Below are 576,716 nucleotides of genomic sequence, written 5' to 3' on the forward strand. Positions count from 1 at the left end.
CTGGAGTGTTTGTACCTTATGTTGGGTCAGCGGGACAGACTGGGGATTCTGTTGGTGTACCACCCACCCCACTGCCTAACAGACTACCTAGCTGAGCTGACGGAGGTGGTCTCAGGTGTACTGTTGAGATCCCCCAGACTGTTGCTTCTGAGGAATGTCAACATCCATGCCAAGGCCACCTTATCCAGGGCGGCTCAGGATTTCATGGTCTCCATGACAACCATGGGACTGTCCCAATATGCCATTGGCCCAACAGATGTAGCAGGGCATACTCTAGATTTGGTTTTTGCAACTGGACATGGAGTTGGTGATCTGAATGTGGGGGGCCTTGCATCAGTCCCTCTGTCATGGACAGATCACTGCTTGCTGAAGTTTAGACTTACAGCTGCTTTTCCCCTCTGCAAGGGTTGGGGACCTATTAAGTTGGTCCACCCCCAGAGGCTAATGGATCTGGATGGTTTCCAAAGGGCTCTGGGGAGTTTTCCGGCTGATAGGGCTGGTGCTCCCGTCGAAACCCTGGTTGAACTGTGGAATACAGAAATGACCCGGGCGGTCGACAAGATTGCTCCTGAGCTCTTGTGTAGAGCTTGTACGGCTCCATGGTATACCCCAGAGCTGAGAGCAATGAAACAATATAGGAGACGGCTTGAGTGCAGATGGAGACAAACTCCTAGTGGATGCAATTATACACTGGTAAGTGCCTATGGTAAGCTGTATTTGGGGGCACTGAGGGCAGCAAAAAAACAATATTTTGCTGCCACTATCAAATCATCAATCTGCCACTCAGCGGAGCTCTTCAGAATTGTCTGGGGGCTATTACACGCTGGCCCCAAGGACAAGGTAAAACCATCTGAGGCCCGCTGTAATGAATTTGCTAGACACTTCCAGGATAAAATCTTTCGCATCCGCCAGGACTTAGACTCCAGTGTTATAGCAGGTGAATCAAGCGAGGTATCCAGAGCACAGCCTTGTCCCGATTTCTTGGATGAGTTTCAGTTGGTACAGCTTGAAGACGTTGACAAGGTGCTTGGACAGGTTCGTGCAACCACTTCTGTGCTGGATCCTTGCCCTTCTTGGCTAATAAAAGCTAGCAGGGATGGAACAGCCGGCTGGGCCAGGGATGTGATTAATGCTTCTCTGCGAGAGGGGGTGATCCCTGGCTGCCTGAAAGAGGCAGTAGTGAGACCACTCCTGAACAGACCCTCCTTGGACCCAGAAAATCTTAATAACTATAGGCTGGTAGCAAATGTTCCATTCCTGGGCAAGGTCCTTGAACGAGTGGTTGCGGGCCAGCTTTGGACACTCTTGGATGAGACCGATTATCTGGATCCATTTCAGTCGGGTTTCAGGCCTGGTTTTAGCACAGAAACAGCCTTGGTCGCCCTGTATGATGACCTCTGTCGGGAGAGAGACAGGGTTAGTGTGACTCTGTTGATTCTTCTTGATATCTTAGCGGCTTTCTATACCATCGACCATGGTATCCTTCTGGGAAGACTGGCTGAGTTGGGAGTGGGAGGGACTGCATGGCAGTGGTTCCGCTCCTACTTGGCAGGTTGGCTCCAGAAGGTGGTGCTTGGGGAACATTGCTCGGCACCCTGGACTCTCCAGTATGGGGTTCCACAGGGGTCAGTTCTCTCCCCCATGCTGTTCAACATCTACATGAAACCATTGGGTTCGGTCACCCGGATCTTTGGAGTGTGTTGCCATCAATACACTGATGACACGCAGCTTTACTTCTCCTTTTAATCTTCTTCAGGTGAGGCTGTCAACGTGCTGAACCGGTGCCTGGCTGTGACAATGGATTGGATGAAGGCTAATAAACTGAGGCTCAATCCAGACAAGACTGAGATGCTGCTAGTGGGTGGTTCTTCTGACCAGATGGTGGATGTCCAACCTGTCCTGGATGGGGTTGCACTCCCCTTGAAGGAGGAGGTTTGTAGCTTGGGGGTTCTCCTAGAACCATCTCTGTCACTTGAGGCTCAGGTAGCCTCAGTGGCATGGAGTGCCTTCTACCAACTTCGGTTGGTGGCCCAGCTGCGCCCCTATCTGAACAGGGATAACCTGGCTTCAGTTGTCCATGCTCTGGTAACCTCCAAGTTAGATTACTGCAATGCATTCTATGTGGGGCTGCCTTTGAAGACGGTTCAGAAACTGCAGCTTGTGCAAAATGCAGCGGCCAGATTGGTAACAGGGACCAGACGTTCCGAACATATAAAACCAATTCTGGCCCACTTGCATTGGCTTCCTGTATGTTTCCGAGCTTGATTCAAGGTGCTGGTTTTAACCTATAAAGCCTTACACGGCTTGGGACCACAATACCTGATGGAACGCCTCTCCCGATACAAACCCACCCGTACACTACGCTCAACATCTAAGGCCCTCGTCCGGGTGCCTACTCCGAGGGAAGCTCGGAGGGTGGCAATAAGGGAGAGGGCCTTCTCAGTGGTGGCCCCCAAATTATAGAATGATCTCCCTGACGAGGTGCGCCTGGCACTGTTATCACTGTTATCTTTTTGGTGCCAGGTGAAGAGTTTCCTCTTCTCCCAGGCATATTAGCATGTGTTTTTAAATTGTTTTAAATTTTTAAATTGTGTTTTAAATTGTTTTTAAAAGATGTGTTTTAAATTTGTATATTTGTTTTTAATGTTTTTAGTTACTGTAAACCACCCAGAGAGCTTCGGCTATGGGGAGGTATATAAATACAATAAATAAATAAATAAAATCACGCACCTTTGCCATGGAAGCATTGAGATGAAAATTAAAACTATCACACTCCTCCATCAATTACTACAGGTGTTTATGGTCTGTTAAACGCCTTTCACTTTCTTCACAGCACGATTAAGTAATCAAGTCTGTTTGAAAAAGCACATTAGGTTAAAATGAGCTGCATTAATAACACATTAATGCCCTTGAATTATTTACTCCAGGATTTTAAGAGAAAAATGTAGAAGTTCTAAAATACCATGAAGGCAGCATATTAAAAATAAAATACTTCTTTTTATCCAGTTCTGTCATGAATGAACTTCGCTTCATGTATCTGACCTTGTCAAAACAGTTTATGCCATGATACTTCTGTTACCAGATAAATCTAAGATAAAATACCAGATTGTTAACACGGACCAGGCGGTCTGAACATATAACACCTGTTCTGGCCCGCTTGCATTGGTTGCCTATATGTTTCTGGGCTCGATTCAAGGTGCTGGTTTTAACCTATAAAGCCTTACACGGCCTGGGACCACGATACTTGATGGAACGCCTCTCCCGATATGAACCTACCCGTACACTGCGCTCAATATCGAAGGCCCTTCTCCGGGTGCCCACTCAGAGGGAAGCCCGGAGGATGGTAACAAGAAAAAGGGCCTTCTCAGTGGTGGCCCCCGAATTGTGGAATAATCTCCCTGTTGAGGTACGCCTGGCGCAAACATTGTTGTCTTTTCAGTGCCAGGTTAAGACCTACCTCTTCTCCCAGGCATTCTAGCATTTTAGCATTTTAGTATTGTAGTATTTAGCATTTTATATTTTTAGTATTTTAGTTTAGTATAGGTTTTTTGGAAATTTAATGAGTTATGTTTTAAATTGATTAATGTGTGGTTTTTAAATTGTATGTTGATATTTTGATGTTGCGAACCGCCCAGAGAGCTTCGGCTATGGGGCGGTATAAAAATTTAATAAATAAATAAATAAATAATACTGTACGTCTTTTTTTAGTGATCACAGCAGGAGTTAAGTATTACTATGTCTTACCTCACCTTCTCCAGCACCGCAGAGATCAACAGCCTACATACCAGGGGATGGGAAACCTGTAGCCATTCTGATGTTTCTGGACTCCAACTTCAGTCAGCCCCAGCTAAAAAAGCCAATGGTCAGGGATGATGGGATTTATAATCCAGAAACATCTGGAGAATTACAGGTTTCCCCACCTCTCCTCTATACAAACAGCGATCTTGGTATGTGAGCCCCATAGTCTGCAATTCCTTTCAATGGCAAATGTGCCATTAGGAAAGGGATTGAAATTAAAACTAACAATATCATAATGTTGTTATATGAAATCTATGATGTGATCACAATTGGATTACTGTGCAAAGTTCTGATTGCCTCATTCAAAAACTGCAGAGCTGGAAAAGGTTCAGAAAAATGTAACCAAAGTGATCAAGGGGTTGGAGCAATTCCCCTGTGAGAAAAGGTTGCAACACTTTTTAGCTTAGGAAACAATGGGGGGGGGTGATAGAGATATATAAGATTATGCATGATGTGGAGAAAGTGGGTGTAGGGCCAGATATCTCTGGAAGAATCTAGATGTAATCGAGGAGACTTAGAATGGCATGTGCATAGTCTCTATCCCATAATTTTGCCCCAAATTCCTAATTTATCGGAGTGCTTATTGCTGGCACGCTGTTCTTGCATAGTATTGGAATCTGGAGAGCTTAAAGCACAGGCTTTCTGACACTGTTTATAATAAACTAAGAAAGAAATGTTCATTCTGTATGTGATCAAACACAGGGCTTGGGAAGCTTTGTTCAAGCAACCAAAACAATCCAGCTTGTCTCACACTCCTGCTTGCCCAAGTGGGCTTGTTTGTGGCTTTCCCAAGCTCAAATGGGACAGTGATCATAATTGGTTTACGAATGTTCTCACCCTGCTTATGTAAACAAGCCTCTTGTTAGTCAAAACAAGCAGTTATGCCTAGGAAGGAAAAGCTGAGCACGAATGTCACAACTGTAGCACATGCAGGGTCAGCAGAGATAAACAAAAATCACCTGAGGGGGAAACCAGCAACCTGGATGCTGGGAAGATAATGATCTATGGTGCCCCCTCCCAAAGGGTCTTTTGGGTATATACAGAGGACCCCTAGATCAGGAAGAAAAAAGCCTCAGGTGTTCTCAAAGAGCCTCAAAGTAACATCCAGGTTGAGCCTCAAAGTGACATCAAAGAGAATCTCAATCCAGCCTCAAATTAAGCAGAGCTTCAAGCAAGAATCCTCGCTGTGCTGTTAGTGAGGCTTTCAGCCTGCGAAGAATGGGAGGGGGGGAAGGAACCCATTAGCCATCAATTTTGTTTTAGTGTTTTATTGCTTGCAAATGACAGCTCAGTGTAAATAGCTTGCTTTGATACACCATTTAACTTCTTCACCACCAGAGTGTTCATTGCCTTTTGAAATCTTGAATTAATCTGTCTCTTGCCAGTCAGGGCTAGGCATTTGGCAATACAGTGAGTAAGGAGAAGTATTTCTCCCTCTAATACTAGAACCTGGGACCATCCAATGATGTTGAATGTAGGAAGATTCAGAACAAAAATCTTCAAAGTTAAACTATGGATTTTGCTTCTGGAAAAGCTAGTGATGGCCGTGAACTTGGATAGTTTTTTTTTAAAAAAAGGATTAGACAAATTCATGGAGGATACGGCTATCAGTAATGATGGTTATGTACTACATCCACTGTCACAGGCAGTATGTCTCTGAATATCAGTTGCTGGAAAACACAAATGGGTAGAGCGCTGTTGCACTTAGGTCCTACTTGCTGGCTTCTCATATATATCTGGTTGGCCACTGTGAGAACAGGATGTTGGAATAGATGGGCCACTGGCCTGAACCACAGGGCTCTTCTTATGTTCTTATGTGTGCTAATTTTGGCCAAGTCATGGACCAATAGATGACTGAAATAATGAGTTAATAATATTGTACATATAACAATACAAACCTCAAACATAATGTTATACAGATGCATAGAGTAAACAGTAAGAGGCCCACATATCAAGACAAATGAATAAACACAAAGTAATCCAAAACTATGTCTTAGTAAAGTAGAACAACCAATATAAAACCTATATATAAACAGGACTAATACATAGTCCAATATCTGTATATCTGTTGAAAAGAACAACAGAATTAATAATGAAAACTCCAGAATGTGTTTTCATTTCCATACTTGTACAGATGTTACTGTAATGGACAGCAGCCCAGCTTGACTCTCCCAAAATATTGTTGGGTTCATGGCAATACTGTAGCCTTCCAAAAATCCAAAGCAGGGGAAAAAATTATCCAAGGGAATTATTATCCTGCCAATATGCCAAACATCTCTAAAAATGGGCAGTGAAATTCCAAAGGGAGGTGAGCAAAGGCTGCTTGGAGGATAAAGTACACTTAATCTGGAGAAATTAATTACTTTATTTATTTAAAAATATTTCTTAAATGCACTTCATCAAAAGATTCCAGGGCAGTGTACAAAAGTGTCAATAGAACTAATCATACAACATATAAATTCAATTTTAAAACCAATAAGAACACAACAAAATACAAGACGACTCGAAGCAAATAAAAACCTGAAAAACTAAAAAAAATAATAAGCCAAAATTCAAAAAATGCCTGGACAAATAGGATGAACTTCACCTGGCAGTCAGCTCCCCTGCATCTCTTTAAAAAAGTCCTCATACTCCCTTGAGGGATGATGATTAGCTGCACTCAGAGATAATCATCTAACCGACACTCAGCAAGCACTGCCCCTAGGCATTACTTGTAAAGAGCTGAAAATATTGTTACATGACTGAACAATCTTCCTCAGTTATCCAGATAGATCAGAATGACTGATAGGTGTTTCCTCAATGGGAGCTAATGGTTAGGAGAGAATTGAGAGATCTTTCTTGGGTGTTTTTAATGGAGGAGGCTTTGAAGAAGATACATTCCTTGATTTCCCCCCCCCCCGCTAAAGAGGTGGCTGATTTTAGAGGGTTTGCAGAAAGACAGCAAAGATTTAACTGAAGGTTAAAAGCATCTGTAGTTGAAGGGTGTCTTTCTCTTGAGATCTGAGATAACAGATCAGATGCCTGGCAAGAGTGCACAGGGTGGTTGCCTCCACCTATGCTCTACTTGTATATTTGTACATAAATTAAAATTTTTAAATGCCGTAACTCTCTTCCAATGCAGGCAAAATCTAGGAGAAGTCCCAGAACTTTTCACTGCTTAGAGAATTGGAAATCAGTTAACAATATCATAGGCTGGGAAGAGACAAGCAGCTGCTTATTTCTTAGACTATGATCGAGCAAGGCTGCCCTACTCCCCATGCTCGCTCACTCGCTCTTTGGGAAAGGAAGGCACAGAGAACAGCTTGTATTTATTTGTATTAGCGTTTATAATCAATTGTTTTCTTTAAGCAAGCAATTAAGATGACTTAGAACAAATTGAAACATTCAAAACTGCAATGTAACAGTAACAAAAACCACAACATTAAAAATAAAATTATATTTTGAAAATTACATTTTTCAGCTGCCGCCACTGCTGGTAACATGCCCAACCTAGAGAGTTCCCAAGGCAACCGAAATGGTGCAGCAGCAGCAGTTCCCAAAGATGAAAGATACAAAGCTAGTATCACACAACTGGAGATGTGGTGTTACCTGCTCGCCAGCTTTTCATCAGCACATAAGAAGAGCCCTGTTGGATCAGACCAGTGGCCCATCTTGTCCAGCATCACAGTGGCCAACCAGATGCCTACAGGAAGCCCACAAGGAGGACCTGAGTGCAAGAGCATTCTCCTCTCCTGCAGTTTCCAACACTTGGTATTCAGAGGTATACTGCATAGTGCATAGCCATCATGACTAGTCGTTATAGATTTGCTGATAGGTTTCCAATGAGATGACAGTATAATGTGATGCCCCTGTATTTATAATACTGTAAATATGGTAAGTGCGGGTTTATTAGAGTATATATGGTAAGTAGACTGAATGAGAGGGGGGAGTACAGGGCTGGAATGCTGGAGAATGTTGTATTATGATTGGCTGAGCGTTTGAGTGTCTGAAGGTATAAATGAGAGGATGACAGTTGAGAGGTAGTTCTGTTGGTTGAGTTCTGTTGGTTGAGTTCTGTCGGTTGATGAGAGAGGTTGGAGTTGGTTTTGTGGGTTGGATTGGATTTAGACGGGTAGAGAGGCAGGTTGTTGACGGCTAGAAACATAAAGAGTAACACATCTGATGAAACCATATGCTTGTTAAACTATACCTTTAAGTAATCTTGTTATTCCTGTGTATATAAATAAATATTTCTTGGTTTACCTAACGCCTGATCCTTGGCTGGGTTACACAGACCAGAAGGGTGGGCAGGGCATATACCAAGGTGGGGAAACAGTATCAATGGTGGCCGCGGTGAAGAGATAGAGTAACATCATCAAGTATCCAGAGCAACCCGGGGCTATATTCTTTATAGGCACAAAGATATAGGGGGGTTGTGGCCTGCAAGTGCACCCAGACACAAAGTAGCAATAAGCCAGGAGGAGACTAAGGCAAAGTCTCAAGGCAATATTGTTAAACAGGGAGTGGCTGGCGGTGCTGCCTAGCAGTGGGATCTTGAGAGATCTTTGCTAGAGCCGGTGAGAGAACCATTTTGATAGCAGGACCCTGAGGTGGGACCGTGACAAGGCGGTAGCCACAGACGGGATCCTAGCAGGTGGTGGCCTGAGGTGGGATCCTGACGGGAAGGGCCCTGACAAAGTGGTGAAAGCAGGGGTGAGCCTGACATATAACCTGAGCCCAATCAGCATGGAGTGCCCTGGATGATGACTGTCACCTTCACCTTCCTCACACAGTACTGCAACCCTGGCTTGATGTGGTTAATCACCTCCTCTGCATTGTCATATGTGGAAAACTTCTGTACAGTGTGTGTGGTACTGCTTTGTGCCCTTGATGGTGTTTTCCCTTCCACCACCCTTCTGGGGGTGGCTGCTTCTGCTTTGGCTTGGCATACTCGCTCAATATGCCCAACATTTTGACAATACAGACACTGTGCACCTCTGAAACGGCAGGCACACCATTCATGGGATCCACCACAGCTCTTACATTTTGCTGGAGAAACTTGTCTGGATCTCGGAGGTCCTGCAGCACCTACTCTGGTTGATGAGCATTTGCACTGCAGCCTGTGGATCTCTAGAAGTTGTTGATTTGAATCTTTAGCCAGCTGGGTTTCTGAACACGGTGAGTTTCTTGCCAAGTGCACTTCTTGGGTGCTTGCTGCTGCTGCTTCGGTAGCCAGAGCTTCCTCTAATGCAGTCTTGAATGAGAGCTGTCCTTTTGCAAACAGACGCTTTTACAGGCCCTCATCATGCAACCCACAGACCAGATGATCATGCAGCATCTCCTCAAGGTTTGGGAAATTGCAGTGTTTTGTCATGTGTCAGCAACATACAGTGACACACTCTCTTGGGCCCTGATTTCGTTTGTAGAAAGAATTATGTTCTGCTATTTCAGACAGTTTTGGAGAGAAATGTCCTTCTCAAGCATTCAGGATATTCTCATAAGATGTATTAGCAAGTTTTGCTGGTGCTAGGAGGGCCTGGGCTAAGTCAAAAGTGTCTGCCCACAGACACTGAGTAACACAGCACGCTTCTTCTCTGACTCTGTAATGCCATTTGCTGCCAAGTAAAACTCCAGCCTGGCTGCATAACTGTTGGCTATTAAACCAAGGAAGCAGAGGTTAAATTTCCACAAGTGAGCTACGTGGAGTAGAAGCGAAAGTTGGCAGAGCTCGAGCCATCTTCAAGTACACGTTGCTATGCAACCTAGGCTCGGGCAGCTGGCCTTATCTATATAGAGGGCCAGCAGACACTTGTGAGTGTGGGGGTCGAGGAGTTTGTACAGAGAGAGAGCTTGTGATATATTCTATACCTCTATTGTCAGTAAAGTGACTCTTAAAACTTATTACTTGTCTGGCTCATTGCTTCAACAGGAATCTAGCCTGTCACTATTCTGTTCTGCATCCTGGGCATCTGCTTGTGCCAGATACAACATCCAACAAGTGGTAGCAGAGGATGGTTACCTGGTGCTGATGGTTACCTGGTGCTGAGGATTACCTGGAGCGGAGGATTGCAGACAAGTGGCAGAGAAAAGCCAGAACTGGAGAACAGCGAGAAAAGAGTGAAGAGATGGCAAAACCGAAAGCTGAGCTGAAAGCTGTGAGAGCCGTGGGAAAAACTGACTGAAGGACAGAGGTGAGAAGCTCTAATTACAAAGGCGGTGAACTGTGTAAAGTGAAAGTATGTCTGTTACGTTATCAGCCGGGATTCCACTGGAAAGGCTGACAGGGAAAAATTATGGCACTTGGAAACAGAGAATGCAGGCTATGCTAGTGAAAGAAGACCTGTGGAAAGCTATCGCAGAAGACCCACCCGCCGGGGTGCCTATTCCAGCAGATTGGAGAAGGCTGGATGAGAGGGCAAAGGCGTTAATTGTTCTTGCTATTGATGATTCTCAATTACTGCACGTGCGTGATGCAACAACAGCAAAAGAAACCTGGGAAACTTTAAGAAATATTCATGTGAAAAAGACTGCTAGTTCTAAAATATATCTTGCCAGAAGATTGTATCAGATGTGCTTATCTGGAGATACAACCATGTCAGAGCATTTGTTGGAAATAAACAGACTGTTTACTGAGTTGTCAGAATGTGAAATTGAACATTCTCAAACGCAGAAAGTGTATATCACATTATCTTCACTAGATTCAAGTTATGATGCTCTGGTGAGCTCTATGGAAGCAATGGACGATGCAAATCTCAATATGGATTATATAGAGGGAAAACTTTTACAAGAATTTCAAAGAAGGCAAGAAATGGCAAAGCAAGAAAGGACTGAGTCTAAACACAACTTGGGAAAGCTGAACAACAAAGCAGCGCAAGAGAGACTGTATGGACAAAAGGCATGTTATTTTTGTGGTTCCAAGCAACATCTTCAAAGGAATTGTGAAGCAAGAAGAAGAGAAAGAGGAAGAAAACCATGTGTACAGGTGATCTATGCTAGTAAGAATAAGCAATGTATTGACAATGAGCAGAGAAATAACTGTAAAGATTTATGGGCAATTGACAGTGGGGCAACAAATAGTATAATCAAAGATAAATCCATGTTTCATACATTTTGTGACGTAGAGGATCATGTGATAATGGCTGATGGATCTAAGAAACTTATCAAAAGTAGAGGAACAGTGAAATTAGCAGGTTTTAATACAATAATGACAGATGTGCTGTTTATTCCTGACATTGAAAGCAACATTATGGCTGTGTCGAAACTCAGTGAAATGGGGTTCAATGTAATGTTCAAAAGGGGTTCAGTTCATATTATGAGAGGAGAAAAAATATTCATGAAAGGAATAGTAAGGAACTCATTGTTCTTCTTACACTTGAAACAAACAAATCATGTACTCATGTGTGCTAATGAGAAACCCCATAATGATTGTGTACATTTATGGCACAGAAAACTAGGCCATATAGGATATGAAAATGTGGTGAAAACAACTGAGAACAGTAATGATATTACATTGAGGAACTGTGGTAAATATGTAGACTGCCATGTGTGTAAACAAACTAAGGCAGTTGTGGCTGCAAAGAACAAAGAAGCCATGCCCAGTACAAATGCACCTTATCAATTAATACACGTGGACTTAGTGGGGCCATTTCAACCTACTCAGGGGGGTGCAAGGTATTTCCTGACAATAGTTGATGATTATTCAAAATTCTGCACTGTTTATTTACTAAAAGCTAAAAGTGAAGCTGCAGAGAAACTGAAAAGATTTGTTACAAAAATTGAAGTGCAGTTTGGTGTCAAAATACAGAGAATAAGATCAGATCAAGGAGGAGAGTTCTCAGGACACTCTTCTACTGAATACTTGGATAAAAGAGGGATAAAACAGGAGTTAACAGCCCCTTATAGTCCTCATCAGAACGGGTTAGCTGAACGCTGGAACAGGTTGCTTCAGGACTCAATAAGATCAATGCTATGTGACTCCTCTTTAACACAAGGTTTCTGGGGAGAGTGTGTTCTGTATTCAGCTTACATTCAAAATAGAATATTCCATAAGGCCACTGGAATGTCTCCTTATCAGAAATTGTATGACAGAAAACCCAGATTAAACCATTTGGTTAGGTTTGGAGCAGAATGCTGGGTACATGTTCCCAAAAATAAAAGGACAGGGAAGCTGCAAAGGAGAGCAGACAAAGGGTACATGCTGGGATTTGAAAACACGTATTACAGAATTTGGATGCCAAAACAAAGGTCTGTGGTGTTAAGCAGAAGCGTGCAAGCAATAGAGCAGGATTGGGAAGAGAAAACATATGTGGAGCTGGGAAACACTGAAGGTAGTAATGAACAAGAACAGGCAGACACAGTACCAATAAAACAAGAAGAAACAGGCAGCAGTAGTGAATCAAGTTCTAGCTTTGAGAGAGAAACAGAGGAATCGCCTGACACAGACACAGACACTAAGGCAGAAATACAACCACGCAGATCAGAGAGAACAACCAAAGGTATTCCACCTGTTAGATTTAAAATAAATTCCATTAAACATATAGACTTCAGTAAATGGAAAAAGTGGGATGATGGGAATCATGAAGAGTAATAAATAATTGCTGTAATAAATGTATGTAATAAAAGTGATGCTAAGATTCTAATGAAATGTAATGGCTGTAAAACCAAATGATGTAAATGTAATGACATGTAGAATGTAACACATGTAAATGGAAAAGAAATGTAACTGGCAGAATGTGGAAATTTAAGGTGGGGGATTGTTGGCTATTAAACCGAGGAAGCAGAGGTTAAATTTCCACAAGTGAGCTACGTGGAGTAGAAGCGAAAGTTGGCAGAGCTCGAGCCATCTTCAAAGACACGTTGCTATGCAACCTAGGCTCGGGCAGCTGGCCTTATCTATATAGAGGGCCAGCAGACACTTGTGAGTGTGGGGGTCGAGGAGTTTGTACAGAGAGAGAGCTTGTGATATATTCTATACCTCTATTGTTAGTAAAGTGACTCTTAAAACTTATTACTTGTCTGGCTCATTGCTTCAACAGGAATCTAGCCTGTCACTATTCTGTTCTGCATCCTGGGCATCTGCTTGCGCCAGATACAACATCCAACAATAACTTTCCCACTTGCTGGGACATGCAGTGTTAAAGTCTTCAAGATGCCCTTGGGTGGCTATATTCCACAAGATACACAGTGACCTGGAGTGCATTGCAGTGGTTTCCACAAGGCCCAGGCTCATGTCCTAATCCAGTCTAAAGAGAAATGTTCTCTCCCTTTCAGCCTCTAATGCATGAAGAAAACACTCAGTGTGCCTCAGTAGATCCCATCCTCATCACCAGTGAAAAGTATCATGAAGGAAGAGGCCACACAGATGGTCTAAACAACAAGAAGAACTTTACTATAACTAATCAGGGAACAAGGCCCACAGCACGGTGCTGCTTGTAAGGCAGGCCTGGAACTAAAACTACCACAGCGAGGGGCTGACTCAGCAGTTCCTGGTATGGCAAGCCTGGAGGGCCAATACACTACATAGATAGCCTTAATCTCCATGTAGTTGTCTAATCCTCTTTTCAAATGATCACAGTTGGTGGCTTTCGGCATATCTTGTGGTAGCGATGTACTGTGTGAACAAATATTGCCTTTTGTCTGTCCTGAATCTTCCAACATTCAGCTTCATTGGGCAACCCCAGTTTCTTGTATTATCAGGGACAAAACCTCCCTAGCCAGTTTCTCCACACCACGCATAATTTTATGCAACTCTATCATGTCCTCCATTATCCATCTTTTTTCTTAGCTAAAAAGCCTGACATGTTGTAACTAAGGTTGCCAGGTCGGAACCATCCAAAAACCTGAGAAAATGGGGGCGGGCCCTAGTGACATCACAGGGCGGGCCCTAGTGATGTCATGGGGTGGGCCCTAGTGATGTCACGGGGCGGGCCCCAGTGACATCATTAAACATGATACATTGTATCAACCACAGTTGTATCAACAGCAAGGCCCTTGTAGGAACTTCCATATTCTCCATCAGGGCTTGTAATGCACTGAGCTGGATGCTGGATGATTTTTAATTGTATTTTTATTGCTTCTTGTATTTCTTAAACATTGCATCTTATTGTATTATATTTGCATTCCACAGAAATCAAATTGTAATACAATAAAATGCAGTATAAGAAACGAAAGAAGCAATAAAAATACCATTAAAAATCAATATGAATATTTAATGTGGACATGCCACGGGCCACCTGAATGAATGAAGCTTGTGGACCACTGGTGATCCACAGACCACAATTTGGGAACACCTGATCTAGAGCCTATAATTACTGACTGCTCCATACCACTGTTGCTCACCTGCTTACTCACTATCGGGAGGGGGCATGGAGGAGGGAAGAAAGGAAGTTGAGGAGGAGGATTGGTCCCCCACCAAGAGTATGTTGCTGGTAGCTCCCCAACACCTGGAACCAACATGGATGAGTAATGGAAGAAATTCACCTTATCGTCATGCAAATGTCCAGATCTTGTGAGATTTGCTGAAGCCAATCAGAAACAGTGTTATAAAAGAACAAGCAACTTTCTGGAGAGTTCTCTGGCCCAGCGAAGAGTGTGCTTGAGCAGTTAAACTAGTACTTGTCATTTGAGAGGTAGAAAGGTGAGTGCTTCCCTACATGACATGGTCTGTCAAGAACCATCAGTCTCAGTTTCTTGTGCATAGGTAGACACAAGGGGCAAAACACCCCCAAATCAGCCAAAGCTTTAAAGTATAAAATTACAGCTGCATTCCACTAGAATAATGATAAGAATCAGCAACAAGACAATGTCTTTATTACAGGGTGGAGAATCTGTGGTCCTCCAGATGTTGGACTCCAGCTCTTATAAGCCGCAACTAACATGACCAATGGTCAGGAATAATAGGAGCTGTAGTCCACCAATCTCTAGAGAGCCAGAGGTTCCCCAGTCCTGCTTTAGTCCTAATAAAGTTACCAAATAGCCAGCAGGCTTTTGTAAGGCTGTTCTTCAGACTAGATATCATGTTAAATAAAAATAGAAAAAGGAGTTGGGGGCATAGCAGAAAAGTCCCAGTGTGGGGCATGGTGTAATATCAGAAATGAAGAAAATTTCAATAGAAACTTATTTCATGGCATGCGATTGTACATGTCTGGGATCGTGGGAGACGGCTTGTGTTACAGCTCTGTACTGGGCCACCAAGGAATAATGCTTGGACCCTGGTCACCAATGTGGGTGGAGCTCAGAGTTCACAAACAATATATGGGAAATTGTGAGATATATATTTCATCTGCCTTTTTGCATTATGCATGAACCTCAACTCTTCAACTTGGGCCTTGCAGATTCCTGTGGTTCTCATGGGCACAATCTGGTTAGCTGCACACATGAAACCACCACTACCCCTCATCTGTCAATGTGCAATGTTTACCATCCTCTTACATAAATTAATCTTATTTCTAGGCAGCTCCACTGGTTCCCTAATTGCCGTAATGCCCTGGCTGCAGATTGGTGTCTTCTCAACGAGCCTCACTTGTGTCTTGTCTCGGCATTTATGGCCAAGGGAGACTGAGCAAAACAGACAGCAACTGCCTCACACTCAAACACATGTCACAACATTTGGATTCTGACACCTCTGTTGACATAATCACCTGTACATATTCTCTCTCTCTCTCTCTCTCTCTCTCTCTCTCTGTGGAAACACAGGAGACGGGGCCTTCTCAGTGGCTGCCCCAAGGCTCTGGAACTCCCTCCCTAGGGAGGTTAGACAGGCTCCCTTTCTGCTATCCTTCCACCGGCAGGTCAAGACTTTTCTATTCCAACAGGCTTTTCAGAACTGACTGCAAGGGCCAGTTAATGGGGTGCTGTTTTACTGATTTTTTAAATTGCCATGTTTTAAATGGTTTTAGTTCTATAGATAGTTTAATTATACTTTAAGTATAACTGTATGTTTTACCTAGATGTTTCTAGCTGTTGTTTTTTTTAATTGTAAATCACCTTGAGTCCTAGTTCTGGGGAAAAGGTGGGTGCAAGGGTTCACCACAGAATGGGAAAGCAAAAGCTGATTGAGGGGCTGCAATCAGATGTACACTCACCTGGCAGTAAGTCCCACTGAACCCAGTGGAGCTTACTTCAGAGTAGATATGCACCCAGTTGCAGCCTTAGAGAAGATTCCTGGGTGCCCCCTTTGCTGCTGCTGCCGCTACGGGGCACCTTTTCTTTCTACCCACCCACCGACACTGCAGGCCGGCTTCCAGCGCAGGCAGATGCTACCAGGCTGGGCAGCGAAAGGCAAAGCAATCTTTTTCTTGAAGGCCCGGCCGGGAGGGAGGGAAAGAGACAGCCGGCGCCCCCCTTCCTCTCCAGGTGGGCGCGATCCATGTAGGAACCCCGCCGGGGAAATCTTGGGCCTTCAGAGACCGAGCTGGCCACAGGTGGGAGGGCGGATGGCAACAAGAGGGCAGCCCGGGGAGGCCCCTCACCTGCTGGCCTACTCAGAAGCAAGCCCCGCTGGCGCCCATTGGCGGAGCTGCTGCGGCTGCCCCGGGCAAGCAGGGCTCGCCCTGCAGCCACAGTCCCAGCAGGGGGCTCCTCCACCACTCCTGCAGCCCCATCAAGGCAGGCGTGGGCGGCCTCTCTGCCGGGGGGCGGGTCTCCCCTCCCGGGCCTTCATGTGGGGCCTGAGGGAGGGGCTCAGCGTCCCACCATCTCCTAGCAACGGCCGCTGAGGGGAGGGGGCAGAGACTCAGCTGGGGCGCCCTTCTTCACTTACGGTGGTGACAGAGGCGGGTGACACCCAGGCGGTGGCGGGCAAGGCCGGGGCTCCGGAGCATGGCCCGGCCCGCCGCCCGCAGCACCTCCATCAGGATGGGACGGGCAGGTAGGCAGGCGAGCATGGCTTTATTTTGTGGCCGCACACGCATGTGCTGCCGCCCATAGAGCTAGGAAAGGTAGCAGAGCTGAAGGGAAAGGGTCACACAGCCAGTAAGCATCGTGGCCAGTCCAGAAGTGCAGGGCCCCTTCCTAACACCCACAGCCTCGCCCCGCCCACCTTTTCTCTTTTTCTTTTGCAGCAGGGTTCAGAGTGAGATCCTTGTTAATTCCCTCCTCCCGCAGCAGCAGACGTCCCTATGAGCCAATTAGCACAAAAGGGGAGAGTGTTAGGTACTAAAAAGAGGCTTCTCAGTGGCTAACTCACTTTCTGTCTCTCCAGTGGTCCCCCTGCCTCAATGAGAAAGGCCGGGAAGGCGGCCAGCTACAGCCGTCATGCATGCGTGTGTCAATCACGCATGCGTGCCTGAGGGAGACACTCAAAAGCCGGAGATCAGCGTCTTGAAAGAAACTATGGCCGGAGGCCGGAGACAGACCCCTTTTGCCGGAGACTCCGGCAGAAAACCGGAGATCTGGCAACCCTAGTTGTAGCCTTCCCTTTTAAGGGATCTGCCCCAGACCCGTGATCATTTAGGTGGCGTTCTTTGCCATTATTTTCTTAGTGAGCAGAAAGGACTGCTATAGTTCCCACTGGGTTTTTCTTCTGACTTCCATAAGTGCACTGCTGAGCTGCTGAGCCTTGTCCATCTGGAGAGGAAAACTTTTCCTTGCTTCACATACTTGGGAGCAACCCTTCTACCTCCCTAGAGTGTTCCAACTACTTCTTGTCACAAGTAATGCATCTCTGGTTGTTTTTGTCGTATCTCACTATTCAGCAAAGGGATGTTAAAGATGGGGAATTCAATAGAAATCATCATTTTATTTGTATGCCACCTTTCCACAAAAATTGTGTTCATAGTAGCTTACAACAAAGTGAACAGCAATTACAAAAACAATTTCGTAATAACAAAAATAATAAAAGAGTAACATAACAGCAAATATCACAGCAAACACAAAACCCTTTTCAATACTGTAAGTATAACAACACTGCATCTGTTGGTAGGCAACATTACACTTCCTGGCAATACAGCAAAAATAAAAGGAAATTAGAAAGATTCAACTTTGCTCCTAGAAACACCCCACCCATTATGTTACTTGCAGCCCTGCTCCTGCAGCAGCTTCTTAGAAGGCTTTCAAAGGCAGGGGGTGCTGGGGTAGCTGGAAACACCGCACCCATGATGTTATTCACATACGTCCTGACCATACATACAAGGACCATGCATAAAGAACATAACCCAATAAAATAATCTGACAATCTTCTTGGATCAGTTAGGGTATGTAGAGAGGCATTTTCAGTAAGACACATACAACTGCATAACCCCTCCCCTGGGAGACTCAGGTTCAGAGCTTGGAAAAGTTACTTTTTTGAACTACAACTCCCATCAGCCCAATCCAGTGGCCATGCTGGCTGGGGCTGATGGGAGTTGTAGTTCTAAAAAGTAACTTTTCCAAGCTCTGCCAGGCTGCAATACTATGCACTTTATCTGGGAATAAGTCCCATTGAGCATAGTAGGACTTGTTCAACATGTGTACGACTGCATTCTCAAAGTGCAAAGTGAAAGTGTCAAAGTGATGTAGCATAGTGGGTGAGACAGTGACAGAACAATTCTATACACGTCTACTCAGAAGTCACTCCCATTGTTTTCACTGGAATTTAGTCCCAGGTAAATGTGTATAGAATTGCATCCTGCACTGCCTATCAGAATGTCTTTAGTTTAATTCTTACCTTTGCTAGGGGGAAGAGCCATAACTCAGTGGTAGAGCACATGCTTTGCATGCAGGAGGCTCCAGGTTTAGTCCATGGCATCTCCAGGTAGGACTGGGAAAGATTCCTGCCTGAAACTCCAGAAAACTGATACCCGTTTGTGTAAATAATATTGAGGTAAATGGATCACTTGTCTGTCTCGGTATACAGCAGCTCTTTAGGTTCCTAACTCATTATGTGGCCTTAGGCAAACTGTTTTCTTTTAGACTTAGGCCTTTGACACCCTCCTCCCCAATTTGCAATATGAGGGAGGGTCAGTATTTGTTTATTTATTTAAGTATTTTTATAACACCTTCATATGGTATCACTGTGTGGTGTATTAAAAATGCAAAAATAGTAAACAAGTTAAAATATCAGTAAAATCTATAACAATAAAAGTCATAATGCAACTATGATCTGGAAATGTACAACCGTAACACCAATGCCTGGAAATAAGTGCGAGAAAGTGCCTGGGTAAGTAAGTGTGTCTTCAATAACCCCAAAAATATGTATCAGCAATTGTCTGGACTCAAGTATGCCTATCTTACAGGGTTATTATGACAATATAAAGTGTGCAAAGTACTTTGAACATGCTCAAGCACTATACAAATGCTAAGTAATTAAACAGTACAAGCTAGAGCTGCTAGATCAGAAGCATCCCAAATCCTGAGCTTTCTGGGGCAGGCCCTAGTGATATCACAGGGGTGAGCCCTAGAGATGTCATTTCAGCATGATACATTAAGCATCAACCACAGTTGCTTGGGGCATACCATTCAAACAAACAATTTTCTCTGATTGGGAATTGAGATAGAAATCTTTGCTAATAGAGGGTGTTCCCAGGTCTATGATGGGATCATTCCTTTTCACCTGCTTAGAGAGCCTGGGTAGGGAACATTTAATCTACCCTACTTGCATCTGGCAATAAGGGTTTACATGCCCTCAGGCCAGGCAGGTCACCAGAAGGCCATTGTAGTGTTGAGAAATTTGAAGTGGCGAAGAATGCCCACTGCTCACCTCAAAGCACCCGGGCAGGAGTGCGAGCTGAGATAGAATCTTAATTATTCGTTGACTAAGAGCCACCCAGATATCAAGACACAGACAACTTCTTGATCAAAAAGGGCTTTCACGCTCACACGGGCACAACAGCCTGGCAAGGATGAGAGCAGTCCTTTATTGTTCAGCATGACAATATATAGTATTCTGAAACGTACTATCAATAAACAAAATGTAACTAAAACAAGAGAAAAGTAACAGGCCTAAGCTACATATCACTTGCTAGATATCAAAGTCAGGAAGTTTCTCTTTGAAAATCAGAACCCATGTCCATCTCATCCTGAGATAAGGAATGGTATGTTGGGGTGAAGTAACACTTTAGGGCACCATAAACGAAAGACACATATACAAAGAGATACATATGGCCCTGAGAACTATCTTCAAGGAATATTCTATTACACACTTCTAAGGGGATATTGACACATTGGGGGAGACTGTAGTCATTTATTACAAAGGAAAACAGCATGGTAGGAAAGGAGTTTGAGAATACACAGAGTACAGGAAAATAAAACAGTCAAGGACAGCTGAATGATTATCTCATCCGGAACATTGTTGCAGCCTGGCAGGCACCATCTCACATACGTTCCCACAGTGAAGAAACGAAACTTAAAGAGTGCTTTCCTGCCAGTTGGGCCCGTGATACTTTGCAACTTTGGTTCTATTGTATAATTGTGATATTAGATACAGGCTTAACTGAGGCCTTACCCTGATTTATCCCAACAGTAGGAAGAAGGGAGCTTAGTGTTGTGGAAATGTTAGATGGGAGCACTCAGGAGTAAATATGGATACCCCTAAAGGCTGCAGTTCTAAACACATTCACTAAGGGACTAAGTCCCATAGAACTCAATAAGACTTACTTCTGAGTAGATATGGTTAGGATTGTGCTGTTGGTAAGGCTTGACTAGGGATCATCTGCAAGTATATCCAGACCTTGGAAAAGTTACTTTTTTGAACTTCAACTCCCATCAGCCCCAGCCAGCATTGCCACTGGATTGGGCTGATGGGAGTTATAGTTCAAAAAAGCAACTTTTCCAAGCTCTGAGTATATCCATATCAAAGCAGGGTTACCAACTCCCTGCCTGGAATGCCCTGCCCCTGCCTTTTAACATGGCTGCTCCAAACTTCTTTACAGACTTGATCCCTCACTGCAGAGAGGTTTGAGAAATGAGTAAGAGTTAAGAATACTCTCTACCCTTTCCTACCTACCTGTAGGCTGCTATAAACTCGCTTTGAAAGCCAACCCAATTCCATGGAGTGATAACTGACAGAGAGAAACACACATGGTTAGGTCTACATTCACAGACAGCAGCTTGGGAACAAGAACAATTGCAGCCACACTTCCCAGTATGTGAATTCTCTTTTACCACTGTTGAGCAAGAAACAAACCATCATGAAGTGCATCATCAGTGGGTTTAAGGGGGTTGAGCAGAGCGCATGTAACCACTGTTGTTGCTTCTATGGATGGAAAGGAGTGAGATCAGAGGTAAAAAGACAGTGATGATTTCCTAAATGCAATACCACAGTAAGGCAGAAAACTCAGCATCTCACATCCAGTCAAGATTCCTAACTAAAAACCAAATTTAAACAATCCTGGCAGTGAGTCAGACCAGGTCACAGAAATCCCCATGCAGCACAACCTGACCCAGGGGCTATAGTTAGTGCAGAATGCTATGGCACAATTGCTGACGTGAGTGAGACCTTATCAGCACATAATACCTCTGCTCTGAAATCTGCACTGGCTGCTGATTTGCTACCAGGCCAAGTTCAAGGTGTGCTTTCCATGTTACAGGTGCCACATAGTACTTGTTCTGCTCTTGTAAGAAATCAGTCTTTTAGCGTGGCAGCACCTACGCTTTGGAACTCCCTGCCTATTGACATTAGGCAGATACCTTCATTGTACTATTTTCAGCACCTGCTAAAAACATTTTTGTTTAGGCAAGCTTACCCAGGCATGTAGGAGCTATTTTTTTATTGTTTTTAACTCATTGTTGGTTTTATTGTTTTGAATGTTTTTATATACCCATCTTTAATTCTTTTTGCCAATAATTTTATTGTCTTAATTCCTTCTGTAACCACTTTGAGGTTTTGTACAGTGAAGTGGGATATAAATGTAGCAAGTAAAATACATAAATAAATGTGGCCCTTGGGTCTCTTTCCTCTTTTAGGAACAATGGAATTTGCCTTATACTGACTCAGGCCATTTGGTACCATCTAGCTCAATACTGATGACATGGACTAGCATTGGTTCTCCAAGCAATAGTTTTTTCCAGAGATTGAATTTTGGACCTTTGCATGCAAAGCATGTACCCTACCACTGAGCTACAGCCCTTCCCCTCTTTAAAAAAGTATCTTTTAAAATTGTTCTTTTCAATTCACTAATGAATGCACAGCATACCTAGGGCAGATCCACACCATTCATTTAAAACATCATCATCCTTTTTATCTGTATGCTGCCTTTCCACAAAAAAATTGTGCTCAAATTGTGTGGCTTACAACAAAGTAAACAACAATTACAAAAACAATTTCATGATAACAAAAATAATAAAACAGCCGTTATAAAACAGTAACATAACATCAAATATCACAGCAAACACAAAACCGTTTTCAACACTATAAAGATAACAAGAGTACATCCGTTAGCAGGCAACATTACACTTCTTGGCAATATAGCAAAAATAAAAGAACATTAGACAGGTTTGACTTTGCTCCTAGAAACACCCTACCCATGATGTTACTCACAGTCCTGCTCTTGCAGCAGCTTCTTATAAGGCTTTCAAAGGCAGGGGGTGGTGGGGTAGCAAGAACCCCTCCCCACCCATGATGGTATTCAGAGTCCCACTCCTGCAGCCACTTCTTATAAGCCCCCCAAAGGCAGGGTGGCATTGGAGTAGCTGGAAACACCCCACCCATGATGGTATTCAGCACACATCTGAAGCACATGAATCCCACCACAGAATCATGGGAACTGTAGCTTGTTAAGGGTGGTGGGAACTATAACTGTGAAGGGGAAACTATACTTCCCAGGATTCTTTGAAGGAAGTCATGTGCTTTAAATTTGAGTTGGATGTGCTTTAAATGTATTGTGTGGATCTGCATTACTTCATAAGATTCGCCTTCATATAACCCGTTTTAATTAATATTTTTAAATGGAAATCAGCTACAAAATTTACTGGATCACCATGGGCTACTCACCATCTCTCAGCCAGGGGTGTAGTCATCCAGGGTTGTGGGGGGGTCATAGACCCATTATTTTTTTGGGAACAGGGTCCCAGCCAGGTCCCTATGTTTGAGCCAATCAGCATGAAAGGGGAGCATGTTAGCAACTGTTATTTGTCTTTTCATGCTGACTGGAGCAAATGAGAGTGAAAGGAGATGAGTGAGTCAGCCATTGAAAAGACTCTTTTCAGTAGCTAACACACAGCCTCCCCTTTCATGCTGATTGGCTCCTAGTGACGTCTGTTGTAATGGAGTGTGGACTCCAAGACCACATGGAGAGCAAGCAAGATGAGGGCAAGTGGGAAAGAGGCATGCTGTGAGTGGACATGCTGCGAATATCATGAAGGGACCCTGCACTTCTGAATTTGCCAGTACACTACCCCTGTCAGCCTAATCTTCCTCTAGGGTGAAAACAACACAGGAGGACCATGACCACCCCAAGGAAGAAGGGCACATTTAAAATGTTGAGGAAACAATAATGTACAACCATAGTGTGAAATAAGATACTTATTGAGACATAGTATGAAGAAATATTTATATAAGTATAACTGTCAAAGATGTTTATTATTTACACAACCTGTAAAGATATTTATAGTGCAATCCTATGCATGCTTATTCAGAAGCAAGTCCCAATGTATTCAATGGGGCTTACTCAAACAGAGAAGCGTGCACAGGACTTCAACCTCAAGTGATAAGGAACTTCATTCATCCAATCCAAAATTCAGAATCATGCTACTTTAAGCTGTTTTGGAAATATTTTATACTTGTTTTTATGGTTATTGGGTTTTAAATGGATTTATTTCTTTTGTGAGCTGCCTTGGTTTCAAATCGGCAACCCTACCTCACAGGATTGTTGGTAAGACTCCATATATACAAGCAGTGGAGATATAAAAATACATACACCCCATATAATAATTTATTGTCAAAACTAGTTGGTCATTACAGAACCATTTTTTTTTAAAAAAATCAGTATTATTTTCTTTCCAAATAAAAGCAGTAACACCTAAGTAAGCCCTGCCTAATTGCTTAAAAAATAGGATTGGAGAGGGAGAGAAATATTTACAACACAATCCTTTGCTATGCTCACTCAAAAGTCCCATTGATTTACAGCAAAATCCTAACTATGTCTACTCAAAAGTAAGTCCTACTGAATTCAATGGGGTTTACTTTCAGGTATGTGGGATTAGCATTGTAGCTTTACTCCCAGAAAAGTGAGTATAGGATTAAAGTTTCATATTGGGAAGGTTTTCAAAACAGGCTATGAATTAGACAAATAAACTGCCCTCTTCAACAGCCCAGGAAAATTTAAACTTGTTTGACTCCATATAATTAGAAAAGTATAACACATTGTAACACATTGTAATGGCATCATAAGATGTACACTTAAAAAAAATTCTGTTCAAAAATGATTTGAAAGATAAAATGTATAATATGCTACTTTTGCAAGTAATTACGTAATTTAAAAACCCTGAAGGTACACTTTTCTTATAATCATAACTGAAATTGTTTACTATGCATGCCTATCAAGATCCTGCTATGATCTTGTTCTAGATCTTCTTGATTATTGTGCAGTATATGCACACAGAGAAAAAGGTACTCTTGCAGCTGCTGCTGAAAGCTATAAACATATACAAGTCGTGTTGTGCGGATAAGCAGGAAAAGGAAGCTGTTTTCAAGACTTCCAATGGGTTCTAACTATTGCCCGGAGGTCAGCAAATCCCTCGTCAATCACAACCCTGACTTCACTTACAGGCTAAAAACCTGAAAGGGTAGGGATTCAAGCAGCTGGCTATTAACTCATTTAACAGAAGTTGGGGGGGGGCAGCTGATATTTTGGTGTATATTTCTTTAACCAGATCATCTAGGAACTTTTTTTTTTAATGAAAGCTAAGAGTCCAGAGATTGGGGTGACTCAGCTAGAGACTCGTTGATTACCCAAAAAACCTGGAATCTTCAGGGACTGAAAACCAGAGACCTGGCAACCCTAGTACAAGCCCAGGAATCCTTTGACAGCACATGTAAGGGCTTCTTAACACATGAATGTTCAAATCTCATTGCAGCATCCAGTGAGGTTGGCATGTGTGAATCACATCTCACATTAATTGCTATCACAAACAGAACTTATCCTATCCAAAGCCAATCCACTACTGAAGCCAGTTCACACATGTAGCAGAGTAAAACCATGTCAAATAATGAATATAAATCTGTGAAGTAAGCCTTCAGCCTTTACAAATTTTATCTTGCTTGGTAGGGGACTAATGTTAAAATGGAGCTTTTGAATGCTCAGTCTTTATTATTGGGTTACAGTTAGGTTAGGGTTATTATTTCAGAAATATACATTAAATAGATACGGGGATTGGGATGTTGACATACTTGTGGTTCAACTTGTGAAATATGAATAGTTTCTTCCCTCAAAATAAGGAATGCCATTAGAATTTTTCGTAGCCATGCTGAAGAATATTTCTTTATGGTAACCAAACCTTTGAAAAGATAGAAAAAATAATTTTGTGTATGCAAAGTACATGAAAGAAAGTCCCCAATTTTCAGAATCTGAAACTGCTGAAAACATTTGGGCTGATTTAAATGCAGCGGGGGGTGGGTGGGGGGAAGATATTTAATGTTTGCATAATAAAGGGGATCAATTGTCACTTAGTCAAAATGGATATTGTTTGGGCCCAGAAAATAAGATACTGTCTAGAGCAGCCTTTCCCAACCAGTGTGCCTCCAGATGTTGTTGGACCACAATTCCCATCTTTCCTGACCATTGGCAATGCTGGCTGAGGCTGATGGGAGTTGTGGTCCAACAACATCTGGAGGCACACTGGTTAGGAAAGGCTGGTCTAGAGAGAAAGGAGATTGAAAGGAGGTGGTCAAGTTGCCAATCCCTACTCTATAGCAGTGGTTCCCAACCTGGGAGCCATGAAGTGATCCAGAGGGGCCGTGAACAGCAAAGAAATGAATTGTTTATTTATTTATTTTTTTAAAGTCTTTATTCCCTGGACACTGTCTGATCCCCACTGCTGCTGCAGGTGACACCTCCCCCTTGCTCCAAATAATAGGGGAGGACTTTGGCTGAAGCACCAGAGCATCTTTCAGGCACGACGAAGGCAGGCATCTGCCTATAAAACACATGGCAGACGCTGAAGGAGGATGAGGGTGGATCTATCAGGAAAAAGAGGGGATTACTATGACCGTCTACCGTCTCCTTGTACTGCCGCTGCTGACAACACTCTTACCCAGAACAAGAGGAGAGGGTTTTTTATGAAGCAAAAAGAAGCAAGGCTGCAAGGAAAGGCTGCTTTCCTCCTTCCTTCCTGGCAGCCAGCCTACCTGCCTTTCTTGGCTTCTGATTCACTGCTGTTGGGTATGGAAATATTACTGACTTGATATAAAGTAGATATCGGTTTATTTCCTGATGACCTGACCTAAACTTTCCAGCGGCTAAGTGAATAAAAGCCTGATTGAACTGGAAATGTTCTCCCCTCCCATCTCCCTGTGCATATCTATACTCAATGTCTTGTATAATGTTACCAACTGTATCACAAAAGAACGCCTATGCTTCATTTATATGGTTGTAGACCTTGACATGCATACTCTTACAAATGTAGAAAATGTAACCTGAGTGTATTCTTAGTTTAATGATCCCACTTGTAACCGAACCTCTCCTGCTCCTATCTATCCTTTGTTCCTCTGAGTGCTTATCTCAAGGTTGTATAAACTATGCAAGCCCATGTCTGAAAGAAGGCAAGATGTTCCTGGCTTTGTTATCCTGAGAACCCCTTTTTCCATATCTAAGATGTTACTATGTCTAGCAATGTTTTTCTATTCTTTATGACGTCCGCTCCCCATTTTTGTAACCGTTGGGGAAACTATATAAATCTTGTCTGTATCAATAAACGGGGTTCCCACTTCTGAAAGGCAATTTGCTCGCAGGTCTTGGGACCCCTTTGCAAAGGTAAATCGTGTATTATTTCCTGGCCTCTGGCAATAGGTTTTTGCTCTCAACTCCTCACCTTCCCGGGTGTATGTGAGCTGAGTAGACAGTGACAGCTTGCGTGTTGGGTTTGGACCTAACACTGCCATCTCATTTTAAAAATTATTCTTATTAACGAGGCTGCCAAGATCTCACCTTCGGCCCAGACGGATCCAAGAAGCAGTGAGAAAGCTCAGGACTTGCTCGCCCCCCATCTCTGAGGCTGTGTGTGTGTGCCAGTGTCCCTCCTTTCTTCCACCTACAATCCACCTCCCCCCAATCTCTCTCTCCAAGATGCTGCGGCAGTTGAGGGCTTCCCCCCTCCCACATGCCCAAATGCATGCACGCCTGCAGATGCTTGCAGGAGGGGCAGGTGTGTTTGTGTGCGTGCGCGCTGATCTGTCTTCTGCTCCACTCTCATTCCCCAAGTGCACGCTAACCAAGTCCTGATGATCATCTCAAGCCCTGAAAGAACTAACCCCCCTCCTCAATCCGTCCATCCTTTTGTCTTCACAATCTAGCATCCCTACCACTGCCACATTGCTGCTTCTTTTTTATTTATGTATGTATTTATGTATTTATTATTGTTGTTGTTTTAAAAAGCTCAGCAGGTTGGCTGAGGCTGGGGTCCACATACTACAGCGGAAATGTATTTATTTATTTGTTTATTATTGCATTTATATCCCACCTTTCCTCCAAGTTGGTCAAGGTGGTGCACATGGTTCCCCCCTTCTTTCCATTTTATTCTTACACCAACTCTGTGAGAAGGGTCAGGCTGAGAAACTGTGTCTGGCCCAAGGTCACTCAGTGGGTTTCATGGCTGGGTGGGGATCTGAACCTGGATCTTAGTCCAACACTGTAACCCACTGGTGTTGGGAGACAGGACTGTACATCTTCAGATTATGTGTGGGGAGGAGGGGGATACCAATTTGATGAACCTTTGCATTAAGAAAAGAAGGCAACTCTTCCCTGTCTGCAGGGAGCTTTTTATGGAAAGGGATATTTGGAGATGTGATTTTGCCACACATCATTTTTTTAATTAACAGAGGCTAAAATTACAATTAGTGTGGGGGACATCATGAAGTTTTTTGAGCTTATAAAGGGGGTCCCGTACTCATAAAGGTTGGGAACCACTGCTCTATAGCACAGTTGAGAATTTGAAACCATCTAAAGCACAGGCTGGACACCAGCTAAAGTTACAGCAGATTTCAATTGATATTCACCACTGCTATAAAGGAACACCATTTTCGTTATGTGTGTACATTCCAAATATGTGCAGAATAAGGGCAAATTAAAAGTCAAGTCTTCAATCAGTATGCCATTTTCCTTCTTGGCCTCCGTATTTAATTTATATCATCCAGGAATGGCTTAAGCTAGTCAACTGAAATGTCATTTGTACTCTTTACAAACCTTTGAATTTGTTCAAGAAGGTGAAGAACAGATTAAATACCAAAGGTGAGTAGAAGGTTGAATGGTTTGAAAGGCTGAATGACAGTGTTCCCAAGGAGGCAGGGGGTGAAGGTAGAAGGACTCACAGAACTCTACTTGCCATGAAGCAAGATGAAGCAATTGCTTTAGGAAGCAGGTTCCAGAAGGGATGCCATTTTTCTGCCGCAGAGTTGTTTTGTTTTGCTTTAATTTTTCAATTCAAGCGCTTAGTCAGAAAATCCGCAAGACCAATATTGGCAAGAAGTGAAGGCAGTATTCTGCATAGGGTGCTCATATGCACTACTTTGCAGAGGACAGTCCTCTCTTTATTAGGAGGACTGTCAGAGGAGTTTTTTATTTGAAGGTGCCCCCTATTTGAAAGGCTGTCCAGTTAAAGTCCAGTTTAAAGATCAAATAGGAAGGTGGTGGGCTTTCCAACACTGGTGGCATTCAAGAGGCAGCTGACAGATTGGATTCCTGCACTGGGCAGGGGGTTGGACTTGATGGTCTTATAGGCCCCTTCCAACTCTACTATTCTATGATTCTATTCTATGATTCATGATAAGGCAGAGCGGGGACCTTGAGTTGCCTATCAATACCTGAGCAGCAGACTGACTGAGCCTACGGGTCATAGTCTTCTCCACAGTGGGTAATTGTTTTATATTTCTATTTAAATGATAGTAATTATTTCTCAATTTGCATTGATAGATATCAACTAGCACATGCGAATTGGTATCCTCTTTTGTCTTTTTGGGTGATGCACTTCCTCTTTTTTGGAGATGCCTAACAATCCTAATTCTTGAGAAGAACCTATAACTACCAAAGATCGGCTTCTTTCCAGCATCAGTAGGCAGAGGATGTGTCATATTGTTGTTGTTATATGCCTTCAAGTCGATTACGACTTATGGCAACCCTATGAATCTTTCTGGATATATTCATAGGGTTTTCATGGTAAGAGGTATTCAGAGGTGGTTTACCATTGCCTTCCTCTAAGCCTACAGCACCCAATATTCCCAAGCGGTCTCCCATACCAGTACTAACCAGGCCTGAACCTGCTTAGCTTCTGAGATCGGACAAGATCAGGCATGTTCAGGGTAGTATGGATATAGGCAGGATGTGTCATAGGAATGACTTAAACTTCCAGTTGCCCCCCTCCCAACCCTCTTGTGTATCCTCTGTTTGTTTATGCCAAGATGTGATGGTGTTAAGAACATAAGAACATAAGAAGAGCCTGCTGGATCAGGCCAGTGGCCCATCTAGTCCAGCATCCTGTTCTCACAGTGGCCAACCAGGTGCCTGGGGGATGCCCGCAAGCAGGACCCGAGTGCAAGAACACTCTCCCCTCCTGAGGCTTCCGGCAACTGGTTTTCAGAAGCATGCTGCCTCTGACTAGGGTGGCAGAGCACAGCCATCATGGCTAGTAGCCATTGATAGCCCTGTCCTCCATGAATTTGTCTAATCTTCTTTTAAAGCCGTCCAAGCTGGTGGCCATTACTGCATCTTGTGGGAGCAAATTCCATAGTTTAACTATGCGCTGAGTAAAGAAGTACTTCCTTTTGTCTGTCCTGAATCTTCCAACATTCAGCTTCTTTGAATGTCCACGAGTTCTAGTATTATGAGAGAGGGAGAAGAACTTTTCTCTATCCACTTTCTCAATGCCATGCATAATTTTATACACTTCTATCATGTCTCCTCTGACCCGCCTTTTCTCTAAACTAAAAAGCCCCAAATGCTGCAACCTTTCCTCGTAAGGGAGTCGCTCCATCCCCTTGATCATTCTGGTTGCCCTCTTCTGAACCTTTTCCAACTCTATAATATCCTTTTTGAGATGAGGCGACCAGAACTGTACACAGTATTCCAAATGCGGCCGCACCATAGATTTATACAACGGCATTATGATATCGGCTGTTTTATTTTCAATACCTTTCCTAATTATCGCTAGCATGGAATTTGCCTTTTTCACAGCTGCCGCACACTGGGTCAACATTTTCATCGTGCTGTCCACTACAACCCCGAGGTCTCTCTCCTGGTCGGTCACCGCCAGTTCAGACCCCATGAGCGTATATGTGAAATTAAGATTTTTTGCTCCAATATGCATAATTTTACACTTGTTTATATTGAATTGCATTTGCCATTTTCCTGCCCATTCACTCAGTTTGGAGAGGTCTTTTTGGAGCTCTTCGCAATCCCTTTTTGTTTTAACAACCCTGAACAATTTAGTGTCATCAGCAAACTTGGCCACTTCACTGCTCACTCCTAATTCTAGGTCATTAATGAACAAGTTGAAAAGTACAGGTCCCAATACCGATCCTTGAGGGACTCCACTTTCTACAGCCCTCCATTGGGAGAACTGTCCGTTTATTCCTACTCTCTGTTTTCTGCTTCTTAACCAATTCCTTCTCCACAAGAGGACCTCTCCTCTTATTCCATGACTGCTAAGCTTCCTCAGAAGTCTTTGGTGAGGTACCTTGTCAAACGCTTTTTGAAAGTCTAAGTACACTATGTCCACTGGATCACCTCTATCTATATGCTTGTTGACACTCTCAAAGAATTCTAATAGGTTACTGAGACAGGACTTTCCCTTGCAGAAGCCATGCTGGCTCTGCTTCAGCAAGGCTTGTTCTTCTATGTGCTTAGTTAATCTAGCTTTAATCATACTTTCTACCAGTTTTCCAGGGACAGAAGTTAAGCTAACTGGCCTGTAATTTCCGGGATCCCCTCTGGATCCCTTTTTGAAGATTGGTGTTACATTTGCCACTTTCCAGTCCTCAGGCACGGAGGAGGACCCAAGGGACAAGTTACATATTTTAGTTAGCAGATCAGCAATTTCACATTTGAGTTCTTTGAGAACTCTCGGGTGGATGCCATCCGGGCCCAGTGATTTGTCAGTTTTTATATTGTCCATTAAGCTTAGAACTTCCTCTCTCGTTACCACTATTTGTCTCAGTTCCTCAGAATCCCTTCCTGCAAATGTTAGTTCAGGTTCAGGGATCTGCCCTACATCTTCCACTGTGGAGACAGATGCAAAGAATTCATTTAGCTTCTCTGCAATCTCCTTATCGTTCTTTAGTACACCTTTGACTCCCTTATCATCCAAGGGTCCAATTGTCTCCCTAGATGGTCTCCTGCTTTGAATGTATTTATAGAATTTTTTGTTGTTGGTTTTTATGTTCTTAGCAATGTGCTCCTCAAATTCTTTTTTAGCATCCCTTATTGTCTTCTTGCATTTCTTTTGCCAGAGTTTGTGTTCTTTTTTATTTTCTTCATTTGGACAAGACTTCCATTTTTTGAAGGAAGACTTTTTGCCTCTAAGAGCTTCCTTGACTTTGCTCGTTAACCATGCTGGCATCTTCTTGGCCCTGGCAGTACCTTTTCTGATCTGCGGTATGCACTCCAGTTGAGCTTCTAATATAGTGTTTTTAAACAACTTCCAAGCATTTTCGAGTGATGTGACCCTCTGGACTTTGTTTTTCAGCTTTCTTTTTACCAATCCCCTCATTTTTGTGAAGTTTCCTCTTTTGAAGTCAAATGTGACCGTGTTGGATTTTCTTGGCAATTGGCCAGTTACATGTATGTTTAATTTAATAGCACTGTGGTCACTGCTCCCAATCGGTTCAACAACACTTACATCTCGCACCAGGTCCCGGTCCCCACTGAGGATTAAGTCCAGGGTTGCCGTCCCTCTGGTCGGTTCCATGACCAACTGGTCTAGGGAATAGTCATTTAGAATATCTAGAAACTTTGCTTCTTTGTCATGACTGGAACACATATGCAGCCAGTCTATGTCCGGGTAGTTGAAGTCACCCATTACTACCACATTTCCTAGTTTGGATGCTTCCTCAATTTTTTTTCTCTCCTTAACTCACAGAGTGTGTGGGACCACCCAGAGGACAAATCTGAAAAAGAGGCCTGGAAGGGAGAATGAACACATGAATACTGAGTCAGACCATTGATAGTCAAATCCAGTATGGTCTAAATCTGATTGGCAGCAACTCTCCAAAGGGCTGTTTCATAGTTCCACTTGCCAAAATGCCATTTAATTAAAACTAGGATGTGCTCAGAAGCATGAGCTTGACAAAAATCTTAGCCACCCCATGATATATCCAACAAACATACACAATGTATAGTCAGATCAGCAAAGGGTAAGGGAATATTATTCTGTTATTCTAAATTGCATCCTACATAAGGTTGACTGTGTTATTTACTAAAAATGTAATGCAACATTTCTAAAATAAAGAATAAAACGACAACTGCAGTCTCACAGACCTCAGGTGGTACTAGCACTGGGAATATCTATTTAGTGAGCAATTCTTTGTTTCCTCTTCTGCAATGTGTGAAGTCATAAACTAAAACTGCACTTCTAGAAGTAGTGTATCTTGTGTCCACAATATGTGAGCCTATGAGCACTTAAACAAGCCCTTCCCTTTGAGTCTTGCTGATTTGGGGCATATTAGTCTAACTGAGGCCTTTTTCCAAACACCATAATAATCAGTAGTCAATTTCATAGCTGTCATTCTGAGACAGATTTTAACTACTTCTGTTCCCAGGGCCGACACCAGGCATGACTGGGCCCTTGGGCACCAGCCTGCCCCAGGCCTGAAGTACTGTAGCCCAACAACCTGCCCCATACAGGTGACGTGGGGCTAATAAGCCTGCCCACACACCCCACCTACCTGTTGTACACAGCATGCATGGCATTCACACTGATGGAGAGGTATGTGAGGCATGCGTGTGGACTTATTGAAGCCCATGCTGTCTGTATGGTGGGGTGCTTGGGAGCTCCCTCTCCATGATCTGCAGCAGGGTTGGGTTGTAGGACCCGACGCTGCCGCAGATCATGGAGCAGGAGCACCACCCTCACACCATAAAGAGGGACCTTCCAGGGGCCCCTCTGGGCTGCAGGGGCCCTCAGCCAGGGCCCAACTTGGCAGCCGTCTGGCACCAGCCTTCTCTGTTCCCAGCAGCTTCTCCTTCTCACAATATTTACATTAGGAAATGTCAGCAACAAGTATTATTGCAACTTCATAAAAAATCCATCTTTCACTAGTGCTGTTAAGGTTTTTTTTGAAACACAGAACATTATTTGAGTTTTTTCTTTTTGTCTGTATGAACCAACATTTCATCTAACAAAATTTCCAAGTAATTAAAACAGCATCAAATATTTTCACAATAAACCCAGGCAATTCAGGAATTGAATAAATGCTCTTAACTACATGTGTGTTGGCAAAATATCCCAGCTTTTTCTAGCAATCAAGCAAAAGCCAGAGACTTGACTTGCAGGTTAATACCTAAGTGGTATATATGGATTGCCAGTATGCCTCTGATTGGCTTAGTTGACTAGAATTATCCAATAACATTGGGAGGGCTACAGGTTCACCATCTCTGGTGTAGACAGTACTAAGCTAGATTGACCAGTGGCCTCAGATTCCTATGCTCCTGGAAGATGAAATTTAATCTATTAGGCATTTACATGACCATCCAAAGATGGGGGGGGGAGATGAGGAAGCAAAGGCTGAAGGACTCATAAAAAGGGGGTGTTATAATGATTATTACATTTAATTACATTGGTCTTACACTGGGCTATGGGTACTTTTATTATAGCTGTATTTGCTGAAGGATCTGACTAACTTTATTTGCACATTAAAACACTGCTGCTCTTCTTGTTTTGCTTCCTATTTGTTCAATAAAGCTTTTGAAACTTAAAATAATCATCATATTTGTAACCTGTCCTTTTTTCCAAAGAGCTCAGGGTGAGTCTGGCATGCATAGAGATTTTAACTTTTTATCCCCATTTTTGAGGTATGTGATTCTAGATTAGGGATTGCCAACCAGGCGTGCACAAGTGCCATGACACCCTCCAAGGCCTTAATTGGTATCCCCAGGCAGGGCCCCCAGATTTTATTTTTTTAAAGTAAGTCTCTAGCCTAGTCCTAGAAACAAAGTTATGAAGCAAAATGTGCAGGTACCCTTTTAAATGATTTCTGTGAAATGAGCCAAACTGGCTGCTTCTGCCTGTCATGTTTTTTGCCAATGAGTGTCAGAACTGTGACTGATAAGTGAGTTGTTTGGACACCAGGCAATAGGAATTTGTGGGATCCTAAACAGCTCCTGTTTTTCCCTTCCCTTTAGTGTACTTTACCTGATTCTGTCTCATTTTCTAGTAGTCCTTGGAATCTCTGTAATTTGCCCTTCTTTTCCTCCTAGCAACCAGGATGCATCTTTGCTGTGGTGGGTTCGTTTGAGGTCAGGTAACTCCCTATAAGATTTTCTACAAATACGACTACACAGTAAGTGAGGTGGATGTTGAAGAATCCCTTCCTCATATGGGAAAACAAAATGTGACAAAGAAGCCAAGGCATGTCCCTGGCTTTGCAAGGGCTAAAGACGAGGCACTCATATGTTGAGCTAAGCCTATTAAAGCTGTGCGTGTACCAGTACACCCAGTAGTTCCAGTTCGAATAAATAGAGACGCACCTCCAGGAATCTTGTAAGATGAATCTTTTACTGATTCAATAGAAGCAGTAGTCACAAAACACTCTAACTCCAAACGCCTTCACTTTCGATATACATCCCCCACACCCAGAGAGGTTCTCTCAAGGACTTTATAGCCTTGGCAGCTCTTTGTCAGCTGCAGCCTTCGGCTCCTGCACGGCCTTGAGCTCCTCTCTGTGTTTTAACCCTATACATGTCTTTGGGGAAACTTCTGTTGCACATCATAACTACCAACAGTCCCCCACCTTTTCACAAAGACATACATTACAAGCATTTATACATGTGTTTCATGTGCTTATACAATGTTACATACTTTACATCGTTTGTTTCGTTTAATATTACACATACCCATTTTGTTAATCACATGTTTAGATACACTTGTGGTTTGTAAGTTCTTTACAGTTCTTTATTCTCAGCATATTCTCTATTTTGGTGCTATACATGTGAGGTATAATGTTTCATTGTCTATTGGCCCTTCGTTAAACTATTCTGTTGTGTTTTCAGCTTTCTCTTTACACCCTTGTGTGTCGTTATTCTTTAGAACACTGACATGAAACCTGTCCGGTGGTTTCCCTATATTTGATCTCTCAGACCTTCTTAATTTAATTTCAGTTTCCTGACTGTGTTGTGCTTCTGAGCTGGCAAGAGCCCGTTCCTCTTCCTCTTGCTTAACTGTTTGCTCTATGTGTTTCTTCGTGTCATCATTCCCCTGTGAACTTCCCAGTTCTACATACACGGATTCATCCCAGTCCTGTTCTTGTGTCTGTACACTTCTACTTAGTACCATTCTTCTCTCATTTGGTAGCCAGATTCGATGGTATGCATTCTGAAAGCTCATCACGAGTCCTCTCTGTGCCCTTGGAGCTAACTTCCCTCTACGTTTCCCCTTTGGAACATGAACCCAGCACTTTGCTCTGAATCTGAGAATGTGCTGCAGTCTGGGTTTCTTGCCATACAGTTTCTCATACGGTGTCATGTTAATAGCACTGTGTATCAGCCTGTTCTGAATATAGGTGGCATAAAGCATGCTTTCACCCCAGAAAGCATTTGTTAGATTGGCATCTCTTATCATGGCTCGTGTCGCATCCTGCAAGACCCTGTTCTTTCTCTCAGCTAACCCATTTTGAAATGGGGAAAATGGAGCTGTTAACGCATGTTCAATTCCATTTTTCTCTAGTTATTGCTCCAGAGAATTACTAGTAAACTCCCCTCCTTGATCTGATCTGATCTGCTTAATATGTGTGCCATGTTGCACCTCTATCTTGTGCAGAAACCGCTTTAATTTCTCTTCTGCTTCATGTTTTGCTGTCAACAAATAAACGGTACAATATCTAGTAAAATCATCCACTATAACAAGGCAATATTTAGCACAACCTTGTGACCTTTGGAACGGTCCTGCTATGCCTATGTGTATGGTTTGATAAGGTTTACTTGTGTGGCTTTTAGCTTCTTTCTGTTTTGGAGCCACTGTTGCTTTTGTTTGTTTGCATATTTCACAGTCTACATATGTTTCACATTTCTGCAACGTCACATCCTCACAAAAGCTAGGCATTTTCCTTATGGTCTCAAAGTTAGCATGTCCTAATCTCCTATGCCATAAATGTATACATTTGTCATGCGTTTTCTTGTTAGCGATCATGGACACTTGTTCTTTGGTGCTTAGTGTTACGTAAAACAGAGAATCCCTAAGAAACCCTCTCACACATACTTTGCCTTCTTTCATTAGCTCACACATTCCTTGTTTAAAGAGTACAGAGTATCCCATAGCATTAAGTTTAGATACTGACATAATATTACTTTCTATGTCTGGCGCATATAACACATCTGTCATTACAGTGTTCAAAATACATAATTTTGCTGTGCCTCTGCCCAATATCTTTCTGCGTGTTCCATCCGCCAACACCACGTCCCCTGTTGTTGGAACCAAAGTATTAAATAATGTTCTGTCCTTTAATAAACTATGTGTTGATCCCGAATCAATCACCCATTCACTAGAGTCAAAACTTACACAGTGTCTGTCTTTTCTTTCTTTTGTGTCGGCACTCACCAACTGTATCTGCGATTGCCTTCTCCTTTGCCTTGTTCGTCGTAAATCACAGTCTCTTTGAAGATGTGTAAAAGACCCACAGCTATAGCACGCTTTCATTCCATAAGACTTAGCGCTCCACTCAGTCCTTTCGATTTTCCTCTCTGGCTTATTTCTTTTCTCCTGTTCGATCGATTCCTGACGTCTTTCCCATTCCTGTATCAATTTTCCTGATACATATCGTTTTGTCAATCCTACATCAGGCATCGCCTCCAAGGAGCTTATTACATTGTCCCATGATGCATTCAAAGTTGATAGGATAATATATACTTTCTGTAACGGAGTGTGTACAACGTCTCTTTACTGCAACTCAGCAAAAATCTTGGAAATAGTCATCAAATGTTCAGACATGGTCACATTGTCCATTAGCCTCAGTTGATATAGTTTTCTACCCAGATTTATTTTGCTACTTGCCATTTTCCAAATGTGTGTTTCATGCAAAGCAGTCCAAGCCAGTTTCGCTGTTTGTTTATCTTGAATTAGCAATAGTTGTGAATCACTGACAGCCAGAATGATGTACGACCGAGCTCTTTCATCCAGTCTCAGCCACTGTGCAGGAGGCGGATCGGATGGGGGATCCTGCGTTACAACCTGCCATAAATCCTCTTTAGTGAGAAAAGCCTGTATCCTTAACTGCCAACTTAAGTAATTAGTCTTATTAAGTCATTCCAGCGGCATTCCTGTCAAAAGTGATACTGCCATGCTGACCGACACTCTTTCACTGTGTCTTACTGGAAACGTTATCTGTCTGCTTCCTTTTACGACTCCACACACCAGCCACGAAGTCCGGCTTGCTTCTGCTGGTACCCGATGCTCTCCTTACTGGTTTCAACTGGGATTATACTGGGTAGCCTGGGCCCATAACCCTTGTTGAGCTAAGCCTGTTAAAGCTGTGCATGTACCAGTACACCCAGTAGTTCCAGTTCGAATAAATAGAGACGCACCTCCAGGAATCTTGTAAGATGAATCTTTTACTGATTCAATAGAAGCAGTAGTCACAAAACACTCTAACTCCAAACGCCTTCACTTTCGATATACATCCCCCACACCCAGAGAGGTTCTCTCAAGGACTTTATAGCCTTGGCAGCTCTTTGTCAGCTGCAGCCTTCGGCTCCTGCACGGCCTTGAGCTCCTCTCTGTGTTTTAACCCTATACATGTCTTTGGGGAAACTTCTGTTGCACATCATAACTACCAACATCATTAAGAATGCATCATATAGTTAACTTACAATGATATACATGTCTACTCAGAAGTAAGTCTCTTTGTGTTTAATGGGGCTTACTCCCAGGTAAGTGGGTATAGGATGGCAGCCTAGGATTTTGTTTAGTGTTGGCATTGGGGAAAGCAGGGTTCCTGTGCCTTTAACAGCTGTATCTCCACAATCAAGACAAGCAGGACACAGCTGACTTCCCATGGTAAACATGAGGTTTTCTGGGGTGAGGTGAGGCAGCAATGACTGTACTCTTTCTAAATTTGTGCAGAGCTTGGAAGAGTTACTTTTTTTGAACTACAACTCCTATCAGCCCCTGCCAGCATGGCCACTGGATTGGGCTGATGGGAGTTGTAGTTCAAAAAAGTAACTTTTCCAAGCTCTGAATTTGTGTTATGCTATGCCTGCCATACCAGCCATTTTGTGTTATGCTGTGTCCCCATGTTTTGTGACTGGTGCCCACAGTACTCCATCAAAATTCAAAATGTGCTCATTGTTCCAAAAAGTTTGGTGGAGCCTGTGCTAGAGATAGGTGTCCACTAACAATACTGCCTCAGTTCTCACCATCAGTCCCAACACTTTCCTCTCCTCTTTGCCCTTTTGTCTCCTCTGCTAAATTTCCCCTTCTTAGATTGGAGAGAGACAGCACAATACTAGTTAGGTTACATGGAGAAAACTGTCTTATATGCAGGGGAAAACAAATAAGATCTTTAAATATTACACTTTTCCTGATGTAAATTGCATAGCACACAAGGCGTTGTTTTAAAAATAATACCTAGCTGAAGATGTGTTGAATTCTGGGTGTGAAGCTGTTAATTAGTGAAAACTGGAATGCACATGCAGAAGTTAAATTTTGGGGGGAGATTCAAAAGCAGATTGTAGACAGTGGGTGGCATATTACATGGGGTGTGTGTGAAAAAGCCCTGCTGTACACATGCATGCCTTCTATTTGCCTAAGGAATTGTATAGAATAAATGACTGGCATTGAGTTGTATGCAATATAAATATAACATGTTACAATTTCTCCTTTTGCATTTTCTTAATGCTCTCTCTCTCTCTCACACACACACACACATACACAAATTGATCAGGTGATTCGCCCCCCCATCATTTTATTTCCAAACCTGAGAAAGTGTCATCTTCTTAATATCAGAGTATCAGGCTGCTGTTAAAGGCACAGAAGCAGGACATATAATAAATAAATTGCAATTTGATTTGCCCTGTGAATAGGTTTTCACATGCATTAAAGCAGAAATTTATTTAGTGTTTTATTTTATAGATTTATAGCCTTTTGGAGGTGGGCACTTGCTTACCAGGTGTTAGAAACAGAACACAAAATTTGAACATAAAGCAAGTTTTAAAAAATATTCTTGTATGCTACCCATTTACATTGGTTTTACGTCAGCTTCTCTGTCATGGCTTTCTTCAAAGAATACAGAAATCTGGAATCTGAGGGTTGCATCCAGCTATCCTATTCAGAGTACTGGAACAAAATTACCTAAGTTAGTCATGTCCATGTAATTGCAATGGGTCTTCTCCAAATATGACTCATATTGGATACAAGCCTGAGAATTCTCCCCCACTCACAGAAGAATAGTTTCTAGAATCCCTGCAGAGAAGGAATGATTGTTAAACGTGCTTATACTGTAGAATAGACAAATGTATAAAAACTCCTTTTCTCTCAGATCAACACATGTCAGTTGGAAGTGGATAATAATCAAGGAGTAGCCATATTAACAATTAACGAGAAAGGAATTTTCATACAAAAAATACATTTTGGAACTGGAGCTGCCTGTTTGACATTAAAGTGGTTGGTTGGTTTGAAAAATTAATCCAACCTGATATTAAATGTTGAAATGCTCACTGCATGTCCCAGTTTCTTCCAACATATTATTATATTTGCCACTAAAAGACTGTTGTACTGAAAGCAACAAAATAGGTCTCACGTTTGATATATCTGGAAAATGCAGTATCATAACTCAGGATGAAACTCTTGGCCAGCCAATAAACATTTAATGTTGGGCAAATTAGCTCCATTTAATGAAATCAATTATGTTTACTTATTGGAGATTATGAAGCATCTTGATTTGGGGAATTTTAGTCTGTCATGAAGTAATGCGCTGTACAGTTGGAAAGAAACTCATGGCACACACTCTCACAATATGGAGTCCTGACTCATAGCCATAGGGTCCTTCCTTATGAAAGAACACAAGCAGACAGATCAGATATTTATTTATTTATTTATTACTCATATAGCCTATCATTCCTCCAAGGAGCTCAAGGTGCCATACATGCTTCTCTCCTTCCCATTTTATCCTCATATACAGCTGCCACACCGCCACTCCAAACAAGCTAGTGTTGCGGCAGAAATTTAAAAGCTCATGTGCTCTCTCTTCCCCTCATATTCTGGTTTGGGAGGTAACGTCTTGCATTGTTAAATCACAGTTTCCCATCACATCCAAACCAGTGCTACCTTAATCCTCATTTGCTTTTTCTTCTGGTGAGTGGCAAATCATAGTTTGTCATTTTGTCTGAGTATGACAAACTATGGTTTGCTCAATCATAGTTTGCTCACAAACTAGTGTCCCAAACTAGAGTTTGATCCTAATTTGGGATCTTGATTTTCAGTCAAACTGTGGTTTGAAGAGATTCCAACTGGAGGCTCAAAGGCAACATTCTTCAGGCAGACTGTGGCTGACAAGTACTGTTGCATTTACTTTGAACAAGGTCCAACTATATTTAACAAGTAATGCTTGTAGCTTCAAGTCAGATTCGTATCAGACTTTTAATATAAGTGATATTAATATATGGAAAATGTCATGATCCAAATCTACATTCCAAATGAAAAGGTGATCAAAGTAGAACATACATAACCTCCCTTCTTAATTATAAAACCCTTCTTGATGAAATTGAGAAAATGTATAACTTATTTATTACCTGGGCTCCAGCTGGGAAGAAGGGCAGGATATAAATCAAATAATAAATAAATAAATAAAAATATGGATAAACGTGAAAGAACTAAAACAACAAAACTTTTCAGCCCAACTTTTAGATGTATTATTAATATTTACAAAGTATAAACAAAAGAAATTGGTTCTCCTGAATTTATAGGTAGAATTAATAAGTAGTCTAATTTCTCTGAACCCATGATAGCCATTTAGACAGGGTTTCCATGTCTCCAGTTTTCACCTGGAGACTCCAGATTTTTGGGGTCCAAGTCTTTAGGTGAGTCACTCTAATCTTCAGTCTCTGAGCTTTCATTTAAAAATCTTAAGTTTCTAGGTGGTCTGGTTCAAGAGATATATACCAAAATGTCATCTCCCCCCACCCCATGACTTCTGTTAAATGAGCTCCTAGCTGGCTGCTCTAACCATGCCCTTTCAGGTTTGTAGCCAATGTGAAGTTAGGGGTGTGATTGACAGGATTTGTTGACCTCCAGGAAATAGCTAGAACCCAAAGCAACTTCAGAAACCAGATGTCTTTTCCTGCTTGTCTGAAAATCATAAATTGAGTAAGTATATAGCTTTCAGCAGTAGCAAAAATACCCTTCTCTCTGTGTGTGCACAAGATGTAGAACAAAACGTCACAGCAGGATCTTGGTAGGCAATTGTTTACTGTAAACAATTTCAGTTCTGATTATATTAAATGTACATGCAGGGTTTTTTAAATTACTTGCAAAAATAGCATATTAGACATTTAATCTTTCAAATAATTTTTGAACAGAAATTTAAAAGTATACATACAGCTTATGATTACGTGTTATACTTTTCTAATTATGAGGAGTCAAACAAGTTTAAATTTTCTTGGGATGTTTAAGAGGGCTAATTCATAGCCTGTTTTGAAAACCTTCCCAATATGAAGTTTTAATCTGATACTCGCTTTTCTGGGAGTAAAGATGTGATGCTAATCCCACATACTGGCAGTAAACCCTATTGAATCCAATAGGACTTACTTTTGAGTAGACATGGTTAGGATTGTGCTGTAAAGCAATGGGACTTTTGAGTGAACATAGCAAAGGATTGTGTTTGTGTTGTAAATCTTTCTTTCCCACTCCAATCATATTTTTAAAGCAATTAGGTAGGGCTTACCTAGATGTCACTGCTTTTATGTTGCAGGAAGCTAATACTGATTTTATTTTATTTTTTAAATGTTCTGCAATGACCAACTGGTTTTGACAATAGATTATTATATGGGGTGTATGTATTTTTACATCTCCAGTGTGTGTGTGTGTGCATATCAAGTCTTTCCAACAGCCTTGTGAGGTAGGGTTGTTGATTGAAACTTTCCATAATTGTAAGGAGGTGTGTCCACATGCATGCATCCCAGGCACCTAAATGAGGGGAGACAGCAGCATAGGGACATAAGCAGGTGTCTTATTCCAGGGGTTCCCAAACCTTTCTTCTACATAGACCACTTGAAAATTGCTGAGTATCTGAAAATTTACTATGGGCATATGCAAGATAATTAACTCCCATTAGTAATAACAGCAAGAATTTGAGCTGTGTGTATGATATTGTAATTTAAAGGTGTAATTTTAATTTTGCTAGTTGTTTATGTCACTACTATTGCCATTACATTCAGTGATATATGGGAATCAGAGCTTGGAAAAGTTACTTTTTTGAACTACAGCTCCCATCAGACCAATCCAGTGGCCATGCTGGCTGGGGCTGATGGGAGTTGTAGTTCAAAAAAGTAACTTTTCCAAGCTCTGATGGGAATTACGATTTACGAGTAACATTAGTACAAAAAACATTACTAAGGATTCTGTATTGTCTGATACGGGAGGAGGTCCATGGGGGTGACACCATGAGTTACCGCACCAGGTGACACCAACCCTAGTGACGCCACTGAGCATGATTGCACAGGAGTAAATCCCACAGAACTCAAAAAGCATGCAAATGATCAAACCTGTCCTCCTTTCCTCCTCCCTCATATCCCCTCCCTCCTCCCTTCCTTCTCCTCCCTCCTCTCCCCTCCTACCAGCCCCAATGGGCACCAGCTATTGCTGCTAATAAATCATATGACACTATCCATACACCCACCATAAGTCTTTAATAATGTTGGGGTATAATGTCTAATATTCCAGGCACCTCTGAAAATTAAATGTCTAGCTATCGATTGTGAAAAGAGTTTTCCTGAGGACATTTACATGCATGCATTCCAAATATGTTTGAATTTGGCCACACACTATGTTAGAAAGATAAAATAAATTAAGCTGAAAAAATACAGTGTGATAAGAAAGGGAACAATATTTCAGAATTTATAACTATTTCATATTGTTCCAGTTCAGTTATGCTGAATAAATAAAACATTATTATAAAAAGCAGAAGTGTCCAACCTTCTTTCAGTGAAACTGGATTACATTCTTGGCATAAACGACCAAGTAAGTAGCGGCCCTGTACCCTGTGAGGAAAAGAATTTTGCTTTTTAGGTGCTGACTTAAATAATGTGAAAATTTTAGTCACATAGACTGCCACAGGTTTTAACCAAATATTTGACAGTCTGACAGAAAAGTTCTGAAGAAATTTCCAAACTAGAGAACCGCAAATAAAAGGATGGAATTAATGTCAAATAAATAAGGGTGATATCAGTTGTCATACTACTCAGAATAGACCCATCAATTTTGATGGTTCTTCTTTGAGTATGACTAACTTTGGATGTTACCCCGTATAAATAAAAAAGAAAGAACTCCCTACTACAAAAGTAGAAAAATGGTAGATGAGCTGTGTTGTCTTTTCTTTATATCTGAGCTTAGAGAAATGCAGAAGTGATTTATTACCTCACAAGCAGAACTCCGTAGAAGTGCATGTTATGAGAAGAAAAAGGAGTTCATAGGTCTTCCCTCACCCTTCATTTTCCCCCAGCATACCCTCCTGCTTTTTTTTTTAAAAAAAAATCATGTTCCCCCCCAAATGGTCTCTGAAACAAGGTCTCCAGTATCCTGTAAGTTTCTGGTTCGAAAACTCTAGCTGGTGCAAAATGCGGTGGCCAGAATGGTGATGGGGGCACAGGGCTGACAACACATGTCACCACTTTTAAAACATCTGCACTGGCTGCCCTTCTGCTACTGAGCCAGGTTCAAGGTCCTCGTATTAATTTATAAAGCCCTGAACAACTTAGGTCCAGGGTGTCTTAGGGACCATCTGGACCCTGGATCACTGAGATCATCTGCAGGAGTGGCTTTGGTCATCCCCTAAGTTGGCGAGGCTCATTTAACATCGACACAAAATCAAGCCTTCAGTGTCATCAGTCCAGTTGTCTGGAATGCTCTGCCAACAGAATTTCAGCAGGCACCTTTTGTTTTAACTTTTAAATGCCTGCTGAAAACCTTTCTGTTCTGCCAGGCTTATTTATGCAGGCAATTAAGAACATGTTTTTCCCCCTACAACAACTGACCTTTGTTTTTATTGCATTTTAAATGTTTTTATTCTATGGTTGTGGTTGTTGTTTTAAACATGTTGTAAACCACTTTGATGTTTTTAACGAAATAGCGGTATACAAATATTTTTATAAATAAATAAGAAAATAATAAGCCAATCAGCATGAAAGGGAGTGTCTTAGCTACTGAGAACAGTCTTCTGACATGTTTTCTTGTCCTGGAGCCAGTCAGAGTGAAAGGAGGTGAAACAGCCACTGAGAACTCTTTTCAGTAGCTGCCACTCACGTTTCATGCTGATTAGCTCCTAGGGACTTCTGTTGTTGAGGGAGAAGGCATTAATAAGGATCTCATTCTGAACCCAGCAGCAAAAACGGGGGGAGGGGGCATGGCTGTAATTGTGGTGAAGGGAGCCTGCACTTAGGAATTTGTCACTACACTACTGGGTCCTGACTCACCAGCTGAAGACCAGTGGGTTAGATAATCCATAGTTGGGAGTGAAATTTGCATGGGGAAATCTGTGGGTGTAGGTCAGGATTGGGGAACCTGTGACCCTCCTGATGTTATTGAACAACAACTCTGATCATCCACAACTATTGGCTATGCTGGCTGGGGCTGGTGGAAGTGGGAGCTCTAACAACATCTTCCACAGCTTCACTGTCCCTGGTGTAAGTTAAGAACCCTTCCCTTTTGCCTACCAATTTTTTTCATGCAAGTGGTCTCCTTGTCCTTGCATATCCATTATCTTGGCAAACAAGGGTTTGGAAGCATGCATTAAATTAGAATATTATTGCTGAAAGATTCTGTTGCATTTTGGTTAAGCTTTTGTAATATATTCCAGTAATTAATTACTGAAATGGAAGTGAACGTCAAAACTGTGTCTTAATTTTTTTGAGGTTGTGTGTCTGTTCCAGGGGGTGGGATGGGGAGGCTTTGATCAATAACATTGCTACAATTACATTTGTCATCCAGGCTGCTCTAGTCTGGACACTTTCTAAAGCCAGTTTAGGTGTTCTGGCTTATAGGACACTTTGTGTTGCTTGGGTAATGTGAATTAAGGCATGCAATGCTGTCCTGTGCATCTTTATTTGGAAGTAATTCCCACTGTGGTTTTACCATACTTACTCCCTAGTAAGTGCACTTAGGACTGCAGCCCTACAGCACCATTCTGTGCTTGCCTACTCAGAAACTGGGAGATATTCCCGGGCAAGCTTGTTTGAGATTGCAGCCATGAAAATGGAAATGGACTGCCTTCAAGTCAATCCCGACTTATGGCTACCCTATGAATAGAGTTTTTATGGTAAGTGGTATTCAGAGGGGGTTCACCATTGCCTCCCTCTGAGGCTAGTCCTCTCCAGCTGGCTAGGGCCTGCTCAGCTTGCCACAACTGCACAAGCCAGCCCCTTCCTTATCCGTAGCTGCCAGCTGGGGGGCAAGTAGGCTCCTTGGAACTATGCAGCTTGCCCACAGCTGCACAGGTGGCAGGGCACATAACCCCTGAGCCACTCACTGTGGGGGTGATCTTTAGCTGGCCCTTTACACCCAGGAGACACGAGCGGGGATTTGAACTCACAAACTCTGGACTCCCAGCCAGGCTGTCCTCCCCACTGTGCTATACCTTTTTTGTCTTCCCTCCCAGCCCCTTTCCCCTTGTGTGCTGTGTTTTTTAGATTGTAAGCCTGTAGGCAGGGACTGTCTTGTATTAACTGATTATATGTAAGCCACTCTGGGAGCCGTTTTCTCTGAAGAGTGGGGTACAAATACAACAAATAAATAAATAACAACATTCCATCCTATTCCAGTGTGTGGACTAGGTCCAAGACATTTTGCTTCTAGTAGGGTACTCCAAGTGGTGTCCATCCCCTCCCCTCATTTCCTTGTTCTCTACCATTGCATCACACCCATTACACCTTTAGGTTTGGGATAGATCATGTGCAAACATTGTTAATGAAGTACAAAGAGTGGAGAAGATCAGTTTATTTATTTATTGAATATATAGCCCACCATTCCTCCCAAAGGAGCTCAAGTCGGCCAACACAAAATAGTTAAAACAATACAATTAAAAACATCTAAAATCCTTTAAAAACATTAAGAACATCTAAAAACAATCACCCCCCTCTAGGATGCATACCTTAACATGGTGAGGGGGTTTGAGAGTGTTGAAGAAGCTGAGAGCAATGCCATCAGGAGTCTAGACCAAGAGGCTAGACTCCTAGCAGGGGCACCCACGGGAGAATGGCCAAAGCTGAGACATCAGACTAAGATGCATCCAAACTCAGAGGAAGGCAATGGTAAACCACTTCTGAATTTCTCTTACCATGAAAACCCTATGAACAGAATACCCAAAATGCAACATGAGATAGTGCTGGAAGATGAGACCCCCAGGTCAGAAGGCATTCACCGAGCTACTGGGGAAGAACAAAGGACAAGTGCTGTGACTAATGATGCAGCTGGGTCAAAGCCGAAAGGAAGCCCAGAGGCTGATGCACACAGATGCAAAAGGAGAGTCCGGAGTTGTATGATGGATACAATAGGAACGTGGAATGTGAGAAGCATGAACCAGGGAAAGTTAAAAATTGTCAAGAAAGAAATGGAACGTATCAACATTACAATACTTGGCGTGAGTGAATTAAAATGGACAGGAATGGGACATTTTCAATCAGGCAACTACAAAATATTTTATGCAGGAAATGAGAAATCAAGAAGAAATGGGGTTGCATTTATAGTGAGAAGTGATGTAGCAAAAGCAATTAGGAGCTACAACACCAGGTCTGAGCGAGTGATATATTAAACGGGAAACCTATTAACATAACCATCATCCAAGTCTATGCTCCAACGGCAAATACAGAAGAAGAGGAACTGGAGAGATTTTATGCAGAAGTACAGGAAGAAATTGATCACACACCAAAACATGATGTGCTGATAATCATGGGGGACTGGAATGCAAATGAAGGGAACAGAGAAGAACTAGGAATTGTGGGGAAATGGGGTTTAGGAGAAAGAAATGAAGCAGGAGAAAGACTTATTGAATTCTGTTTCTTGCAAACACATTTTTTGAGCAACCAAAAAGATGACTGTACACATGGACATCGCCAAATGGTCAATATAGGAATCAAATTGATTATATAATTGGAAACAGAAGATGGAGAAGTTCCATACGTTCTGCGAAAACAAGACCAGGAGCAGACTGCGGTACAGATCATGAACTGGTCGTATCGAAAATCAGAGTAAAGCTAAAGAAGAAGAACAAAGCAATCATAATGCCAAAATACAATTTAAGTAACATCCCAGAAGAATATAAAGATCAAATAAAGAACATATTTGAGGCTTTAAACTTAGTTGACAGAGAACCAGAAGAACTATGGAGTGAAGTCAGAGACATTATCAGGGATGAATACAAAAAGACAATGCCTCTAGTTAAAAAGAGAGAAAGACCTGAATGGATAACTGAAGAAACTCTTCAAATGGTCAAAGAGAGAAGGAAAGCAAAAGCAAGAGGAGATAGAAACACAGTCACAACCCTAAATGCAACAATACAGCAACTAGAACGCTGGGACAAAGAGAACTATTACAATAGTTATTGTATAGAAATAGAAGAGGACAACAAAAAGGGAAGAACAAGAGCCCTATTCCAAAAGATTAGAGAAATGAAAGGCAAATTTAAACCACGAGTAGGGATGCTGAATAATTAACAGGGGAACACACTGACTGACCGAGATGAAATAAAAGGAAGATGGAAGCAATACACTGAAGAACTCTATAAAAGAGATGCCAGGATGACAGATCCATTCATGGAGGAACCGTATGATGAAGAACCAGAAATTTTAGAATGTGAGGTGAAAGCTGTTCTTAAAATACTTGGAAGAAACAAATCACCAGGAACAGATGGCATACCAATAAAGCTGCTACAAGCTACGGAATCTGTCCAAATTTTGACAAATACATCCCAATTCCAAAGAAAGGGGATCCCAGGGAATGCAGTAATTATCGAACTATTGCCTTAATATCCCATGCAAGTAAAGTCATGCTCAAGATTCTACAAGAAAGGCTCTTACCATATATGGAGCGAGAAATGCCAGACGTCCAAGCTGGATTTAGAAAGGGAAGAGGCACCAGAGATCATATTGCAAACATACGTTGGATAATGGAACAGACCAAGGAATTTCAGAAGAAAATCACCCCGTGCTTTATAGATTACAACAAAGCCTTTGACTTTGTAGATCATGAAAAACTATGAAATGTTTTAAAAGAAATGGGGGTGCCACAGCATCTGATTATCCTCATGTGCAACCTATACTCCGGACAAGTGGCTACTGTAAGGACAGAATATGGAGAAACTGACTGGTTCCCAATAGGAAAGGGTGTGAGACAGGGGTGTATTTTATCACCCTGTTTGTTTATTTATATGCAGAACATATCATACAGAAAGCAGGATTGGACCAAGATGAAGGTGTGAAAATTGGAGGGAGAAATATCAATAATTTAAGCTATGCAGACGATACCATACTACTAGCAGAAACCAGTAATGATTTGAAACGAATGCTGATGAAAGTTAAAGAGGAAAGCACAAAAGCAGGACTACAGCTGAATGTCAAGAAGACTAAAGTAATGACAACAGAAGATTTATGTAACTTTAAAGTTGACAATGAGGACATTGAACTTGTCAAGGATTATCAATACCTCGGCACAGTCATTAAACAAAATGGAGACAATAGTCAAGAAATCAGAAGAAGGCTAGGACTGGGGAGGGCAGCTATGAGAGAACTAGAAAAGGTCCTCAAATGCAAAGATGTATCACTGAACACTAAAGTCAGGATCATTCAAACCATGGTATTCCCGATCTCTGTGTATGGATGTGAAAGTTGGACAGTGAAAAAAGCGGATAAGAGAAAAATCAACTCATTTGAAATGTGGTGTTGGAGGAGAGCTTTGTGCATACCATGGACTGTGAAAAAGACAAATAATTTGATGTTAGAACAAATTAAACCAGAACTATCAACAGCAGCCAAAATGATGAAACAGGTGAAACAAGTTATCCTACTTTGGACACATAATGAGAAGACATGATTCAGTAGAAAAGACAATAATGCTGGGAAAAACAGAAGGGCCAAACAAGAGATGGATTGATTCCATAAAGGAAGCCACATACCTGAACTTACAAGATCTGAACAGGGTGGTTCATGACAGATGCTTTTGGAGGTCACTGATTCATCCATCCTTCCAGTACTTAGAAGAGGAGTAGAAAGGGAAAGAAAAATACTCTATGTGAATGAATCGCTACGAAGGTGGTGCCGATGTGAGAGATTTGGATTCTGGGACCACGGGCTATGCTTCCTGGAAGATGGATTGCTGGCAAGTGATGGGTTGCATCTCACAAAGACTGGGAAGAATTTGTTTGGCCACAGCATGGAGAAGTTCATCAGGAGGGCTTTAAACTGAATCCTAAGGGAGAGGGAGACGTAAACTTGGTGGTAACGACTGATGAAGGCTTGTGCACAATAACAGGAGCAGAGAGATCAGCTATAATAGGGACCAGTGACAGTCCGCAGAAAAATGTAGTAAGGAAGCCAAGCCATAAATCACATGGTCTTCGATGCCTGTATACTAATGTGCAGAGCATGGGAAACAAGCAGGATGAACATGAACTCTTAATACAGGAGGACAATTACAACTTGATAGGTATAACTGAAACTTGGTGGGATGACTCCCATAACTGGAATACAGCAACTGAAGGATATAACTTGTTCAAAAAGAACAGAAGGAAGAAAAAGGGAGGTGGAGTCACGCTATATGTTAAAAATATATATCCCTGCACAGAAATACAGGAAAATGAGCTTGGTAGTTCTACCAAGAGTATCTGGATTAAAATTAATGGGGCAAGTAATAAAAGGAATGTGTGCTTAGAGTCTATTGCCGACCACCCTTCAAGAAGAAGATGAGAATGTAACTTTTGAAAAGCAAATTGCCAATGTTTCAAGGAGGCATGATGTAGGAGTAATGGGGGATTTCAATTGTCCCGATATCTGTTGGGAGACAAATTCTGCCAAACACAGCCCCTCCAAGAAATTTCTGACTTGTGTTGGAGATAACTTTCTCCTACAGAAAGTGGAGGAAGCATCCAGATGATCAGCTATCCTGGACTTGATTCTAACCAATAGAAATGATTTGGTGGATGACGTGGCAGTTACGGGAACTCTTGGGGAAAGTGACTACACCATACTTGAATTCTTGATTTTAACAGAAGCAAAAGCTGAGAGTAGCCATACGCACGCCCTGGACTTCAGGAAAGCTGATTTTAATAGACTCAGAATAATTCTAAGTACAGTTCCATGGTAAGCCACCCTAATGAGAAAAGGAGTCCTAGATGGGTGGGAGTTTCTAAAAAAGGAAATTCTAAAAGTGCAATGGCAAGCAATTCCAACAAGGAAAAAAGGGGGGAAACAGCAGAAGAAGCCAATGTGGCTTCACAAAAAGCTTAGAGATGACCTGAAAACAAAAAAGGACACATACAGGAAGTAGAAAGAAGGCCAGGCCACAAAGGAAGTGTACAGGCAGGTCTCATGGAATTGCAGGGATGGTGTCAGGAAGGCTAAAGCTGAGAATGAGCTGAGGTTAGTGAGGGATGCTAAAAGCAACAAAAAAAACTTTCTTAAGGTACGTCCATAGTAAAAGACAGAGAAAAGAAACGGTGGCACAGCTACTCAATGAGGATGGCAAAATGATAACAGATGACAAAGAAAAGGCAGAAGTGCTCAATTCCTACTTTGGCTCAGTCTTCTCCCAAAAAAGGATCTGTGACCCTCCTGGGAAACATGAAGTAGAAGGGGCAGGATTGGAGCTTGAGGAATACCTAATCACTTTGAATGAGTTCAAATCGGCAGGGCCCTATAAACTGCATCCTAGAGTATTGAAGGAACTGGCTGAAGAACTCTCAGAACCACTGTCTATTATCTTTACAAAATCATGGAGGACTGGTGAAGTGCTGGATGACTGGAGGAGAGCTAATGTTGTCCCTATCTTCAAAAAAGGCAAAAAGGAGGAACTGGGGAACTACAGACCCATCAGCCTAACATCAATCCCTGGAAAAACTCTGGAGCAGATTATAAAGCAGTCAATCTGTAAGCACCTTGAAAACAATGCAGTGATTACTAGCAGCCAACATGGTTTTACGAAGAACAAATCCTGCCAAGCCAATCTTATCTCATTTTTTGATCGGGTAACCTCCCTTGTAGACTATGGGAATGCTATGGACATAATATACCTTGACTTCAGCAAAGCTTTTGACAAACTGACCCATGATATTCTGATTAGCAAGCTAGCTAAATGTGGGCTGGATGGAACAACTATCAGGTGGATCCACAGTTGGCTCCAGAATCATACTCAAAGAGTACTTATCAATGGTTCCTTCTCAAACTGGGTGGAAGTAACGAGTGGGGTACCACAGGGCTCGGTCCTGGGCCCCGTGCTCTTCAACATTTTTATTAACGACTTGGATGAGGAGGTACAGAGCATGCTTATCAAATTTGCAGATGATACAAAATTGGGGGGCATAGCTAATACCGTGGAAGACAGAAACTATCGGGAGGCAGAGCTGGGGTCCCGGGGAGTTGGGAGAAGAGGATTCATATGGATGGCAGAGGGGAGGGGGAGGAACTTCCCCCCTTTGGAGTGAAGACGAAACAGAGGAAATGCCAGTGATAGGGTCGCCTAGCAACAGGGAGCCTGAGAGCTTTGAAGTTTCAGAATCCTCCCTGGATATTCTCACACCTCCCCTTCTTCGAAGCTCAGAGCAAGAGGGGGAAGAGGGAGGGCTGCCCACAGCAGAAAAGCGGCGAGGCAGTTTACCATCAGCTCCTCCCCTATCCCCCATACTGGAATCGGAAACTTCAGACGAGGAGGGGCCGATGCTTCCCCCCTCACCGCACACACGCAGACAGCTGAAAAGACAGGAGAGAAGGGGGGGAAGGCGGGCAGTACCTGAGGGGCAGTTAAGGAGGAGCGAAAGGTTGCGCGCCCGTTTGGCCCCTTCTTAAAGAACAGGCGGGAAGCAGCCCCTTGCTCTGTCAACTTTCTCCCAATGCCGCAGGACCTGTATCCCTGTATTGCTTCATGAGAAGACGCAGTCTTTGCTTGGACATTACCCTAATAAAACACGAATTACTTACAACCTCTGGTCTGGTTCCTGAGTCTCATCCTGGGCCTGACAGAAACAAAATTCAAAGGGACCTTGATAGGCTGGAGCATTGGGCTGAAAACAACAGAATGAAATTCAACAGGGATAAATGTAAAGTTCTACACTTAGGAAAAAGTAACCAAATGCACAGTTATAAAATGGGGGATACTTGGCTCAGCAATACTTGGCATGTGAGAAGGATCTTGGAATTGTCATTCTACAGCAATACCTTGAAAATGTGAGCAGTACCAGGTTAAAAAAACTATCCAACCCCGAAGGGGCTAATGCAGAAGTATCTAACCTTTATAGCTAAAAGGTAAAGGTGTCCCCACACTTATAGTGCGAGTCGTTTCCGACTCTTAGGGTGACGTCTTGCGACATTTACAAGGCAGACCGTATATATGGGGTGGGATTGCCAGTTCCTTCCCAGGCCTTTCTTTACCCCCCAGCATATGCCTTTATAGCTAGCTGAAACAAAATAAATATCTAAGTGTGTTTAGATTGTATACTGTCCTCTGAGAACACAATTTGGGACCAACTTTGGAGCAGGGGCTCTGCAGCTTTTATAGGTGAAACTCAGGAATCAATTAAAACTATCAGTTTAAATTAGTCCTTGGAAGTGTATCACTTCCAACTAGTTAAAAACTCAGTTTATTTGAAATTGGATCCCCACCCCCCCACCTTGCAGCTACAGGGAACTTTTTTTCCTTGAGGAGGTGTTTTCCTGATTCTGCTTTGCCCTCTAGTGGTTTTTACTGTTACTGTTCTCCTCCCAGGAGGGAATTGCCTGTTTACTGTGGAAGCAGATACAAGGACCTATATATATATATATATATATATATGAAGATTTACAGTAACAACGGATCATCGAGCATTGCTATGGTTAGAGACTATAAGAAATAATAACACCATGTTGCAGAGGTGGTCCTGGGCTTTACAAGAATACCAGGTGGACTTTAAGTTCATAAAAGGCAAGGACAATGTATTGGCCGATGGACTTTCAAGGCAGGTGGCCAGGACTGCAGTGACGTGACCCAGATGTGGGTGTGAAAAGACATTTTCCCCTAAGAGACTTGTTTTTTATTATTAACACGTCGTATGAATCCTAGAGCAGGAATAATACTTTGCTGTTATTTTAAGGGGGGGAATGTGATGTTCCTGCTTATATTGTAAATATGGTAAGTGCTGGTTATATAGAAGACATATGGTAAGTGGAGTGAAAGAGGAGGGGGAGTATATGAGCAGTAGAATGCTGGATGATTGGCTGAGTGAATGGCTGGGAGTATAAATGGAAGAATGACAGTTGAATCAGGGTGGTGGATGTTGGAGGTTTAAAGGGGTGAAAGAGAGGTTTTGGTGGTGTTTGGAGGCTGGTATTGTGGTTGAGAGTGAGTCGGAGTTCTGAGGCAATTAGTAAGAAGTCAAGTACATAACAGAATATAGATGAAACCATACGCTTGTGAAACATTCCTTACGTAATGTTATTTCTAATTCTTAATAAATATTTCTTGGTTAAATAAAAGCCTGATTCCTTCAGCTGGGATACACATACCAGGGGGAATAGCAAAGTAACCAAGGCTGAACAGTTTGTATCAAATGGTGGCAGCGGCGGATCGGAGGAAAGTGTATCGAGTCCCAGAGAGAAACCCAGGGCTGTATGCTTCAGAGTCAAGGGGCTGCAGGGGGGTTTACAAATTACCTATACCCATTGACACAAGGTATCGGAATAGCCAGGCAGAGACTAGGCACAGTCTATTGGCTAAAAGGGTTATAGAGTGTCGGGTGGTGCTGCCTAGCAGTGGGATCTTTTGAGATTGGTGCTAGTGCTGTAAAGGGTAAGAATAAACCTGATGTTCCTGTCTGCTGGTAGCCACAAAGTGAGAGCTTCACAGGTGGTGCCAGGGAAGGACGTCACATGTATGTTGGCAGCTGATGAAGGTGGAAGCTGAAACGTTTTGTTAATATAATAAAAACCTCTGTTTGGTTAATCACAATTACATTCATATATATATATATATCTGTCTACCAGTTAATCAAAGAGAGATAGGTACATAGCCATCATGGCTAGGAGTAATTAACAGCCTTATCCTCCATAAATTCATCTAACCCCCTTTTAAAGCCATCCAAGTTGGTGGCCATCACTGCATCTTGTGGAAGTGAACTCCATAGTATAATTATATGCTGTGTGAAGAACTACCTCCTTTTGTCTGTCCTGAATCTTCTATCATTAAGCTAAATTGGATGGCCACAGGCTCTAGTATTATGAGAGGGAGAAAAATGATCTGCTTTTTCCACACCATGCATAGTTTTATAAACTTGTCATGTTTTCCCTCACTCACCTTTTTTCTAAAGTCTCAAATGTTGTAACCTTTCCCCATAGGGGAGTTGTTCCAGCCCCTTTATGATATTGGCTGCCCTTTTCTGAACCTTTTTTCAGCTCTACAATATCCTTTTTGAGGTAAGGCAACCAGAACATTATATAGCATTTCAAGTGTGATTATGCTATTTGTATAATGGTTTGTAGATTTGTATAATGACATTATGATATTGGCAGTTTTATTTTCAGTCCCTTTCCTAATGAATCCCTAACATGAAATTTGTCATTTTCACACTTGTTGCACCCTGAGTACACCACAAGATCTCATTCCTGGCCAGCCACTGCCAGTTCAGAACCCATTATTATATAAATGTGAAGTTAGGATTTTTTGCCTCAATGTGCATTGTTGTATACTTGCTTAAAGTGAATTGCATTAGCTATTTTAGTGCCCATTCAACCAGTTTGGTGAGATCATTTTGGACCTCTTCGCAATACCTTTTGGACAATTTGGTGTCATCAGCAAACTTTCCTGCTCACTGCTCACCACTAATTCCAAATCATCTATGAACAAGTTAAAATGCACAGGTCCCAAATCCGATCCTTGGGGGGCTCAACTTCCTACAACCCTCCACTGTGAGAACAGTTCATTTATTCCTGCTCTCTGCTTCATCCAGCCTAAAAAATTCTGCTTTAGGGTTGACTGCAGTGCACACACTGTTAGGGTATTTTCTCACCCGCAGTCTCCTAGTTTTGCTTCTCTTTTCAGCTCATTATTATTATTATTTATTAAATTTATTAGTCGCCCATCTGGCTGGTTGTCCAGCCACTCTGGGCGACGTACAAGATAAAAAACAATACATTAAAACGTTAAAATTTAAAACCATAACAATAAAAACCTAACCCACCCCAAAAGCCTGCCTGAAGAGCCAGGTCTTCAAGGCCCGGCAGCTTATCATAGAAGGGGCATGGCGGAGATCATTTGGGAGAGAGTTCCACAGGGTGGGGGCCACTATTGAAAAAGCCCTCTCTCTAGTCCTCAGCAGTCTAGCTGTTTTAACCGGTGGGATCGAGAGAAGGTCTTCTGAGGCTGATCTTGTTGAGCGGCATCCCTGACGATGCTGGAGGCGCTCCTTCAGATAGACTAGGCTAAAACCGTGTAGGGTTTTAAAGGTCAAAACCAACACCTTGAATTGGGCCCGGTAAACAACCGGTAGCCAGTGCAACTCCTTCAGCACTGGAGTGATGTGATCTTGCCGGCGGCTGCCTTTAATCAGACGAGCCGCCCCATTTTGTACCAGTTGCAGCTTCCGGACCGTTTTCAAGGGTAACCCCACGTAGAGCGCTTTACAGTAGTCTAGGCGAGAGGTGACCAGGGCATGTACCACTTTCTTTCTCTCACTTTGTCCTGAAACAAGGCTCAGTGTTTCTGCTTATTCCCCTCCTAAAACTGCATGATTTAAACTAAAATTCAAATATATTGATTTTTCACAATCAGTGCAAATTTGAGATAAAAAAAAGAAATGGGTTATGTTACATCCAGGAAGAGCCAAAATGCTAACAATGCTTTTACTTCTTTAGAGATGTATTTCAGCCTTTGCCAATTTTATTGCCCTTCAGATGTTTTGGACTACAACTCCCATTGCAGCCTTAATCTTGACAGCTAAATGGTGCTTCTAAATGGTTGGGTCATTTACAGGTTCTGGGAGCTACTGATTTCTCAACGGATTAAAAATCTATCATTTGTGTGATATAAACTTAAAGCTTATAAATTTGCTGGAACCTCATGATGCCTTACCAACAGCACTTAAGAGTTTTCTAGTCTGTAGTTTTACACTAGCTGATCTACTATTCCATTCTATCACAAAAAAATTCATTTCCTTAATAAAGAACTAGGAAATGCCATCATAATTATCACACTTACTCCAAGGCCAATCAGGATCTTTAAAACTAGTTCCTAAGATCAGAGTTTAAACCATTCAGAGGAATAGATTGCTGTTCCATCTTTGTGGAGGAAGGATACACTCTTTGTGCTATATAAAATGCTTAGTGAAAGTAATATTGTTCAGTTGAAGTTCATTACTAATGGAGATAATGTAGCGGCTAAGAGTCAGAAGATTCCCAGTTCCTTCAGCAGCCCTGTTGTTATGTGCCTTCAAGTCGATTATGACTTAAGGCGACCCTATGAATCAGTAACCTCCAACAGCATGTTATAAACCTCCCAGTTCAGAGTTTGTAAGTTCAGGCCTGTGGCTTCCTTTATGGAATCAATCCATCTCTTTTTGACCTTCCTCTTTTTCTACTCCCTTTTGTTTTTCCCAGCATTATTGTCTTTTCTAGTGAATCGTGTCTTCTCATTATGTGTCCAAAGTATGAGAACCTCAGTTTCATCATTTTAGCTGCTAGTGATAGTTCTGGTTTAATTTGTTCAAAAACCCAATTATTTGTCTTTTTCACAGTCCATGGTATCCGCAAAGTTCTCCTCCAACACCACATTTCAAATGAATTGATTTTTCTCATATCCACTTTTGTCACTGTCCAACTTTTACATCCATACATAGAGACTAGGAATACCATGGTCTGAATAATCCTGATTTTAGTGTTCAGTGATACATCTTTGCATTTGAGGACCTTTTCTAGTTGTTTCATAGCTGCCCTCCCCAGTCCTAGCCTTCTTCTGATTTCTTGACTATTGTCTCCATTTTGGTTAATGACTGTGCCAAGGTATTGATAATCCGTGACAAATTCAATGTCCTCATTGTCAACTTTAAAGTTACATAAATCTTCTGTTGTCATTAGTTTAGTCTTCAACATTCAGCTGTAGTCCTGCTTTTGTGCTTTCCTCTTTAACTTTCATCAGCATTCATTTCAAATCATTACTAATTTCTGCTAGTAGTATGGTATCATCTACATCTCTTAGATTATTGATATTTCTCCCTCCAATTTTCACACTTCCTTCATCTTGGTCCAATCCTGCTTTCCGTATAATATGTTCTGCATATAAATAATCAAATAGGGTGATAAAATACACCCCTTCCGATAGGGATGTTGGAATAGGCAAATGTTGCATGTTCCCTTTAAGGGATATTTGGGGAATATCCCATGTACCTGTTTTACCATGATGTAACTTCTTAATGGGTGGGGGTTACTTACCTGACTTCCTCCTCCTTTGTCCTGGGGGATTTTTGAATATTCTCCATTGCTGATCTAACCACCATTGAGAGAGGCTGCATGGCACAGATGCTCTCTCTGAGAGCATTAATACTAAACCACTAAAATGAACTGAGACTCCTATTTTCTTTCTTCTAAGCTAGAGCCTATGTTCCTAACATATGGGTCATAAGTAAACATTCTTTTCTTTTACCTAAAAGATTGTGTCTGTTGTTGTTTATATAGAGAAAGGTGGGGCTGGTTAATTCTCATTCTGCTGCTTATATTTTTATATCTCTGCTAAGAAATAGGACCAACCAAATTAGTTCCTATTTCTGTGTGAATTTTTATAATACCGAACAGGGGAATCAATCAGTCTCTCCATATTCTGTCCTTACAGTAGCCACTTGTCCAGAGCATAGGTTGCACATGAGGACAATCAGATGCTGTGGCACCCCATTTCTTTTAAAGTATTTCATAGATTTTTAGGATCTCTACACAATCAAAGGCTTTGCTGTAATCTATAAAGCACAGGGTGATTTTCTTCTGAAATTCCTTGGTCCGTTCCATTATCCAATGTGTTTGCGATATGATCTCTGGTACCTCTTCCCTTTCTAAATCCAGCTTGGACATCTGGCATTTATGGTAAGAGCCTTTGTTGTAGAATCTTGAGCATGATTTTACTTGCATGGGATATTAAGGCAATAGTTTGATAATTACTGCATTCCCTGGGATCCCCTTTCTTTGGAATGGAGATATTTATCAAATGCTTCCACTCTGTGAACCATTGTTTTCTTTTCCATATTTGTTGACAAAATTTTGTCAAAATTTGGACAGATTCAGTCTCAGTAACTTGTAACAACTGTATTGGTATGCCATCTGTTCCTGGTGATTTGTTTCTTCCAAGTATTTTAAGAGCAGCTTTCACCTCACATTCTAAATTTCTGGTTCATCATACAGTTCTTCCATGAATGAATCTGTCATCCTGGCATCTCTTTTATAGAGTTCTTTAGGGTATTGCTTCCACCTTCCTTTTACCTGGTCTCTCAGGTTATAGTCCGACACTTTAACCACTATGCCATGCTGGCTCTCATTGAGATAAAGTATGTGAAATAAATAAACAACACTTTGAACAATTGAAGATGGTATTTGAAAGCAGTATTATATTATTTGTATGCTTGCACAGACAAATATATTCTATTTGTTTTTCCCCCCAGCAGGGAAATGTTGCTTAAGGGCAGGCTCTATAAAACAGTTTGATGTAGTGGTTAAGGTGTTGGACTACGACCTGGGAGACCAGGGTTCAAACCCATACACAGCCATGAAGCTCCCTGGGTGACCTTGGGCCAGTCACTGCCTCTCAGCCTCAGCAGAAGGCAATGGTAAACCCCCTCTGAATACCACTTACCATGAAAACCCTATTCAGAGAGGGTCGCCTTAAGTCGGAATCAACTTGAAGGCAGTCCATTTCCATTTTAAGTGCAGGATTGGGAGACTCCTGCGGTGTGCCTGAAACTCTGGAGAGCCACTGCCAATGTCAGTGTCGATAATACTGAGCTAGATGGACCAATGGTCAAAGTTAGTAGGAGACAGCTTTTTTATGCTCCTCTATTTCCACAGAGTAGATTGGTTTTCAGGTAATTGTCAAACATCTGCAACAAGATGAGCACAATGACAGAATTGACTATTAGGCTAGCCTTTGTTTAAAGTAACAGTATGATTTCATACAAGGATTAATTACTTACAAGACCCCCCCACCGCCACGGCTACCGCCACCCGCTCCCTTGATAGCATTTGCCAGCCACCCTTTGCATCCTTTAACTAATTACTCTAGCATTGGCCCTACGATGTTGCTTTCCCCCGGCTGTAACAGTTACACGCAGTATGTATAGGATTTAAACGACACGGTTTATACACGCTTATTTAATGATGAAAAATGCTGAGAAGCGCCGGGTTATACTAAGAGCGAGCCTCGTGTTGACGTCATCGCGCACGTGACAAGCGAGAAAGCTATCTACCTACACTACCCACGGACATATAAAAAGTATAAAATGACACGTAGCCCTTACTTCTGGATTCTATATAGCAGAGCAGAAAATTATGTTGGAACTGCAAAAATAAATATATCAGATTTTCCACACAAATAAGACCCGAGTTAAAAACAGCAGAACTCCTATCTGTGATTGTAAGCTTTTTTTTGTAGGGGAGGGACGCTGGTACTCAGTGAAAGCTGATGAAATCCTAAATGATGATGAACTGCCTTCAAGTCGATTCCAACTTATGGCTACCCTACAAATAGGATTTTCATGGTAAGCGCTATTCAGAGGGGGTTTACCATTGCCTTCCTCTGAGGCTGAGAGACAGTGACTGGCCCAAGGTCACCCAGTGAGCTTCGTGGCTGTGTGGGAATTCGAATCTTGGTCTCCCAGGTCGTAGTCCATCACTCTAACCACCATGCCGCACTGGCTCCCAAAATCCTAAATATATCCATAGATTTGGAGACAGTTCTCACATCTGTCCCCGGGGGAACTGACTGAAGCCATGGAAACCCGGAAATTCCCTATCCAGACCATGCGGTGCTTCACTCTCTATTTTATATCTCTGTGACCCAGGTGGCCTTCGCTTCCTCTCCGGCAAGAGGTTGGCTTGGGTGGCTCGGATGGGCGGAGCTTCTCTTGACAGGCGTAGCGCGAGAAGGAATTGTCGACGGTTAGGCTGAGCTGCTGTTGGGCCCTTCGCTAGAAGCTCCGCCCCTCCACTGTGTCCCGTGCTTCCCAGGAAGTACTGCAGTGAACTTGAGTCTTCTTCCAGCTTGTTGTTGCGCGCGTGCCACGGGGAGAAGATGTTTGAGAGCCTGCGCGAGCGGCTTCTGAGCGTCCAGCAGGATTTGACCTCGGGGTGAGTAACGGCTGCCGTTGTCGCCGCCGTAAGAAAGCTGCTGAGAGAATTGGGGAGGCAGGCGGGCGCGCGGGGCTAGCAGATAGAGACGAAGCAGCAGAGAGATCGAGTATCTCCTCTCGGGGGTCTAGCTCCCCGACCAATATAGTCGCCGTATAGTTGTGTAGGTAGGGGACACATTCCAGAAGAAGCAACAGCCGCGTCTCTCTGCTTTATAGAAAACAAAGCAGCCAGCAGGCTCCTTAGCTACCTAAGATTGTAACCTTAGGCGCGCTTACTTGGGAGGAAGCCTCACTGAACACAGTTCGGGGGTAAGTAGGTATCTTGGAAGCAAGCCCCATTGAATTCATGAAAACATGCATCGGATCGTGGTGTAAGAAATGTATGGTAGCTTTTGTGGGCAAATGCCTGTAGTGAGATGCGGGCGGAAGGGGGAGGCTAATGGCTATGATGCAGGAGTATCCTTTTAATAGGTTACCACAAATAACACTGGCGGGGGGGGGTCACAAAAATCCACAGCCTGTAATTCTTCGTTAATTTCATCCTGAACAATAGACACTTTCAGGCACTGTTATGCCAGATTTCTAATCCTCAATTAGATTTGCTAATTGAGAGTAGAAAAACTACCCACCTTGTTTACCATCTGATTGTGCATCCAAAAAAAGAAGTTGAACCTTTTGCTAAAGGGCAGCTAATGTGAGAACAGTATATACTACCTGTAATGTAAGCTCATCTCAGAATAAGAGTCACAACCAATAGGTTCACTTTTCCTTTCTATCTTTCATCTTTTAAAATTGCTTTTTAAAATTAGAGTTACTGGTGTGGCTCCGGGGCCCATAATTTTGTGGAAAATTCTTTATCCTCTTCCTTCTTCCAGTACACAGTTCAAGTGATTTTTAAAAAAAAACTGTTTAAAAACTGAATTTAAAAAACTGGCAGAAGAGATTAGTTCTTGAAGATGTACTTCCCAATTATGCTACTTATGAGGGCTGTTTTCTGTTACTCGTGGAGGCTGATCCATTTGGGCGAATGGGACTCTGCTCCACCAATCTCAGTCTGCCCTCACCCAGCCTACCAGCCTTCTTACTTGCAAGCAGTCCAAGGGATAACACTGTCTTTCAGCTTCCTCCTTAGTTTCAGTGTTGCTTTTGTTGAACTCGGGAGGAGGGAGGATGGGAACAAAACTAGAATTGACAATTTGTTGCCCTGCCTTCTGCCCTACCAGTTCCACTGGGCACCAGCCACCATTGTATGTTACTGTTGTTACTCACAGGGCCTCTTCAAATCACACTTGTGATTAGAAACTGAATGTGAAATCTGGTTATTTATTTATTTATTAAATTTATTAGTCGCCCATCTGGCTGGTTGTCCAGCCACTCTGGGCAACGTACAAGATAAAAAACAATACATTAAAATGTTAAAATTTAAAACCATAACAGTAAAAACCTAACCCACCCCAAAAGCCTGCCTGAAGAGCCAGGTCTTCAAGGCCCGGCGGAAGCTCATCATAGGAGGGGCATGGCGGAGATCATTTGGGAGAGAGTTCCACAGGGTGGGGGCCACTATTGAAAAAGCCCTCTCTCTAGTCCTCAGCAGTCTAGCTGTTTTAACCGGTGGGATCGAGAGAAGGTCTTCTGAGGCTGATCTTGTTGAGCGGCATCCCTGACAATGCTGGAGGCGCTCCTTCAGATAGACTGGGCTAAAACCATGTAGGGTTTTAAAGGTCAAAACCAACACCTTGAATTGGGCCCGGTAAACAACCGGTAGCCAGTGCAACTCCTTCAGCACTGGAGTGATGTGATCTTGCCGGCAGCTGCCTTTAATCAGATGAGCCGCCGCATTCTGTACCAGTTGCAGCTTCCGGACCGTTTTCAAGGGTAACCCCACGTAGAGCGCATTACAGTAGTCTAGGCGAGAGGTGACCAGGGCATGTACCACCGGTGGGAGCAGATGGTTGGGAAGGTAGGGGCACAGCCTCTGTATCAGATGGAGTTGATACAGCGCTGCCCGGCTCACAGCCGAGACTTGAGCCTCCATGGACAGCTGGGAGTCAAGAATGACCCCCAGGCTGTGGACCTGGTCTTTCAGGGGCAATCGTACCCCATTGAGCACCAGGTCCACATCCCCCAGCCTTCCCTTGTCTCCCACAAACAGTACCTTGGTTTTGTCAGGGTTCAGCTTCAGCTATTCCTTCCCATCCAGCCACTCACCGACTCCAGGCACTTGGACAGGGTTTCTACAGCCAACCTCGGTGCAGATTTAAATGAGAGATAGAGCTGCGTGTCATCCGCATACTGATGACATTGCAGCCCAAATCTCCTGATGATTGCCTCCAGCAGCTTTATATAGATGTTGAACAGCATCGGGGAGAGGATGGAACCCTGTGGCACCCCACAAGTGAGAGGCCAAGGATCCGAGACCTCATCCTCCAATGCCACTCTTTGGTACCTACCAGAGAGGAAGGAATGGAACCACTGCAATACAGCGCCCCCCCATGCCTAACCTCTTCAGGCGGTCCAGGAGGATAACGTGGTCAACGGTATCGAAAGCCGCTGAGAGATCAAGAAGGACAAGGAAGGTGCATTCGCCCCTGTCCCATGCCCTCCTCATATCATCTACCAAGGCAACCAAGGCTGTTTCAGTCCCATGTCCAGGCCTGAAGCCCAATTGAAATGGATCCAGATAATCCGCTTCCTCCAAGTGCGTTTGCAACTGCTTTGCCACCACCCGCTCAACCGCCTGGCCTAAGAATGGCAAATTTGAGACTGGGCGAAAGTTGTTCAGATCTTGTCTTGGGTATAATGAGAAAAGTGGAGCCTGTTGGCATGTCCAGGCCTCTGAGTCATGAGTGGACCTGGATATGCTCCTTTAATGTCTTACCATTTTTGTCTCGCTAATGACTAGCAGGAGTACTCCCACAAAGGTTATGACATGACAGACACTCTTTGTTTTGTTGCACAATGATCCTTATCTTACAGAATCTTCTAATCTTCTAGAATGCCACAGATCAAGAGTTCTCCTTATCTTTGACATAGAATTGGATCATCCCGTCCTTCATCTGCACACTGTCATGGAGTTGCTATGCTAAATTATAAAACAGACATGTAAATTTCCGATACAGTATTTTAAACAGAATTTATGTATTTCCATGTCAATATTTGCAGTGGGATAGGCATCTTTCAAAGAGTTATATATGCTTTTATCAGTGTCTGCACTTGCACAGACTATTGAGTTCAGATGCTATTTCAAGCCAAAGAAGATGAAATAAAAGCCACACCTGAGGCTGTGTGTGCCTTCCAAGGGAGGTGGAAATTTAACTGTTCTATAAAATCCCTTTGAATTTAGGAGATGATTTACTACAAGGCTAAATCAAAATCATGGACCTTTTTGCTTGAAGTATTTAACAAGAATTATGCAAAATTAGGAAGATATGCTGCCTATGTTGATAAGTAACATCCTGTTAAATAGAAAAAGGTGAATGTCAGCTGTAAAAAGGCAAAATGAAATAAACATGTTGATACCAACCTCTGCTGTACCTAGAACAATGGTATGATAGCAGCAATGAAGTGGATGTAGTTGCTGTAATTGCTATCTAATATCTACAAAATAGCATACATGGGTAACTGTTTTGTGAGAGAAAGGGAAAGTGTGACTTCTACCCTTAATTTATGAACGTGAAAGGATACTAGAAAATTCAATCCTCCCTTATTCTTCTTTATAGAGTGAGGTGGGGAGTTCTAGGGTTTTCCCCCCGATATGATTTATCATTGCTTTATTGATCTTGTGTCTTGGTAGAAGCTACAGCTTTGAATGATCTAAATATGTGTGTTTTTTTACTACAGGACCCTCAATAATTGCCAGTTGTTCATGGACTGCTAGAGAGACCAATTGTGTAGTTTCAGGTTATTTGTCTGTAACTTGTGTTTTCCAGGAATAGTCTCTGTTAATCATTACTACAGATACTGGCTCAATTCACATATTGCATTTGAATGCCAAAGTCTGGTGGCATAATTAAACTTTTATCTTGGTATCTTAAATTTGGACATTGCATTCTCAGAACTCCAAGCTGTGGTTTCAAGATTAGGCTATTTTAAGTCTGAATTGAGCAACTGAGGTTATGGGTTTTATTATATTTTTAAGGCATTAATATACCATCTGTAATAAAATATTATTCCAGAGTGGTTTACAAAGCATTTTAAAACCCAAACTACTGTGAAATATATACAAAAATAGATAACATAGATAAAACACTAAGAATGGACAAGATAAAATAGCATAGTGGAAACAGTGCTGAAATATACACATTAAATCACATGGGAGTATAAAATGTCTAAAAAAAAAAAAAGGTACCAGGTGGGCTTCGTTGGGGAAGTTGCTCCACAGCTCTTTGTTGTTGCCCTCCTTTCTCTCTTGTGGAAGTGATACTCTGAGAAGGGCCTTAATGGAAGATCTTAAGTGTTTGGGCAAGTTGATATGGTATGAGGTGGTCATTCAAGTAGTTTTTTTGATGGTGATGGGTGATAAAGCAACAGCAATGCAATTTTTAGTTTAGCAACCCTGAGAGGTAATGCATTTTAAATTAATAACCAAGATCCCAATAGGGTTATTGGATTTGTGGTTTGTGGTAAGTCTGAATCTACTTGAATTTATATATTCATAATGCAATATACACAACCTACTGAGGAAGACTTGAAGATGAATTGAGAAATAGCATATACTTTCAGAATAGTTGATATTTGGGAGGATGGCTTTATGTGGGTCTAGCTACCTCATGGTGGAGAGTAGTTGGCCTTGTTCATGCAGTGGAATGAGGTATTTGAGTCCTGACATAGTAAAATGAATTTCACCACTTCAGGATGTATCAAATGCTCCCTTACATGATTGCTGTTTAATTTCTGTCCGCCCTTCCTCTCAAAGGAGCTTGGGGTGGCAAACAGCAAAATTCTACAACCTAAAAACATTTTAAAACAGTCACATATCCTCATAGCTAATGTATTCAAGGTTGTCAGGGACAATATAGTTCAGCCATCAAATGCTCAGGTGAACATGAATATTGTAAAATTCCTCCTGAATGTTAATAATGAAAGAGGCAGGTGCACCTCACCAGGGAGGGCATTCCATGGAGATCTGCAACTGAGAAGGTCCTGTTATGGGTCAGCACCAAAGGGGTAGCAGCACTATTTGCCAGTAGATTAAAAAGGAGTTGTTGTTTTTAAATGACGGAACATTCACAAATAGTGTCTTTCACCTGAAGCACCACAGTCCACTCTTCCAGTTCAGATTTCTATCACCTTTTTCCTGCTCCATGTGTAGACCTGGCTAAGTGGCATGGGAAGAGAGTTATGTGGTGCCAGAGGAATTAAGTGGAGCAGGTTTGGAGATGTTTCAAGAAGAGTGGAGGAGCTGGGATGATATATCTGGTAAGGTTTATAGGTGGCAGGAGAAATGCAGAAGACTTAGTAAGTTTAGAGGAGGGCAGTTCATAAACCTCTCTTATTTTGAGTCTTACTGCTTTTCTTTTGTATGTATGTGTTATAGGCTGAAGACTTTGGGTGACAAATCAAGAGAAGCCAAAATAAGCAAGCAGAGGTGCTGTTGGGTATTTTTAAATTATACTTTATATAAAAAGTTTCATCAGCAAAATCTAATTTATTACATGATGTTTGTATAGCAGAATAGTCTGTTCTGCGGAATAACATTAAAAAACTAATATTAGCAGGATTCCTGTTTTCAATAGAGCTGGATCTTAATTAAATTGTTGGGCAATCGTAGCAAAATATGAGATAGGAGCTGTGCTCCAGTCAGTAAATAAGGGGCATCACATTTCTTTGCACCGCCTCTGGGATCTGCTTACATCATGAGCTGAGGTGGCGGTAGCAACTATTTGTGTTGATAGATCAGCACTCTGAAGGAGCTCTCATGGATCTGTGTGGGGAGATTTTGGGGGGTGTAATGACATTTGAAGGCCATTAGATAATGCTCCTTTGGAGCCAAACAAACAAAGCAGGGCATAGTAGCTATAAAAGCATCAGTCTGACTGTGAAAAAGTCATTTCTCATGATTGCCTTTGACACTATTGATTCTTACAACATGAATATAAAAAAGGAAGTTTGGTTATCTAAATATTAATTTGAAAAATGCTATAGGACTGTTACCCTTAACTAATACATTATGTGATTTTTATTACAGAACTGTACAGTGTTCACCAGAGTTCTCTGCTGGATTAGTTCTACTGAGCAGGTAAATTTCCTCTTGTAAACCTCTACTCTTGAGTTTCAGACAGTGTTATAATTCTTATTTATTTTTCTGGAGGCATGTGTTTAACCAGTAGGGAGAGATACTGTAGTAAATTTCCTTGCTCCAATTTTTACATTGCATTCAGTATCCAATAGGAAAGTGTCAGGCCCAGGATGTGACTCAGGAACCAGACCAACGGCTGTAGTTAATTCGTGTTTTATTAGGGTAATGTCCAAACAAAGATTGCGTTTTCTCATGAAGCAATACAGGGATACAGGTCCTGCGGCATTGGGAGAAAGTTGACAGAGCAAGGGACTTCTTCCCGCCTGTTCTTTAAGAAGGGGCCAAACGGGCGCTCAATCTTTCGCTCCTCCTTAACTGCCCCTCAGGTACTGCCCGCCTTCCCCCCCTTCTCTCCTGTCTTTTCAGCTGTCTGCGTGTGCGCGGTGAGGGGGGAAGCATCACCCCCTCCTCTTCTGAAGTTTCCGATTCCAGGATGGGGGATAGGGGAGGAGCTGATGGTAAACTGCCTCCCTGCTTTTCGGCTGTGAGCAGCCCTCCCTCTTTCCCCTCTTGCTCTGAGCCTGAAAGAGGGGGAGGCGTGAGAATGTCCAGGGAGGGCTCAGGCTCCCCGTTGCTAAGCGACCTTATCACTGGCAGTTCCTTTGTTTCGTCTTCGCTCCAAAGGGGGGAAGTTCCTCCCCCTTCCCTCTGCCATCCATCCGAATACTCTTCTCCCAACTCTCCGGGATCCAGCTCCCCAGGATTGGGACCCCAGCTCTGCCTTCCGACAGAAAGTGATTAATAATTTTTAAAAAATGAATATTTTCATTGATGCTACTGATACCTTTGATACCTTGCTACGGTTAGCATTTATTCACTTATGTGGAGCAGAAGTAAAACAAAAACTTAGTGTTTGTTTCTAAAGATGTAAATATTTAGCTTTTAATGTAGATCCTAACAGCTGTAAAATGTATTCTAATAAAAAAGGTACAGTACTTTAACACCCTAATCCTACGCTTACTTGTTTGGAATCAAGACCCATCGAATATATTGAGATTTACTCCCAAGTAAGTGTGTGCAGGTTTGCAGCCCTAACAGTGCAATTCTATATATTTCACCTTAGAAGTAAGTCCGATTGAGTTCATCGGGGCTTGAGCACAGAAATAATATTGGCAGTATAATTCACATTGTTTTAGTATGGGTAAGGTTCAACTAGGGGAATCTTATCCTTTCTTTTTAAGAAAAATGTATCTAGGCTTTTCTCTTTTATTTGTTTTGTTTGTGAAAATGTGGTTTGTTTCTTTCCTTTGTTCAGCATAATTATTAGTTTATGAGCTCCACAAAACTGTAGGTTGATTGTTTAACTGTATTGGGTAACTGATTACCTAACAGACTCAGCTTTCATTTAAAAGTTGTGCTATTAGCCCAGGCTTTTAGACCTTGTGGTTTCTGAGAAGAGCATGAAAGATGTGAATCCTGGTAAGACTCAGATGCTAGAGGAAGATTTCTAAAAAATTTTGTTCAGTCAGTCTGTCAAACTTTATTGCCTAGCCATAGGCCATTGCAACGAAGATTTCTAAATATAAACATTTATTCCCATTGTATTGAATTGCATATACATATCTTAAGCTACAGTCCTAGACACTCCTCTGTGCAACTTGCTAATGGGTAGACATGCATAGGATTCTGCCATTAGTCTCTGCCAAATTCTGAAAACATGCTTGTTTTTAAAAACTCAACTGGAATGTGTAATAGAGCAAAGATGCTATGAATGTGAGATTGTTTGACTTAATACATTATAAACAGTTTTTATTGGTAGCTATATATTTTTCCTTACAGTAAATAACCCCTTTGGCCCAGTACAGCTAGGTGTGCTTGTGGCCACAATCTTAAATAAAATCCAATGTTATGACTATTTTCTTTTGTGAAGGTATGAAGATACTTGGGCAACTCTTCACAGAGGAGCAAAAGAATGCGCAAAAGCTGGAGAGGTAAAACATTTGCAGAAACTAATATGCAAACTTTTTGTTTGAAAACTACATTAGTTTTTCAGTGTTTTGCATTCAGGAAGATGCACATTTCTCTCATCTGAATGAATATTTGCCATGAAACATGTGTTTGAAAGAATCCTGATTAGCATATTGATATTTCATGTGGAAAGCAACTCCACCCAGAACAGTTGAACATCATCTTCCATTTCAGATGAACCAAGCACTCGCAACACCTCTGTCTTATCTAGATTTGCTTTAGTTTATTGCCCCCCATCCAGTTACATAATTAATCTCAGGCAATTATTCAGCAGTACTTCCACACTTTTATTTGAGTTAAATGTTCTAACTTCATTTGAATTGGATGATGTTAAACTGAAGTGGTTGGCTGTGATCACACCAATGTACACGGCAGGGAAATGGAAGTGGCATGTTTGTCACAGAATAATGGGGTTGTGGTTCATGCAGTACAATATGTCCAGGAGGAGCACATACATTTATAATAGTTTATTATAAATTTTCATCATGCTTCTAAATTCATAGAATTAATACTGATCGGGGCGGGGAGCTTGGAGGAAGAGTAGGATTGAAATGTAATAATAAAAAAGCCTTGCAAAACTGAAGATATCCACCATCAGAATTAAAATTGTGCATAAGCAATTGTTTCTTGAACTGGTTTAAGAGCAATAGAAACATATCACATGTTACTGCATGCCTTCAAATTGTATAGTAAATCAAATAAGTTGTATTACTTGCAACTGAAAACTAGATGCACTTCATTAGATGCTGTTTCTGTAAATAAAATACATACAATTTATATAAACTTACTTTGATTTCTAGTAAACATTCCCGTTAAATATATTATGGTACTGAGAAGGATGTCAAGAAGTTCCATGTTCATAATTTGATGGTTTCCTAAGCTATTGTATGTCTTATATACTTACAGAATGCCAAGTATTTAACTGAATTTCTGGCAGAACTTTTTGTGAATTTCAAAGCATATAGCAGAAATAATTGCTTTATTCACATAAACTCTGGTTTGATACCTGAGTTTAAAATTGTATTCTGAATTAAAATATATTGCCTCAATACTGTTAAAAAAGAATTGCATTGCTGAACAGGAAAGATTTGACTATATTAATGCAGAGATGGGGAAATGCAGGCCTGGGGACCAAATGTGGCCCTTGAGGCCCCTCCTCTCTCTCTGGCCTTTGGATACTCACAAAATCACACCCCCTTTCCCTAGGCCACACACCTCACCATTCCTGCTCTGCCGCCTCCTTGAGTGCTTTTGTCTAGCTGGAATATATCTTGTACTGTGATAATGCTTCTTACTTGCCTGAACGGAGGGTTTTGAGAGAGGGGCATACAGTATATAAACCTCTGACTCTTGCATGGGTGGAATAATAGTCTTTTGTAGAACAGTTAAGAGTCGCATCTATTGCTCTTTCCACTTTTCCCCTTTGCCCCACCCACCATTGGCATGTGGCCCTGGAAGGTTGCCGATGAGGAAATGCAGCCTCAGGCTGAAAAAGGTTTCCCATCCCTGCAGTAATAATCGGTAAGAGTTGGCTGAATAGACTTCGGAACAGAGGAATAATGAAAACTGTTGCAGTTGGTGTTATATTGAGAGTTGATCATAATCAGATGGTTATATTTAAAAGTAAATAGTATTCATTTGTTCATTTTTGGAGAGACTTTGGCAAGGTATATGACTGAAGTAATATGGCTGGAAACATGGAAAAATATTTTGGTGTGATGTAATGGCATAATTTTGATGAATAGTATTTTTTATTTTGAAATGCCTCTGTTTTCTCTGTATTTCTCATTGAAAACATTCTTTTTTAAAAACAACAATTATTTTAAGCCCAATGACTGTTAATGAGTCAGAAATATAACATTTCTGTCATAATTTACTGACGTTGGCTATTGTGAATATAAATGTGGAGCTAAATTCTATTTAAGCTTTGGAACCTGACTTGTGAGCCTGATCAGAGGCTTATAAAGCAAGTTATAATAAATTTCATAATTTTGGTTTTATCCTGACCTCAAACATTGCAGCTGGTGGATAGTGAAGTTGTGATGCTTTCTGCCCACTGGGAGAAGAAGAGAAGTGGTCTGTTAGACCTTCAGGAACAGCTCCAGCAAATTCCAGTTTTTTTAGCGGATTTGGAATCCACAACAGCTAGCCTAAGTAAGTGTGCGTGCACCGCTTTGTTTGCTTTATAGATTTATTTCACCTTTTAGAAAACATTCCCCAAGGCATCTTAAAAATAATAAAAACAAAATACCAGTGTTAAAATAGCACAGTTAAAAGTTCATAGTAATAATGATGTGGGGTTTTTTGGTTAAAAAATGAGGCTCTGGTACTCATGCCTTGATAAATGCTCTGAGTGCCTACACAAAATGGTTTACCATGGCAGTCAAAAAAGAGGTGCCGATGCTCTGTACCAGTGAGTTCTATCACAAAAAAACCCCTGGTCATTATATTTAACATACAGAAATAAAAACAAATCATACAAAGTGTTTCTGAGTAAGAATGTTTTTAGGGCTGTTCTCAAGGCTCAGAGGGAGGAGGATTGGCAGATTTCTCCAGGGAGAGAGTTTAGTTATTGAGGTGCTGCTGGAGAAAGCCCCTGTCTCTGATACTCTGGGAGATAGAGAGTAGGGCTCAGAGCATGGTCTTGAGTGCCATGTATCCTCATATGGGCAAAGGTATTTATGGGGGGGCAAGAGGGCAGCTCCCCCCCAAAACCTTTGCATGATCAGTGGGTACAGTGTGCAACAGGTCCATTGGGAGGTGAGAATGGAAAACTTGGGGAAATGGTATTCAGTATCCTAGAAGAGGGCAAGGTTGACTGGCAGAAAGTTTTGGCAGGAGCACTTTACACTGCAGTATTTTCTTGTGGTTCCTACTTGTTTTAATAATTTCTATTTTGAGATAAGATAATGGATTATGGATTAGTTGAGAGGGTTTTTAAAATGATATTTTATTTCTTGCTATAACAAAGTTTAGTTTTAATAACTGATAACATCTTAGCTTCCACAAGAATTCTAAGGTGACTTGACTTTTTCTGGGTGTTAATATTTTGGCTAGAAACCTTCTAATTAGCTACCTGTCTGTATGCATTTGAATCTAGATCCAATTCAATCTGGTTTCAGGCCTGGTTTCGGCACTGAGACAGCCTTGGTCGCCCTGTTTGATGACCTATGTCGGGAGAGAGACAGAGGGAGTGTAACTCTGTTGATGCTCCTTGATCTCTCAGCGGCTTTTGATACCATCGACCATGGTATCCTTCTGGAGAGGCTCGCAGAGTTGGGAGTTGGGGGCATTGCTTGGCAGTGGTTCCGCTCTTACTTAGCGGGCCGTCTCCAGAAGGTAGTGCTTGGGGAACATTGCTCGACGCCGTGAGTTCTCCAATGTGGGGTTCCGCAGGGGTCGGTTTTGTCTCCCATGCTGTTTAACATCTACATGAAGCCGTTGGGTGCGGTCATCAGGAGTTTTGGAGTGCGTTGACACGCAGCTCTACTTCTCCTTTTCATCATCTACAGGTGAGGCTGTCGATGTGCTGAACTGTTGCCTGGCCGCGACAATGGACTGGATGAGAACTAACAAACAGGCTCAATCCTGACAAGACTGAGATGCTGCTGGTGGAGGGTTTGTCTGATCGGATGGTGGATACATATCCTGTCCTGGATGGGGTTACACTCCCCCTAAAGGAGCAGGTCCGTAGTTTGGGAGTCCTCTTAGACTCTTCCCTCTCACTCGAGGCTTATGTAGCCTCCGTGGCACGGAATGCGTTCTACCAACTTCGGTTGGTAGCCCAGCTACGTCCCTATTTGAGTAAGGAGGACCTCACATCAGTTGTACATGCTCTGGTAACCTCGCGTTTGGACTACTGCAACGCGCTCTACGTAGGGCTACCTTTGAAGACAGTTCGGAAGCTACAGCTAGTGCAAAATGCGGCGGCCAGATTGCTAACTAGGACCAAGTGGTTCGAGCATATAACACCTGTTCTGGCTCGCCTGCACTGGCTCCCAATATGCTTCCGGGCCAGATTCAAAGTGTTGGTATTGACCTATAAAGCCCTATATGGCGCGGGACCACGATACCTGTCGGAATGCCTCTTCCGGTACGAACCGGCCCGTACACTACGGTCTTCTACGAAGGCCCTCCTCCAGGTCCCGACTCATAAGGAGGCCCGGAGGGTGGTGACAAGATCTAGGGCCTTCTCAGTGGTGGCCCCCAAACTGTGGAATAGTCTCCCCGAGGTGGTGCGCTTGGCGCCGACACTATTATCCTTTCGGCGCCAAGTTAAAACCTTCCTCTTCTCCGAGGCATTTTAATCTCAATTTAAGTTAATTTCAATTTAAGTTAATTCAATTTTAAATATGTTGTAATTGATTTTAGTTTGTGTTGTTTTTATATGCTCTGTTGTATTGTACTTGTGATTTTATTGTACTTGTGTTCACCGCCCAGAGAGCTATTGCTAGTCGGGCGGTATAAAAGTTGAATGAATGAATGAATGAATGAATGAATGAATAAATAAATAAATAAATAAATAAAACCACCCTTCCTCCAAAGAGATTAGGGTAGTTACAATAATCATGTGCGATAACTGGCCCAGACTCAGTTAGTGATCTCTGTGACCGAAGGGTTTCTCTCCATATTCTTCATCTATGTTCACACTGTATCACACTGGCTCACAACCAATGAATAGACAATTTTATATCTGTTTGTAAATCAAATTGCTGTGAAGCAGTACTCTAGGCACACATATTGGAAGGAAGGCTGATTGAATCAAAAAGGACTTCTTAGTAAATGTACATAGGATCCAGCTACATATTTTATTACTTCATCTGTCCCTGGTGTTGTCCTGTCATTATACATGTGTAGAGTGCAATCTTTTACTTTAATACACTAAATAAATATTGTTCCTTATTGGCCTCTTAGTGCTAAACTTCATGTTGTGCCTGGAGACCCATGATTGATATCGCATCCCACTTTTTTTTAACTAAATGCAAATGAGGGGAAGGGGTACAGTTATTTAACCCTTGCCCCATGCTGTTTCCCTAATCTAAATAGCTCCCCCTCCTATCCAGGCCCAACCCCCTTAAGCAGTGTTCTTATACTGTTTAGGGAGGGAAATACAGGCATGATATAGATGCTGATCAAATAGTGGCTTCAGGAAATTAATGCAGATAATTGTGCTTCTTGCCCACTCAAATTAGTACTACTGCTAACAATGCTTTTTAAAAAATGTTTGGGAGATCACTCATGACTCTCCTGGCATAAGTACCCTGTTGTTAATAAGCAAAAATGGAAGTAAACACTTCCAAACTCTTGCTAGCTGAGTGGGAGGAGGAGGAGAGAAATGCACAAGCCTGATGCTTGCTGCAGTTTATTCCTGATTGGTAGCATGATGTGTATATGTGGTCAATGTGTAATTTGGCCTAGAAGCAGAAATTACACTCCTTTATGGAATGGACCAAGCAATTTCAGAAGAAAATCACCCTGTTCTTTATAGATTACAGCAAAGCCTTTGATTGTGTAGATCATGAAAAACTACAGAATTCTTAAAAAAAAAAATTGGGGTGCCACAGCATCTGATTGTCCTGATATGCAAACTATACTGTGGACAAGAGGCTACTGTAAGGACAGAATATGGAGAAACCGACTGGTTCCCAGTCGGAAAGGGTGTGAGACGGGTGTATTTTATCACTCTATTTGTTTAATCTATATGCAGAACATATCATACGGAAAACAGGATTAGACCAAGATGAAGGTGTGAAAATTGGAGGGAGAAATATCAATAATTTAAGATACGCAGACAATACCATACTCTTAGCAGAAACCAGTAATGACTTGAAATGAATGCTGATGAAAGTTAAAGAGGAAAGCACAAAAGCAGGACTACAGCTGAACATCAAGAGGACTAAACTAATGACAACAGAAGATTTATGTAACTTTAAAGTTGACAATGAGGACAGTGAACTTGTCAAGGATTATCAGTACCTTGGCACAGTCATTAAACAAAATGGAGACAATAGTCAAGAAATCAGAAGGCTAGGACTGGGGAGGGCAGCTATGAGAGAACTAGAAAAGGTCCTCAGATGCAAAGATGTATCGCTGAACACGAAAGTCGGGATCATTCAGACCATGGTATTCTCAGTCTCTGTGTATGGATGTGAAAGTTGGACAGTGAAAAAAGTGGATAAGAGAAAAATCAACTCATTTGAAATGCAGTGTTGGAGGGGAGCTTTACGCGTACCATGAATTGTGAAAAAGACAAGTAATTGGGTGTTAGAACAAATTAAACCAGAACTATCACTAGAAGCTAAAATGATGAAACTGAGGTTATCATACATTGGACACATAACGAGAAGACATGATTCACTAGAAAAGACAGTAATGCTGGAAAAAACCAGAAGGGAGTAGAAAAAGAAGGCCAAACGAGATTTTTATTTTTTTATTTATTAAATTTATTAGTCGCCCATCTGGTTGGCTGTCCAGCCACTCTGGGCGACGTACAAAATAAAAACATACAAATACATTAAAACATTAAAAATCTCAATAATAATAATAAGATGGATTGATTCCATAAAGGAAGCCACAGGCCTGAACTTAGAAGTTCTGAACAGGGTGGTTCACAACAGATGCTATTGGAGGTCACTGATTCATAGGGTCGCCATAAGTCGTAATTGACTTGAAGGTGCATAACAACAACAACAACAACAATCTGTCTGAGAGAACGCTGGTCTTTGTTAGGGAGGATAAACACAAATTGCATAATTGCTGACTGGAAATTCAGACTAGATCATATAGTGGTGCCAGATTAGTAGTGTATTTTATTCTGTGTGAAAATATACAAACTGTATTCTAGTAACATCATTTCACCTTTAGTACAAATATGCTGATAGTTTCACCTAGTAAATTTACTAATTTTTATCATAAAATCTCTACTTTGTTGCTATTATAGCATTTGGGAAGTGATTGTTCTACTATTTGGGAAGTTCCTTAAAAGCTTTCAAAAACAAGTGCTATGATTTGCAAATGAAGCTTGCAGTTCATACAGCTCTTGCAAGTTCGTAAAGTTCATTTTCTGGGTATTAAGAAAATAGGAAACCCTGGTCATGTAAACTGTCTGTTTCCCCCCAGAGTTTCCACTAGGGGGTGATCAATGATTATTTTTTCAAAAATAACTGTCTAGATAAACTAAGTGGGGAACATTTTTCAGCCAGAGGGCCACATTTGCTCTCTGCCAGTCCTCCGGGACTGCATGCCAGTCATGGTTGGGGACAAAACAAGAATAGGCCTGGCCAAAGTGCATACACGACACACACACAACATGCATTCACTGTACACATAAAATGCAATTCATGCAGCGCACAACACCATACAGGCACTCTTTCACTTTCCCCTAACAATTAGACTTGAAAAATCATTTTAGCTTTCAGTAAGCCTACTTGCGTAAGGGTAATATTCACAAGGATTCCAGCTGGGGTGTGGAGAGTTAACTCTTCCCTCCCAGCTGCACTCTCTATGAAGATTGCCCTCCACACAGCAATTAAGCTTTAAAACAGCCTAACCATTTGGTATTATCGGAACCAACAAAAGTATATTTTCAGGCCTAACTGGTATGTGTGTCTGTGTCACAGTGCACATGCAGCATGACGCTATTTGCAAGTTTTAAAAAAGTGCCTTTATTGGGATGTCCTTTCCTTTTCCATTAAACAGTATACTTGCATGTAAATAATCAGGGCCAACAATGCCCTACAACGTAAGTATAAAAACCTACCCAAATGCTGTGTGGGGTTTAACTGACTCTACAGTTTCTTAAATATACAAAAACATTGTACCACTAACATGCATATAATTGCAACAGTTGTACATGTAAAACACTGCAATAATCATGAGTTGTGAATTACTGGTAAGAACAACAGATCTCATAGACCATGCAACTACAGTACACTATACCTGTGGAGCCTCCGCACACTCACCGCTTTTCACAACTGTATGTGTAAGACAGGCAGTTATGAAGCACATAACTAAAGCAAATTTCTGTCATTGCATTGACTACAGAGGTGATACCTTCCCCTTTTCTCAATGTCAGCAGTGGCAGGCTCTTGACATCTTAGGGAAGCTAGCTATGTATCTAGATCCAACCCAGGGTTTGAGTAACACGAGACTTGAGTGTAGGACAAAGAAATGTAGTTTGGGATATTCACATCATCATGAAGTGTTCAGCGTCCAACAGTGTTCATCATGATTAAAAAAATTACCATTGGCCACACTTTGATCATGTGTGTGGAGACCACCTGGTCACCAATGCCACCTTTAGTTTTATTATAATAAATAGTGATGTCAGGCTTAGAACTGTAGTATAAAGTGGTAATATTATGCACTAAAGAAAGGAGAAACACTGACTTTTCTTTGGCATATGTTACAAATGTCAAATATTATTGAAAACCAAAAATGCTGCTGTTGACACTTTTGGATTTGTGATGGTGAAAGAAGATGTGTGATGTAACATACCTCAATAAAATACAGCATCACACTTGCAAGTCTGTGTCTTGGTGGTTTGTGAGCTTACCGAAGCTTAGATCCCCATGGAACTAATGGACTATCCTGCATGTAATGTGCCCCTCCCCCAGGATTTCCCCACAGACCCAAAAACCATAAGGGTGAAACTCATTAAACTGGGGGGTGGGGGGGCTGAAGCACTACATGGCAATTTACTCCTCTTGGTTGATGGCTTCCTGCTATAATCAGCTTCTGGAAGGTGTAAATTTTGTTCAGTGCTGTTGGTGAGTGAGTGAGTGTGTCCGACCACCACCTGTCGACAGAGGGTTAAAAAGACTCTAGCTAGCTTTAATGAGAAGGGAGCCAGATATATTAGGTTGGTGGAGAAACAGACTTTTCTCCCTCCCTCCAGCATACCTCTTCTTGAGTGCTATGCTGTGGAGTGAAAAAAGAGATGCTGTCTGTGATGGGGTGGCCACTGGGTACTTCTGTGTGTTTTCTCAATGGAACTTTTAAGCAGAAGAAATGGTCAGTGAAATGAGGCTGTTGTGCCTTAGGATGTTTGTTGTTTTGTGCAGTGATTGCAGAAGGCACTGGATTTTTCTACATGGATCTTCTTGTATCACTGGGGATTACAGATAGTTCAGTGAAGGCAGTTAGCAAATAGATGAATGTAGAGGAGGAGGGGAGTTTATGGGAAGTCAAAAGAGGGAAGGAGATCCTCTTTTCCTCATTGGCCATGCCACACATCTGTGTGATTTGTTGAGACACCACTTGTTTACTGGGATAAGCAAACGATAATTCTTAAAAACATGTTCCTAATATTTGACCTATTGTGATATTTAAATATTTTGTTACACAGTCCAGCTGGAAGCAAATTTTAAGGAAATGGAGAATCGTTTACTTTATCTTGAGGACCTCTGTGGACAGTGTGAATTTGAAAGATATAAGCATATGCAAATGCTACAGCTTGAAAATTACAAAAAGACTAAACGGTAAGTGTGAGTTTATTACCATTTTAAGGATTTATTTGATTGACTGAAAAGGAAATATTCCGCCTGCAGTTGACAAGGAGATTCAGGCTGTGGTCTTAGGCACATTAAGCCCCACTGAACAAGGTACTTTCTTCTGAGTAAACATGCTTAAGAGAGTGCTGGATATATACTAGAAAAGGTGTCACTTTGGTGTCTTTGGCCTTCAGTCTTCTACTGATTACAGTGACTTGATCTGTTGCGTTAGTCATCTTCTGTCAGCATTGCTCTGATTCATAGTAAAGGGCATTGCATAATTATTGTGGGCTTCATTTCTTTGGCACAAATTAGAAAATAAATACTGCAAACAATGGCAGGGCCCAACTTTTTCTGGGTGAGCTAAATGATAAATTTGTTCATCAAGTTGTCACTTAGCTCTCAACAGAAATTGTAGTGTCTGCTTTACTGCTATCTAGTGAGGATAAGTTAAATGGCTATTGGGAATAAAATTGGATTAGGCGATCATGACTTAGTCCAGTTTGATTTAATTAGCAGGCCAATTGGAATTAGAATCGTAGCCAAATTATTTGATTTTTAAAAGATGTCTTTTGAGAAACTCTAAAGACAAATTAGAAAGGTGAGATACATCATAGGGCTTATGCCCTTGAAGAAGAGAGCTGAAATTATGCATCACATTTGCACCATGCAAGATGGTATACTTTTTGCAGGAAAAGGAATCAAGGTTCAGCTAGTTAAATAAAAGTTTACAGTAACAGGGTAAAAATGACAGATAAAGAATGAGGAAGACTTTTACTGTCAAATACTTTCAGCTCACCCAACAAATTTCTGTTCTAACAATTTGAGAGATAAATCTCTAATATGTGTACAAAAAAGCCTATTATTAATGAACAACTGCCAGTCAAGAGAGAAAAGAGTATACACAATTCTTTTTCTTTAGAATGTTTCCTGAGATGCTTGTAGTATAGAAGGGGAAACTAGTTGGATTCCATCTCATGATAGAACAACTATTCACATACCAGACAAATGAGGCTTTTTTCTCAGGTGACTCAAATGCCCAGTTCAGATGTAACACTTTTAGTCCAGCAAACTCCAGTTTGTTGAAGCAAGGATGAGTTCAAGGGCTTACCACCTCCTCGTGGACCCATCTGTAGAGCAACATCATGGTTTATAAAACCTGCAATGCCTGCACTAAGAAGCTGTTGTGATTTAAGCACTTCCTACAGACCGGATTCTATCAAGTACTCCATATGAACTAGGATCAAGCCTGGTTTGTAGGGCATGCTTAAATTATGGTTTCCAAGCTTGGGTGTTGCAGGGAAACTTTCACAGTTTCTATAGGGGTATCGATGTTAGTCTGTTGCTGCAAAAACAGTCTTGTGGTACTCCATTTATCTGATGAAGTGGTGTACAAATGGCTATCTCACAACACATTTAAGGTAGCTTCACTGATTAAAATTTGTCCTTATTAATCAGCAGGCTGTGGGGTTGAGGAGAGCCCATCCATCTCCTCAGGGGAATGTATCTGGTGTTGGAAGAAATGGGAAGATAATGGAGCCAGTTTAGGGTGACTGTTCAGGAGCATCTATTCTTGCCTGGGTGCTCAGTATCCATGTGGGCTGTCCTAAGGTGAGAAACTATCCTTCCCTGAGGTACTCACAAGGCGAGGAGAAAGTAAATGTTCTCAAAGCCACTTGAGTTCAGGGGGGCTCATTCCCAATCCTACCTTCACAACAATCCTGTGATGTACATTAGGTAGAGAGATAGTGATTCACCCAAGGTTTACTGTATGACCTCTGTGCATGATCAGGGTTTTAAACCTGAGTCTTCTAAATCCAAACTATCATTTTTCCTCTTCCTTTATATATTAATTGTGCATGTGAAATGAAAGAAGTTAAATATATGCACACAGCCAATTCATTTCTGACTTGAGCCTTTTTCCTCCATGCCTAGCAAAAGTACCCTTCCACTGAAGATGACATTCTGTAATGCTTGTTGTGCCTATTGGCAACATTCATGATTTGACATAGCTGTATATCAGTTTTCAGTGTTACATTAGATATAGGAAATTGAGCTTGTTGAATGACCCAGCATTGTTTTTTAATAATCCAATTGCCAGGAGCTCCTTTGAGATTTCACTTAAAAGAACAGGAGCTCCTGAGATTCTCTCTGACAGAAGTAATGTAGTATGTTAAGCATTGCGTTGAAGCAGGCTGGAGTTATTTGCAGTTAATAAGTCAGGGTGCATTGACAAAGTTTTAGCTTACTGTGTAGAAATGAACGCTGTGCCACTGTATCCTTGCTTAAGCATTGCTAATACAGATTTTGGCTTCACAAAAATAATTTCCTTGGTGGATATTTGTAGAAATAAGCACTCATGTAGACTTTTGCATCTCTGTCTGAATGTAGCTGCTCAGGTATTATAGATCTTTCTCTCCATCTGTCCCCTGAGGCTTTTCTGTTAGTTTTATCATGCATACAATTTTCTACAGGTAATAAATATTAAAATAAGTTGTGGAATTACAGTAAATCCTTCATCTATGAAGTTCATCTACTGTAGTTTTTTATTGATTTTATTAATATGATTGGATATATGACTTCCAACGTCTTAGAATAAATTCACTAATAGGCAAAAAACTTGCGGTTTAAGAACGTACCTATAGCCAACAGATATTTCTATCAAACTTTAAAAAGCAGGAAAATTGGGCAGCTATAGTGAATACACCAGGGGAGCAGGAGACCTGACCTCCTCTCTGAGATATTGTACTGCCCTACAAATTTGTAAATATGCAAACACAATTTGCTCTTTCACAGGAGGGGATTGGAAGGGTATAGGGGAAGGAAGGGGCAAGAGGGAAGGGATAGGAGGGAGGAGGAGAGGAGGGCAGGTTTGATCATTTGCATGCTTTTTGAGTTCAGTAGGATTTACTCCTGTGCAATCATGCTTAGGATAAGTGAAACTGACCTTGGGGAGGGGCAGGGAGGGGAGGAGGAGGGGCAAAGGAAGGGGAAGGGGAGGAGATTGGATGGGTGGGCACTGGGCAGAGGGGAACCCCTTTCCTTTCCAAAAGGAAAACATTATGAACATTATCATTGTTTTTCAGGGTTTCTCCCACCTTTTTATTCTACAGCAGGCACATGTAGCCACCCACCCAAATTTAAACCAAAGCTGTCACTGGCCACATCCACACCAGACCTTTATTTCACTTTAGACAGTCATGGCTTCTCCCAAAGAATCCTGGGAAGTGTAGTTAGTGAAGGGTGCTGAGAGTTGCTAGGAGATGCCCCCCTCACAGAGCTTCAAACAAAGTGGCTGACTGTTACCTGTCCACTGGAGCTCTGACAAGGGAATAGGAGTCTCCTCTCAGTTCCCTTCACAAAGTACACTTTGGGGGAAGCCATGACTGTCTAAAGTGAAATAAAGGCATGGCCTGGGTGTGGCCCCCTGATTAGCCAAGCCAAGCAGCTGTGAGTCTGACATTTAGAGCATTGACAGTTGGTTCTTACTGAGCATGCCCGGCCTTATCATTGAGTCCAATGCTAAATTTCTTAAATTAATTAAAAATGAGCCAGGCAATTTTTTAACTTTTCAACTGCAGAAGATGAAGGTCAGAGTATGGGACTCTGTGAACATGGCTGATTTTTAATGAATTTCAACAGATTATGAGAACTCTGTTTGAAAAAAGTCCAGAAGGGGTCTGGTTTTTTCTCTCTTTTTACAATTTGAACTGTCAGTTCTCTCTGACTGTTTTGTATATTGCCATGAAAATTTAGAGGGTTGTAAAGTGAGGGTTTCTGAGTTCAGGACTATAAGTTTTGTAAGTTTTGTTTTGAAATGAGTTTACGGGAGGCATCGGAATGGCATGGGGGTATTTTCAGTTTATCATTGTGGAATGTGAAAAATCCATGCTGACTATAGTATACAGCTACTCTCGTGGCTGTATAATAATAAGAATTGAAAGCAGTTTTTGGCAGGGTTGTTTTGATTTAAATCGCTTTTCTGAAGGACTCAATTTTAATGATTTAAATCACTAGTGAGGAAGCCTATTTAATCATTTTTAGTAGAAATATATTATTGTTTAATATAACTTTGATACATATTAAGAGACATAGGTTTCGTTAGAAGATAGGTACCAACATTCTGAATTGTTTTCACGTTAATTTTCATCAAGAAATGGGATGATAATTTGGTCATTTTAGTACTAAAGCAGAGTGAACTTGTGGAGTCATTCAGGAGATGAAGCAGCTCCAACTGTTCAATTAATCATGACATTTTTGTCATGATGTGCCAGAATCACCACCACCAAATAGGTTTTTAAATTATACTAATAAGATTGTTTATTCTTCTGGTTAGTTTTCTTCTTCAACAAACAACAATATTAACAAAACATGCACATGGATTTTTGAATGGTTAACTATTTCAGTTTTTAGATGAATGTAAAATTTAGGCAGTTTCAGCTAAGAAATATACAGTATAACTCAGTCTTCCCCTTCTTCATCTTTGCCTTCCTTGTTCATTGCCCGGAAAAAAATGCAAGCTTTCGTGCTTTTTGAGTTCCCAATTTATTTCTCTGTTTAGAATGATTTAGTCCAAAAGAAGAAGAAAAAATCTCTACACCTGCAAAAGAGGCTACTGTCTTAAGAACTGGATTACCGCTTCAGTAGTCTCTTCCTTGTTCTGATCTACTCCATCTCCCCAAATTCCCTTTTCATTGACCTTCTCTATCTTTGCACTTAGAGAGGCAAGGCCTTGAAAGAGTGAGAGCGTGCACTTCCATGTACATCACCTGCAGAATAGGACTGACCCCATTTCCATAAACTGCTGTTAACATATTCAAAGAATATAATTAGAAGTTGTAAAATTAGTATTCATGATTATATCTTTGACCTACGCTTTTTTTACTAATTCTTTTAAGAAAATTTTGAAATCTGATTTAAATTTTAAAAAATCAGATTTAAATTTAAAAATAATACTGTTTTAATTATTTTAAAAAAATCATTGATTTTTATCAACACTCGTTTGAGCTTGACAAACATGATTAAACTATGTCAGTTGACTTAATTTTAAATTCCTGAACAGATTAATAGGTTATTTTGTTCATTCATATTTTTGCTATCAATGAGAATAAAATCTATCAGTTATGGATTGGCTGGAGATGAATAAAGCTATTTTACAAACACTAATTACATATAGACATTTTCTTTAACCTATTTATAAAAAATTGCAGTACCTTGCTTTCTTTTCCTGCTGTTGATAAAATGTTGTATGCAGCTGTGACCATGCATTTTATTTTGTTTTTCCCCCTTTACAGGAAAGAACTTGAGGTCTTCAAAGGTAATCTAAATATGTTTTTCAGACAACTTTAAAAAATCAAACACAATAAATGACTTATTTATAAATGTTATAATAAATAACACTTCACTTTTGGTTTGGTTTGGTTTCAGTATTGCACTGCGTACTTCTGGGCAGACCAACTCAGCAGATCAGCTTTAACTACCGTAATGCAAACAAGTGCCTCACTTGGTCTTATTTTGTTTTCCTTGTTATATATTCCTCTTGCTGAAGTATAAGCAAGTGTACTGTTGTGTTAATGATCCTGGTAGTAAAGTCACTAAGTGATGAGCTTACAGCTTGTGTTCCTTGACTGAGTGAATGGGGTAGACTAGCCTGAGGTGCTGAATGCTTTTGTGTGTATGCTGTACCTGAGTGTTGCACTCATGGTGGATTAGCCCATAGGCAGTGTTTTTGCTGCTATTATGCGTGCCTATAATGCACAAATTGTTGAAACAAAATGTATGATGCACAAAATATTAACCTGCCATTTTAAAAATGGGTAGGCACTGCTAAAAGTGTAATTTGTTTAGTTGAGTGAGTGATCTTATTCTTGCATAACACAATTTAACTTCAACAGATAACAAGTGGCACACTATATAAAGTGCCACTTTGTTTTGGCTTGGTATTGAAAATGTCTTATTTGCCATGATAGTTTTAAACACGCGATATTGGTAGATGGTCAGAGAGAAAGTAAATCTGCTTCAGTCCCATTAATACTTGCATTTATATAATGAATAATACAAACTATGTTTTTGAAACAAACCTACAATACAGAGTTTTGACAGCATATATCATAGCTGTCATCTTTTGCTGTGTAGAGTTTAGAGTGCTTATATATTCAATGTACCCTCTGATCTGGTGCTGATGGTGCTGCTAATTGCCAGGTCAGTTCATTGGGAGGGATTGATCTGACTCAGATATGTCCACCTGGGTACTCAATGTAGCACCAACAAAGCTTGGAGAGTCAGAGGGGTGGGGGGAGTCAGTCATCCATAGTGATTCTATCACACTTGCGTTGAGGCATACATTCATTCTGGTAAGGGATTTAAGGGTGTGTCCCTGGTGTTGGTCTGTAGAGACAGAACAGGGATGCTGTTGCTGTACTGTCCATCCCGCTGCCCAGCATCCTGTCTGACCAAGGTGGTCTTGAGAATCCCAGGACTAATTCTGGGGAAATTCCATGCTGGGGCTGCCTGGGGTGGGGGCTTTTCAGGATTTCATGGCCACCATGACAACTATGGGGCTGTCAGAATACATCACTATCCCAACACATATTGCAGATCATACCTTGGACTTGGTTTTTGCTATAGAGTAGATGGTCTGGGTTTTCCTCGTGAGGTTTGAATTGATGGTTGAGGACCCCCTGTGCACGGGTGGGGGGACAATTAAAATGGCATGCCTCCAAAGACTTGTGAAATCTGAGGGATTTCCGAGTGCACTGTGGGACTTAACAGTTGACAGGGCTGGTGGTTCTGTTGGACCCCTGGTCTCGCTAGGGAATTGTAAGATGGAGACGTCATGTTTATTATTATTATTATTATTATTATCATCATCATCATCATCATCAACAACAACAACAACAATAAATTTCTATCCCATGCTGCGGCAAACAAGGGACAAAACTCTAAGAACATCTTAAAAGCAAAACATCTCAGAAACATCTTAAAACATCTTAAAAACATCCTTTAAAAAATATTTTTAAAATGTTAAAAAGCAATAAGGTCTCTACTTAAAAGAGGAAATGACACAATAGCTTCTTGAGTATCCTCCCAGATGCTATGGAGCCCACAGTGGCCCCTGGATCTCAGAGGATCTACAGGCAGTGAAACAGGCCCGGCACAGGTGCCACAAGTCACATAACAAATATTTATTTATTTATTTTATTTTATTTTATTTCATTTATAAACCGCCCATAGCCAATGGCTCCCTGGGCGGTGTACAACATACAATAGTACAATAAATGAACAAAATCACAGATAAAAATACAAATTCATAATAACACTAAATGATATTAGCATAGCTAAAACATTAAAACAGTAAAATACATTAATAAATATGACTGAACACAAGTAAGAGCACATCATTGTGCCTACTATCTGGCAGTGAGGGGGCAAAAATCTTTTGCCTTCTTGAAGTGTTATCCAGCAGAGTTGGACCAAGTGAGCTTATTGAGATTGAGCTTGGAGAGAAGTGGAGGGGAACTGTCGGATCACCTGCTGCAATGCATATACTAAGTGCTTTGAGGAGACGTTTACCCACATCATCATCATCATCTGCCCTTCACCCTAAGGTCCCAGGACAGTTTACAACAATTTAAGATACAACCTTGAACAGTTTACAGTTGAAGCAGTATCAGGGAGGAATCCAGAGCTCCATTTGGACATCTTTTTTGGGGGTCAGTTATTGTGACTTGAGGAAATGAACAAGATATTTGAATAGGTCTGTCCTACCACGTGCCATCTCGATACTTGCACCTTGCGGATGATAAGAGCTAATACGCGGGGATTGACTGGGTGGATCCAGGGAGTGGTGAATGCCTTTTTATATTGGACTAGTGTCTGCTGCCCTCAGAGGGGTAGTAGTGTGATCTCTCCTAAGGGGACCTCCCTGGACCCAGAGGTTCATGAGAACTATGGCTCAGTTGCTAATAGTCCCCTTCTTGAACAAGGTGCTCAAAAGTGGTGGCTGGTCAGCTTCAGATGGTCTTGGAAGAAACAAATTTTTCTAGATCCATTTCAGGCTGGGATTTGCAACCCAAATGGCCTTGGTTGTGTTGATGGATGACCTGCTCCAGAGAGAGACCAGGGGGTGGGAAGCGTAACCATGTTAATCCTCGTGGTGATGGGGACATAATGCTGTGGTGTTCCTGCTCTTTAGGGTCAGTTCCAGAATGTGGGATTGGGGGGCTTCTGCTCTGTTCCGTGGCTATTAAGCTATGGGGTAGCTCTAGGTTCTATTTTGTCCCCAATGCTTTTTAAATATCTTTATGAAGCTTACGGGAGAGGTCATCAGGGAGCTTTAGTGCCTTCAGTATGCTGATGACACCTAGTGCAGTGACTAATGACACAGCTGAGTCAAAGTCAAAAGGAAGCCCAGAGGCTGCGAAAGGAGAGTCCGGAGTTGTATGCCACACACAGTAGGAACATGGAATGTGAGAAACATGTCACCCCGCTGCTGAAAGAATTGCCGTGGCTGCCCATTTGCTACTGGGCAAAGTTCAAGGTTCTAGTTCCGGTGTACAAAGCCCTATACAGCTTGGGACCAGGATACCTGAAAGACCGTCTTATCTTACATACCCAGTCTATCACTGCGCTGTGCAGGTGAGGGCCTCCTGCAGATACCATCTTATCAGGAGGTCCGTTCTGCACAACATATGAAACAGACATTTAAGTGTGGCGGCACCTATCCTGTGGAATTCCCTACTCTTAAATATTAGACAGGTGCCATCTCTGTTACCTTTTTGGTGCATATTGAAGACCTTCCTCTTTCAACAAGACTTTTATGTAGAGACCTTATCCCAGTCTGCTTCTGTGTTGGAATTGCTTTTTTAATATGTTTTTAAACCTTTTTTTAAAGATGTCTTCAAGGCTTTTTAAAAAAATGTTTTTGAAGTTGTTTTGTTTTAATGTATTTTAAAGTCTTTTTTTATGATGTTTTGAATTGTTTTTACTGCTTTTGTTTGCCGCCCTGGGCTCTTGCTGGGAGGAAGGGCGGGATATAAATAAAATAATAAAATAATAAATAAATAACAATATTGTCAATAATGATCAGAATAACTAGAAAAGAAATATGAAAGTTGTCGGCCCTCACAAGTTATATTTCTGGACCTCTAGGATAATAGTTTTTGTGAGATGGCATACAGTTGCGTTCAGCCTAACACTTGATAGATCCATCCCAATAATTGTCAAAATATGTATAAATTCATTCCTGGAGGTGTACAGTTAGGGTTGGCCCAAAGTTTATTGTTTGATGCAGACTCCTGTTTCTTCTTTTCTACATTTTCTATTCCTTATGTTCTACATATTTGTAATTCCCTCCCCTTAAATATTAGACAGGCAACTCTGTTATCTTTTTGGCACCTACTGAAGACCTTTCTCTTTCAAAAGCATTTTAAGTTGAGACCTTATCCCAGTCTGTGTCTGTGTTGGAATTGCTTTTTAATGTTTTTAAACCTTTTTTTAAAAAGTTTTTAAAACTTTTTGATGATTTTTAAAGCTTTTTAAAAATGTTTTTAAAGATGTTTTGTTTTAATATATTTTAAAGTCTGTTTTTATGATGTTTTAAAGTGCTTCTAGTTCTGGTTTTGTTTGCCACCCTGGGCTCCTATTGGGAGGAACGGTGGGATATCAATCAATCAATCAATCAATACAATGGGCAAATCAAGTTATATATAATGCATTTTATGTTCCTAAAATAACAAGGTGACTCAATATGTAAAGTTGAGGTTGCCAGCCCATCACCTGTGGGGGCCATGGCACCCATGAAAGACTTCTGTGGTGCCCCCAGCAGGTAGGCCAGAATCTGAGTTTTCTCTAGCCATCCTAGAAAGCAAGTTATGGAGCAAAATGTGCAGATATCCTTCTAAGAAATGTATGTGAAATGAGCCAACCTGGCTGCTCAGTGTTATTAGCCAATGAGTGAAGTCAGAGCTGTGATTCATAAGTGAGTTGTTTGGACACGGGGTAATAGGTATCCCTTTTAGTCCACTTTCCTTTCTTTTTCTAGTCCTTGGAATCTCCATAGTTTGCCCTTCCTTTCCCCCCTAGTAACCAGGCAACATCTTTCCTGTGCTGGGTTCGCCTGAGATCAGGTACTGACTAGAAATTATTTTCTGCAAATACAATAAGTGTAGGTGAAAGTTAAAGAATCCCCCTCCCCCAAAAGACAAATATGAACTTTGTAAAGAAGCTTAGGCACGTCTCCTGCTTTGCAAGAGCTACAGACCAGACATTCATTATGAATTCACTGTTGTTCATATATGATCAATTGTATATTTGTGGAAGATTTACTATTTACTGTCTACTTGCTTTGCTCTTATGTTTGCTGCAACCACACGTCTATGCATATATTCGCTCTTACTCATTTTGTCAGCTATTTTTGTTGATTTATTTATTTCTTTAAATTTTATTTTAATGTTTGTTATTTATATTTCATGACTTTTGTATTAGTACAGTGCAATTTTTTCTTTCATGCTTTATTGCAGTGTATGTTTTATTTGATTTGGAAATGAACCCTTCTTATAATTGTTTTAAAAAGGAGTAAACCAAAGCCTAAGAGAAAGTGGCTGTAGGGTGGCAGCCTAGGCTTTGGTTAGGGTTCTATGGGGGCAAGGGACATAGCTCAGTTGTAGGGCATCTGCTTTGCATGCGGAAGGTCCAAGGTTCAATCCCCATTATCTTCAGATAGGGCTGGGAATGTTCACAGCTAGAAACTCTGGAGAGTCACAGCCAATCAGTGTAGTTACTAGATGGACAAATGGACTTACTTGGTCTACGGCAGCTTTCTATGTTCAGATGTCCTATGTTCCTTTGTTGTGATCCTTCCTTACATTTTGGGGGAAGGGCCATAGCTCAGTGGTAGAGCATCTGCTTTGCATGCAGAATATCCAGGGTCAATTTCTGGTACTTCCAGGTAGGGCTGCAAGAGATTGCTACTTGAAATCCTGGAGAGCTGCTGCCAATCAGTGTAGACAGTAGTGGGGTAGATGGACCAATGGTCTGACTCTGTATGAGGCAGCTTCCTAAGTTGGCATTGGGAAGAAACAGGGTTCTTCTGCCTTCAATAGCTGTATGGCAGGCAGAAATTCAACAGGCCAAGCCTTTTCAAGTATGGAAATACAATTATGGGAAAAGCTTTACCATGACTACTCTCTAATTTTGTGGTATGGGTGCACCCCATGGCAGCCATTTTGTTACTGTTGCCTCAGCATTCTCTCAAAATTTGAAATGTGCCTTCTGATCCTAACCTGAAAAAAATCACCCCTGCGGTTTTTGCATGGCTTCAAAATTTCCAGAAATTTCACATCTCTAGGTACATCTAAGAATGGTAGATGAATGTGTGTCAGTGAATGTTGTGTTTTGTGCATTTGGAAGGACTCGGTCCATGAGGACAGAACTGAGGGGGGTGAAGCTTCTGTTGAACACATTTTGGAGACACCAAATAAAGTGTGTGTGTGTGTGTGTGTGTGTGTGTGTGTGTGTGTGTGTGTGTGTGTGTGTGTGTGTGTGTGTGTGTGTGTGTGTGTGTGTGTGTGTGTGTGTGTGTGTGTGTGTGTGTGTGTGTGTGTGTGTGTGTGTGTGTGTGTGTGTGTGTGTGAGAGAGAGAGAGAGAGAGAGAGAGAGAGAGAGAGAGAGAGATTTTAACATTGCTGCATTTTTACTCTGAAATCCAGTTGAAATCCCAGTGTCTTACTCTCAGTTGTACCATTCATGGATCCCAGTTGATATACTTTAGGACAGACAAAGAAATACTAGTTGGTATTATTACTATTAATTATTATTATTATTTAAAAATTACATCCCACCTTTCCTCCAAGGACCTCAGTGTAGCTTACAAGATTCTTCCCTTCTCCCATTTTATGTTAATAATAGCCCTAAAAGGTAGGTTAGGCTGAAAGAATAGTGAGCTTCAAGGCTGAGTAGGGATTTGAACCTTGGTCTCCCTAGTTATTGTCCCACAGTTGGGTGTTATCTCAGAATTTTTGAAACGGAAACATTCATAGCAAAATTTAGCCCTGCCTCTCAAAATCCTGCTCAGAATTTCTGAAAAAGCTTTTTTTGTGTATAAATTTGATATTTCTCATAACCTTAACTCTCCCCATCCATTCCACATGTACAATGGGCTTCCTAATTACCAGTGTTATTATCTACTACCATTAAGGTTGTTTTTTTTACAAATTATCTCCTATGAATTATAGTAGCTGAATTTAACTTAATGGATTACTGAGAGTTGAGAAAATAAAAGTTTTGAAACCTTTCTTGTTTGGTGATTGCTGTGTGCAAAAAAAAAAGTGTGGCATATACAACCCCTCTTAAGATATATTGGTCTGGTCTGCATGACAAGGTAAGCCAAACTACAGATTAGGCACTGTGCAGACGTAGGGGCTCACAGCCACTTTGCTCCTCCTTGGTCTTTATATTCCTGTGCCACGCTGAACTAAGCCAAGGTTTGGCTTAGTGTGTTATCCAAAGCCAATTTGGGGGTTAATCTAGGAACACAGGAAGCTGCCTTATACTGGCTCATACCATTGAGCCATCCAGCTCAGTATTTTCTACACTGACTGGCAGCAGCGCTCCAGAGTTTCAACAAGAATTTCTCCCAGGCCTACTTGGAGATGCCAGGGACCGAGCCTGGAAACTTCTGCATACAAAGCAAATGCGCTACCACTGCGTGATGGCCCTTTCCCTTGCTAACCAAGAATGGCTACAGCTTGTAGTTAGAGGAGAGAGAGTTTAGCCATGAGCTTAGTTTGGATGACACATTAAGCCAACATTGGCTTAGCTCAGTGTGGTGCGGGAGTAAAAATAACCAGCGAGGAGCAAAATGATTGCACGCAGCTTTGCAAGAGCCGGCAGGTTAGTGTTTCTTTTGGTGTTTGGCTTACTATGTTTTGTGAACCAAGCCCCTGAAGCTAAAGGCAAATATTTAACCTTAGCCCTTCAGTTCTTTGGATTTGGAAGACCCTTATCTTTGGTCCTACAGAGAAGAGGAGGCAGGCAAACATAGTGTAGATGATGTTTCCTCTACCTACTATTCTGTAGTAAAAATTCCTTTAAAGTCAACTCTGTGGATGTACAAGGATACTGTGCACCTTGTCGGGGTGGTGGTGGAGGAATTTGCTGCCCTGTGTTAGGCAGAGAAATGGGCTAGTCCTGAAATCAGATGCTCAAATTAAAAACAAAAACTTATCTCCCACACCTCTGCATGTAGAAATCTAGCATGTTGCAGAGAAAAGAGTTTATGCTAGTCTTCTCTCTGATGTGCTTTGCTTTTGGAGCTCTCTGCCTGCCCATGGAAACACTATCGAAACTTGGTGATTAGGCAAGACTAAACATAAGTGCAAAATAATGCAATCTGGGATGGACACCTAACTTCTCATATACTCTGGGATTTAAATCTGGTGTAGTTGAATTACTTGACTTTAAACTTAATCAATTGCATGGTTTAGATTCCACCACGGGTATTTTCTGAGATACTGAAGGAAGTGTGAGAATGTAGTTTAATAAAAAAAAACAGCTACCATAGTTTGAAGGATAGGCTATCTTTGGTTGTTTGTTTTTAATTATCTATTTTAGTAATGCATCAAAACCAAAATAGTCTCTAGAAGTAAGTGTGCCTCTTCCTGTTAGACCTGCTGATTAAAATTGCCCCCTGCTGATTAATCAGCCAAAACGTTGATTAAAACTCCTGATCAAAGTTTGTGGTGAGAGGAAACCTTTGATAGATTTGGTAAGATCTAATCTAACTTCCTTGAGTTATACATGAATTGATTAGTTTCTTTTATCCTCCATTTCTTTCTAAGTGGTATGAGGCTACATCTGTAGTTTTGGAGTTTTCTTAAAAAAAATAGAGGGGAGAGATCTTTCTGAACTATGCAGGTTATATATTGTATGTCTTTACTGAGGTATGCATTGTACTTCTTACTTCAATGCTGTTATATAATCTTATGGTGCTTCCACTTTTAGAATGTTGTATGTATAATACTGACTAGCTCATGATGCAGAACGGTATGGGAAAAGGTATGGAAAAAGTAGTTAAAATCTGGTAGGTAACATTTTGCACTCCCTTTTTCTAGCAGTGTGCATTGGCACTGTTCGTTGCCTTGTATAGGATGCTGTTTTAGCAGGGGCTTTAGATCTTATAGCTGAACTTGTGGGAAACACTACATTTCAGTTCATATGTTAAATATAGGAAAAACTCTTGAAAATAGGCATAATTGTATTCAAAATCAATCTGTTTTGCTTGAGAAGGCATTGCACACTGCTGAGATTATCAGGCTAAGAATGTTAATGAGTATTGGTCTTATCAAGTAGAACAAATGCTAATAAGCTGTCATTGAATAAGTGTAATGTATGAATCGTCCATTAGCACAGTGTTTGAAGTACAGGCTGTGTGCGTGTGTGTGTGTGCACACATACTCATACATGCAAAAGGGAAAAATGCATTTCTCGTAAGACTAGTGCATAATCTGTCTTGAAGGGTTATTAAGCAGAACCATAATCAGTAATTTTGAGAGGGGAGAGCCAAACAAACCGTTGTTAGCTGGGCTGAAATCCGTTCATCAGTAGCTTAACTTGAATAACGTATTACATTTTGTTAGCCTGTCAAGTATTAGCCATTATATTTCCTATGGCCATTTTTTCCACCCCTCTCTCAAACAGCATGTGGTATGCTCTCAGATACAGGCATGCATTCTGGTATACCACATCTCCTGTTAGCTTACATTCAGCTTATGGAGCAGCAATAGAAGGAATTGTCATTGTGTGTTTTAGTTTTATGTGAATGTCCAATTGAAAAGTGGTCTGTCTTGTGCAGTTCTCAAGAGGGAGGAATGGATGTGTAGCATTGCTCTTCTAAAGATGAACATCACTGGAGCTGCTTGCTAATTGGAGGTTTCACTTGACCAGCACAGTGCTTCTGTTTACTTATCTGCTTCTCACTGCAATGTCTTCTCCAGGAACTACCGAGAATAATCGGAAGAATTCTTGTAGGTGAAAGTTTATTAATGGTTTTCATCTGTGAAGCTCTTATTTAAAAGGCTAGTTAAAAGTAATTTTCAAGCTATTTTTTGTTGCTTAATTTGTGATGCGTATTCTGATAGTGTGTAATAGCAAGATAATCATGTTTATGTAGCTAAGCAGAATAAATGGAAAAATGCATATTTATAGCAGAACTTGTTATTCCTGTGCTTTAATAAAAGATGAAATTTTGCCCACATGAATCTAAGGTAAAGATGATCTGCATATGTGATTATGTAAGTGTTCACAGAAATGTGTATTGCCAGGCATAAAATTTGCCCAGTAAACACTTCTTTTTTTAAAAAAAAAATCATTAATATTAAAGACATATTAGAAGACAATAGTCAGGAATCCATTTCTGTTGAATCATTTTTGTAATGCTGGCTGCTGGCATCTTTTAGGACAAGCACGTTTTAACATGAAGCATGTAGTTTTGTGTGTAGTAGATCTGAAGGAAGCTTGGTGTCAGAGGAGTATACTAGTCTATAACCTTTTTTATGCTAGTAAGGTTTAAATGAGAGGTTTGTTTCTGATGTGTAGCTTTTTGTTTTTAAAGCAATCATTGCAAAGACTTTAATAAATGAGCATTTACCCACATATGCTCAGGACTGAAACACAATCAAAACTAAAAAACAAAAGAATCTGTTGAATAAAATGTCACTCTTAAAAAAATCAAATTTGCATCTTTTATGTATGATTAGGCTAAAAGATCTATGCTTGATATATAACCCTACTGTAGAAAATGTTTTCGTGCAATTGGGCAATATTTTCAGACTAGTGTTATTGAAAACAATTTATTGTTGCTTTTCTCTATTTTATAAAAATGATATGGCAATGTACTAATTCCAAAGTGGCAAAAATTACTACTCTAAACAAGATTTCATGAAGTGTTAAACTTCGTGAATCTTATAGTATAATAATGAATTTTACAGTTCTTGCCTTTTTAACAAATCATACATTTTAGTGAATTGCACTCTGCAAAAGGCGTGAAGACCGTCATGAATAATACAAAATTATCAATGTCATCTTAAAAATTGTGTTGTCCTGTGCTACATGAAGATATCTTATTTATATGTGTCAGTTAAGCTAATATAAAGCTTCTCTGAAATCTAAAACAGCCTTCTCCATGCTTGAGTCCCCAGATGTTGTTGGACTACAACCCCCATCATCCTCAGCCAGAATGGCCAATAGTCAGAGATGATGGGGGTTGTAGTAAACAATGTCTGGGGACTTCAGGTGTGGGGAAAGCTGATGTAAAATATGGAAATGAGGCATCATAGAAACTACTAGTATGATAGAAAATCAATTGGTTCCTATACTCTTTTCCACCTTGACCATAGAACTGGAATTCTCTAGGCATTGTTCCAGTACTACTCATGTGGAGAACTACATTTCAATGGAAGGGGCATTAAAGCTGTCTGAACAGGAAGGCATAAATGAAAAAAAAACTTTTTAATTTATAAATTTTCTAGTTAAAATTGTATTTCATGGAGCAGAGCAGTAATGCAGAAGACATGGGCATTTACTAACAAGAATATACCAATCTGAACTTAAAGTAATAAAATCTATACCATCTGCATGTGAAAATTCTAATTACATCCAATTTCTGTAGTTGGTGTTGCTAAATAATGGGCAGAGCAATCATAGATAGACGGCCAATGTACCAGCAGAACAGCTCCTTATTCAATCTGTGCTTAACTCAGAAGGGAAGGGGGAAAATGCACCACCAGGAAGTACAGAAGCAGTGGAAAAACTGCACCCTCCAGTGTCTCTGGAAACACTGCCACAGACTACTAAGTAGTGCTGTCCCAATACAGATGCTGCCACTGAACTCATAACAAAGACATAACCCCAGTTGCATCACCCCCTCAAAAAAATTCCATCAGCTCTTGGCATAGTTAGGAATGACCCTACTGTTAGTCTGTAGGTGTACTTATAGGCAGGAGTTCAAATGCTTTTATCCTCCTTACATCCTCTGTTTTATGAGCACAATGCACACAAGAAGAGGAGGAAGGAGAGCCCACTCAGTACATTACCATCGTAACTATCTGCGCAGAGAATACACACAACCCTTCTGGGACATGAGTTCAAGATCACCTAGGGACAAAAAGACTCTTGCTTTACAGCCAAGGGCAAGGGTCAAGACACAAAGCAAAGGCACTGATGGCAGCAACATCAATTGGTGCACTGTATATAACACAGGGTTGAGAAGCAGAACATGGAAGTTTGAGGTACACAGGGAAAGGGCTAATATGCCCTCCCACCTTTTCTATGGCACTTCTAAGTTATGGCACGCAAAAGAGAAGGTGATTTCAGGACTTGAACCCACACTGCAAACACCATGGAGCAATTGCTGAACCATTTAGTCACAGCAGCTGACATCAGTCAGGCACTCAACACCTGGTCACAGGTATCAGGAACACAGGGGCTGCAGGAGAAATCCTAGCTGTATGAAACAACTCACCTTTTACATGCTAAGAGAACCAGGTTTGAATCCTGGGTATTACCCCACACCTGGCACACTTCATCTAATCAGAAGAGTGCTACAAGGGCCAACCAGCCCTCTTGGCTCACTTCACCCCCTGGCAACCCATGTGATCAATCCATTTCCCACCCTGATAGGCTGGTCCTGCTCAGTGGCATCCTAGCAGGATTCCTTGTCCCTCCCTTTCCTCATTCCTTCCTATCATCTTCCCCCCAGCTACCTCATACCCTGGTAGCATCTTGTTTGTGCACCTGAGAGGCCTGTTCCCCTGATGATACAAGATGTTTCAGCAGAGCAGAGAGATGAGGGGCCACTTTCCCTGAATCCATCATACTCTCTCCACCCCTCCCTCTGAGAATCTCATCCTGAGGCCAGCTGAAGCCAGATCATCCTAAGGTGTGGGAAAGCGATCCCTAACTATCGATCCCTGGCAATAAAGAAACAACATGTCATAGTCATAGCAGTTATATTGATCAGCGTCTGAGATATGGAAGAACTGGAAGGGAAAAGAGGTCACTCCAACTGAGCTCCAGTCCTGTGCCTTAGGCAGTGGCTTGACAGGCAACAGGCGTACCAGCTCCATGTTAAGAATACCTTCACCTGTTGCAAAACTGCCTCCCATGGAGCTTACAATGGTGCCTTATGATACCCAGCCTGAGGAGACCAAGATCAGTGAGTAGTAGGCAGCAGTGGGTGCACAGCTGGTACCAGGATGAAGAATAGGTATTTGAGAGGAAGTGAGAGAGAAGAGAGAGTGGTGGCTCCAGAGTGCACTGTTGGTGCCCCTGCCTCAGCCTCCCCTCCCCCTCCCATTCATTGACCACGAGTACAGCGCCTTCTTTCCCGCTTGGGGTTTCTGGTGGAAGTCTGTGGGTGTGGTAACAGCTTGCTCTGCTCCATACATCCAGTCTGTGATCTTGCAGTACAAAAGTGCTAATGAGGCTTTTGCTAGTAGTGCCTGGCCTTTGCCAACAGAGGGTTTACTTGCATGTGGGGATGACTGCTTTCCCTTTAGTGGGGAAAACTTTACTTTCTGCTGCTGAGTGGGGGGGTGTTAATAACAATACAATTCAAGCAAGACACAGTGCTCATGTATAACTGGGGGTGTGTGGTGAAGAGACATGGGAGGCAGTTGAAGCACTTCTACATTGTGACATGATTGCCTCCTTCTTTTGCTGACCTGTGTGGGGTGCTCTGTCCTGGCACCTTCATTGATGGAATGAATTTCGGTGTTGGATATTTGTGTCTAGATTCCTAAGACAATGTGCATGTTAGGGTTCTAGGCAGAGAAGTGATGTACTTAGTTTTCTGTTGGTGATCTAGAGAGAATGACTTTTCTCTACAATCCCTCTTGCCAGAATTCCTCTTTGTGGGCTCTTCAGTGTGTATGACATGGGGCCAAAGAGATAGAGCCCCATGCTGAATGCCCTGTCATCTGTGTTGTGGTCCCCCGTGGATGATTAATATACTGGCAGTGATGTGCCTTGACGTGGTATTTAGTTAACACCATATCTTTGTGTCATGGCAACATAGGCAGAGTGGTTATTAATACGGGGCAGCTATTGTATCCCCCCTCCCTTTGAAATGAATGAGATGAATTCTTATACTGGGTCTGGGGCCATTGTGAATTTCTGCTGTTAATGAGGGTTAGCCATAAATTGAAGGGGTATAGGATGCAATATATGTTCTCTGTATTAGCCATTATGCCAGCAGAACACATACGATATACAGGTGAATCTGTCATGGCAGCATTATATCTGCTATTCTACTAACATAGCAGTTCTTCTGCTGAATCCTATAGTTTCTGAGCTGGCAAATCATTATAAGATTGTAGCCTATTTTGTTTTATTGTTCAGCCATGCATTATTGTTGCTGATAATTGCTCTATTGGGAGACACCCCCCCCCAAGTGGTGATAGTAGTGAATACAATGATAACCTGAAAAAGCAAAGACTATGGGTTGTATTCAACGTAGAGCTAAGTCAGGGTCCCATCAGTGTAAGGATTACTGCTAGTGCAGTGAGATTTCCCCCCCTTTCTCCCTCAAATTTATTCTTAGGGTTTTCCCAACACTCTGGAGCAGATAGAGGGAGATTGCAGGGCATGCTTGGGGGAAACATCCAGTTGCACTGGTGGCAATCCTTGCACTGACAGGATGACTTAGTAGAATACCATCCTATGGAACTACTACTATCATAGTGAAGATTCAATGCATATTGGTACTGAAGATCAGTCTCCATACACAATGAGGTCTATTAGCTCAAGTAGCCAGACAATATTCCATCACTTGGTTTGTTTGCGTAAATCTGCATAAGTCATCATCATCCAAGCTCTCATCAGTGCCCAGTCAAACTATATAAATGGTAGCACGTTTTAAAAATAAATTGAGCAGGCAATGCATGTGTTAATTGGTCTGGAAGAACTGCATAAATGAACTGAGAAGAATGCTTAAGATGCTTTTTATCTGCACTATGTAGATAAGATCTGATGACACACCATGGTGTGTGAATTGACTCAATGCCAAGCAGGAATGCCTAGTTTAAAGAATTCAGTTTTGTAGTAATTCCATAGAGACTGACACATTGTAAATAGTGACACAGCTATTAAAGCATGTTAATTTCTTAGTTTAATAGAACCTCTTACTGGACCTTTTTTTTTTGTTAGCAAGAAGAGTACCTAGCTCTCTTACTGGAAAAGCATCTAGGCATGGCAGTGGTTACCTTCTGCCACTTCCAGACCAAAGTAAACAACTGCTTTTCACACTACATTACATAGCTATAATCTGCAGATGACAGTAACCTGCTGCAGTAAAGGTTCCTATATATATAGTATACACGCACACATTGAAGACTATTTTTCATATTACTTCCCTGTATACAGTATGAGCTTTAAACTGGAATGTGGCTGAACTTTTTTTTACAAATAATCAGATGAAAGCCTAAGACTCTTGCATGACGAAATTCCTTGAAGCATTCTGCTTCGGATTAATGTCAGAACATTAATGTCAGAACAAATATTTAACTCTTTAAAGAGTTTCCAAATATTTTGCTACAATATAAATAGGGGAAAAACAAAATAGGATGTGGTCTTGAGTGTTCTGTTTTTGGAAATCTGCTTCATTTATTAATTTAATTTGATGTTAGCGTGCTTAGACTTTTAAAGGCATAACAAACACTCAACCTCATGACCTTGACTGCAATATTTTTGATATAGGACTTATATTACCATTAGAAAGATTACTAAAACACTGAAACTCAAGCAGGATGGTATTATAAGTGAATAAAAGATCTTAAATACATTTACAAATAACGTGGAATTCTTAATTTAGTTTTGAAGGGTTTCCTAGATAGCTGACTGAAGGCGGGAAGAAACTAAAATGGAAATACAGCCTATAGTAGTGTGAATAGGCTGAAATTCAAATTGGATTCTAGTCACATGGAAAGGCCATGTTGATATCAATAAGTAAGAAACAAAGTAAATTATTTTGAAATGAGAGTTGATACAGAGAGAGACCCTCTCTCAGACCTGTGCCCACAAATTGTTTATAACAGAGCTTGTCTCCATAGGCTTAGAGACTGCAGAGCTAGATGAATTGAGAATAAATGGTCATACATCGGACAGATTAATAAAACTGAGTGTATGTGTATATTAGAACTTTGATTTTAGTATATACTTAAAAATGCTTCTGTAGAATCCATTATAAGTGGCGGCTGAAAGCTCAATAAACTTGCTGGAAGATTTAGCATGAGGGATTGTTTCCCACAGTGTTCTGAAATAAGAGATAGATGCAAATAGCTTTGAAGCAGAGATGAATGATCTGTAACACGATGCTAGAAATTCTGCAAGGAAGTATTGCATGGAGCCTGGATAAAAGCAAAAAAATTAGTAAGACGAGAGTTGGCTCTAGATAATGAATGAAAAGATGTATTTAAATGTATTGTCACGAGCCCGTCTGACAAGACCCTGGGGTTATTTTGTCTGATGAAGTGGCTTGGGTCCCTACAGAATGCCCTGAAGAATCTGTTAAGCAGCCTGACTCACCTGGTCATGCAGGCACCTTTCATGGGATCTTGATAAGTCGTTACACCAGGGGTCAGTAACCTATTTGGACCAGGAGGCACACGGCAAATTTTGAGAGAGTGCTGAGGGTGTCAGTCACAAAACGGCTGCCATGGGGTATGGCACAACAAGAATGGCTTTTTGGGGGCATGGCGTAACACAAAATTGTACAGTTATTGCTGCTCCCTCCTCCTCCCTCCCTGATAACCTCATGTTTTACCATGGGAAGTCAGCTATGTCCTGATGGCAGCCTAGGCTGCTATCTTGTACTCAGTTACCTGGGAGTAAGCCCCATTAAGCACACAGAGATTTACTTCTGAAGTAGATATGTATACCATGGTACTGTCAGTTAACTATACAGTGAATTCTTAATAAGTGCCTGGATATCATCTCCTGCACACCAGGAGACATTCCGCTTATTTGCAAAGTTTTAACATTTTGCCTTTGGCATATGGGGAGGGAATTCTTTAACATCCACTCACGCTTATTGTGTAGTAGCTTTTGCAAAAAATAACTTCTAGGGAGTACCTAATCTCAGACAAACCCATCACAGGAAAGATACATCCTGGTTACTAGGGAAAAAGGAAAGGCAAACTATGGAGATTCCAATGGCTACTTGAAAATAAGACAGAAGCAAGAAAAATGCATGATATGAGAGGAGAAAGGGCAGCTGTTTGAGATCCCAGGGATTTGTATTGCTTGAATACAACTCAGTTGTCAGTCACAGCTCTGACTTCACTCATTGGCTAAAAACACTGAGAATCAGGAGAAGCCAGGCTGGCTCATTTCACAGAAATTGCTTAGAAGGGTACCTGCACATTTTGCTTCGTAATACTCTTTCCAGGAGGGCTGGAGATTTACTTAAAAAAAAAATTAAGCTCAGAGTCTGGGATCCCTTCCAGGGGGTGCCAGTGAAGACAACCACAGGTGCTATGGCTCCCTCAGGTGCTGAATAGGCAACTTCTGTCCTACATCACATCACAGATCAAGACTCTCTCTTGTCATGTCCTTGGCCCTCAGGAAATACGACTAAGGTAGACTGGTAGAAGGTAGAGAATCGAGAAATGTTTGCTTGGCTGCAAGGAAATCAGAGTTCTGTTGAGCACATGGGACCTACTGTAGAGGAAACTAAACCCGGTGTATCTTGTAAACCAACATAGATTAGGAAGGGGATGAATTTGGCTGTCTCTGTATCTGCTTGATCTTTGCTGGGGGAAGAAATTCCCAAAGAAGTCTCAAGGTAGCTGTCCTTCCAGCTCCTGTGAATTTTGGCTCCTGTTTACTTTGTCTTGACTCCTGTGAGCTGATCCTGACTGGGCCTACCTAGCTCTGGGATTGCCTTTCTACTAGTGTACTGTGCCACCGTTGCAGCTGCTACGACCTTCCTGCTGCTGCCGATGGCTCAGACCCTGGTATGAGGAACTGACCCTCAATATATAATGACTTGGCACAGGCCCTTATCAGATACTCATTTTTATGCCCACTATGGGAGGAGAATAAAACCTGTCTACATTAAACTTCCAAATCAATGGCAGAATAAAACAGTACTACTTTGGACTGTAGGTGAAAAAAAAGTAATCGGAATACTTTTAAGTGAGATTATGTACAGAATCGGATCATTACAATTCCTGTACACTGAGGACAAGCAAGTCCTCAGTTGTGTACTGAGAGTACAACTCTCACTCAAATGCAAGAGCAAGATGCATTTCTGCCTCTAGGAGGCACTGGCATTAACACAAGAGAAGGAAGGATTCGCTGCCTTTGCCTTGTGCTTCCTCTACTAGGCGTCCTTGGTCAATCTGTTTTTGTCCTCTTGACTTGGCCTCAAAGGACCGAGAGTGGGAGAAAGTACAGAGTAACACAAAGAACAGAAAGTGATAGAAAAAATGTGGCTGACTACAGTTCATGTAGTATTCATTTAGTCTTGTTCCCCCGCCCACTCTTTTTCTCAGCTCTTTCTATGGAAATTGGTGCTTTATGTCTGCTTGACACAGTGGAGGACTGGGGAGACATAATGATTTTCAGAATACATTATAATTTTCTTTGTTTTACTTATTAAAATATGTTTTTATATGTTATATTGCTTGTGTGTTTGCCACCTTGGGCTCCTTTGGGAGGAAGGGTGAGGGATAGAAATTTAATAAGTACATAGATTTATGGGTTTTTTTTACTGTTTTTGCCTGCTCCTCATAAACTGACAAAAGAGATGCTAGGTTCCTTACAGTTTAGCAGCTTGTAGCTATTCAATTTGTTATTATTGTCTGAATAAACTGCATTATAATATTCCAAACATGATATTTTTATGAGCAAACCAAGTTATACATAATACATTTATATTCCTAGAGGAACAAAGTGACTTTCAATCTATAAAGGGTGCTAAATATATATATATATATTGCATATTTTTCAGTTTTCTCAAAATTTCTGTGTTTTTTTTCCGGAAAAAAAAGAAACTGTTTGCTCCCCATGGCTTTAAAATTTCTGGAAATTTTATATCTCTAGGACCACTCCATCCAAATAATTTACACTCGTAAAAATCTCCAGAAGGTTGGTGAGATAGTATTTCGTCAGGTTCTTCTTCAACCAAACTTCTTCATCTATGTGCCTAATAATTGTCTTTAATAGTGCTTTCCAGCACCCAGAACATTCATTAAATTAAATGGCCTGTATTTTCCTGAGTTCCAAATCCCTGTTACATTGGCTACTTTCTAAACCTTTACTACGGAGGGTGATTTTAGGAAGAATTGGCATATTTTTCTTAAAAGATCAGCCATTTCACAGTTGAGTTCCTTGAGAACTCTCAGCTAGATGACTTTCCTGGAAATTTATATTCTCAGTAAACTCTAAATACGTTTCTCTTTTATGAGATTCAAGTTTTCAGATGACCTCCCTGAGAAAATCTGTTCAAAGGCAGGTATCTAATCCTACATCTTCCACAATGAGATAGTCCCTAAAAGCATTAAATGTTAGGAAGCGTTTTCTAACAGCCGTAATCACATGGAGAGACTCTATATCAGTGCCACTGGGGTTGAAATGGTTGAAGCGATTGGGATGACACAAATAGGTGTTCTTAAAAGGTATCTGCACTATAGCATAGTAGTTAAATTTATCTTTAAAATATGCATATATAGTTTGACTGGAGAAATTTTTGAAGGAACTGAAGGGATGTAACCCTTAAGTATACTTTTGATCACATAGAAAACTTCATTCGTAATAATGGAAGAATACTAAGTAGGGATGTGTTTGCTCTGCCTAGATATGGTAGGCATGGGCATTCTGGGAACCTAGTCTCTCTTGTCTACCCATCCCTGCCTCCTCCTAACAAGTCTCTAGGTTTAAAAGGGTACAAATCTCAGAAGTCAGAAGGTTGTAACTTCTCCGTTTGGCTTTTTATTGTAGACTGATGCCTAGACTGCAGAAAATTGATACATGTTCTATCATATTGTTGATTTAAAGTATTTTATTATTGTTTTATGGATCTGTTGCTGTAACCCATGCTGTGGTCTTCAGCTAAAGGTCAGGATTCAAGTTTTTAAAAAACAAGTGCAATATCTAGAGCTTTTAATGGCCTGCTTTTGTCCCACTCCATGATTAGCAGAATAAATTATGCAAAATAAGCAAGTATGTACGTTTGCAAATATGTATGTTTGCATAATTTATGCAAGTTAGAAAATTCCATAAGGGAAAATTTTACATTTTTAGCACAGAAGATACATTATCACAACAATGGATACATACAGTATTAAATTTATTAATGGAAATAGCTACCTACCTTATTATTTGTGTGTTCAAAAACACATCTACACACACAATTTTATGTGATCACCCTCTACTCGTATTCTGGCATGGGTCTTTACTGAGTTTAAAGGGGATATTTGTGACTGTTGATGGTTGCAGTCTTCCAGATCCAGAGGTTCCTTCAAGAGTGGCTTCACAACTGCTGCCTCAGAAGCAGTTTAGGACCACTTCCTCTTGAACTGAAGTATTAATCACCACCTGAACACTCCATCAGTCCCCTTTGGGGATATGTAATTACCCATGTGAGAGCCAGTGTGGTGTAGTGGTTAAGGTGTTGGACTACGACCTGGGAGACCAGGGTTCGAATCCCACACAGCTATGAAGCTCACTGGGTGACCTTGGGCCGGTCACTGCCTCTCAGCCTCAGAGGAAGGCAATGGTAAACCCCCTCTGAATACTACTTTCCATGAAAAACCCTATTCATAGGGTCGCCATAAGTCAGAATCAACTTGAAGGCAGTCCATTTCCATTTTTTCTATTACCTATGTACTTGAACCTTTCCCATCTCAGTCAGCTGACCCACCCACCTCCAAACACCTCATCTATCCTTCTTCATGCCACAACAAATAATGATTCTATGGAAGTGGACTAGATGGTGCTCTGAATGCCTTCATAGGAACTGATTTTGTCTTCGATGTGTCTTGTAAACATGTCACAGCAGGCATCTAAGGGTTCCAATATATCCCTTCTCAGGTCTAGTTACCCCTAGCCACTTGTAATAGCACTGCTTGATGACCTGACGATGCAAGGGTGGCAAAACAGCATCTTTTTTGCCACCATTATTGCCACAAATCAGACCTGATAACGAGCTATTACTTTGGTCATATTTACTGTGAGACTTGCACAACTTGCATTCTAGCTATCTCCCATTTTGTTTCTCCACCTCCACCTCCCCAGTAAATCAGGGAGCTAAAAGAGCCCTTAGGACAAAAGAACAATAAAATGATATGCTGAACTTGTCGCTGGTAAATCAACTTATTTTGAATTTTCCATACAGTACTGTCCTGACAAACTGCTGTTCAAAAGAAGCATGTAGTAATAATACAGTGTGATGCAGTATCATTCTTTGTTCATCCGTCAGCAGGGCTGCGCTAGGCATGACTGGGCCCTTGGGCACCAGCCTGTCCCAGGCCTGCGGCATCATAGCCCAGGGCCCCCTCCCGATACAGACAGCACGGGGCTAATGTCTGCATACCATCCACCTATCTCTTGTGTTGTGTACGCCTGCCATCAACCAAGATGATGGCGGGGGCATAAGCCCCTTAGGGAATCCCCACTGCCATCTTGGGTGATGGTAGGCATGCGTGCATGGCATTTACACTGATGAGAGAATCTTTGCCTTGCCTTGAAAGAGCCCAGCAGTCTTGGCTTGTTCCTTTCCCCTAATTCCCTTCCCCTTCCCCGCCACCATTGTATGCCTTTTGTGTATGTGACGTCCAGCTTCTCCTTCTGGTGACCGACAACAGTCCTGGTCCATGGCCATAACACTGAAATGTGGGCTGCTAGGTGGGATGCACGGGTGGGCTTATTGAAGCCCATGCTGCCTTGGGGTGTGTGTGCCAGTGAGCTCCCTCTCTGTGATCTGTGGCAGTATCAGGTTGTAGGACCCGACACTATCATAGAATGGAAGCACCACCCTCAAACCCTAAGGAGGGGCCCTTCAGGGCCCCCTTTAGGCTGCAGGGACCGACGGTCACTGCCCAACCTGGTTGCCCTTTGGCACCCGGCCTGTCTGTCAGACTGGTATTATCCTTTTTTATTGTACAGTGATACAACAAACCTTCATGATAATTGGGTTGTTAGTCCTACAGAGTAGATCCATTGAAAGTAATGAACACGACCAATTTAGGTTCATTAATTTCAGCAGGTCTACTCTAAGTAAAACTTAGTTGGATATATGAGTCACATCTTCTGAAGGTGCTAGTTCTTCAAGAAAAAGGTTATCAGTTATGCTATCTGTAAGGTTAACTGATGACTTAGAAGAAAGAGGACTTCAGGTCAAAATTTCAAAAAGAAGGAAGAGTGTGATGTTTGAAACGTGTGTCTTTTGAAAGGAAATTAATTGTTTAAGGGATATTTGTCTAGGAAATGTCTAGGACAGAATGAGATGTACTTCCTAGAATACATTATGGCTTTCTATTGATTTAAAACATGGCATGACAGTTGAAGCCTCAATCAATCAATTAATTTATTTCGGTCTGTGACCAGAAAAGAGATTACAACAATACAAATATAACAAGTGTAACAAGAGAAACATTAAAAAGGCCACAGTAAAATGTAAGTTAAAATTTAAGTCAAAATCATCCGGTTAAAATGGGTTGGCTGTAGTTAGTTATTCATTACAAGGGGCTCATAAATGCCTTCCTACGAGCCATGGCAGCTACACAAAAGGAGGCTACTTTCACGGTAATCCGGGGATCCAGGTCCATCAATAAGCACTGTAAAGAAACTGCCTCAGAGCCCCAGGAGGGATTGAGCAAGATTGGGAAGATAAATTTATGGCAGAGGTCCAAATATACAGGGCAATTTAGCAATACATGTTGAATGGATTCCACCTCCTTGGCTCCACAGGGGCAGGTCCGTTCACAACGGGGGACACCCTTATACCTGCCCTCCAAGAGTGCTGAGGGAAAGGTGTCAAATTTTGCTAAGGTAAATGCTCTCCTATATTTGGGATTCAGCAATCTTGAGATGTAGTCAGCGGGGACAAAAGGTTTAGTATTAATGTAGCATTGCAAAAATGCAGCTGCCAGGCTCAAGTTATTCTGGAATTCAATATCTTTGAGGCGTTGGGTAATAGCTGTTTTGGCCCTCGTGTAACCTAAGGCCCCAATTGCTGGGAGCAAGAAACCAAGAGTTTCCAATTTTTTTGACAGTGCCTGCTTCCATTGGGACTGGAAGACATCTGCCAAAGTTAATGGAGCCAGACCCGTAGGCATGAATATCAGCTTCAGCCAATAGCTGAATCTGTACATCCAGGCTTGGGTCTCAATTGAAAGAACTCCCAGTTCTAAGCGTAAGGCCACATTGGGAACACAGCTCGGAACTCCCATCATGGCCCTCAAAAATTTAGATTGGACAGCTTCCAGTTGCGTGTAATTGCCCCTGCTGCAAACCTGTGTCCCATAGAGTAATTGGGCTAGGGCCTTGGCATTGAATACCTATACAGCTGCAGGAACATATAAACCACCCTGTGTATAAAAAAAGGAGAGCAGAGCCTTGACCGTTTTCTGGGCAGTCTCGGCAGACCTGGTCAGATGTGCCTTCCAGGAGCCTGAAGAGTGGAATAATATTCCAAGATAGCTAAAAACGTTGACTTGCTCAATAGGATGTTTGTCAATTTGCCAGCAGTGTTTATGTCTTCTTTTAGAGAAGACTAAAACCTTGCATTTGGCGTAGTTAATTTTAAGAAGTTCTTCAGAACAAAATGAAGCAAGCTCTCTTAATAGTCGACGCAGTCCAACAGGCGTTTGCGATAGAAGAACGATATCGTCAGCATACAATAAGGAAGCCACATGTCTCCTCGCCAGATTAGGGGGGTGGGAATTTGTCGCCAACAGGCGTTTGACCAATGAATTGATAAAGAAGTTAAATAGGGAGGGCGCAAGGGTACACCCCTGTTTCACTCCATTAAAGGTTGGAACCGGTGCGGACAAATGTCCCGCCTGATTACATCTAACTCGTATATGGGTCTTCTCATGCAAGCAATGGATTAAACAAAGCAGGCGTCTATTGATATTTGTTTTCATTACTTTCTGCCAAAGTCTCTCACGGGGTATTAAATCAAAAGCCGATTTAAGATCTATAAAGGCTGTATAAAGTACTCCCCCTTTGCAGGCAGAATATTTTTCAGCCAAGTGCTGGACCACAAGGCCCTGGTCCACCGTGGAGCGACCCGCCCTAAAGCCTGCTTGTTCGTCGGCCAAAATGTTTTCATTTTCCATCCAGGAGCTTAGCCTCTCAAGTAGATGACTGGCATAAAGTTTGCTAATAATACTAAGGAGACTAATTGGTCTATAATTTGCTGGATCCACTCTTTTACCCTTCTTATAAATGGGGACAACAGTAGCCATCCGCCAGTCGTCGGGAATACAAATTGATTGGTCTATGGCTGTAAACAGGGCTGCCAGGATAGGTGCCCACCAGTCCAGATGTTCTTTAAGGAATTCCGGGGGGATGTTATCGATGCCTGGTGCTTTGCCTGTCTTAAGTTTGTTAATTAATGCAGTTATCTCGCAGATGGAAACTGGGGGCCAATGGGGTAAAGCATTAGAGTCATCCCATGGTAGACTATTAATATTGTGGGTCTTGGCAAAGATGCTTGCAAAATAAGATTCCCATTTACTGGCCGGTATATAATATTCAATACATAATGGCACGGACTGACACCCTCTAGAAACCAACCTCCAAAACTTTCCTGAATCTTTTAGTCTAGAGGCTTCTATTAGCCTTTGCCAGGCTTCGCGTTGGTGAGATTTCTTTTTCTCTTTGACTAAGATTTTATAACGTCTTTTAATATCTAAATATTCTGCCGGCAGTGCTGGTAGATCAGAAGCTCTATATCTCCTATAAATGTCCATAAGTCTGTTCTTCAACAGGACACAGTCCTGGTCAAACCAGGGCTTGGACACTCGCCCTATGACACCCGGTTTAAATTGATTTTTAAAGTATGAGGAATTGTTTATACATCTCAACAGTTCCTGATACTGTATACAGATAGACTCTGGGTCAGTTTCAAGTAAGAATCTGTCCCTGAGCCTAAGGCTATCAGCAGAGTATAGAAATTTGGAAATCCTATTGGCTGAGGTGGGGGTCCACCTAATGTAGGCAGCTCTTCTCTCCAGCGCTAAATTGTGTAAGGGTTCACAGGCCAGGAGTAGTTTCTCATATCCTAGAATGAGAATTAGTGGGAGGTGGTCACTCTCATCTCTTATATCTATGCTGCAACTGGAGATACACTTCAAAAGGTTAGGTGAAACCAGAAAATAATCAATAGTGGATGCCCCTTGGCATGTTACATAAGTATATTCACTGTGCAGATCTCCCACCACGCCACCGTTTAACATAACCAGGTTAAGGGCGTGGATCATCTTTAAAAGGCAGAGGCCTGCAAAATTGCAACCTTTGTCCTTGGATTGCCTACAGGGGAAACAAGGGGAAAATTCCACTATTGGAGGAGCTAGATGAAAATGTTCGTATAAGGCTTCGTCATTGGCACCAGTCCTTGCATTGAGGTTCCCGGCCAAAATAATTTGGGCCGAGGGGTATTTGGCCGTGAGTTTATTAACATACTCCTGAAACTTAACCCATAGCTCTCTAACAGATTGTTTTTTGGTTACTGGGGGAAGATAGGCATTAATCACCACAAAAAGATCATCTTGCAGATTGAATGATAGCGCCAGTGCTATATCCTCCAGCCCCTCTATTCTTGTCGCCGATATTCCTAGTTTAGGTGAAATCAGGGTTGCTAGGCCACCTTTTGGCCAGCCGCCTCTAGTGCTTGGAACAGCCTCAAGGGAATAAGTTACAAAACAGTTGAAGCCTTAAATATAGACTTGTCAAAGCATCTGTATCAAGATGATTCCCTATGAAGAGTTCCTATAGTCTTGAGGGTGGGCTATCCAAGACAGAATCAAAGAGCTTAACTAGTGCATGGAGAATAGTAACCTGTAAATATTTGACTAGGCTGCAAAAGTGAAACAAGGGTAGGTATTACTTACAAGTTCATTGTGCAGTAGTCTCAGGTTTCAGAATTTCCACACTCACTTATCTCCCATCTTGGGTTTTGAGAGTCTCATGGTTCTAAAGGGGAAACCGATAGCACCTCCATCATATTAATCAGCTGTCAGTTCATATCACAACAAAGTGCAGTCATTACAAGACACTTAATATGTCCTGTCCTCATTCTTCCCATCTCCTCCTCCCACAGCATGGCTTTATTGCAGTTACTGCAGTTCTTTGTGTGTTTTCCCTTCCACTCAGTAGTTTTTGTGACTACCGTGGTTTTCAAGCTTATCATTGTTAACAAAGATTCTCTCTTCATGGTAATTTCAGCAATTACTCTTAATGATCTATTACGAAATGTTGAAACCTGGTCTGTGCCTTCTAGACACACGTTTCTGTAGATCTGTGATCTATGTATAACTAATGTAAGATAATCAGACTACCTTGCTCAGAGCTTTAATAATAATAATAATAAAAAATTATTTGTTAGTCGCCTATCTGTCCGAATTAACGGACACTCTAGGCGACTTACAACAACATAATAAAATACAATACACAATTCAAACACATTCATCAATTAAACTAACATCAAAACATCAATTAACACATCAAAAAAACTAATCTACCCCAAAGTTCCTGTAGGCCTGCCTGAATAGTCAGGTCTTTAAAGCTCAGCGGAAACTCATCAGAGAGGAGGCATGTCGAAGATCGTAGGGGAGAGAATTCCAGAGGGTGGGGGCCACAACTGAGAACGCCCTCTCTCTGGTCCGCACCAGCCGAGCTGTTTTGACCAGTGGGACCGAGAGGAGGTCCTGCGAGGCTGATCTTGTAAGGCGGCTTAATTGGTGATACTGGAGGCGATCCTTCAGATAAACTGGGCCGAAACCGTATAGGGTTTTAAAGGTCAATACCAACACCTTGAATTGGGCCCGGCAAACCAGTGGTAGCCAGTGTAGTTCTATCAACACCGGGGTGATGTGTTCCCGGCGATGGCTACGCTTAATCAAGCGTGCCGCCGCATTCTGTACCAACTGCAGTTTCCGGACTGTTTTCAAGGGTAACCCACGTAGAGTGCATTACAATAGTCTAAGCGAGAGGAGACCAGGGCATGTATCACTCGTGGGAGCAGATGTACAGGAAGGTAGGGTTGCAGCCTCTGTATCAGATGTAATTGATACCAAGCTGCCCGGCTCACTGCCAAAACCTGAGCCTCCATGGACAGCTGGGAGTCAAGAATGACCCCTAGACTGCGGACCTGGTCCTTCAGGGGTAGTCTCACCCCGTTGAACACTAAGTCGATGTCTCCCAGCCTTCTCCTGTCACCCACGAGCAACACCTCGGTCTTGTCGGGATTTAGTTTCAGCCTGTTCTCGCCCATCCATCCACTGACAGACTCCAGGCACTTGGACATGGTCTTCACAGCCAACTCTGGTGAGGACTTAAATGAGAGATAGAGCTGAGTGTCATCCGCATATTGGTGACACTGCAGCCCAAAACTCCTGATGATAGCTCCCAGCGGCTTCACATAGATGTTAAATAGCATGGGGGAGAGGATAGAACCCTGTGGTACTCCGCAATTAAGAGGCCAAGGGTCTGAAACCTCATCCCCCAATGGTACCCGTTGGTACCTGCCTGAGAGATAAGAACGGAACCACCGTAAAACAGTGCCCCCTATTCCCAATCCCTCTAGGCGATTTAACAAGATACCGTGGTCAACGGTATTAAAAGCTGCTGAGAGATCCAGGAGGACAAGGAAGGTATATTCTCCCCTATCCAACGCCCTCGTCATATCATCCACCAGGGCGACCAAGGCTGTTTCAGTTCCATGTCCAGTCCTGAAGCCCGATTGGAATGGATCTAAATAATCTGCTTCATCCAAGTGTGTCTGTTTAATGTTTGACTAGTGAAATCCAGAATAATAAGGGCATAAGTATCTAAGTAATCAGTTCTGTTGCCTTCTCTTGATCGTGTGCAAGCCCATAGGATAAGGGATGAAGGAGGATTGGCCTATTATGCAGTTTTTAAAAAAGTTTTAACTATATTCAACACAGTTTGCCACCTGACCTGAAACTGTCAATGATAGGGTAACAAACTAACAAAAATGCAAGACTGAGTATTCCAGTCTGTTAATGTAAATAGTTATACTTGTTCTAAAGCTGTGAATACTTCTGCATGCTAATCAAGAGAATTCTGGAGAGTAGCCACTGTGTGTTTTGAAATCATTTGAGATACTGTCTGCCAAGGCTGGTCAGAATTGGTTTTGTGGAATGATTGCTGAAATTGAAGGTAGCATTAACTTCCATCCTGGCTGACATTGGGACATCCAATTTCATCCATTCACAAGTGGAAGAACTTTCACTTATGGAATGGGACTTGCCCTTCCTTCCCTCCCGAGTATCGCCCAAATCTGCTCTAGAGGGTTGGGGGACCTTGTTGTGTGAGTGGATGTCTGCTCATGTGTCTATTCTCATGTAACATTGGGAATTACCCATTACCTTAAACGTATATTAAAGAAGTTTTAGTTTATTACATTGAGCAATTTCATTTTGCATAGTCTTTGTTTTTATGTTTTTATAGTTGACCTTTGTTTTTATTGTATTTTTAATGTTTTTATTGGATGGTGGTGGTTGTTTTTTAACTTATAAACCGCTTTGATGTTTTTAACCAAATAGCGGTATACAAATATATTTATAAATAATTAATAAATAAATGTTAGGCATTTGTTTAGAATGTAATACATACTAACATGAAAATCTCAACACTTATTGTACTTTTAAAATGCTCTATAGGTCAATGACAATCGACAAATCTCTAGCAGAAATCCAAAACTACCCTGTTTTCATCTATCTATGGTGTCAAATTAGTTGTCTTGAGTCCTGACCCCCATGAAAAGCCTTGGGAAGCCAGATGTCGCTTGCACTGTGCTTTATAGGTCGCCTCCTTGGGCTGTGAAGGAACAAATAAGTTCTCTACTTGAGTACAATTGCCAGGATTGCTTTTCTGAGGAAGTTAAATAACAAATGAAGCTGTGCGCATGTTGTTATTCTAAAGAATAGAAGCGATAGTTTTACAATCAGTGAATTAGATGCAGATAACTAGGTGTATTTTAACTGAAATAAAGTGGGTATCACAAATAGGAGAATCTTTATTTATATTGACAAATAGTGACCTATACATCTCATTTGTGTCTTTAGCTCTCACTTCTCTGGATAGTTTTTTGTCAATTCAAATTATATTCCTGTCAATAATAGCTTTCTTTAATTCTTCTCTAGTATAATTAAAAAAAATGCATTCTGTCCAGTCTCTGCCGGTAAAGTCTGTTTGGGAAATTGATTCTTGTCTGATGGGGTGGCATTAAGAATGTATAAGTTATTATGCCCAGGAGGCTGCGTTGGAAATACACCTTAACCCAGAGGGCTATGGCTAACTTTAATTCTTTTATTGCATGGAATTTACATATCACTTGTGTTATATAAGAGTATTCTGTGATGTGTGAAGGAATTATTAGGCCTAAATGTCAAACTCTCAGAATTAGTGAAATGTTCTTCAAAAATATAGTGAACTTGTAAAAATGAGTAAATCTGATCTTCCAAATGATTACTTGAGGGTTGTGAACACATATTCAACATGACTAAAATTATTTTTATTGGAAGCAAAGAGTCTCAGAAATGAATTCTAATGTGTTGCAACTGACACAATGCAAGTGACTGTCATCCTTTCCTTACAGGATGATGTACAGAGCACTTGCAGGGGTGTGTCCATTGCCTTAAGTTAAACTACACCAAGTGCTTTCTAAAGGGTATTATTGTCTATGATGACTGTGACTGCAGGAGAATGTCAAAGGAATGATTCACAGCACACTCCTAAGCACGTTTATCCATTGAGCTTGTTCCCTAATAAATCTATTTGGGGTTTTGGCTAATTCACTAGATTTACCTGAGTACTGAAGGAATTCAGATTAAGTATTACAGTATGTTTAAAGACTGAAATGGGGATGCGAAGGGGAAGGAACTCAAACTCTTGTTTCCTAAGTGGTGTATGAGAGATGTTTCACAGTAATACAGCTTATCAGTGTGGACATGGAAAGTGTAGGTTGACATTTTGTGTTGACTTTAATAACTACTCGAGACAGATTTTACAGATTGATTGTTTTTTCAGATGGACTGTGGAGAAAACCTCATCTTAACAAGATTGCAAAGCTTGTTTGTATTGATTAGGAAAGAATTTACAGTTCATTGATAGAAATGACTGCAGAATAGTGGTTGGATGGATGTGTTTGAGGTGGTACATGGGAAGTATGAATACGCTGACTGTATAGAACTGGAGAGATGGACTGAGTGCTCTAGACATAGCTCAGTAAGAGATGCAGAAAGGGTTTACTACTGCTGAGAAGCAGCTCTGATTGTATCTTCCTCATGTGATGACATATGGTACACTGTATATCCTAAGGCAAAACAGTTGTACAGATGCAACTTGGAATTCATGTGTGTGTTCCTGTCTCAGCTAATGTTATCTAGTTCAAAAACACCATTCCAGAAAGCAATATATTGGCAAACAGATAAATTTGTATACTCTTTGTTGCTGAATTACTGGTTTAGTGTAAGGACAATGAAAAAGTATTCCAAACTTACATGGCTTTTATGACTCTGCCAAGATAGTGATGGTGGACGTGTACAAAATTATTTTGAAAACTCTTGGAAGGCTGTGATGAACATTTATGAATTTTGTTCCCCACAGTAGGAGTTGGGAGGGAAAACACGTTTGTTACAAACTCAAAATATTTTGGCAAAAGGTGGGAAGTAGAGAATAGTAGCATCCTGCTCCATTATTTTGTAGTTGACTGGGAGCAGAATAGCTGATGTCCTTTGATGAATGCTCCTGACAGTCAAATCCATTGTAATAATAGCATTAGACGCAGAAGATACTGTCTTCAGGGCTGCAAGTGTACTATCCCAGTTGTCCCATTTGTCAGAGTCTTTGCCTAATGTATAAACATATGAACCAGTATGATAAAGACATTGAACATTATACAGAATTCCTTCTGATCATCCATGAAGAAGGCTGAAATCCTTCTTCAAGGCCAGTTAGGGACCTCAGCAACAATCTGACCCCCGTCTTATTAAAAAGTGACCAATTCTAGTTCATAGCTATTCCTATTCAGAATCACAACCAACTGGAGTAAAGCAGGTGGGAGATAAACTCTTAGGCTTTGAATCCACTCCTTAACTGTCTGATTGCCCACTTACTCTAGCTGATGCCATGACATCTGTCAAGGTGGTCAGGGTGTTTCAGTGCAGGGGCCTAGATGACTGAGGCCTCTCTACATCTACCACAAAGCCTCTTCATGTATTCTCAATTTTTTTTAAAAAAAATCAGACTGAATTTCAGTTCAATAAAATAGAAGGATATAGTTTAATGTGGAGGAAGGAAGTCTCAAATTCTGGGGACTGCAGGTTTGCCTAGTGTTACAGAATATCTTTTGTCATTTATATCAACAATACAAAATATCCGTGAGGTCATAGGGAGCAGGGAGCAGCTGCTGAAACAAATTTGTAGACCAGCTGCATCCTTAATGCAGACTCTAAGGTTATGTGATATTTTTGTCCCCATCCTGCAAATACAAAGAGAGAATTCATGGAAATGTCTCTGATTTTAAATATAGCACTGGATTTATTAATCTACCAGTTTGTATAAAGTACCTAAGATCTTTGCTACTTTGAAGTTATGCATTGAATTTAATACCATGCAGTAGATACTTTTTTGGATCTTTGCACTTTCTACAAGCAGTTTTGAAGTGTCTTTTAGTTCTTGGCAGCCTCATGAAAAGTTAAATAAAATAGCTTCCTCTTGATTCTATAGCAATATTTCCGATAGTATATTTTGAATGTTGGGTTTCCCCCAGCTGTTTGTTCAAATGCAAGTCTTGGAATGTAAAGTCTCTAGATGTGCTCGTTGGTAGTATCAATTCTGGTGATCTGCAGCAACTTACAACTTTTAATGTTACTGATATAGGTAAGTAAATAGGTGTGCAGAGTGCTACTTAAAAAGTTCCCATGGAACCAGTGTGTTTACTGTAAGAATAATTTTTTGTGTGGTTGCGGTGTTTTTGTTGTTTCCTAATTGGACAGTAATGCTATAGGTGGTGAGTTTCACAGTAGTATTATGCGCTGCTTTCACTAAGAAATGGTGCTTGCTATTTTGTTACACCTAACTTCATGGGAAAGCTAGGTTGAAAAGCATTTTTGAATTTGAAATTTATATTTTGACTATGTTATTTTGTGTTCAAGAAATAGGACTGCTATAAATATTAGAGTATTTTTGTGTTGGACACTGTCTAGTGCTCTTGTGCTATAATTATTTTGGGTGATTCCCACTTTAGACTAGAATTCTGATCAAAGGAGTGTTTGAAGTTTGAGGCAGGTAAAGTTCATCTGCCTCCATATTCAAAGATATCAATATTGTGATTACTGTCTGTATGGGCAGATTGGTCAATGTGAGGAATCTTCCTATGTGTTCAGTTGGAGGACTTTCCAGAGTCCCCAAATCAGTCTAATAAAGGTTACTGTGACATGTTAAGAGAAGTCACACAGGATAATTGTGTGAACAGATGGAGTTGTTTGCTTAGAGAATTAGGAAAGGCAGCTATTTTCATACCAGAGAGTCGCAGAAACATAGAATATTAGAGTTGGAGGGGACCTATAAGGCCATTGAGTCCAACCCCCAGCTCAATGCATGGGATATACATGGAAGAGGAAATAAAGTGTGATTGCCAGACTGCAGCCTGGCAATACTGACCTTAGGGACATTAATAGGACTAGGTTGTTGGTTGACAGAAGACATTTTGATTCAATAGAAACAACTGCCTAAAATGATGACCCTTGACTAATAAATAAAGACTTTGGACTCTAGGCTGTGCTTTAACAGGGATGCCATGAGATCACTAGCTATTCTTCACCAGCAATGCATCAATTTGTTTTGTTCCTTATTATATTTCTAGTGAAGATGTAATTTATGACTTTCTATATAAAAAGGCAAGAAAATGAAACCGCCAAGAGAATCTTATTTTTAAGGGGAGGCATGTAAATGTCATAAATAAATAGAACATTGGCCCATTTGCCACATGATAATTTTTATTGAAGTTGCATGCACTTTCATAATGTATGAAGTTTTTGATATCATTTTTTATAGTTAGCATTGCTCTTCCAGATACCAGTGAGCCTTAGGGAATTGTTTGTTCATATTTGCAAAAATATTTTGAAAACATACTTGACCTTTTTTCTTGTTCAGTTCTAGCTATAAAATCCATAAAACCAATTAAAAAAACATATGGCATTGAATAACTGGTCTTCACATACTTTGCTTTGGACAAAAGGCCTTAATGACATTTCCTGGCTAGTTCTTACCCTTTCCCTATTACACAGCAAACTCTTCATGTGGATAACCATGCTCTGCAGTTTCATGTTGCTGTGGCACCATTAACTGTTCACTTAATTGAGATTTTTGCTTCACTGCAACTTGCCATACAACAGACTCTCTGAATCAGCAGGAGTCCAGCGCAACTGCTAATGTGCACTTTTAAAGCAGAACAAATAGCCCAGTCATGAAGCTTGATGTAAGGCGTATGATTCAAATATATATGTTGCTTAGATTATTTTCTGTGCTAAAACTGTTTGAGCAGTCATCTTTGCATGGGAAGTGCAGATCCTTATGCTTGAAAGGAAACTGCCAGGAGTTAAAACAATTTTCAAGGCTGTAGCGGTAGTTTTGAGATGGCAACTGTTTCGTATTGATGCCCAATATGGCCAAGTTACTCTTCTAAGTATATGACGGGTTGATATCAGTTTTTTAACACATAACTGCATCAGCCAACTCGCTATTGAGCTTGGAGTAGTATAAGCTGTTTTCTCTCCCACTCAGGCACACACCCTCTGAATGGAGAGAATTAAGCTACCACATGAGCGAGACCATTGAGTGGGGTTCTGTTTGCTAATTTATTTATTTAAAAGCATTTATAGCTTAATATTTTAAAATTTTCTTAAACGTTGTACAGTATAAACAATATCATTAAAACAAAAAAATACAACATAAAACAGTAGTATCAAAGCATATAAACACACTAAACAGGAATTCAAACGCACAAAATGGACCATTCTTAAGGGTCAGGGAAAGCCTAATCAATGAGCAGTCATGTTCCAAGCCGGTACTTAATGCACACTGTTGGATGGATCTTTCTGCCTGGTCAGTAACCTGTCTTTACAAACACATTTCCTTTTTTTATAGTATCAAACCATGGGACAGGGACAATCACACAGCTCTGTGGGTGAAGGAGATCCTGTAGAAGAGAGATCACGGTGCACTTAAAAAAAAAGCCTGTGTCAGCTCTGTTCAGGTGAAAACTGGGATTAACTCCTGAACAGCAAGAACATATCTGTTACAGTGTGTCCTATTTTATTTTAAATATTCAGGGATACAGGGAAAATTGTGTTTGGAGGAGGTTTTTGCTTGGCTGCCAGTTCTTGTATCATTCCTCCTAATATCATGCTTTCTTAGTCCTCCCTTATGCCAGGCAGCTAATGGCTGTAATTGTCCAGATTCTTAATTTTGTCTATCTAATGGAAACTATTGCACTCGTCTACCTTTTTTTGTTAATTTCTTCCCCGAAGTCAGTTACTATACTGCTAATGTTTGAGCCCAGTTTCTAAATGCTATCATTGGGAGGGGGGAATACAAAGAGATATAAATACTTAACATTATACAAGAGTGTGTGAAGTTGTAATGAAATTAAAATAGATAGGAGTGAGATGGGAAGCAGGGCACTTCCACCAGCTCTGCTCAGAGAGCAGATCCTTTTGGCTTGTTCTTCCTGAGCTGTTTCTATCCACGCAGGTCGTTATAAGAACTCTGTTACGAACTGATGCCCAAGTTTCCTGCTTTCTTCCTCCCTCTTCATCTGCTCCTCCTTTTTGTGTTCTGTCTTTTAGAGTACAGGGGCCTTTTTGATTTTTGTTGTCCCAAGTTGCTCTGGGAGCCTTTTTAGCTGAAGAGTAGGGTAAAAATAACTTGAATAAAATAAATTATTATAGAGTTTTAAGTGGATTCAATTTCCAGCTCTTATTTATATCTGATGCATTTCCAGCAAATCATTTGAGAAAATACATTGTGTTTGAAAAAAATGGTGATATCCAACGTATGAGCAAAAGCCTGCTCATGCAACAGGATTTCTCCTTCTCCACTGCCCTCCCCAAATTTACTCTGAAGGGTTCCCCAACTCTCTGGTGCTGATGTTGGTGTCAGGAGAGGGGGAGGAGAGGAAGTCCTTTTATGGCAATTGAAGTCCGTTCTGTTGGTGGGTTGCCACAGATGGATTTCATTCTGAGGCTGCAGTCCTGGGCACACTTACTTGGAAGCAAGCTCCATTGAACTGAATGGGACTTGCTTCTGCCTAGACACACATAGGATTGTAATGTTACTGTGTAAAATATACAAAATTCTATTCAAGTGTGAGTGTGAAATGGAGCAAGTGAAAGACTTAATGGTTAAATGGGCATAAGAGATAATATCAAAATGGAAACTTTTGGAATGTTTGTGAATAGAAAGATTAAATTGCTCTAAAATGATGACAAGATGGTATGTTACTCTAGTAACAATAAGTAAAATTGAACTACTTTTTTGTAGTAGAACATGTAGTAGTCCAGAACATTTACTGGAAATGTTTAAAAAATTGAAGGGACTTCTGTATGTGGTGGACATGTCCATGTATGGAAAGGTATTGGAAGGAAGTTACCATTAATAGAAAAAATGTTAGTTGCTACCATTCAACTTGAACCTTTTCTTTTAAGCTGTAGAAAAGCCTTAAGAACATAGAGAAATGACTAGTTTGACTAAATATTGCTAAATATCAGAATTTTCCTAAAACCCAACACATAAAGGAATGGGTAGTAGATTCTGTGGTATGGCCAAATTAACATTTTTATAAGAACAAATTGTCATAGCCTGTTGATATTTTGTGAATATATTGTATCGTGTACTTGTGTTTTAGTGGAAACTTCCTTAAAAGAGTTTAAAATATTTATACGCCATCTCTGAAAATAAATAAATGTTAGGGGGAAATGCACCTGCTTCTAGATGTTCTACATTTGCTTAATGTTTTCCTTTTTTGTGTGTTTGAAAATAAATTTAAGGGCAGTCATTTTTTGTTTAATCCGGGTACTTCCTGCGGCAAGGTCTTGATATTTTGTGCCAGTAAATTGGCGTAAGAGAACAGGCTGCACTACAGAGAATTGTATGATTAATATCTCTTTCTAAGTGAGGCCTTCAAATGCTTTTTTAAAAAGCAAACAATCCCCCCTCCCCCCGTTGCAAGCCACTTAGGAGGGCGACACTCAAATTGTTTCCACCTGCTTGCACAGTGCGAGTTCTGGGTTCCCTTCTCCCCAATCTAGCTCAATTCATGCCTTCTAAAACTGCTTCAGAGGGTCTTTCAGCACTCTGGAGATTTCAGAGGCGCACAGGCGGAAGGAGAGGAAGGAGACCCTGTTGAGCAAGTAGACAATTGCTTGCTCTATGTTGTGTCTCATTCCTGGAGAACTGCAGTGTTAATACTGGGTCACAATCCAGACAGCTACTTTAGCATGCTAACAGAATTTCTAATATAGTGTGTTTGAGCAGTAACCCATTCTCTGTGATAAGCTACATTTGAAATTTCTCACGTAAGGAGGAGATGGCTTCCTCTGGGCAGATGGCAAATGGAAGAAAATACCTAATTATTACATCCTAGTGCTGTCGAGGTCATTGAGGCACGTATCTGCTACAAATGTAAATTGTTAAAATGTCTGCAAAGAACATCAAGGATGGTAACTTCATGATGATGTAAGAATTCTGTTAGCTTACCTCGTCACAGAATTGCAATTTTCAGGGTTCCTTGGAAGGCAAGGCATGACAATTAATGCTCTGACAGGTGAGCCTGACAGCACTTAGAAAAATTCTTAAAACTTTTGGGACTGTCTTCCACAACTCCATGTTCTAGGTTGTCATGTTTTTACTCTTAATGGATTTTGAACTCTATTCTATCCCTGTTGGAATAATTAAGAAAAAACAACAACCATGCATATAAAGTGCTAGGAGTCATATATTTATATGTTTTATATTTTTATAGGTTCTTAATGATGTGTACTTGTTTCTATCTGGAAGCCGCCTTGAGTTCCAGTTTGGAAAAAGGGCGGGGTATAAATAAATATAATAAAAATAATTAGTGTGACCACAAAAAATGCTGTTTGAAATTACTCATGTCTACTGCTGCTTACCCCAGGCCCTGTTAAGTCCATTTCTCACATGAGAAAGGAGTGTAGGGGAAGATTTTTTTCCTTTGTCTGTTTTCATAATAGATAAATACTTCCCGTAACATCACTGCAAACTATATTGGGAGTAGGGACGGGGGAGAATATCTGACAAAGTCAAACTTGGTACGGGATCCTGACAGAATTCGCTAGTTCACTATCACTTTGGAGCGGCACCGATCTCTTGCGGCAGGCTGCGGCTGTAATTCGCACCGATTTTGCAGCTGTGATTGCAATCGGCACGATTTTATTTTTCAAAATCCTCCCCCTATTTTACGTAATTTTTTTTGTAATTAAGATGTTGTGTCAACCACAGGATTTCCATTTGTTCATTATATATTACAAAAAAATGTCATTATTATCACAGTATAATGCAAAAAAATTGGCTATATATGTTTTCAATGTTAATTGTCAAATCATCCTGCAGTGTCATGTTTTTCAAACAAGGTATCTCAGGGCATTCTGAATCTCTTGCATGGGAAACATTACAATGATGAGACTGACCCACACTACCTACCTCGCCCCATCCCCACCCCCTTTCATTGCTGCTGTCTGAGCTAACCAAGGGCTGTCTCTCTTGCGCTTTCTCGCTGTCTGTGCTAAATGTGTGTGTGTGACTGGAAAAAAAAAACCACGTTGGAACACTGTGATCATCTATTTCCTGTCAGCGACCTAAAAAACACCTGCGGATCAAATCACCCAAAAATGCACATAGCAGATTGAATCGGCAAGTGCCAGAGAAAGCAGAAACAAAAAAAAGACGGACCCTATTCTGGACAGAGATAGCAACATGGCACCATCAGCGTAGAGAAGCAATGGTATTTTAAGATTGGACAATTTAGGGGCATGGGAGTCAACAGTCTGAAGGAGGGGAGCCATATCGTTTAGAAATAAATTAAAAAGAAAAGGGGCCAGAATACATCCTTGTCTTACCCCCCTAGTGACCAGGATTGAATTGGTAATTTGACCCTGCACACCACATCTAACTTGGCTGAAAGTCCTATTATATAGAGATTGGATAAGGAATAATAGACGCTTATCCATACCGCTATTCTGTAGTTTAAGCCATAGCAGATCTCTTGGAACCAAGTCAAAAGCGGCTTTAAGGTCGATAAAAGCAGCAAAAAGTTGGCCACCAGGAGGAGCCATGAATTTCTAAGCAAAGTGTGCAAGGACACTTTACTGGACCGGTAAAGAAATGACGGTCTGTTGAAATGCATGTGGATCGGCACCATGCAGCCAACCCCATCCCTAATTGGGAGCCAGTATATTTACAAAATTCCTTTACAAACTTGATTTTTTTTCCTAGTGAAAACCTTCATTGTGACATGGCAACACTTTACCCCTGTCCCCATCACAGCTGTTATTTCGCATAAATCTTGCTTACAGCTTTTGGGATCACTGAGATCCCAGCTCCATCTGAAAAAGTTTGCAACCAACCTGTGCACAACTAGTAGGATATTGTTTACCAATACACACCCACAATGCTTTGTGCCGTTTGAGAATGTTACAACTGATATATAAATAGTGCCATTCAAAGGAGTGCCAATGAGGCAGTGTATGCTGTCCAAACCTACATAGATTTCTGGCTGTGCTGCAATTCCAAATCATCATACTTTATGATGCAGATATGTACGTGGGGATAGAAGGAGTTGCCTAAGCAGCTTGAAACCTAGCTGGATAGCGGCTGAGAAACTAACAACACATTTAAAGGGTTCTGGGCAGAATATAACAACTTATTGACAAGCATGTCAGAGAATTAGCTAAGAAAAACCTGACTTTGGTTGGCACATTGAAAAAACAAATCAGAAATTCCGTTCTAGTTCCTTGTCCACAAATCCAGAAGTGTCAACAACAGCATTTTTGACTTTGAACAAGATTTGACATTTGTAATTTATATGCCAAAGAAAGAAAGGATACTTATTCTCCTTTTTTAGTGTGTAAATGTAGCAGTCATAGACCAGAATTACAAACCTGAGATCATTCTTTATATTATAACTAAATGTGGACACTTGTGACTGAATGATCTCCACATACACTTCAAAATACATGATGAAACAGGCCAATGTTGGCTTGTTGTTTTTTTCAAATATGGTGGACATTGTCCTATATTGTTTGAAAGCTGAACACCCCACAGCTGTGTGAACATCCCAACAGAAGTCTTTTCTAGTAAACCTAGGTCTAAAGTTGATCAAACTCGAACCTGAGTCTAGACACATAGCCAGCTGGCCTAGGACATCAAGAGAGGCCTTCCATGGCTGACACTGGGAAAAGAGGAAGGTGTCTTTGAGGTCAGTGCAATGACAGAAAATTGCAACAGTGATGGCCTTCATATAATAACTGTTTTGTCTGTCCTACTCATGCAGTTGTTCAATATGGTCACTGTGCATAGGTTGTTCAGGTAGCGTGTGCTATGCTTGCAAGGTCTAGAGGTTTATTGATGTATTACTGATAATTCATAACTCATGGTTATTGCCCTGTTTTACTTGCACAACTGTTATGTTAATGGCACAGTAGTTTTTGAATGTTGGAAAAATTGTGAGGTCAAACTCCACATACTGCTTGTGCAGGTTTTGTACTTTAAATTGTAGGATACTGTTGACCCCCATATTTATGGGGAACTCTTGTTATACTGGAACAGGGAAGGTCTCAGTAAAGGCATGATTGTTTTGCTTGCAAATGGTGTCATGATTAATAACTGCTGCCAGCTGTTTTATTTATATGGCTTTCTTGGGGTACATTTAACTTGATACTGCAGCCTTTCCCAAACAGCGTGCCTCCAAATGTTGTTGGACCAGCATTGGCAATGGTCAGGAAAGATGGGAATTGTAGTCCAGCAACATCTGGAGTCACACTGGTTGGGAAAGGCTGCGGTACTGAATTGATAGTCAGCTTTCCTATTGATTCAGGATTAACACACTGTCTGTATCTGATGTTGATATGAACCAATGACACTATCCGTTTAAACATAAAAGGCTAACTGGAAGTGGGGAGAGGCTTGGTAAAAGATTACAGAAACATTTGTTGCTTAGCTGCGGTGTCTCTTTTGGGGATAAGGGAGAATGGAGGTTGCCATTAAAATTCAAAACTGTCAGGCAATATTAGGGGCGTATCATGGGATTTCTACACTTAGTAATAGCCCCTGGCCTTTTTTATTACAATAAAATTGCATTTCTGCATCATATAGAGCAGAACTAGCAGTTGCTCACTGCATGGAACTAGCTTTGGGGCTTCTAGGCGAAAGAATACAGAGGCTACTGCTTTATAGAGCACAATGGCAATGAAGAAGAGCCTATGTATACTTCTCAGTTTTACTCCTTCTACAAAATGGCTTCTCCCTCATTTCTGAAGCCCCTCATTCATTTGTACTTCTAGCCATTGACCGATAATATGCTAGGATGTATATTACTGTGCTCTTAAGAAGCTCTTCACCAAGCAACTGCTCTTTAATCTTTTTTCTTAATAGAATAAAAATTATTAGATGCCTAAGTAAATAGCTGTTTAAAAATGAGTTCTATCAGCTGATTCTTTGCTTTTTATGATACTCAGCTTGGTAGTGATTTTTTTTCATTAACTTCATCAGAATTTACTTCATTGGGAAAGGGGATGCATAAAATATAAATGCTTCTGAAAACACTGAGACAAGAATCTTTCAAGCTTCATGCATATTTCCCTACTGCAGCTGAGCTTGATGCAGAGCATGCACAGAAGGTGTTGCATATGGAGCATACCCAGCAATTGAAGCTAAAGGAGCAACAGAAGTTCTTTGAAGAAGCTTTTCAGCAAGACATGGAACAGTACCTCTCCACAGGCTATCTGCAAATAGCTGAAAGACGAGGCAAGTATTGAAGATTTTCTGTGTAATTCTTAAGCAAGATCACAAGAGGAAACTTGTACAACTGCCATAGCTCTTCTCTGCTGTTTCCTGAGGTAGATTTTGCAACATTTTAGTTACTATTTTTATAATTAAATTTGTTAGTCACTATTCTTCACAAAAGTGAATCCAAAATGACTTACAATCAATAAAAAGGTAAAACCAGTATAAAAATGTAAACAAAACAAAAAGTTAAAAACACATAAATATAACAGCTGTGGAACAACCTACCCCATAAAAGAGGCTACAGCATCAAGAGCCTCCAAAATTAGAAGCCAAATGCCTGGGAAAAAAGTTTTGCCTGGTGCCTAAAAACAGATGATGGTGCCAAGCGTGCCTCCCTGAGAGCATTCCATAAGCAGGGGGCCACTACTGAGAAGGCCCGCTGTTGTGTCACCTCTCTCCATACCTCACTTGGAGGGGGCACACGAAGAAGGACCTCAGATGCCAAACCTAGGGTCTGGGTTGTTTTGTATGGGGGAGGTGGTCCTTGAAGTATTGGGGTCCTGAGCTGCACAAGGCTTTATAGGTCAAAACCAGCACTTTGAATTGAGCCCGGAAACTAATTGGTACCAGTGTAGTTGTGCCAGGATTGGTGTTATATGCTCAGACCATCTGGCTGCTGAATTCTGCACCAGTTGCAGTTTCTGGAGTGTCTTCAAATACAGCCCCACATATAACTCATTGCTGTAATCTAGCTTAGAGGTTACTAGGGCATAGGCAACTGAAGTCAGACTCTCCTTGACCAAATAGGGTTGTGGCTGGGCTAAAGCTGATGGAAGGCACTCCTCACTACTCAGGCCACTTGAGCCTCAAGTGACAGTAATGGATCCAGGCGTACCCCAAAGCTACACACTTGCTGCATCAGAAGGAGTGTAACCCCATCAAGAGCAGGCCACATCCCCTCCATCTGGTCTAGGGAATCACCCACTAAGAGTACCTCAAACTTGTCTGGATTGAACTTCAGTTTATTGGCTCTGTTTGTTGTCAGCATATTGCTGACAACATACTCCAAATCTCCAGGTGACCCCACTCAGCGGTTTCATTTAGCTGCTAAATACAGGATAAAATCAAAACCTGTTGAATCAAGTTCCTTCATTGCATCTATATCCCGTTTCTTCCTTTGGGAAGCTTAGAGTGGCTCGCTTGTCCAAGCGTTCTCCTCTCCAAGCAATGAGCAGATAGAGACCACCTTAGCTTTTAAGAACATAAGAGCAAACACAGGACTAGCATGGCAATGATGAGGAACTGCAGCTGGAAATAGAATTACCGCAGTGGGTAGGATGAGGGCTGACACATTTTGCTGTTGTAACTGCTCACTCCACATGAACAAGTCAGTGGCAAATTGCACTTTTGTGTTAGTTACTCTCCTCCATGTTGGTGGGTAGGATGGAAGAAAACACAGCCAAATCCTGAGACTTGCTGTATAGGCAGTCACTTCTTGCTAGTACACCAGCAGCTGTATAGATGTATGAAGGCTGTAGATTGTGCTTTGAAATAAGTTTGATGATTTAGGGCTTTTCCACCTGGACTCCGTTGAACTTCCAGAGTTCAAGTGCCTTGGTTCCAGCAGCTTTAGTGTCACAGTAGAATTTCCTACACATGTACAGACGACTTCTGAAATCTCTGGGAATTCTGTCACAACATTACAGGATCTATTAATCCCTGGGTTCTCTCTAAAGAAGTTCAACCATCTCTTAATAGCAGTTTGGGGTCGGGATGATAGCCTCTTGTGATTAGAGTCATGATTACAGTTTTACTTACCTGTCTCATACTGACAAAAAGTTTTAAGAAAGTAAGTTGCATCATTATGGGTTTGGGTGTAAAGTCTGAAGCAGGTCTGTTATACGAATGTCAGAAAATGAAGTTGCATAAGAAGTCCTGATACAAGCTGTTGGGTACTGATACAGTGTAAAAGGTTACTAGTTTACCTTTCTTTGACTGCAGAGCCGATTGGAAGCATGTCTTCTATGGAAGTGAATGTGGACATATTGGAACAAATGGACCTTGTGGATATGTCTGACCAAGAAGCCTTAGACGTCTTCCTTAGTTCAGGAGGAGATGACGGTACTATGCCATCTCCTATGATAGGTAGAAAATGAACTCTTGCATTCTTCATCTAGTTGCACTGGCATAAAAATAAGAAACAATGGTGATTATTGATGTATTCTGGCAGGGTAGATTCATTTTAAATTAAGGTGATTTAAATAATCAAGAACATCTACCTTAAACCATTGATTTAAACTGCAGTTCCTATTTTGCAATTTTTTAATTTTCTGAACAAATGCACATACCACAGGCTAGCTTCACTGAGATTCAAGGTCCAAAGCCCATAGTAATAAATGTAAACAGTACTTCACTTATTTTAAAAAGTGAAGTATTTTTCATATTTATTACTGTGGGCTTCCTACTGAACCCTGCATCTTAGTGAAGCTAGCTGTAGTATACACTTTGCTTCAACAGTTTTCTCTCTCCCCCCACCCACATTTTTAATGTTACTTTAAAAAAACAAGACTCCATCTCTTTGGTGGAGGGTTATGGATTCAGTTTTCAAGAAATTCTTAGCTGAATCTAGTTGATGCCCTTGCCCTCATGGAAGAGCTTTTGAGCCAGCAGATGGATCTACTAATGGAAAAAGAGGGGAAGCAGTCTTAAAAAATCAGCTTGGGGGAGTGGGATGGGGGCTCTCCAGAACAGGGTGGCTGGTACAAAGACACTAATTTTAGTATAGGCTTTACAAAGTTTAATATAAGCAAACATGTTAAAGACTGACTAATGACTTTATTTATTTATTTATTTATTATTTGATTTATATCCCGCCCTTCCTCCCAGCAGGAGCCCAGGGTGGCAAACAGAAGTGCTAAAAACACATCAAAACATCATAAAAACAGACACTAAAATACACCCAAACAAAACAACTGTAAAAACATTAAAGAAAAGCTTTCAAAACATCTTTTTAAAAGGGTTAAAAAACAATTGTTTTTAAAAAAAACATTAAAAAGCAAGACTTGTTGAAAGAGGAGTCTTCAAACAGTGCAGAAAAGATAACACAGATGATGCCTGCCTAATATTTAAGGGGAGGGACTAAAGGTCTGTTTCCTATGTTGTGCGGAATGGATCTCCTGATAAGATGGTATCTGCAGAAGGCCCTCACCTGCAGAGCACAGTGATCGGCTGGGTAAGACGAATTTTCAGGTATCCTGGTCCCAAGCTGTATAGGGCTTTGTACACCAAAACTAGAACCTTGAACTTCGCCCGGTAGCAAATGGGCAGCCAGTGCAATTTTTTCAGTAGTGGGGTGACATGCTGGCGATACCCTGCCCCAGTGAGCAGTCTCGCCACTGCATTTTGCACCAGCTGCAGCTTCCGGACCAACCTCAAGAGTAGCCCCACATAGAGCGCATTACATTAATCTAGCCTGGAGGTTACCAGTGCATGGACAACAGTGGTCAGGCTGTCCCAGTCCAGAAATGGCCGCAGCTGTTTCACCTGCCAAAGCTGGTAAAAGGCACTCCTAACCACGGAGGTCACCTGGGCCTGTAGTGACAAAGACGAATCCAGGAGCACCCCCAGACTAAGAACCTGCTCTTTCAGAGAGAGTATGACCCCATCCAAAGTATGCAACTGACCAATTATCCGAACTCGGGAACCATCAACCCACAGTGCCTCCATCTTGCTAGGATTCAGGCTCAGTTTATTGTCCTTCATCCAGCCCTCCACCGAGTCCAGGCAGCGGTCAAGGGCTTGCACGGCCTCTCCTGACTTAGATGTTACGAAGAAATAGAGCTGGGTATCATCAGCATACTGCTGACACCTCACGCCAAAGCTCCTGATGACCACTCCCAAGGGCTTCATATAGATGTTAAACAACATGGGGGACAAGATGGTACCCTGCGGCACCCCACAGTACAACTGCCAGGGGGCTGAATGACAGTCACCCAATGCTATTCTCTGAGAGCGACCCTGGAGATAGGATCGGAACCACTGTAAAACAGTGCCTCCAATACCCATCTCACCAAGTCAGCCCAGAAGGATACCATAGTATCAAAATAGTATCAATAGTATCAATAGTATCAAAAGCTGCTGAGAGATCAAGTAAGAGTAACAGGGTTGCACTCCCCCTGTCCTTCTCCCGATAAAGATCATCCATCAGGGCAACCAAGGCTGATTCAGTCCCATAACCAGGCCTGAACCCAGACTGGGATGGGTGAAGATAATTGTTTCATCCAAGAATACCTGCAACTGCTGCGCCCCAACCCTCTCAATCACCTTCCCTAAAAAGAGGGTATTGCAAACGGTCAGTAGTTGTCATAAACCAATGGGTCCAGGGTGGGCTTTTTCAGGAGTGGTCAGAACACTGCCTCTTTCAAGGTGCCTGGAACCACTCCCTCCAGCAATGATGCGTTGACCACACCCTGGATCCACTTGGTTAGACCCCCTCAGCAAGCTTTAATAAGCCAAGAAGGGCAAAGGGTCAAGAGGACATGTTGCTGGCCACATCATTGCAAGCACCTTGTCTACGTCATCAGACTGCATCAACTAAGTCCATTCCCAAGAAATTGCAGCAGACGTTGCACTGGACACCTCATTGTGAACGGGGCATCAAGACTGCTACGGAGGCGAGCAACTTTGCCCTCAAAGTGCCTTGCTAACAATTCACAGTGGGCCTCCGAAGGGTCTAAAATTCCATTTCCCGGAGTTGTCAACAGACCCCTGACAATACTGAAAAGCTCCACTGGACAGCTACTTGAGGAGGCGATGGAGGCAGAGAAGTGGTCCTTCCTCGCCGCCCTCACCACCACACAGTAGGGCACAGTTATGATGTTTTACTCGTGCCCAATCAGCCTCACAAGCACGTCTTTCGCCACTTGCGCTCTAGCCGTCATCCAGCCTGTTTCATTGCCCTTAGCTCACTGGTGTACCAAGGTGCAAACTGGGCTCCACAATGCCAGAGAGGGTGCTCAGGGGCAACCGTGTCAAGAGCCCACCGCGCCTCACCATTCCACAGCACGACAAGGGCTTCAACAGGGTCACCTGCTGTATCTACTGGGAACTCCCCCAGGGCATTCAGGAATCCTGTGGATTCCATTAGTCTCCTGGGGTGGACCATCTTAATCTGTCCACCACCCCTGCAGGGAAGGATCAGAGCCATAAGTCTAAATTTCACCAAGTGATCTGACCATGACAATGGGGTGACATCCACCCCTCCCCCCAATCTCCAGACCACCCCTTCCTCCATCTGGAGCAAAAACCAAGTCAAAGGTGTGCCCTGCCCTATGTGTTGGGCCACTGACAACTTGAGACAGCCTCATGGTCGTCATGGAGGCCATGAAGTCCTGAGCGGGAACACTAGAGGCAGCCTCCGCATGGACATTGAAATCACCCAGCACTATCGTTCTGGGCTCCTATAACACCACAGCCGAGATGTCCTCCGCCAGCTCTGTCAGAGAAGCTGCTGGGCAGCAGGGGGGATGGTTCACCAGCAGCAACCCTAGTTTACTGTCTCTTTGGCCTGACACCAGGTGCAGGCCCTCACAGCCAGCTCCAAGACAGAGTGGTTTCCTGGTGACAGAGGTGGAAATTCTGTAGACCACAGCAACTCCTCCCTGCTATCCCTGCAGCCTGTGCTGTTGTTGCACTGAGTATCCAGGTGGGCAAAGCTGGGTGAGATCAACTCCCCCCAGCTCACCCACCCAGGTCTCGGTAATGCACACCAAATCGGCACCTTCCTCCATGATCAAATTGTGGATGAAAGTGGTCTTATTGTGTACCGATTTGGTGTTAAACACACACAGGCCAGTGGGCACAGCAATGAGAAACCCTGTGCAGGCCCTCACAGCCAGGTCCAAGAGAGTGGTTTCCTGGTGGCAGATGGAAGTTCTGTAGACCACAGCAACTCCTCCCCCCCCATCCCTTGCAGCCTGTGCTGGTGTTGCACTGAGTATCCAGGTGGGCAAAGTAGGGTCAGATCATTTCCTTCAAGCTCACTCACCCAGGTCTCGGTAATGCACACCAAATCAGCACCGTCATCCACGATCAAATCATGGATGAGAGTGGTCTTACTGTGTACCGATCTGACGTTAAACAACACACACAGGCCAGTGGACACAGCAGATGAGCAATGAGGAACCCATCCATGAGAGGACTGGCAGCAAGAAACAAGGTGCTGATAGCCTTGCCTTTGTCTTCTATGGCAATTCACCACATCCCCGTGGCTATATTTCCCTCTACCCATGATCACTGAAATTGGGGTGGCATCACCCATGTTCCTAAACACCTAATATGGACCCAATGCGAGCCCACCAACAGAACCTGTCAGAGCCAATTGTTCTAGTAGGCCTCTGCGAGAATTGGGAACAGTCATACCTGTTCAAACTTTTTCACACAGGGCCCATCTACTCCCCCTCTGTCTCACACCCAGGGAGGGCCAGCCTTCTGCCAGTTACAGACTCTCACTCTGAAGGCATCTCGCGACTTTCTCCTATCATTCAGTTCATTGCACAGGCTCTCACCCTGTGCAGGAACTACACATGTACCACATGCCCTCCCCACCATCAATCTCCTCTAGATTAGTTTAAAAAGAAACAAATTAAAAAAAAATAAAAAGAAAAGGTAATAGAAGGGGGGTAGCACCCTCACCCTCACGACTTCCTAAAGGGCGCCCGAAGGGACAATTCCCTTTGGTATTGCCCCTTCGGTGGCGACCCCACTGGCGGCAGACCCACTGCCCAAGGGCACCTGGGCTTTTATGGCTCCTGTCCCAGCCAGCAGCTGATGCAAGAGGCTGCAAGATTGACTGCCTCCTCTCTCTGGAGCCAGGGTCAGGCAGGGGGTCCTAGTCCTTGCAGCACTTACCAGGGACTTCAGCTGTCTTGAGGGACAGCAACCCAAAGGAGCAAGCAGCAAGCACTTAGATGCTCAGGTACTCACTCCCAGGGCAGGTCTTCTTCAGTCCCCTTGTGCTGCAACTGTTCCGTGTCCTTGAGGAAACTCTGCTTTCCTAAATCAGAAGATGATCATCTCAGGTCACTCTCCATCTGTCTTGGAACAGAATGGTAATTTACAAGTAAGGCCTACTTTTCATTTTACAAAAATTTGGAAGGAAGGCTTAATTTAACTGCAAAAGACAAAGCAATTAGCATCCTTGAGATAAGGCTCTTTCCTAAAACTGGGATTTATTATCCTGGCTACTATTCTGACATCTGAAGTCTTATATTAAATGGAGCACAGGAATCTGTCTGTCCTTGCAAGGAGTGGTGCAAACTACTTTATGCATCAGTATTCAACTCCTCCCCTTCTTTTGCACCCTGAGAAACTGAGTGCCATTTCTGGAGCATGCATTCAAATGCATTGTTACTTTAACATGGGTTCTTGTAGTTTCATTTTACATAGTTTTAAATAGTTATCACTACATGTCTAGTTTGTAATCAACTTGCTCATTAACTACTTTCATTATTTTGAAGGCTCAGACTGCAGCACCTGTCAAAATGACATCAGTCTTCAAGTTCCCACTCATTCAGCTTTGAAAGAGTTGTCTTCCTCTACATCAGCCTGGACCGATTCTGCTAGCCAAGATGCTAGTGAAGGAGAGTCGCCTGTGATCCAGTCAGATGAGGAAGATGTGCAAGTGGACACTGCCCTTGTTGCTGTAAATATGGAAATGAAAGGCCCTTCTGATGTTAGTGATGAGAGTGATTCACAAACAAAATGAGTTATTGTGATCTACAGGAAATAGGACTCTGGAATGAATGAATGAATAAATAAAAAAGTGATTGAACTTGGCTGTGTTACTATGATGATCTATCATGGAAAAGATTCCCATACGTAAAACTTTAGTCATGTGAAACTGATTTTTGTAAAATTTCTTGAAGCGCACCATTCAGCAATAAAGTATTAGCCTTTGAACTGTAAATCTTTTATATAGAGAGTTATCCAAAGAACAAATTGTAGAAGGGTTCATTTTAAAAATCCTTCATAGGAACGTAATATAGAAGCCATGTTTGTTATCCCAATGTGCATGTCTTTAATAGTTGTCTCTAAAGACTGATAAAATATGTTGCTTATACTTAATTTACGCAGAAGAATAGCAGCCTCCAATTGTTTGACCTTCAGGATGTAGGAAACAAATTCACATGACAGTAGGACAGGAATGAGGGGTTTGCTTTCTTACTGAAGTAATATGTTTTACATACCTGTAAAAAGTGAGCAGAAAGAGAATAGCAACTTGTACAGTTACAGAAGTTTCTGAACTTCTGCTTTAGCTTTCTCGAAAGCATACAAATTGATTTCATGATCGTGTTCTGTTGTTGCTTTGTCCTGTGTTTAGTGGGATAAGCCTCAGTTGTGAATTGGTAAGAAACAGAGCTATTCTGCTTTGTTCTCAATGGATACCAAAATTCTGAAGACTGTACTATTCTAACTTTAAGACTGCTTCAGATTAATATTAGCTGTAGTACAGCATTAGTGCAACACACTTCCTTGTCAGTGTTGCCCCTATATAAGAGATTTGTGGCTTGTTCTAAATTGGGAACTTTAATTTCCACCCTTCAGCACTGACCTTTAAATACCAATCCAGCTGCCCCCCATTAAGCATGTTCTGACTAAATTGCATCTTTTCCTAACCAACCAGAATGGTCCTGTCTTAAGAAAAGCTAAAATTTTAACTATTTACTGTTCTTTCAGAAGAAAGACAAAGTGTCCAAAAAGAGTGTTTTTTTATTAAACCTTGTATTACAAACCTGAAAAGTAAACAAAAACTGGCAATAAACAGGAAGCCTTTCCTTACAAGGAAAGAGAGCAGAGCAGCGCTAATAAATTAAATGTCAAACTGTAAGCCATAGTCAGAAGTTTACTGTCAAGAAGGAAAACGTACACAGCAAGGCCATAAAAACCGGACAACCACATTGGAAAACACTCAACTCTGTATGTTATCGTTAAATATTCCAAAACAATTTGTCTTCTGCAACAACCAACAATATGTATTTTATAAGACTTTCCTGACAGTCACCACTGGCAAGCTCAGTGCAATATGGGTAGCTCTACGGTCCTGTTGAATTCAATTATGAAACCAAAGAGTTTGTGAAAACATTTTCCCTTTTTTATTCCACACATACTGTACACACAACTGGAAAAGGGCAACAACTACTCCATTATTATTTTTGTTGTTGTTCAGTGATGTAAGCAGCACTTATAAATGTTACAAGAAAAACCCTGTAAGCATCCAATCCATCCGATGAAGAAAGTGAAACGTAAGGCTTTTCTTCATCTTATCTCTTTGCCACCCTTCCCCACCCTCCCAAGAAAAGGCTCAAGTATTTAAAACAATTTACAGGCTTATGTACAAAAGGTATGATTTCTCTTTGTTACAACATGAAGAAGAAAAAAATAGAAAAGATGAGAGGAAACACATTTTCACATTCAAAAGAAATAAGCAAATCTGCTAGTGGCTCTAAATGTAATCAAATAACAAAACAAAATTCAAAACAAAGTTAATGCTGACTGAAAAGGTATGAAAAACAGCAGTGGAATGGAAATGGAATGTTAAAGATTGCACGTCTATGACAAGAAGCACTTATGGCTTCAATCATTTTTTTAAAAGGATGCTATTGAAGGGTTTTTGAAAAAGTAGCCAACAGCACCAAAAAATAACAGAATGGATTTCCTAATGAAATCAGGCACAGTTTTCGCTCACATGACTCCTCAAGGCAGGCAGTCTTTTTCTTTCTTTTCCTCCTCGAACAGATGCATAGTGAAGTGCTGGTAACAGAGAACAGTTTCTCCAAATCTCCCATTTTGCCTACGGTTAGAAAACTAAGTCCATCTTCAGCTGCCATAACCTTTCAAAGAAAAGTGTGTATTCTCCAATTTAAAAAGGTACAAAACTCATCCTGCCTGTTACAGAATACAAGCCCAAAGTATAGCGATTTCTTTCAAGTTTTGTCTCCTATCCCTTTTCTCTAGAAAAAAAATCTGCTGACATGACTGGAGAACAAATTATAAAACACGCCAAACTTCAACCTATCCAAAAAAGGGTTTAAAAGCCTTTTCACAGTTACCAAAAAAAGAAAAAAGGCTTTTGTAGTTTCAGGCAGAGGGACAAATACAAATGAATTTCATTAGCCCCTTGCTGCTTTTAAAACAGTGAACGTACAGCAGTTTAAAAAATCCTGCTGTACTCTAAGTATCCTAAGCAAAAATTAAAAATAAAATAAAATTCAACAGTTTAATGCTAAAACAAAATTAGTTCTCTAAAACCAGAAGAAAATCTTCTTTAGAGCTAGTGCAAAGACAGCTTGTATTCTACAGCAAGTACTCCAAACTATGATATAATAATTACAAAAAATATATATAAAATTGACAAAAACGAGAGAGTGTGTTGGCATCTTCATGATTAACTTGAAGCACTTTTGGATGAACTGGAGGATGAAAGTCTTGATGATGGCACGTCGACTGTTGCTCTCTTCCGAGGTCCTCTTTTTGGTGTAGGTTTGCTGATACAGTTCTCAATGGTGCCATTTTTGCCAGATACTTTTCCACAGATTTGATTGACTAAACTGATAATTTGTTCCTATTTCAGAAAGAGAAGATAATATGGAAAATAAGGTCCATGTTATAATGAACAAAAGTATCTCCCACAGTGGCCATGATCAGACAGAACAATAAAGTGTTATGTACACAAGCCTCTGGCTCATACAATCCACCCGCCTCTTGTCCTCCAGTACAACTGAGAAGAAACCGGAAGATTTCATTTAACTGACTGCAGTTTAGTGTTGTGTTAACTATGGGTTTAGTAGATACAAGACAACTTCAAACTGTTGTTTTATGAAGTTGGTTTGTTTCATTAAACTCAGTTTACAGTCTGGACAGAAATATGATTAATCAAAAATGGAAGCAAGGGACGAGCACACGAACCCAAGGCTCTTTCATGTATGCTAAACTATATACTAGCTGCATGAGTCCTTGTCAGGGCACCACCCTGCCAACACTCCAACTTTAGCAGAGGGAGACTGGTGTCCCTTTTCTTCCACCACCCTTTATAACACAGCTGCCATTAGGGACTCTGCCTATTTCCCCCAGCCCTTGTTTTAAACATCCAGGTTCCAGTCAAGCCTCAACCCCCATGTGTGTCTTTATGACTCTCAAAGATCACAGCCCTGGCTTGGTCCTCAGTAACCTACTACAGTTACTTTCTCAGGTACTTCGCTGCCACCATTGATACTGTTTCCCCCTTTTTGTTTATGTTTTATAACCCTTGTATTCTTGTAATAGCTGGCCAAGAACCAGGTGTGTTTAAAAAGAACAAATAAGTTTATTTAACAGGTTTCTTAAGCGAGATTGTTTACGTTTCAAGTAGTCAAGCATGTAGTTTCTAAATATGTTGTTATACAATTCCAACAGTGTTTATTGTCAGTAAATATGAACCTGCCTATATAACCCTCTACAACCACACACACACCCTATCCCTCTCCAACTTCAATTCCTATCCAACTGTCAACTGTCGAACCTTTCAAATACATATCAGTCATTCCACATTCACCCAGCCAATCACATGCAGCATTTACCAACATTCCGTACTCTCATTCCCCCCTCCCAACTCTCACTATTTACCATACTCAACCTATTAAAACCTTACTTACCATAAACACTGAAATAGATCCACAGCAATTATTTACACAGAAATATGGAACACCACAGTCCTCACTTAAACCAGGTGGCTATGATTAGCATTTACTTTACTAATTTGATTTTTTTTAAAAGAGCTATTTATAACCATTGCACACAACGTTACTGAAACTTCTACATGCCTACCAGTCTTAATAAAGTGATGGGATACAGGGCAAACACTACGTTAATGCAAGAACCTCTTAATGCAAGATAAAAGGCTATGAAGTGCCCATAAAACTGGAAATCAAAAGCAGGTTTCCAGTATAGCTGAAATAATGTGTAAGATCCAATGAGAATTTTCCACATATCACATCAGAAATGCAACATTTCCAGCGTACAAGCTACACGACATTAACAATTGCAAGCATACAAATGGCATTGTACAGACCTCATCATAGCGATACATTAGTTTTAGTCCTCGACAAGACTTCTGTTTTTCCACATGCCGCAGGGCACATTCGAGGCAGAAGACCACATTTTCGTTTTCCTGTACGACCTGCAAACATTTTTTTAAAAAGGTCAAGAACATTCATCACCCACAGACCAGTATTTCCTAAAGAGCATGCTATATTTCTACAATTCTATACGGAAGCTTAACCGGGAGGTGGCAGCACATCTATGATCCTGTTTGTTCTCCTGTATGTGAACTCACTTTTAAGATTCAGACATTGAAATAGCTGGTGTTACTCTGTCTTGTAAATGTTTAACTTCAGTTATTACCATTGGTACAGCAAATGTAATCACCAGGGTGAAACCATTAACTGACACATCATCATTCTAGTCACTTTCTGGTGTTTATGGATAGATATCTTCAAAATCAAATCCCAATGAGCAATAGAATTGAGAGAGTCAATTTGTGAGCTCTTCCAAGCAAAGAGGTTAACTTTCCTCAATAGAGGCGAAACAATGATGCAAACATTAAGGCAACCCTTGTTCATGTGGCAGATGCTACCACTTGGTCAGCTACGGATGTAACATGGTTCACTGCTGGGGAATTGTCTGTCTGCCACTGCAGACCTTTTCAAAATATAGTGGGGGTTTGTAGTGGTGTAGAGAAAAATCACACTATTTGCAAATGAATAACTGTACAGAAACAGCTTCTCACATACTGACATTCCAAAGTGGCCTTCATGTATGCATTATCTTGTGCTTGATGGTAAAAAGCTTTCATAGCATGTGGGGAAAATGCATTTTTAGTCATGATTTTAATAATTTGTAGGCTTTAGTCCCATAAACCACTTCTTATTTGGATAGTAAATTCTAAAGAGAGCTGTATTCCTTCTATGACCTAAAATTGCACAGTTTTGTGCAACTCCTCCTTGGACACGGAGAGTGCTTACAATAACTTTTACAATGTATTGCTGTGTTCATACCTTTTTCCAGGGTTTCTTTAGTAATACGTTTTTTTTACTGAAATGTTTGTACTACCTCCTTGAAAAATCTTGAAAACTAGAAACCCCTCTTTAGGCATTCTGAATATGTGAGAGGGCCTGTGGAATGTGTGGGTGTAGCTCCTCCCCCTTGCAAGTGGCATACTCTTGATCTGACTAGTGACTGTCTGCATCTTCATTGCGCATCTGGTTTGCATCACAGGGATGGAAACCCTGATTAGCCAGGCTTCCTGTCCTTGTATTGGAAATCCTACACGTGACAGAAGCGGCCTCCTTCAGCCCCAGCTGATCACATACTGGACTGGGAGCGTTGCTGCCAGCCATGGTGTTACTAAGGGAGCAGGGCTTGCCTCATAGGTTCTTGCAGGGGCCAGCAGTGAATACCTCAAGAAGGCTGAAGTTGTGAGACTTATTCAACACTTCTTTAAATGAAAAAGAACCAATTTCTGCTTAAAATTGGCATCATGCAATTTTGAAATGGTGCTCCAGTTAATCCTGGAGTTCCTCAGTGAGAAAATAAGTAATAGCAGATAAGCTTCCATGGAGGAGCCCTTGCTTGCCTGTCGCTGCCAATTTACCAGTGCAAAATGCAAGCTGCAGGAGAATCTTGGGTTTTTTCTAGATCATACTATCAGTTCAAAGAGGACAACAACTGAAGCACACCAAGCCTAGGCAGTGAGTGCCTCACTTGAACTGAATGTACATCCTAGAGTATACCCAGAAATTCTCTACAACATGGCAAGTTTCTTGACAGATGAGGCAGAGTAAGACGTTTAGAAACTACTGTAATTGCAATAAAAATGTAAGAACATGTCATCAAGTATTTAGCTCTCCTATTTCATGTTTCATCCCAAGATTGCCTAAAAAGTGTTCACACTAATGTCCCTCCATCCTCAACTTATTTTGTGGTGATGGTGGTTACTGACCAGTTCTGAGCATCCCATTCACCAGTGCTTTCCAAGAGATTTCAACCTACACTTTAATAAAATGCATGCACTGTTTTGGCCAAATGCTCTCTTTTTAGCTTTAAAGCAACTGAGATACAGCAAAAAAGAAATGATTAAATTACATTCAAAACATGTAGTGAGCATTCATATAAGAAAAGACTGTTGGATCAGGCCAGTGGCCCATCTAGTCCAGCATCCTGTTTCCACAGTAGACAACCAGATACCTATGGGAAACACACAAGCAGGATCTGAGTGCAAAAATACTCTCCCCTTCTGCAGTTTACAGCAGTTGGTATTCAGAAGCATGGCACATCTAACAGAGGACATAGCTTCTAGAGTTTTTCCTTACCATAGAGAGGTAACACAGATGCTGGCAAATCTGACACCTCCTTTCAGATGTCTCTAATTGCCACTTTCGAGGCTTTTTCTTCCCATCCACTCCCGAACTGCTGCTGCTATCGTGGCTCCCATAGCGAGCTGAAGAATGAAGGCCTGCCTCATACAGCTGCCGCCGCTGCCTCAACTCTGTGTCCCTGTGAACATTAGGAATAATTAGGAAACAGCAATCTCTCACAGCAATATCATGAAGCTGCACCCAGCAGGCCTCATTTCTACATACACCTGAGATTGTAATAACAATTGGCAACTGTGTTGATGCCATTCCCTGATCATATTACAAGGAGGCAGTACTGATGCTAAGATGGGGCAACATCCCATCTAAGATTTCATCCGACCACTGTACACAAAATCAGGTCTCTGGACAAAAAATTTGAGATGTGGAGTCCTTGAGTCAGATCAAACTATTAGACAAACATGGCTACCATCTGTGAATTGCGAGGAGATACTGCTACCTAAGATAACCAAGCACCATTTTAAGCAGCCTCACTCACCGTGAAATAATAGAATTACTGAGTTGGAAGCTACCATGGAGGTCAACTAGTCTAACCCCTTGCTCAATGCAGAATCAACAATGCAGGATGCAACTATAGTACTCCACACAGATGGCTGTTTAGTCTCTGCTTGAATATCTCCAATGAATGAGAGCCTACCACCTCCAAAGACAGCTTGTGCCACTGTTGAACAGGTGTTACAATTAGAAAGTTTCTTCTAATGTTTAGCCAAAATCTGTTTCCCCACAATTTCCATCCATTGGTTCTAGTCCTGCCGAAGTGGTGCAGAGAAAAAGTTTACTCCATCTATGACAGCCCTTCAGATATCTGAAGACTGCTATCATGTCTCTACTTAATCACCTCTTCTCCAGGCTAAAAACATCCAATAATCATTATGGCCAAGGGAAAAATGAGGCAGAAAGTCCATATCCTATGGCAGACTCTCCCTAGCAGTTTTTCAGTTGGCAAGACTTGATGTGCTATGACACTTAAAGAAAAGGGAATTGAGCAAAACAAAGAAGATGGGGTGGGTGAGATGGAACATCATGGACAAAAACAGTGAGCAAATGGGAACTGAACTTAGGAATGGAAAAAGTGGCACAACGTAGCAAACAAAAAAAGTAACCTGACATTAGCAGTTACAAAGCGCAGTTACTGCAAGCAGCAAAGATCAAGCTTTAGAAGGAGAGACATCCTTTGGAAGATCTCCCTCTGAAGAGAAGCAATCTAAATGCAAACAAGCTTGAGAACCGCTGAAGTGACTGAACATAAAAATCCCAGCTCTGTTCACATTTGCAAAGTTTACTCTGTTCTAGTAAAAAATGCACATCAATACAACTCCTGGCAGAGGAAGAAGCTCCATGTGGAGATCTCCAAAGTGCCTCACAAGTCTTCCTCTGAGAGCAAACACACAGTGGAGGAGACTTTAACTATTCTTTGCAAATTAACACATTAATTTTTTTTAAATACAATTTGTAGATTCCAGCCATCAGAGTCTATGGATCTCTTGATCTATTCGATGTGTTACCGACCAGCACTACCCAGTTGCCTCACACTTGAATTGTGGGTAGCGGTGCTACATAGTAAGAGAACAAAAGAGAACAGCATTACATATGAAACATGGCACCTTTTCCTTCTTTTCAAACCTGCCTTGGACAGGGGCCAGGGAACATTTAAAAATAGGTCCTTCGGTGTCTCTAAAGAAGGGAAATTGTGTAGTTCTCATACTACAGATGGATTGCACAGTCTCTGTCCAACAGCACAGCAACTCCTGGCTTGACCAGTGATTTAAAAAAAAAAGCCCACATGATGTTCTTAAGTAGGTATTTTTAAACTCGGGGATTATCTGGCGCACTGGGAAATATTGGTTCGTGTTTGCAAAAGAAGAGAAATGTCATCACTTGATGCTAGAAGGATGGAGAAGTATCGCTCTGACCTCTAGCGCTTTGACAACAAACCAGCCATGGAAGTTTCTTTTCCCATGTGTGGTTGTATTCATGCAGGTTGGCTGGCTCAGCAACTGCCGGTGTTGGTTTGCTCACACCACTCACTATACTTTCCCTTAGAGTTTCTCTGGAAGAAATAGGACAAAACAAAATAGACTCTGGTTACCTGAGCTCTCCCAGAAGTGCCGATATTGTACTAAGAGCAGACCCATTTTCTTTCTTTGCTTCTGCTGTTGCAATCTGATAGAGTAGCTTTTCCATTGAAAATGGCTTGGGTATACGTCGTCGCTTCATTTCCTACATTGATAAATTCCAGAGTGTTAGTTTTCTGTTGACATACAATGAAAGAAGTAATTTTGGAAAGAAAAATGAACATACCCCATTAACATGGCATCCTTGGGACAAAGATTTCCTGACCAAAAAAGGTTTCCTGAGCATATTTCAAGTTAAACAGGGACATCATACAGAGCTTGAGAACTCAGAGAAAGCTATGTAAGGACTCCAGTAGTAGTATCTGTGGTCCTATTAAGCACTCATCTCCCTCTTTCAATGTGCTAAGAACATAAGAGTTTTCCTTGCTGGAGCCAGCCAAAGTTCAATCTAGTGACATCTATGCCATGTTGCTTGTTCTCAGCATCTGCAAAGAGAAGCGCACTGTCCCTGGAGATGCTAGTTCCCTTTAGGTAGCATGCCTAATAGCTGTTACATTTAGGGACACAGGAAGCGGCCTTCTACTGAGTCAGACCGTTGGTCCCTCTAGCTCAGCACCTTCTACACTGACTGGCAGCGGCTCCCCAGGGTCCCAGACTGGGTTCTCTCCCAGCCCTGTGTGGAGATGCTGGGGACTGAATTTGGGACCTTCTGCATGCAAAGCAGATGCCCTGCCACTGAACTACAGCCCTGATGCTGGCAGACAGACCTCCATTAGATCCTCCATGGATTTGTCTGATCCTTTTTAAAGCCATCTAAATTAGTAGTCATCACTACAACTTGTGATTTTCTACAAGTTAATTATGTGTTGTGTGAAAAAGTATTTCCTTTGGTGTCTCTTGAACCTGCATCTCTCAACTTTGCTGGGTGACAATGAGTTCTCATGGAGAGAGAACACTCTCTCAATCTGCTATACCACATACCACCTTCACCCTTTAATCACTGCTCCTTTATCAAGCCCTGTCATCACCTTCCTGGTATTTCCTTACTATTAAGCTTAGAATAGAGATCCTCTGAGCAGGGGCTATAGGACTTTAGTGTTTCACCTAGTCCCTAGCACAATGTTGGTACTAAATAAATGTTAACATGTTGGTGAAGTAGGATGTTATCACTTAACATTTTATAGATAAGGAACTTAGTTTATTAGACAAGTACTTAGTGTTTAGATGGCTATAGAAGATACTTTTGTTTAAGAAGGCTTTCCCTGAAGTGTGACCCAAACATTTTAGAGGACAACAGCTATAACTGAAGAGATGGTTTTATTATAATTAGTTTATTGAGTTTGCAATCTTTTCTTGTACTCCATTTGTGTAACTTTTTGTTGTGAAGTGGTTTATAAACCTGAAAATAAATAAATGAAATTAAAAATAGTGGGCTGACCACATCCAGCCAAGATTGGTCTGTGCTACGGCTTTCTCTTGTGTAGAAATCACATGCCACACTTTCTCTGCTGCCTACACTCACATGGCATCCAAGGTGGACAATCCTCCCTTGTTAGACTAATTCTAGCAGAGAGAGAGAGAGAGAGAGAGAGAGAGAGAGAGAGAGAGAGAGAGAGCACCTTTGCACCTTTCCTTCAGCGCTTCAGGTTTTTCAAGCTACCAGTATTTTATCATTTCTTTACAACTGGGAACATGGCTATGCTCCTCCTGTTACCAGCTATGGGATCAGAAACCATGTTCTGAGTGGTGAAAAATTTGGAAAGAGCTCAGCACAGGAAGTAGGACATGCACAGCTTTTACCGAAAGGCTCACAGCAGTACACAACACCATATGGCTTGGTTCTATAGCACTTCAGTATAATGGTTAACCCAGCCTTGTGTGCCACATATGCTATGGAGCAAAGGAAGCCTGCTGATGATCTTGCTGATATTGTTAGCAATGCCCAAATTATAAGGGAAAAGGCAGAGAGGGCTCCTGAATGAAATACACAGGTCCCATCCTCTGGCTTCTTCCCATATCAGTCTAATTTATGTCACCCCCTCTAATAGTCTATAAGTCAGGTGTGGGGAACCTTTGGCCCTCCAGATGTTACTGAACTAAAACTTCCATCATCCCTGGCCATTGTCCACACTTGCCGGGGCTGATGGGAGTTGTAGTTCAGCAACAACTGGAGAGCCAAAGGTTCATCACACCTGCTTAAAACAGTACCTAACAGGGCCATCAGAAAAGATATGGAGGGTAGTCCCCCTGTAATTTGAACAATGGGCACCAGTGAACTAGATTGGCATGTACCCATTAGTAAATACATATACAAGGTAACATCCAACTAAGTCATACTCAGAGTAGGCCCACTGAAATAAATGGATTTAAGTATTGATTTCAATGGTTCTCCTCCGAGTGTGACTTAATCAGATACCACCCACTGTCTCAAGGAGAAATCTTGCTTCCTGTTACATGGGCAAGATCAGTTGATCTTTGAAATGTCAGTAAAAAGGACATTAGACTCTAATTTACTGAATGGGCAAAGATAAATGAAAGTATCATCTGCATGTGGAAAAATAATTTGCCACATGAGGATGAGTTTGGCGACTTTTGACTCTCCAGACAAAATATTAAAGCAGGCCTTGCTCCCTGTGCTAGACCTCACTGTTTGCACAGCTCAGGGATCTCTTCTCAATCACCCATTATTGGCCTTTCACTTGCCAACCTACCATTCCTGCTGTCTATCAACCTCTCACTGAGGCCCCAGGCATAAGTGCTTGTAGATGTAATATGCAACTCACCCAAGACCTTCCCCCATGCAAAAAGCAACCTTAGAGACTTCTGCCTAGGTATATCTAGAGACAGAACTGGCTCTAGTAGGCATATAGACAACCTAAGAGTTAAAAATGACAAAGGTGTTGTTGGCCGAGCAATAAATTCAATGGAAAAGTCATACACAAAAAAGGAGCTTAAGAAATTTCCATTCATTTCAATGGAGACTGCATACACTGTGCCACATATAGCCATTTGTAAGACACATCCTGACTCAACCTTGACCATTTGCACAGATAAACTATCAGTAGTTTTGAATGATAAAAGATAGAGTCTAGGTGCCTTACATGTGAAAGATATATATATATTCATATTCCAAAAGTTTTATTGCATCAAGCAACACTATACACAGTGTGCCTAGAAGTGTTCTGTTTGGTTTTACAAGAAGGCAATGGGTTGTGGGGTTGTAAAAACACACAGTCCTACCTTGGCAGTTTTAAAACCCATGCTTGTCCACTGGGTGGTAGCAAAGTGCACAGTTTCAGAGACGTTGTAGCCACAGCACACTTTAGACACAAAAGATCCTGGAAAGCAGACAACAAACTGCCCACTCTGTTGTACAGTACGGTGCACCTTGATCCCCTCTTTGCACAGCACCTCTGGGGAGATCTAGGGAGAGATAAGGAAGGGGGGAAATCTAGAGTGGGTACCCTTCTTGCAGTCCCATTTGCCATGCTATTTACTGGTGCTGCAGTGAAAATGCAAAAGTCACACTGAGACAACCTTAAATGTTGGTACAGAAACAAAACCCAGAGCACAGAGCATACAATTTTTACTGAAGCATACCAAGTAAGATTGTTGTCCCATCTAACTCAGCAATGTCTACACTGAATGGCAGTGTTTCTCCATAGTTTCAGACAGGAGTCTCCTTGGCCCTACCAGGAGATACTAGGAAATAAACCTGAGCTACCACTCTACTGAACTATGATCTTACTTTTTCCTGCAGCCTGAGCAATAGGCAAAACCAGGATGAACTGTCTGCTTCCTCCCAATCCCCTGGGGCACTTATCAGAGCTAGGTTTGTCTTCCCCGACAATGGCTGACACATTCTGCAAGCAGAGCTGATGGCTGTCTTGCTAAATTAGGAAGAGCAGCTACCCAGATTTCCAAATTATAGATTTTTTTCAGGTAGAAAACATGGATGTGGCAAAACGAAAAGTTAGATAAACTTTTGAGATCCCCAAATTGTTCTCCTGCTTCTAATAAATGGAAAATGCTGTACAAATATGTATCAATACACTTTTTTAATTTAAAATGTGCCCCTTTTTGACATTTATATATGCTATTAGTGAAAAGAAGCAGTTGCCATACTATAATGTTCCCATTCATTTATGGTCTTTATGAGCACCCATACTTTAGCACAGTATGCTAATATTAGTGCCACATTTGTAATAGCTCCAAATTGATTTGCTTACACTAGGGGTGGCTAATCTTCAGTTTGGGGGTTTGATATGGCCTTCAAACAAGTTTATTTTGCCCCCCAAAGACACCACCAATTTCAGTGGTGGCAGCAAAATGAACAATATCAAAGCTGGGTAACACCAACCCCTGGCAATAATCTGTATGGATCAGCTGCAGAAGGGGCGGCGGCAGCTGTGTGCCTGTGTGTTTCTCCATGTATGTGTGTGTGATAAAGAGAGTGCAGTGGCCATGCCCACCACTGGCATGCTGCCTCTAGAGGGAAGGCTAAGGGTGAATGCAGGCCAAAAAAGGTTAACCACCCCTAGTTTACACAATAAAATGTATTGCTGTTCAGGACATCACAAAAGAAACAAACTGTAAAGTAACTCACCATGACGTTACTTTCAAGCATTTCCAGCCCTGGAGTGCCATTGGCTTGCAGCAGGGTATGTACCACTTTGTCAAGTTTTTTCTCCTCTGCAGCAGGAATGCAATACCTGTTTATTTTTGACATGGAAAAGGGAAATAAAAGGAATATTTATTCTAGGCATTCAGCACTGTGGCAGCTGCCCAAATCTAAAATTCCACAGCTGAGAGCAACATAAGAACATACAAAAAGCCCTGCTGGATCAGGCCAAAGTCCCAGTGAGGATTGCATCCTGTTCTCAACATGGCCAGTCAGATGCCTATAAGACGCCTGCAAGCAGGACACGACGGCAACGGCAGATTTACGAAAAATCAAAACAAAACACCAGCCCCAAGAGTTAGCAAATTTTAGAACAAGATCCAACTTCACAATATTACAGTAACAATTCATCATAGTACCATGTCACTGAATATTTTATTGACGAGTAGAAGATTAAAGATTTTGCCATCTCTACAGCATATAAGCTTTTCTCTAATACACCTCTCTTTTTTCCTATATCTCATAACCATCAATAAGTGCCATTCCACACATCCCACGTCAGCAAACCTGGGTTTGTTGTTGAGAAGCACTCAACAGCCAACAGCCAACAGCCAACTGCAGCCAATCCTGAAGTTTGTTTCATCTGTATGTTCAGCTTTCAGTGTATACTTACAAAAAAATCTTGATAGACAACTAAAAAAAAATGTATGAAGCGGCCCAAGACCAACTAAAAGCAACTTAAACAAAAAAAAAACACAAATATCATTGGTGCATGCCTGAATAAGAAAGACACATTCAGAGGCATTCTTCACAGCCACTCCCAACAGCAGACCTCTGCTCACCTGGAGGGGTCCAACAGTTTGAACTATTTCCAGAGGCTATTTAGGACACTTCTATCTGAGCTGGCGAGGGCTATTAGCTGGGTAGCCCCTGGTTCAAATCTCATGTTAGTCATGGATGCACTTAGGCAAGTCACATCCTCAGTTTTCCAACTGTTATACAGCCACGAGAGTGACTGACTGCATGCCATAGTGAGCATGGATTTTTCGCATTCTGCTATGTTAAACTGAAAATACCACCATGCCATTCTGATGCTTCCCATAAAATCATTTGAAAACAAAACCTTACAAAACTTACAGTCCTGAACTCAGAAACATTTGCTTAACAACCCTCTGAATTTTCATGGCGATACACAAAACAGTCAGAGAGAATCGAGAGTTCAAAGTGTAAAAAGAGAGAGAAAAACACCTTTTGGACTTTTTTCTAACAGAGTTCTCATAATCTGTTGAAATTCATTAAAAATCAGCCATGTTCACAGAGTACCTGTAATTCTCTTACTGACTTTGCCCCATACTCTGACCTTCATTTTCTGCAGTTTAAAAGTTAAAAAAAAGGCCTGGCCGATTTTTAATTAATTTAAGACATTTTGGCTTGAACTCAATGATAATGTTGGGTATGCTCAGTAAGAACCAACTGTCAAGTGTTCTAAAAGCCAGACTCCCAGCTGCTGGGCTTGCCTAATCAAGGGGGCACACCCACATCAGACTTTGATTTCATGTGAGACAGTCATGGCTTTCCAAAGAATCCTGGGAAGTGTAGTTTGTGAAGGGGGCTGAGAGGAGACTCCTATTCCCTTGACAGAGCTCCAGTGGCCAAAGTCAGCTGCTCTGTTTGAAGCTCTGTGAGGGGAACAGGGCATCTCCTAGCAACTTTCAGCATATGTTACCAAATTCTTCCAAGCTACACAGGAAGTGGATTGGATTGTGAAAGACCAACCCAAATTGTGTTTGCATTTTGACAAATTTGTAGGGCAGTACTATATCTCAGAAAGGAGGTCAGGTCTCCTGCTCCCCTGGTGCATTAACTATAGCTGCCCAATTTCCCTGCTTTTTAAAGTTTGATAGAAATATCTGTTGGCTATAGGTACATTCTTAAACCGCAGGTTTTTTGCCTATTAGTGAATTATTGCAATAATAATACAACATCCTTGTAATCACTGAGATGATCTATGTGCAAAGCCTATCTTATAGCAAAGGCTTGTACAACCACTTGCCCTCTTGCCTATGGAAAATAGGAACTATCTCCAGGCGGCCAGACAGGAAGCTGCTTTAAAAAAAAAAGCTAGTTCTTTATTTTCTATTTAGGCCAAAAAGGACTAGTATAAGATCCTACTGTTCAAGAGGAGAACACTGCCACTCACACAGGACACAACATGTGTTACACACTTCCACTGCATTTGGAGCCCCTCTGAAAATCTGTTCAGGAGGTTCTCCTGACCTGCTGAAGCTAGCTTGGGCAGAGGGGAAGAAGAGAGCTATAGGCAGGGAGTGGAAAAATTGGTGACTCCTTACCCAACTCTGAGTGAGCACCACCTAACACAACAGGATTTTGGATCCAAGCTATTATGTACAGGAAGTGCAGACTAGAAAGAATTTTTATAGCCTAGTGATTCCAGGCTGTCCATGGAGGCTCAGATTTCGGCAGTGAGCCGGGCAGCCTGGTACCAACTACACCTCATACGCAGGCTGCAACCCTACCTCCCTGTTCATCAGCTCCCACTGGTAGTACATGCCCTGGTCACCTCTCGATTAGACTACTGCAATGCGCTCTACGTGGGGTTACCCTTGAAAACGGTCCGGAAACTTCAACTGGTACAGAATGCGGCGGCTCGTTTACTTACAAACAGCCATCGCCGTGATCATATTACACCAGTATTATTTAGATTATTATAGTCTAGATTATTTTTTTTGTAATACTGAATGTTTGCTAAATTGTTTGTTTTTGTCCTTTTTGAATGCATTGGTTGTTTTGTAAACTGACTTCTTTCCCCTACTTCAATGTTTTGTATTTTGATATTTTGAATGTTTGTTGTAAGCCACTTTGAGCACAGCTCACTGTGGAAAGGCGGCGTATAAATAAACTCAATCAATCAATCAATCAATCAGGATTTAATCTACACTGGCTTCCAGTAGTTTTCCGGGCCCAATTCAAGGTGTTGGTGTTAACCTTTAAATCCCTATATGGTTTTGGCCCGGTTTATCTGAAGGAGCACCTCCAGCGTCACCAACTATGCCGCCCGACAAGATCCGCCACGCAGGGCCTTCTCTCAATCCCACCAACAAAAGTAGTTAGGTTGGTGGGGACTAGAGAGAGGGCTTTTTCGGTGGCGGCCCCCACTCTCTGGAATTCCCTCCCGTTCAATCTTCGACATGCCCCTTCCCTGGATACCTTCCGCCGAGCATTAAAAACTTGGCTGTTTGGTCAGGCCTTTGAGACTATCAGGATGGGCTAATGATATACTCAATCCCCGCTGCTATGTATTACAATTGCTGCTATTCTGTCACTGATGATTATTTGTATTTTATTGTATTTATTGTATTTACTGTATTTTGTATTTTATTGAATTTAGTATGTACGCCGCCTAGAGTGGCTTCGGCCAGATAGGCGGCCTAAAAATTAAATTATTATTATTATTAGTAAGTTTGTAGATTTATTTGCAAGGCACTGGCACTATATAGAATACACAGGACTTCTATGTTAAAGTTGTAATTAACTCTTGATTCTTTGCCACATTTTTGGGTTACATGTGCTGAAACAGGTCCTTTTTCTGGGTTTTTTAATGTATTATTGGAGTCAAATTGGTAAGAAAACAAAACAAAAAAAACCTATCATCCAAATCCATCCATCTATCTATACACATAAATGCAATTATGGGCTTAAAGAAAAGACCTGTGTACAGTACTAATTACAGCATAAATGTTTTTTTGTTAACTTGGATTTTATGGCTTTTTAGAATTTAGCTGGGCAGGTTTGGGATGCCATTAACTGCAATAGTGTTAAGATAGTAAAAGTAAGAAACTGCATCAAGATAATCCCTGTAAGTGGATTTACTTACAAGGTATGCAGCCTCATGAGAGCAACAATACAGGTATGCAGCCTCATGAGAGCAACAATACAGAAGAGCAAAGAGAAAAACTTGAGGCTTACTTACCAAATGCAATCAGCACCAGTGTGTAAGTAGTCAATATATGGAAGGTGATTTTGGTCTCGAGACCAGCATGAGGTAGAAAAGACCATGCCAATATTTAGCCAAGGAACTGTCACTCCTAAAGCAGTAAGTTTAGATTAAAAACAAAACACTATTAATGAAATATACCTTCAGTTAAAAAAAGAGAGAAGATAATTTTTTAAAACTTATGTTGAAAACCATACATGTCATTTGGGTTGACACTTGAACATTTAAAACTTTTCCAGAAATAAGAATGACATCTTTAACAAAAAATAGTATGTCTTGAATCTGATGGTTAGATACATTTCTTCACCCTTGCTTCTGTTCTTTCACTGTCCAGTGTGTTGTTAAATCACTGCACGCTGCTTCATAAATGAATATGAATTCTGCTCTCTGCAAACACTGTGGGTGCACATGTGTGTAAACATGAGCATGCACTAAATACTATCTGGACAGGGATAACCTGGCTACAGTAATCTACGCTCTGACAACCTCAAGGTTGGATTATTACAATGCGCTTTACATGGGACTGCCTTTGGAAATGGTTCGGAAGTTTCAATTAGTGGAGAATACAGCTGCCCAACTGTTGACAGGTTTGAGGCAAACAGATCACAGAACACCAATTCTGTTTGAATTACACTGGCTGCCTCCAAGCCCATGCTGGTTTTAACCAATAAAGCTCTTTACAGCTCAGGATTCCAATACTGTATCTTCTGGAATGCATCTCCTGATATGAACCTACCTTGACCCTTAGAACTTCTTTTGAGGCCCCTCTCCAGGTCCCCTCTCTGAGGGAAGCTCAGAAGGTAGTGACAAGGGAGAGGGCCTTTTCAGTTATGGCTTCTCATCTGTGGAATGTGCTCCCCAGTGAGGTTAACCTGGCACCTTTGCTGATATCTTTTTCTGGCACCAAGTAAAGACATATCTTTTTTCCCAGGCTTTTGGTAGACTAAGACTCTTGATAGACAGATGATACTGTTTGTGATTAGTGTGTTGACAAAGCTTCCTGTGGCTGTATGGGGGTTGTTATCGTTCTGTTTTTATTATACAATATATTTATTTGTATTTCTAACAGTGTTGTAAGTCGCTTGGAGACCTTCAGGTAACAAATGACTAACAAATCTAATAAATCATCATCATTTCTATTCATAGATGTTTATAAAAATGCTTCAAAATCCTGCAAAACCTTTTTTTTTACAGGTTTTGATTATAGTGGGACAAAAGAAATGAGTGAGCAACATCAGCTCTATCATACTACATTCAACTCTGCAATTATTTAATTCCACCGGCAATTGTCAAGTAGAAATCACTGAAGACCCTTCTTGAAGAACCACAGAAAATTCTGCACATTTATTGGCAGAGCACTGCTCCCTGGAGACTCCAAATAATGAAGTTACACATTCTGATTGTTCACCACATTGACACTAAACATTAGCATGAGTGTACTGAATAATGATGAACAAACATACTACAACTGGGAGAAGTACATGTCCTGAAGTACATAGTCTGGAATAAACACTTACCCTCTGCCTCATTCTTACCTTCATTTCTTTCTTTGTTTTTGGTAATATAAGAGGCAGAGCTTAACTGTTACATTTTGCTTGTTAACATACAAAATGCACCTTCTTAGCCTCTCTAGGAAAAAGTGTGTCCATCTGTGCTGAACAGATTGAAGGGTCAATGGGCAGCAGGGGCACAAACAAGACTATTAATACCGCCTTGGTGTGAAGCTTACTGAATATTAATTCATTTTTAAACAGCAGGTATAGATGCCCGGCTCCAGGGAAGTGGCAAAAACATGATTTATTCAACACTCTGTATGAATTCCACAATGGAGGATGTCTGTTAAACCTGGAGAAAATAAATTGTCTTACCAGGCACAGCACCAAGATGTCGCAGGATGGATCCCGTGTTATTAGGAAGGACTGTTAGGTTCCACCCATGCCTGTTTAAATTAAGTGATACAGATTGTGATGAGCAAACATTAAATACAAAACTAGTTACTGTTTTATTTACCTTATTTGCCAGGGATTTTGTACTGGTGGGCAGAGCTACAGCCAAAGGAGGCGTACAGTACCCTCTGGAATTTTCCAGGCCCCTTCCCCACATTTCCAGATTTTATTTGTCCATTTAAAAAGTAAATTTGTAGCCCTTTCCTTTATGCTGACAAATGTGCAAGCAGGATTCTACATATAGTTGCCAATAAGCCTGCTCGTAACCTTCCAGTGTTCTGGCTAATCTTGCAAAGGCACTAGTATTAGTGACAAGAACTTGGGACTTCTTGTTTAAATTTACTGATTTTTAAAAAATTAACATTGAATAAACTGGAATTGTGAAAACATAAGGCTACTTCTACTTAATTTTTTTTGCTCCTTCACAAAGATAGATGATGCTCTGGTTTCAGCTAGGTGAGTTGCAAAAGCAAACAAAGAAAAAAATGGTAATTCAGTGGCTAGGAGAGTTGCTGGATCCCAATCTGATGGGATCTCTAGCATCTTGATAATTATGTGGGAAGATGTTTGGCAGGGACTGTTGACCACCTCTTCATAAGGTCACAGCTGACACATTTTAGAAGCTACTGTGTGGTTCCTAGCCATCTGTTTCCATTCAAACTAAGTTATAGTTAAGTCATTAAACACATACTCCTTAGCTCACTCATTTAGGAACAGACAAGGTGAAGGGAGAGTTACATGCATTTGGGTACTCAGAATAAAGAAGGGACCATGTGAGGTCAAAAAAGACCTTGCTCACCATGTAAGAAGTTGTATCATTCATACAGACTACTAAAAAATTTTCACAGAAACAAGTGTGCGGGGAAATATTAGTGCTCTGGCTCCTTTTATAAAGGAGCAACAACATGGAATCAGATTGAAAAGTTAAGGGAGGAACAACAGACTCCTGTAGCAATTGCCCACACCTCCTTAAGAAGGTGTCCTCATACCTTGGAACTTGCAGATCTGAAGAAATCTAAAATGCAAAATGTGTAACCATAGTGCATGAATGCCCTCTGAATGATTTTAGAAGATACAGGGTGTGTGTCTAACTTGGGGGCAAAAAAGGTAAGGAGGGAAAAAACCTCTTCTGGAGGCACTTTAAATATATGAACAGCATAAACAGGAAAAGGGATTGTAAGTGCAAAATATAATAAAATATAACATACTCTTGTAACCTCATACTAAATGAATAAAAGTTAGTTATACTTTGTAAAAAAGACTAGAGAAACTTAAACTGTATTAACGTATATATCAATAAAAATGCATATAGCAAAACCAAATTAAAAAGACTTTCTACCAATGAGACAACCCCTAAAAACTGAAAATGGTCAAAAAACATGATTAGGAATGTTCAAAATACTTGTTTGGCAGTTTTCAATGAAATATTGTGTCCATGCTAGCCCTTTTTCTAAATGTGTTGTTGTTATGTATAGTGACCCCAAAGAAGGAATTTTCTAAAATGTCTCATGACTGGAATATTCCATAATTCTAGCACATGGAGCCCCCCCTTTTTTTTTTTGGCCTGTTGGTGATGCTGTTCCTGTTCTGTGGTTGCTGGTTTTTTCTTCTAACTTGGGGGTGGGGGAGGGAGGCAGTAATGGAAAGCACAAACAGTAAACATAAATCCACATGAACCAACATTATACCAGGTAATGTTGATAAAACCTGCACCTTCATAAACCAATTAGGTGCCACTGTTCTATTGACCAAAGCAGATGTAATCTTCCCCCCAGAACTCCTCTTACCTTGAAAACGGTTCTGATTTTCCCACAGGAAAGCCACTCCCATGAGTGTTGGTATCCACTTTCCCACAGTGCACTGCTACATGGCAATCCTTCTGTTCCACTAACCTCCAGTACTCTTGCTATAGCAAAAGGAAGTTTTAATATTAAGATTAGAGGAGTACAGTATCTCAAACTTTCCCCCAATCATTTCTTTGACTTTAATCCACGCAAGTTTCCTTTCTTTAGAAATTGGGCATCCAATATTTCAAAATGCACCAATAAATTAATTTAGCAAAACCTGTAAAAAGAACACAACAGTTCATTTCTCATTCATCTAGCTTTTCTGATAATTAATAATTTCTTAGTTGGCAATGATATTATTACTAGGTTCTTAAAAGTGTCAATTCTTGCTGGTATTACTAGATATATAGAAGAACATGGCTTGTTGAGGAAAAATCAGAGTGGCTTTTGCAAAGAGAAGGGCAACCTCAACAATCAGAATTTGCTCACTTCTTATGAAAACTAGCCCTTTGTTCGGAATGCTTTCCTTGGTCACACACATGAACCAGGCCATCCTAGATAACAGACTCTGGTTCAGCAGCAACTGCTCATAATATATCCTTAGCACAAGTTATGTCAGTTGACACAAAGATATATTATGAACAATTGTCTCTTAGGAGGAGCACTTATCCTCAGAATGGATTGAGCTGCTAAATATAAGCTTCCTTATAAAGCATTTCACAATACCTTTTAAGATCTGCCTTCCTATTTGCTTTTTCTTGCTGCCCTTCTTTTCTTCCATGACCACAGCAGTATTCTCCGCTACCCCCCCCCCGCCAGCTGCTGTAATCATAGGAATCACTACAGGGTAGGTTGCCCTCTTAACTGCTAAGGTCACATTTTACATTACCCTGGTAAATGCATATTTGTGGATGGCTGAGATCTCTCATGTGTAGAAAAAACAGCTTCTGGTAGCCAGATTAAAGACCTGCTCTAATTTTAGTGAATCCCTCACCTCTATTTCAGCTGCTGTAGGCTCTTTGTTGAAGCACATGTTCATGATGTTTCTTGCTGTTCGGTAAAAGGTTGTTAAAGAAACAGACCTTCCCTGTGAACCAAAGCAAAAAGGGGAGATACTGTAATTGTTATTTTCCTAAATTTTCCAATAATAACAATAACAACAATAATAATAACAACAATAACAATAATAATGGCTGGGAAAAGAGGTCCATCGCAGCACAGGGTTCTTATGCCAACAGTGTTCCACATAGCAATTTGTCTCATCTGTTGAATGGAAGCTGGTGGAATGTGTGAGCTGTGTATAGATTCTCTGTGACTTGTGGAGATTGAGTGCATGACTGTTCCACAGATGTGGATGAGGAGAAATTCATTTGGTTCACATCTTAATGTAAACCTGTCTAATTCGTACTTCTTGAGCTAATGCATAAACTGAACACAGACATTCTTTGACATTCACACTTCTCATTGCAATGCAGTTCTCCAATCCAAAAATAAGTACAAAAATTATTAGGGGAAAGCAGACACAAAAATGCATTACATAATTATGTATGTATAAACATATTAGGTAAAATTGTAAACAAAAATGCATGTATTAGGAGAAATGCACTTTTTTGGTGGACTTTTTAAAAAAACAAACTGATGTAGAAACAGCAAACTAAACTTAAGATTAGAAAAACTAGAAACTGAAGTTGAAAAATTTATCCATCCCTAACTACAGACTCCAACAGTAAACATACTGTACATGGGCTTGCTCTGATACATTTTGTTCTACTTTCATGCTACCTGAGAAAAATGCCTCCAAGTGCAGACTATTGCCTAAGGATGGAAGAGACATCATAATGGCTCATTTCAAGGATGTTTTTGAGATGATCAGCACCTGAGATCTCAATATACTTATTTTAAAATAAGTAATGATAGTCTTGCTCATATGTATTGGCAGGTCAGTTGTAGGAAACAAATGCAGACATGTTAGAAAACTAGATGATTTTCAAATTGTGTAAGGTAACGCTCCCACAAAAGGCCAACCCCAGAGGTCCAAAATAAAAAAAAACAATCAAAATAGTAGATTCAGTGTTTAGCAACAGGCAGTTATCATAATAAAATATCAATATTCCCATCAGAAACTTAAAAAACCACGCAAGCAACAAAGAACTATGACAAAACATTTCCAGTTCATAAACTGAAAAACATCAAGATAGCTGTGTCTCCCCCCTCCCCTTCTTTAGGCTGATATTGCAAACTTTGCTACTAACTGGATTTCATGGCCAAGCAAAGGAAGTCTGGGTACAGTGGGGGTCACCAACCCAGTACCTGTGGACGCCATGGCCCCTTCACTGCTGTCCTCAGCAAGAGCCAACAGGTTCTGAGCTTTCTTTTTTAAAAAAGCAAGTCTCTAGCCCACCTAGAAGGAAAGTTATGAAGCAAAATATTCAGGTACTCTTCTGGGCAATTTATGTCAAATGAGCCAATCTGGCTGCTCCTGCCTGTAAGTCATTTTAGCCAATGAGTGAAGTCAGAGCTGTGATTGATAAACGAGCTCTTTGGACACCAGGCGACAGGTATCTTTAAGATCCTAAGAAGCTGCAGTTTTCCCCTCCTATTTAGTGCACTTTCCCTGCTCCTGACTGATTTTCTAGTAGACCTTGGAATCTCTGTACTCTGACCCCCTTTTTTTCCCTAGCAACCAGGATGCATCTTTCATGTGTGGGTTCATCAGACATCAGGTACTCCTAGAAATTCTTTTCTGAAAATATTACTACACAGTACGTGTTAAAGAATCCCCAGTGCCCAAATGGAAATGACAAAATGCGAAAACTTTGCTAAGAGGCTTAGGCATGTCTGTGCAAGAACTGATGTCCAGGCACTCATTAACACTCATTGTATTGTTAACCTGCAGTACAACAGTATGTCACTTTGTGTTTAATGGGGAAACTCCCAGGTAAGTGGGTTTAAGGAGGCAGCCTAGACTTTGGCTTAGACCAGCAGGACATTGCTGACTTTCCATGGTAAGCATGAGGATGTCCGGAGGGAAGGGAAGAGGAGAGAGCACAGCCAGTGCCAGAGGGCACCCAGGTTGGGCCCTGGATGATGGTCCCTGCAGCAAAGAGGGGCCCTGTAGTACTCCCATTCCACAATCCACAGCAGCATCAGCTCCTGACATTGCCATGGATCGCAGAGGGAGCTCCCAGACACCCCCCCAATACAGTCAGCATGGGCTTCAATAAGCCTGCACGCAAGCCCCACCAACCTCTCCCATCCCTGTAAATGATGTGTGCGCATGCCTGCCATCAACCAAGATGGTGACGGGATTTCCTAAGGGGCTGATGCCCCTGCTGCCATTTTAGTTGATGGCAGGTATGTGTGCATAGCACGCACATCATTCACAGGTACAGGAGAGGTAGGTAGGACATGTGGGTGGGCTTATTAGCCTCACACAGCCTGTATGGAGGTTGGGCTAGGGCGTCATGGGCCCGGGCCAGGCTGGTGCCCAAGGGGCCAGTCATGCCTGGCCCTAGCCCTGGGAGAGAGGCAGCAATGATTGTACTCTCTCTAATTTTATGTTATGCCATGCCCCCATAGCTGCCATTTTGTGACTGGCACTGTAAGAATCTCGCAAAATTCGAAATGTGCTCCTGGTACAAAAAGGTTGGCAACCCCTGGGATACAGTCATCATGTATGGCTTTCAACTCAGTAATCGGAGTAACAATTGCACTCTGATGGTAAGCTTTAAAATTTGCAGTCTCACAAACAGTACTCTGTTGATTAAGTTTTAAAACAGACAAACGGAACCTAGGTATTTACCTTTAAATTCATCTTCATTTGCTTTGCAACTATGAAGACCAGTATTTTTTATTTTGATTATTACACATTTTCCCAAGATTCTAAAATGTACAGACCAAATCAAGGTGTGTTCAGTTGCAATACACCTGATTTTCAACTCCTGGCTGGATCCTGGCCCTCACCTTGTTAATGGTATATGCCATGGATGGAAAAGTATGCTTTGTGTGGGTTCATGAGGAACCAAAGGTTTTAAGTTAATTAGTTCAAACAACAGAGTCGACAAGGCTCAACATTTTTCTACTTCCTTCTTAAGGAAATATAAACAGAACAAAAACAGATACTACCATATGTTTTTCCCTGGTCAACATCTTAGCTTGGCCTACTGACTACACAAAAGTGTAGAACTGCCCCATTTTAAAAAATAAAAGGAACACAAAGTAATTAAGCTTTTACAAGCGCTCATCACGGGAGGAGGGCTAAGACACTCTTAAATGTCAAAGCTGCATGCTCATAAATAATATGAGCAATTTCCTTCATCTTTTACTGCCCATATGAACCATTTATTGCAGTAGTCGAACAAAACAATCCTTCAAAAGTGCTGTCCAACAGCCATCAAACTTGTGTCAGTAATTCAGAGTTTACAAAGACTGCTAACAAACAGAGAAACATTTGTCTAGATTTAAGCACTTGCCTGTTTTTCATTTTGCCAAATAAATAAAAGCAGAAATTACTATCAAAAATTGTTTACTTTCAGAGACAGATGGCAACCCTATCTCGGGACAGAAGACTTAAAACATTTTTTTAAAAATTAGCCATAATTGATCTGATTTATTAGTTCTTAGATTTTCCTTTGGGCATAAAGCATCCTCCACAGAAAGCTCTCTCCCATGTTCCAGCCTGAAATTGCATTCCTAAAGTTTTGAAGGCATTTTTCTCACTTAGATTTTACCCAATTGGTAGAAAACACATACTTTTTTAAAAAATGAAAAAGTGAAAGAGATTTGCAATAGTCATCATTTCATTACAAAATGCTTAGTTTGCTCCTTAATTCAAAACATTTGCATACTTAATTATAGAATTCCCCAAATAAGAACCAAACACCTGGCCCAGTTCACATGTACTGGAAAGCCATGGTAAGAAACCATGGCTTACCATGAACAAGCAGTGTACTAGTGCATGCTGCAGAATTAATCCCATTATACTCCAACCTGCCTGGAACTAAGGGAAAACAAAGCACAGGTTTTGCTTAAGTGTTTCACAAAAATCAGTGCTCATGGTTTGTTTCTCTCTAAACCAAGGATGAAAGCCAAGGTTTGTTTGGAGAGAAACAAACCATGAACACTGATTTGGATATAACACAAAGCAAAGGATGTGGTTTGTTTCCTGCCGGCTCCAGGCAGGGTGGAGAGGAGTAATTCTGTATGCAGTAGTACTGTTTGTTCATGGTTTGTTTCTTATTGCACCTTACTGTTAGGTGTGAACAGGGAATTATCGGACAACTTCCTCTAAATAACTCAGTAACTGGCAGCCCCTGGGCCAAATCTGGCCCCTTGAAGGTGATGTTTGACCCCCCTATACCAACTATAATCCAGAGGCAGTGCATGAATCTTATGCATGGCTACTCAAAAGTTTAATGAGGCTTACTTCCAGGAAAATGTACAAAATGTACAAAGGATTTCAGCCTTAGTTGCCTTAGCAGAAGAGGACAAACTACAGAAGTTTGAACAGAAATAATTTGATTGGGCAGATTCTCTTTTACCTCCAGCAGAAGTGAAACTAAAGTCTAAAGTGAACTAAAAAGTCTTAATTCAATTTCTTTAAAAAAGTAACTAGCCTCAATTAGACATACAAGAGAACTGAAGAGATTTGTATGAACAGTTCCACTGGTGAGGCAGAAACAGGTTTCACAGATTAAACAGAATTGTATCGAACTAGGTTCCACTCAAAGTAGTTCCACTGAAATTAATGGGAATAAGTTAGTCAGGTCCATTAATTGCAATGGTCTACTCTGAGCAGAACTTAGATGGTGACAACCCATAAAGTTTACTAAATATGTACAAAGAAGATAAAAAGGGTCATGCTCATTGCATTCATTCTTAAAAATACTTCCATGTTGCAATGTTTTCTAGACTCAGGAATACTCTTGCAACATCCCACAGTATAATAAAAAGTGCTTATATGAAATGATAACAGAAGATCCTGGAAGAGAAAGCATATGGGCTGTGATTTAGTCAAGTGGGCTGAATTGAAACCATTGCTCAATCAATCCACACACTCTTCCCCAGGAAAATGTAGTTCACAGAATCATAGAATCGTAGAGTTGGAAAGGGCCTATAAGGCCATCAAGTCCACTCCCCTGCTCAATGCAGGAATCCAAATTAAAGCATACTTGACAAGTGGCTGTCCAGCTGCCTCTTGAAGGCCTCCAGTATTGGACAGCCCACCACTTCCCTAGGAAATTGGTTCCATTGTTGTGCCACTCTGTCAGTTAGGAAGCTTTTCCTGATGTTCAGTCAAAATCTGGCTTCCTGCAACTTGAGCCCATTATTCCATGTCCTGCACTCTGGAATGCTTGAGAAGAGATCCTGGCCCTCCTCTGTGTGGCAACCTTTCAAGTACTTGATGAGTGCTATCATATCTCCCCTCAGTCTTCTCTTCTCAAGACTAAACATGTCCATTATTTTCAATCTCTTCCCACAGGGCTTTGTTTATAGTCCCCTGATCATCCTTGCCCTCCTCTGAACCTGTTCCAGTTTGTCTGCATTCTTCTTAAAGTGTGATGCCTCAAATTGGATGCAGTATTTTCTTTTTCCTCAATGTAGAACTTTGCATTTATTCCTGTTAAATTTCATTCTATTGTTTTCAGCCCAATGCTCCAGCCTATCAAGATCCCTTTGAATTTTGTTTCTGTCTTCCAGGGTATTAGCGATCCTTCCCAATTTTGTATCATCTGCAAATTTGATAAGCATTCCCTACACCTCCTCATCCAAGTCATCAATTAGCTGCCAGTCACAATTACTGTCAAGTCTCCTTGAAGGTGATTTTATAATCTATTAAGAGATAGGTTTGTTATATATTATAGATTTATAGCTGAATTATAGCGATTTGAAATTACTGGACTTAGTAGATTTGATGAGTTGGATTAATTGGCATGTTTATTTAGAAAAAAAATTGATTGACATGTATCTCAAGGATTGGAAACTTCTCTTTGACTTTTTGTGGAAGATTAAAATGATATGATGTTAATGAGATTTGAAACCAACTAAGATAACCGCTGGAGGAAGGTGATTTTATAATCTATTAAGAGATAGGTTTGTTATATATTATAGATTTATAGCTGAACTATGACAAATCGGAAGTCAATATTCTTTCTTTTATATATATATATATATTTCTTTTTGTATTGTACTAGTTACTGATTTGTGTTGTTTTCTTTTTGTATTGTTTTGGTTCTGAAAATTGGAATAAAAATTAATTGGAAAAAAAAAACAATTACTGTCAAGTCTCAGATCACGGGGGTGATGGCCTCCAATGACACAGCCAACTTCTAGGATTGAACCATAGGATTGTATGGTGTCAGGAGCAAGGTTTTCATAAGAACAACAGGGCAATTAGTTTCACAGATAAATATATTATGACAAGAGCTATCAAATGAAGTTTAAATAATGAATATATTCCAAGCTGCAATTGAGTGTACATTTTAACCCAGTATTTAGGAAAAGTTAATAAAACTAAGTCATGAGTGCGAGTGGGGTCAGTGGTGAGGAGATGGATTCTCCTGGGCTCTGAACTCTTTTGTTTTGTAACTAAACAACTTGCTATTGCAAGCCCAAGAAAACACACTGAGTTGATCATAGCTGGGTGAATATATGAGCCAGTGTGGTGTAGTGGCTAGTGTGTGGCATTTGGATGTGTAAAAGCCAAACTCATTCCCCACGCAGGCATGAAACATGATGGGTGGCCCTGCGCAAGCCACAGTCTTGCAGGCTAACCTCTCTCACAGGGTGAGAAGCTATAATAAGTTAACCCTGTGTACACTTTACTCAGGCGGCTGAAGAAGGAGGAGGGCAGAAATACAAATGTGATTAAAATAGATAAAAATAGAATTTGACATGGGAGTGCATATATGGGCCTCAATTCTTTAAGGCCGACAGCCTCGGCACAGGTACAAGCAGTCACCAATTTTTGACCAAACAATCTTCCAAGCAGCACCTGATTTTCATTTCACACTGAGAGGAGAAACAGCAGTGATGGAAAAGCAATGTGTGCCTGACACAGGTACCAGCATAATAAACATTGTATTTCTTTCTCTTTCACCATTTCAGCCTCACTCACTAAATCCAACCTCACTAACAATTACACAGCAAGCAGCGGTGCCAGTTCCTGCTTAATAGCGGGGAGGCTGCCGAATCAAATTGAGTGGGGGAGTCAGCATTCCTTTGCAAATGGCTGTGCTCAGTGTCAGGAAGAATAAGCATTCCAAACCACAGTTAGCACTAAAGCAGAGCTGGCACTGTGAGTGAAAATACAGTTTGCATTTTAAGTTGCACTTTCTAAGCAAGGTCCACAGCAAGGCTTCTACTTACCTTATATATACACTTATGGAGGTCACTAAGAACGGCTTTATCTTCCTCCTCTTCCTTCACAGTCTCTTTTTCCTGAGAGAAAAGTCGCCGCCTGCCTGTTTTCTGTGGGACTTCAACTTCTTTTGCCTTGTTTCGGAAGCCGTTTTTATGAACCACACCATTGATGAGTCCATTTTTGGGCTCATACCGTGGGAGAGACTGGAATTCATAGTTGTTATCTGAATGTACCTCCAGAGGGCCTTTCCGCTTTTCTAGGATCTCCTTTTCTAACAGGACTTCCTTCTCCAGTCTCTTGTGCTCCTCAGCAGAGAGGGAGTCATAGGAGAGCAAGTACTGGCAGTAGGCTTCCTGCAGCTTTGCTAACCTGTCCTGTGCAGTTTTGGGGATTCGTAGCATGTCTGCCAGCTTGTTCCATTTCTTGAGGTCAGTCACTTGCTGCATGCCTCCCATTTCATTGATCAGCTGGAAAAAGCAGGCCAAATCTAGCTCACAGCCTCCTGAAGTGGAATGGCAGGAAGGAAAAGGATACAGAGGAAACAGTTAGGAAAACTGATAGCAGACTATATACATTCAGGCCTCATGGAAATGGCTATATTACCTCAGACTGCAAATGGGAGCAAGACTGAATATCCATCCAGGCAAATATATAAAACCCCTCAATCTAGAAAAGATATTAGGGAGAAGGATTCTACCACTTGCTTTCTGCCCAACTCCCTTCCTTCTATGTGTAGCTGTACATGGTGTATCCCAGATACAGGTTCACCACTTCAGTAAGAACTAGGATTCTGTCTTCAGTGCTTAAAAGATGCTGATCAGATGTTATTTCTAGACCATCTTTCTAAACACAGCAAGCTAAAGAAAATTGTCACACCCCAAATCACTGTTTCCTTAGTAATCACTATTCCTTCCTTATGATGTGCCACTTACTTGCCCACCCAGATCAAGTTGCTACTGTCTTTGGGCATCTATGCAATGAGCAAGCTTATCCTGCCCCAAAGAGTTTCCATCATCTCTCTCTCTCTCTCTTGTACTAATGCCCTGTTCAAGCTACAGTGCGTAAGTTATTTCTCTCTCCTAGCCCTAAAGACCCTTTAAAGCTAAAAGAAGTTGTTCTTCTTTCAGGCAAATGCCATTATAAATGTCAGTAGTCAAATTAATGCCCCCAATGCACAACACAGATCTGCTTCAAATTGGTTTTGTGGTCACTATTGTGGTCACTATTAATATTGTGCCACATACTGTTCAGAATGTACTTTGTAGTCCCTGCTGCCTATCTAAAGAGAGAACAGCTTCTTAATAAATTTTTATGCTATTTTTTCCCTCTGGATAAATATCCGGGATTGATCTGTAGCTACTGCATTTATCAAACTGCTATGTGATGCAAACATCAGCCCAAAATCTGCCCACAGTTTAGGTTTAGAAAGAGGGTAATTCACAGGTTGTCAGACTGCAGCATACTGGGATCTATTTTGTTTTTTACTAGAAACCAGAGATCCACCAAACAGAGCTTGAGGAAAAGGGCATACACTTATAATTAAAAGAATTCTGAGCATACAAATTTGTTTTGAGTATTACAACTAAATAGAATTCACAGTTCTTCTGTACATAAATCCACTTCCAGTTACTCCAAGCTTTCTTCATTTCAGCAGTATAATTTAGGGGATGGGGGCAATCATTTTGTCGCTGCTACTTTTAAACCATTAGAAGTCAACTGTTTGCTGGATCTACTTAACTTCAAGTCACTCAGCAATCTGCTAAGAGATCCAGACCTGCCTTCAGCCCACTCCTGGGGTAATTAATTTGTGCTCATTATCTGATGTTAAAATACCTTTATGGAGGTGATAAAACCTCTTACCTACAAATAATGAGTGCGGGACTACTCTTTTACTTTGGCCAATCTTCTTGGGGGGAGGGCAGAGGATGATTGCCCAGGGCCAAAATAGCCATTCCATGTTTTGTCAAGAAGTGAGTGCTTTCAGACAACCAAAAACAGGCCCATTGCAACTCTGGGTTTAATGAGGCTTGGTAGCTTTCTTGAGCAATTTTATTATGATGTCTGACCCTTAAGAAAAAAAAGGCCACTGCTCCCTATTTCATGTTAGTTGTAAAATGTTCAATATTAGCAGAAAGGCAAGCCTTTTTCCCAGGGGAATAAGCCAAGGAGAAAAACAAACACTCACTACATAAACTGCATTTATCTGCTGGCAAGGGGTAGACCATTACATAACTTTCTACCTGCCATAAAGGTTGAAAACAAAAGCCCATCTTAGGAAGACAGTATTTGTGATTATAAACTAGGGAAGCTAACTATCCATATTTAATTAGGACACTCCTAAAGGATTTTAACAGAAACATGGATTAAAAGTTTAGTAAACATTTCTGAAATTTGGTGTGCCATCAACATTAATCAGTAAAATTGCATTCTTATTTGGATCAAACAAAGGTAACAATGCAACATACAAACATTTGAGCAATAAAGATCTCTTCCGCAGGCATGATGTTCAAAGAAAATAATTAGAGAAAAATAGAACTTTTTGTTTGAGGGCTCTTGTCTTAAGATTGTTTACTTCATAAAATGGTGGTGAAGGATATTCTTACAGCTGATTTGTTTAGAACTTTACTAAAGTTTTATGTTGCATAGAGTATCCTGAGATAAAAAATAGAAGATTTTATGGTATGTTAGCTAATCACCTGTAATATTCAAGAGGAAAAGAAGAAAAATCTGTGAAACCTTCCAGAAGTCAGACAATTTTTTAAAAGATTTTGGGGGGGGGGTAAAAGGAGAGAGAGAGGCCTTCTGAACATTCCAGCACCATTTCATTAGTCAAATGAAAAACAGGTAGCACTTTTTATAAGAATTTAATTAACATTACAGGTCACAAAAATCTGGCTAATTATTATTCTTAATTAGAGAGGTAAATCTTTTTGCCCGGAGGCTACATCAAAGCATCATTTGGACAAAAAGCAAACAAACTTGAATAATTTTATTCTGAGCTTTGGTTTTCCACACAAGCAAAACTGTAAACTGCTCAATGGCTATTACTGCCTGCTTGGTTCAAACTCTGTAAGCTTTAAGTGGTTAAAAGCTATTTGTTAGGGAGAAAGCACTGCCTTTTGAATGAATACTGCAGCTTAGGTGATTGGATACCAGAGAATATAAACAAAATACTGTTTAAAATTACAAACTGACGTATAAAGCCCCAGTTTAAAACAATTTTAAATGCCCAGTGAAATGTCTATGTGTGTTGGCTAAGCAACCAATTTGTAAGATATTAATTCAAAAAGGTCATGCACAATGTGAAAGCTGCAGGCAATTTTTCACTGCAAGGCCCGGTTCACAAACTCATCAAAACCACATGCAGTGGAGTATTAGGACTATGTGTACAATTACATTGCAATTAAGATATTACATTCATGCTAGGATGCACGTGTCTATATAAAGATCTGTAAGTTGGGAGCTTGAACAAGCCCAGTGCCCTGCCATATATAAACTGTCACCAGATGGCAAATTGCTGAACCAGCAAGCATCCAAATGCAGGTTCTACAGAATGGTCTTGGTAAACTCTTACATTTTCACAGTTCTTAAATACCCTACATGTGTGCTTAAAATTTCCAGGGCTGGCCTCTCCCAACTGTTTTTTGCCTGTAGTGTGTATGTGTGTGTTTTCCACTGAAAACCCCCAAATCCCATCCAACTTTTCAGAACTCATTGAAGCTATTTTCTGTGTTGGAGAGCTGATTCTTCCAATCACCAAATTATACAATTTGGCGAAATGGGGAGTATTTTATATAGAGATGATACATTCATATCATACATAAACCATAAGGATAATAAATGGAAGTTTATTATGAATACAATTGTATAGGAAGGGAAAACTCTCTTTTAAACCTGAATATACAAACAAAAACCCCAGAAGGAATAATATTTACATATTTATTTATTTATATTAATTAACATAGCACTTCAAATACTAATGCTTTAGGATCCTTATACCTACTCACTCAGTGGCTCCATTTCAATATAATGATAAATGGCTGTTTAGTATTAGGAGAACAATCCTAAGTAAGTCTCGGACTCACACACTCCCTCTGCCTTTCTTCTCTGGCATGGCTGTGAGGAGATCAAAAGCTTCCACTTGAGATAAAAGGTAGTTTAACATGTTATCTGAACCTGGACTAACCGAGGTTAATCTTCACTACTTTTAACTGAAACAAGCCAGCTTCACAAAGTATCGTTTCACGTTTGCTTGTTTCAATAAGCAATAGTTAAGAGTAACCTCAGTTTGTCTGGACTCAGATGACGCGGCAAGTGGCAGTTAATCTAAAGCAGAAAAAAAGCCTTCCAAACTCCTCCTCGCATCTGTGCTGGAGGAGGGGTAAGAAAGTGTGAGAGTCCAAGGCTCGCCTGTTCTTGAAATGCTAAATCATCAGTAGCGTGACTAAATATACACCTACATGCAGATTTAATCAGAAGCAGGTCAGTTTGCCAACTGAAGCATTTCACATTAATCCCTATGTGCCTTTTAACAAATTAGTTTATTGATTAAATTTAAATACATTTCATATACCCAAAATATCAATGCAAGTACTTTTTGAGCTATTAAAGGAGATGTGGGGCAATAAAGCAAGACTACGATCCTGTGTGTCATTAGGCTGCTTAAACCCAACTGAAGTCAAAAGCTGCTAATTACAATTTATTTTTACTACAATTTACCATTTAATTTAAAAAGCTAATTCTTATTCCTGGAAGCAAACACTATCTTTAATATCTTCTTTTTTAATTCCCAGAACCAAAACAACATTAAAAATAGAACAAGTGTGTCCATATCTCTCAGCTCTACCAATTAAAATTTGACCTCATCAATTAAAACTGACCTCTTCAATTACACTAATTAAAGCTTGTAACTCTAATAGCAGCTCAAGCAAATTTATTAAATTCTTAAATTGCTTAGGAATAGCAGAGAAAAGGAATCTTTTTCGAAAGACTAAAGGGCATTTTTAACGGAACTGTTGTTGCACCAAATAGTATGCCACTTTGAAAAGCGTACTACCATATGCATCCTGTTCGATGGCAGATAGAAAGCTGAAAAAGTTCACCTGCTGAAAAAGTTAATGAAATCTCCAACAAAACTCTTACTATTCAAAACTTGTTCAATGTCTGTGGGTCATTGAAAATCTGTGATTTCAATTGCTTAGATATTCAAACTGAAATCTATCAAAGTTGACTGTGTGAAGTGTGAGGAATGTTTAAGGGGAAGAGAGTTTTGGGGAAAGAAAAAAATGGTTAACTTTTTTGTGGTGCTATGCACCGTTGGTATACATCTTCCTAGGAAAACCCCTAAAAATCCTACTGTAATGAAGACAGAGGACAGTTTGACCAGCATGTATCTACTGCTCCTTTTCTTTAGGCATAATGTAAGAAATAAAACAATCTTACTCTATAGCTGGCAAGGAAGGATTAACGTGTTTAAGGGAAGTGTTATAGAGAAACAGCCCTGCATCCACCCGCACTGCACCTGGCCTATGAACTATCCTGCAGTTTTCATAGGGGAGCTGTCAATCTGAAAAGGAACTGATGTTCAACATGGCCACCTGAACTGTGACTATCAACTAAAGAAAAACAAAAAGCTCACCTATGAGTGGAAGCTCATCCATAGTAATGCCCTGAGATTTGAGGTGCTTCTTGATACAGGCCAGCCGCTGCACATTGGGTCCCCAGCGCCTGCTCAGCTTGTGAATGTGCTGGATCTGGGTCACAAACCGCATTTCTTCATTCAGCTTACACTCTGGCCTCCAGTCTGGAGGAGGGATCACCCGGCACATCCCATACTTCTCAACCTGAGCACGGATTGACTCAATGTATATCAACGGGTCATGGAACTCCTTTGTGGAAGGCCTGAGGATAGGAATCTCCTCCATCGTGGCCCACCCGGACTTGACACTACCCTTCTCGTGCTTCCCCGTTAGGTCGTGTGGCTTGTGCAAGGACTCTGTTTGAGAGGTAGAATGATTTTCACAGGAGGCATTTTCAATTTTGCTATGTGCTTGTTTCCCTGGCAGGTTCTTCCCAGCAGCAGCTCTTTTCGGCCTATTTCTTTCCAGGCTTTTCTGTGGCACTTCCTGACTTCCAGGCTTCTTCACGTGGCCATTTAGCAAAGGCTTCTCCACAGGTGTCTTTTTGCTTGGTGGTTCAGCCACACTGACTGCCCCCTTTAGCTTCTTGGTTGGTGACTGTGTTTTGTCTATGTGGTTTGCCTCTTCCAGTCTCCGTTTTGAATTGCGCAGCCCCTCCCTCAACTGCCTCCCTACCTCCTTAGTGCATGTCTTTTGGTTCAACTTGCCATTGACCTTGACACCGTTAACAGCGGTATTGTTGGGCTTGGCCGCTCCAAGAGATAGCACCTGTTTGCGGGTTTTTGCATTGCTACTTTCCATTTTCCCTGAGATTGTATGGTTGACAGGTGAACTGGATTTGTGGTGATTTAGTTTGGTTTCCTTGACCAGTTCTTTCTTGGCTTTGGTGTATGTGACAGTTCCTTTTGTCACTGTTGCAGTGTACTTCACAGTTTTGGACGGTGAAGGTCTGACTTCTCTCATCTTTTTGGCACTGGCTGTGTTTGCACTCGGAGATGACATTCGAGTGACACCATTGACCTTTGAAACCTGGGGAAACCAGAAGCGTCAGGAGGAGGAAGAGACAAAACAGGGAGAAAAAAATCAATTAGTACAAATTTCCAATAAGCCTTGATGGCCTTGTCCTCTAAAAAGCACTTTGGGGAAAAACCATGTTGCAGCACTTTGACAATGTTAGGTCACATTATACCATCTCTCAGACTTCACTCAGTGGAGAGCAGGAACAGTCTCTTTCTTTTTTAAATAAAGAAAGCAAAAATATAAAACGGAGTATGAAGTGTGCATGTATACTCTAGTCATCTGACACTGTCTACCCTGAGTGAGTGCATGTTCACCGTATCTCTGCTTCATAATGGGGCTATGCGTGAGAGCTTGTACTCTGGTTTTGCTCTGGAAAGGGCCTGGTGCCCTTTTCCATGGTCCTGGACCTTTGAGAAGCCCTGCCGCTGCCAGACCTTACTTCTGTCACTGCTACCCATTTCTGAACTTTCTAGTTCTGTAATACTATCGTACATACATGTTGAGACATCTTAAAATGGCCACTGTTCTCTCTCACACACATATACACACACATAGTGGTACCTAAGCAGTTCTAAGGTACAATGGCAGCCAAGGTAAGGGTGTTAGGCAGCAACTGAGAGGATCCAAATTCTCAAATCTCTTTTCAGACAAAGGTTTCCATATTCAAGACTGGAATTAGTCCAATCTACATCTCTTTGAGTTTTGCCCAAGTCACATGCATAGCCCCACTTTGTAGCATCATAGAACTGATGCATCTAGTTTCTCATTTCAATCAATCCTCCTTTTTCAACATTAACAGCCTTTTCCTATCCAATTCCCACCTAGCAGTATGTCCACTCATTGCCTATTTAAACTTATTATATCTTAAACACCAGCAAATGAATGCCAACTTTAATGAAAAATTGCCAAGATCTCCCACCACCTAACAACCATAAAATAATAAGCATGAACAATTACAAGTGCACAAAAAATTACATCCAATATGCACCCAAGAGATTAGCTTGGCTCTGAAAGATCTCACTTCTAGAATTATCTCAGTCAGGAGGTACAAATGTTATTTGTTCAATAGTTATGATATGTGCAGATGCAATACTTTGCTCCCCAAGAAGTTTTATATCTAAGCAGTTTTGTTTCTATTCAACAGCACAATCCTGAAATAGTTAGTTGCAACTAACACAGAAAATGATCTAATAGGACTCACACATAACGTTCCATTCATTTCAATGGAAATTGTTGCAATTGTCGAATTTCCCCCAATATTTCTTAACTGCATAATCTCTTCAACATTAGATAAAAGCCATCTAGCTTGTCAAAAGCAAGGCAAGAATAATTATTCAGGAGAGACATTTACAAACTTTCACACACACATACACGGTACATAAGAAGCAGTGGCCATGATATTAATTCTCCAAGTGAAGCTGAAAAAGCCTTGGCTACAATAGAAGGCAAAGCGGTACCACCCACTATCCCTTCTTACATACAAATAACAAGAAGCAAGAAAATGTAGCAGCCCACTGTTTAACCGCTAGATCATAAGAAACTGGGAAGTGGGAGAGCTAAGTTTGGGATATCTGTATGTTGCATCTTAACAAGGGCTGCGCTTCAGCAGTTAAACAATATAATGTTGAAATATTTAATTTCAACATTTTGTTATTTAACTGCTGAAGCCCAGCACTTATTAAGAGGCAACAAACAGATATCCCAAAAAGTACGGTGGGATAATAAACATTACATAGCAAGCATTATATAGCAATCCAACTGTGATTATTATTTGGTCAATACAATATCAGGATGAATGAATGGGTGTGCAAAAATTAATGTGAACGAAAATGTATGACACTGAGTCGTATAGAGTATTTCTTGTTTAGTGGCAGCAGAAATCATAAGCCATGTGAACTCCTACACTTCAAAAACTGTGCTTCTCTTTTATACTGCTGCCATTGCCATGAAAGGCCACCCTGTACCTCCCAACAGCTCCAGTAGCAGGAAGCTGGGCAGTAGCTAGAGCCTTCACGGTAATGAGAAGCCACATTTGTCAAATTTCTTGCTGCCATGCAACTACCGAGGATGCAGGAACCTTCTCTGAGGGAATGGTTTATAATCCTAACCACATATTTCAGTTTTTTTCTTTGGAATAAGATGCTGTTCAACAAGGAAATGTTTCTACTTGGGGCACAAGCAGAACTACTTGGCAATAGAAGGCACCTTTGCTTCTACTACAAAGAATGCACTACTGATACCTGCAGCTCAAGCAATAAAGCTGTGAGAACACTGGAACATTAATTGTTCCAGTCAGGCACATAGACAGGAATATTTGGTCTCTTGGCAATGACTAAATTTCCCCCTGTATGATTTTTTGTTAGAACTGCTGGCTCCATTCCACTCTCCCTCCTGCAACTGCCTCAGTGTTAAGCATCATGCAGAGTCACATGTATGCATTTAGTCAGGCAAGTGACAATTTTGTACAAACAGGTTTCAAAAAAGCAAACAGACCACTTTATTCACTAGGAAACAAATGGGAAAACATGATCAAGGATATAGATTTCATGCAACACTACAGAACATTCAATATACATAGACAAACTGTAAAATGAAAGTGTATAAAATCATGCTTTCCAACTTATGAAAAGCTGTGCATTATGACAGGAAGGCCTAAAATATTCCTAAATGGTAGCAGAGACTGAAACATCCTGTCAAACCACACTTCAAACAAAGCTAACTAACTTACTTGAAAGACTCAAAGGTGAGAGATACTTGTTAAAACACAAGTGCACAACAGACACAGCAAAATGCATGTTTATAGAAGAGAGGGAGGCCAGGGCTAACCAAAAATATTTTAAATTAATACTGCTTTGCAGTTCTGTTTTTTCTCATTTGGTTCCCAATTTATAAGCAGGTTTTCATTCCCCCCTCTTTAAGTTTTATTGCATCCAAATATCAAACAGATACCCAATATTCATGCCATATATACCAGATGCGCTGGAGCCATTTAGTTATCTAATATGAGAGGCAAATAGTTTAAATAGCAACCTTAGCATAGCTATCTTTTACCAAAGGATGGTTAGGTGTTGCCAAAATATAAGCAGCTGCCCATATTAAGCACATATGGTATATCTGGGGTGCATAAGATGACACAGGAAGACTTGACAGATTTTGCATCACATCAATCTGTGCCAGAACTGAAGACATCAAAGCTCACTAGATCCAACTCCTGAAGAGATACATCCTCTCAACTACAGTAGCACATGCAGCATTTCTAATTTTTTTCTCAGAACTCTAACCACCTGCAGCTTATCAGTAGCCTTATAAACATCGTGTTTGCCTTTCACAAAGCTTCAGCAGTTGGAGAACAGAGCGTTTTCCTAAGTCTTATTGTTTCCAGCTTTCCCTTTACATCTTCACAGATAAATGAATTTTGGTAACATAGCCACAAAAACAATTATTTTAAAAACAAACTCCTACAAACAATTGACACGTACACATGTAGCAGGGCATACTCTAGATTTGGTTTTTGCAACTGGACATACAGACGGTGATCTGAATTGGGGGCCTTACATTAGTCCCTCTGTCATGGACAGATCACTCCTTGCTGAAGTTTAGACTTACAGCTGCTTTATCTGCAAGGGTGGGGGACTTAGTAAGTTGGTCCGCTCCCAGAGACTAATGGATCCGGATGGTTTCTAAAAGGCTCTGGGCAGTTTTCCGGCTGATAGGGCTGGCGCCCCCATTGAAACCCTGGTTGAACTGTGGAATATAGAAATGACCCAGGTGGTTCACACGATTGCTCCTGAGCAATGTGTAGAGCTCCTGTGTAGAGCTTGTACGGCTCCATGGTATACCCCAGAGCTGAGAGCAATGAAACAATATAGGAGACGGCTTGAGTGCAGATGGAGACGAACTCCTGGTGGATGCAATTACACACTGGTAAGTGCCTACGGTAAACTGTATTTAGGGGCAGTGAGGGCAGCAAAAAAAACACTATTTTGCTGCCACGATCAAATCATCAGTTTGCCACCCAGTGGAGCTCTTCAGAATTGTCCAGGGACTATTACACGCTGGCCCCAAGGACATGGTAGATCCATCTAAGGCCTGCTGTAATGTATTTGCTAGGCAAAGGTATCCAGAGCACAGCCTTGTCCCAATTTCTTGGATGAGTTTCAGTTGGTACAGCCTCAGGACGTTGACAAGGTGCTGGGACAGGTTCCTGCAACCACTTCTGTGCTGGATCCTTGCCCTTCTTGGCTAATAAAAGCTAGCAGGGATGGAACAGCCGGCTGGGCCAGGGGAGTGATTAATGCCTCTCTGTGAGAGGGGGTGGTCCCTGGCTGCCTGAAAGAGGCAGTAGTGAGACCACTCTTGAAGAGACCCTCCCTGGACCCAGAAAATCTTAATAATTATAGGCCAGTGGCAAATGTTCAATTTCTGGGCAAGGTCCTTGAACAAGTGGTGGCAGGCCAGCTCCAGACACTCTTGGATGAGACCGATTATCTGGATCCATTTCAGTCGGGTTTTGGCACGGAAACAGCCTTGGTCGCCCTGTATTATGACCTCTGTTGGGAGAGAGACGGGGGAGTGTGACTCTGTTGATTCTTCTTGATCTCTCATCAGCTTTCAATACCATCGACCATGGTATACTTCTGGGACGACTGGCTGAGTTGGGAGTGGGAGGCACTGCATTGCAGTAGTTCCACTCCTACTTGGAAGGTCAGCTCCAGAAGGTGGTGCTTGGGGAGCATTGCTTGGCACCCTGGACTCTCCAGTATGGGGTTCCGCAGGGGTCAGTTCTGTCCCCCATGCTGTTCAATATCTACATGAAACCATTTGGTGAGGTCATCTGGAGCTTTGGAGTGCGCTGCCATCAGTATGCTGATGACACACAGCTCTATTTCTCCTTTTCATCTTCTTCAGGTGAGGCTGTCAATGTGCTGAACCGGTGCCTGGCTGCGACAATGGACTGGATGAGGGCTAATAAACTGAGGCTCAATCCAGACAAGACTGAGATGCTGCTAGTGGGTGGTTCTTCTGACCAGATGGTGGATGTCCAACCTGTTCTGAATGGGGTTGGACTCCCCCTGAAGGAGCACATTCGTAGCTTGGGGGTTCTCCTAGAACCATCTCTGTCATTTGAGGCTCAGGTAGCCTCGGTGGCACAGAGTGCCTTCTACCAACTTTGGTTGGTGGCCCAGCTAGGCCCTTATCTGGACAAGGATAACCTGGCTTCAGTTGTCCATGCTCTGGTAACCTCCAAGTTAGATTACTGCAATGCACTCTATGTGGGGCTGCCTTTGAAATGGTTCGGAAACTGCAGCTTGTGCAAAATGCACAGGGACCAGACGGTTCAAACATATAAAACCGATTCTGGCTCGCTTGCATTGGTTTCCTGTCTGTTTCTGAGCTCAATTCAAAGTGCTGGTTTTAACCTATAAAGCCAACAACAACAACTTTATTTGCTCTTAGCCATAGGCCATAGCATTTCTAAAGCACTACAACAACATATACAATAACATTTCCATTCGCCTAAAATATATAACATGGTTAAAAAATTCAAGGCTGTTGATTTTTACAATACTGGCCTCTAATATGTTTTGCAGCAAGTGCGAAATTTGCTACTGCCAATATGATTTTGCTATGATTATCTGAAAGTAGATCGGCTATTAAAATATCTGGAGGGAGACCAGCTCTAGGTACTATAAAAGGTGCTAAAAATTTGTGTCTAGGGTCGTTATATAAGGGGCACTTTAACATGTAGTGGACCAGATCTTCAATCTCCTTGTTTCCGCAAATGCATAAACGGTCAGATCTCGGCACCCCTTTATATCTGCCCTCCAAATAAGCTGTGTTCATGGTCTGGAATCTAATTTCAGTATAGACTCTACGAATCTTCAGATTAGTAAGGATGGTGAAATAAGGGGCTATGGTGTGATTTAATTTAAAAAAAGGAAACCATTTCGAGAAAGAGGATGATTCAATAAAAAGCCTATCTTGCACCTCATGGAAATTAAAAATCCAATTACTCAGTTCCTTTGGGGGAAATGTTGAGAGATTACTAGAAGAAAGATTGTAAGAGTCCATTAATATTGAAACAGTGCAGGCCCAGCCACCATATTGTAGCTGTTCTTGCCAACTTAGTTTAACAACTGAGGATTCATCAAGGTGTGAAATTTTTTTCCAGAGTCTTAATGCCGCAGAATCTATTTTGGCTACCAGTGGGGGGAGGCCTGTTTCCGCCCTCACATGGGAAGAAGGTGCACCACGCGGGAGGCCCAGAATCTGTTTCAAAACTAGATTTTGTAGAGGTTCTAAAGTTGACTGAAGGGCATGGCCCCAGATTTCTGCCCCATATAGTAATTTGGGGAGGGCTTTGGCAATAAAGATTTTTATCATCGGTGCTATTAATTGACCCCCCCGGGAATAGAAAAACCTTTTTAATTGTCCTGTTATTCTGGCACTTGCTAATTTAATATCATCCGCCTGGGGTTTCCACGAAAGATTATTGGTCAGAATTATGCCTAAGTATTTAAACAAGTGAACTTGTTCTAAAGGGACCCCATTTAAAGTCCAAAGATTTTTGGATAACTTATTCTTCCCACAGATCATGACTTTAGATTTCGAATGGTTTATCTGTAGGTGGTTCACTCGGCAATACTTCTCTAAAGAGACTAGCATTCTCTTTAGGCCAATCTTATTTAGAGAAAATAAGGCCAAATCATTGGCAGATATTTTTTTTTTGCCAATTGATGGAGGGAAAAAATTAAGAGAAGATAATGCCGGGATTATGTCGTTAATAAAATAATTAAAGAGAAAGGGGGCCAGAATGCAACCTTGCTTCACCCCTTTCAAAGACGGGATTTCCTGTGATAAGGCGCCATTTCTGCCCAGGCGTACTCTCAGGCTATTAGATTGATGTAAAGATCTTATTAACCATGCCAGTCTCTTGTCTACATTAGATTGGTCCAATTTATGCCATAAGAGCTCTCTGTCTATCGAGTCAAATGCCGCGGCAAAGTCTATAAACGCTATATAAAGTGATGAATTTTTTCCTTTTTGGGCTTTTGAGATTAAATGCTGCAGAATATAGACTTGGTCTATCGTGCTTCTGCCTTTTCTGAATCCCGCCTGTTCTTGGTATATGATCGTATATTTAGTGTCCCAGTCCACCAATTTGTTCAGAAGGAGACGCCCATATAATTTAGCTGTAACATCAAGGAGGCTGATAGGTTTATAATTTCGGGGGTCAGATGGATCCCCTTTTTTATGGATAGGTACTATGATACTAGTACTCCAGTCTTTGGGGAAAGCCCCAGTATTATTGATGTATGTGAAAAGATTTGCTAAAAGAGGGGCCCACCAGTCGATTTCTACTAGGAACAGCTCAGGAGGCAACATGTCCTCACCAGGGGCTTTATTTGGATGGAGCATTGAGATCAGATCTCTTATCTCAGTGCATGTAACTGGTGGCCACGAAGGCAAATCCACCTTCTCGTTTGGAAGGCTGGGCTGAGGCGGTGATACGGAGCCAAAAAGGGCGGTGAAATGTGTTACCCAAGTGTTTGGGAGGATCGGGGGTATAGGGACAAAATCACATTGAGAAAGACCTCCCTGGACCAGTCTCCAAAACTGTTGATCTTTTTTATATAGCAAGGCTTGGCCTAAATCCCTCCAGTTATTTGCGAAGAAGTCTCGTTTCTTCTCTTTTAAAAAGCATTTATAAGCCCTCTTCAGGATTAATACTTGGTGGATAGAGTCTTCAGATGGATATTGGTGCATAGTTTTAATTCGGGTTGTCAACTCTCTTTTTTTTGCACGGCATTCCCCATCAAACCACGAATTTGAGGCCCTATGGGGTCTAGGGGGGATAGAAGTAGACGCCGTATATTTAATGGACGTGGCTATACGATCATAGATCGTCAAAATATCTTCAGGGAAAATAGTAGCCTGGAGTTGAAGATCTAGAAGTGTATCTGACTGGAGAAATTGTTTTACTAAGGTTTCGATGTCCAGGGTCCATTTGAGCCGTCTAGGCCCGCTAAGGCTATCCAAAGTTGGGTTGAACATTTCTGGTCTAGAATGAAGGCCGGGAACCCTTAAACTTAGGCAGAGTGGAAGGTAATCACTGTCTGCCCTGCTTAAAACTGTTAGGTCGTTTACTAATGGGACTAGAGAAGGGGAACCTAGAAAATAATCTACCACACTTGCCCCTCTGCCAGTGATAAAAGTGTAACTGCCATGGGACGAATCCAAATATGTCCCATTGAAGCAGATTAACTGGTGTCTAATCAATAGTTGAAATAGTGATTTTCCGTTTTGGTTTAAAAATTTATCATTTGATACTCGTTGGAGAACTGGGTGATCATCGAGCGAAATCCCAGCTATCGCGCCCACTAGTGGATAAGACTGACCTAGTCTTGCATTGAGATCCCCACTGATCAATATCAAATGAGATGGATAGTTAATTAAGAGTTTTTCAAGGTATGCATCTATACTTAACCAATTTGAAGAAGCAGTTTGAGGAGGTAAAGGGGGGAAATATATATTTAAACATATTATATTAATTTGGTCAGGAAAAGCGATTATTAATGCTAAACAGAATTCCGGTGGTTGTTCAGAGGGGATAGATACCAATACATCTAGCGAGGTGGATATTAAAATTGCTATACCCCCCCTTCCACGACCCCTAGTTGCATTCCTTGTTGCGGGGTTAGACCAGGTTTTGAACCCTTGAAGCAGGGGTAGATTAGGATCTCTAATCCAAGTTTCTTGCAAACAAAGAATGTCAAAGGATTGAATGAAACATAAAAAGTCGGAATCAGCGGCTTTGTTATTCCATCCTGCAATGTTCCATGAAAGGAAAGATATTTTGGGCAGGTTGGTGTCAGAAGGATTCGTGGTGTGGTTGATTTTGCAGGGTGTTAATTGACGATCCAAGTTCTGCGAAGTAGAAACTGAAAAGGGATGAGGAGAAAGTGGATTAGAGTGGGTCTGTCAGGTCCAAGATGGTTTTCCTTTGTTTTGAACTAGGAGAACGTCTGCATTGTCCATTAGGTGAATTGCGGGTATAGGATTTTGTGTGTCTGGTAAATTGGCTTCATCCTCTGGATTTTCCATAAGTCGTACCAAGTTTTTAAGTCTATTTAACGTCTCCTTTTTCTCATCAGCATTGAATTTGGGATATAAATCAAGTAGTAGGATCTCTTTTTTTTTTTTTTTTTTTTCAATAATTTTTATTCAGATTTTCATAAAACATACAAGACGAAATCATAAAACATTCAAAGACAAAAAACAAAATCAAAAATAGTTAAACAAAAAGAAAAAAAAAAAAAAAACAAAAATAAAAAATAAAGAGTAAAATATTGACTTCCCATTTGTCAAAGATCAAATCAGTTATAAGTCTATAATATATAACAATCCTGTCTCTTAAGTCATATTATAAAATCACTTTCCTCCAGTAGTTATCTTACTTAATCATCAAATCTCATAAACATTACTTTATTCTTTCCACAAAAAGTCAAAGAGAGGTTTCAATTCTTTAAGAAATATATCTATCAATTTTTTTTTCCAGATAAGCATATCGATTAATCCATCTCATTACTAATTATGATAATCTTATTGTCATAACCATAGTCAAAATAAACATTTCAATTAATCCATCACATCAGAATCTGTTAGGTTCAGTAATTTCAGTAGCCATTGTTCTATTATCCCTATTAGTTCCATTTTCCATCTTCCATCTTCAGTAGTCTTGTTAAGTCCAGTAATTTCAGTATCCAATCTTCCATTATCAGTATTCCATAATAATCTTGCTGTCAAAGCCATAGTCATATAGTAAGAGTCTGATGGGAATTACCTCTATCCCAAATATTTTCTTGCCATCCATTCTGAATAGGTTGCTGAAATACTGCTGTAAAATCATATCTCTGTTCTTTTTTTCAAAATACACTGGGTCATCTCTTGAAAGTTTTTCCATTGTCACATGGCTGCAGTTAATTCCATAGATTTTCTCTATATTGGGCTCCATCACATCATTCCAGTCCAGAAGATTATCCATGCCATTGATAACTTTATCTCTAGAATCTTCATTAATTTCTTCAGAGATAACATTGAGTTCCAAACAATAGATTTTATTTCTAAAGTCCATAGACTCCAAATCTTGTTCCTGTTCCACGTTTGTTCCAATCTCCGGGATCTCCTCTCTCACAGGGACCCCTGTTCCAGTCTCCAGGGTCTCCTCTCTCACAGGGACCCCTGTTCCAGTCTCCAGGGTCTCCTCTCTCACAAGGACCCCTATGTCTTTAATCTCCTGTGTCTCCAAACAATAGATTTTGTTTCTAAAGTCCATAGACTCCAAATCTTTTTCCTGTTCCACGTTTGTTCCAATCTCCGGGGTCTCCTCTCTCACAGGGACCCCTTCCAGGGTCACCTCTCTCACAGGGACCCCTATATCTTTAATCTCCTGCTTCATTTTACTCAATTCAATTTTCAGCTCCTTACAACCCTGTCGCAGGTTTTGTTTCGTTATCTCAATCTCATCCATTATTTTCTGAAACATAGTTATTTCCAGATTCTCAGCCACTTTCTTAATTGCCATTTTAAAAGAAAAATATAGGAAAACCACTTCTTATTTCAGCAACAATTGGGTTAATACTCCAAACTTGGTGACATCACAGTATAAACAGAGCAGACAGCCTTATCTCTCCATGCTTAAGTAAACAAAATGCAGTTCCCAGGATCGAAACAATTAATGGCGGTCGTCAGGAAACAGATTCGTCAAAATAAAATAGACCAAAAAGAGAGTAGTCTCAGACAATATAATATTCTTCAAAATAAAAATCTGGAATAGAAATCCCTCTTCTGTGTATATCTTTAGAATGCAAATCCAGGACAGCTTTTTGCAACAAAAACAGAGATAAGCTATTAATTAGTGAGTAGCAGAGAGAAGTTATGGCTCCCCAGTGAGATGTCAAAAACCGATCAATCTGGCAAATCTCTTTTAAACAGCAACAATTTAAGTCAAGTAAAAGAAAAATATAGAAAGAAGGGTGCTTGCCTGTTAGTGCGTTCTCTCTTAGAAGATAAGATGAACGTTCGCTTTATCAGATAGAGCTTGTTGTTGAAAATCCGTCCCACCTTCGTCGGCTGGACCTCGTCCCATAAATTAATGAGATCTGGTCGTCCCAACAAAAATAGGCTTTGAGGTTAATCTCTTCGTTTCTCCCTACCCGGGAGAAGTTTAATCAGTCAAAAAAAAAAAAAAATCTGACTGATATATCTGAATAAGCTTCTTTTGAGGCAGGAGCCCGTCTCAAAAGCAGGCACAGGCTAAGTCACCCTTCCCGGAAGTCCAGGATCTCTTCTGATGAAAAGGTCTGTGTCATCGTCACGTTTATAGCGGCTGTTAAATTTAAGTGTTGGTCTTCTGTAGTGATGCGTGGGTCAATTTCCACTATTGTTTCTCTTTCTTTTCTCGGTTGTTTTTCTTGGAGGGAGGAGTCATTTATTAAAGATGTCATTTTCAAAAGTTTGCGTGGTGGATTGGAATTATCAAAACATCTAGAGACCCAAATATAATGGAGGGAGAATTTTCCTCTGTATATATTTTACTTAATGTTTTAGAGTCATTGAAAGTTACAATAGCTCTAGTCGCGGATTTAAGGTAAAACAAATATTGTACATTATTAATTGCAGCTATATCTATTAACCCTGGAATGAAACTCTCCAAGAACTCGCACATATGTTGTTTTCTTTGGTGATAATTGAGCCATGTCTTTGGCTTGGGGAAGTTTATAAATGCTAATTTCTTCGTATTCAAGATCAACTTCCAATCTGATTTTTCTTCTTTATTGCTTTCCGTTATATCATTAAAACGGTCATTTCCTACTTGTGTTTGTTTCAAAATGACCTGGATGGGTTCCTCAGTCTTTTGTGTATGTAATTCTTGTTGTGGCTGTTGGACTAGATCGGATATTTCTGTTATTTGCGGAATTTTAGGTTCTTGAGATTTTGCGTTTTCATTAGTTTTTCTAGCTCTCTTTCTTCTTTTCTTTTCCTTTCTGTTTTTCTTTTTTTGGTCTTGTTGAGGGGCATCTAATAGGTGAAATAGCTTCCCATAATTCATGTATGTCTTCTTAGGTTTTTTTATATATTTTGTATTTTTACTTTTCATTGTTTGTTGTCTATTTGTTGTTTTTTGCTGATCGTTACGTTGCGTTCTTGTGTCTTGGTTTGAGTCTCTTGTGATTTCTGTATTATATTACAACTCCTAGAATTAGTTTGTGCATCTAAGAACATAAGAACATAAGAAGAGCCTGCTGGATCAGGCCAGTGGCCCATCTAGTCCAGCATCCTGTTCTCACAGTGGCCAACCAGGTGCCTGGGGGAAGCCCGCAAGCAGGACCCGAGTGCAAGAACACTCTCCCCTCCTGAGGCTTCCAGCAACTGGTTTTCAGAAGCATGCTGCCTCTGACTAGGGTGGCAGAGCACAGCCACCATGGCTAGTAGCCATTGATAGCCCTGTCCTCCATGAATTTGTCTAATCTTCTTTTAAAGCCGTCCAAGCTGGTGGCCATTACTGCATCTTGTGGGAGCAAATTCCATAGTTTAACTATGCGCTGAGTAAAGAAGTACTTCCTTTTGTCTGTCATGAATCTTCCAACATTCAGCTTCTTTGAATGTCCACGAGTTCTAGTATTATGAGAGAGGGAGAAGAACTTTTCTCTATCCACTTTCTCAATGCCATGCATAATTTTATACACTTCTATCATGTCTCCTCTGACCCGCCTTTTCTCTAAACTAAAAAGCCCCAAATGCTGCAACCTTTCCTCATAAGGGAGTCGCTCCATCCCCTTGATCATTCTGGTTGCCCTCTTCTGAACCTTTTCCAACTCTATAATATCCTTTTTGAGATGAGGCGACCAGAACTGTACACAGTATTCGAAATGCGGCTGCACCATAGATTTATACAATGGCATTATGATATCGGTTGTTTTATTTTCAATACCTTTCCTAATTATCGCTAGCATGGAATTTGCCTTTTTCACAGCTGCCGCACACTGGGTCGACATTTTCATCGTGCTGTCCACTACAACCCCGAGGTCTCTCTCCTGGTCGGTCACCGCCAGTTCAGACCCCATGAGCGTATACGTGAAATTCAGATTTTTTGCTCCAATATGCATAATTTTACACTTGTTTATATTGAATTGCATTTGCCATTTTTCTGCCCATTCACTCAGTTTGGAGAGGTCTTTTTGGAGCTCTTCGCAATCCCTTTTTGTTTTAACAACCCTGAACAATTTAGTGTCATCAGCAAACTTGGCCACTTCACTGCTCACTCCTAATTCTAGGTCATTAATGAACAAGTTGAAAAGTACAGGTCCCAATACCGATCCTTGAGGGACTCCACTTTCTACAGCCCTCCATTGGGAGAACTGTCCGTTTATTCCTACTCTCTGCTTTCCGCTTCTTAACCAATTTCTTATCCACAAGAGGACCTCTCCTCTTATGCCATGACTGCTAAGCTTCCTCAGAAGCCTTTGGTGAGGTACCTTGTCAAACGCTTTTTGAAAGTCTAAGTACACTATGTCCACTGGATCACCTCTATCTATATGCTTGTTGACACTCTCAAAGAATTCTAATAGGTTACTGAGACAGGACTTTCCCTTGCAGAAGCCACGCTGGCTCTGCTTCAGCAAGGCTTGTTCTTCTATGTGCTTAGTTAATCTAGCTTTAATCATACTTTCTACCAGTTTTCCAGGGACAGAAGTTAAGCTAACTGGCCTGTAATTTCCGGGATCCCCTCTGGATCCCTTTTTGAAGATTGGCGTTACATTTGCCACTTTCCAGTCCTCAGGCACGGAGGAGGACCCAAGGGACAAGTTACATATTTTAGTTAGCAGATTAGCAATTTCACATTTGAGTTCTTTGAGAACTCTCGGGTGGATGCCATCCGGGCCCGGTGATTTGTCAGTTTTTATATTGTCCATTAAGCTTAGAACTTCCTCTCTCGTTACCACTATTTGTCTCAGTTCCTCAGAATCCCTTCCTGCAAATGTTAGTTCAGGTTCAGGGATCTGCCCTATTTCTTCCACTGTGAAGACAGATGCAAAGAATTCATTTAGCTTCTCTGCAATCTCCTTATTGTTCTTTAGTACACCTTTGACTCCCTTATCATCCAAGGGTCCAATGGTCTCCCTAGATGGTCTCCTGCTTTGAATGTATTTATAGAATTTTTTGTGGTTGGTTTTTATGTTCTTAGCAATGTGCTCCTCAAATTCTTTTTTAGCATCCCTTATTGTCTTCTTGCATTTCTTTTGCCAGAGTTTGTGTTCTTTTTTATATTCTTCATTTGGACAAGACTTCCATTTTTTGAAGGAAGACTTTTTGCCTCTAAGAGCTTCCTTGACTTTGCTCGTTAACCATGCTGGCATCTTCTTGGCCCTGGCGGTACCTTTTCTGATCTGCGGTATGCACTCCAGTTGAGCTTCTAATATAGTGTTTTTAAACAACTTCCAAGCATTTTTGAGTGATGTGACCCTGTGGACTTTGTTTTTCAGCTTTCTTTTTACCAATCCCCTCATTTTTGTGAAGTTTCCTCTTTTGAAGTCAAATGTGACCGTGTTGGATTTTCTTGGCAATTGGCCAGTTACATGTATTTTTGTAACAAGTTGAATTAGCGTTGTTATAAGAGAATTTAACTCTGCTATATATGTCCCTGTTTGAGAGAAGTATTTCGTTACCGATGCAAACCATTCTTCACTTGATGGGGGTTCTGTCGCTTTATTTTCAGAGGTGTGTTCAACTTCATTTGCATGGCTTTTTGTAACTCATTTGTAACTTCTTTCTCCCCTTCTTTATATATTGAGTTAATGTAATCTATGAAGTCACAAACACAAACACAAACATCTGATTGGTCTGCTACATTCTTTCTTATAGGAGAAGTTGTTAGAATTTCTACATTTCTTGTTAACGTTAATTCTTGAGACAACTCTTTGTGGGATGACTCTAAGGAGGGCATGGAGCTAGATGTTGAAAGATTATATACCCAGTCCACTGTGTATATATCATCGTGATTCGAGGCAGTATCTTTTTGACCTATTTGTTTTAGCTCCTCTGCCAGGTTCATACCGGAAAAACTCTTTCTCTTCTGGGTGAGTATGTCTATGTTAGTTAAAGAAACATCAAGGGCGTTCTTATCTTGTGTCGAGTTACATGAAGGTTGTACAGCTAACAGTTTTGATTTGTCCCTTGTTTCACTTTCTTTCCTACTGGTTTTGGCGTTTCCCTTGTAGAATTGTGTGATTTCAGTTTGTTTATGTTTAAGATGTAATTGTCTGGGGGTAAGCGGCGTCGACTCCAGAGTAACAGAAACACCCAACTTATTACAAGCACTTCTGGTGAGAACCATTTCAATTTGCTGCCGGACTTCTAAATGAGTTGTTATTTAACTTCAGTTATTTTGTTTTCCTCCTTAGCTTTCGTGGGTCGTTAGTGCTATAATTGGGTCTTTGTCCTTGAGATTACTCCAGCTCTTAGTGGGAAAACTCAGCCCCTTTATCTCAGAATTGATTTGTATTTAAACTTGGATCATGGCACAAGGCAGTCACCTTTCCTATTCTCTTTACTTCTTCTTCTTAATTTAATAAACTCATTATAACCTTCTTATAGAAGTCTTAATTAGATGAATCTAATTAGATGAATTATTTGTTTAGTTCAACTCACTAATCCGATAATCCGATGTCCGGGGAGCACCAAACTTAACGTCTTTTCATCTCGGTAGCCATCTTACAATCCTATAAAGCCTTACATGGCTTGGGACCACAATACCTGATGGAACGCCTCTCCCGACACGAACCCACCCGTACACTATGCTCAACATCAAAGGCCCTCTTCCGGGTGCCTACTCCGAGGGAAGCTTGCAGGATGGCAACAAGGGAGAGGGCTTTCTCAGTGGTGGCCCCCAAATTATGGAATGATCCCCATGACAAGGTGTGCCTGGCACCAACACTGTTATCTTTCTGGCACCAGGTCAAGACTTTCCTCTTCTCCCAGGCATTTTAGCATGTGTTTTTAATTTTTTTTTAAGTGTTTTTAAATTTGTATATTTGTTTTTAATGTTTTTAATTGTTGTAAACCGCCCAGAGAGCTTCGGCTATGGGGCGGTATACAAATGTAATAAATAATAATAGTAATAATACTTAGAGTTAGTGTTGTTAAGAACCTGTGAAAAAGACAGAGGTGATGCTTTTCCTATCTGGGGTGGTGGTTCAAGAACAAGGAGGGGAAGGAGGAGGTCAGGGAAGAAGGGGAAGTAGAGAATTAAGCAGCAGGAGAGGTGAGGCAAGGCTGAATTAGGAAGGGAAGCTGTGGAAATGAGAATCTTGAAGGAGAAGAGCAAAGAGCTTAATCTGAGAGAAAGGCAGTGCTAGAGCAACATTAGAAGACAAAAACAGAAAAGCAGACAAAGGCATAAAATTGCAGATAAGCATCACAAAGTGAAAAGGGGAGAAACAACCTATCACTTCTGTGAAGTAGAGGGATTTAAACTCTAAAAAACTAAATTTAACTTTAAAAAACTATCTTAACTGGTTTGTGACTGAAACCAATGCAAAGTATTTTTTAAAAAATGAAAACAATTTATATAGTACCTAATAATCAAAATCTCTAAGAGGTTTATATAAAGTAGCTGTAACAGCCTAAAAAAATAGTTATGACTTCAAGAAAAAAGCCTTCAGGATAGAGGAAAATTATTTAATGGCAGAATCCCTGTAATGTGCTTGGACACTGGGAAAACCCCTTCTCCATGACAGTCTCTCTCTCTCTCTCTCTCTCTCTCATGTATGCATACGTACGTACACACACACACACACACCTTTGCCAACTTTGAAATGGAATAAAAACTGCCAAGACAGAAAATTCTGATATAGCATGGGGAATTTTAGAAACTGCAACCTACCATAACCAATTAGGTGCATAAAAAGTATTTTCATAATACCTCCAACTAGATCCTTCTGAGCCAGTTACCAAACTGCATGGGACCATATATTTTATAAATACACTATTTTCAATTTTCTAACATTAGCAGCACATTATGCATTCTGAATTTTTCACTTCAAATGAATGTTCCCTGAACAGAGAGAAAACCCTAGAAGGTGACTATGAAAATATTTTAGAGACTTTATTTTCTCTCCAAAAGGCGGCTCATTGCGTATCAATAATCAGGAAGTAAAACCACGTCTTGGTTCGCATACAATACGCATAGGCCAAAGGCAGACTATGTCACAGCATATATTAGGATGCAACAAACTTCTTCAAACCAGAAAAATAATGGGGGTGGGTGGGGAGGATATTACCATGCTAAGTATATTCTAGATTCCACATGGTTAAAAAGCTCTTTTGCATATAATTGCCTTAGAAGATCCTGCAGGGTAACCGATGCTAAAGAAAGCAAAAGGAAGTGCAGTACGCAGTTTCTTACCTTTCTACTGTTGATATGTGTCCCCCCATTAACCAAAAACACACAACCTTTGTGAGTCAGCCTACTAAATGGCTGCACTGCCAGCTGCGCAGGATCACCATAGAGGTTCTAGTCCCAGAGTTCCATCCCGAGGCAGTGCTTACACTAATCACATAAGAAAGAAGTTAATTTAATTGTAAAAAGTAGTAACAGTGATCAATCATTAGACTTTATCACTGGTTACACTGTATAAACTAATCAGAACACACACACACACACACACACTTTTCTCTTTCTTGTTTTCCCCCCAACCATACTCAGGTACAAGAACACATTTTATCATTAAATTAAGATTAGTTACTTTCTTTTTTTAAAAAGCCTGTAAAATAAAGGACCAGCTCAGAATATTGCACCAACTTTTAGACCTTTCCTTGCATAACCCACAGAGGGCCTCATTGAGTTAGGTTTCCTCGGCTCTCAAAGGGTTGAAGAGGAGGCCAGAACAGAACAGCAAAGACATTATAGAAAAGGCATTATATAAAGGCAGAAAGAGTTTTAAGAAACAAATTTCTTCCTTTCAGGCACAGCTGATAATCTGACATTAATCCAAAGAACAGAAATATCAGTGATGTAATGCTAAATTGTAAATCTTTATTATCTTCCCCTGACTATTTATACAGAAAAGGCAGTTTTTTCATTACAGGCGTTCCCCCCTACAGTGAATTTATCCAGAGACTCATATAAGAATAGTGTCCAAGGTTTCTTCTAGAATTGGCTTGGGGAACTAAATAATATATCTCATCCTTTTGATATAGTAACAGTGACCATATTTGCCTGATTGTGAGAGAGGGTTCTTATTATCTGTCTGCCCTCCGCATTTCATTGCTACATTTGTGACAATTCTGTATATGTTTAGCATATGCCAACGACCCTACTGGAAAAGGAAACAACTGCATGAGTTGACTATTTAAAAAAATATCAAGGGTAAAAAAACAGTTGCATCCTCTGGAGTGCCTTCATTTCACTGTCATCAAAAGCTTTTCACACAGGCATCTCACATGCAGCACCCATCACTGTGCTGTGAAGGCCACACTTCCTCCCTCTGCTTTATCTGCCATTTATTCCCTTCCTACTAATACAAAAGCCTGTGTTCCCCTCTCCAACTTGAAAAAAAACAACCATCACCACCACCCTAACATTTGCAGATACTGTGAAGAATTTATTATCCAAAAAATGAATTCCCTACATGTTTCAAGCTATGGGTCAGGTTGATCATTCCCACAACGTGGCTTGTCAGGTTATTTGCAAGAAGCTTGGGAGGAGGAATTGTGGTGGAGCACTTACATTTTTCCTGTTCTTTCTGCAGCCCTCAGTTTGCACTGTAATGCAGGTATTGAAAATCCTTGACAAGTTCACTGTCCTCATTGTCAACTTTAGTTACATAAATCTTCTGTTGTCATTACTTTAGTCTATTTTGATGTTGAGCTGTAGTCCTGCTTTTGTGCTTTCCTCTTTAACTTTCATCAGCATTTGTTTCAAATCATTACTGGTTTCTGCTAGTAGTATGGTATCGTCAGCATATCTTAAATTATTGATATTTCTCCCTCCAATTTTAACGCCTCCTTCATCTTGGTCCAATCCCACTTCCGTATGATATTGTCTGTGTACAGATTAAACAAATAGGGTAATAAAATACACCCCTGTCTCACATCCGTTCCTATTGGAAACCAATTGGTTTCTCCATATTCTGTTCTTACAGTATCCTCTTGTCCAGAGTATATGTTGCGCATCAGGACAATCAGATGCGGTGGCACTCCCATTTCTTTTAAAGCATTCCATAGCTTTTCATGATCTACACAGTCAAATGCTTTGCTGTAATCTATAAAGCACAGGGTGATTTTCTTCTGAAATTCCTTGCTCCATTCCATTATCCAACGTATGTTTGCGATATGATCTCTAGTGCCTCTTCCCTTTCTAAATCCAGTTTGGACGTCTAGCATTTCTCGCTCCATATATGGCAAGAGCCTTTGTTGTAGAATCTTGAGCATTACTTTACTTGCATGGGATATTAAGGCAGTAGTTCGATAATTACTGCATTCTCTGGGATCCCCTTTCTTTGGAATTGGGATATATATAGAACACTTCCAGTCTGTGGGCCATTGTTTAGTTTTCCATATTTCTTGACAAATGTTTGTCAAAATTTGGACAGATTCAGTGTCAGTAACTTGTAGCAACTCTTGGTATGCCATCTGTTCCTGGTGATTTGTTTTTTCTAAGTATTTTAAGAGCAGCTTTTACCTCACATTCTAAAATTTCTGGTTCTTCATCATATGATTCCTCCATGAATGAATCTGTCATCTTGTCATCTCTTTTATAGAGTTCTTCAGTGTATTGCTTCCATCTTCCTTTTATTTCAGTTCGGTCAGGCAGTGTGTGTTGATGTGTGTGCGTTGTTGCGTGAAACAGCATACGTTGGAGTTAAGTTGAGCAAGAAACATCACAGAGGCATTAGATCAGGTTAAGAGTCTTTACTACAAGACATTATGGCTTAAGGCTTTAAGATTACATGTAGAGTTGCTCCCCCCCCAGGAGAGAAGTTCTCAGTTCAAAGACATGACACAGAAGACTCAGCTCAACACAGATAGCTGCTAGAACTCTCCCAGTCTATCTTGATGCTACCATGGCAACGGCCTTGGCTGTCCATTCCCAGACTGGGCAAAGACATAACTCCTTCTAGCTACAGATTTCCAGACTTGCAGACTTGATGGAAAATAAACTCAGTGACAGTACAGTTCAATGGTCAACAGTGTGTTCCCCTGTTGATTATTCAACATCCCTACTCGTGGTTTAAATTTCCCTTTCATTTCTCTAATCTTTTGGAATAGGGCTCTTGTTCTTCCCATTTTGTTGTCCTTTTCTATTTCTATACAATAACTATTGTAATAGTTTTCTTTGTCCCTACATACTAGTCGTTCTATAGTTGCATTTAGGGTTCTGACCGTGTTTCTATCTCCTTTTGCTTTTGCTTTCCTTTTCTCTTTAACCATTTTAAGAGTTTCTGCAGTCATCCACTGAGGTCTTTCTCTCTTTTTAACTAGAGGTATTGTCTTTTTGCATTCTTCCCTGATAATGTCCCTGACTTCAGTCCATAGTTCTTCTGGTTCTCTGTCAACTAAGTTTAAAGCCTCAAATCTGTTCCTTATTTGATCTTTATATTCTTCTGGGATGTTATTTAAATTGTATTTTGGCATTATGAGTGCTTTGTTGTTCTTCTTTAGCTTTACTCTGATTTTTGATACGATCAGTTCATGATCTGTACCGCAGTCTGCTCCTGGTCTTGTTTTTACAGAAAGTATGGAATTTCTCCATCTTCTGTTTCCAATTATATAATCAATTTGATTCCTATAATGACCATCTGGTGATGTCCATGTATACAGTCGTCTTTTCAGTTGTTCAAAAAATGTGTTTGCAAGAAACAAATTATTGGCTTCACATAATTCAATAAGTTTTTCTCCTGCTTCATTTCCATCTCCTAAGCCCCATTTTCCCACAATTCGTAGTTGTTCTCTGTTCCTTACTTTTGCATTCCAGTCCCCCATGATTATCATATATCTTGTTTTGGTGTGTGATCAATTTCCTCCTGTACTTCTTTGTAAAATCTCTCCAATTCTTCTTCTTCTGCATTTGCTGTTGGAGCGTAGACTTGGATGATGGTTATGTTAATAGGTTTCCCGTTTAATCTCATTGATATCACTCGCTCAGACCTTGCATTGTAGCTCCTAATTGCTTTTGCTACATCACTTCTCACTATTAAAGCAACCCTGTTTCTTCTTGATTTTTCATTTCCTGCATAAAATATTTTGTAGTTGCCTGGTTGAAAATGTCCCATTCCCGTCCATTTTAATTCACTCACACAAGTATTGTAATGTTGATACGTTCCATTTCTTGCTTGACAATTTCTAACTTTCCCTGGTTCATGCTTCTCACATTCCATGTTCCTATTGTATGCATCATACAACTCCGGACTCTCCTTTTGCATCTGTGCGCATCAGCCTCTGGGCTTCCTTTTGGCTTTGACCCAACTGCATCATTAGTCAGAGCGCTACTCGTACTTGTCCTTGTCCCAGTAGCTTGGTGAGTGCCTTCTGACCTGGGGATCTCATCTTCCAGCACTATCTCGTGTTGCATTTTGGATACTCTGTTCATAGGGCTTTTTGTGGTAAGAGATATTCAGAGGTGGTTTACCATTGCCTTCCTCTGAGTTTGGATGCATCTTAGTCTGGTGTCTCAGCTTTGACCATTCCACCTTGGGTGCCCCTGCTAGGAATCTAGCCTCTTGGTCTAGACTCCTGACGGCATTGCTCTCAGCTTCTTCAACACTCTCAAACCCCCTCACCACGTTAAGGTGTGCATCCTAAAGGGGGAACTCTGAACTAATAATATTGATAATGCTGACATTCCCTACTTTCTGAGTTACACTCTGGATTTGCAAGGAACCTCCATCTTCATATTCCTCTCTTGATCCTACTTTATCAAATATAGCCTGGGAAAATGTATAGTGATACAACCATTGTAGGTACGTTTGGCTGATCTTTCTCAGCGTCACAAATTGTACCATTGGTCTCACCTGAAAGGTGATTTTCATAGGAGTGGGCCATCACTGTGGGAAATAGTTCCACCTATCGTGCGAAGGCAAGAATGTTTTTGAAGTCAAGACTAGGGACGTCATGCCCCTCCCACTCTCCAGTTCATTCGTAGCGAGTCTAAAAAGAGATATCTAAAAATACAAGAACAAGGCCAACAGGCCCGCCAGGAAAATAACATAATAGTCACATGCATAACAACATGACTCTAACATAACTACATAACATAACAGAACTAAAAGTCTTGACTTCACTCTTACATTTAAATATAATAGCGTAACAATAACATGTAACCCATTGATAAAATCTCTAGTCATCCTCCAACTGGGAGGGTCGTGATGGCCCACTCCTATGAAAATCACCTTTCAGGTGAGACCAATGGTACATTTTCCATAGGAGGTGGGCCATCACTGTGGGATGTACCAAAGCAACCCATATAGGGAGGGACCACCCACATGTTAATCCTCATTAAGAACCTGTTGCAACACTCGTCTGCCAAAAGATGCATCAGCAGAGGCATAACGATCAATTTTATAATGCCTTATAAATGAGTGTGGGGTAGACCAGACTGCAGCCCTACAAATATCGGCAACAGGAGCATTAGTGGCAAAAGCAGCCGAGTGGCAGCTGACCTGGTAGAATGAGCCGTTATACTAGCTGGAACTGACAGCTTCAGGGACTCATATGCTAAAGTAATGCATGCCCTTAACCAACGGGATAAGGTAGAATTGGATACTTTATGCCCCATAGAACTTGGATGAAAGGATACAAACAGAGACTCCGTTCGTCGAATCTCTTGGGTCCTAGACAGGTAGGTCTTGAGAGCCCTCCGGACATCTAACGAATGCCAAGCCTTTTCAAGAGGATGGGTAGGATCCGGGCAAAAGGAAGGCAACACAATGTCCTGGTTGCAATGAAAAACTGAATCGACCTTGGGACAAAAGGAAGGATCAGTCTTCAGCACAACAGAGTCCTTAGGGAAGACGCAGAGGTGTCGAGCAGAAGACAATGCGCCCAACTCCGAAACGCGTCTGGCAGATGTGATTGCGATCAGAAACAGGACCTTGAAGGACAGTATACGTAGGGGCACAGTCCTGATGGGTTCAAATGGAGGGCGTTGCAAAGCCTGCAGAACTTTCGGCAAACTCCATGAGGGGAACCGATGGACAACAGCCAGAGAGCGTAGGGCGACTCCCCTCAAAAAACGTTTGATGAACGGATGTGAGGAAATATGATCTCCAGGAGAGGACACTGAGAGAATGGATGACAGAGTAGACGCATGTCGACGTAGAGTGTTGGGTCGAAGTCCCATCATAAAGCCGCTATGGAGAAATTGGAGCACCTGGTGCACATTGGCCTGGGATGGATCGTGGTGGTGGGACTGACACCACTTGCAGAAAGCCACCCAGGTATGTTGATAAATGCGAGTGGTAGATGGTCTTCTCGAGGCCAAAATAATATCAATCACAGCGTCAGACAGTCCAGCTGACCTCAAATGTCTCCGTTCAAACGCCACGCTGTTAGATTGAGCCAAGTAGGGTCCTGGTGCAGTACTGGACCCTGGGATAGGAGGTCTGGTGTTACTGGAAGTGTCCAAGGATCCATCATTGACATTGCCAGAAGATCTGAGAACCACGGTCGGCGTGCCCAAAATGGTGCTATCAGAACCAGCTGTGCCCTTTCGGTTCGCGCCTTCCTCAAGGTTTTGGCTAACAATGGTATGGGAGGAAAGGCGTACAATAGACCGTCTGGCCACGGTGTTGTCAGAGCATCCACTGCTTCTGCTGTTGAGTCCAGGTATCGGGCAAAGTACCTTGGAAGCTGGCAATTGTGACTGGAAGCAAACAGGTCGACTGAGAGGGCGCCAAACCGACACTGGAGACGATGGAAAATAGCTGGATGGAGTTTCCATTCTCCCGGAAAGACCTGTTGTCTGCTGAGCCAGTCTGCTGTTACATTCCAAATCCCTCTGAGATGTTCTGCTTTCAGGGATTGTAGATGTTGTTCTGCCCAGACAAAGATGAGGGAGGCTAAGTCTTGCAGAGGACGAGACCTGGTGCCCCCCTGTCTGTTCAAATGTGATTTTACACACGTGTTGTCTGTTCGAATGAGCACATGATGCAAAGGGAACAGAGACTGAAAATGACATACAGCCAAGTGGACAGCCTTTAGTTCCAGCCAGCTGATGCTTCGAGATTGCTCTGCGTTGGGCCAAACCCCCTGAACGTACTGGGAGTTGCAGTGGGCTCCCCAACCTATGAGGCTGGCGTCTGTGGTCACGACGGTTCTGCGGGGTTCTCTGAACGACGTGCCCTTGGAGAGGTGTTGAACCTTGGTCCACCAGCGGAAGGAGAGGCGCAGAGTGGGGCTCAAACGAACTTTGCGATGGTTGGAGCTGGCAATGTCTTTTTGAAAAGGCAACAGAGTCCACTGAAGGGGCCGAGTGTGGGCTCGAGCCCAGGGCACAATGTGGATTGTGGAGATAAACATCCCAAGCGCTCTGGCGAGAAGCATGACGTCTGCGGATGTTTGTTGCATCAGGGACCTTGCGATGCTTGTGATGGCAGTGATGCGATCTGGAGCCAGGAAGACCATTGCCTGCAGGGTGTCCAACATTGCCCCAAGATGTAGTAGGCGTTGGGTTGGTTGGAGATGGCTTTTGTCGAAGTTGACAAGCCAGCCGTAGGTCTGCAAAACATTGAGGGTGATCATTAAATGATGATGAGCCAGCTCTTCAGACTTGGACCGTATTAGCAGATCATCCAAATATGGGTAGATATGAACCCCTTGGGTCCGAAGGTAAGCCACTAGGATGAGTAGCACCTTGGTAAATACTCTTGGAGCAGAGGAGAGGCCAAATGGCATCGCTCTATATTGAAAATGTTGGTGGCCAAAGGCAAACCGAAGAAACTTTCTGTGGGCTATGCAAATGGGCACATGGAGATACGCTTCCTTAAGGTCGATAGAAGCCAGGAAGTCTCCTTCATGCAGACTCTCCGTAATGGAATGGAGAGATTCCATTTTGAACCTGCGGTATGTTACAAAACGGTTGACAAACTTGAGGTCCAATACCGCCCTCCAAGATAAATCTCGTTTTGGCACAGCAAATAGGAGGGAGTACACCCCTTCCGACCTCTCAGTTGTGGGAACTGGCTCTATTGCCGCTATGTCCAAGAGGTGATGTATAGCTGTCTGCATGATGTTGTGCCTGGCTGGTGCCCTTGGGCAAGGAGACGGATGGAATCTGTCTGATGGGGTTGCCCAGAACTCTATGGTATAGCCATAAGTGAAAAGGTCCCTGATCCAGGAGACCGTAGTAAGGCGCAGCCATCGATCTCCAAAATTAAGTAATCTGCCACCTATGGGGAGGGCGTTAATACTACTTGTGTAGGCGAGGGCCTCCCCTATATGAGGACGATGAGTTGCCCCTGCGCCCTTGGTACTGACCTCTGCCCTGGAAGCGTCGGTTCCAGGAGCCCCTGAATGCGTTGGGGTCATAGGGTCTGAAGTCGCGGCCTCGTCCTCCTGGCCGCGTTCCTCGAAAGGACTGGTTAGAACGAAAGGAGGGAAATCGCCTGAAGGGCCTGTGGTCGATGTTCTTGACTGTGGCCAGAACCGGTTTTTGGGCGTCTTTTGGATCAACCAGAACTGCCTTTAGAGCTTCCTCGCCGAAGAGTAGAGATCCGGAGTAAGGAGCCTTGGACAGGTTCAGTCTGGCCACTGAATCAGCTTGCCAGTGGCGAAGCCAGAGGGTGCGACGAGCGACTATTTGAGTCGTCATGGCTCGTGCCCCTAATTGAGTGGCATCCAAAGTGGCATCGGCCACAAAAGCTGCTGTCTTACGTAATTTCGATAGTGCTCTTCTGAAGGCGACAGGATCAGGGTTAGCATCCTCTAGAAGGTCATCCATCCACATCATAGAGGCTCTGGAGAATATGGAGGCTGAAGCGGAGGCACGCATGGCTAAGGCAGTGGCCTCGTGATTCTTGCGGAGGGCGAAGTCTATTCGTTGCTCAGTAGTATCTTTTAGGTGGGATTCCCCTTCCCTGGGCAAAAGAGATCTTGAAACGAGGCGAGCGATTGGTTCATCTATGCCAGGGACATCTAACTTGGTGGCAAAGTCTGGGGCTAGGGCGTACAATCTGTCAGCCAGGTTCTTGAAGCGTCGGGCTTTGAGTGGATGAGCCCATTCTTCGGAGGCTAATTTGGCAATTGGGTCCGGCACCGAGATGTAGTGTTCAGTAGGTGCAGGGGATTTGAGGACCTTGGCCCCTTTGATAGCTGGGGCGGACGAAGTTGAAGGCGCAGTCTGGAGACCAAGGGTATGAAGTACCCTACGTGCTAGCGGCTGATAGTCTGCGGTATCAAACAGGCGATACGATGTATCCTCCTCATGATCTGAATAGTCGCTCCAGTCGTCTCCTTCAACATGGTCAGTGAAAGTTGACTCCTCCGCATACGAGGCTTCGTCCGTACATCTGCCTCTGGCTACATCAAAGGGATTTGGTGAACAGGAAGGATGAGCTTCATGGCACGCACGTTGGTCCATGTTGAGTGGGGGTATGGCAGGAACTTGTGGTAGTGACTGCATTTGGGTGAAAAATGCCAGCATGGCTTGAAGTTGGGAGAGGAAATCAGGAGACAGCTGCAGACCAGATGTGGCAGGTGTGTGTGCCTGATGAACTATTGGGATAGATGTTTGAGGCGCTAAACCAGAGGTAGGTTCGTTAGGTGAACAGTGAGCGGGAAAGCCAAGAAACTCTTCCTCGTCAGAGGCAGCAGCCCGGGAATGGAAAATATCGCTTATGTGTGTCTGTGCTGTGGTTGGTACAGAGACATAACGAGGGCGCTTTGGTTTACTATGGCTGGAAAGATGTTTTGTCTTAGCCAGTGCTTTGGCATGTCTGGTCTTAGACGTATTAGGATGTTGTGGCTTGGCTGATTGTGGCATGTCTGGCTGATCTGGCACCATGTGTGTTGATGGTGACATGCCTGGCTGTTCTGCCATCTTATATAAACCTGGGTGCAGTACACTGCCACGGAGGGGGCAGGATGTAAAGACCCGAACTGGCACAGCGTACTACCACGGAGGGGGTAGGATACACTGGCAGATGGCGAAATGCACTGCCACAGAGGGGGCAGAATGCACTGAGGTATCAGCATTAATATAATATAGGCTGTTTTAGAGTTGGCACACTCAGATTAGTGCTGTAGGCTGGGTTTTTGGCTTGTTCACGGCCCCAGAGGGGGCAGGATATACAATGTAAATCAGATTTAATACAAGTCAGCCACTGATATTAACGCTCCAGCCTTGATAATGTAATCCAGCCAGTAGGATTAAAGCTCCAGCCTTGATAATACAATCCAGCCCACTAGGATTGGAGCTCCAGCCTTGATAATATAATTCAGCCACTAGGATTACAGCCACAGTAAAAATGTGTGTAAATCAGCCTTGTGTAAGTTTGTCAGCAGCACACATGCACAAACATACAGATAGATAGCCTGCAGGGGAGGTATCCGATGGTTAATAAATGGTAACAAAAAAGGCGGGAATTTTGAATTTCAAAAAATGGCGCCCGGAAAAAAGGGCGGGAAAAAACGATCAAAAAAGGCTGAGGGAGAAGGAGCAATGGCGGCCGTCTGGGGACGGAGTGGGGGGAAGGACTGTCCAGCACAGACTAACAGGGGAAGCAGCGGGGCCGAAAACCGCACTAGCGGCTCAAAGGAATCCCCAGAAGGGAACAGGCAGTAAGGGGAAAGGCGGCAGCCGCCGCCGAGAGAGCCGCCGTCGCCGTTTGCAAAGCCCTTCGCAGTGGGAATTAAAGCCACGTAGCGAGGGTGATCTGAGGAAAAAGGTATGATGGGGTAACGGCAGGAGCCGCAGCTGCAGGCTCCCGCAGAGATCGGAAGAGCCGCAGCCGCGGCAACAGAGCCGGGGGGGGGAAGCTCCAAAACTATCAAAACCAAGATAACCGCAGCCGCGGTCACTGAGGGAACTCCCAGGCAACGGATACAACAGAGCCGGGGGGAGGGGGGACTCGAAAACTGCCAAAAACAAAAAGAGAGCCGCAGCCGCGGTCTCAGAGGGAGCCCCCAGTCAAGGAAAGAAAATAACTTGAAAAGAATAGCTCGGGAAAAAACGAAGAGAGCCGCAGCCGCGGTCTCTGAGGGGACCCTCAGTAGGTTAAACACAGAAGAGAAAAAAAGGATTTGAAAACAAATACACAAATACACAAACAAATACGAGACTTAGCTAAATGCTACGTGTAATTCCAATCTTGTTCGTACGAAGGCAAGAATGAACTGGGGAGTGGGAGGGGCATGACGTCCCTAGTCTTGACTTCAAAAACATTCTTGCCTTCGCACGATAGGTGGAACTATTTCCCACAGTGATGGCCCACCTCCTATGGAAAATATAAGCATTAGGGGCCACGCGCTCTACCATCGCTTCTTTCCACCCCTCCTCCACTTTCATGCTGGCTTCAGCATTTCATTCCCAGACTGCATTAAGCCAGGAGCTTCCTGTTATGTCCAAACCTTAATGTCAATTAACAAATCAGGGTAACAAGACAAGATCTGATCCTGGCTTATTATCCTGGTTTGTTAACTTAGAGCCAGAGTTCTCTAGTTCAAACACCACAGGAAACTTTGGCTTAATACAAGGCACTGAAACTGATGCATGAGGGGAGAGGCAAGGCAGGGCAGTGCAGTCCCAATGCTAGTTTTTGGCTTTATAAACCATGGTTTATGAAGCTGAGAAAAATAATCTGAACCTGGTCTGTAAGTCAGTCCCACCTGCGTTAGCCCTTCTGGTCCTGCATGTGAGCCTTAAGAAGGTCTGAATCAGCTTATGTTTACAGAGATCTAAATCAAAAAGATACTTATTGATAAATAATGACTTGGGTCTCCTGACCTAATTGCTAAATTTTGATGAGGAAGTTACCTTCAAGGAGTGCCCATCGGCAAATTGCCAAAAGCATTCAGGTCTTCCCATGCCTTCTCCAGCTGAACAAACATCAGCCAAACAAAGCCTTGCTTTAGGCTCTGTTGGTTCATGGAGGTACTAGAGATTTTTGGCACTATATCTAAGAATCATTACCATAAAAAGAGAGAGAGAGAAAATTAGTTTGATGTTAAGAGCAGAACAAAAGGCAGGGGAGGACATTGTATAGGTGAGGGCCTCTAAACTATGAGGTGCCCATCGACCAGCTGGAATTTAACACAGACATGGCAATTTTCCTACAGAAACGTCTCAGTAAATTTGAAATAAACAGAGGAAGGATGTGTTTATTAACTGTAACCCTTCTGGCTATCAAGTGGAGGTGTAATTCAGGTGCTCAGTTCATCGTGGCCGAGCTTTCCTCCCAGAAACAGGTTGTGCTTATAACATATTGGGGTGGGGGGTAGTCTTCTGAAAGAATAATGTACTACATGATGTACTGTTTTTGAAAAAGTTCCCCCTCTTTTTGTTGATTTCTTAAATAAAGTTTTTAAAAATCTTTCTCTTGAAAACAATCAATACTCAGTGGAAATTTCCAAAACTGGACTATCATGATCCCACAGAATGGATAGTGATGTGAATCCATCCTTACAACCTATCAGATAGAGTTTTTAATTTTATAATAGAAAGAACCCCGTGCAACTATGGCAAGTGTGTGCAATGTTTCTCTCCCTTGCTTATCAGCTCACAGAAAGACAGTGCTACTTCCATCACACCACACTTCAAAAAAACTAACAGCAGGCATGGGGAATGTTCAGCCCATGGGCCAATCTTGGCCCACTAGGGGAGCCAAGGTAACTGTGAGGCCATGTTCCCCAAACCATGCCCACCTGTGCATCAGCTAATGTCACTGGGTGACGTTAGCTGATGTGTGGAAGGACAGGGTTCAGTCCTGCAGGCGTCTGCTTTGCCAGCACGTTCCCTGTGGGTTCAAGCTTGCTGGGTGCTGCTTAGCCAGCAGGATTGCCCTCTCTGCCCAGCCGGAGGTTTAAAGAACAGTGCATGACTGTTTAAAACAGGCCTTCACTGCACTTTGAAGTCCTGATAGATGGGGCTTCAAAATGCAGCATCACCTGATGTCACTGTAATGTCAAGTGACTGACAGGTGGGCCACCCTGCCTTCCTGTCAAATTTGGCCCCAAGGAATTTGTAGAGAAGGATGTGGCCCACTGGTCAGAAAATGACCTAACAGTGTTTCCTCAGGGTAGAACAAAATAAAGGCAAAACATATTAAGGTAAATTTGTACAGCTGTGACCCAACTAGTGCACCACACACTACCTGTTTCCTTAAGTCCTGAGCCGATCGATGAAGGGTGTGGTAGTTGTTAGCAGTGAGCCCTTTTGCAGAGAACCCCGTGTTTGTTGAAGAATGGTGATTAGCAGCAGCCTGGTCTTTGCGACTCTCAGTCCTATGCTCACTGTTTCTCTCCTTTCCTGGCATTGCCTCTTTCACTTTGTGTTTCTGAACAGGTTCTCTCTCTTTTGTTGATTTGCTGGATCCATTGAAGACTGGGAAGGGAGAAGAAATCTTTGTGAGAAAAATAAGCAGTGACATGACAGTAGAGGACAAGAGAAAAATTAATTCTGGTTCCAACTCCTTTTAAAAACAACAGTACAAAAGCAGCAGCTATTAGCGAATGCATTCTGGGTGCTCTCCAATATCATAACAAGGCTACACAATACTGCCCACCACTGTGTTAGAGTGGCCCAGTTCCACAGCCCGAGTTGCTTTGGCACAAGAAAATAACACTTTGCAATCACAATAGCAAAGCTGCAACAGTGCACCTGCAACATGCTCTAACATGTGAAAGAATGGTGGTGGTGGGAAGCTTCAGGAGAGTAGCAAAGGTAGCATTCTTTCCATAACAGTAAGTTTAGGTCCTACCCACATCCACCCCTTCTCAACAATGCTGTGCACAGAAAATCTGATACCAAAGGGCATAGCCAACATATTGCCCTCTAGATGTTGAACTCCAACATCCATCAGCTCCAGCCAGCATGGCCAATGGACAGGAATGATGGGAGTTGGAGCCCAACAATATCTGGAGGGCACCATATTGGCTTTCCTGGACAAAGCCAATGCACACTCCCATAGAACATGGCTAGGGATCCATTCTATGAAACTGAATGTTGGAAGATTCAGGACAGACAAAACAAAGTACGTCTTCATGCATCGCATAGTTAAACTATGGAATTTGCTCCCACAAGAGGCAGTGATGGCCACCAACTTGCATGTCTTTAAAAGAGGATTAGGCAACAACATGGAGGTTAAGGCTATCAATGGCTACTAATGATGACAGCTGTTTTTTTACCTCCACTGTAGGAGGGAGTATGCTTCTGAACACCAGTTGCTGGAAACTGCAGGAGAGGAGATGTTGTTGCACGCAGGTCCTGATTGTGGGCTTCCCATGGGAAACTGGTTGGCCACTGATAGAACAGGATGCTGACCAAATGGGCCACTGGCTGGATCCAGCAGGCTGTTCTTATCTGGCAGATGGGCTCCAGATCCTTATCTCTCCCACCTTGTGTGGACCATGTTTGAAAGGTTAGCAGAGCTGTCCATCAATCACCTGATGTCACAATGATATCAGGTGACCCATTTTCACCCTGTGCGGTAAATGGCGCTTTGAAAACCCAACAGTCAGGTAACTGTTGCAGCTGGTGAACAAAAAGGGCAATCCTGCAGGGTGTGTGCTGCTTTTTGCAAGCCCTGATGATCACAAGAGCTAGGAAGGACACTATGCGCAGGGATTTGCAGGTGCAACTCTCTTTTTGGCCCAGCTGCATCTTTACCTGCCCCACACCTGACATCATATATGGGCATGACTTGGCCAAAACAGCCTTGTGGGACAACTACCTAGCCCGGTAATTAGGAGGTTCCCCATCAGTGACATGGAACAGACAGCATACATACTTAAATATCAGTTGCAGAGCAAACCACTGCAACATGCATACCACCTTCCTCTTTCTGGGATGATAATAACGATGGTGGTGGTGATCCTAGTATTTATGTAGCACTTTCAAGTGTACATCAAACAGAAACACTTGCACAAACAACAGATCACTTAATGTCCAAGGGCAACAGAATCATAGAAAACAAGGACAGAAGTGTAACACTTCTGCTTTCAGGAACTTTAGCTTTGCAGCTTCAGGAGAATATGAAATGTCAAAGGATTTCACACTGATAATAAAAGGAGGAAAGGGGAAAAAGACTTGCCAAAATACCAAGTCCAACACAAACACAACCATCTTTTTCCAGTTCACACTACTATAATAGAGCTAGGTGTGGAGACAGCTGGAACTCCAATGGCTACAGGGTGCACTTGTGAGGACACTGAGCTAGGGTGCCTGCCAGAAGCCTAACAACTGTTTCCCACTCAACATGAGTACATTAAGAGTAGCATCAGCACTTTCCACAAAGATGACTCATGGTAAGTACATGCAGATTCCACTACTACTACTACTACTACTACTACTACTACTACTACTACTACTACTACTACTATTATTATTATTATTATTATTATTATTATTATTATTATAAAAGAAAGGTATGGATGAAGTAAGATATCAAAAATTCTTTGGCTGGTATGGAAAATATATTGTGATGTTTGTTTGGCATTTTTAAATGTAAAAAAATGAGGGCAAAAAAACAAACAAATGTTTCAGGCTCACTGTGGTTGCCCTGCAGCAGGTCTAAAGATTACAAACAAATGGGGGGGGGGAGAGAAAACTCTAACGATGTCATTATCCAGGACCGTGCCAACTGATGAGCTAGTAAATTGATATAAGGCAATATCAAAACAAACCTGCTCCACCACTTTCTCAACACATTAACCATAGCATTATCTCAGAAAAGTCTAACCACAAAATTTATCACACCCTGCGTTTGGGTCCTACTCATGTTGCAATATAGATCAATCCTGCTTCCAGTCTCCCACTCAAACACTGTACTTTCTGTTGAGCAATAATCCAACAATAATAAGGAGGCTAACAACTTCTCTCCCTTTTATTTTAGCCACATGTTAACTGCAATTAATTTTAAGTACATTTCTTGGTTCTATTTATTTAATTAAAATTTGTTTACTGTGTCTTTCATCCAATAGATTCCAGGGCAGTGAACAACAAGTATAATTAATGAAATATTTATAACAAATATTAAAATTTACATCAAACACATAATGTTAAGGCAGTAGCTAAAACATGCAGCAGTCTAAGGCATACAATAATTGGAGGCTTTTAACAGGCAGCTGGACAGCCACTTGTCGGGTGTGTTTAATTTGGATTCCTGCATTGAGCAGGGGGTTGGACTCAATGGCTTTATAGGCCCCTTCCAACTCTTCCCAGGCATTTTCATAGAATGGTAAATAGAAATGTCTTAATCTGGCACTGAAAAAATTGTAACGTATATGCCAGACACACCTCTTTAAACAAGAGCATTCCAAAACCAGGGTGCCATCACTGAAAAAGTCCTCTCCTTTATTGTTACTTCCAACACTTGCAGCAAATTCGGCATTTGGAGTAGAAATTCAACAGAAGATCTCAAAATATGGGCAGGCTGGTAAGGGAAGACATGCTCCCTTTAGGTATTTGGGTATCAGTACCTTAAATTGGGTCCCAAGGTAAACAGACAATCATTGCAGTTCTTTCAACATGAATGTAACATGACAACTGTAACGTGAGTAAATCTATCTGTTCCATTTAAAATTCTGCACTAGTTGAAGCTTTTGAATTGTTTTTAAGGGCAGCCCTACATACACAGTAATTCAACTAGGAGGTTACAAGAATATGGATCATCATGGCCACAATTATCCTGTGCAGGAATGATCACAACTAGTAAACCAGCAAAAGCTGATAAAAGGTACTCCATACCACCATGCCCCCCATGGATCCTGAGGAACAAGGCTAGATCTAGGAGCACCATGAAACTGAAAACCTGCTCTTGTAGAAGGAGTGCCACAGGCTGAATACTAGTTACATGTACCCAGGAACCCTGAACCCTGCAGTGCCTGCGTCTTAGCAGGATTCAGCTTCAATTTCCTGGCCTAATCCACTATACTACAGAATTGAAACACCAGTTCAGCACCTGCACAATCTCACCTGACTAAGACAACAAACAGAATCAGAGCCAAGTATCATCAGCATAGTGAAAACACTTCACTCCAATTCTTTGTATGATTTCTCCCCACTCCCGCAGCTCTATATAGATGTTGAAAACTCATAGGCCAATTAGAACCCCACCAATGACAACTTCTGGAATCAATCCTGCAGGTACAACTGGAACCCTGTAACAGTGCCCCCTATGCCCATCTGACTGAGTTGGTCCAGAAGGTTAACATGAACCGTGGTATTAAACACTGCTGAGAGATAAAAGACAATTTGGTTGTGCACACGCATGCACACACACACACACACCCCTCTGCTGACAGGGTGATCAATGCTTCAGGCTTCAACCTGAATTGAAATGAGAGATCAGTGAGCCAAAATTCTCAGATAAATGCCTCTTCCTCCTCTCTATTCAATTTTTTAAACTTTATAAATAAATAGAAATATATTTTTACAAACTATTTCCCAAGTATTAAAATATTAAATATTAAAATGTAATGTTAAAGTATTCGTATTAAAATATTAAAATTCACTAAAATAAATATCAGGTTATGGATGCAGGTTATACCGTCTTCCTTCCAATTGGAAAGTTATTGTTACAAGATGGCAGGGCAAGGCATACCTCCTGTGATGATTCCAATTAATTGGGGGAAGCATTTGGATATATGAAAAAGGTAGTTAATTGTTAGCAGTTCTCCAAAAGGAAGCAGAAAACAAAAACAAAGCCCTCGGTTGCAGAATGGAACTGGGAATTCTGAGAAGAAATATAGCTTGCATCTGCTGCTTTCATTTACTTCAGTTGGGGAAAGCTGGTCCAAAGAACAGAGAACTGGGGCAGGTGTCTCTTTCTCCATGCAAAACGAGTTGCAAAAAGAAATGTTCCCCTCTGCCAAGAGATGCTGACCAGGTATCCCCTACAGGACACAGCAAAGTAGGAACGGGGTGGGAACAGCAAGAGAATTTATCACTGAGTTCCAGGGAAAGAACATAGAACTGATTTACTGTGAAGGTGCTGCCAATGTCAATAGAATATGTATGACTTTGGTGGGGGATTGGTAGCCCAGGTATTTTTTCATCCTGGCTATTAGAGCTTAGGGCTTCAAGCTACTCAGTGCTGAATACATTTTTCAAGCTCTACTGACAAGGCACTGATCAATTTATCTGGGTATGACATGAAGGCCATGTGAATAAAATATACTGTGACTCAGGCAGCTCTGCTGATTTGCAACAAAGTAATTGATGTGATCCTACAGGAACAAAAACGTTGCATTAGTGACAGTGCTAATGTATTAACCTAGCAACTAGGAAAACAGAATCCCAAATCAGAGTGAAAAATAATACTGTTTATAGGGCACACGTCTTGCTGACATTGGCTTCATACTGTGGTTTTATTTTCAACAGAAAATTAAGGAAAGAAGACATGTAGAAATATGAAAAATGTGTGCTGAGTTAGACAGAATAAGGCAAAAGATTATGGAGCTTATGGGGAAGAGCCATAGCTCAGTGGCACAGAATCCGCTTTGCATGCAGAAGGCCTCGGCTTCAGTCCCTTGCATCCCCAGACAGGACTGGGAAAGACCCGTGCCTGAAATCCTGGGGAACCACTGCCGTCATTGTAGAGAATACTGCACTAAATGGACCAATGGTCTGACTTGGTATAAAGCAGCTTCCTATAACATTAAAATCTCATGATAATGAATTTAAACAGACCAAGAGGCATTTATTCTCTTCAGACAGATAAAAGCTACCCTCAAAGAAAAAGGTACAATGGAAGATGCTAATTACATCTTCATACTGTGAACGTAAAAATGTTTACACAAGTGCAAAGCTACTGCCGCAGTGAGAACTCAATTCAGCCCTCAGATGGCTTCTAAATCTTTAAGCACACGTATTCCCACGCCCAACTCATCACCATCAAATAAAGTTCTATATTGAAGAACCTACCATGCCCGTTTGGAACTTGCTTCTGAGTTTTCCCTTTCCTGGGGGTTGACTGGCATGAAGATGAAGCATTGTGTGTGGCCACCTTTGCATCCTCTGTTTCTTCCTCTTCCTCTTCCTCCTCATCCTCATCCTGAGAGCTTCCAAAATATACCATGTTGCTGGGCAGGGCAGGAGAACCTGATAACAAGTACATAAACATCATCTGATTGCACACAACTATTAACCCCAAGTAAAACATGGCTTTTGAGCAATCAGAGCGAAGGCCCCATGGGAGGGGTGGGGGGGAATGACACCAACGAACACATTTTGGGTTTTCCCTGTCTCTTTACCTGTATCCTGAATAGCAGCATGGCACACAGAAATCTAGCAGGTGAAACTTACAGCTTCCCCTTTTTCACAGATGTGTTTCAATCACCTATTAAAGGTACTAGAGCAGGGGCAGAAAGGGTGGTATTTGGGAATACTGGGAAGCACTTTTCCCGTGTAGCACTGGTGAGAGCTTGCTCACATTAAAGCACTAGGTGTATTTGCTAAGCCCATTTTAACCTGCACTTTTGCAGCTTAGCCCTTTCTGTTCATGGATAACAGCACCCTCCCAACAGCCATAGTTAAAGGCCAAATTACATGTGAGAGTGGCAGACACAACTTCATTGTCACACATTTGCCCTGCTCACATATAAAGCAGAGTATTCCTTACTTCAACAGTGAAAAGAGGATATAGGAAAGGGGTGCTGAATCTGCTTCCTACCTATGATCTACTCTCAGTCTTTTGTTCCAGGCACTTCTTGGCTCCAGCTTATATCGAAGCCCGTAAGAAAGAAAAGTGCCTGAAGCAACTGGTTGAGGGATGTTAGGCAGGGTAGTAGTTCAGCATCCCTGTTTTGTGTGCTGTCCTGCCCAGAGCCCGCCAACGAAAACGGAGGCGAGACTGGTAATAATTCCTGTTTTATTAGAGTCACTGTTACATCAAAGGCCAGAAGAGAGGGCAGGGTAATTACCTAGGCTGAAGGGAAACTGTATCATATGGTGGAAGCGGTGAAGGGAGATATTGTAACAACGTCAAGTCTCCAGAGCAACCCAGGATTGTATGCTTTATAGACAAAGATACAAGGGGGTTGTGGACAGCAAGGGCACCCAGACACAAAGTAACAAGCCATAGGGAGACTAGGGCAAAGTCTCTAGCAGTATTGTTTACAGGGAGTGACTGGAGGTGCTGCCTAGCAGTGGGATCTTGTGAGATCTGTGCTAGAGCAGAGTGAGAAAAAATAAAAACGATGATCCTGACTGGTGGTGTCCTGAGGTGGTGCCTAGTGAAAGGCGGTAGCCACAAGCAGGTGGGAACCTGACAGGTGGAGTGAAAGGTGGGAACGCCACATGTGTTTCATAGAGCTAACTAGTCTGTCTCACTACTGATGCTAACTATGCTAAGCATGCTCTGCAGCATATGGAGAAAGTTGACTCAGCACCAGAATCAGGGGGGCGTCGCCTTAAGTAGGGAAGGTTTTCGCTCGTAATCTCTAACTCCTTCGAAGTTCCACCTTCTGACCGATCCGCTTCTCGCAGCGTCTCACGAGGAGGGGGGCGAGCCTCTGCCGGCTCATCTGACTGTACACGCTCGATAGGTGCCGGCTCAGCTTCAGGAGGCGGGGAAGCATTTGAAGTGCCAGGTGAGGAGTCCTGAGGGGTGGAGCTGGCGTGCGCACCAAGTCATCCCCCAACGACTCTGTTGGGGCATCTGTAGGTGGAGCGAGGTCTGCTTCAGTGGAAGAACTATCCATGGGAACTGGCAGACTGTCAACTACACCCCCTCCCTCACTGTCCACAAAAACCTCATCTACCTCTGATTCCTCTCCCCGCTCCATCTGGGGAAGCTGAAGCTCAACTGGCTCCCCTCCCTGATCATCCTGGGAGAGTTGGGCCTCAACATCCACTCCATTGTTAAGGACACATGTGAACAGGGCGGATAAGTGAATGACTGCCTCATCATACCTGGTTTGGCCTCAAGATCATGTATGGGGAGAGGGAGAGAGCAAGAGTTTCTTTGAAGCAGTCTCTACCTTTGGAACATGCTTCCTTGTAATTTTCATAAATGCAGGATTAAAACAACAACAACATTAAAGACCCAAACGGATGCAGTCTATTCCATTAATAATATTTAGATGTGGCAGCTCTTGGCTTCTGTGTTCTGTTTATGAGGGATGGTCTTCTAACTTTGTGGATTTTAATTTAATTTTTAATTTGTTTTCAACTAAAGCATTTTTACCCTGCTTTTTGTCCTTTTTGACATATTCTCAAGGTAGTTTACAGGGTAATGTGGGATGGGGTATCATAATACAAAATTCAATATGTGAAGTGGAAAATGGTACAGACCTTTGTAAGTTACCAAAGAGAAGCCTGAACATTTTAAATGCTGGCTGAGGGCCCCAAGTTTCCCTATCCCTGGTCTAAACAATTACACACAGAGTTAAAGTTCAGATAACAGGTCAAAACAATTGTAAAAACTCAACACTCAGTATGGTAGAGACAGAAAATAAAGTAAGCTGATGAACATTCCATTGAACCATATTACTATAGAGATTTGGGTAAGTTTTCAAGTAAAAAAGGAATTCTTTATCAGGCTGAATAAAAAGGCAGGTAAATATAAAACATAAGGAAAATGCAAACAGATGTGTTGAGAAATGATGCTTTTACTGGCAATTTTAGCAGAAAACACAAATACCACTACATTTTGGGACCTTGAGATTAATGTTTCCTTTTGGCTTGATATGCTTAAAAAACAACAATTGTGCCTTAAGCCAGTCAAATCAACAGTACAGACAGCATATGTTTTGCCAAAAGCAGCATTTAATTACTCTCCAGGATTACCTGGCAGTGTGTCTGCAATATTTACTGAATTGCAAACTAAATGTTTTCATCTGCACAGAAATCAAACCTCAACAGAAAGCATTTCAATTCAAGAGTGTTCTGTGTAATTTGGACTGTGGTTTCTGAAAAATTGGATTCTTCTCTGTAAATTATTTGCCCAGGCTCCCCTTTTCCTGATCCTTTCTTTCTCCTCGTAATTAAACATAGCCCAGCTGTGTGCTTGAGAAACACAAAAACAATTTAAGCCGTCACAGTGATTTAGGGATGAAGTCAGGTCAAGGTATGTGGGCCATAAGCTTGGCCCAGTAAACACACAGCATGCCAAAAGCTACATTTCTGAAAGATTAGGGTGCCACCATTCCCCCCACACACACATGCACGCACACCGTGCCTTTTGACAGGAGGCCCTATTTCAGGACCGCATATAGGTGGAAAATCCTGGATATCCTGCTTTGCCTGCATCTCAGCACTCAGAATATAAGGCCTGACCATACTATTTATATGGAGGCCTCTGTGCCAATGTAAATGTAATTTGATCTATTTAAAGGTTTATTTTATACTTGCAAGTGTGATGTAAAGGACCCATAGTGCAAATGAGAATCAGGTCTGTAGCCTCCAAAGGAAAAGAACAACTGTACAACCATTGTTGCTCTCTGAGGAATAATCACACAGGACAGAGTTCACTGGTGCCTCAATAAACAGGAGAAGTGGTTGGTTGGGTCAATTTAAAGTCTAAATGCAAAGTGAAGAGCAGAAAGACAGACTGCCCTTCAAAGTAGGTGCCCTCCATCACTAGTGGACCATGAACAACCTGGTATTATGGCTATGACATACAGCCCAATTTCTTATTTTTCCCTCTCCTTTAAAGCTTTAGTGAAAGCAGTGGAGCTTGGGACAATTGCTTATCCCCTGTGAGAAAAAAATGGGGGGAAACTTTAGACACTATTTATTCTTTGTTGAAGAAGAATAGACTGGGCCAGGGCTGGGGGAGTCAATGATGAGCAAGAATCTTGGACTAAAAAGCTCAGCTTCTCCCACCCTAGCCCCACCACCCTTACAGATTATGCAGTCGAGTTTCCTGCATTTGGGGAAATCACAGGGGTCAACACACCCAGAGTGCAATGGATGAGCCTCACCCTGGGAAACCTCCTTCGTGATCAAGGTATGTCCCCTCAGGTAAGAGGACAGAAAGATAAATAGTGGAGTGAATGAGAATGAATGTTAATCATAGAATCATAGTAGAGTTGGAAGGTGCCTATAAGACCACTGAGTCCAACCCCCTGCTCAGTGCAGGAATCTAAATTAAAGCATACCCAACAGGTGGCTGTCCAGCTGCCCCTTGAAGGTCTCCAGTGTTGGAGAGCCCATCACCTCCCTAGGTAATTGGTTTCATTGTTGCACCACTCTAACAGTCAGGAAGTTTTTCCTGATGTTTTCCAGCAGCATATGAATTGGCCTGGTTTATCAAATGCTGTGTCACTGTGTCTTATTCGATTCATACTGATGGTGCCATATAGAAAGCTGGGACGTTGTACCAACGCGACAGCCATTCAGTGAAATCCTAAAAGAATACCTGGCTAAGGAATACTTTGCTCTGTGTCCTTTGCCAGAGGTTAGGGTGCTGGATAGCGACAAAGCTTTTAAAATTCATGTACTGTGGAGGCACATTTTGCCCCTTTGCTCTCTTCATTTTGTCAATTGGTAAATGCCATCTTTTTCCACTGGGGCTTTTAAAGCGACTAACTTGGATATTCCAGCTACCTCTCCTTTTCCACAGACTTTGTCACATATATGATCATTGGCTGTTATTGTTTTCATATTATTTGCTGTCATTTGTATTTCATTTTTAAAAAAATATCTATTTTAACTTTTCGGATCGGTTTTGAGAACCTTTTGGCAAAAAGAGAATATAAATATAAACTGTACCTTACCTTTACCTGATAAGAATGGAGAAGCAACAGGGAGGAGGAAGGAAAAGAGCCATTTGGCCATTTGAAACTACCTGAGCAGAAAGTTCCAAATCACTGGCTTTTAGGCTCTCTTTTGCCAAAGGCCAGGTTTGAAGAACCCCCAATCCTTCCCCCCCTTCTTTTCCTGATGATATTCTCTAGCTTCAGTGGCACATCCCTCTTATATAAAATGAAGTTAAAGGAGGAAGTGGTTTTGTTTGCTCAGTTTAGCATAGGAACTACGTTTTACTCCTCACCAGTAACTTATCATGTGGCCTTGTTCTCACTGAGGTGGTAAACCCATTTCTGGGACAGACACAATGTTTTTGTTTTAAAAAAAGTGCCAGTACTCATATCTTGATAAAAGCGCTGTGGCTGCCATGGGCACCAACAAGTTCCAGCAATCTATACCACTGAGTACCGTCACAAAAAAAGCACTGGACAGACTGATTCAGACTGCAGCAGGTGAGGGCTCTCATGGCTCTTCCACACCTGGAAGTTCCCTCCACCAAAAAACACTGATATGTCTAGGGTTGCATCTTTCTCCACAGTGCTGTAGTTTTCTATTATATTTGTATATATAGGAGCAATGCGAGTCCCCACCAAAACACAAGCGTACTGCCATACTGAGAACTAGGCCTGTGACTCAAGCCCAATGTGAGGGAGGAAGCAGTCACAAAGAATTGCAGGTGAGAGGGAGGCCATGCCATGTTAGTGTCTGGTAGGTGATAACTTTAATCTTGGAGATCCTACTCATATTTAAACAGAATCTTTCATGTTTATGAAGGAGAAATATGTATCCTATAAATTTATGTACTGATGTGCATAAAAAGATAATGAATACAATAGGTTCTGTATGTAAGCAATACTATATTCATTCATTAAATAAATGGTAACTTGAAACCCTTCCAACTTCCGCAAGTTACAAAAGTTGGCTGTGATTCCTAAAACTAAAATAAAAATAAATAGTTGAAGAAGTATTCTATGCTCAGACGTACTCCTGTTATTCCAAATGTTCCATGACTGAATTCCTGCATTCAAGAATCTTCTAGGACTAAGCTCTGGCTCCAATTAAACCCCAGAGCTATTAAAGGCTTAGAGTCAATCAGCTATTCCAACTGCATAATTAGCCAATTATGACTACACAGTATTTTAATACAGATTATAGTTTGAGGCTGCTTAATAAATGCCAGTTTTTCTCAGCTACCTACCACAGACTGATCATTTATTGTGATGAAAATCATCAAATGCAAATCCTGAAACAAAGAAGTACAAACAGACTACATATCCCAAGGACTGTTGGACATTTTATGTATTGAAGAGGAAATGTGCACAACTTCCTCTTCGTGGAAGGTAAATGTGCATACACTCTATGAGACCTGGTGAATGTGCACAACAGCCAGTTGCTATGTACATGAACCACTCAACTTACATTTCTCTTAACATATATCTAGGCACTAATTATAATTAAATAACCCATGTTAAATAACAATTATGTATCGACATGCCTTCATACAACTAATACTTAACCTCTAACTAATCCTAAAAGAAGCTAACAACAATCACATCTAACTTTTGCTCCCCACTAAACCTTGCAAAATTTATAATTATAAAACCACTATTTTTCCTTTAGGGATTTATCCATATGAGGGGATTTATAATTATAGCATTTGTGGATTTGTAATGAGTATTTTTGTGAGTTTCAGGTCTGTAGTGGGAAAAAAGTGTTTGTTATATGTCGTAGTTTTGTATTATGATTAGTAGGAGTTTAAGGAATGTTCCATGCATAGTAAGTTTTTTTTAAAAAAAGAAAATGTAATTTCAAATTACAATTAATAAATATGTATCTAGCATAATCTGTATCTGGGTTTATTTGGTTGTTTTTTCTTTTTACAGTACTCCCATAGTATAGGGCCAAATTCAGAAGTGCAGGGTCCCTTCATGATAATCATGCCACGTCCCCTCACAGCCACATCCCCTCACTCACTCGCTTGCACACCGTTGTAATCTCCACACTACACAATCCTTCCCACATGCAACTTCTCCCACAACAAGATATGTCCCTAGGGGCAAATCAGCATGACAGGGGAGTATATTAGAGTGTTAGCTACTGAGAAGAGTCTTCTCAGTGGCTGACTCACCTCCTTTTACTCTGATTGACTCCATTTAGCAGGAAAGGACAAGGAAGCATGTTAGTAGACTCTTCTCAATGGCCAACACACTCCCTATTCATGCTGATTGGCTCATAGGATGCCAGAGACATAGGGACCCTGCTTCTAAAAAAGTAAAGGGTCTAAGACGCCCTGAGACCCTGGACCTCTACACTCCTGCAGTATCCCTAAAGAAAATCTTCACCAAAATGTGCATTTTACTAAACTTCATGTTCTTCAGGACCATTTTGAAGCTTGTAGGAATGGTTGGCAGGGAGACCGTCTGGCAGCAAAGGCCTCAGGTTTATGGGATTACCCATGAACATTTTTGATAAAGTCTATTGCAGCTGGAAAGAATGGAAGACACAGTTCCTAGTGCTTTCTGGCTGAATTCACTAAAGCAGAAAGCTATTAGGAAGCACATTTCCTGTGCTTACCAGTGGCAATGAACTCTTGTGGGGAGTGTCAAGGCTTCAAGTTGGAGGCATCTCCAACCATCCCCCTACGGTAAGTTTGGAGGAGGCAGAGCAGAAGGCTACAAAAGTGGTTTGATGACACTGAATGAAGCAGCTTCTGGCCTCAGCTTTAAGAAAGTCTGGGCCTCATTGGGAAAAGGCTTGGAGAGAGGAACTCTTCAGTTTGCTTTTCTACACCCCACCTTCCCAAGATTCAGTACTATGGTGTGTTGGTTTCTGTGATCCAGCCTCCTTTGCTGAATTGATATTGCACTGTTCCATTTTGGAAAGGTTTTGTATGTTTTTAAATTCTAGTGATTTTTATCTGTTTTAAAATAGAATTTTCTATTTGTTCTAATCCTCCCTGGTACCTCATGGTGAAGGGCAGGTAATTTAAACTTATAATTAAATAATTAAATATTGTTGCTTATATCTGTTCCCATTCCTTCCAATCTGTTAGACCGTATCTCCCTATATGAGCCTGCCCAGGCCCTGAGATCCTCAGGAGAGGCCCTTCTCTCAATACCTACGTCCTCACAAGCACGAGTAGTGGGGACGCGAGATAGGGCCTTTTTGGTGGCTGCCCCGAGGCTTTGGAACTCCCTTCCTAGGGAAGCAAGAATGGCCCCCTCCTTGCAGTCCTTCCGTCGGCAAGCAAAGACTTTTTTATTTCAACAAGCCTTTGGAACTGAAAGCTGTTAAGGACAGGACTTGAAGGGTGCTGCACTGCTGTTGCCTAATTGTATTCTTTTAAACTGAGTTTGAATTATTTTAACTGTATGTATGAATGGTTTTAATACTGTAAATTGTTTAATTTGATTTTAATCTAGACTTTTGTATGTTTTTAATTAAATGTGTGCTTTTATCTGGAAGCCGCCGTGAGTTCCAGTTTTGGAAAAAGGGCGGGTAAAAATAATGATATTAAATAAATAAATAAAATAAATCTTGGACGAGAGTTAAACCACCATCATTACCTACGTAAGGAACCAAATTCCACACTGGAGCTCGTCTGCACCCTTCTGCTTCATCACAGCAAGAAGGAAGCGCAAGAAACTTTTGTATTTGGCTGCAAAGGAAGAATTGCGTTGGCAGAGGAAAACTCCCCTTTCCTCTATCAAATCACACACTGAAACTGTACAGTCCCTGGCTTCTCTAGCGTCAAGTAATCCAGAGCTTTTAGATTGTAAACTGATGATTATGATCACACAGATTTTATAAATGTAAGAAAAACCTCTAAAAATTACTATGAGATACTAAGAAACTCTACTATCCAATATTTTTTTTTAAAAATGACTAGAAATGCTGAAATTAAAAAGTATCTTAGCACATTTTGCAAAAAGATTGGGAAAAAACCATTGGGAAAAAAGAAGAAGATGGAAGCAATACACTGAAGAACTATATAAAAGAGATGTAAGAATGACAGATTCATTCACGGAGGAAACGTATGATGAACCAGAAACTTTAGAATGTGAGGTGAAAGCTGCTCTTAAAATACTTGGAACAAAGAAGTCACCAGGAACAGATGGCATACCAATAGAGTTGCTACAAGTTACTGAGACTGAATGTGTCCAAATTTTGACAAAAATTGTCAAGAAATATGGAAAACTAAACAATGGGCCACAGACTGGAAGTGTTCAATCTACACAGTACCGCCTCTAGGCACCAGGAAGCGGGGCAGTTTGGGGGCCCCTGCGCTTGGCGATCTGCATATATAGAGTCCCAGTCATTTCAAGACGTAGCGGCGCTAAGCAATCAATGACAAGTTCAGGACTGATGATCTGGGGAGGGAGGGCTGGAAGATTCGGCCTCTGGTGTTAAATTCTGAGAGGAAGGAACAGGTCAGGGCACTTTTGTGAGTTGCACACAAGGGACATTTCCTGGAACCTGAGACAGAAGGCGAAAGGAAAGTTTCAGTTTTCCAACCACGCAGGATTTAGCAGGGCTTTGGTCTCTCACTCTCCCCTTCTTCTAGATGAGGCAACGTCTCGCGACTGCCCTTATTTAAAGCCGGGGGGGGTACATCCTGCAAGGGAGCTAATTGGAGAGCCTCAGCAAAATGCCTCCCATTAAGCCGTGAAACCGGCGGAGGAGGAGACGCGCTGGTATTTGACAGCAGTGAACCTAATCTGGAGCCTCTCGCTTTTTAAAAGTATCTTGGAGGACTGATGTGAAACTGACAAACTGGTCAGGAGGGTAAGATGAAATTGACAAAAGAATTGCAGGCATTACATCCCCATCGCTGGGCTGCACCTACACCTAAGGGATCTTAGGGGAAGATGCAGCACTGCAGAAGGAAACGTGCAAAAAACAAACGGAAACGCATTAGTTGTCTCTTTGGCATTATTCACTCCTCGTCGGCTGCAGATCATCCCAGCCAATAAACGTGTTGACATTTGAGTGCTAATGCGTAAGCCATCCTGTGGGGGCCTCCTTGATAGGGTGAGGTGGCTGCCTGCCCCTAATCCCATATCTGGGCCATGGCTACTCAGCACCCTCTACATGCTCAGAGGCACTATGACACTTTATAAATGTTGAGCATAAGACAGCACATCATGGGTTTGTACAGCTGTGCTGAAATACAAACATGCTGCAGGTGGGATAAGATGAGTTTTCCAAGGCAGGAAAAGTGGTCTAATATGACAAGACATAGTCAGCAAAGATCATATGTGCAAGTGACCTCACAGCAACTTCTTATTAGCAAGATTTCCCCACCATTTGCATTTTTATATTATACATGACTGACACAAATGAGCAGTGTGTTTTGGAATCATGTATGTATTTTTAAAAATCCACACTTGCACAATTTTCATTTTCTTAAAACTCCTAAGAACAGCTTCTTGGAAGAATGATCCAATTAAATATATGGAGCTAGCTTCTAAGTAAATGCATACAGACGCAAACATCCAACGGTGATCCTAAACCTGGATTAAGGCCATCTGAAAGCAGGTTTATTTCCTTAAAGGGACCACTTGTCACAAAATTACTGCCTTCCCCCAAAATTAAATTTGTTGAAAAGGAACTCCATTTACAATATTAGTCTTAAAAGGCACATTTGAAAAGTTCATTTGCATTAGAAGTTCTCTTTTCATTTACAATTCCACAAGCGAGTGCTGACCGACGCGCTGCTGACCCTTACCAAGTGAGTGCCAACCCCTTGTTTGGCCTTATTTGAATAACGTGAGACAAACCCGGCTGGGGGTGTTCATTTGGCGCCTGGGCTTGGCCCCAGAGTTTGTTTTCAGTGCCTCACCTGAGCGCCAGGGATGTGAAAGGCTTGTTGGGAAAGAGGGTGCCTCTGAGCACATGTAAGACAGATGTCGAGAGACCGGTGGAGAAATGGATATGGAACAGGTTGACTAGAGGCCTATTCCCTGAAGTGAAGGTAATCATATTTGTCTTTAATAGGTTGTTAGCCTCATATGTAAATTAAATATTATAATTACATATATTCGTAAATAAAATCTCTCTCTCTCTCTCTCTCTCTCTCTAAATATATATATATATAAAAGACAGTTTTGAAAGCAACAAACAGAACTTCACTCAAGCGTGCTCTGGATCCCTATACGGATTCCGTTAATCACCTAATATATATATATTAACGTAATTGTGATTAACCAAACAGAGGTTTTTATTATATTAACAAAACGTTTCAGCTTCCGCCTTCATCAGCTGCTAACATACAAATGCTGTTACCAAGGTGGCAGTTATAGAGCTTTGAGGATGGAATGCTCAGAAGGGCTTCATTTGCAGAAGCTGAGTAGTGGTGGTACTGTCCTCCAGGTTCAGGCCATGTGGTGCCAATGTGTCCAGACAGTAAATCCAAAAGTTCTCCCTTTTAGTCAATGCTGCTGGATCTGCTGGCATCTCTATCGCTGTAATGGAAAAGTCCAACAGGCTGTGACCCTCGATGTTAAAATGCTTTGCAACTGGTTGCTCCAGTTTTTTTGTCAAAATTGCCGACTTGTGGTTCCTGAAGTGCGTGTGTAGGTCAGTTGTGGTCTTTCCTACGTATTGGATATGACATCCTGGTCTTTTGCACTCGATGATGTAAACTATATTGCAGGACCTGCAGGTGATATTCTGTTTGATGTAATATGTCCTGCCTGTCCTAGTGCTTGTAAAAGTGTCTGTCTCCCTGAGGTACACACAGGTGATACAGCGTTTGGAGTGACAAGGATGAGACCCTGGATTGGTGATAGGTGGCTTAAGCACAGCTCTCACCAACAGTCTGCGCAAATTAGGAGGTTGGCGAAATGCTAGAACAGGAGGCCTGCTGATGGCTCTAGTAAGATGTTCAGAGTTTGCCAGCAATGGGTAGCTCTCCCTGATTGCTCGGTGATAGTTAGGAGATGCTGGATGGAAATCTACCACAAACGGAATCCGTTGCTCTCTGCTCTTTGACACCTCAGTATGATGGAGGAGGTTTTCTCTGGACAGAATGGAGGCTCGGTGGATGTTGCAATTGATAATATGTGGAGAATATCCTCTTAGAAGAAGGTGTTCTTTCAGTTCACTGATCCTTCTCTGGTATTTATCTTCAGCGTTGCAAATAAGTTTGATTCTCAGAGCTAAGCTATACACAATGTTCTTCTTTATATGCCTAGGATGGCAGGATTTCCAGTTTAAATAGGTGTGGGCATCAGTGGGTTTGCTGTAGAGATCAGTGACTATTTTCTTGTTTTCAATGGTGAGAAGGACATCCAGAAAAGGGATGTGCGGATTGTCATTTGTACTATTAAATGTAAACTTAATAGAGGGATGGATAGAGTTGATGTAATTTTTAAATTGTTCCAAACTCTTTTTACCATTTGTCCAGACCATAAAGATGTCGTCAATGTATCACCACCATATAAGTGGTTTGTTGAGTGCCTTTTTGAGGATCTCCTGTTCCAGTTTACCCATAAAGAGATTCACATATGATGGAGCCATGCAAGTCTCCATAGCTGTGCCTTGTAGTTGCAGGTAGTGTTCTCCATTGAATGTAAAGTTGTTACAAGTCAGGACTAGCGTAGCTAAAGTTGTGAGAACCTCTGTTGGAGGATTGTTCATATCTCTGGTGTTAGGGAACGCATTTAAAGCCTGAATCCCATCATTATGTGGTATATTGGTGTAAAGAGATGTGACATCTAAAGTAGCTAGTATAGTACTGTTGTGGAATTGATACTGCTTGTTTAAAGACTCAATTTTAAGCAAGAAGTCCTTGGTGTCTTTGATATATGATGGGAGGTTTTGCACCATGTTTTGTAAATTTAAGTCAATGTACAGAGAAATCCTTTCAGTAGCTGTGTTGTTACCTGAGACAAGTGGGCGACCAGGATTGTTGGCTTTGTGGATTTTAGGCAGCATGTAAAACCTTCCAGGGGCGGGATTTGGATTAACAAGGAGATCAGCAGTTTCTTCTTTAAGAAGTTTCCTACTAGTAAGATTTTGTATAGATGTAATGATACGAGTATTGAGATCTGTGGTGATGTCTTTGTCAAGAAATCTATATGTTGTTTCATCCTTTAGTTGTCTTTGACCTTCTGCTATATAGTCTGTAGTGTTAAGTACCACAACAGCACCACCCTTATCTGCAGGCTTGATGACAACATCCCTTCTTATCTGAAGGTTCCTTAGGGCTATTCTTTCTTCTTTTGACAGGTTGTCGTGAATAGGAGTTGGTGTGTGGTTGTTGATGACTCTGTTTATTGATAAGAGAAAGGTTTGTAGGACTGGATTCCTGTTAATGTTCGGTGTCCAAGTTTTAGATGGCAGAAACTGTAGCAGAGGATCTCTATTGTAGAGGTCTATGTTGTTCTTAGAGTCATCATAAAAAATTCAGTCAATCTACATCTCCTTTCAAATGCTTTGATGTCACATTTCATCTGTGCTATAGCCCAGACGTCCAAGCTGGATTTAGAAAGGGAAGAGCTACCAGAGATCATATCGCAAACATACGTTGGATAATGGAACAGACAAGGAATTTCAGAAGAAAATCAACCTGTGCTTTATAGATTACAGCAAAGCCTTTCACCGTGTAGATCATGAAAAACTATGGAATGCTTTAAAAGAAATGCGGGTGCCACAGCATCTGATTGTCTGAAGCACAGCCTATACTCTGGACCAGAGGCTACTGTAAGGACAGAATATGGAGAAACCGATTGGTTCCCCATTGGAAAGGGTGTGAGACAGGGGTGTATTTTATCACCCTATTTGTTTAATCTATATGAAGAACATATCATACAGAAAGTGGGATTGGACCAAGATGAAGGAGGTGTGAATATTGGAGGGAGAAATATCGATAATTTAAGATATGCAGACGATACCATACTACTAGCAGAAACAGTAATGATTTGAAATGAATGCTGATGAAAGTTGAAGAGGAAAGCACAAAAGCAGGACTACAGCTGAATGTCAAGAAGACTAAAGTAATGACAACAAAAGATTTATGTAACTTTAAAGTTGACAACGAGGGCACTGAACTTGTCAAGGATTTTCAATATCTTGCCACAGTCATTAACCAAAATGGAGACAATAGTCAAGAAATCAGAAGAAGGCTAGGATTGGGGAGAGCAGCTATGAGAGAACTAGAAAAGGTCCTCAAATGCAAAGATGTATCACTGAACACTAAAGTCAGGATCATTCAGACCATGGTATTCCTGATCTCTATGTATGGATGTAAAAGTTGGACAGTGAAAAAAGCGGATAAGAGAAAGGTCAACTCATTTGAAATGTGGTGTAGGAGGAGAGCTTTGCGCATACCATGGACTGTGAAAAAGACAAATAATTGGGTGTTAGAACCAATTAAACCAGAACTATCACTAAAAGCTAAAATGGTAAAACTGAGGTTATCATACTTTGGACACATAATGAATAGACAAGAAAAGACAATAATGCTGGGAAAAACAGAAGGGAGTAGAAAAAGAGGAAGGCCAAATACTTTATGGATTTATTCCATAAATGAAGCCACAGACCTGAACTTACAAGATCCGAACAGGGTGGTTTATAACAGATGCTACTGAAGGTCGCTGATTCATAGGGTCATATTTTTAATCTGTTTTGTACACCGCCCAGAGAGCTACTAGCTATGGGCGGTCTAAAAATGAAACAAATAAAAAATAATAAATAAGTCGAAATTGACTTGAAGTCACATAACAACAAATTAGTCTAACTTAAGTCTGGATCCAACCCTATGGCTATAAGGTACATTTATGCTTGCTAGCCAGGCTTGTACATTTAATTATATTTTGTTAGCAAAAATGAGTAACAAAACCAGGTTGTTACTTTTTTCTATGGAAAAGCAGCTTTGGCAACAGCATAATGGTAGCAGTCGTGCTTCAACACTAACATTTAGCCCTTTCTCTGTTCTACCCAAAATGATTCCAATCATATTTTAATCCTCAAACACATGTATTTGGGTGGAAAGGGAATAATAATTTAGAGCGGACTGTGATGCGTCCTTCCCTGGCTCTCCCTGTCAGGTTCCTACCTGCTCGTGGTTACTGCCTGTCTCTAGGCACCACCAGGGACTCCACCAGTCCGGACCGCACTCTCTTATGGTTTACCTATCCGCTCTAGCACAGATCTCAACAGATCCCCCTGCTAGGCAACCACCAGTAACGTCCCAATACTAGTATTCCCAGAGACTCTGAATACTGGTATTGTTATTCTCTTCACCGCTGCCACCATTTGTTACAGTTCCCCTTCAGCCTTGGTCATTACCTTACCCTCCCTTCTGGTCTGTGAAACCCCAGCCAAGGATCAGGCCTTTGGTAAACCAAATTAAGTATTTATTAAAGATAACAAAGCTAACAAGATTAACAAGATTTCTTCTTAAGGCACATAAGCATATGGTTTTACTCAATACTAATCCGAACTCCACCTCCCTCCTGGTAAACAACTCTCTAAACCCCACCAAGCAATCCACTCTTTCTCTTCTCCTCCCCCATTCCACTCTCACTCTTCCTTTTATACATTCAGCCATTTTAAACACTCAGCCAATCATCTCGCATTCTACTGCCCATTCACTCCCCCTCTTTCACTCCACTTACCATGTATCTTCTAAAACAACAACACTTACCACATATACATTAATATAGGAACATCACACGGACTATCAAGGAAAGAGTTAACACTTTCAACCTTGCATGTCTCCACTTCAAATAGCCTTTTAGGTTGAGACCTATCCCAGTCTGCATCTGTGTTAGAATTGCTTAATACGTTTTTTAAAAATCTTTTTAACCCTTTTTAAAGTTGCTTTTTAAAAAAATGTTTTTAACGTTGTTTTGTTTTAATGTATTTTAAGATCTATTTTTATGATGCTTTAAAGTGTTTTTAGTGTTCTGTTTGCCGCCCTGGGCTCCTGCTGGGAGGAAGGGCAGGATACAAATTAAATAATAAATAAATAAATAAAATACCCCTCATATAGCTGTTTTTCTTAGAAAAAGCAGCTGTGAGGATTTTGTTTCATGGATGTGCATGTGACCTGGAAATCTGCCGACAACCACAAACAATTTAAAGCTGTGAGGAAATTTGGGGAAATTTCCTTCAGCACCTACAGTTAGGAAGATTATTTCCACCCCCCTTCTCCCCCACTTTCTTTTACTTTCTCTTTTACCCTTTGGAGTGAACATAATTCACTTGTACCTGCCATTTATCAGGTATGAAAAAATTAGGAAAAAACCCAACAAATTTTATTTGTTAACTCATTATGAATCAGGTGTAATTTGGTGAAAAGAATAATATCTGAAGAGAAAGTGTTCTGAAGCATTCATGACGGAATTTTTGTCCATATAGTTTTCTCCGATAAACCATAACCCAGATGTGATATGCCCAAGAACAACAAGATGTTTATTATTAAATACAAAAAATAAAGATTATCTATAAAAGAGACACTATAGAATAAGGCTGAGATCAAATTAGAGCACATCTTTGAAGTGTATATAACTGTGCCAACATCTGAAGCCCTTAAATTTTCTATGCTTCAGTATACAGTGACTGTACGCCATTGTATAACAAGACAGCAAGTGGCCTTAGTTCTGGTTGTGGGAAAATGTAAACTAATAGTAATATACCAGTTTGGTATATAGAATCTATATAAGAAGTGGAATTACCATATCCTTTATACAAGAAGAATCTTCACAGGCACCCCAAATATGGGGTCATGTGTGACCCACAAGCACTTTACTACAGAGTCCCCAGCAGAAACAAATGAGTATTAGCAAACATTAGCAAAGTCAATGGGGCATTTGCCATTGGTTTCACAGGTTTCAAACATAATCACAGTTTCCACAGAAAGACAACGGCCTGGATCACACATCAGGCTAAGCTAAACTATGTCTTACTGAAAATTCATGAGTGCGTGAGCTCCCAGCCACTTTGCTCCTCCGCAGTCATTTGGCTGCTGTGCTGAGCCATGGATACATTAAGCCAGTTGCCTGAAGCCAGGCTCATGGTTTAACTCTCTCCAGACTAGCCAAGAGTTGTAATCAAAGTTTGTCCTATTGTTTAAGGTTTGTGAGTCTGTCCAGGAGAGCTGAATTATGAGCCTGGGTTTGGTTGACATGCTAAGCCAAATCATGGCTTAGCTCAGTGCAGCAACAGAACAACCAGAGAGAAGCAATTTTCTGTGATGTGTAAACCAGGCCAAGGTGAAGGATGACAGAAAAAGTAAAGCCTTTTTTAGTGAGCAGAAGCTAGACAAGTGAAAATCCCATTTATACTGCTGATCTACTTCTAGAATATTGCCCTCATAATGACTGTACTTTATTACCCACAAATTGTAGAAATTAAATATGTAATAGCAAGAAATAAGCATTTCGAGTGCAGAGCTTAAAATCTTAGATTTTCTAGACTGATGCGTTGGGGGGGGAGGGGAAACACTCTTACCTCGAAGGCAGAGAAATGTAAGGAAATCTTCTGTCTTGGGCTTCCTTTTGGAGAGGTCTGAAATCTGTGTAGCTGGAGGGGGCAATAATGGCTCCACTATCTTTATTGGAGTTGTGCTGGGACTGTTTGGCTGAGACTGAGCAAACTTTCTTTGTGCTTGCAGTCTTGGCCTTAGGAAGAACAAAGGAAAAACAAATGAAATCAGGAGGCAAAGAGAGCAGAAGACAAAAAATTAGCTTTGAGTCAAGGCGAAGGGCAATATTTTAAACTAATGCCAATATAACCTTTCCATAAACATGTCAGTTCTGTATATTTTCACACAGTAATAAGTTATAAATCTGACAAAAATCTCAACTTGCTTTAAAAGAAATCTATAAAACAGCTTGTACACTAACAAAGGAAAGTTTCATTAGAAAAGGGAGAAAGTTAAAACTGCAAATAAAGTGCAACTTTTTGTACTTTTTTATAATATTATACACCATTCGTAATTTTTAAAGACCTGGAAACAAATGAAAAAAAGTTAGACGACTAGGAAATAGGCAAATGCAGAACATCTGCAGTAGTTAAATACATTAAAATTAAACTTTATTTAGATGAGGAGTTGGAGGATGATGAACAAATGGCATGTGAGTGCCTGGGCTTCTCAATTTTTGCAACAACAGCAGCTCTTTCTTGCAATGAATAGCAAATTGATTTATAAACTCCTGTGAGGACCCCTTCAAATTATTTCTCTGTACTCCAATACAATGCCCAAGTACAAAATGTTGGGCTGTGACCAATTCATGAGATGCACATTATATCTACACTGTGAATATATGCTGTTTTAGGCTCTTGTCCCTTCAAATATACATGAGCAGTGATAGAGGAAAAAAATCACACCTATCTTAACAAGACAAGCTGCTCAAAACACATGGTTGTATTTTCCATACTTGCATGTAGTTGCATCCTGTGCTAGTGTGGCATCATCTGATAAGTAGAAACCAATTTGGAAGGACATAGCGCATAGTTAAACTATGGAATTTGCTCCCACAAGAGGCAGTGATGGCCATCAACATGGATGGTTTTAAAAGGGGATTAGACAAATTCATGGAGGAAAAGGCTATCAATGGCTACTAGCCATGATGGCTAGCTATGCTCTGCCTCCATAGCTGGGAGGCAGTATTCTTTCAAATACCAGTTTCTGGAAACCACAGTAGGGAAGAGTACTCTATGTGCTCAGGTGCTGCTTGTGTGTCCCATGGGCAACTGGTTGGCCAATGTGAGAATAGGATGCTGTACTAGATGGGCCATTGGTATGATCCAGCAGGGTCTTCTTATGTTCTTATATAGCGTGGCTTCTTTTCATATCACACCAACCTCCCTGAGAATTGACAGTATTAACATTGAGAGCAACCACATCTTTCATCCATACCATGTGTACCGTCTAACTGAACATTACCAGAGCATCTAGGATATGACCACGTGGAAGTAGCAAGTATGTCACTCAGGTAATGTAAGAACCAGTATTTTCTATGACAATGACACAGAACCCCCACAATGATGCAGTCTTGTTGAATACTCAGGAAGACAATTCATCAATGGTAGATAAATATCACCATGCATTAGAACTGATCGTAAATATCAACAATAAGATCATAGTAGAAACACAAGTAATCTGGCAATGTCCTGTGCGTCAGCTCTGACCTACAGCAGACCTTTCTTCAAACTGAATTTCCTCTACAGTCCACCAGATTCAATTTGATTATGTATCCCTGCTTGGCTACAGGATTTGAGAGTCTCCACTAATGCCTTTGGTTTTGTAAGAGTTGTGGCAATTCTAAAACCAATGCCAAGTTCATGTCATTTCAACAACTGAAAATGACTGCTCTGTTGGTTTCTCTCTAAGCTGCTGTCATTTGTGTAACACTCCCAGATTGTCCCTTCATACACTCTTAGTGAGAATTACCACGTTTATTCACATTTTTTCTTCCCATAATGCATTTATATCGAACATCAACCACAGTTCTCTACAGCATAACACATTTACTCATAAGTACACAGGCAAAGGCTCCCTGCCACAGAAGGAGAAAAGGGGGTGGGGAGGAAAAACAGAAAGGTTCTTAATGCACCAAATATGTGTTTAGCTGTGTCCCATTTAAATCATGATGTTTGGGGTTTTTTTCATTCTGGAGATTAAACAGATGACGAGTCTGGGAAAGCAGAAGCAGGTCACATTTAACATTCTCCTGGTTCTGCTTTCTTACGAACAAGAGCAATAGGAACTCTGCCAGAGAGACATAAGAGGTGAAATATTGACTATTGAGAAGGAGTGGAGACAAAAAGGGAAATGGCAAAAGCTCCAATCCCACAGGGAATTACAGCAGAATTAGAACTCAACCCTGCTAGCATAAAGAAGGTGCCAGGGTCAGTGAGCCAGGAGTCCCCAATACAGGGCAAAGCCAGGACATGAGAGCAGTACAGAGTGGAGAACCTTTCTTAACAGGGAGTGGGAGCAAGGCCCCCCACACCCACATCTCAAAAATGGCATACCAGCAATTTCCACTGCTGCAGCTGCCACCCTAGACTGGAAATTGCCAATGCAGGCATCAGTTACCCTTTCAAGAAGCCAGATTTGGCCCAGAGGTTCCACTTGCTGATTGCTAATGTACGCATTTGTTAATTACATTTAATATTTATTGAGGATACTTTTAACCAGTCCTTATTCAATTGATTCCAGGGCAAGTTATAGTGTCATTTAAAACAATTAAAACAATGATAAATAAACTAAGATCATGTTGTAATATAAATTAAATACAGAATAAATATTCCAGCATACCAATTGCAGCAGCAGGCCAACATCCTATAAACGGCTACTGACAAGTCAAACTTCCAGGGAGGAGGAGTTCCATAATTAGGGCCCCACCAATGAAAAGGCCCAATTTTATGTTACCACCTGATGAATCTCCCCTGGGTGCGGAACAATAAAAAGGGCCTCCCTTTCAGATCTAAGGATCCAGACAGGCTGGTACAGGGTGTTCCTTCATTTAAAATATCTGCACCTCCCTTTCCTCATAAGAAGCCCAAGGGGGCTAACAACAAAATAAAACCACAATTAAACAATTTAAAATATCAGTAAAAAAACAAATTAAAACTCTAAAAAGAAAACAGCAGCAGTAAAACTATTTTTTTCTCCAAGCATGTAGATTAAAACAAACATTAATACAGCCATCTAAAAACTGGAAAAGTATGGTTTCTACTAGCTTTCAGAAAGCCATTAAAGATGAGGTGAGATGACGTTCCTTCCTCAGGAGGGAGTTCCAGAGCTTAGGCACAGCTACCAAAAAGGCCCTCCACCGGTCCCCATTAAGCATATTTCAGGGGATATTGGGACACGCAACAGGACCTCTGGTGATGACAACATTCTGACAGGCTCAAATAGGAGAAAGTGGGCCTTCAGATTTGTTGTTGCTATGTGCCTTCAAGTAGATTATGACTTATGGCGATCCTATGAATCAGTGACCTCCAATAGCATCTGTCGTGAACCACCCTGCTCAGATCTTGTAAGTTCAGGTCTGTGGTTTTCCGTTATGGAATCAATCCATCTCTTGTTTGGCCTTCCTCTTTTTCTACTCCCTGCTGTTTTTCCCAGCATTATTGTCATTTCTAGTGAATCATGTCTTCTCATGACGTATCCAAAGTATGATAACCTCAGTTTCATCATTTTAGCTGCTAGTGATAGTTCTGGTTTAATTTGTTCTAACACCCTATTATTTGTCTTTTTTGCAATCCATGGTATGCACAAAGCTCTTCTCCAACACCACATTACAAATGAGTTGATTTTACTCTTTTCCGCTTTTTTCACTGTCCAGTTTTCGCATCCATACATAGAGATCAGGAATACCAAGGTCTGAATGATCCTGACTTTAGTGTTCAGTGATACATATTTGCATTTGAGGACCTTTTCTAGTTCTCTCATAGCTGCCCTCCGCCTTCTTCTGATTTCTTGACTATTGTCTCCATTTTGATTAACGACGGGGCCAAGATATCGAAAATCGTTGACAAGTTCAATGTCCTCGTTGTCAACTTTAAAGTTACATAAATCTCTTGTTGTCATTACATTAGTCTTCTTGACATTCAGCTGTAGTCCTGCTTTTGTGCTTTCCTCTTCAACTTTCATCAGCATTCGTTTCAAATCATTACTGGTTTCTGCTAGTAGTATGGTATCAAATTACTGATATTTCTCTCTCCAGTTTTCACACCTCCTTCATCTTGGTCCAATCCCGCTTTCCGTATGATATGTTCTGCGTACAGATTAAACAAATAGGGTAATAAAATACAACCCTGTCTCACACCCTTTTCTATTGGGAACCAATCGGTTTCTCCATATTCTGTCCTTGCAGTGGCCTCTTGTCCATAGTATAGGTTGCGCATCAGGACAATCAGATGCTGTGGCATTTCTTTTAAAGCATTCCGTAGTTTTTCATGATTTACACAAACAAAGGCTTTGCTGTAATCTATAAAGAACAGGTTGATTTTCTTCTGAAATTCCTTGCTCCATTCCATTATCCAACGTATGTTTGCGATATGATCTCTGGTACCTCTTCCCTTTCTAAATCCAGCTTGGACATCTGGTATTTCTCACTCCATATATGGTAAGAGCATTTGTTGAAAAATCTTGAGCATTACTTTACTTGCATGGGATATTAAGGCAATAGTTCGATAATTACTGCATTCCCTGGGATCCCCTTTCTTTGGAATTGGGCTGTAGATTGAACGCTTCCAGTCTCTGGACCATTGTTTAGTTTTCCACATTTGTTGACAATCTTTTGTCAAAATTTGGACAGATTTAGTCTCAGTAGCTTGCAGCAACTCTGTTGGTATGCCATCTGTTCCTGGTGATTAGTTTCTTCCAAGTATTTTAAGAGCAGCTTTCACCTCACATTCTAAAATTTCTGGTTCTTCATCATATGGTTCCTCCATGAATGAATCTGTCATCTTTGCATCTCTTTTATATAGTTCTTCAGTGCATTGCTTCCATCTTCCTTTTAGTTCATCTCGGTCAGTCATTGTGTTCCCCTGTTGATTATTCAACATCCCTACTCGTGGTTTAAATTTCCCTTTCATTTCTCTAATCTTATGGAATAGGGGTCTTGTTCTGCCCTTTTTGTTGTCCTATTTCTATACAATAACCATTGTAATAGTTCTCTTTGTCCCTATGTACTAGTCACTGTATTAGTGATCATGTTTCTATCTCCTTTTGCTTTTGCTTTCCTTCTCTCTTTAACCATTTTAAGAGTTTCTTCAGTCATCCATTAAGGTCTTTCTCTCTTTTTAACTAGAGGTATTGTCCTTTTGCATTCTTCCCTGATAATGTGTCTGACTTCACTCCATAGTTCTTCTGGTTCTCTGTCAACTAAGTTTAAAGCCTCAAATCTGTTCCTTATTTGATCTTTATATTCTTCTGGGATGTTATTTAAATTGTATTTTGGCATTATGAGTGCTTTGTTGGTCTTCTTTAGCTTTACTCTGATTTTCTATATGATCAGTTCATGATCTGTACTGCAGTCTGCTCCTGGTCTTGTTTTTGCAGAAAGTATGGAACTTCTCCATCTTCTGCTTCCAATTATATAATCAATTTGATTCCTATAATGACCATCTGGTGATGTCCACGTGTACAGTCATCTTTTCAGTTATTCAAAAAATGTGTTTGCGAGAAACAAATTTTTGGCTTCAAAGAATTCAATAAGACTTTCTCCTGCTTCATTTCTATCTCCTAAGCCCCATTTTCCCACAATCCCTAGTTCTTCTCTGTTCCCTACTTTTGCATTCCTGTCCCCCATGATTATCAGCACATCTTCTTTTGGTGTGTGATCAATCGGCCTTCAGATACCTGAGTCCTAAACTATTTTGTTCTTTAAAACAGAGGTGGGGAACCTCAAGCACAGGGGGTATATGTGGCCCTCCAGGTCTCCATATCCAGCTCTCAGGAGTCTCTCCAAGCTACATGCCCTCTCGCAAGGCTACAACCTTACCAGTCCTGCTCTGTGCCCTCCATGAGTGCATCTGACTGGCTGACATATATTCTTGAACTATGATAATGCCTCTTGCTTGCCTGAATGGAGAGACGAGTGTGTGGAAAGATGCAGAAACCTCTGAGTTGTGTACGTCTGCAGCGTAGCCTACTGTACAAAGGAAAGAATCACATCCATTGCTCACTTACTTTTTTGCCTCTGGCTCTACTTACCACTAGCATGCAGCCACCAGAAGGCAACCCACAAAGGAATGTGGCTCTTGGACTAGAAATGGTTCCTCACCCTGATATATCATTGTGCGCGGAAACAAATCTGAAGACAGAGCAGCTCTTTCAGTACAGGAGTCACTTGCTCTCTATATGCAATGGTTCTGTTAACAATCTCATCACCGCATTCTCCAAAGGTAGCCCTATGTAGGAATGCATTGCAATAACCCAGAAAAGATTTATATTTACATGACAATCATGTTTGTCCTTGTGGTTAGAAACAGTACTGCATGTGTTACTATTGCATAATTTGTATAGAGATGGAAGAAACAGAGACTACCTTGACGGCTCCTTTCCCAGTAAGGTCTTTACAGCAGTATACAGCCTTCCTGGTCATGGATACACAATCTCCTCTAACTGGACCAATTGCAAAGTTTGCATTACAAATTATAAAGATTCATAAGCAACTTTTTCACAATTGTTAAGGGGTGCCAATTTTACTTTTGTCCTCATCTTGTTTAAATCTTTAGCAAGGAAAAACTTACAGTTAGTGGGCTTCCTTGTACTTTTGTGTTTCCCCCCCCCCCGAAATATATTTTTTTAATTTGAATTGAAAGCAGCAGATAACAATGAGGTAGGAGTGGAACAGGTCTTAATTTAAGACCAATTTAAGGGTTAGGAAGCGTGCTAAAATATAAAAACCAAGGACTCAATATGGTACTGAAAATTAAATTTAATAAAATTAGTAAGACCTTTTTTCAGAGGTACTGAAAAAATAACCGCCATACAAACAAATCATAATACAGATTATATATGGTCACAAATTATAATTTAAAAAACCAGTTTTAAAAAAACCTTGATAATGCACAGGACACATCTTAATACAACTCCTCTAAATCTCTAAAATAACAATACAAACCAACATCTATCATATCTAGCATACGTGTTTCTTGCTACAGAACAAAACATCTCAACATTTTTCATTATAAAAACACCTCTATTAAAATTATAAATCCCTTTATATTAATAAATCCCTAAAAGAAATGAACAAGGAGTGGGAAATTCTGAATACAGAAAATCCTTTTTTTGACCCTTTGCTTTCTGAATGGTTGAGACACACAACCTAGTCCATAAAAAGTGTTATGAACAAGGTAAAACCATAAGCCAACATTTTCAAGAAACCAAATTCAATGCCAGAGACAAGATCCTATACGGAGAGAAAATACCCAGTGCCTTTGCAATAGTCTGGCGTTATCAAGACAATATGATTTAAAATAGATGATCTAATTCAGCCAAGATATATTCTGCACAGGAGGTTAGCTTGGATGATTAAAATGGCCTCTTCGGTGGCCTTCGGACTATGAAATTATATAAGGCTGCAGGATCAGCTCTGGTCTCATACCATGGAGATATTTATAACATATAACAACATAAATGGTTTAGTCACTAATGGGCACCCATCAACTGGAGTAGCACATAGCTTCTTCTGACTACAGTGCAGTGACCAACAAACACACACACACACACACAATGAAGAAAGGCAATGCTCATTTAGCAATATAGTGCAAAAGACCAGAAAGTAAATGGTTAGTAGCAAAGCGTAGACAATGAGACACAAGAGTCCCATTTGATATCTCCCAGTAAGTACCCTAGTAACTGCTTTGTCATTTGACAGGCTATACTATATGGCAATTAGGCTATACTATTTTCCAGTTTGGAATGGGACAAACATTTTAGTACATTTTTACCAGTCTCTCCAACCTGTATCACAGAATAGCTTAAAAAACAATGGTTACTTGCAATGAACTATAAAACTGTTAAAAGAAATGCAGCTGATGAGTCTGCTACATGTTCAAAAGCAATCTGCATCCAACCAGATTAGTATGCCTGCCAGTAATGCTTTCCCCTTATTACATGATAATACAGATAACAGACATAAGCAGGGTCTCAGGAAAGTGTATCAACTACGGAGGGAATCATAATGACTGTCCACAGTGTAAAGTATGACACTTCTCTTAACACCCTGTCCTCCTTTGCCTCATTTTAGTCAATACAATATTCTTCCATCATAATGACTTTGCTAACCCTTCGAGAAAGACATACTTTATAGAGAAAGCCCCATATTCCATCCCAAACATGTGATGGCATTACAAGATCACATATGCAGGGGTGCAATCATCCAGCAATGCAGGGGGTCATAGACCCCTTACTTTTTTGGGATCAGGGTCCCTTATAAGCAAACCAAACAGCATGAAAGGGGAGCACTTTAGCAACTGAGAAGATTCTACTCCCTTGATCTTTTGTGCTGAATGGAGCCAATCAGAGTGGAAGGAGGTGAGTCAGTCACTGAGAAGACTCTTCTTAGTAGTTAACATGCACCTCTCCTTTCATGCTGGCTGGAGCATGATGTGACTATCATGACGGGACCCTCCACTTCTGAATTTGCCACTCTGCTACTGCACATATGCCACAGATGGATTTTTTCACCAAAATTAATCTCAGAACTCCTATTTGAGGGCATAGATCACACAACCTCTTCTATTTAAAATTTTGCATGACAGAGGGCCATGGTCTAAGAAAAGTTCCCTATTTTATTTATTTAACCAGTTTTATATCCCATTTTTCCTCCTGAAGGGCAGTTAACGACATTAAAAAATTGACTACAGTCACAGAGCAATAATTTTTAAAACCCAACAATCTTATCCTCCACAGTTTGATTACAGCAGAAGAGTTAGTGGTAATGCTCCCTATATCCCAAAGGCCTGAACAAATTAAAAAGTTTCCAGATTGTGCTTGAACATGTCTAGTAAAGAGGGCAGCTGGATTTCATCTGGAAAGGAGTTCCATAAATGGTGCACCACCGAGAACAATCCTGTCTCACATCACAAGCAACCCCTGCTGCAGGAATTACAAGCTGAAGGAACTACACCTGAGCCAAATAGGATTGGGGGAGGCACTCCTTTAAGTACTTAAGATTCCAAGTCATTCAGGGATTTATGAACTAACAGTAATACCTTCAATTAGGCCCAGTAGCCTTTAGGCACCCAATGCAGTGTTTTAAGGATAGAGTGATATCATTCTAGGCCCTCTGCACCAGCTGCAGCTTCTGGAAGTCTTCAAGGGTAGCCCCATTTATATAGCACTGCAGTAATCTATTTGGGAAGTTATTATAGCATGGATAACTGAGACCAGACTGCCCCAATCCAGAAATGGAAGAAGCTGGCAACCCAGCTATGGCTGGGCATAGGGCCTCTAGTGACAGTCTGAAATTGAGTTGTACTTCCAAGCCATGTTCCTGTTGCTTCAGGGAAAGTGCTACCCCGTATGGGGGGATATTGGCTGCCTAGTTCCCAGATCTGGGGGCCATCAACTCACAGTAATTCTGTCTTGTTGGGATTTAGCCTCAACTTATTTTCCCTCTTCCAGTGCACCACTGTCTCCAAACACAGCCTCTCCCAATTCAGACACAAGGAAGAGATAGATACAACTATCTTCCCTCAGCAGCTTCATATAGATGTTAAACAGCAGTGGGATCAAGACAGAACTTTGTGACATCCACAGCATAAATGTGATGAGTCAAAGCAAAAGTCTCCCAATGCTGTTTTCTGGTAGCAGCTCTGTAAGCATTAGTGGAACCATTGTATTACCGTGCCTCCAAACCCCATCCCACAGAGCTGCTCCAGGAGAATACCACGGTCAATGGTATTGAAATCCACTGAGAGAAGATTCAGTAGGGTTCCTTGTAAAGATCACCAATCAGGACCACCAAGGCTATTTCAGTAATGAATCCAGTATCGTGTCTGTACTTTCAAATATGTTGCTTTAGCATTTGAATTAAAGCAACCAAAAATGTCTGACAGAGAGACCAGGGGGTACTGAATACTGCAAGATGCCCTAGAGAATACTATCTATCTATATTGTGTATGTGTGTGTACCCATGCATGCATGCATGCACACACGCACATACAGACCTTGTTTGGCAGGGATCTGGTCATACAGTATTAGAGGTGGTGCTGGTAGCAGGTAATGTCCTCACTCTAAAAACATTCCTAGGTGCAGAGCTTTATGCTTCTTCAGTTGAGTGAATGGCAACCATTCATCTATATGGTAAAGTAAAGAGACATCACTGGGGTGGAGGTTAAACTTGCTCCCTGCCCTTGAACATTCTAGCCAGTGAAAATCAAACCTAGTACTGTCTGTACAGATCAATCCTGGGTTGTTTCTTGGTCACATTTAGAGTATGACAAAACCTTGAGAATGAGCTTTCATAGTGTTAAATTATATCCAATATCAGCCATAAAGGTGATGATAAGTGGCAGCTTTAATATTTACACACAAGGCATGGGTCACCTGAGGTCTTCAAAGAGGCCTGAAGTGCTTTCCCTAGGGCAGAAATGGTAGAACTTGCAAGTTTAATATTATTGTTCAAAGCCAGGGTGAGGAACCTATAGCCCTCCAGATGCTGTTGGACTCCAACTCCAACCAGCCCCAGCCAGCAGTGACAACGGGTCAGGGATGATGTGTGTTATATTCCAACAATCTCTGAAGTGCCACAGTCCCCACTTGTGGTTAAAGGAAACAAATTGGCTTGCATGATAGAAATACAAGATCTGAAACCTTCTAGCCCAGTAAAGGACATATGGTGAAACATGTGCATTGATATGAGGCAGTAAAAGAAAATAAAGGGGCGGAACCTGCTGTGAAAAAGGACTTTCTTGAATTTTATTTACTTAATTACGCTAATGCCAAATGTAGTTCAGCTTCAAGTTTTAACTAAACTACCCACAGTTGCCAGAAAAGCCTACCGATTTTAAATAATTCCATCTTAACATGGGGGGAGCGAAATATAATTGAAATAAGAATTGCTATACCTGTAGTTCTATTATGTTCCTAAGATGTCTTTATGGAAATCGCAATGATCTGAGTTAATATGATTGAAATTGTTACTATTATTTGTTTCCCCCCCTTTCTATGTCTTTTTCTATAATTTATTATAAGCTTAATTCATCTATGTTCAGTATTATTTCTTATTATTATTCTAATAGAATAATGTACAAGTGGATTAATGTATGTATATGGATTATGTCAATGAAAAATAATTTAATTCAATTTTCTTAAAAAAAAAATAAAGCTTTAACATTCTAAATGAGCATGTAAACACACAATGCACTCAGAAGGTATCCAAATGACCAAAGTGTACTTTAAGGGTACCTCATCTTAATCTTAATTTGGACATGATTTGGATGACTAACTCAATTGCTCTTAGACATCTTCTTCTGTCTTATGGAAAGGGACCCTCTCCTTGATTTTCTGAGGAGCCGGCTGTAATGAAACAAGCTGGGAGACAATTAGAGTTGTTAAACACAAGTTACAGCCCATCTTAGGCCTAACTGGTATTGGTGGATGGCAGCAAAGGTGTCTTAGTTCTCTGTTACTACTATGCCTGCTCAGAATTGCCCAGTAGAGCATTTTCAGGTAGGGGTCAGGAAAAATCAGACAGGAACACTAGTCAAGTAACAGGATCAAGTCAAGCAGGATCCTGCTCATAGCCTGCTGTGAGCAGGCCCAACAAGACTTGCAAGATCAAGCGCCTGCCTCCACTGCCCCCTTCTCCTCCTCAGTGTCCAAGCAATTTATTTGCATCAGAAGGGAGGGTGGAAGTGGATGCTCCAACTCCTGGGCAAAGTATTCATTTCTGCAAAGGAAGGGACTGGGACTACATGTCCCAACATCTCTGGAGAGAAAATGACAATATTTGTGACAATTTCAAGTGGGGAAAAGACCCACTGGCACTTGCAGGATCTTTTCCTTGATGGAAATTGAGGCAAACAGTACCATAAGGGATGCTGGGACATGAATCAGTGATCCCCTCCAGATCCCTACCACTGAGAGCTAGAGTGCCTGCCTTCCCTCTACTGCCTTTTCTTATCCCAGGCCCCTGTGGTGGGGCAGGGGGAGGTGACAGCATTTTTTGTGAACCCATGAGCTCATTGGGAGTGTATGTAACACACCAGTCTTTTATGGGTGCTCACAAGGGGTGCCCTAAAAAGATCAAGCCCTTTTCAGGGTAACACAGGGATGCTCTTTTTCTGGATGGTTAAAGGCATTTTAAAAACTTGTGAAGGTGGATCAGAATCTCTGGAGGCCTGGTGTGACCAACTTGTAAGGCATTTTGCCAACACACTTGCATCTGCTCCAACATATATTGTTATAGAAGAATCTAATCCAGTGGTCACTAGAGCTGCATCTGGTCAGGTTCAAAGAACTCCTTTCAATTTGTGCAACCTGAGGAAGTAGAGAAAAGTGTCACCACATCTCTCTTGAATCCATGTCCATCATAGCTGATTAGATCTGCTGGGACAGGGCAAAGGGAGTGGGTCAAAAGGGTTATAAATGCTTCTTTGAGAAAAGGGGAGACCCTGGCTGCTCATAAATCACCATGGACATGGATCCAAGAGACTTGTGATAGGCCTGGTTACAGTCATTTATAACCTGGTCACCTCTAGGATGGCTTACTGCAATGCATTCTACATGGGGCTGCCATGGAAGACAGTCCAGAAACTTCAAAGGGTGTAGAATGTGGCAGCTACGCTGTTGTCTGGAGCCAACATATTATGCCAGATTTGTGCCAGCTACAACTGTCTACCAATTTGTTTCCATGTTCAATTCAAGGCACTAGCTTTGGCCTTCAAATTCCTAAATGATCTGGGGCCAGGTTATCACAGGAATTCCCTGTCCATATGAACCTGTTTGGGAACTTTGCTCTGTTTCTGAGGACCTTCTTACATATTCACCACTAATAGAACTTTGGTTGGTACAAACAAGAGAGAGTGCCTCTTTGACTGTGGCAACCAACTAGTGGAATGATCTCCCCAGAGAGGGGTTTTTGGCCTTTGAGAGTTTTGTTTCAGTGGACAGTTTAGGCCTCGTAAGATTTGTTGTTTTATTGCTACTGTCTGCTCTATATTGCCTTAATTAGCTGCTATTTCATTGTTATTTTAAATTCTTCTCTTATATTGTTTTTCATTGGGTAGTTGTATAAATTGCCTTGTGCCTGCTTGCAGAGAAAGGTGGGATGACAAAATGATGTGGTAAATAAATAAAATAGGCACTCATACGACCATCCCCAAATGGGTTTGCTCATTAGCAAAGAGCATCAACAAAAGCTAAACACCAGGGCTGGGTTTCCACAAGAGGCTTTTCAGCCTCCAATTGTGCTTGCTTTCAATTTGAACAAGCACAGATAAATCTTGCCATTCTATCAGCTCCCCAAAACACCCACACACTCCAAGTCTGCCAAAGATAAACAATAACAGCAATGCTGTATGGGTTATTACATCCATCCTCTCTGGGGTTGAAAGACTTCCTGTTCAATTAATTCCTTCATTAATTCCTATCCGTTTGAGTAAGTTTTCCCTGTCTCCCAACAGGAAGTGATAAAAGTTACAAGGTCAGTTTGCTTCAGGGCAGCTTAACCTCTCATGAAGGTTACTGTCTGCAGTCTCAGCATACCAGAAACCAGATATCTGCAGCAGCTCACTGGGCCTTTTAATAAGTTCCCACCATCTGGGTTCCAGTAATTTCTTCACATTCCATCAGAAAATGAAACTGGTTTTAAGTTGCCACAGCATAAAACATGTGTAGCAATCACTGTTGAGGAACAAAAGGCTGCTACCCCTGTTAATCCCCCCCTCAAAATAGATTAACACAGGAACTTAATATGAAGCATTTCCAAAACATGCATCCAAAGCAAAAGTAATACTAGCGCTGACAGTCAAGTGGCATAGTACACAAATGATAAAACAGAAAACATGGAAAAGTTAGTCTGTGTCATACAAATATATAAAGCCATCCTTAGCATTGCTTCAATGTTGGGTGCTATTTCAAAAATGTACTGGGGACCCCCCTCCCCTTAAATGTTTTAGATCACAAATACATAAGAACCACCTATTATTATTCCTCAGAAGCAACTATATTTTTAGACATTGGCCAGCTCTCCAGTTCTACATACTGGGTGACCATTGTTATAAACAATTCTAATGGTCCTATGTTCCATCAAAGTCACAAGCCCTTTGTTTACAAAACAGGTGACTGTTTCACTGTATTAACTGATTCATTTATTAAGCAAATGCTTTTAAAAACATGCTGATGTTTTGCAACTGGTCTTGCCTATTTCCAGTAGGTAAAACATACAATGGAGCTTTATAGAAGCTGAATTTAGATATCACAGTCAAACCCATGCTCTGTTCACCCTCTTCCCTTGTACACTCTGATTCCATCCTGTTCTTCCTGGGCCACAGTAAGCATATGTCAGAACTAGGGAAAACTATGTTTACCACCAACTATAGTTTGCCTTCAAACCAGAATCTGAAACTAGAGTTTGAAATGTATTTCTGATTCTGGTCAGAGGCAAACTCCAATTAGTGGTAAGCATAGTTTTGCCCATTCTTGACATAGCAAACTAACATCGCTGCAAAGAGCAGGAGGAAATGAGAGTGTGCGAGGCAAAATGTATGCCTCACAGCACAGAGGGGCACAGAGTATGTTCCCAATGCCCTAATCATGGTTTAGCTGCGATGTCTGAACTGAGCCTAATCTTAATAAAAATGCCCCTCTTCCCATGAGATCTTTTGCACTTCAGTGATCTAATTTCATTGGCTCTCTATGCCTGGCTTTTACATTCTCTCCAGCACTTCATGTTCCTGCCACCACCTACACTCCCCCACATGCAACTACCCTACCTTTGACCCTCTCTTCTTATACCACTTCATTTTTAATTCTTGTTAGCACTTAGTATAAATTTAGCCACTCTATAAATAATATTTAGCTTATGATAATTAAGCTCACAGATATCAAAGGCTGGAAAAGTGTCATTTCATTATTTATAGGCCTATTATAGACCCCCCCCAAAAAAACCCCACATTTGCTGATGTTTTCTACCTTATAGTTTCAGAAACTGGTAACAGCACTAAATCAGGTTGCAGACAGAACTTCACACTTCTTTTTTTAAGACTGCCTTCTGCCTTCATATCCCAAAGGCCTTAGTGAATCTTCCAATTATGTGCTTATATATATCTTGCTGTGTGTTCCACATAATCTATCGTGGCCTTTAGGTGAGGGGAAAGAAGGTCATCCTGTTATAATTGGCTGCTTGTGTTGCATTGATTAGGGGTTTGATCCCTATCCAGGATACAGAAGATTATCTGATTTCATGTCACGAGGTAAAGATCTCCACCTGTATAAATAAGGAATTCTAGAATGCTTCAGCCTTGAAATCTTACTGATTCTTGCAGATCGTTCACATGGGACTATTGCCCTATGCAAGTGATCACTATCATATTATTCTAATCAAACTGGGGGAGAAAACAGGGGCTGCACTCACTGCCCTCCCCCGTTGTGTCCTTGTCGCCTTGCTCCTCTGCTTTCCATGCCTTAGAGAGGGAAGTTCTAAAACAGGGAGCTTGCTCTATACCAGAAGTAGCCAACCTTTTTGGACTAGAGAACACATTTCAAATTTTGGGAGAGTGCTGGGGGCACCAATTACAGAATGGGTACCATGGGGTGTGACCTAACACAAAATATCAGCATAATCATGGTGAAGCTTTTCCCATAATTGTATTTGCATACTAAAGAAGACTTGAATTTCTGCCTGACATAACAGCTGTTAAAGGCACAAGAACCCTGATTTTCTCCAATGCCAATCCTAAACCAAAGACTATGCTGCCATCTTATAACCACTTAATGGGAAGAAAGCCCCATTAAACACACTTACCTCTAAATTAGACATGTATACCATTGTACCGCAAGTTAACTATACAGCAAATTCTTAATGAGTCCTTGGTCTTTAGTTCCTGCAAAGTAGGAAACATGCCTAAGCCTCTTTGAAAAGTGTTCAAATTTGCCTTTTGGGTGGAGGGGATTGCTTAACATTCATCCACACTTACTGTAGCCATGAAGCTCACTGGGTGACCTTGGGCTAGTCACTGCCTCTCAGCCTCATGAAAACCCTATTCATAGGGTCGCCATAAGTCGGAATCGACTTGAAGGCAGTACATTTGTAGAAAATAATTTCTAGGCACTACCTGATCTCAGGTGAACCCAACACAGGAAATATCATCCTGGTTGCTATGGAAAAAGGAAGGGCAAACTATGGAGATTCTAAGGACTAGAAAAAAAGAGGAAAAGTGCACTAATGGGTAGTAAAATGGCTGCTCTTTAGGACTGCAGGGATTCGTATTGCCTATTCCAAACAACTCACTTATCTATCACAGCTCTGAGTTCACTCATTGGTAAATATCACTGGCAGGACGGAGACCAGGCGGGTTCATTTCACATAAATTGTTTAGAAGGGTACCTGTACACTTTGTTCCAAAACATTCTTTCTAGGAGGGCTAGAGACTTAGATTTTTAAAAAAATGAAAGTTCAGCTTCTGGGCTACCTGCTGGGGACACCACTAAAGGCCTTCACAGGTGTCATGGTGCCTGCTGGTGACAAGCTGGTGACCCCTGCTCTATACACACAGGCTCCCCATGGGGTATAGAATGCTGTGCAGTCAGGTTATAAATCACAGAGGAAACCTACATAGGTAGAGCAGGAGCAACAAGACAAAGGTCAGTCAGGGCTGCCCAACCTTTCCCCTTCATTTGATTAGAATCACACAAGGAGGACCACCTGTACAGGGCTACAGTATCCTGTGAACTCAATCTAGAGACTGTCTCTCCAAAAATGGCTGGGAAGTATCACTCAGCACCTAGAAGATAACCTCACAAGCAACTGCTAATACAAACACCCCACATGGAAACAACTACTGCATAGGAAAAAGCATGTAAACAGAGTTTATATGCTGTGTGAGCAATCCTTACAAGCTTACTTTATTTGGGGCAGCCTCTGGAATTTGTTGGCTTCCTTTACATTTCTCTAAAGGAAGAGGATTTCTCATTCTATAAACAGCACAGTCATCTTTTAGGGGGGATGTGCATGTGCTGGAAGGCTATGATTGGCTGTGGATTCACAGCATGTGAAATCTAGATCTATATGCAGTAGTACAGACCTGTGCAGAATCAACATCACATGTAAGGCTGAATCTGTCTCTGAGGATCTTTACATGGCACTGGATAGACACGCACACACATGTCTGTGCAGGAATTGCTCAACTCTGCATAAAACAACATACTGATCCAGACTAATGGGCATGCATTTTGCCATGGCTTGGTTATAGTGTTACATCACTATGCAAAGAGCTATGTTTAGTCCTTCAAAAGCATGCAAATCTCTTCATGAATTATTCTCTGGAGGGTAACCTTAAATATATCATAAAAACGGAAATTTTTACCGTGAATTTCTATTCCTGGGGATTCCTGGAGGACAGTCATTGATCTTGGAATGGCGCCTCCCTCTGGGTTGGCAAGCAGGGTCCACTTCAGATGACTTCACCCTGGGGGAGGGCCATCCCGCTCTCTCCAGCCTGGCTGGACAAGCAAGATCATCCCTTCGCCCCCTCAGATCACCTGACTTGAGTGTTGGGGTCCATCCTTCCAACATTCCCTGACTTGAACAGAAACTGAAGAAAGGAGTAGAAAATTGCCAGGAAATCCCTGGGTGGCCCTTACTACTACCCCACATGTAAGGCGCTGGCAGAAGCCGCTAGCCTCCAACCTGCATTGCCCGAAAAAAACCAGAATGAAGCAGTGGGAACTGTCCTCCAGGAACCCCTGGGAATAGAAATTCATGGTAAGAATTTCTGTTCTCCCCCCCCCCCGAGGTTTCTGGAGGCCAGTCATTGGCCTTGGGATATACCAGAGCCCTTAAACAGGGTGGAATTCTAGGAATGCAGGTCACGTCCAAACACCCTCTGCAAGACTCTCCGCTCGGCTGCATCAGCAGAGGCCCACAAAGCAACATTATAGTGCATAGCAAATGTGTGGACTGAAGCCCATGTTGCTGCATTACTGTTGGCATACGGTTGGCACCAAAACCTGCCCACACCCTCCTCAATAAGGCTGTGGCTGGAGGCCTCAGGCTCCTCCAAGATGCAGCCTAGATCCACCTCCTCCATGCATTGTGACCCCACCCGATCCTATGGTAAGGGTTGGGAGGGTTGATAAAGCTGCTCTTCCTTCCGTGGCTGAGAAACAGAGTTTCTCTGCGCTACGCGCAGTAACAGTCTCAGCAGCACAGCAGCCACCGCTTGCCCAGAGGGTGGTCGCACCTCAGCGAGGGAAATGCAACCCGCTACAGCAATCTCCCTCCTCACACCGACGCCTAAATGAAATCCAGCCTCCACACTCAGCTAAGGACGGTGGGCGGGGGGAAGGGAGGGCAGAAAGAAAAAACTGAAAAGGAAAGAAAAACAAACAAACAAAGGGAAAAAGGGCGGTTTTAAACACTGAAACAGCTGAACTCTTATGGAGCTCAGTATGACCCAACCGAACGCTGCAGCAGGCAGGGCCAGTCTGGGGAAAGCAGGATGGCCCCTCCCCCAGGGTGAAGTCATCTGAAGTGGACCCTGCCTGCTGACCCAGAGGAAGGCGCCATTCCTAGGCCAATGACTGGCCTCTAGGAACCTCCAGGGAAATTTGCTTTTCCAACTGATCCCAAAACAAGAGATTATAAAATGCAGAACTGTGGGGTGGAATGTATACATTAATTTATGTACATTAATCATTCATTTTATTCTGAAAAGCCACAGCAATACTACTAAGAGAATCTAAAGGAGTTTTACTTTTTTAGAAATAGACTCCGTATAGGAGTGCTTCTTATCCGCTTTAATAAATATTTCTTGATATTTTAAATTTTATTTTATAAGTAAAACAGTAGGAGCTACAATTATTAATTTATTAGCTTTTGAGAGTTATTCCTTTCGTGGAGGCAGTAAAAAGAAACTTAGCTTCCACAAGTTAATGTTTAACAAAAGGTCAAACAAAATGCTTCAAGACTAATATATACCTTAAATCAAAGTATTCTGGTTCTACCAGTTAGTGAATTGCTGTTTGAAACCTAAAAGCTCTAACAAAAGCAACAATTCAGATACACAAAGGTAGATTTAAATTAAATATTAGAAAAAACATTGGACAATGAAGTAACCTGCCTCACCTTCTGGAATCTCATTCCTTTAATGTTTTCAAAGAAAAGCTGGGTAAATATCTATAGCTCCTTGGAAGAAAAGTAGGATATAAATGTAACTAAATAAAAATGTCTCATGTCAGGTCTGCACTACAGACATGAGGCTTCCTTGTAGCAGCACGCACATATTATTACAAGTTTTACACTAATTAAAGTTATCTAAAGGAAAATCCACATCCTCAGGTGCAAGGCAGAAAGACACCTAAAGGGGAGTTGTAAGTGCTTTTAGGGGTACATGCTCACAGACCTCTGCAGGATTGGGAACACTGCATTATCAGAGTTCCTGACTGGGAGGAGAACTGTATATATATTAAGAGAATACACCTGCAATCCTATTTCAGGCTGTCTGCTCACTGCAAGAAGATTGCTCTCTCTCTCTCTCTCTCTCTCTCTCTCTCTCTCTCTCTCTCTCTCTGTGTGTGTGTGTGTCCATGCGCGCGTGCATGCGTGTATACATGCAGATATTGACATATATCCCTGAAAGGGATAGTTTGTTTTTCATATACTTGCCCTCTCTGATAAATGAAACAGTTGGTAACTAGGGAAATAAATTACAATAATGGACAAATAGCATCACTACAAGAACTGGTAGTAAAGGCAGAGGGTCACAAAAAGCAACAAGAATAGGCTTCCAACACAATATCTGTATCTGTCTGAGTTCATGTGAGATAAAAATAAGGACACTACCAATCTATATCGATTTATAGCCAGTTGTAAAAAGGTGGTCATAAGATCAATGCGTCAAAGTCTCACCTTCTTTAATCAGTAAAGAAAACCAGTGGGAAAGGTTGAAGTTAATTAAGTTAAAATATACAGAGCCAAAGCAATGTAAGTCATTAGTCACTGAGGATAAGTACACTAGGAAATATTGGTAAAACAATCAATAGAAGAAATACAGAATTTACCAGAGGGAAAAGACAAAATATTTCTCTGAAAAGTTTCAATCCGGCGACAATGCATCCCTGTTTTTAAACTATCAGCCAGACTATTTTGATAGAACTGAAAACTAGAGTGTTATATCTGCTGAGACTCAGTCATTTACCTTAAACTTTCAAGTTATTGTTAACAGCAAAAATGATTAATTTAAAACATGGCATTTGCATTATAATTCCAGTTTCAAAACTAATTTCAATGTACTAGTATTCCAAAAGTTATTGGTATGAGTTAATCCACAGCCTGCAATGTGAGCAATGATCTATCTCTTGTATTAAAGCAGGTCCAGGGGTGAAACAAATTCTTTATTAAAAGCTTCTGCAGTATTGATGCTCAAATGCTCTTAGACACACAACAGGCACAGAAACATTACTGAAGTGTTCTTTTTCTTTTCATAACTCAACTTCAGTATGTGTCCTTTCTTTACAATATGAAAGCACCTCGCTATCCATAAAATTGCTTGACCAATCAGCTTCTAAACAAACTACAGAAGAACAGTTTCAACAAGCTTTCATAGAATCCCCTCATCAGATTCAATTTGAATTGGTTTTAATAATAAAACAATTTTATTAATCACAAATGTCTGGCATAACAGTTTTACCACCTTACAAAATTATGCTTCCAATTAACTTGCAGTAATAACAACACTCTCAAAGCAAGACAATGATTCAAATACTATTTAAAAAAACGTTGACCTTTGTTTACATATCTCTTTTACCAATTAAGGGCCATTTTAGTGCTTCCTTGGAAAGCTTCAGCAGCGACTCTAAATTGCTGGTAAAATAATATTTATTTTTACGCTCTTTTGATTTTATTTATAAAATATGAAGACATCTTCAAATAGCATTTCTTACAAAGTAGTGGAGAAAAAAGCCAACCCTCCTACATGGAGTCTAACTCTAGACTTGCATAGGCCAATTATGGTACAATCAAAGCTACAACCCAGCAAATCTGCTGCTAGTTGTAATCAGCTACTTGCCTTTGAAGGATTATGTATATACAGCATTCTGCACAGAGAAATGCAGAGATAGCAATGTAATTATGAAATAATCCAGACCAGCTTTCTCATGTGAGGCGACCATACTTTCTTTGAACATTGTAGGGAGAACGCTGAAATTGCAGAGTAAATGTACTTTTAAGATACAGATAAAGAGCCCTCTAAATAAGTAGCCAGTGTAGTGAAATGGTTATAGAGTGCTGGACCAGGAAGACCAGAGTTCAGTGAAGCTACATTTTGAAATAACAGAAAGTGCTAAAAACTATTGTCTTTGTGGCTCTCAGTTTGGCTTTGCATTGGACCAGCATATTCAAGAGCTCTACACACTCTCCAAAAATGGATTCAGAAACCTCTTGCTCTCAGTTACTATTGGGAGTACCAATGATTGTTTTGGACAATACATGAATAAGTCACCTAGATATAACAAAGTAAATGCTTTCAATTTTCAGGAAGCTGCAGCTATAATAATATTATCTGATAAATAGCTTCAGAGCTGTTGTCAGTTCTCAACAATCATGCAAAATACAGAGGACAGATAGACACTATGGTTAAAGGTCAGAAGCAATACTTCTTTGCCAACTGTAAACACTGTAGACATCTATAAGTAAAGAGTGAATGATGAAAAGAACTGCAGGCTTTGATGACAAAAGTACTGGAGGGAGGCTCCCCTGCCAAGCTAACTCAGCTAATGAAGAAGTGAAGTGTTACACTCTACTTTCAGTGCTTCATTTGTAACCAGAGATGTGCTTGGGTTGAAGTTTGTCTGGAAGCTGTTTCTAATTCAACACAGAGGCTGGTTTTGAGGGAACAGTGTGTTGTTCACAGCCACTCTGCTGGTCTACTACCTTGGAGATGTGGCGAGAACAGTAGCAGTGTATATGAGTGATTTAGAAACCCCCTCCTGAAACATGTTAAAGATTTATTACTGGTAAGTTTTGGTTCAAATGTGGTTCCTGTTCTACTCGTTTTCTGGCATACTATGGTTTGGATGGTGTAATTTCACCTGCATATGGGTGCCATGGATGGTCTGACCTTTGGTCCAGAGGCAAAGTGTTGGACTCAGATACCCTTTGATACCTTCGAGCTCTATGATTCAACAAGATTAACTGAGGCCTACATAAATAGACTGTGAGCCACCAAGCTGAAAATGCAGGCAACCAGCCATACAGTACAGCCTACCAGATGCTTTAACATTCCCCACCCCTGCTTTTGCAATCCTGGGCAAGCTGCCAAAACAAGAGGCTTATCAAGCCCCTGGCAGGGTGCCGTACACAACTGGTGGGTAGTATTCAGCTCAGTGACTCACAAATTATGCAGGTCTGGATTAAAGGACTGAGGCTTGCTATTCTATAATTCTTTTAGCTATGAAAGTTATTAGGTGAGAGATGGGGAACCCGTGGCTTTCCATATGTTTATTTATTTATTATTTATTTATTTATTGTATTTGTATACCGCCCCATAGCCGAAGCTCTCTGGGCGGTTTACAGTAACTAAAAACATTAAAAACAAATATACAAATTTAAAACACATCTTTTAAAAACAATTTAAAACACAATTTTGAAAATTGTAAGAAGAGGAAAGTCTTGACCTGGCACCAAAAAGATAACAGTGATGGCGCCAGGCACACCTCATCAGGGAGATCATTCCATAATTTGGGGGGCACCACTGAGAAGGCCCTCTCCCTTGTTGCCACCCTCTGAGCTTCCCTCGGAGTAGGTGCCCGGAGAAGGGCCTTAGATGTTGAGCATAGTGTATGGGTGGGTTTGTATCGGGAGAGGCATTTCATCAGGTATTGCGGTCCCAAGACGTGCAAGGCTTTATAGGTCAAAACCAGCACCTTGAATCGAGCTCGGAAACATACAGGCAGCCAATGCAAGCAGGCCAGAATTCGTTTTATATGTTCGGACCATCTGGTCCCTGTTACCAATCTGGTCGCTGCATTTTGCACAAGCTGCAGTTTCCGAACCATCTTCAAAGGCAGCCCCACATAGAGTGCATTGCAGTAATCTAACTTGGAGGTTACCAGAGCATGGGGTCAGCTCTCAGCAACTGAAGCCAGGTTATCCCTGTCCAGATGGGGCGCAGCTGGGCCACCAACCGAAATTGGTAGAAGGCACTCCGTGCCACCGAGGGTACTTGAGCCTCAAGTGACAGAGATGGTTCTAGGAAAACCGTCAAGCTGCGAACCTGCTCCTTCAGGAGGAGTCCAACCCCATCCAGGACAGGTTGGACATCCACCATCTGGTCAGAAGAACCACCCACTAGCAGCATCTCAGTCTTGTCTGGATTGAGCCTCAGTTTATTAGCCCTCATCCAGTCCATTGTTGCAGCCAGGCACCGGTTCAGCACATTGACAGCCTCACCTGAAGAAGATGAAAAGGAGAAATAGAGCTGCGTGTCATCAGCATACTGATGGCAACGCACTCCAAAGCCCCGGATGACTGAACCCAACAGTTTCATGTAGATGTTGAACAGCATGGGGGACAGAACTGACCCCTGTGGAAGCCCATACTGGAGAGTCCAGGGTGCCGAGCAATGTTCCCCAAGCACCACCTTCTGGAGCCGACCTGCCAAGTAGGAGCAGAACCACTGCCATGCAGTCCCTCCCACTCCCAACTCAGCCAGTTGTCCCAGAAGGATACCATGATCAATAGTATCGAAAGCCGCTGAGAGATCAAGAAGAATCAACAGGGTCACACTCCCCCGTCTCTCTCCTGACAAAGGTCATCATACAGGGTTACCAAGGCTGTTTCTATGCCAAAACCAGGCCTAAAACCCAACTGAAATGGATCCAGATAATCGGTCTCATCCAAGAGTGTCTGGAGCTGTTGGATTACAGTTCCCATCACCTCTAAACATTGGCCATGCTGGGTGAGGCTGATGGGAAATGGAGTCCAACAACATCTGCAAGGCCACAGGCTCCTCCATCCCTAACTTAGGCATTTGTAGCTCATAGTAAAAAGGGCACCAACAGTTAAATTTGCTGGATTCTCCTCCTTGACAAGCTCTCTCTCTTTTTACAAATTCTTTGCTTACAATTGACTTCCAAGATTTTTGGAGATCACAACCTAATGCAATATGCACTTACCATAAATATTTCTCAAGTACGATTTACACACACCCTTAACTTGAGGCATAGGTTTGATTATATTAATAGATTTCAAATAAAATTTAGCTGAGCATCTTACACAATTTCAAATTAAAATAGCATAATAAAATTCAAAATTGCAATTAAAAAAAAACCCAGAAGGGCAGTGTAAAACCAGACCACACTTGTTCACACTAGTTAATTCCTCCAGTCACTATATCCCAACTGGTCTCAGACGCTGCTCTATAAACTACTTAGCATCATGACCAGAGGCACAAGTGGGCCAGGTGGGGCAGTAACTGAGGGCCCAGCACCTCACAAGGGCCCAAGACCCTGGGACTGACACTACTGCACTATGGTCACTCACAAGCCCCTGGGCCATCCTCAACCAGCAGCCCTGGCCACCTGCTTCCAATGCTGGGTCAGCCCTCAGCTCTCTTACTCACAAGTAAATTGGGAGCCCTTTAACAGTACCTCAGTCGATGAAAAGAATAGGAAAGAAATGAAGAAGAAGCAATCAGGCATGGGGACAAAAGGGTAGAGCGCAGAGGCATACCAATAGCCAGCCAGTAGAGAGACCCCAGTGCAAAAGAGATACAAGGTGCTTGTCAGGACCCTTCCTGTCAGGATCCCACCTCAGGCGTCACCTGCTAGGATCCTGCCTGTGGTCACCGCCTTGTCACGGTCCCACCTCAGGGTCCTGGTCTTTAAACAGTTCTCTCACCTGCTCTAGCAAAGATTTCTCAAGATCCCACTGCTAAGCAGCACCACCAGACACTCCCTGTAAAACAATATTGCCTTGAGACTGTGCCTTAGTCTCCTCCTGCTTATTGTTACTTTGTGTCTGGGTGCACTTGCAGGCCACAGCCCCCCTGTATCTTTGTGCCTATAAAGAATATAGTCCTGGGTTGTCTGGATACCTGATGAAGTTACACTACCTCTTCACCGCTGCCACCATTGATACTGTTTCCCAACCTTGGTATATGCCCTGCCCACCCTTCTGGTCTGTGTAAACCCAGCCAAGGATCAGGCGTTAGGTAAACAAAGAAATATTTATTTATATACACAGGGAATAACAAGATTACTTAAAGGTATAGTCAACAAGAGTGTTGTTTCATAAGATGCGTTACTCTTTATGTTTCTAGTCATCAATAACCTGCGTCACTACCCGCCTAATTCAATCCACCCTCCAAAATCCAGAACCAACCAACGAACTCCTAAACCCACCAACTAAAACCAACCAACTGAACCAACCCTCAACTGTCATCCTCTCATTTATACTTTCAGACCCTCAAGCGCTCAGCCAATCATATTACAACACGCATCAGCATTCCAACCCATGTACTTCCCCCTCTCACTCAGTCCACTTACCTCATTTACTCTAATAAACCCACACTTACCATATTTACAGTATTATAAATACGGGGCATCACAGTGCTCTCTCCTGCTTGGCCTGTAGCTGCATGTCTACCTGCTGCACCTTCCACCAGGTAAGCCAAGTGCCCCCACCCAAGAAGGGGTGGGAGTTTTGGCCAAAACGCCAATGAAACACTTTAAAAATATGTATTTGTCCTATAAACAGGAGATAAGTGTCTTGGCAATAAGCATTTAAAATTTGTTTTAATGTTTTGATACATTACATTCTCATATTCATTTTTTTCCCTTAACTCTTTTTCTGAACCTTTGTATTTTGTTAAGGACACCAACTTCTTTCTGTCAGCTTACTTCTGAGTACATATGTGAAGGAGTGTACCGTTATTGTGGCATAAGACCACTCCTGCCTGTTTAAGCTTTTATCAAAATAAACTTGTTAGTTGTTGTTGAGTAGCCTTAATGGATAGTGTAGTCTCTGTAATATATTCTGGTGGACCACAGTCCTATGCACGTCTGTTCAGAATTAAGTCTCATTGAATTAACAGTTCTACCTCTATGGTTCCACAAGTAACTTTTCATCTTTGCTGTCATGAGTCCCATGGAAAGGTCATGGATGGCGAGGAAGAGACATTCTCGGACTTGGGAGAAATCATTAGTGAAGCACCCCCAAATGCAGTCGAGCTTGAAGGCTCCCGCACCACTGATGATAGCTTCACCCCTATGGATCCAGTTACCATTGAGGAGGCACACCCCAATCAGGAAGTTGCCTCTTCACCCCCTTCCTTACTCATGCCGCCGCCGCCACCACCACACAGCCCCCCTCCTGAGGAGTATGTTGATGAGGTGGTCCAGCCACCCTCACCTCAGACACATAGGCTGTGGCACCAGAAGGGCCTCTGAGGAGGAGCACTCACGTGTGCACATGCTCCCAACAGTGACACTTTCCTCATGCAAGTAGAGAACCCACTCATCCTTACGTAAGGCTGGTAAGGAGGCATGTCTAATTGCTGTGACAACGTCTTAGTGCAGTGTAGTCATGCCTAGCTATTCCTAGTAATGATGCTGAATCTTGTGTAACCTGTAGGCTGGTTCATGAAGAGCTCTGAACTGAAATTTTCCATTAAATCTACTAAAGAAAAGCACACCCATGTGTCTGTGTCTGTCTCCAACTGATTTGGTCAGGACAGTCTATCACAGCCACTACCTCCCTTACCTGACAACCCAGTAAGTGAGATGGAAGCGAGTGGTGGGGCAGAGGAGGGTATGCAGTGTGCCCTAGAGACAGTGTTAGCTGAGCTCCAGCAACTCCGAGCCAAGGCCCAGACTCTTTCAGCTATGAATCAGAACCTGCAAGTCCAGTTGAAGCAGCTTGGAAACATGATGGCTCTGCAGCAGGGTGTCGCTCCAGCCCAGCCAGTGCCAGCACCTCATATAAAGACCTCCATGGGACTCCCCCTCAGATACAGTGGGAAGCGGGAGCAGTTTGCAACCTTCATCGTGCAGTGCAAATTGTATATCAGAGGGCGGCAGCTGGACTTCCCCAACGACTCACTAAAAGTTGCCTTTGTGTTCAGTCTATTGGAGGGGGAGGCAGCTCAGTAGTCTACCCCACTGCTGCTACAGAATGATCCAGTGTTGGGACAATATGATCATTTCATTGCTGTCATGGCAGACATCTTTTGAGATCCTCAGAGAACCTGCAATGCTTTCTGGGGTTTGCCAACTACTACAGATGGTCCATAGCTGCTTTTTCCAACATAACTGCCCCTCCGACAGACTGCCATAAAGGTTCTGGTCTTTTCAATGGACCTAGGCAGTCCTACAGGCTTTTGACCATCTTAAAATGTTATTTTCCTCTGAACCCATATTGCAACATGCTGACCCCCACTGGCCTTTTGTGGTGGAAACAGATGCCTCAGACGTAGCCATGAGAGCAGTGTTGCTACACCCCGCTGAGAAGGGGAAGAATTTACATCCCTGTGTGTACTTTTCCTTGAAACTGACTGGGAAGAACTATGCAGTATGGGAGAAGGACTGAGCAGTCCATGACGCCTTTAAGACATGGCGGCATCTCTTAGAGGGGGCATGGCATGTTGTGGAGCCAGGGCCAGCGCCAGACATGCTGGGGCCCTTGGGCACCAGTCTGCCCTGGGCCCTGGCATGCACGCACACATACACTCATGTGTGCGTGCGCGCGCCCAGGGCCAGCCCCAGACATGCTGGAGCCCTTGGGCAAAAGCCTGCCCAAGGCCCCAGTGCTCCCCTTCCGCGATTCGCACACAGCGAGAGCTTCAGGACTCCGCCATTCCCTTGCATAACTTACCTTGTTCTGCGGTTGCGCACGCAGCGATGCCCTTAAGAAAGATGGCGGCTGAGGTTTCCCTAAGGAGCTGAAGCCTCTGCCGCCATCTTAGCAGGGATGTGAGCACGCAGCACGCAGCTCCTTAGGGAAACCTCAGCCGCCATCTTTCTTAAGGGCACCGCTGTGTGCGCAACCACAGAAAAAGGTAAGTTAAGCAAGGGAATAGCGGAGTCCCGAAGCTCTCGCTGTGTGATGCGCAGCAGCAATCCTGCCACGAATCACAGAAGGGGAGCAGAGGGGCTCCTGTAGCCTCAGGGGCCCTCGGGACAGTGCCCCACCTGGCCGCCCCTTGGAACCGGCCCTGTGTGGAGGTTTGCACTAATCACCGGAACCTCAAAAGCCTTCTGACAGCCTACAGACTGAATCAGCACTAAGTACACTGATCTTAATTCTTTGCCACGTTTGTTCCCCATGCCCCAAACCGGAGAACTGATGCACTCTCTTGCAAAACAGAATACAGTGAACCTAGGCCATATCATACCTTTAGACAAGATTGTGGCGTCTGCCTGTGCTGACCCTTGGATTGAGCAGCACAGGAGCAAGACTCATTCACCCAAGAGTGGGTCCAAGAACTACAGGAACCCGCTCATAACAGGACTCCAGGCTTCACAAGAAGGGGAGGATCACTATATCACTCTGAGGCTCTGTATGTGCCTCCAGGAGAACGTCAAGCCAAGATTCTGCAGCAGTGTCATGATATCCCCACCGCAGGACATTTTGGAGTATCTTAGACTCCGCAGGTGGTCACATGAGAATTTTGGTCACCCAAAATAAAGTATGATGTAGAGAAATATGTACAATCTTGCCCTACTTGCATGAGAGCAAAACACACCCCAGGACGAGCCGTAGGCCTACTAGAGCCATGGAGAATGGTGACTCTGGACTTTATTACAGATTTACCATCCTTGCAGGGAAATACTACCATAGTGGTAGTGGTTGACGCCTTCAGTAAAATGGCCCACTCCATTCCATGCTCTGGCCTCCCTACTGCCAAAGAGACTGCTCACTTATTTATCAAGCATATTTTTCGGATGCATGGCCTCCCGAACAGTCTCATCTCAGAATAAGGACCTCAATTTACCACTCGATTTTGGCATGCCCTGTTGCAGTTGCTGTAAATTGAGCTATGCCTATCTTCTGCACACCATCCACAGACAGATGGGCAAACAGAGAAGGTTAATGCAACCCTAGAACAGTACCTCCATTGTTATGTAAGCAATCAACAGGACAATTGGGTGGCCCTGCTGCCCCTAACAGAATTTGCCTACAGTAATCCTGTGCATTCATCCACCCAGCAGACTGCTTTCTTTGCCAATTATGGATACCACCTTCATTTCTTCCACAACCCTATCATCATGCTAGCTGTCCCAACAGCTACTGAGTATGTTCAGGAGTTACAGGCAATGCAACAGATGTTGCAGGAAGAGTGAGAGAGGGCCAAGGCTGCCTACAAATGGGCAACCGATCAGCATTGACAGTCTGGTCCTGAAATCCAGGTGGGAAATGAGGTGTGGCTATATCCATGCGTTACCTGCCAACTGACACCCCAAGTCATAAGCTAGAGGCGTGGTGGGTGGGGCCCTTTGAAGTGGAGGTACAAGTCAACCCAGCAGCATACTGAGTACATTTACCTGCCTCCATGAAAATACACCTGGTATTTCAAGGCTTGTTGCTGACCCCCAAGGAACTGCCACATTCTTACCGGGCACCTGACTCGCTGCCCGTTCCCATACTTGTTGATGGCCAGGAAGAATATGAGGTGGAGCAGATTCTCGACTCCCATTTACACGGAGGGAAGCTGCAGTACCTGATCCACTGGAAGGGTTTTGTACTAGAGGAACGTTCCTGGGAAGCGGCGTCAAATGTCCGCACTCCAGATTTGGTGAGTGAATTCCATGGATGCCTAGGAAAGCCAAGCCTCCAGGGTGGGGGGAGGATTGGAATGGAGGAGGGGGATGATGTCATGAGTCCCATGGAAAGGGCATGGAATGACAAGGATGAGGAGGAAGAGACATACTTGGACTCGGGAAGGCACCCCTGGAGGCACCCCTGGAGTCCCCAGAGGGGCAGTGGGGTTGCCCTCTGTCGCCTCGCCAGGGCAGCTGGACACCCAAGAAAATCAGGACATTCCCCTCCCAACAACAAACATATGAAACTATAGACCTGGTTGCAAATACAATTCAGCTGGCTTTGAGGAGACTGGAATTTAATACAGAAAATGCAGTTATTTGTACCACGGATAAAGCCACCATTAAGAGCTATTATGTGTATTGTTATTTAATTTTTGCAGATTGTATTTTGTATTGCTTTATTGATGCATTTTTATATTGTATTTTATATTTGTGTTTTTTATAAGCCGCCTTGAGGGCCTTTGGCCAAAAGGCGGGGTATAAATAAACTTCTTCTTCTTCTTCTTCTTCTTATTATTATTATTATTATTAATAATAATAATAATAATAATAATAATAATAATAATAATAATAATAATAATAATAATAATAATAATAATAATAATGAGACCTTACTAACTTAGCCCAGGCAATGGGCACGTGCGTATGTGTCTGAGAGGCATTTCTTTCCTAGTTTGTTAAAAAAGTTGAAAAACATATCCTTTCAATCCTTTCAAGTTGGTTCCATTTCAAAATGGTTTTGAAGTATAATGTGGCTAGAGCCTTAGTTACAACAGTTTTAGACCTCCACCCAACTGTGCAAATGATCATTATAAATAATTAACTATATTTAACTTTTTCTTATGCAAACTTAGTACTACCAAAATAGAGTATGTGAGATTTGCTAGTAGAGCCATCAGAAGCAGTAGAACAGAGACTGTGTGCTTGTACACTTGATTCTAGTATCTGTTGTTCAGAGAGATGTATAGTTCCCATGTGACATGCTGTCAGACATTTCCTTATGAAAAGTGATGTTTATAAGTATTAATTTAATTTTTAAAGTAAAACTTCTCTTAATTGCTTTGCTGGCATGGGAAAGGAGACCAGGATAGTTAGCTCCAAAAAGCAGCTGCCTCAGGTGAACTGAACTCACAGTTCACAACCTTACTAAAACATTGTACCGGTACAAGGAAGCCTTTCCATGCATGTACACACTGTATGCTGCAGGATTCATTTTGGTGCATCTTCAGCTGTGTATGAAAACTCAGTCTCAGCTTTGACATATATGTTGACACCAAACAGGTGTTCAATTGTTCATCAGAGAAAAACAAACTTTATAGAATCATAGAAGAGTTGGAAGGGGCCTCTAAGGTCATTGAGTCCAACCTGCTGCTCAATGCAGGAATTCAAAATTAAAGCATACCCAACAGGTGGCTGTCCAGCTGCCTCTTGAATGCCTCCAGTGTTGGAGAGCCCACCACCTCCCTAAGTAATTGCTTCCATCGTCGTACTGCTCTAACAGTTAGGAAGTTTTTCCAGATGTTCAGTCAAAATTGGAAGAGATCCTGGTCCTCCTTTGTGAGGCAACCTTTCAAGTACTTGAACAGTCTTCCCTCAGTCTTCCCTTCTCAAGGCTAAACATGCCCAGTTCTTTCACTCTCTCCTCACAGGGCTTTGTTTCCAGTCCCCTGATCATCCTCATTGCCCTCCTCCGAACCTGTTCCAGTTTGTCTGCATTCTTCTTAAAGTGTGGTGTCCAGAACTGGACACAGTACTCAAGATGAGGGCTAACCAGTGCTGACTAGAGGGGAATTAGTACTTCATGCGATTTGGAAACTATATTTCTGTTAATGCAGCCTAAAATGGCATTTGTCTTTTTTGCATCCATATCACATTGTTGGCTCATATTCAGCTTGTGATCAACAACAATTCCAACATCCTTCTCGCATGTAGTATTGCTGAGCCAAGTGTCCTCCATCTTATAACTGTGCTTTTGGTTTCTTTTTCCTAGCAGTAGAACTTTGCACTTATGCCTGTTAAATGTCATTCTGTTGTATTCAGCCAAATGCTCAAGATCAGTTTAAATTTTGTTTCTTTCCTCCAGGATATTAGCTATCCCTCCCAACTTTGTATCATCTGCAAATTTGATTAACATTCCCTGCATCTCCTCATCCAAGATTAATAAAAATGCTGAAGAGCACTGGGCCCAGGACCGAGCCCTGCAGTACTCCGCTCGTTACCAACCCGTTTGAGAAGAAACTACTGATAAGCACTCTCTGAGTACAATTCTGGAGCTAACTGTGGTTCCACCTGATAGTAGTTCCATCCAGCCCACATTTAGCTAGCTTATCAGAATATCATGGGACACTTTGTCAAAAGCTTTTCTGAAGTTGAGGTATGTTATGTCCACAGCATTCCCATAGTCTACCAGAGAGGTTACCCGATCAAAAAGTGAGATAAGATTAGTCTTACAGGATTTGTTCTTGATAAAGCCATGTTGGCTTCTAGTAATCACTGCATTGTTTTCAAGATGCTTACAGATTGATGGCTTTATAATCTGCTCCAGAATTTTCCCAGTGGTTGATATCAGGCTGACTGGTCTGTAGTACCCAGGTTCCTCCTTTTTGCCCCTTTTGAAGATAGAGACAACATTATTGTCATCCGGCACTTCATCCACCCTTCACAATTTTGCAGATAATAGACAGCGGTTCTGAGAGTTCTTCAGCCAGTTCCTTCAATAGGATGCAGTTCATCAGGCCCTGGAGATTTGAACTCTTCAAAGTGATTAGGCATTCCTTGACCATTTGTCTATCAATTTCAAGCTGCAATCCTGCCCCTCCAACTTCATGTTTGCCAGAACGGTTATAGACCCTATTTTGGGAGAACACTGAGCCAAAGTTGGAATTGAGCGCTTCTGCCTTTTCTTTGTCAGCTGTTATTTTGCCATCCTCAATGAGTAGCTGTACCATTTATTTTCTCTGTCTTTTACGATGGATATACCTGAAGAAAGCTTTTTTGTTGCTTTTAGCATCCCTCCCTAACCTCAGCTGATTCTCTGCTTTAGCTTTAGCCTTCCTGAAGCCATCCCTGCAATTCCGTGATACCTGCCTGTACTCTTCCTTTGTGGCTTGGTCTTCTTTCCTCTTCCTGTATGTGTCCTTTTTTGTTTTCAGGTCATCTCTAAACTTTTTGTGAAGCCACACTGGCTTCTTCTGCTGTTTTCAAAAAGCAAACTTAGTAAACTTGGCTTTTGAAAGTAACATATTTGAAGGAATTTCAAGTGAACAGTTCCTCTGCAACTTTGCAGAGAAATCACGGAGCATTACTTTATTAACAGTTCAGATCATTATGGTAGGATGATTTGCACAATTTGCATTTACTTCCTAGTCACTGTTATTTAGTTTACATTACTATTTTGCATGTGGAAAATATTGTATTTTAATTTGATTTACTTTTTTGTAAACTTCACAAATCATAGTTCCTAATTAAAATGCATACATTGGAGTATATTTTTGTCATTACCTAAGAAACCTTTTCCCCCCCCAGAAACCTCTTTTGTAGTGACCGATGTCTCAACCCTTCTGCCCCCCCAATGAAAATTGTCTCGCTACACTCCTGTGGTTAATCTAGCCAGCTTGACTCTATTCCTATTCCAGAAATTGTTTTATATATCTACAAAATGCTAGAAAAAGATTCTGGATTTGTCTGAACTGGAAAAGTATAAATTAAACCTGGGGAAAAATCAAGTTACTAAACCAAGTTCAAAAATCAATGTGGTCCCATCTTGAAGATTTGGGCTTTTAATTATATTTATTTATGTAACTAGGGTCTCTGTCCCAGGTTGCTTCACTCGCCAACCCCACCTGCTGTTGCAAGCACACTCCCTTTGGGTCATTAGCGCTCCCACCTCCCTTCCCAACACAGGTCGCCGCCCTACCCGTCCTCCCCTGCCATGGGTCACCAGCCCACCCTCCTCCCTCCTTCACCTCTTGCTCACCTCCGCCCCAATCGCTCACTCACCTGGTCGCCGCAATTGGGAGCCTCACACAACACCAGGCAAGTCGCATGACACCATCACCTTGCAGCATCATGCTATGCGTGAATGCTTCTACACAGGCTTGTGCCTGTACAGAAGTGTGTAGCATAAGGCTTACAAAAATATTATACTGTATAGGAAGACATTGCTGAAAGATACTTCACTGTTCTGTTAATCAGTAGCAGATTTATTACAGATAAACAAATATTAAATGTCTTTTAGAAGTGCTAATATAGTTTCCACAGGTTTTTTAAAAAAATATGTTTCAGTTTTATTAGCTGGAATGAAACAGGAAAGTACTTTAAGAAGATTTCAGTATGGTGCCTAAATGGCCCTGATTTCTGCATTGGGATCCTTTCCATCTTTTAATGGGAAAAGCTTATTATGAATTACTATCTGCTAATTTGGTAATAATGTCCCAGGCATGATGTCAGTTAAAGCTAAGTTTAAGCAATAACTGTGGAATAAGTGATCAGCTGTGCAAAACAACCAAAAAAACAAGCACAAACCCAACATAAATGGGGGTGGTGATTCCCAAACATTACACATACAGTAGGGCCCCGCTTATACGGCGGGTTCCGTTCCGGACCCCCGCCGTAAAGCGGAAAACGCCATAAAGCGGAACCCCATTGACTTTAATGGGCCGCATCACGCAAAAATGACACGAAAACGGAGCAAAACGTTGCAAAAGGGGGAAAAAACCCTTTAACATTGAAAATGAAAGGCGCCGCATCAGCAGAACGCCTTAAAGCGGAACGCCTTAAAGCGGGGCCCTACTGTATATTATGTAGTCTTATCAACCATACTTACCAAAGTTTATAATTTGTTTATAATTTCCTACATTCCTAGTCAACAATTCCAGATACACTCTTATAAAGGATCAAAACCACTTCATAGCTCCTGCTGTAGATGTTCAAAGTGCTACAGTGAGTGTTCTTTGTTAAACTACAAAGGCAAATTGTCCCTGAGGAAGACTCATAATCATTATTTTGACTGCAGAGAAGTCTTTGAGTCTGAATATTTTCTAAGTACCATACCTGTATTGCTGAAGACTATGACATTTGAAGAGTTGATAGAACAATCCCTCTGTTGTATATCTAATCCCTACAGGGTTTTTGGTGAGGTTTAACAGCTGATAAATTATTTTGGTATCCAGAAAATAAAGATGTTCTACCAGTGGACAACATTAAGCTGCAAGGAAATTAAGGAAACCAAACTCTCAAGACAATGACTTGCCTTGATCATTGCGCCTGATTTTGCCATTCACCCACTATTAGTAATAATTCCTTCTAGGCAAGCTGCCACAGGATAAACAGAACATGTAAGTGGGAGGAAAAAATAAAAGCCCATATTATTTTGCAAGCCTGCTTTGTAGTAGGAACAGGCATGCCTAAACCAGCATACATCAACACAGTGGAATCATATTGTCCTCCAATATGTTGCCACCCATCGGTGGTGCTACTGTGGAGAGTTGATTACCAGGACACAATGCCACCTGGAAAAGTTTGCTGGCTAGAGAAGTCACCATTAAGAACTTTCATGTTCTATTTGGAAACAGAACAAGAGCTCTAAATAAAGATACCATCTTTTAACTGGAGGAACGCTGGTACCTCCATATCAAATGGCAAGAAGCAGGCATCTAAATTCCGGCCCCATGCTCTTCTGAGACAGGTATAGGCTCTGTTCTGATATTCCTCCTCTTCCTGGTAGATCAGGGTCAAGCCTTAGTGTATTAACCTATCCCAGGAGAGAGCAGTAGTAGAATAAAACCTTCATACCACCTGTCAAAACATTTGGTGCAGGAATCCAGATATCCTTTACAGCAGTGATTCCCAACGGGGTCGTGAAGAAGACAGATTTTTTTAAACAAAGGAACCTCAAATAATAGTAAGCCACAGATGGAGTGTTGCCCTATCCCTTTTCTATCTCTATGGTGACTGCCCCTCCGCCAGCACCGTATCCTTTCCCACCCATGAAGTTGTCGATGTCATGACGCTCCCATTGTCTCCTCCCACTGCACGGGATGAGCTCACCCTTCCCGCCTAAATCCACGAAGGTGGCACGTGGTTGCAGAGAGGAAGTAACACAATCGGCTGGAGCTCCGCTGTTGCTGTGTCTTTTTCTGGCCAGCCCAGCCCAGCCACTTGACCACCTTTCCCTCCCTTCTCCCCAACGGAGTTGTCTTCTTTCCTTTCTTTCTCCTCCTCCACCCCACCCCCCTCTTCCAGCCCTGCTTGCCTACCATGGGCTCCTGCTGGGAGGAAGGGCGGGATAAAGAGTAAAGTGGTGAGCGCAGGGCTACGGCTGGGGCAGGCTGCAGGTGAGGGCATGGAGGGTGGGAGGTCTTTGGAGCAACAGAAAACTACATGGAGGCAGGATTACTCCTGGGGTGGTGTTAGTGTTATGCTCTCAAATGTATATGGTGCCTCATAGAATTAGATAAGCAAAATCAGGTAAGATACCTCCCCCCCTCAAGTCAACACCTGTGTAAAATCTCGTGCCCACAAATAGGCTTTCGGGTACCCTATCTTTCTTGGGTGGGTAGCAGATGAGTCTCTCTCTCTCTCTCTCTCTCTCTCTCTCTCTCTCTCTCTCTCTCTCTCTCTCTCACTGTGTGTGTGTGTGATGTCAAGCTAGAGAATTGTGTGAGAAATCCTTAAACAAGTTCAAAACTAAAGGCGCTGCAACTGCACGTTTGTTAACTGTGCTAAACACTTCTCCTCCCCAGTCCCAGACATAACGCTGCTGCGCCACCACCTACTAGCCGCCCTCCTCCTGAACTAGATGGTTTGGGCTGAACGGGAAGATGTGCACTGCAAGCTCTCTTGAACAGGAGTGATTCAACTTGCATGCATAGTGGCTACACAACTTAAAACTACTCAACATGCATTCTATATCTGGTAATTTTCTGCCAGGCAGCCACTACACACGCAGTCTGGATCACTCCCATTCTAGAGTGCCTACACTCCACACCTTCCCACCAAACACGGCATGCAGGAGGAAGCCAGCCCAGATTGAAAACCTGCAGTAAAGGGACAAGGGAGTAGAGGCAAGAGTGGCTTTTACTGAGGCTTTTCTCCTCTCTGATGAAGGGGGAGCAACATTGGGCTGAAAACGTCAGAAGGGATGTTTTCTTCTTCCCTCCCAGGATGACGGCTTCTTGAAAAGTAAGAGGAATCCCTTTTCGTGGGTGTGGGGGGGGGGGAGAAGAAGCCAACGCACTTGTTGCATTGAAATCAAAATATCAAAACAAGTTAGATGTGCAACCAGATTTAAGGTTGAAACGAACATCTCTTCAACCAGACTTCCAATCTCTGACAGCTGCAAAACAGCACCAGCCTTCTCATTAACTCAGTTATACCATGGATATATGAGCTTGATTTCAAGAACTTGTCAACAGTAATCATTTGGTCACCTGGACACTCCTGGGCTGCATTCACTGTACATTTATTCCACTATTATTCCTCTTGAAACAGTCATGGCTTCCCCCAAAGTATGCTGGGAAGTGTAGTTAAGGGTGCTGAGAGTTGTTACGCGAGACCCTTGTTCCCCTCACAGATCTACAATTCCCAGAGTTTCCTGGGAAGAGGGTTGGAACGTTAAACCACTCAGGGAACTGTAGCTCTCTGAGGAGAACAGGAGCCTCCTAACAACTCTCAGCACCCTTCACAAACTACACTTCCCAGGCTTCTTTGAGGGAAGCCATTAGTACTTAAAGTAGAATAATAGCGGAATAAATACATGGTGTGAATATGGCCTGGTTTCACTCTTCTTCACACTGTGGGTTTCAGAAGTAATTAACTGAGCAGATTCATTTGGGGAGGGACCTGTTCTGGAGTCCCTGGGTGTGGGTGTTGGGTGTGGATGTGAGTGTTTTGGGAGCTCCGAGTTATGTGTGTGCATGTTTGGGGAGCGTGTGTGTGTATATATATGCGTATGGGGTTGGCGCATGAAGCCCCTAGTTACTTAGTAAGTTGATGATCCTTCAAAATTTGTTAGAAGTTGTTTATATTCCGTAATCTGCCCTGGGACTTTCTGGTAAAGGGCAGATAATAAATATCATCATCATATTTGTTGTTGAGATGAATAAAAAATGACATTACTTAACACTTCATTATGTATTTTTTTCAATTAACAGAGACTATAATTACAATTAGCATGTGGGGGGTCACAAAAATTTTTGAGTTTACAAAGGGGGTCCTGCGCTCATAAAGGTTGGGAACCATTGCTTTACAGCACAGATTCAAACAACTACACATCTCGTCTGAAAAATGGATAGCCATCCCCAAACTCTCTAAAATGACACTTGCTGTTTGCTTAAGGTTTTCAATGCCTACAACATCATCAAGAATCCTTACTATTTGTTTATTGCTTTTCCTAACTGCTCAAAAACACTTCACATACATGTTTCTGTTATTCCTTACAACAGCCCTGTAAGACAGTCCAGTATTTTCACCCCAGAATAATGCTGTTGACATTATTTTCACTCCTGGATGTTAACACATAATGCATATCCAACTTTGATATCCATGCCTGACTCCTGAGCAGACATGGCTGTAACTATTTCCAGCACAACTATTTTCCTCAGGGGATTGGCTTGTAGGAGAACTCCCATGATGTAACACTTAAATATATGAAATAGCCTTCAGTGGATGAAGTTAGGTGCCAATTTAATTAGAAGCAAAATTTTATCATCTCCTAAGCCTGATTTTCTACTTAACAAGTATGAAACGATCTTTGCTTCATTATCTGTGCACAGCTTATGATTTGTTCCAGTGTGCATAGCAACAAGACATACAGCACATGTGGCATTAGTAGAAAACCAAAACCAATGCATATGCTAGTTATGGGAGTGAGAGAATCACTGATAGCCTAGGTTTGGCATGCCCCTGATTAAATGCATATTACAACTGGCAATATGCCATCAGCCGTGCTCAGAGCTGAACAGGAAACTTTTAACCACTAGGTGGCAAAACTCCCTAAAATGTAGATAAACATTATTTCTAAGATTGCTTGCATTTGCTTGCATTTTATATGATAAAATCTATATACCATATTTTTACACAAACATACAGGTACAAAAGAAACAGGCATTCCTGACAACTGAAAGGAAGGAAGGATATTAAAAGGCAAAATCTTATATATTTGATCAGAAATGTCACTGGTTGGTAATTAAGGAAGGGTCGGACCAGGATTTCCAGAGTGTTTAGGTACTATCTCAGTCCAGTGTACTTCTGAACCCTTCAGTGCTTAAAAGAAGGGATGGCTAATAATAATAATAATAATAATAATAATAATAACAATAACGGTTTTGTATTAGATTAGTTTGGGCTATTCTGGTTTCTAAAACAGCAGCATATATGTTAAGAAATCAATTATATTTAAAAAGACTTCTCAAACACTATGCAACTGAATATTTCAAATTTTTATAACCACAACAATTTAAAAACAGATGCCTCAATGCATAAGAAGCCCCTCTATAATAATGCTTACATATGATGCTTACAAATGTATAACAAATGCCATACTTGTTTCAACCAAACATTGGTCTTCTTCAGTGGTACAACAGAGTCAAACACAAATTCTCACATACACATGTGGACAAAGTAAACCAAGCTTCTTATAATGTACCAAATAATATAACCACGTAACAGTGATGCTACCACGTAAAAACAGCTATCACACCTATACGGAGGCAAGTTTGAGCTTTACATAATCTAAACTCTCTGGGGCACCCAAAAGCTCAAACACCGACAAAGGCTGTGGCTGAAACATGTTTAGAATTTGTTAAAAGCTGGTATTTATTATATATAAGCATTTGTTTGTCTATTTTTTATGCACCAAAGAATTTGGTTTTAATTTTGGGGGGGTTATAAAATCTGATATACTTAACTGTACTGTATTTGATAAGTCTTTTTTGACATAGTTTCCCAACTTATTTGCTGCTGCTTTGGTTTTTGAGGTTGGGTTGCACATAATCAACCCGTTTTCCAGGCAGCAGCATGGGGCCTTGAAGACTATTCTGCCACACTGCTAATCCCCTTCATGAGTTCCCAAGCGTTATATATAAAGAAAGAATGATCTAATAATAAGGGCTTTATTAATAGCTTTATTAATAAAGAACCATGTACAAAACATAATTGGAGACACCACATTAAAATTTTATAGAGAATTTGTCAGTTGTCTTTCCACATAAAAATAATATCAAACATTACTGGAAAAAAACCTCAGAATAAAATCCACTTTAAGACACTTAGTATATTTTATTTATCCTTTATTCTATCAATGCACTTGACATATCTATTTCTCACATTGAAAAAAATTCTCTGTTCCTACCAGGCAGAAATTTTTACCTTACTTTAACTAAAATTTGGTACTGATGCCAGGGTGAGAGAAAACTGTTTCCACATCTAAAACCATAGGCTGCCAATTGGAGATCCTTAACTTAATAATGTCCATGCTATCAGTTACTTTTACAGTAAACAGTAAACAGATCAATAGCCCCTAATTGATCTGGGGCTCTTTTCCTATCTTTCAATTTTCTTCAGCTTTTGTTTACATCTTCAAGGGATTACTCAACAGGAGAGGAAAACTGAGGTAATAACTCTATTAGGTCAATACCTTTACTAGGCTAGCAGTTGTGCTTTTTAAATAGCTTTTGAGTTCTCGGGAACACAGGCTAAATGGCAAAGTGGGATGTGGGGAGAGATAAAATATTAGCTGTTGGTAACATTCATTTGTTCTGAAGAACGCAAAAACTTTCAGACTATTTTGTGATATTGTGATTGGCATAAAAAGATATTGCCCTAATTTGCTTTTTGGTATTTTTTTTTCTGGCCCAACATGGCTACCTTTTTGTGTGACTTGGAAAACACCAAATGTGGCTGTTTAACAGTAAGTTCCTAAACTGGAGGAGGATTATTCACCACCTAGGATGGGACTTTTGTCTCTGAGGGAGCAAACCCTCCAACTGTTAGGCAAAGCTACTGAAATTGGCTTCCATGGACGTTTTGATCTGGCATATCACTTTCAAATTATTTTCCATCTTTGCCTAGTTTATTTCTGTTTTCCATCTATCAAGGAACCTGTGTGTTTCACCTAAGTATAGAGAGAGACTTGGGTATCAGTTGTTGGTAAGTCAGTCTTCGTTATGCCTCCTGTTTCCAGCAGGCCTTGTTGCAATCTGATACCTACATAGCACCTAAGGTAGGAATGGGGAAACTTTCTAGCCTGGTGGACCAGATTGTTGTCTCCCCACCCCTTGCAGGTTAAGTCTGACAGGTGGATGTTGTGATGTTCTTTTCTGCTGACAACGGTCTTCAGAAGTCCCTGTCAAAGTAGTCCCTTTCAAAGCACTATTTTGTGCAGGATTTCTGAAGATTCAACAATCTGCTGACTGAATAGGACTTCTGAAGATCTGACAATGCACAGGACAAGGCAATACTTTGAGAGGAGCTTCTGAAGACTGTTCAGAAGCCCCTCTGAAAGCACTATCTTCCCTGCACTTTGAAAGGGGCTTTCCTGATCAGCAGAACCTGCAAACACCCTTTTGACGATGCCCTGATGTCAAGTGGGTATGGCTTGGACGAAATGGACTTATGGGCTAAATGGGAAACCTGGTAGCCCTAACTAGGCCGCAGATGGAGGTTCCCCACCCCCAACCTTAAGGGTCTCAATGTCTGCTGTTTCCTACCAAATTCTGTCTTAAGATTTTCACCAGATGCAGACACTACTATCAGCCAGATTTTCTTCCCACACTTGCTTTGTTTACTATCTAGACAGATGGAGAACTTGAAAGCGTGCACATTATTTGTGATACTTTGGTTGGCCTAATAAAGGTATTGCCCTAATATGGATATTGTATTTTTCTTATGGACAAATACAGCAATTTTCCCTTTATGTGTGTGTTAACAACGATTCACCTAACAATTAACTGTGCCAACAAGTCCCAGGGAGGGCGGAGTGCAGAATGGACAGAGTGCAGACTATAGACTAAAAAGGAAATAGTATGAGAATGAGAAAAGATGTACAGAAGGCATATTCTGGAATCAAAAAGATAGCTCAACTCTAGCATTTCAAAAAATGTATTTTCATTTTTGTTTTTTTACTTTAGACATATATGGTGTTTCACTTTATCAAGCCTCCTGATTTAATGGTTTAAAGGTTTTTATATCACAACTTTTAGTAATTTCTACTTCTGTCACACATACGCATATGCATGCACGTGCACACCCCAAACATACACAATTTCAAATAGATTTGGTTTCTCATGGCTAGAATGGACATAGTCTTAAAAAAAATAGTGAAAGCAATCTGGAAAAACATAAGAAAATCCTTCAGGGAAGTGCGTTGTGTTTTCAAGTAATGCCTAGGGATTGTAGCATAGCTTTTTTAGAAAGCCACCTTTTCCCAGGCATCCAATTCTCCTTCTTAACTTGATACAAAAATCAAAATCGTCATGATGCACTCAAAACTGTCAGCATAATTTCTACAAGAAATCAGTGTAAAGGAGTTCCATTTTAGTTCACATTTTTGCACATTTAGGGAGTGGCCCAGACTGCAGTGTAATGAGAGTCAACAAGGATTTCATTGTAGACTTCTATGACACAGTTACACTATTATATCAGAGTAGCCCTCCTACTGACAATCACCAACATCTTTATAATGAGTCCCCGAATACAGGCAGCACTCTCTGATTATCTATGCCTTTTAAACTATTGTCCTTTGGTTCCATTCCATGTAAATCAAATGTGATGACACGAAAGGTTCTCCCTCATGAAATTACATTATTTGTATGTAAACTATACAGTGACAAGGACAATTACCTTTAGAGATCTGAATAAATAGTACAATTGAATGCTTTGTTTAACCGATCAACTGCTGCAAATATGAACGCTAACCACAGAAAGCCTTAAAGGGACATTTGCTTCAAATACATCTAAGATGATGAGATCAAGACACAGGAACAGTTTCATATCTTACATGAAATGTAAGATGCATCTCTATTTCTTTCACTGTAAAAAAATATTATTAATAATCACACATGTAACAATGTTAACAATCCATGTCCTTTTTGTTCTTTATCTTGCTTGTTTTTGCAACTTTTTCAGACAGAACGCCTTTTTATGTCTAGGAAAGGAAGGCCAAGAGGTTAAGACTTTCTTAAGGCCATGCAATAAGATTATGGCTAAGCAGGGATTTGAACTAATATCTGAAAAGTCTACATCTTTACATACTCCATCCACTGGACTACTAAAATACATCAGCATGAACTGCACCTTTATTAACTTCATCAGGCTACAGTGTGTAAGACTACTGGAATTTAGGAGAATTTTACCTTTTCCTTGATGGCCCTTCTTCAAAATCTGAAGAACTAATATCATTGCTAGTTGAGGACACTTGCGATGCATCATCCTTTTCATTTTCTAACCGTTCAGACCCAGTTCGTAATCCTTTATTCTGGCCATTACTAAGGAGTCCTGTAATGAAGAAAGACAAAATAGATGAATGTGAGCAGCAAAACTGTAAACAAGAGGACTAGCATAAAATTCATTTAAAAATATTCAAAAGGCACACACACAGTAGCAATAGCATCAAGAATCCTTTTCTATTTCCTTCAAAGTAAATGTGCAAAATGCAGCCCATAAAACAGTAGAAGTAATACATTTTAGAGGACACATTGCTTAAAACAGTAGTTCCCAAACTTTTATTCCCATGGGTCTTGCCTCCTAACCTACTGTGAAGCAATGGAAAGGAGAGTTTCCCTTCCTCTGTGGCCAACAAAGAAACGCAGATAGCTAATTTTTATAGACTTTCTTACAATGCTGTCCTGTCCTGTTCACATATAAAGCAGGGGTGTACAGCCTAATTTCAGCATGAAAAGGAGCACACTTATGAAGAGAAGGAACTGCCCCATCCCCGCCTTATTGCTCCATGTTCTGATATTTCAGGAATTTTTGGAGAACCCAGCTCCAAGGCTAGAGTAGGCGAAGGACAAAAGTGACTAAAATGACAGAATGTGGGGAGGGAGGTTCAAATGTCTTCAGCTGTGTACCTCTCTTCATGTTAAAAAAAGGTCATCCTACTACCCACTTTATATGTGAATGGAGCATATAAGTAAATAACAGCGTTGCCAGGTCTCTGGTTTTTGCCAGGAGACTGGTTCTCGGGGTTCCTCTCCAAATCAGTCACCCCAATCTCCGGACTCTTAGCTTTCATTTTTTAAAAATTAAGTTTTTAGGTAGTCTGGTTCAAGAGATATACACCAAAATGTCAGCCACCCCCCACAATTTCTGTTAGAAGACAGCGGCTCTAATTCCCGCCCTTTCAGGTTTTTAGCCAATAAGTGACATCTGCCATGGCAAATCCTGAAAACAGTTTCCTTTTCCCATTTGTCTGCACATCAGAAGTTGAGTGAGTATATAACTTGCAGCAGCGGCAGCAGCAGCAGCACCAGCATTGCCTTTCTACAATAATATACCAGGAAATCTAGAACCGAAGAGCATAGCAGGATCATAGTAGGCATACAATAAACAATTTCAATTATTATTATTATTATTATTATTATAAAAGTATAGATGCAGGTTTTTTAATTATTTGCAAAAATAGTGTATTATACATTTCATCTTTCAAATAATTTTTGAATACAAATTTGAAAAAGTGTACATGCAGCAGCTGATGATGCCATTACAAATGTTATATTTCTCTAATTATAAGGAGTCAAACAAGTTTAAATCTTCCTGGGATGTTGAAGAGAGCGATTTATTTTTCTAATTCATAGCCTGTTTTGAAAACCTTCCCAATATGAAGCTTTAATCCTATAGCCACTTTTCTGGGAGTAAAGCTGCAATGCTAATCTCACACATCTCAGAATAAAGCCCACTGGACTCAGTAGGACTTACTTTTGAGTAGACATGGTTAGGATTGTGCTGTAAATCAACGGGACTTCTGAGTGAACAGAAAAGGATTGTGTTGTAAATCTTTCTCTCCCCTTCCAATCCTTTTTTTTAAGCAATTAGGCAGGGCTTAGAATTATTATTAGAATTAGAATTTATTACCTGCCCTTCCCGTAAAGGTCAATGCTTTTATTCGGTAGGAAACTAATATTGATTTTGGGGAAAAAAAGTTCTGCAATGACCAACTAGTTTTGACAATAAACTATTATAAAGGGTAGATGTATTTTTACATCTCCAGTGTGTCTGTATATGGAATGTTTCCAACAAGCCTGTGAGACAGGGCTGGAAACCAAGGCAGCTCGCAACAAGAAATACATCCATTTAAAATCAAATAACCATAAAATAAGTATAAAAGAATTGCAAAGCAGCTTAAAGTGGAATGATTCTGAATTTTGGGTTGGGTGAGTGAAGTTCCTTATCATTTGAGGTTATAGTCCTATGCACGCTTCCCTTTTTGACAAAGCCCCATTGAATACATTGGGACTTGCTTCAGAGTAAATATGCATAGGATTGCACTATAAATATCTCTACAGGTTGTGTAAATAATAAACATCTTTTATCATTTATTATTTATATGCTTATGTAAATATTTCTTCATATTATGTCTCATATGTATCTGATTTCACATTATGGTTGTACATGATTATTTCCTCTACATTTCAAGTGTGCCCTTCTTTATTGGGGTGGTCATGATCCCCCTCTATTGTTTTCACCCTGAGGGGCAGATTACGCTGAGAGATGGTGAGTAGCCCATGGTCACCAAGTAAACTTTGTAGCTGATTTCCATTTTAAAAAATAATTAAAATGTTTTATATCTAGGTAAAGTTTATGAAGTAATGCAGATCCACATAATACATTTAAAGCACATCCAACTCACATTTAAAGTGCATGACTTCCCCCAAAGAATCCTGGAAGTGTAGTTTCCCCCTCACAGTTATAGTTCCCACCATCCTTAACAAACTACAGTTCCTATAATTCTGTGGTGGGATTTATGTGCTTTAAATGCAAGGTGTGGACCTGCCCTAGGTGTGCTGTGCATTCATTAGTGAACTGAAATGGGCAATTTTGAAAGATAATTTTTAAACAGGGGAAGGGCTGTAGCTCAGCGGTAGGGCACATGCTTTGCATGCAAAGGTCCACATTCCAACCTCTTTAAAAGGCTATTGCCTAGAAGCCTGGAGAGCTAATGCTAGCCCATGTCATCTGTACTGAGCTAGATAGTACCAAATGGCCTGAGTCGGTGTAAGGCAGATTCCTTTGTTCCTAATAGAGGAAAGAGATTCAAGGGCCACAGTGACTCTAAAATTTATTTACATATTTTGCTTACAACATTTATATACTACTTTATTATAAAAAACCTCAAAGCAGTTTACAGAAGGAATTAAAACAATAAAATTATTGGCAAAAACAGTTAAAAACAGGTATTCAAAAACATTCAAAATAATATAACCGACACTGAGATAAAAACAGATAAAAAGCATAATAGCTTCTACTTTCCTGGGTAGGCTTGCCTAAACAAAAACTGTTTTTAGCAGGTGTTGAAAAGAGTACAATGAAGGCACCTGCCTAATGTCAATAAGTCCAAAGTGTAGGTGCCTCCACACCAAAATATTGATTTCGTATAAGAACAGAACAAGTTCTATGTGGCACCCCTAACATGGAAAGCACACCTTGAACTTGGCCTGGTAGCAAATTGGCAACCAGTGCAGATTTCAGACTAGAGGTTATGTGCCGACGGGTCTCACTAATGTCAGCAATCATGCTGCAGCATTCTGCACTAACTGCACCCCTAGATCAGGTTGTGCTGCATGGGGATTTCTGTGGCTTTGGCCGATTGGCTGCCAGATTTTTTAGTTTTGGTTTTTGGTTAGGAACCTGACTGGTTGCAGGATGCTGCATTTTCTGCCTTAAACCCACTGATGATTCACCTTGTTGGTTGCATGATATTTGGTTCTTGACCAATAGTGGTAAAGGAGAATTCACAATCTGGGAAGTGTGGCTTCAATTGCTCTTATTCCCAAGCTACTGCCTGTGAAGATAGACCAAACTTTTTTGTCCCCTCTGTCGATTATTACCCACTGGAATTGGGTTGGCTGTCAAAGTGAGTTTATAGTAACCGACAGGGTAGGCAGGAAAGGGTAGAGAATCTTCTTAACTCCTAATCTAGCAAGTACGCTAGATTAGGGTTCCCTACCCAGGCTCCCTAAACAGGTGAGAAGGAATGATCCTGTCACTTTAGTAGGACCTGGGAACGTACTAATTTAGCTAAGATTTCTATCTAATTTCCAATTGGAGAATTGGTAAGCTCCAAGCAACTGTGGTTGATGCATAACATAACATGCTTAGTGACATCACTAGGGGCCCGCCTCTGAAATCTCAGGGTTTGGGATGCTTATGACCTGGCAACCCTAGTAAATAAACCAACATGGCTGCCTCCACAGCATCTAGGTTAGCCCTTGGCAACCATTATTAAGTTACTCAGTAACCTTATTATGCTTTTAAGCTTCTCTCTGCATCAAGCGAGCAAGAGAGTTGCTTCTTTTAGCCTTCAAACATTTGAAATCTCAGCTGACACCAAAGTATAAAAAAACTTCAAAGTAACCCCAAAACTCAGGTTTTATATCATATAAAGGCAACAGAGATGGAAGGTGGAGTCGGCATGCTTGTCCCCATTACTCACCTCGTGCTGGATTTTCAGATTGCTCTAACTCCTGGATAGAGATATTGGTTACCTAAGGTGTTGAGGAGCTACATTACCTCAAAATATATTATTTATTATTATTATCTTTATTTATACCCCGCCCTTTTTCCAAACTGGAACTCAAGGCAGCTTCCAGATAAAAATAAGTACATATCATTAAGAACCTATAAAAATAAAACATATAAACATATAAAATCAGCATTAAAATAGGATTAAACTATTAAGATGTTAAAACCAATTAGATATACACTTAAAATACTGCAACCCAGTTAAGGAGCATACAAGTAAAACAATAACATACAACATCCTCTTCAGTCACTACTCTTAAAACCTTCAGTCCCAAAGGCCTGCCAGAAGAAAAAAGTCTTTAGCTGTCAGTGGAAGGACTGCACAGAGGAGGCCATTCTTGCCTCCCTAGGGAGGGAGTTCCAGAGCCTAGGGGCAGCCACCGAAAAGGCCCTATCTCGTGTTCCCACCAGTCGCACTTGTGAAGGTGTTGGGATCATGAGAAGGGTCTCTCCTGAAGATCTCAGGGCCCGGGCATTTTCATATAGGGAGATATGGTCTGACAAATAGCCTGGACCTAAGCCGTACAGGGCTTTATAGGTCATAACCAGCACTTTGAATTGTGTCCGGAAACAGACTGGCAGCCAATGGAGCTGTTGCAGCAGGGGAGTTGTATGGTTCCTCTAACCAGCCCCAGTTAACATTCTGGCTGCAGCTCGTTGCACCAACTGAAGTTTCCGAACAGTCTTCAAAGGCAGCCCCATGTAGAGCGCGTAACAGTAGTCTAAGCGGGATGTAACTAAGGCATGTGTCACCATAGCCAGATCAGACGACTCCAGGAATGGGCGCAGTTGGTGCACTAGTCTTAACTGTGCAAAAGCATTCCTGGCCACCACAGAAACCTGGGCCTCCAGGTTTAAGGCTGAGTCCAGAAGCACACCCAAACTGCGAACCTGCGTCTTCAGGGGGAGTGTAACCCCATCCAGCACGGGCTGAACCCCTATTCCCTGATCTGCCTTTTGACTGACTAGGAGCACCTCTGTCTTGTCTGGATTAAGCTTCAGCTTGTTCACCCTCATCCAGTCCACCACTGCTATCAGACACTGGTTTAAAACCGAGAGAGTTTCCTTGGAATTAGGTGGAAAGGAGAAGTAGAGTTGGGTGTCATCTGCATACTGATGGCACCGAACCCCTAACCTCCGGACAACCTCTCCCAGCGGTTTCATGTAGATATTAAATAGCATGGGGGACAAAACTGAACCCTGAGGGACCCCACAGGCCAACGGCCAAGGAAACTATATATATATATAAAACCAACCATCCTGGGCTCCTTCTGGAAGAAAGGGTGGGATATAAATGTAACAAATAAATAAGGAATAAACCTCACATTTATGTTGATACAGAACTTAGGATAAGAAGATAACCTTTCAGTAGAAGAGTTTTTTTGTCTATACACTTTTTGTGCTAAAAAAAGTAGACAGTTATCACATATAAGGAGTTCAGACTGTTAAATACCATAGAAAGCATTTCTTAATTATGGTACCCCTGTATTATAAAAAACTGATTCTAAATAAAAGTTCATATTTTAAAATAGATTGAAGTAATTGAGAAATACATCTCTGGGTTTTTAAAATGGGACTTTGTTGGATCTATGTAGGATTAAAGACACAATTAATTTTTATAGATCAAGTATTACACAGAATTTAAATTGTCCTGTCTCTCTCCCTCCCTCCTTCCCTCCCTCCCTGTTTTAACTAGTCCTTAAATAATAGGCTATTTAAAAAATAAAAGGGCCCAGGGCATAAAACAAAGCAGTTGGGTAGCAACCCTAACCATGGAGCGAACAAAAGATAATGCTCTCACACAGATGTAACAGCGTAAGATTAGGACTCAAGACTTGCTTCTAAGTGAATAGCAGTTAAATACCAGTTCACTAAGCCGCAATAAAACCATTAAACCTTTATGGGCATACTAAACCTGTGGCAGAGACTGCACCAAAGATCTGAAAAATAATTTTTAAAAACAGTGCAATATATTAAATGCTTAATTTATCTGGAGTTTTTGAAGAACTGTTCTCTGCTAAAATTTCAGTAAGACTTTGAGTCAGAGCTTGGAAAATCCTGCTCTCCACAATTCAAAACAAACTTCAATATGCACACACAGAGAATTATATATATATAAGCTACCTTGGGAAGGAGACAGCATCACAATATGGCTGTCGGCTAAACGTCTGCCTACACTGCATTGTGAATGATGCCATCCTGTTAGGCAACATGATTAGGTTTCTGTTGAAAAGATGACGCAACAAAGATGTAGGCCTATAAGTTTTAGGAAGGAGCAGCATGTGCCTAGTATGGTCAGGTGGATCACTGGGAATAACCACAATAAGAGTGCACTGACAAACTGGTGTAAAGCCAGCACTTCCTTACAAGCAACCTGCAGTTTGCAGCCCACCATCTACAACCGCAAAGTTATTTTTCAGGATGTTGCCAAATAGTATTTCATCATACACTGGAATATATACAATGAACAACTCCTCCATGTGAACAGATCCAAAAGATAAAGCTGTATCCAGCAAAGAAGTTTGGAGAGGGGACTGTAATTTTCAATTAATTCAGTGCCACCTATCAATTCCGAGTAAGCGTAGGAAACACAATTTCTTCTTCATTTTAGAACTTCCAACTATAGTCTAGAACAGTGGTTTTCAAACTTTTTTGGTTCACGGCGCACTGTAAAACATATAAATATTTTCTGGCGCACTTCATGTTCAAAATTAAAAATATATTAATATATTTTAAACTATGAATAAAAATAACAAACTATAGAAAACTATTACTTACCCTATACAAATGGGTTTCTTCTCATTTTTAAAATATACTTTCATAATATTTGAGGCACACCTAGCCACCTCTTAGGGCGCACCAGTGTGCCTGGGCACACCTTTTGAGAATCACTGGTCTAGAAAGTAACCTGAATCAAAGGTTCCATTCCACCACCTTCCTTTCCCTCAATTCCTATTAGAAGACAGCATAGTACATAAATATGAATTGTTCTGTTGAGGAAAATAAAGGAAGATCGATACTCTAAGTTGGATCTCCCTCCTTTAGTAAAGAGCTGCAAAGCAAAAATAAAAGGCCAAATTATGCACAAATTGTCATTTTGATTTTTCCTCACTAATCAGAAAAATGCAAATAAATCCAATGACTACATTCAAAGTCTTTCCCCCTTCATTAAAACTTCTTGCGTAACAAATAAATAAATAAAATCCACTGCACCAAAACCACCAAAATGTTCACTGCAATCCATTACACCAAACTCTTTTTCATGAAGCAGAATAATATTTAGAAATATCTAAAGTGAACCTAACAAGTTAATTCTGTCTGTTGGCAATATCCTACATATACATTTGACATTAACTAATTATTTCCTTTTATATTGCAGCTTTAAAAAAAGTTGATTAAATTTACAGTTACCAAACTCTAGGGAAGTCTAAATCAAGCATATAATTGAGGCCCTCTAGTTAGGTAGATAACTATTATGACAGAATTTCATTTTTTCCCCCAAGAGAAATATTTGTCCTGGAAAACTGCCATGCTAAAAACGCAGCCATATGAAGTGTTTGAAGTCAAGAAAAGAATCCTGTTGGCTGCTGACTCGCTTCTCTCTCTCTGCCCTGAATTCATCCTCTCACTAAGTCGAAATAATTTGTCACTTAGAAACAACTCAGGGTGCATTTCCCTCTCAGAAAATTGAACTGTTCTAGGCCTTCCTAGGATTCAGCAAGACCCAAATGTTATAGGAGGCATAGAGATGTCTTTCCCCATTGCTATATTGCCACAGGCAACATAGACTTCTGCTTTGTCTCCAGAGGAACTTTGTAACTCAAATCCCTCAGCATTTAATTAGCATGGTGTCTGTAGAACAGGGCTGCACAGCAAGCATCTGTTTTCATGACCATCAAGGTCTGAAGGAGGTGCCACATAAACTCAAAAAGTTTCCTTCCAATATTTTAAAAGATTACCATTTAATTATACTCCTTCATTTGCTCTGTGTGTTGTCATTGTTATTTATAAGCAGGTGATCAATACACTGTTCCATATGCAAAAATCTAGAGGAGAGGTGTCTCTGTACTTTATTAAAGTAGTCCACGCAAAGTAGCCAACATTCAACAAAACGAGAAAGAAGGAAGTTTGAAGGACTAGCTCTCTCTGTCTAAAGAAAATTAAGATCCCAAATATACTTTTCCATACAGCTGTGTGATAAAAGAATTCCATCACATGCATCTCAGTCTCTCTCCCCCCCCCCATATTGTTATGGGTTTGGAGTTGAGATGGATGATTCCTATGAGTCCCCTTCCAGCCTCTGATTTGGAAACCTGCACCTGGGGGTGAAAAACCCGCTCTGCTGGTCAGATGAGTTCCCTTTGTCAGTTTAATAGAGTGGCCAGGTGAGTTAACTGAAACTCTTCACGAGAGCCCCCCCCCTCTCCTGGGGCCTAGGAGAGGCTTGTGTTTTGAGTTGATTTGAGAAAAGGCTGGGAACTTGAGGCAGGAGAGAGGCTGGCTCTCTGCACTGTGGCTTTAGGGTGCCTCCTGTAACCCTGATGGAAAATGCAAGATCTGTTGGACTGCTGATGCCTTGAACCCCTCCATTTTAAGCTCAGGTTGGAATGAGTGTAAATAAATAAACCATATTTCATGAAGACACCACAGTCTCCGCTGACCTTCTTTCCAAGGAAACCAAACCCTGGGTAAGCGCAGGGACCCCTGCAGATCTCTCACCGCTCGGAGATTGGGGTGGAGCACAACAATATACAAATATTCTCAGATTTAACTGCTAAACCAAACTGAGACTAGACTGTCAAGAATTCGATTGGGCTCTTTTATCTTGAGTTGGTTGTATTATACTTCTAAAATTTTACCCTGTCTTGCTCCTCAAAGGAGGTTCATGGCAGCTGCCATAAGCCATAAAATATCAAACAATTAAAAATAATAATAAAGTAGAGCCTAAATGACTAAAAACCAGTATCAAATGTACCAAAACAGAGTGTTCCAGAGGCGGGACAGAGCTAACCTTGGATCCACTGGATACAAGGCCACTTTGTTCATTGGGAAGACAATAGGAACAGGCTCCCCCTCAATACCAGCCTGGAGATGGTGCAACTAATTTCCCTCTCCACAGGAAATTAGAAAATACAGAGATCCACAGGGGTGGGGGAACTACATTAAGGCCACATACACACTTATTCCACTATTACATTGCTTCCCAAAATAATCCTGGGAAGTGTAATTTATGAAAGGTGCTGAGAGTTGTTAGGCAACCGCTATTCCCTTCACAGGGTTACAATTCCCAGAGTGGTTTAACAGTCAGTCCTTCTTCACAGAGCAATCTGGAACTATGAGGGGGATAGGGGTGTCCTAAAAACTCTCAGCACCCTTCACAAACGACACTTCCCAGGATTCTTTGGGGGGAACCATGACTGTTTAAAGTGGAATAATAGTGAAATAAATATATGGTGTGAATGTGGCCTAAGCCTATCCAACAAAATCTCCCACCCTGGCAGGCAGGATCCAGCAGGACTTTAGAAATGGTGGACGAATGGCCACTTTACTCACTCGCTCACTCACATACACACACACACACACGCATGCACACACACGCAGGATTGGACTATAAGTCTTAAGATGCTTCAAAACTGTAATTTTTGTTTTAAAAAAATTAAAATTGTATTTTATTGTATTGTACTAACTAATGCTCGCTTTCTTAAACACACACATCAAAACTAAAGCCACTGAGGGCTAGTTAACTCTGCATTACAAATATATATAAAGAACAGCTTTTACAATTACTTTAGTTTTACATTTCCTTTTTCAGTACACAAAAAAGAAAGATTTATGCTGATATATTTGGAACTATAAGAAATGATTATATGGCACGAGCTGTTGAAAATTTAAAGAAAAAAATGAACAAACAGCTAAAGGCTAACCTTTGGGACCCCATCAGTGGAACCCTCAGACAAAGGGACACATTGAAAAAGCATTCAAAATAATAGTTAAAAGGAGTTCCTTTTAGGATGGATCCCCCACACCCGCCCCTGCCCAGTAAAGGCTTGCAGAAAAATAACTCCATATATCCATCATATGGCTCAGGGCATGCAGGAGAGATTCTGTTCTCTTTTAGAGAATGGAAGAACCTTGCTAATGATATCTGCAACTTCAATTCATCAGGCTGAGATGAGATGGAAAGAGGAAAATAGATGTGCCAATGTTTCCACCTCTGTTATCTAGTTCACACGAAGCAGCCAACAGCTACTGCTGTGTACCATTAATACCCAGCAGCACATAAAACAAGACAAATATTGTTAACTTAATTGTATGCCTGATACATAATATAATATATTATATTAACCACCTTCAACATGGTGTTAATAGGTTAATCCAATTTGTGTAACGCTGGCCAGGCAGATTGTAGCTTCTCTGTTAAATTGTACTGCAGTAGTATACAAAGTGTTCCATTGCTCTTTACAAGTACATATTTCTGGAACTCAGCATAACACTGTTTTTAAGAACCTGTTTTTTCAAACTGACCACACTGATCTTGAATGGGACTTGCACCTGGGGTTATTGGTTTACACCAGCGATTCCCAACATGGGTGGTAGCGCCCCCCAGGGCGTTGGCGTGACTACAAACTTTAGGGGGCGTTTGGGTTCATTAGGGGGGTGTTGACATTTGGCGGTCTGATAAGACAGTTGAAGCATTTGAGTTTAATTTTATTTAATACACAAATCATTAATTTTTAAACTGTTTTGTCCCCAGTTAGAATGTATTTAATAGTCTTAATTCATGGAAATAACACTATAAATAGTGTGTGCTCTTTAGTAAAGAAATTCTGAATAGCGGCCAGTGTCATACCAAGGAATGGGGATATTAGCCACACCCTGGCACTAGGTAATGTTCCGATGCTGTCTTGAGGGATGTTGGAACCAATCACGAGACAGTGTTTGATAAGCTGGGTGCATTGGTAGAGGGCTCATTCTTCCAATGGATGAGTGCCATGTGCAAACGGGTGACTGAGACAGTCAGTTATTCGCTGGTTTTCTTCAGGAATGGGACACACTCACTACCCATTGTTTCTGTGATGTTTAAATGAACTTGTTTAACAAAACAATGCCGGTAAACTGAATGAGTTTGTTGTTAAGTATATTAAGTATAATAGGAAGTATTGGCATATACTTAATCTGAGGGGGGCGTTGGGCACAAAAAGATTTTGCAAAGGGGCATTGGGTCAAAAAAGTTTGGGTAACGCTGGTTTACACAATATTTGTAGAAAGAAATAAGATTAGCCTAACTGCAACATAATATTACAACTCTTGTCAGCAGGTATTTTTTGCTAGAAGGCCAATTTGAGAAGATAACACTGTTCTGAGCCAATATCTCAATCACCACTCCCCCACCCCACCCCCCAAAATTATGTTAACCAATGTTTTTCATGTAGCCTTCTCTTCCCTTTGGGTTGGCAGCAAAGGGAGGAGAGCAAACCGTTTCCTCAATTACTGAATCTGGCCCATGACCACCAGTTGCTGGCCATTATCCGACAAATAAAATTCACTAATAGGCACAATACCTATTAGTGGATTGGACTGTGAAAGACCAACCCAGATTGTGTTTGCATTTTGATAAATTTGCAGGGCAGTACAGTATTTTAGAGAGCAGGTCTGGTCTCCTGCTCTCCTGGTGCATTCACTATGGCTGCCCAATTTCCCTGCTTTTTAAAGTTGGACAGAAATGGGCTATAGGTTCATTCTTAAACTGCAAGGTTTTTCGCCTATTAGTGAATTTCTCTGCTTTTTAATCTGGGAGGTAAGAAATGGGATCCTCTGCAAGTTTGCTAAGAATGAATTGATCATTTGCATGCTTATTGATTTCAGTGGGAATTACTCCCCTACAATCATGCTTAGGATAGGTGAAACTGACCACAGGGGATGGGGAGGAAGGGCAGCGGGGAGGAGGGGGATGGGAGCAGGCAGGAGGAGAGGAGGACAGGTTTGATCATTTGCATGTTTATTGAGTTCAACGGGATTTACTCCCATGCAATCATGCTTAGGATAGGTAAAACTGACCGGGTGAAGGGAGGGAGGCCTGGAGTGGGCAGGGGAAGAGGAAGAAGGAAGAGGAAAGGGGAAGGGAGGGAAAGGCAGGTCTGATTATTTGCATGCTTATTGAGTTCAATGGGATTTACTTCTGTGCAATCATGGTTAGGATAGGTAAAACTGACCATGGGGGAGGAAGAGGGGAAAGAGCAGACTGGAGGGGAGCAAAGGAAGGGGGAGGGGAGGGCAGGTTTGATCATTTGCATGCTTACAGAGTTCAATGGTATCTACTCCTGTGCAATCATGCTTAAGACCATGACCATGGGGAGGAGGAAGGGGAGGAGGGGAGGGGGAGGGAGGGGCAAAGGAAGGCGAGGGAAGGGGCAAGAGGGAGGGAATAGGAGGGAGGAGAAGAGAGGGTGGGTTTAATCATTTGCATACTTTTTGAGTTCAATGGGATTTATTTCTGTGCAATCATGTTTGAAAATGGAAATGGACTGCCTTCAAGTCGATCTCGACTTATGGCAACCCTATGAATAGGGTTTTCATAGTAAATGGTATTCAGAGGTGGTGTTACCATTGCCTTCCAGTGAGCTTCATGGCTGTGTGGGGATTCGAACCCTGGTCTCCCAGGTCATAGGCCAACACTGACCTGGAGGAGAAGCAGGGAGGGGAGGAGGAGAGGGGAGGAGATTTGGTGGGTGGGCACTGGGCAGAGGGGAAGCCCCTTTCCTTTCCAAAAGGAAAACATTATGAACAGTATAATTGCTTTTCAGCATTTCCCCCACCTTTTTATTCTACAGCAGGCACATATAGCCTCCCACCCAAATTTAAACCAAAGCTGTCCATGGCCACATACACAACAGGCCTTTATTTCACTTTGGACAGTCCTGGCTTCTCTCAAAGAATCCTGGGAAGTGTAGTTAGTGAAGGGTGCTGAGAGTTGCTAGGAGACGCCCTGTTCCCCTCACAGACCTTCAATCAAAAATAAAATAAATATCACACATTTAAATCAAGTATCTTCAGATGTCAATTACTGAAGCTATTTAGTAACTTTAGTACAGTTGCATCTGTGTTAGAATTATTTTTAAGATTTTTTAAAGATTTTTTTAAAAGATATTTTGTTTTTAAGATGCCTTTTAAGATGTTCTGTTTTTTAGGTGTTTTATAGATGTTTTGTGGGTTTTTTTAGCTTGTTTGCCATGCTGGGCCTCTTAAGGGAGAAAGGACTGGATATAAATTTAATAATAAATCAAATAAATTTGAGCAGCAAATAATCGGATATATATGGTCAGTAGTAAAATCCATTTGGGAAGCAACATTGTCTTGGTGGTGATGATGCCACTGAGGGACTGTGCAGCTGGTGCTGATCCCTGACTGGGCCTTTCCAGGCATGGTTCCTCGTTTGTGGAATGCAGAGCTTGGAAAAGTTACTTTTTTTGAACTACAACTCCCATCAGCCCCATCCACTGGCCATACTGGCTGCGGCTGATGGGAGTTGTAGTTCAAAAAAGTAACTTTTCCAAGCTCTGGTGGAATGCCCTCTCTGATGAGTTATCTGTCTTCATCACTACTGACGAATTTGAAAACATTTCTGTTTACTCAGGCATTTGATGGCTGAAGGGAACTGTTCCTGGAAACCTGAAGATCACTGATGAAGGACATGTTTAACTATGACTGTTTCTGAATATTTTTAACTGTTTTCAGAATGCTTTTCTTTTTCCTGTTGCTCAATTATTTTTGTTGATATGTTTGCTGCCCTGGGCTCCTTTGGGAGGAAGGGCGGTATATAATTGCCATCAGTCAATCAATCAAGGTATCTGCCTGCATCTGTATCTATATAAAATGTGTGTACATGTGCGCACAAACAGACAGCACAGATAACCTTCCAAAGAGATAGAAGAGTGTGTTCCCAGAGTACCATTATCTGGGCCTATTTGAAATTATAGGTATTCTAGAGGTACCCCTTAGATACTCCAATTTTTGGCTGAATATTACATCAGAAAAATCAGTTGATAACTAAAGCCCGCTTCAAGAGCTCACGTTAAGTGTTAAGTAAACATGTAAGGGGGGACTGTAGGGATGAGCGCTCTAGGTCTGCCCCATCACCCTCCATTAATTGGAGGGTGATCATCTGAAGCAGGGAGCCTCCTCTACTTGTCGAAGCTTCCCACATGCTGTAAAATACGCAGGGAGCCTCCATTAGTACAAGAAGCTCTTTGCTTCATATGAGTACCCTCCAACTTATGAATGATGATGGTGGGGAGGGGAAAAGGAGGTATACTTGTCCCCCAGTTCACATGTTTACTGAATGTGAGTGTCTGAAGTGACTTTAAAAATGCTAGCCCTTCTGCTGTTTCAGGAAATTGATGTCATAGATTTCACTGTACTGAAATCTATCTGCATTGTGATCCAGTAAACGCTATGCTCAGTCTTTCTCATTTGTACTTATCTACTATCTTATGTATAGTGAGGGAGGGGCTTTAAGATACAAAGGATTCCTCTACAAGACACCAGTCTAAGATCATACATATTGGCCATCACATGAGTAACACACTGGCCATTTCATGTGACAATCTACTGGGCATTAAACTGATAATCCTAACACATGCATATGCTCTTCTGCTACTGTCATGCCAAAAAGTATTAGTCCATAGCATTTACAGTCTCTGTAAGTGGACAGAAGAGCAGTTTTATATATGTAGATACACATCATTACTATGGAAGTTAAGCATGCATGACATTACAGCACAGGCTGCTTTTGTCAAGCTGTCAAAAGCAAGACATCACCAAAACGGAATTGGCTTAATCATGCAGTTGAAGGACAGCTACTTTGCCCTTCTGATTACATACATCCTGATCCAAAATTGTTACAGAGTCAAGCAACCAGAGGCGTATTTCATTTCACACTACTTCGGTGTATAAGCACCAACACAACACTGATAGGTACATTTGATAAAACAATTGCTTTTCCTGGCTCAGTCTGAAAGGTAATGTTTATCTAGATCTTTGAGGCCCATTTCACTTGCAATGGCCACCAAAGCTTGGCTACTTCATGCACCACTTCTTTTGTGTGTACTGGCTTGAGACACAAGCTGCTGCCATGTAGTTTTCTCTGTGCCACTATCAAACACTAACAGGAATTTTGAACAGTGGCATGAATACAAATCACACATCAGGGGCCAATTCACATGGCAAGCTGCTGCAGATGAACAGTTCACCACACAGAGCAGCTGCCACATCAATACCATTTCAAGTAGCCATTTTATGTGCAGCAGGCCTCAAAACATTTTTTTCAAGGTGCAGTGCCATAGTATCTGATCTCTCAACCACACAAGGCTAGTCTGAAACATTTTGTTTCCTAAAGCAAAAGACAAGCTGACACACACACATCCGATATACAGACTGTATTGACAGCTGAATCTTACTTCTGCAGTGAAGATGGGATGGTTTACTCCACCATACTTAAGGGCAGGTGGGGGGATGCCCCATACCTAAGTATGAGGGGTGCAAGGCAGGACTCAAGGCACATGACTTATGGCGACCCTATGAATCAGTGACCTCCAAGAGCATCTGTTGTGAACCGCCCTGTTCAGATCTTGTAAGTTCAGGTCTGTGGCTTCCTTTATGGAATCAATCCATCTCTTGTTTGGCCTTCCTCTTTTTTGACTCCCTTCTGTTTTCCCCAGCATTAATGTCTTTTCTAGTGAATCATGTCTTCTCATTATGTGTCCAAAGTATGATAAACCTCAGTTTCATCATTTTAGCTTCTAGTGACAGTTCTGGTTTCATTTGTTCTAACACCCAATTATTTGTCTTTTTCACAGTCCATGGTATGCGCAAACCTCTCATCCAACACCACATTTCAAATGAGTTCATTTTTCTCTTATCCGCTTTTTTCACTGTCCAACTTTCACATTCATACACAGAGATCGGGAATACCATGGTCTGAATGATCCTGACTTTGTGTTCAGTGATACATCTTTGCATTTGAGAACCTTTACTAGTTCTCTCATAGCTGCCCTCCCCAGTTCTAGCCGTCTTCTGATTTCTTGACTATTGTCTCCATTTTGGTTAATGACTATGCCAAGGTATTGATAATCCTTGACAAGTTCAATGTCCTCATTGTCAAATATAAAGTTACATAAATCTTCTGTTGTCATTACTTTAGTCCTGCTTTTGTGCTTTCCTCTTTAACTTTCATCAGCATTCATTTCAAATCATTACTGGTTTCTGCTAGTAGTATGGTATCATCTGCATATCTTAAATTATTGATATTTCTCCCTCCAATTTTCACACCTCCTTCATCTTGGTCCAGTCCCGCTTCCGTATGATATCGTCTGTGTACAGATTAAACAAATAGGGTAATAAAATACACCCGTCTCACATCCTTTCCTATTGGGAACCAATTGGTTTCTCCATATTCTGTCCTTACAGTAGCCTCTTGTCCAGAGTATAGGGTGCGCATCAGGACAATCAGATGGTCCGGCACCCCCCATTTCTTCTAAAGCATTCCATCGTTTTTCATGATCTACACAATCAAAGGCTTTGCTGTAGTCTATAAAGCACAGGATGATTTTCTTCTGAAATTCCTTGGTCCGTTCCATTATCCAACGTATGTTTGCGATATGATCTCTGGTGCCTCTTCCCTTTCTAAATCCAGCTTGGACGTATGGCATTTCTCGCTACATATATGGTAAGAGCCTTTGTTGTAGAACCTTGAGCATTACTTGCATGGGATATTAAGGCAATATTTTGATAATTACTGCATTCCCTGGGATCCCCTTTCTTTGGAATTGGGATATATATTGAATGCTTCCAGTCTGTGGGCCATTGTTTAGTTTTCCATATTTCTTGACAAATTTTTGTCAAAATTTTGACAGATTCAGTCTCAGTAGCTTGTAGCAACTCTATTCGTATGCCACCTGTTCCTGGTGATTTGTTTCTTCCAAGTATTTTAAGAGCCGCTTTTACCTCACATTCTAACATTTCTGGTTCTTCGTCATATGGTTCCTCCATGAATGAATCTGTCATCCTTTTATCTCTTTTATAGAGTTCTTCAGTGTATTGCTTCCATCTTCCTTTTAGTTCATCTCGGTCAGTCAGTGTGTTCCCCTGTTGATTATTCAACATCCCTACTCTTGGTTTAAATTTCCCTTTCATTTCTCTAATCTTTTGGAATAGAGCTCTTGTTCTACTCTTGTTGTTGTCCTCTTCTATTTCTATACAGTAGGGCCCCACTTATACAGCAGCTTAGGGACCAGACCCCTGCCACAAAGCGAAAATCGCCAAAAAGCGGAACATCGATTAGCTGTAGTACGGGGAGCTCCAGCTGACAGCACTTGGCCCCTGAAGCTCTCCCCGCAACAGCTCTCATCAGCCCAACTGTAGTTTTAAAAAGGAATGTTTCCAAGCTCTAACGACACGCTCAGGTCGTTGGGCGCCAATAATTCGCATCATGCCGCAAAATCGTCGCAAAAATGGAACAAGCGCTGAACATATGGGATATGGACACAATTCAAAACTGCCACATTAGCGAAGTGCCAAGAAGCAAAGTGCCATAAAGTGGGGCCCTACTGTACAATAACTATTGTAATAGTTCTCTTTGTCCCTACGTACTAGTCACTGTATTGTTGCATTTAGGGTTCTGACTGTGTTTCTATCTCCTTTTGCTTTCCTTCTCTCTTTAACTATTTTAAGAGTTTCTTCAGTCATCCATTGAGGTCTTTCTCTCTTTTTAACTAGAGGTATTGCCTTTTTGCATTCTTCCCTGATAATGTCTCTTGCTTCACTCCATAGTTCTTCTAGTTCTCTGTCAACTAAGTTTAAAGCCTCAAATCTGTTCCTTATTTGAACTTTACATTCTTCTGGGATGTTATTTAAATTTTATTTTGGCATTATAATTGCTTTGTTCTTCTTCGTTAGCTTTACTCTGATTTTCCATACAACAGTATGCTCCTGGTCTTGTTTTTGCAGAAAGTATGGAACCCCATCTTCTGTTGCCAATTAAATAATCAATTTGATTCCCATATTGACCATCTGGTGATGTCCACGTGTACAGTCGTCTTTTCGGTTGCTCAAAAACTGTGTTTGCAAGAAACAAATCACTGGCTTCACAGAATTCAATAAGTCTTTCTCCTGCTTCATTTCCATCTCCTAAGCCCCATTTCCCCACAATTCCGAGTTCTTCTCTGTTCCCTACTTTCGCATTCCAGTCCCCCATGATTATCATCACATCCTGTTTTGGTGTGTGATCAATTTCCTCCTGTACTTCTGTGTAAAATCTCTCCAATTCTTCTTCTGCATTTGCCGTTGGAGCGTAGACTTGGATGATGGTTATGTTAATAGCTTTCCTGTTTAATCTCATTGATATCACTCACTCAGATCTTGAGTTGTAGCTCCTAATTGCTATTGCTACATCACTTCTCACTATTAAATCAATCCTGTTTCTTCTTGATTTCTCATTTCCTGCATAAAATATTTTGTAGTTGCCTGGTTGAAAATGTCCCATTCCCATCCATTTTAATTCACTCACTCCAAGTATTGTAATGTTGATACGTTTCATTTCTTGCTTGACAATTTCTAACTTTCCCTGGTTCATGCTTCTCACATTCCACGTTCCTACTGTGTGCGTCGTACAACTCCAGACTCTCCTTTCGCATCTGTGCGCATCAGCCTCTGGGCTTCCTTTCGACTTTGACCCAGTCTTCGTCATTAGTCACAGCGCTACTCGTACTTATCTGTTGTTCTTCCCCAGTAGCTCGGTGAGTGCCTTCTGACCTGGGGATCTCATCTTCCAGCACTATCTTGTGTTGCATTTTGGATACTCTGTTCATAGGGTTTTCATGGTAAGAGGTATTCAGAGGTGGTTTACCTCTGTCTTCCTCTGAGTTTGGATGCATCTTAGTCTGGTGTCTCAGCTTTGACCATTCCGCCTTGGGTGCCCCTGCTAGGAATCTAGCCTCTTGGTCTAGACTCCTGACAGCATTGCTCTCAGCTTCTTCAACACTCTCAAACCCCCTCACTACGTTAAGGTGTGCATCCTAAAAGGGGATCTATGATTGAGAAAACTTATATTACCAAAGGGTAGCACACAGATCTTGGATATAGTCAGTGGAGCACTAATTAGATTAATATAAGCATGTGAAAGTACTTGTCCTGAATATACTCCACTAAAATGGAAAAGGATATACACTTCCCATTCATTTCAATGTGTCTTACACAAACCAAGTTTCCAGATACAACTACAGGACTAAAAGGGATTTTGATTATACTAACTATCAACATATTGGTTGAAAATTCTAACTCTATAGATTAACTCAGCTTTTCACACAATGTTGACTGTCAAACATTTCTTGTGCCGTCATTTTAAGTTCCATCTCGTATATGAAAAAAGTCAGTTAGGTTTTTGCTCTATATTACCACACGAAAGTTGTTTCCTATGGCTTTTTCCCACACCAATCCAACAACATATACGTGAAAGAACAATGTCAATGACCCACTCGTATGGATTCCTTCATGCATTTTAACCAGAGTAGTATGGGAAGAAGTCACTGGGAAGCAGATCCCATGCCACTATGGTAAAGTATTACTTTGTCCCCACCCCACCTATTCCCAGCCCCCGGGGAAGAGGAATTAAGTGAGGAAATATCACTGCTAAGACTACAGAAATAAAGTAAAATAGAAACAAATCAATAATCATTTTCATGCAGAACTTAGTTGGACTACACTCTCCCCAACCCCCAGCACCAGCTGGAAAATAGCAAAACTGTGAAATAATAATTGCTATAATTTCATACTGCTCATTCTAAAGCAACATGAACACCCTACAAAGCTTTGATGTGTCAGTGGTGCTGCACTTATCCTCTAGAAAAAGGTTGAGAAATCCACTATGGGCAGTATCTTCTATGAAACAATGCTCAGTCAGTCATATTATATCCTCAGCTGCCCTCTAAAGCAGGCTGCAGATATCAACCAAAAGGCCTCTGGAACAGAGACTGAGAACTTCTGAGATAGATCCCAGCAGGGGTTAAATATATAGTGTTGTATACTATTATCTGTTTGGGGTGTGCAGAATACTGGCTGCTACTAAGAAGGGCAGATTTAGCACAGCAGGCAAAGCATGCAGTACCAGTTTAGAGGAAAGCATGTAGGGTATCAGGCAGACACAAATCATTTGCAGGAAGCCATGGAGGATAGCATGCTTCACGTGCTTGGAGAAAAACATCAGTTACTTTTTGCAGTGGTGCAAATAAAATGTGAGAATAAATAATTGCACTGACGTAAAGGAGATTATTTTGGAATCAGTAACTTGAGGAATGTAGCATTAAATAAATTTTTAAAAGGCAATTACTGAAAGCTAGTAAAAAAAAAAAGCAAACTTAAGACTCAGAAAGAAAAGTGACTGCAAGCATAGCCGATATGTGTTTTAAATGAATAAAGATGTCAGGGAAGCAGAGACAGTCCCCTTCATTGAGAGGTCTGCACAGATCTATGTGAGCATGGTTGTGTACATGTGTGTGCAGACGCAGAAAGTTCAAAAATCTGACTATGAAAAGCAAAAAGCTGTGGCATATTTCCAATTGTGCAACTTCATTTGATATTGTAATTCACATGATTCAGAACAGCCCTTCATGGCTTTTGCCTGAAGTGTGGGCAGTCCTCCAGACAGACTCAAGAAATATTTTTTTCGAATGTGACACATGCTCTGAAGAGGCCTCTTACAGCGGTAACACATGACCCAGTAATGGGGTGGTGACCCTCCAGAGCAAGCATTATCTGACAACAGATTTAATCCTCTACTAAGCACAGCAATGCAAAACAAAAAACAAACACTTCCCCACCCTCTCAGCTGTATTCAGATATATTCTACTTCTACAAGCTCTGTTTGGCTTTATTTGCCTGTAGAACCTGGGATCTGGCGTAATTCATTTTACTCCAAAATATAAACATATTTGGGGGAGGGGGATGATGCTGTATAACCATGGAAAATCTGCTGTCAAGGAATGACAATGGAAAAATCAGACCAAATTGAAAGCCTAATTTATATCTGCCTCCCCCAAAAAACTTACCTCATTTAAGAAATCCTAATATATTTTCTTGATGCTCTCTCACACTGTCTCAAAACACAAAATGTGTGAAATTGCACAAATTTCAGCCTAATTTTAGAGGTAAGAGAAAAAATTCTTTTCAATAAAGTATAAATTGACCCCATGAGCAAAGAGTCAGCAATGAAGTTCCCAAATATTAAGCATGGCCTATTTCTTTTTATTGTCTTATCATTTTATTGTTTTAGATATGATTTTATGTTCATGTGCATTTGGGTAGCTGCTTCGGGGTCTTTATTCTGGGCAGAAGACATGGTATACATGTAAAGGTAAACTCAAACTTATAAAATGAATACTGTAAATATAAAGCAAAAGTTCTTACAGTTTTTCATTTGCTTTCTTATACTTTGTTTATTCTTTCTAATTTCAGAAGCAAAGAAGAATCTTAAACCTGAAAATGATACTTTCTACTCCCCCTACTGCCAGAGTTATGTCAGCAGCAAAAGAATGACCAACTATTTTTTGCCCAAAATGTCTAATTCCACATAGCATTGCAAACTGAGAAGAACAATCAAAGATGGAGGAACGGTACACATCAGGAATGCTAGTCATGCACTTCAAAAAGAGGAGAGGGCCCTGGAGGAGAGGTAAGGGCCTGAAAGAAAAAGGTCTTAAACCCAGTAAAAGAATAGGAAAGAAACATGAGCCTGCCTGTGTCAGACCCCCACCTGTGGTCTGGTCTCGTAATGGATCTCTCACATTGGCCCCAGCACAGGTCTCTCACGATCCCACACCACCTGACACTCTGTAATGCAATACTGCCCTAAGACTGTGCCTTAGTCTCCTCCACAGATTTCTAAATAGTGTCTGGGTGCATTTACAGGCCACAACCCCCCTGTATCTTTCTGCCTTTAAATATTACAGCCCTGGGTTGCCTTGGATACCTGCTGCTGTTACACTATCCCTTCACTGCTGCCACCATTGATACTGTCCCCAGCTTTGATATTGCTCTGCCCACCCTTCTGGTCTGTAATATCCCAGCCAAGGATCAGGTGTGTCGTTAAACCAAAACTATTTATGTATTAACACAAGGAATAAACAAGATTACTTTAAGTTCAGTCAACATGCGTGTGGCTACATATAATAGTTTTCTCTTTATATATCTTAATCTTAAAACCTGCCTCACTATCCACCTAAACACAAATCCACCCCTCCAAAAGCCAGAACGAACAACCAACAAAAACCCCTCTGTCATTCTCTCATTTATACCTTCAATCACCCAGACACTCAGCCAATCACAACTCAGCATTCTTCAACATTCCAATTCATGTATTCCCCCCTCTCACTCACTCTAAAAATGTAAATGTACTGCCTTCAAGTCGATTCCGACTTATGGCGACCCTATGAATAGGGTTTTCATGAGGCTGAGAGGCAGTGACTGGCCCAAGGCCACCCAGTGAGCTTCATGGCTATGTGGAGATTCAAACCCTGGTCTCCCAGGTCATAGTCCAACACCTTAACCGCTACACCACACTGGCTCTCTCACTCACTCTACTTACTACATTTACCCTACAAAACTGACACCATAATTACTGTACAACATTTACAGGGGCATCACACCCTGCCATCCAGGAGATTCAGTATAAACAACTCAAATATTAAGAAGAATTTTTTAAAAAAATTAAAAGTGTTTTTAAATTTTATTTGTTTTTAATGTTTTTAATTGTTGTAAACTGCCCAGAGAGCTTCGGCTATGGGGCGGTATACAAATGTAATAAATAATAATAATAAATAATAATAATTCCAAGACTGTTTGCAGTCAAAAATTTTAAGTAAAACGACAGCATTTTCTCACATCAATAGCTGAGGCACACACATGGTTAGTGCATTTAAATATGATCATGTGTGCGTGGATAGCTTACAGGAATATGGACTTTCCCAACAGCCAGTGTCCAGAACAAATCAGACTTCACACAGCACCCCAAAGAAATGCAGACCAATCAAAAGTGACAGCCAGCCCTGCAATTATAAAGCCCCTGAAGAGATCACCAATGAGAAGACTGCCTGTTGTGTACCTAAAGTTCACATAGACTACAGAGCAGGGTGAAAGTTTGCTATGATTGGTTTCCTCCCTTGTTACTAGTATTTAAGTCCAAAAGCCGAGCTGGTTGGTTTCGGTCTGCAAAGGGCAATATATCTAATGAGAGAAGCCTATGTTAGCAATAACAAGAGCCACCATAGTCAGGCATCTCTACCTCAGACCAGCAACCCAGGCAACTTTCATCTCCAGCCTAGCTCAAGGTACAGTCTTGGGACTTAGCTGGATTCTGGCTGGGAAGAACAAACATGTTAGTCTCCTTACATTCAACGAGCCACAACATTAGGTTCAGATTTTCCCGTTTATGAGGGCCACAGTACAAAGAAGCAATGTTGAAAATAAGCAGTGCATGTCAAGCAAAGGACTGCAAGCTTCTCCTGCTGAGACTATACAGGAAAACATATTCTTTATGGGCAACTGAGGCTACACATGTGCTCTCCAGTAAATGGGATACAGAATATTATTTTAAATCTCTCTCATAAGAACATAAGAAGAGCCTGCTGGATCAGGCCAGTGGCCCATCTAGTCCAGCATCCTGTTCTCACAGTGGCCAACCAGGTGCCTGGGGAAAGCCCGCAAGCAGGACCCGAGTGCAAGAACACTCTCCCCTCCTGAGGCTTCCGGCAACTGGTTTTCAGAAGCATGCTGCCTCTGACTAGGGTGGCAGAGCACAGCCATCATGGCTAGTAGCCATTGATAGCCCTGTCCTCCATGAATTTGTCTAATCTTCTTTTAAAGCCGTCCAAGCTGGTGGCCATTACTGCATCTTGTGGGAGCAAATGCCATAGTTTAACTATGCGCTGAGTAAAGAAATACTTCCTTTTGTCTGTCCTGAATCTTCCAACATTCAGCTTCTTTGAATGTCCACGAGTTCTAGTATTATGAGAGAGGGAGAAGAACTTTTCTCTATCCACTTTCTCAATGCCATGCATAATTTTATACACTTCTATCATGTCTCCTCTGACCCGCCTTTTCTCTAAACTAAAAAGCCCCAAATGCTGCAACCTTTCCTCGTAAGGGAGTCGCTCCATCCCCTTGATCATTCTGGTTGCCCTCTTCTGAACCTTTTCCAACTCTAGAATATCCTTTTTGAGATGAGGCGACCAGAACTGTACACAGTATTCCAAATGCGGCCGCACCATAGATTTATACAACGGCATTATGATATCGGTTGTTTTATTTTCAATACCTTTCCTAATTATCGCTAGCATGGAATTTGCCTTTTTCAAAGCTGCCGCACACTGGGTCGACATTTTCATCGTGCTGTCCACTACAACCCCGAGGTCTCTCTCCTGGTCGGTCACCGCCAGTTCAGACCCCATGAGCGTATATGTGAAATTAAGATTTTTTGCTCCAATATGCATAATTTTACACTTGTTTATATTGAATTGCATTTGCCATTTTTCTGCCCATTCACTCAGTTTGGAGAGGTCTTTTTGGAGCTCTTTGCAATCCCTTTTTGTTTTAACAACCCTGAACAATTTAGTGTCATCAGCAAACTTGGCCACTTCACTGCTCACTCCTAATTCTAGGTCATTAATGAACAAGTTGAAAAGTACAGGTCCCAATACCGATCCTTGAGGGACTCCACTTTCTACAGCCCTCCATTGGGAGAACTGTCCGTTTATTCCTACTCTCTGCTTTCTGCTTCTTAACCAATTTCTTATCCACAAGAGGACCTCTCCTCTTATTCCATGACTGCTAAGCTTCCTCAGAAGCCTTTGGTGAGGTACCTTGTCAAATGCTTTTTGAAAGTCTAAGTACACTATGTCCACTGGATCACCTCTATCTATATGCCTGTTGACACTCTCAAAGAATTCTAATAGGTTACTGAGACAGGACTTTCCCTTGCAGAAGCCATGCTGGCTCTGCTTCAGCAAGGCTTGTTCTTCTATGTGCTTAGTTAATCTAGCTTTAATCATACTTTCTACCAGTTTTCCAGGGACAGAAGTTAAGCTAACTGGCCTGTAATTTCCGGGATCCCCTCTGGATCCCTTTTTGAAGATTGGCGTTACATTTGCCACTTTCCAGTCCTCAGGCACGGAGTAGTACTCCTGTAGTACTAGGACCAGACAAGCTTATAGAAGCCATTGACAGAATAAGAGAATGGAAGAGGGCCAAATAATATTTAGAAGTCGACAAAATTCTGCAGTTTGAGTCTAGACGTCTCATTCTGCCACCTGCTCTTTTTGAATCAAGGCTACCTTGGGACTCTTCCTGCAACAAGAAATACAAGTATAAACGTAGGATAATACAAGCAGGAAAACAGAAGTACATTATTGTCCCTACTCAGCTGCAAAACATGAGTCTTCCATACACACAGACAAGAACAGCTGCTGAATGCTCTGTCATTGCAGTTCATCATCACTTGCATGGCTCCAGCCATTCAGTATTACCCAGGCAGCAAGGAGGCGCAGGGTGAAGAGACATTCCCTCATTCCAATTGCCTAGGAATTGAATCTCTCTTTCTCACCATCAGTCTGAGCTTCTTTGGTCTTTACTGATTGGTCTGCTGGTTAGGCATTGTTTTGTCCATGAGTGCAGAACCTCATAAAGAGGGGCCTTACGTGACCTTTCAGAACTTTTAAGCCAGCCCTCCAAACTCTCCTAAGACCATGCCTCTCATCAGGCCTGCTCAGATATAGCCTACTTGTAAAAGTTGCATCAGTTGCACTTTGATTCTCTCCCCCCACCCACCCACCCACAACACACATGGACAACTGGCATGTAACCCCTGGAAGGTTGCCCATTAGGGAATATAGCCCTCAGGCAGAAAATGTTTTCCCATACCAGCTTTACTAAAAGTGAGTGCGCACTTCGGTTGTGGGAAGAAAGGCAACTGTGGGGATTTACTACTCTAGATACTGAAAACTCAGCTCTAGTGCAATGAATTAAAATACAAGTTTGTGCAAAAGAATACAAATCCTGTTGACTAGGCAATATGCTACTGAATACTAGCTTAACCGATTAGTAAGAAACCCTGTGCACAATGCACAGCATTCTGACACTTCTAGAAGTGGATTCCCAGAGGTCTTTTGAATGTACAGCAGTTGTCTATTCACTAGACCATAATAATTCAAAGACCACATGAGGACAAAAAGCATATCTGGAGAAGAAACATGCTTAGAAGCAATCACTTTCCTCCTACATTGCAGTCTACATTTGATAATAATGTATATTATTTGAGAGCAACTGCAGAAGGAATATGCTTTAATAATAATGTATGTGATTTGAGAGCAGAAGAAAAAAACAAAACCATTGCATGCTTGATGGTTAGGTAATCTTTTGAGAATCTCACCTTGGGATCAGCATATGTCAAATCAAGAGTGATGTGTCCACTAAAATGCTTCAGGCAATTTAAGTAGCAAACAATGTAGAAAGATCTTGGGGTTCCTGGGTGTGTAATTGCAGGAGATGCCACTGGATGCATTTTATTTATTGAGTTAAATAATTTTACAAGAATAATTTTGACATACAAAATATATTTACTGCCACTTGATACTGCACTTTTAAAAATACAAAGCATGATATACAGAATTTAAAAGAATGGCCAGGTAAGAAATCGGTTCATACAATAACCTTTGAATCCATTAAGTCATATTTTAATCTTACACAGGCTGCATTCAGACATCACATTAAATCATAATTTAGCATGATGAGAACGAGTCTGTGTGAGCCTTGGACTCATGCACTCCTCACTCCCTTCCTCAGACATGTCCTCATAAAAAGTGCAGAAGATTTTGCTTCCATTAAACACAGTTTAGTGTTATGTCCAAATACTAAACTGTGATTAATATGAAGTATGTTGTGTTGAAACAAGCCAGCCTCATGCATGCAAAAGCACGAAAACAGATGATGCATGCATGCAAGAGAAAGAACACAGATGATGTACAAAACAGATATAACACACTATTGATGATGGATAAAAGGGCATGTGGATCCTATATGGCACTGTATCTAAACCCATGTCTCCCCCATATGCCATATTCATCTTTAGTCCTATTAATTCCACACCCATAGTGGCACAATGAAGATTTAATGTTCCCAATATCAAAGTTAGGAGATCATGAGCATGCCGCAGGCTCACATTCTCTCTCCCTTCTCCTGCATTAATTCCAACCCCTCCCAATGTCTTAGTTTAACCATAGTCAAAGTTCACACTGGTGCTAATCAGGGCTGTCCTTGTAGCCGTTTTGAAATGGGTTTACAAATCAAAGGCAGCACAGATTTGAAAAGGGGATCTAGCCCACCTTTTTCTCTGATAGGCCTGAGTCACTGATATGAGGTAACATATTAATATTTAATACACAGTGGGGAGGAGAGCCTGGCTGGGAGTCCAGAGTTTGTGAGTTCAAATCCCCGCTCGTGTCTCCTATGTGTCAAGGGCCAGCTAAAGATCACCCCACAATGAGTGGCTCAGGGTTACGTGCCCTGCAACCTGTGCAGTCGTGGGCAAGCTGCATAGTCCCAAGGAGCCCAGTTGCCCCTCAGCTGGCAGTTGCAGACAAGGAAGGGGCTGGCTTGTGCAGCTGTGGCAAGCTGAGCAGGCCCTAGCCAGCTGGGGAAGACTAGCCTCAGATGGAGGCAATGATAAAAACCCCTCTGAATACCACTTACCATGAAAACCCTATTCATAGGGTTGCCGTAAGTCGGGATCAACAGTCTAAGAGTTCACTAATATTCAGTTTTAAGGTTTACAGGGACAATCAGAAAATCAAGCATTGCTTTTAACGGGGGAAAGGAGAAAAACCTATAGATTGTACCTCACTAAAAAGAAACACAAACATACCTGTAATGAGTCTGAACAGGTCTGAATATTCACAACCCTGAGGTACAGGCAGGGCCGGTTCTAAAGGGCGGCCAGGTGGGGCACTGGCCCGAAGGCCCCGTCCGCTCCCCTTCTGCGATCCGCCCGAGTCACCCACAATCCCCCTGCTTCAGCTACCTTTCTCTCTGCTGTTTTTTGCAGTGCATGCAGGGTTGCCATCAATCAAGATGGCAGCTGAGGTTTCCGTAAGGGGATGAAGCCTCTGCCACCATCTTGGTTGATGGCAGCAATGCACACGCTGCATGCCATCAACCAAGATGGTGGCAGAGGCAGCAGCCCCTTATGGAAACCTCAGCCGCCATCTTGATTGATGGCAACCCTGCGCGCGCAGCTGTAAAAAACAGCAGAGAAAGGTAGGTGAAGCGGGGGGATGGTGGGCGGCTTGGAAGCTCCTGTCCTGCGATCCGCGGCGCGGCTCCTGCCGCAGATCACGGAAGGGGAGTGGAGTAGGGTTGCCAGGTCGGAACCATCCAAAAACCTGAGAAAATGGGGCGGGCCCTAGTGATGTCACGGGGCGGGCCCTAGTGATGTCACGGGGCGGGCCCTAGTGATGTCACGGGGCGGGCCCTAGTGATGTCACGGGGCGGGCCCTAGTGATGTCACGGGGCGGGCCCTAGTGATGTCACGGGGCGGGCCCTAGTGATGTCACGGGGCGGGCCCTAGTGACGTCATGGGGCGGGCCCTAGTGACGTCATGGGGCGGGCCCTAGTGACGTCATGGGGCGGGCCCTAGTGATGTCACGGGGCGGGCCCTAGTCATGGGGCGGGCCCTAGTGACGTCACGGGCCCTAGTGATGTCACAGGGCGGGCCCTAGTGACATCATTAAACATGATACATTGTATCAACCACAGTTGCTTGGAGCATACCATTCAAAAAAAAAATTCTCTGGAGATTAAAATAGAAATCTTATCTAAAATAGGGTGTTCCTAGGTCCATCTGAAGTGACAAGGTCATTCTTTCTCACAAGCTTAGGGTGATGCAAAATGGAAATGGACTGCCTTCAAGTTGATCCCAGATAGGATCTTCATGATAAGCAGTATTCAGACAGAGGTGGTTTACTATTGCCTTCCTCTGAGTCTGAGAGGCAGTGACTGGCCCAAGGTCACCCAGGGAGCTTCATGGCTGGGTGGGGATTCGAACCCTGGTCTCCCAGGTCACAGTCCAACACTTTTAGGGAACATTTAATCTAGCTTACTTGCTTCTGGCTTTACAAAGTACACAATGTCACCTACATATATTTTCAGGGGACTATTTATATACCATTTCATTGTTCTAAAATAATGCAGAGGTGTGTGTTCTGTCTACCCCACCCCCCATTTAGGACTTGCCTCCTTAAAAGATAAAGAATACGCATATATGTGTATCACTTATGTTTCCTGCCAGTAGCATACTATCGTCATTATCTGTGGGCTCGTGCTGACTGGCCAACAAAGAGGAGTATCCACTGTCCTCCTTTCCATTGTCCATTTCACTAGCATTCCCAACATGCCTCCACAAAATTTGTTGTTTTTCTTTGTTATTATGTAGAGGTTTTCCTTCACTTTTGATGTCAACACTCTTGGGGCTTCCATAGTGCTGGTCACTATACAATAGCTTCTCTGATACTCTTTAGTGCAGTCTTTACAAAACTCATTATAATTAGCAATACAGAGCTCTTCTGATCTTTTTTCTGTTCCAAATGGTTTTAACGGTGAAAGTCCACAGTGAACAGTGTGTCCTTCCCTGTCCACTTTGGAACCCGTTTCCTCGCTTTCGTGTTATGTCTGGCCCCGAGATCTCCCTCCCCCACCGTCGCTTCTCCCTTTCTCTCTCCGCCCGCCCCCTTTCCCTGGTAATAACGACACGTATGCCCTCCTGCCCACATTCTAGCAACCGGGAATGTGCCAAGCGCCGCAGCAGGCAGCTGCTGCCACCCACTCGCCTTGCCTTGCCTTGCCCTGCCCCCTCGTGCAATGCAACGGACCCCCCACCCTGGAATCCTGCGCCCCCTCCTCTTTCCCTTGGGAAAAAGGGGTGAGCCGGCGAGGAAGGGGGCTCTCTTTCAGCCTCCCCCCCTCAATTCAGGGCTCCCCAAGGCTCCCGGTCTCCTCTCCCCGCCCGCCAAGCCCCCGATCGGGGTGGCAAGGCTGGCATCAGCCGGCCTCCCTTCCCTTCCCCTCGCCTGCTGGTCCCCGGCCGGCCCGTGCGGTGCCTGGGGTGCGCGCCTCCGCCGCTGCGATGCAGCCACGTGCGGCTGTCAACCTCTCGCTCAGCCCCTCCCTGCCGATTGCAGCTCTCATACACTCACATGCACCCGCTCTCACACACATGGTGCCGGGAGGGAGCGCGGCGGCACAGTCAGGGCTCCCAAAGGCTCCCGGTCTCCTCTCCCCGCCCGCCAAGCCCCCAATCGGGGGGGGAAGGCTGGCATCGGCCAGCCAGCCAGCCAGCTACCCACGCCACCCTTCCAGAGCATGCTGCTCGGAGAAGCTGCAGCAGCAGCTCCCGCTCGGACTATAGCAGCGGCTCGGGCTGCCTCGCTCGGTGTGTGGTCACGCACGCACGCACGCGTGCACGGTGGCGGCTCCGGGCGTGAGTATTCGCCCGCCAGCTTCGCCGAGTCCGGCTCCGCCTGTCTGACTGCCGCCGCGCTCCCTCCCGGCACTGTGTATGTGAGAGCGGGTGCGTGTGAGTGTGTGAGAGCTGCAATCGGCAGGGAGAGGCTGAGTGAGAGGTTGACAGCCGCAAGTGGCTGCATCGCAGCGGCGGAGGCGCACACCCCAGGCACCGCACGGGCCGGCCGGGGACCAGCAGGCGAGGGGAAGGGAAGGGAGGCCGGCCGATGCCAGCCTTGCCCCCCCAATCGGGGGCTTGGCGGGAGGGGAGAGGAGACCGGGAGCCTTGGGGAGCCCTGAATTGAGGGGGGGAGGCTGAAAGAGAGCCCCCTTCCTCGCTGGCTCACCCCTTTTTCCCAAGGGAAAGAGGAGGGGGTGCAGGATTCCGGGGTGGGGGTCCGTTGCATTGCGTGAGGGGGCAGGGCAAGGCAAGGCAAGGCGAGCGGGTGGCAGCAGCTGCCTGCTGCGGCGCTTGGCACATTCCCGGTTGCTAGAATGTGGGCAGGAGGGCATACATGTCGTTATTACCAGGGAAAGGGGGCGGGCGGAGAGAGAAAGGGAGAAGCGACGGGGGAGGGGAGGGAGATCTCGGGGCCAGACGTCACATAACACAAAAGCGAGGAAACGGGTTCCAAAGTGGACAGGGCTAAATCAAGGCAGCCTCACCTTGAACAGTTTCCTGTGCATTTGGGCTCCGCTAGCCGAAGCAATTGGGGTGTCTGAATCCAGGCGAGAGTCGCTGCCTTCTCTCCACTGGGCGAGCCAGCTCTGCGGGTCTGCTAAGCTTGAGCTGCCACCGGAAAGAGTTCTTTTCCTTTCCGGAGCAGGGGAACTGCCTAAGGAGGAGCCAGCCCAGCCTGGCCTCCACAGACACCGCCTCTTCACGCATGCGTGGCTGAGGGGGCTGCTACAAAGCCGGAGATCCACCAGTTTGACTGAGATATGGCCGGAGGCCGGAGACGGCCCCATTTTCCCTGAGACTCCGGCAGAAAACCGGAGACCTGGCAACCCTAGAGTGGAGGGTCCCAGGGCAGGCTGATGATCTATGATGAGGTGATAGGAAAATAAATCATTTCACTGTCATGTTAATATTTTCTCATGAGGTAACACAATGGATGCAGCTCTAAGCTGCAGAAGGGTCCTGTCTGAAGCAGTATGCTTCTGAATACAACTTGCTAGAAACTGCAGGAGGGGAGAGTGCTGCTCGTGAGCTTCCCATAGGCAGATCTGGTTGGCAACTATGAGAAAAGGATGCAGGACTAGATGGGCCTTTGGTCTGATCCAGAAGGCCCTTCTTATGTTCTTAAGGGTGGGCTAAAACTGTAATAAGTTCTAACATAAGATGTATTTATTTATTTTTAATTAATAAAACGTGAATCCACACAATCTTTCCAGCCCATCTATCAATCCATTCTGTTTCCCTCCTCCTACTTCTTACCTCATGCCTTCTGTCAGGGTGGTTCTCTATGCTTCAGTAAGCCTTCCCTAGTCTTTTTCTTGCAAGTCTGTCTCCTCTGTTATGTAAAATATCCTGTTAAAACCCTTTCCTAGACCACCACAGTGCAGCAGTCCTCAGAAAGTGGCTTGGAGGTGTTCATTCAGTCTGCATATTGCCCACAAAAGGATCAGGAACATAAAACTTGTGATAAGATGCCTTGGAGGATTGCTACAAAGGACATATTTCTGAATGTCTGTTTATTATTCCCAAATTTACCAGAGACAGGAATTAAAAACTAAAAAAGTTTTGGTACCAAAGTAAAACAGCCTATCTGTGTTTGGTCTCATTTAATAAAAAGTGATCACTTGTATGAAAACTTTTATCCCTGGCTTTAGATCATAAACTTTAGACTGAAAGTTTGAAAAGCGGGTAGTATTATTGCTTAAGCCTTTGGGTGTTTTTATATCCCACTAGCTCATCTTAAAAATAAATGAAACCCCCTCCAAATAATTATATTTTAATATCCTTTCAGGAACAAAGTTCCTTGAATGAAAAATGGTGTAAAAATATAGACAATACTTAACTGCAAGTTTTCAGTACCGTATCATAGCATGTTTGCACATAACCAACTGATTTCAAAAAACCAACAAGCACACCATGAAGATTTTTTTATCATTAGTGTGGTGGCCACCCAGGCATTCAGCCATGCCTTATGTATGCTACCTTTTTTCTACACAGGAATATTACAGGACAAAATGCTATCTGGCTCATATTGCATGCTGGAATTTTCATATCACCAGTTTGAGAGAAATAGTAGTATCAGGCGTTTCTGGAAGAGAAAGGAAGTCAGCAGAGTCACTTGGCAGCAGGCCACTTGGGAGGTGATGAGAACCTGGCGGGCCATCACTACACTCCATGTCAAAATAGTTTGTTAGCCGTTTACATTTATACTTAATCATCACTACCCCCAATGACAAAATGTGTTGTTTTCCCCTTCACAAGTTGCCAACCAGGGGAGTACAGCACTGAAGAGCATACCTTTAGCATTGCCGCAAAATGGCACATCACAGCATGGCCTACTTATGGGGCCAAATTGTAAACAGCAACACCAAATGATAGACCACAACACAGGACCTCATAAGACAAATGAGAATTTACAAAGAGCAACACAATTGTTTGTTCACAATTATATAAAGGAGAATGGGGCCAATTTATTTATTTATTTGATTTATATCCCGCCCTTCCTCCCAGTAGGAGCCCTGTGTGGCAAACAAAAGCACAAAAAACACTCTAAAACATCTTCAAAACAGACTTTAAATTATATTACAACAAAACATCTTTAAAAACTTATTAAAACAAAACATTTTTAAAAACATATTTTTTAAAAAAGCTTTAAACACATCTTAAAAAGCAATTCCAACACAAATGCAGACTGAGATAAGGTATCTACTTAAAAGGCTTGTTAAAAGAGGAAGGTCTTCAGTAGGTGCCAAAAAGTTAACAGGGATGGCGCCTGTCTAATATTTATGGGGAGGGAATTCCAAAGGGTAGGTGCCACAACACTAAAGGTCCACTTTCTATGTTGTGCAGAACGGACCTCCTGATAAGATGGTGTCTGCAGGAGGCCATCACCTGCAGAGCGTAGCGATCAACTGGGTAGATAAGGGGTAAGACAATCTTTCAGGTATCCTGGTCCCAAGCCGTATAGGGGCTCTATACACCTAAACCAGAGCTTCGAACGTAGCCCAGTAGCTAATATGCAGTCAGTGCAATACTTTCAGCAGTGGGGTGACATGTTGGTGATGCCCTGCCCCAGTGAACAGTTTGCACCAGCTGCAGCTTCTGGATCAATCTCAAGGGCATCCCCACATAGACAGCATTATAGTAATCCAGCATGGAGGTTACCAGTGCATGGACAACAGTGGTCAGGCTATCCCGGTCCAGAAACTGCCACAGCTATCTTAACAGCCAAAGCTGGTAAAAGGCACTCCTGGCCACTGAGGTCACCTGGGCCTCTAGCGACAAAGATGAATCGAGAAGCACCCCCAGACTACAAACCTGCTCTTTTAGAGGGAGTATGACTCCATCCAAAGCAGGCAACTGACCAATTATAATAATAATAATAAAATTTTATTTATTAGTCGCCCATCTGTCCGAGTTAACGGACACTCTGGGTGACGTCCAACAATACAATACAACAATTCAAGTACAGTATAAAATATATAAATCAGCAAAACACAACATCACCATCAATTCAATTCAACTAAAACCATCTTCAGTTAAGATTCCATAAAAACTAATCCCCCTCAAAAATCCCATAGGCCTGCCTGAACAGCCAGGTCTTTAAGGCTCGGCGAAAATCCATCAGGGAGGGGGCATGTCGGAGGTCAAAAGGGAGCGAGTTCCAGAGGGTGGGGGCCACAATCGAAAATGCCCTCTCTCTGGTCCGCACCAGCCTAGCTGTTTACACCGGTGGGACCGAGAGAAGGTCTTGTGAGGCTGATCTCGTTAGGCGGCATAATTGGTGATACTGGAGGCGTTCCTTCAGATAAACTGGGCCGAAACCGTATAGGGTTTTAAAGTTCAGTACCAACACCTTGAATTGGGCCCGGTAAGCAACTGGTAACCAGTGTAGATCAATCAACACTGGGGTGATATGATCCCAGCGATGGCTCTGCTTTATCAGGCGTGCCGCCGCATTTTGTACCAGCTGCAATTTCCGGACCGTTTTCAAGGGTAACCCCACGTAGAGCGCACTACAGTAGTCTAAGCAAGAGGAGACCAGGGCATGTATCACTCGTGGGAGCAGATGTACAGGAAGGTAGGGTCGCAGGCTCTGTATCAGATGTAATTGATACCAAGCTGCCCGGCTCACTGCCGAAACCTGAGCCTCCATGGACAGCTGGGAGTCAAGAATGACCCCTAGGTGACGGACCTGGTCTTTCAGGGGTAATCTCACCCCATTAAGTACCAAGTCTAAATCTCCCAACCTTCTCTTATCACCCACAAGCAACACCTCGGTCTTGTCAGGGTTTAGCTTCAGCCTGTTCTCTCCCATCCATCCACTTACTGACTCCAGGCATTTGGACAAGGTATTCACAGCCACCTCTGGTGAGGACTTAAATGAGAGGTAGAGCTGAGTGTCATCCGCATATTGGTGACACTTCAGCCCAAAACTCCTGATGATAGCTCCCAGCGGTTTCATATAGATGTTGAATAGCATGGGGGAGAGGATAGAACCCTGTGGCACTCCACAATTGAGAGGCCAAGGGTCTGAAACCTCCTCCCCCAATGCTACCCATTGATACCTGCCGGAGAGATAGGAACGGAACCACTGTAGAACAGTGCCCCCTATTCCCAATCCCTCCAGGCGGTTTAAAAGGATACTGTGGTCGACGGTATTGAAAGCCGCTGAGAGATCGAGGAGGACAAGGAATGTGTGTTCTCCCCTATCCAATGCCCTCCTCATATCATCCACCAGAGCGACCAAGGCTGTTTCAGTTCCGTGCCCGGTCCTGAAGCCCGATTGGAAAGGATCTAAATAATCTGCTTCATCCAAGTGTGTCTGTAACTGTTTGGCCACCACTCGCTCAATCACCTTGCCCAAGAATGGTAAATTAGAGACTGGACGGAAGTTGTTCAATTCTTGGGGATCCAAGGAGGACTTTTTTAAGATGGGCTTTATTACTGCCTCCTTGAGGGCTGATGGCATTGCGCCATCTTCCAAGGACGCATTTACCACTGCCTTGATCCCTTCGCCCAGTCTCTCTTTGCAACTCATAATGAGCCACGAAGGGCAAGGATCAAGCAAACAAGTGGTTAGCTTCACAGAAGAGAACACCTTGTCCACTTCCTCAGAGGGAAGAGGCTGAAACCGATCCCAGCAGACCGGAATGCAACTGGCCGACTCTGGCCCACTATCTGTAACCAAGGCGTATGGAAGCATGCTCTTCAGGCGCTCGATTTTATCAGCAAAGTGTTTAGCAAATGCGTCGCAGGAGGTTTTAGAGTGCTCCATAGGTTCCTGAGCAACTGGACCGACCAGGCTTCGGACCACTTGGAACAACCTCCTGGGACAGCACTCTGCCGACGCAATAGAGGCAGCAAAGAATCGCCTCTTTGCTGCCTTTGTTGCCTGCTGGTAGGCCGCTATTGCCGCTCTAACCAGTGTTCAATCGTCTGCAGTGTAAGATTTCCGCCACCGGCGTTCTAGTCATCTCACCTCCTGTCTCAGACCCCGCAACCGTGGTGTGTGATCTGACCATGACACGGGGTTAGAAGAAACAGCCCCCATTTTCAGAACACTCCCCTCCTCTCCCGAGACAAATACAAGGTCGATAGTATGACCAGCTACATGGGTGGGACCTATATTACTTAGGTGCAGTTCCCAAGAAGTCATGGTTTCAATGAAATCCCGAGGGGCTCCAGTGAGAGTGGTCTCAGCGTGTACGTTGAAGTCCCCCAAAACCAATAAGTTGGGGGAGAGCAACCGCACATCCGAGACCACCTCGAGCACCTCGGTCAGGGAGTCTGCCGTGCAGCGGGGTGGGCGGTACACGAGCAGAATCCCTAAACTGCCCTTTGGTCCCAACCTCCAGTACATACAATCAACAAACTTGGTCCCGTGGAGAGGGGGTCTGGTGAAAACCAAGGACTCTCGATAGATAACTGCCACTCCCCCTCCCCGCCTACCAATCCTTGGCTGCTGTGCGTATTGGAAACCTGCTGGGCACATGGCCTCAAGTATGGGAGCTGAGGCCTCATCCAGCCAGGTCTCCGTAATACACACCAGGTCTGCATTCTCATCCAAAATAAGATCATGGATGATCGATGTTTTCTGAACTACAGACCTGGTGTTACACAGCAGCAGTCGCAGATTGGATGGAGTCTTACAACCCCCAGTTATCTTCTGGTTGTGAACAGGCCCGGAACAGGGGATGGATATAATGCATCGATCCCTTGTTCCCCTAAACTGGCGTGGCCTGCCACCCACACCTCTCCAGGATCTGCCGCCTAGCCTCACAATGTCATGGCTCCCCATCCCTCCCACAACATTCCCTTCTGGCCTGCACATGTCCCTCTCCCCCTCTGCCGATCAGGCAGGCCCCCCACCCCCAATAAAAATATTTAAAATTGCCCGTGTCTCTCTCAGCAGTCGTTGGTCCTCTTCTTCTTGACTCCTCTCACGGCTAGAGCGGCCAGAACACTTATTATCCTTCCTCGTCTTGAGTCTTGTTTCGCTATCGTGGTCAATGGAAAGCACATCAGCCAAATGGCTAATATCATGACCTCTCCCCCTCTCCACTCTGACCAAAGCGCCGAGCCCACAGCAGGCAGAGCAAACACGCCGTCACACCACACCAGCCGCCGGCCACTGCCCCGCCCGAACAGAGGTGCCCCCACTTTGTCAAGAAATGCTGCCTTTGGAGGTCCCAAGTGGCGGGAGTGGCAAGGAGGCACAGGCCGCGGCGGAAAGCACAGGCCGCAACAGCAGCACTGGAGTTGTCCCAGCCACAGCAAGAGCACAGGCCGTAGCGGCGGCAGCAGGTGGCAATATGAAACGAACCTCAGGTCCCAGCGGTGACAGAGATACAAGCCGTGAGGAGGAGCGCCGGGCACAGCAGCAGCAACAGCGGCAGATGACACAGCCGCAACGTCAGAGGCGCGACCACAGCAGCGACGACAGAGGAGGCAGAGATCACAAGAAAAGCGCAGGCCAGCGGCGACGGCCGCAGAGAAGGCACAGGCCAGCTGGGAGGCCACAGCAACAGCGGGCCACAACAAGCAACAAAACAACCCAAGCCCTGCGGAAAGCACAGCACAGCAGCACAGCACCGGCCACGGTACACCAGCGGCGGCGGCGAAACCAACGGAGGCAGCAGCAGAAAAACACAGGCCCCAGCAGAAAAACGCAGACCCCAGCAGCCGCAGCACCGACAAGCCAACACAAACCATGGCAAAAAACACGGCCGAACGGCGACAGCAGGAGTGCAGCAGCAGCAGCACCAGCAAGGGAGAGGTAAAAACCACTTTCATCCCCCAGCTACAGTTACTGCGTCTCTCAGTTCTTGTGGCCGCACCTCAATCACCCGCCAAGATGATAAGGGCAAGGGAAGGGTGGGTAGCACCAGTAAGGAGGTAAAAAAGGGCACTCGCTCACCTATATTGTCCCTCGTGAGCCTACAGATGTTTAAAGCTCAAAAGATGGTCAAAAGAATGTTAAAAGGATGGTAAAAAAAAGATAGACGGCGGAGCTCTAAGCACAGCTCCTCCACCTACGCCGCCATCTTGCTTCTCTATGGTTCTATATCTCTATATCTCTTATCCCAACCTGGGAATCACCAATCCACAGTGCCTCTGTCTTGCTAGGATTCAGACTCAGTTTATTGACCCTCATCCAACCCACCACCGAGTCCAGGCAACAGTCCAGGGCTTGCATGGACTCTCCCAATTTAGATGTTACAGAGAAATAGAGCTGGGCATCATCACCATTCTGCTGACACCTTGCCCCATATCTCCTGATGACCACTTTCAAGGGCTTCATATAGATGTTAAACAGCATGGGGGACAAGATGGTAGCCTGCACCCCACAGCAAAACTGCCAGGGGACTGAAAGACAATCACTCAACGCTAGTCTCTGAAAACAATCCTGGAGATAGGATTGGAACCATTGTAAAACAGTGCCTCTGATACCCATCTCACTAAGTCAGCCCAGAAGGATACCATGGGCAATAGTATCAAAAGCTGCTGAGAGATCAAGAAAGAATAATAGGGTCATACTCCCCCTGCCCTTCTCCCAATGAAGGACATCCATCAGGGCAACAAAGGCAGATTCAGTCCCATAACCAGGCCTGAACCCAGACTGGGATGGGTCAAGATAATATGTTTCATCCAAGTATACTTGGAATTGCTGTGCCAAACATTCTCAATCACTTTCCCTAAAAAGGGGGTATCTGCAACCAGGCAGTAGTTGTCGCAAACCAATGAATCCAGGGTGGGATTTTTCAGAAGTAGTTGGATCACCACCTCTTTCAAGGGCAGCTGGAACCACTCCCTCCCACAACGATGTGTTGACCACACTCTGGATCCATTCAGTGAAACTCCCTCGGCAAGCTTTAATAAGCGAAGAAAGGCAAGGGTCATGTTGCTGGCCACATCGTCGCAAGCAGCTTGTCTGTCATCAGGCTGCATTAACTGGAACCATTCCCAAGAAGTTGCAGCTGACGTTGCATTGGACACCCCACTGGGGACTATAGTAGATGCGAATGGGGCATCAAGATTGCTATGGAGGTGAGCAACTTTACCCTCGAAGTGCCCTGCAGACAATTCACAGTGGACCTCTGATGGGTCTATTTCCTGGAGTTGATGCAAACAGACCCCTGACAATACAGAAAAGCTCCACTGGATGGCTACTTGAAGATGCGATGGTGGCAGAGAAGTGAGCCTTCTTTGCTGCCCTCATTGCCACATAGTAGCGGTTATGTTTTACTTGTGCCCGATCAGCCTCACAGCACATCTTTCACCACTTGCACTCTAGCCATCATTCATTCATTCATTTCGTTTATATACTGCCCCATAGCCGAAGCTCTCTGAGTGGTTTGTAGCAATCAAAAACAATAAAAACAAATATACAAATTTTAAAACACAAAACACAATTTAAAAACATAATTAAAAAAAATTAAAAACATTTTAAAAACACATGCTGAAAACACATGCATCATCCAGCCTGTTTCATCGTCCTTAGTTCATTAGTGTACCAAGGTGCAAGCCAGCTCCACAATGCCAGAGAGGGTGGTGGGAGGCAACGATATTAAGAGCCTGATGCACCTTGCTGTTCCACTGCATGACAAGGGCTTCAACAGGGTCACCTGCTCTATCTAGGGAATTCCCCCAGGGCATTCAGGAATCCAGTAGGTTCCATTAGTCTCCCTGCAAGGAAGAATCGGAGCCGTAAGTCTAAACTTCACCAGGAAGTGGTCTGACCATGACAACGGGGTGATATCCACCACCCCTTCCTCCATCTGGAGCAAAAATCAAGTTGAGGGTGTGCCCTGTCCTATGCATCAGGGCAGTGACAACTTGAGACAGCCCCATGGTTGTCATGGAGGCCATGAAGTCCTGAGCTAGAACACTAGCCTCAGCATGGGCATTAAAATCACCAAGGACTATCATTCTGGGCTCCTCCAATACCACACACTCTGCCAGCTAGGTCAGAGAAGCTGCTGGGCAGCAGGGTAGTCAGTACACCAGCAGCAACCCTAGTTTACTGTCTCCTTGGCGTGACACCAGGTACAGGCCCTCACAGCCAGCTCCAAGACAGAATGGTTCTCTGGTGACAGAGATGGAAGTTCTGTAGACCACAGCAAGCCCTCCCCCCCCCATTCCTGCAGCCTGTGCTGGTGTTGCACTGAGTATCCAGGTGGGCAAAGCTGGGTTAGATCAACTCCTCCCAGCTCACCCACCCAGGTCTTGGTAATGCACACCAAATTGGCATCCTCATCCATGATCAAATCATGGATGAGTGTGGTCTTATTGTGTACCAATCTGGTGTTAAACAACAATACGCACAAGCCAGTGGGCAGAGCAGTTTGTGGTAACTTTGATTTTGATAAAATGTCTGAATTAATAAACCATAGTGGCAGCTATTGTTCACCTCCAGATGCCACTAAACCTACAGAAGGGAGCACTGGACAAAAAAGCAGATAACCAGCTCTAAACCATGGTTTGCTTCATAATTTGAAACATGATGTCATGGGACGGACAACTCACCCTGTCCAGAAGACTGGACCACCCACTCCACCTCAAATCCATCTTCGAAGTTATTTGGGGGTTGAGGGTAAGGATTTTTTTAAAAAAGTAAAAGTATTGTCGAGACTAGGGGAAAGAGGAGATGCTATGTCACCTTCTCTCCACCACTCCCCAACTGAGTGCAGGCAGATGCAACCAGCACAGGACGGGATCATTTTGCTTACCAGCTAGTAGGCAGAACAATGCCATCCTGAGCATTGCCAGTTGCTATTGTTTCACAAGCAGCTTCTCTGCATGCAGAGAAGCTACAGGCAAATGAACAGCGACTGGCACCATGCAGAATGAATCTTCTCGCTTGTCAGTGGACAAGCAAAAGGGTTCCTTACTGCAGGGTGCGGCTCCTTTGTGAGAGGTCTCCCTGCAAATCATGAAGAAGATTTGGTACACAGTAGGGCCCCACTCATAAGGCGGGTTATGTTCCAGACCCGTCTAAAAGTGAAACCCTCCAAAAAGCAGAACTCCATCAATAAAATGGCACCCAACACCTGAAAAATGCTGTAAAAGTGGAACAAGCGCCATACGAGTGGAGCTTTACTCTAATTGAAAGCCGCTGTATTAGCAGAATGCTGAAAAGCGGGTCACCGAAAAGCAGGGCCCTACTGTATGAGGCTTGGGGAGCCCTTGCCAGAAGGAAAGATTGGGTAGAAAAGGCAGGCACCTACCTTCTCCTGTGAAGAGGTGCCTTTTCCATCCAACCTTCTCGTTCCTGCCGATACCTGCCTCTTCTTCTTGCCCTACACTCTGCCTCCTGATAGCCCCAGATCACTCTGGGCTGCCATACCCCACCCCTAGCAATCCAGGACTATCTCAACCTGACTCGGACGAGACCAAAATGCCTCTGGCCTGATTCGCTTTGGGCAAATAAAAAGCACAGCCCTATTAGGCATTAAACCTGTGGCTATCATAAACTATGGTTTGACATGAGGTCTACACAGAGCCAATATCCTTCACAAGATTAAAGTCCAGAACAGAAGAAAATTAGTGCGAGTGATTTAATAACATCCACACCGGACATAGGTATTTTTGTTGCTTATTTGAAAGTGGTATTTTTTAAGAACAATTTTTTATATTTTCTTTTCAAAAAAGAACTTTGTTTTATGAGCTACTTTGCTGAGGAAGGATACAAAATACAGATTCATGAATAAAAGCCAAAAATACTTGCAGTCTATTTCATGTCTAAAGCAACATTAGAAAGAAAGTTATTCCCATGAGAATAAGATTCTTTCTTGCAAAGAGACCTCTGAAAAACTGATTATCATGATCCCAAACCCTAGGCCTAGGCTTATTAAAACCGTAGCTGAAACACCAGATAGTAACATTCAAAATTACAGCACACATTCCTTTGGGCTTGCTGATGTGTTATCCTGTTTCCCAGAGTTAGAAAGACTCCCATTGAATGCTACAAAGCATTTCCATCACACAAAAATATCCCCTTCTGATTTTAATGTTCCCACATGGTGAAAGAGAAACAAAATGAACAAAGGCACATTGTAGCAACAGGACAGTGGTCATTCTATACCCTGTGAATAATTTAGGGGCAACAAAGCAAATACCTAGTAAAGAAAATATGTAGCTAAATTAACTCATCTGTGTGCTAAATTCCATCTTTCTAACACACTTACTGCTGGAAAGATGATATGGGCTTGGTTAAGATATAAAGCCAAAGCATGGTTTTGCATTTGCCTTTTGCTCCCTTCTCCTCTTGAGTTGCTTTCACTTTAGCACAAAACATAGGGTTATATTCAATACAAGTCTTAGTCAGAGTAGACCTATTTAAGTTAATAAACATTACTACAATCAGGTCATTAATTTCAGTGGATCTTCTCCCAAAGTTTGCTATTACATCCAAACTAGCAACCTACGGTTTGAGCTTGCCTTTCAAACAAGGATTGCAAGACACATTTTGAAGCTTGTTTGCAAACCTGGTTTGGAAGGCAAATGCAAACCACAGGCGGTCAGTTTTGATGTAATGGTAAACTATGGTTTGTACTAAAAGTAGGTACATCAGAGCACAGATTAGGAGGACGGAGGGCGTAAACAGAAGCATTGCTCTGCTAATGCTAAACCATGGTTTGGCATTACATCCAAGCCAAGCCAGTGGCAAGTAAAACACAAGCAGATACGGAATGTTTTATTTTTAAAAATGTGGAGTACTGCCCATGCTAAATTTAAACATAAAAACATGTGGTCTGTTTGTTTTTCTGCCTTAAACAAGAAAATGCAATTTCTCCTCTGTATAAAAAGCTTTTAAAGTCATTCCAAAACAGCTGGCAGAAAATGGTCATTGAAATGCAAGCCTACTGCATTCATGCATATAAAGAAAAGCCTGAAATCAAGAAACAGCCTAATGCGCCCTAAGTGGAGCTATCCTTGAAAATGGTAAAAAAGAAGTAGCAAGTGTAGAATGAGGCCACCATACTTCTCAGCAGCATTGTGATGTGGGATCACATTTCACAAATTCTTAAAGAACTGAACTTGCTGCCTATTTGCTACTGGGTCCAATTTAAAGTTTTGACTATATAGACCAATGTTCTATATGGTTTGGGACCCAAGTAATTGAAGCAGTGCCCCCAATATCTGCCATCCTGGGCCTTAAGATCTGAGGTGGAGGGCCTGCTTGTGGTTCTGCTTATTACTGTGGTACATTATGCAGTGACCTGAGATAGGGCCTTCTCTGCTGTGGCACTCCTTTCCAATAGAAACATGACAGTCCCCCTCATTGGCAGCTTTTTGTCACCAAGTGAAGATATTCTTGTTTCATCAGGCATTTGGGGATGGGTGAGCAGATAATTGTTTTGTTCATTCTGTCTGTGCATCTAGAATTCAAATTGTGTTTCATGGTTTTAATATATGTGTTTTAGGATTCTGTATTTTATTTGTTGCCATACACTGCTCTGAGGTCCGGTGTACAGGATTTCAGACAGTGTTTATCAAAGGTTCCATTGTTCTTCTAGAGAACAGAATATTCTGTATGTTATGTGGCTGCTTGTGGCCTCTGGAAATACAACCATATATACTGTACCTCATTCACCAAATGTTGCCCGTAACACCACTCTTAAAAAGAAAAAATCTCCCTGCCTCACAAGAGTTCAGACTGACAGTGCAATACTATTCATGAAGGCCTAAAGTAAGCCTAACTCTGCAATCTATGTAAATTTTCTCATATGCCGCCCTGGGCTCCTGCTGTGTGGAAGGGCGGGATATAAATCAAATAATAAATAAATATGTAAGTCCCATTGAGTTTAATGGAATTTATTCCCAGATAGGAGAGTATAGCATTGCAGCTTAAATCGTGCAAAATTAGCAAAATTGTGCAAATTAAGAAAATCTGCATATATTTTGTCAGTTTATGACATTTGCAAGCCCAACATATTTTGTTTCACCATTGCAAAGTTTGTACTTTTGGAGTGCTACTCTTGATGTACACTATGTACCCTTGTACATGAGCTGTTCTGAGAACAAAAACTGAGTTAACCCATTTTTCATCAAGTCTTCTTTGGGAGAAACCAGACACTATAAAATCTCACTCATGCTCTGGAACCTGGCACTCCCTCAAAGCTTTCTAACATACAGTTGCTGTGCACCATACCTTCAAAGCCTCTACTGCTCCCTCTAGACTATAGAGTAAAAAAACACATGCACAATGGAGTAAGAAACCTTCCTAAAGAAACTGCTTGACAGAAGATCAACTGAGCCACACAGAAAGAAAACTACAGCTAAAGCTGTTGTGTGTACTTCTCCAGGAAGAATGGAATGGTTAGCTGCCAAAACATGACTACCTTTTGGATTGATATTTAATGTTATTACTGGGCTGAGAAATCTGAGGAAGTTTCTTTATCAGATGTGAGATCCTGTAAATTGACAGTATAGTGCAGCAGACATTCTAAAGCTAAACAACCCACATCCTTGTATCTTTATTAATAAGCACTGGAGTTCTCAATGAGTAAGTGATGAAACTGACGCATCAGAAATGATGCAATACACAGGTACAATGAAATCTATGCAAACGACCAGCTGCTGTTGTACTATCCTAATAAATGTGCAGTTATGCAGACAACTGGAAAATGTTCCAGATATGCTGGAAGTAACTGCTGTAGCTGGCAAATAATAGCTAAACAAGATGGCATACAGTGACATTTTCCACCTTTCTTTACGCAAAAACAAAATTACATTAGAGGAAAAGAACGCTGCAGAATATTCTGCACGAGGCTTACATAATTTGAGAAGGTTAAAATTAAGGTTTCCCATAGTCTTGAAGGCACATAACACACAACAGACAGGCATTTACAAAGTAGCAAGTTATGCAGCCGTATGACCACCACAGTAGAAGACAGTCATCTGTATCACTCTCCCATGCAATAAAACAAATTTTATCACTCCACTGCTTCCATGGATTTCCAACTGGGTGCAGCGTGGTAAACTTCCCTTCACCATGTGTTCCCTGAAACTGACATACCAATGTCCATCAAGCTTTTGATCATGAATAGATCTTGCTCAGGAAGAAAGGATGCTGGATACGTAGAAAGCATGTTCTTTCCCCCTCAATGAACCAATTGCTCACACAGTTGTGTATGCTATCCACAACAATTAAACAAGAGGGAGGGAAAGAATGCTCCAAGAAACTTCTATTGTGATTCCCAAATACAACACTGAGACATGGAGTAAAACTCATCTGCCAAGAACAGACTTACCATTCACACTTTTGAGACTCCCATTAATGCCATCATTGTGTTGTCTCTTCTGCGCATTCTTGAATTCCTTTAGGGATAGGTAAAGGACTTTTCGTACCACCCTCTCCTCCGACCATGGAATCCCATCACTATCATCCTAAAAAAAATAAAAGACATTTACTTTAACATTTTGAACACACAGACACGCGTATACACACACACACCATGCTATCTGCCTGCCAAAGGAGTTTTCGAATTAAATTGTTCAAAGAAACAAAGAACTTTCAGGGTTGTTGTGAGGCTAAAATACCACTGCAAAGTTTATAGGAGGAGGGACGGATTAAAAAATTATTATGTCAAATAAAGAAATAAAATGAAACACACAAAAAGATAAAATACACGTTTTGTTGGCTTTGATTTTTGAGGAAAAAATCAAAATGAGGAATGGAGAATTGGACATGTTTAGCCCAAAGAAGAGAAGGGGGGGGCAGAGAAAGACATGGTAGCATTCCTGAAATATCCAAAGGGATGTCACATAGAAGATGGAGCAGATTTATTCTGTTTGCTTCAGAGGGCAGGACTTGAAACAATGGGTGAAAAATGTAGGGAAGCAGAACACCAGGAGAAACTTCCTAATGTCAAAGAGCTTATTGACAGTGGAAGAGACTGCAATGGAAGGTGGTGGGCTCTCCTTTTAGCAGGTATTTAAGTAGAGGCTGGAGAGCTTTCTCTCAGGAATGCTGTAGTTTAATCCTCCACTGCAAAACCTGAACTGAGCAGGAACTGATCTTCCAGGTCCCCTTCCAACTCTGTGGGCATTATTCTACTAACTCAACCCATCAGCACAAGGATTACTGCTGCTACAGTGGGATTTCCCCTCTCCTCCTCCTGCATGTGCCCTGTGCCTTCCCCAAATCTGCTCCAGAGGGTTGCAGGTGGGAAAGTCCTATTATAAGCTAGTCTAGTATTATAAACCAGCAGTAATACCAGAGCCAACAGGACCATGACTTAGTGCTATGTTGAATACAACCCTATGACCAAGTCACCCATGAGTCTCCACACTGGTTCCCTGTTGCTTTCTGCATCTGCATTGGCTTGAAGTTGCTAATGTTTATGTTTCAGTCTCTCTCCCCTTCTCTCTTTTATTCCCTTTCTCTGTAACTTCAAGCTCCTTTTTATCCTTTTCTCCCCGTCATTTCTTTTTCTGTGATATACTGAAACAGCATTCCCTTCTCTATCAGTCTACCTCTACCTCTTCTCCTGAAATCCAGTTCTGCAAGTCTTTCTTGCACTACCTTAAATATATACATGTCTAGATACGTTACTTCCCAGTATGCACACGTATGGCAAAATAGATGAATGCACATGACAGTGTGCACAGAAGTACACATTTCCCACCTGTGTAAATAAAATACGATGTGTGAAGTGGTCCTCCATCAGAGAAGCTGTGCTTACTTAAGATTGTATCCAATATTAGTGATACTCAAAGTAGACCCATTTAAATTCATGGACTAACTTAATTTTCAGTGAGTCTATGTGTAGAATTTAGCTAGATACAACCATTACAAAATAGAATTTAACTCGATACAACCATGACAAAATATTACAAAGCTTTGCTATCTTGTTTCTTATGTTCTAATTTCCTTTTTGTTGACTTCTTTTTTAAAAAAACAGTTCTTTGCCGTAGAGTTCCTCTAGGGTTGTACCACAGCCAAATGAGAAGATTAGAGTTTTTTGGATAACCTTTATTTAGGAAAGCATAAGCCAATTCACTAACGAAGTTCAGTAAGAAATCAAAACACCAGTATCAATTATCAGTTCCAGAGGGCAAGAACGTTACACACTGTATGACAAGTATGGTCAATAAGACTGCAACATTAAAAGGGGGGCTATTTTGGGCATGAGATTTCTTGGTTACTTGAGGCTGAAAACAAGCCTCTGATCAGTGAGCACAAGTGATTGCTTTCAATTCTATGACAGATTACTTGACTGGTGGAAAAGGAAAACAGGGAGCAAAATAGTAGTGGTAGCAAAGCAAGTTAGCAATTTGGCAGAAGATTATCATTATACACTGGGGAACACTACTGCGCAACAGGAGAAAATTATGCCTAGATTCCTTTGAACATGAAGCATATGCACATTTGAGCCATAATGAGAGCATGTGTGGGAGACTTTTCAAGACAAGTGTGTCCTACCAAAACTTAAAACGGTTCCTATTTGATTATCCAGAGCCAGCCCCCACCAGTAGGCTCATCAAGAGCAAGGAAATGGGGAAAATGATGATGACGAAAATGACAACTGAAAGACATCCTCATCCCAAACAAATAACCCTGAATATACAATAGGAGGTTAGGAATTAAACTACTAATGGCCAGTACTTTTGTTACAGTGGCGGCATAGAAGCCCCAGATCACATAGGAGAAGCCCACGTTGCAGTTACTTGAAGTGGGGCAGGGTGGAAGTCATGGAATGGAAAGAGGATGTTGTTGCTGTGGCTTCCTGGTTACTGAAGTAACTTGAATACCAAGCGTAAGATTTTCAGGATCTAATTACCATTAGGGTCACAACTTGGTCACATTCACATGAAAGCTGTTAATGGGGTATTTCACACACAATACAATAATTGCATAAAACAGGGAATTACCCTACAATCAGCTAGGGACTCATGAGAAAATTACACAGAGATGCCTGGATTATTTCTCATGCAAGAAAAAAACATCAGTGCTCAATACAGTCCATCTGTACTGTTTAAACACTACTTTTTGACTAGTCCACAATTCTACCATGGTTAAAAGAGTATGAGGAGACTATAGGATTATGTGTTCACTCTTCCGCTCTCTGGGTGAAATCACCACTCATCCTTCTCACCTTAAAGACTACATCAGTAGGAACATTATATGTGGTTAACACTAAACAGAGTTGCAGTTATTTAGGTTCTGAAATCAGGATTTGAAGTTGGTGCCTAAACCCAGGTTAATAGTGGTCTGGTTTGCCTGACACGTTAAGCCAAACTACGGCTTACCAGAACTGTGAAGGTTCCTGGAACAGAGCTTGTAACCCCTCTGCTCTGCCCTAGTTCTTTTTATTGCCAGGCTTAGTGTGTTGTTTGAACTCAGGCTTGTGGTTAAGCTCTCTCCTCATTAATGATGAGGCAGTCAGCACAGTGTGGAGTAAAAAGGACTGGGGAGGAGCAAAGGAGCTACAAGGTCCTTTCTGGGAGCTTCCACAGTTCTAGTGAGCTATGGTTTGGCTTACTGTGTCATGCAAACGAGGCCAGTAAGTCTTAGTGTTAGCTATGATTAAAGTCAGAACTGATTTAAACCAATCAAAATATGAAACATTAAGTTCTGGTCGGACATTCTTGCCAAGATTAGGTGCTATGGAGAAAGTGGGAGAATTCATGCCAGAGAGGAGACAGGCTAAGGGAGGGAAAATACAATCTTGGACCCTGTTCCTGATCTCTTAATCATGGTTAAAAAATTGAAAATGTGAGGTGCACACTGCTTGCTTGGTTGGTTGTTGTTTTTAATATATGCCACATGCACAAAACAAAACAACGAAAACTAAAAATTTAAAATGACAAGTTTCATTATTTCTACTACTCTACTGAAAGAACACATCTCAACTTTTATTACTATGAACATGAAATAAACTCCAAAAGGAGTTTTGCCACAACCAAACCATACCTGCCCTTATTAAAACTGTATAAAGCTTTAGGCATTTCACATAAAAATTAAAATAAATGACAAGCCCCTGCTCAGAGGTGTGAAAATATAGCAAAAGACACAAGAGGGATGGGGAAAGAGGAGAGGGAGACTGGAACAAGCAACATGATAAAGACCGAGCCTTCATAAAAGTTTACAATCATGATTACAAATCAATGAAAGCTGCTTTCTCTTTTTAGTACCTGAAAAAAGAATGCATGCTTACCCAAGATGTGATGTAGAATTCTGCTAGAAAACAAAAAACCCACAATCTAATTAACAAGCCTAAAATATAATTAATTAGGACATGAAGAGAAAAAACGCAGCCATTTGTATTTTCACTGACAAGAGTGAATTCTGCTGATAGGATTAATTTTTAAATTATTCCTGGCACACACTGAGCAGCAGAGTTAGTGACCTACAAAAGGTACAATCCATCTTCTGGGAGATCACCATCATCAGTCCAACACAGAGGACACTGAAAAGGAGACTCAAGCAAAAGGAATTTCTAACATAATGTTTGTCTTGGTTGGGGACTACTTGTCATTTAAAAGCTGAATTAAAAGGAGATTCTTTCTTGTTCCCCCTTCTGTAGACACTGGAAGACGTAGTTGCTGAACTAAGGCAATTCTTGGTGGTGTAAATCTATATAACATCAGCAATGCAAAATACATGCAGGTTCATCTAAACCAGATCTCATACAAAATCAAAAATACCATTTTCCTGTTTTAATACTGGGTTTGGGGTGGGGGTGGGTGTGTTTGGCTTTGCTTTTTTGTAAATCACATTTAAACCATTTTACATTTAAATGTAAATTTAATAACACCACCAACCAATAGCCTGCTATTTTCATCTTCACACTTCAATTATTATGTTTTCATATTCAAGTAATGCTAAGCAGAGTTCATTCCTACATTTCTGCTAAGCACCCTCCATGGAGGTATTGTAATTTTGTACAGTTATTTTGGAGTTGCACTGGCTTCTGATTTGTTTCCTGGCACAATTCAAAGTGCTGGTTCTGACCTTTTAACACAGACGCGCACACACGCATGCATGCATGCTATTGAGACTACAGCACACATGTTTCTGCATTGTAATTTTTATAAGGGTCCGAGGAACACATTGCTGTACCCCATCTTAGAACGGTTTCCTGGTAGATCTGATGCAGTTCTTCTAAAGTATGTTTAAATGGTAATAGCTTTTTTTGTTACTTTAAATGTTGCCGATTTTTAAAGTATAACAATACTTTAAAGTTATTGATACTAGGGCTAACATGATTGAAGATCAACAGTTCATGGAATAACTGGTTCTGTAATGCTTGCTTGATCATCTGTAAAGGCTGATGGATCAATAAACATTTTGTGTGTCTTTAAAAACCTAAATGGCTCAGAGTGTCTTACTCCCATTTGGTACTGCTGGTCAGCCGAGATCTTCACAATTGTTTTCTACTGCGCATGCCACCAGTAATGTAAGGCTGATGACAATGGATAGTATTCAACACCAGTAGTCCTACTCATGAGTAGACCCACTATAGTTAATGGACATGTCTATAAACTTTGTTTGTGCTCTGTGGGCCTTCAGGTATATATAAATAGAGTTGTACTTATAATCCTGGCACCGTGCTGTTGCATTATACTAACTTCACTTAAAAGATTATGAGTTTCTGCATTGGTTTCCTCCTGTTAATGCATCAGCAGATTTCAGGTTCTTAAGACTAGCTTTCAAGCAAACAAGAGCCAGAGTCCAATGTAGCAAAGAGCCTCTAGAGAAGAAGCTAGGCTATTTATTTTATTGTATGTATACAACCTGACAGCAGTGATTATTTTATCTGAAGAGGGAGTTCATAAGGTACTGCGATAGTTTAGAGCATGTATATTATGACTCAGTGTTGTCTGGCAAGTTTCCAGTTCTGTTCCTAGAGACTTTCCAGGCAAACACCTCCTGACCCCATTTCTTGTGCCAGGTCTTTAGATAGCAGAACCACCCATGACAAAAATTAAACAAAAATAAAATGAGTGTTCTGTAATCACCTCCCTGAAAAGGTCGAACAGCACTTATTGAACAAATGGGCATTTATGGGAGCACAACCTCAAAAACTTGTTGTCCCATAGATCAAAGTAGAAACACTAAAGGAAATGATGCTTCCAGCCTTCCATGCTAAACGTTGAACAGAACACTCTGGGGAGGTTGTGCCATCTGTGAGAAACTTATCCCTTGGATTTAAAGAACAAGTTATTCCCCCCCTTGCCCAAAGCCAACATTAGATATAGGAGCAGCCTCTTCTCTGTTGCCTTTGGATGAGAATAACATCTGTAGCTGGGAGAAAGGGCTCATCTCCCTTCACAAACTACAGTATGAACTTTCCTTAGATTAACAGATGCATTATGGTTGGGATCTGCAGTGCTGCTTAGGTGTGCTCGAGGTATTGCATGTGCCCACTGTGATTCCCACCCCGCATTCTTACTACTAAAAATAATACTTAAAATTTATACAGTACTTTTTAGAGTATTCAGAGTAATTAACATACACTGGCCTAGTTCGCACATCACATTAAGCAAACAGATCTGGGAAAGCGGATCACAGGCTGCTTTGCTCCTTGCCAGCCCCTTAACATTTGAAGCAGATGATGATATAATAGTTTCCAACTCAGTCAAAAGGTCTTGTGTCTTCTGCTTTCACCTAGGGATGAAAGTGAAGTCCTGCATTTGAGGGAGAAGCAACTAGTTTGTCCTACACATTCCTAATTGTTCCTGAAATTAATTTCCTAGCTGTAATAATGGCACATCCTGATGCAGATGGGGGGGACGACACTGAAAACCACCACCCATACATTCGTGTCAACAGACATCCCCAAGCCATACACAACAAGCAACATGTGGGACAAGTCCTCTTGGTCAGCAGTCAAGAACATCCTTTGCATGTATAAAAGTTCCTCCAATATTCAATCCCTGGATCCTTAAGTTTAAAGATCTCGGCAGGGCGGGGAAAGAGTGCTGCCGCCTGAGAACACAAACAGCTGCTGTCAGTCAGTAACAGACAGTATTTAACTTGGGCTCACTCAGAATCAGGCCGCTTTATATGTTCCTACATGTGCAGATTGGAACCCTTTATTAAAATAAAAGAGCAGAACACAAATCCGAGTACATACAGCTCTCCAGAATGAGACGTAGGTGAAGAGGCTGCTTTATTTTGTGTGCATCTCATAGTTATAAAATGAAGCATACAACAATATCAATGGTTTTCTTGTAGGTTTTTCAAGGGAGTTACTATTTTAAAAAATGGTTAAGCCAAACAATAAATCCAGTCTAACTGGTGTTGACGTTTCCTCATTCATCAAGGGAAAAGGATTAAAACTGAACGGTTTCTCCTCTGGAGACAGTAGCCTGAGTTCAGCAACTTCCCTAATGCATCTTCTAATTCAATTGTTATTTTGAAATCTACTGAATTAATCATACAAAAAGAAAGCAACTCCGTGTGTGTGTGTGTGTGTGTGTGTGCGTGTGAGAGAGAGAGAGAGAGAGAGAGAGAGAGAATATATGTAAAATACACACACACCACAAAATTAGTGTGCTTCAGAAGTAGAATCCCACACCTGCAGGGGCTTTCTCATTCCTTTCTATGAGCAAGGGGGACATGTTATCTCCATAACAGGGTATCTCCAAGAATGCATTTCACTTCATTAAAAAAAAGAAAATGAAACTGCTATGTACAGCGGTTGAATCATGCCTACTCTGTCTACAAACAAAAAAGCACTGCATCGAAAAAGTTCTACCTTCTACACATTTTGAAGGTATACCAGGTTTACTATAACAGCAATGAACAATAAGTGTAAGGAAGTGTACCTCCCAGACAAGGTATCAACAGAAGGACAGGGTGGGGGTGGGTGGGAAGAAGACAAGGTGCCATCATCTCTAGTTTTTGCACCACAATTGCTCTGCCATGTTGGGATCAGCAGGGACATTAGCACAATCCCTGTGAATTTTACGTTTGCAGGTACATTGATTTATAGCCTCCTCCATCCTGAAGCACCCTAAAATACACACAAAGCATTTCAAAATATTTATTTTGGTGTGTTCTTACAATGGTCTATTCCTGTTTTACACATGCTAGCAAGGTAACTTGACACAGAGATTCAAACCTTGGTCTAACTCCACTGACTGATCTATACTAAAAATAATAAAGTGGGCCTGACTATATATGCATATGAGTTAATTTCTATATCATAAGACCAAATACTGCTAATGCACCTTTTAAGAAACAGCCTTTGTTTCTTTTAAACAGCAGCTGAAATTGGATTAGGGGCCTTTGCTGAGAAACAATTATTACAAAGCACAGTTCTGACAGTCTGGGTATCTAGCTACCCACAGAGGCTTTATTTTAAAAAAAATCTACTGAACAGCTGCCAAGTCAGCTCTTTGAATGTGGGATATGTCAGACATCTGAGATAGTAGTCAACGCAGCCACATGTGCTGTATGACATCTATGTTTATGGTTAAAACACAGAGGCAAAGCCTCATTCAGCTGCTGATTCAAGGATTTTCATTACTCTGAGGAAAGCCAAAATCCTCTGTAACATTTCTTTATTGTGTATCTGGACTGAATCTCAAATGTTAAAACTGGCTTGTTTAAAATAGCATAAACCATCCATTCTGTGACTCTAACGAAATTTCTGTTCTGTGCAGAAGTTACATTTTTATTAAATGTTTCTTCTAAATGGTGTTTAACTTCATCATGAACGAAAAGGGCCACTGCTAGTTTTATTTACATGTAACTAGCAGATATAACTTGGGTATAATTTTAACAACCATGAAGAATACCAAGGTACAGTAGGTTTGACATGGTGCAATTATTGTACTATTTTTGCTCTCAAATTATCATAACACAAATGCAGAAACACTGTTAACTCATGGTGAAACAAAACACCGTTAATGTAATTAGCAATCATGTGAATGGCTTCTTAAAAATAAATAGCAGGTATGGACCCCCCAACTTGAATCAGATATAGGGCTCCAAGGCTGCTACAGGTACTGGGAGAAAAGCTTCCAATGGTCAAATGGAAATCTTTCCCCAGCAGCTGTGCCCCCCAGTTTGAATTGGGACCACATTAGGGGACAAAGGGTTAGAGGCCCCCTATATCCCCCGTTGTGGTCCTGATCCAGATGAGGCTCCCAAACCTGCTATTTACTTTTAAATGCTGTCTTGTCTAGTTCAGCCTTGAAAGATAGTATCATTTCAGGCATCTTACTCTTATTTGCTCGTTGTTTCTCATTCTTATTTGAAGTCATATATAAGAAGAAAAACGGCCACACGATGCAGGTATATAAGGACCAGGATATACTATTCTCAACTACAGCCAGTTGCTTACAAAGGCAAATATTTTCACTAACTTCAATTGCGTAGTAAAAATTTAGCAATACTATCACCCACAATACCACTGACTTTTTAAAAACTCACTAATCTTGCCCTGGTTTCAACACTTTTTTAAAAGTAACTTTGTCACCATGAATACTAAACAAAAAACTACTTTATTTCAGTGCCTCACAGGTAAAAGCATGTGTTGACTTCACTGTTTTTAAACAAAGGTTCCTGGTCATTATTTGACATTACAATTAATTAAGGTATTTCATGGATATTATGCACTTCCTTTTATGACACTGCATGGAGATTATCACATCTGAGGCTATGAATGAGTTGCCCTTATAAATACTGCCCACAATAATTTGGTCCACTGACAGCTCACAAGACATTTACGAAGCTCCGCTCGCCGCGCAGCTGACGAGCGGGGCATGATTGCAGGTGGGGGTGAAGACGCTGCCCCGTCTGTTAATGGGGCAACGTCGCGCATCGCGCCCGTGACGTCAGCGCGACGTGCAGCGTAAGGGGTGGGGTCTATAGGACTATTTGAGTCCAGCCGCCCCTTCCACCTTCCTCTTCTGCTGCTCGACTAGATATTCCTAGAGAGGCCTGGCGCTGGCCGGGAAAACGTGATCTGTATTGTGCTGATTCTGGGGCAGGCGGGCGCCGCAATGCAGAGTCCAGGGGCCGTGGGATGCGGGGAATGGTTCTTTACTCAGCCCGATCTTCATTGCTACCTCTGGGTGGTGCGGCAGTTGGGGGCTGAGCCCCAAACGAGGGGGAAGAGTGGTGCGGCCTGGAGCGTTGGGGCAAAGAACGATTCTGAGCAGGAGCCGCCACTGCTTTTGATCGCTCGCTTGCCTCGCCCCTCCCTTTGGGGCCCCCGAAAAGTAGAGAGTGGCAGAGGCGCCATCCAGGGCGACAGAGTGGGTATAACAGGAGCCCTGCTGGATCAGGCCAGAGGCCTACCTAGTCCAGGGCTCTGTTCTCAAAATGGCCAACCAAATGCCCAGTATGGGAAGCTCGCAAGCAGGTCGTGAGCCATGGGCGTCCCCAACGGAGAGGCCAAGGGGGCACTTGTTCCTTCCTGGGTGAATAATGCTCCCAGCTTTCATTTAAAAAAAAAATAGTACGTTTCTAGCATTTGTAGAACCTGAGACAAAACGTACAAGGGAAAACAAGTGAACAGGCAGAGGCTGATCTCTGGCAGCAGCATAGGGCCTAGTCCTCAGCATGTGCTGTCTGGGGTTATACTCTTTTCCCCTGCCTCCTTTCTCTCTAGATGCCCCTTTGTTCCAAGTTCTCTTTGCCATGCCAACTAGAGGGGGGGGGCAGAGGCAAGAGCAGTTGCCACCTCCTCTTCCTCATTTGCATTGTCTCCCGTGGCAGTTCAGTGCTCCTCATCCTTGCTGTTACACAGCCAGGCCTAGAGCAAGAGGGCAGGCGTGGCACTGGAGGCAGTGGCACTGCTCCTTGCAACACTACTCACTTTCTGAGGCGCGAGAGCAGCAATTGCCCTGTGCCACCGCACTTCTGAGAAGGAGGTGTTGCTGTGCATGGTACAAAGTGGGGGGGAGGCATAGCAGACAACCACCCACCCACGCAATGGGGCTTGTAACTCCAAGGAGCTGCTGCTCCCAAGTAGTGTCTGTGAGTTTACCTGAGGCAGTGAGATCTTAGCAGCTGCCTTACAGTGCCAATCCCTGGGGAAAAGGGTTGATGCTAGCACCATAGAATCATAGAGTTGGAAGGGGCCTTATAGGCCATCGAGTCCAACCCCCTGCTCACAGCAGGAAATCCACAGCTAGAGCATCTCCCGCAGATAGCTGTCCAGCCTCTGCTTGAAGACATCCAGCGAAGGGGATCCCGCCACCTCCCTAGGCAGTCGGTTCCATTGCCGAACTGCCCTTACTGTCATGAAGTTCCTTCTACTGTCCAATCTGAATCTACGCTCCTGCAACTTAAAACCATTAGACCTAGACCTACCCTCTGGGGCAGCAGAGAACAAATCTGTACCCTCCTCTATGTGACAGCCCTTCAGGTACTTAAAGAGTGCAATCATGTCACCCCTCAGCCTTCTCTTCACCAGACTGAACATGCCAAGTTCCTTCAATCTTTCCTCATAAGACTTGTTCTCCATACCGGCTATCATCCTCGTTGCCCTCTTCTGAACCCGCTCTAACTTGTCTATATCTTTCTTAAAATGAGGCGCCCAGAACTGAACGCAGTATTCCAGATGAGGCCTGACTAATGCAGAATATAGTGGGACTATTACTTCCCTTGACCTGGAAACTATAGCTCTGTTTATGCAGCCCAAAACCGCGTTTGCCCTTTTTGCTGCAGCATCACACTACTGGGTCATGTTCAACGGATATGTGCAACAGGGAGATAGGAGGCAAGAGGCCTTCAAAAGGGTAAGAAGGAGCCACCGGCTGCTTAGGGATAGGTGTCCCTTCCCCAGTTAGACTCCGGGTACTATGAACTTGGTTAGCAGGCTACCCAGTTTAAGGGGAGGTTTGTTATGTTATGGTGTTTGCCTTTTGTTTCCCAGTCTCATACCCCAACTCCTGGCTGGCCTTCATGGCCTCCAACTCACGGCTGGCCCTCATGGCCTACAATCTTCACCCCGTTTAGTCATGGCAATAACGGCTGTGGTCAGAATGTACACAAGTACACTTGGTCACGCCAGTCTTATTCAAAGGGGCAGGCAGTGAGGTGTCCACACTAGTTAGTCTAGGATCAGTGAGCTGCACTCCATCATCATAGTGCGCGCATATGCCTTATGCATTTGTAGTGGCAGAACATTACCTACGGAATGCTATAATTCTCGCATGGAGTGCTTCAGAGCCTTCCGTGAGGGGGCAGTCAGGAGACAAGTGGGCTCCTAAGCAGTGGGGCACTATCTGTCTGAGTGGATGTTCATAGGTATGGCAGCTTGTGGGAGGCATGTTAGCACCTGAGGTTTCAGCTTATAGTATGAAGGATCCTGCCCCGGTGTTCACATTTCTGTAACAAGATTGACTCTTGCCCAGGGCTGAAAGCTGCACAGGGGCAAGCTTGAACCATCCCAGATGAGATCCTGGATTGGGACCATGAAGTGTTTCCTTTTGGCCCTCTTGATGTTAGGGGTCTTTTAATGGGGTTATTATGCTATCATGGGGCTTGAACACCCATACTACGAATTCAGGGTTATGGCTGCCTTATGCACCGACCTGGCCGTGTGGTTCCCTTTCCTGCGGGTGCAAGCCTGGATTCGGGAAGGGGTTTTAACTATGAATGTTACCTTTCATTAACTCTTTTCCGGGGTTGGAAGGCGACTTTTGGACAGAAGAGCTCATGGCCTGGGGTCGGGTCTCATAACTCTCTTATAATTAGGAACACTAGAATTCATGGCCCTTGCCTGTCCCGTTGTTCTGGGAGAAGTTTATGCAGGGAGTCAGAGAAGGCCATAAGCCTATCTATTGCCCTAGCATGATCACCAGCTATCAGAATGCAGAATAGGGCAGCAGGGGCAGTGTGAAGGGGGGCTAATCCCGTGAGCTGAGCGCTGGAATTCCTTTGGATTCAATGGGTTACATTGCCCCCAGCATGCTCGCCAGCTTCCAGAAACAGGTATTCAGGAATTCTGGGCCGGCAAGGGCTATATGCCAGAGTGGCCTTTCCGGTGACTCACCTGCTGATATTCCTGACAGATGGCACGGCAGGAGAAGGGGCATGGCAGTGGGAACACTTAGAGGTAAGCTTTCTTAGCCAGGCTGGCGGTTTTTTCCCTATCCCCATCGACCCTTCTCGCTGGACATTTTATGGGTGTAGTGGACCAGTGGGAAACGGTCTGTTCCTTCAGTGAAGACCCAAGCTATTCCAGGCAGTGTCTCATACACTGTTTTGAGGCTTTCAGGAGAAAAGAGGTGATGGCTGGCTCTACGTGAGACCTCTCTCGACATGCCCTCAAGTTTTGATGTTTCCAGGGAGGGGGGGTTATGCTTGCTCAACGTGGAAGGTCTAGAACGGACCAGAGGTGTAAGGGAAGGCACGTACGGTTGACCTTGCCTCAGCGCCCAACCTCTGCCGAAGGATATTTATTCACCCAGGCTAATCTGGACCCCCTAGCTATAGGCCATATATGCCTGTCTGGGTCAACAATACCAGTTTTGGCGTTAACAAAACAAGCATTGCAGGGGCTGGGGTATGACCCCTTCCAGTCTGGAACCTATTCAATTAAAATGGGAGCTGCTTCTATGGCAGCAGGTTTTTGGTTTCCTCCCGGCACTGGTACAGGACGTGGGACTTTGGGCCTCTGATGCATATAATAGCTATATTCCCCCCTTTTAGAGGGCAGGGGGATGCGGCAGCCTCACAAACGAGCATTGTAGGGGCTGGGGTACGACACCTTACAGTTGGAACCTATTCATCTCGAATTGGGGCTGCTTTTAGGGCAGCAGGTTTTAGTTTCCCACAGGCACTGGTACAGGGCGTGGGACTTTGGTCCTCTGATGCGTACAAGGGCTATATTTCCCACTTTTAGAGGGCAAGGGAATGTAGCGGCCTCACAATCTTCATTGTTTTGACAGGTTGCTGGACAGGGATAGAGCAGATGCACATCCTAATATGCGGCCACAGCATGGTCTTCCGGGCACCCTGGAGGGCAGCGAATTTGAGCATGGGCTCGCAGTTGGGCCTCAGTAGAGGGGCTGTTGTGCAGTGGCTGGACCAGCAAGGAATGCATGGGGCGTGGCTCCTACCCGCTCTGTTCCAGCAAGGTGTGGTGCAGATATTTCAGCAGGCAATGGTCATCCACCTCGGTGGTAATGACCGCGGCATGAAGCAGGGCAAGGCCCTCAGCGTACAGGCATGTAAGGACATGCAAGTGATAAGGTAGCGTTGGCCTTTGGTGCGTCTGATGTGGTCAGACATGGCGCGGCATATGGGATCCAGCTGGAATTGATCATGCATGGAAGAAGGTCAACCGGCAAATTCGGTGGGCTCTTCTTGGGCAGGGGGGTTTGGGCATTCCGCATCCCCGCATTCAGCACTGGAAGGGTGAACTGTACAGGGCTGATGGCGTTCACCTGTCTCATGCAGGTAACGACTTATTTTGGGCAACCTGCAGGGGTGTCTGCAAGAGATGTTTCTCGGCAGTGGGGTAAAGGGGGACTAAATAGAGATTTGTCCCCCTTTTGTGGCGGGAAGGTGCGGGAAGGGAAATAGGTAAGGACAGCTAGGTGGCCCCCTTAGGCACCTTTGGAGGTGATTGGCGGTTCCAGAGGCCTGTCTCTCAGGGCTTTACGGCTCGAGGGCAGGATATGGGCTGCTTCTGGGGCCAACTTATCCTCATCTACCCAGGGGTTATACGGCCCTGGGTGGGGATGATGTGGGAATGCCCCCCTACTCACCTGCAGGGTGTGGCTGGGGTAAAGGATAAGCAGATGGGCTTGCCCTTGCCCCAGCAGGGGCTGGTCGCCCGAGAGCTGTATGGCAAGCTACTTGCTTATAGACAGTTCCCGCACCTAGGTTACCCTCTGCAGGTCACTTTAAATTGGGTTTTGTTTACTATAATTTAAATAAAGTGGCCCTTGTTCAACCCAAGCTGACCTCTCTGTGTTTTATTTCACCCCACAACTGCAATAAACATTTGTACTGCCCTCCCATCAAATAGCCTTTTCCCCCTGCATTTGAACTCAATTTGCTATTAATGGGGGATTTCATTATTGTGGTATTTCCAACATGACTGTATTTATGGATGGATATGCTATCTAGGTTTATTGCCCTAGATTTTATAATGCACATCATGCTTTGCTTTTGTGCAGGTTACTTTTACTGTTTTCAAGTTTCCCTTCCCTGGTTCCCCTTTGATAGCAATACTCAGTTAAATCAGAAGCATATTGCTGGTTTACATCTTCATCTCAACCTTACATCTCAGAGGCATTCTCCCCTAGCAACATATGATGCTGCTTTATACTGAGTCAGACCATCTAGCTCAGGACTATCTATACTGACTGGAAGTGGCTCTCCAGGGTTTTAAGCAGGGGTCTTTCCCAGTCCCACCTGGAGATGCCAGGGACTGAACCTGGAACCATATGCATGCAAACCATGTGCTCTACCAATGAGCTAACTTAACGTCGTCTCTGCACTGATGTTGTCACTGACCATAGTGAGCTCAAATCACAGTTTTGCAAGCCTACTTTGGATAGCAAAAATGTTGCAGATCTAAATGGAGTTCTTTGGCTGCCATCCTATCTTAAATTTTGCAGAGTCACTAATGTTTGAATAAGATTTGGCTACACCTTAGAAAACAAAACCTGCAAGATGGTTGAACTATGAAAGTGTAAGGCATGTAGAATACTATTATTTATTTTTATTTAACAGAATTTATATACTACTTGATCATAAAAATCTCTAAGAACAACATTATGTCACCAGTGCTTTGAGGACCTTGAAGATTTATATATATTTATGAGCCCAGGAAGTCAAACAAAAGCACTAAAAACACTTTAAAACATCATAAAAACAGATGTTAAAATACATTAAAACAAAACATTAAAAACATTTTTTTTAAAAAGCTTTCAAAACATTTTAAAAGAAGAAGAAGGTTTAATAACATATTAAAAAGCAATTCCAACACAGATGCAGGCTGGGATAAGGTCTAAACTTAAAAGGCTTGTTGATAAAGGAAGGTCTTCAATAGGCTCTGAAAAGATAACAGATGACGCCTGTCTAATATTTAAGGGGAGGGAATTCCACAGGGTAGGTGCCGCCACACTAAAGGTCCATTTCCTGTGTTGTGCAGAACGGATCTCCTGATGAAATGGTATTTACAGGAGGCCCTCATCTGCAGAGCGCAGTGATCGACTGGGTATATAAGGGATAAGATGGTTTTTCAGGTATCCTGGTCCCAAGCAGTATAGAGCTTTGTACACCAAAACTAGAACCTTGAACTTGGCCTGGTAGCAAATGGGCAGCCAGTGCAGTGGGGTGACATGTTGGCGATACCCTGCCCCAGTGAGCAGACTTGCCACTGCATTTTGCACCAGCTGCAGCTTCCAGACCAACCTCAAGGGTAGCCCCACATAGAGAGCATTACAGTGATCTGGCCTGGAGATTACATGGACAACAGGGGTTAGGCTATCCTGGTCCAGAAACGGCTGCAGCTGTCTTACCAGTTGAAGCTGGTAAAAGGCACTCCTAGCCACTGAGGTCACCTGGGCCTCTAGTGACACAGATGGATCCAGAAGCACGCCCAGACTATGGACCTACTGTTTCAGAGGGAGTACGACCCTATCCAAAGCAGGCAACTGACCAATTATCCAAACTCAGGAACCACCAACCCACAGAACCTCCGTCTTCCTAGGATTCAAAGTCAGTTTATTGGCCCTCAGCCAGCCCACCACCCAGTCCAGGCAGCGGTCCAGGGCTTGCACGGCCTCTCCCGATTCAGATGTTATAGAGAAATAGAGCTGGGTATCGTCAGCATACTACTGACACCTCACCCCAAATCTCCTGATGACCACTTCCAAGGGCTTCCTATAGATGTTAAACAGCATGGGGAACAAGATGGTACCCTGCACCCCACAGTACAACTGCCAGGGGGACGAAAGACAATCACTCAATGCTAGTCTCTGAAAATGACCTTGGAGATAGGACTGGAACCACTGTAAAACAGTGCCTCCGATACTCATCCCACCAAGTCAGCCCAGAAGGATACCATGGTCAATGGTATCAAAAGCCACTGAGAGATCAAGTAAGAGTAACAGGGTCGCACTCTCCCTGTCCTTCTCCCGATAAAAGTCATCCATCAGGGCAACAAAAGCCGATTCAGTCCCATAACCAGGCCTGAACCCAGACTGGGATGGGTCAAGATAATCTGTTTCATCCAAGAGTACTTGCAACTGCTGCGCCACAAACCCTCTCAACCACCTTCCCAAGAAGGGGGTATTTGCAACCGGTCTGTAGCTGTCACAACCGTTGGGTCCAGAGTGGGCTTTTTCAGGAGCGGTCGGATTACCGCCTCTTTCAGTTGTATTTCAACCTATTTTTTGTCAACATGCCAAAGTACAGACTATATTTTGCCAAGATGTCAAGATGACAAAGTACTGCAAACAACCTGATGGAAGGAAAGAATGGTGCTATTACGGCAGGCATTCAATAGGAACACCCTGCAGTTGTAACATCACGGCACCAAATGAGGACTCTCTACTATCTTTGTCGTACGTCATGTTTTCAAGAATAGGGGGACACAGGTCTGTGGATTCAGCACAGCAATGGTCAGCATAAATGGAACACTATTCAGCTGGGCAAGGGGGATGATTTGGGGAAAGAGGTCGGCCAGGAAAAAAGAGAAAATATTTTTTGTTAAGGTTCTAATATGCATGCAACATTTGTTCTCTGATAGGAAGCATACCAGATTACATTGTGTACAGTAAAATCAGCCAGTGTTTACACAATACACAACTTATCCAACTACTAGTTAAATACCTGGAAGTTTATAGTGCAAACATTTTCTTCAAAGTGTTTTAACGCTGTGTGGTCAAATCATCCATATTTTAAAATCAAACATTTAACTTCTAAGCAGTCGGAGCCATTGCTTATTTAAAATTAAACTCCAGTAAAATAGATCACAATTCAATTCTCAGAACACTCTATCTCACCAAAACATAAAACCGTTGCTCAATGACAACAATGCAAACAAGATCATTTAATAAGGATAAGTAAACCATAAAACATATTTTGAACAGTCTTTTGAACACACACAATCAGGTAGGAAGATGGTGGCTATTGTCTCATTTATTTTTAGTGGAATTGTATTTGTGGACTGGCAAGTATAAGTTAGCAGTCATGGATACAGAGGACACATCCTCTCATGGGCCAGTAACTGGTTTAAGAATAGGAAGTAGAGAGTAGTAATAAATGGGCAGTCTTCACAATGTAAGTATACAAGAGGTAGAATCCCTCAGGGATCTGTACTGAGACAGGAGTTAGGGGTGAGCAAAGAGGTCGCCAAGTGTACCAATGACACCAAATTGTTTGGGGCAGCGATATAGGTTTTCCAGAAAAATTTAAACTGGAAACACTGTAGAAAAAATGCATATTCACAGGATTGCTGTGAATAATTCTCCACATTCTGTACAGTAAAAGAATATTTACACTTCAGTTGAACGTCATTAGATTTGCATCATAATGTGTGAAAAGAAAAGAATGGAGATAAAGGTGTATGCTACCTTTTAAGAGGCCTGCCATCTGGAAATATGCCATAATTTATCTGCTTTGTACATGAGAGAGCAAATGTAACATGATGCATGGAAATTCACTCAACTTCATGTTGACAGTAGGCGTTTTTAAAATGGCAATACGATATTGTGATAAGACTATGTATAAGCTTTCCCACAAACTAACAAGCTTCTTAACTTCACACAAAATTAGACTAATTAGAAACTAGTCTAATATTAGACTAAAATGTACTGATTTTGAGTGTTCAGGAGCGCCAACAAAACTTGTCTCTTATTCCAAATCTAAGAGGCACTCAGTACAAGAAGCAACTTCAAACTGTTTGAACCAGCTACTAGCAACACACTTGCCTACAGTTCTGATATTAGTGTTCATAAAATGATGAGCTGTACAAATTAGGGGAATAGTATACAGTAGCGTCCCTCTTTACAGCGCTTCGCTTTACAGCATTCCGCTAATACAACAGTTGTGAACTGTAGAAAGGCTCCACTTTACAGCGCTTGTTCCGCTTTTACGGCGTTTTTTTTCTGCCGGGTGCCATTTTGGTCAATGTACGTCAATGGGATCTGCTTTACAGCGGGGGTCCAGAATGTAACCCGCTGTATGAGCGGGGCCCTACTGTATATAAAAATAATATACTTTATAGTGTATGTATTCTGATAACTTGCCCAATAAACAGGAGGCTTAAATCTTGGGAAAATATCACATTGGGGCAAGACAAATAATCTACTTTTATCTTTTGACAATAGGCCATCCTACAATAAAGCAAGATGGAGATGTATTATATGTATATAGCACTGAACAAGGGGGGGAGGAAGGGAGAGAGATTGTTACTGTCTTTAACTTGAGTGTTAAATCTCACAATACCTCTGAGAGATGGTGCTCTTCCAATAATTTTATTTTCAGTTTGGAAACTGAGCAGTAAAAGTGAAGAAGTGAAGAAATCTTTATTGTTCAAAACCATAGGCCACCACAATTAAACAAATATAAGAAAATACAGAATACATATTTAAAAACAGATCTTATTACAATAAAACAGAATTCTTCAGCATAAAATGGAAGAGCAGCAGTACAATTCAAATAAAATTTCCTCTCCTGGAAGATACCTTAACCTTAAAAGTCATCCCCTCAACTTCATGACTAAAACTAGAAGTTAAAACCTTGGTTTCCCATGCCAAAGTTCAAGTGGGCCTCACTTATCCAGTGGGCCACACTGACTTATCACTTAATGTTTAAAATGCCTGCTAGGTAACAACAAGGTCACATGGTATAACATGTTGACTCAATGCCAATTAGGTCACTACATTTTTAATTAACCTTATGAAATAGTAACCCTTGGGCTGCGACCCAGACCAACACCGGATGTATTTAAATCTGATTAAAAGGAAAAATCTCAAATAGGTGCCCACATAACAAGAGGCGAACTGCCACACTAGATTAGACCAAAGAGCCAACTAGCTCAGCACTCCTTCTCCTTTGTTGGCCAGACAGTCAGATGCCCCTGGGAAGTTCACAAGCAGGTCAATGTGTAGATAGCTATCTTCTGTTAGGGAACCGTTCTCTCTTTCATGTTTGCTTTTTTAAAAACAGTAGCTGCTGTCCCAGTCCAGGGCCTCCTTGTGACTATTATTTTGAAGTAAAAGAGAAACACAAGGGAAATTATCATGTGTTTCTTTAAGATTTCATCTAGATGGCCCCTGGTCCCCACAATCTCCCCGAGTAATCCAAGGAGGCATTTGAAGCAGCCCAGGAGGCGACAAAAGCTTGATGGTACAAGAGTGCCAATATTGCCACATTTGTCATTTGCAAACTACCATGTCTTCCACTTGTCTGAAATAAAGACAGCATATTGCAACAGCAAGGTAATGTCTTTTTTCCCCTTGATCCAGATTGCAATAGTGAGTCTTCATGCTTGCAGGAGAACCACAGTAAAGACAAAGCACTTCTGAATGCTCCAGCTACACTACAGCACGTAAGTTCTTCCTGGCAGGCTTCAGATTCTATTTTGGACAGAAGGCCAGGTTTTTAAATTAGGAAAAAAGTTTACACAGCAGCAAATCCCTAAAGGAGGTGGAGGAATGCTGCCTGAATAGGCTGAAGACCAAACAAGCCTCACTAAGGACAGAGCACATTTTTTCAGTCTGAAAAAACATTCGTACTGCATACATCAAGTTTCCAGAAGTGTAGGGATTTCCCCCCATGCCTCTGAGACACATGTTTTTCAATACCCTTTTATCATTCACTGAAAGGAGAACAGTTACCATATTTCATTGAAATACGTAGCTTCTTGCCCCTCAATTTTAAAGAACGTTATATAAACATCCACATAATTTGGGACAGTTATGACTTCTTCCCTTCCTTCTTGAATATTAGCAGAAGTTTGCACGATGATCAGGCCACCCAACTTTATTAAATTTATTTATGCAGCAGTCTTGTACATCTGTCTTTACTGCCAATTCTATGCCCCAACACATTTGGCATTCGCTATCTCAATTCTGAACTATTTACATATTGATAGTTCAGCTGGCATCAAACTATGTCTGCTTCCACTTATGTGGCCTTTAAAGGGCCTTCTTTCATAATAAAAAAGGATACTGTGGCTGCTATCCCACACCACCTTGCAGAGTTCACTTCTTAACACTCCCTAGACCTATTCCTAAAGTAACACAATAGTAAAATCCTTGAGCGTTACAACCCCAGTATGAGATCTCCAAATGCTTTAAATAGGTGTAGGAAAACTAGTCATATTAGCACACTCCAACACCCATCAGAAAAAAAGGGCGCCTTCAGGTCAACACACAGCTGCCTGGGAGGGGTTACTTCCCATGGGTGCCTTTCATGGCCATCTACAGATGAATGTTTGCGTTTCAACAGCCGAGAAAACCTCTCCCATAAAAAATGTTTTCAAAAAGTTTTAGAGTACCACACTTTAAATAATAATCCTAGAAACTGCATGAGATAGCTGGGGAGCAACAGCGAGGGGCTTTATGTTTTCTGAACACACTCCCAGTAATTATTATTCCAGTAATGCATACTGTATGTTGAGTTTAATGACTTCTCTTTCTCCCTCCCCCTTTACCATTTCAAAAACACACCAAAAGAACCTGGGAAGGTCCCAGAGTAGAGTAAGGGCCACCGTGAAATAGAGGTTTTAAGCAGAGAGAGAGAAAGAGAGACAGAGATACAGAATGAGAGAAGGTATATATTGTTGGTAGAGCAAAACTCTACTCTCCCTTCTTGTGCTGTGCAGGCTCTGCCATTTGCCCCTATTTATTGCCATCTCCATTCTGGCCTTTGTGTTTTCTGACAGGCCTGCTCTTAAGTCACTAACTCTCAAATGTCTCCTCAAGAGACACACTGCTTTTCTGGGCTTGCTAATTCCACTTTACGCTTCTCTCTCCTCATTGAATCACTCCTTTTCCAAGCAGAATCTTGCACCTTCACTTTTGCACTGCCCAGAGCTTGGAAGTAACTAGTTACAAGTAAAGAATTGTAATTCATTACTTTTTTGAGTAGCGAGTGGGTAATTCCTTTACATTTTGATTGTAATAGAACTAGGAGTAATTTTATTACTTTTGTGGAGTAATTGTAACATTTCCAGAATTACTTTTGGGCATTACTTGGGGGCGGGAGTAGGGGAAGTCTTCTGCTCCTCTGATTTGTGGATGAAAATCATGTGCCTCAAACTGGGCTTCTGTGCAGTGTCGCTCATTCCTCATGCTCTGTGGATGGGTAGGAGGCGACAAGGGAGGAGGCGGAGAGTGAGACGGGGTGGAGTGGAGAAAACAATTGTTTTAAAAAACGGATAGTGGTGGTGAAGAATGGAGTGGAGGGGGAAAGGATCTGGAGGTCAAGAACATGGATAAAGGAGGACAAGGAGGCAGCAGCAGAATGGAGATAAAGAACTGTGGAGGTGAAAGATGATGTGTGTGTGTGTGTGTGCGTGCGCGCGCACTTGGCACACAAAGTGGCCACCACCACCCTCTCCAGCTACTGTGCTGCATTTGCAGTATTTTAACTTTTTTGCATCTCGGGAAAATTTTTGCTTGAATGAGTGTCCCTTAGTTGCTGGCAGGGCAGGGTCTGGGAGGTGGTTAAGTGAGAAAGATTATGCTGGCTGGCTGAGTGGGGGTTGCACTTGGTTTGACGTGCAAAGATCTGAGTAGTGGCCTCAGCCTCCCTCCCCACCACCCTTACCAGTGGAGAGACCACCATTGCTATCTTATGAATAAAAATAATTATTCTACTAACTCTGTATATGTTTGTTTATTTTTAATGTTGTTTTAGGCTACTTAGATGTGCAGCAGCCAAGGCCAGCACCTTGTAGGCGGGTTTTTTTAAGTAACTGAAATGTAATTGTAGTGATTACTTTGGAGGAAAACTAAAGTAATCAGTTACTTTCAGAGCAATTGTAATTGTAATGGTAATTACTACTTTTTTGGGCCATGTAACTGTAACTGTAATTTATTACTTTTTAAAAGTAATCTTCCAAGCTCTGGCCCTGCCTATCTTACAAGGCTCAGTTGCCTGAAGGCTTACTGTTTATGACACTTTAGAGATACGTACAAAAATTAACATATGCATGCTTGTCTACAATACACATTTTATAAAAGCGGCATTAAGAATAGCATTAGTGCAGTCTCCCCCAGCTTTGGGGAAGGTTGGCCAAAGGCACTGCAAAACTTTTGGTACATTGCCCATCCCTCCTATTGGTCTGCCCTGGTTTTGATCATTGCCACATCCATCTCCAAACTCAATACAATCATATTTTCACTGTATAACTTGGCATGCACAAAGGGACCTGTTGAGAGTAGAAGCAAGTTCCCTTCCAGTAGGCCTGTTACTGCAGATGATCAAATAGTGATCTAACAACATTTAGAAATGGTTAGCCTGGAATACCTATCTGAGCACTGAAGGAGGATTATAGCTGACCTTCCAGTTCTGGTTTAGGTAACTCATGGTTTTGCTTACAAACCACAGTTTAAACCATGAGTTGTCCCATAGGCAATCAAACAAAGCATGGCTTAGTGCTGTATGTGAACCAGGTCATTTCATTAAAGAAGTTCATGCAAAGAATGAACTTTAAAATTACATCCTTCAAGCTCCAAAGGCATTTAAAACATGAACATCCTTAAAAGCGACAGCTGCCGAAAGGTATAAACATTCCTAAGATGATAGTTTCATTTCGTTTTTAGTATGAAAATAAAGTAAAGTTGGGCAGCATTCATAAACTGATTTACTTGCTTGAGTGTAGGTACAGTACAAATTCAATGTTGAAAACATTCCTGTTTTGTGGCTAGCTATACGGCCACACAAATGGTATGCACAATCCTAGGTATATGCTATATTTGGCAATACCATTGTGGCAACAGCTTTTCAACACATTTCTTAAGCCAAGAATAATGACAAAATTCTAAACCTCTGAAAATTGTGTGATTACCTGATACCCATCAAAGTTAATACTCATATAATGTAACCCCCATATAATCATACTCAACAAAACATTAGATGTTCTTTATGCTAAAGGCATTAAATAAAAATGAGAGATACTTTCTGGGTCTCTTAAAAAGTATTTTTAAGTAGAAAGGAAAAAATATTGATATGGTAACGCTATAGATGACGACAGATGCAGGGGCTTGAGGTAGCAGGAGGAAAGCAGAGATTAAAACTAGTGTGGAAGTTGAACATTGTTGAGGAATCTGATTTCTTTTGTTTCTTTGTGTGTTTTATACAGACAATGTGAATGGGGGGGGCAGAGGCTTCAATTTCCCTTCATGGTACCTTTCCTCTCATTCACTTCTCCTCCAGAACTACATCAGAAGGAGATGCCAAACGCAATACATAAACCTTTGGCAAAACTATGTAGCTGATAGTGCCAAATCCCAGCCTTGCTTACTTTGCTAGAAATAGAAAATAACTCTTTCACCATCAGTAAACTGATCAGGGTTCAAAACATCACTGCTTCAAAACTTTGGAGTGCTGCTTTTATAAGAGACTAGAAAGAGAAAACACCAGATTTCACTGTGCGTGAATGTTTTGCTGTGAATGTTTCACAGCAAATCCTAGAAATTCCTAATTTATTGTCCTTTCTTTTTCTTGTAGCAAAGGAGCCATCAAATATTCTCATTACAAAATTTTGAACTGATAAAAACTGCTTAGTCAATTCTTCCATAATCAGCTGAAGCAGGTCTATCATTATGGTTCCACATGGTCTGTAGTTAAATTAATATAGTGCAATATTCTGCATTACAAACCTACAATGCCCATCCCCATAGCAAAGACAACAGTGGGTGGTTTATTACTCACGAGCCACAACAATCCTAAGTTAGTTTGACCATATATTTTCTCACTGTTTTATTTTTTTAATTCACACATTTGTATATAATGCAAAAATCAAATGAAAATGTTTAAAAATGGAGAAGATGGCCAACTATAAAAATTATGAGGTATAGGATTATATCACAGAATATGTAACTGCAGAAGAGCATGCGGATTGTTGCTATTAATTTTTTCTGCACTTGTAATTTAGCACAAAAATAAATGAATTAAAAAATTAAATGATTTTTAAAAAATAGAAAAAGGCAAAAGTTGACTGTTGAAAAGCAGCTGCATCAAGGATTACTCTTCCACACCGGGCAAGCCAATAGCTATTTGCCATTATAGACTGGACAGGCTGGTACTGGAATTTCACATAAAGTTGGAAAAAACACAACAAACAAGATCTTTAAAAATTAATACTTTCCAGGAGAAATGTTGGCATGTAGCAGCTTGGCAGCAATATCATCTGGATGCTCCGAAATACCTGATAGAAATTAACCTAAAACAGCTAGTGTAAAAATACCTTTTCAGACACAAAAACCTAACCAGTTGTCCAGAATGGCCACATGTATTGATGCAAATTTAGAAACAATTATAAATTTAACTAGAAATCATTTAACTAGAAATACATCTCACTATACTGAAGACGCCTGTGTTGTGGTGACCTCTGAGTATGGATGGGGAAGAATATCTGCTAAATTGGATTTAGTACTGGATTTCAACATAATCCGACAATCCACTGTCTTTTCAGACCGGCACTGATTTCTTGCAGCAGGCCATCATCAGCATGCTTTAAAAAAAAAAGAAAAAAGAATTGGCTCCAAATTTTACGTTATTGTCTTCGTAATTGGCTTTCCTCTAAAGCTGATGCATTCTTAACTGCTGTCTAGGTGACAGCAATAGCCATTTACATTCATTAACCTCCCTACCATTTAGGGTGTTTATCTGCCTAATTGATATGTAAATAGAAAAAAAATGGAATAGCATAAGCATTTTCATAACAATTTTTATTAAAAATTACTCTCTTTTTTGCTTAAAAAACAGCAGATTAGCAATTGCAAAAGCAAACGGGGACAACAAAAGGCAGATCAGCAACAAAAGCCAGATTCTTGGAATTCAAGCAGATCAGAACTAGGCAGCAAACCACATCCCTACTTCTCAGCCTGCTCAGTCTGTTATCCAGGTGCTAATACTGAAGGGCAACATCAAGGGCCCTACTCTCTTTTTATGATTTGCTATCATTAAACTGGCCTTGAACCAGACAGCTCTTCAAAAGGATAACTGTCTGTAAAGTTGGCTACATGGTTTCCTTAAATTTGACCCCATGCTTACTTGTATCAACATGTCATGGAACTGAAACAAGCATGGAACTAAAATCTGTGAGTCTAGTACACTCAAAACCTAAAACTAATGAAGGGGTGGGTGTGGGGGAGAAGCACAGTTCTAAAGTCTTCTGTGGAGTGATTCACATAATCCTGTGTGATCCTAGCAGACAAAAGGCAGCTGTAATAATATGAGAAATGTGTACGGTAATCTAAATCTCTGTTAGGGCCTCTCGTCTGGATGACAGATAGGAAGAGTTCTGCTGGATCAGACCACACAGCACTCAACTAGATGCCTCTGGGGGTAACCAGAAGCAGATATGAGGGCAATAGTTCTCTCCCATAGTTGTTCCCTAGGAAGCGGTATACTGGAGCTCCTTAGGATATAGCCATTGGGACTAGAAGCCATCAACAGTCTTGTCTTCCATAACCAGGCTAAACACATTTGAATGTCAATGGTCTGTTTTTTGATCAGGGATAACTTAACTTTGGCTGTGAGGATGTTACAGAATTAGCCTACAGTTTTATTTAAATCCAGGTTTTATCTTTAAAAGGGCATCAGAAGTTTAAAAGTTATTTTTCAAGGCAGTGGATTTCTTCTTAGCCCTGATTTTTTAAACCTAACATGTATGTAATAGTGGGTCATGTGCTCCTCCCTACTGCACAATTATGACAGGTATGGAGAACTTTCTTGACCTTAGCTTTGCAATTTGCCAGTTGTCTGATTAGCATTGCTGAGTGGCATTTGCCTTCAGCTAACACTCACATGCTATTTATTTCAAGCATTTGTAACCCTCTCTTCAGCCAAAATGGTCTCAGAGTGGCTTACATAAAATCAGTTAAAACAAAACACGTCAACAGGGTTAGAATCTTAAAAAGGCACAACACAAAAAGAAAAAAGGACAACAGAAAAGGAAAAAAGCAAACTCAGCGACCAATTCTTAAAGTTAAATACCAGTTTTATAACAACCACCTGGAACAGAAACGGTTCAGGGACAGGGAAAGCTTCATGAAGAGGTCTTTCAGAAGATCCGATGAAATGAGTCATGCTTCCATCTCTCCCATAGAGGCACCCTGATGGAATAACTGCTACCAGGTGACAGTTGAGGAAGAGGAGGCCTGAGGGAGCTGACAGAATGTTAATTTATGCTGAACAAGGGGAACCATTTATTTTCAGCTTGCTACTGGGCATGCCTAATGCAAATGATCAAGCTAAAGAAAGGCTCTTATCAAGAGAAAAATATCATACATACACAGTTGACAAATTTGTAGTACTGTAACCATTCAGAAGTGGAGAAAGAAGTATGTTGACAACAAGGCCATTAACTGTGGAAATATTAATGAGAATTGGCAGCTTCCCTGTACGTTGTGTTTTAACATCTTCTGAAGATTGTCAGCATATATTGTGACAGTTTGGTTATGGCCATGCTGATTCACACCAATGGAAATTACAATCGAAACTGACCTCCCCCAACCCCTGAAAACCAGGAATGGCAAACCTGGAAATGCTGTGCAGCATGAGGACTGCAGACTCCCTGATCTTCTAAGGGCAGAAGGACGATACGGAAAGCTACGCCAGAAGGCCACATGGTGCTGCACTGTCACTTTGGCTGCACACACAGTGCTCTTTTCTTCCCTGTCTTCTAATATTTGATGAGCAGTGGGTACTACATTATTTGTTATTATGTAGTAGAGAAAATGGTTGGGAGTAGATGTAAGACAGAACCTGGGTTCAATGTGTTTGCATTACTGGAGTGAGTACTGCATATTGTGAGTCAGGATGTGCCTTGGCAAGAGGGAGGGTGAAGAGGGAAGGGATCATTCACTCTTAAGATGTTGGGGGGAGGGTTATGTGGTCTGTGTGTGTGTGTGTGTGTGTGTGTGTTTCATTGAAATTGTTCAGAAATTGTCTTGGTATTAAGTAGTATATAAATAATATGAAATAAATATGGGTGAATTGGCACAAAGGGACCAATCATTGTTAAAACTTGTGTTACAGTTTCAAGACGCTGCAGATTAGGATTGGGGGAGGGGGAGTGGAAGACTATCACAAGGAAGGGCAACCCATCTTCTCAATCCATAGTTGCAAAACAAACAAACCAGTACATCTACCAAAACACTTTCTCAACATTCCTGAATTCTGATTTGCAAGTGAATCTATCTGGCATGCACACAACTACTTGGGTGTCCCAGTGCACAGATGAGGAAAAATGGGGAAGAGGGGAATATTTGAAGCTGCAGCACTAGAGGGACTGAAGACCTGCCCTGCAAGAGAGTATCTGAGCATCTGGGTGCTTACTGCTCGCCCCTTTGGGCTGCTGTCCGTCGAGACAGCTGAAGTCCCTGGTAAGTGCTGCAAGGACTGGGACCCCCTGCCTGACCCTGACTCCAAAGAGAGGCTGCAGTTAATCTTGCAGCCTCTTGCATCAGCTGCTGGCTGGGTCAGAAGGCATAAAAGCACAGCTGCCCTTGGGCTGGGTCACCCCTTGGGGAGCCCTTTAGGGAGTCCGGAGGACAAGAGCACTATACCCTTCTACTACCTTTTAAAAAAATGTTTTATTATTTTTCTGTTAAACCAATCTAGAGGAGATTGGTGGTGGGGAGGGTGTGTGGTGCATGTGTAGTCCCTGCACAGGGTGAGAGCCTGTGCAGTGAACTGAATGATAGAAGAAAGTTGCCAGATACCTTCAGAGTGAGAGTCTGTAACTGGCAGAAGGCTGGCTCTCCCTGGGTGAGAGACAGGGGGCAGTAGATGTGCCCTGTGTGAAAGATATTGAATGGGTCTGACTGTTCCCAATTCTCACAAAGGCCTACTGGGATAATTGGCTCAGGCAGGTTTTGTTGGTGGGCTCGTGTTGGGTTCATAGCAGGTGTTTAGGAGGAGTCTTAGTAAGGAGAAACATGGGTGATACCACCCCAATTTCAGTGATCACGGTTAGAGGGAAATATAGCCATGGGGATGTGGTGAATTACCATAGAAGAGGAGGGCAAAGCTATCTACGCCTTGCTGCCACTCCTCTCATGGATGGGTTTCTCGTTGCTGTGCCCACTGGCCTGTGTGTGTTTAACACCAAATCGGTACACAATAAGACCACTTTCATCCACAATTTGATCATGGAGGAAGGTGCCGATTTGGTGTGCATTACCGAGACCTGGGTGGGTGAGCTGGGGGGAGTTGATCTCACCCAGCTTTGCCCACCTGGATACTCAGTGCAACAACAGCACAGGCTGCAGGGATAGCAGGGAGGAGTTGCTGTGGTCTACAGAATTTCCATCTCTGTCACCAGGAAACCACTCTGTCTTGGAGCTGGCTGTGAGGGCCTGCACCTGTTGTTGAGCCGAGGAGACAGTAAACTAGGGTTGCTGCTGGTGTACAGTCCATCCTGCTGTCCGGCAGCTTCTCTGACAGAGCTGGCGGAGGTCATCTCGGCTGTGGTACTGGAGGAGCCCAGAACAATAGTGCTGGGTGATTTCAAAGTCCATGCTGAGGCTGCCTCTAGTGTTCCATCTCGGGACTTCATGGCCTCCATGACGACCATGGGGCTGTCTCAAGTTGTCACTGGCCTGACGCATAGGGCAGGGCACACCCTCAACATGGTTTTTGCTCCAGATGGAAGGGGTGGTCTGGAGATGGGGTGGTGGTGGATGTCACCCCATTGTCATGGTCAGAACACTTCCTAGTGAAGTTTAGACTTATGGCTCCAATCCTTCCCTGCAGGGGTGATGGACAGATTAAGATGATCCACAGGATTCCTGAATGCCTTGGGCGAGTTTGCAGTAGATAGAGCAGGTGACCCTGTTGAAGCCCTTGACATGCTACAGAACAGCGAGGCGCATTGGGCTCTTGACACAGTTGCCCCCAAGCGCCCTCTCCGGTATTGGGGTGCCCTGTTTGCACCTTGGTACACCAGTGAGCTAAGGGCAATGAAACAGGCTGGAAGACAGCTAGAGCACAAGTAGCGAAAGACATGCTGTGAGGCTGATCAGGCACGACTAAAACATCATAACCGTACCTACTGTGTGGTAGTGAGGGTGATGAAGAAGGCCGACTTCTCTGCCTCCATTGCATCCTCAAACAGACGTCTGGTGGAGCTTTTCCGTATTGTCAGGGGCCTGTTGACATCAACTCCAGGAAATGGAGTTTTAGACCCTTCGGAGGCCCACTGTGAATTGTTTGCAAGGCACTTTGAGGGAAAAGTTGCTCATCTCCATAGCAGTCTTGATGCCCCATCCACATCTACTGTAGGCCCCAATGAGGTGTTCAGTGCATGTCTGCTGCAACTTCTTGGGAACGGACTCAGTTGATGCGGCCTGATGACGTAGACAAGGTGCTTGCGTTGAGGCAGCCAGCAATGTGTCTCGACCTTCTTGGCTTATTAAAACTTGCCGAGGGGGTTTGACCAAGTGGATCCAGAGTGCGGTCAACACATCATTGCGGGAGGCAGTGGTTCCAGCTGCCTTGAAAGAGGCAGTAATCCGACCGCTCCTGAAAAAACCCACCCTGGACCCAACAGTTGTGACAGCTTCCGACCGGTTGCAAATACCCCCTTCTTGGGAAGGTGATTGAGAGGGTTGTGGCGCAGCAATTGCAAGTACTCTTGGATGAAACAGATTATCTTGACCCATCCCAGTCTGGGTTCAGGTCTGGTTATGGGACTGAATTGGCTTTTGTTGCCCTGATGGATGACCTTTATCGGGAGAAGGACAGGGAGAGTGTGACCCTGTTACTCTTACTTGATCTCTCAGCAGCTTTTGATACCATTGACCATGGTATCCTTCTGGGCTGACTTGGTGGGATGAGTATCGGAGGCACTGCTTTACAGTGGTTCCAATCCTATCTCCAAGGTCATTTTCAGAGACTAGCATTGAGTGATTATCTTTCGGCCCCCTGGCAGTTGTGCTGTGGGGTGCTGCAGGGTACCATCTTGTCCCCCATGCTGTTTAGCATCTATATGAAGCCCTTGGGAACAGTCATCAGGAGATTTGGGGTGAGGTGTCAGTAGTATGCTGACGATACCCAGCTCTATTTCTCTATAACATCTGAATCGGGAGAGGCTGTGCAAGCCCTGGACCACTGCCTGGACTCAGTGGTGGGCTGGATGAGGGCCAATAAACTGACTGTGAATCCTAACAAGACCGAGGTGCTGTGGGTTGGTGGTTCCCAAGTTCGGATAATTGGTCAGTTGCCTGCTTTGAATGTGGTTGTACTCCCTCTGAAACAGCAGGTCTGTAGTCTAGGCGTGGTTTTGGATCCATTTTTGTTGCTAAAGGCCCACGTGACCTCAGTGACTAGGAGTACCTTTTACCAGCTTTGGCTGGTAGGACAGCTGCAGCTGTTTCTGGACCAGGATAACCTGACCACTGTTGTCCACGCACTGGTAACCTCCAGGCTGCATTACTGTAATGTGCTCTATGTGAGGCTGCCCTTGAGGTTGATCCGGAAGCTGCAGCTGGTGCAAAATGCGGCGGTGAGATTGCTCACTGGGGCAGGGTATCGCCAACATGTCACCCCACTGCTGAAAGAATTGCACTGGCTGCACATTTGCTACTGGGCCAAGTTCAAGGTTATAGTTTTGGTGTACAAAGCCCTATACAGTTTGGGACTAGGATACTTGAAAAACATCTTTTTCCTTATATACCCAGTCAATGACTGCACTCTGCAGGTGAGGGCCTCCTGCAGATACCATCTTATCAGGAGGTCCATTCTGCACAACATACAAAGTGGATCTTTAGTGTGGCGGCACCTACCCCGTGGAATTCTCTACCCTTAAATATTAGACATGCGCCATCTCTATTATCTTTTCGGCGCCTATTGAAGACCTTCCTCTTTCAACATGCCTTTTAAGTTGAGACCTATCCCAGTCTGCGTCTGTGTTGGAATTGCTTTTTAATATGTTCTTAAACCTTCTTTTTCAAAAATGTTTTTAATCTTATATGATGTTTTGAAAGCTTTTTTTAAGAAACATTTTTAAAGATGTTTTGTTTTAATGTTTTAAAGTTTGTTTTTATGATGTTTTAAAGTTTTTAGTGCTTTTGTTTGCCGCCCTGGGCTCCTGCCAGTAGGAAGAATGGGATATAAATATAAATATAAACAACAACAACAACAACAACACCCGCATACATAAAAGGAAGGGTGGAGAAAAGAGAGGAAAAAAGATGCAAGTAAAATAGGCAGTTTTATAGAACTTAACGTTTTAGAATAAGAGGACGGAGGTTATTTTTGAAGCTGCACACAGCTATAAAAGAGAGGAAATGTGTGGCAAATATTCCTTTTCGGTAATCCTTTGCTGAAGCAAACTATCAAGAAGAGGAAATAGTTTGCCAACACAAACCTAGATACTATTATATTTATATCCTGCCAGGAGCTCAAGATGCCATACATGGCCATTGTACCTGTTTTATTCTCACAAAAGTCCTACATGGTAGGGTAAGCTGAGAGATAGTGTTTGACCCAAAGTCACTCTACCAACTGGGCATCATGGATGAGTAATATTTCAACTCTTCATATCCCAGGTCCTAGTCTAGTGCTCTAACTACTATATGCACAACAATAATTATTACATGCAAAAAGGCCTGAGGAGTCACCAGCAGCGCTAGAGATTGACATCAGCGCTCCACTATATTTCAGTTTTCTGGATGCCACAGGTTATTCCCAATTTCCATGTAGCCTTTCTACAACTCCCCTATGGTTCTTTCTCTGCAGTGTATCCAATATCCAGGGGACTTGTTCTGCTTTCTGTCTGGACCCCAACACAGACCTCAGTCCTGAAGAAACACATTTCCTTATTAGGTTTTCTAGTATCAAGCAGCAAGGAAAGAGCTCTGCGCCAGTTTTTCTTGCTGCTCACCCTGTAGATGGGGCAAAGAGCTCTTTGGCTGTGGCTCAAGAGTCTCTATGCAGAACCAACGTGGCTGTCGCTAGCTTAACTCAAAATGCAGCCTGTTAGAAGCTAATTGCTAATTGAGAACAGAGTGATTTGTCCCACTGGGTATCCCTTTCTTCCGTTAGTATGGTAAGTTGCATCATGGCTTCCAATGAAAATGGGCAAAGTCAAGTCTGGCCCTACCATGAGGCAGAAGGCAGCAGAATCCAAAAGGGGGACGTCTTTCTGCTACCAACCTAAAAATCTATGAGTTGTTACAAAATGAGCAGGAAAGGGCATTTCTTTCAGGTGTTAGAATGTCTAAGGCCGACACCTGTGTTGTCAAGTCCTGTATGGGCAGAGGAGTATTAAGTATATAGGTCCAGATACTGGTTCATTAGAAGCCTTAAAAATTGTAGACAAGTGTCTATTTTTTTAGTGGCAATTTTTGGTGGTTTTTTCTTTTAATGGTTACATTCTATTTGGCAAAATCCATACTTTCACAACTATCTCCAGAGATGGAGCCCATGTTGATTTGTATCGTATTTATATTACTATACAGTCAACCTGAAAGCAGGAGAGTGTACTAGGGGGTGATTTCCTGATGGCTGAAATTCAAAATATGGACTTTACACTTTCAAGTCTGGTTTTTTTTTGGCCATCAACAGCTGCTTCTCATCTTTATGCAGCTGCAATTTCTTCAGAATCTCAAAGGATTAAAGAGCTCAAGAATTTATTTCCATCAATAGAAATATTAAAAGAAAAAGGATTTTTAAAAAGTATTTTCTTTGCCTTCTGCTGTAGCATAGGCCACAGAATTTCAATCCTTAAGTCATTTTCTTTAACTGCTCTCAATAATGTATGGTTTAGCACAAATATAGATTTAGCTTCTATGTCTTTCGAAAGAAAGAAAGAAAGAAAGAAAGAAAGAAAGAAAGAAAGAAAGAAAGAAAGAAAGAAAGAAAGAAAGAAAGAAAGAAAGAAAGAAAGAAAGAAAGAAAGAAAGAAAGAAAGAAAGAAAGAACAAACTCACCTAGAGAATACAGTTTTCTTATTAAACTACCACAATACAGCTAGCTAGGATATACTAGTGAGGACCAATAATAAGATAAAAATAGCCCCTTGAACATAACAGTATGTAAGGTTATAGAAACATTAAATCATTTACCATAGGGTGAAAGACAAAATATATTTCTGGAATCTGGTACATAACAGAAGAAATCTGCTTTGCAACAAACGATATATGTAATACAGAGGCAAAATAGAGAAATAATTACATCAACAGCTATTAAAGCCCCTTGGGGAAAGTATACTTTAACTTTAATGTATTTCTAGCTATTTCCTTCCACTCCTGGAATGAATTATCTTTTTTTAAAAAAAACACGCAGTACACATATCTGAACTGTACATAAAATTGTTCAATAAGTGGCAACATTATGGAAACCACACACACACACACACACAGAGAGACAGAAACGCACACTTTAAAGTGGTCAAGAGAAAAAGAAAAAGGAGGCCTCCTTGAGGCAGATGAGAAGTCTTTCCAAACTTTGATCTAGCCACAGTGGAATGAACAGAATATTGAGAAGCACACACAATAAATTCTGAACACCAGATATGATAAAACATTTTGCCAAAACAGGTCTCAGCGACATCCAGGTATCCAAATAGCCCTGGCAATCTGCAGTACTGTACTTCAATGTTAGGAAAATCAAGAACAAAAAGGTTCATTTTGAGATGCCACATATGTGAAGAGCCATTTTTCTTTGGAAACTAGGCGGTTAGGAAGCATTGGGCTGTCTCTCTTAACCACACAGAGCTAATCCATAAACACTAAAGATTCATAGAATACATACATTATGGACTTCACAAACAACCCCTTATACGTTTTGGTGAGGCTAAAAGACAAGGAGAATGACACCCACTCATCCTGGCAAGTAAGTTGACATAAAATGGGTCATCAGCTGTCCCACTGATGTGTGCTCTCAGAAGTAAGTCCTATTATACTCAGTGGGACTTACTCCCAGGTATGGGCACAGGACTGTAGATTTAGTCTTCTGTCCTGAATTCTGCAACCAGTATATTTATATCCTCCAAGTGGGTTTATTTATTTAATATCCCACCCTTCCTCCCAGAAGGAGCCCAGGATGACAAACAAAACCACTAAAACCACTCTAAAACATCTTAAAAACAGACTTTAAAATATATTAAATCAACACATCTTTATGAACATATTAAAACAAAACATCTTTAAAAAAAAAAAAAAAGCTTTTAAACATCTTAAAAAGCAAATCCAACACAGATGCAGACTGAGGTACGGTTTCTATTTAAAAGGCTTGTTGAAAGAGGAAGGTCTTCAGTAGGTGCTGAAAAGACATCAGAGATGGCACCGGTATAATATTTAAGGGGAGGGGATTCCAAAGGGTAGGTGCCACTACGCTAAAGGTCTACTTCCTAAGAGCACAGTGATTGACTGGGTAAATAAGGGGTAAGATGATCTTTCAGATATTCTTGTCCCAAGCTGTGTATGGCTTTGTACACCAAAAGGTAGCCAATGGGCAGCCAGTGCAATTATTTCAGCAGCAGGATGACATGATGGCAACACCCTGCCCCAGTTAGCAGTCGCCTACCACATTCTGCACCAGCTGCAGCTTCTGGGCCAACCTCAAGGGCAGCCCCACATAGAGCACATAGAGCACATTACAGTAATCCAGCCTGGAGGTTACCAGTGCATGGACAACAGTGGTCAGGCTATCCTGGTCCAGAAACAGCTGCAGCTGTCCTACTAGCCGAAGCTGGTAAAAGACACTCCTAGTCACTGAGGTCACATGGGCCTTTAGTGACAAATAAGGATCCAGGGGCACCCCAGACTACAAACCTGCTCTTTCAGAGGGAGTACGACCGTATCCAAAGCAGGCAACTGACCACTTATCTGAACTCGGGAACCATCAGCCCACAGTGCCTCCCGATTCGGACGTTACAGAGAAATAGAGCTGGGTATCATCTGCATACTGCTGACACCTCAACCCAAATTTCCTGATGACCACTCCCAAGGGCTTCATATAGATGTTGAACAGCATTGGGGACAAGATGGTACCCTGTAGTACCATTACGACAAAAGATTTCTGCATAAATTTAAACAGCTTGCATAATGTATTTGAAGGAGATCCTCCCCTCATTAAAACCGCCTGCAACACTTTGTTAAAGGTTTGTCCCTCTTTCTCCTCTACCCATTAATAGTTTGGGGGAAGAGGGCCTGGGTATACTTGGGAGAAATAAGTATATGGAGGCTTAAGGAAGGTGAGGCACACAAAGAAAAAAAAAGGTGGCTCATCCAGACCTCCACCTAGTTTGTGCATCAAGGATGAGATGCCTGTGGCCCTGCAGATTATGTCGGACTTCAACTCCCATCAGTCCAGCCAGCATGACCAGCGGTCAGGAATGGCAGGAGTTTTAGTCCAAAACAACTTCTGCAGGATCACAGGATCCCCTGTGCCTCTTTTATATGTTTAGCAGAGGCTGTCCACATAGCTTTCATGGTTATGATGAAAACCTGAAACTAAAACCCTATTGCCCCTTTCCCAGCCTTTCTCCCCTTTCTCCTCCTGTGGGAGGAGAGGGTTATGTTGATATGCTCAAGATGCCAACATAAGTTACCAAGTTCTGCAGCACAGGTAACAACCCTTCAGATCCTAGAACAAGTATGTGGAAACAGTTTTACAGAATTAACTGCCTGTTGCTGCATATTTTCACTAAGAAAAGGGGTGGGGTTACATTTTCCTATCACGTACTGATTAATACAGTTCCCAGGGAATTTTTAAAAATCTTGTATTGACCATGACACATTGCTCAGTGTATTTTGAACAACTTATAAAATTAAGTGAGATATGAGATTAGTTTCTAATGCAAACTAAAACACTTGGAAAATGGTTTTACGATTCAGTAGAGGTAAAGTATTTGTTGTACTCGGGGCCAGGACACAGAACAGAGCCTTTTCAGCAATGGCTCCCCAATTAAGGAACTCAATTCCATGTGAGATTAGACAAACCACATTCCTTGAAAATTTTAAATGGGTATTGAAGACTCTTTTTTTATCATGGCCTTTGGGGTCTAATGTAAATATTGGACACTAATCTACAGAGTTAGGTGTGTTATTTTTTAATTTGGTATGCTGGCTTTTATATTTTACATGAACCTGAATATTTTAATTGCTTCAAATGGTTTTATTATTCAGATTATGTATCTGTATTTGTATATGGTTGTAAACCACTTTAGGAGGCAATTTTGTCTTGTAAGTGGTCTTAAAGCCTATTAAGTAAAATAAAAATAAATACTGGCAGATGGAGGTACTTCACTATCTTGACTCCTAATCTGAACATCCTGATTTAACCAATGAAGGTTTTATACTTTAATATACGGCACAACTACAGAATTGTAGACACTGACAAAATTGAGAATATGGTTGTAAATGTTGCAAAAATGCAAGAGTGCAAATTGTTATCACATAACTTTAATCTCTAAGAATCCAGAACTTGCCAAAAATTAAGTACAACCCTGGGTCCTCCCATGTGGTGCTAATGGGCAACAATTGAGGGCCTAGCTCATATGCATTTAGGATTTATTTTGCACCTATACAATATTTTAATCTTGAGTCATCAATATAGAAAAAACAATTCCTTCCAAAATGTTCCCCACCCTAGCTAAATAAGTCTTTACTGCCAAACTGGCATGCAATATTGAATACATATTTCATGTAAAATCTGGTTTGAAGAAATTAGCTTAAAACATCAATATTCCAAAAATCCATTCTAAGGATTATATGTAATCATCTTATTGTTGCAGTGATTAATGTAATAATAAAATATGGAAAGATAAACTGTAACCACAAGATAAAATAAACTGCCTGGTTTATTGCTGAGAGGGGAGAATCCAACCATTTACGACATCTATGATAAATTCAGCATGGAGACCTTGTCAGAATTATCTAACCACTACCATTAAAAGAACAATATTTGCAGGTTCATCTAATCTGGACACAAACAAGACAAGACAATAGAAAATAAAAAGGCATTGCAGATTACTTAATAAAACAAAGATAATGAAGAGTCTTATGGCACCTAAAAAAATTACAAATTTATTGTGAAGACTAATGAATTTATTATTTTCATGGATGCATGAAGTATTCCCCTAAATTGCAGGTACATATATACATAGAATTTTACACAAACAGATGTTGCCTTCTAAAAATGCCAAAGACAATGGGGTTAGGAATATAGGAATCTGCTTTATACTGGCCTGGTTTGCATGTATGCATGTGCACACAGGCTCTTGGAGAGGAGATTGTGGCTGCTTTGCTCCTCCCTGGTTGTTCTGCTGCTGCACTGAGTTGAGCCATGGTTTGGCTTAAGGTGTCATCCAAACCTGGGCTTGTGGTTTAGCTCTTATGGAGAAACCACAAGATAAAAACCATAGGACAACCTTGGCTACAGCTTGTGGTTAGTCTGGAGAGAGTTAAACCATGAGCCTGGGTTCAAATGACATGCTAAGCCAAGCCATGGTTCAGCAGAGTTTAGCAGTAAAACCACCAGTGTGGAGCAAAATGGCCATGATTTAGTGCCACACATTCACGTATCCATGCTAAACTATGGCATGGCATGTGATCCAGGACACTAAGTCAGACTGTTGGTCCATGGAAGTTAGACCACTGGCCCACATAGCCCAGTACAATGCACGCTGACTGGCAATGACTCTCCAGGGTTTCAGATATTTCTGTTCTTTTAGTAAGAATTCCTTAACATGAACTGTCTCTAGAATCATTTGCTAAAAAGCAAAAATGTGCAATGGCATTAAAATATATAGCTGGGCAGTTCACTGTTTTAACCATTATTACTACATTAGACAAACAGGTTAAATAAAATTATATATTTGATATGCTATTTCTTTTATTTTATATCTTATGCTGCATCTTTTAAAAACAGTTGTTTTTCACAAGGTAGTTTACAAATGCAGCAATAAAAAACAATAAAAATCCACTATTAAGAATTCACCTAATAAAGAGTAGAGTTTAAAACAGGCCAGCACATAAACACAAATCAATAGAATAAAGCCTTCAGAATCAAAACTGCTTCAACGCTCACTGAAAAGCACAAGGAGAAGCTTGCTGGATTTCCTCAGGGAGATAATTCCAGTTTCTTGGTGACTCTGGAGAGAGGGCAAAGAATCAGTCTTTCATTGTGGCAGCACATACTCTTTGGAACTCCTTGCCCATTAATATTAGGCAGGCACCATCACAATATTGTTTTTGACACCTGCTAAAAACATTTTTGTCTTAGGAAGCCTACCTAGGCCTGTACTTTGAAATGCAATTTTAACATGTAATTGCTTTTAAATTATTTATTTTATTTGTGTTTGAGAACTTTATGTTAACTTGTTTTTAATGTTTGCTTTTATCTGTATTTTTAAGGAACAGATTTTTCTTTTTAAGAGGTTAGACCACTTAAAGGTCTTCTGTCAAGTAAGAGTGTGTAAATTTTGTTAGACAGATAATAAGTAAATACAAATCTCTGATGCTTACCAAATGGGTCTGATTTAATGAAAGAAGAGGGCCCAAGATGATCTTTAAAACTGGGTAACAGGTTCATATGGGCAAAGGCAGCCCTTTAGATCAGTGTTCTTGGATCTCCAGATGTAGCAGGACTACAGCTTCCATCATCCCCAACCATTGGGCTAAACTGGCTGGGGAAGATGGGAGTTATAATCCAACCCAAGGTTGAAGAACACTTATTTATGTAACCATGTCACAGATCATTAAGGCCTTTAAAGACTGATAAGAAGCAGAATGGGATCTACTAGTAGATCCCTGCCTGCATTATCTGCAGTTGGTCAGCAAGAATTCTGACTCTTTTAATAACAGAACAACAAAAGGGCATTTTTTCTTCAAAATTAAGCTGCTGAGACAAAGAAAGCTTGAGGACAGGGCAAGAGTGGATTTTTTTGTGTATGACAGCTCAGTTCTGGTACCAAACATAAATTCCTAGGCCAAGATACCTGGTTTCTTAATTTTAGAGTATGTTGCCTCCTCCAGCCCTATTGTGCACCTGCCTCCAGTTGATGGATCTTGAGGTTCTAGTAATAAAGCAAAATAGATCCAGGAATGGCCCAACCTACGAGATTGTGATTTTGGGTGTTATGAAAGGGCAGCAAGTCATTAGTCATTTAATTCATTGTTTTTGGATTTTTACTGCCCGGGAAGTAGAGAGGCTCTTGTGGAATTTTCTGCCTCAGGTGCCAGAGTAATTTGACAGGCCCCAGGATATGGTCTGAAGACACATAAGGCCACCACCTTGTTGTAGCTAAGCAGGTCTGGGTTTGGTCAGTACCTGGATGGGAGACCATCTGGGAACCACATGTATGCTGTCTTGAGCTTCTTTATGAAAGAAAAGTGGGATATAAATATAAGAAACAAAATAAATAAACATTATGAAACTTGACTTGGGAGCAGGGGTGAGGGAGATATTTGCTGCTTCACCTCCGGCAGCAAAGCATTTTAGGTAAACCTTTAGTAGGTTCCTGGTAAGCTTGTCTGCCTACCCCAGTGCACAATCGGCATTATATCAGCTGATTACCTTGTTCTTACCAGCATCCTGGTGGCTGCATTTTGTACCAATTAAAGTTTCCCAACTATGTTTGAGAGCAGCCCTATGCTCTCTAGAACACTGCACTAATCTGGTCTAGATGAAACTGGTACTTGAGTAACTGAAGCAAGGTCCACTTCCCAGCTCAAAATGTCTGCATGCCAGTTAACCAGACCAGGCACTAGCCAAGGGCTTCAGAAGGGCTCCTCACTGACATGAACCGGCCATGGTTCCAGTCACCATCCTCTCTGCTGGGCCCCTGAATGGCTGTTTTAGCAGTGGGTGGAGGACAGTGACACACTGAATGGGAGTGAAGCCAAGGACCCCCTGAAGTTTGGCACTTGCCCTGCAGCATACAATTGAAAAGTCTGCATTAATAAGTGGTCTTGCTCTGTATCACGGTTCCCAGAAAAAGAGTTCAGCTTATACTATTTTTACTAGGATTTGAAGAACTCATTTTGCAGCTGATGAGATTTCTGGCTCAAATGTTCAGCTTCTTTACTGGAGAGCTGAGGACCACCATCCGAACTACAAAAGTACTAGCTAGATAGAATCAAACAATCTCTTTTCACAAAAAGGAAAATGTTTGCTATGTTAAGAACCTTTGTGTACATCAGAGTGTATTAGTTAGGACTTCATTTACCATTAATCCAGCAATACTTACAGCAGGTTTTTGGCTCCCCCCCCCTCAGATTTATGGAATGATGTACGCTTACGTGTTCTATAAATAATAGAAATGCATTTATCTCCAACCAAAATTGGGTGCAAATTTATATGCAAATTCAGTTAAAGCCTAAGGCTCCTGGCAAACTGCCAATCTAGCCTTTAGCACTGGGAAAGTTATATATGCAGCAGAACCATAAGAATTAGAATGTTGGAATTTGAATTTGAAACAAATAGATAAAACTTTTAGCAAATTAAGTGATACTTTTATTCGTATCTATAATGGTTTCAGAGACATGGTTTCAATCCTATCCCTCCAGTACACTAAAGGTGGAAGTTATTGTTTTTATGAGCATGAGATTCAGTTTTTTTCTTCTCAAAATAATTAAGTTTTAAACAAATGGCCTTCACCAAGTGAAACTAGACAGCATGTATGGTGCAGTTGGATTACAACTGAGAATTGGACTACAACCAGGAAAAACTAGGTTCAAATCACCATTCACCTATGAAGTTCACTGGGTGACCTTGGGTCAATCATCATCTCTCACAGCCTAACCTACTTCACAGGGTTGTTGTGAGGATAAAATGGTGGCAATGCAAAGAACCATGTGTGCTTCCTTGAGCTCCTTGGAAGAAAAATGGCATATAAATGGAATAAATAAAATTAAAATTATCAGACATGTAAAAATTTCATCATAAAGAATATGAACATTAACTTGGGACAAAATGATCTCCAGAACAAGGTATAATATCTATCTGCACGACTTTAAATCCTGGTTTTCCCTGCAGCTGCAAGCAAGGCCTTTTTGACAGCCTTCCACTGTCAGGCAAAAAACCCTTTATTTAAACAGGTATTTGGCCAGCTGAGCTGATTTGTTCACCGCTACCGTGTGTTTTAATCTATTTTAAATTCAGTTGTGTGCTTTAAACTGAATTCCTTTTATTTAAAATTACTTTATCTAGTCTTATCTGATTTTATATAGCTTTACTATTATTGCTTATTACATTATGTGAATTAGTCATTCTCTATTGTGAATTTTATTGGTGTTAGCCACCCAAGGCCTATTTATGGAAAGGTGGGGTACAAATAAGCAAACAAATAAATGTGACTCAAAGTAGCAACATATTTATCATGATCTGGCAGTGTACTATTAAAACAATTCCTCCCTAAAGCACTCCCAAGCAAACCAGGCACTCTATGAGGTAGACAATTCAGAAAATGTACCAGATATTCTATTACCTGCAGTCCATGTAATTTCTAGTGTCTCTGAAAGCCTCCATTATATGTAACTGATTGTCATTGTTTTGTCAGGTCATGAAAATAAGAGTATGTGATTGAGATCAGTTTCTTTAAAAAGCAAAATGACTGGAAAACATGACTGATAAAAAAACTGGCTTAATCTGTGTTTAAACAGCAATTTCTTCAATCGCATTTTATAAGACCTTTTGCTTTTGAGGGTTCAACATACTTCATACATACTGGACAACTTCCAGTACAGGGAGCCTGTTAAATAAGCAGGTAGGCACCTCTATCACCACTACACATTACATCCCAAACAGGTGTGTGTGTGTGTCCCTCAATCATGTTGTGAGTGGATTTTAGGGAGCAGAATAGATAGCAATGGAAAGGAAGAGGCACTTCTCTGGATTCAAGCCATTCTTAGTAATTTCTTACAAAAGTCATGTAAGTCAAGATAATACTTCAGACCAGGGGCTGGGGTTAAAGGACAGTGGCTTTTCCAAGACAATTTCGTGAGCTCATGAAAAAAAGATCTGAAACAGGGATTTTTTAATTGCAGCTCACACTCTTAACCACTACACTAGCTGTTTAATTCAGCAAACTCCACAACAGCTTTAAGCCCACTCTAGTCTCATTAAAGGGAAAATTAAATTGAGGGAGGAATGTATGGCAGGAAGACCATAAGCAAGCTTAAGCCTTACAGCACAACCATATGTGTGTTTACTCAGAAGAAAGTCCCATAGAAAGATCTGCAATCTTAACCGCAACCCCCACAAAATAAGTCATACCCTCCAAGTTATTTACCTGTCCATTTGATTGACTTCTTTTCAGATATGCTATATGTGCTTTAAAAAAAACCCACACTGATAAAGTGAAAGCAAAGGTTTAATTTTTCCTTCACTTGCCTTGAACAAGCTTCCAGAAGAACAAATCAGAGGAATGCCAGAGAAGGCCTTACCATACAGCAGTCAGAGAGAGAGAGGGGTGGTGGTGGTTGATTTTTCACTTAAAGTACAAAACTTTAATCTAAAGCACTGCCCACTACTGATTCACATGAGCAAAGACATCTATCACTGCCACTACTCATCCACTGACGAGAAGAAAGTTATGAGCCCTTTGATGCAGATAAGAGTCCACAGAATCATAAGCATCAGGATGCAAAGTGGTAAGGGTGACCACAAAGAGAGAGTAAGTTCTCTTCATAGTGACAGAAACAGCAGAAAACATCTCTAGATTATGCCAACATGGCTTCACTGAGGTTGGTCCCTCTTGTGAGAAGAAGGTTAATAAATCATAATATAGTACCAAGACACATTAGGTACCAAAGAACTTGTAGGTGAAAATAATAATAATAATAATAAATAATAAAATTTTATTTTTAGGCCGCCTATCTGGCCGAATGAACGGCCACTCTAGGTGGCGTACATAATTAAAAATACAACATATAATACAGTTTTAACATATAAAACAATTATAATCCACCAACCTACATCTATACACTGTAAACTAAAATTATCTAGGAGACTTGTATGCCCGCTGAAACAACCAAGTTTTCAATCCTTGGCGGAAACCTACCAGGGAGGGGGCATGGCGAAGGTCGTATGGCAGAGAGTTCCAGAGGGTGGGGGCCACAACTGAGAATGCCCTCTCTCTGGTCCGCACCAGCCTAGCTGTCTTAACTGGTGGGACCGAGAGTAGGTCTTGTGAGGCAGATCTTGTCAGGCAGCATATTTGGTGATGCTGGAGGCGCTCCTTTAGATAAACTGGACCAGCACCGTATAGGGCTTTAAAGGTTAACACCAACACCTTGAATTGGGCTCGGTACACAACTGGTAGCCAGTGCAGATCTTCCAGCACTGGGGTGATATGATCCCAGCGGCGGCTGTTTTTAATCAACCGTGCCGCCGCATTCTGTACCAGCTGTAATTTCCGGACCGTCTTCAAGGGTAGCCCCACGTAGAGCGCATTACAGTAGTCTAAGCGAGAGGAGACCAGGGCATGCACCACCCGGGGGAGCAGATGGACCAGAAGGTAGGGTCGCAGCCTCTGTATCAGACGTAATTGATACCAAGCTGCCCGGCTCACCGCTGACACCTGAGCCTCCATGGACAGCTGGGAGTCAAGAATGACCCCGAGGCTGCAAACCTGGTCCTTCAGGGGCAATCTAACCCCATTCAGCATCAGGTCAATATCTCCTATCCTTCTCTTATCTCCCACAAGCAGTACCTCGGTCTTGTCAGGGTTCAGTTTCAGCCTGTTTCCTCCCATCCATTCACTTACAGACTCCAGGCACTTGGAAATAGTCTCCACAGCCAACTCCGGCGAGAACTTAAATGAGAGATAGAGCTGCGTGTCATCCGCATATTGGTGACACTGCAACCCAAATCTTCTGATGATAGCCCCCAGCGGCTTTACATAGATGTTAAACAGCATGGGAAAGAGGATAGAACCCTGTGGCACACCACAATTGAGAGGCCAAGGGTCTGAAACCTCCTCTCCCAATGCCACCCTCTGGTGCCTGTCAGAGAGATAGGAACGGAACCACCGTAAAACAGTGCCCCCAATTCCCATTCCCTCCAGGCGATCCAGGAGGATACCGTGGTCAACGGTATCAAAAGCCGCTGAGAGATCCAGGAGGACGAGGAAGGAGTGTTCTCCCCTATCCAACGCCCTCCTTAAATCATCCACCAGAGCGACCAAGGCTGTTTCAGTTCCATATCCAGTCCTGAAGCCCGATTGGAATGGATCTAAGTAATCTGTTTCCTCCAAGTGTGTCTGTAGCTGTTTGGCCACCACACGTTCGATCACCTTGCCCAAGAATGGTAAATTGGAGACTGGGCGAAAGTTGTTTAAATCTTGGGGATCCAAGGAGGGTTTTTTCAAGATGGGCTTTATTACCGCCTCCTTGAGGGCGGATGGCAATGCACCCTCTTCCAAGGAAGCATTTACCACCGCCATGATCCCTTCGCTCAGTCTCTCTTTGCAGCCCACAATGAGCCACGTGGGGCAAGGTTCAAACAAACAAGTGGTCGGTCTCACAGTAGAGAGCGCCTTGTCCACTTCCTCAGAGGGAAGAGGCTGAAACCGATCCCACCAGACCGGATCGCAACTGATCGCCTCTGGCCCGCTTCCTGTGTCCACGGCGTGCGGAATTACGCTCTTCAGGCGATCGATTTTATCAGCAAAATGTTTTGCAAATGCATCACAGGAGGCTTTAGAGTGCTCCATGGGTTCCTGGGCAGCTGGACCGACCAGGCTTCGGACCACTTGGAACAACCTCCTGGGACAACTTTCTGCGGATGCAATAGAGGCAGCAAAGAAGCCCTTCTTTGCTGCCTTTGTTGCCACTTGGTAGGCTGCTATTGCTGCTCTAACCAGTGTCCGATTGTCCTCGGAGCGAGACTTCCGCCACCAGCGTTCTAGCCGTCTCACCTCCTGCCTCAAACCCTGCAACCGTGGTGTATACCATGGTGCGGTCTGAGTTCTATTCAAGTACATGTCCCAATGCAGAAATATTGTTAAAGGAATTCACAAGTAAATCACCCCAATTCCTCTTCATTAATATGAGTGTACTTCTAAGGCACACAGATTGACTTGTATTTGTTTCTTCCCCCCAACCTCCAACTTTTACAGGTTCAATTCAACATTGCAAAGCATGGGTTCAAATCCTTTTCACACTATGCTCTATACAAGTGCAACATAATAAATAAATAAATCAGGAAGCTGGGGAGCAAAAGAGTAAAAGAAAATATTAATTTATAACAAAAGCATGTTAATCTGCTTGCCATGCCATGCACCACATCATCACTCTAATTGGAACCAGATGCTGAAAGCTGCTGAAAGCTACAAAGAGCAAAAACATTCAAGTCCTTACCACAAAGCAACACAAAAATTGATTTAATGACCTTACACCACTCATTTGAAAAGTAACAGAGCAGAATTTAGAATAAAATATGTTTAATGCACAAGTCAAACATTTTATCACTAAAAGTCAAACGTTATAGTACTTAGCTGCCTACTCAGTGATTTAGTCCCTACAGATGCTAACTGCTATTTGGACATCTGTATTAACATTGGAATTTACTTATGGATATCAGAGTTATGTTTTATGCTGAAGCTACTAAACTTGAATCAGAATATTTTCTTGTTTTCTAGCAGTTTCCATTGCAACAGAACATATTCAGTACATATGAAAAATATATCCTGTTAACTGGAAAGTGTCTCTTGAGGACTTCCCCTGGTGCCCATGGAGCCCCCGAGGTCTCTCACAGACACACTCGCTGCCATAAGGTGGTGGGGGTGGTTACATTTTTCTCCCTTGAAACGTACATATAGATGACTTCCTGTAACTTTCTGGAGGAGGAGGAAGTAGGAAGTTGAAAAGGTGATACTTTCCCCCCACTTGCTCTTTTAGTTCTATATACTTTGCAAGGCTCAGATTAATTCTACTGGAACTGACTTTTACTCAGTTCCCTTGGAAAACTTAAGAGTGTGTGCACGTGCATGCACACACTCTATCTCTTTCTGTCTCTTAGGGGGCAGTCTGATCTGGAAGAGGTAGGAGACAAGTGACGAGGGGGTGGCACCCACAGTACTTTCTCAAAATTTCACATGTGTCCATGGGTCCAAAAGAGTTGGAGACCACCTGCCAGAAGATTCAAAGAATAGTAGAGTTGGAAGGGGCCTATAAGGCCATCAAGTTCAAACCTCCATTCGGTGCAGGAATACAAGTTAAAGAACACCCTACAAGTGGCTGTCCAGATGCACAGGGCCAGCTCCAGGTTTCTGGCACAGGGTATCAGTGGGCCCATGTCCCCTCCCTTTCCTCCTCAAACCACATTCCTCCTCCCTTGTGGTCCCACTCCTTTCAAAGAAAATAAATCTTTGCCAATATTGCAACCACTTCTTATAAAATAAATATACAAAATTTTGATTTATTTTAATTAGTTGGAGTAAATTTACCTAATTTGTAGGCCTCAGCTCCTAAGAATTTATTCTGGTTTACCATGTTAACGATAGACAGATTATATAATAGTATCAGAGCCTGGCATCTTCCACAAAATGTACTGAGAAATAATTATCATTTTTTGCCGTTTCTGTTGGCTTCTCTACTTTAACATTTTCACACACAAAAATGTGTGGTGGGGTTTCAATCCATCCTTACATGTCATTTGCAAAGATCTTTGAAAAAAGCACTTCATATCAACATGTCATTTGCAAAGATCTTTGAAAAAAGCACTTCATATCAACATTTCAATTCTCCACCAGGATTTTCTACTCACATAGGAAGCTGCCTTATATTGAGTCAGATCATTGGTCCATCTAGCCCAGTACTGTCTACACTGACTGACAGCAGCTCTGCAGAGTTTCAGGCAGCAGTCTCTCTCAGGAAGTCTCTCAGGTTCACTTCCTGATGGCATCTCTCCTACCTGGAGATGCCATTGGGGACCGATTCTGAGGGACCTTCTGCATGCAAGGCAGATGCTGCAATGCCCCTTTCCCTGCACTCACAACTTACTCAGCTATGCTGAGATATTAGGAGGCATTCTAGAATTAATCTTAGAATCCCTTATTGACACGTGGCACTATCAGAGCACCAGGGCAAGCCAAGAACAGAACAGTAAAGGTTGCCCTTTTAAGCAAATACTTAAAATTCTATTTCTCAAATAAAAAATGTATTTACAATAATTCAGCTACAATTCACCTATATGTTAAGAAGTGAGCATAGTGTACAAAAATGACACTAAAGGATACCTCCACATCACAGGGCTTACATGCAAAGAAGCCTTCAGATATTGTACATCCATATAAACACAGATGCAACACAATACTCCAGCATGCCTCAGTCCATCAAAAACCTTTATAAAAATGTCTAACAAAAGGAATCACCTTTGATGTCTAGTGCAGAATAAACACACAGAATTAGTGGAGATTTAATCCTTTTAGTACTACTAATATAGCACTTTGTATGAAGGACTGGAAAAAAGGTCCTTTCTACGGACAAGCTATTAGTCTCTGTGCCGTGTTACCACCAGGCATCATAAATGTACATGTTTCCAAGTTAAAGAGGCACATGATAACTAGGACTTCCTGACTAGTTATCCCTGCTCAGCCATGAAGCTCACTGGGTGACCTTGGGTCAGTACTGTAACTATCTCTCAATCTAACCTACCTCACAGGGATGTAGAGAGGATAAAATGTGGAGGGAAAGAATAATCTTTGAGCTCCTTATAGAAAAAGCAAGATATAAATGAAAATAATAGGAGCTTCCCAGCTACAACTGGGGTGATGGGGAAGTGGGGGGGGAGAGAAGAAATTAATATACAAAAGCCCCAGTACAGACCTGAATAATGGAAGCTTGCCTGTAAAAGGAGAGGGAAGCTCTTCACACACACACACACACACACACACACACACACAATATCAGATCAGTGGGGCAAAGGGAATGAGGGGGTGGAGAGGCAATAATTATTATGTAATTAAGGCTGCAATCCCATGCATTTGCCTGGGAGTAAGTCCCACTGAACCCAATAGAGCTTACTTCTGGGTAGACATTATTGGCTTGCAACCTAAGAAACCCAGGAAAGCCTTCTTACTTTCCTTCCAAGCTCCATATCCCACTCTTAGACTACAATTCTAACATTTACCTGGGAGGAAGCCCTTCTGAATCCAACAGGGCTTACCTCTGAGCAATTAGAATTATAGTTATAGAATTATAGTTTCAGCACCTTCCTCCCATCTGCATTGCCTCGCTTCTGCTGCTACAACCCAGTAAGCTCCGCCCCTCCTCCCATGCCTGAAACTTGGGGCAGGTTCTTAGCAACCATCCTTGTGTTTCTCTTCTTCGGCAGCGGTGCAGCTGAGCAGGACAGACTGTTACTGTAGAGCTGGCTGGAGCTTGCCTGCGCCGCTACCCACTAATTCCCTCCTCTGTTGTTGGCCTGCGCTTATCCCAGGAGGGCCCCCTGGGGCCCTGTGTGAGATCCTGGACCCTCGGGCCAGTGCCCCACCTGGCCATGTCCTGTTGCTGGGCCTGCAGATGCATGTCAAATGCCTCCAATGTTGGATTGCCACCACCTCCCTAGGCAATTGGTTCATTATCATACTGCTTTAATAGTTAGGATTTTTTCCCTGAAATTCAGCCGAAATCAGGCTTCTTGTAACTTGAGCCCATTATTCTGGCTCCTACACTCTGGGATGATCGAGAAGAGATCCTGGCCCTTCTTTGTGTGGCAACCTTTCAAGTACTTGAAGAGTGCTGTCCCATCTCCCCCCTCAGTCTTCTCTTCTCAAGGCTAAGCATGCCCAGTGCTTTCAGTCTCTCCTCATAGAACTTTGTTTCCAGCCCTGTGATCATCCTTGTTGCCCTCCGCTAAATCTTGTTGCCTTCACTTCCAACGCAGTGGTTAAATAGTCTTGACAGAGCCAGGGCTCTGAATATTCACTTCTACCATCTCAAACAGAAATAAGTGGCTAGGGCAGTGTAGTTGTTATAATGCACAGCATCCCGCATGCTCCATTACTTATTGCAAAGAGATATGGAATAGCAAATCACAACACCACGTAGCCAAGGTCTGCTGCGACATCACAGGTGATAAGGCAAAGACAGGTCCAAAATCGAGAAAGAAATTTGACAACTGAGCAACACAGTGAATCAGACTGACGAGCATACTGCTAGTTTGGTTCCCCAGCCCATGATTAACCTTTAAGACATCGTTTATGAAAGAAGCACAATCATCACATAAAAGAAAATCACGTTACAGCTGGATATAGTTAATACTAAATAATCATGTAATTTAATAAGTCACCTTATAACATCTCGTTTCCCTAGGAATATAATGCAATTAAAAAAACAACACTTTTTTCACCATACTATTATTGGCTGGTTGATACAGACAAACATTGTTCGTTTGGAGTAGCAATACAAGTATAGGCCACAAATAATTTGTGCGGTGAGAGAAGTCAGAACGATTTGTAGGAGGGAGTAAGAGGGGCATGGACACCATTTCCCTTTGTCCCAATTCTTCACCCCTCCACAATAAACTTCCAATGATCTCTTCTCCTCAAGATCGTTTCAGAGGACTAAGTCAAGCTTCCCTACCTGTTATTAAAAAGAACATTTGGAGTGTAGAGAACTGGGCTTGAGAGATGTATGCACCATGAAGGCAGTATGCATGTCTATCTCACACTCATATTAGCTTTGGGGGAGCTGGTTTAACCCCTTCACCCTATTATTTTTGTACAAGGATAGGAGAATACAATATCACAACAGTGTCTCTCATTTTAAGTCTATACCTCTTCAGATTGCAGCCCTGGGCTCCTTCTGGGAGGAAGTGGGGGGATATAAATTTAATAATTAATAAATAAAATGCTCAGACATGAAATAGCACTAGTTTTAGAGAATACTTCTCTTCCATGATCTTTCTGAGGTACTTCTCTCTCCATTTCTGCATCCAGACAAACTTACATGCAAGGCTACCATTTCTTCTCTGAGCTAGTCAGCCTCCTTCAACCTGGGGCCCTCCAGATGTCTTGGACTACAATCATCCCTGACCATTGGCCTTGTGAACCCACTTCAACAGATGGGAGCTGTAGTCCAAAACAACTGAAGGGCACCAGGGAAGGCTGCTCTAAAAAGGCTCTTGAAAAGACGACATGGATTGCTCCCCAATGATCAAAGAGGCTAGGGGAATGTCAGAATTAAATTGCTCATGCAAGGAATAAGAGGAAATACCAGAGAGATGACACAGCTCAGAGAGACACTATATGGTGCTAGATTTAAAAATAAAATTAAAACCTGCAAAAAAGGGCATGCATGAACATATCCTAAATATCTTTCATCCACTCTTAGGTATCTTACGAAGCTTGTTTTGTTGCCTTAGAAAAGGATAATAAAAACCCAAGAACTTTCTTATTTGTATGGGATATCTTCTTTCCCTCTATTGGATGGGCCTAGCGTCCCTTATGTAGAAAAAAATGAGCTGGGGGGGGGGCTCTATTACTAGGTATGAATGAATTAAGAATCACATTAAGAAAATGTAGAGGGGGTGAAAAGTAGAAGTCAGGGGGAAAAGTCTCAGGGTTGTATCAAACAAAGTTTGAACAAGGATTTCCACTTGCACAACAGAACTTTCACTCCTCCCCCTGCCCCTATGCCTTCCCAAATCTGCTTGGGGTTTCCCTCAAACCTCCAGAGCAGATTGGGGGGTGGGTGCATGGGGACAGGAGAGGGAGAAGTTAAAAACACTCTAAAATATCATAAAAACAGACTTTAAAAGACATTAAAACAAAATATCTTTAAAAACATCTTTTTTAAAAAAGCTTTCAAAACATCTTAAAAAGCTTTTTCCCCAAGCTGGTGAGTGTGGGGTGAATTGTTCCATTCCTCTAGGTCTTCAGGGGAAAAACATTGCATCCCCCAATGCACTGAATATAGAGAGAGTCTGTGCGTATATGTATATATGTCTGTGCGTGCACACACACACACACCCCTACCTATATCTATCTCCCTGGGGAGGAAATGAAGTAGGGTGATCTTTGGTGGGGAGATGCCTGCCAGTCATTCTGAAGGATATGTATTAAAAATACTTTTTAGCCTTTTCTGAATTGCTGAACAGATGCTCTGCCAGCAAACAGGATGAAAGAGGCTGCATCCCAATGCAACTTTACTTGGGAGTAAGTACCAATTAACAGGGTGGGGGCAGGACCACAAAATGCAAATACTAATACCTCAGTCTTTTCTATAGAGAGGTTTGCTTTTATATCTTGTATTTGTTCAGGGGATGGAGTGTTTGGTGGATTGAACCTCCTTTATTCCATCCTCCATGTTGGCAGGCAGACCCTCCCATTGCATCCATCTCTTAAGACACGTACCCTGAGACACAGAGGCAATTGAGATGAAGGCTGCTTCTCCTTGCTGACTCAACCAAAATGTCTATGGATAAGAGGTGGAGCTGCATGTGTTGATCAAATGAGCATGTGAACTTTTCTAAATTGCTAGATTGTGGATATGCAGCAGGCAGGCAGACTAAAATTCTTAATTTTCCCAGGACAGTAGTGGTATCCCTCATTGGCTAAGAACCATGGAAAGTGGGAATAGGCTGATTTCTCACAACATGAGCAGAAAACTGCCTCCACATTTTACCTTGTATCTTTGGATCCACAAGGGCCAGAGACTTGTGGCATGCCAACCGTTGGGGGCACTCCTGGATCTAACATTGTCACTAGAGCCTCAGGTGGCCAGGAGTGCCAACTTCCAGCTCCAGTTCACCAGCTACGGCCCCTTTTTGGACAGAGATGACTTGGCCACTACTCCATGCTCTGGTAACTTCCAGAATGGCTTATTGCAACATGCTCTAAGCATGGCTGCCCTTAAAGATTACTCAGAAACATCCATTTGGTCCAAACTGCAGCAACCAGATTACTGGCTGGGGTTCCATTTAGAAGTCATATAGCCCGTGTTTTAAAATAGCTGCACTTGTTGTCAGTTCACTTCTGGGACCAATTCAGAGTGCTCACATTAGTGTTTAAAGCCATAAATGACTGAGACACTATCTCCTTTTATACAGACTCTCGCAACTGTTAAGGTTGACAGAGGGAATTTATTAGTCATTCCACCAGCCTCAGACATTTGGAGGATGACAGACCAGGAGAGGGCATTCTCTGGGGCAGCCCCAAGCTGTAGAATTCCCCTTCCCACAGAGAAGCCTCTGGAACCTTTGTTACGTACATGCATACCCCGCTTAAGGTTGTCTCGCTATAACGTACATGCTCCATTCGTCCCCATACCCCGCTTAACGTTCGAGCGCTTCACAATAAAGTATACTTTATTGGCATGACGCCGCTGCCATCTAGTGGTGATTGCGTGCAGTACAAGTGAAGACAATTGCTTCACTTAAAGGTTATTTTCGCTTAAAACATACTCTCCGGTCCCATTGCATACGTTAAAGTGGGTTATGCCTGTAGTTTCCATTGTATGCTGAAGACAGAACGGGCCTTTGACATCTGAGATATGTAGAACCAACTCTATTATCTTGACAGTAATTTGTTTTAACTAATTTAAATATTGTATTTTTTAATTGTTGTAATCTGCTTTAGGATCTCATGGTGAAGGGTGGTGGAGGAGGAGGAGGATAAGGTGTACCACTGAGAACTCAGATGCCACTAGAGGCTGAAAACAACAATAACAACGCATCTGGTGGCATTCTAAATATAAACAGATTTACTGAAGCACAAGTTATCACAGTCTAGAACCCACATGGAGAGATAGAAGAAGTGTTTTGAGAATCAGGATTATCCAGAAACCATGATTTGAAATGGATTATTAGTCCTAATTTGTATGTCTATGGTCAAAGCAAACTATGGAAGGGAGGAGGCAGAATGTGCAAGCATGCAGCACTGTCCCAATCTCCAAACCACGGTTGGAGAATAGGAAGCATGATTTCTAAGATAGCCTGAGAGTGTATGAAATTCTCAGCAAGACTGAATCTTCTGATTTGCCCTCAAGTGGTGAATTACTATGTGGGGTGAGGGTAGGAGGAGATTGAAATTTAGACTGACATTTTGAGAACCTAAGCAAATCTACATGCTCATCCATGGATTCCTCAGCTAAAAGCTAACAGGCACAAACAATGTGTTGAGCAATATCTCCCGGTCATATATTAATTTATTAATCTAATTACAAAGAAAAGACACAGAGTTACAAGTGTACCATTGTTCTCCAATGTCATTCTAATAAATGTAACCCCAGTTCAAGACCTCTCTGTGCTTCCCCCACTTCTGGCAACACATATCTCCAGATGACAGGAAGAGCCTGCAGTAAGAGGAGCTATGTAACACAATACAGTAAGACTGAACATGAAGTCAGAAGAAACAGAGAAAGGTGCTGAGATGTTATCAGATAACAGTTAGCTGAAGCTCCCACTACTCCTGTGCAGCCCTGAGGCCAGGTAGGCAAGCTTTATTTGTTAAATGCCTCCCTAGATTACCTTGCTTCCTAATTCTCTTTAAAGAAATGTGGATTTGCATTTCCTACTACTACCTCCACCTTTTGCAAATGTATGGAAATGGACTCAGTTGGGTATGTGCACCATCTTTTATTAGGGTGGGTGACCTGTTGACTGGCAGATAGGGATAGAGGCATGTGCAAGTCAGGGAGGGAAGTGGGGGGCCAAGTTATAGGAAGTTTGGGCGGCAGGCGCTGGAAGGGTGCTGCTGGCAGACCATGCCGGAATAGGGGAACATGGGATAGATGCATTATATCCATCCCATGTTCCGGGTCTGCTCAGAACCAGACGAAAACTGGGGGACGCAAGGTTCCTACTGACCTTCGACTGCTGTTATGTAATGCCAGGTCTGTGGCTCAGAAAACCTCACTCATTCATGATATGATCTTGGATGGGCGGGCAGACCTGGCATGCATTACGGAGACTTGGTTGGACGAAGCCTCTGCTCCCATTCTTGAGGCCATGTGTCCACCAGGTTTCCGTTATGCACAGCAGCCGAGGGTAGGAAGGCGGGGAGGGGGCGTGGCAGTCATCTACCGAGAGTCCTTGGTTTTTGCCAGACCTCCTCTCCATAGGACTCAATTTGTTGATTGTATGTACTGGAGGTTGGGCCCGAAGGGCAGTTTAGGGATCCTGCTGGTGTACCGCCCACCCCGCTGCACAGCAGACTCCCTGGCCGAGGTGCTGGAGGTGGTCTCGGCTGTACGGGCATTGTCCCCAGAATTGTTAGTGCTGGGTGACTTCAACGTGCATGCCGAGACCACTCTCACTGGAGCCCCTCGGGATTTCCTGGAAACCATGGCTTCCTGGGAACTGCACCTTAGTAATATTGGGCCCACCCATGTAGCCGGTCATGCTCTCGACCTTGTGTTTGTCCTGGGAGAGGAGAGAAGTGGTCTGAAGTTGGGAGTGGTTTATTCCACCCCTGTGTCATGGTCAGATCACTACCTGGTAAACATAGACTTCTCGATGCCATGCCCCCTCCGCAGGGGTGAAGGACCTATTAGAATGGTCCGCCCCAGGCGCCTGATGGATCCAGAAGGATTCCTGACTGCGCTAGGGGAATTGGAACCTGCTGAAGGTCGCCCGGTCGAAACCCTGGTGAAGGAGTGGAATGATGGGATCACCAGGGCATTAGACCGGGTGGCTCCGAAACGTCCTCTCCCCCTGAATAGAACTCAGCTAGCACCATGGTATAAACCGTGGTTGCGTAGTCTGAGACAGGAGGTGAGACGACTAGAACGCCGGTGGCGGAAATCCCGCTCCGAAGATGTCCGGACACAGGTTAGAGCAGCAGTAACTGCCTACCAAGTGGCAATAAAGGCAGGAAAGAAGGCTTTCTTTGCTGCCTCTATTGCGTCTGCGGAGTGTTGTCCCAGGAGGCTGTTCCAGGTGGTCCGAAGCCTGGTCGGTCCAGTTGCTCAGAAACCCTTGGAACAGTCAAAGGCCTCCTGTGACATATTAGCAAAGCACTTCGCTGATAAAATCGAACACTTACGGAGCTCAATCCCGTGCGCCATGGATACAGTGGATGAACCAGAGTTGGCCAGTTGCATGCCGGTAAGCTGGGATCGATTTCAGCTTCTCCCTTCTGAGGATGTGGACAAGGTGCTTTCATCTGTGAAGCCTACCACTTGCCTAACTGATCCTTGCCCATCGTGGCTCCTTATGAGCTGCAGAGAGAAACTGGGCGAGGGGATCAAAGCGGTGGTAAACACATCCTTGAAAGAGGGTGTGATGCCATCAGCCTTCAAGGAGGCAATTGTAAAGCCCATCCTGAAGAAGCCCTCCTTGGATCCCCAAGTTTTCAATAACTTCCGCCCAATTTCGAATCTACTATTTTTGGGCAAGGTCATTGAGCGAGTGGTGGCCAACCAGTTGTCAACACACTTGGATGAAATGGATTACTTGGATCCATACCAATCGGGTTTCAGGACTGGTCACGGAACTGAAACAGCCTTGGTCGCTCTGGTAGATGATTTGAGGAGGGCATTAGATAGGGGAGAATTCACCTTTCTTGTCCACCTTGATCTCTCAGCGGCTTTTGATACTGTCGACCACAGTATCCTTTTACATCGCCTGGAGGGATTGGGAATTGGAGGCACTGTATTACAGTGGTTCCATTCCTTTCTCTCCGATAGGTACCAACAAGTAGCATTGGGGGAGGAGGTTTCAGACCCTTGGCCTCTCAATTGTGTTGTGCCACAGGGTTCTATCCTCTCTCCCATGCTATTTAACATCTATATGAAGCCGCTGGGGACAATCATTAGGAGATTTGGGCTGCAGTGTCACCAATATGCAGATGACACTCAGCTCTATCTCTCGTTTAAATCTTCACCAGAGTTGGCTGTGGAGACCTTGTCCAAGTGCCTGGAATCCGTGAGTGGATGGATGGGAAGGAACAAGCTGAAGCTGAACCCCGATAAGACCGAGGTGCAGCTCGTGGGGGACAAAAGAAGGTTGGGAGATGTTGACTTGAAGTTCAATGGGGTGAGTCTACCCCTGAAGGACCAGGTCCGCAGCCTTGGGGTTGTACTTGACTCCAGGATGTCCATGGAGGCTCAGATTTCGGCAGTGAGCCGGGCAGCCTGGTATCAACTACACCTCATACGAAGGCTGCAACCCTACCTTCCTGTTCATCAGCTCCCACTGGTAGTACACGCCCTGGTCACCTCTCGTTTGGATTACTGTAATGTGCTCTACATGGGGTTACCCTTGAAAACGGTCCAGAAATTACAACTTATACAAAATGCGGCGGCTCGACTACTTACGAACAGTCGCCACCAGGATCACATCACACCAGTGTTGTTGGATCTACACTGGCTTCCAGTTGTTTTCCGGGCCCAATTCAAGGTGTTGGTATTAACCTTTAAATCCCTATACGGTCTCGGCCCAGTTTATCTTACGGAGCGCCTTCAACGCCACCAATTATGCCGCCCGACAAGATCAGCCACACAGGGCCTTCTCTCAATCCCGCCGACAAAAACAGCTAGATTGGCAGGTACTAGAGAGAGGGCATTCTCAGTGGCGGCCCACACCCTCTGGAACTCCCTCCCACAAGATCTCCGGCACACCTCTTCCCTAAATGCATTTCGTAAAGCCTTAAAGACCTGGCTCTTTCAACAGGCCTTCGGGATTTCCGGGGAGGGTTAATTGCTATGACTGAAATGCCTCCTACCCTGTTTTAATATTATTGCTGCTGTACTATTCTTACACTGTTTTTATACTGTATTGTATTTTATCATATTGTGTTTTAACTGTTTTGTACGTCGCCTAGAGTGGCCATCGGCCAGATAGGCGACACAGAAATTAAATTTATTATTATTATTATTATCATCATCATCATCATCATCATCATCATCATCATTTTATGCTGGGGCCTTGGGGGGCAGGATGGAGAAACTCAGCACTTGAACAGATTAACACAAGGACTAATATCTGGCTTGGCCCAATTTTGAGAACCATGATATCAGAATCTTGGGGTTAACACTGGATTTTTGGCTTCCAAACTATGCACATTACAGTATGGTATCATTATACATCATAGAAAAGAAGCCGGCCTTTCAAAAATGCCAACCCAGAATTCTAGCACACTGATGCCAATTCATTCACAAACATCTTCACAACAGAGCATTCAAATCAGATACACATTAAAATCTACTTCACCTTGGCGCTAGCCTTCTAGCAGAGACGCCTTTAACTCATTTCTGAAAATTCTACACTGGTTATGGAAGCAACGTCATTTTTAGGGTCAAAATGTAAGAGGAAGCTTCTCTTGTCTATACTACTGAAAACTGCCCCATCAGATCAAGTACCTAAAGATGAAAAATGGACACTTTTAAATATTCCCAACAAGTATCTTCTGTGTCAGATATGAAAGCAACATTCTTTTTGTGCACATCAGAGTACAGTACTGCTATAAACTGCCTCAGAGATTGTGCTGGGTTCTGACTTATTAATTAATTGCTTTGTTAATTCAACAATTTGCTGTTCTGTTATTGCATTAGTAAACACAAGGTGTTTATATTGTTCCTGCCAAAACCAATGTACATTAATCTAAACCTCTGATGTTAAGCAGATTCTGCTCTTGTCAGAGATAGTGAAAACCAAAAGCAACACTGGGAAACATCTGCTACCTAATGGAGAAACAAGAACAAACATTTTGTAAAAAGTTGTATAAATTCCCACAAAATTCAATCTCAGTTCTCTTGAAACTTCGTTTATTGCTTAAAACGAACAGGCTAGTAACCTTACTTTGCCTCCTAAACCTGCACATAGCAATAAATGCAATCACAAGGGATCCCACTGATTTTTAAATTACACAATCTTAAAACCATCACTATCTCCCTTCTACATCTGGACCATTACACAACATGAAACCTACATTATGAAAATGTAACAGTCAACTTCTCTCAGCTGCAATCTGAACACAGTGTATGAGCCATCCTGGAGAAATCTGTTCTAGAATCCAAACTTTGTTCTTTTATCTATGTTTCCATTATTCCAATCAGTTTATTCCTCTGAGTTCATGTTCTCCAAAACTCAATTGTCAATTTAATTGCCATCTGGTCACTTTTAATCCCCCACACACACACACACGTTTCTCTCTGCTGCAGTGCTTTATAAGTGCTCATTAGGGTTGCCAGGTCAGAAGCATCCCAACCCCTGAGATTTCAGGGGCAGGCCTGAGTGACGTTACAGGGGTCGGCCACAGTGATGTCATTAAGCACAATACATTAAGCATCAATGAGAGTTGCTTGGAGCATACCAGTAAAAACATTTATCTGATTGGTATTAAGACAGAAATCTTAGCTAAACGATGAGACTGGGTAGAAAACATTTAACCTAGCCTACTCGCTTAAGAAAGTAAGAAGGTTTTAAATGCCCTTAGGCTGGGCCAGTCATCAGAAGGCCATTGTAGGAAGAAAAGAGCCTAGTGTTGTGCAGATGTTAGATGGGAGCACTCAGGAGTAAAGATGTATGTCCCTAAAGGCTGCAATTCCAAACACACTTACTAAGGAACTAAGCCCCATAGAACTCAATAGGACTTACTTTTGTGTAGATATAGTTTGGATTGTGCTATTGGTAAAGCTTGACTAGGGATCCACTGCAAATATATCCATATCAAAGCAGGATTGGCAACCCCCTGCTTGGAATGCCCTGCCCCTACCTTTTAAAAAGGCTGCTCCAAACTTCTTTACAGATTTGACCCTTCACTTCAGAAAGAGGTCTAAGAAATGATTAGGAGTAAGAAGATTCTCTACCCTTTTCTGCCTCCCTTGTGGGCTGCGATAAACTCACTTTGACAGCCAACCCAATTCCAGTGAGTAATAATTGACAGAGGGAAAATACACATGATTTGGTCTGCCTTCACAGGCAGCAGCTTGGAAACAACAGCAATTGCAGCCACACTTGCCAGTATGTGAATTCTCTTTTACCACCATTGGGCAAGAGACAGTCATGTAACCAGCGAAGTGCATCATCAGTGGGTTTAAGGGGGCTGGGCTGAGCACATGGAACCACTGTTGTTGCTTCTATGGATGTAAGGGAGTGAGGTTAAAGGTAAATGAAATGCAAATAGGAAAAAAAAAAGACAAGACAGTGATGAATTCCTAAATGCAATACCATACCAACCACAAGATTCCTGTGAGTAAGGCAGAAAAACTCTGCATCCCACAACCAGTCAGGATTCCTAATTAAAAAACAAAAACTAAAAAAAACCTGGCAGCCAGTCAGCCACGGTCACAGAAATCCCCATGCAGCACAACCTGACCCAGGGACTGCAGTTAGTGCAGAATGCTGTGGCACGATTGCTGACATGAGTGAGACCCTATCAGCACATAATACCTCTGCTCTGAAATCTGCAGTGGTTGCTGATCTGCTACCAGACCAAGTTCAAGGTGTACTTTCCACGTTACAGGGACCACATAGTACTTGTTCTGCTCTTATAAGAAATCAGTCCTTTAGTGTGGCAGCATCTAAGCTTTGGAACTTCCTGCCTATTAACATTAAGCAGACGCCTTCATTGTACTCCTTTTAGCACTTGCTAAAAACATTTTTGTTCAGGCAAGCCTACACAGCCATGTAGAAGCTACTATGTTTTTATCTGTTTTTAACTCATTGTTGGTTTTATTATGTTGTATGTTTTTAAAGACCTGTCTTTAACTGTTTTTGCCAATAATTTTATTGTTTTAATTCCTTCTGTAAACCACTTTTAGAATAAATGTTTTACAATAAAGTGGTAAACAAATGTTGTAAATAAAATACATAAATAAATTTTGGAGTCACTGTGGCCCTTCAGTCTCTTTCCACTTTTAAAAATAAAGGAATCTGCCTTATACCAACTCAGGCCAGTTGGTAACATCTAGCTCAGTACTGATGACATGGACTAGCATTGGCTCTCCAGGAGTCCAGGCAATAGTCTTTTCCAGAAATTGAATTGTGGACCTTTGCATGCAAAGAATATGCCCTACCAATGAGCTATAGCCCTTCTCCTGTTTAAAAATTATCTCTTAAAATTGTTCTTTTCAATTCACTAATGAATGCACATCATACTTAGGGCAGATCCACACCATTCATTTAAAGCACATTCATCACACACTTGACGAACATGAATCCCGCCATAGAATCATGGGAACTGTAGTTTGTTAAGCGTGGTGGGAACTGTAACTGTGAGGGGAAACTACACTTCACAGGATTCTTTAAAGGACATCATGCACTTTAAATGTAAGTTGGATGTCCTTTAAACATATTGCGTGGATCTACTTAATAAACCTAGCCTGCATGTAAATCATTTTAATTAACTGTTTAAAATGGAAATGAGCTATAAAGTTTACTGGGTGACCATGGGCTATTTACCCTCTCTCAGCTTAATTAGGATGAAAACAACAGAGGGGAACCATGACCACCCCAAGGAAGAACAGCACCATTAAAATGTAGAGGAAATAATCATGTACAACTATAGTGTGAAATCATATACTTATTGGGACATAGTATAAAGAAATATTTATATAAGCATTACTGTCAAAAATGTTTTATTATTTACATAACCTTATACCTTATAAAGGTATTTATAGTGCAATCCTATGTTTATTTACTCAGAAACCAGTCCCAATATATTCAATGGGGCTTACTCAAATAGGGAAGCATGCACAGAACCAGGGCCAGAGCCAGAGAGCGGTCAGGTCGGGCCCTGGCTGAGGGCCCCTGTGGCTCAAAGGGCCCCCTGAAGGGCCCCTCCTTAAGGTGGGAGGGTAGACTCCCATTCCACGATCCACAGCAGTGTCAACTGCTGACCGTGCTGCAGACTGCATAGAGGCAGCTCCCAGCCCCCCACATACAGACCATGTGGGCCCATGATGCCTGTTTGCATGCCATGAATGCTGTGCATGTTGCATGCACATACTTGCCATCAACCAAGATGGTGATGAAGCCTTCTTTAAGGGACTGATGCCCTCACCTCCATCTTCGTTGATGGCAGCCATGCGTACACAGCGCGCAGGCCATTTTCATGAAGTGACGGAGAGGTAGGTGGTGTGTGTGAGCAGGCACTGTGGGCCTGGGTCAGGCTGGAGCCCAAGGGCCCAGTCATGCCTGCCAGCCCTGCACAGAACTGCAACCTCAAGTGATAAGGAACTTCACTCACCCAACCCAAAATTCAGAGTCATGCCACCTTAATCTGTTTTGCAACTGCTTATAATTGTTTTTATGATTATTGGATTTTAAAGGGATTTCTTTCTTACTGTGAGATGCCTTGGTTTCTGGTTGGCAGCCCTACCTCACAGGGTTGTTGGAAAGACTCCATATACACACACACTGGAGATGAAAAAATATATACACCCCATATAATAGTTTATTGTCAAGACCAGTTGGTCATTGTAGATTTTTTAAAATAAAATCAGTATTAGTTTCCTACAAAATAAAAGCAGTGATACTTAAGTAAGCCCTGCCTAATTGCTTTAAAATAGGAATGGAGAGGGAGAGAAAGATTTACAACACAAACCCAATTCTTTGCTATGTTCACTCAAAAGTGCCATTAATTTACAGCACAATCCTAACCATGTCTACTCAAAAGTAAGTCCTACTGAATTCAATGGGGTTTACTCCAGGTTTGTGGGATAAGCACTGCAACTTTACTCCCAGAAAAGTGAGTGTAGGATTTCTTTTTATCATTAATTTTTATTCAAATTTTCAAAAACAAAACAAAACAAACAAAACAAATTAATAACTATTACAATAAAAACTATTGACTTCCGATTTGTCGTAGATTAGCTATAAGTATAATATATAACAAACCTGTCTCTTAATAAAATTATACAATCACCTTCCTCCAGTGGTTATCTTAATTGGTATCAAATCTCATTAACATCATTTTATTCTTTCCACAAAAAGTCAAAGAGAAGTTTCTAATCCTTGAGATATATATCCATCAATTTTTCTCCAAATAGACATGTCAATTAATCCATCTCTTCAGGTCTACTAAGTCCAGTAATTTCAATAGCTCTTCTCCCATTCTCCCATTATCAGTATTGATTCCATCTTCCATCTTCCATCTTTACACACCCAATAATCTTGGTCTTGCTGCCATAGTCATATAATAAGAGTCTGATAGGGATTTCTTTCATCACAGATATTTTCTTGCCATCAATTCTGAATGTATTACTGAAATGTTGTAAAGTTGTATCTCTGTTCCTCTTTTTTACAGAATGCACTAACACATCTCTTGAGAGTTTTTCCATTGTCATATATCTGGAATTTATTCTATAAACTTTCTCTATTTCAAGTTCCATCAAATCCTTCCAATCCAGGAATTTTTTCGAGTCGTTGATATCTTTATCTCTAATCTCTTCACCAATTCCTTCAGGGGCAGCGCTGAATTCCAAACAGTAATATTTGTCTTTAGGATCCATCACAACCATATAATCCAAATCTTTTTCCAGGTCCATATTTGATAAATCTATTCCAATCTCCAGGGCTTGAACCTTCCCTTTGATCTTTCTTTTATCTTCTTTTTCTTGTCCAGTTATAGAATCCTGAATTTCTTTCAGCTCCTGTCTCATTTTGCCAAATCCAATTTTCATCTCTTGTCTGTTCTGTCCCAGCTCTTGTTTCGTTAGCTTAATCTCATTCATTATTTTCTGAAACATATTTAGAGAGAGAACTCCTTCCTGAACATTCAGGGTCTCAGCCACCTTCTTGATTGTCATTCTTAAAACCAAAAGAACAAAACCCCTTCAATTCCAATATAGTCACTATTCTCAAGCAAAGAACAGTTTATTTCTTTTTCCAGTCACAAATGAGTTAATCTTCCAAGCCAGATGACATCACCCTCTAGACAGCATGAACTGCCGTATCTCTTATATGTCCAAAACAAATTTAGTTCACAGCATCCAAATGATTAGTGGCACAAGGAATAAGCAGATTCGCCAAAAAAAAAAGTAGACCAGAAAAAATAGTCCCAGACATATAATACTCAAATATCAGATAAAGCAAATTTTCTCTTCAAATCAGATGCCTCTCATCCGTTTATATCTTTAAAATGCTCAATTCCATGCCAGCTTTTTGCAATACAAAACAAAGATAGGCTATTTCGATTTTCTTCCTCCTTAATTCCGTATGTAAAAGAGAAAGTTATAACTCACCCAGGGCTTCTTTGTTGCTGACTCTTTGACAAATCTCTTTTGCAGTAACGATAACAAAATGATGATAGACAGGAGGATGCTTGCCTGTTAATTTCCGTTTTTCTTTGAAGAAAAAAAAAACATCTCGCTTAATCAGTTAGAGCCTGTTTGTAATCCCTGGCTCCGTCCGACGCTGTTGGCTACCTTCCTTCATAGGCGATTCCAATGAATTCCAGTCCAACAAACACCACGGAACTTCTGTGGGTAATCTCTAAGTTTCTCCCTTGCCTGGGAGAAAAATTTCCCAGTCAAAAAAACTCTTCTGACTGGTTTTAAAACTGAAAAAGCTTCCTCTGAGACGAGAGCTCGTCTAGAGGCAAGCACAGGCGGAGCGATCCTCCTGGGAAGTCAAAAGTGAGTATAGGATTAAAGCTTCATATTGGGAAGGCTTTTAAAACACTGCCCCTTCAACAGCCCAGGAAAATTTAAACTTTTTTGATAATAATAATAATAATTTAATTTTTAGGCCGCCTATCTGACCGAAGCTACTCTAGGCGGCGTACATATTAAATTCAATAAAATACAAAATACAGTAAATACAATAAATACAATAAAATACAAATAATCAACAGTGACAGAATAGCAGCAATTGTAATACATAGCAACAGGCATTGAGTATATAATTAGCCCATCCCGATAGTCCCAAAGGCCTGACCAAACAGCCAAGTTTTTAATGCTCGGCGGAAGGTATCCAGGGAAGGGGCATGTCGAAGATCGAACGGGAGGGAATTCCAGAGAGTGGGGGCCGCCACCGAAAAAGCCCCCTCTCTAGTCCCCACCAACCTAGCTACTTTTGTTGGTGTGATTGAGAGAAGGCCCTGCGTGGCGGACCTTGTCTGGCGGCATAGTTGGTGACGCTGGAGGTGCTCCTTCAGATAAACCGGGCCGAAACCGTATAGGGATTTAAAGGTTAACACCAACAACTTGAATTGGGCCCGGAAAACTGCTGTAAGCCAGTGTAGATTAAATAATACTGGTGTAATACGATCACGGCATACAAGAGAGAAAAAGACTGAAAGCTATATACTTACTCAATTTATGAGATTTTCAGACAAGCAGGGAAAAAACAACAGTTTTCTGGCCTTGCAACAGGGTCTAGGTACTGCCTGGAGGTCAACAAATCCCTTGTCAATCACAATCTTAACTTCACTTACTGGCTACAAACCTGAAAGGGTGGGGTTAGAGTAGCCAGCTACAGCTAATTTAATAGAAGTTGCAAGTGGGGGATGGCTGATGTTTTTGATGTATATCTCTTGAACTAAACCACTGGACAAAAACTGGAGATCTGGCAATCCTAGTGCTCATGTAATGAAGTCCAAGAAAAATAATTTGCACTGGAGACATCCATTGCTAAATCCAAATTCCTTAAAGGGAAACTCACTATATAAACCATACAATGTGCAATTTGAGGAAAAAGAAACTCACATTTTAAATCCTAGGAATGAGCATCACACTTTCAGATACCAAAAGACAGATTATGAGATGCCAATCTGGCAAAGGAGGGTAACTATGTCAAATTCCTAGGCATCAGCATCACAATGTTTTAAGTGCCTGGACAAATTCCTGGCATGTGGGTTTTTTTCCAGCCCTGCAAAGTGATTTATTTTATAAAACCACAAAACTTGCATTGGCTATTTTTCTGACACATTGGGGAAAAATTAATTCTGAGATTGAAATTATGACGGCCAGTATGATACGAGTGAGAGATAGATAGGGAAGCATTTCATCAGTTGCTATTTAGGGTCCTATAGACTGACTCTAACATTTGGAAATAAGGGAATACCACTGTGGCAGTTCTTCTGCCATAGTAATATATATTGCTAGGGCAGGAAATCAGTACAAGTACAACTGCTTAATATTGGTAACTGCTGACAGAAGCATTAGTTGTGGGTATGCTTACTTATAGTGTAACTTGTCTTTTAGCCTAAAAGAGGAATTAAATACCACAGTACTTTGAACCCAACAGAATTTGGTTATGATGCTTTTCATTAGCATAGCTGACATTAGAGCTGAAATTTCTAAGATTTTCCTCTCTCCCTTCCACAAAAAAAGAATTTTAGCAGAATATTATCCATCATTTCTTGGTTGCAGACACCATTCCTTCCCCTCCCCCTGCCCACCAAACTCCTAAACGTACTAGGTGTGGTGCACTATGGAGTATAGAGAAAGGCGGCTGGGCTGCCAAACACAGTTGCTGCTGCCTCCACTACTTGCAGCATCAGTTATAATAAATACTTAGGGGTCTATCCAAAGTAGCGCTAAGTAAGCATTCTGTCAGGGGGGTGGGGGGGAGGAGAGGGGGAAAGTCCCACTGCACAAGTGGAAATTCTTGTGCTGACAGGAGGAGTTAGCTGAATACCACTCTTAAGAAAGATGTGTGCTGCCATTACTAAAGGTGAACCCCATCCATGAGAAACTGTTAGAAAAACCTGTCCTCCCCTTGGAAAATTTTCCCCTGAATTTCTCAGTCCACAAATAGGGTGGAGAATTTCAACATACTATTTGTGCATAGCTTTAGTTGATATACAATAATGTGGATCAAAACAGAGAGAACCAGGTTTAGGGAGACTGTGATTTGGTCCTGGGCCATGCCTCTGGTGGAGATGGCTTTTAACCCTCTCCCCGCACCCCCAGCATAATTTCCCCCAGTATGAATTCCCCGGGCCTTCACTTCTCTAGCTGGAACCCAATAACATCTGGAGCGCCATACGTTTCCCATCCTTAATCTATACTGTAGAAACTTCAGCTTCTACTTCAGAATAAGCTGTTTTATGTTCTAGTGAGAACTCTCTAGCCACCTGTCACACACCCCACCCCCAATATAGCTGTCAAAATTTCCCTGAATCCTTCCATTGTTGGCTATAAAGCAAGTGTTTTTAAAACAAATAAAATTAGGGCTACAGCTTTACAGCATCCTGTTATCTATTACATATTGACTAAGAAGGTACTTCTGATTAAATCAGGAAACAGAATTTTAATATAGGGTTCCTAAGAACAGCAGATAAAACAACCAGCTTCATAAAAAGAGGTGCCACCTTTAAAAGAGGCATTCTTCCTTGTCTTACATACAGAATATGCCTGCTATGACATAATACACATAATCTATAAATAAAGAAAATAGGCTTCTTGGTTGAGAAATGCTGTTTTTATACATATACAAATTTAATCAATATGTTAAATTGCTGAACATTTTTCAACTGGTGTGCAGTCTTACAAAAATACCTAATGCAATTAAGAAAATCTAGTAAACAGCTTGCTTTTAATATATACTTAGAATTACATTTTGAGTCAAGCCTAAAAATATGTCAAGAGCAAGTTTTATTGGAAGAATGAAATGCAACATGAGCTTTGTGTATCTACTGTAGTAGTATAGTCTGCATTCTGGTTGTGGTGCCTTATTAACAGATGGCCACACAAGTGGATCAATCAACTATTCTAGTCCTCATGCCCATTTTGCAACAAGTGACATTAAGTAAAGGAAACCTTTCAAAATGTACCTCTTCACAGACCAAATTACCTTCTGACCACACAAGCGGAAAATAATTGAAAAAATGCTCCAATCTAAATTGGGTTCAAAACCAAACTTTAAAAAAATAAATAACAGTCAGACAAAGGTTCTGTTTAGTGAGTCACAATGGGGAGCAACATTACTTGTATGTTTTGAGGAGGAAGGCTAATATAAAGCAAAAAGGAACAGGGAAAAAAAGATTATCTGCTCATAATACAATGCTTTCAATGGGGGAGTTCTTGCTCAATTTCTCCTTTATAGTATGGGCCCCAGAATGACAGGGTACTGAGATTAAATTTCATTGCATCCCCTTCCACCAGGGTCTTAAAAGAGAAGGGTTTTATTGCCAATTTAAGCTGCTCCACGGTATCTTAACTAGGAACAGAAAGTGCACATATCCTACTTGCCTTCCACATTGCCGCTTTCAAACTTGAATATTTAATGAGGTACATAAAAGCACTAATATCATCAAATGGGAGGTCGGGTGAGGAGGAGGAAGAGGGAGGGAAGCTCTAACTACAGTGCTGTATATGGCACAATAAGCCTCTAAGGAAAAAAAGAATAATGGGGAACAAACCTCAGCTCTCTTCAGAAAGATGATCTCAGCCACATGGCTACCCCACAAGGTCAGGCAGAGTTTCAGAATGCAACAGCAAGTTAAAATTATATAGCTTGACCTTCACAGAATCTGGGCGGATTAAATTCAGTTTAGCCCTGGTATTTAAAAGGATGAAAACGTACGCTCAGGAAAAGGCAGCCATTAACTAATCTGCTTATACAAAAAAGGGGGGGACACAGGCAAAGACACATAACTGTGATTTTCAGCTTAGTTCATCAAGAATGTGCTGTCATCATAACAGAATTTATTTTAGCACATCATGCTTAGCTATTTGGCTTTAAAAAAAATGAATCAGGCATGCTGTCAAGTATTCCTCAAACCATAACTGCAGACATCACACCTAGGAACACTGCATCAAAGTGACTCCCATACTACAGTTTGCTGCACTGTGCACAGTCACTGCCAGCTAATGTGCCCCACAGAGACTTCCCTGCCCTCCCAGCAGTAAGTGCAAGCAGCCAGGCATATAAAACCAGATACAACAAGAAGACAGAAATGGAGGAGCGGGGGGGGGGGGAGGGGAGAGAGAGAGAGAGAGAGAGAGAGTATATCAGCAAAACTAAAATGAAAACAGCATTTGGTAATGTCTTGCCACACACTGAGGAAATCTGTTACCACTCCATTGCTTCTCCAGATTTCTGACCAGGTGCAGATGTGTGGTAAGAATTTCCTCACTGCTTCGTGGAAAAAAATAATACATAGGATCAGCTTACTGAGAGGATATGATATACAGTGGTAAGTTGCCATGGTTGGCAGAGTCCCACTCCCCTCCCCTGTTAAGGTTCCAGCACAGTCAAATGCAAGTTATGGAAACAAAGAGCACAAGTAAGGGAAATAAACACAAATTCCTCAAGATAAATTCATTTCACTTCCAACCTTTCTAATCAGATTTAAGGAAATCCACAGGAGTACTGTTCTCCCTTGCTTGAGAGGCTATTTAAAATGCCACTCTTTTTTATTGTAAAATTAGTACTCTGATTCTATACACACAAGTCACCAAGTGCAAGATTTCGATCTCCAACATCCACATTTTAGCATAAGATCATTGAAAACTTTGTCATTAACCCTTAAGACTGCTGAATAGTTACCATTTTCTACTTGCTATAACCATATTTCCAGGAACATCCCAACTGTTCCACATTAGTCTATGTAGTTTCCTTCTTTCAACTAATCAATCTAGGGAGAATTAGCATGAACACAGTTCAGACAACCAACCATATGTACAGCACATGCACTGTGTGCACATTCATTTGCATGTCTTCAGCATCCGTAATATGTACATAAACTGTATGGTAATAGGCAAAAAGCACAATCCCCATCCACATGGAGCCCAATACAAACAAAAATGTGTGGCAGAAGAAGGGCTTGCTCCTGCAATTTCACACCATTCCACACCCAGTTAGTTGTCTGAATAGTGCAGGGGTGGGTAACCTTTTTCTGTCCAAAGTCCACATCGCCTTCTGGACAACCTTCCAAGGTCACATGCCAGTGGTGGGCGGGGCTAGTGGGAAAAGCGGACAAAGCAATTTATGTACATTTTATGTTTGCCGCCCTGGGCTCCTTCGGGAGGAAGGGCAGGATATAAATTCAATAAATAATAACAATAACAAGAACAATATCCTCGTACATCAGGATAGTTTCTACACAAACACACTCCTCTGTCCTCCATCCAGGAAAGTACATGGACACATTCTAGCCAGGCAAAAAACACTTAAGGAGGATGCAAAGCATGGCCAGTTAGTTGGTTGGGGAGGGGGTCCGGCCTGGGGAGACTCTCAAGAGCCAGACAGAGAGGCTTGATGAGCCACATTTGGGCACTGGACTCAAGGTGCCTTCCCCCTCAGAAGACCACTCACAAGGATTAGGAGACTCCTCCTAACTCTTTTCATATGCTTTTTTTTTTTTTTTAACAGGGACAGAAAAATATGTTTCTTCTTTGCTAACCTTTAACCCCAGCCCAACAGCCTGGAAGAACAGTGGCCAATTAAATATTTTAATTCCTTTCTCTTTTCAGCTGCAAAAGTTCCATTTCCTTTTTCCTTTCAGCTGCAAAATGCAATATATCCTGAATCAACCAAATTTCACTGCTTTCTATTCTCTTTGACTAAAATATCTAGATAACAAGAAAGGGGAGATTTTACACACAAACACACACACACTTCCTAGGGTGAAGTTCATGGGGTTTTTTTGCATTTGGGATCTAAAACAAAAAAATTTGGCAATCAGCCCAAAGAAAAACATTTTCAACGTCTGTTTCCAACATTTTCCTAGCTGATTTTAATAAGTCTACAACAGAGTCACTGGCTAAGTTCCTCTTCTCTGCCCAAAGGAGTCGTAAGAGGATTCTTCTCTTTTAACTGTTATTTCTTTTATGTTGTACTTTTATATTTCTGTATCTTAACTATTCTGACGTTTTATATACTATTTTATTTGAATGGGTCTGTGACCGTATATTAATAATAAACAAACAAACATTTTCTCCTGAGGAGGAAACTAATCTAAGAACTCAAGATGGGATTCTGATTAATCAAAGCAGGAAATGTTAGCTATATGATTGTATCTTGTTTAGCAACCATACCATAATGCATGCCAGAGAAAATTCAGCAGCTATAAAACACAAACACTACCCTTTTAAAAATCCATTATATATTTTCTATGTAATGATTCAGACATATTTACTCACATTTGTGTTACATTCCCTGCATATCCCACAACTTCATTTAGCATCAGGTTTTCCTTCTTTACAAGCCTTGGAAAACTTTAAATGTGACAAAAGTGATAAAAAACATGCTTCCAGCATACATCTTTTAATTTTTATCAAACTTATTTCAGTAACAATACTTTTTTTTTTAAGAAGTGCAGAGTTCATCTCCCTTGGTTTGCTTAGCATACAATGAGAACTAATTATGTTTTAAGAATTTAAACAGGGATCTACTAGTTAATTGCCATCCACAACATAACAGTCTCTCACATGCACACTCAATCTTGTCTTGGATATCACATTGGACTTGGTCCAATACAGATGCAATACTTCCCATGGTTAAAAGAACAGGAAACAGGCCACCTCGTCTGTTCCTTTCAGAATTATGTCTTCACCAATATTAACCATCATTGCTAATAAGGTGTTGCTCCTTATCCAGGATTTGAAACCAGCTGCAAACACTTGGTAACTCTGCTTAGCATTAACCATGGTTAACATCAAGACAGAATATCAAACCATGGTTTAACAGTAGTAGGGAAAAGTCATGGAAATCTGAACTCAAGATGTGAGGGAGCATGCAATCCCTTGAAACATTCGTGATCCACAGTTAAGGAACAGAAAAGTATTACATCTGCATGGCAACAACTAGATGACAAATCAGAATCTAAGTTGTGGCTCTAGCTCACTTTGCATGGGTGGAAGAAAACAGAGGGTCAGGCAGAAGCAGCCCATTGGGTCAGAAGCAGCACACAAGCGTCTACTGAGCTGCTTTTGATTCACTGGTGCTACTGCATTGCATTAAGTTAGTACAACACAGAGGATTGGGGGGCATACTCCAATGCCATATACCCCACCCTGTCTTTTCCTTCAATGGGCATAGCCCTTAAGGGAGGAGGGGGTGCATGTCAAAGGTCCAAATAGCACCCTTCAAGAGGATTTTGTCTTTGGGTCAACTAGTAATAATCCCTAACCTAGATTTTTACACAAGCAAGCATGATGAACACAGCTCAGGTTTTCTCACTGTAATAGTTTGAGTCTGTTAAATATGAGACGTGGTTGTAGAGCCAGATCTCTGGATACTTAAATAAATGATGTTCATAATGTTCTGTTAAATAGGGTGGCTGATGCATAACAATGGTGCTAATGTCATAAACATTGTCTGCCCTTTACCCTGTGTCCCCACAAAGCCGACTACCACCAATTGTCTGGCAAACTGGAAAGAAGAGTGAGAAAGGCAGGCAAAGAGTCACTATAGCCTCCTCCAGCTGGAGAGCTCTCCACCACCATCACTCCAGCCCATCTACAACTAGCTGCCCTATCAGAATGATCCTTATGACTTGTCATGTGGTAATATTACTTATCATTGTCTTGTTTTTTTCAAAATGTGCATTCATGCTGTTTGTGTTTTCCACCTTGGAAGGATATGAAAAGTGGAATATAAATATAAACAAAGGGTTGTAGCCAATGTTAATCATACTCAAAGAGTAGGCCCACTGAGTTTAATTGACATGACTAACTTAGGCCCATTAATTTCAATTAATCTACTCTGGGTCTACTCTGAGAAAAAGTCAGACCCAAACTTTTTATTTTTAAGGATGTTATATTTTAACTGTTCCAACAGCTGCCTCATTTGAATACTATGCTGAAGAAACAAACTACAATTAGCAATACATCCAAACTGCGGGTTGCGGTTTTGTTTTGTTCCCAACAAATCATGATGTGCAGCCAAGGTTAACTATGGCTTACACTATAGCATACAAACTGGGCCAATGCATCAACAGAAAAAAAAATGCCTCATATAATTGTGTAACCTGAGATTGTGTTCCTACATCAATCTTCTTGCACCTCCCACAGATATAAATAAACTAAGCAGATTTACTCAGAAGCAAAAACTGCAGCCTTCCTCTCCTTAGTTGTGAATATTGGTGTCTCTGTTATTTTTGCAATATAAATGAATATGTACCAAAATAAATCCTCTGTCTAGAAATAACTGGCACAGGTTCTTCCTAAAATGCACATAGCCACAAGGAAAACAGCTAGTGAAAGAATCAGAATCAAAAGCAAACAGGCCCACTGTCTCCAAGAGTTGTCTAACTCTGTCATATGAGGAAAAAAGGTTTTTTTCTTTAATTAGACTTAAAAAAACATTTTTAGTTAGCCAATAAAAGTTAAAAGGAAAGCCCTGTCTAGGTTGCTTCCTTACACCTTCTTAATGAGGCCATCTGCAAGCAAAAGAAGTAGAAACAGGAGGCTGTGGGTTGAGGGAAACAAGGGGGCCAGGGAAGGAGAAGGAGATGGAGGCATGCTGATTTTAGGTACTTGTCTCTTCACATCCTCTGGTCAAACTTGCTGCATCTCTCATTCCCTAACAACACAAGATCAAACATAAGCACTTGTGTTTACAACATCCTGAGCAATTTAGGAATCCCAGCAGACACTGCTTCCTCCTCAGCTCTCCTTTTAAAGCGTACTGCTTCTAATGAAGCTAGTACAGGTTTATGAGTTTATAATCACCATCAGTCAGGCTTGCTGCAGAAGGGGATTTAAATGCAAGAAAAAGACTAACAACCTCCACCTTCCCTGTACTTCAACGATTTATCCAAAAAGCCTTGTGCTGAACAGAAAGGTTTGTTTTTAAAAATGCAACTACAACGCCTTCATGAGGCTGTGATTTCTGTAATCAGTCTCTACTTCCCAGCAGTGCAGCAGGACAAAGTTTTCCCCAAGACAGATATTATCATTCGTAGTCACTTTGGGGGAGGAGGAAGATTCAAAACACAAGTATTTGCTAAGTACAGAGGATGTTCCAAGAACATGCTCTATATGCAATTTCCGTCTCTTGCCTTTCAAATCTGATGGTTGACATTTATGGTCACTTTCATTTATGTCACAAACTCAGCAACTTTTTATTTTGTATTTGGTGGAAGAAAATGCAATTACAGTAAAAAAAATGCTAAAGTTGTAAAAATATTATAACTGTATTAATGTGTTAGTCTGTTACAGAAAAAATAAACAGGAACCCTGGGATACCTTAAGGCCTTAAAAAGGAAAAGATTCTGGCACAAACTTTCATGGACTATATCAGATGCATGAAGGGTAATCCTACATTGGCGTGTGTGTGTGTGTGTGTGCGTGTGTGTGCATACACATACACGGCTGTGAAGGGAATTTGTAAGCTGTGAGGTCAACAGAGAAATGAAGTGCAAAAAAACTACAGACTGGCAATTACGTTAAAGCTTAAAATCATTATAGTGACGATTCAAAATGTAGTGTTAATGATAACACCAACATTTTGGCATTGGTAGGGTAAATAACTATAGATGTCCTAGTCCATGAAAGCTTATGCCATAATAAATTGATGAAGACTATGAGGTTCCACAAGACTTTCTGCCGTACTTATGGTGGACACACATCTTCAGAGAGCTTGGAAACTATGTTTATAAAGGATAGGAAAGAGGTGGTTTTTATATTATTATTGATTTCTATCCTTATTATATGTGCAATAAGTGACCATATAGACTATAGTGGCAATTTCCAATCTGTTAAAAACTTTTGCAGCACGTAAATCCCTGTTTGTTTATTTGGTGATCTTGTGAACGTCATATGCAAGAGCACATAATAATAAAGTCAAAATCTTAACCATCCTGTTAATCCTGAAAAACAAAAAAGAGAGGAAGACCTATTGGTCTAGTGTAAGTTAAAATGTTCAATGTGCAAACTTTCATGTTTACACAGAAATCTTAAACATGATGGTTTCCATCACCCATTTCCTACACGTACATATTCACAGGCATACACATGGTTTCATTTCCGCTTCCAACATTTAAAACTTCAAGCCATTATCTAAGCAGCAGGACTGCATATAGAAAAAGCCAGTTCAAATACAATATACTAAAGGCTTGATCTTCACACCTGCTGTGCCAGTAAATAAATGGATAGGACAGGGCACACCAACTGCTGTGCCAGCACAGCACCACAAAACATGACATTATCCTGCCGTTAGAAGAGTGTTAATGGTGGCACTACAGAAACTGATTTCTCAATGTTCCTGGGGTTCTACTGGGAATATTAAAAACAACAAAAATCACCACAAACAACATGCTTAGCCCAAATATGCATCTTCATTTCAACTATAAATTTACTGTCAATGCCAAAGCAGAACCCAGGGGGAAAAAAACACACAAAATGATCTGTGTGAATTTTCCATTCTACTATTTCTGCTTATATTGTGAACCAGCACTTCATGTGAATGACATCTCAGAAATGCTTTAATACAGCAGAAAACTATAAAATGATTTTAATGTGCACATACAGACTGGTTTCCAGACCTATTTAGGCACAGCTGTTTCTGCATACTTTAAAACTGATGCATGCAAAATGGCTTCACAATTGCCTCTTAACTGGTTTGTGGACTTTCACTAGATTTAGTTAGCTTATAATGTTCAGAAAATGTGCAGCGTTTTATCCCCTACTGAGAGTGAACTATAGCACACACTGACGTATCTTGGTTTCAACATTATCTCTACATAAAACTTTCATCTAGGCCTGAAAAAGTGAGAAGCAAGGACTGTATTTAATTTTAAAGGTGTGCTTGCTGGTTTCCCCTCCCTAAAAAGAAAATGTAGACAGAAAAAATGTGCTTTGATAATAGCCCTCACAAAATGTAAAATAACACGCACATACCACCCATAAAATCTTTTTGATGTCAGTACCAAAACTCTTCTTGTTTTGAAATCAGAAATAAGTTGCTATTCTCTTTTAATTTAAAAATTTACACTTTGATTGAGGGCAAGCTATATATTTAGGGCAAGCTACACATTTGTTCTGTCAGCACAAGGATTTCCACTTGCATAACAGAACTCCCTGCCACTGCATGCTCCACATCCTTGCCAAATCTGCTTCAGAGAGTTGGAGGAATCTCCAAAATAATGTAGGGAGAGCATGGAGAGAGGAGAGGGATGAAGTTCCATTTGAGCCGGTGGAAATCCTTGCGCTGACAGAACAAGTTAGTTGGATACCACCTTTAGGGTGGCGATATGTCCTGCTTTATAGAGGACAATCTCTATTTGAAGGGCTGTCTGGTCCAAGTACAGTTAAAAAAAAGAACCATAAGAAGGAAGAGCAGGTGTCTTGACCTTGCCCATCATCAGTTAGCACCTGGAAAACAGGCTGAGCAAGAACAAGGTCACTGGTCACTGGCCTTCCTGCCAGAGGGAAAGGTGTTATATTTCAAATATTAATTCTTTCTAAATTTGCATCCATGCATATAAACTAGCATACGCACATTTTATGCAAATCTTTGTATATCTTCTTTTGTCCTCTTTTTTGACAATGCGCCTGGCTGCCCAATGCATAGTAGCCCAACAGTTATTTTACAACAGCAAAAGCTGCTTCTGGAGGAGGGATTGGGAACAAAAAAGCAATAAGGAAATGTAGCTCTTAACTCTTTCCTGGCTCACCATTTCCCCATACAAAACTGCCTCTCCCAAATGTGTCTTCACACCAGCCTAACCCCAATGATACTTCAACATTAGCTGCCCTCAGACCATTTATCTGCTCATGACTATTATTGCAGACCCTACATTCATTCACTGGATTTATATCCCATGCTTCCTCCCAGCAGAAGCCCAGGGCAGCAAACAAAAGCACTAAGAACACCATAAAACATCATAAATCGGACTTTAAAATATATTAAAACTTCCTTAAAAACATATTAAAACAAAACATCTTTCAAAACATCTTTAAAAAAAAAAAAGCCTTAAAAACGTATTAAAAAGTAATTCCAACAGAGACGCAGACTGGGATAAGGTCTCAACTTAAAAGGCTTGTGGTAAGAAGGTCTTCAGTAGGCACTGAAAAGATAACAGAGATGGCACCTAATATTTAAGGGTAGGGTGTTCCACAGGGTAGGTGCCGCCACACTAAAGGTCTGTTTCCTATGTTTTGCAGAATGGACCTCCTGATAAGATGGTATCTGCAGGAGGCCCTCACCTGCAGAACACAGTGATCGACTGGGTATATAAGGGGTAAGACGACCTTTCAGGTATCCTGGTCCCAAGATGTATAGGGCTTTGTAGACCAAAACCAGAACCTTGAACTTAGCCCAGTAGCTAATAGGTAGCCAGTGCAATTCATTCAGCATGTTGGCGATACCCTGCCCCAGTGAGCAGTGTCACTGCCACCGCATATTGCACCAGCTGCAGCTTCTGGGCCAACCTCAAGGGCTGCCCCGAATAGTGCACATTACAGTAATCCAGCCTAGATGTTACCAGTGCAAGGACAACAGTGGTCTGGCTATCCCGGTCCAGAAACAGCCGCAGCTGTCTTACCAGCCAAAGGCACTCCTAGCCATTGAGGCCACATGGGCCTCTAGCGGCAAAGATGGGTCCAGGAGCACCCACAGACTACAGAACTGCTATTTCAGAGGGAGTATGACCCCATCACAAGCAGGTCTTGCTCTCAGGGACTTCTTTATCACAAATTGCATCTCTTGAAAGTGAGGAAAAGGCTAAAACCACAGTGTACTCACTTCATTATACAGCCACAAGATAAACATGCAAATGATAAAACCTGCCCTCCCCCTTCCTTTGCCCCCCTCCAATCCGCTTTCTCCTTCTCCTTCCCCTTCCCCCTCCTCCACCATGGTCAGTTTTACCTATCCTAACCATGACTGCAGAGGAGTAAACCCCATTGAAGTCAATAAGCATGCAAATGATGACCTACCTTTCCCCTCTCCTCTCCCTTCCTCCTCCCCTCCCTGTTCCCTTCTTCCTCCTCCCCCACCCACTCCAGCCCTCCCCACTCCCCCCCCCAGTCAGTTTCACCTATCCTAAGCATGACTGCAGGGGAGTAAATCCCATTGAACTCAATAAGCATGTAAATGATCAATCCATTCTCAGGATCCCATTTCTTATCTCCCGGATTAAAAAGCAGGGAAATTCACTAATAGGCAAAAAACCTTGTGGTTTAAGAATGTACCTATAGCCCACAGATATTTCTATCCAACTTTAAAAAGCAGGGAAATTGGGCAGCTATAGTGAATGCAACAGGAGAGCAGGAGACCTGACCTCCTCTCTGAGATATTGGACTGCCCTACAAATTTGTCAAAATGCAAACACAATTTGGAAGTGGATTGGACTGTGAAAGACCAACCCAAATTGTTTTTCCATTTTGACAAATTTGTAAGGCAGTACAATATCTCAGAGAGGAGATCAGGTCTCCTGCTCTCCTGGTGCATTCACTATAATTGCCCAATTTCCCTGCTTTTTAAAGTTTGATAAAAAAATATCTGTGGGCTATGGGTATGTTCTTAAATCGCAAGGGTTTTTTGCCTATTAGTGAATATATTTAGGCATCTCATCTGCTTCTCTGTACAAAGTACTGTCTATTAGCTATTTATCACAGTATGGATTTTATTATACCATTCAGACACATATTCAGAAAACCTGCCTTGTAGACTTTAGAGTGGTCACACTGGGCACAGCTAAATCACCAATCACCACAAACTGTAGGTTTGGTTAGCAATTATTGTGGTGCGAGTCACAAAATCTAGGCTGTGAACACACTAGTTGCCACAGCAAAGCATTTCCATTAGCCACACCTGGAGGGGGAACAGGCTGATCTGCTGATCAGTTGCGAAATCTCTTGGAAGTTCAATTTTTTTAAAAAGCCCTCAAACTGCTCCCAAAAGGGGAGGGGTTTAACTAGTGTCATAGGCTGCCATTTTCAGAAAAGAGAATAAGCAGAACAGTGACTTGTTGCCACAGGAAATGTCACCATTGTTCTCTTCCTTCCAAATACCCCCCCAGCCCTCCCAAATTAGGGTTGGAATTGTAGGCCCTTCACAAAAGCTGCATTCCTGATTCTCTTGCATGAGCAGGTAACTATCATAACCAGGTAAGTATCAAAACAAATTATACTGTGAACTTGAATCAGCCAAAATTAATTACTTTAAATCTTAGTGGTATGGAAATAGGAGAGGATTAAGCACACACATTAAAACCTGTGGCAGTGAAATCAATGGGATCAACGTGCTTACCTTTTGCTGGATTAGGGGCTCCATATTCTATAACACTCTAGCTCAGTGGTTCCCAACCTTTATGAGCGTGGGACCCCCTTTGTAAACTCAAATATTTTTGTGACCCCCCCACATGCTAATTGTAATTAGTTTCTGTTAATTGAAAAAAATACATAATGAAGTGTTAAGTAATGTCATTTTTTATTCATCTCAACAACAAATATGATGATGATATTTATTATCTGCCCTTTACCAGAAAGTCCCAGGGCAGATTACAGAATATAAACAACTTCTAACAAATTTTGAAGGATCATCAACTTACTAAGTAACTAGGGGCTTCATGCGCCAACCCCATACGCATATATATACACACACACGCTCCCCAAACATGTACACACATAACTCGGAGCTCCCAAAACACTCACATCCACACCCAACACCCACACCCAGGGACACCCAGGGACTCCAGAACAGGTCCCTCCCCAAATGAATCTGCTCAGTTAATTACTTCTGAAACCCACAATATGAAGAAGAGTGAAACCAGGCCATATTCACACCATGTATTTATTCCGCTATTATTCCACTTTAAATACTAATGGCTTCCCTCAAAGAAGCCTGGGAAGTGTAGTTTGTGAAGGGTGCTGAGAGTTGTTAGGAGGCTCCTGTTCTCCTCAGAGAGCTACAGTTCCCTGAGTGGTTTAACGTTCCAACCCCCTTCCCAGGAAACTCTGGGAATTGTAGATCTGTGAGGGGAACAAGGGTCTAGCGTAACAACTCTCAGCACCCTTAACTACACTTCCCAGCATACTTTGGGGGAAGCCATGACTGTTTCAAGAGGAATAATAGTGGAATAAATGTACAGTGAATGCAGCCCAGGAGTGTCCAGGTGACCAAATGATTACTGTTGACAAGTTCTTGAAATCAAGCTCATACATCCATGGTATAACTGAGTTAATGAGAAGGCTGGTGCTGTTTTGCAGCTGTCAGAGATTGGAAGTCTGGTTGAAGAGATGTTCGTTTCAACCTTAAATCTGGTTGCACATCTAACTTGTTTCAATATTTTGATTTCAATGCAACAAGATACAGAAGACCTCTTGGAGGCCTGGCCTGGCAACCAAGAGGTCTTTTATGATCTTTAAAGGTTGTGCAGGGGGGAGGGAGGATTCCACCTTGTGGTTTTTCCCATTACAGGGTTGCAAGAACACCTGCACTTGGCTGACTTTTTCTTCTCCTAAAGATACAGGATCAGTCTCAGGCCAGGAACCTGGCAACCCTAATGGGGACCTAACTCCCAATTCGTTGCAGTGAGGCCTTTGCTGGATAATACAGAACTCAATCCACCAGAAGAAAAACTGTATATGTATTGGGTATGGAATTCTGATTTTTCTGTCTCATGTCTCAGGCTGGCCTTCAAAGTGAGGTTTGCTGCTATCCTTCATAGTCTTGTTTCAAACCTTAAACTGAAAGGAATCCACAGCTTCATAATCCCCTTTTGTTTTTGACATTTCAACCTGCCATAGCATATTTTCTGCTGGGAATGTTAGAACTGGTAAATAGCTGGCAGGCAACCCAGCTTTATTCGGTTGCACAATTTTATAGCGCATATAACTCTTCAAATTCTCTTCCAATGTAAAAAACCTGATAGACCAGAAATGGTGATCAAACAGTAAAGCATCTCCACTTCCACTTTACACCGTTCAGCTGATGGGATGAAACAGGAAAGCAGAGTTAACACCTATAATCATTGCTTCATTCATAGAGTTATTCCCTGCTGCTCACAGAGAGAGAAATATACTTTGATGTCTTTAGGATTAATCTAGTTAGCACACAGATCCACTTAAGAAATTTTTTGCTAGGAACAGAAGATTTTGTTGAAAAGGGTAGCATTGTGTCAATAAATATCTTTCCATTCTCTGATGAGTAAAAATTAAAACTGAGCAGTCTTTAAAATATACAAATGATGTAAAGCTGTCTTCTACAAAACTGGCAGAATATTTACAGTTAAAGTAGAAAGGCATACAAATGTAACTCTAGTTTTTACAAGGGCAAAGAGAAGGTATTTGCATAGAAGCAGAAATAAATGTGACAAGCTTTAAAAGGAGGACATCTCTTGCCACAGTAATGGCCATAAAGAAGAACACTCCAGCGAGTCTGGCAAAGGAAACGTCTCCTAAAGGCTTAAAATGAGGTCATGTGAGAGCTTGTAAAATTGGGGTAAGATTCCATTAATTTACAGCTTGGTTGATGTCTGGGAAATTCTCCCCTATAAAACTACTTTACAAGTACAATTTACAAAAGCGGGGGAGGTGACTACTTTGACCTATGTTGCTAAATAGAGTTATTATGAGGTATAAGAGTAGCCAAAATAAATGGCTCTCAACATACACACAAGCAGATTTTCCCCTATTTAACCTTTCAAACATACAAAAGCAAGCCTTTGAAACTTGCTGTAAATTATGTCCCGCACTGTTTAGAATTAACTCTTCCCACCAGGGGTGTTGTTAAGGTGTGGCCCATGGGGCCTGAGCCTCAGGTCTTTTGCACTGAGTCTCAGACCTTCAGCTCTCTTGCCCTCCCCCCAGTTTTGACATTAAAAAAAGGAAGAACTTTGCTTACAGGATGAGACTCCCAGCCACCCATCATCTCAGTTTGTCCAGAGGCAAATTTGTATCATGGCCTTGTGCCTGAAGTCTTTCAAGAATCTAGCAATACCCCTGCCTCCCACAATGAAATCTGAAATGGTACCCATGGAAATGCAATGGCAAGAAGAGAAAGAGAATCTTTACCTAAGTCATGAATTACTGATTAGTACATTTTTAGTGCCACTGGTTTCCAGACAATAGTTTTGCTGCAAAAACTGCCCCCTCACATGTTGTCAGGCTCCATTTTAACAGCTGTCTCCTTGTGAACAGTAAAGGTTTCATAGTTTTGGAGCAAATGAGCTCAGACACAGCTTTACAAACACATTACCTGCATGTCACAGAAAAGAAAGACGTAAGTTGAAAGTGTGGAATATTTTCATTTGCCTTCCCGTCCCCCTTCCTTAACATGAAACTAGGGTGATGTGTAGATGTCATTGTAACAAGGCAATAATATTCTTAACATTTTCAACAGTTCCTTATGCTGCTTGCAAGAGAAAGCTGTGAACAAAAGGAGATTGCAGATCTGCAGGTCCAATGTCAACTGCACTGAGCTACAGCTAGGAAGCAACAGATTTCCCTCAGGCTGGTGAGCTCCTCTGTGGCAAAGGACAAAGCATGGATGAAGTCCATGCAAAAGCAAAACTTTCAATATCTAGGTCTTTTAATTAAGAATAGCTGCTTATTCCTGCGATTTGAATAAGAAAAACCTAGGTGCTGTTAATCAGAGAGATAAAAAAATGCATTTTAATTTAAAGAATACCATATATGGCATATCAGAATATACAGTAGGGCCCCGCTTTACGGCGTTCCGCTGATGCGGCGGCTTTCAGTCAGGGGAAATTCCCCGTTTTAAAGCCGATTTTGCCGTTTTGCGGCATTTTCGCGCGGCGCGACCCATTAAAGTCAATGGGTTCCGCTTTACAGTGGGGGCCTGGTCCCTAACCCGCCGTATAAGCGGGGCCCTACTGTAATCTAGTTAGATATTTATCAATTCACTGAGGTACTTTGCCAATATGGAAATAAGTTTTTCAGTGGGGAAAAAAAAAGCTCGTGTTACTCTAACCCTGATTAAATCAAGCAGAATATTTTTTTTATTAATACAAATACTCATGAACACTGTGGGCAGCAGTAACCATGTTAAAATAGGTACTCCAGCTCCAATCAGCCTCAGGCAGCATAACTAATGGTAAGGAATGATGGGAGTTGTATTAATTAGGGCTACTTCTGGAGAGCTACAGGTTAGTCTGTGTCGAGCCTCAGGTGACCCAGGGGGGCCTGGATCAGGAGGTGGGGGAGCCGCAGGGCCCCTTCCAGCGCAGAGTGACTCTGGGGGGAGCTGTTCAAGGGCACACCCCCAGCTCTGCAGATGGGAGAGATATCAGATGTTGAGGATACTCCTGAAGATCTGGGGGAAGGAGACACAACCAACCACTCTCTGATTACCACAGGAAATTTGCCCGCTCACATGGAGACTCCTCCCTTGCCAAGCACCCCAGGAGAGCCGTTGGAGCAAGACCTCTCACACGCGCCAACTCCCTCCTCCCCCCAGGATTCCTTGTCTGGCCCTTCAAACACTTCCCCACCAGAAACGTCTCCACCCTCTTCAATAGAGCCGACACCTGAGTCTAGACTGTCCGGATGTGTGCACACCCTCTGTAACCTCATGTGCACCGCCGAGAAAACAGGCTTGGCCAGAGGGAGGTCCCACGCAGGAGTCAGAGATTACGGGCGAAAACCTTTCCTACTTAAACCCGTGCCCCCCTGATGAGGGTGCAGAGTAAGCCTGAGCAGTTTAGTTAGGGATTACAGTGAGCTAGTTAGTGAAATCTATGAGATGCCTTGCCTTCAATGTTACTCTAATAAAACAGGAATTAATTCCAGTCTTGCCTCCGTTTCATGATTCTCACTCTGGGCAGGACACACTGGCATTATTTCTTTACTTACGACCTTGCCTGTGCATTCAGATCAACTTCAGAAGGTCTGACCTGTGTTCCCCCGCCATCTCAGGTGCAGCAGGCAGTATTAGATATAGGGTCTTTTAATTTGCAGCGTCTCACCTGTGGAACACCCTTCCGCCAGCAGCTCATCAGCAAGCAGTGAAGAAGTGGCTATTTTGGCAGGCATTTGGGTTGCATATTAATGGACTTGGGATGCAGCTACTTTATATATATTTCTTGTGGGTTTTCATGTTTTTAATTGCCATTTTATTATATTTTATATTCTTTAAAATATTTTAAATGAAACAAATATGTTTTTATAGATGCAAGGAAAGAAAAATGTGTACTTCTATGACTTCCCTAAAAGGAAAGTCTATTGAAACCCCATCAATGCCTTAGTATTCACATCAAAATTTATAACTGAATAGAAATTTAGACTGAATAGAAGTTTCCACCATTTCTGAAGATAGACCAATACAGCCAGTCTCTAATTAAGCAAAAATTGATTTATGCAGTGCCAGTGTAAAGACCGGACACCTAATTTATTCTACTTTTGATCAGGCTCAGGAAAAAAAGCCAATAAAAGATGCTTTCTGTCTTGTCATTATTAGGATTTGCCAAATAGAAATGACAAGTCACAACCACAGAGGGAGAAAAATGGAGTCGTTTGGGTACATTACAAACTGTGTAATAAACAGTCTGTCAGTCTGCTTTCAATCCTCTTTCAACAGGGCATTTTTAAAAGGGTGCTCTGCATAGCATGTGTACAGTATAAGTTAAACAAAAGCTACTATAACTCCACAGACCACACACTGAGGGCAACTTATACGGGTCATTGTTGCTTAAATGGTTTTGCGGGAGGGCTTGGGTCTGAATGGTATTCTCCAATTTGGTTTTGACAGTTTGGGGGGGGGTTAAGAAGAGGATGTTGTTCTTTGCAAAGCATGTAATCATTTATATAAAAACAGTAGTGAAATATATTACAGAGTAATGGAACAATAGAATTTCCCATTGCTTTTATAGCATCTGCCAATAGGCCTATCCTTTTTATTCAGTGCTAGTTCACATCACTTTGAGATAATCCATTTTGGAAAACTATGGAGAATCACTAACTTTCTAACCTTAGCAAGCACCAGTCTGCACATTGTGTCACACAATGGAATAAGTTAAAATTTTAGGAATATTAGTGTGAATACTGAGATGATCATTTAACACACAGTATCAAAGTCTTAACCAGGATCCCTTACCCTTTGTAGGAAACAAGCACGCTTGCTCTCTATAACGTTTTACATTTTACTTGGTCATAATAAAGGCAATCCCAATTTTCGTATTTGTGACTCTCAGATAATTCTGAGGGGGTGGGACATTCCTATTAATTATTCTCTCTTCCCAATATCTGGGTACATCGGGTGTGAGGAGCCCCTGGCCCTGCAGATATTCCTGACCTACAACTGCCATCAGCCTCAACAAGGATGGCCAATGGCCTGAAGTAAACCACCATGCTTAAGAATTACAGGAGCAAAAGTATTGTATAATCATTCAAGTGTAAGTTAATATGGTTGCCACTTGGTAATGTTAAGTTGTGAATGTACACAGGCTTGCTTAATAGTAAGGTAGCCAGTTTTTCTGTTGGCCCTGCTCTTGTGCATTTTGAAAGCAAGCAGATGCCGGATTTAAAGAGGCTAAGCTTTTCCCATCACTATATCTCCAAAAGCTTTACTCAAATCAACATTTGTGTGTTTAGGCTGCTGTTAAAATGCAGAAGGAGCAGGACCATTTTAAGAAGTTGGCAACCCTGTTTATATCTCTGTTCTAAGAGACATATCTGTAAAAGAAAGGAGGCAGTTACTTCCAAGAATTAGATCTGCAGCTTATGTTCTTTTTCCCTATCCTATCCTTGGACTCTTTGACTACTTTATTTACTAATTATGTTCCTATAACATCCCTGTAAGATGCCACAACCTAAAGTTCTCTCTCGCTCGAAAACTCCCTATTTCATATTATTCCTGTAGTGAGGTAAATATCAGACTTCAAGAGGGAAACAAATAAGGCATAAACAAAATATTTAATGTTCTTTCGTTGGCAGGCAAGCTATGCTTTCAGAAACATTTATATTTTGAGATGCAGTCATGTATAATAAAGGGAAAGAGGATGAGGAAGGCCTCTTCAGAATATGTGCCAAGCTGAAATGAAAAGAGCTCATTTTATTTTTCCTCAGAGTCCAAACAACAATACATTTTAACGAATACATTTTAACGAACTAATATATTCTTCCACTCCTGGTATAAAATACTTAACGACATTTTAAAACTTTACACAGAGAAGAAAATTTGATAATAATAAAGAAATCCTATGACTTGTATTTAGAACAGCACCAAAAGAATATGCCTGCCAAAGAGAAGCACAGTTTTTTAGCCAAGTAGTTGCTGCAGCAGGAAAAAAGTACAGCAGAGTTGTCTCATTCGTTCTAGATTACTTCACTAGCTCCCCTTACCACTCTCCCTCCTCTGTATGTTGCTAAACTTTTTTTCCTGATAAAGCTATTTAGCCATCCTCTCCAGTTTCCACCACTTCCATGTGTTATAAATAAAGGGACCAAGTGCTTGGAGCCTACTACCAAAAAAATCAGTTAGAAAGAAGGACTTGCAAGTTATCATAAAAAGAATCAAAAGTGTATAACTTGCAATCATAGGACACATCCTAATACTAAATGCAGGCTCTATCTCTTCTGACTGACTATATTATGACATCAGCACTTGGGTGGTTGGATAGACGGAGGGGAAAAAAACCATGGGGAATATAGGTGGTTTCCTTGTAGAGGAGACAACATCAAGGCCTTAATTCTTAAACCAATGGAAGCATATGGAATTGCTAGAAGAAATGCAATCTCCAATTTCTCTTGAGGTGTCAATTAAACCACCTGGTGCAATGCTAATGATTAAGGAGAACAGAGCAATTCCCATCTTTAGTTAGAGTCCTTTTGCCCAGAGCTAAGGTCCATGATGTGCTTTACATTCTCAAAGGGTTTCCTTTGGAAGATTTAAAGCACATAATGTGCCCCATCATTCCCATCTACTTTGCTACTGGATGAGTTGAGGAAATTCATTGCAAGTCCTTATATATCTGAATAATTTTTTTGTTAGTAAGTTCTAGCTATCAACTGCACACAGAACTAGTTAACAGCAAAAGCTGAAAAGGCAGGGGAAACTTAAACCATTTGTTTCTCCAACTTGATAAAAACCATGTTATCATGACAGGCAATAATTTGTAGAATCCTAACCAAAAACTTTTTTAAAAAATGTAGTTTTAATATATCATGAGGACATCCATATAAACTGGCCTTTAAAAAAAAATCATCACCCACTCTTTACAATGCATTTTATACTGTTAGCATAAAGAGATGCCACTCAATGCACTGTTGTTAACTGGGGGAAGGGGGCATAGGAAGCTGCCTTATACTGAGTCAGACCATTAGTCCATCTAGCTCAGAATTGCTTACATTGACTGGCAGCAGCTCTCCAGGATTTCAGGCAGAAAGTATCTCCCTGCCCTACCTGGATATGCTGGGGATTGAAGCTGGGACCTTCTGCATGCAAGGCAGATGCTCTACCACTGAGCTATGGCCCTTCTCCTTCCTGTAACCCTCCAGATATTTACGACTACAGCAACACCTGGAAGACCAAAGGTTAGCGATCCATGTAACTATCTGTCCTTTAGTTATGACCATCTCACCAAAATAAATATTGCATTATTACAGTACTACTAAGGAACTCCTAATCAAAACTAATCTCCCAACTAATAAAATTGTGTCTCATTTAAAGATGATTAGTGGAAGCCAAGTAACAATGCCATCACCACTGAAGCCCATTTTTGCAGGTGAAAGTTACTGTTAAAATCCAAACAACAACTAGTTCTGCGTGCCCAAAAGGACCTTGGGGCTTGCATTTTTCCAAACAGCACTGCTTCTCATTCTGCATGTCAAACCAAACTTAAAACTGAGGTTGCTTTCAAAAGCAATATGTGATCACATGTGGGTCTGCTGATCAATGAAAGGAAGTCCAGAAAAGTCACACTTGGCATATATCTAACATTGCTCACTGAATCCCAGCCAATATTTTTTAATATATAATTGACATAAAATCCAACTGAACCCGAACCTTACTCGTTTCAAGTCCACCTGAGTCTGATGCAGGTTGCCCATATCAGTTCTTCTGCTCTATGAACAGCTGACCAGTGTTGTGCCTTCTGTTCTCTGAAAGCCTTTATGGTCAACAGAAACAGGGAACTCTTCACCGCAAATCCTTCTATACACAGACAGGAAACATTTAGCGATGCCACCCTGATTGGAGAGATCCTTAAAATCAGCGTTAATCTTTGGAAAAGGCATACGTTGGATGAATCAACATTTCCAGAAAACCACTAACTATCCATGGTTAAGAAAACCTGAGGAAGACTTTTCCAAAAGGGCATAAGACAAGTGGTTACACAATTTGCTCATCCCACCAGGGACTACTTTTGTTTGTAACATCTGACCTTTCGACACTTGACTCATTCTGAAGCTTTAAAAAACAAACAGAACAAATAGCCACTTTACTCTGCACTGACCTTATCAAATGGCTATTAATGTTTGCAAAGCAGGGGAATAAAAACATTGCTTCCTTGGCCCTGGGATGCTCAATAAACTTGAGTTCTCTTTTAAAAGAAACACAGTCTAGACTTCATTATTTTTAAAAGGGGGAGAGCTGAGTTACACAAGCTCAAAAGACTGCTTTTCATACTAATTTACTTTACTTATTTATTAAATTTATATAGTTGTCCATCAAGAAATATTCTGTGGGCAGCTTCCAAACAAGACAGTGTATTAAAAATGCAATATATCATAATTAAGATCCACAGAAAAAGCAATAAAAAGACAAACAGAATATTTCCCAGAAAAAATGCTAAATATCTGCCTCCAGACCCCAACCTTATATCAGCAACTATGAGGGACAGGCTTGCAGCACATTCTCCAATGTACTTTAAACACAGCAATGACAGGCAGAGTGTAATGCATGAACAAGCAATTGATACAAAGGTATAGCTCCAATTGGAAACCACTTATACTCCAAAGTCTATTTTCTCCCAACTTCTCCCTCCCTTTTAATGATGATTTTTATTGAAGTTCTCTCTCTCTCTCTCCCTCCCACCCACACACCCACACACCCACAAGAAGTATATAGTGCAGTCCTAGCAAACGAGGAAGTGAATGGTCATATACAATATAAAATGAAACAAAATAAAAGAAATATTTATTTATTTATTTATTTATTTATGAGATTTGTTAGACGCCCATCTGGCAGAGGTTAATCTGCCACTTTGGGCGACTTACAACCAAACACAAGTACATTTCATATAAACATAATCAAAATCCTAAAAATTAGAAATTAAAAACTTAAACATTTAAGCCCCCCAAGATCTGCCAGCCTAAATTTGAGTTTAAACCCCCCAAGAACTGCAATCTGCCAGCCTAATCCCCTTCCCATGCCTGGGTAAAGAGCCAGGTCTTCAAGGTCCGCCGAAAGCATAGCAGGAAGGGGGCCTGACGGAGGTCAGTTGGCAACAAATTCCAAAGCATAGGAGCCACGATAGAAAAGGCTCTAGACCTTGTCCTCACCAACCTCGCCTCTTTTACTGGAGGTATAAGAAGTGAGCCATTCCAGGATGATCTTGTAAACCAGCACCCCTGGTGCAAATGGGCCGGCCTCATGAAGAGCTTTATAAGTTAAAGCCAGGATCTTAAATTTGGCCTGCGCAACCACAGGTAGCCAGTGCAATTCCTTAAGGACTGGGGTGATATGATCACGGCAGCGACTGCCCTTAATCAGGCGAGCCGCTGCATTCTGCACTAGCTGCAGCTTACGAACCGTAGTCCAGGGAAGACCAACATATAAGGTATTACAATAATCCAGCTGGGATAAGACCAACGCATGTACTACTAGGGTGTATCCTTCGGACGAGATGTAGTTGATAAAGAGCTGTCCTACTGACAGCCGCTACCTGCGCCTCCATAGATAGCTGGGAGTCAAGAATGACCCCCAAACTCCGGACTTGATCTCTTAGGGGCAATAATACCCCATTGAGTATCAAATCAGTAATCCCCAATTTCTCTTTATCACCCACCAACAGAACCTCAGTTTTATCAGGATTCAGTCTGAGCTTACTCCTGCTCATCGAATCCTTCATCGACTCCAGACACTTAGACAGCATTTCTATCACCACTGGTGGGGAAGATTTAAATGAGAGGAAGATCTGGGTATCATCTGCGTATTGGTGGAATTGCAGCCCGAATCTCCTAATGACATCTCCCAGCAGCCTGATATAAACATTGAATAACATCGGGGAGAGGATAGAGCCCTGTGGCACCCCACAAGTGAGAGGCCAGGGCTCCGAAACCTCATCCCTCAGTACCACTCTCTGGTAGGAGTAGAACCACTGTAGAACGGTGCCTCCAATCCCTAACCTCTCTAGGCGATCCAGCAAGATACCACGGTCGACAGTGTCAAAGGCCGCCGAGAGATCCAGAACAAGGAGGGTATATTCCCCTCTATCCAGTGCCCTTCTCATATCATCCACCAGGGCTACTAATGCTGTTTCTGTCCCATGTCTGGGTCTAAACCCTGATTGAAATGGGTCAAGGTAGTTCACTTCCTCTAAGTACGTTTAGAGTTGGTTCGCCACTATTTGTTATTTATGCTTTCTCTGGTCTCCAAACATATTTTGACAGAAATCTGAAAGATAGAGATATACCCCAATTAATTAAAGAGCTCCCTACAACCAGAAAGATCAAGCATTGGTACAATATATAGCCATAAACTCAAATAAATGACACATACATGATTATAAAAATCATGATTTCCTGTCTTAGAAAAAACAGTATTGTCTGGTTTCTCATTTGCCTTTCATTCCATTAAGAAACAATGTAGGAAAAATGGTAAGTTATATGCCAGCTATCTACTGTCAGCCCATAATAACAGGCAATGACCTTGAGTAATGTTTCCTGTTTCTTTGGTCACATCTGCACCATACTTATACCACTTCAGCAGTAATGGCTTTCCCCCAAAGAATCCTGGGAACTGTAGTCTGTTAAGGGTGCTAAGAGTTGTTAGGAGAACCCTGACAGAGCTACAATTCCCCGAGTGGTTTACCAATTAAGCCCTCTTCCTAGGGAACTCTGAGAATTGTATCTCTGTGAGGGGAATAGGTATTCCCCAACAACTCTCACCACCCTTAACAAACTAGAATTCCCAGGATAAGAATTAATAACCTTAGTTTGTACATGTGTTCAACAAATTGTGAAAGCCAGGTTCCCCCACCCCCAAAAAATCCTAGGATTTAAAGAGGAACAGTGTTTACAAGTTGGCAAAACCACCACGTCAATCCAAACTAGCTTCCAAATCAGTGTCATCAAAAGGGAACAAAGGAAAGAAGGCAAGCAAAAAAGAAGAAAAAAGAGGGGTAAAAAGCCAGCAAGCCTTTTTCATATTTTTTCAAAACTTCTCTGTGTATCCCTTCAGCTGGTCTGGCAAAATTCAGGATATTAAAAAAATCTGTCCCAGTATTTTCCCTTTATGATCCTTCCCCAAACTGGTGCCTTCCAAATGTTGCTGGACTGTGGCCCGGTGCTAACAGGCAGCCAGGTTGGGCACAGTCCCAAGCATTCTTGCATCCCAGAGGAGCCTCTGTGACCCAGAATAGGCCCTTCTTAGGCTAGGGCTGGGAGGGTGGAGCTCCCATTCTGCGATGTGCAGCAGCATTGGGTCACGGCACGTGATTTGTGGCCAAGCCATACTATGGCAAATCACAGAGCAGGAACTCCAATCTCCCAGGCAACACCCCCCTGAAGCAGACGGAGTGGGCTTTAATAGGCACAGCAGCCCCACATCCCGCCTACCATCACCCCATTGATGCCTCCACCAACATCTTGGGCGATGGCAGGCATATGCACACTAATGCTGCCAGGCCTGGTTAATCTCGCGCTGGCTGCTTATGGGGGTGATGGGGAACACCATGACAACCCAGGCCCACAGTAGTCTGGTGCCAGCCCTGGCTGGACTCCAACTTCCATCAACTCCAGCTAGCATGGCCAATAGTCAGGGATGATAGGAGCTGTAGTCCAAAACATCTGGGGGGTCACCTGCTTGGGGAGGGCTGGTCTATTATCATGTCAAATTTGTACTGTGATTACCTTTATATCTGTAATGAATAGGGATGGTGCAGAATATTTGCAAAATTGGATTCGGCATCAAATTCTGGGATAATCCACAAGTTTGTCTCATCGTCGAACAGGCTCCCACTGTTTGCATGCTTTCGCAGCTGTTAGCAACACCGTTTTTTTTTATCCACAGCAAGAATTATGTAATTATTTACATAATTATTTTTGTGATCTGCTGCTGCAGCATATACATTATATAAATATACAGCAGCATAAGGAATAACAGATAAAAGTATGTAAATTTTCAGGGGGGAAACAAAAAAAGGGAAAACCAGGAATCACTATAACTAGTGGAACACAATTTATAGCAAATAGGAACTGGGAGCCCATTTGACGAATTGAAAAATGGAACAGAATCAGATAGAAAACCCCATCCCTAGTCATGAAACAATGTTAGCAGTGTGATGCTATGCGTGCTTACTTGACTAAATACCATTAAGTTTACTAGGGCTTACTCCCAAGCAAGTATGCAGAGAATGGCAGCGTCCCTCAGTTAAATATAGCACCAAGAACAGCAAATGTTCACTTCAAAGTCAGGAGTTAGCACCAACATGCGTGTCTCGAAACTGACATAACCTGTTGGTGGATTAGCCTCAGAGGCACAGATCATGTAAGAACCATGAAACGTGAAAACTCTATGGTACCAACTATAAAGCTTATGCATTTGATGAAGCTGGTTCTAGCTGACAAGAGCTTATGGAACAATAAAATTGTTATTGACTCTTTGTTTTTAAAAGCCACCAGTTCAAGTTTAGGCATAAGCCTATATTAATCATAGCAGATACAAAAGTAACCAGAATGTTCTTAACTAAGAAAATTTTCAATATGCATTAACAGGACAACGGCAAGAATGACATTTTAGCAAACAAGGTAGACAAACTGAAAAATATTCTGGTACTCACTCATCTGTATTTTATTATGTTCTAATCCTTAGCAAAGAAGGAAAGGGAAATAAATGCAGCCTGTGACAATCAGTGAAAGCTGAAGATCCCAAACGGACTAGAACCTAATTTACAGGCTGCCAATCCCCTTCATTTAAATTCCCAAGATGACCTGCTAATTTCATTGTCACCCCAACCTGCATTTTTCAGTAGCTAGGTTAAAAAGGCACAAATGTTTGCTAGGCAAATCTCCAAGGAATTTCAAAACTTGTATGGATATAATTGCTATCAACAATACAAGGAAATATGTCATATAAATACAGAGCAAAGAACAGGAGAAAAGCTGCAGCTCAGTTGTAGAGAATCTGCTTTGCATGGATAAGGTCCCAGGTTATTTATTTATTTTATTTATATCCCATCCTTCCTCCCAGCAGGAGCCCAGGTTCAATACCTGGCATCTCCAGTTAGGGTTGGAAGAGACTCCTGCCTGAAATCCTGGAGAGCCACTGCTAGTCAGTGTAGAGAATACTAAACTTGATGAACCAATGGTCTCATTCAATGTAACACAGCTTCCTGTATTCCTGTATCACCTGCTACTTGTAGGAGAACGCAGACGGGATATAATGAATCTGCATCCTATGAATATTTACTTTTGATCTTTCCTCATATGATATATTGGGATAAATTCTGTTCATTGTGATACACAAGGAAATATATCCAAAGTAAGTGGTACTTCCTACACAGGAAATGGGTATAACTATACAATCATTCTTACAGTGGACTTCTGTACATGTCTATGCAGAAACTGTGCAAATGACTTCACCAAGGGCTTATTCTAAGGAAAGTAGGCGTAGGATTGCAGTCTTAGTTTTGTTTATTTTGTTTTCAGTATATTTACTCTGCTCTTTGGCCAAAAAGACTTCCAGAGCAACTTGTGTAAGATCAATAACAAACAAGAACACCCCTGCCCACAGGCTCGCAACACAAACGGAAAAAAGGGTTGCAAAGGAAAGGGGGGGAAATCAAATTCAGGGTACCAGTTTGTAACCTTTTATCAGTGTAGTACAATATATGAGAGCTAAACTGCAACCAAGAGAACCAGTGTGGTGTAGTGGTTAAGGTGTTGGACTATGACCTGGGAAACCAGAGTTCAAGTCCCCACACAGCCATGAAGCTCACTGGGTGACCTTGGGCCAGTCACTGCCTCTCAGCCTCAGAGGAAGGCAATGGTAAACCCCCTCTGAATACCGCTTACCATGAAAAACCCTATTCGTAGGGTCGCCATAAGTTGGAATCGACTTGAAGGAAGTCCGTTTCAATTTTTCAAAATGCAACCAAGACATAGTTCATGCTCAGTCTTGAGCATCATAATTCATGCTAGCTGATGTCACAGAGTTGTTGCGAGCACCCCAGATTTGCTAGGATATGAATGTAAAACTGTGAGCCTCCCTAAGAAACCACCCCTTTCTCAGACATAAATGTGTTCAATGTTCTGCATATAATACCAGCAAAATGCACCAATCTGAAGTTCACTTTCTTGCCCAGTCCAGAACAAGACAAATCAAATAAATTAAATGGGATTACTATTTTTTCTGCATGTCTTCCTAGTAACATCATGCCTCTCAATAGCCACCTAATAAGGCTTTTCTCTAAGCACTATATCGTATCTGCAACAGCATCACTGAAAAAGAACAAGATGGTGTATGAGTGTCAGTAATACTGCTGTTACTTCAAGTTGGGAGGATTTTTGAGTATTTATTATTATTTATTTATTTAATTTAATTTAATTTAATTTATATACCGCCCTAAGCCCAAGGGCTCTCTGGGTGGTGTACATAGAATAAAGCAATCAGGAATATATAAATACAATAAAACAATAGAATCAAACCAACAAAGGTAAACAAAAATAATCAAACAGTAGCAAAATACAACAATACATATAATAATACGCATTAAAATGCCTGGGAATATAAAAAGGTTTTCACCTGGCGCCGAAAAGATAGCAGCGTCGGCGACAGGCGCACCTCATCGGAGAGACCATTCCATAGTTCAGGAGCCACAACCGAAAAGGCCCTATTTCTAGTCACCACCCTCCAAGCTTCTCGATGGGATGGTACTTGGAGGAGGGCCTTAGATGTTGAGCGCAGTGTACGAGTAGCATTTTAAACAAAAACTATTTCTTGTCCACAGTTTCAAGCTGTTAAAACAATACTTACTCCAACTGCTTCCATCACGTGTGGTTTTATTTCAGAATAATTCTTTTAATTCAGTTGCTAAAAGAAGCAGTTTAACAGATGAGAGCAAAAGCACAATACTTGGTTGCAAAACGTTATTCTTCAGAAAGAAAACTTGGGTTGGATTCCAACTGGTATGCTTGCACTCACAGAAGGGCTTGTGATTCATGAGAACCTCCCCTAACAGAGATACAGAGGCATTTTTTGCCCATTCTACCTTCCCCCTGCAGTCCGCAGTGCTGCCTTTCACCCTGTTTTGGACAGTCTCCCAACTCTCTACATCCAATTTTTTTGTGGTGGTGATGGGGGGGAGAGAGAGATTGCTGCCCCTCCTCTTCCATAAGCGGAGATGTCTGCTGGGTGAAAAAACCTAACATAAGCACAAAGACACCAGATTCTACCCATCATTTTTATCTTATGTTGAGGGTGCAGTGCACTACAGCTTACATTTCAAAGTTCACCACAACTGTGCTACTTCCAACTCAAGCAAGTTTTAATAAGTTTTCTTCCTCCACTAGCCATTCCTATAACCTTTCAGCATGTTTCACGGGACCTCATTTTAAGACCACCCCATCTTCTAACAAATCCCTGGAAAAAGTTGCATAGCATTTATATTTTGACCAACAAGTATAAATCTAGAAATAGCTCCTACTTTATGCTAAAAATGCTACTCAGTATCTTAAGAGCCTGTTCAAATAATTTAAGAAAAAGTAGTTTGGCGGGTTACCCCAAACAAATTGCTTGGTCTTGTTCATACAGACTAGGAATCTCAAGGAGACCAACATCATGTTCACACTGTTATAATCACCAATAATTTGGAATAACCATCATCTGCCATTTCAATGATTATCCACACTAATTACATGTGGTTTACGCAATACAAATACTCTGTATCTCAGGGGTGGGGAACCTTTTTCAGCCTAAGGGCCACATTCCCTTCTGGACAACCTTCCAAGGGCCACATGCAAGTAGTGGGTAGGGTGAGAGGCATAAGTAAACAGAGCAATTAATGTACATTTTACCTTTGTACAGTAGGCTAGTTTTTATCCACACACCTCTTCTCTATCCTCCATCCAGACAAGCAAGAGGCATTTTCAGGAGTTCAAGGACACATTCCAGCCAGGCAAAAACAATGAGGATGCAAAGCAGGGCCAGTGGGCAGTGTAGACTAGGGAGAGTTCTGAGGGGCTGAGGACCTCTCCTCCCCTGCCATACTTATTCTGACCATTGGCACATGTTGCAGATGCAATGCTAGAACCCACGTTCCCTCAGCCAGCATGCATAACTTTCACTGGGAACTGCAGCCTATGTGTACACAGGCATACCCCGCTTTAACATTCGCAATGGGACCAGAGAGTATACTTTAAGTGAAAATCTACTTTAAGTGAAGCAATTGTCTTCACTTGTACTGCACGCAATCACCACTAGATGGCAGCGGCGTCATGCCAATAAAATGTACGTTATTGCAAAGCGCGCAAACGTTAAGCGGGGTATGGGGACGTATGGAGCATGTACGTTATAGCGAGGCAACATTAAGTGAAGCAACGTTAAGCGGGGTGTGCCTGTATTGTGTTAACAATATGCCTTCAACACTAACAAGAAACTTAGACATAGCCACTGATTATAATCACTTTATATATTCCGCTTCCAAGTAGACTCCTGACTGTTACATCCCAGCGTATGCAAATCCAAAGTTGGATTTCCTTCAGGCTTACTACTGGATAACTGTTGCTACAAACAGAGGCCTAGTAAACCACCAGAAGCCGCATGAAATCAATTCATTTTCACCAAGATGTATGCAAGAAGAAAACCTAATAAGCTAGAACCATTGTTTTCACTGAGTGGTGTAGGTATAATAATTTATTCTTTAATGACAGCATTTTTCAAAAAAAGGTGTGTATGTCAACAAAAGTGGCTTCTCAGACTGGCTAACAACAACAACAACATCATCATCATCATCATCATCAACTAAGATCCTTTAAAAATTGCACATACACACAAACAACACATCATATAAGGAATGCATCCGCCTCAGCAGCAGAGAAAAAGAGAAACACATTTCTGGAAGCTTCAAAGACCAAAAAATAACCATGCCAGCTCATATAAAATGTTTGTGGCAGCAGAGGGAGAGATTGGAAGCAAAGCTACTCTGTCAACTTGGCTGAAAGACCAGCTCCAATGGCTCTTCTCGTCTTCAACTGCTTCCACTCCAGCTGGTCATTAGAACTACTATGAAACTCTAAGAGTTGGTACATTAGTTGTTTCCTCATCCCTTTTTCCTTTTGTGTTGCATCTTTTAAAGTGTAAGCCTGTGGCCAGGGATTGTTTTGTTTTTATTGATCTTATAAAAGTCACTTTGGGAGCCTTTTCAGCTGAAGGAGTAGGATAAAAAAAGCTTTAAAAGAATAAAATCAACAAAACCTCAATCTCCCCATCCCATGGCAAGCTAGAGCAAAAAGGTTTTCACTAACCTTCTGAGGGTTAAACTGGTTTGGCAATCTTTGGCTGAGCAAGTTCCAAAACAAGGGTGCCAATATCAAAGACATCAACAACAACAATAATCGTCGTCACCATGGGGCGAAAGCCAAAAGATTTCTTTGTGTAAGGAGGTGGTGTCCTCTGGTCTCCTGACTTAAGAAGGCTTCTTGTTGTAAACTATGAAACTGCTAATCTACCCTTTTTTAAGATCAAAAACTTAGCCACACAAACATAATTGCCTTTTCTTCTCTACGCAAATACAATCTAACATGCACCACTCCGCCCACCTACTTCCCTTACAAGTTTAGATTCATTATGAGCTGACTCAGGCACTCTTAAACACTCCACACAGAGCATCCCTATAGACACAACCACATGGTGGAAATCATGTGGGACTAGGCTAATAAGTTCCATTTCCTGTATATATAAACCCATCAGATGCAACCCTTTATGCAGATTCTGGCCCATAGATGCTTGTAATAAATTTGTCAGTCTTTAAGATGCTACAGTAACAGTCTGTTTTTCAAGCACGAGGGTAGAAGAGACAGTTACACAAACACAAATGTAAAAAACAAAACAAAAAGGAGGGTGTGTGCTTATACAAACCACCACCAGCACTCAGCACCTACCAGCATGGCTATATTGCTTCCTCTGTATGTGAGCTGGTATAGCACAGTGGGGAGGAGAGCCAGGCTGGGAGTCCAGTCTGTGAGTTCAAATCCCCGCTCATGTCTCCTGGGTATCAAGGGCCAGCTAAAGATCACCCCCACAGTGAATGGCTCAGGGGTTACGTGCCCTGCCACCTGCGCAGTCGTGGACAAGCTGCATAGTCCCAAGGAGCAGTTGTGGACAAGGAAGGGGCTGACTTGTGTAGCTGTGGCAAACTGAGCAAGCTCTAGCCAGCTGAGGAGGACTAGCCTCAGAGGGAGGGAATGGTAAACCCCCTCTGAATACCGCTTACCATGAAAACCCTATTCATAGGGTAGCCATAAGTCAGGATCGCCTTGAAGGCAGTCCATTTCCATTTTCATAGCTGTATACAAGGGTAATCCTCTTTTAAAGGCATCCAAGCTGATGGCCATCACCATGCCTTAGGAGCAAATTCCATAGCTTAACTATGTGCATAAGAACATAAGAAAAGTCTGCATTAGCCTCCATTTAACCCTATGCAACCTTAACTGGAAGTTTTTATTTCCCACCATTACTACATTGTTAAAAATATGAAGTTTGGTGCTGAACACATAGCTAAATTAAATAAATATGTCTAGCCTTGATATAAATGCTATGCTTCACATGAATTGTGAAAATAACATTTAACTTTCCTACAGAAGCCTTAACTTTGCCCTTAGAAGCCTACAATGCGCAGTTCAGATGAATCTTTTAGTGCAAAAATGAAATACGCTGTAACTTGGCATATAACAAAAAGACAATTTTAAAAAGGGCACATAAGGAGGTAAGACTGAGAGCAAAGTTCTCTGTTCCTGAACAATTGCACATCAGCAATCTAGGGTTGCATTCATTTAAGAGGTTGGAGGTGATGCTTTCCTGTTCATATGAACGCTTATTATGAAAGTGATAGGATTGAAGTTGTAACTGGAGTGAGACAATTAAAATTATCTTATTTGGGTACCAGCAGGATATATCTACCATACCAGCAATACAAAACATTTCTGTTCTTGGTCCTTGCAATGAGAGTTCCATGTGTTTCCAAAGTTCAGAAAGGGAAGTTGGGTGGGATGCAAGAAGACAACATTCAAAATACAATCTACATCAATATGCTTTAATCCAATTTCACACCTTACTTTCCCTTCCTCCATATTGAAAATTCAATCCTTATTGAGTCCAGCAAATGCTAGTGTTTATAACCCAAAGTCGTGGGTCCAGTAGATTTCAGACTGCCTACAACATAACGAATACTAGTTTTTATAAATCACCACTGTTTTTGTTTGTTATGCCTATGCATTTCAGTTATTTGTTGAATAGTTTATTAAGCAATACATTTCCTAGAAGGCCTGGGCAGCATTAACCTTTACTTAAAACAGTCTCCAGGATGAGAATGTGGACCTTGTGCTGTTAATTACAGGAGGCACTGCTAAACTCCCATGTGGTTATATGATCCTATGTAACCTTTGAACAAGGGAACTAGAAGGAGGCCTGCTTTCCACAGTTTCAAGGGAGATGTTGCTATGAGGAGAACATGTGGCTGATCAGCCTTTCAAGCACACTCCACTGTCTCATAATTGGCTCATAAATTTCATTCATAACTTGAAATGGAATGGGGTCAGAATGAACTATCTGTATTTTTAAAATATTTGTCACTGCTCTCCATAAGTGGCTTAAGAAAAAGAGAGTAATACAGTGAGGGCCTGAATCTCTGATGTATCTGATTTTATAGCTCTGCAAGCCCCAAGTACAACCAGAATTTCTCTAGAGACAACTGCTGAATCCAGAGCTCTGCAACCAATGGGTCAGTTAATCAAAAGTGACACAATTTGCAGGCAATCCAGGATTTTCAAGCCACTCGGCCAAGCCATGTAGACCTTCCCCCTCATCCTCCCCCCCCCAGCAAACCTGCCCCAATTCTTGCTCAGTGAGCAGGGATCAGAACCATCTTACAGGCACAGGCATTATTGTTAAAAGGAATTCCAGGCATGACTTTCGTTCAGCTCACTTCTGCAGGACTTGAAAGGGAGGCTTTCATTATTAGAAAGCAAGTAAGTAGAAGGCAAAAGGTAAGAGGAAGGGGGAAAGACAGGGAATACATCTACAAAATATTAATTGAAATATATATTAATCTTTCCGTTAAAAAAACCACTTTGCTATATAAAACAGCCCAAAAATAAAATAATGTGTAATCATTTATATTCATATATTTACTTTGCCGTTGTTATGCATTAATATCCAATTACAATGGTTTCTGGACTCTTGTCAAATTCTTTGGGGACAGAAATAGAAGGAAAAAACATGGTAATTAAGCTGAAAGGTCTTTATACATGCTTTTAACTATTACAGGAAATGTTGAAAAGTTTATGAAAGCTACACAAAATATTTTTTTTAAATCACATTTGCTACCACAGTTGTAAATGGAAATGCAAGCATTTGTAAACAGAAAAGTGTTTGTTCTTGAACTGCAGAATGATAGGAGCAAAGTTATATTAAGATCAGGATAATTTCATTTCATTTTACCAGGTGTGTTTCATTTCTACTGTTGCATACAGGAGTGGGGAAAAAACCCTAGTTTTGTGTCCTAATACTACTGATTTAAATGATAATTGGAAACAGACCAAAAAACCATGCAAAAATCCTATCATCAGACAAAAGAAAAAGTATACATATCTGATACTTGTCCCACCACAGACACAAGAGACCTTGAAGAAACCTCCAAATAATCACAGATACAAACATAATTGCAAGGCCAGGAAAAGCACCTGTTACAGATTTCAGTCATGATTGGTTTCATTATTTGATTCTTATTATGCTGAAGGGCATATCAATCCCCATTATGTTTAAACACAATACTCTTGCAGCAGAAATGCACTGCCTATACAAACACTTTAATGAGAACCGATTACAAGGGCCAAATCTAAACATAATGCATTTAGGCTTAGGCATGCCCTACCAGGAAGAATGGCAAACAGGCTGCCTCACTGTTAAGAGAAGGCAAGTTTTAAGCTGCCCCTCCCCCCTTTTTTTGTAAGTTGAAAGGAAAAATACTGCACAGTGTTTGGCGCAAGATTCTAGGACTAGGGAGGGGGCAATACCTCTCCTAAGATGAACCTCCTGCTGCCACCACACATATTTTATCAACCTGAGAGCCCAGGAAGCTGCCTTACACAGAGTCAGACAGTTGGTCCATCTAGTTCAGCATTGTTGACATGAAATGGCAGCGGCTCTCCAGGATTTCAGACAGGAGCCATTCCCAATCGTACCTGGAGAGACTTTAGACTTCTGGGGAACAGAGTCCCTTCGTTTCTCTTCCCCCTCCTCTATACAGACTAGAGTCCAAGGAAGAGCAGGAGGCATATTGTTTCACTAGGGAAACCTCCACCTCCCTCATTGTCTTGTTAAGCCAGACCGGTATAGCTGCTGGAGCAGAGGAGGGCTCAAAATGGCGGGCTGGGTTTGCTTTTTCCACTAGGGTGGTGTGCTGGCCTCTCCCCTCTCTCCGTTGGGTAGAGGGGAGCTGGGAAACTGAAACCAAAGTGGTGCCCACCACAGATGCCAGCGTGACTAGGGGATTTCTCTCCTGGGGTCTAGCTTCCTCCCTGCTTAGAGACCCGCTGTCTTCCTTGGCTGAGGATCAGTGCAAGGAGCCTCCCACACATGCCATGAAGTACCCCCTGGGAGTGAAACAGCACAGGGATAGGAGTGCACACACACTCTCCAGGCAAAAGGAAAATGGTACCTGTGTGGCAAGACGCCTGCCGCTTGAAATGGAGGTGCACTGCTGAAGAATCTGACTATGCTACAAGGCCCAGAAAGCAAGGGACTGATCCCTGAATGGTAAGGCGGTGGCTGCTCAAAGAAGAGGCACATTGCCAAAGAGTTTGGCTGTACTGTACAGCTGGAGGATAAAAGACCAGTCCCTGCCATTCCAGAGGCCTGTGCCCAGCTGGGAGCTTCCCCTTTGCAATGCAGCTCAGCGTGGTAGACTGGGACTGTGGGAGGGGTCTGGGACCGATCCCAGCAACCTCCACATCCAGGTGTGTGCCAGCGCCAACTATCTGCTGCTTCTCTCTGAAAAATCCAGAGAAGAGACAAACAATCTCTGTATCCTTTATGGGTATACAGGAGGAATGTGTTGCTCACTGGGAGGCAGAATCGAAACTGGAGGTAGAGAGAAGGTTACCTCTCACTTCTGGATGGCCACTAACAAGTTTTTTTCTAAAGAGATTTGACTCTGCCCCTAGGAGGAGTTAACCCATTCCTGTATGCTCCACTCCTCCCCAGACCTGAGGACAAAAGGTTTTGGTCTTGTTTTCAACTAACTCTAGCTATTTATGATGTTAGAATTGGGAACTGTGGTTAGCGTTAACTTTAGTTTATTCAGACATGCCAGTCATTAGTCATGACTGAAGTTGGTTTGTTTCAGTAAACCACAGTTAACCCTAACCACAGTTTGCCTGGGTTTGGACCCAATAAGGAATTGAAATGGAAGGAAAGGCTTTCAATCATCTACTCACAACCAAGTCAAAGGAAGAAGTGGAGTGAGAAGCATGTGAGCCTGAGGCTCATGCACATGGTTTAGCTCTACATGCAAATCTGGCCACTGAAGCAGAATACATGCTAGGGTTGCCAGGCTCAGGGCCTAAAACTGATCCTGTATCTTTAGGAGAAGAGAAAGTCAGCCAAGTGCAGGTGTTCTTGCAACACTGTAATGGGAAAAACCACAAGGTGGAATTCTCCCTTACCCTGCACAACTTTTAAAGATACAGAAGACCTCTTGGTTGCCAGGCCTGGCCTCCCTAATACATGCCCCCATCAACAGCTCTGTGCAGAAAACTGATATAATGAATTCTGAGATAATTGCCAGGAATCCATCAGCAGAAGCAACTGTCACAAATACTATCCTGGTGAACAACATCTGAACAGATTTAGTATTATTATTGTTGTTGTTGTTGTTATTTTTATTAAATGTATATCCCACCCTTCCTCCCAATTGAAGCCCAGGATGTCAACAGTTCCCTAACTGCTAAAAATACCTACAGTTTGGGGTGAGGGTGGGTTTTTTTAGTTTTTTAAAAGTCACTCTTATGCCAGGAACTAAATAGGTGGTTAGTACCCCAGCTATCATCTGAAAGTAGCCTTTAAAGTAATTAAAACAAAATAAATGGAATGGTTAGAAAAAATAGCAGGAAATCTATTAGGCCTTGTTTCACAGATCATATAGACAGAGGTCAACAATATAATGTGCAGATGGCTCAGGCAAAGAATCCTCCCACAGCACATTGGTGACCTTTTAAAGTCTCCCAGAATGCTTTGCTTCTTGGAATTGTAGCATTCAGTGGGCCACTGAACCAATAACCTAAACTTTCTGTATAAAATAGAGAGCCAGTGTGGTGTAGTGGTTAAGGTGTTGGACTACAACCTGGGAGACCAGGGTTGGAATCCCCACATAGCCATGAAGCTCACTGGATGACCTTGGGCCAGTCACTGCCTCTCAGTCTCATGAAAACCCTATTCATAGGGTCGCCATAAGTTAGAATCGACTTGAAGGCAATACATTTACATTTTTCTGTATAAAAACTGCTAAAACATAATTCAGCCCAAGAGCAAGTTCTTTATCAGAATACAATATTTAGCTGTAATATTTTAAAGTAAATTTTATGCACTAGTTTGTGTTTCATGTTCTACTAAGGCTATCAAGTTTTACTCATTAGTCCCTTTCCAAAATTGAATTATTCTTGCTTTTCGTTTCATTCCCTCAGAGACCAGAGGCATTCTATTCCACAGAGAAAAGAAGTCTTATGAGGACATTATCGAAAGTTTATTACTTAATTAAGAGGATTAAGATTCTATGAATAGCCTTGTCTGCCAGACAGACAGACCAGTTTACAGTTTGTTTATTTGCTTAAGCTGTTAATAGCTTTTCTTTTTTAAAGAAAATGCTTTTTAAAAGAAGCTTTTGACAGTGTTACTCTGTGTACTTTTAGCTGCGTATCCTCATATTAGAGGGCATAAGAATGTTTGCCAAGCACCTAATACAAAAAAGGCATGTGTAATCTGAGGATTGCAGAGGGTACAAAGTACAGTAATGAGGATAGTCAGACAATATTTACTAGCAGTTTAAAAAAAGCCTTTATTTTCCCAGTTTAAGCTCATGTTCTAATCCAGTGGTTTTCAAAACTTTCCAACTCCAGGGAACCCTTTCCTCATCACCTTATCTGCTAAGGAACCCCTCCACATTGACAGAAAAGTCTGGGTCCTATTCAATGCATAGCTCTGGCCATGCTTATTGGGCTTCACTGATGTCCAACATGAACTAACTAAACAGAGTCCCAAAAACACACACCAAACTCCTACAGTTGCACAGTACAGGAAGATTATTTAGTGGTTGCCAAACTGTTTTTCAGAGAAGTCTATCTGACATTACTGGTCTTCACACTGAGGGACCCAATAAGTTATCAAGGATCACCAGATCTGGCAGGAATGCAGCCCTGAAAACCCACATTCTAATCAAATACTACAGGCCACTCTTAGTTTTCCCATTCCTCATTGTCAGTTACAGAGCTATGATGCCCAGCCAGTACCATACTCTATTGTAAACTTTAGCAATTGTTATCCTCTGCTTTCTTGCACTGCAAGACCTCACATTATGATTAATGCACAGATGAAAGTTCCCAGGGAACCTTTTTCAGACCCTTCTCATGGCAGAAGCATTGCTTGCTCTCAGATTTGGCTTCAAAATAATATTGCAAACAGGTTTCACTAAATGATCTTGTCTAAAAGCAAAGTGGACCAAGGACAATATTTTCTGCCCGCACTCTGACACCCTATGGGGCAAAGAAAATGGCACCTTGAAGCAGCGGGTGTGATCAGCACTGGCACTGAGTCAAAAACTTTACCTCAATGTTCTGTTAATATTTAGGATGTGTTTTTAAATTGTTTTTTTTAAGTGTTTTTAAATTTGTATATTTGTTTTTAATGTTTTTAATTGTTGTAAACTGCCCAGAGAGCTTCAGCTATGGGGCGGTATACAAATGTAATAATAAATAAATAAATAATGTTCTGCTCAAATCTGCCCTCCCCAGCAATTTGTGGCCCTCTCCCCCACAAAAGCACTAAAATACTTCCTCCCCAAATTTGCAGCCTTCAAACTGGATGGCAAAATTGGGAGGAGGCAATTGTGACTCAGTATTAATTAAAATACTATACAGCAGCCTTACCCAACCTGGTGCCCTTCAGATGTTTTGGACTACAACTCCTTTCAGTGCTGACCATTGGCCATGTTGCATGAGGCTGATGGAAGCTGTAGTCCAAAATATTGAAGGGCATCAGGGCTGGTGAAGGCTGCTACACAGCACAGAATGCATTCAATAAATGCATGATACCTTTAAGAACAGCACCTGGATAGCCTAAATGTGACCCCAACATGTTTGTGTATAGATCCTTGCTAGGGTAGTTTTGTTCATCCATACATCATCTGAATACTTCTGCTAGCACCATCTATCAAGAGCACAGAAACCAAACCTAACCAGGTAGGCTGGCTGTAATAACACACCTAACTTATTCAAACTGTGCATTAAATCCTCAAAGAACAAAGCCAAGAGTACCCCCATGCATTCTGGGTAAAAAGACAAAAGTAATGATTAGCCGGCCACCTCTCATTTTTTCACCACCATTCCTATTACTTAGGCATGGAACAGGCTTTTTAAAGGGAGCTTTAATGATCATTAAATATACCTTTCCCCTTTAATTAAAATGCAGACTCCAACTAAGAGCACTGAATTAGCCAAAAATAGCAATACAGCTGGGCCACCTTTGGCAGATTCTCACACACCACCATGCACAATCTTCCTGTAGCCACTTCCTCTGAGTGTACCACCTTCATTTAACTGCCAAGTCTGAAAGAGATGCAAAGGCCTTGCTTCTTGGCAGACAGAGAAAGAAAGAAAGAAAGAAAGAAAGAAAGAAAGAAAGAAAGAAAGAAAGAAAGAAAGAAAGAAAGAAAGAAAGAAAGAAAGAAAGTGCATGAAGGAAGGAAAGAAAACTGATCCATTGTGTAGCAAGGTATGCTACCTTATGCCAGAAAGGTTCATAATATTTCAAAGTCATTGTTTATTTAAAGGTAACTTCTTTGTCAACAGGATTTAAGGGCAAAGTTATACAGCCCACAGCTATATAGCCACATCTATTTTATACGTAACATAGAGAGCAGAGCAGTGAAAAAATAGCTAACAGGAGGCATGGGAGTGAGGGAATGCATGAAAGAATGGAAGGTTTTTCATTTTCCCCTCAAAACATTTTGAGACAGCCCCTATACAGCAACTTTCCTGCTCCAACAAAACCCAAGATTGCAATTTATAGAGCAGTGGATTTGTCATGATTCAAGTATTTTAGGGGCATTTTTTAAAAAATGAAAAGCAGCTTCAGGAGGCTGCAATTTTCATTAGACAGGTGGTGAAGCTTAACCCTCCATGCATCTGAACCTCCAAGGGGAGACAGCAGTTGAAAGAGGCAATTTTTTTTCGGGGGGGGGGAGCTGCTGTCAGGGAATAAGTTACAAACAAGGAAAACAAGCCACTGACCATGTTCACATAATCAAATCCTGATTTAAAATTGCCTTCCCAATCCTGGCTTGTTTGGAAGTTTTTAACCATAGTTCCCAGTTTGCATATAACAGAAAACTATGGTTAACTGCAGCTTCCTGGCTTGTTTCACCAAACAAAAGGAGGAACAAGCAGCAGAAAAGAGGCTGCATTTGGGTCCACAGAGCTCATCTGTATCCCGGCTTATGAAGCCAATGTTTGATCATGTGAATGCAGCCCTCCTGGGCCACATCTCCACTCTATCACTTCCCAAAGCTGCTTTACATTTTTAAAAGAAGCCAAATGCACTAGTATGAACTCTGTATATAACCCATTATCTATGGTAGACACAAGCCCATCTCTTTATCATGTCATGCAGAGAACTTAAGAGAAGGGAGAGGCATTTACCCTTGGCACTAGCCTTTTGCAGAACATGTATGAAACATCTTGCTGTTGCCACGGACTGAAAAAGTCCCACAGGAAAATAGAGAAAAAGAAGGGTGGCTTGCAAAGCAAAGGCAAGTACTGGGGTACTCACCAAATACTGGAGGGCACTTGCTGGTGACTGAAATCAAAGAACTATGTCTATAAACATGCAGTCTGTCCCCATACCTTCCCTGCATCTTGGATATTTGCTTAGTTAACACCCCTGCCACATAGGTACACAGGGCCACCTGATCAGACTCTAACAGAAGATTTTGGACAGTACTTTCCTGTAAAGACTACAGTAAAAGAGTTTGCATTACTGCACAACTCAAGAAAGCATTCCTCTTGTTTAAGGCTTCTATGAGATAAATAAAAGAGACGTACTTGAGCAACAAGGCTATGCAAACATTTCTAGGCTCTGAAGAGACTGAGCAATTCTTGATGATGGCATGTAAACCACAAGGGGGAAAGGCTGACTGACTCTATGTTTATAGAGCCTTACAGCTCAAACACATTTTATGTGTCTGGAGAAATAGTGCCCATTTTTATAAATTACTAGTGGTTATTTCTGCTTCACAAAGCAAGGTTCAGAGACTATTATCTAGGCTCCCACCCAGGACACTTCAGAGGAAGCTAAAGACTGGATGAACCAAAACAGGATACAGTGTACTGGGAAGGGGAAAAAAGCACTTATTGATCATGACTGTAACGGAGATTGCTACTGCTGCATGCTTTCTTTATTACACTCAGAGGGGGTTCTTTTTAAAGTACAGACTAGCCTTGTCTTTCAAAATGTTATGATTTGGAGAAGCAACACCATATTCCATCCAAATATATCATTTTATCTATGTGCATGCTTATTTATTTAAGTATCACATCCCTCCCATATGACACTTACCATTAAATATTTCTGAATTTACCATTTTAATGCATCAGTGTCCTAGACACAAATACAATACGTTCCCAAATCATGTCTACAAATCCTGAAACAAATCCAGATGTCAGGCAGCAGAGAGTTAACCAACCACAGATGCAGACCATATTCTTCCCACCAGAGTCGCTCAGAAGGTTCTTGCCTGCCTCTGCTTTGCCACTCAAAACTAGAGCACAATCTCAGGTCAAAACATTCCTGGTTTGTCACCACCACATGCCACTGTAAAGGATGCTAAATCTCACTAACAGTCCCCCAAGGGCACCTCACTGTGTCACAAAGGCTTCTCTCCAGACAAGGCTCCCAAGGAATCTTTGAACTCAATGCATTATTACCGTAGCACTAGGGAAAAGGAAGCAGCTTTTTGGAACTAGAGTCAGCAGTGATGAGATATCAGTTTCTTGGCCTGGCCCAGCTTTAGCATAAATGCAAAACAAATCTAGGGAACAGCTACATTATCACTTTTTATATGATGCTAATATTAATTCTGGCAGTTCATACCCATGCCATTGATTTTTTTTTTACCCTCTTTTTATTACTGCTAAAGTGCTAGCAGGAGCAACAACACATTATTTTATTATTCCATAATACAAAATGAAAAGGCTCTGGATTTAAACATGAGGGCCAGGCAGTGGCTGGGTATTTAACAAATCATAGCAAGACTGTGAGAGCCAGTGTGGTGTAGTGGTTAAGGTGTTGGACTGCGACCTGGGAGACCAGGGTTCGAATTCCCACACAGCCATGAAGCTCACTGGATGACCTTGGGCCAGTCACTGCCTCTCAGCCTCAGAGGAAGGCAATGGTAAACCCCCTCTGAATACTGTTTACCATGAAAACCCTATTCATAGAGTCGCCATAAGTTGGGATCGACTTGAAGGCAGTACATCAGCAGCAGCAAGACTGCCTGCTTTTGCCCCCAGGCAGTGTTAGTTACCGAGAAAACTGGAGTATGTTTATCACATTTGTAGCCTGCCTTTTCTCCAAGGAGCTCAAAGTGGCATACCTAATTTTTCCCTTCCCCCATTTTATACTCACAAGTTCAACAACCATGAGAGATAGGTTAGGCTAAGGCAGCCTTCCCCAACCTGGTCCCCAAATTGGACTTTAACTCATCAGTCTAACCACTAAACTACACTGGCTCTCTTCAGTCCCAACCAGCAATCAGTAATGCTGGGAGTTATAATTAAAAACATATGGAGGGCATCAGGTTTAGGAAGGCTGGTCTAACCACTTTGATCTAGGGGCTAATGATACTGATCCCCATTGATTTTGGAACAAACAGTAAAGTCTAATGCAATATATTCAGCAGGGCTGTGGAATCGGAGTCGTGGAGTCGGAGTCGGAAGCAATTTTGGGTGGAGTCGGTAGAAATGTACCGACTCCGACTTCAAAATAAAATTAATATTTTAATATTATTAATTTATTAATATTAATAAATTATATACATTTGCCATTTATGAAGGAGTCAGAGTCGGATTCGGACAGTAGAAAAGTAGAGGAGTCGGAGTCAAAGGTTTGACGTATTGACTCCACAGCCCTGATATTCAGGACTAGTCACATGGATTTCTTACCCTGCTCTCTCCCATGACTCATGCCAACCTGGCTGCTGGGTGAATGGAATGTTATCTCAGGCCACCATCACCACCTTTCAGAAAACGCCCAAAAGCCAAGGACTTCATCTTGGGCTTTTTTAATTTTAAAGACATCTAAAAACCTATATATCAAGCTTGCGTCAAGTTTTGCATATTTGAGGTTACTATATTGAACTGAGAACATTTACTGTAACTAACTTAATCTGCACAGCTGGTATAGCACAGTGGGGAGGAGAGCCTGGCTGGGAGTCCAGAGTCTGTGAGTTCAAATCCCTCCTCGTGTCTCCTGGGTGTCAAGGGCCAGCTAAAGATCACCCCCACAGTGAGTGGCTCAGGGGTTATGTGCCCTGCCACCTGTGCAGCCGTGGGCAAGCTGCAGAGTCCCAAGGAGTCCGGTTGCCCCCAGCTGCCAGTTGCAGACAAGGAAGGGGCTGGCTTGTGCAGTTGTGGCAAGCTGAGCAGGCCCTAGCCAGCTGGGGAGGACTAGCCTCAGAGGGAGGGAATGGTAAACCCCCTCTGAGTACCGCTTACCATGAAAACCCTATTCATAGGGTAGCCATAAGTCAGGATCACCTTGAAGGCAGTCCATTTTCCATAGGAGGAATGCCATCATGCTGGATTATAGCTCGTCCTATCGTCCAAAGGCAAGAATGTTTCTGAAGTCAAGACTAGGGCGTCAGGCCCCTCCCACTCTCCAGTTCATTCTTGCCTTTCGTCCCTGCAAGATCTTTAGCTAGTGACTAGATAAGTTTTTTGTCTTTGTGTGATAGAGGGTGGAGTTTTGTGTACGTTGTTTCGTCTCGTTCCTTCCCTTTGTCTCATCCCTTACCACGGTTTGTGTGTTGTGTGTCAATTTCCTTGTCAATTTCTCGTTTTCCCGGGGGGGGGTGTTTTTTACTCCCAAACTACAGAGACCGCGGCTGCGGTCTCTTTCCTCAGCGGGGCCAAGAGCTGCGGCGGCAGCCTCCGCCCCCCCTTTTTTGTTCTACTGATCCTCCTTTTGTGCCCTGATGATTAGGAGCCCGCGGCTGCGGCTTCTTTCGTACTTTATTTTCTCCGGTCCTTTTGCCATTTCCCCTTGTGCCTTGACGATCGGGAGCCTGCGGCTGCGGCTCCCTTCGTCGTTCATTTTTACGGGCGGCGCTTCATTCGCCCGTCAGGAGCCGATGTCTGCGGCTCTTTGCCTTCCCCTTTTTTAGCGACTTCTCTTGTTTGGGCTGCCTTGTCTCTCTCGATCATCTGCGGCGCTTGGTTCCTCGCGGAGTCAGTCCCTTCAGCCCGCGGCTGCGGCTTGCCTGTTGGCCGATTCTCTTCGGCTTCGGGAAGTCCGCTAGCTGTCCTGCCTCCTTCACGAAGTCTTTTTCCAAGCTAATTTTTTCAGCCGCGATTACCTTCTTAGTCCCGCGGCTGTATTTCTACCATGGGCGGTTCCATTTTTACAGTTAAAATTTTTTCCCACCTTGCTCATTTCTTCATACAACGGTTGTTGCTGGGCAAAGTATCCGTCATTTTTGTTCGAATTTTCCCGCTCTTTTTACGGGCGCCATTTTAGTGGCCATTTTCCCGTCCCTTTTGAGAACCCACTAGTATTACAAAAGGGGATTTTTTCCTTCACGGGTTGGGGTTTGCAGAGCCCAGGTTCTTGTCAGCTCCCTCTGTGTGATCTGCTCCCTGTTTATGTGCTGCAGATAAGATTTTTACCTCTACATAAGTTCCTTTACCAACCCCATCTCTGAGGCTGACCCTGGCAACCACTGGGTTACTGTGGCTTTCTACAATCACTGCAACTACTGTGCACATGTGACTTTTCATCAAATTTACTAATACTGCCATAACAGTGCACCAGGCCACCTGTTAGTGCGCAAGACTATTGAAAATATACAAAGCTATTTGGACTATACTGTGCAAGTTGTGCAATATCACCTTTCCTCCAAGTGTACATTCTGCCCCATCGTGACAGTGTACCTACCATCAGCCAGTGCATTCTGCCCCAGTCGTGTGCCGTGTACTGTGCATGTTCTAAGACTGTTCATAGCGTACATTCTGCCCCATCGTGGCAGTGTACTTTGCCATCTGCCAGTGCATTCTGCCCCAGTCGTGTGCCGTGTACTGTGCCTGCCCGGGTCTGTGCATTCTGCCCCAGTCGTGTGCCGTGTACAGCTACCCTTATTATCTATATGATGGCAGAACAGCCAGAGACAACCCAGGCAACCAAGCCGATACAACAGCCTGTGACAAACCAGATGACCAAGCCTAAACCTCCTAAGGCGGTCAAACATAAGCACTCTAAAGCGGTTGCCAAAACCAAACATCTTAGCCACAGCACAATCAAGCGGCCCCGCTATGTCTCTGTTCCAGTGCCAGAGGACTCAAATCATGCACAGTTAACTACTCTCTTTCATTCTCCTGCGGCTTCCTCTGATGAGGAGGACTTTCCTGGATTTCCTGTACAGCCAATGTCCAGCCAACCCAGAGCTTGCTCTTCTTCACTACCTGTGGGGCCGTCTACAGTTCCGCCTATCCAAGAGCAACCATCTACATCTCCGGGACTACAGCTTTCCCACGAGTTCATTACACAACTTCAGGGCATGCTGTCCTTTTTTACTCAGAGTCAATCATCTTCACAACCTCCCGCTATCCCTCAACACAGCGGGGTTCAAAGTGTACACAGTGAGACAAACCCATCAGGTTCTCCAGACCCATTTGACGTTACCAGGGGCAGGTTCGTTGATGACGCCTCTTTTGATGCAGAGTCCGCATTCGCGCTGCAAGACCAAGCGGACGAGTGGAGTGACCATTCGGAACCAGAGCCAGAAACCTCCGATCGCCTCTTCGACTCTTCAGATTACCAGCCCCTGGCGCGCAGAGTCTTGAACGCCCTTGGTCTTCAATCCACTCCAACTGCAGCTTCCACTCCCGCTTTAAAAGGGGCCAGGGTCTTGAAATCCCCTACGCCAGCTGAAAACTTCCTCCCTGTCCCAGACCCCATCGCTAAACTGGCCAAGGACGAATGGTCCCACCCCTTACAGGCACGCCGATTTAATAACATTGCGGACAGACTTTATCCTTTGGCCCCGGACTTTTCTACCAGACTGGCTGTCCCTAACATCGACGAGCCTATTTCCAGTTTAGTTTCCAGGTCCCTCTTGCCGAGGGAAGGGGACTCTCATCTAAAGGATGCCACTGAACAGAGACTGGACTTTGCTTTACGCAAGACCCATGAGGCCATCGCCTTTTCCATGCGTGCATCCACATCTGCCTCTATTTTCACCAGGGCAGCGATGATGTGGTTAGACGACCTCATCGAGGACCACAATCCAGATCCTGCCTCCCTGCACAGATCACTACTAAAACTGCGTAAAACAGCTGCTTTCGTGGCCAACGCCACCTTGGATGCGAATCAACTAGCAGCACGCGCCCTGGCGGCTCAGATCGTTGCCAGACGGACCCTCTGGCTTCGTCACTGGCAGGCTGACTCTACTGCCAGAGTTAATCTTTCATGAGCACCTTATGCAGGCTCATTACTTTTCGGGGAAGAGGCATTAAGGGCAGTGCTTGTCGACCCTAAGGACACTCGAAAGCCTGTCTTGGCCACCGTCAAAAACGTCGAGCGCAGACCCTTTAGGCGTTTCGCTTCATATCGCACGTCTCAGCCCTTTCGGGGAACCCGGCCCGGGGGACGAGGCCGTGACTTCCCAGCATTTGACTTCCGCTCCACCAGAGGAGGCTGGAATAGACGTTTCCCCAGTAGAAGTCAGTACCAGGGCTGCAGAGGCTACTCAACGTCCTCATACAGGGGAGGGTCTCGCCAACGCAGATAATACTAAGGCAATACCAGTTGGGGGCAGATTGATTCTATTTGCCGAACTTTGGCTACCTCTGACTCAGGTCCCATGGATCAGAGACCTCTTTTGTTATGGATATGCAATGGAGTTTTGGGCAATACCTCCAAACAATTTTCATCCTTCCCCTTGTCCCAGGGCACTAGACAGGCGCTGCATCATGCAGACTGCGATACAGCACCTTTTGGACATAGAGGCGATAGAGCCAGTCCTCAATGCAGAGAGGTCGGAAGGGGTGTACTCCCTCCTATTTGCTGTGCCCAAACGCGATCTCTCATGGAGGGCGGTTTTGAACCTCAAGTTCATTAACCGTTTCGTAAAGTATCGCAGGTTCAAAATGGAATCCCTCCACTCCATTACAGACAGCCTGCAAGAAGGTGACTTCCTTGTCTCTATCGACCTAAAGGAAGCGTATCTCCATGTCCCTATTTGCACAGCCCACAGGAAATTCCTTCGTTTTGCCTTTGGCTCCCAGCACTTCCAATATCGAGCAATGCCATTCGGACTCTCGTCTGCCCCGAGAGTATTTACCAAGGTGCTACTTACCCTAGTGGCTTACCTCAGGCTTCAAGGGGTCCATATCTACCCCTATCTGGACGATCTCCTAATACGCGCAAGGTCTAGGGAGCTTACTCATCGTCATCTAACACTCACGCTCCATATCTTACAGGCCCACGGCTGGCTAGTCAACTTCGACAAAAGCCATCTACAACCAACCCAACGCCTGCAGCATCTAGGGGCAATGTTAGACACACTGCAAGCGACTGTATTCCTGTCCCCAGATCGCATCACCGCTATCACAGACATCGCAAGTTCTCTGATGCACAAATCTTCTGCAGATGTCATGCTTCTAGCCAGGGCTCTCGGAATGTTGGTATCCACCATCCATATTGTGCCATGGGCTCGGGCACATACGCGCCAGCTACAGTGGGCCCTGCTGCCATTCCAACACGACATTGCCAACTCAAACCATCGAGCAATCCCCCTGAGTCCCACACTGCGCTTGTCTTTCCGCTGGTGGACAAGGGTACAACATCTCACCCAAGGCACTCCGTTCAGAGAACCCCACCGGACTGTCATTACCACCGATGCCAGTCTCCTGGGTTGGGGAGCCCACTGCAACTCCCAGTTCATTCAGGGAGTTTGGAACACAGCAGAAAAAACTCAAAACATCAACTGGCTGGAACTAAAGGCTGTCCACTTAGCTCTGCTTCATTTTCAGTCTCTCTTCCACTTGGACCACATGTCCTCATTCGAACGGACAACACGTGTGCCAAATCTCATTTAAACAGACAGGGAGGCACCAGGTCCAGACCTCTACAGAGCCTAGCTTCCATCATATTCGACTGGGCAGAACAACATCTGCAATCCCTCAAAGCAGAACATCTCAGAGGAATTTGGAATTTCACAGCAGACTGGCTCAGCAGACAACAAGTCTTTCCGGGAGAATGGAAACTTCATCCGACTGTGTTCCATCTTCTCCAGCGTCGATTCGGCCCCTTCTCAGTCGACCTCTTTGCTTCCAGTCGCAATTGCCAGCTACCCAGGTACTTCGCTCGATACCTGGACACGACAGCGGAAGCGGTGGATGCTCTGTCATTGCCGTGGCCGGAGGGACTATTATACGTCTTCCCTCCAATACCACTATTAGCCAAAACCTTGCAGAAGGTACGTCACGAGAGGGCACAGCTGGTTCTGATAGCACCATATTGGCCCCGTCGACCGTGGTTCTCGGATCTCCTGGCACTGTCGGTGACGGATCCCTGGCCACTCCCAGTCAGGCCACATCTCTTATCACAAGGCCCAGTATGGCATCAGGACCCCAAGTGGCTCAACCTAACAGCGTGGCATTTGAACGGGGACATTTGAGATCGGCCGGCCTGTCAGACGCTGTTATTGACATTATTTTGGCCTCGAGAAGACCATCCACCACTCGTATATATCAGCATACTTGGGTAGCATTCTCCAGGTGGTGTCAGTCTCAACACATCGATCCTTCCAAGGCTACAGTACAACAAGTGCTGCTATATCTTCATAGGGGCCTCATGTTGGGACTTAGACCCAACACATTACGTCGACATGTGTCCACCCTGTCGTCCATTCTTTCAGTATCTTCCACTGACGCCCCTATTGCCTCACATCCGTTTATCAAACGCTTCCTTAGAGGCACTGCTCTATGCTCGCCGGCTGTAGCTCACCGTTTTCCATCATGGAGTTTGTCAAAGGTTCTACAGGCCTTACAACGTCCTCCGTTTGAGCCACTCAGGACTGTGCCTTTACGTCTGTTGTCTTTCAAGGTCCTGTTCCTGATTGCGATTACATCGGCGAGAAGAGTCTCGGAACTGGGCGCATTGTCTTCTGCTCGCCACCTCTGTGTCTTTCACAAGGATTCTGTTGTGCTGAAAACTGATCCTTCATTCCGTCCCAAGGTCAATTCAGTTTTCCATTGCAACCAGGACATTGTTCTACCTTCATTTTGTCCGAATCCTACTCATCCGCTCGAGAAGGCTTGGCATTCGTTGGATGTTCGGAGGGCTCTCAAGACCTACCTGTCCAGGACCCAGGATATACGACAGACTGAGTCTTTGTTTGTATCCTTTCATCCAAGGTCTATGGGGCATAAAGTAGCTAATTCCACCTTATCCCGCTGGTTGCGTGCATGTATTACCTTAGCCTATGAGTCCCTTAAGATTCCAGTGCCGCCTAGTATAACAGCTCATTCCACTAGATCAGCAGCCACTTCGGCAGCTTTTGCTACTAACGCTCCTGTTGCCGATATTTGTAGAGCTGCTGTTTGGTCTACTCCACACTCGTTCATAAGGCATTATAAAATAGATCGTTATGCCTCTGCCGATGCCTCATTTGGCAGACGAGTTTTGCAACAGGTTCTTAATGACGACTAGTATGTGGGTGGTCCCTCCCGGTTATGGGCTGCTTTGGTACATCCAGCATGATGGCATTCCTCCTATGGAAAATGGACCATTGGTCTCACCTGAAGGGTGATTTTCATAGGAGAATGCCATCATGACCCTCCCAGTTGGAGGATAACTACATAATTTTGGGGATGGTTTATATATTACAGTTCGTCATTATATTATATTATATTACATTAAATTTTAATTCTCTAGTGAAGTCAAGACTTCTATTACTGTTTTCGCTAGGTTAGAGTCAGATATTATTGTTACTATTATTATGTTATGTTCTTGCTGCTAGGCCCGTTGGCCTTTTTTCCTGCATGTTTAGATATATCTCTTTGGACTCGCTGCGAATGAACTGGAGAGTGGGAGGGTCCTGACGCCCTAGTCTTGACTTCAGAAACATTCTTGCCTTTGGACGATAGGACGAGCTATAATCCAGCATGATGGCATTCTCCTATGAAAATCACCCTTCAGGTGAGACCAATGGTCCATTTCCATTTCAACATAATCTGCAGCAATAGTGTATCCTTGTGCAAGTCAATGAAAGCAACAAGCAGTTATATGCATTACATACACCCATAACATTAAAGTTAGTTGTGCCCCTCTGACTTTTGATTACCTGGACTGATAATATGTAAGTTGGCTGATTCCCTTTGGCACTTTTTTTCAATGAGGTCTACAACCCAGACACAAGCTGTCAATGTCTGGCATGTTCCTGATAAAAGGAAATACAGAGAGCCACAAAGCAGGATAGGGTAGATTAAGAAATGAAGTGAGAACTAGTCACACTTACAGTGAGCATAAATCAATCATCATCTCACTAAATCCTCCCCAAAATCCTTGGGCTGGCCTTATGCCTGGTAGTAAAACAAATAATGCTTATACAATTGTGAGGATAGGAAAATATGTTTTTACAAAGGGAGGCGACACACCATAAAAATACAAAAGCTAGCTTCAAAAAACATTCGCTGCCAAAAGAAATCACTCTTGTTTTGATTATACAGGACTATTGTTTATTAATATGCTACACCCTTATGATGTATAGAAAACTTATAAAATGACTGCACAGCAAGTTTCCTTGTACATGCATGAACACACAGAGAACACAGAGAATTCTACTAAGTTCTGCACTTTCAACAACCACAGTTCAAAATGTGACCCCCAAGATTCAGAAGGGTATGAATCATTAGATAAATCTCACTAAATCTATATACAAAAGTCTTCTGACATGCTCCACTTGACACTAAGATGAAACTGTAAGCAGAGTCATATATTCATATTAAGTCACACTCCCACAGAGCACTGATATTTCAAAATAAATAATTAGGATAGTGTGAATTATAAAGTGGACAGCTCAGCAACTCTACACTGACTTAAGTTGCATTGACTTCCATGCAAACAGTCATTGAATCAACACCACAGAAAGATTTACCCTTGAGAAGCTACTGCTAGCACAATGGGAATAAGCCTATTTTGGAGTACTGTAGATGAGTACAAATGAGTTGCAGCAGCAACAAATGTCACAGCATTGTTACTTCCAAAGTATTTCATGTCACTATGGACAGGGAAAAAAAGAAAAACTAACATCTCCAAGGCTTCTTTTTAATCAGTTATTTTCCTCCTCTATACAGCTGTCAACATTCTACCTTATTTGCACACAGCATAATTTGTACACAGCATACTTTAAAACTGTGTTTTACATGTTTCTAGAAATGACCCAGTTCTGTACTTTTCTTTCTAAGCAATATTAAGTAAACTGATATCAGGATGATGTTGTTGTCACTGTCTAATACTAAATCACTGATGGCTGAGATGCAATGTTAAATATATGCAGCACAATAGACTTTTCTTTCTCTCTCTGAAGCTGAGCGAACGAAGAGAAATTGACCGCATTATGTTCTTTGATTTCTAGAATCTCAGCATACTAAAAAGTAGTAAATCAAACTCTCTCTGTGTATACCAGTCATACAATCATCAAACACCAAATGGCAGTGATACGAGGGGGCAACAGGGCCTCTACAGCAGCAACATCTCAACTTTGGATGAACGATAGACTGACAACTTTGCCCCCAGCCCAGCTAAGACATAATTATTGCCGTGTAATAAATCGCTACTAAGAAGATGCTGCCTCTAAAAACCAGTTGTTGGGGAACACAAACAGGACAGGGCTGTTGTGTTCATGTCTCACTTTGGGCTTCCTTTATTCATCTGGATGGCCACTGTGGGAGCAGAATGCTGGACCAGATAGGGTTTGGGGTGATCCAACAGGGTTCTTGTTATGTTCAGCATGGTTTAGGGGACTCAGAATGAGCCTTGTGTGTGCAAGCTCTGCCCTCGCCCATCTTTCCTCTTTCAGTCAAAAATCCAGCTTCAGCACTTCTACCACAGTTTCCCATTCCATTTTCCCAGTTTTATTTTATTTTTATTTACCCCATCTTTATGTATACCCCACCTTTCCTCGAGGTCAAAAGGCTCAAGGTGGTATACACATCCCTTCCTCCCCATTTTATCCTCACAACAACCTTGTGAGGTAGGTTAGATGGAGAGCCAGTAACTGGCCAAAGATATCCCAGTGAGAACATAAGAAGGGCCCACTGGATCAGGCCAGTGGCCCATCTGGTTCAGTATTCTGTTCCACAGTGTCCAACCAGATGCTCATGGGAAGCCTGCAAGCAGGACCTGAGCACAAGACCACTCCCCCCCCCGCTGATTTCCAGCAACTGGTACTCAGAAACATGCTGCTTCTGACTGTGGAGGCAGAGCATAGTCATTGTGGCTAGTAGCCTTTGATACTGTTATCCTCCATGAATTTGTCTAATCCTCTTTTAAAGCCATCTAAGTTGGTAGCCATCACTGCCTCCTCTGGGAGAGAGTTCCATAGCATAACTGTGCACTGTGTGAAGAAGTACTTTTTTATCTGTCCTGAATCTTCCAACATTCAGCTTCATTAAATGTTCCTGAGTTATGAGAGAGGGAGAAACACTTTTCTCTATCCACTTTCTCCATGCCATGCATAATTTTATAAAGTTCTATCATGTCACCTCTTGCTCGCCTTTTCTCTAACCTAAAAAGCCTCAAATGCTACAACCTTTCCTCATAATAAGGGATTTGCTCCTTCCCCTTGATTGTCTTGGTTGCCCTTTTTTGAACCTTTTCCAACCCTACAACATCCTATTTGAGATGAGGCAACCAGAACTGCACATGTAGTTGCACCATAGATTTGTCTAACAGCATTATGATATCAGCAGTCTTATTTTCAGTACCTTTACTAGTGATCCCTAGCATGGAATTTGCCTTTTTTCACAGCTGCCACACACTGGGTCGATATCTTCATTGAGCTATCCACTACAACCCCAAGGTCTCGTTCCTGGTCAGTCACTGCCAGTTCAGACCCCATGAATGTAAATGTGAAATTAAACATTTTTGCCCCGACATGCATTGCTTTACACTTGCATTTCCCATTTTACCATCCATTCACTCAGTTTGGAGAGGTCTGTTTGTTTTAACAACCCTGAACAATTTAGTATCATCAGCAAACTTGGCAACCTCACTGCTCACCCAAACTCTAGATCATTCATGAACAAGTTAAAAAGCACAGCTCCCAATATTGATCCTTGGGGGACTCCACTTTCTACAGCCCTCCATTGGGAGAACTGTCCATTTATTCCTTTGGTGAGATACTCTGTTGAAAGCTTTTTGAAAGTCCAAGTACACTATGTCAACTGGTTCACCTCTATTTATATGCTTGTTGACACTCTTTAAGAACTCTAATAAGTTAGTGAGACAGGGCTTACCCTTGCAGAAGCCATGCTGGTTCTGCTTCAGCTTCTAACTCTTCTACATTCTTGGTTATTTTATCTTTAAAAATACTTCCTACCAGTTTTCCCAGGACAAACGTTAAGCTAAGTGGCCTGTAATTTCCAGGATCTCCCTGGCCCCAGCCATTGAATCCTTTTTTAAAGATTGGTGTTACACTGGCCACTTTCCAGTACTCAGGTACTGAGGTGGATCTGAGGGACAAGTTACGTATTCTTGATAGATCAGCAATTTCACATTTGAGTTCTTTGAGAACTCTTGGGTGGATGCCATCTGCACACAGCCATTTGTCAGTTTTTATTTTGTCTTTTAAGTAAAGCTTCATCTGTTGTCACCACTATTTGCCTCAGTTCCTCAGACTCCCTTCTTGCCAAAGTTAGTTCAGGCACAGGGATCTGCTCTATATCCTCCAGTGTGAAGAAACATGCAAAGAATTAATTTAGCTTCTCTGCAGTCTCCTTATCCTGCTTCAGCACACTCTGACTCCCTTGTCACCCAACAGAACTAGATGGTCTCCTGCTTTGAATGCATTTAAAGATTTTTTGTTGTTAGTTTTTATGTTTTTAGCAATGTGTTCCTCAAATTCCTTTTTAGCATCCCTTATTGTCTTCTTGCATTTGTTTTGCCAGAGTTTGTAATCATTTTTATTCTCCTCATTCGGACAAGACTTCAAGTTCTTGAAGGAAGCCTTCTTGCCTCTAATAGCTTATTTGACTCTGTTCTTTAACCACACTGGCATCCTCTTGGCCCTGATGGTACCTTTTCTGATATGCAGTATACACTCCAGTGTTTCTAATACTGTGTTTTTAAACAACTCCCAAGCCTTTTTTTAGCAATTTGATCCTTTTGACTCTGTCTTTTAATTTTCTTTTTACCAATCGCCTCATTCTGGGGAAGTTTCCTCTTTTGAAGTCAGATGTTACTATGTTGGATTTTCTTGGCCATTGGGCCATTTATATATGTGTTTAATTTAATAGCACTATGATCACTGCTCCTAATCAGTTCGACAACACTGATATCTTGGACCAGTTCCTGGGTGCCACTTAAGATTAAATCCAGGGCCATGCCCCTCGCGTCAGTATGTATGTATGCATTGTATTGGTACCCTACTCTTCAACTAAAAAGACTCCCATAGTGGCTTACATACAATCAGTTAATACAAGACAGTCCTTGCCCACAGGCTTACACTCTTCCAAGACCAACTGTTCTAGGGCACAGTCATTTAGGGTATCTAGAAATTTTGCCTCTTTGTCATGACTAGAACACATATGTAGCCAGTCTATGTCAAGGTAGTTGAAGTCACCTATTGCTACAACACTTCCTAGTTTGGATGCTTCCTCGATTTCATTTTTCATCTCAAGATCTCCCTGAGCATTTTGATCAGGGGGATGATAAGACTATCCCCAGTACTAAATTACCCTTGGGGCCAGGTATCACCACCCACAATGATTCTATGGAGGAGTCTTCCTCTTTGGGGTTTTTTAGCTTGCTGGATTCAATGCCCTCTTTCACATATAGAGCGACACTACCTCCAATATGTCCTTCCCTGTCCTTCTAATATAGTTTTTATCCAGGCATAACCGTATCCCACTGGTTTTCTCCGTTCCACTAGGTTTCTGTTATGCTCACTATATCACTGCTGTCCTCTAAAACCAAGCACTCCAGTTCTCCTATTTTGGCTCAGAGGCTTCTAGCATTAGCGTATAAACACTTATATACTGTCTCTCTTCAGGTGTCTTTGACACTTTTGCCTCTCTGGATTGCCCCTGCACTCACACTGCCTAGTTCCAGGCCTACCCCATTTAGGTTTTTGTCATTTTTTGGTCTTTTGGAAATGGACTGCCTTCAAGTTGATCCCAACGTATGGCTACCCTATGAATAGGGATTTCATAGTAAGTGGTATTCAGAGGGGGTTTACCATTGCCTCCTTCTGAGGCTAGTCCTCCCCAGCTGGCTAGGGCCTGCTCAGCTTGCCACAGCTGCACAAGCCAGCTCCTTCCTTGTCTGCAACTGCCAGCTGGGGGGCAAGTGAGCTCCTTGGAACTATGCAGCTTGCCCACGGCTGCACAGGTGGCATGGCACGTAACCCCTGAGCCACTCACTGTGGGGGTGATATTTAGCTGACCCTTGACACCCAGGAGACACGAGCGGGAATTTGAACTCACAGACTCTGGACTCCCAGCCAGGCTCTCCTCCCCACTGTGGGGGAAAGATTTATTCTGAACCAGATCCTTCTCAGTTCCTGTCAGCTTTCCCCATCAATCAATTTAAAAGCTGCTCTTCCACCTGTTTGATTTCAAGCACCAGCAGTATGGTTCCATCCTAGTTCAAGTGGAGCCCGTCCCTTTTGTACAGGCCCAGCTTGTCCCAAAATGTTCCCCAGTGCCTAACAAATCCATTACCCTCCTCCCAACACCATCACCTTATCCACACATTAAGACGATAAAGTTGTACCTGTCTAACTGGCCCTGCACATGGAACTAGTAGCATTTCAGAGAAAGCTACCTTGAAGGTCCTGGCTTTCAACATCCTACCTTGCAAACTAAATTTTGCTTCCAGGACCTGACAGCTGCATTTCCCCATGTCACTGGTGCCAACATGCACCATGACCACTGTCTCCTCGACAGCACTATCTACCAAATTTCATGGTTCAAGTCCCAGGTCTGAATTCAACAATCTAACCAGTACACCACGCTGCACTAGTTCAGATGTGGTTTAATATATCCTATAAGTCTTTCATTACAGCACACAAGAAAAAAGAGGAAAGCGGAGAAGGGAGTACATGAACACAACATTCATTTCAAGTCTAATAAACTATGGCTTATCAGACAGAGATTGTTATATCTGAACAGTCTCCCCAACACAGGACTCTCAAAATAAAATGTGCATGTATTTGTCAGTTGTACCTGTTGCACCATCTCTAGAGACCATCATACCTAAAGATTAGAGAGCTATCTCTATGGAACATGAAATTAGACAAATAGTATTACACACCATAAAAACAAGAGATAAGCCATGGTTTGCCTAAAGAAGCTCAAACCATGGTCTGGGTTCTAAGCTATGAGTACAGCAAACCACGATTTCTCATAACAGCTGATTTTTATTGTTATTATCTGACGTGATGCATGAACAGAGCCCTAATCTTCTAGAAAGGAAAGCATTTTAGAGCTACTGAACAAAAAACACACATTCCACAAGGAACTGCATAATGAAACCGACCATGCAAAACACCATGTTCACATCAACTCATAAAAACCAACAGTCAAAACTAAAACAGAAAAAGTTATTGCTTAAGAAAGTACATTTAGTATGCCTCCCACAGAAGAGAAAAATGCAGGTGATGTGACCGTTTAGATGGAGGGGAAGAATAAACACATATAGTGAAGTTATGTGTTGATAGACAATTTTAGCAGTGTACTTAGCTTCTGAAACAGGCACATTTGACATTCTATTGCATTGGTTCCATAGTCCTACCTAAGCATTGTCTCTAGATATTTTGTCAAAAATATAGCATTAATAGTTTACTTCCATAAATACAGTTCAAGAATAAAAGGACACCCATCAGTACAGCGTTCTGCACTATCATCCTCCCTAAAACCTCTTCTTGTGATCTATCCACTCTTGCAACAACCCCTTCAGCCTCGGTCTTGTCTACCTTCCCTATCCATCTCACTGTCACTGGCTGATTCCCTGTGCTATCACAGTGAAGCTTCTCCGGCAGGAGTGGCATGGCATCTTTGGCTGCCATTGGCTTACTTGCTCTGATAGAACAACGCGGCTTGAGCAGCCTTAAGCCAGGCAGCTGAGTGCTAAGGGGGTTGTGGGAGGCCCTAAAATTGGAACTCAAACAGCCATGAAATTAAACCACATCAATAGAGCTTCGATGTCATGGGTTTCAAATGGCATCTTGCTGGCTAGATTACTCAAGCAATGAAACAAGACAGATGCTGCCGCTTTCTAAAAATATGTCTTTTTATTTGAAAAGTAGTCATATAATTACTTTGTGAAACGCATTCCAAATAACAACACATTGCATAAGATATCTGAGGGTGGAGGGGAGAGAAGACACATTCCATTAACAAAAACAATGAGAACAGAAAGAACAGAAGCAAACATGCCGGGGAAATACTTTCCAAAAAGGAAGAAGTGGGGGGAGAGACATATGCTGGGAAAAACAACCCCACTGACTATTATCTAATGATTATACATCACAGACTCAAAAAGCAACAGCTCCCAAAAAACAAAGAGATAAAAACGATGCTACTTGTAACATACAAACAGCAGTAAAAAGGAAAGAGGGCTTTCATATAATCTAAGCAGAAGATAGCAGAGAAAGCACAGCAGGATTACAAATCCAGCCGCTTGATTTAGCGCAGGATCTGCCAATCATTCTGCTACTCCAGCAGAAACAGACTGATAGATCAAACTGATGTTGCTAATTTTTGCCTTTTAAAAGCCTCCCCCCCACCTTATCTTCTTTACTGTAACCAGTCCTTTGCCTCTTCTTAAAAGGCCTGTATTAATGGTCTTTCCACCACTGCAGTATAAAAGAATAGAAACTGTAGTTTCCCAAAAATAAAATACAAGCTCATGCACCCACATGCATGGAGGGTAAGAATTTGCAGTGTGTGATCTTCACTGGATGTTGCCAAGAGTGGAACAGGGCTTCATACATCACCAGTGCGTGTTACCATTGACTTTTGGCTCTTGCATTCCCTTCAGGTCAAGAAAACTATAGGGAGGCCCAACTTTATATAGCTGCTAGACATGGCTCCTTGGCTTGGAGGACATCAAAATGCCTTAAAGGGGGTAAGTATTACTATATAGCCAACCATGCCCATCCAAGCACAAGCATCTGTAGGACCAGACCAAATAAAACCACCACAGTTCAATTCTTGAACCTTTGGGGACCTTTTAACAAAACAGGGGTGTGTGAAGAATTTGAGAGCCATGGCACAATTTTATCATTGCTAGCAACTAATAGTTACAGTCCAGTCTTTTTAGAATTTCTTACCGCTCGCTGGATCATCACCTTGTAGTGGTGAGTGGGCTTGTGTGTTCCAATGAACCCTATGAGCGATGCCGTCGGGAGTCATGTACTCCCAGCAGGGTCACCCATGGCGATAAGGTCAAGGGAGAGGAACCAGACAAAGAACGATCCAAGAATGTCCTCAACGGCAGAACAGGTGGAGGAGAACAATGTGTATGTTACAACGGCTACAAAGGCGGATGAAGACTGCAGCAGATAAGACTTCCAATCGTCATGGTATCCATGCCATTGGATCAAAGCCTTTTTCTGTCAAGATTGTGTGTTGATCATTGTGCGTTGATCTCCCCACATAAAACAAATTCACACAAAGGCGTCTTCCAACCAAAACAAACCAACAATCCCATGGCGATCGGCGAATGGCGAAAATCCAGAAGCCCCTAGTCATGGACCAGCACATGGGCAGTGGATACAGACTCAGTCATCCTGGCTCAAGGACTGAGACAGTTGAGTAGTTCGGCAGCTATATCCACAACTGAGCAGTCCTATTCAGGATCCACTCTATTCACCCCTTATGGGGAGGGGGCTAGAAAAGATGCCCTAAACATAGTCTGCCTCATCTCTCTCTCTGACTGGATTACCGAGTCCAGTGGGGTCACCACTTAGCAGTCGCAAAAGACAATTGAATTTTGGAACATGGAATATACGGACATTGCTGGACGATACAGATAGTGAACGTCCTGAACGCAGGACTGCCATCATCACGAGGGAGTTGAGACGTTTTAATATTGACATAGCAGCACTCCAAAAACTTGAAGAGCAGGAGAAGGACAATTGAAGGAAGAAAAAGGAGGTTATACCTTCTTCTGGAAAGGACTGCCTGAACAAGAATAACGAATACATGGAGTAGGCTTTGCTATTAAAAATAATCTTGTGAAGCTCTTGTCAGAGCATTGGCATTAATGAACGACTCTCAACTCTCCGGTTAAAACTTGCCAAAAACCAGCAGGCAACTGCTCTAAGTGCTTATGCACCAACATTAAATGCTGATGAAGACATCGGACTTCCGGGAAGGATGACTTCGCTTGTGCCTGCTTTTTGAGACGAGCTCTCGTCTCAGAAGAAACTTTTTCAGTATAAATCAGTCAGAACGTTCTTTTTTGACTGGTGATGATTTTTTCCCGGGCAGGGAAAAACGTAGAGATTAACCATTAAAGCCTGTTTTTGTTTGGGAGGACTGGATCTCATTAATTTATGAGAGAAGGTTCAGCCAGCAATGCCGGAGGACGTCCATCAAGCTCTAACTGACTAAGTGACACGTTTATCTTTTCTTCAAAGAAAACGAACTTAAACAAGCAACCATCCTTCTTTCTATATATTTTTTTTTCATTTGGTTTAAATCGTTGCAGCGAAAAAGAGATTTGTCAATGAATCGGCTATATAAGAACTGCTGGGTGAGTTAAAAATTTCCTCTGTTATTCACGAAACTAAGGAGGAAAGAAACTGAAAAAGCCTATCTTAGTTTTTATTGCAAAAAGCTGGCCGGGAAGTGCATTCTAAAGATATAAACGGAAGAGGGATTTCTATTTCGAGGAGGGAAAAGAAATAAATAAATTTGATTTATGAACTTTGGAGCATTATATGTCTGGGACTATTTTTTTTTTTGGTCTATTTCATTTTGACGAATCTGCTTGTTCACGACGCTACTAACTCTTTTGAAGCTGGGAACTAATTTTGTTTTGTATTCCTGAATATAAGAGATAAGGCAGGCTTACACTGTGACTTCATCAAGCCTGGAATATTAACCCAATTGTGACTGAAATAATTTTTGTTTTTGTGGTTTTAAGAATGGCAATCAGGAAAGTGGCTGAGACCATGGAAGAAATTATGTTTCAGAAAATAATGGATGAGACAGGGTAGACAGGAGATGAAAAATGAATTTAGTAAAATGATGCAGGAGTTTAAAGAAATAGTTGATGAGATTAGAGATGAAAAAAGAAAAACTAAAGGGAAGATGCAAGCTCTGGAGATTGGAACAAATGTGAAATTGGAAAAAGATCTGGAGTTTATGGATACTAGAAATAAAGTTTACTGTTTGGAAATCAACGTTGTCTCTGTAGAAATTAATGAAGATAATAGAGATAAAGTTATTAATGTCTTGGATAATTTTTTGGACTGGAATGATGTGATGGAGCTTGACATAGAAAAAATCTATGGAATGGACTACAGATATGTGACAATGGAAAAATTCTTAAGAGATGAGCCAGTGCATTTTGTAAAAAAGAAGAACAGAGATATGACTTTATCTTATATGCTATCTTCATTGCTATGATTCTACACCTTATTGAGGGGAAACTTCCCACTGGTGTGGAAATAATATCAAACAGATGGAAAGCTTTTTAATCTCAGTAGGCTGAAAGAAAAAAGTAAGGAAATGTCAATCTCTGTCATAGAACTTCAATATGCCGATGATAATGTAGTCTCCGCACATTCAGAGAAAGATCTTCAAAGTATCCTAAATGTCTTTGCAGAAGCATATGGAAAGCTTGGGCTTTCACTTAATATTAAAAAAACCAAAGTGCTTCATCAACAGGTGCGAACTAGTCCCTCTGTAGCACCATAAATCTAGCTTAATGATGTGATGCTGGAGGATGCTGATCACTTCCCCTATCTTGGCAGCCATCTCCCTGTAAAAGCTGACATCGATGCTGAAATGCAACATCATCTGAGCTCTGCGAGTGCTGCATTCTCCCAAATGAAGCATAGTGTTCAAGGATTGGGGTATTCGCAGAGAGACCAAAATGATTATTTACAAAGCCATTGTAATACCGACCTTACTGTCCTGTGAAACATGGACCACATAAACGCCACTCCCAACTTCTTGAAAGATTCCACCAATGCTGCATCCAGAAAATTCTGCAAATTACTTGGGAAGACATACGGACTAATGTTAGCGTTTTGGAAGAAGCAAAGACTACCAGTGTTGAAACAATGATCCTTCAACATCAACTTTGCTGGACTGGCCATGTTGTTTGAATGCCTGATCACAGTCTTCCAAAGCAGCTACTTTACTCCCAACTTAAGGATGGAAAACAGAATATCGGTGGACAGCAAAAGAGGTTTAAAGGTGTTTTTAAAGTTAATTAAAAAAATGTAACATGAGCATCGAGAACTGGGGATTCTTGGCCCATGAACATCGCAAATGGAGGTCAGCTATTATGAAAGGTGCTATGGACTTCGAAGAAGCATGAATACAGGGTGAATGGGACAAACGAGCTAAGAGGAAGGCACGTCAAACAAATCCTCATTGCGACCATCTTCCACCTGGGAACCTATGTCCTCACTGTGGGACGCTGTGTGGATCCAGAATTAACCTCCACAGTCACTTACGGACCCACTGTTAAAGACCTTATCTTGGAAGACAATCTTACTCGGCCACGAGTGATCGCCAATGAATTAATTTAGAATTTCTTAAATACATCATTCATTGGCTTCAAATGTTGTAGCTACTCTTAAGCAATACTGCTGTTTTTAAAATGTCAAGTTATAATGTCATGGCATGTTCTGAACCTTGTAACCATAGTTTCTCATTTCAGACAAAATGGAGCATTTGGGGTTTAACTGCTGTGTGCAGCAAAGAGAGGAATGAAAGAGCTGTGTGTGCAGGCAAAAAAGGCTCATGTATATCTCCATATTTATTTTATTTATTTATTTATTTGTTTCGTTTATAAACCGCCCATAGCAAGTAGCTCTCTGGGCGGTGTACAAAAAGATTAAAACACAGAAGTATCACAATAAAATCAGATTACAAATGATAACCACAAGCAACAAACAAAATAATATATTAAACGAGGTATAAAGGTTTAAGAAATTATAAACATTAAACATTAAAATGCCTGGGAGCATAGCCTGGTCTTAACCTGGCGCTGGAATGATAATAACGTAGGCACCAGGCGTACCTTTTCGGGGAGGCTGTTCCACAATTCGGGGGCCACTACAGAAAAGGCCCTAAATCTAGTAACTGTCCTCCGGGCTTCTCAGTGAGTTGGTACCCGGAGGAGGGCCTTAGATGCTGAGCGAAGTGACCGGGTAGGTTCGTAGTGGGAGAGGCGTTCCATAAGGTATTGCGGTCCCACACCATATAAGGCTTTACAGGTCAAAACCAGCACCTTGAATCTGGCCCGGAAACAGATAGGTAGCCAGTGCAAACGGGCCAGAACAGGTGTTATATGTGCTGACCGGCTGGTCCTCGTCAGCAGTCTGGCTGCTGCGTTTTGCACTAGCTGAAGTTTCCGGACTGTCTTCAAGGGCAGCCCTACGTAGAGCGCATTACAGTAATCCAATCTAGAAGTTACCAGAGCATGAACGACTGAGGCGAGGTCGTCCCTGTCCAGATAGGGGCGTAGCTGGGCTACCAGCCGAAGGTGGTAGAACGCATTCCGTGCCACCGAGGCCACTTGAGCCTCGAGAGACAAGGAAGGATCGAAAAGAACCCCCAGACTACGAACCTGTTCCTTAAGGGGAGTGTAACCCCATCTAGAACAGGATAAACATCCACCATCTGGGCAGGGAAGGCACTCACCAACAGTGTCTCAGTCTTGTCTGGATTGAGTCTCAGTTTATTAGCTCTCATCCAGTCCGTTATTGCGGTCAGGCAACGGTTCAGCACATCAACAGCCTCACCTGAAGAAGATGAAAAGGAGAAATAGAGCTGCGTGTCATCAGCATACTGATGGCAACGCACTCCAAAACTCCTGATGACCGCACCCAGAGGCTGCATGTAGATGTTAAAAAGCATGGGGGACAAAACCGACCCCTGAGGGACTCCACAATGGAGAGTCCAGGGTGTCGAGCAATGTTCTCCAAGTACTACCTTCTGGCGACGATCCGCCAAGTAGGAGCGGAGCCACCGCCAAGCAGTGCCCCCAACTCCCAACTCCGTGAGTCTCCCCAGAAGGATACCATGGTCGATGGTATCAAACGCCGCTGAGAGATCAAGGAGAATCAACACAGTCACACTCCCTCTGTCCCTCTCCCGACAAAGGTCATCATACAGGGCGACCAAGGCTGTTTCAGTGCCAAAACCGGGCCTAAAACCGGATTGAAACGGATCCAGATAATCGGTTTCATCCAAGAGCACCTGGAGCTGGCCGGCAACCACTCGCTCTAAAACCTTGCCCAAAAAGGGGACATTCGCCACCGGTCTATAATTGTTCAAGTTATCTGGGTCCAAGGAAGGTTTCTTTAACAGAGGTCTCACTACTGCCTCCTTGAGGCTACTAGGGACCACTCCCTCCCTCAAGGAGGCATTTATCACTTCCTTGGCCCAGCCGGTGGTACCAGCCCTGCTAGCCTTCACTAGCCAAGATGGACAAGGATCCAGAGCAGACGTGGTCGCCCGCACCATTCCAAGCACCTTGTCCACTTCCTCAAGCTGCACCAACTGAAACTCATCCAATAATGAAGGACAAGACCGCGTTCTGGACACTTCAATGGATTCATCTGTCATAACATCAGAGTCTAGGTCCCTACGGATGCATGCAATTTTATTTTGGAAGTGCCCCGCAATGTCGTTGCAGCGGGCTTCAGATGTTTCTATGGTATCTTGAGGACCAGAATGTAAAAGCCCTCGTACAACCCTAAAAAGCTCCGCTGGACGGCAAAGAGATGTCCTAATATAAGCCAGACAGGAACCTCAAATTGGTCTAGGTGAGGTGTTGCATTGGTGCAACAGTGCTGACTAGTTTAGCGCAAGGACTCCTTGAGCCAGCACATTGTCAAACCACTTCAAGCAGCTAGTAAAATAAATCAGTAGGGTATGCATATGCATCAGAAAGACAACTGAATGCACTCATAAAAGATGCATAGCACAGGAAAACACTGTGTAACACTTAGGAAGTCACAAACACAATTTGTTTTCTGTATTTTATTTTATTGTATTTCTGTATTTTAAGACTTTATTACTATGTTGCAACACAGATGGCTAAGCAAAGAATAAAGACTTTTTGCACTGATGCAAACATAGATTCTGTAGGAATTGGAGAACTTTTCAATCATGTGCCTTTTGTGACCACCAGCTTCACTCTGGTTTGCTTTTAACTAAACAAATTATAGGATTATTCTGGAACTAAAACTCTGGTAACTAAAGGAAATTCAGTTTACATCACTTCACAGAGCTGAACTTCTCTTCCCCCACAAGTCAGTGGATTCTTACGTTTGGTTGGTTTTAAAGGAAGAAAAGACTTCTTGTCAGTGTGGTACACAAGAACCCATTGCTTAATTCAGACTCTTTGTGCTACTTTGAACTTTTTGATGCTTAATATGCTCACTGCTTCATTTGTCATAAAGAGATAATTACACAGCCCAAGTTAAAAGTCTCTCCATCACAGCATGACCGTCAACTGGAGAGATCAGCACACACCTTCAGACTGAGTTCATTAAGGCAGCCTGTGGACTTAATTCGCCAAAAATAATACAGGTGAAATACCAAAATTAAAGACTTCTTTAATGCAGGTACACAATTGCTTGTATTTTTTATCTCGGAGCCTAAGTAGCTAAATTACATGTTGGAGAGGGTTGTTCCAAAAAACACAAAAAGGAGCAGCCTTAACCAGAACTTCCTTGGCTTTTAATTACACTTGGCTCCAAGTTCTGAAAGTATCTACCTTCCCATTTTAGTTCTGCAGTTCTATTAATGTCTATAAAAGTAAGAAGAGGCTGTGAAAAGGGAGTGCAAGCTTTTCCAGCTGCATAAAAATGAGCTTTCTGCCAACTAAAATATTGAAGATTGCCTCTATTAACAAGTGGTAATTTAAGGATGGGGGAGGGAGAAGAGAGAAGCTATGCATGCACACAAAAAATAAAATATCTGGATAGATATCCAGAAGTTCTTTTCAAGATCAGCATTGCCCAGAGAAAACATGTCCCTTTACAGCCATAAAATTATAAAGTCTAATCTCCTCTTTTGTCTGCTGCAACACGCAATGTTGTTTTATGAGCTGGCCTTATTTTTAGTTCAATCTGAACATTAGGCAACTTATCTACTCTTGCCCACTTTAAGTAAACTAATTTAAACAAATAAAGAGTTGAAAGACAGGGGAAATGGTTTGTTTTTCTAGGATTCCATAAGCACGGCCAAAACACCACAGGAGTCAATAGGGTTACACTGAGAGTGGGTCATGGTTCCAGATTTAAAGGCTGGAACCTTTAAACTGCTCAACATATGTGGCCCTTTCTGCTCTCCTTTTTAAGTCACTCTCCCAATATTCCCACCCCATCCTTCCACCCTGCTACAGATTGCAGAAAGCAGCTATGCTTGAAACTTGACCAGGGATTTTTTTTCTACATTGAAGAAAGAGTCAGATGGGCAGCAGAAAGACGAGCATCTTGACCATAGCTCAGTTACAGAGCATGCCCCAAAGTCCCAGGTTCAATCTCAGGCATCTCCAGGTTGATCTGGGAAAGATTCCCATCTGAAACCCTGGAAAGCTGTTGCCAGTCAGTGTAGAGTTTACCAGTATTGAGCTAGATGGACCCATGGTCTGATCTGATATAAGGCAGCTTCCTACCAGCACCCAATGCTCCATTACCGAAAAAGGACCAGCAGCAGGGGTTTGCTGCTCAGCGGCTGGGACAACTGTCAAACTTGTCCATTTAGCAGACCGGCTCTGAATGGTAATGGAATGTAGCATTGGCTGTTCCTTGTGACCATCTAAATATTGTATACCATGAAAAAACAAAAATATGATTCCTATGTATTGATTTTTTTACATGCTGTTATTATACACAAGAAATGAAAAATAAAGTTTTTTTAAAAATGAATAAATACTTCCAGATCAGCTACAAATACACTTAACCAATGATGTACTTTAATACCACCAAAAGAGATGGTTAGGAAAATACCTTTGCTATCTCAAAAAAAGGGTTTCTAAAAAAACAAAACAGCCACCCCTATCAGTTAACTCAAGAGCCAAAATAAGTCAGGAGTAAAAATTAAAGACGTGCCATTAAAAATAGATCAGAAACAGTAGAAATCTAAAACATTCCTTTTTCAATCTATCACTTTGACTATCTCTTTAAAGATGAAAAGATATTAGCTTTCTTTCTTTCTTTTCCTGACAGGAAGTTTCTCCTTTTCTCATCCTAATTTGGAACTAACTTTGTTAGAGACCTTTAAAGCCACATGAAACTAAAACCAGGTTTTCATCCAGTGCTTGAAAGCATAAAAGACCTGTAATCAAAGGAAAATTCAGCTGAAAAGCTATTAATACATGACTATCAGAATTAAGTGGTTAATTAAATTAATTTTACTTGTTTGTGGTTTATTTTAAAAAGGCATGAAAAGAATGAAAGTGTGTTTTTGTTACAATCAAGACATAGGCCACATGCCTCTTGGAAGTCTCTGCACATTCATAGGAAACCAAGAGTTACAGAAACCACCCCGGGGTATAAATACCATAATTATCCAAATTCACCATGTTCTGCTCATTTAACTTCCCTGCTGTATAGTTTAGTATTTAGGGCGTGAATAAAGCAGACCGTGCCAAGCCCAGTCATCCACCTCTTGCTTACCTTTCACTTCTTGCACTTCACCTGCCCACAAAACAGCACACCCTTAGTATCTGCTGACACACCTTGATGTATGCAAGGACAAAGCAGGGTGTGTTCATCCCCATTCTTGCCCAGGCATTAAGAGGTTTTCTTTCCTCCTCCAATTAGTGGGGGAAGACCTTCTCTTGCACAATAAACAGGGATATTTCCCACAGATGCCATGACACAAGGAGAGGCGACACCAGAGGTGCCAATAAAGGGAATCGGCAAAGTCAGAAATAGATTCAAACTGACCCATGGACCACAAAACACCAGGAGGTTCTCTTGCAAAATCCCGATGAATTTCAAGGGGGCATGCAAAAGGACATGTTTTCTGGTGGATTGTGATCCACGTTAAATTAGTAAGGGGACAGCTGTCATTTAAATTTTCCTGCCTCAGTCACCAAAGTATTTTAAGTCAGCCCTGATCTTTTTAAATGATTTATAATCATAAACTGTTTACAGATTTTTGAAATATTAAGCAGTATATAAATGGTTTAAAATAAATAAAGTGCTTATATTTTTCTATGACAGACCCTGCCCATATGCTCACAATCAATTTTTTTTCTTTATTTAACTTCTTACTGCTTTATAGTTCAAGAAATCTCAAAGACACAATACAAAAGGAAAAAGGAATGCGGAGGAAAGAGGAAGGCCAGCACTGGAACAGCTCCACCTTCACTGGCCAATGGATGGGGATAGGCTGGTCTCCTGCCCCTTGCCAACACTGAATCCTGGGAGGCAAGGGATGAAACCGCCCTGAGACGCCAGTGACACTTTGTCTCCTGGCCAGTTCTGTAACATAAAGCATACCATTGGCCTCAAAGTCATATTCTATGCGAGGTTAGTCAAGGTACTGAACTGTCACCTACTAAATACACAGTTGCAACAACACATTAATATTTCAGTCATTAAGGAGGATAGAAAAGCACAAGCATAAGAACATTTTTTTAAAGTATTGTTTTGCTGCTTGCTATCATGGGCTCCTTTGGGAGGAAGAGTGGGATAGAAATTTAACATTGTACTCAATGTAGCGCTAAGTAGATAGTTCTGTCAGCACAAGGGCAACAGCACAATCTCTCCCTCTTCTCCCCCCATACACCCTCGGAAATATGTCCTAGGGGTTCCCCCAAACCTTCAGAGGAGATCTGAGAACTGTGGGGGGAGAGGATAAGGGGGAACCCCATTGTGCAAATACTAGCCCTTGCACTAGCGCAAAAAGTTAGTTGAATACAAATGCTCCACTCTCACAATGGAAAATCTGTTTCCTCTCATCCCCCTGCACGTCCTCTATACCTGCTCGGGAGGGTTCCTGAACCCTTCCAAGCTGATTCAGAGGGCACACTGGGGGTCTGAAGTGATAGGAGAACAAGAGGAAATGTCACTGCATGCATGAGTCTATTGAGCCAGCAGAGCTGCAGCACTGGATACAACCCTTAATAAATAAGTTGTTTTTTAAAAAAATTGTCGGAGCTTTTAATTACAGCTGCCAGCTGTAACTGGCAACTGTAATACACAAACGTTACCAGATGTCCAGCCTGTCTGTCCAAACATATAAAGCCTATGTTTTTAATTATACCACTGTTCTGAGGGGCTGCCCTAGAGGTGACTGATTTAAATGGAGCTTCGAAACAGCCCCCATCTGCCCATAATACCTCAAATAAGAGATTCTGTCCTCTTATTAATCTAGTGATAAAACTCTAAAAAGGTAAAACAAAAACAAAAGGCAAATATTGTTCACATTCTTGTAGTATTGGACTTAGAAATAGCTGCTGGTCAGGCACAGCTACGCCTAAGTGAACTGGTCAGCTCCCAGGAGTGGGAAAAAATCTTCTATAAGCCAGCATCCAGTTGAAAGATAGGTAAGTAAACCTGCCATTTTTGTTGGACCCAGCTTTCCTGTAAATAACTTCCACTGACTCCTGATTGAACAAAAGCATTTCACATCTCCTGTCACAGATGGAACCACCAAAAAGCACAAGGTAAGAGGATAGAAGCAGCCAAGACAGAAGTATAGTCTCAGTATCTGAGGAATTAAAGCAAATCACCATCCTAGCCAGGAGGTGTAGGTGTCAAACAAACTCTTGGTAAAGGGTTGTCTGTAACAACCACATTAAGAAATGTGTTTTGTCCGGTCCCCCCCCCTTTTTTTAAAAATGTGCTTTCAGCGCAAAAAGAAATTAAGCACCATGCAATACAAGTCAGTCACAACTGAGTAATATGTTTCCACCATTTTTTGGAGGGGGTTAAAAGGTTACATAGAAATCAACATTAAACTTGACTTGCACTGTCTTCAACATTAACGTGAAAAAGAGCCTATGTCAGATCCTAAGTTTTTTTAATTCTCCCCAAACCAATCTTAGATTCTGTCACACATGATGTTCATTAGATTGTGTCCGTGATCATTTTGCAAGGAACAGCATTTATTTTTAGGCTCCGTCTGCACTATACATTTAAAGCAGTATCATACCACTTTAAACAGTCATGGCTTCCCCCAAAGAATCCTGGGAACTGTAGTTTGTTAATGGTGCTAAGAGCTGTTAGGAGACTCCTATTCCCCTCAAAGAGCTGCTGTGCCCAGAGTGGCATTGTAACAATCCATCCCTCTTCCCAAGGACCTCTGGAAATTGTAGCTCTGGGAAGGGAACAGGGGTCTCCTAACACCCTTAACTACAGTTGCCAGGATTCTTTGGGAGTAGCTATGACTGTTTAAAGTGGTATGATATGGCTTTAAATATATAGTGCAGATGAGGTCTTGGTCTCAGATCACAGTGAGCTGCCCCACACCATTCTTGTCATTCTTGTGGAAATTTATAAGCATTAAACAATTTACTAAAACATAAACCCCACACTGTGTAATTTCCACCCCAAATTAAAGATAAAACTCTCACAGCATGTACCAGTTTTATTAGGATTTGAACAGACATGAATAGTTGAGACTGGTGGTACAACCGTGAGAAAACAGACACACAGTTCAGCACTTAAACCCCACAGATTTTTAAAGCTGCAATCCTACACACAGAGATAGGTTATTTAAATCCCACTGATTTCAATAGGATTTAAGCAGCCTAACCAAATGCAGGATTGCACTCTTAAATGTATCTTACTTGCTCTGGATTGCACTCTGGGGCCATAATTTTCAACATCTGGCAGCTTATTTTCCACTTTACAACCTACATAATATGTCAAAACTATTATTCAGTTTTAAAGACAGGATTATAGGCAATGAAATCCAAAACTGTGACAAACTGTGAATAGGAAAAATACCAAGAGATGGCCCACACCTGGGACTCAGCTGCAGTTACCACTTTAGATGCAAATTTAAAATAAAAACTAATGTATTAATAGCAAGGGAGAAAGAGAGAGGCAAGGAACAATATTGTAAATATATGACATATTAGCCTGGCACATGGTGCAGAGAACTCCAGGCAAGAGTCCCAGTATTTTTGGAGCTGAAAGAACTGGAAGTCATGCAGAGGCAAAAATCGCAGCCCCAAGTGAAATGCCATGACTTGCATTGTTAAGCAGCTATGTGTGAAATGAATCAATGTTATTCTTTAATTGGCTGGAAGGAGTTCTATTTAGTCTATGGCAACCAGAAGGGAAAGTAGAGAAAGTAGTGGTCAGATTAATTTCTAAAAGAAAAACAAAGCCACCAATGTCAGTGCAAGATTATATCACATCCACTTGATACCAAAACTTGGCTTCTTCTGGGAGGAAGGACAGGATATAAATTTAATAAATAAAATCACATTCAGTTTTACATGTGTGTGTTATTTTATGTGTGTGTGTACATATACACACACGTGTAGGGAAGGGGAAGAGTGCTTTTTAACCATACAGTAATACCTCAGAAGGAATTGTCCAGAAACCAAGGTCCTGTTAAAGGCGGCTTTTTTATTGGTGAAACTGATGAGCTTTGTTTTGCTATGGATAAACTTTCAAGTCCCTCCCTGCCTTTGCTTTCAGGTGAAACTATCCTGTATCTTTGCTTTGCTATCAATACACTGATAAGACTGTGCCTTTGTTTTGCTTTGGTGAAACTTACACGCCTGTGCCTTTGCTTTGCTTTAAAGAGATCTCTTGCCTTCTCCCAGGGCTGGGGAGGGAAGGATCCAATACAATTCAGTGAGGGGGAAGGAGGGAGGGGGTTCCAGGTATGCACCCTTTAAAGCCCCTGTTGAAGCTGTCCCCACCATCTGAGTGGGTGTAGGAACCATCCCTATACTTTCCATGTTACTCCTACCTCTGGTAGGAAAGTTTCTGTTAAAGAAGCAATGTCTGGGAATTCACCTATTTTGTTAACTGAGGTATTACTGTACAGCCAAAAAATGAAAATACCAATACACATTTCTTGTCTCTGTCTGTGTAACCTCAGCCACTACTGTAGAATGACCCACAGCTCAAGGCATGATGGCTTCTATTAAGGAATTAGAATGTTTTTGAAGCTAATGATTTTGTTAGACACAAGTTAGCCTGCTCACAGAACTACAACTCCCATGATTCTTTGGGAATGAAGAAGTCATGACAGTTTACCTATTTTAGGCTTGTTAACACATACACACACACACACACACACACACACACTTATATCTAATTTTGGGTTGGAAGGCTAATACAAATGAGTGAACCAATATATTACTAAAAGATAGCTCTTCTTTGATTGCAAGCATTAATTCTGATATCTTTCAAAGTAACTTTATGGCAGCTTACTGCTGTTAAAACAAAATTATTTATGGTGGGTGGAAATTCTAAAAAGTTAATGTGACAGAAATAGTTAAAATGTCTTTTTCCTGTTCCAACTCTGTTCCCTCTGCCACCTTCAAGACACTTGTGTGTCAAGTTATTTTGAAGATCAAAATAAATCAGTAATGCTATAAAAGCAACAACTCCTGAAGCATGTATACTGCATGTTGGAATGGATTCCTCAACTTGGCCTCATCTCTTATGCATCGGATAAAACAAACACTGACAGGTTTTTTGCATTTGTAAAGGCCCCCATAGCAGCTGTGGTGATCCCACCATAGAGCAATGAATTAAGCCTGAAATCCAGCTGGGTTTGAACAGAAGCCTTCTTTTTTCTGCACAATACAGCAAGACTATCATTGTTAACCTAGGCATTATTGCAAAATAGTCCACGACATTAAGAGTGAGAACTACACCTTACAAAATTAGCTCTTGTAAGCATTTTTAATACATTTAAAAACAAATTTGAGAGTGCTGCCTGGGCTGATTATAAGTTTCATGTTACAAGTATATGAAAGACAAATGTCATCTCAGTGTAATAACTGGAAAAGGATTTGTTTTAACAAATACTTTTACCCAATTTTATTGAACAATTCTCAAGAAGAGGTTTGAATTTAAAGTGCTTTGAATAATAATGATATGAAAAAGCAGGGCAGAAAGACTTTTGGAAAAGGTCACTTTTACCCAAAACTGATTTCAAAGATATTCCCTCCCACCCCCAAAAAAAGCCAAGTAGCAGCATTCAGCAAGACAGATGCTCACTTTATATGTTATATGTCAATTATTGGCGTATGTCAAAGGTGATTCTCGCCACAACTAGGTCTTCCACCTTATTCAGCATCATACTATTCACATCTAACCAGAGGGAAGTATGTAGGTTACCATGAACGAACAAGCAAAATGTTTTGCTTTTCACAGAGAGAGGCTGTAACAAGCAATTTAAGGCAGAACTGCACGGCTTCCACCAATACTTGTAAGAAATCTCTTTAATGGGGGTAAAGCATCTCAGTCTTCCTCTGGCCATCACAGAGTGCTCTCTCAACTCAAAAACCATCCAGTCCCATAATCACTTTCCACGGAAGCAACTGCCAGGTTTTTGTTAATGCACATGCACAAATAATTTTTGCTAGGCCTTTAATCTTCAAGGAGAGGACTAATGCTGTTGCAGCCTGTTCACACCAAGAAGTTTCTCCTGGAATATTTTGGAACTACTGCTAGCAGTCTCAGCATCTCCTAAAACAGTTTTAATATGAAATTATAATCCAGAACACACTAATCCACCAGAGACAAAGTAAATGCCATGATTAACAAACAGCACCTCGAAGATCAAAGTAAGCGTCCCCATCATTAAACAGAGAAATGTCTTGGCCCAACTAGATTAGATCTAAATCCACTAGCTCCTTAGTGCTAGTACTTTGCAAAGGAGGACTGGGGCAAGATCAGGCAATATGCATATGGCAATTCAGAGCCTGATGACTGATTCTAGCCATTTAACATCTTCAGGTTATCTAGCAATTGCTGCAATTATTATGCTTGTAAGGAGAAAAACTTCCTTACATGTGAGCATGGCCTCCGATTTAATACGAATTTCCCTCAACCTACAAAAATGCACCAACAGCATAATTCTGTCCATGTTTACTTAGAAGCAAGTCTCACTGTGTTCTAAGGTGCTTACTCCTTGGTAAGTACGTTTAAGACTGCAGCCTAAACTGTGATTTAACTAAGACATGATGAGTCTATCTGTCTTATGTGAATGTTTGGGGGGGGAGGAGAGGAAGAGAGAAGGGAGAAAGCTTTAGCACCATTAGAATATCTAGCAGCTCATAAGGCAAGAACAGCCCTGGTGGATCCATCGTCCAGTTTCCCATTACATCCAGATATGCCACAAGCAGAATTTGAAACTCATCCTGCTGCATCTCTTAGGAACTAAGGAGTCATGGGACCTTCCATTATTAACAGGATCTGAGACATGCTTGAAACATAAACGCAGTGAGATTAGATTTTAACATTAAGCTATTAGGCAACTGACAGCTGCTAATCTTCCACAACTTTTTTTTCAAACACGGCTTTTCTTTTTCTTCCTTTTCTGGGGTGGGGTGGAGTGGGGAGAAACAAAACAAAGAGCCAAAAATGAAGGAGTCCTGTGGAAGATGGAAGGAAGTTCAAAGCCACATCTAAGCTATCCTTGTAATTAGCTACAACTTTAAAGGCACTGAATAAAACAGGGATTGTGGTCAGGATATTCCTTGTCTGGACATACTCTAAATGGGAATTCAAAGACATGTCAATCCTACGAAGAGAGGAAATATAGTTAATCCCTGATACAGGAATACAGAATTCTCTGAAAATGTTCAATTAGTGAATGTACAGTATTTGCCTCTGTAACAAATGAGACAGGAGAGACATATCTTTCCTCTAAAAGGAATGCGAGTTGAACAAAATCAGTCTGCTGCTGTTTCTGCGATGTTGAATATTTCATTCCATTTATGCCCTATCCTTGCAAAACACTAGGCTGGCTTTAGCTTTTTATGGTCTACGACAAAACAAAAGATATGAAGTGATTCACACTCTCAGTGAGAGCACTCTGCTCACCTCTGTGGTCCTTCATTCACCTGACCATTAGCTTCTTACGCCCACAGGAGACCAGTGAAAGATTTAGAGCAGAAATTGTATTGGAACAAAAATGATGCAAGCAGCAAACTGCTGCAAAGGGAGAGACCTGCTGTTGGATGCAAAGGAGTGTTACATCCAGGCAGCATCCTCTCCTCCCCCACGCGATAAGAACACCTTATTAGATCACACCAAAAGGTGGAGTCCATCATTCTGTCTCCAAGAGTGGAAGCTCATATGCACAACTTGATGACAACAGGTGTTCCCTGTTCTTTACTCAAGAGGTGTTACATTGCCCATATAGAGTGCATACAGAGGAAGTACAGGAGAAAATATCAAACAGCTTCACTATAGCCCTATAAATGAAACTGACTCGGGGGTGGGTAGGAGAGAGCCTACAGAATTTTAACAGATAAAGGGAATATAGGCAATTATATAGGTAATCCATTACTCAGACTGTGGACTGATTTGCACATACATGATGGACCTGATGGACTGTGTGCTGAATGTGTCAACAGCTATGGATGAAAAAGCTATGGGTCTGAGATTATGTCAACAGGCCAGAGATCTTGGCCGCCTTCTTTAAGTGTCCTGAGGCAGCAGAAAATGATGCAGTCACTGCACCTTCTATTCTATGGTCCACTGGCCTCCTTTCCTATCTGTCTCTCCTGCCTATCATACAGCAAAACTGTTGTCTTACTTTCTACAGCAAGCACAGGATGTGAATGGAAAAACTGGCCAGTAAAGAAATATGTAGAAAAGAAACTACATCAAACCTTTTAAAAGGAAGAGATAGGCTCTCCACATTGTAACAAGGCAACCTTACTGCCAGGAGACATAAATGCTCCTGTCTGCTGTGCTGTGCTTGATCTGCAACAGCATTTTCCACACATTCAAGTTGTAGTTACTATGACCTCATTCAAGTCTGTTCAGAAGCAACACAAGGACTGTGTTTGTGCATTCCCCCGAACTTCTCCTTTGTGCATTCTGCTTCATTAATAACTTTTTGGATATATATTTTTTTTGCAATCCATAGTTTGCAGTTACATCTGAACTGGCAAACCATGGTTTGCAGAAATCCTGCAAATCAGGATTGGAAGTCAGAGTCTGGTGTTACATATGAGCTGACCTTTTAAATTGGCTGCTCCTGAGAACTGACATCATGCAACACCATTATAGATCTTTCTTCAATATTTTTAAAGGTCATTAAGTAAAAGCCTGTTTTAAAAACAAGTTGATAAAAATCAGACTGTGCAAACTCAAATAGAGAGGATTAAGCTTATTATGGAGCCTTTAACAATAACCAGCACAGATGTGTCTGGGCAAAACTAATTTTCTATTCAATTACTATAAAATCTGTGAATTATGATGTCTGGAAAATGTGATGAAAATAACAATGGCTTGGACCCAGAGTTGCCCCTTCCATTTAATGAACAGATTCTTCTATTCATGGAAGAGAGGCAAATTCTGCCAATTCCCCCTTCCCCTGAACTCTTCCCATGTTGTTCTCAAAGGGCCCTTCAATTCTAGGTTTTTGAAGAGCACAAGAGGATTCAGGGGGGAAATAGCCTCCTCCCCCTCTTCCAGGTCCACTCACTGTAGACTTCATGAGCAGAACTCTAATCATGGGATCTCTGGATCCAACCCAATGATTTAGAAGAGACTGTGCAACCAACATGATCTAAACAACTGAGTGTGTAATGCAGGCATAGCCAAAGCGGGCCTTCCAAATGTTGCTGGACTACAGCTCCATCATCCCTGATAATTGGTCATGCTGGCTGATGAGAATTGTAGTCCAACAACATCTGGAGGACACCACATTGGCTATCCCTGTGTAATGGATGGCAGAAACCAAGTAATAGGAGGAGGTAGTTGTGTTAAGTCACTGTAGCAAACCCACCACAAGTCCTGTGGCACTGTAAAGACTAATAATTTTATTGTAGCATAAGTGAGCTCAAGTCCATGAAGGTTTATGCCTCAAGAAAATTCTTAAATTATTTTAAGGTGCCACAGAAACCAATCAGATCACCCAACACATCCCTGCTGTAACTGTCATTTGTAATCACTGTCAATTTAGACTACAGTCTTAAATCCAATTCCTGGGAACAAGCCCAACTGAACTCCATGGGACTTAGAGTAGACATGTATAGGATTACACTGTGAGAATAGTAAGCACTGTACAGCAACAGCTATCTTAGTAGCTTGATGCATTTTTATAGGCAGATTGCAAAGTCCCAATGGTATATTATTTATTTATAAAATATGAGTTGCTTTTCTAAGTGCTAAGAAGTGTTCAGCTATGTGCAAGTGTAAGGTAAATAGCTGTCTCTCACAATGAGACTTTTACCATCATAGTTTATAAAGAATGAATACCACAGATCCCCAGACCAATCTTTCAGCTTCACAAACAGCAATATTATCTTCCTTTTTAGGCAAGAGGTCATATAAATTGCTTATAATTATTCAGTCCTCACCTACCCCCCCCCAAAAAAAGAGCACTTGAAAGTTATGATTGCTAAACAACCTTAACACTAATCACAGAGTGGACTGTCTTAATTTGAGTAGGATTTTTTTAGCTGAAACTTGGCTTGAGTTCTGTGTTTCTGACAAAGAATATGAGCAAGTCCTAAATTTTTTCCTCAGTTGCAGTTCAATGAAGTTAACTGTCTTGGCACATATATTGAGCTGAAAAGTTATGCTTGCTACTCTCCATAGCAATCCAAATTCTGACCATCAAAAGCCCCTTAAAAATATATGCAGGTTAGATTGTCTAAAACAAAGTTCAGCTCCTCCTCAAAAATACAGCCTGGGAAATGTAATTACTGTTCTAATAAGATGCCAACAGATAGGTTAAAATTAGGAGTATTTCCCAGAATTAAATAGCACCTGATTTGATTCCTGCTTAAGATAATAGAGGAGTTGGCTGCAATATTCCTTCCTTTCTCAGGCAGTGTTTGCATCACCAGGTACAGATGACAAATAAAGTGAATGTCAGAAGTCCTATTGATTTTAAAAGATCAGTTTGCCTGGTTTAAAGTCAGATACCTAGCAGCAGCACAATCCTGTGCCTTAAACAGTAATACACTTTCCTTGGAGTAAACCTCAAAAAAAAAAGTCTATATGATGAAGCAAACAAAAGCCTGTCTTGTACAGTTCAAAATATGCCACAGATTCTTAGCTGGAAATCTGCTAGGAAAAAAGCTTATTTACATTTAAACAAATACATTGGAAGACTGGCAAAATATAAGGGCCACAACTTGATGCAGAGATAGGCATGCTGAAAATGTGCCTTTGTGTTAGAGTCTGACCAATACAGGCAGCAAGAAAACCCAATGAACACTAAAAATTATGAACCATTTGTAATCGTTTTGATTTGCTGCCATTAACTGTGATTAAAAGAATAAACTTCAAATGTGTTGCATGACCAAAGGAAAGGCCAACCAAAGGAATAGCTTGATTCCTAAATGGCAACCTTTCTAGATGGTTCCATGGGGGGGGGTCATCATTTTTAACACAAGGAATGACCTGTCTGTCAGTCCTCTGGAGCTGGGCATTCAAAACTTTCTTACTTCAAGGAACTCTTTTTCCAAGGAGACTTGTCTGCTAAGGAACTCCTCCTGTATATTACCAAGGTCTCTGGAAAATGTTGCCGGGGTGGGGGGCACACACAAGATGCTTTCAAAGCCTGCTGGACTTCACCACTTTCCTGAAAGAAGCAACAGTGTGACCTAGAATACACTCACCACTCTCCTGAGGCTACTGGACAAAAAAAGGGAAGATGAGTAGTAGCAGGAAAGCTTTCTTTCAGAGAAGTCTGCCATTATTTAACTTCTTATTGAGAAACTCCCAATAAGCCTCTCAAATGCCACTGAAAACCACAACACTAGAACTTAGCATGGCCACCTCCTGGAGGGTTTTCTGCTTCTTTGAGGATTCCCAGTTCAGAGAGATATCCCACAGAGACAGCACCCTGCCCCATACTTGCACTGAAAATGATATTGTGAATGTCAGAGTGAAGCAGTTAGCATTTTTTAAATTGCTGCTGTGCAGAATTAAAGTGTGAGATCAATGCTGGATATGCAAACATTTCACAAGAAGCAACAACTGATAGGTTTTTATTATTTCCATTATACAGACAAGTAAAATGAAGCAAAGAAACTGTGAGCTTCCTCAAAGCTGTGCAATAAAAAAACACGGAACTATGAAATCAAAGCTAGATTTTCCCATTTCCAAGATGATGGTCTGTGGGACCATGCCAGTTTCTAGATGTTGTTCCTGAAGAAGCTTTCAGAGAGGAAACAGCAGAACACTATTCAGATCCTTTCTTCCATTTCCAACCAGAATTGCAAGTGAAGTAACTTGTTTCTTATCCCTTGCTGAGTTGAGATAAGGGGCACTGGAGGATTAAGGTATTTTTTTTATGTAAAAATATTTCTCATCCAGAATACAGTATTTTTGACTGTGCTAGCATTAGAGTCATATGACACTGCAGCAATTTCAGAAGCCCTGATCTCTTTCTAAAGCAGGGCCACTACTTCTTCATGCAATTAAACTAGTGGCACTGATCTCAGAGGAAAATTAACAACCTCAAACTTTGGCACAACAGCAGACTGAATGCAAATTGCCCTCACAGCTTCCCAACAGGTAGAGTTATTTACATCTGCTGCTACTGTTAACTGGGTAATCACAACATAAATCCCTTTATCTCTTTCAATAACCACTATACAGATGCCACAGATCTTCCCTAGTAATTCCCTAGTTATAGTTTCTAGTACCTCCTGCAGAAATATGTAGAAAGCTCATAATTATTTCAGAAAGACTGGATGAACTCAAACAACTTACCAGACCCCTATAGTTCATATCAGGAGTTGCAATGAACTCAGAGGCTAGGTTAGCTTTTCAATGGTCAGCTGATAGGTCCCTTGATGCTCTTTTATTTCATCACACTCATGTAAAGTACTGTTTTTATAGTAACTTGCTCATTTTCTATTTCAGAATATTAGTCACATATATTAGTTAACAGATAAGATATATATGCTAAACTGACTTACTGGTAAATGTTGTCATTCATATGTGAATGTTGACATTCCCAGGATTTTGCAGATATCCAAAAAAAAAGATACATGCTTCATGCTGATAAACTGTGGCATACACCAATGAATGCTGGCAAACACATTTAATGGCACACTAGTGCACATTTAACACTCTTTTGGGGCATCTACAAAATGTCTCTGTCCAAACCATAAACATTCTCTTTAATATGTGCAAACTGCATATAAAAAACGTCTATTGAATTATTATGAAGTGCTTCAAACTGGATTTTAGTTTTCATTTTCTATTTCCTTGCTCTAAAGGAAATGTTGTCATTTTCTGGAAAAAAGCCTATTTTTTGTATGTTGACTAATTGTTCCCACCTTGTTTTGCATCTATTATTAAGATGCAATAATTGTTTTTTTTATTGATGAGTACACAGAGAATTAAGCTGCAATCCTAACCACACTTACCTTCGAGTAGACATGATTAGGGCAGCAGCTTTAATTGCAATACTTTATTATTATTAATTATAATTATTGTAATTATAATTAGAAGAAGCAGCTATAATTTTGATCATTACAAATCTATACTACCTACAGACTTTATTTTTATTTTAAAAAAAGAGGCCAACTAATTTCACTAAATTGTCTCCCATCCTATGCTTTCCTGTAAGCATTAGTTAAATACTGATAATCAGATGCTCACTTAATTGATCAATATATCTGATATGGTTAATATTTAAGCTTGTATTTCAATCCATCAAAAAGTTAAAGGGCTCATGATACGTTATTTAAATTACATTTATTTTTCACATTTCACACCTTTCCTCCAAGAAACTCAGAAAGGTGCACATGGGTTTAATTCCATGTTATTCTCATGCTGACCTTATGAAAGAGGCAGGTTAGCTGAAGTGAGTGTGATCAGTCAAGGCCATCTGGTATGCTTCCACACCTGAGTCAGAATTTGAACCCAGGCCTTCCTAGACTAAATCCGCCACTCTAGCCACTACATTCACCATGTCCTCCAAATGCCTGGGCAATCTTTCACTCATCCTGAAAATACTCTAACAATCTTAGAAATGGCGATGGGATACAGATAAGTAGTTACAGATTAAGTACAACTCAAGCTAATTAGGGATTTACAGGTTATAACCAACACATCAATTCATGCCAGAAATCCTGCTGGAATACAGTGCAAACTCTGGAACACGGGTATATTATGTTCTCAGAGGTCCACCTTTTCAAGTGGTAAAATGCTGTGTTTAGCTTCCAAACAATTACAAAAAAATCCAGCTTAAACCTCATCAATTGATGTAAATCACATTCACAAGCCAAAGACTGAACATGTCCCCTTGCCCAATCTATACCACCACAATAATAGCCTTGATCTCATTTAGCAGAAGTAGCTCAAGTGTCAAGCAGAAATAAATCCCACTCTTCAGCCAAAGAAATGATATGGCCAATATAGGCTGCATTGCAAGCATATTCTATTCAGGGCTGTGGACTCCGACTCCTCTATTTTTCTACTGTCCGACTCCGACTCCTTCATAAATGGCAAATGTATATTATTTTTTCTACTGTCTGACTGTGACTCCTTCATAAATGGCAAGTGTATATTAATGTATTAATAAATTAATATTAATATTAAAATATTAATTTTATTTTGAAGTCGGAGTCAGTACATTTCTGCCAACTCCAACTCCAACTCAGACTCCACCCAAAATTGCTTCCAACTCCGACTCCACGGCCCTAATTCTACTACATTTCTGTTAGCGCTTTAACATTCTCCAAGACATGTCATTGTCGCAGGATGAGCTTCCCAATTTGAGATACCAGAGAAATAAATTTATTTTCACCAAAAAATGACAGATCTCAACGATCAATTTCTTCAGTGCCCAACTCCATAATCAGGAATGAGGCTTCCATTTACTTGAATATTGTGGCGTCATTCTGTATTATTCCTCTGGGCAGTTTCAATAAGTTAGGACATGTACTAGGTTCAAAATTATTTATATGCTAGTTCCAAAGATTGTGTTTGAGCAATGAAACAATTTCTGCACACATTAAGAAGCTCATTGTAACATCACATTAAAACTACAAGGTTTACAAAATATAACAACTCCACTGAACCTCAATAGATTCATAAACCCCAGCTAGTTACGATCTGGCCACCACTGTAAGCAGATTTCCCTCCCACACACCTCTTCAGACTGAAGAGATGCAAGAAACTATCATGCAATACAGTACGGCCCCGCTTCCCGGCGCTCCGCTAATGCGGCGGCTTTCCTCCCCTCTTTTAAAGCCGCTTTTGCAGCATTTTCACACAACGCGCCCCATTAAAGTCAATGGGGTTCCGCTTTACGGCAGGGGTCCGGAATGGAACCCGCCATGTAAGCGGGGCCCTACTGTACAAGATATTAGTTTTGTCTAATGGACCATGTGACATCTTGGATCTGGGTCCAAATTCTGCCACAGCCATAATTTTAAAGTTAGTTCCCATTACCTACATCCCATATGTAAAATGATACAGCCCTGCAACAACCGTTGCACGAATCCTAATGGTCACATCTATTGAGCCACCGCACAGATATTACACAGTGGCTCATAAGATCAGGTAACTATGTACAGTTTCATTATTTATTTGTTTTTCATATTTGTAAGCCCGTCCTTCCTCAAAGTAGCTGATAGCTTTCCCCCAACCCCACAACTCTGCAAAGCAAGTTAGACTGAAAGATGATGAATGGTCCTATAGTTGTATAGTGAGCTTCATGGCTGAGCTGTCATCTGAACTCAGGTCTCTCTGGTCAGAGACCAATGCTTTCTCCACTACAACACAATGACTCCCAGAGTCCATGAGAGATTTTCCTCCAACTGTAGATAGCAGCCTGAATGTAAAAACAGTAGGTTAATCTTGCTTGGGAAATAGAGCACAGTAGACAGTCATAATGAATCAAAGGTAATTAATTTAATAGAAAAGAAGAACAAAAGTGAAACACACACGTGTTTTGTTTATGGATTATCCAACGCTATTAATGAATTACAAATTGAAACAAACTTTCTTCCATTCTGAAAACAGCAAATCATGCATTAAGAGAATTGTACCATTTGTGCTTGTAGCAATTTGTGCTTGCATTTACAATGCATGTTAAAATAGAAAAAGAAATCACTACAAAGCATTTTTCAAAAGGCTCTGGTTTAGTTGTGGCAATCTCTATACGCAGCTATATTTTCTAATTTCTGCATCAGCAGGAAACATTACAGTTTTCATTTGACAAAATTTGGCGCACACTGGCATTATCTGGACTTACAGGATTTTAGTCACTGATATATTAAGATTCCAACTTCCTGTGTAAAATATAAGCAAACCAGCAAGAGAACCAATATAGACAATAGGTGGACCACTGCCCAAGCTGAAATATATTAACTCTGTACAGTCAGTGAATCCTTCCATTGAAAGAACAACTAAATGATTGCATAGGCCCAATCCACAAACTGGCTACACAGGTATATTATGACATTCTAGACAGTGATGCAATGAGTTACATGTCTTGTTAGAACTCTTAAGTTGAGAATGTGAAAAAAATGTGCTAGTTGTCTTTTATAGCATTCTTAGACAGGGTTCCTGCTGATATGAACTTATATCTTAGCATACTCCAACATACGTTTTGCAGGGCAAGCTGTTGGTGTCAGTTTTTCAAATGAACTGTTTAGTGTACAGTAGGGCCCCGCTTACCGGCGTTCCGCTAATGCGGCGGCTTTCCTCCCCTCTTTTAAAGCCGATTTTGCTGCTTTTGCAGCATTTTTGCATCATTTTCACGCGACGCGCCCCATTAAAGTCAATGGGGTTCCGCTTTACGGCGATTTCCGCTTTATGGCAGGGGTCCGGAACGGAACCCGCCATATAAGCGGGGCCCTACTGTACTCCAGAATTTCCCCCTTTTATTTAAAAGACCAAAACCTTCAGAGCAGCTGTGACCTAGCAATTGTGAACTACGAATACAGACACACTTGTAGATTTGCTAGCTTCAATGGGTCTTCACCTCTCGTTTTCAGGACACTGCGACACATGACGCTAGTAAAACTCCACCCCCTTATACTCCAAAACCTTGGAAGTTGTAGCTCCAGTATGTTTTATCTTTAAGTCAGCTTCACACAGATTTCAAAACTGATTGGCCATCAACCCCATTTTCACTCCAGTTGTGTCCAATGAAAATCTTTTCCATAGGCTCAGCAGACACAATGACTGGCCCAATGTTTTGCTGTGGGAGGTCCTAATCAGCAGCGAGGAAGGGAGATGTGTCCAGCCATGGGCAAATTCATTGGAAACTGAAGCCAGAGAAAACATTCAGGCTGTTTTTGAAATAGCTTGTGTATCTGCAGCCTAAATGTTAAGCCTTTGGGACAGGAAGGCCATGGAGGAGGGTTATCTAAGGAGGTGGCTGGAATCCAATACATGATGTCAAACCTGATGAATTGGAATTTCAGCATGGGCTAACTGGGGCCTAAAAAATGTGTGATCATGCATTAAAAGCCTTCCAGAAGGCCCATAACCCGTGATGAAAAGTTAGCTGCCATGATGATGCACTATTTATGGGATAGCAGGAGAAAGGGAAAGTACATTACTTTTAAGAACATAGGAGAGTGTATGCTTTACTCTAAAAATCAGTGCAAACTGAAATGTAATCAGCCATCCACCCTTCCTAAGAAAGTAACTTTCACAATGAAAACATCTAAATGCAGAAAGGAAGCAGATTAACCTAACCAGGTCAGATAGCCAGAAGGGCTCTGCCCTTACCTCGTGGGAAGGTGAGAGCTCAGGAGTGGAAGAACGCATCAGAGTTATGCAAATTACTTGCTACACCTGCTCGCCTAGCCATGTAGGCCTAATGAGTACCATGCTCCGGAGCTGCCTCCGCCCTCACAGCAGCCAGTCCCTTGACAACCTTTTTTCTCATACACACGCACGCACGCACCCACCCACCCGGTCTCTACGGCCCGCCTCGTGTTTGACGTCACAGACTAGTGGGAGGGGAATTCGGAACGTTGAGGAGACGAAGATTCCAACGAGCCCAGGCCCTTCCTTTTGTGACGTCACAAGAACAAGAAGAACCTGGTCCCGAATGGGCGGAGTGGCCGGAAACCCGGGGCTCGCGTTGACATTCTGCTTAACCTGTTGCTGCCGCCGCCGCGAAAATGCGTCAGAAACAACACACGCAGCTGAGAACGGCACGAAGCTCCAAAACAGCAGCCATGCTTGCTATGTATGATCGCTATTTATTGCAATGGCAAAAGAGCCCACCAATTCTCCTCATCGTTCTCGCAACCTGCCCTCTCTCGACGTCCCCGTCCGCCCTGCGCAGCATGACGAGCCTAAAACTTGTGTGAACCCATAAGCGTTGTCTCGCTTTTCCAATATAACGTGTCTTTCCAAAATGGGGCCAGGAGAGGAGTGGCACTACTTCTAATTTTTCCAGCAGGCTCCATGGACAAGGTAGAGTTGCATTGTTCACTCGTGCAGACGTACAATATCTTAAAACAGATTTTGACGATTATACACACGCTGCAGATTGTCCACCCCTTGTATGCTTTGTTTCAATACACAAGAAACGTGCACAGGTCGCGTGTTCATCAGGAGACTTCCTACATAAACCTTCTCCTTTCGACAAAAACACTTTAAAGTAGCCTGCTCGAGATTATCAGTTCCTCTGCAATGCGGATGTATTTTTAATTCGTATATTCGTAGATAATTTTCTTAAAGTTTCCCAAAATTACATTTCCATACGGCAAAAATAATAGGAAAACTCAGTCAGTCTATTGTGACTTTATGAAGTATTTATTAAAAACAAAAGGAAAGGATTTAGAAGATGACCCCACCACCGTGATATAAACGCCCCACAAAAAATGCCTTGCTTCCAAACGATAACCATATTGTATTCAACTTTTGTGTCATCTTACGTCACTTATATTAAAGGATTTTCTAACCAAAGTCAAAACTCTTTTTATTCAGTGGTTATTTGTTTTTGTTTTTAAATAACCATTAGGTCTGCCTGCATATCTGGCTGAACCACTCCATAGCTGCAAACTTAAAATAACTCCCCCATCCCGAGCAAAACGTAGCTAGAGCCAAATAAAAAGGCACGATCCTAGCAATTTCTACACATTTATACAATTAGAAGAGATGAAACCGTGGCTGACTATACCATTCGAAGGGATACAACATTAGCTAGATCGTCGGCTCTTCAAATTTCAAAGCATCATTCTGAATGTTAAAGCTATTTCATCATTAACACACACGCAATTAGCAAAACTTTGAGCCATTTTCCTGAATATTAAAGTCAGGCCTTGGAATGTATTCCTTGTAACATGATCTCCAACTGGTTCGCTTCAATTGCAAGCCAGATAAGCAAACGATCACATACACGAGATTCGATGGGGGAGTAGAAACAGCAAGCTCGCCATAACTAGATATTAGATTTCAAGTTAACATTTTCGTTGAACAACCACAGTGCCTTCACAAACCCCTAAATATATGTTATAATAATGTGGTTATTTGCATGCAAAGTGAAATATTAGTAAATCCGCTTGAAAAAGCAGTTTAGTTGCATTATCGAGCAGCCAGCCCCGCAACCTTCATGTCTTTCATCTTCTAAAACTAGATTATGATTGTGTCATTTGAGGTCAATACATTTATTCACTTGAGGTATCGCTGTATGAATCCGGTTTTTAAACCAGGTTTACCAGTTAAAAGGAGCTTTTGAATATCACCCCGCATTCCCAGCGGAGGAAAAGCCAACATTTTTAGATATTCTTTAACACCACCGTTAGGTATAAACTTGACGTTCATGAGCATTTCCAAAAATCAAAAGAGATAAATCATCAGATATAACCACTTACGTATTTCTTTTGAATTATATTCCTCTTGGGTCTTTCTTTGCTCATTCTGATATCCAGATTCTGATTGCAAATGGGGGAAATTGCTTCATGAATTAAAAGCCGCAACCAATTTGGAGGAAAAAAATCCTTTTTTGTTTCTTGTTTGTAGTGGTTTCTTGTAATCCGATTTTCTTCGCACACAATGCAATTCTCCTTGCAATAAATCCAAAATCTGTTGGGTGGCGAGGTCAAAAAAAGAAAAAGAAAAAACAAATGCAAAGCAAACCGCAAAAAAATCACTTTAGAGATTCATAATGGAAATTTTACACCCTAAACACACACAAAAAGACGCCCTTTATGTTCCCCTTTTCTTTTTCTCAAGCCACCAAAGCGATTCGTAGGCCCGTAGTGTCCGAGGTGTAGTTTACATCTTGAAAAACTAAAAAAAAATTAAAAGGGGAAGATGTTTTTTTTCAATGTTGGAAGTCACGTTTCTGCTGCAGTACAGACAACTCCAGCAGCAGTAAAGGCTGCACACACACTGTAGGAGTCTCTGCTTGTTCAGTTTCTCCCTCCGCCCCACCAATGAGAGCAGCTCTCCAGCAGCAACTTTAAATGGCCCGATTTTTAAAAAAATATTATATTATGTATATAGATAGACAGACAGGCAAGCAGGCAGACCGGGGGGAGCGGGAGAGGAGGAAGGGGGGGAAGAAGAGAGAGAAGGGTTAGGGCTTAGTCTCAATTCTTAACGTGGTACCAGCCGCAAAAAAAATCACTCTATATGCATTTCCGCAGCTGCAACCAAAGCAGTTTTGTGCACATTCACAGTCGTGTTCCAATCGTCCTTCCGTCCTCGTGCGAGCACGTCTGGAGGCTTCTGCTGCCAGAGGCACTAAGTACAGCTGATGCTACCCCGGCAACAAATCCTGGTGAAGAATTTGAGGACAATCCCTGCGTTCACGACACGCTCTGTCGCCAGCTCTTCTCCTTTCTGTCTCTGCAAAGCTCTTTAATTGTCCTCCCCTGCCCTCCCCCCTCGCCTGGCAAGCAAACGCAGCCTCGTCCTGCTACATTTCCCGCTCTATATGCGCAAGGGCTGGGTTGCGATCCTTGGACTCTGCCTCGCGTGCAGGAGGAAAAAGCAGCAGCTCCGCGCGGTGTCTTAGAATCGCCCTTGGTCTCTAGAAAAGTTGTAGTCCCCTCACCACAAAATGGCTACAATAATGAAGGGAGAAACTACAAGTCCCAGGCTGCGCGGCGCGCGCAGCTGCAGCAGGGATGACCTGATTGGGCGCTGAGAGGATTGTCCTCGAGGCACCTTTCTTTCACCTCCTGCCCCGCCCCTTTTAGTACCGTCCTGGACGCAAGAGGCGGCGGCTTTTGCGCGGCTTCGGCGCAGGGACGATTCCCCCCTGATTTTGCGCCAGCAATTGCTCATAGCTTCACCGAGGAGACGGGAAGGAAGGAAGATGACCGGTGGATGCGGTTCTTTTCAAAAAAGTATATATATATTCTGCTTACGCGAAGAAAAGAAGATCTTTGAGAGAGAAGTGGCGGGGAATGGCTTTGCAGAGATCAGACTCAGAGCCTAGTTAATACAGATGTGGGTTGTGTTTTTTTAGAAGTTGTAGAATACAGGATTTGATGGCTTTAGGGAAAGACTTAGGAGACCAGGCTACCACTGGGACGGATGAGGAGGAGGGGAAGAAATCAAAGGCAGGAAATTGTACGGATGCAACATAAGAGGCACTGAATAGCTTATGAACAGAGAAAAAGTGAACGATTTAATGGGGGGGATGTTTCCTATTGAAGTAAAGAGTTGCCATGGGGGAATTGACCCGTGTCCATATGTGTACCTGAGCCCTCTCTCCCTAGTTCCAGGTCACTGACTCTCAACTAACCATGTACAGTATAAGATCGCACTATGGCTTGGGCAGAGAATAGATGTTTGATTGGAGGGTGGGAGACAAATTAGTCTGCCAAGGATATGCTTTGCTCAGCAACACAGGAAGGGGAAAACCTGAAAAGGCCATCTTTGAGATGCAGACTTTTTCCTTTGGGAAACAGGGATTGCAGTGTCTTAAGATTTGGGAGACCAGGGTTTGAATCCCCACATAGCCATGAAGCTCCCTGGGTGACCTTGGGCCAGTCACTGCCTCTCAGAGGAAGGCAATGGTAAACCACCTCTGAATACCACTTACCATGAAACCCCTATTCATAGGGTCGCCACAAGTCAGGATCGACTTGAAGGCAGTCCATTTCCATTTTAAACAGCAATTAAAAAAAATAGCACTTATCTAAATTTCAAGCCGAACAGAAAATACCCCTTCCTGGTTACTAAGTAATTGTTGGGAGTCTACAGCATTGCTTTCCAGCCAGTGTCACCTCAGGACAGTGAGTCTGGTTTGTAGAAAACTTGCTCAACATGTCTCCAAAGTATTCTGAGGTCATTCCCTTCCCCCTTTAATATTGTAGGAAACCCTGCTCCACCAGATTATTTTTTACCTTGTATATAGCATCAGGCAGGCTGGTGGAAAGGGCATCTTATAATAGTCGTATTTATGTATAACTTCCTAGGGCTTTTTACTGCCAGTTGTAGCATGTTGCATAGTAGCAGTCTCTGATAAAGTAAAATAAAATGGTTCTTACAAGCAAAAACACCCTTAATATAACACAGGTCAGTAAAAAGATTATTATAGTCCCTTCCGGCTTTAAACTATTAACTTGACACTTGCTTGGCTTTTTACCATGTTTGCCATACACAAGTTCATCTCCTGGACCCACTTATAGGGCATGTTCCAATCAAAATTCAACACAGTTGAATCCCATTGGTTTCCTTAGAAAAGGAATGGCACAATCCTATGCATGTCTACTCAGAATGAAGGCCCATTGAACTTACTCCCAGGTACATGGGTACAGGATTGCAGCCTTAAGCCTGTGTTGGGCAGAGCAATCCTATGCTCATGTTATGCTAGGACTGGAGATATATGGACACTATGCTGGTGGCACAGCTGCTCAGCCCAGAAGAGAAAACGAGTAGGAAGAACAACAATGGCAGAAACACAGACATGCCCACAGTGTCTCTGGAAACACTGCCATAGGCTGCTATTCAGGGATTGCTAACAACAGTGCCCACATACCACATAGGCATGGAGGGAGCTGTGGGTAGTGTGTCATCATGTCACTACACCTCCAATATGTAAGAAACACAGAACTAGAAACAGATGGTCAGTACAGTTGCGGAATGTAGGGAGGAAACTACCTGTAAATACTAATTAGCAGCAAAATTGATTATACCAGTAGAAACTAAGTTGAGGTTAGTTATGGAAACCTAAAAGATAATAATTGCTTTAAACTGGTGTCTAAAAACCAGTAAGGAAGGAGCCAGGTGAGCCACCATCCACAAATACACTAAGCCAGGCCTCCAGTTAAGATGTCACCACATGGATAGTTTCATAGGGAAATAGATGTTATTTAAGATACCCTAGGCTTGATGGTCCCTTTAGGACTTTTGTTGTTGTTATGTGGCTTCAAGATGATTTATAGTGACCCGATGAATCAGCGACCTCCAATAGTATCTGTTATAAACCACCCTGTTCAGAACTTGTAAGTTCAGGTTTGTGGCTTCCTTTATGGAATCAATCCATCTCTTGTTTGGTCTTCCTCTTTTTCTACTCCCTTCTGTTTAAAAGGGTCAAAACCAGAACGTCAAATTCAGCTCAGAAACCAAGTGACAGTCAATAAAGCTATTGCAAAATCTGTATTGCATGTTCCATTTGTCCATTTATCTTGCACTAGTTGATCTCCTAGCAGCCACATTTTAAACCAGTTGCTGTTTCCAGACTATTCAAAAGCATATGTAGAGAGCATTATAGTAATCCAATCCAGAAGTTTATTAAAGCATTAACTGCTACAAAAGCTGTTGCAGAGGTTTCTAACTAGTAAGTTTAAAGGACTGCCTTTGAAAACTGCTGTGAAACTGCAGTTAGTTCAAAATGCAGCTACTGAGCTACTAACGGACTGGTCATTGGGAAGATATTTTTCTGATGCTTAAAGAGCTACACTGAAACCCAGTCCATTTCCAAGCACAATTCAAATTACTGAGGTTTGTTTTCAAAGCCCTCCACAGTCAGGGCCACTGAGAGTTAGTCCTGGTCTAATGCATGATCTTCCTACAAACCAAAAGTTACTACTTTGTTTAAACAAGTTTTTAAGTGACATGTTTAATTTAGGGTGAGAAATTTTGAAAATAAATGAAAAACATTTGTCAGAACAATATAGTTAATATGTTTATTAATAATAATACTGTTAAAAATAACCCTTGAAAATGCATAATTTTTGCATTGCAACTTTTAATATATTCAACATTATTTTGAGATATGTACTTTATATCAGTTCAGGCTAATTTTATGCTGTTTCCAATGGTGTAAATTGTTCTAAATTTTTTACTTAGTACAAGACCTACAAATGAGGTCCAGAAAATTAATGGTGATACTAAATTTCCTGCAAGTATTATACACTAGTACTGTACGCTAATTTTAACTAGATGCTTGAAGAACAAGCGTTTCATATTTGGGTTTACACACAAAGATGAAAGAAAATGTAAAATATGCAAATTTTGGGTGTGCTAAGTGTACAGGCAAATTAATTCACAATGAAGTATTCACAATGGAGTTGTTATTATTTATTTTTAAATTTCTAAACCACCCTTCATCAAGAGTTGCCAAGGTGGTTTACAACATAGAAAATAACAAAATATATGTTAATTCTTAACATAATATGAGGACAATCTATCCTTACCCTGAGCAGTGCTAGTGCATCTCTGTTATTCTAGTTCAGCAGAATCCTCATTAGCATTTTTTCTTCTAATAATTCTTGAGCATCCAGTGACTGGCTTTCACTATCTCCCTCATCACCTCATTATGATTTTGAAATAAAGCCTTGGCTGAATAAACTTGCCTGACTTTTTTTTTTTTGCTTTTTCATGTTTTCTCACTTTTCTGTGCTTTAGACTTGTATTTGTACTTCATAGTGTTAATTTCACTTTAAAACAATGCCAAAATACATGTAGACATGTTCCAACATGTTCTAGTCACAGCCCAAATAATAAGTAGTGACACACTCCCATGTATTCGCTTTCTCTTTTTCTGCTACTGTGGTGTCCTGTTCCTTTAAGAGAATTGTAGGAAATGCTTGTTGAGCAAATGTGAACTGGGACCTGTTACTGGGGCTGAGTAGCACTGTTAACTGGGGCCTGCTACTGGAGCCTAGTACTGTAAACTGAACTGGGGTCTGCTGCTGGGGTCTAGTAGTTATATAAACTGAACTGGGGCTTAATCATTCTGTGAATTGGGGCCTACTACTGGGGTCTAGTAGTTCAGGTCTCAGCTTGAGACTTTCAAGTTGTATGTTGCCCTTTGCAATTTCTGAATCATATTACTAAATAAATGTTTGGGCTGATAGAAGACTTGGATATGCTGAGATTTAGCAACAGACATTATAGCACGCTCTGGTCTGTTGAGATACCAAAATTATTTTGTAAGGTATTGTTTCTTTTTCACAATCCAGGGCCCCAGACGCCAAGGTCCTCCAAAGGTCCAGGCGCCGGGGATTCCCCTCCCCTCTCTGCCCTGTCCACAGCCTTGGACTTCAATACTAGTTCTACATTAAACATTCCAAGAAGCTCTTCTCCAAGTATCCCACCAGCAAACAGAAAGAGGGCCTTCTCATTTGGGACACCACACTCTCCCCTGAAGTTCAAATGCATCTTAATTATTGTTAGTTTTTTTTAATAAAACAATGATTTAATTGAAATCTATTTGACCTAGATAAACAGATTTGTAAAATGCTTTTCCACATTTAGGAGGGTTAAATTTGGCCATGATGCATGAAATATATTCGTATGTATACTCTCTTGATCCCAGTTTTCCCCTTTAGAAGGGCAGGCACTAGTGCTCTGTTTCAGGAATGATCTGATCAGTATTCTACACTCCTCTCTTACTAATAAGCAGACTTGGAAAAACACGTTTCTCTTGTGATCAGTCATCCATATGAAGACTTTAATAAAACAAACAATTTAAATAAAAAGACTGATACATTCATGCAGCACTCTCCATAAGCCAATTAGACAGACTAATTATGGTAGGCCTCAAAAGTGAGTTAGTAAGTTTATTCAAATGAGCAAAGTATAGAGGAAGAACAGAGCATGTATTTGCTGCTGGGAAGGCAATCCATTCATGTGGTCTTGAAAAGATGCAAATAGTCTTGTCTGAAAGATAACTTACTTGCTCCTCCATTGGACAGCCAAAAGCATTGCAAGTTGGCTAGCATGCCACTGAAAGGTACTGAGTCCATTGAGTTCCTGATACTTTGTGCCTGCTCCAGCAAGCTTTAAGCAGTACCAGTGTATGGAATACCTCTTTCCTTGTATATCATTTCCATCTATTAACCAAATGACATGTTAAGTAAAATCATGTGGTAGACTCCTTTCTAGACTGCAAGTGGGAAATTATAGTTTTTAAATTCCACCCCCTCCATTAAAAAGCAACAGCTACAACTTTCCTACATGTGCAAAACACATCAGGTAAAGAAAGAAAAAGCCCTAGCTTTTTCTAAATTATTTTTGTCATTTATGTGCATGGAGTTTCTGTCAAAATACTCAAAAATGTTATACTGCATCTGCTGTCTGAAAAAAGGACTGCACTAGGTGATTTTGCTTGATGTGTAGATCAGCCTCCCCACCGCAATACTATTTTTGCTTCTACTATTAATTTTTAACTTATTTTAATGTTGTGCTAGTGAAATGGCCATCATTATAACCAGCATTGTGTGGGGTGCATGGAGGGAGAGCATGTATATTGCAAGGAGGGGTTTGTACGGAGAGTAGGAGTGGGGAAACATTTTGGTTTGGCAGGCCAGAACTTTATCTCCAACCACCCCTGCAGCCAGCTTTGACAGGTGGCCAGAGCCATCCACCTGCCAATCATCTGACATGATGACATCAGGTGACTGAGAGGTGGGCAGTTCCAGTGATGTCAGCTGATGGCCAGGTGAACATGGTGTGGGGAAATGGCTTTACGGGCCAAGTTAGATCCCCTGATGGGCCAAGGTTGGCTCTGGGGCCAGAGATTCCCCACCCTTAAGATTTCTTTTTACCTGACTGATAGATATGTAGCACCTCACTCTACAGAAAATTCTGTGTACCTGTCCAGTCAGGATCCATTCATTTTGCCAGCCTCCCAAAAAGCCATAGTGTTAGAGCTCATGCTTTGCATTTGGAAGGTTCCGAACTTCATTCCTGGCATCTCCAGTTTTAAAAGAATTGGACAGTAGCCAGGTGATGAGAAATATTCCCGTCAGGGAGCCACCAACATTCAGTTGAGCACGGATGGGGAACCTGAAACCTGAGTGCCATATGTGGTGCTCAGCCCAATTTCATGTGGGTGAGAAGATCCCAAAAGAGGAAAAGGAGGAACCAAAACGGACTGATGATAGGAGGAGTTGGGGTGTGAGGGGAAAACCTTCTGCAAGCTTACCTCACCCCGTCCCACAGCCCACTGGGTGGGGAATGAAAAAAGAGAGAAGGTGGGAGAAAAAGGATGGATGAGTCCACCTTTACCTTTGGCGTATCCACCATGTGGCTTTAGCCTTGCCCAATGCCAACATGCAGCCCCTGACTGATTTTTCTGTTGTGGGAATTTGGCTCATAACAGGACAAAAAAGTTCCCCATCTACAGGGCTAGATGGGTCACAGGTATGACTCAGTGTAAGGCAGCTTGAGATATTCACTGTGTCTACTGAATCCAAAGATTCCTAGGTGTCAACAAAAAATGTGCACAGATTGTTCTCAGGTTTTTATATAACTTAAATTAATAATGTTGAACAGGGCAGGCAGTAAGTGATGCATGTGACAAATATTTACAGGTTTTTTTAAGCATTTAAATTATATCAGGTTTAGCGTAGAAAACAGAAAAATATTTTGTGATAAAAGTGTTGTAATGCTAATTCCACTTACCTGGGAGTAAGCCCCATTGAATCCAATAGGACTGACTTATGAGTGGACATTGTTAGGATTGCACTATTAAGCTTTTAATGGGTTGTAGCCAATGTTAGTTCTACTCACTAAATAATGGACATGTCTAACTTAGTTTCCATGGGTCCACTAATTATTAATGGGTCCATTAATTTCAATGGATCTACTCTGAGTAGAACTTAGTTGACTACAACCCATCAACCCATTTTATTATTTCTTTCCTTGCCCCAGACAATCATGCATACATTCCTGAGCATAAATCTGTTGTAGCTAATATTTTACTCCTTGCAGACTTGTCTACTTCACTTCTGGAACAAAGACTGGATTGCAGTGGAGTAACAATTCTAAACATGTTTATTTGGGAGTAGGCCTCACTGATTTCAGCCTAAAATGGTATGTCAGCCTAACCCTTTGGCAGAGTGAGGCGGCCACTTTAGGCAACTGGTTTTGGGCGACATGATATGGCAGCAGACTGTTATTTCATTTATTAATATTGTATTTTTACTTCTCAAGAGGTGGGAAGCACTTTGGGGGATTTTCTGCCTCAGGTGCCAGGAGAGCTTGAATGGTCTTTGGTGCTATGTAGCAAGTAGCTGATGGCTTGGTGGGGCACAGCACTTACCTGACCTCCCAACAGTTGAGTCACTGCTGGTTACTAGGTGTGGGTGGAGGCCGAGATGGTGCAAATACACTAGCAGAGCAAATCCAGGGCTCCTGCCAGTGCATTTGTGCTGTGCCTAAACATTTGAAATGGGTTTTACTTGGGAGTAAGCTCTATTTAAACAACTGGAACTTCCTTGTGAATAAACAAGCTAAGTACCTGGCTGTATCTGTACCATCAAATAGGCACTTAAGATGATGCCCTGACCACATGCCAGTGCAGTGTCCGAACTCATGACATTATTTTGGTATTCTAGAGCAAACATTTAGTACTGTGACCTTTAGTGCTGTTCTAGATAATTCTTGAAATAAATGTGTGCTTCACAATGATATGTGCTCAGTCAGTTTGCCACTGTATTTTTGGGGTTATTCCCACAACACCTTTGGTATTTCCGTTTAACCAAAAGGTAGGCCAAAGGTATATGGTAAGTATAGTTTTATTCTAGCTGTAGCAGTTCCGAGGCCGAGCAATCGCTCCAGCTAACAAGACCAAATTTGAAGCAAATTTATTTTCTTAACCTCATCTCACTCTAGGAATAGGGACAAAGAGCATGGCTTCATTTTTCTGTTATTTGTCTTCCTTTTGTTACAGCTTCCTAGACCTCAAGGGTGGAATTTTACAGCTGACTGGGTTGTTATAAACTCTAAAGTCATGGAAAGCAATGGAATGTGCAACAACTGTAAGATATTAACATGCCTATCTGTTGATAAATATAATTATGTTTTACTCACTTTTATCTCACCTAGTAATCTTTACTCTCACCTAGGTATAATGTTGTAAGTTCATGGGCTGAGAAGATTGAGCTTCAGTTTCAGGAATGATAACATCTTTTCATTTGCATTGTTGACCTAATTGTGCAATTCCACTGAAACCTATCCACCAAATTTTTTAAAGATGCAAAGACAAGAAATGTAAATAGGCAATACCACACAGATGCAGTCTCCACCCAAGATACAATACATGTGTGTAGTGTTGTAGATCTGTGTAAGAGGGGTTTCAAGGTACCTTAAGCAGATTCTGTTGGTTGGTAAATGGAACTAACACCATGATCCTGAGTGCATTATTTGACTATCCCATCATTTTAAATGCTTTAGCTTGGCATTCTTTCTCAGCTCACATTTGTGAGTGTAGGATTCCCTAAATGAAAAGATAGCAGTGTGCACATCACATATCTGGTTCCAGCAAGCACAACTGATTATGTAAATAGGCTCTGAGGTTTTTACTTTGATCTGCAATGTTTTCAGCTAGCAATATCTTATTTTAATTTTCAGATTAAGAACATTTAGCCTCTATACTTTTGACACAGTACAAACATACATTTGCATTGTATTATCACTTGCATTTGTTAAAAATGCTTTAAAATTGTATTAATTTTTAAAGTTTATTATGTACTAAAATGTCATTTTTAAAAAGTCGTTGGTTCTATATGCTCCTTTGTTTTGAAAGAACGATATCAGAACAGTGTTAATCAATTTAAAGTTTCTGGCTTTTCTTCCTCCCATCCCTTTTGAGGTGTCACCACCAGGAAAGATGAATCATTTATTAGTAGGCCTGACACATGATGAAATTAACAACTGACACTTCAGTAACTTTTAATGTTGTTTTGTGTAATACATCACAGATAGGGATGTTGTGGGATTTTAACTGTTCCACAAAGCACAGATATGATGTTGAAATTCTGAGGGTTGTGTTTTTCTTTTCCCACCAAACTGATTAAATGCTTTATCATCATAGAGAATGTGAGAACTTGATTTTTGGATGGTATGACTACCCCATAGCTATTTTTAAATGAATCATGATTAACAATGCCTCAAAAACTCACACATTTGAAACCTGCTGAGAAAGACCTTTTGTTGCTTTTATTTTTGAGAATCCATGGAAAGGAAGAGGTAGGTGTGAAGAAAGAGCTGTAATCACTTCCAAAGCCAGATTTCCATTATGGCTCTTATCCATGAACATTGTAGCCCTTGAATGTAACAAATGGCATATAATTATTTCAAAGAAAACACATGAAAGCGATCCTAATGGTGACTAGCCGGTAACATTGCTGAGAAATATTTAGAGTTCACAGTAGAGAAAATGCATATCAATAATACCCAGGTGTCAGAGGGTTAGAGGCAAACGGTGTGGTCAGGTTCTGCAGACAAGGATAAAAGGGCCAGAGGCAGACAAAATGCTCTAAGATGAGCTGGGGGTCAGATTTCAGAGCAGGCGAGGTTAGTCTGTAGGGTCAACCAGGTCCCTATTAGTTTCTTAGGTTACCTGCGTAGCAAAGCCATAGTACATCTCTGGCCATAATGGTGGTGGTACTGCAGCACAGCTGAGATTGGGCTAGAACAGGGATAGCCAACATGGAGCCTTCCAGAGATTGTGATCTACAACGCCTATCATCCATGACCACTTACCATGCCACCTGGGGCTGATGGGAGTATTAGTCCAAAACGTCTGAAGGGCACCAAGTTGGCCACTCCCAGGCTATAAAGATCCCTCTATTGGAGAGCTGCCCTGGTGGCACATGGAGTAATTTTCATTGAAGATTCCAACTTTTTTGATGCTAGAACTTAGCATTCCAGTGTTTGCCATGTTTATTATGAAATGTATATGCCAGCTTTACAGGCACATGCTACCTTAAGGTGGCTTACAAGAAGTTAAACATAACAAAAACAATTTGAAATACAATAACAATAAAAATAGTAGAAGCTGCTGGCCATTTAAATAGCTGTTTTCTTTCACTTGTGGACATGGCATTCCTGAATCAGCCCTTTAATTTATTTTTATTAGTGAATGTTTGATTACAGATCAGTGTACAGGCAGTGAAGCAGCATATACCATTCCTGTACAAGTTGAATATAAGCAGAAGAAAGCTTTTCGCAAACAGTAGTAGGAAGCAGCATATAATAAGGCATGCAAGTCATTTTAGGGAAGGTGGGTGGCAGATCAAGATCAAAATCCAATGAATTAATATCAAGAAAGGGAGATGGGGGCAAAGCCAGTCTTGTCTTATGTGAGGCTAATGAGCCTGGCCAGTCATCTTCCACCAATTGCAGCCTCTGGTTGGGGGTCATTGGTGGCAGGCGTTCTTCTCCAAGGCAAGGGAGTCCTCTGAAGGTGTTCTCTGTTGTGGTTGCTAGCGTGTCTGGCATATTTAAATGGTATAGTGATGTAGGGCATACGAGAATGTCACACACAGCACTTCCCAGAGTGTAAGGTTCCATACAATAAGTAAGGTAAAGAGAAAAGTCCTTTTCTGGGATTTGTGTTGGTGCATTCAAGATAGATCTTCTTACACAGTGTCTCTGGCTGGGAAGCGGGGCAAGGATCCAGGCACCTTCTGTGGGACTGCATTTGAGTGCTATAAGGCCACCCAACCAGGTGGTGATATTTGCCATGTTGTATAACATGGAACTCTGTAACCTCTGCACATTGTCCTTATGCTCCTATGGAACATACTGTGTAGATTTCAGTTAGGGAAGAGAAGGATCTGACAACAGATATTAAGAAAAGTTGATAGAGTGCCTTTAGCTCCTTTCATCATTCTTTTTCTTCAGTGAATCCTCCTTCCAGAGACAGTGCTCAAACGACATCCATGTGCCATTCCAGCTGCTGTCAGGCTCTTGAACCCCTAGTAATCCCGCTGACAGTGTTCAGGCAAATCTATTCTTCTGTTGTTCTTTGGAGCTTGGGGGTTAGACTTGACCATGGCAGGCATAGATTCAAGGTTCCTTGTTGCCATTGATACCAGTTGGCTGCCAGTGGATATTGATGAAATGGTCCTTTTGCCACAAGGAGCAAAGAGGAAGTGTCTCCCAATAAGCAATCTCTGTATAGCACAACTCTTGTAGCATAATAATTGAAAATGTAATTTACTTATACTGATTTGCACCATTTCATGCAGCAATTTAATTTGTCATAGGAAAGATGTTTAACAGTTATAATGAAACAATTATAGTTCAAAAGGAAAGCCGTCAGTCTTTGTTACTGCTCCTCCGCTTCCCCTTGATGTCAGACGGGCCCATAAGATGTTCTTCTATCACAAAGACCAGGTCACTTGGCATCTGGCCAGCTGGGGTTGATCTCATATGCTGCCACTGCCCTGGTTGTTATTAGGACTGCATGTATGATTCTTAATTCAGTTCGGTTGTGTCCTCATTTTACCCATCTGAAAGCTAAGCCATTATCCATCTGATAGACTGAAGTGCACTGATGGATGCTGACTACAGTGTGCTCAGTTAGCATCTCATTTATTAATACTGAGGCTTCTATTGAGCTGAGATAAAAGCAGGGCTTTTTTTTTGCAGTGGAAATAGGTGGAACTGAGTTCCGGCACTACTTTTTTTGCTGCTGTGCACTCAGGCAGGGGAGTGGAGAAAGGAACAGCATGGACACAAATTATATAAGGGTAGAATGCACCCAGTTTCCATACTTTTAAAAAACTGCCCAAACTGTACCAATCATATGCCTAGACTGGGTTTGAACTAGACCATCTAGAAACCCTCTGAAAAAGCTTCATTGGTTGTTAACAGCTTGAATCTGCAGACAATGCAAAATACTCTCACAGAAGGAACTGTGCCATCCAACCTGCTGATTGCAGAGTACGCACTGAACACTACTGCCAATCTGACTCTGGCTTTGCTTTGACTCCAGTGAGTCACCTGGTTGAAGAAACAACTTGTGCAGAGTTTATTGCTGCTTTGTTGTGGATTTTTTTTAAAAATATCACATAAGGCCAAACATCAGTAGTTTTCTCTCATTCAAAGGTATTTTTCAGATGATCAGTAGATCAGCATATATTTCAGTAGATCTATTGAGATTTTAGTAGACCTGGCAATACAGAATAGATTCAGGGCACAGACTTGTATTGTAACATCCACCAGTTTGTCTGGAGACCTTGTGGGCTGTCCCGGCCTACCTTGTTCAGTCTGTTGGGCCTAATCGCTGTCAGTGTGGGAGTCTCTCTGAGTTTGTGCAGCTCCAGCTGCTGTTATAAAGTGAGAGAGCAAGGGTTTGAGAAGGAAGGATGAGAAACCGGCAGGCCCTAAAGAAAGGGTTGGGGCCTGTCCTGTGAAATTTTCTTAAACGGAGAGAACTAAAAGTGAATAGTTGCTGTAAGAATTTAACAGAACCAGGACAGACTTCTGCTGAAGGGCTGAGGAAGCAGGCTTTCAAGGGTAGAGGAGAACTGTAATTACCTCCTGGAAGCAGTTTTTGGAGATCCTTGCTGGCTAGGACAAACACAAGCCAAGGTCTGTATCTGACTCTGTACAGGCAGGGATATTTTTAGTCAAGAACAGAGTGGATGGTTATTTTGATTTCTTCTGCTTTTTTTACCCATATGTATGCCCCTCACCCATGAACCCACAAATACCCAAACAATAATACCTTATGGTGTCAGGTGTTATCCTCTTCTGTAAACAAACAGCAGTCAGTACTGAAAGTCTGTACTGCAGGCCCTATTGAGTGCAGAGTAAAATTGACTAGTTTTAATTCACCAGCTGAGTGGTGCTTATCAGGCAATCTTGGTGAAAACATGAGAAGCCCAGTGTTTGAGAGGTACCAGTTCTGACAGCACAAGTTTGATGAGGCAGCAGGAATAGACAGATACCTTTCAGGATGATCCAGTGGTCCTTGCACTGGTGTGTCATTGAGTTGGGCTTTGCATTGGTGTCAGAGCCATTGGATTGTTCTGTTAGTTAGTGGCCTAAGGCAGATTCATAAATGAATTGTTGCTGTATGGTAGGTAAGAACTACTGACTCCTATGAAGAAAGTGCCACTGATACAGGGTTTAAGCAAGGAGCAAAGCATACTGTATGTTCGTTTGGCTTTGTGTGTATTTTTAGTGTAGGGTGTCCAATGGGGAATTTGTGCAGTTGGAAAATCTGCTTTTAAAAAACCCTGTGTCATTCATAGCATGAGGAACAGCAGGCAAATAGGGTACCTGATTATTGTCTCTTGGCTTGTGGTAACCTTTGTCTTAAACCTTAGTGCAGATGATTGGATTTTTTGTGGCTTTCTGGCCTCATTCTCCTCACCTTTCTTACCAATTTGTGGAGTTCAGGCTGTGAGCTGGACTAGATTGGCCATTGGCCTGGAGTAGTAGGCTCTTATATTCTAGGCTCAGTCAATCCCAATCCAAAACTATCCATCTCCAGGCAGAAGGAATCATTTTATTAAATGCAAGCTGAGATTGTGGAATCATTTTATTAAATGTAAGCTGAGATTCCTTATTGGTGAGGGAGGTGCACTTTGTACATGCTCTTCCTATTTATTTCTGGGGCTGATAATTCTTAATAATACCTTCACAGTTGCCTTCTCAGTAAGGCAATTGGCAAAAGCATTGCCTTTATATCTTTTTTAAAAAGCCAACTCTCCAGAAGATCTGGAGGCCTAATTTAAAATTCATGGCTTAGAGCAGAAACAAAACAATAGCTCAGTAGCACTTTAAAGGCTAGCAAATGTATTCTTACATAAGCTTTCATGTATTACCAAGAATGCTAAAGTAGCTGTATTTTTATCATAGTTTGTTAAAACTACTATGATCTATTTTACAGGATTTTTATGAAGCTAAAAAGAGCAATTAAAACACTTTTTGCAACTTTAAAATGCTATTTCAAAATGTAGGATGGTGCAGGGAGTGGTACAGATGACACCTCAGTGTGCAAAGCCTCTCTGTAGTACTACAGAAGCATGGATTGCACCTTACTTGCACACCCCACCAAAGTCTGCTTTCCTAGCAGACAGCCACACATTGGATTTGCTGAGGACCTACATGTAAAGTCCAATGTTTGTAGGCCTTAATATCCTGGATGTGTCCCAGCCAGATTCTTTTTTCTTTGATTTGTAGGGTGGATTATTTCATGATTCTAAACTTGGCCACACACAAGCACTTTCCCCAATTCAAAATCAGGGGCAGGGTGGCTGGAAATAGACATTTTATTATCATTTATTTATCAGTATTGAGTTTGTATTGAGTTTGTATCCATTCCATGTTTCCTCCAAGTGAACTTCATGACCAAGTGATTTTAGCCCTGGTCTCTCAGGTCCTAGGCCACTTAATATTCTTCTACCTTATTCCATATTCCGGGGTAAAAAAGATTTAAAATTGAATAAACTGGGACAGGGGAATAATCTTTTCCATAGGTCTGGAAATTTATAGGGTCCTTTGTTAACAGTCCTGCGTGACACCTTTAAGACTAACCAATTCAGCCTGCAATCCTGTACACGCTTAGCAGTGAGCGTTCCCCATGGAATTCAGAGGGGCTCACTTCTGATTAACTTATAGTTATTGTGCCATGAACCCACACTAGAAATTGTGACAGCAATGTAAGACACTTAGGTGTTAAATATTAATAAAAATACAGTGTTTAAGTGTCCACTGTTTCTTTGCAAAAGAAGAAGACAGGGAGAGAACTAGAATGGGAGTGGGGGCACACACTTTTTCTTCCAGCAGAGAAGCAACTGTGACAGAAGTAAACTTCTAAACATGTTTCAGTTTACTTAGTAAGACACTTAGGTGCTCAGTATTCGTACATCTGCAATGCTTAAGTGTCCATGGTGTCATTACAAGTGAGGAAGATGGGGAGAAAACTAGGACAAGTGACTATGCCCCTGTGACCTCATTGCCCACAACTTGAGCAGCGCCACCAGGTCCAATGACTATCAAATGCCACCAAGGAGGGGGTGCAAGAAGAGGGGAGGGACGGAAGAGGCATCTTATCATTTATTGATATATGAGTTCCAGCCCCTCAATTTTTACAAAAAAAGCACTGGATTAAAATATTTGCTTTGCAAAATAACTCATGGGTCAAGTCATTTGAGGTTAGCCAAATATATATGATAAAGGTCTGTCTTGCACCCCCAGTGGAGAATCTTTACCTGAGAAATCCAGGGATGCAGGTAAGTTTCTCTTCCCACTTGCCAGGACAACATCTTCATTCAGCTGTGAATCTTATTGGATGGTTTGGGGCATTGGCATCACAGTGTCTCAGCCTATTTTACTGGATTGCTGTGAAGATTAAGAAGAATTGTGAATGTTTCTACAATGAAAAGTGAAAATAAAATGAGAATGGACTGCCTTCAAGTCGATTCCGACTTGTGGCGACATAATGAATAGGGTTTTCATGGTAAGCGGTATTCAGAGGTGGTTTACCATTGCCTTCCTCTGAGGCTGAGAGGCTGTGACTGGCCCAAGGTCACCCAGTGAGCTTCATGGCTATGTGGGGATTGGAACCCTGGTCTCCCAGGTCATGGTCCGACACCTTAAGCACTACACCACACTGGCTGTCTGAAAAGTGAAGATAAATTATAATATTGGGATTGACTCTTATCTGATCATAAGCTTCTTTTGTGTGTTTGTACCTAAAGTGCAACTTATAACCCCATGCAGTTGGTTTTATTTGAGGCTTTGTACTGTTATAGCTTGGTGTTCATCCTCCTAAATTCTCTTCCAACTTTATCATTTTAACTTTAAAGAGGGCCTTGTTTATACTCTGGCACAGAAACAAGAAATTGTCCGCCCATGGTCTATATCTAGTCCTAGAGCATAGCTAGGCAATATGGTGCCCCCTTCCATCGTCCATGGCCATTGACAACACAGGATGGGGCTGCTGCTTGTTGTAGTCCACAACATCTGGAGGACACCACATTGGCTATCCCTGCCTTATATATCTGCCTGCTTACTGTGGTCATCTACAGGGGCCCTACTTACGGTGTCACATGTACCAGAGATTTGTTCCATGGTGGCTTAGATTAGGTCCTTCAGGGCAGTGGCACATGCCTTGTGGAACACACTGCCTGTTAAAGTTAAATAGGTTCTGATATCATACACATTTTATCAGATGCTAAAAACTTTTTTAAGATAAGCAGGCTTTACCAGAAGGATGAGTTGCATTTCAGGCAGTATCCAATTTCTTTTCTTTTCTTTTTTAGAACTGTTTTATCTGTTTTTACTTGTATTTTTATTGGATACTGGTATGGTATTTTGTAATGTCTAGTGATTTATAAATATTAAAAATAAATATGAATATTGCATTTCTTTTTTGCATATATTTATTTATATTTTTGCCCCTCCCTTCTTAGAGCTTAGGATCATTCTCTCCTCCACCCATTTTATCCTCATGACCAGACAGCCAGAAATCATTCAATGATTTTGACTGAATGAGGCTCAAACCCAGACCTCCTCAGTAGTAGTCTGACACTCTACACTCCTCCACCACACTTCCTGTCTGCCAGTGGCAATACCTTGAATGCATGTGTCCTATAACTGTAAAGTCCTTACTGTGAGACCCTCATTATTGAAATACATAAAAAATAACTTATGATTTATATAGCAAAATACACTTCTAGCTTCTGGCCTGTAATATATATATCTATATAGATATCTATATATCTATATCTATGTATGTATGTATATGTATGTATTTATTTGTTTGTTTGTTTGTTTGTTTGTTTGTTTGTTTTGTATACCGCCCCATAGCCAGAGCTCTCTGGGTGGTTTACAACAATTAAAAACAAATATACAAATTTAAAAACACATTTTTAAAAAGCAATTTAAAAACACATGCTAAAATGCCTGGGAGAAGAGGAAAGTCCTGACCTAGTGCCGAAAAGAGAACAGTCTTGGCACCAGGCGCACCTCGTCAGACAGATCATTCCATAATTTGGGGGCCACCACTGAGAAGGCCCTATCCATTGTTGCCAGACTCCCAGCTTCCCTCCGAGTAGGCACCCAGAAGAGGGCCTTGGATGTTGAGCGTAGTGTATGGGTGGGTTCGTGTCGGGAGAAGCATTCCATCAGGTATCGTGGTCCTAAGCTGTGTAAGGCTTTATAGGTTAAAACCAGTACCTTGGATCAAGCTCGGAAACATACAGGCAGCCAATGCAAGCCAGCCAGAATCGTTTTATATGTTCAAACCGTCTGGTCCCTGTTACCAATCTGGCTGCTGTATTTTGCACAAGCTGCAGTTTCCGAACCGTCTTCAAAGGCAGCCCCACATAGAGCACATTGCAGTAATCTAACTTGGAGGTTACCAGAGCATGGACAACTGAAGCCAGGTTATCCCTGTCCAGATAGGGACGTAGCTGGGCCATCAACTGAAGTTGGTAGAAGGCATTCCATGCCACTGAGGCTACCTGAGCCTCTTGTGACAGAGGTGGTTCGAGAAGAACCCCCAAGTTACGAACCTGCTCCTTCAGGGGGTGTGCAACCCCATCCAGGACAGGTTGGACATCCACCATCCGGTCAGAAGAACCACCCTCTAGCAGCATCTCAGTCTTGTCTGGATTGAACCTCAGTTTATTAGCCCTCATCCAGTCCATTGTCGCAGCCAGGCACAGGTTCAGCACATTGACAGCCTCGCCTGAAGAAGATGAAAAGGAGAAATAGAGCTGCTTGTCATCAGCATACTGATGGCAACGCACTCCAAAGCTCCGAGTGACCACAGGCAATGGTTTCATGTAGATGTTGAACAGAATGGGGGACAGAACTGACCCCTGCGGAACCCCATACTGGAGAGACCAGGTTGCCAAGCAATGTTCCCCAAGCAGCACCTTCTGGAGACGACCCGCCAAGTAGGAGCAGAACCACCGCCATGCAGTCCCTCCCACTCCCAACTCAGCCAGTCTTCCCAGAAGGATACCATGGTTGATGATATCAAAAGCCGCTGAGAGATCAAGGAGAATCAACAGAGTCACACTCTTGAAGTCTCTCTCCCGACAGAGGTCATCATACAGGGCGACCAAGGTTGTTTCCATGCTGAAACCAGGCCTGAAACCCAACTGAAATGGATCCAGATAATCGGTCTCATCCAAGAGTGTCTGAAGCTGGCCTGCCACCACTCGTTCAATATGACAGAAAGGAGACATCCTGCTCTAGAACGAGAGCTTTGTGTTCGTATCAAAGTATTTTCCTTTACAACTAAATATGGTATTCTAAAAGTAGTTTTTGTTGGGAGGTATATTTGGTCAGTGACCTTGATTAATAAGTAGGAGCTCCTCGGTTGTGAGTTATTGTCTTCAAGAATTTTTACCAGGAGATTGCCCTCATGCACACCTTTGCTGTATTGACTTTCTTCATAACTAACTTGCAATGAGACTAGACAATGACCTATTAAAATCGATATGATTCTTGTAAACTAACCAATTATGCCTAGGGCACTGTAAGATGGATGGGTGGGGAAGAGACATACATTCTTAAATCATCTTGAATTCGATATGCAGGGATTTACAGATTGAAAATATGAAGAGGCTCATTCACATTGCTTTATTTTTGATCATTCAAACTAGCTATTGACATAACATTTTATTAGCTTAATGAGAATGATTGGAAGCATGACATTACTTGGGCACTGGTTAGATTTCAAAGCATAAATGTTCAACATTTATAACAACTGTTCTAAGGTTGATAAGATGTCATAATGTTTTGATGTTTCAAGTCTTTTGTTTTACTTTATAAGTATATGCACCTTATAGCAGCTTTCATCAACCTGGTGCCCTTGAAATGTTTTGGATTACAAATTCCATCAGCCCCAGCCAGCTCAACCATACTGGCTAGGACTGAGGAGAGTTATAGTCCAAAACATCTGGAGGGCACCAGTTGGTAAAGGCTGCCTTACCGTATAAAACTGAATAACTTTACTTTGCCTATTCTATGCATAAAGGCGACCATATGAATCAGTTGTGTTGTGGTTTTGTTGTTTTTTAATCAAATTTAAGAAAGAAGAAAAAAAGGGGGTTTGAAAGGGAAAGGGAAGAAAAACACAAAGACAAAAAACAATGTCAGCTCGCATTAAGAATACAATACGTATCAGTACTTCCATCTAAAATTAAACATATAAGTCGATAGAAGCCCTCCAGATGTCCAAATAGGTATCCACACGAGGTTGGCATTTATCGAAAATATGTTCAAATGTAGCAAGGGCGGTGAGGTCCTCAAACCATTGTGTCGTAGACAGTGGGTGTTTATCCTTCCAGGCTTGAAGTATAATCTCTTAGCAACCACAAGGGCTCGCAAAATCCACTTTTGTTGTTTTGCCATTAATTCCCATACTACAAGAATATAATTTAAAAGTACCCGAACACCTTCAAATATCAAAGATTTGCCAGTACAAAACTGAGATGGAAAACAACTAAAGACCAAAAAGAATATATTACTAGACATACCCAAATCATATGCCTCACACGTTAGTTTTTACAATTATTCATTTCTAATTGATTTATGATGCCTAACTCATAGTGCAGTCCTATACATGCTTACCTAAAAATAAGTGCAAGTGAGTTCACTGGGGCTTACTTCCAGGAAAGTGGGTATAGGATTGAGGCCTCAGTGTTACAGAGGGAATATTAGAAATTAGTAAAGCAGATTTCAATCTTATTCTAACATATGACAGTGCATGTAAAATTTGGTGGTTTCTTTGTTAAATGGCCTGTTTCAGTAAAGGACAGTAAAGCTCACCTCACAAGGAAATGTTCAGGTTGTTTACTGGAAATACGCATGAAAGGCTTGCCTGCTAGATAAATTCAGAAATAATAAAATCCCCAAATTTAATCTGAAATATCTTGGCACCTTCAAATATATGCTGTTATCATTTCAGGATTATTTGTTACTCAGTGTTAAACCTTTTTTTATATAGCTAAGAAGACTGCTGTAATTTCTTTTATATTTAGGTTTAAAGGGTTGAAATTCTATTTGGACAAGTAGGGACTATATAAATGCACAGGAAATACAGTAAAAATAGTGTGAAGGGAGTTGCAAAGCTATTTCACGTTTCCGTGGCTTTGAATTAATTAACATACATAAAAAAAGCAATTGATATCACACACACCTGTCCTGTTGGGGAAAGCAGCAATCCTACAGGGGTTACATGACAACTGCAGGAGTTACGTACATATAAATATATGATTAGTTTTCCAATCTGTTTTATAAAACCCACAACTTTTTTTAGTACAAATGCATTACATTCCAGCACTGATGAAGTTTTAACATCTTGAAGAAAATTATGGCCTAAATGTAACACAGAGTTAGGCATTCTTAAAGCCATTAATTTCATGGCTTTAAGCATGAAACACTTAGCTGTTTGCTGGATTTAGGCCAAACCATAGTAACATATTTCTTCCCCCTCCCCCCAAGTCACTAGACCCAATGTTTAGCTGTACTGGGGATGAGGGTGGGGAAGGAACTTGCAGAATCATGGTTCTTAAAATGCCACAGAAATTTATATCTAACAGATGTTAGCATTTGTTTGGCTTGACTTCATCACTTCAAATGCAAACGTCTTGCTAATTCACAGTTGTTTTGGGGTGTAGTTTTTAGTGGTGACAATTCAGTTTATGAATTATTAAAAGTTAATAATAATTTGGAAGTTAACTGACTTCCAAAGATCCTGAATATCTTAGCAAAGGATTTGCTTCATGTAATGCTATTTGTTAATAATGTACAGTTCATTTGATGTTTTTTATACATTTGCTCTAAGATATGGATCATTTCTGTATTCTCAGAAAAATAAAATAAAGGTGACAAAAATGCCAGCACCGTATTCTCTGTAGAAGATTGCAGAGAAAACTAATTTTTCCATTGACAAAAACAGTCTTTGCTGAGGCATATGCTTGAACACCATTAAGCTCTAAAACCTCATACTGCAATTTTCTTGTTTAAAAAAACTTTTATGTGACGTTTAAAGGTAGTAATATCTAAATTATATCTAAATTAGTTTTGAATTGATTTACATGCAACGCATCAAAGGATGACAGTATAACTTTTAAATGCTGCCATTGATTTGCACTCAAAAGCTCCACTGACTTTGGGGGACATTGCCTGGAATCATCAATGAAAGTATCAGCACAATGAATAATTTACCTGAAACTGCATTAAAAGGATATTAAGGGTTTGACTCAAGCCCAAGCTAGAAATATTCCATATATTCTCAACTAAGCTTCATGGATCAAACTTGACTACATGCACAAAAATGTTACATTGTAATCCCAAATTTTACATGAAGAATTATATGCCATGCAAATTAGCATCCTTTCCTAATTAATTCCAGACTAATAGCATGTGTGTGCAACATTCATAATATTTTTGGCAGGGACTAGAGTGGCGACATATTATAAGAGCTTGGTGAAAAGGACTGAAAAAGTTCCTGGGGGTTACACATATCTGTAGTAAGTCCCTGCTCTTAGATTTGTAATCTAATAAATAAGGCACAGAAGGAAAAAAGGATGGGGGGGGAGGATGGGGTGAAAAAAAGACAAGCTTGGGGCCCAGATTTTAAAGTGGAATGGAAACAGATCAAGTAGCCCAATCTAATAGCTAGGTGACAGCTGAGGAACAATAGGTTCTTCATTGCATTGACTGATAGTTGGCATGAAGATGTTCTTGTTTCTGTAGCTTCCACCATTTATATATTTTAGCCCTTTATATTTTAACTGTTGTAATTGTCATTTTTTAAGGCGTGGGCCATCATGTTCAAAATGCAGGAGAGAAGTCTGACTAATTATTATAGTTGTGATTGTGAAGGTATTCTTGAAAGTATGTGGGTAGTGTTTGGGAAAATCTCAAATGCCTTAAGAGTTTTTGAAAAGGATTTGCAAGAGACAGGGCATCAGTCCCTCACTGTATAGCTCCTTACCTCTCCCCAGGACAAGCAGAATAGTTGCAAAATAAAGGAAATCTACTAATTTACTTGCTTTGTCCAACTTATCTAGGCTGCAGTGAACTCTGTGAGGGGTAAACTACAGTTCCCAGGATTCTTTAGAAGAAGCCATGTTCTTTAAATGTATGGGGTGCAAGCCAATAATAGCCTTACTCAGAGTAGACCCATTGAAGTTAATCGACATGACTAACTTAGGTTCATTAATTTCAGTGGGTCTACTCTGAACAGTGTAGGCCTTAGATGAATACACCCCAGGATGTGGATGTGACCCTGAGTTAAACTAAGGAACAAAAGGGGAGGGGCTATGTGGATAGTGTCATTATATGGTTGAATCACTAGATGGCACTGGACTTATTTGTTTCATTTATTGCATTTATATACCGTCTCATAGCTGAAGCTCTCTGTGCGATTTACAACAATTAAGAACATTAAAAATAAGTATACAAATTTAAACCATACCAAATTAAAACCCATAAAACTTACTTAACTTAAAAATACTTAGTTGTATCTGTTCTTGTTAAGAGAAACAAAGTTTTTCTCTCATTTTTTTTTCTGGTGTGTCCTTTAAGCTAGCAGGGAGATGATTTACTGTCCTTTGCTCATAGTCTCATTTTGCTCTAAGACCTGGATCCTCCCTCCACTATATATATATATATATGAATGAATGGAGAAAACCCTGATCTACTGCGATCACATTGAGTTTGGTCCACACAGTATCAACAGTGTCAGATGAAGCTTGATTTTTCTGTTCTTTATCTTGTTTACTCCAAGTGCAGCATAAAGAAGTAGCTTCCTTCGTGGTGAGTTGGGGGTAGGGAACATAGTACACACAATTCTTTTGAAACTGGGCTCTTAAGAGTCATACATTTTCACTTGCTACTTGAGACCAGTGGCAGCTGGTGGCTCCATGTCACTGGGACAGTGAAATCCACTCCAGGTTTTTAGCCTGAACTTTCAAGGTGCTGTCCAAGGTGCTTCAGCTGGAGCAGAATCCACTGCTCAATGACATAGAGCCACCAGAGGCCCTGTATGGGAGTGCAGGGTGGAATCAATTTTTTTCTTTTTAAATCCTTTAAAGCATACAGATTTTACAGATGGAATTGTGGTAACTTCTTTCTAGCAGGGGCGGGCAATGGGAGTAGTGGTATTGAAGAGATCAAATCCCTCTTATTCGTCAAGGAGATTTACCAACTGTTCTGCCTCCAATACTGAAAAATAATCCAAACATCATATATGTAAACATCACATCCAATGCAACACTGGGGGTGCTGTGTCCATTGGCAATCACTCGTGGCCAAGTAAGATTGTCTTCCAGGGTAAGGTCTTTAACAGTGGGTCCATAAGTGACTGTGGAGGCCAATTCTGGATCCACACAGCCTCCCACAGTGAGGACATAAGTTTCCAGATGGAAGATGGTCAAAATGAGGATTTCCTTGACGTGCTTTCCGCTTATCTCATTTGTCCCTTTCGCCCTGTACTCGTGCTTCTTCAAAGTCCATAGCACCTTTGATAATGGCCGACCTCCAATTGGGACACTTATGGGCCAATGCTTCCCAGTTCTCGATGCTCATGTTACATTTTTTTAGATTAGCTTTAAGAACATCTTTAAACCTCTTTTGCTGTCCACCTATACTCCGTTTTCCATCCTTAAGTTGGGAGTAAATTGCTGCTTTGGAAGACGGTGATCAAGCATTCAAACAACATGGCCAGTCCAGCGAAGTTGATGTTGAAGGATCATTGTTTCAACACTGGTAGTCTTTGCTTCTTCCAAAACACTAACATTAGTCCGCCTATCTTACCAAGTAATTTGCAGAATTTTCCAGAGGCAGCATTGGTGGAATCTTTCAAGAAGTTGGGAATGGCGTTTATAGATGGTCCATGTTTCACAGGCGTACAGTAAGGTCGGTAGTACAATGGCTTTGTAAATAAGCATTTTGGTCCCCCTGCGAATGTCCCGATCCTCAAACACTCTACGCTTCATTCGGGAGAATGCAGCACTCGCAGAGCTCAGACGATGCTGAATTTCAGCATCGATGTCAGCTTTTACAGAGAGATGGCTGCCAAGATAAGAAAAATGATCAGCATTCTCCAGTGTCACACCATTAAACTGGATTGATGATGCAGAGGGATTGGTTCGCACCTGCTGATGAAGTACTTTGGGTTTTTTTGATGTTAAGCGAGAGGCCAAGCTTTTCATATGCTTCTGCAAAGTCATTTAGGATAGTTTGAAGATCTTCCTCTGAATGTGCGGAGACTACATTATCGTCAGCATATTGAAGTTCTACAACAGAGATTGTAATTACCTTACTTTTTGCTTTCAGCCTACTGAGATTGAAAAGCTTTCCATCTGTTCAATATGTGATTTCTACACCAGTGGAAAGTTTCCCCTCATCAAGGTGTAGAATCATGGCAATGAAAATAGCAAATAAGATCGGAGCAATGACACATCCCTGTTTGACGCCGGATCCCACTTTGAATGGATCACTTTGAGAGCCATTGTTGTCCAAAATTGTTGTCGTCATGGAGGAGTCGCAAAATATTCACAAAAGATATTGTGGACCTGAGGAAAGTGTAGAAAGGGGCAACAAAAATTATTTGGGCTGGAGCAAGTCCCTTATGAGAACAGGTTACATGCAGGACTATTTCTACCGGGGCAGGGGGGAGAGGCAACTATGCCTCTATATGTCAGTTGCTGGGAATCGCAAGTGAGGAAGAGAGCTGTTGCCTTCGTGCCCTGATTGTGGGCTTCCCAGATGCACCTGGTTGGCCACCATGGGAAGCAAGATGCTGGACTAGAAGGGCCTTTGGTCTGATCCAGCAGGGCTCTTCTTTAGTTTTTGAAAGTTGCTGCCTCTCGGGGCATAACCACTGTGTTACATACTTACAAGGAATTTTGCAGCGCAACCCCATGTGCCTCACTAGTTTTAATACTCAGAAGGCCAGAAAAAAGCCACATAGACATGGACACTAAAGTAATATGATACAGACAATGCAACTTATGCGACTGTTAGAATACTCTTTTCCCACTTCGTTTGCAGCTACCTTTCATGAGCAATGGCAAGAGTTGCATGAAGCCTTCCCTCGGGTGGGGGGGGATCTAGAATTGAAAGCAGATGTGGTAGTCTTGGATTTGAGATTCTTCAGGCTGTTTTTCTTCCTTGGGCTCCTTTCTGAATAGATACACCTGATGGGTTATTAAGAGACCTGCATAACATAGCATTTAGTCCTGCTGGTTACAGTTTCTGAGCAATCAGGCTTCCCAGTGAAAGAAGCTAGTCTTAACTGTAAATATGTCATCTGTCGCAGGTTGTCTTGTGATGGCAAAAGCCCAGCTAATCTGCTGTGCCTGAACCTTTAGCTACAGTAGGTTTTCACATTTAATTAATTTTTAAAGGTTCAGTGTGGGCAGACCTTGGAAATAATAATAATAACTTTATCTTACAAAGAGTAAGTCGGAAGAAACTCTTATTCAGGAATAATATTGCAGATACTGGAGTTGACCCAATTTATACCTAGCCCATGTGTTATTCCTTAATTCCTTGAATCTGCACCAAACATAATACAGAAATGCCTTTATTCAGAAAATGCTGCATTACGTTTTTGGTCAGCAAAACCACAACCGTGCCATTTACATAAAGGAGAATGGAAACATGCCAATCTAGAGGCTTATGAGCAATGTGTCCAACATGATATCTTTCTGCCAGTTTAATGTCTCTAGACACAGATATAAAAATCAGTAAGTTGACTTTGCAAGTTTGTATCTATGTCATTTGTAGTTGGGTTTTGTTTGTTTTCTGGTTCTGCTTTTAAAAGGCGATGAAACAAGCGTCTTGCATTAGAGCAAAGCAGGATCATGTGGTAAAATTGTTCCTGGATTCCTCTCTGTCTCTCTATAATAAGCAGAACCTCTCTGCACATAGAGAACCAGATGTCAGGGGGATGGGAAGTCGCTCCTTCATTCTTCTTTCTGCAATATTAGTGTACATCATGATACAATTTGTAGTGAAGATAACAACAGCACACAGGCAGACTGGACAGTTGCCAGGGTAGCAAATCCAAAGGGTACCTCTCCTATTAGAAGTAGTAATTCAGGTGTTCACATTGCCAAGGTTAGCCTTGTCATGCAGGAGGTGAAGCAGCCTGCTTCTAGAGGCACCACTGGAATTAGGAGCAGGGGAAGAGAGATAAAGGCAGGAATTGATGTCTTAATGATGAAACAAAGATTTTTTAAAGTGTTGGCCCTAGCAGGGCAGGGGTGCCATTTGAGATTTGTTTCAGACAACAAAATGTCCCAGGCCAACACTGTGTGTAGCTTCTGGTATGCTTCTTCCCTTTTGCAAACAGAGAAAGTGGGACCAGAATCCCTTGCAAAGGTGTAGCAAAATTCTGTGGCTACACAGTTCACGTGGGTGAAACCACACCCTGCCAAGTGTGACAGAAGTAGAAGTCATGAATCAGTCCTGCAGGTGGGGAATAAAAGGATTGGGTTGTAGCCAACTACATTCTACTCAGAATAGACCAACTGAAATTAATGGACCTAAATTAGTTATGTTCATTCATTTGAATAGGTCTACTCTGAGTAGGACTAACACTGAATACAACCCATTCTGACCATTTTTAAGCCTTTCCTCCATATATGACTGCCACTAAAAATTATAGGCCCAGTACTACTATCATTAAACACTCAGAAAAGATATTTCCTTTAATAGAGCCAGCCCATGTTCACAATGCAATTTTCAAGTTACTCTGAACTCTTCCTCTGCTGGATGTTGGATGTTTTTCCTATGACAGTTGAATGTTCAGAGTTTTTGAGTGAAGGCATATTGTTGAGCCCTGCTTTTAGACAGCACCGTTTGTAGAAGACTTTTCAGGACAAGTGTGTCCTACCAAAACTATTTTGCTCCACACAACCAGCTCCCATTCACTAGGTTCATCACACACACACACACACACAAGGAATGGGGGGAAAAGGATGATAAAGATTACAGCCAAAAGACACCCATCCCCAACTACCAATCACAAATAAACCATACTGTTCATACATTGAACAATAGGAGCTACATAGTAAGCTGCCTTAGACAGACCATTGCTCAGTCTAGTTCAGTATTGTCTACACAGTCAGATAGGGAACATTCCCAGCCCTTCTTAAAGATTCCAGGGATTGAACCTGGGACCTTCTGCATGAGCTGTACATGCTCTGTCAGAGAACTACAGCCCTTCCCACTAATGTCCACTCCTACAGCATGCCACGGATCATCTTTATTGCTGAATACTAAGCCTCTGTAGAACTCTATGGTAAGCAGGTAGTGTTACTCCATAACACACTTTTATTGTAGATGTAGTAATCTGATTGGCACTGTACAGAGTACCCCAGCCATTCCTGTTATTCCACTATTAAGTTGACGCAAGAACGGCTTCCACTGTAAACACAAACAGAAATTGTGGTTCAGGAGGGAAACTCCCATTGTATTTGTCAGTGCATACTGCTATTTTTAATCCTTGTGCATATTGTTGTGTAAAATGTCACTTTCCTTTATTTACCAGAACAGTCGTCAGGGTCTTCAGACATCTGATTACAAAAGCTTGCATGCTCTTACATGTGTTTTGATGTAACAGAAACACAAGGCTATATCACCCAATCTTTAATTGAGGTACTTACAGCTTCCAGGACCTGATTTGCTGTTGTCATATGACATCAGATGTTGTGAGTTTCATGTGTTATGACAGAGAGTGACTCCGCATATTCTGCCTCAAATAGATTCAGGTTTTTCTTGTATATTTCACCTGTTATGTAATCACACTCATAATTACTTTATACTGCCAACTGGAATAACACACCATATGATGTCACATATTTTCATTGAACTAAGCCCAGGACTGGAGATGCTAATTTTATTTTATTTTTTAAAAAATGATAAAAACATGGTGAAGCTTTGCCTGTGAGTTAAACAGGTAGTAAATTAAAAAAAAACTTACACTATACAAATTACTATGATTGCAGTGATATAGAAAGAAGTCATGTCCTATATACTGGGGTGTCTAAAAACACATTCAAGGGCAGTTTCTTCCTCTGTTTGCTGCGTTTTAGTCATTATTACGCAGTCTTACTGTATTATTGTTAAATGTTGTAGTGCATGCTACCTTGGAAAAGCTTGCCCCAAAAGCAACCCATAAATAATTTAAATAAAAAAATAAATATTGAATAAGAGCACAGTTGATTTAAAGCAAGTTTGTGCAGGGGAGCTTTCCATTAAATGGCTCCTCATATTAATTAGCTGGATGCTGAGGGAAAAGGCAGGCCCATTTGGATTTTCTGCCTCAAATGCCGGAATATCCTGGCCCAGCTCTGGATCTGTCAGCCTGGCTTTACACAGCCCTGTGGGCAGGATACATTAGCTTCTCTGTCCCTTTCTTTTTCAGCTGGGTACCGGTAGACAAGAAGGAAGACTGTCATGGCATAACACAGGTAAGGCAGGCCAGAAAAACCAGCTTGTCACAGAATGGCTGTAAAACGCACCACAGAGTCACAGATCTAAACATGCAAATTAAAACAGCTATTTTACCCAGCCTCTCTTCATTCTCCAGACATTACCATTTTATTTTTACTGCATAGATGTGTTAATTTGGGCACCATATGTGCATGGCAACATTTACATCAGCACAGCACAATAGAAAACATAAGCACTGGAAAACCGAACCTTGCGGGGGAGGAGGGTGACTTGCCAGCAAGAACTATTAAAGTATAGGATATTAGCCAAGGGGAGAAGTAGGGCATCAGTATCCGACAGCACAATACTAGACCTGTCTACTCAGAAGTAAGTCCCACTAAGTCCAGTGAGCCTTACATCCAGGTATATAGGGATAGCATTGTAGCCTGGATCCCCTAGACAGGACACATTTCAGAAAATTTACTGAGAGAAGTAATCTTCCATTTGCAGACAGGAGGACAAGCAATTTACTTGCTCTTTCCTCGCTCTTATCACTATTATTCTGTGATACTTTACAAAAATAAGCAATGTGGTAGCTAGCAATGTAATATCTGGGAATCATCATGGAATGAAGAAAGAAATGTACCTTTTTTTGCTCCAAATTGCACAGGGTAATGATGACTATCATTTCAAAGGTTTGGTGATGCCATCTACTGAGCATAACCATCCTATTTCAAGTGGATAGTTTGAGGGAAAGCATTCAGAGGTTATTGAATAATAAGTACAATCATTTTAAAAAGGCATCTGATATCAAAAGATTTCATTTAATGAGAATTTTTATAATTGTTTAAATTGTAACTTTGTTGCTTCTTAACATTTGCTTTGAAAGTTGAAGTCTGTTGGGTTCTTCTCATAAGAAATCAGGAGTAAAGTTTCCATAATGCAAAATTGTCTGTTTGATCATTTTTGATTGTGTTATTTATACTTCTTGGTATGCATCTTTAATGAAACAATAAAAATAATGTTAAAAAAATAAAAAATTAGAACAGATGTGAATGACAAGGGATATATGTGTGGTGATACATTACCATGGGAATTGTGCAAAACCAACACCAAAATCCTATATATGTTAATTCAAAAGCAAGTCACTCAGTGTTCGGTAGGGCTTATTTCCAGTGCATATGATTGCAGACAATGTCTGTAAATGAATGAAAAAGATTGAAGTAACTGGTTTGTATGTATATAGTCAGAGGAAATAGCCTTCCCCCCCCCCGAATCATCCTCAAATAAGTTAAGGACTTCAGGCCCAATTTTGACAAAACTGATTAATTTTCTATTCCATTAGCTTTACTGGGAGATGTAACTCTCTGCTTTTGAAATAATGGCATTTAATAGTACTTGACCTTGGCTCAATTGTACTCATAATTATTTTTACAAACGAATAAGCTGAAACTGATTAGAAAGCTTGCACTCAGAATTTTAAACATTAGCATTGTCTTGCTTGCCTTCATCGATTGGGGCCACTGCAACTGCTAAGATTTTACTAATAGTTGCTGTACATGCACAGGAATACAGTTACTATTACTTGAAAAACTGCCTTGAGATATTTACAATAAGAATTCAGACTGTGTAAATTTTCTAGAGATGCCATGTTTCAAACACATGTTTCTTTTGCAGAAATTAAGAGTGAAGAAATAGTCTACTACACCTACATTTGTTGTAGGTTCTTCATTTAAACAGCAGTTGGTCTCAGTAAGGCCTTACTTCCTGTAGCAGTTTTATGTCTGCCTTTTCCCATATTCCCACAGTACTAAATAATTTACCTTATGTTGACTTGAAATAACGTACTTTTGAAAAGCAGTAAACAGCTTAAAAACATTTCAGACTAGAAAAAATCAATCCCTGTGCACACTTGCTTAAAGATAAGCACCATTTAACTCAATGGAACTTACCTCTGAGTAAACATCTGTAAGATATGTTGGATCCAGACTTCCAGTTCCATTCAAGGGTCATTCCACTGGAGGAAGTTGTGGGGGACAGAGACAACTTTTGCTGGTTCCCCCTTCTCCCTGTGCCCTCTGAAAAGCTGCTCCACAGGGTTGGGAAGGCCCTCTGGAACAGCATAGCGTCACACTTGGAGTCGTCTTGGGGTTGTCTTGGTGAAAGAAGACAACGGAAGAAATGTTCATAACGCTACTGGTTATAGAAGATGGTGGTCAGGTGGGGAGAAGCACAATGGGAAATTAGAGAACGTTTTTAGATATATTTTATAATTGTTACATTCTTGTTTTGTTTTGTATTTGATTTACTTTGTTTTCATGTTATGTATACTGTTTAGAGATTTATTGTTCAGTTATGTTTATTTAAAATGTGAATTATTGTTTTTCTTTTTTGCTAGCAATTGTACTAAATGTGAAAGTATATTGATTTTTATGTTGTAAACCGCCCAGAGAACTTTGGCTATGGGGCGGTATACAAGTGTAATAATAATAATAATAATGGGACGTACAGCTGCAGGCTGTGGAAGAAAGGTGGAATTGGCAAAAACGAGTAACTTCCCAGTTCCCACCCCTTCCTCTGAAAGGAGCCTCTGCTGGATCCGCTTCCATGAATAACATAATTGGTAAATGATAGCCAAATTGAGATTTAAATGCAGGGCTAAATAGACTTTATTGGATAAAGCCATTCATATATTAGGATCTTTATTTGATTCTGTGACATGGCAGTGGTTAGTAAAGAAGGCTAGCAAATTTCCTATAACAATCTTCATTGGTGAGTGAGTCATGTTTGGGATCTTCTCAGAACCTTTCATGGGAAAAACAACATCTGCAGCACAGCCAGTACTTAAATATGAATAGAAAAGTTTTAACTAGAAATGGAAGTATATAGGCATTAACAATTGCTAGTACAATCAATCCTTGTTGAGTAACAGAAAGTTAAAATAGCAGGAAATTTAACCTACCTCACAGGGTTGTTAACCTACCTCACATGCTTGTTGTGAGGATGAAATTGAGAGGAGAACCATGTTTGTACATCACCTTGAGGTCCTTGGATGAAAGGTGGGATGTAAATATAAATAAATAAATTACAGTACAACCCTATGTCTACTCAGAAGTAAGCCCATTGAGTCCAATGTGACTTATTACCATGCGATTGTTTAAGGGATTGCAGCCTTACTCAACTAACCACCAGTTAGCCATGGTGGAGAGTTCTCCAGACTAATGTTTTAAACCTTTTTAGGCTTCATCTTTTCACTTTTTAAGGCAAGGAGGTCAAAGATGAAAGACATGGTCACCTACAGCAGACAGGCTTATTTTGTCTATGCATGCTTTTCTAAATGAAATAATTCTCAGTTGGGTTTGCCAGGTCCTTGCCTTGAGATGGCATGATAGGTCTCCCACACCTTGCACTTTAATCAGGCCCCTTATTCACCCTCTTCCTCTGCCTACTGCAGAGCAAAATAAGAATCCTGCTGGCCACTGAAGGAGAGACACTCAGACAGATCAGTGAAAGGTTAAGGCTGCAGGACCTTGCGTATCTGACGTTATAAGTGCCATTCCTGATAAAGATCTGGCAACTTTAGGACAGAAAAAAAGAGGGTAGCAAGAAAAGGGAAGAGTAGGACCACATATGTATTGTGGCTATAGAACTGACTACAGGAGAGTGATCATACGGAGTAACAAGGCCAGACAGACACATTAATCGTTTTCTCATACTTATAAAGCCATTCTATTTGAAAAACTTGGCACACAAAAATGGAATGAGGCTTTAATTTAAGTGGCTTCTACGCTAAAGGCTTTGATTGCTTCTGAGGCATTGCTTTTCCACAATTACTGGGAAGCACAATTAAAACAGAGGTTACACACACACAAGTATTTAAAATAGCACCATCTTATCCAGCAGTTCCTTTCCCGTATTTAAGAACACAAGAGTCTTACTGAGTCAGGCCACAGACGCATCTAGTCCAGCATCCTGTTTTCACAGTGGGCAACTAGAAGCCAATGGGAAGCCTGAAAGCAGGACCTGAGTGCCACAGCCTTCTCTCCAGGGCCAGATTATCCATTAGGCTTAGTAGGCTGAAGCCTAGGGGCCTGGAGCTCTTGGGGGCCCGTGCATAAGCTACAAAAAATTATAATATAGATTTTTCATTATGTACAAAAAGAAAACATTTGCACTTTGCAATCGCATTCATAACGTTCTAAAAGGATGGCTTAAAAGACATAATGCACACCAGCCAAATAAAAATGGTCCATTAAACATTTTATTTTTTATAATGGTACTGTGCCTGCGCGCTGCGCCGATATTTAGTATTAATCGCTGTTTTTAACCTTTGCGATTTGTGGCGTGCATACTGTATGTATAAACAGGGCCAGTTCTAAAGGGCAGCCAGGTGGGGCACTGGCCCGAGGGCCCCTGGAGCTACAGAGGGCCCTCCACTCTCCTTCCATGATCCACAGAAGCAGGACAGGAGCTGCGGATCGTGGGACAAGAGCTTCCGAACCACCCGCCATCCCCCCGCTTCACTTACCTTTTTCTCTGCTGTTTTTTGCGGTTTGCCATCAATCAAGATGGTGGCCGAGGTTTCCCTGAGGGGCTGAAGCCTCTGCCGTCATCTTGGTTGATGGCACGCATGCATGCTACACGCTCACATTGCTGCCATCAACCAAGATGGCGGCAGAGGCTTCATCCCCTTAGGGAAACCTTGGCCGCCATCTTGATTGATGGCAAACCTGTGCGCGCAGCCGCACAAAAAGCAGAAAGGTAGGTGAAGCAGGGGGATTGGATGGGACGGGGGGCCCAAACACCAATCAGCCTAGGGGCCCTCCTCAGCTTAATCCAGCCCTGCTTCCCTTCACTTGTGAATCCCAGCAACCAGTAATCCGAGACTCGCTGCCTCTGACAGTGGAGGTTGAATACCGTATAGCTAACATGGCTGGTAGCCATTGATAGCCTGTTCTGCCGTGAATTTGTCTAATCCTCTCTTAAAACCTCCAAGTTGGTGGCTGTCACTACCTCTTGTGAAGGAAGATCCTCCTCTAAATATTTACTCATAAAGTAAGTTCCATACAGCAAAGGTTCCCAGAAATGTTAATTAGAAGCTTCCTCCTGATGGTCTCAGCCTGTTTTATTGCTTCCTGATATGCACACGCTATTCTGCTATAAAAAATATGAAAACTCTGTAATTAAATCCTCAGGGCAACAGAAATTGAGGGCCAAGCCTGACGCATAGTTTTAATGCTTTAATACTATTAATATTAAGCTTTTAATAGTTTTATGCATAGTTAGCTAACTGTGCCAAATGTAATATTTGACATGGGGTCCTCTCAGTTTTCATCATGACCAAAGCATGCAGGGTGAAGGTTGACCCTGACTCAGGGTTTAACCCAGCTGTGATCCTGACAAAAATCACAACCTACATGGCTGTAAGGCTTAGGGGGGGACTCCTATTAGCATCAGGCAGAGTTAATGTGGCCAAAGTGTTTGACCAGGACTTGGGAGACCAGGGTTCAAATCCTCACTCAGCCATGAAGTTAATTTGGTGATCTTGGGCCAGTCACTGTCTGTCAGCCTAACATACCTCCAAAGGTTGTTGTTAGGGAGAGAGCCATGTGCACCACTTTGAGCTCATTAGAGGAAAGGTGGGATCCGTTTGTAATAACCAACCAACAAACAAATATCCCCTTCTCTCATACTGCATTTCTGATAAGCCACCTCACCTGCACCTAGTATCCCAACATGGTGTTGCCAATTGAGCTTTAAAAATAACATCCAGTTTGGACCAGATACTGGATCGATTTAGAGAGGCTGTTAAAAATGGCAGTTAAGTGGGTATAAACTCCCAACTGATAGGAAGCAATACATTGGGTAGAACCTGCAAGGAGAACCTTCAAGCAAGGGCTGTAACTCAGTGGTAGAGCATCTCCCTTGCATGCAGAAGAGCCCAGGTTCAATCCCTAGCACAGTAATTCTCAAACGGTGCACCCAGGCACACTGGTGCACCCTGAGAGGTGGCTAGGTGTGCCTCAAATATTATGAAAGTATATTTTAAAAATGAGAAGAAACCCATTTGTATAGGGTAATAGTTTTCTATAGTTTAAGTTATTTTTATTCATAGTTTAAAATATATTAATATATTTTAATTTTGTACACAAAGTGCGCCAGAAAATTTTTATATGTTTTACAGTGCTCCGGGAACCAAAAAAGTTTGAGAACCACTGCCCTAGCATCTCCAGGTAGGGCAGAGAGAGACTCCCTTACTGAAACCCAGGAGAGCTGCTCCAGTCAGTTTAGACAATACTGAACTAGATGGACCAATGGCCAGACTCAATATAAAGCAGCTTTCTATGTTGCTATGTCTTAATTAAAGGCACAGCCCCCGGAAAAGAATCAATGCCATTTTATCTTAATTGGAGAGGTTGGTGCCATTACTGCATTTATTGAAAAAGACACCACAAATTAGGTCTGAAAAAAACATAGCAGGACAACACATTAAATGCAAAAAGCTGATAATGATGTAAATTGGATGCTATGTAAAAAAGTGGGGATGCACAAACCCCAGACATTTAAAGCACATGACTTCCCTCAAAGAATCCTGGGAACTGTAGTTTACCCCTCACAGAGCTACAATTCCCAACACCCTTAAAGTATAGTTCCAAGGATTTTTCAGGGGAAGTCATGTGCTTTAAATGTATAGTGTGCAGTCACTCGATGTGAAGAAAGGATGGCAATTCCAGGAAAATGGGATAGTGTGGAAGTAAACATACAGAAGCAGAAATGGCATACGATTTTCCATTTCCAAGCACTTGAAATTAAAATGAATATTAACCTATAGGTGCGTACTTAAAAAAAATCCTAGTATATCTGACGCTGAAGGCTTTATAGCTATATAAAAAAGTAAACTTTTTTTAAAAGCCTGTAATATATTTCAAACATTAACACACACACCCAGTTAATTGCTACCTTAAAAAGTTACTTTAAAAAAAATTGATTTAGAAATATCACTACAATTGGGCTTACAAAGAACCTTGGGAGAAAAGTCTCTGCAACGTTAAGGCAGCCACCAGGAATGACTGCCTACATGTCTTTGATGGCCTACTTTGACACACAGACGATATGTGTAAGAGGGCATCTTCAATTTGTTTGAAAAAACACAATGGGGTTCAAAAGATGAGGAAGCAATCTCTTTCATATGCTGGGCCAAACAGGAACTTTATAGATCAAAACCAGCACCATAAATCAAACACGTGATCCAGTTTTCAAGTAGATGAAAGACTTTTCAGCACATGGAATCCATCATGATGTTGAACCTTGAGCCTTCATTTCAGAAAAATAAACGGTTTAGTTACAAAACAGATTTTCAAAAGTATCTGTAGAGGACAAGATATGTGCAAAACAGTAAGGTGTTTAGTTGAAGAGTACATGGAAAATTTGTTTAGATATTGTAGCCAGTGGGCTACAGTATATACTCATTCATTGCTTAAGCCTTAAGACACAGAGAGAACAAATATGGTAGGCAAAATTTAATTAATATTAAGCATACAAGAAAACACAGGCTGGGTAAAGTGTGGAATAAATCTAATCTTAGTGTCTCCAACAGTGGCAAAAAAAAAACATTTTTAAAGAGATGCAAGCTTTCTTCAACCAGGTGAAAGTTCAGTAAGGTGAAGATTTAAGGTTGTATACCTTAGCCCAGTTTAATACACATGCTTTGCATTCAGAAGTTCCCAGGTTCAGTTTCTGCCATTTCCAGTTAAAAAAACCAGGTGGGGAGTGATGGAAAATACTTTTCCCTGAGATTCTGGAAAGCTGCAACCAGTCAGAGTAGAGACAATACTAGATGGCTAAATAATGTAACATGGTTTAAAGTAGGTTCCTGTGTTTCTAATCTGGAGACTGAACTTGGTTTATATGTTATCATGAGCAAATTTGTGGTTTGCAGTTATGCTTTGGAGGACAAGCACAAACCATAACTTGAACTAACTGAATTTTAAAATGTAAAGAAGTATGAGATAGAGAATCTGAGCCTGTGGCATATTTCCAATTTTCCAAACCATGGTTTTGAGATTAGAATGTTCTATCTGAATCAATGCTCCAGGCCAAAGAGAGGGAGACCCTCAAGGTGCCAAACCAGCAAACAGCAGAGAGTTAGGTATGAGAAGTTTTTATTGCAGCCCAATTTCTCATACACAACTCTCTGCTGTTTGCTGGTTTTCTACCTTGAGAGTCTCCCTCTCTTTGGCTGGAGAGTTTTTGGATGCCTCCCTTCTTGTTTTTTTCTGTCTGAATCAATCCACTATGTCAACTGTGATAGGACAATCCTGAAGGAGTCTCTCTTGCTGAAGCCCCACTGAAATGAAGAGCCGTGGTCTTGCACAACTCTCACTCATTTGCATGTGGCTTTCAGGATTGTTGTCATAATGCAAAATGGACAAATTTATTCAACTTTCTGTTTGGCTACCTCACACATTTTTGATAAAGACTTGTAAAATGTTTTGGGTAGTATTCAATACTAGTTCTACTCAGAGTAGACCCATTGAAGTTAATGGAGATGACTAACTTAGGTTCATGAATTTAAGTGAAATATAGTCCTTTGGTGTGCCTATAAAACTAAATATGTAATCTAGGCATTATACCAATATAGGTTTGCAAGCATGTATGTCACATGGATACACACCCAGGAAGCTAAGATTGGCAATTGCTGGTCAGGGAAGTGGGGAGCTTATAGAACATGCCCCCCCATCTTTACACATGTGCCTCACCCACATCCCTGAGTGGTGAGAACTTCCAGGTGAAGATATATTTTTGGTTTTCTTTTGGATGATAATTTATTCATAGCAGTTTTGTAATGATTGTTCATTTATAAATATGTGCACGAATGGCCGAGCACCCATGCTGACAATGATATATCAGATCACCAAAAATACAGCAGCATCCATTTGGAGCCCTCAAGGCTCTTTCTTCCAGCCAGCTACAATACTCAACTTGAGGATCTTTTGCTGGCTACATTATATCTCTCAAATACTTATCCAGCCTTAGATATTCAGGGTCTCCTAGCCATTAACCATCCAGTTGCCCTCCAAAAGTCATTGGGCAAGCATTTTCAGGGAGCATTAGAAACAACTTCCCATTGGTCACAATTAACAAACATTAAAGTGCTCAAATTATGGTCACTTGACAGCTTTTATACTGCAAGAGGACTCATAATATTTCATGGTACCTATAGGTCCCCACTCTGCACAGGATGAAAAGCAGGTTTTGGGGAAAACTATTTAAAATCAGGAAAATGTACAAGCTACAATCCAAATCTAAATCACATCCCCTCCATCTACTTTTTACATTGTGGGAGATATTGTTTATAGATTTCCCATGTGATGTCTAGACCAGTGGTTCCCAACCTGGGGGCCGGGACCCCCAGGGGGGCCGCGAAGTAATCCAGAGGGGGCTGTGAACAGTAAAGAAATGAATTATTTATTAATTTTTTAAAAAAGTCTTCACTCCTTCTACACTGTCTGCTTTCTGCTGCCGCTGCAGATGACACCTCCCCCATGCTCCAAACGAGAGGGGAGGCCTTTTGATGAAGCGCCAGAGCGTCTTTCAGGAGCAGTAAGGGCAGGCATCTGCCTATAAAATACATGGCAGATGCCAAAGGAGGCTGAGGGTGGAGCTACCAGGAAGAAGAGGGGATTACTATCACTGATTCCTGTCTCCTTGCACTGCTGCTACTGGCAACGCCCTTACTTAGAATGAGAGGAGAGGGCTTTTTGTGAAGCAAAAAGAAGCAAGCCTGCAAAGAAAGGCTGCTTGCCCCCTTCCTTCCTGGCAGCCAGCCTTCCTTCCTGGGGGCAGGGGGTCACAAAAAAATTTCAGCTTATAGAGGGGCTCCCATGCTCATAAAGGTTGGGAACCACTGGTCTAGACTCAACATTGCTCTTACAGCTACCCCCATGCCAAGATCAAGAGATAGGGAGGCAAATATAAATGAGAAGTCAATCATATTTTAAAAAGTAAAAAGCACTAACTTGTGAAACCAGACTGTTAGAGAATTAATTCTTGGGATGAAGTATGCAGTAAGATAGAAAGTAGGCACTACCACATGAAGAGGTGCAATTTAGACATTATTTATTTATTTATTTATTTATTTATTTTATTAGTCGCCCATCTGGCTGGTTGTCCAGCCACTCTGGGCGACGTACAAGATAAAACAATACATTAAAACATTAAAATTTAAAACCATAACAGTAAGAAACCTAACCCACCCCAAAAGCCTGCCTGAAGAGCCAGGTCTTCAAGGCCCGGCGGAAGCTCATCATAGAAGGGGCATGGCGGAGATCATTTGGGAGAGAGTTCCACAGGGTGGGGGCCACTATTGAAAAAGCCCTCTCTCTAGTCCTCACCAGTCTTGCTGTTTTAACCGGTAGGATCGAGAGACATGGATTATTTGTAACACAAAAGCATGAAAGATAATTATCTTAGCCCCTATTCCTTCCGTAAGTCTTTATTCTTGCAATAATGTAACCCTTAATGTGTATTTTGAGCAGGATATTTAGCAGTGGGCACTAGAATTCTTTGAGCAAAAAGAAAAAAAAATTGCAAACAACAGAAGATAATATAAAGATCAAAAGAGACTAGATTCCGGGCAGTTTTGAGTGACCATATAACCTCATTTTTTAAATATTTGCCTAGCTTTCATGTATGCTCAGTTGGTATCAGTTCAAACATTGAGCTGGTGTGATGGGATAGCTGAAGAGAATGTTATGTATCTGCAATATGAGCATTGTATATGATTCATAAGGGACATGCAAATTAATGCCCTTTTTGGTATCACAAGTTATATTAATTTCATACGAATATAATATGTAAATCAAGGAAAGGGGATGGTTATGGATGTTTAGGCACAAGTCAGCATTGAATGTTTTGTTGAACAGATAATTGCTCAACAAATAAGAAATGGAACATATACACAGGAACAATAAGTACACTATGTACATGAATCAGCAATAATGGCTGGTTTTGTCTTATGTATTTTTAAAAGTAACAGTAGTTATAAAATGTAATCATAGCAAGTGCTTAGTGCTGTTAGAGTTTAGTGTTCAAAGTGTTTCATATACATTTTGTTGTTAGCTTAGAAAAAAACAGTTATTGATCTAGCATGAAGATGAGTTGCAGCCCTTAGATCTCAGGCAATCCATGCATATTTGTAACATTTTATGACACTGAGAAATTACTAATTTTGCCTTTAAAACATTGTAATTACCATAGATGTTTCTTAACATGCAAATATGTTACTGCTCTCATGATACTACATATCTAGCAAAGTGCACAGTGTGTAGTGTGATAAGGGTAATCTACATAATGTATGAACAGTTTGAGCTTTATTACTAATTGCTGCCATAGTGTTACGCAATAGTTAATTACAGAGCAAAGAGCAGCTGTGCCTTCTGCTGACCCTTCCAGGATAGTATAGGGATGCTGGCTGACGTTTTCTTATTTTGCTGGTTTATCCCTTGATGACAGCAATTTCTTACCTCCCGGATTAAAAAGCAGAGAAATTCACTAATAGGCAAAAAACCTTGCAGTTTAAGAACTTACCTATAGCCCACAGATATTTCTATCAAACTTTAAAAAGCAGGGAAGTTGGGCAGCTATAGTGAATGCACCAGGGGAGCAGGAGACTTGACCTCCTCTCTGAGATATTGTACTGCCCTACAAATTTGTCAAAATGCAAACACAATTTGGGTTGGTCTTTCACAGTCCAATCCACTTCCTGTGTAGCTTGGAAGAATTTGGTTATAGAAAGTTTAGTTATAGAAAGAGAGATGCAAGGTAAAGTTCCAAGGGAATGAAAACACAGCAAATATAAAGTGTAAATTAAGAACATAAATCTTGATGGATGGGGGAAGGAGTTGGCAAACCTAAGGGTTTGCAATTGGAGGAAGAAAGAGGAAGGACAATGTTATTATGCACTGCAGAGCATCTCCCTCTCCCTGTAGTGCTCAGCCAGCCTCTGTAGGTGGTGGGTGTTATCTAGGGTTACTAGGTCAGAATCATTCCAAACCCTGAGATTTGGGGGGTGGGCTCTAGTATTGTCATGGGGGCGGTGGATATCCCTAGGCTTTTGGCCTAGACTATGCAGCAGCCTAGCCTAGTCCAAGGCAGGACCTGAGAAGAAACAGAGAGGTGAATGAGCTGGCTTTCCAAGGCCCAGGAAGCCTAATGAGACCTTACTAACTTAGCCCAGGCAATGGGGAGCTGGAATATTGTATGTGCATGCATGTTTGGGGGGCATTTCTTCCCTAGTTTGTTTAAAAAGTTGAAAAAGTCATCCTTTCAATCATTTCAAACCTGGTTCCATTTCAAAATGGTTTTGAAGAGTATAGTGTGGCTAGAGCCTTAGTTGCAACAGTTGTAGACCTCCACCCAACTGTGCAAATGATCATTATAAATAATTCCCCTTCTTTAACTTTTCTCATACAAACTGATATACTACCAAAATATGGTGTGTGAGATTCACTGGTAGAGCCATCAGAAGCAGTGTTAGCTGGGCCTTTTTGTACAACAGAGATTGAGTGTTTGCACAGTTAATTCTAGCACCTGTAGTTCAGAGAGACGTGCAATTCCTATGTGACATACTGTCAAGCATTTCCTTATTAAAATGATGTTTATAGGTATTAATTTAATTTTCAAACTTCTCTTAATTGCTTTCCTGGCATGGGAAAGGAGACGAGGATAGCTAGTTCTGGGAAGCAGCTGCCTCAGGAGAACTGAACTCACAGTTCATGAGCTTACTAAAACATTGTACCTGTACAAGGAAGCCTTTCCAGAGCACATGTACACTTTGTATACTGCAGGACTCACCTTTGGTGCATCTACAGCTGTGTATGAAAATTCAGTCTCAGCTTTGGCACATGGGCTGACACTGTACAGATGTTAAAAGCTTCATCAGAGAAAAGCATACATAGTAATCTTGGCTTTTGAAAGTAACATATCTGAAGCAATTTCAAGTGAACAGTTCCTCTGCAAGTTTGCAGAGAAATCATGGCACATTAGACTTAATAAAGTCTAATTATTCAGATTATTATGGTTCAGATTATTATGGTAAGATGACTTGCACAATATACATTTACTTCCTAGTCACTATTATTTAGTTTACACAGCTGTTTTGCATCTGGAAAATACTGTATTTAAAATTGACTTGCTTTTTTGTAAATTTCACAAGTTAAAGTTCCTAATTACAATGCATAAATTGGGATATATTTTTGTCATTACCTATGTAAACTCCCCCCAGAAATCTCTTTCATAGAGACCAATGCTTTCTGACCCCCCTCATTTTTATCTCTGTCCACTCAATGCAAATTGTCTCACTATATTCCTGCCCTTCCTTCTTGCACGTATCCTGCCCATCATAATATATTTTGCTAGTATATTTTCCCTTTCACTCTCTTGTCATTCCATCACAGTGCAGTGAGACCAAGAAGAGAACTAAGATAGAGCTATGTAAATGAGGCAGTAGTTTGTCTGGGATTGCTGGAGCAGAGAGCACTCCAGTGGAGTCGCAAACTGCATTTGCTTTCCTGTAAGTGAATGGTTCATTCACTCCTACAGGGGAAAGCACTGCATTGTGATGAGGTCACACCCTGCTTTCCATCCCCCCTACTGGTGACCCAGTCTTAAAGGTGAGGAAAATATGCAACGTGTCTCTGTAAAAAAAAAGGCCTACAGCATTGTTCTGCACTTCTTGTGGGGCCTCACAATTCTTCCCACCACAATGATGGGCATTTTCCGAATTCTGAGCTGAAAGCAGTTTAGAATAGAATTGAGATAATGAGGAATCACATGGCAGTTACCTAAATCTTCATGAGATGGTCACATGTAGCTTTAGACAACAAAGTGAGGCCCACCATCATCCAGTCTTCCAAATATTTGTACACTGGATGTTGATGCTGGGGTTAACAGTGTTTAGATTTTCTAGTGGTTATTACATTACCCGATTGTCTAAATCCAGTCTAATAAATACTGAAAATTAGACTTTCCTAGATATCCAGCTATATGCATAGGATGGTCAGATATGAAGGAGAACAGGGGTCTTGCAACTTATAGTATACAAGTACTAAAGGTACAGGAGCTCTGAATCTAGTCATCTGATATGAGCAATCAGCCTGGAGCCATACCAGACACAAGCTGCACCTGATGAAATTCCCTCTTCTGTTGTTATGTGCGACTTATGGTGACCCTATGAATCAGTGACCTCCAAGAGCATCTGTCATGAACCACCCTGTTCAGATCTTGTAAGTTCAGGTCTGTGGCTTCCTTTATGGAATCAATTGTTTGGCCTTCCTCTTTCTCTACTCCCTTCTGTTTTTCCCAGCATTATTGTCTTTTCTAGTGAGTCATGTCTTCTCATGATGTGTCCAAAGTATGATAACCTCAGTTTCATCATTTTAGCTTCTAGTGACAGTTCTGGTTTAATTTGTTCTAACACCCAATTGTTTGTCTTTTTTGCAGTCCATGGTATGTGCAAAGCTCTCCTCCAACACCACCTCTTCTACACAACTATTAAAGCTGCAGGAGCCCTCCTTTTTTGCATGTGGCTACCCTAATAATGGTCACTAGCTGAGATGGTTTGTAACAAGGGCTAGACCAACAGATGGAGGACAGGCCTATTAACTGGGTTAGTTAAATGGAAGCCACGTGGTCAGAGGAAATATATCTCATCTTGAGCAGTAGCTACCTGATGCTGTGGATAAACAAGAAGAGACAGCCAGTGCTGGCTCAAAACATTTTGCTGCCTAAGGCAAAGGGACAAGATGGTACTCTCTCCCATTCCATGTATAGAAGCCAACCAGACTAGCAGTTGAAAATTACTTCAACCCTGGAGATGCCACACTGTCGTCCGCTGCACCCGAGGATGGCAGGTTAGCTTAAAGGGGGCAGGCCAAATGGCACACATAACTCTGTCCTCCAGAAACTTACCATCACTTCTTGGCCCCCAGAATCTGCCTCCCCAGGCAGCTGCCTCATTTGGCTTAATTGTAGGACCCTAGGGGGTGAAGGCAATCAGCTTTGTGGCCAGCCTGTAAGCTTCCAAAGGTATCCAGTGGACTGCTATTAGAAACAAAATATTGGACAAGATGGTTCCTTGGTTTAATCTAGAAAGGTAATACTAATGTTCATATAACCCATTTACTTGGCATGTAGACCTTCCTTATAAACATTATTATAGCTGAAACAGCTCTAGTAATTCTCTATGTAATTACTACTTCGTTTCAATTCCCTCTTCCAATACTTAAATTTGTTCATATTGGACTATATACAGATATCCAAAGGGCTGTATATTTAGAGTTGCTAATATCTAAGTGAGCCCTCTTGAAAAATACCAGAGCAATTGAATACATACTGAATGTCTTTATATCCATGAATCATACTGATTTTAAGGGATAATATTTCTTCCTTTTTGGCTAGGGCCAGTGGCAGTAATTTATACCTTCAATTACAGTATGGAAGGTCTCTTTATTTCGAGGCTTAAGAAAAATATTGCTCCGGGTAATTAAAGACTGACATTTTTACATAGAATGTAAAAAAAAGTACCTCAAATCCTTTAACTTCAAGTAACAGACTGGTGCTCCTTTATGTCTCATGAATGTTGTTCTTCTTGTGTCTAAGTCTTTATAATTTTTCTTAAGAAAATTAAACAGAATCATAAAAAAGAAAAAAGAACTTGAAAGCTCAAGAAAGGCTCTGTAGTTAGCTATCCCAGGAGAAAACAAGTTTCCACATGACTTATGGGCCATTTGGGCTCAATTGAATTTAATGGGGTTCATCTGTACCTCTGCAACAGCTTTGAAGAACAGTATGTTGAAAAGGGATCTGATCTAGGTCTGAGGTCTTCTATTTTAGCTTATTTGGAGATTCAGAATTGTTTGTAGAGTAGTACTGGAGTTTAAAATGTATGAGGAGGAACTGGCATGATAAAAATAATTTGGGGTCTCATCACATTGTCTTGTCACCCAAGTTTCTTTTACTCTTAAATATCTTAAAGAAAATAATTACACTTGCAGTGCAATTCCTATGCATATCTACTAAGACTCAAGCCCCTCTGAGTTCAGTAAGCTTTACTTGCAGGCAGGGCCGTGGAGTCGGTACGCCAAACCTTCGACTCCGACTCCTCTGTTTATCTACTGTCCGACTCCGACTCCACCCAAAATTGCTTCCAACACAGCCCTGGAAAGGGCTGTAAATGTCTTTTTAAATTGGAAGCTCTCATAGGAGCATTTTTATCGCTGCCTGAATATGCGCTGATCTTGGCATCACAGCATTTGTCTTCATCTGGGTCCTGTGTCACACACTGACACACAAAATGTTTTCCATCTTGAGTTATGGCGAAATGCTCAACTACAGCTGACTTCATGGGAAGCTTCTTTGACATTTTGAATTTATATTTTAAAAAAATTGTCAATCAAAATTTATTTTGAAGCCGGAGTCAGAGTCTGTACATTTCTACCAACTCCGACTCCGACTCCACCCAAAATTGCTTCTGACTCCACGACTCCGACTCCGACTCCACAGCCCTGCTTGCAGGTAGAAGAGCACAAAATTAGGACTGCAGCTTTAAACTATCAATTTGGAATGTGGTACTAATATTTCCTTTTGGGTTTTTCTTCATAGAATGAAGTTTGTTGAAGGGTGCTAAGAGTTGTTAGGAGATCCTTATTCCCCTCACAGAGCTACAGTTTGCAGAATTCCCTGGGAAGAATTACCTATTAAACCATTCTAAGAATTGTAGCTCTGTGAGGGGAACAGGGCTCTCCTAACAACGCTGGGAACTCTTAACAAACTACAGTGCCCAGAATTGTTTTTTTTTTGGGGGGGGGGGACCATGACTGTTTAAATGTATAGTACAGATGGGGCCTAATTTCAGCACTAGTTTCCGCCCACCCTTTCTCCCAACTGAAGTCATAGAATCCTAGAATAGTAGAGTTGGAAGGGGCCTGTAAGGCCATCAGGTCCAACCCTCTGCTCAATGCAGGAATCCAAATCAAAGCATTCCCGACAGATGGCTGTCCAGCTGCCTATTGAATGCCTCCAGTGACGGAGAGCCCACCACCTCTCTATGTAATTGGTTCCATTGTCATATGGCTGTAACAGTTAGGAAGCTTTTCCTGATGTCTAGTTGAAATCTAGCTTCCTGCAACTTGAGCCGATTATTCCATGTCCTGCACTCTGGGACGATCGAGAAGAGATCCCGGCCCTCCTCTATGTGACAATCTTTCATGTACTTGAAGAGTGCTATCATATCTCCCCTCAGACTTCTCTTCTCCAGGCTAAACATGCCCAGTTCTTTCTGTCTCCTCATAGGGCTTTGTTTCCAGTCCCCTGATCATCCTTGTTGCCCTCCTCTGAACCTGTTCCAGTTTGTCTGCATCCTTCACTTAATTTACGGAGATTGATTTTGTCAGAACTTAATCAGACTGCCCACCTCTTGGTCTACCTGCTTTTGAAGTGGGAAGCCATTTGGTGGTGGTGGCCTGTCTCCAGGCCAGGCTACATGTTACATTAGTCATGTGTTTACCTTCTCTTACCCTGTAGAGAAAGCATCTGCAGGGCTCCAGTCTGAAACATGCTCTGGATCAGGAGTATGTGACAGTATTTTTGCTGAAAATTGCTTCATCCTGACTGTGAAAGTTCTATTTGCTGCCAATTTCTCAATTTCTTATGAGACTTCTGTGCAGATCCATGCAGCTATTTTTAGATCCACTTAAATGTGGGCTGGGTGAATACCCTGTGCACCCATATTAAAATTTACACTAGGCAATATTAGAAAGTATGTTGAACACTAAGTGGCATGATGACATTTTGCTTTATGTTTCCCACCCATCACCTCCAGCCAATTATGCGAGATGGTGTGTTGCATCACAATATATTGCATTGAAGTAGTTGTTGAGAAACAGCAAGCAAAGAGCAACAGGTCACACCCACACCATACATTCAAAGCACTTTTATACCACTTTAACAGTGATGGCTTCCCCCAAAGAATCATGAGAACTGTAGTTTGTTAAGGCTGTTGCAAATTCTAGCTATTGGCAAACTACAGTTCCCATGCTACTTTGGGGAAAGTAATGACTGTTAAAAGTCTTGTAAGAGTGATTTAAATCTACAGTATAGTGTGGCTGTGTGGAGTTATGACCTCAGTTGACTGTTTGTTGATTGAATTGGAGGAAGGTAGTGTGCTGAAGTGTTCCTCCATGCGTTTCCGGTATATCTGCAGTACAGACAAGGTAAATATACTGCATGTGACCTGTAGCCACACCTATTTCTTGTGCTAATTGACATTTTTCTCTCAAAAATCAGCCTGTCTTTTTCTAATTCTCTCTCTTTTTTTCAGAATCCCTTGTCTTCTTTTATTCTCTCCATGGTCCCCCTTCATCCCTCTCTTCCTCAAGATAAGGTTTGCAAAAGACTGGTTACTAGTATGCACGTGAATGGCTAGCATACTTCAATGCAACTTTAAATCAGCACAGACTACGAAGAGCCTCTTGACTGGTGGTGAAGCCATCAGAGTTTAGTAGGATCCAGAGAAGACAGTGTAGTTCAACCACCTCCCTTGGAGGCAGCATCTCCTGTTGGTAGGAGAGATGAGGAAGACCCTGCCAAGGTGAGACCAGGAACTGAAAACCACAACATGTCATGGATTTCTGGACTATTTTGAGATTTAGGACTGTACAAAACTTCGAGGAGGTCCATATAAGACCTTGACCATACATTGCTTCAGCAAATTGAGGCCAGGCAAGCAGAACTATTTAAAAACTGGGGCTGCCTCATGTGGAAATAATTCTTGAGGACAAACCCTCACACAGCTACTCTTTTGCCGCCTGACGAGATCTGCCTCACAAGACCTTCTCTCGGTCCCACCAGTTAAGACAGCTAGGCTGGTGCGGACCAGAGAGAGGGCATTTTAAGTTGTGGCCCCCACCCTCTGGAATTCTCTACCATATGATCTTCGCCATGCCCCCTCCCTGGTAAGTTTTCGCCAAGGACTAAAAACTTGGTTGTTTCAGTGGGCATACAGGACTCCAAGATAGTTTTAGCTTACAGTGTATAGATGTAGGTTGGTGGATTATAACTGTATTATATGTTAAAACTGTATTATATGTTGTATCTTAATTTTAATTATGTACGCCGCCTAGAGTGGCCGTTCATTCGGCCAGATAGGTGGCCTAAAAATAAAATTTTATTATTATTTATTATTATTATTATTTGCAAGTGAATAAAGATAGAAATTTAATAGAAATTCAGTCTGTGCATGAGGGTTTTGGTTTCATTACTATTGGTTGTTCTTTTTTCTGTATTTTTAGGAACCCTTTTTCTTTCACTCCACGAGGTAATAGTTGTGTTATTTCCTAATCTGCTTCTGTTTCTTTCCATCCTCTGTAATCTGCAAACAAGTTAGCCACACTTCTCCTTCACAGTCATTCTAGATCTTTTGGATCCTTCCTTTAACCCAATTGGCATCTCCATGTATCTGCCCGGCATCTGTCACCCACTGCTCTCTGTGTTCTCTCTCCATATTGCCACTTGGTTTTAACCAAAGAATCGCCAGGCCAGTCTGAAAACTGTCTTTTAATTAATTCATTATCCTATTTTTGTAATAAACTGCATATTCCTTAATTCTGAAATAAAAACGTATTCTGTCTGTAGAGCCTTGCTGATATCTCTTTGAATTCCTAAGGTCAGTTAAAGGCCTACTTGGCAGCTGAGCAAGAGGGGGTGGAAACAGCCACACAATTGTTTGATCAACATCAAAGCTATGTCTTGCTAGTTTTATCCATATTGTTGCTTTGTGTGCATGCACTGATTGCAGATTACTATGGCAAATACTTTTCAGCACAGGGCAAAAAGCAGACAAATGAACTAATTCCATTCCTTTCTAAGGATGCATGTGTGTGTGTTTGTATCCCTAGAATTAGACTTTCCTGAGACATTACAGTAATTTGTTCTTTTTAAGCCCAGGTTATTTTCACACAGGAACACAAGCACACTCTTCTTTGAGAGCTGTTTTCTGGAATTTCTTCTCCAGTCTAAATAGCTTCCAGCTTTGGCCACTGAACTGTGAAAAGGCTCCCCCCCCCACATTCAGAACAAGAAGAAAATGGGCAGAGTTTGTTTCCTTCACCACCTTCAGATGTGTTCAGAAAGGCTGTTCTGTTTGGCCCTTCACTACTCCTATTTTCCTCTTAAGATGAGGTGAATGGAGGAACATTACTGTCCTTTGAATTCTGTCTTTCTATACACAGTCCAGCGTCTTCAGGTTAAGCCTGACGTTTACAATCCTGCAGAGAATAGTGGCTTAATGCTTGAAACTGAAAGCTGGGCAGGTTGATATAAAGCAGTGGAGAAACTGAAATGAATCGTCCCATTCATTCTTCTTATCGTGTTTATCTTTTCTCCTCAGATAGTATAGAACTAACATGCTGTGTCCCTTTGTCAAAAGTCTTTGAACAAATATATATATATATATATATATATATATATATATATATATATATATATATATATATATTCCTTTAAAGTACCAAGAGCTTATGTGAAATTCCAGGTCAGATGAGTACAAGGAGACTCTTAGGTTCATGTGTGTTTTCCCCTCTTCTAACCTGTAAATCCAGATTTTCAAAACGCAGTATGTCAGCAGCTGCTTTCACATTCAGCCAGGAGTAATCACTTCTCTGTGTGTAGGTACTTATGTGGCTCTCCTCTCATCTGTTGCTGCACAAACATTAATGGGTTTATCCTCCTAGTCCGTCAAGCTGGTGTGGCTGCTTGAAGTGAGGCACATCCTCCCTGTCTATGAAGCTAGGACAGTGTTTTTGAAAAAGCATGATGCTCACTAAGCATCTTTCTCAACGTCATTTGAATGTTTATAGCAGAACAGAGACTTTTGAACCCTGGGAATGAAGGAGATTGATCTCGCTGGATAGCAGAGTTGAAAGCCCATATCGTTGGTTTGCTGCTCTTCAACCTTCCGTCTGTCCCATCATTTGTGATATGTTCTGTAGGTGGACGCTCTGATAACTTGTCAGCCACAGATTATTACAGGGCAGCCTTCACCAACCTGATGCCCTCCGGATGTTTTTGGCTACAACTGCTATCAGTCCTATGTTGGCTGGGGCTGGTGGAAGCTGAAGTCTAAAACATTTGGAGGGTATCAGGTTAGAGCAGACTGTTGTGGTGTATGCTGGATGGCATTTTATTAATCTTCTCTGAATTCTGTTCCTATCAACAGTGGCCACTTGGGTGGCAGAAATCCAGAACCCCACTATGCTGAATACGCAGGAGGGCCCCCCAAAACAGCAGGGTTGCTTATCACTTTTTGAAGTAAGTGAAGTAATATACATTATCATCTAACAGAAAGCCCCCTCCAGGCCATTAAGTTCAGACTCTAAAATTATCTAATTGTACCACTGCCTGGCAACAGTGAGGAATGAAATGAGACACATACAGTGGGGATTCACAGAATGTATTTTGACAGTACAAATACTGTCTACTTGGAAGTAAGTCCCACTGAGTTCAATGGGACTTACTCACAAGTAAATGTATATATGACTGTAGTCTGAATTTACAACTTAACTCTACAGCACTTAAGTCTATAGAACCTTTGAAATGATAAAAGTGCTTTACAAGACTATCATTTTATTTGTATCTGCCCTCATAGCTGAGATGAGATTATTATTCCTGTTTTAGAGATGGAGAACTAAGGTGGAAATAACATAATTACCAAAGAGGCTACACAATGAATCCATAATTTCTAGAGGGACCCAGGCTCCCAAGATTCAGTTTAGTTTATATAAAAAGAAAGTTCAGAAGACACCTGCCCCCACATGCTCTGTGAACATGTGAGGGGAGTAGTGGTAATGCACAGATACCTATGCACCTTCACACCAACGTGCGTGATGCTTACACCACATGATGGCCACACATTCACCATCAGTGTGAAGGGAGACTATGCTTTTGCCAGGTTCTTGTTTATGTACAGGAGTTTTACAAGTGTCTGCATCTATATGTACACAGGGCCCTTTGCATTAACACTGGTGGGTGCAGTCAGCATACTCAAGAGGTAGGGTCAGTGGAGCACATGACATTGGGGCAGAACCAGGAGGTGTCATTTTGGTTCCCCTCTATGTGTTGTATGTACTTGATGAAGGTGCTTGAGTGATCAGCCCCTTACTCTCAACAACTGGAATCTAACACTTATGTGACTGGCATGATGTTTTTACTCCAGAGTCCCTTGCTAACTGAATTATATATATATATGTTCTTGTTGTATTATATTATGGGATCTTATTGTATATATCTGTATTTTTGTTGTACACCGCCCAGAGAGCTATGCTAGTGGGGCGGTATAAAAATTTAACAAATAAATAACAAATAAATTATATGGAGACTAAGCTGAACTAGACCTGTTTTTCTTTAGCTTGATTTGAGGTCCCTTTTGTGACTATAATCATTGCTTCGTTCCTCATTTATTTTGCATTTGACTGGTTCCAGGAACCAATAACTTCTACACAAGCAGATAATTTTCTTGCTTTGAAGTAATGTGAACTTGTTCTGGAAGATACTGTTCAAGTTTGTCTAATTAACTTCCTGTCACTGGCAGCCAAGGCGTAAGAGGACTCAGGTACAGCAGCTAACTCATTTCTGCAGTCACTCTATCTGGCACTGAATATAGATTGAGAAAAATCTGTGCTTGAGCAAGATGTGTGGTAATGTTGTTACGCTGTGTTAAAAGGCTCTTTAAAAATACATTAGGTTCTCTCGAGAGTGAGTGCTGTTATCTGCTATTACGTTCAGACATTGCACAGCCGGTGGTAGTCTCCCCTGCACACAGTTTTGAGCAGAGATGTACTCTGATCTTAAGGCAGACAAATGTGTTAAACTGAGTATATGATGATGACTATACCACACTAATTTTCTCTGCATGCCCAAGCAAGATTTAACTGCAGACCTTCAAAAAGCCAGAATAGGAAGGATAGGACTACAGTTGAAAAAGGCACCATTTATGCTCACTAAATGGGAAAAGGAGCTTCTTATACAGTGGGGTTTAAACGTCATCAACCTAGTGTCTTCTAAGACATCCTTACCTGTGCTGTCCTTTTAAGGATTTCACTACTTTTGCAGGGAGTAATTTCTATTGTTATAATCAGTGATATGGTGCTTTTGAACATTTTAAAAAGCACCCAGGGCTGGGTGACACAATTTTCAAGCTCATATAAAGGCACAGGGATGAGGACATTTTCAGGGACGAGGACATTTCAGTTGGAGTGTATTGCCTAGAGCTGTCTGGGATACAACTAGGTCAGATACAGTCCACAGTGAAGCAGAGGCTTGTGCACCAAGATGGGCATCAACTTTAAAAGATCCTGATCCAGCCTTCTCCCAGCCCTGTGGTCCTATGCCAAGCTGTAGGTCTTCTTAGGGCCCTAGGCAAGATATCTGTACTCTGCCCAACATCACCAGCAAAAGTGTTCAACTTGCTCACTTCTATGATCTCTAATCCACTTTCCCTGCTAGTCCCCCAAGAGCCAGGATAGCAGTGGGGAATGAGGTTTAGTGACTGAGGCAAAGTCCTGGATAATCACCCTAGCCTTGCTGGGCATTGGTGCCAGGCATGCCATGGGTATTTGTGGGACACAGCAAAGCATCCTCGCACCAGGCTACATACACCCTGACACAATAACTTGTCAAGCTATTTTGAATGCAGCTTAGTGGCTTATCTAGCTGGGGGAAATGACTTGAAATATACTTACACCTATCTCTAGAAGAAAGAATAACCAGCATCTCTGTTAAAGCATCAAATTTGACAGCGAGAAGCATAAACAATAATCATTGCAAACAGTTGGCACGGAAGATGTGACATGCTTACAACATTCAATGGTGGAAGTAAGATACCTATCTAATCCTATTTATTCCAGTGCTGTTGGTAACTATCATACAATCCTTTTGTTACCACTTGACATCAGAAAACATGCCAGTAAGATACCCATGGATTTTTCACCACATTATCTCTTCACTTGTTTTATAGTAATCATTGGCAGGAGATAGGCGACGTATATCTACATTGTTGACATAATTCCTTTTGATCATGGAGACAGGATAGGTCTGCTTATATTGCCTCTGGGAATAAACTGGGCATTCTGGAATATTTTGTAACCATCAGTGACAAAATTACTACAGTGGGAGGAACTGGTGCTGAGGAAGATCCATCCAACTTATGGCCTGTCAGCTTTGTGTTTTACATAGTAGTTCGTTAATTCTTCAAATAAAGTTTTGGGCTGTAACTGGCCTGTTTTAAAAGAAGAGAACACAGAAGTGTTTAATATCTATATGCAGTGTTATTGTGATGAATACTGTGCTCATGCACTGTTAAGATTAATGGTAGTACTCTCTGGCTTTGGTAGATGAAAGACTTCAAAAGAGCATTTGATTTTACAAATAACCTGGTGCCTCAGAAGTCCTGCGTGCTGCAGTGAATAGTATGTTGAATCTGTTGGATCTGGGAGAGCTGGGTTCAGCTTTCAGTTCTAGAGCGCTCATCCTTAATTTATCTCTGACATGGGAATTTATTCAAGGTATATTGTGAAAATGAACAAGCTGAGTATAAAGTCCTGTATTCATGAAGTGTTAGATCCATGATAAACACTGTACTAACACAATACAGTATAAATCCCAAGGTAACCTTTTGTTAGGACCAACTATGTTGTCACAGAGTAATGAGAGAGCTTTTGAGTTTGGTATTTATAGTAACAGAAGGTAGAGAATTGTTGATTTTGGATTTCTTTCTAATTCACCAGCATGGCTACCAACATTTTTTCTTTAGCATAGTGCAGTGGCTCAGAAAAGGAGTTAATAGCCACAGCCCCGAGGCTCTATCTGCAGTATGGGATAACAATATTGACCTACCATTCAGGGTTGCTGTAAGTGATTGCTGAAATAATGAATGTGAACCACACTGAAAGCTCAGAAAACACTATATAATAAATAATATGTATAATATTATCTTGACAATTAGTGTGGATTCTGACATTATCCTCTTATAGAGGCAATACATATAGAGAAAGTTCTGTCTACCTGCAAATCCACATTGCAGTTTGGTGCTTACTAATATAATCCTAACAAGATACATGATATTACTAGATTTAATTATACAGTCTAGAATACTAAGAGCTTTGCCCCTTGCTGTTCTCCATCCTGCTCTCAAGCTGCAGTCTCCTTTCATCTTATCCTCACCACATGAAGCAAGGTAGGTGTTCCCTTTATATGGCTCAGGGCTGTGGTCATATGATTGCCCAAACTTCATTTAATCAGTTCAGGGAATCAAAAACTACTAGAGATCTTTTTATTACTTTAATGCTCATTCAAAGCATAAAAAGCTGCAAAAATATTCACACACACTCAAACATCTTGGAAGTGTTTGTGTTAAAAGGGCACATGAAAGGAACACCTGTGCCAAATGAGAATATATTACCTATTGTTAGGGCAACATCATTGACAATATTTTTAATTGTGTCAGTTTCGCAAACTGAACCCTTTGTAAATGCAGATTTTTCCTATTGAGCTGTTGCTATTCACCCAATTGGAAGTGCACGATTCAATTCATGGCATTATTGGTGTCGGTCAAGCAAAATCGTCAGTGTATTTTTTTTTTCTCCAGGGGATGACAAATTGATCATCTCACAAGGGTGGGATGGGGGCAGAAAGGTTGGAGACCCGAGTTGCTGTTCCTTAATCTGCAAGTCCCTCCTTGCAAATACTGGCAAGGACTTGGGCACTCCACTTGGAAGGCACCCTTTGGTGGCAGCAGTCCTTCACAGGGGCACTTTGCAGAACAGCAGGGAGAGTGTGTGCACCTTTGTCATTGGGCAGCTCCCAAGTCCAAGCAAGGGACCTGAGAAGACAGAGGGAGCGGGCGATGGCATAAGAGAGTGTACGTATCTTTGAGGGAGGAGGGGAACTCACGGAAGAGTTAGTGGGCAGAGAAAGGGGAACTGCTGAAAGTGAGGATTCACCCGGCCACTAAAAAAACATAGAAGCAAAGCGCCTACAAGAAGGAGTGCAGCACAGCTGAGATGGTTTTTCCTTTCCTTTTTGCAGTATCAGTGGATTGGATTAATATGGATTTAAAGGGGAAAACTGTGTGATACCTTCTGTTTGACAATGTCATGTCATGTGAACCATGCAAATTAAAAGGGGATGCAAGTAGCACCAGATACACAATAAATCGCTGTGTGGATAAGCCCCATGACTGTTTAAAGTGGTATAATGCAGCTTTAAATGAAAAGTGCAGACGGGGCCTTATTTTTCATTCTGGTCAGTGTGTCAAGCCATGGTCTTAGTGCAACACTCCAACCTACAGCACCTCCGCTGTTTGATTAAGCTCCTCTCCAACTAGAGAAAAGAGCCAATCCTCTTCTAGCACTTTCTGCTTTGTCAATTAAGTCAGCTGCTTGGGGAGGGGCATGGGAGAGAGGGAGACTCTTTAAGAGTCAGCCATTGTCTTTAAAATTGTGTATGTGAGAGAGGGAAAGGGCTTTAAAAAATACAATATTAAGCCATTAGAAAATTCTATTCCTGTATAAAAGAATGAAGGGATTTTGGTTGAGGCTTCTAGTGAACCTTACATTCTGGGATATCCTGTAACAGTATTGAAGGTTTAAATAGGCAAGCACCATCATATTTTAATGGAGGCTTACATACAAATTATGACTATGGCACTGATCCAGATACCATAATGTAGAAACGGGTGTGTGAGACCAGTACTTTGGGAAAACGACTTGTAGAGAGGCTGGCCAGTGTTTGTGTTTTATGCTTTTGAAATAAAGGTGTGGGTGCATATCCATATGTAATATGAGTTAGTGTGGTGTAGTGGTTAGATAGGTCCCCCAGGTCCTAGACCAACAGAGTTCAAACTTCCACTTCACCTTGAAGCTCACTGGGTGACCTTGGGTCAGTCACCAACTCTCAGTCTAAACTACCTCACAGTGTTGCTGTGAGGATAAGATGGAGAGGGGAAAACCATGTATGCTTCGTGGAGGAAAGAGCTCCATGGGATAGAAATGTAATAAATAAATAAATAAATAAAATAAACATACATTGTGCTTAATGATGCTAAAGACCGCATTGTACTGGTTAGCTGTGCATGCCACTATGTATACCAAGTGCTATAGATGGATTCACACCTGTATTCATACATGTGTTTTGGTTTACCATCATCCATTAGGGATCTAATACCAAGGTAGGCATGCAGAAGACATATTTTTGCCCCTGTGCACCTAGTGTGGGTTTGCACACATACAACCACTGTTCTGCACATAAAGGCGACTCGTATCTCCTGAGGTAACCAGTTGCTGGAACAAACATATTGCTTATAGGCAATAGAAATCCATCTAGACAGAGTTGCACTTTTCTTAGTTCAGAAAAACAAAGTTTCAGTTCAGAACCAAAGATAAAACAATACTTTCACTCAAAATAAACAAAGGTTTTTTTAAAGTTGAAAACTAGACATATTTCATGTAAAATACAAAATATCTATATAAAACTTTGTCAGAAAGAAAAGTTTAGCTGTTAACTCTAGAACTGAATCCTTTAAAAAATAAGTTTTGTTCTTGTTGATTTAACTCAGCTTGTTATTTTCAAGGATGAAAAGAAATAAAGTTTGTTTTAAACATATTTTGAAGCAAAAATATAAAGTGTCAGTCAATAGATGTTAAAGTCAAATAATAAAGCCAGAAAATATGTAGTACAGCGTGCTTTAAGAGACCATTTAAAAATACTAATTAGAGACAGATCAATGAACACAGATTATAGCAGGACATCAATTTCCTTTATCCTTCCAAATCAGGTTGCATTAAATTAACTCTCTTTGGCCTTCATCCTAATGTATAAGTTAGCTATATTCATGATGGTAATAGTTTTTCTGCATTGAAGACTAGAACAGCAGGAAGAGAATTTTGTAGCTCTTTTTGCAGATGGTTCCTATAGGTTCATTATGACATTCATAAGATGAGGTGATGTTCAAAGCCAACATAGTTTAAAACAAAATATGACGTGCGCAACTGTAGGGAAGTTCTTTTAAGATGTAGTCCTCTACTCTGTTGTTCCTGTTCTGTAAAGAGGCACAAGTAGAGTTTGCAACCTTCCAACCTTTTTTGTTTCATGGTTGACAAGTTTATGGGCACTGACTGCCTTCAAAACTGTATTTGGACCCACCATCTGCAAGTGTTAAATTCAGTACTCAGGTTCTTATTTGCTGTGTTTGATACGCACACATTAAATTATTCTGCATCGTCTTATACTGTATACAATCATACAATTTTGTCTGCCATCTTGGTAGTTTTGATTCTGCAGTCTCTGGTTTCAAAAAAGCAATTATTAATGTACATTTTCTAATCAACTTCTGCTCAGCCCCTGCTGTCACTAGAGCTTTCACCTTGTAACACAGACATCTATGGCTTTTCTATCTATTCCCCACTCTGTCGTGTGATTCACCTCTCTTCTTTATCTTTGATGTGAGCTAGTCTCTGGGTGTGCTGATCAACAGATGGGGGAGGAGAGTGAATGAAAGGAACAGGGAAGGAACAGGTGGGATGAGCTATGGCTGCCTTTGTTTCTTGCTTCAGTGGAAGAGTTACAATGCAATCCTATACATGTCTACTCAGAAGTAAGTCCTATTGAGTTCAGTGGGTATAGGATTACAGACTTAAAAGTTCATGTTCATAAGGTGGCAACCCTAGGCCTTCCCTTTGGGGAAAGGTTGCTGAATGTATGGCAGTTTTGACGTCAAGTTAATTGAGCTGATCTTGGATTCCTAGAGCCACTCCAGTTTGATACTGGGGGTGAAATTACTGGGGGGGGGGAGTAAGGTTACATGCCCCATTTTAAAAACATTTTGCTTTGTTTTTTAAACACAAAATCAGCCTGAGCGGAATGTAAGATGGAGCAGCTGAAAAGCGCATCAAGAGAGGCCACTTAATCCTTCTGATTGATTTCCAGCTCAAAATCACACACACACACCAAGCTGCTTTTTCATCTGTGGGTCAAAATATATGAGAAAAAGTAGCCCAAGATTTGGAGCAGAAAAACTACAGGAGTTTAAAGGATTAAGCAAGCCTTCCACTTCTCTAATTTGTAACCTCTGCCCAGGCTGATTTTGGTGTTTTTTATTTGAGTCTGTGATCTAGATCCCTTGATCAAGACCCAGAAAAAAAAAATCTTGTGTAGCTTAAAGGCATTTTACCACATCAGGAACTGAGGAGAGCAAATACAAGGCTCATGAATTAGGAGTTCTCCACAGAAGATGAAAGTGGGAACCACATATATTCAACACTATAAATAGTACAGTGCTTCTGTGTCCCTATATTGATGTTAATTTTCAAGTATTTGTATTGTTCCTAGTGTGACTATTCTTTATAGTCTCACTAACAATGGTGCAAAAACTTGAACTCCCACCCTCCCAGAATACTATTTGCTTTTTACTAACCCACTGCGGACACCAAGGATACACGTCCACACACATGCCTCTTGGGGAGCAAGTTTGGCTTCTCTCTCTTTTTCAGTTTACGTGTTCCAGACCATATGTTCATCATCCTGGCACTTCTTCCTGCACTACATTTTCTGATGACTAATTCTAATTTGAGCATATTCCCTTGGATTTTTGAATGTGGAGGTGAGCCATTCCAGGAATAAAACAGATAGTCCCAAATTAAATGGTGATACCTTATTCCAGATGGAACTGGATTTTCCTTTTTTCAGTTTTGGAAGCATTAGCAGTATCTTGCCAGCTATTAACGCCCACAATTCCCTTCCTGTTTCCTACTTCAAATCTTCTGTCACCCTGGCCCCACAATATCTCAGGCCTGGAGGACCAGTTATATTTACCATGAGGATGCCACTGAAAACAAAAGTGCCAAGTGTCCTCCACCTCTCTCACACACATGCATCTGTTAAAAGTGCTTATCATACAGGCCACCAGCAACATGTTGCACATCTCCTGGTTTTTGCTAGATGAAATGTTGAGATGCACAGAGATTCCCAGCATAATGGTGATGCCCCATAGGAAGCTGACTTGTACGAGTCAGACCATCTAGCTCATCATTGTCTACACTGACAGGTAGCAGCTCTAATTCAGGAAATATTAGTGATAACCCAAGAGATTTCAGCCTTCTGGGTAATATACATTTTCATATGGTAAACTGCAACTGAGCATCATTCCTAACTTAATTATTAATATACTCGTCTGCTCATGTCATACTGCTCCATATCCAATCCCACTTCCGTTCTCATTATGATGGGTTGTATTCAATGTAGTGTTAAGCAGATTATTCCATCAACGCAAGCATTTCTCCTTGCACAATGGAATGGTCTCCTCCCTCCTGTGCCCCCTAAATCTGTTCTGGGTTTCCCCCAACCCTACAGCACAGATTTTGGAACAGTGCGGGGTGATTAGAGGGATGAATCCTGGTGCGTTACTGCTAATTCTTGCACTACTGCAACTATTTAGTTGAATGCTACCCATTGCTGGCTTGCATCATCCTGATATTCACAGTCAAATAAGGTTAAATCTGCCTGTGACCATATAGGCTTAGCTGATAGCCAGCCTTCCTTATGTGGCTTGTGTTGGGTTTTTAATTTATACTATGTCACTCAAGGTAGAGCACATAGCTCCAGAGAAAGGCAAAGCTCCATTGGATGTTGTATAGATTGGAGTGGCTCTTCTTGGGAATGCTTAGCTGGCCTAAAGGGCTTATTGGTCCTAAAGACAGTGGAGCTGTTGTGCCTTTACTGCATGGCTGAGGCCCACACTTATTTTTCCAAGCACACAGTGCTGTCTTGCTCAAAGCAGCCTCTGTGTGCAAAATGCATGTTTTGTCCATCCTGTCGCAAACATTCGTTTCTCTTGGTGAAGTAGTTGTAATCAGGCCGATAAGAACTGCTGCCAGACACAGCCAATCAGCCCCACGTTATCATCTGGAAATGATCAGAGCCCTAGGTTGAAGCCATTTTTATAGAATTGATTAGTTCCTTATTTCTGGATTGTACCATTAAAAAAAACGTTGCTGCTTACAGTCCCTGCCTAATTCATCAGGGTTGTCTGTTTTACGTTGTAAATAGCAAAGCTTAGTTTGTTGTGTGAATCCAAAGCCTTAAGCATGCTTTTGAAGTCTGTGGCTTTGTAATTCAAAAATAATCTGGATAGTGTCTGCTCCTTTGCAAGTTTTAACCAATGAATAATAATCAATTATCATATCAAAGTGTTCATTGGCTACCTTGTGGGGTCGTACTGTAGGTGTTTGGTCTCATTTCCTTTGATGACTCTAAGCCCTCTTGCCCATCTGTACCACTCTTTGTGTTACCCAGTTTATTCCTTCAAGATGTCAACTCTGCTAATTTCTTTTTCCCTCCTGTGTTTATTTTCATATTTGAAAACCAAAAGAGACAATTGTGTTCTGGTTAATGAGGCCTCATACAACACTTCAATTATTAACAAACACATTAGTAAAGAAAATTGCAATGAAATAATTAGAATTTACTTTTTGGGGGAGGGGTAGGAACTGGTTGGGATTGGTCTCATACATTCAGCCTGATCCTACTCATGCTTAACTTTGAATTAAATGGGACTTACTCCCACGCCAATGTGCATAGGATTGCAATCTGAGCCACTTCTCTGAAATTACCTGTTCAGCATGACACTTTCTGCAATATGGCTTCTCCCTGCCCTGTCAAGGTAACAACTGAAGCTTTGGGCTACATGGGGAAAAAGACCACACTGTGGCTCCGCCTTTTACTCTTCTGTAACTGGTGGAATGCTGTGGTGGGAAAGAACCTCAGCAAGGACTCCTCCCATGTTGTCAGATGGTTTTCTGATATTACCTTTGGAATACAGGAGTGAGCCACACTGTATTGGTGCCCATCTGGTTGTGTCCAATGTAGCTGTCCTGCCCAGAGCCCGAGGCAAGAGATGGAGACGAGGCTTGGTTCAATTCTCATTTTATTAGTGTGATGGTTACATCCAAAGCAATGCGCTTCATAAACCTGTCTACTCTAGCTCACTACTTTCCCTAGCTAAACTACCTAAGCAGTCTCTGCAGCGTGTGGGGAGAGTTGACTCCTGCTTAAGTAGGGAAGGTCTTTGCCTGTAGATGACGTCTCCTCCGAAGTTCTACCCAGGGCTGGTTCTAAAGGGCAGTCAGGTGGGGCACTGGCCCAAGGGCACTGGAGCTACAGGGGCCCCTGAGGGGCCCCTCCGCTCACCTTCCATGATCTGTGGCAGCAGCCATGGATCGCAGGGCAGGAGCTTCCGCCTACCCGCCATTCCCTCACCCCACCTACCTCTCTGCCTTTTAGCATTGCCCTTAATGAAGATGGCGGCCGAGGTTTCCTTAAGGTGCTGAAGCCCCTGCTACCATCTTGGTTGATGGCAGAGATGCACATGCGTAGTACACATGCATGCCATCAACCAAGATGGCGGCGGAGACTTCATCCCCTTAGGGAAACCGTAGCTGCCATCTTGGTTAATGGCAATGCTAAAAGACAGGCAACAGGTAGGTGGGGGGCGTGGGGGGCTGTGTGCATATGCACATGCATGTGCATGTGCACACACACACACCAGGGCCCGGGGGAAGCTGTTGCCCAAGGGCCCGGCATGCCTGGGGTTTAGGGTTGCCAGGTCGGAACCATCCAAAAACCTGAGAAAATGGGGGCGGGCCCTAGTGACGTCGCGGGGCGGGCCCTAGTGATGTCATGGGGCGGGCCCTAGTGACATCATTAAACATGATACATTGTATCAACCACAGTTGCTTGGAGCATACCATTAAAAAAAAATTATCTGGAGATTAAAATAGAAATCTTACCTAAAATAGGGAGTTCCTAGGTCCATCTGAAGTGACAAGGTCATTCTTTCTCACAAGCTTAGGGTGATGCAAAATGGAAATGGACTGCCTTCAAGTTGATCCCAGATAGGGTCTTCACGGTAAGCAGTATTCAGACAGAGGTGGTTTACTATTGCCTTCCTCTGAGTCCGAGAGGCAGTGACTGGCCCAAGGTCACCCAGTGAGCTTCATGGCTGTGTGAGGATTTGAACCCTGGTCTGCCAGGTCACAGTTAAACACCTTTAGGGAAATTATTCCTGCTACATCACACAATAATTTGCATTAATTAACTTATTTTGTAGAACCCAAACTTTCTTGTAGACCTGTAGGAGTTTCACAGGCACTAATGCAGGGGCCTAGTGGGTAATCCAGCCCTGCACACAAGTATGCCACAATGCTGCTGGAGGAGCCCTGTTGGATCCGAGTAAAGGCCCTTCATATCACAAGCTATATAGCTCTGTGTACCATTTGCTGGGAATCACAAGTGGGGACAGCGCTGCTGCACTCGGGTCCTGCTTGTGGGCTTCCCACAGGCATCTAGGTGGTCACTGTGTAAACAAGGCATTGGACTAAATGGGCCTTTGGCTGATCCAGCAGGGCTGTCCTTATGTTCTTCAAACTCAGCATCCAACCCTGGCCAGTCAAACGCATCCTGTAAGCTCACAACCAGACAGCAAGGCGATAGACCAGGGATTTGCAAACTCACCACCACCACTACTTGAACATTGCTGTGGGTCTTGGCAGACCACTTAATGACTTTTTTGCCTGCTGAAGCAATTGAATGGTTTTTAATTGCATCAAGATGAAACGTCTTATAAAAGATTATACAAAATAAGAATAATCTTTTATAAAAGATACTAATGCTTGGGAAAATAGCAGGGAGTAGAAAAAGAGGAAGGCCAAACAAGACATGGATTGATTCCATAAAGGAAGCCCTATGATTCCATAAAGGCATGCCTACCAAGATCCTGCTGTGCGTGCTTCTTGGATATTCTGGACCTCGTCCTGGCTATCTACAGCAAGATAAATGTGGTGTTGGAGGAGCGCTTTGTGGATACCATGGACTGCGAAAAAGACAAATAATTGGGTGTTGGAACAAATTAAACCAAAACTATCACTAGAAGCTAAAATGATGAAACTGAGGTTATCATACTTTGGACACATCATGAGAAGACATGATTCACTAGAAAAGACAATAATGCTGGGAAAAACAGAAGGGAGTAGAAAAAGAGGAAGGCCAAAGAAGAGATGGATTGACTCCATAAAGGAAGCCACAGACCTGAACTTACAAGATCTGAACAGGGTGGTTCATGACAGATGCTATTGGACGTCGCTGATTCATAGGGTCGCCATAAGTCATAATTGACTTGAAGGCACGTAACAACAACAATACACTGCACCAGGAGATAGAAGTCTGTAATCATAGAAAAGACTATACCATCTAAATCTATGGGTACAAAATGCCATTTAAGAATGCTCTCCCTGTGTAAAAATCATCCTTGCAAGTAATTATGTTTCAGAGAGAAAGGTGCTGTCTTCATCTGTTCTCTACTGTGCTAGTATTCTAGGTGAATTAGAAAATTTGATTCCCGCCCCTTCCACCTGCAGTCTAAACTTATACAGACTATTCTATCACCTCAGAATTCTACTCCTAAATTTATGATATGTGTAGACCAGATCAGAGCTGTGGCTTGAAAACTAATGAGGTAAGTGTGGAGTACTACAGAGACAGCTGTGCAATACCCACATCTTTTGTAGAAGCTGCAGACGTCACCATGCTGCCTCTAAGACCAGTGGAAGCAGGCAGTACCTGAAGTCATGATACTACTGCAGCATTGCCCCCTAGGCTGGAAAGAGTATCACAGACCTTTTCCAAATTTTTCTTCCAGGTTGATAATGAGAGGGATATTAAGGCTAAAATCCAATACCCACTTATTTGGGAGTAAGTTCCATTGAACTCAGTGCAGCCTACTCCTGCAGCCAGGCAGGCAAACCCCAGGCAGCCAGGCAGGCAGGCAGGCAAACCCCAGGCAGCCAGGCAGGCAGGCAGGCAAACCCCAGGCAGGCAGGCAAACCCCAGGCAGGCAGGCAGGCAGGCAAACCCCAGGCAGGCAGGCAAACCCCAGGCAGGCAGGCAGCCAGGCAGGCAAACCCCAGGTAGGCAGGCAGGCAGGCAGGCAAACCCCAGGCAGGCAGGCAGGCAGGCAGGCAGGCAGGCAAACCCCAGGTAGGCAGGCAGGCAGGCAAACCCCAGGTAGGCAGGCAGGCAGGCAAACCCCAGGCAGGCAGGCAAACCCCAGGTAGGCAGGCAGGCAAACCCCAGGCAGGCAGGCAGGCAGGCAAACCCCAGGCAGGCAGGCAGGCAGGCAAACCCCAGGCAGGCAGGCAAACCCCAGGCAGGCAATGCCTGCCTGCCTGCCTGCCTGTCTCTCTCCCTCCCTCTCTCTCTCTCTCAAGCGGCCTGCTTACCCCAGAGGCCTAACAGACGCCTGCGACAGGGAGGCCTTCTTACCCCCTCTGCTGGAAACGACGAGGTGCTCTGGTCCTCCTCCTGTCTCTCCACTTACAGTCCTGCCCTCAATGAGAAAGGGCGGGAAGCCGGCCAGCCACAGCGTCAATCACGCATGCGTGGCTCACAGAGACTCTCAAAAGCCGGAGATTAGCCTCTTCAAAGGAACTATGGCCGGAGGCCGGAGACGGCCCCTTTTTGCCGGAGACTCCGGCAGAAAACCGGAGACCTGGCAACCCTACTGGGGTTAGCCCTGGTTCCACCCTCTCAAGGTCCCTGCTCAAGCGGGGCGAGCCTCCGACGGCCCATATGACAGCGGGGCTTCACTAGGTGATGGCTTGACTTCAGGGAGTGGGAAGCTGGTTCATGGGGAAGCGTTTGAAGTGCCAGGTGGGGATTCCTGTAGGGGCAGGGTTGGCGTGCGTGAGGGGTACTTGCAGGTGGTGTGGGAACCACCTCGATGGGGGGGCTGGCTGGGGAAATCTGCGGGCTGAGAGCACTCTCCCTTCCTTCAACGCTTCCAGGGACCTCTTCCTCATTTGATTCCTCTCCCTGAGTTAGCTCCTCTTGCACCTGGGGCGCAACAGTAGCGCTAAGTTAGAGTCCCATCAGCACAAAGATTACTTATCACTAGTGCAACAGGAATATCCCCCTGTGTGCCCTCTAAATCTGTTCTAGGGGTTCCTCCAACCCTCTGGAGTAGATTTGGGTAGGGTGCAGGGTGCTCATGGGGAGAGGAAAGTCCTCTTGTGCTAGAGGTAATCCTTGTGCTAATGGGATACGTTAGTAGAATACTGATCTACTCAGAGCTTGGAAAAGTTACTTTTTTGAACTACAACTCCCATCAGCCCAATCCAGTGGCCATGCTGGCTGGGCTGATGGGAGTTGTAGTTCAAAAAAGTAACTTTTCCAAGCTCTGGATCTATTCCACAAAGGTAATGTGAGAAGGGACCCTTGGTTGCAGTGGGCCTCCCCGCCAAATGCCTTGTCATTTGCAGCCCAAGGGCTCATCATATAAATATTTTATTGATGAGAATGGAGAATACATACTTCAGGATGGGTTATGGGGTGAGTCTTCAAAAGTTCACTTTCATATTGTTGCTTTCTTGCGCCCTGGAATAATCTTAGGAGATCATATGCCCTGGCGTAATCTTAGTAAAAGAAACACAGATGGAGAACTGCAAGTCTTCCAAGGCTACTGAATAGTAATACCAATATTCAGCAATACCAATAGAAGGATTCTCTGCATGGCATTATTATTGTTATTGTTATGTCCTGCTCTGTCTCCCAAAGGAGTAATAAAGTAATAAAAACTTCTTAAAAACAAATTCCGGAGCAGATGGAGACTGGGATAAAGGTCTCTACTTAAAAGGTTTGTTGAAAAAGGAAGGTCTTCAGTAGGTGCCGAAAAGACAACAGAGACGGTACCTGTCTAATATTAAAGGGAAAGGAATTCCAAAGAGTAGTTACCACAACACTAAAGGCCCAATTCCTACATTGTGCAGAATGGGCCTCCTGAAAAGATGGTATCTGCAGGAGGCTCTCACTTGCAGAGTACAGTGATGGAGAGTGTAAATAAGGGACCGTGAGATAGCTTTTCAGGTTTTATGGTCAGAAAAGTTTTATGGTCAAAGTGTTTGGAATAAATCTTGCAGAGCTTGGAAGTAATTTGTTAGGGGGGGGGAATTATTTGTAATTGATTACTTTTCTGAGGAACGAGTGGGAAATTTCTTTAGATATTGCTTGTTATAGAACAAGGAGCAATTTTATTAACTGTAACATTTCCATCTTTACTTTTGGGTGTTACTTGTGGGGGGAAGCTGGGGAAGTTTTCTGCTCCTCTGATTTGTGGATGAAAGTCATGTGCCTCATACTGGGCTTCTGTGCAGCATCGCTCTTCCCTCATGCTCTGTAGGAGACGACAAGGGAGGAGGTGGAGAGTGAGACGGTGGTGGAGTGGACAGAAAAATTAAAATCATTTAAAAAATGGACGGTGATGGTGAAGAATGGAGTGGAGAGAGAAAGCAACCGGAGGGCAAGGACGTGGATGAAGGCAGAGAAGGAGGCAGTAACGGAATGGAGATGGAAGAACTGTGGAGATGAGAGATGACAATGTGTGTGTGTGTGAATACTTTCTTTGAACTTAGTGCACAAAGCAGCCTCCACCCCCCTCCCTAGCTACTTTGCTGCATTTGGGAAAGCTTCATTATGGGGAAAGCTTCATCAGTTAATATTCTGTCTGTCAGACATCTTATTACTTGTGTGTGCCCCCCTCCCCAGATTTACTTTTGATTTGTGAATGCCATGACCATTGTCATTCCCTCCCCACGTTTATCTTTGCAACAATCCTGTGAGGCATTTTAGGCCGAGACAATATATGTACATAAGCAGCAGTGGTAGTTGTAATTGGTACAGCATTAATAAAGTGTAGCCAATGAAATGCTGAAATGTATTCTGGCGGAGTCCAGTCCTATATATGTCTACTCTGAATTAAGCCTCATTATGTTAAATGAATAAGTATATACGATTGCAGATTAAAGTTTACCTTTGAAAGGAACAAGCTGTCAGACATAGAATTTAAGAGACTTACTATTCTGGATGTGTTTGAAATAGATGGGTAGGTGGGAAGGGAGTTGTGTTAATCTAATTGGGTGTTCAACATAGTGCCCTCCAGATGTTGTTGGACTACAACTCCCATCAGTCTCAGACAACATAACCAATTATCAGAAATGATGGAAATTGCAGTCCTACAATATCTGGAAGGCACCACGTTGGCTATCCCTGGTCTGTAAGGCCCCACAATTAATTGTTATTGTTTGTTGCAATACATACAAGAACATAAGAAGAGACTGCTGGATTCAACCAGTGGCCTACCTAGTCCAGCATCCTTTTCTCACATTGGCAACCAGATGCCCTAAAGGGAAGCCCACAAGCAGAACCTGAGTGCACGAGCAGCACTCTCCTCACTTGTATTCCCAGCAACTGATACTCAGAAGCATCCTGTTTCTGACAGTGAAAGTAGAACATAGCCATCATTGCTAGGTGCCGCTGATAGCTTTATCCTCAATGAACTTGTCTAATCCTCTTTTAAAGCCATTCAAGTTGATGCCCATCACTGCTTCTTGTGGTAGCAAATTCCATAGTTTTACTGTATGCTGTGCAAGACCACATTTTTAATTGCAGGAGAAGGGATATTGTTTATTCTGGTGGATTACACTTGATATGTGCATTTTCTGTTTACCTCTGTTATGTCTCTCAAGTTCTACCTCTGACAGTTCAATCATGGATACATGTGTACCCAATGAGTTAACTGGGACTTTTTCCTAAGTAAGTATGTACAGGATTAAATTACCTCTAACTTATACTATTGACAAAAAAAATTACAAAGGCAACTAGTAAAGTACTAAAATTTGCATTTTTCTTTGGTGATAGGGGATTGCCATATTGATAAAAATGTGTTTTAGCTGAAAAGGGTGCTGCACAGTGTTTTTTGCAGCACAATACAGGCATGCCTTCAAGCACCGCAATGGAACACCTGTGGCAACGTAATGACTGTGAAGACATTCCTTGTCTGACGTGCTCTTTGAGCAAAGATGAGACATAACAGAAATGTATTGTAAAAGCAGCATTTCAAGTGTAAAATTTGATTTCTAGTGAAAAAGTATACGTGTGTTGAGGTATTACCACTGCTGGGGTGGGGGGATGGATGTGAGATTCTGTTATGCCGTTCTGTTAATCTTATGGATAAAAAAATTATTCTACTCCCCTCTCTCTGTGTTTATTTTTAATGTTGTTTTAGGCTGCTTAGATGTGCAGCAGTCAAGGCCAGCACCTTGTAGGCATTCCTTTTTTTAACAAAAGTAACTTAACTATAATCACAGTGCTTACTTTTGAGTAACAGTAAAGTAATCAGTTACTTTCAGAACAATTGTAATTGTAATGGTAATTTATTACTTTTTGGGGCCATGTAATAGTTATTGTAATTGATTACTTTTTAAAAGTAATCTTCCACGCTCTGAAATCTTGTGATTCAATAGCTGCACTAGTATGAGCTATTCACATGCACAGTGGTGCCAATCTCATCTATGTGGGGTTCCTTTTGAAATGCCATGTTCTAAAAGGTGCCTGTCTCCAGCAATGAGGAACCAAAAATAAAAATTACAGTATGCCTTCTCTGTTGGATCAAAGAACTGAAGCTCCTTGTGTTGCTTCTCTAAAAACCAGATTTTCCTATGTGAGGACAGCTGACACGCCATGGGGTTGGACAAGGAAAAATGGATTTTTAATCCAAAGAGGTTTGTTTTATTGGAACCTCGCATGACATCAAGAAAGCGCTGCTGGGAGAGGATTCATTGTGCTCAGTGATCTCTTCCCCTGCCAGCAGGCCTGCTGCAGATGGCCTTCTGGAATGGATTACAAGGGAATTACATTATTTATTTATTTTTTAAAAAAAGTTGGTATAAAAACAAAATGAGACTGAACATCTCAGGTAGGCCCTGTGATTTGAAAATAAGTCAGTTTTGAAAAGCAAACCATGTTTCCTCCAGTGAAATCCTTGTGCCTAAAGAAATTATTATTTTTCTGTGTCATGAGAACAGTTGCCTTGTTTTCATTGAACAGTTTCACCAGTCAACGAATCTGAGTGAGAATGGTAAAGTATGGACAATCTGTGGGCCAGCTTTGTATAGTGTGGGTTTTTGGTAAATGGAGGACCACTTGATAATGGTTTCTGAGAAGGTGCCCAGCTGCAAAAGAGGGTTCTGCACCTTTAGTTGTATGGAAAATATAATTTCAGCTTGTCATATGATATAGATATAGAGAGTCTGTCACTTGGATGTGCCCTTCAGTTATCCCTGAGGAAGCGCTACCGAAAAAAGGGAGCATCCGTAAACCCCTCCTCTACACAACTAAAAATACCCTCATCTACACAATTATTATTAAAGGTTCAGGACCCAGACAACTTTTTGTACCTGACTTCCCTACTGGGAAAATATTCAACTACCTTTCTTCTCAGTGACAATATCTTATGAAATCAGCAATGGAAGCTCCCTGTCAAGTCAATTTATTTCTGTAATTATTCTTAAGATCAAAGCCTAAATGTTTGTGTAGCCATCCTAAAATGATAGCCAGGAGTGTAGTCGTCCAGGGTCTCAGGGGGTCTTAGATCCCTTACTTTTTTGGGAGCCAGGTCCCAGCAGGGGACTCCAGTGTCTTATGAGCCAATCAGCATGAAAGGGGAGTGTGTTAGCCACTGAGAAGAGTCTTCTAAAGCAGTATTCAAGCCTGCCAGATTATTCTATAATCTTAGAAGGTTGTATAATTTTGGAAGGGGTTGTGGATGTGTCTGTTATACATTTCTGAATTTGCCACTACACTACTGACTGATCGCCATATTGGGAAAGCAAGGCGGATTGTGTGTGTGGCTTTGTCTTTGAAAGGGAGGCAGGTGTAGCTCAGTACATTTTCATCATCTGGCACACTGACAATATACTCAATTTATTATGTATGCAGTGAGCAAGCACTATGGAGCAGTGTTAACCAAGGATACACAAATGTTTAGAGGGTGTACGTGTCTCACAGTGTGTGAGCAACACCAGTGTAAGACCAGGGGAGCATGGTAAAACCAACTTCTATACAGTGTGGAGTGGCTCTTACCATATAAGAGTCCTGGCATAAGGGGGAAAAATGACCTGGGCATTATACCCAGAGTCCATCGTTTGAATGTGCCCCCTTGGTTACTCCAGAAGTAAGGGAACATCCTCAGGCTCTCCAGTTAACTTTGATGAAGAGACAAAGGCATTCATTCCAAGTTACTATGCCTTTTTAATGGGCACGATCCTTGTTTCTTCTGGTGTGAATAGACTGCTGGCGGAACTTCTGTCTGAAGCTGGAGCTTAGTTACCCATTGGTGCCTCTTTGTGCAGGACCATGCTCGCTCGCTTTCTCTCTCTCTCTTACCTGGGAACAGGTTTGTTCTCACTGAAGCGAAGCTGAACATATTAGCAGTTTGTGAACAAGATTTGTAAGTGGTCGGGAAGCTAATATCTCTGAAAGGGGGGTTGGGTGGGCCATCTCTCTAAGCTGAGTCTGATCTCAAAATAGTTGTTCATCATATTATAAACTCCCTTGTATTCTTAATCTGAAATAGGTGTATGTGTTTTCTTCAGTGTTTGGTATAGAGGCTGTGTGGTGTTGTAGTCAGAATGTGTGGCTGGGACCTGGAAGACCACGGTTCAAACCCCTGCTCAACCATGAAGCTCACTGGATGAACTTGGCCCAGTCACTGTCTCTCAGCCTAACCTACCTCACAGAGTTGTTGTGAAGATAAAATAGGTAGTGTGAGAAGCATGTTTGTATGCCACCTTGAGCTCCTTGGAGGAAAGGAGGGATATAAATGTAATCATAAAATAAAAAAATGTGTACTGACACCTATGCCATACAGCTCTGCATCCTTGGACAGAGAGCAGGAATTTTTCACCAGATCAGCTGCATTCTTCACTCCAGAAGAAACTAGACCTTCCTGTAGAATTGAGATCTCCCTGTCTAACCCCACACCCAGTGTGTGTTCCTCTGAAGGATTCCACTGATGCCCTCCCTGGCCCATCTCCAGAGTGGATCTAGCAAGGTTTCACAGTAAAAACAAAAAATAAGACGTATTTAGTCTACTGATAGGTTTTACTGGACTAGATGAGTAATTCTGGTTTCCAGATGTCTTGCCTGATTTCTGGTGAGCCTGGCCTGCAAACCTTGATTGTGTCTGGAGGTACAAGACATGTGTCTTTTTTTCAAAGTCTATTCTGCTCCCCCTCCCCCATAGCTTTTTAATTCTTCTGCTCTGTGTAAAGCACTGTGGACTAACAAAACAGACTGTGTTGTTTCAAAGATGGGAATAGAACTATATTCCACTGGTGTGCTTGTTGATTTGCTATGAGCAGAAGAGGTGTTCTCTGCACCAAAGATTGTAACTGGAGTGAAGAAAAGAATAGCAGGAAAATATGGCAACAGATATAATTAGTCACTCTGGAAGTTAATTAGTTGGTGGTACTGTGATGAAGATTGCCTTGCACTTACTGTGAGTGTGATGCAGCAACCTGATGCCATTTTAGCTTTCTGTCACTATCTGATATTGCCACAGAGAAAGAAAAAAATCCCATAATGCTGAGAAAAAATGTATTGCTTGGAAAAGTCCAACTCGTTTTGGCCCCTGACAAAGGTCCAACATATCAGAGGCCGAAACGCATTGGGCTTTTCCAAGCAATAAATTTTCTCTTTCTTTGTGGTTCTTTAGATGGTGACAGATTTTTGTTTCCATTACCTGATATTGGCCATTTCATATTTTTCCCCCTCATGAAAGTGTATAGTCCTTGAAGAATCTTTAATGTTTAGTGTCCTAGCTAAGATATATAATGTTGCTGAATTCCATATTTTGCTTCTGCATTTGCTCCTCATATCTGTCCTGGCTTGCCTTTTTAATGAGTTAGCCAAAGTGCTGTTTTGAGTTTGAGTAAGCCTCGGCCTCTCAATTTCCTGTGAAGCGTTCCTGCTGTGAAAGTGAAGCTGAGCTGACAGGATGCCATTGCAAACATGACATGTCTTAAAAATATTAAAGCAGAAAATGTACCAAAAACACAAACATCATTTCTCAAGATGGTGGAATGTTAATCCGATTCATGGCATTAAACATTTCCCTGTACAGTATCCCACTGGGATCTTTCTTTCAGGTCTGTGGTTTAACTACAAGAGGCCAGAATCCTTGCTTTCTCATAGCCCTAAACTGCAATGTCCTTTTATTTGAGTGCCTGTCAACAATGAAAAACAACACAATTTTGAAGCAGCTTTAATGTTGCTTCCCACTTCTCCTTTCCTCAGCACTGAAGACTCCAGGGTATTGTCTATAACATGGGTAGCCAACACGGTGCCCTCCATATGCTGTTGGCCTGCACTTCCCATTATTCTTGACCAATGGCCATGTTAGCTGGAGCTGATGGGAACTGGAGTCTAGTGACTTCTAGAGGACACCATCTTGGCTACACCTGCTAAAGTTCTTTACAGAGATGCCTTTTCAGATTTCAGGGGAGATAGGGAGCAACCAATATCAGGTGGAAGCTATGACATTCAGCAAAGTCCAAATGCCCACTCTTGGATATTACCAAAGTTGAATTGTGCAAAGTCATATATTGTAGTTCTTTGTGATCTTTGTGTAGGCATAACATAAGAAGAGCCTTGCTGGATCAGACCAAACACCCAATATCCTGTTCTCACTGTGGTCAGTGAGAACCATATGCTTGTGGGAAGCCTGCAAATAGAACCTGAGTGCAACAGCTCTCTCCCCACTTATGATTCCCAAGAGCTGGTTTTCTGAGGCATACTACCTCCAGCACTGGAGGTAGTACATAGCCATTATGGCTAGTAGTCACTGACAGCCTTATTCTCTATGTCTAAACACTGGAGTAGACACGTTGCATGCAGAAGGTTCCAGATTTAGTCCCTGCATCTCCAGGTTAAACAATAATTATGGCATAGGAAGGCCATTACTCATCCTGTGGCCACCAAGTGGAGAGCTGCATATTAGCTACACATCCAGTGAGCTGCTTTTTATATATGGTAGGGACATGCCATTTGGATTGGCCTTTATTGCATAGTTTCCCTCTCTGTCACTGTGGTTGACGTTTAGTGGTAGTGCAGAGACAGATTACATGATGAGCCTTATCTTTCCTGGCAAGCCAGATCACATGAAAGGCTTACTGAATGGTATAGGCAGCCACCATATAGAATGCATGGCTTTCATGAGGCTTCTATATAGTTAGAACTACAAGTGGCACTTTAGTAACTTTTGCCTATCAGGTACATTGCTCTTGGGACCATGAGTTGTCCAACGCTGTGCACACAGACTTCCACTTGTACAGCAGGAATTCCCCTTCCTTTCCTCTCCCTGCACACCCTCAAAATCTGCTCCAGAGGGAATGGAAGGAAGCACTGAATATGATGACTTCATGGGATTGAAAATAAACCTGCTAATGTTGCATTGCCATTGTACAAATCTCTGAGGTGACTACACTTGGAATACTGTATACACTTCTAGGCTGTTTTCACACTGCAGTTTATTCTATTATTCTGACAATTTCTTACCTGGTAATTTGCACATTTTATTTGACTTTTCATACAATGTAAAATCTAGTTCTGGAAATACAGTGAAATAGAGTCAAAAGTTAGTGCTAATTTCCATGATAAATGATTCCAAAAATAATCTGCTTGCAAGCCTGGGAACCCCTCAAAATTGTCGGAATTTTGCACTAGCGGCAACTACTCACATTGACAAACATCCCGGCATGCAATGGGTTTCTGCCCTTTAGGCACACACCAATTCTTTTTGCCTGATGAAAATTATACTGGCATTCCAGCATAGGCACAAGTAGAAGCATTCTTTTCCTCCTTTTTCCACTCCCCCCCCGTCTATACAACTAAAAAAAAAGGCAGATGCTAAAGGGAAAGGGGTCACATGGTGATGAGATGACATCTTAGACCTCCTACACAGTGGGGAACTACAGTGTGCATGTGTATAACGGGTGAGGGAGAAAAACAAGATGTTGTTCGTTGCAGCGGTATGAAAGACATTTGTGCGAAATGCTGGTAGATCAGCCAAAAAAGCCACAATTTCTTAACACAACAGGTACTGCAGTGTGAAAGGAATTTTAGGAATTGGGACAGAAGCGCTACCATTTTAATCCATTAAACCAATGCAATAAACCCAATGTCTGAAAGCAGCCCTAGTCACCTCACCTCAAAAAGGACAATGTAGAGCTGGAAAAGGTTTAGAAGAGGGTGATCAAAATCATCCAAGGTGCTGGAGCAACTCCACTATGAAGAACAGTTACTGCGTTTGAGGCGTTTTAGTTTAGAAAAAAGGTGAGTAAGACAGGATATGTTAGAAGTATATAAAAGTATATAAAATTATGCATAGTGTGCAGAAAGTGGACAGAGAAAAGTTTTTCTCCCTCTCTCATAATACTAGAACTTGGAGACATCCAGCAATGCTGAACGTTAGAAGGTTCAGCACAGAAAAAAACAAAGTACTTCTTCACACAGTGCATAGTTAAATTATGGAATTCGCTCCCACAAAAAGTGGTGACAGCGACCAAATCGGATGGCTTTAAAAAGAGAATTAGACAAATTCATGGAGGATAAAGCTATGTTCTACTTCCACTTTCAGGGGCTATATGCCTCTGAATGGTAGTTGCTTGGAATCACAAGTGGGGAGAGCCCTGCTTTTAGACTGTGCATAGACACGTGGTTGGCCACTGTGAGAATAGAATACTGGATTAGATGCGGCCTTAGTCTGACCCAGAAGGGCTCTTCTTATATTCTTATGAGTTTTTGAAAAGAAGAGGAATGGTTGGGAAGTTAATAAGAATGTTTAGAAGAGTTATGATCCTAATTTCTTACGTTGTAAAGACCTGACTGGTACTCAGTTTTGTGAAACTTGCAGAGCTTATATAAACAACATGTCTGCTACATCTGGACTTGTTCTTCAACACTGCAGTTTTTTGCTTCTTCACTGAAGGTCTGTCTTTATTTTTGCTATACTTTCATGGGCTTAAAATGTTTCTTGTTAATGCTCAGCAAATTTGTGGACACAATCCCTTGGCAGTCTTCTCTCTTGGAGCAAAAGTAGCCCTGGCACTGTTTCATTAATCATCCAAAGATGAAATTTCTAGTGTAAAGGCATCAAAATGCCATATATTCACTGTTTTCCACTATACTCCCTGAACTTCTTTTCCCCAGTGCTATAGGTAATTGGTTTGTCACTCCAGAGTCAATTTCAGGTCATCTTTCATTTGGTTAAAATACATTCTTATTGGCAAATTCTTTTCTTATTATACAGAATACACATAATGTTTTACTTGCAGCTGTTTTGTGTTTTATGTTCTCATATAAATGTTATGCCTCAATTATTGCAGAAAACTGGATGTCAATTTTATTACAATTTTTATTCTAATAAAAGAGATCATTTTTTTTCATATGATCCTGATGCAGTAATATCAAAAACTTACTATTTGGTATATCAATTGTTTCTCATTGACCCTAAAGCAGGGAGCAAATGGTCTTTCCCAGAGTAAGAAAAGTAATTGAAAAGTTTGATCATATATACATAATCTGAGAGATGGGACTGCACTCACTGCCTAGTGTTCATATATTCTCTCCTAGATCAAGTCTATGAATGTGTGTGTAACATCAGTTCTGCATATTTGCAGCCAAAGTGAGGTGTGCACAGTGCCAATTGGCTCAAACTGGTGACATCACCAGCCCTCCCCAGCTACCTACCCTATAAGCAGTTCTTGATTCTGATTTTTAAAAATAAAAAGTGTAAATGTATATTTAATTTAATAAATGTACACACAGTACTTTAAAAATAAAATGTGGGGAGCCTTAAAATATGGGGAAGTTTCATGACAGATGACAGTACATCCAGGGCCGGTGCCAGGCATGACTGGGACTTTGGGCATCACCCTGCCCTGGACATGTGGCTCCTGCCTGTTTCATCTACCTCTCTCCTGTCTTTGCAGCTGTGTGCATGGTGTGCACAGGGCTGCCATCAACCAAGATGACAAGAGGCTTTTCTAAGGGTCTGATGCCCCCCTGCCATCTTGGTTGATGGCATGCATGCGCAGTACGCTATGCGTGCGCACATGCATGCCATCAACCAAGATGGCGGTAGGGGCATCAGCCCCTTAAAGAAGCTTCCTCCGCCATCTTGGTTGATGGCAGCCTTGCACACGTAGCAGCAAACACAGGAGAGAGGTAGGTGAAGTGAGCAAATGGGTGGGCGGCTTGGAAGCTTTCTCCTTGCAGTCTGCAGATTGCAGAAGGGGAGCAGTACTCTCCTACTATAATGCGGGGCCCTTCAGGGGCCCTCCACCAGGGCCCAACCTGGCCGGCCTTTCGTGCCAGCCCCGAGTACATCCATCAAAGATTTTGTGAAAGGCAAGCAGAAACCAGACGCATCTGTAACAGGAAAAATGGAGGGAATCCTGATTTGTTTGTTTGTATGTGTGTACCCCAGATATCCCTGCCTGCTTGATACAACTTTACACTGGATATTTACTGGGGGGACACCTCTATTTTTGAACAGGTAAAGTATCTTTTAAATAAGCTTTCTAGATGAATGCCCCATGATTGGCAAGTATAGGAGAAATGAATACAGAATGCGGCGGCACATTTGAGTAAAAACAGCCGTTGCCGTGATCATATTATTCCGGTGTTAATAGATCTACACTGGCTACCAGTTGTTTACTGGGCCCAATTCAAGGTGTTGGTGTTGACCTTTAAAACCCTATACGGTATCGGCCCAGCTTATCTGAAGGAACACCTCCAGCATCACCAATCATGCCGCCTGACAAGATCAGCCACACAAGACCTTCTCTCGGTCCCACCAGTTAAAGTAGCTAGGCTGGTGCGGACCAGAGAGAGGGCATTTTCGATCGTGGCTCCCACCCTCTGGAATTCCCTCCCATTCGATCTTCGCCATGCCCCCTCCCTGTCAAGTTTCCACCGGACCTTGAAAACCTGGCTGTTCAGTAGGGTTGCCAGGTCTCCGGTTTTCTGCCGGAGTCTCCGGCAAAAGGGGGCCGTCTCCAGCCTCCAGCAATACTTTGTTTAAACTGGAGGATCTCCGGCTTTTCATTGGCCCCCTCAGCCACGCATGCATGATTGACACACATGCGTGACAGGTGTGGCTGGCCGCCTTCCCGCCCTTTGTCATTGAGGCAGGGAGAGCTGGTGCCGTCAGGGCCGGGCTCTGTCTTCTTGGGCGGCGAGGCCAGGACACTCTGCACGTGCCCAGAGACGCCCTGCGGCCAAGGCCAGAGGTGCAGCCTGTCTTGGACAGGGGCGGGCGGGAGCGGCAATGAGGGGCTGGCCCCGGGCGCACGAGGCAGGTGGTGCTTAAAAGGCTGGTCGGGCGAGCGCGACACTGTCATTCTCCCTCCTGCTGTGGGCGCTGCTGGGCGGGAGTGGCCGCGATGGAGCTCGGCAGTGGTGGCGGCCGCCGCAGCGTCTCTGGCTGGGGGGGCCCACCACGGCCGCTGCCGCCCAGCAGCGCCCACAGCAGGAGGGGTGAAGCGGCCGGACGTCCTCGGGGCTAAGAAGGAGCTGGCCCCGTCCGGCGTCCACTGCTGCTGTGGGTGGCAGGCTGGAGAGAGAGAGAGAAAGAGAGGGAGGCTAGAGAGAGAGAGAGAGAGAAAGAGAGAGATGCTGGAGAAAGAGAGAGATGCTGGAGAGAGATAGAGATGCTGGAGAGAGAGAGATGCTGGAGAGAGAGAGATGCTGGAGAAAGAGAGAGATGCTGGAGAGAGAGAGAGAAAGAGAGATGCTGGAGAAAGAGAGAGATGCTGGAGAGAGAGACAGAAAGAGAGAGGTGCTGGAGAAAGAGAGATGCTGGAGAAAGAGAGATGCTGGAGAAAGAGAGATGCTGGAGAAAGAGAGAGATGCTGGAGAAAGAGAGAGATGCTGGAGAGAGAGAGAGAAAGAGAGAGGCTGGAGAGAGAAAGAGAGAGAGGCTGGAGAGAGAGAGAGAGAGAGAGAGAGAGAGAGAGAGATGCTGGAGGAAGAGAGAGATGCTGGAGAGAGAGAGAGAAAGAGAGAGATGCTGGAGAAAGAGAGAGATGCTGGAGAAAGAGAGAGATGCTGGAGAGAGAGAGAGAAAGAGAGAGATGCTGGAGAGAGAGAGAGAACGAGAGAGATGCTGGAGAAAGAGAGAGATGCTGGAGAAAGAGAGAGATGCTGGAGAGAGAGAGAAAGAGAGAGATGCTGGAGAAAGAGAGAGAAAGAGAGAGAGGCTGGAGAGAGAGAGAGAAAGAGAGAGAGGCTGGAGAGAGAAAGAGAGAGATGCTGGAGAAAGAGAGAGATGCTGGAGAGAGAGAGAAAGAGAGAGATGCTGGAGAAAGAGAGAGATGCTGGAGAAAGAGAGAGATGCTGGAGAGAGAGAGAGATGCTGGAGAGAGAGAGAGATGCTGGAGAGAGAGAGAGAAAGAGAGAGATGCTGGAGAAAGAGAGAGATGCTGGAGAAAGAGAGAGTAAGAGAGAGGCTGGAGAGAGCCAAGCGCCCTCCCCCCTTCTGGAGCCTCCCAGTATGGGAAGAAAGAAATGCCCAGAAAGAGTGGGTCACACTTTAGGTAAAAGGGGGGTTGATAGCAAGCCCAGCTGAATGCATGAGCCTGAGGTTGGATGGTGTCCTGGCTAGGGTTTTTTGAAAGACTGGTTTTACAAAGGATATTTCCCTGTGATCCAAAAGACACGTATGAAAGTTGCAAGGGCAGGTGATCCTTCACTGCCACCCACCCACTCTCTTCTTTCTAAAAACCACACACCCTTCCAAAGCCCACAAAGTGGGCACCAGGACAGCTCCTTAAACCCAGAGCCAGAATTTGGGCAGATAAAGAGAGAGTATGGGGAGCTTTGAGTAAGAGTACCTGTGACTTGGTTACTCTAACAATTTAGACATATTTGTTTGCAGCTAAATGAAGCCTTTCTGCTATGGGGGGAGGGAGGGAGCCCGAATCCCATGCCGTATACCCCGTTCAGCCTTTTGCACAACACTGTGTGTATGAATTAAATTGATTTTTGTTTGACTCTGTGTGTGTGTGTGTGTGTGAGAGAGAGAGTGAGTGACTCTTGTCATGCTGAGGTGCCGCCCTGTGCCCCTTTCTGGTGGGTGACCAAGAGCTGCTTTGCACCCCCAACTGTAAAGCTAACACATAATAGTTCTCCTGTTTTCTTCATTCACTTCCATTTCATTGCAAAATCTTCCTGGATAGCTCACCCCGCACCAGAGGCACGTGCCAGCACAGAAGGAAGACATGTGTGTGTCCCAGTTTAAAGGTGGCTCCTTTTGGAGGAAGGGTGGGATATAATATCAATCGAAATAAAGTGCTGTCCCCCATTGGATTTGTCAGGGGAGAAGGCAGGAAGATCAACAGTAGATGGACCCAGAGCCCCGGCAGGCAGAGCTGTCTCCTGATTGGTTGTAAGTAAGGGGGCTGGCAGGGAGGCGGGCCCCCTTTGGCCTCATGGGCCAGCTGCCACACCATATGGAAATGGACATGGACTACCTTCAAGTTGCTCCTGAATTAATGGCTACCCTATGAATTGGGTGTTCATGGTAAGCGGCATTCATAGGGGTTTACCACCCCTATGAGGCTCCCTCTGAGGCTGAGAGGCAGTGACTGGCCCAAGGTCACCCAGAGAGCTTTGTGGCTGTGTGAGAATTTGAACCCTGGTCTCCCAGGTTGTAGCCCAACACCTTAACCACTACACCACACTGGCTCTGTACACCACACCATATACTTACCCAAAATTAACTCCCATCAGCTCCAGTTGTAGTTCAGTGACATCTGGAGGAGTCCCACAGGTTTGCCTCTCCATCAGAGTCCCTGCTCCTTGAGCCCCTGCCAAGTGATGTGAGGCAGGGAGTGGCCTTCTTAATGGTGGCACCCCTGTTTTGGAATAGCCTCCCCAGAGAGGCCCACCCAGGCTTTTTAAATAACTCTCATTGTTTGTTATGTGTTTGTATAATATTCTGTCATCTGAGCTGCAAGTAGTTTTTGTTTTCCTCTATTAGGAAGGAAAATTTATGGTGCATTTTATTGTTTGTTGTACTTTTAACTATTGTGTTGCCATATTTTTAACTTTTGCATTTTATTCTTTATTCTGTGAGTCACTCAGTTGTTGTCATGTTCAAGTCGATTTCAATTTATGGCGACCCTATGAATCAGCGACCTCCAAGAGCATCTGTCATGAGCCACCCTGTTCAGATCTTTCAAGTTCAGGTGTGTGGCTTCCTTTATGGAATTAATCCATCTCTTGTTTGGCCTTCCTCTTTTTCTACTCCCTTCTGTTTTCCCCAGCATTATTGTCTTTTCTAGTGAATCACATCTTCTCTTGATGTGTCCAAAGTATGATAACCTCAGTTTCATCATTTTAGCTTCTAGTGATAGTTCTGGTTTAATTTGTTCTGACACCCAATTATTTGTCTGTTTTGCCTAGAATGCCCTCCCTTGTCCTTAACACGGCTGCAACCATATCTACTCAGAAGTAACTCCTATTGAGTTCTATGGGGCTTAGTTCCTTAATAAGCATGTTTACAGTTGCTGCCTTCAGGGTCATCCATCTGTGCTCCCATCTAACATCTCTGCAACACTGAGCTCCTTTCTTCCAATAATGGCCTGGCCTGAGGGCATGTAAACCCTTCTTGCCAGAAGCAAGTAAGCTATATTAAATGTTCCCTAAACGTGTTGAACTGTGACCTGGGAGACCAGGGTTTGAATCCCCACACAGCCATGAAGCTCACTGGGTGACCTTGGGCCAGTCACTGCCTCTCAGACTCAGAGGAAGGCAATAGTAAACCACCTCTGTCTGAATACTGGTTACCATGAAGACCCTATCTGGGATCAACTTGAAGGCAGTCCATTTCCATTTTGCATCACCCTAAGCTTGTGAGAAAGAATGACCTTGTCACTTCAGATGGACCTAGGAACACCCTATTTTAGGTAAGATTTCTATTTTAATCTCCAGAGAATTTTTTTTGAATGGTATGCTCCAAGCAAGTGTGGTTGATACAATGTATCACGTTTAATGGCCTCACTAGGGCCCGCCCCATGACGTCACTAGGGCCCGCCCCATGACGTCACTAGGGCCCGCCCCCATTTTCTCAGGTTTTTTAATGGTTCCGACCTAGCAACCCTACTGTTCAGGCAGGCCTATGGGTTTTCTGGGGTGGGTTAGTCTTTTAATTGTTGTTACTAACTGGTGTTTAAATTAATTATCGATTATGGTCCTTTCTTGGTGTTTATATTGTATTTTACTGTATTATGTACGTCGCCTAGAGTGGCCGTTCATTCGGCCAGATAGGCGACTCAAAAATAAATTATTATTATTATTATTATTATTATTATCTTTTATTTAGTCAAGTTGCTTAAAAATGTTCTGGGACCTATTCAGTGCTCTGCATAAGTATTATATAACTGAGAAATTATTCAAAGGGAAAATAAAACAAAAATGTTCTTAAAGTGCATCCACAGGGGGAATTTTCTTGATTCACCTGCTGGTGTAGTATATAGTAGACAATTTTTTGGACTTTGATCAGGGAGACCTGGCTTCAGTTGTGACACTAGTCAGGGCTAGCAATTTATAAGGGAGCAACCAGACAACTGAGCAAATATGCAGATATAGGTAGTGTGAATGCTCAGTGTGAAGAACAAGGCCAGAGTCAATAGCTTTATAGGAACAGGTAGAATTGTGTGGGCCGCTTTTGTCACCTGACTAGCTGAGCTGGTAGAGGCAATGCCCCTCTCTGGCTATCTGTAGTTGTGGTGTGAAAACACCGCACAGAGCAAGCCAGTAGGTGCTTGTTCAGGGTCCTAGTGCTAGAGTTACTCTATGGGCAAATCACTGATCTCAAAAGGGTTGTTGCAAGGATAAAAATAGGATAACCCTATGCAATCTTTCCTGTGTTTCTTGAAGAAAGGCAAAATAGGAGACTCTGTAGATAACTGTAAAGATTCAATATTCTTAATACTAGCTTTTAGCTTTCTTGACATTGTTCAGTCAGCCATCTTCCTCACGGCAGGCAATGCTGACTGCATGCCAACAGTATTTCCATGAAGTATTTTTATGTGAGATGCCTTGAGGGCCCTTGTTTGATAGAAATTTAACAAATATTGAGTCTATATACAGCCTTTCCTTGGAAACCAAGCAAGTGTGGAGAGCTGACATGTAGCCTGAGTAATATGAATATACTCTCAACTGTATAGATTAGATTTAGGCTTATTAACAGTTGCTTATTCAGGTTCTTGAAAAATTTGGATATCATTGCAGTTGGAAATTGATGCAGTGAGTCTCATTAAACATACAATTCATAATGCTCTTCTTCCAGATGTTAACATAGATTGAGTCTGGATTTGCAATGTAATTAATAAATGTTATAGAAAGGGCTGCCAGTATCTGGTGTTCAAAGAAGAAATAGATTAACGTGTACCACAGCAACACAGAAAGCACTTCAATTCACTTCTCTCTGAATATTTATATTAATGTTGCATTGTTGTTTCATTTCTGACACCATTCAGTAACAGAATAGCTTGCCAGTGTTTTATTATTTGCAAATTCATCTTCATGGAATTGGGTGGCACAGCTGGCTCAGAATAGAAACTCAGTACTTATAATCAATTTTAAGTTCCCATTTCTTTTGGATTCTAGCAGCTTGGCTGCATTATAGTCAGTCAGCGTGGGAGAGCAAACATTCTACTTGAGGGGATTCTTTGGCAGCTTGCTGACAGGAATATAACTTAAAGAAGAATGTCAAACTAAATGACAAGGCTCATACAGTGAATTTCAATGATAATGCAAATGCATATCCCTCCCAGCTCTCCGACTTGATTTCATTGATACATACTTCAGCACAATAGTGTTCTTGAAATACCAAAAGACCACCTGACAATTAAGGCCATATTCTTTCTTGCTTATCCTATTCACCTGTAAATGAGGCACCTTTATGTTTGCCTTAATGACACTTAACAACCAACATTTAGGTTATATTTTAAGAATATTTGCTTTTCATGTTTAGCCTTGATCCCTGATCTGGGCAGATAAAATAGTTCTGAACTTAAACAGTTTCCCCCCCCCCCAAATTTGGTTTAATGTCATCCTTTATTTTTTCCACAGATAACAATGCTTGTTTAATCCTTTGTTAGAGCTAGCTTTTGCCTTGTTGAAACAGTATAGCTACCTAGCTATCTTATGATACTTCTAAAGTCATAAACTCTGATACAGTTCTAATTAGACCACTAAAAAACCCAAATTATCCAAAATACCAAAATAAAAATAGGCATTTGAGTTTTAATTTCAATCGCAGTATTATGACGACTGCTCATGTCTGCCTAAGTAATCAAAATTGCCTTACAGAACAGCAAATTTACTTGAAGCTAACATTTATCCAACCTTTGTTGAAAATCTATCAAAATCTCAGATTTGGAACATGGGAAGCTGCCTTATCCCAAGTCAGACCGTTAGTCCATCTAGCTCAGTATTGTCTACACTATCTGGCAGCACTATCCCGGGTTTCAGACATGAATCTTTCCCAGTTCTACCTGGAGATGCTGGGGATTGAATCTGGATCTTTTGTGTGCAAAGCATGTGCTCTAACACTGAGAACATTGGGTTAGATCAGGGTGGACCTACTGCAGAGTGAGGCAGCTGCAGGCAGCATATATTGGAGGGCAGAGAGCAGTGGAATGGGAAAACAGAATGATGTTTCACCCAGGCTGCCTGGCATTCTCCAAGCACTGTCTATTCCACCTGCATTGGATCAATTTCAATTGTTGCGGCCTGAGGATATGGACAAGCTGCTTGAAGAAGTGTGGCCCACCACCTGCCCCCTTGACCCTTACCCATCCTGGCTGCTGAGAGCTAGCTGTAGGGGACTGACTGGGTGGGTGGAGGGAGAGATTAGTGCTTCACTGGAGGAGTGGAAGGTACCATCTGTGGCAGTGGTGTGTCCCCTCCTTAAGATCTCCCTGATCCCAGAAGTGTTAAACAACTATCACCCAGTGGCAAATGTCCCCTTTTTGGATAAGATGCTTGAGAAGGTATTGCCAGTCCAGCTTCAAGTATGCTTGAAGGAAACTGATTACTTGGATCCATTCCAGTCTGGCTTCAGGCCTGGCCATGGTACTGAAACTGCCTTGGTCACCCTGGCTGATGACATCCATCAGAAGAGAGATAAGGGGAATGCGACCCTACTTGTTTTCCTTGATTGATACTGTTGACCATGGTATCTTTCTGGAATGTGTCAAGGAGGTAGGGTTGGGAGCACTGTGCTCCAGTGGTACTGCTCATACCTCCAGAACAGCTTCCAAAAAGTAGTTATGGGAAGCTACTGTTCAGCACAATGGGAATTATCCTGTGGTGTTCCACAGGGTTCCATCTTGTCTCACATGCTATTTAACATCTATACGATGCCACTGGGCAAGCTGTCATTGGTAGATTTGGAGTGAGGTGCCATCAATATGCAGATGACACCCAGCTCAACCTCTCCATTCCATCTGAATCAGAAGAGGCAGTTGAGGTGTTGAACCGATGCTTGGAGGCAGTGATGGACTGGATGTGGGCCAATAAATTGAGGCTGAACCCTGAAAAGACAGAGGTGTTATGTGTTGAGAGTTCTCATGTCCAGGAGGTGGGAAGACAGTCTTTCTGGATGGGGTTGCTCTTTCCTTGAAGAAGCAGGTCACCAGCCTGGGGATACTCCTTGATCCAACACTGTCACTGGAAGTTCAGGTGGCCTCTGTGGCTAGGAGTGCCTTTTTCCAGTTTCTGTTGGTTTGCCAGCTTTGGCCCCTTTTAGACAGAGAAGACTTTGTTACAGTGTTCCATGCTCTGATAACCTCCGGACTGTATTATTGCAATGTGCTGTACTTGGGCTGCTCTTGAAGATGATTCAGAAACTTCAGCTGGTCCAAAATGCAGCAGCTGGATTACTGGCAAGGGTTCCCTTTAGAACTCATATAACCCCTGTTTTAAAACAGCTTCATTGGTTGCCAGTTCATTTCTGGACCCAGTTCAAGATATTCATGTCAGTGTTTGAAGCCCTAAATGACTTCGGTCCCAAATATCTGAAAGACCTCCTTCTTCCCTACAGACCCTCTTGGGTGGTGAGATCAGCAGAGGGGGCCCTTTTGGTAGTTCCGATACCCTTGGAAGCTCAGGGAGGACGGTCCAGGAGAGAGCATTCTCTGTAGCAGCTCCTAAGCTGTGGAACTCCCTCCCCACCAAGGTGCATCTGGCAACTTCATTGTACAACTTTTGGCAAATGCTAAAGATGCACCTCTTTACCCTGGCCTTCAACACCTGAGATGTATATTTTTAGGACCCACTGCATTTTCTGGATGTTGTGTAGGTTGTTTTTAACTATTTTAATTATGTGTTTTAAAATGGTTGTAACCCACCCTGGGACCTCTGGTGAAGGGCGGGTAATAAATTCTAATAATAATAAGCCAGAGATGGCTAACCTATGGCCCTACAGATATTGGTGGCCTACATCCCTAATGACTGGCTATGCTGGCTGAACTCATGGCCAAGAACATCTGGAGGGCCACAGGTTACACATTCCTGCCCTAAGCGAGCCTGCTGCCCTCAGCTGCAATGGACAGCACTGTTCTATCCCTTGTAAGGGTACAGACACACTTGCCCTTTTGCTGGCTTCAGTGTGTCTTCACCTCAGTTTTCTGAAGCAGCCAGTGTGTCTGCAGCCTAATATTTAACTGTCAGTCTAGTCACCTTCTGTAGGTCATCAACACATTTTGTTGTAAGCCGTTGGCCTTAACATTAACATACACTCATAGATACAATAAAATAGAAGTAAATACAATAAAATTAAAATATTATGTTAAACTTTTGATTTCAGTAAAACCCAATCTGAATTAGGTAAAATGAGGATGATAGGGCACCATCTTTGCCTCATGCAGTGAAATGTCTTGGGCTGACCCCTGATTAGATCCAGGTTAAGTCAGGCACAGTTAGAGTTGTATTCAACCAGGTCCTACTGAGAGTAGACTCAATGAAATTAATGAACTTCACTTAGTCATGTCTATTAATATCAATAGGTCTACTGTGAATAGGGCTAGTATTGAAAACCACCTTTGGTTCCCACTGAAATAAATGGGATTTAATCGGGACTAACTTAAGTTCACATATTGATTTCAATTAGATCTAAGTGTAATTACTTTGATCTGGATCCTGTCTATTGCTTGTGACCACTTCTTGTGGCTGCCTGCTTGTGGCACAAACGGGTGATGCAAATTGTTTGCTGCTTCTCGGTGCAAGTTGGGTCAGGTATATCATGCGAGATTAGTTTCTGTTCATGTTAAACAACTCAGACATAATAAGCAAGCCAGTATGACCAACACTGGTGGAGGTGGCACCCAGAAGAAAGCAGCCTATTATTATTTTTATCTTTATCATTATTATTATTAAGTCACTTTTCTTTCCAAATTGAAAATTCAAAGTGATTTACGTTAAGAACAGATAGTGTTTTTAATAATAAAGTCATCATAATATATGCAAACTTCACAAAAACAAAATCCACCTTTTCCCCACTAGACTAAAGACAAACAGAAAATTAAAAGGCCTGGGTGAATAAAAATGTTTTTACTTGCCTCCTAAAGATAGACAGTGATGGTGCCAGTCATGACTCCCTGGGGAGAGCATTCCACAGATGGGGAGACATGCAGTGGTGCCAACGTGATTTCCTGGGCCCGGTACACTGTATGTAGATTGGGAGTCCTATGTTCCCATCCACCACCCATCTCCCTGCAATCTGTTGGCAAGAACTTTCAAAAAAAAAACTTTCAAAAAAAAAGACTTTCAAAAAGCGTTTGACAAGGTACCTCACCAAAGGCTTCTGAAGAAGCTTAGCAGTCATGGAATAAGAGGAGAGGTCCTCTTGTGGATAAGGAATTGGTTAAGAAGCAGAAAGCAGAGAGTAGGAATAAACGGACAGTTCTCCCAATGGAGGGCTGTAGAAAGTGGAGTCCCTCAACGATCGGTATTGGGACCTGTACTTTTCAACTTGTTCATTAATGACGTAGAATTAGGAGTGAGCAGTGAGGTGGCCAAGTTTGCTGACGACACTAAATTGTTCAGGGTTGTTAAAACAAAAAGGGATTGCGAAGAGCTCCAAAAAGACCTCTCCAAACTGAGTGAATGGGTGGAAAAATGGCAAATGCAATTCAATATAAACAAGTGTAAAATTATGCATATTGGAGCAAACAATCTTAATTTCACATATACGCTCATGGGGTCTGAACTGGCGGTGACCGACCAGGAGAGAGACCTCGGGGTTGTAGTGGACAGCACGATGAAAATGTCGACCCAGTGTGTGGCAGCTGTGAAAAAGGCAAATTCCATGCTAGCAATAATTAGGAAAGGTATTGAAAATAAAACAGCCGATATCATAATGCCGTTGTATAAATCTATGGTGCGGCCGCATTTGGAATACTGTGTACAGTTCTGGTCGCCTCATCTCAAAAAGGATATTATAGAGTTGGAAAAGGTTCAGAAGAGGGCAACCAGAATGATCAAGGGGATGGAGCGACTCCCTTACGAGGAAAGGTTGCAGCATTTGGGGCTTTTTAGTTTAGAGAAAAGGCGGGTCAGAGGAGACATGATAGAAGTGTATAAAATTATGCATGGCATTGAGAAAGTGGATAGAGAAAAGTTCTTCTCCCTCTCTCATAATACTAGAACTCGTGGACATTCAAAGAAGCTGAACGTTGGAAGATTCAGGACAGACAAAAGGAAGTACTTCTTTACTCAGCGCATAGTTAAACTATGGAATTTGCTCCCACAAGATGCAGTAATGGCCACCAGCTTGGATGGCTTTAAAAGAAGATTAGACAAATTCATGGAGGACAGGGCTATCAATGGCTACTAGCCATGATGGCTGTGCTCTGCCACCCTAGTCAGAGGCAGCATGCTTCTGAAAACCAGTTGCCGGAAGCCTCAGGAGGGGAGAGTGTTCTTGCACTCGGATCCTGCTTGCGGGCTTCCCCCAGGCACCTGGTTGGCCACTGTGAGAACAGGATGCTGGACTAGATGGGCCACTGGCCTGATCCAGCAGGCTCTTCTTATGTTCTTATGTTCTTAACCGCTGCTTATGTACATATACTACCAACATGAACAGTTATTTTTAATGCACAGTCTTGATTTAAGATTTATTTAACATTTTTTAACCTGCCTTTCAGAGTTCCTGCTCTCAGAAGGCATTTTGCAACTGTTATAAATAGTTCAAAAAACATGAGAGTGGCTGTATACTATAGTCAGCATGGATTTTTCACATTCCGCAATGTTAAATTGAAAATACCCTCCCAAGCCATTCTGATGCTTCACATAAGCTCATTTCAAAACAAAACCTTACAAAACTTATAGCCCTGAACTCAGAAATGCTTGCTTAACAACCCTCTACCCTTTTCATGGTGATACACAAAACAGTCAGAGGCACAAACTCTTTCAAGCTACACAGGAAGTAAATTGGACTGTGAAAAACCAACCCAAATTGTGTTTGCATTTTGACCAATTTGTAGGGCAGTCCAATATCTCAGAGAGGAGGTCAGGTCTCCTGCTCCCCTGGTGCATTCACTATAGCTGCCCAATTTCCCTGCTTTTTAAAGTTTGATAGAAATATCTGTTGGCTATAGGTATGTTCTTAAACCGCAAGGTTTTTTGCCTATTAGTGAATATTTATTAAATAAAATTTAAACATTAAAATAACATTACAAAGATAGGAGTAGCTAAAAAAAACTTGTGCGACTTGACTGAACTCACTCTCAGCCTAACCTATCTCACAGGGTTGTTGCAAAGATAAAGGGGGGAGCACCCAGGAAGAAAAGCAAGATGCAAATGCATGTCATATTCACAAACCATGCAGTGAAGGAGGAAAACATGCACAAAGGCAGCCCCCTCTTGCTTTAATTGCAACATTCCACAGTTCTGAAATTTTACAGCAAAATACCAACAAAAAATCCAACAAAATTTGCCAGTACACCTACTGTGAACATATACAGCTTGAATGAACCAACCCTCACAGGGTTGTTGGAAAGACTACATGCACACACAATAGTTTATTGTCAAAACTAGTTGGTGGTCTTTGCAGAACATTGTTGTTTAAAAATCAGTATTAGTCTCCTGCCAGATAACAGCAGTGTCACATAAGTAAGCCTGCCTAATTGCTTAGGAAAGAGGATTGGAAGGGAAGACAAAGATTTACAACACAATCATTTGCTACGTTCACTCAAAAGTCCATTGATTTACAGCACAATCCTAACCATGTCTACTCAAAAGTAAGTCCTACTGAATTCAATGGGGTTTACTCCCAGGTATGTGGGATTAACATTGCAGCTTTACTCCCAGAAGAGTGAGTATAGGATTAAAGCTTCGTATTAGGAAGGTTTTCAGAACAGACTATGCATTAGACAAACTGCCCTCTTCAGCAGCCCAGGAAAATTTAAACTTGTTTGACTCGTATTTTAAAAACTATAACACATTGCAATGACATAAGCTGAACGTACACTTTTAATTTCTGTTCAAATATTGTTTGATAGCATATTACACATTTTATTTTTTTGCAAATAATTAAAAAAACCCTGCATGTATACTTTAATGATCATCATCCCTGAAATTGTGTACTGTGAAGGCCTACCAAGATCCTGCTGTAATCTTCTGTTCTGGCCTTTGTGCTCTATATGTGTACATAGAGAGAAAACTGGGCACAGGTAGGCACTGTTTATTGCCTCTCATCCAGTCTATTACTGAGGCAAGACATCCACTATCACACCAGCAGGTGTAAAGAAGAAATAGAACTATGTATCATCAGCATATTGCTGACAATGCACTCCAAACTCCAGATGATTCTACTCAGCAGTTTCATGTAGATGTTAAATAGCATGGGGAATAAAATCAAACCCTGCAGAACCACACATTTAAGGCTTCACAGGGCTGAACAATACTCCCCATGGGTCACCCTCTGAAAATGACCATCCATGTAGGACTGGAACCACTGCAAAGCACTACCTACTCCCAACTTGGACAGCCGCTCTAGGATAATACCATGGTCAATGGTATCAAAAATCACCGAGAGATCAAGGAGGACTAATAGGGACATACTCCCCTTATCTCTCACCCAATGAAGGTCATCATACAGGGTTACCAAAGCAGTTTCTGTACCAAAACCAGGCCTGAACTCTGATTGAAATGTGTCAAGAAAATCAGTTTCAGGAGAGCCTGGATCTGGCCCACAACCATGAACTCAAGTATCTTGCCCAAGAAGGGAACATGAGCAGCTAATCAATATGTCAATTTTCTGAATCCTTGGGGGAGGGGTTCTTAAGAAGTAGTCTTACCACTGCCTCCTTTAAGCAGGCAGGGACCACCCCCTCTCATAATGAGACAGTAATCAACTCCCTACCCCAGCTGGCCAGTCCTGTCTTGCTACCTTTTATCAGCCATGTGGAGCAAAGGCACCAGTGGTTGCCCAAATCAAACCAAGCGCCTTGTCCTCATCCTCAAGTCTTACCAACTAAAACTCATCCAACAGAAAAAGACAAGACAGTGTTCTAGACACATCTTGAGATTTATGTACTATAACAGTGGAGTCAAGGTGGCCTTGTCTCACCAGGCCCTTAAGGAAGTGAGAAACTCCGCAGCAAAAACACAAGTAAGGGCAGCACAAGTAGGGTTGCCAGGTTCATGGCCTGAGACTGATCCTGTATCTTTAGGAGAAGAGAAAGTCAGCCAAGTGCAGACTTTCTCTTCTCCTAAAGATACAAGATCAGTCTCAGGCCCGGTGCCTGGCAACCCTAGGCACAAGGGAAGTATCCAGGCTCAGTCCAAAGTCAGAGTACCTCAAAACCAAGCAGTAGGCAATAATCAGGGTCAAAACAGACCAGGTGTCAGAAGCCAAGCTACCTGTAAGCAACACAGGTAAGGGGCAAGAGACAAGTCCAGGGTCCACAGGTAATCTTTACAGGGCTGGTACATAAGTATTGTCTCAGCAGCCCTTCAAACCTAGCACTGTGGTTTTTATGCTGGAGCTGCTGAACCACACCCCAAACTTCAACTGACTCCCAGTGATCACCTTCAGCCAACTTTTACTCCTGAGGAGTCCAGGCCTGTAGTGAGGCAGTCCTCCAGATGTGCCAGGTCTCCATCAGGCATTGGAGGCGATGCCTCTCCCTTGGGCTCAGGGCCTTTTCAGCCTCGGTGTCAGAGGCTGAACTTGCCCCGGGTGCAGATGGCCCATCTTGGGACTTGTCACAGGATCCTGAGCCCTCATTCTTAAATGGAGCCTGAGCCAGGGCTGAGTTGAAGACTGGAGCCTCCTGGTCATTCTCTGATGAGGACTTTTCTGGCTGGAACCTGGCAGAGGCAAGCAATTTTATCCTCAAAGTGTTTTGCAAAGATGTTACAGTGAGCCACAGTAGATTGCATCACCTCTTTTGGGCCAGACTATAAAAGTCTAAAAAAGCTCTGCTGGCTGAGGATGCAATGGAAGCAGCAAAGTACATTTTTTTCACCACCTTCACTGCCACTAAATAGGCTCAATAAAGAACACTTGCACTTGTGTTCATGTTGTCTCCTGGTTTGTTTCATTGCCCTAAGTTCTGGTGTATACCAAGAAGCAAACTGGGCTCTGTCAAGTGGGAGAAGGCACTCAGCAGCGATTGTGTTCACAGCCCGGACCATCCAAGTATTCCACAGATCAGCCAAGACTGGAGTGCCAGTCTCACATCACCCTCTTCCTGCCCCTTATCTGGCTTGCCCCTCCTCTCATACCATACCTCCTCATATCCTGGACCACTGCCATTGAAGCCCCACTTGTCCTCCCCAAGTGATCCCATCTCCGGCACATAACTGCACTCAAGAACCAAAAAAGCAAACAAAAGACCCAGACTTCAGTTCCTCCAAGTGGGGCCTGTGATTGAACCCAATCTAGTTCATTAGTTATAGCTTTAAAATCATATAGTTTTAAAGTGTTTAGACTTGGTATATGCTCTGTATCAGAATGGGGAGCCTATGGTCCTCCAGATATTGTTGGAGTCAACTCTTAGTTCCAGCAGCATGGCCAGTGGTCATCATAGATAATGGCATTTGAAGGCCAGCAACATCATGAGGGCTCCTAGATTCCCATCCCTGTTTTATACGGTGGCAAAGTATGGACAAAACAATGAGCATATATACTTTAATATTTTGTTCAAGCAAAATTGGAAATGACTCCTGCTCTAAATGGTGACTCTCTTTCTTCCTCATTACACAGATGAATCTAGTTGCAGACAAATCGGAATCAATTGCAGACAGAAGCGGCCCTTTTAAGACACAAAGTTAATTGCATTCTCTCCAATTTTCTTCGTTAGGAGGATCAAAGGACTGGTTGCTTTCACTGGCAAATCTCAAGGATGAGTCGTGGCAGCTAGACCAGAACTAGTCTGTGATGAACTGTAGCCTTCCAGAATGAATCAGCAGTAATTACAGACCAGCTTGGGTTTTTTAGAGTGACAGTTTAAAACAGCAACAAAAACAAAAGGCCTGAGACTTTTAACGTAAAGCTTGCAAAATCAAGCTCAAGATCACGTCCTACTAATTGCAGTGAAGTCCATCCATTATATCATCCACTTCTCACAGAGCAAATGTATATATACTTATACATGTGATGTTGCCCAAGAATAGAAGAGACTTGACACTTATTCTGTCAACTAAGACATGTTGTGTTCTTTTGAAACACTGCTATGGAATTAAAATTAAATCCTTTCACCTTAAAATAAAGAGGCTCCAACTCTAGCTGTTCTCTTTCCTTGACCAGAGACTCTCTCTCTCTCCTCTGTTTGCACAACCACCAAAGTTTAGTTGGCTTGAATGAATAAGTAAATAAATAAATAGCACTTCCTGTAATAACAGACAGACTTCATTTCTCTTTTATTCTGATAGGATTATTGTGAACTGGCTAGGAACAAGAACACTTTTCCTGTCAGGTTCTTTCAATTTCCTGCCTTCAGAAGGCAAAATTCTCAAGTTTTGGTATCCACTGCCGTTTTTTAAATTTTTATTGTGTCTTTTTTTAATATGTAAAACTTCAACATTGGAAAGCTATGTTATGGTGATATGTTCCCTTTGAACATATACAGCAAACATTTAAAGCACACGACTTTCCCCAAAGAATCCTGGGAGCTGTAGTTTGTTAAGGGTGCTAGGAACATAATTCTGTCAGGAGGTGAACTACAGTTCCTAGGATTCTTTGCAGGGGGGAGTCATGTGCTTTAAATGTATGGTGTGTACACAGCTACGTGTGTGTGTGTGTTTTACAGGACTCATGACAGGGGCACATTAAGAGGTTTTAGAGTTGAAACCAAAGGGGTTTATTTTCACACATAGCCAATAAAAATGGTGATAGCCCAGGTCAAACAGACCAAAGCTCCACTCCAGCATTTTCAATAGTGGGATGAGAGGCCTGATGAGAGATGTAGAAGTAACCATCTTCTTAGCCTCCTAATGGATGCAGCTGTTCCTGATTAATGAAATAATTAATTCATCCCCAATTGTTCAGATAGTCTAGGTCAGTAACAGACAAGAACGTAGCTGTGAATTTGGAGAACACCACAGAGTATAAACTAACTCTCAGTCTGAACACTCCAAATGGAGACTTTGACTTAGTTCACATAGGTAGCAAAGGGGTTGGTAAACCATTTATGGGCTGTGCTACTTCAGCTAGCAACTGGGGACTCCACAAACAAAAGAGAGAGAGAGAGACTGAAAGAGAGAGAGAGAGCAAACAAATGCTAGCGCTTGCCATACCTGGCATGCCTAGGCTACAACTTTTGTTTCTGATACCTAGTTTTATATTTGCAAGTATTTTTAGGGGAAATGGGTGGTGTATGGAGGATCATTCAGTTATATGAGTGACCTTCCATTGGCATTTTGAAGTGATTCAGTCAACAAACAGATCTATTATCTCATCTGCTGCTGCTTTGCACAAACTAGGCCTAAGCCTGTCAAATCTAGATTGCCCTTGTGTGAGTGTAGGAAGAGTATTATTCCCATCTATTCTTGACTGGAGAGCAGACACCTATGGGTTGCTGTACCAAATAGCAATTCCCTAATAAGGGCACTATCAAGGTGTCATTAAATTCCACCTAGAGACTGAATGTGCTCCAGTTTTATTTGTACCTGTTTTGAAGGAGGGATGTACAAGAACTTTTGGTTTAGTGCTATTTTTAAATTTTCCAGGTGGGAGAAGACCTACTACAGAGCCCCCCTAAATAGGCCAGCTACTTAAGTATTGCCAAAAAAGAAGAATTGCATCGCCATCAAAAGAGGACATGATTTGTATAAATTTGCACAGACTAACTTATACTATATATGCAAATTTACAAAGATTGCTATAATTTAAACAGAAATGAAGTCTAACCAGAATAGCAGGAAAGACTGTGACCAGGTGACTTGTCTCCTGGTTCAGTCTATTGTCCAGGCACTAACTCTTGATGAGCAATTTCATGCCCCCGCTGTCCCTTCTTATGGTTCTTTACCTTTAGAAGGGATTTGGACTACATAGCCCTTCAAATACAAGCTTCTTCAAATGGAGGACTACTCATGGCCACCTTATCATTTACCAGGTAAATTTTACCTGGAAGTAAGCAGAGCTCAAAAGTAATTAGGAAAAACGAATTACTTTTAATTTATTACTTTTTTGAGGAACAAGTGTGTAATTTCTTTACATTTTGACTGTAATAGAATGAGGAGTAATTTTATTACTTTTGAGGTGTAATTGTAATGTTCCCAGCTTTTCTTATGGGGGGGGGAGCAGGGGAAGTCTTTTGCTCCTCTGATTCATAGATGGAAATCATGTGCCTCAAACTGGGCTTCTGCACAGCATTGCTCTTCCCTTGTGCTGTGCGGGTGTTTAGAAGATGACGAGGGAGGAGGTGGAGACAGGGCCGGCTCCAGATGTGCCGGGGCCCTTGGGCACCAGCTTGCCCTGGGCCCTGGCACGCATGTGCGCACACACACATACATGCATGTGCACGCCCAGGGCCAGCCCCAGACATGCTGGAGCCCTTGGGCAAAAGCCTGCCCCAGGCCCCAGCGCTCCCCTTCTGCTATTCGTGCACGGTGAGAGCTTCGGGACTCCTCCATTCCCTTGCTTAATTTACCTTGTTCTGCGGTTGCGCATGCAGCAGTGCCCTTAAGAAAGATGACGGCTGAGGTTTCCCTAAGGAGCTGAAGTCTCTGCCGCCATCTTGGATCATGGCAGGGATGTGAGCGCAGCGAATCCTGCCATGAATCGCGGAAGGGGAGCAGAGGGGCCCCTCAGGGGCTCCTGTAGCCTCAGGGGCCCTCGGGCCAGTGCCCCACCTGGCCGCCCCTTGGAACCGGCCCTGGGTGGAGAGCAAGACGGGGATGGAGTGGAGAGAAAAATTGTTAAAAAATTGGATGGTGGAGAAGAATGGAGTGGAGGGAGAAAGGAGCTGGAGGGCAAGGATGTGGATGAAGGAGAAGAAGGAGGCAATAGCAGTATGGAGATGAAGAACTGTGGAGGTAAGAGACAACAACATATGTGTGTGTGTTAGGGATGGGGTTCATTGCATAGTTCCGATCCGCTTGTATTCTGATAGTCCGTTGTTCCATCCTGATCCACCCTTTTTGTCCTCTGCTTGCTTTTGTGCTTGCTGATTTGATCTGCTGGTTTTTTTGGTTGCGAAAAAATAGTGTAATTTTTAACATAAATGCCTATGTAAATGATTGCAGTGTTCCACATGGTTTTTTGCCCTATTTGTCACACCTACACACTGTTATGAATGCATCATTTAGATGAAATTACAAAGATAATTATGTAAAATTGGGATATATATATATTTAAAAATCCATGCCTATTACAGCTGCAGCCTGCCGCAAAAAATCAGTGCCAGTCCAAAAAGATAGCGGACGGTCGAATTAAGTCGGAATCCAGTACTAAGTGATTTAGCAGATATTCTCCCCCATTCCTAGTGTGTGTTAACATTGTGCTTGCACCTGGCATGCAAAGCAGCTCCCGCTGCCCTTCCTGGTTACTTTGCTGCATTTGCAGTGTTTTAACTTTTTTGCACCCCAGGAGGAAATGTTTGCTTGGGTGGAGGAGCCTTAGTTAGTGCAGGGCAGAGTCTAGGAGGTAGCTGAGTGAGAGAGATTATGCTTGCTGGTTGAGTGTGTGTGTGGGGGGGGTTGCACTTAGGGTTGCCAGGTTCAATCCTTGAGACTGATCCTGTATCTTTCAGAGAAGCGAAAGTCAGCCAAGTGAAGATCTTCTTGCAACCCTGTAAGGGGAAAAACCACAAAGTGGAATTCTCCCCCCCCCGCACAACTTTTAAAGATACAAAAGACCTCTTGGAGGCTGGGCCTGGCAACCAAGAGGTCTTTTGTATCTTTAAAAGTTGTGCAGGGGGATCGGAGAATTCCACCTTGTGGTTTTTCCCCTTACAGGGTTGCAAGAAGATCTGCACTTGGCTGACTTTGTCTTCTCCGAAAGATACAGGATCAGTCGCAGGGATTGAACCTGGTAACCCTAGTTGCACTTGTTTTGATGCACAAAGCTCTGAGCTGTGGCCTCTGCCTCTCTCCCCACCTCTCTTACCAGTGGAGAGACCACTACTGCTATCTTACGGATAAAAAACATTGGTATACTACCCTCTCTCTCTGTGTGTGTTTATTTTTAAAATTGTTTTATGCTACTTAGGTGTGCAGTAGCCAAGGTCACCACCTTGTAGGCACTCTGTTTTTTTTAAAAGTAACTTAAATGTAATTGTAGTGATTACTTTTGAGTAATGGCGAAGTAATCAATTCCTTTCAGAACAATTGTAATTGTAATTTATTCCTTTTTGGGGCCATGTAACAATAATTGTAATTTATTCCTTTTATAAGTAATTTTCCAAGCTCTGAAAGTAAGCACCATTTTAGCTGAAAGTAAGAAGAAGGAAGGATTTGCTTCTAAGTAAACATGTAAGGGATTGTGTTATAAGCAGTCTGGGGGTTACTGAGCTCAAGCTAAGAAGACTTCTTAAAATTGCCTCAGAAGATACTATACATTTGTATATATACACAGTGATACTATTCTACAGGCTATCTTTGAGATTTAAAAAATAAACAAAAAATTTATAAGAAAATATTCAATTTATACTATATAAAAAGCTGTCGTACTTGAAATGATTTACAAAGTTGCTAAGGTTTTTTCCCCCTTCAGAATAAGAGTGAGGGAGTGACATTTTTTAAAACAGTTGAAGGGTTAAGGGTTTAACTACATGTATTTTCCCCCTTCCAATGTTAATGGGAAGCACATGATAAAATCTCTAGCCAAGACTTTGAAGATCTGGAAATAAATGTTAGAAACTTGGTCTGTGTAATGTGCAAGCTGGAGTAACACCACATACATGCTCCCTGACACCTTTGCAAACATATTGCTGCCTCATTTCCCAAACTGTAGTCTTATGCAACAGCTGTGATGGCATTCATGGCAAACAAACAAATCATGGAATTATTACTATTACTTAAATTCTATGTGGATAAGTGATATTTATCATCTCAGGTTCTAACTTTTCCAGCCTTTCTTTGTTTGTATGGAAGACTTGCCAAGACTGATTATTTCTCTGCCCATCTTTTCAGTTCTTCTGCAGGCTCCTAAAGATGATATGATGTGAAGTGCACATAGGACTCATGGTATGGACACACCATTCAATCTATGCAGACTAGAATATACTGATGTACCTGAAAATAGGAGTCATTCCCACAGAGTAAGCCCAGCGCCTCTCTTCACAATGTAAATGAAGAATGCATTGGCATTCTAAAAACTGTGAGTATGTTTATCTTGCTCCTCTGCACAGAGTTATTATTTATCTATTTTTGCTGAGGTTCTGTATGAATATTCAACTGAATTGTCATTTGTCTCCTTACTTAAAAATAAAAAAACAAAGCAAGGCAAGCAACTTTTTTAAACGTGAGAAATTTGTTTTGGGGAAAGAGAGAAGTAATCTCAGAGTCATGACATTACAGGAGTTAGCCAAACACTGCTGTGCACAGCTGGCATGGGTGGTATCCAGCCAAACATGTTGTCCATGTGCTTGATCCTGAAAAGAAGGTTGTACTTTGTAAGAAACATGGTGCTGTTGGCTCATGACTCAAAAATGGTTCTGGCTTACCTGACAAAGCGGTAAGTCCAACTTGGGCTCTTGGGATAACAAGTAATGTTATGATGTTCCTCATAACAACACTACAGCTCATTTACATGACTACCATTTTGATTTTGTCAGTGAGGGCCTCATTTTGTAATGGTGCAAAATCAAGATTATGGGAGATATTCCTTAAGGAATATTGACACCCCTGACATTCTTGTTCCTCAGAGAGTCCGTATCTCCCTTCTTAACCTGACACCTACGGGCTCACTAGGAAGGCTGAATGAAGTGGGTGTCTAGTTGCCCCAGCTCTATCACTGGGACTAAACACATCCTAAAATAGCCTAGTGAATCACCAACTGCTACCATCTATTGAACTAACAAAGCTGAAGACCTCTGAAATATTATTGAGGTAGAGTTGTAATTGGATCTGGTTCTTTTTCTTTCCCGAACTATCTTAAACACACACACACACACACACAAACACAGAGAGAGAGAGGGAGAGAGAGGGAGTTCTTGTCCATTAATTCAGTGCTCATTTCATACCAGAAATGGAGCCCACATATCCGAAAAGTTGGTACCCTGTTTTAGGTCTTTTGCTGTTCAAACTTGCTGAATTATGTTTTTACATAATTGCTATGTTCTATGCCTCATAAACCCATTATGAACTGGTTAGGGCTTCTGAATGTTTCCAGTTCCACATCCACACATAATTTAGAAGCTCCTAACAAGCTTATGACTGTTCTATTGTAGGACAAAAAGGAACTTTCTCCTGGACTCCATTTAGTAGTAATATAATTCTGTATTCCCTCCTCACAGATACTAAATGGCAGAATAGTCCATCTGTTTTACTATCTACATCTGCTTTCAGATGAACTTGAGCTCTGCACTCTTTCCTGACTGGAAATTCTTGATTGTGATTTCCCATTAAAATTATATCACTTGGGGTATTTGTTGAACAAAGAAGGTTCCTTGTTATTTCTGTGCCGAGTCTGCAGCAGGTACAGATTTTAAAAGCCCAGGTTGCAATGAGAAAGGAGAATTTGCATCATTCACCACATCCCTTGAGAATTTGTGAAGTATAAATTTGAAGGTAATTAACTCCTTGAGGTCAAAACAGTGTACATTTTCTGTTAGCAAAGGAAAGAAACTCCACTGTTAGTATTTTCCATTTCTGCTGTTTCTCTAGTTTCTTGGCTTTAAAAGCCTGTACACTTACTTTAGCAAAACACAAATAATTTGGGGCCGCAAGAGATGTAACACAGGAGATCCTCAATTAGGTTTTGTAAATTAGTAGCTTTATAGGGCTGCTTTGAAGACAGGGGAAGTGGTGGTCTGGCAGTATTTGGTCCTCCACCTCCGACTGAGCCCTGGGGTTTTAAACTGAGCTTGAGATCTCCTGCCCCTTCCTCTTTTTAAAAAAACTTATTAATGTTATTGTTATTATCTGTTTGCTTATAGAACTGCTCGGCAGTGCCAATGAGATCCCAGGCCCATAGAGCCAGTGACGATCCCAATGATCCCAATTTGTTCAGATCCATAACTTTGCGCTTCAGTACCTAGCAGTGCCCTTCACTATTTCATTGACTTCGGGGAACAGGAAGAGGCAGGTATTTTGCAGGTGTGTGAGTGTATACATGTGTGTGTGAGTGTTTGAATGAAGGAGAAAGAAAAGGGGTGCCATCACCCACTGCTAGAATGTGGCCCTCAATCCCACAGCTTGGAAGTAATTAGTTAGGAAAAACGAATTACTTGTAATTCATTACTTTTTTGAAGAACAGGTGAGTAATTTCTTTACTTTTTTATTAGAACAAGGAGTAATTTTATTACTTTGGAGGTATAATTGTAATGTTTCCAGCATTACTTTTGGGCATTACTGGGGGGGCAGGGGAGGTGTTCTGCTCCTCTGATTCATGGATGAAAATCACATGCTTCTGTGCAGTGTTGCTCATTCCTGGTGCTCTGTGGGTGTTTAGGAAGCGACGAGGGAGGAGGTGGAAAGCGAGGTGGGGTGGAGTGGAGAAAACAATTGTTAAAAAATGGATGGTTGTGGTGAAGAATGGAATGGAGGGAGAAAGGATCTGGAGGGCAAGGATGTAGATGAAGGAGGCAGCAGTGGAATGGAGATGATGAACTGTGGAGGTGCGAGACGATGACGTGTGTGTGTGTGTTAATACTGTATTTGCATTTGGTGCTTGAAGTGGTCTCCGCCACCCGGCTACTTTGCTGCATTTGCAGTGTTTTAACTTTTTTGCACTCCAGGGGAAAATGTTTGCTTGGGTTGGGTGTGCCTTAGCTGGTGGCAGGGCAGGGTCCTGGAGATGGTTAAGTGAGACAGGTGACCCTGGCTGGCTGAGTGTGTGTGTGTGTGGGGGGGGATTGCAATTGGTTTGGTGTGCAAAAATCTGAGTGGTGTCTTCTGCCTCCCTACTCAACTCCCTTACCAGCAGAGAGACCACCACTGCTATCTTATGGATTAAAAATGTATTCTACTACCCCCCCTGTTTACTTTTAATGCTATTTTAGGCTATTTAGGTGTGCAGCAGGCAAGGCCAGCACCTTGTAAGCATTCTAGGTTTTTTTTTAAAGTAACTGTAATTGTAGTGATTACTTTTGAGTAACGGTAGAGCAGAGCTTGGAAAAGTTACATTTTTGAACACAACTCCCATCAGCCCCAGCCAGCATGGCCACTGGATTGGGCTGATGGGAGTTGTAGTTCAAAAAAGTAACTTTTCCAAGCTCTGCGGTAGAGTAATCAATTCCTTTCAGAACAATTGTAATTGTAATTTATTCCTTTTTAAAAGTAATCTTCCAATATCTTAATCCCACCCCTGTTTTATGCCTGTTCTCCCGTATTAATGCTTCCTGCTCTGAAAGCTGCTATTAGCTCTACAATACCTTTCTTCCTCCCTTCGTACTTAGCTCACAGCAGTTCCAGGGTGGATGGTGGCTATTAATTTAGGGTTAGATGCCTCTTTCATCCAAGACAAAAAATTCCAGTTGTCGTCAGCTGGACTAAGATGGTTTAAGAGAGCTAGTATGGAGGAGGGGGGGTCTGTAGAATTGTAAACATGTTTTTATTTTGTGTACAGTAGGGCCCCGCTTCTCAGTGCCCTGCTTTTCAGCGTTCCGTTAATATGGCACCAGCAGAGCGATCAGCTGGAGGGGGGACTGGAGCTCCCTGCACTCCAGCTGATCGCGCCCGAGGAGGGGAAGATCTGATCTTCTCCTCCTCTGGTGTGATCAGCAGGTTAGGTTCCAGACCCCCGCGCTACAGCTGATCCGCTTTCCAGCGGGGGTCTGGAACCTAGCCTGCCGTATGAGTGGGGCCCTACACTATTGTTATTCAGTAGTTGTCAGCATAGCTTCTGCTCAGAGAAAGATACAAGTATCCTGTATTAAATGCTGGATTGAAACAGAGTGAATTTGATGGTTGTGATATTTCCTCTTAATTTCAGAATAAACATTATGCATCATAGCTGAGCTGTATAGCACAGAGGTGAACAAGTTAGATCATTATATTACTAGAAATCTGGTTGGAGAAGTGGGGAGAATTTTACTGCAGTCAAAGAATTGTCCCTCATTCACACCACAAGGTCCTCTTAAATCTCCTCTTAAAATTAGACCAAGCATAGATTTCCAGTGCTTTGTACTTAAAAGCAATCTAAGTAATTAACCCCTACACTGCAGTAACATTACTCATTCAGTAAGTCAATGATTAATTAACTTCTGTTGATGGAGGACATATACTTCCAGGATTTTCTTTCCTGTGGAGAAATGCTTGTGTTACACCAAATGTCTTACCCAGTCTAGAATAATGAAGGTTCTTTTGTTTGTGGTAAGCGGCAATGTTTAATTGGTTTCAGCAATTTTTTTATATCTTTTTTTTAAACTTGAGCATTTAAAAAAAATTATAAACTGTACTTTCATATAAGATATAACAAGGTGGTATACAACATAAACACATATAATTACAATAATATCAGTAAAAGCATTGATTGCATATCAATAAACTTTTCAAAAATTAAAGTCACAAAGGCCTGTCTGAAAAGTACAATTTAAAATATATATCCAAAAGAAAGTGGGGACAACTCCTGCCAGACTTCTGTTGGCAAGGAGTTCTACAGGGCAGGACCTGCCACACTAAGGCTCGGTCCCTGGTGAAGGCTGAGTGAAATCCAGGGGGATGGGGGAACTGTCACAAGTGCCCCATCAGAAGATCACAGCGATCAAGGTGGAACATAAGTAATCAGGCAGTCCTTAAAATATTTTGGGCCAAAGTTGTTAGGGCTTTTGTCGGTTAACACAAAAGCCTGGCCTATAGTAATACAGTATCTAATTGGCATTAGATATGTGGAAGTGAGAGACTGTAAAGGGTGGAGCACAGCAGCAGAATTGCCTTCATAAATCCTTCCCTTTGCTCAGCTGATTTTACTGGGAAGGGTTAATGATGTCTTTGAAATATGGAGCAACAGCTGCAGATGACATCAGATTTTTCTGCCATATTGGACAAGATGAACACACTGGATGCATCAAGGGCAGTCTGAACACCATTTGTGGCTGCCATGAAAAGAATGGATGGAGGTATCAAAATAATGACATCATGAGAAGTTTCCCCTTCATCTGGTTGTGCTTTAAAATGTGATGCCTTTTACCAGCTTCCACTGGTAAGATAGCTGTGGCCATTTCTGGACTGGGATAGCCTCACCACTGTTGTCCATGCACTGGTAACCTCCAGGCTGGATTACTATAATGCGCTCTATGTGGGGCTACTCTTGAGGTTGGTCCAGAAGCTGCAGCTGGTGCACAATATGGCGGCAAGATTGCTCACTGGGGCAGGGTATTGTCAACATGTAACCCCGCTGCTGAAAGAATTGCACTGACTACTTTTAGCTACCGGGCTAAGTTCAAGATTCTAGTTTTCGTGTATAAAGCCCTATACATCTTGGGACCAGGATACCTGAAAGACCATCTTATCCCTTATATGCCCAGTCAATCACTGCGCTCTGCAGGTGAGGGCCTCCTGCAGATACCACCTTATGAGGAGGTCCGTTCTGCACAACATAAGAAACGGACCTTTAGTGTAGTGGCAACTACCCTTTGGAATTCCCTCCCCTTGAAAATTACACAGGCGCCGTATCTTTTCGGCACTTACTGAAGACCTTCCTCTTTCAACAAGCCTTTTAAGTTGAGACTTTATCCCAGTCTGCATCTGTGTTGGAATTGCTTTTTAATATGTTCTTAATCTTTTCTTTTTTTTAATGTTTTTCAAGCTTTTTAAAAAATATATTTTTAAAGCTTTAAAAAATATTTTTAGAGATGTTTTGTTTTAATATATTTTAAAGTCTGTTTTTAGTGCTTTTGTTTGCCACCCTGGGCTCCTACGAGGAGAAAGAGTGGGATATAAATCAAATAATAAATAAATAAAAATAATAAATTATTTTCCAACCTTGAGCTAATTCCAGAATGGTTTGCAAATCAAGTAAAGCAATTAAAACCTCTAAAATCATACAACACACAATTAAAATAAAGTCATGTAAAGACTGCAGGGGTGGTAACGAGAAACCATAGCTTCCTGTTACAAGAATGTGCCGTGACAAGCCTCAGAATTATGTGCTCAGCCTCTTCTTCCCTCCTCCTCCTTGCACAATGGGAGGAAGTTTAGGCTTCTATTTCCAAACTGCAGTTTCCCAAAGTCTGCTGTAATGGGAAACTGTGGATTGTTGAAAACACATTTACAGCACAATCCTATTCATATCTTCTCAGAAAGAAGTCTTGTTGAATTTATTGGAGCTTATTCCCAGGTAAACGGGGGTTATAACAAATAGGATCAACCTGTGGTTTCTAATCATGGTTTGTTAAGTAATGATGAGTTACCACAGTTCCCATATTCAGAATGTAACAGGAAATTGATTTCTTCCAAATTGCAAGTGGAAGTTTTAAATTTCATCCATTTCAGTGCAAAGGAGGGGGGAAATAGAGGGAGGGGTGTGTGATCCAAAGGCTCAGTGGGGTATGTTCTTGATTTTGTAAGTTGTGTTTTGGTTAGTTGCCCTGAGTATTGTATTACAACAGAAGGGTAGGGTATAAATCCACCAAAATGAATAAATCTTTAATCGGACCGTAAAATAACAGTAGCAGAGTACAAGCTAAAAGATAACTACAGTTTTAAAAGCAATAGGAAAATGAAAATGATCTTTAGTCAGCACTGAAATAATAGGTGATTGGTAAGCCACCCTTGGGAAGGCATTCGAGTGATTGGGGGGGGGGGACAACCAAGACAGATCTCTCCCAGATCACCATCCACCTAATCTCTGAAGGTGGGGCTCTCTGGATTAAGGGCATCTGAAGGCAGTCTTAGAATACAGGCAGAAGGTACTCCTTCAACACGTATTGAAACAACATAGTGAGACCTCATTTATTCATCATTCCAAATTTTCACGACACTGCTTTTTTGTAGTAGCAGCAAAGGTGCAAAGCAAAAAAATAAAAAAATCTTAAACCTATATCATATCTGGACACAGATTTAGAATAACCCCACAAACCACCCCAACTTGCAGTGAACATCATTATGTTTTCCCTTAGCTAACTTGCAAGGTTATTAAGAACATAACATTGAAAACACCATGTATACTACACTGCTTGGAAGAAGCCAGATACATAAATATGATAGAATGAAACATGCTGTGGCCATTCTTTCTTCATGTCTCAAATGCCAAGTCTGGGTAAAGCTCCCAGTTGCCAGATGGGGAGAGGGCAATGAAGGTGGGAGCAGGAGGTACATTGGCAATGACCCCTCCTGTTACATCAGTTCTGCTGAAGATAAAGCAATTGAGAAATATGGCTGCCAATTATGCAAACTGATGCTTCAGTCCATCCGGTGAATAAAACTGCTCTTATGTTATACCTGCAGGAACTCTTTAGTACTGTTTGTGAGCTCCAAACTTTGCACCTTTAGATCTGCATAGTCTATTCCAGGCCATGAGAGAGTCATCTGCAGAGGGACTTTTGTTGGAACATTGGAGACCTAGGGAAGAAATATATATACCCCTTTCCTCCACTACAGTGTACCATTGTCTATTTTATTGTGTTTTAAATATGTTGTAAGCTGTTTTGAGAACTTCAGTTGGTAGGTGGAGTATTAATGCTCAAATTAAAATTAAAATTAAAAAATTATACCATTTCTCTTGCAGTGCCTTTTACCATTGACATTTACCAATCATGAACTTTTTACCAAAAAATCTGAATTATATGAAAACTCAAAACCTTACCTTAAAATCGAATATATATGACAGACACATATATGTAGATTTTACAGTGAAAAGTTTGGGTTTCCATCACAACTGCAGATCTTTAGAAGGGGTAGCACTCAGTTTAGTTACCCATCAGTAAATGGCTATGGATAGCCTTTCTATAGAAGGCGGTTACGCTTAGGCTTGATGAACTGCAGTGTAGGCTTCTCTTGCCAAGTGTGTGTGTATGATTTCCAAATTTCACTAAATTCCACGTTCTTCAAAGATAAATTGTTCTGGTATGAAAACCTTGCCAAGTGAGGGGGTAGCCCTATAGAGCTGTTTAGGCACCGTAAGGGAACTGTAAAGCATAGAAAAATGCATTTATTTTGCTTTGATGTTCTACAATAAAAGTGCAGTTTTGTTGCCCAACAGCTGGTCGTATTTTAGAAAGTATATCATCCAAAGAAAGATGCAGGATATGTGATTCTAAAGCAGTCTTCTCTATCAATCCATAACAGCAACAAAGTTGCCCATTTGTTTCTTTGAGATTACTGAATGTGTGGTAAAAGTTAGCCACCTTTTTAAGGGTTATTCTTGTATAACAGCCTTCTAGATAAAATATAGTTAGATTCAAATATTATATTGGTTCAGGATGGCTTTATTAATCTTCTACACCTTTTAACTTTTGTTTTTAGTTTTTCAGTCATTAGTAATTAATTGGTTTACACTGAGTGTCATGCTGAGTTCATTTCTCACACCAGCATCACCAACCATTTCTATTTCATGACTTTTTTTGGCCACAATCCAACACAGAGTTAGGCTTACTTAACCTCATTAGATTAGTGTCTTCCTTGCTCCCCCAAGACTATCCACACTAGAGATTTAAATTGGCTTCAAAGGAATCCTGTTTCTATTGTTTGTTTGTTTATTATTACATTTATATCCCACCTTTCTTCCAAGGAGCTCAAGGTGGTGTACATGGTTCTTCTCCTCCTGATTTTATCCTCACAACAACCCTGTGAGGTAGGTTAGGCTGAGAGGCTGTGACTGGCCCATGGTCACCCAGTGAGCTTCATGGTTGAGCAGGGATTTGAACCCTGGTCTCCCAGGTCCCAGTCCAACACTCTAACCACTATACCACACTGGCTCTCTTGTGGTCCAAGGATCTCAGTATCTTCACCAGCTCCAGTTCCCAGGGCAAAGAGAAGCCATGATGATTAAACTGGTACAAAACTGATATGTTTGTAGTTGCGGTTTGTTATAGTGATGCTGATCTAAACTATGTTTCGTTTGTTTAAATGATTGCAAAAATGTTATACGACATGCTCTAGCATCATGGCATTAAAAAGAGCACCTAGGATAGAATAACAAAAGGAACCACACTTATGAAATGTGGAGCTAATTTTGATAACATGAGTAGCTAGTTTTGCATCACTCTTTTTTGGAGGGGGGACAAAGGATGTAGTACTTGCCAATGATCTAACTAGTCTCAAGAATAGTGAATTGACAGTAACGGCATATGTCATTTCATGCACTGAAACATTTAATATTGAAAGCTGAAGGGTGGCCTGTCTGATCGGCGGATGGGGATGGGGCATGTGCAAGCCAGGGGGGGATGTGACAGAGAGGGGAGGGGCCAAACTATAGAAAAAGTGGGCGGCAGACGCTGGAATGGTACTGCTGGCAGACCAGGCCAGATTAGGGGAACAGAGGATAGATGCTTAATACCCATCCCATGTTCCGGGTCTGTCCAGAACCAGATGATAACTGGGGGATGCAGGATTCCTACCGACCTTCGACTGCTGCTGTGTAATGCCAGGTCTGTAGTACAAAAAACATCACACATCCATGATATTATCTTGGATGAGCGGGCAGACCTGGCATGTATTACGGAGACTTGGCTGGATGAGGCCTCAGCTCCCATTCTTGAGGCCATGTGCCTGCCGGGTTTCCGTTACGCACAGCAGCCGAGGGTAGGAAGGCGGGGAGGGGGAGTGGCAGTCATCTATTGGGAGTCTTTGCCAGACCTCCTCTTCATAGGACTAAGTTTGTTGACTGCATGTACTGGAGGTTGGGCCCGAAGGGCAGTTTGGGGATCCTGCTTGTGTACCGCCCACCCCGCTGCACAGCAGACTCCCTGGCCGAGGTGCTGGAGGTGGTGTCGGCTGTACGGGCGTTGTCCCCAGAATTATTAGTGCTGGGTGACTTCAACGTACATGCCGAGACCGCTCTCATTGGAGCCCCTCAGGATTTCCTGGAAACCATGGCTTCCTGGGAACTGCACCTTAGTAATATTGGGCCCACCCATGTAGCCGGTCATGCTCTCGACCTTATGTTTGTCCTGGGAGGGGAGGGAAGTGCTCTGAAGTTGGGGGTGGTTTCTTCCACCCCTGTGTCATGGTCAGATCACTATCTGGTAAATATAGACTTCTCGATGTCACACTCCCTCCGCAGGGGAAAAGGACCTATTAGAATGGTCCGCCCCAGGCGCCTGATGGATCCAGAAGGATTCCTGACTGCGCTTGGGGAATTGGAACCTGCTGAAGGCCGCCCGGTCGATGCCCTGGTGATAGAGTGGAATGAGGGAATCACCAGAGCATTGGACCGGGTGGCTCCGAAACGTCCTCTCCCCCTGAACAGAACTCAGTTAGCACCATGGTATACACCACGGTTGCGTAATCTGAGACAGGAGGTGAGACGACTAGAACGCCGGTGGCGGAAATCATGTTCCAAAGATGTCCGGACACAGGTTAGAGCAGCAATAGCTGCCTATCAAGTGGCAGTGAAGGCAGAAAAGAAGAAGTTCTTTGCTGCCTCCATTGCGTCCGCAGAGTGCTGTCCCAGGAGGTTGTTCCAAGTGGTCCGAAGCCTGGTCGGTCCAGTTGCTCAGGAACCCTTGGAACAGTCAAAAGCCTCCTGTGACAAATTGGCAAAGCACTTTGCTGACAAAATCGAACACTTGCGGAACTTGATCCCATACTCCGTGGATACAGTAAATGAACCAGAGTTGGCCAGTTGCAAGCCGGTCAAATGGGATCGGTTTCGGCCTCTCCCTTCTGAGGATGTGGACAAGGTGCTCTCAACTGTGAAGCCTACCACATGTCTAAATGATCCTTGCCCGTCGTGGCTCCTTGTGAGCTGCAAAGAGAAATTGGGCGAGGGGATTAAGGCGGTGGTTAATGCATCCCTGGAGGAGGGTGTAATGCCATTAGCCCTCAAGGAGGCAATTGTAAAGCCCATCTTAAAGAAGTCCTCCTTGGATCCCCAAGTTTTGAACAACTTTCGCCCAATTTCAAATTTACCATTCTTGGGCAAGGTCATTGAGCGAGTCGTGGCTAATCAGCAGTCAGCAAACTTGGATGAAACGGATTATTTAGATCCATACCAATCGGGTTTCAGGACTGGACAGGGAACTGAAACAGCCTTGGTCGCTCTGGTGGATGATATGAGGAGGGCATTAGATAGGGGAGAATTCACCTTTCTTGTCCTCCTCGATCTCTCAGCGGCTTTTGATACTGTTGACCACAGTATCCTTCTACATCGCCTGGAGGGATTGGGAATAGGAGGCACTGTACTGCAGTGGTTCAGCTCCTTTCTCTCCGATAGGCATCAACAAGTAGCATTGGGGGAAGAGGTTTCAGACCCTTGGCCTCTCAATTGTGGTGTGCCACAGGGCTCTATCCTCTCTCCCATGCTATTTAATATCTATATGAAGCCGCTGGGGACAATCATTAGGAGATTTGGGCTGCAGTGTCACCAATATGCGGATGACACTCAGCTCTATCTCTCGTTTAAATCCTCACCAGAGTTGGCTGTGGAGACCATGTCCAAGTGCCTGGAATCCATGAGTGGATGGATGGGAAGGAACAGGTTGAAACTGAATCCCGTTAAGACCGAGGTGCTACTCGTGGGGGACAAGGGAAGGTTGGGAGATATTGACTTGATGTTCGATGGGGTGAAACTGCCCCTAAAGGACCAGGTCCGCAGCCTTGGGGTTGTTCTTTATTCCAAGCTGTCCATGGAGGCTCAGATCTCGGCAGTGAGCCGGGCAGCTTGGTATCAATTACACCTCATACGTAGACTGCAACCCTACCTTCCTGTTCATCAGCTCCCATTGGTGGTACATGCCCTGGTCACCTCTCGTTTGGATTACTGTAATGCACTCTACGTGGAGCTACCCTTGAAAACGGTCCGGAAACTACAACGTATACAAAATGCGGCGGCCCAACTACTTACAAATTGTCGTCGCTGGGAGCACATCACTCCAGTGTTGTTCGATCTGCACTGGCTTCCAGTTGTTTTTCGGGCCCAATTCAAGGTGTTGGTATTAACCTTTAAATCCCTACACGGTCTCGGCCCAGCTTATCTGATGGAGCGCCTCCAACGCCACCAATTATGCCGCCCGACAAGATCAGCCACACAGGGCCTTCTCTCAGTCCCGCCAACTAAAACAGCTAGGTTGGTGGGGACTAGAGAGAGGGCATTCTCAGTGGCGGCCCCCACTCTCTGGAACTCCCTCCCGTATGATCTCCGGCATGCCCCTTCCCTGAATGTATTCCGCCAGGCCTTGAAGACCTGGCTTTTCAGACAGGCCTTCGGGACTTCCGGGGAGGGTTAATCTCTATGACTAATTGCCTATTACTCTGAACTGTCATTGTTTTATAATTTTTATCGTTTGTATTGTATTATTATGATGTATTTTATTGTAACTGAGTTGTACGTCGCCTAGAGTGGCCACTGGCCAGATAGGCAACAAATAAATTAAATTATTATTATTATTATTAAAAAGTGAATCAGTCCACTAATAGCATATTCTTCTAAAGCAGGAGTATTCACTATCTGCCTTGCTGGATAGTATCATCATGATCTAGATGGTGAAAGATCCTGCTTAAAAGCATCTGGGTCTGCCTGTTGCAGGAGGTGACAAACTGAGTTTGGCCTTGGGTCATATAGCAATCCCGTACCTATAGTAAGGAAATAAGATTATGATCTCCTATGCACACTTATTGGTGAGGAAGCCTGGCTGAATTCAGTGGGACTTACTTCCAAGTACAAATGCTGTACTTGGGCTGCATGGAACACAGCAAGGAAAGAAGGCAAAATATTAACAAAATATTTTTTTAAAATAAAACCGAATCTAAAATGTTGGGAGGTTTGTTTAAACAGTATGTATGTTTTCTTCTTGGGTGAGAAAACCCATCTATTTATTTCATATCCGCTGGATTATTCTCCTTTTATATAGGGCCCCTTCAAGCTATTTTGTATTCAAGAAGGGATTTTCAAATATACATACTTTTATCTTATACGGAGGGCTTCCACATGTGTAAAACCTAGGTTTTCTCTACAAAATACTTGAACATAGTTAAGGGAAAGGATTGAGGCTCCTGCTTGCATGTATTTTGAAGGGCGGAAAGCATAATTTATATTCATTCTAACAGGCACAATATGCAGACTTTTATACACTCCTCATGTACAGTATAACACACCTCTAACAAAGCAGCCCCTAGTCAGAGTACTTTTTTCATAGTCTTTTGGAAGAGATTGTGGAAGGATAGAGAGAGCAATAACCCTGTTCATGTGACATATCCATGAAGATGAATGCATAGACACGGGGGGAATGGGATCATGCCCTCTGTGCATTCAGTGGGGAGGCCTGTATGCAGTCACAACTGTACATGCAATCAGAGAAGACCACCTCTGTTCAGACCTTCCACTGAATGCATGGAGGTCATGAGCAGAGCTAGAGGACATGAACCCTTCATATCCATGGATATGTTGCATGAACAGGGCTACTATGTACCCAGCCTTGTTCTTCAATTTAAGAGTAATTGCCCTCTTTCCAACAACAAGCAATCTTTCATTAGAAATAGTGTTGCCAGTTAACATCCCAGTCTAGCATGGGATTTAAGAAAGTGCTTAGTTTTATGGAAATTGTTTGTGTCATTAAAGTCCTGCATTATTAAGTGCTGTTATTCATTAAGACCTATAGAGGCAATAGTTAACTATTAGTAAATCCACATTTGGGGGCAGCATCAACTACCATAATGGTATTGGATTAGTATTTTTCCTGGCATTATCTTCTCAACACACTTTTATAGGAAGCCTACCTCCAGAATATATTTGGTTTAACTCAAGACTGAAGAATGTATTCAGTGTTTCAGATGAGAAAGTCCCTCCAGCTGATGCCAGGAGTTAGCTTGTATTTCTTCTTGTTCT

At 41.9% G+C, this 576,716-nt stretch overlaps 2 protein-coding genes, 1 long non-coding RNA gene and 2 pseudogenes across 7 annotated transcripts; 2 read left to right on the plus strand and 3 right to left on the minus strand.

Annotated features, from left to right (window-relative positions):
* Nucleotides 1–29,101: 29,101 nt before the first annotated feature.
* On the minus strand, nt 29,102–29,220 carry LOC133375765 (5S ribosomal RNA; annotated as a pseudogene).
* A 31,397-nt stretch (nt 29,221–60,617) lies between these two features.
* DTNBP1 (dystrobrevin binding protein 1) lies at nt 60,618–133,730 on the plus strand. 5 transcript variants are annotated; one of them, XM_061592717.1, is made up of 11 exons: nt 60,618–60,809; nt 66,348–66,398; nt 66,999–67,049; nt 68,980–69,040; nt 71,099–71,231; nt 78,424–78,556; nt 83,863–83,885; nt 83,996–84,049; nt 124,706–124,861; nt 126,845–126,964; nt 132,361–133,730. In XM_061592717.1, exons 1-11 carry the CDS (start codon nt 60,754–60,756, stop codon nt 132,606–132,608), a joined length of 1,086 nt encoding a protein of 361 aa, XP_061448701.1. In that variant the 5' UTR covers nt 60,618–60,753; the 3' UTR covers nt 132,609–133,730. The 5 variants fall into 5 exon arrangements, with proteins under 5 accessions (XP_061448701.1, XP_061448712.1, XP_061448691.1 ...); XM_061592728.1 differs by lacking the exon at nt 68,980–69,040 and adding an exon at nt 61,028–61,120 and having other exon boundaries at nt 60,621–60,809; nt 126,845–126,988; XM_061592707.1 differs by having other exon boundaries at nt 60,621–60,809; nt 126,845–126,988.
* A 53-nt stretch (nt 133,731–133,783) lies between these two features.
* Nucleotides 133,784–465,565, minus strand: JARID2 (jumonji and AT-rich interaction domain containing 2). The gene is made up of 18 exons (XM_061592694.1): nt 464,362–465,565; nt 311,477–311,612; nt 265,558–265,699; nt 222,202–222,371; nt 204,916–205,092; nt 199,145–199,374; nt 167,756–168,785; nt 162,123–162,619; nt 154,750–154,842; nt 153,756–153,874; nt 151,891–151,961; nt 149,999–150,113; nt 145,993–146,098; nt 144,627–144,809; nt 141,401–141,531; nt 139,249–139,432; nt 136,950–137,057; nt 133,784–135,464 (listed from the first exon to the last, which is right to left on the minus strand). The coding sequence occupies exons 1-18, from the start codon at nt 464,404–464,406 to the stop codon at nt 135,288–135,290; spliced, it is 3,714 nt and encodes a 1,237-aa protein (XP_061448678.1). The 5' UTR covers nt 464,407–465,565; the 3' UTR covers nt 133,784–135,287.
* Nucleotides 208,821–208,964, minus strand: LOC133375953 (U1 spliceosomal RNA; annotated as a pseudogene).
* Nucleotides 465,566–465,578: 13 nt separating the features above from the next.
* On the plus strand, nt 465,579–474,338 carry LOC133368474 (uncharacterized). Its single transcript, XR_009758653.1, has 3 exons — nt 465,579–465,843; nt 473,628–473,715; nt 473,803–474,338. It is a non-coding gene; the product is annotated as an uncharacterized LOC133368474 (long non-coding RNA).
* The last annotated feature ends 102,378 nt before the right edge of the window (nt 474,339–576,716 follow it).

This window comes from Rhineura floridana, chromosome 1, assembly GCF_030035675.1.
Source record: "Rhineura floridana isolate rRhiFlo1 chromosome 1, rRhiFlo1.hap2, whole genome shotgun sequence".
NCBI lineage: Eukaryota > Metazoa > Chordata > Lepidosauria > Squamata > Rhineuridae > Rhineura > Rhineura floridana.

Coding starts and splice junctions, on each gene's coding strand:
- DTNBP1 (XM_061592707.1), top strand. CDS start 60,754: ATGTTTGAGAGCCTGCGCGAGCGGCTTCTGAGCGTCCAGCAGGATTTG. Junction 60,810..66,347: donor CAGCAGGATTTGACCTCGGG/GTGAGTAACGGC, acceptor TATGTGTTATAG/GCTGAAGACTTTGGGTGACA. Junction 66,399..66,998: donor GCCAAAATAAGCAAGCAGAG/GTGCTGTTGGGT, acceptor TTTTTATTACAG/AACTGTACAGTGTTCACCAG.
- JARID2 (XM_061592694.1), bottom strand. CDS start 464,406: ATGAGCAAAGAAAGACCCAAGAGGAATATAATTCAAAAGAAATAC. Junction 168,786..199,144: donor CTCAGGACTTAAGGAAACAG/GTAGTGTGTGGT, acceptor TGGTTTCCCCAG/GTTTCAAAGGTCAATGGTGT. Junction 137,058..139,248: donor ATCTGTGTTACCTCTCTATG/GTAAGGAAAAAC, acceptor AAATGTTTGCAG/GTCGTACAGGAAAACGAAAA.